The sequence below is a fragment of the Rhamphochromis longiceps genome, linkage group LG12 (genome assembly GCF_057381845.1).
Source record: "Rhamphochromis longiceps isolate RC_006_pf linkage group LG12, R_longiceps_female_GT1.1, whole genome shotgun sequence".
In the NCBI taxonomy this organism is placed as follows: domain Eukaryota; kingdom Metazoa; phylum Chordata; class Actinopteri; order Cichliformes; family Cichlidae; genus Rhamphochromis; species Rhamphochromis longiceps.
In genome coordinates this window covers 12191440-12766191 of record NC_140568.1, presented here as the reverse complement: position 1 = coordinate 12766191, position 574752 = coordinate 12191440, and the positions used below count along the sequence as shown (strand labels likewise).

At 42.1% G+C, this 574752-nt stretch overlaps 10 protein-coding genes, 2 long non-coding RNA genes and 1 other non-coding gene across 24 annotated transcripts; 4 read left to right on the top strand and 9 right to left on the bottom strand.

Annotated features, from left to right (window-relative positions):
- Positions 1-31256: 31256 nt before the first annotated feature.
- On the bottom strand, positions 31257-64460 carry npffr1l2 (neuropeptide FF receptor 1 like 2). The gene is made up of 3 exons (XM_085426893.1): positions 64118-64460; positions 33774-33873; positions 31257-32262 (listed from the first exon to the last, which is right to left on the bottom strand). The coding sequence occupies exons 1-3, from the start codon at positions 64458-64460 to the stop codon at positions 31257-31259; spliced, it is 1449 nt and encodes a 482-aa protein (XP_085283019.1).
- Positions 64461-134305: 69845 nt separating this feature from the next.
- On the bottom strand, positions 134306-135996 carry LOC146656995 (uncharacterized). Its single transcript, XM_085426768.1, has one exon. The coding sequence runs from the start codon at positions 135680-135682 to the stop codon at positions 134306-134308; it is 1377 nt and encodes a 458-aa protein (XP_085282894.1). The 5' UTR covers positions 135683-135996.
- Positions 135997-176167: 40171 nt separating this feature from the next.
- LOC146656994 (uncharacterized) lies at positions 176168-177322 on the bottom strand. Its single transcript, XR_014914001.1, has 3 exons — positions 176636-177322; positions 176432-176549; positions 176168-176300 (listed from the first exon to the last, which is right to left on the bottom strand). It is a non-coding gene; the product is annotated as an uncharacterized LOC146656994 (long non-coding RNA).
- A 7258-nt stretch (positions 177323-184580) lies between these two features.
- Positions 184581-186197, bottom strand: LOC146656993 (uncharacterized). Its single transcript, XM_085424782.1, has one exon. The coding sequence runs from the start codon at positions 186141-186143 to the stop codon at positions 184581-184583; it is 1563 nt and encodes a 520-aa protein (XP_085280908.1). The 5' UTR covers positions 186144-186197.
- A 14845-nt stretch (positions 186198-201042) lies between these two features.
- tet3 (tet methylcytosine dioxygenase 3) lies at positions 201043-251377 on the bottom strand. 4 transcript variants are annotated; one of them, XM_085424777.1, is made up of 12 exons: positions 251152-251377; positions 247986-248780; positions 235413-235472; positions 217126-220060; positions 214279-214369; positions 210966-211059; positions 209423-209631; positions 208326-208476; positions 208044-208133; positions 207663-207800; positions 207188-207542; positions 201043-207043 (listed from the first exon to the last, which is right to left on the bottom strand). In XM_085424777.1, exons 2-12 carry the CDS (start codon positions 248358-248360, stop codon positions 205245-205247), a joined length of 6297 nt encoding a protein of 2098 aa, XP_085280903.1. In that variant the 5' UTR covers positions 248361-248780; positions 251152-251377; the 3' UTR covers positions 201043-205244. The 4 variants fall into 4 exon arrangements, with proteins under 4 accessions (XP_085280903.1, XP_085280905.1, XP_085280906.1 ...); XM_085424779.1 differs by lacking the exon at positions 235413-235472; XM_085424780.1 differs by lacking the exons at positions 247986-248780; positions 251152-251377 and adding an exon at positions 236259-241672.
- A 1597-nt stretch (positions 251378-252974) lies between these two features.
- On the bottom strand, positions 252975-259541 carry ap3m2 (adaptor related protein complex 3 subunit mu 2). Its single transcript, XM_085424787.1, has 9 exons — positions 259392-259541; positions 258410-258694; positions 258143-258314; positions 257792-257929; positions 257289-257374; positions 255407-255540; positions 254883-255090; positions 254581-254725; positions 252975-253950 (listed from the first exon to the last, which is right to left on the bottom strand). Exons 2-9 carry the CDS (start codon positions 258680-258682, stop codon positions 253850-253852), a joined length of 1257 nt encoding a protein of 418 aa, XP_085280913.1. The 5' UTR covers positions 258683-258694; positions 259392-259541; the 3' UTR covers positions 252975-253849.
- Positions 259542-264136: 4595 nt separating this feature from the next.
- kat6a (K(lysine) acetyltransferase 6A) lies at positions 264137-303715 on the bottom strand. 4 transcript variants are annotated; one of them, XM_085424783.1, is made up of 17 exons: positions 303578-303715; positions 300713-302176; positions 284973-285081; positions 283360-283475; positions 282835-282916; positions 282436-282550; positions 281406-281719; positions 279624-279736; positions 276993-277108; positions 276301-276442; positions 273653-273814; positions 273005-273098; positions 272605-272836; positions 270389-270599; positions 269627-270298; positions 269224-269485; positions 264137-268537 (listed from the first exon to the last, which is right to left on the bottom strand). In XM_085424783.1, the coding sequence occupies exons 2-17, from the start codon at positions 301409-301411 to the stop codon at positions 265215-265217; spliced, it is 6762 nt and encodes a 2253-aa protein (XP_085280909.1). In that variant the 5' UTR covers positions 301412-302176; positions 303578-303715; the 3' UTR covers positions 264137-265214. The 4 variants fall into 4 exon arrangements, with proteins under 4 accessions (XP_085280909.1, XP_085280912.1, XP_085280911.1 ...); XM_085424786.1 differs by having other exon boundaries at positions 269224-269482; XM_085424785.1 differs by lacking the exon at positions 303578-303715 and adding an exon at positions 303459-303553.
- A 1524-nt stretch (positions 303716-305239) lies between these two features.
- Positions 305240-311665, top strand: LOC146656989 (uncharacterized). Of its 4 annotated transcripts, none has more exons than XR_014913999.1 (6): positions 305240-305359; positions 306863-308260; positions 308834-308937; positions 309126-309278; positions 310978-311070; positions 311214-311665. XR_014913999.1 is itself a non-coding variant. In XM_085424789.1 (5 exons), the coding sequence occupies exons 2-5, from the start codon at positions 308881-308883 to the stop codon at positions 311311-311313; spliced, it is 399 nt and encodes a 132-aa protein (XP_085280915.1). In that variant the 5' UTR covers positions 306089-308260; positions 308834-308880; the 3' UTR covers positions 311314-311665. The 4 variants fall into 4 exon arrangements, 2 of the variants coding, with proteins under 2 accessions (XP_085280915.1, XP_085280916.1); XR_014914000.1 differs by lacking the exon at positions 305240-305359 and having other exon boundaries at positions 306087-307872; positions 308156-308260; XM_085424789.1 differs by lacking the exon at positions 305240-305359 and having other exon boundaries at positions 306089-308260; positions 311218-311665.
- An 11232-nt stretch (positions 311666-322897) lies between these two features.
- On the bottom strand, positions 322898-355869 carry cdca2 (cell division cycle associated 2). 2 transcript variants are annotated; one of them, XM_085424775.1, is made up of 14 exons: positions 355517-355869; positions 354845-355037; positions 354567-354703; positions 345555-345720; positions 344966-345120; positions 340693-340822; positions 336895-337217; positions 335970-336021; positions 335789-335863; positions 335234-335370; positions 335027-335089; positions 334626-334697; positions 327950-328115; positions 322898-327768 (listed from the first exon to the last, which is right to left on the bottom strand). In XM_085424775.1, exons 2-14 carry the CDS (start codon positions 355035-355037, stop codon positions 326885-326887), a joined length of 2553 nt encoding a protein of 850 aa, XP_085280901.1. In that variant the 5' UTR covers positions 355517-355869; the 3' UTR covers positions 322898-326884. The 2 variants fall into 2 exon arrangements, with proteins under 2 accessions (XP_085280901.1, XP_085280902.1); XM_085424776.1 differs by having other exon boundaries at positions 322904-327768; positions 327956-328115; positions 355517-355868.
- A 127-nt stretch (positions 355870-355996) lies between these two features.
- Positions 355997-361313, top strand: LOC146656987 (uncharacterized). The gene is made up of 3 exons (XR_014914223.1): positions 355997-356193; positions 359894-360004; positions 361110-361313. It is a non-coding gene; the product is annotated as an uncharacterized LOC146656987 (long non-coding RNA).
- Positions 361314-362184: 871 nt separating this feature from the next.
- sema4c (sema domain, immunoglobulin domain (Ig), transmembrane domain (TM) and short cytoplasmic domain, (semaphorin) 4C) lies at positions 362185-469304 on the bottom strand. 2 transcript variants are annotated; one of them, XM_085424774.1, is made up of 18 exons: positions 468680-469304; positions 458163-458318; positions 432694-432828; positions 413955-414158; positions 397561-397715; positions 388868-388930; positions 385986-386084; positions 385543-385639; positions 384943-385062; positions 383243-383394; positions 379397-379572; positions 376817-376961; positions 376183-376396; positions 372562-372677; positions 369913-370070; positions 368678-368769; positions 365855-368427; positions 362185-363424 (listed from the first exon to the last, which is right to left on the bottom strand). In XM_085424774.1, exons 4-17 carry the CDS (start codon positions 414076-414078, stop codon positions 367532-367534), a joined length of 2607 nt encoding a protein of 868 aa, XP_085280900.1. In that variant the 5' UTR covers positions 414079-414158; positions 432694-432828; positions 458163-458318; positions 468680-469304; the 3' UTR covers positions 362185-363424; positions 365855-367531. The 2 variants fall into 2 exon arrangements, with proteins under 2 accessions (XP_085280900.1, XP_085280898.1); XM_085424772.1 differs by lacking the exon at positions 458163-458318.
- Positions 437446-437539, top strand: trnai-uau (transfer RNA isoleucine (anticodon UAU)). Its single transcript has 2 exons — positions 437446-437483; positions 437504-437539. It is a non-coding gene; the product is annotated as a tRNA-Ile (tRNA).
- A 45212-nt stretch (positions 469305-514516) lies between the features above and the next one.
- LOC146656984 (zinc finger MYM-type protein 1-like) lies at positions 514517-516458 on the top strand. The gene is made up of 2 exons (XM_085424771.1): positions 514517-514618; positions 514820-516458. The coding sequence occupies exons 1-2, from the start codon at positions 514548-514550 to the stop codon at positions 516393-516395; spliced, it is 1647 nt and encodes a 548-aa protein (XP_085280897.1). The 5' UTR covers positions 514517-514547; the 3' UTR covers positions 516396-516458.
- Positions 516459-574752: the final 58294 nt, after the last annotated feature.

Below are 574752 nucleotides of genomic sequence, written 5' to 3'. Positions count from 1 at the left end.
TGTGTGTTTCATGATCAACAACAGCTGGTGTGATTATGCGAACGTGCACCCGGTCAAATCCTTCTGCTCACCGGACCTGGAGTACCTGATGATTAAGTGCCGGCCATTCTGGCTACCGAGGGAATTTACAGCAGTGATTATTACGGCTGTTTACATTCCCCCACAAGCCGACACTGACCGAGCACTCAGGGAACTGTACAGCGCGATCAGCAGCGAGGAAACCGCACACCCAGAGGCGGCGTTTATCACAGCCGGAGACTTTAATAAGGGAAACCTGAAGAAAGTCTCACCCAAACTCCACCAACACATCCATTTTAACACTCGTGGAGATCGGCTACTCGACCACTGCTACACCTCTTTCCGGGATGCGTACAAAGCCCTCCCCCGCGCCCCATTTGGCCAATCAGATCACCGCTCCATCCTGCTCCTGCCCGCCTACAGGCAGAAGCTGAAACAGGAAGCTCCAACCCGGAGGGCGGTGCACTGTTGGACAGACCAATCGGAGTCTGCGCTGCGGGACTGTTTTGATCACGCGGACTGGGAAATGTTTCACGTGGCTGCTAGGAACATTGATGAATACACAGACTCAGTCTGCGGATTTATCAGGAAATGCGTGGAAGATGTCGTCCCATCCAGAACAGTTATATCCTTCCCAAATCAAAAACCCTGGATTAACGGAGATGTTCGCGCGGCACGGAGCACCGCCTTTGCCTCCGCGAACACATCGGACTACAAACACGCACATTACCAACTCCGGAAGACGATCAAAGCAGCCAAACGTGAGTACAGGGACAGGGTGGAGCAACAGTTTGACAACCCTCGGAGGATGTGGCAGGGACTAAACACGATCACAGACTTTAGAGGGAAAACCAGCACACCGCAGACCACGGCCTCTCTGTGTGAGGATCTAAACGTATTCTACGCTAGATTCGACACAGCGAACACCATGAGACCGGACAGTGTGCGCACCGCGGATGACGTCAGTGCGCACACTGTGTCTGAGGAGGATGTGCGGAGGTGCTTCAGGAAGGTGAACGCACGCAAAGCTACTGGTCCGGACGGGATTCCCGGCCGCGTCCTCAAGTCATGCTCAGCTGGCTGGAGTGTTCACGCACATCTTCAACCTTTCCCTCTCTCTGTCTGTAGTCCCAGCCTGCTTCAAAATGGCCACCATCGTCCCTGTACCCAAATCCTCCACCATCTCCTCATTGAACGACTGGCGACCTGTAGCCCTGACCCCCATCGTAAGCAAATGCTTCGAGAAGCTGGTCAGGGACTTCATCTGCTCTGTACTACCCGACTCACTGGACCCTCTACAGTTTGCATACCGCCACAACAGGTCCACTGATGATGCCATATCCCTGACACTACATACTGCCCTGTCACACCTGGAGAAGAGAGACACGTATGTGAGAATGCTGTTTGTAGATTACAGCTCAGTGTCACAGGCTGGGTCTCCGACCCAGCACTCTGAGTTTTCTTTGTATTTTTTGATATGTTATTAGTTTTTGTGTTATTTCCTATTTTGCCTTTAGTTTAGGCAGTTATTGGTTATTGTTCCTGGGTTTTCTATGTTTTGGGGTTTGGTATTTATTCATCACGTGTTGGGTCTGTTGAGTTGTGTTGTCATGTTTAGTTTTAGTATTTCCTGTTTTATTCTGACAATGTCATGTGTTCTCTGTTAATTGTATTTAGCTTTTCTCTCCTGGTCCTGTCATTAGGTTTATGGCTGTCAGCTGTTTCCCCATATGTTTCCACTTCCCCTGATTCACCTCATGTCTGTATTTAAGCCTTTTGTTTTCTTCATGCCATTGTCGGGTCGTCTGTTTATTCTGCCCTAGTTCTAGCCTGGTTCTGTTTATTTGACCTCAGTCTTAGTTACGATTTTTTGTCTGTTATGTATTATTAGTCATGGTCTTTGCTTGTTATTTTCCACCACAGTCATAGTTTAGGTTTTGGTCTCAGTACCGTTTAGTATTTTGTTTCTTAGTGTCTTGTCAGTTTACTTTGGTTTCCTGGTTTACTCCTGCAATCATCCAAATAAAGGATCGCTTTCTGTTTAAACCTGCAACACCTCGTCCACATCTGCTTTTGGGTCCTGTTTCAAAAACACACCGGCGCACCCCGCCGTGACACTCAGCATTCAATACCATCGTTCCCTCGAAGCTGGACAGGAAACTGCAGGATCTAGGACTGAGCAGCTCCCTCTGCAGCTGGATCCTTAGCTTCCTGTCTGACAGACGCCAAGTGGTCAGACTGGGCATCATCACCTCATCCCCCATCACACTGAACACTGGTGCTCCACAGGGGTGTGTACTGAGCCCTCTCCTATACTCACTCTACACCTACGACTGCACAGCCACTAACAACTCCAACATCATTGTGAAGTTTGCGGACGACACTACAGTGGTGGGTCTTATCACCAACAGTGATGAGACAGCTTACAGGGAGGAAGTCAGCGCCCTGACCCACTGGTGTCAAGACAACCATCTCACCCTCAACGTCGCAAAGACAAAGGAGTTGATAGTGGACTTCCGGAGGTGCAGAGAAGTACACACCCCCATCACCATCAGCGGCGCTGCTGTGGAGAGAGTGAGCAGCTTCCGGTTCCTTGGTGTACATCTGGCTGAGGATCTTACGTGGTCAGTACACACAAACAAAACAGTGAAGAAGGCGCAGCAGCGCCTCTTCTTTCTCAGGAGACTGAAAAGATTCGGCATGAGCCCCCGCATCCTCAGGACCTTCTATCACTGTGCCATTGAGAGCATCCTCACTGGATGCATCACCACCTGGTACGGCAACAGCACCGCCTACAACTGCAAAGCTCTCCAGCGAGTAGTGCGGTGCTCTGAACGGATAATTGGAGGTGAGCTTCCCTCCCTCCAAGACATCTACAGGAAGCGCTGCCTGAGGAAAGCATGGAGGATCATCAAGGACTCCAGTCACCCCAGCCATAAACTGTTCAGACTACTTTCATCAGGAAGGAGGTTCTGCAGCATCCGGTCCCGTACCAGCAGACTGAGAGACAGCTTCTTCCATCAGGCCATCAGACTGCTGAACACGTCATAGACACCTCAGCTTCACTACTGGAACTTTAACATTATGCACTCCATACTGTACAGTAATGCCACTGTTTTGCACATGTCTCACTCTGTATATTTTATTTTATTTATTTTATATATTCTATTTATTGTTTACTCTATTTAATTTGTAAAATATGTGTACACACACACACACACACGTAGAAAAATATTTAGTATACACATCCAGAAATGCATATACTATTATATATTGTACATATATTTATTAGTTTCAGACGTAGCCATTCTTGTATTTTGCTTGTTTACATTATTGTATTTTGCACAACTCTGTTGCTTGTGAAGCTCGCACACAAGAATTTCACTCACATGTGCTGTACCAATGTACCTGCACATGTGATGTGACAATAAAAGTGATTTGATTTGATTTGACATACAGTGGGGCAAAAAAGTATTTAGTCAGCCACCGATTGTGCAAGTTCCCCCACTTAAAATGATGACAGAGGTCAGTAATTTGCACCAGAGGTACACTTCAACTGTGAGAGACAGAATGTGAAAAAAAAATCCATGAATTCACATGGTAGGATTTGTAAAGAATTTATTCGTAAATTAGGGTGGAAAATAAGTATTTGGTCACCTCAAACAAGGAAAATCTCTGACTCTCACAGACCTGTAACGTCTTCTGTAAGAAGCTTTTCTGTCCCCCACTCGTTACCTGTATGAATGGCACCTGTTTGAACTCATCATCTGTATAAAAGACACCTGTCCACAGCCTCAAACAGTCAGACTCCAAACGCCGCCATGGCCAAGACCAAAGAGCTTTCGAAGGACACCAGGAAAAGTATTGTAGACCTGCACCAGACTGGGAAGAGTGAATCTACAATAGGCAAGCAGCTTGGTGTGAAAAAATCAACTGTGGGAGCAATCATCAGAAAATGGAAGACATACAAGACCACTGATAATCTCCCTCGATCTGGGGCTCCACGCAAGATCTCATCCCGTGGGGTCAAAATGATCATGAGAACGGTGAGCAAAGATCCCAGAACCACACGGGGGGACCTGGTGAATGACCTGCAGAGAGCTGGGACCAAAGTAACAAAGGTCACCATCAGTAACACACTACAACGGCAGGGAATCAAATCCCGCAGTGCCAGACGTGTTCCGCTGCTGAAGCCAGTGCATGTCCAGGCCCGTCTGAAGTTTGCCAGAGAGCACATGGATGATACAGCAGAGGATTGGGAGAATGTCATGTGGTCAGATGAAACCAAAGTAGAACTTTTTGGTATAAACTCAACTCGTCGTGTTTGGAGGACGAAGAATACTGAGTTGCATCCCAAGAACACCATACCTACTGTGAAGCATGGGGGTGGAAACATCATGCTATGGGGCTGTTTTTCTGCCAAGGGGACAGGACGACTGATCCGTGTTAAGGACAGAATGAATGGGGCCATGTATCGTGAGATTTTGAGCCAAAACCTCCTTCCATCAGTGAGAACTTTGAAGATGAAACGAGGCTGGGTCTTCCAACATGACAATGATCCAAAACACACCGCCCGGGCAACAAAGGAGTGGCTCCGTAAGAAGCATTTGAAAGTCCTGGAGTGGCCTAGCCAGTCTCCAGACCTCAACCCCATAGAAAATCTGTGGCGGGAGTTGAAAGTCCGTGTTGCTCGGCGACAGCCCCAAAACATCACTGCTCTCGAGAAGATCTGCATGGAGGAATGGGCCAAAATACCAGCTACTGTGTGTGCAAACCTGGTAAAGACCTATAGTAAACGTTTGACCTCTGTTATTGCCAACAAAGGTTATGTTACAAAGTATTGAGTTGTATTTTTGTTATTGACCAAATACTTATTTTCCACCCTGATTTACGAATAAATTCTTTACAAATCCTACCATGTGGATTCATGGATTTTTTTTTCACATTCTGTCTCTCACAGTTGAAGTGTACCTCTGGTGCAAATTACTGACCTCTGTCATCATTTTAGGTGGGGGAACTTGCACAATTGGTGGCTGACTAAATACTTTTTTGCCCCACTGTATTAGAAGCTGGCAGGACATGAAGAATACCAGGTACTCTAATCCTCTGAGACAGACATGAAATTGTGCTGATCCTAATTAGCAATTTACACCTCAAATTAAGTCATAATCGGGCTCAGACAAGTTCATGCTGTAATTTGTGCGACATTTAAACATTTATGGCGGTTTTAATGGTTAATCACTGGACTGTTATTGTCTGCTGTGCTTGATTTGTCTTGTGAACCTTATAATACGCCTTAAATACGTTTCACAAGAATTCTAATCCAATTAAATTTTAAAGTTATGCAGCTCCATATCACAACAAGAGTTGTCTAAAGCAGCTTTACACTGTAAGGTAAAGACTCTACAATAATACAAAGAAAACCTCCAGAATTAGACAACCCTCTATGAGCAAGCACTTGGTGACAGTGGGAAGGAAAAACTCCCTTTTGACAGGAAGAAATCTCCGGCAGAACCGGGCTCAGGGAGGGGCGGCCATCTGCTGTAACTGGTGGGTGAGAGAAGGAGCTAGTAGTTGAATTTCTGCCAGTCATCTGATTATTGTAGCATCTTTATCCTACCATGCATTGGCTTCTGGCGACTGTTACTTTGATTTGGTGCGATAATCAATAAACCTGAACTGGGCTGGATTGAATTAGCTGGCTCTGCGACTAGCAGCCATTTCTACACACTCCGCCTCCTGCCCTCTTGCAGAAAGTTTTCAAATTTGCAAGAAGCAAAGCATCCCCACTGAAACAGTACAAGTAAATCTTCATTTTATGGGCACAGAGAACATAAAATAGTTCTGAAAAACCTTGAAAACTTTGTTCATTTCTTTCCATTCTTGTCCATGTCTTATATTTCAGAGCCTCAAGCCAAATTACAAATTACAAAAAGGGGTCAGTTTGTCTTAATTACGCATGTTTCCCATGTTCCTAATGAAGTCTTTGATGGGAGATAGCGTATCAGTATAATGTTAAAGTCCATTTATGCAAACAAGTCAACCATGATGTGAACTGCAGGCATATTTTTCTTAACCAATCTTCCAATGAGCACAAACTGGAATTTCCATCCTCTTAAATGATTAAAAAATTATTTCCACCTGCTTAAATTATTCTGCTTGCACCTGTGTATTACAAAGACATCCGTGGTTACTTCCACAGAAGTAAAGTGAAATTAATTAATGAAAGACCAAGACAGACTTTAAATTCATTTGAAAGCCTGATGCTTAACATCGTCCACCCCAGCTGTGAAACTCAGAAACCAGTCTTGTTATCATCTATCGTCCACCTGGGCCTTACACAGAGTTTCTGTCTGATTTCTCAGACTTTATATCTAATTTAGTTCTGAGCTCAGATAAAATAATTATTGTGGGTGATTTTAACATCCATGTAGATGCTAAAAATAACAGCCTCAACATGGCATTTAATCTGTTATTAGACTCAATTGGCTTCTCTCAAAATGTAAAAGAACCCACCCACCACTTTAATCACACTCTAGATCTTGTTTTAACATATGGCATAGAAACTGAACATTTAACAGTGTTTCCTGAAAACCCTCTCCTGTCTGATCATTTCCTGATAACATTTACATTTACAATAATTGATTACACAGCGGTGGAGAGTAGACTTTATCACAGTAGATGTCTTTCTGAAAGCGCTGTAACTAAGTTTAAGAATATAATCCACCCACTGTTATCATCTTCAATGCCCTGTACCAACACAGAGCAGAGCAGCTATCTGAACGCTACCCCAACAGAGGTCGATCATCTTGTTAATAATTTTACCTCCTCACTGCGTACGACTCTGGATACTGTAGCTCCTGTGAAAACTAAGGTCTCAAATCAGAAGTACCTGACTCCGTGGTATAATTCTCAAACACGTACCCTAAAGCAAATGACTCGTAATCTGGAGAGGAAATGGCGTGTCACAAATTTAGAAGATCATCATTTAGCCTGGAGAAATAGTTTGCTGCTTTATAGGAAAGCCCTCCGCAAAGCCAGAACATCTTACTATTCATCACTGATTGAAGAAAATAAGAACAACCCCAGGTTTCTCTTCAGCACTGTAGCCAGGCTGACAAAAAGTCAGAGCTCTTTTGAGCCAACAATCCCTTTAACGTTAACTAGTAATGACTTCATGAACTTCTTCACAAATAAAATTTTTATCATTAGAGAAAAAATTACCAATAATCATCCCGCAGATGTAATATTATCTACAGCTACTTTTAGTACCATTGATGTTAAGTTAGACTCTTTTTCTCCAATTGATCTTTCTGAGTTAACTTCAATAATTACTTCCTCCAAACCATCAACGTGTCTTTTAGACCCCATTCCTACAAAACTGCTCAAAGAAGTCCTGCCATTAATTAATTCTTCGATCTTAAATATGATCAACCTATCTCTAATAATCGGCTATGTACCACAGGCCTTCAAGCTGGCTGTAGTTAAACCTTTACTCAAAAAGCCATCTCTAGACCCAGCAGTCTTAGCTAATTACAGGCCAATCTCCAACCTTCCTTTCATATCAAACATCCTTGAAAGAGTAGTTGTCAAACAGCTAACAGATCATCTGCAGAGGAATGGTTTATTTGAAGAGTTTCAGTCAGGTTTCAGAGCTCATCACAGCACAGAAACAGCTTTAGTGAAGGTTACAAATGATCTTCTTATGGCCTCTGACAGTGGACTCATCTCTGTGCTTGTCCTGCTAGACCTCAGTGCAGCGTTCGATACTGTCGACCATAATATCCTATTAGAGCGATTAGAACATGCTGTAGGTATTACAGGTACTGCACTGCAGTGGTTTGTATCATATCTATCTAATAGACTCCAATTTGTGCATGTAAATGGAGAGTCCTCTTCACACACTGAGGTTAATTATGGAGTTCCACAGGGTTCAGTGCTAGGACCAATTCTGTTTACATTATACATGCTTCCCTTAGGCAGTATCATTAGAAGACATAGCATACATTTTCACTGCTATGCCGATGACACACAGCTCTATCTGTCCATGAAGCCAGATAACACACACCAATTAGTTAAACTGCAGGAATGTCTTAAAGACATAAAGACCTGGATGGCTGCTTACTTTTTGCTTCTTAATTCAGATAAAACTGAGGTTATTGTACTCGGCCCTGAAAATCTTAGAAATATGGTATCTAAGCAGATTCTTACTCTGGATGGCATTACCTTGGCCTCCAGTAACGCTGTGAGGAACCTTGGAGTCATTTTTGACCAGGACATGTCCTTCAACGCACATATTAAACAAATATGTAAGACTGCTTTCTTCCATTTGCGCAACATCTCTAAAATTAGAAATATCCTGGCTCAGAGTAACGCTGAAAAACTAGTTCATGCATTTATTACTTCCAGGCTGGACGACTGTAATTCATTATTATCAGGATGTCCAAAAAACGCACTGAAAAGCCTTCAGTTAATCCAAAATGCTGCAGCAAGAGTCCTGACAGGGACTAGAAAGAGAGAGCATATTTCTCCTGTTTTGGCTTCCCTTCATTGGCTTCCTGTTAAATCCAGAATTGAATTCAAAATCCTGCTCCTCACATAGAAGGTCTTAAATAATCAGGCCCCATCATATCTTAATGACCTTGTAGTACCATATCACCCTATTAGAGCACTTCGCTCTCGCTCTGCAGGCCTACTTGTTGTTCCTAGAGTATTTAAAAGTAGAATGGGAGGCAGAGCCTTCAGTTTTCAGGCCCCTCTTCTGTGGAACCAGCTTCCAGTTTGGATTCGGGAGACAGACACTATCTCTACTTTTCAGATAAGGCTTAAAACTTTCCTTTTTGCTAAAGCATATAGTTAGGGCTGGACCAGGTGACCCTGAATCCTCCCTTAGTTATGCTGCAATAGACGTAGGCTGCCGGGGATTCCCATGATGCATTGAGTTTTTCCTTTCCAGTCACCTTTCTCACTCACTATGTGTTAATAGACCTCTCTGCATTGAATCATATCTGTTATTAACCTCTGTCTCTCTTCCACAGCATGTCTTTTATCCTGTCTTCCTTCTCTCACCCCAACCGGTCGCCTTGAGGCGACTGTTGTTGTGATTTGGCGCTATATAAATAAAACTGAATTGAATTGAATTGAAAGGTGTATATTCATCACGACACGTGAACACAAAGGCAGTCGGGTAGAATCATTTGGTAGCTTTACACAAGAGAAACAAAACAGGCACACAAAACAACGCACATAATTAACACGTTAAACCTGAACACATGATGCAGACTGAACATGAAAAAAGCTCAAAGCGCAGTTGTGGCATGATAGCACACAGTCTGTAATAATCTGCCACTGCAGCAGCTGTTTGCGTGTTACAGCTCCTCAGCTACAGCCACAAGCAACTAGTGTCACAGCTGGTGTGCAAGCAGGCACAGTGTGAAGCAGAGCATGGCATACAGGATAATCTATAAAGTAGCTGCAGGATGTCATAGACTGGCATTCTGAATTTTTTGGGAATATTTTTTTAGCCTTTAAAGCAAATAGGAAAGTTGAGTGTGAGGGTCAGCTTGTCTGGATCACAATGAAACGCCCCAACAGCTTCTCCCTGATATCCAAGCTGCCCACAGGATTAATGCCACTGAGCCTCTTAATACGCTGACATTTTCTCCACTCCAGCACGAGGATGACTTTTACTGTGAAATGCCTCAACAACTCTTTGAGTTCATTAGAGAGAAATTCCCTCCGGCATTATCAGTAGAATAAAATTAATGTTGTTGATGAACTAAAAATTGAATCAAATTAAATATTTTAAAAAAGAATGTATATGAAAGATGCAAATGAGCGCCATGTGCCTTTATTATTCTTGAGTCTGCATCTAGACGTCTCAGCGTTAGTGTTTAGGCCACTGCCATACTCGTTTTAAGGAGCTGCTCTCAAGAGGCTTCTTCACTAAAAAGAAATGGAGATGTGATTAAAAAACAATTTTGCCATTTTCATAAAGGAGTCAGTGATGTTTGACTTCCTGCTGCCAGGTTCCTGTGGCTAATCAAGGAATTAATGGTAGTTTTAGCATAATTGGTCAGAACTTGGTTTCTATAGCAACACGTCTTGCTCTGGCTACAGGGATGGGTTGTAGCAGTCACATTAGACAGACACCCAGTGCTGCTGCTTTGTTTGTGGTTGTAGCTGAGCAGTGACTTTTTTTTCTACAGTGCCTTATAATACAAAAAATAAAAAATAAATGTTTTCACCACTGAAACATGAGCAATATAACTGGGCTTCATAAAACCGTCAGAGTTAAACCCTTTGTGACACGAATCAAAACAGAACCACAGGAAGCTATCGAGTACAAGAACACATATAAATCACAATAAGATAGAGAATATAGAGGCAGAGTTTTGCATTGTAAGCCACACGTATAGTTTGCAACATAGCTTTTGCTTCTCCTGAGTTGTCATCAGGCAATACTGACCACAAGAACACTTTTTTCTGACATCATTAATACATTCACAAAAAAATCAACAGTGATAACAAAGTCACAGGCCACTGTACAGTAAACATCCTCTGTCCATGACACTTGAGCTAGCATGCTTCAATTCTAAAACACGTTTAGATTATTTAATAAAAAGTACACAAAAGTAGTTCCTCTAACCCAGAGTATGGTTACGCCGAGCTCACAACATGATTTCAAATTTATGATGCCGGGGGCCTTCTCGAGGCTCTTCTCAAATACTAGAACAGTTCTGTACATGTTGACAAAGGCATGAACGGGTAACACATTCAACTTGTACTACAACAGTGACTGTGTAGCAATAAAGATGGCATTAAAAAAAGCAACACGAAACAGAGCAAAGATCCAAAACATTCTAACTGTAACATAAAGTACTGTGCAAAGGTTTCAGGCACTGTTTCTCCCTTATTATCCTGCAACAGCTGCTGTATGTGCGACAGAGATTTGGGGTCAAAACTACGACGCAAGTTCAACACACCCTGGATATTTTTCAATTTGCTTTACTGCTTTACACTTTTAAATCTTCGTTCTTTTCATTCGTTTCGGCCCGACCCCTGCTGGAGTGTCGGCAGCGCTAACTTACCACAACTGGATTCGTACTGCGGCTTCTCCTACCTGCCGCTTCCTAGTCTCCACAAGAAACGCTACAGGAAGCGGGGAAGACGGAGTGGCTGTCGCGTCCGTCTCAGGGCCTTTCTCAGAGCCAGAATTACGGACCATGTACATGTTAATCTGGACACGCCATCATTTTTTCCCTCCTCCCTGGATTGTCCGGACGCTAAACTGCACAGCAAAATCTCCAGTGTTAAATTAACACTAGAGAGTATCTATATGGGTCCACACCTCTGAGTGTTAAATACAACACTGTTGAGTGTTAAATTAACACTTTTGACAGTGTTATATGTTTAAAAGTAACCTAGTCAGTTTTGAAGATTAACAAAGATTAACACTGAGCAGTGCTGATTTTCTAACACTGGAATATTTCTAACATTTTGAGTTATTTTCCAGTTATGATTCCAGTGAAGCGCCCTAGAACCTACTCTCATTGCTGGCTAAACGATACTACACGTGCCTTACGACGTGTCTGTCGCCGTGATGAGAGGAGGTGGAAAAAAGATAAACTTCAGGTTTCTTATGATATGTTACGGACCAGCCGCTCACAGTTTCAAACTGCTGCTAGAATGGCTAAGGCATCTTTTCTTTCCAAAGTCATTTTGGCTAATGGTCACAACCCCCGTATGCTATTTAAAAATTTTAATTCTGTTGTTAATCCCGGTCCTGATATGCCTTTACTGTATTCACAAGCTCTTTGTGAGCGTTTTCAAATTCTTTTTTTAGATAAGGTTTTATCCCTTAAGCTTTCCTTTTCGTCTGCCTCTTATCCTGTCTTTTCCTCTGAGTGTAATTCAACTTTTCATCAATTTGAGCCCGTGTCGCTTTCGACTCTGAAGCAGCTGGTTGATCAACTAAAAAACACCAATGTTGTGTTTGATATTCTCCCATCACGCATTGCTAAGGGCTGCTTTGATGTAATTGGACCGAGCATTGTATTCTTAATGAATTTTTCTCTACTCTCTGGATCTGTCCCACTGGCCTTTAAGCATGCTGTAGTCCAGCCTATTCTGAAAAAGAAGAATCTTGATTGTTATGATCTTTTGAACTATCGACCAATCTCTAAGCTTCCGTTTCTGTCCAAGATCCTGGAGCGACTAGTTCTCTCTCAGCTTCAGGCGTACTTAGACGCGAACAACATTGCAGAGAAATTTCAGTCTGCCTTTAAGCCACGGCACAGCACTGAAACGGCCTTGCTTAGAGTTCTCAATGACCTATTTGTAAGCATTGACTCTGGACGCTCTGTGGTCCTGGTTTTATTGGACCTTTCCTCTGCTTTTGATATGGTTGATCATAGCATTCTTCTATTAAGACTTGAGCATACTGTGGGTATAAGAGGCACTGCCCTCAACTGGTTTAAATCTTATCTTGCTGACAGGTCTTTTTCGGTTAATTTGGGCAACTTCTCATCTTCCTCGGTACCTGTACGCTGTGGTGTGCCTCAAGGATCTGTATTAGGCCCTATTCTCTTTTCACTATATCTGCTCCCTCTTGGAGCAATTTTTGAGAAGTATAATATTGCCTTTCATTGCTATGCTGATGATATACAGATTTATTTTGAGATTACTGACGATCTTGCTATGTCTTTTCACTATTTTCATGAATGCATGCGTGACATTAAAGGTTGGTTCAAGAGTAATTCTCTTGTCCTGAACAAAAAGAAAACGGAGATCGTGGTGTTTGATAGTAAAATCCCCCACGACCAACTGTGCGCTGCTCTGATGCCTTTTGCTAGCTCTCCTTCTGATTATGCCAGTAATTTGGGCATACTACTGGGTAGCTCGCTTAAATTTGACAAGCAAGTGTCTGCTGTTGTGAGGTCTAGTTTTAATCAGCTGCACCTCATTTCTAAGGCTAAGCGCTATATTCCGCACACTGACTTGGAAAAACTCATTCACGCATTCGTGACTTCCAGGTTGGACTACTGCAACTCTCTTTACATTGGCCTTTCCTCCTCCCTTCTCGTTAGATTGCAGACCTTCCAGAATGCGGCGGCACGCCTTTTGACAGGTAGCAGGAAGTTTTCTTCCATCACTCCTGTTCTCGCTGGCTTGCACTGGCTTCCAATTAAATACCGCATTCAATTTAAAATGTTACTTTTCACCTACAAAACCATTAATAACTTGGCGCCGAGCTACCTCAATGAGCTTCTCAGGTTACACACTCCTGTCAGAGCACTTAGATCTGCTACCCAAATTCTTCTGGAGCAACCTCGTTCTCGACTGAAGTCTCGCGGTGACCGCGCGTTTGCTGTAGCTGCCCCGGTCTTATGGAACAACCTTCCTGTCGCTATCCGGGCGTCTGATTCTATGCCACTGTTTAAATCACGGCTGAAGACTTATTTGTTTAATCTTGCCTTTCCACATTTGGTGTGCGTTGGTACATTTTTATCCGTTATGCTTGTGAACTACTTTTATATCTTATGATTGTCAAGGTTTTTATAATTGATACGTGCCTGGTCCTTCCTCTTTTCCCTCCCATCTCCCTTTTCCTATTTTATTTTTGTCAAGCACCTTGGTATACCCTTGGTTTTTTAGTGTGCTTTATAAATAAAGTTTATTATTATTATTATTATTACTGAGTGCAATCACAAGTCTGTTTACTTAGTGCTACAGTTAACTAGAGAAAACAGTGGTTTGAGCCCACGGCACGACCATGTGCAATGACCTTGTAGGCTGGTTGCCTTTGAAATAGTTGCTTCAAAGACAGGGACCAGGTCGAAGACCACTCACAGTCAGAGTGGCTTTGATCTGTCAAGATGATAATAAATCATCAGTGAGATGGAGTCACTTTGCTGTCAGTCTGCTAGCAGTTTGCAACTAAATTGGGTCAAGTTCGGTCAAGTAAATTGGCAATTACGTGCAATTTGTTTCCAATAATATGGCAATTAACTGAGATAAACTGTCAACTATGCAGTCTGTCATGCACATACACAGAAATTCACATTAACTACTTACATTCAAAGTCCAGATCTGAAGCAGATCGACAGGTCTAAAGCTACATACATCACACTAACAAAAATCAAAAATACGATGGCAGCTACAATAAACACAGCTGCTGCAGCCAAACTCAGGACACAAAGGAAATGCCAGCAGTGTGGGAGTCTAATTTGCAGAGCTGCACTGAAACTTAAAAGGTGTCGTAAAAGTGCAGAGTGCAGGTCATTCATTGGTGTACAAAGGCTTGGAAATACAGACTGGGGGCAGTCTTCCTCCACAGCACCAGTCCTACTGAAGAGCTGGCCTTTTCCAATAACCAGTGTGACCTCTTAAGGAAGTAACTAGCAGCTCCTTCCTTAAAGGAAAATTCATACATTGTGTGTCAGTGCTTGATTAATATAAAAAGATTATCATGTAACAGATTAATTAAACCACCACCAAAAGTAAGGATTATGGCACAGCCTTAAACGAACAATATCACTAAATACTAGAATTACTTTTTATGCTTCTGCAATGGTTAATCCACAAGTTTACACATGCTTTTATTATCAAAATGATATTTCTAATGCTAAAGTATAATTACTGTTGTTATGCATGAATTTTCCTATTTAGCCAAAAGCAGAAAAATATAGCAAAGCACATTATTATTATTATTATTATTATTATTATTATTATTATTATTAATTTAATAAGATTCCAAATTACAGTTAATTACTTGCATTCCTTAATAGAAATATTAGTTTTGGTGTGATTGTTATCCTTGATTAATTTCTGATTTCTAACAAGTTTTTAACGTTGTAAGCAATTAGTAAAATTTATTTACTCTCTCTACATTTGTAGACATCGGTCTTGCTTCCTCTACCCACTTCCATACGTAGGAATGCAAATTGTAAAGAATTGACCTTTTTAAAACAGTGTAATCAAAGTAGCATTTGCTTTCAATGTATGATCTCTAGATGAAAGAAGAACTCCACATAGCCTGTACTCATAAGCCCAAGCTGGAGAAATCAGGGTTCGACTCTGTCTGTCTGCATATAAGCTGTATTATGAATTGGTCTTTACTTAAATGAACAGAGAGAAGCGAGTGAGGCTAAATCCTTGTCAGAAGAAAATTGTACATAGCGTGATCAGCTACATGAAATGTGTTTTTTATTGATCACTAAGCAATCCGCATGTCTACGTGACTTTTTACATGAACTCTTGTGTGATAAACTTATTTAGCATCTAACAGCTTCCTCTTATCTAAGAACATACAGACTTAGAAAAGGGGAACCTCAGCTCTAAGTTCTTGGAATAAATTTGTTACTTTTGTACACACACAAGCTTGTATAAATAAAGAACGCAGACAGTGACAGAGCGCGAGTCCATGAGTGCCTCCTGTGAGGACGAGCGCTCTGTGACTGCCCTCGCAAGTAAAGACGACTGTAGTGTTTGTGTTTTCTAACTCAGGTGTCTCAGCTGAAGAACTGTGGGGCGATTCTTAGAAATCCCCTGTCATTTAAATTGGTCCTTCGAGCTCAGCGATGGAAACAACAGACGCGTTTCTGTGACTCCAATCCGAGGTCTGACTGCTGTATCCTGACGTTGTGGGAAGCCAGCACCGAAGTCTGTCGACAGCCCTCTCCAGGTAGAGGAGAAAGTCCTGGGACGTGAATTTGGGTCCAGGCCGGTGAATTAGTTCTGGTCCACGACGCTGGGATCCAGCCAGACGACCTGAACAACCAGAGGGTGAGAAAACACTGTTTAGGTCTAACCCGCCGCAATCGTCTAAGTTTTGCGCAGTAGGTCTAACCCACTGCAAGGGTCCAAACAGGTCTAACCCGCCGCAAGGGTCTAAAGGGGTCTAACCCGCCACAAGGGTTTGAAGAAATAAACACGTGAAATAAGTTTAAGTTCGCCGAAAGGAACTATGTTTAGACTGGTTTTAGAGGTAGCTGTCAAATACTTCGTAACAAATTAGCGCGCAAATGTCTATGTGTGTATGTGTTTGGAAGTAAGTTGATTTTACAGCACAAATAAACTGCTGAACTACTTCCATCTTTGTGTATCCTGCAAAAGCCCATGTACTGGTGACAAAGGGGAAAGGTTGAGTTCCGCCCACGGGCGTAGATTTGGCATGGACGGAAGGGACACGTCCCCACCAATATCCAGCGATTATCGAATCGTCCCCACCAATAATTAGATCTCTTCGAGTAAAGAAAAACAAAACCGATAGAAAGAAAAGAAAAATGATCTGTCAACGTCTCGTTCACCTAGTGATGCAGAAAGAGTTAAATTACGTTCTCTACTGGAGTCCTACCTCATATGACAAATATGGCCAATGTGATTGGCTGTGCCTTTCAGGGAGCTCTGTTTAGTTTTATCAGCGGCAAGCCTGCGCTGCGAGGACCTGCAAGGAGGAGAGGAGGACGGCAGCAACAAGGAAGAAGCTGGATATAAGAGAGTGTTTCAAAGAAACCTGTAAGTCACTTAAAGTCAAGTTCACTCATAAAATGTGTCCGTCACAATAACGTTACAGGCTATGCTAGGCTTTGGCCCACATCAGTCTAAAATTGTATGTAACCATGAATAACGTGTTTTGGAGGAAACTAACTGCACAACATGCAGCACTATTGGTTATTTCAGTCTCCCAGAGTAGCATTTCTAATTTTGATTGAAACTGTCAGAGAAAACGGCAGCCTCGAGTAAGACAGGATATTAGTTTACAGAGGCTGTTAACATTATATGTCTAATGTTAAAATGTTGGTGACACAATAATTTCATCCTAATGGTACTGACATATTCATAGGGTTAATGTTTGAGACAAAATATCATGAGGTAGTCATGATTTTGTAAATATTCCACCTTGTAGTGCAGTTTGCACAAATTGTTTTAAAAATGAACTCACCCTACAAACATTACTGATGTGTGACTCATCAGCAATGTTTGTATAGTGTGCCTAAAAGGTTGCATAATTTTGCTGAGAGATCTTTTACTTTGTGGTAATCTTAGATGAGTAGTTTTATGGACAAAAACCACCAGGTCATTCAGTGTTCCCTTAGTGCTAATGTGGAAGAGATGTTTGTGTACTATAACTGAAGTAATGCTGTTAAGTCCTTAAAGTCATATTCTTTTATTGTCATGACTCTATTTGAAGCTATTTTTATTTTTGTATGATACCTGATTTATATGGAATATGGCTGAAGTAAATAAAGTCTAAAATACTTTTTTAGTAGTAACATTATATAATTCACATATAAAACTATGAATTGTAATTTTAAATGGTTTAAAAGTATGCAGAATAGCACATGTAGGCAAGTATATTCTCCTTTTTTTTTTTTTATCAAGAAGCAAAGACAAAAAGGAAGAAAAAAAAGAAACAGGGCAGGGTTCGGTGGTTGAATCATCCGTCCCCACCAATGCCAAAACCAAATCTACACCCTTGGTTCCGCCTCATAAAACTGACACCGCTCTGTGAATAGCGCGGAGTAGAAGGGCGTGTCAGCCACCACCCCCGAGTCAAGTGTACCAGAGAAGGCTCTGCAGTTCTGTGACAATGGGGAATCAGCCCACCAAACTCACTGCTGACGAGCAGTGGCTAGAAAAGAAATGTCCAGGCGCCGGACAAATCAGTGCTTGTAGATGGAAATAGCTTGGGAAAGGGTGAAACTGCAGATCACCCAAAGCCCTTGGTGGATACAAAATAAAATATAAATAAAATATTGTAATATACCATTGCTGTTATATAAAAAAAAAGATAATAACATTAATAATGACATAATATTAATATGAAGAGGCACTTTAGTCAGTTATGATGTGAGGTGGATAATTGTTAGAAGTAGTCTGCATCAAGCTTAAGGTTTGCTAAAATTCAGTATAATGACATATGAAATAAAGAAAATACCTAAACTAATTAAGTGCATAAGAGGCACTTGACCTGCTTGAAAACCTGTCATCCTGGATGAGATTTTGCTGAGATATAGAGCACACCTATAGTAACAACTAATAAGCTAAACCCTGTAGACAACAGCTAAAGCTACAAGATTGAGAAGCTGAATTAAATATGTGGACACTGCTAAGCTAATGAGCAAGTTACACTTTTTTTTAAATGTATTTATAATTTTTATTTTTTTAGAGCAGGAGCTGCATGCTATTAAAGTTCACACATGCAGCTGTCTGTGAGCTCAGTTTTTTCCTCACACTTCTGATTTGTTTTTGGCAGCAGCTTTTTTTTCTTTTCTTTTTGTGTCCTGACTCCTGTGTGTAGCAACTTGTTTTTTTTTGTTTGTTTGTTTGTTTTGTTGGTTTGCAACACAAATTTGTGATCATACTTGTGGATCACAGTGACACATAATAATTAGGCATATGATTTACTAATGTCTAGTTTTAGAGCTGTGAGCAATGCATCCACATTGAGATTAAAAGCCTGGTCCATACTTTATATGAAGCTGCTATAGAAAAAATGGAACCTTGTGGGAAAAGTTCAAATAAAGAAGTTTTTTAAATCCTAACTTAAAAGTTTGAAATATGTAAGATGTGTGAGATGTGTGAATTCTTTGAAAAAAATAGAAATGACCCAAGATATCATGTTGCATCTACCAAAAAGCAGAAGAAGCATTACAGACAAATACAGTTGTAGCATTGCCTGACTATGATAAGCCTTTCTACCTATATTGTATGTAGATGGAGGAGCAGGTTACATGAAAGCAGTTTTAACACAGGCATTTGGAGAAAAACAATGCCCGCTTGCATTTTACTTGTGCAAATTAGACTCTGTTGCATCAGGCCTGCCTACATATGTGCAAACCTGTGTGATCTCAGATGCCCTCATGTGTGAATTATGCAGCCAATAGTGTGGTGCATTTACCATTAGCAAGTAGGCATCATGTTTGCTGCCTCCTATATAATCTTGGCTCTCTCCTCTAGCTTTCCTGGTGCTCCCTCGCCTGATCCACACAGACTCTTTCCAGTAGAATGAACGTGACAGCTCTGTGCTACATATAACAGATAACTAATGTGGAAAATACCCCTACCTGATTCACCTCCAAATTGTCTAAATTTCACACAGTGGCTCTAGGCTGTATATAAAAGACATATTATCCAGGACATGCCGTCACGTGAAAAAGACAATTTTCACAGGACTTGAAGTAAAAACTAAGTACTGCTTCCATAGGAACAAAGAGGGTAATTAGTAGAGATGGACCGATCCGATATTACGTATCGGTATCGGTCCGATACTGACGTAAATTACTGGATCAGATATCGGAGAAAAATAAAAAATGTAATCCGATCCATTAAATATCACGAAAGCACCTCACAAAACTTGCAACACGCCGTAACTCGCCTCAGAACGTTAGCACGTCGGAGCAGTATGCATCACGTGATAGAGCGGCTGTGGCATGCTGGACCTGTCGGTGGTCTGGATAGCATGTGGAGCTTCGCTAGCAACCCGGCATTTCATCTCCGACAAAGTTATCCCCGAGAGAAGTAAAGCAAGTGTGTAAGTCCATCTCTGAATGTAAAGCATTCCTGCGTTAAGCTTAACAAGCAACTGCCTCTTCTTGCTGCTACTTCAATCATGAAACTGCTTAATGATCAGCTGATCGGCTTTTCTGTCGCGAGTCCGTCTCTTTTGTTAGTTTTTGGCCCACTTCGCACCAGAAAGAGGAAACCAGCGGCTGAACAACAGCAGCACGATTAAGCTTGATCAGCTGTTGTTAGAATTCATTTAATATTACTTTCTACACCAGGATCCTTTTCTACGTAGCTGACGGCTGGTAACTGTGCAGGGGCGGATCTAGCAAAGTTTAGCCAGGGGGGCCGATAGGGCATTAACAGGGAAAAGGGGGCACAAAGACATACTTTTCTTTCTTATTCTCATTTAAAATGTCTAGCTTTTAATAAATAATTATCTGAATCTTACACCCAAAGTTTTAATTTGATGTAAAATGAATAGAAGTCCATTACTGTATATAGTAACTATTAAGTCTAATATATATACCCTAGTAAGCTATAGTACTTTTTCCTTTGTGAAGGTACCATCTGTGCAGTCTGCAATTTTGTTGAAGAAAGATGTTGAATCTATTTAATATTTCTTGAAAAATAATTGATTTCTGTGCATTTTTTTTCACACTGCATCAAATTAAGGTTGATTACGTCGATTACGCATCATGAGGTGGAGCGTGAGGGGTGGTTCCCTATTTTTTATTTATTTATTTTTGTTGCTGGGAGTTGGAACCCTATTAGTTAGGTTGCTTAATATTTATGCTAAGTACTCTTTAAAATACCAGAATAGGGAGGATGGTGTAGGTTTAAGTTTATTAGATTGATCAGTATTGCTGAACTATGAAACATTTTTTTTTGCATACAGGTATAACAGAATAGCTTTAGTGTAGTTGTTGTTTTAAACTTGAGTATGAACTTATACAAAATGCAGCAAGATATTTAAAAAAACAGTTTTGTTGATTAAAAAACACTATATCGGATTCATATCGGTATCGGCAGATATCCAAATTTATGATATCGGTATCGGACATAAAAAAGTGGTATCGTGCCATCTCTAGTAATTAGCAGCCACATGCTGTTGATCAATTATATTTGATTAAGTGATTATCACCAAATGTGAGTACCTCTATAAAACCAGAAGGTTGGTCAGTTTGTTGGTCTGAAACATTCATGTGTGTGATAACATGATGCCACCCTCTTCCTAAGAGAGGGCGTTCATGCAAATTCACCCCCAAGGTCAGACCATGCACTGCAAAATGTTTCAAAAAACCCAAGAGCTCTTCAAACCTCATTAGCATTTCAAATGTTAAAGTTCATGGCAGATGAGACCAAAGTGGAGATGTTTGGCTGTAATACAGAGTGTCATGTTTGGTAAATAAACAAACTTAGCATGTCAGCACAAAGAACTCATACCAACTGTCAAGCATGGTGGTGGAGGGTTAATGATTTTAGCTTGGTTTGCAGAACCTGGGTACGTTGCAAAACATTAAATTGAACATGAATTCCTCTGTGCATGAAAGTTTTCCAAAGTCAGATGTGAGGCCTGACAGGGTCTAACAGCTAAAGCTTGGCTGAAATCATGCAATAGGACCCGAGCACAGCAACAAATCTCCAACAGAATGGCTGAAAAAGAAAAGAATCAAGGTGGTGCAATGACCAAGTGTGGCAGGATCTTAATGAACTGTAGCCCAAATTCCTCCACAACACACTATAAGGTGCACTTAAAATTCTTTAGTTTTCTCAAAATTTGACAGTGCGCCTTATGTATGGAATCTGGTTGTTTTTGCTGACCTCAAACCAATTTTATGTGGTACACAGCGCTCAGAAATCTGTCAAAAAATGTTTCAATACGACTTAGGTTGTATTAAGCTACGAAGCCGCAACGGTTGATGGATTGTCAGAGCATTACGGCTACCAGAGTCAGGAGCCTCGCTGACTTGGAGTAATCTGGGTCCAAAACTCCTTCCTCTTCAGGTCCTAAAGTCAAACGAACACTGCAGCATCACTGAGAGTTAAAAACTGTCTAAATTCTTTCATCTTTAACAACATAATCAGCGTTGCTGCTTTGCCAGATGTAACAATTAAGTTTAACATCCAGGCATCCATGAAAACAGAAGTTATTAAATTTAATGGAGTTAGAAGTTACCAGTTAGCTCGCAGGTTTCCATTTAAACATGATAGACCATACCTTCCCAAAGTGTGGGAAGGGGGGGCGCAGAGCCATTGCAGGGGACGCAGTACGAAAAGGAAAAAAACAAAAAAAAAAAACAAAGCTTGGACACTGCTAGCATGGGGCTAGGGTTGCCAACCGTCCCTTAAAATACGGAATCGTCCCGTATTTCGAAACAAAAGTACACGTCCCGTATTGAGCTAATAAGGGACGCACTTTGTCCCGTAATACAGTGAGAATCAAAAGTAGTCTATAAATGTTAATGGAATTAATACTTTGTTTGAAATCATAATTGCCAGCCCCTCTCCTGCTTTGTGACCAATGAGCTGACAGCACACTTATGACAATTCGAGTATGACAATTCAGATTACCGCTCATCTCATTGGTCGAGGAAAGGTCGCTTACGGAGAAAATACCGGAAGACAACAGATGACCACAACAAGAAGCATGGCCAACAGGGAAACAAACGCTGACACTGCGGTGCAAGTCTCGGACGACAGTACACCTAAAGCTGGGCAGACACTGTGCGATTTTTTTCAGTCGCGTTATTCAGCTCCTGCTCAAACTGCACGATTGACTTGCAGGGTTTAGAAGTTGGTAGGTCACGATGCAGGTCTCACACTATACCGCCCGATGCTCTGATGCGACCTGAGTGCTCACACTGTGCGTCCATAACATGAAGGTTATAACAGAAAATCTGTCGCGCTCTCTCTCTCCGTCTTACACTCACACAGACACACACACCACCACCATCAACTTTGCTAAATTGCTAATGAAAAACATTGATCGGGCAGCTGTGACTGAGCAGCAATGTAAATCCAACTATTTTCACGGTTGTTGTGGTCGTGATAATTTTGTGATGCCACATCGAAAAGGCTCGGATGAGCTTTCCAAAGTTCTACAAGTTGTGCCTCCATCGCTTGTGTCCAGATCACACGCTGCACAGCCGTGCTGCTCCATCTTTTACACCGACGTTTACGTGTTTGCGCGCGAGCAGTGTGAGCAGCTGTGGTGAGACCCTCACGAGCAATTGATGATCGGGAGCTGGTCGTGAGGTGTTAATCACTTCTCGTTACCCCACGTATACTACACGACGCACGATGAAGGCCAAAATCGGTCCGATCACTCAAAAATCGGCTCAAAATGGGCCTAAAACCGCACAGTGTGAGCCCAGCGTTAGAGCAGCAATGTTTGTTCCCCTCAGAGAAAGGGAAGAATGGGAAAAGGAAAACACCTGGCTGGAAAACGTTAATATGGGCATGTGCAGTGAATATCAGCGCTATGTGGCCAGAAGTGTGATAATATCATTTATTTTGTGTAATAAACAACTGCAAGGATAGATGATTACAACAAATAGATGACTAATACATAAAAGTAATACATAGATGAATAATGATGATGAGTAATGATGCGTAATCATGGGAACAAGCGGGTTTACAAACAGGAGCAGCTGATTAGCATTAGAAAAGCTGAAATAATACCTCAACTGAAGCCAATTGTACTAAATGCACTAAATGTGCACTGTTACAAGAATATTTTTCTTTCTATTGTTTTCTATTATTTTAAGTTAAGCAGGACAAAGTTCTTTTAAAGAAAGATTGACTTATATTCTCAAAAGTTAAGCATGACAGGCTTCTGTTTAAGAAAGAGACCTGTTTTATGTGTTAATGTTGTCATTTTGAGCTAAAAATAAATGGCTAAATGATCATTTGTTTCACATGTGTTCATATCACAAAGAATACACATCTACTTAAATCAAATTCAAGTCAAATGGTTAAAAAAATAATTTCACACACAAAAAAGAGCTAGAAAATTCACCACACTGGGAAGGGTGAAGACAACTGGGTCGCCCGGCCCTGGCCACGAGGTGTCCCTTATTTATTTTTCAGGGAGTTGGCAACCCTACATGGGGCGCCTCCACAAACGCAAATCAGGAGATGAAGAATCGCTGAATATGTTTCCAAACCAACTTCATTCTAATCCAAAGACTAGAAAACCTGCACAACTAACTTGCACAAGTGCCGAGGTAGGTCTCCCCTGCAGAATTGGTTTTCCCTTTGTCGGGAGCACGCACTGGGCTCTTCAAATCACAGACAAACAGTATTCCACATTCCTGATTTTAAGTTCACAAACACTTGTTGTAATGACTAACTACTCCTGACATTTTGGAGATGTTATCTCTTTATACAGTAAAGTTACAGTGGAGTACAAATAATATCAGGCTCATCCTGCCACGATTTGTTCCCCATGTCTAAATTCCGGACAAACAGTATCCCACAGTTGTTTATGTTTTTGAACCCATTTTGCAGAGGGATTGAAAAATGTATTGATAGCAATGTTGAATATTATTACACAGGAAAAAAACAACTACATGTAAAATAATTACAATAACGTGGCGCACAGCGTGACGTGAATAAAGGCACATACCTTTGACGTTGCGTGAGGAACTCTGTATTCCTCGTCCACACATAAACGCAAAAAAGGAGATTTAAAAATCTCCGTTTTCGGTGATTCGAAACGCCGTTTACGTGTGCACGAAACAGCTGCGTTTTCAAAAATACCCGTGTAGGTGCGGATGTAGTGTAAAAGAGTTAGTAGTTTATTTTCTTACTACCTGTCATTTATTGCAGATTACTTGTATTTGCTTAATTGTTCACTAAATGTTTGAGGTGTGAAATAAACCGCAATGGTGCAAAATATGGGTGTGTGTGGTTGGAGGATGTGTTCGTGCGTGAGCGTGCCGGGGGGGGGGGGGCGAACATTTTTCTTGTAAAACAAAGGGGGCCTAGCAAAAAAAGTTTGGGAACCACTGTGATAGACCATGTTCTGACTGAGAGATTTGTGAAAAAACAAAATGTACAGCTCTGCTATCACTTCTAACATAAATGAAGACAGAAAACCAAACAGCATTGACTTTTGTAGGGTTACTGAAGTTGGACTAGCTGGTATATAATGATGTGCTATGTGATCGCTAACGATATAGCAAGGTTAGCATAACCAATACAGTGAAGCTGTAGAATGAAAGCTAACTTTTTTCCTCTCAATAAAAAGTTAACGTGAGGCAGGGCTCACAAAATCGCTAGCCCGACGTCCCAGGGCTAGCGATTTTTCCAGTCGGGCTACCAAAATCTATCTCTGCCCTGCCCGTCGGGCTGTCATAGGAAGGAAAAATATATGTCAATGCTTTTGCATTCTTTTGGAAATGTAATTATGTCATTGTCATCGGTGAGCCACTGTCAATATGTGACATATTGAAATCGCGTTTGAATTTGCGCTTGTTTTTTGCTTTCACTTTGCAATCGCGCGAACTGTGTATAGAGAGCGACAGCACTGATTGGTGAGTGATGATAATTTGCGCACCAATTCCTCTGACATCGTCTTATCGATCATTAGCTTACTATGCAAACATGACAAGTGAAATCTCCCGCAGCTTAAACATGTGAGAGGTTGATCGCGCAGAGAATCGCTGAGTGTTATGTGAGTGTGTGTGTAAAAGCAGCAGGATATATATTTTAGTTCTGCTGAGCCAAATAAGACAGGTCAGGGTGAAGAAGTGACCACAAAACGGAAAAGTTATGACAAATCAGACTATAAGGCAAAAAGAAAGTGCAGCTTTATGGTTTCATGGACAAAAGAATTTCTGTGGCTGCAATATGACGAGCTAAATAACCAGGGCTGCACATAAGTGGTCCGCATGTGCGCATTTGCTGTCAAAATAAAAAACGCGCACAAGATAACAAGTTGCAACGCGTGTTTGCGTACATAAGATTTTCTGGAGGAGGACAGACATTTGTTTAGAACTCTTAAAGATGTCGAAGAAGCTTCTTTAAGCAATTACTTTGGTGTTCCTCCACCTCCAAAGAAATGTCAGAAGGACCACAAAAGAAGCACGTATTCTCGGGAAAGTGGTTGCAGGAGGTGAGCTGGCTTCAAACAAATGATGAACGCACAGAGATGTGGTGCAGAATGTGCCGTGAAAATCCCACTCCAGTGGACAAAAACACTGCTTTTTATATGGACGCAAACGCGCGTTGCAACTTCTTATCTGGTGCGCGTCTTTTATTTTGACAGCGAATGCGCACATGTGGACCACTTATGTGCACCCGTGTAAATAACATAATGTTCTGCCGGGTGTGTTGTTGGTTTTCTCTCGATTTCTGAGTCGACAAGCGCCTTTGTTACTGGGACCAGTCATTTTAAGAAAGGCCCCCATTAGAACCCATGAGAAATGCAAGAAATGCATTATTGCTCAGTCTGCAATATCTTTCCCAGAACAAACACCAATTGCAAATAACATACTAAAAATAAACCTGAAAAATCTGTTTAGAACAGCGTACTATGTTGCAAAGAGTGAACTACCACTGGCACAATTTAGCAGTCTTTGCAAACTTCAAAAAGCAAATGGCCTCGATCTTGGTTCCACTTGCCTCTTACCCGTGACTTCAGTGGAAATTTCAAATTCAGGATCTGACACAGACTGATTCATGTCCTACACAGTTCTTACAAGTTCATAGAAATTTCTGTTCAATTAGAACCAAGTATTTGAGTTGATGACTGTAATTTTTATACAATGTTGTAATTTGTGTTTCAACAATTTTTTGATTAATGTTTTGTTTCCGTTACAATATTATACTTTAATGTATAATATTGTAACGGAAACAAAACAGGAAACAAAACATCAATCAAAAAATTGCTCTCTTTCTTATTCGGGCTACTTAAATTTATTTTGGGCTACCAAAAACTGAAGAGTCCCTGCCCGAAGGGCTACCAGGGATTTTGAAATTTTGCGAGCCCTGTGAGGGTTCCCAATGGTTAGCGACAAATGCAATCATATGGTGGGATGCTGTAAACAGAACAAACCTTAGTCAGGAGAACAACTGAGATAAAAGATCCACAATATGAGGTTAGTCATTAATATAATGCAACAACAGTAGCTGTGAGAGAATTCAACATTAATGAATCAATGGTACAGAAGTGGAGGAAGCAAGAAGAATGAGTAAAGTTTGGCTTATCTGACTGTTTTGTTTCACTTAATGCACCTTTTGTATGAGCAGTGCACCTTATAATCTGGTGCGCCTTATGGTCTGTAAAATACAGTACTTGCTTTAATTCAGTTACTTTATTGCTGCTAAAGGTGGTTCTACAAGCTTTTGAATCATGGGGTTGTGAGAAATGTTCCTTTGCACAGAACTGTAGTACATTCTTTTAAATGGCCAGCAGGAGACGACATCTTTGATTGCAGAAAAGAAATCCAATTGCATAAAACAAGTCGTCAAGTTAGGGACCCTATCGCTCGCTTTAATTAATATCTAGTAAACACTTTCCTGAAGACTTTATGGTCTCAATCCCTTGTTTTGAGTGTGAAATAATTCATCATGATGTTCAAGATAAAGCACAGTGTAATTTAGGCCCTGATTACCTTGTGATGAAGAGTTTGCTACCGTATGAGTGAAGTGTCCTTGTCTTCTCAGTCGGATCCACTTCTCATTAAAGAAACATGATGACACAGTAATGATGTCCATTTTAAGTGTAGTGAAGAGATGATGTTTGGTGATGATGATGTCTTAAAGATCTAGGGAAGTCGAAACATAACATCCTTATTTTACCCGAACCTTTGCACAGTACAGCATGTGTAAAGATAAACTATCCTTATGTTGCATGCTGCTCTTTGGTTCAGGCTCCTGGGGACAACATTTGTACAAGCACACATGTTTTCATCCATATATTTCTATAATAATGGTGATATCTTTCTTGCTGTGGAGGATCACAACGCTTGCATATTTACTAGTTAAATACGTTGCTCTAAAATACATTCTTTTCAGACCGTCATCTGAAGGATTTAACAGTGGTATTTTTTAATATATCACAGTCTGTAACCAAGCACCTCTATTCTAAAAACAACACTAGATATTACAAGGTATTAACACTGGATAACAACATATGTTCTGAGTCATGAAATTAAGTGCTTGACTTAGTAACAGTAAGAAAAAAGTTTTGTGTTGAAATGAAATCTGATTGGTTTGTAAAAGTTTTTAAAATAATTTTTATAAGTCACATTAATGTAACAACCTTTGAGTTACCCAAAATCTTTGTTAAAGTGATGCCGAATATCACACACAAAAACCTCAGCTATAAGCTTACAGCTTATTAGCCCCATGATGCTTTAGTGAGGACGTCTGAGGCTGCACATCACAACTTTGCCAGTAAATTCTCACTTTAATTTACTCCTATTAGTAAACTTTATCATCAACTTTGCTGGTGATTTTAACAGTTGCTTGCAAACTGGAAAATAATGAGTGAGGAATCACTATTAAACTATATGTGTTCTTACATAATCTTACGTGTTGTGACTGCACAGTGTTTAAAGGGGATCCAGTGATTTTAGTAATGTTTGTTTTTTCCATATAACATGGGGGAAAAAAGTTCTGCTCATATTTTAGCTTTATGCTCTCTTTCCAAACATATCTGCCAAAAATATAATTCAGTCAGGACAAAGATAATGAAAGAAGATTGATGTATTGATGACAGAACAGAAATTTACATGTAAAGTGACATAGACACTTTTAAATAGCAGAGCAACCAGAATATAACCACATGGCAACCAACTGAGCCAAGTCCCCTACTTCAAAGAGGCGGGTTGCACACGGGTTGCAGATGAGTCTGCAGACCGATGCAAACTGATTGTAACATATTGTCTAAGTTAAAAAATCAGACACCAGTTATTTGCAAACCTTAGCCAATCTGCAAGACTGCAGTTGTTTGGAGACAGGTTGGTTCCCACATGTTTGACTTGCTTTAACATCTGAGCAACAGCTGGTGGTAGAGTAGGTCATCTACCAATCAAAAGGTTGGGGGTTTGATTTCTGGCTCCTCCAGCCCATGTGTCGAAGGTTCCTCAGGCAAGATACTGAACCCTGAGTTGGTTGAGGCTGAGGGTTTTGAACACTCAAACTCAACCAGCTGGTTGCCTTAACTCTTGGCAACATTCATTGCAATGAATGGGCAACCAACAATTTTTGTGGTTACAAAGGACATATGTATATTTTTCAACTTAAGGTCATTTTTAGCTTACAAAGCCAATTTCTTCTAGCTACTTTCTGTGTGTAAAAAAATCAGTGGAAATCCCCTTTAAACTGAAATCTATATTTTCAGAAGAAATACCAGCTTTCCCCCAAGAAAAACAGAATGCTATTTTGAGCAAGTAATCATTTTTAAATAATGGCCACAGCCAAAAACTGTAATCATAACACCATTAAGTTATTTGTTCTGGAGCAGATAACAGCAGGAAACTAAAGTTAGCACATCTCACATTCACATTTTGTTTTATGCTGTTCGTTCCTATATAAACATCTAGCACGAAAAGGCAAAACGAGAGTAATGCTGCATTTGTAATAAAGCAACTGACTGCAATGCTGTGGCGAGAGGTTTGCTGTGATTGCAGCAACACTGCATCACTCTGTATTCAGTTTCCCTGTAAGAAAAATGTAAATATGAATCTGGCCCTGCGTCATTATTCATGAGTTTTTTGGGGGAGCTCCTCCTCTTTAATTGCTGCATTTTAGAGAAACCAAACCATGTGCAAAGAAATGCATGTTGGGTACTTTTGTCATCCACATTGGCGGTATCTCTCTCTCTCTGTTGTTTTACTTCAGATGTTGCGCAAATTGTGATTAGTACCATTTCTAGAACTCGTTTTCTGTTCCACTTGTGTGATTTCATTTTAGTTCTTCAAACTCTGTCAGTATCATCTTCCTCCTCCCTCAATATATCTGTGGTTTCATTTAATATCACATTCACTTCATATTATTTCACTTAATTTGTGGACGTTCTAAGGTTACCCTGTAATTTTAACAACTTCCATTTGTTTCACAGGGGGCACACTTTCTGCTCGGCTGGAAAATCATCAGTTGCCAAAGGCAGCTGATTAGAGCCTTTGATACTGATTCATCCACGATCACCACTGTCAGCCTCGACAATCTAACATTCACACCTACCTACACACAGTAATTGGCTGTGGTGTGTGTGGGGGCGTGCAAGCAGCTTTTTTTTCCTTTTCCTTTTGTCTCCTGTGATGCAAAGTAGTTTTTTTAAGCATAACCGTGGTTTTTAGCACATTACGAGATACACACTCCATATTTATCAGCTTTACTGGCATCAATCACCAAGACTAACCACTGATTGGAAAATATTTGTAATGACTTTCTAATGAATAGAAAGAACTTCAGCATATTAGAATGAAATTATTAAATGGTATTTGTGCTTTTTTTATTCATCATTTTATGCCACTTAAATGTTTTAGAAGTTTCATAGTATTAATGAGTTTGAGGTAGTTGACCAGTAGCTTCCAGTATGAATCTGAATTTGCTTACATTTGTACATTTGCATGATTGTGGAGGTAGCGTTTCGATTGTTCTTTAAAGGCAGTTTTTCAGTGACTGCTGGATGTCTTCCATTAAAATATTCACGTTTGCTAAGAGGTGCAAAACTAATACACTGATGAAGTGTTTTAGATATTTTGTGGTGTAGTTTGTCATTCATAATCATTCACTGGCGCCTATGCAGCATCCTTTATGCTACACTTTTCCCTCCATTTGATGCGATCTATCAAGATAATGTAATGTTTTATTCTCATGTACTGTTTACACAAAACCCTAGGCTACCTGGAACAAATTTCATATCACAAGACGCAAAGCTGAGCTATATTAACTGCCAGATGATTGAATACAAAGGCTAACACAATATCTAATCTGTCTTAGTTTATCTTCCAATATTTTTTGGGGGTGTTTCTATTAATAAGGCTCATAGTGGTTTGTTTAAACATGTTAATTTTCACTCTGGTTGTTTTATCAGATGACTAATATTTGGCTGTTGTGCCATATCAGTTTTGGGATAAACAGGCTAAGTGTACAAAGTGCAATGAAGAGCTGAAAAACTTTTTTTGTAACAAAAATGTCTTTGTGTGCTCAGCACAAAGGCTGGATAATGAGATACACAGACAGAAAAAAGGCTATTAGTCTAATTCTTATTTCAAATAAATAGAGACAAAATACCGACCAAGCCTTATGACGGCAAAGATCGTGCATGGATCTTAAATTAGGTCTCTATATTTAGCCTGCATAAATACTGGCATTGTTATCTTTTGATGTGGTCACACGTCTTTGTGGCTCCACACGTGATCAGCCAAACCTTTTGGTAGCAGGGCGAGGACAGACGACAGGACCTGCTTACCTTATTGGATGTTTGTGGTTCAGATACAGGAAAATAATATGAAAGTGACCAATATAGTCAGATTGTCTTTGGTTTATGGACTGTTAGAAGGGTTAGTTAGTCATACTGTTATTTTCATTTCAGCTCCTAAAACTTATTTTAATTGTAGAAAATTAACATGTGTACTCTCTAACCATCATTTTAAAGTGTAACCATATTTAACCTGTGACATCAGATAGTTAATGACTGTGTCCTTCATGGGGCGGTAGTGTAACAGTATGGCTTTGTTTCGGGTTTCTCTTGCTAACACTGTAATTATTCAGTTATCCCACACCTGATACGGTGAAATTGCCAGTGAACTAACTTTTTCTGATTCTTCTTCATTACTGCTTTTCTTATTGACAGCAGTCATTTCTAACTCTTGATCCGTAAGCGCCCTTCCCGAGTGGACCACCGCACTCTCGACTCTTGCACTCCTATTCACCTCAGCCGTGTCATTCAACTTGTTGTCATTATGGACTCGATTTCTTAGTCCCAATACAAAATGGTTGTGATTAACAACTTCTCTAGAAACAGTACCTTCACAAGGTGCTTGCACAGACCTTCTTTTCCTCCTCCACCCAACAATTCTGCTCCACAGCTGGCTCTGCACAATGCAACAAAAAGGCCTGGACTTGCATATCGCCTCGAAGCCCCTCTTAAAATTCTCATTGTAGTAGCCATAGATGATGGGGTTGACGCTGGAGTTCGAGAAAGCTAGCCAGTGTGCGAAGGGGAAGATGTAGCTGGTCAGAAGGTCTAGCTGGTTCCCATCCAAGTCTGCATAGTCTGTTATCATCATGAGGGTCCAGAGAGGCAACCAGGACAACATGAAAAGCAAAGCTACCAGAATGAGCATCTTTATCACCTTTATCTTTTTCCTCGATACCCTCGGATGAGCGTGTCTCCTGCTTCCTTCCTGGACTGTAACATTGGCCAGGTGCGGCTCCTTGTTTGCAAACACAGAAGAACACAGTTTGACTCCAATGCTTATGTACATCAGTGAGATTACTGTGAGGGGCAGCAGGTAGATGTGTGCAAACAAAACCACTGTGTAGACATTTCTCATCCGAGGGTTGGCAAAGTTTTCGTAGCAGGTGTACAAGGGCAATGTCTGATTGAAGTTGTTATTATATATCATGTAATGGAAAGGGACTTTCTCCACAGTCAGGGCAACTACAGCAGGACACATGAAGGCCACAGCTAACACCCAGATCGAGACGATGGCTAATTTGGCAACGAACACCGTCAGCTTGGGTCGTAGTGGGTACACAATACAGCGAAACCTGCAGGGGACAAGGAAACAAAAGAAGCATTGTTATGAATTAATGAAATAAACTTGTGGGTTTTCAGAGATAAATATCATAACTTGTTTAATTAATTTTTTTTTAACCCTGTGAGATAAATCCATTACATCACAACTGTTTTACAGGAAGAAGAAAAGAAAAAGTGTAAATTGTTTCCGATGTGTCATTCCTATGTAAAAAGTCTGTGGTTGTATATCAATTGCATTGAATTTTTTCATGTTTGTTAAAAAGTAGTTTTAGGTATGAAATGATTTCCTAGAGGTAGAGCATGCAATACTTTCAACTTCTGGCCAAAAACTTTCTATTCCAAGGTAGTAGGCAACCTGTCTCAAACACTTGCGGTCTGACTTTTACCGACTGCAGTCTTTGTCAAACTGGCAAAGGTTTGCAAATAATTAGTGTTTAATTTAAAAACACAGACAGACTGTGTATTGCATTTGCACATTTTGCATTAGTCTGTGCAAAATAGCAAAAGACACATCTCTCTGCAATATGGGACTTGACTCAACTGGCTGACTACTGGTTGCATTCTGGTTATTTCTATATGAAATCAAGGTTGTCCTAAAAGCAGTGTCCATTTAATATTGCAGTTCAGTTGCTCTCCTGCAGAAACTGCATCATTGAGGAGGAACTTCTTTTTCATATGTATGTCATTTTAGTTGGATTCTAGTTGGAGTAGCTAATTTGAATTTCTGTGAATGTAGATGACAACACTCATCTCAATTTTTGCTGATTTATAACCGTTAATTGATGTATTATCAGACAGATTTTATGTCATTTTGAACTTAACTCCATTCAGTCACAGACCTATTATCAGACTGACTGCGTCTGCTTGCCATTTTGTTGTTGTCTTAATGCACCAAGGTCACGCTGAAGATGACAAATGAATATGAGTGGATGCAGATCTGATCTTCATTTTCAAAAAACAAAAAAACAAAACAGATTTCAAAGGCAACAGGATCACAAGTTGACTGCACATCCTTGCATTAATGTTGGTTGCAAGTTCCTAGAGTGATCTTAGCAATAAGTGACAAAATAAAGCTGTTAAATATTTGGGGTTTTTGTCAGTCTGGGTATGGCTGGTTGGACTGTCCAACTTAAATGTATAAATAAAAACAACGGCGTTCCCAGAAAGGTTCGGGTCCTCTGTAAAATGTAAAAATAAAACTGAACGCAGTGACTTGCAAATCTCACATTTTATTCACAGTAGGCTATAACACAGAAAATGCATCAAATACTTAAACTGAGACAATTTCACATTTAATGGAAGATATCAGCTCAATTTGATACACTTTTCATACCATCAATAGGCCAAAGGTGTATATTTGTCCGCTGCTGTTAGTAAATAGTATTGTTCTAAAATGAAACAGGAATAGAGCAAACATTGCACCACTAGAATTATTATTAGAATTTTTATATATTTGTCCATTAATTATTTCACTGTTATTGTGTTATATTCCATCAAGAACCAAAGAACAATGTGCACTTACCTTTCAACAGCAATAGCCACAAGGGTGAAGACTGATGCAGACACTGACACGCCCTGCACAAAGCCGCTCATCTTACACACAGTGTTGGAGAAGGGCCAACCTGTTAAGAAAGCAACATCATTGACAATACAAGGAAATAACTGTCCCAGTGATTTTAGAAATCCTTAACATCAGTCTGATTATATTGCTGCAGGAAGAAAATTGAGGTTGGCAATCAGTTTTTAGACTTCATGCTGTACAATCTTGGACAATGCCATGTCTTTGTTGTCAAACGACAGTAGACACACAAAGTGAGACGTGGCATTTAGAATGGAAGACGTATCCGTTCACATTTTTCTTCCTTCCGCTTCACGGTGATTGTTTCATTTTTCAGCGGCAGCAGAAACAGTCTTCAAACACAGCTGAGAGCGTGACTATAGCCTCCCAATTTCTTTTCTATGATGAACGGCAAATTGCTCGAATTGAGCGCGATGGGATTGTAGCAGTGGGTTGGTGTGCTGAAAAAAATTTGAAATCAATTGACAGTGACCTCGGGGTGTTGGAAAATTGCAGCTCTATAGGCAAACATTTCATGTCAAATAATACTGTACCTTCCTCACTCCATTGCACACCATCAGGCAGAGGACGTGTGAGGTGCTAAATACCTCTATATGATTATGGATTACAACAGTGCATAATAATGTTGATACTTTTCCAGCATTGTATGTAATTTCTGCAGGACAAATAAGCAGGTGAAATTTCTGAGTTCAAGCAAAGCGGCATTTTCTCCCTGCAGAAACTTGCTGTGGCTAAGAATCCTTGTGTAAGAATGATCATTAGAGCTTATAGGCTGAAAATCCCAAAGTGCTAAAAACAAGAAAACACAAACAAAAGATTTTGTAAGAAAAAAACCCTTAGGGACAAAAAGGTGCGACAGAGGACAAAATATAAAAGAAACTCCAGTCAGCATTGTGAAATGCCTAGAAAGGATTTTTATTGTGAATTTAGGGGTTCACTGGCTTCTCCATCAGACCTCTTAACATAAGTTCATCATTTATCACTTTTTCCTCGGGTCATTTAATAATCAACACCAGAAACCAATCGCCCTAGATTCAACATACAGAATGAAACTTCTTCTCTGGACCAGAGCTCATTTAAAATGGACTGAGACAAAGTTGGAAACCGTTCTGCTGTCAGACGAATCAAAATTTTTAAATTCATTTTGGAGAACACAAATGTCACGTCCTCCAAACAAAAGAGGAGAGGGACTGTCTGTTATCAGCAGATTTCAAAACCCTGCATGTCTGATGGTATGGGGGTGCATCAGTGTCTATGAAAACCACAGCTTGCACATCTGGAAAGGCACCATCAGTGATGAAAGGTACTGTATATAAAGGTTTTAGAGCAACATATGCTCCCACCCAGAACACTAAACTTCATTCTACAGCTATTGCAGCAGCATCGCCTCATATAAGATGAGTCCAGGTGTTGAACTGACCTGCCTGCAGTCCAGACAGAGCAGCTAGAATCCTACAGTACTGATTGAATTGAATGGATTGTTGTTAAAAGAAGATGGCATGGTCCCTACTGTGTGATGCTACAATGAGCTGGCATTTTGTATAGCAAAATGGCTCAATTTAAACACTTATATGTTTTCAGTTGTGTTGCGATTCGGGTCCCAACTTTGGAATTGTGGATGGAGTTGGAGTTGTATGATAATAATCAGAATCAGAATCAGAATGGGGTTTATTGCCAGATGTTGAGGTTTACAACATTAGGAAATTGCTGCGGTGCTTCAGTGCAAACATAGTGTCATAAATAGCACTTAAATAGACATGAAAAAAAAAATAAAAGTAAGAATAAGAATTAAAAGTGCTATGTAGAAAGATATGTGCATGGGATATACATGAGATATATACATGAGAATAAGAATAGAGTGCTACGTAGAAAGATATATACATGAGTGCAGGTGGTGATCAGTGCCAAACATGAAATGATGCAGTGACACAGCGTAGGGTCATGTGTTAGTGGCGGGGACAGTCATATGGTTATTGTTCATGTGACCAACAGCAGAGGGGAAGAAACTGTTCTTATGGCGAGAGGTTCTGGTGCGAATGGACCGGAGCCTCCTGCCTGAGGGGAGCAGGTCAAACAGACTGTGTCCAGGGTGAGAAGGGTCCGCTGAGATCCGAGCTGCACGCCGCAGTGTCCTGGAGGTGTACAGGTCCTGCAGAGATGGGAGTCTGCAGCCAATCACCTTCTCAGCAGAGCGCACAACACGCTGCAGTCTCTGTTTGTCCCTGATAGTGGCTCCAGCGTACCACACGGTGATGGAGGAGGTGAGGATGGACTCGATGATTGCAGTGTAGAATTGCATCATCGTCCGTGTTGGCAGGTTGAATTTCTTCAGCTGCCTCAGGAAGTACATCCTCTGCTGGGCTTTCTTGATGACGGAGGTGATGGTGGGCTCCCACTTCAGGTCCTGGGTGATGGTGGTACCCAGGAAGCGGAATGAGTCCACAGAGGTGATGGGGGTGTCAGTCAGGATGATGGGGGGGAGTGGGGCTGTGTGCTTCCTGAAGTCCACAATAATCTCCACTGTCTTCTGGGCATTCAGCACCAGGTTGTTGTGGCTGCACCAGGACACCAGACGTTCAACCTCTCTCCTGTAGGCAGACTCATCCCCGTCCGAGATGAGTCCAATAACGGTGGTGTCATCTGCAAACTTGATTAGCTTGACAGACTGGTGGGTGGAGGTGCAGCAGTTGGTGTACAGGGAGAAGAGCAGAGGAGAAAGAACACAGCCCTGAGGGGAGCCGGTGCTGATGGTCCGGGAGTCCGAGACATTCTTTCCCAGCCTCACATGCTGCTTCCTGTCCGTCAGGAAGTCAGTGATCCACCGGCAGATGGGATCAGGCACATTCATCTGGGAAAGCTTGCCTCGGAGATGGTCTGGAAGGATGGTGTTGAAGGCAGAACTGAAGTCCACAAACAGGATCCTGGCGTAGGTTCCTGGGGAGTCCAGATGCTGCAGGATGAAGTGTAGGGCCATGTTGATGGCGTCGTCTACAGACCTGTTGGCTCTATATGCAAACTGCAGGGGGTCCAGGAGGGGGTCCATAATTATAATAATGGCAATTCTTTATTGTATTCTCCCGATGGTTCTTGCACAGAGCTCACTGAGCTGCCACCCACACGTTCCACCTTTTGTCACTTCACCATCTGTACATTTAAATGATTGTGAGCAGCCCTAAAATAAAGACAATGACATCAATAGCATGGTTCATCCTCATTATCATATCATGAGACAAGTTCAGCCAATTCCATTCTGTTCAGTTCAAATTTATTTACATAGTGTCAAATCACAACAACTGTTGCCTCGAGGTGCTTTAAATTCTATATCGCAAGGTAAAGACCCTACAATATTAGAAAGAAGACCCCCAGGAATCAGACGGAATGAAAAGAAAATGTTGATTGCTGCTATCAATTCAGCATCTTGTGAAATAATCAGACTGCTGTAAAATTTAAAAATAAAACCCGCAGTAAAACTTGCATCTTGCTGTTTGGTGGTGGACACTGCTAGAGGACTAAAGACCCATCGATCAGCAGGCTCATTGCTATGCATCTCCATTCACAAGGTGCTTTGCAAAGTCTTTTTATGGTTAAATGCCATGCCGAGCGTGAAATAGGGATCCACATATGCATTTAATTTATAAAGGGGAATTGTCTGCAGTTTATATAAACCTGATTATCCTTTGACACACAGATTTTAGTCTCTGTGCACATATACACTTCTAGTATGGTCCCATGTGCTGTTTTGTAAATGAGGCCCCAGGTCATTGTTTTAATAATGCATCATCAGAGTCACTGTCACACACCATTGCAACCAAACCACTACAGGAGGGGCTCAATCTCTCATAGTATAAAACACAGAGGACAGACACTGAGTCACACTAGGCTGCACGGACAACATACTCGCTGTTGGTTTACGTTGATTCACAGCATACTGCTATGTGCTTAAAGTGAAATGCTTATGAAAAACAAAAACTTTTCAGGTGGTGATGATTTATCACCGTGTTTGACACTGGTTTTAAAGGCATCTATAGTATTGTGTGCGATACAAACCTGTAGTAGATGGAGAATTTCATTATTTTCATTCATGGTTATTCATGCTTTTGTCATGGTCCTGGGTCAAGCGACCCAGTGTTTGAGTTTATGTATCTTTTGTATTTCTGTTGTGCCTTAGCTTAGTGCACCTAGTTAAAATTTCTAGATTGCTGTTTAGTATTGTTCCTTAGTTGTTTATGTCATCTCCCCCTGTACTAAGTCTCCCTGGTTCATGTGTCACGTCTGCGTGGTTATGTTTAGTTCATGTCATGTCTAATCTCCATGTTTCCTGTTTTACTTTGAAAGTCTGTATTCATGTCAGTGTATTCAGTTTCACCTCTCCTGTCCTGTCGTTATGGTTCATGTGTGTCAGCTGTGCTCCCATGTGTGACCACTTCCCCTGATCATCCCTCATGTGTATTTAGTCTCTGTGTTTCATGTAGTCTGGGTCGCGTCGTCTGTGTTCCCACCCCCTGTGTTCCGTATCTCCAGCCATAGCCTTTCCATAGTTTATGTCCAGTTTAGGTTTCTGTTGAGCTACTACTCTTATGCTGCCCTCACTCTGGTTTGTTCCTTTTCATCAGCCATAATAAAAGGCTCGCTTTTGTTTAATCCACTCCTGTATCTTCGCTTGTGTTCGCACCTGGGTCCACCACACACATTTCCGCACGGTCTGCCTCCGCAGATCATGACAGCTTTTATTTCATCTCGCTTAGATTATTGTAACACTCTTTTTCTTTGTTTGAGCAAAAGGAATCTTGACCGTCTCCAGTTAGTCCAGAATGCTGCTGCAAGGCTTTTAACAAAGACACGAAAAAGAGAGCATATTACACCAGTGTTACGTTCATTACACTGGCTTCCAGTACATTTTAGAATTCATTTTAAAATCTTGGTACTGACGGAATGCTCTCCCTCCATCATTACATTGCCTTGACTGTATTTATTCTTTTAAAAAGCAGCTTAAGACTCATTTATTTAGATTGGCTTTTAATTAGATTTGTACTGTCTTCCGTGGAGGAAGCAGAGTCTGTGGATGAGAGAAGGGTCTGGCTGCAGCCTCCGGGGAGCGCCATATCCGGTCGTTAAGTGTTGACGTGACGAATCCTACTTCCGGGCCTAAAGTAGTCTGCGTTTAACTCAATTTTGTTGTAATTTCTACTCAAAGTTGTATGAATCCAATTATAACGCAAAGGTCGCTACCCAATTTATTGACTCTGTCAACAATGTTGAAATGATTAAAAGTGCTGATAGGCTTTTTTGTGACAGTCCAATTACTGAAAAAGAGATATTGGCATCTATTGAATTTCTTAAAAACAACAAATCTCCAGGCACAGATGGGCTGGTGGCTGAATTCTATAAATCATTTTCTTCTCAGCTTGCACCCTTTTTGTTGCAGGTTTATAATGAAAGTATTGAAAGGGGCACTCTTCCTCCCAGCCTTACTCAAGGACTTATTACTTTAATTCCCAAACCTAAGAAGGACCTACTTTTTATAGACAACTGGAGACCAATAAGCCTCCTAAATAATGATTATAAAATATTAGCTCTATTGCTAGCTAGAAGAATTAAATATATTTTGGATGATATTGTAGATGAGACACAGTCTGGTTTTATGACAAACAGACACATCTCCAGTAATATTAGACTCGTCTTGGATATTCTGGACTACTCAGCATTAATATCTGATGACTCATTTATCCTTCTCCTGGACTTCTATAAAGCCTTTGACTCAATTGAGCATGAATTTATATTTCTTACACTTCAGAAATTTGGTTTTGGTGATATCTTCTGCAGAGCTATCAAAACTCTGTATTCCAATGCTAATAGTTCTATTAGAATGAAAAATGGCACCACTTCTCGTTTTAGTCTTAATCGAAATGCCAGCCAAGTGCCAATTGCTTTACATGTAATAGAGGATTTCTCAAAAGGGTCTGGATTGGTCCTAAACTTAAATAAATGTCAATTATTACCTGTCAAAGAGTGTAATGTTCAGAGTATTTGTAATATAACAGCTAAAAATGAAGCAACATATTTACATCTGATTATCTGCAAAGATCCAAAAGACAGAATTTTACTAAATTTCCCCCCAATTATTAAAAAATCTCAAACCAAATAAAATCAATGGTTGCAGAGAGATTTAAATTTAAGAGGGAGGGTATTGCTCTCAAAAGCAGAAGGTCTGTCTCGACTGACTTATGCGGCAATTTCTCTGCATGTGGACGGCAAAACTTGTAAGGATATTGACCGAATGCTCTTCAACTTCCTCTGGAAAAACAGGACACATTACATCAGAAAAAGTGTATTGATGAATGACTATGAACACGGTGGTCTCAATGTTTTGGATTTTACTACTCTAAACTGTATGTATGTATGTATGTATGTATGTATGTATGTGTGTATATATATATATATATATATATATATATATATATATATATATATATATATATATATATATAATTTTTTATTTTTTTAAAACATTATGTTTATTGACTTTTATATCACAGAACAAGCAAAGAATAATAGTACAGTTAACATGAGATTTATATTAAAGAACATAGTCCCCAAAGTAAACAAATATAAATTGAAAGAAACAACAATAATAATAATAAAAATAAATAAGTAATAAAATAATACAAAACCGATGCACAGCATGGGTAAAACAAACAAAGTAAGACACGAATGAAAAATAAAAACAGCAAAAACAAAGAAACAGATAACAAAGAAAACAACAACAACAAAAAAACAAAACAAAAAGAAAACCACACACACACACACACACACACACACACACACACACACACACACACACACACACACACAAAGGAACCCAAAACTCAGCACCAAGTATCACTTTCTAAATTAATTCCCTTCATAATGTCTCAGACACTCAGTTAAAGGTAACCATATTTCTTCAAAATCTACTCCCTTTCCTCTGACAATATAAGTAAGTTGTTCCAATACAATACATGATGCCATCTCCTTCACCCACATATGACTTGAGGGTACATCCACTTTCTTCCAATACAAAGATATTAAGCGCCTAGCTTGCAGGAGGCCAAAGTCAATTAATTTTAGCTGTCTGGTGCTAAAGTCACAGTTCTTTGGATATATACCCAACACACACATTTTTGCTTCAACAGGTATATTTACTCCAACAATCTTAGATAAAGTTTGCGTGATTAATTTCCAGTACTGTTGTAATTTTGGACAGCTCCATACACAGTGGAGCAGAGTGCCTAAACATTTACTGCAGCTATCTGGGATGACAGGCGACCAGCGATTCAGTTTGACTGGGGTTATGTAAGTTCTCATCAACCATTTATATTGGAGGAGTTTCATCCTTGTATTAATTGATTGTCTTTGGGCTTTTAAACATGCAGTTTCCCAGTCCACCTCCTGTATCTCCTCTTGGATGTCAGCCCTCCATGCGTCCAACTTGTCAGTGGCAGATTCCCCATCATGTGTTAACAGAGCTGTATAAACCGAAGAGATATGACCTCTGCCCACTGGCTTTTGAAGTATGACATTCTCCAATTGTGATAATGGTGGCTCAGATACAATCTGTTTATATTTTGACATAATGAAATGTTTAACTTGTAGATATTTAAAAAAATGTTTTTTGGGGATGTTGTATATTTGGCATAGCTGATCAAATGTAAGAAGGTTGCCATCCTTATAAAGATCTGCCACCTTCTGTACACCTTTATCTGCCCAGATTTTGAAACCCCCATCCGCTCTTCCTGCTTTAAAACATGTGTTGCCCCAAATAGGTGAAAAACGGGAGATAAGTCTTCTATCTCCCATATACTGATGGGCCCTATACCAAACATCTATTGTGTTTTTTAAAAAAGGGTTATTTGTCATTTTTTAAAAATTGCTCAGGCTTGCAGAATATAAATACAGATTTAACTGAAGATTTGTTACTGATGTTTGTTCAATTTGTAACCAGGCCGGGGGTGTCTCAGTGGAAAAGTAGAACATGGCTGAGCGCAGTTGTGCAGACCAGTAATACAGTCTAAGATTAGGGAGTTGTAACCCCCCTCTTTCATATGGTGGGTACAACAAGCGAAGTCTTAGTCTAGGTTTTTTATTATTCCAAATAAATCTATTAAACATACCGTTTAGTTTATCAAAGAAGAAAAAGAGCTTCATTTTGATACGCTTCTTCATACATGTTAAAAAGTGGAATTAATAATTTGTCTTGGAAAGTTTTATAAAATTCAATCGGAAAGCCATCTGGCCCAGGTGCTTTACCACTGTTAATGCTTTTGATAGCCTGTGATATCTCTTCAGTAGTTAGACGTCTGTCTAATTCCTGCTTTGTTTTCTGTTAGCGTCTGAAACTGAAGTTGATCTAAGAATATGTCCTGTTCTTCTGAGGTTTGAGCACATTCTGATTTATACAATTTTTCATAAAATTCTCTAAAGCTGTCATTAATTTCCAATGGATCTACTGTTACATTCCCTGAAGAGGTCTTTATGCTACTAATTGCTCTTTCACTCTGCATTTTCTTAATTCTCCATGCCAAAAGTCTACCTGCTTTCTCTCCTTGGTCATAATAAGATTGCTTTAGCCACATTAGACTTTTTGCTGCTGCATCAGATGATAATTTATTATATTCAGTTCTCAGACGTAGCAACTCACTTTGGTTTGTTGAGTCGTCGCTAACGTTTAAGTCTAATTCCAAAGATTTAATCTGTTTATCCAGGGTTTCCATTCGCTTTCTTTGCTGTTTATTCTTTGTACTCATAAAGCTAAGAATTTCACCTCTAATATATGCCTTGAATCCTTCCCATCTCACTGAGGCACAAGTTTGATCTGTATTTAACTCAAAGTAATTTTCTATTTTCTCCTCTACAAATTTAACAAATTCAGGATTCTGCAGCCATTTTGTTTGAAACCGCCAGTGAGGGGGGTTATGGATAAACTTTCCTAGATGGATACTCAGTGAGATAGCTGCATGATCACTGATCACTATGCTATCATACTGACACTGTTTGATTCTTGGTACCCTGAGTGATTATGTACCTACCAGCAGGGTCTTTTATTATTTTCGTCATTTGGAATGGTATGCTTCTATGAATCAAAATAATTACACCTCTTGCATAGTTATTGTATGATGCGTGGATCACCTGGCCAGGCCATCTGTTCCTCACAGACTTTAGTTCACAGTCTGTCAGATGTGTTTCTTGAAGAAAAACTATTTTTGATTTCAATTGCTTGATCCTGCTTATAACCTGTTTCAGTTTGATTAGTTTCCTGAGACCCCGGACATTCCAACTAGTGACTTTTATGTCAGAGATATTGCGGGTGTTTAGTTGGTCCATACTTTTCATTCTGTAATATTAAGATAACAACACGTGATGCTGATGTTGAGTAAACAAAAGTGACAAGTAAACTTTGAATAAAATAAAATAGAGAAATAAATAGTGAAAAAAAAACCCTGGCATTGACCCATAACACTTGGCCTCCTTTGGAGATGAAAACAGGCGTATCTTCCCATCGTGGAGGATCCTCCTCTTGCACGCGGAACACTCCTTCGTCGGCAAACACTTTCCTGATCGCGTTGAACTCGGTTCGCTGCCGGATGGTCTCAGCTGAGAAATCTTGGGCAAAAAAGAGTTTGTTTCCGTCGTGCTCGATGTTACTGTGTTTTGTGGAGTGGAAAACAAACTCCCGATCTTGGAAGTTCAGGAATCGGATAAGGACACCTCTATGTTGGTTTGGCTTTGGAGGTGGTAGAGGTGGTGAGCCCTCTCAATAACGAACGATCTGTCGGTCTCAAGCCAGCGCGGTAACACCTCCCTTATAAACTCCAGCAGTGGCCGCTGATCCTCGGCGCCCTCCCGGAGGTCAAATAGCCGCAGGTTCTTCCTTCGGCCCCGGTTCTCCAGGTCGTCGGTTTTTGCCTCCAGGTAGGATATCCGCTTCATGGCATTGCAGAGATTGGCCACGCTCTTTCCCAGGAGCTCCTCTGCCGACATTATTCTATTTTCAGCTTCCTCCAGTCGTGTAGCATTTGCAGCAACATTTTGCTTTACCTCCGTCATATTTGTCTCCAAAGCAGCAACTGACTTCGTCATTTCGCCCATACAGTTATCTGTGCTGTCCAGTTTAGTTCCGAATACACTAAACTCGGAGCGCAACGACCGAAGTTCAGCTAACACCGTGCTAAGGTCATTCATGCTACTAGCGCTAGCAGCTCCCTCGCTGCTTTCAGGCGTTGCCAAAATATCAGTTTTAACTGGTTTTTGGGAACCGCGTTTTCGGGTGAAAATATCACAGTCCTTGAGATTAGTCTTTTTGACATTTTTCAATAACAGTTAAGTTTCTAGTTTTGGGTTGTTCTGGGTTTTTAATGCAGGTTACACGGAGCAACCACTTTATGCAGCCATCTTGGTCCGCGGCTCCATAGCGTCCCCCTTAACAATACATTTAAGATTAATTGGGCTAAACATTTTCTTAAAAATCCGGTATCCATTTGGAGTTTTATTCCTCACTACATTTTCTCTAAGTTTGGTGGTCTAAGTTTTATCTTAGGCTGTGATTATAGTATAGATAAGCTTCCAGAAAACCTTTCGATGTTTCACAAACAAGTTCTATTAGCTTGGTCCCTTATATGTAAACACAACTTTACACCCCATACGTATTCAATTTGGAATAATAGGAACATAGTGTATAAAAATAAATCATTATTTTTTTCTAGGTGGGTTGAGAAATGGATTGTTTTAATGAATCAGCTGTTTAATCTTAATGGGCAGCTTATGTCCTATTCAGAATTCTTAAACGCCTATAAATTTCCAGCCACACCCAAAGAATATGCCATATTATTTGATGCAATACCTACGGGTATTATAATGCTTTTTAAAGGTATTCAACCTTGCATATCATCTGTTTCTCTCCCCAACCCTTTAGATTCACACATAGGAAGAATCTGTCTAACAAACCATAGTAAAAGTAATAAGAATATTCCTGCTTTGTTCCAGACAGAATCTCTAACTATTCCACATGTGGTCTCTTATTGGAATTTCTTTGTCAGTGACATTAACTGGAAAAGAGTATGGACAATTCCTAACAAGTATCTGGTAACGAATAAAGTGAAGGAAGTCTCATTTAAAATACTGCATAAATTTTATCCTGCTAATCATTATATGACAAAGTTCAAAAGGGACATAAATGTGAACTGTGGATTTTGTGGAAGCCATCCTGAGACTGTGCAACACCTCTTCTGGATCTGTTCATACGCTAGAACATTTTGAAAAGACTTCAGTATATTCATTGCTGGACATCTCTATAATGACTTTACTGTGAAATGGGAAAATGTTGTATTTTGTTTCTTTCGAAGGCAAAAAAAAAGGAAGATGTTTACTTTATAATAAACTTGTTAGTTATCTTAGCTAAATTTTATTTTCACAGATGCAAATACAGTAACAAAAAGCCTAATTTTAAACATTACTATGATGTTTTATGTTACATAAAATTGATTCATGGATCACTTAACAAAAAGGCTATGAAAACTATTACTATTTGTAGTAATTACAAATTATTTGAATGTATGTAATTCTTTGTATTACACCCCCTGGCATATGTTAATTTTGTTCTGGTTGTATACATGTTCTGTACACTGTTTCTTAATAAAGTTGAATAATTAAAAAAAAAAGTAGTCTGCGTTTAATATGGCTTTTGTGTTGTTAAAATGTTTAATGTTTTGCATTTTCTTCTATTAAATCTCAAAAAGCTCCTAAAACAGTCAGTGATCACTGTTGACCTCCCTCGGCTTTTGTTACCGCTAATCATTTATCATCAAGTGTGTTTTCATTAAATATTTTTTTCTTGTTCACCACATTTCTTGACAGCTCTTGTGATCCACACCATTTTTCTTTCATTACTGAGGATGGCTTGGACATTTTTGTTAATATGTACAATCTGATTGTTAGATAAACTGACTGCATTCTATACAACTGCATTTAAATTACATATTGTTGTTGTTTTTCTTTTTTTTCTCTCTTACAGACAAAATGATATGCCGGTGCACTTTCACTGCCCTGTCTGTAACATGACAATCATACAGCATGGGGATATGGCAAGGCAATTACTGTCAGGTCAGCATTCAGGACTGCTCTCCACTGAACTCTCACCGTTCTCTCACAGTCCAAAGGCATGCATGTCAGCGTTAATGGAGCTCCTGTTGGTTGATATGAGTTAAACAGTTGCCCCTCTCTCTGTCTAAGGCCTGTGATGAACTGGCAATCTGTCCAGGGTGTACTCAACCTGTCAGGTGGAGTATATAAGTATAGTTTATAAGAGGTGGTTTTTAAAGAACTTTCAGCAAAGAATAAAGACTTTCAACACTTTAAGCTCAGTTCATTCTTTCAGCGTGCACTAATTAATACCAGACTTCCCCTCTACTGGACTCAAACAAGGTACAAAAACCTCTACCACAGCATGCCATTTCAATAATTAAATCAAGCCTTTAGGTAAGTAATAATACGGCACACCTCCCATTTCCATCAATTATCCTCTCCTCTGCTGCTCATTTGCACAGACCACTAAACAACCTGCAGAGAGCACAGTAATCAAATAGTATATGGGCTAAATAATTTCCTGTAATTACCTGATATTTATTTTAATTGTATTTGACTACACATGAGTAATGCCATGAGATGCTCTGTGTCTACGTACAAACCCACATCATAAATGTTCAAAAAAACATTTGGCGCTTCATGAAAAATATAGAACAGCTAGAAACCTCTATCAGGCAGGAATGAGAGATCATTTCTTTCAGAAAAAAATTACAACTGGTCTCCTAATTTCCCAGATGTTTGCAGACTGTTAAAAGAAGAACAGTGGCTCTACTTTTATGATATGTGCTCCTGCTATCAAATTTCAAGTGCTAATATTCTTCATGAAACAGGAAGATGTCTAGGTTAAAACATTTGATAAGTTTTCTGTGCTCTGTTTTGATTAAAATGTTGCTTCTGTTACGGTCCTGGGTCTGTGACCAGTGTTTCTGTTTCTGTATTACTATTGAACTTTGATTTTGTCATTGTTTATCTTTCCTAGTCTTTAGGTTTCTATGTTCCATGGTTGCTATCTCACCTAGTCAAGCCTGCGTCTGTTATGCTTCCTGTTTTACTTTGAAAGTCTGTGTCCTATGTCAATGTATTGAGTTTTGCTTCCCCTTGGTCTTGTCATATCTGATTACTCCCAGCTGTGTTCCCCTTCTGTGTCTCATTCCCTCGTTATCCCTCTGTGTATTTAAGCCTTGCGTTTCCCTCTGTTAGTTGCTGGTTCGTCTGCATGTCAACCCCTGTATTTTGGCCGTATTTTTCTCCATGTTCCACGTCTCAGGTTTCTCGTTGTAGGTTTTTGTTTCTTTTCATTGTGAAAGGAAATAAAGAATAAAGTTACGTTGAAACCAAGCACACCATTGTTTTTCTTGTGACATTACCAATAAGTTTGTGTCACATGGCCCTCTTCCTATTGAAAAAAACAAAAGTTGTATCTAATTGGCCACCATGGTCACCACCCATCGTGAGGAGTTTGCCCCCTCACATATACTAATGTGCCACAAACAGGACTTTAATATCACCAACCATTCCCATTTTATTACGGTGTATCCATATAAATGGCCCACCCTGTAGATTGATGTGCATTTTAAAAATACAGTGGGGCAAAAAAGTATTTAGTCAGCCACCGATTGTGCAAGTTCCCCCACTTAAAATGATGACAGAGGTCAGTAATTTGCACCAGAGGTACACTTCAACTGTGAGAGACAGAATGTGAAAAAAAAATCCATGAATCCACATGGTAGGATTTGTAAAGAATTTATTCGTAAATCAGGGTGGAAAATAAGTATTTGGTCAATAACAAAAATACAACTCAATACTTTGTAACATAACCTTTGTTGGCAATAACAGAGGTCAAACGTTTACTATAGGTCTTTACCAGGTTTGCACACACAGTAGCTGGTATTTTGGCCCATTCCTCCATGCAGATCTTCTCGAGAGCAGTGATGTTTTGGGGCTGTCGCCGAGCAACACGGACTTTCAACTCCCGCCACAGATTTTCTATGGGGTTGAGGTCTGGAGACTGGCTAGGCCACTCCAGGACTTTCAAATGCTTCTTACGGAGCCACTCCTTTGTTGCCCGGGCGGTGTGTTTTGGATCATTGTCATGTTGGAAGACCCAGCCTCGTTTCATCTTCAAAGTTCTCACTGATGGAAGGAGGTTTTGGCTCAAAATCTCACGATACATGGCCCCATTCATTCTGTCCTTAACACGGATCAGTCGTCCTGTCCCCTTGGCAGAAAAACAGCCCCATAGCATGATGTTTCCACCCCCATGCTTCACAGTAGGTACGGTGTTCTTGACAAGAGCTAATCCAAGTTCCTAACTTGATAATTTGTGAAAAAAGGTTCAAGGACACTATTGAAAAACGTAAACAAGGGCAACTGAAAGTTGAATACATCAGGTATCTTTTTACATTTAGAAATTTAAATTGAAACTATTTTTCTGTCATTGGACTCATTTGTCATTTGCACCATACTGCATGACTCTACGAATGACTGATGTCTAGCTAAATGAAACCAACGATTAAAAAGAAAAATCTCTTTCAGTTCACTTTCAATGCTCTTTTTCTTTCATGAAACCGACCGTGAACTACTACTGGTAAAGTTTTTCAGCCGGTTGACAGTTTTTGCTTGACTAAAGAAATATGTGTTTAATTTGATTTCCTCTTTTCCTCGATATGAGTCACACATCAATTATAATTTACTGCTTTCCCTGTAGTTGAAGGTCATGACTTTGGAGTCCATGAAGTGGAGCTTTAAGTGTCTGTCTGCTCTTGTAACATTTATAGGATTGCAGCCAAATTACGAACAACCTTATTTCTTCTTTACACAATCAGAAAGGTTGTACTATCCGGAGCGTTGTCTCATCTTGGCTTTTCCAAATGGCTCCTCATAGATTGGCTTTTGGGTCGAAGCTATACTATGGGTATATGGATCTGTGGATATATGGATATGTGGTATGGGATCTCCACTAAACTTTGTGGGGGGGAAAGTCACAGCAGTTAAAGGTAATGATATTTGGATCACTATCATTCTATCCCCTGACTAAGTCATTGAAAACTACTGAAAGGCATATTTAAATAACTCCTTAATGCTACCGTATTTTCCACACTATAAGGCGCGCTTAAAATCCTTTAGTTTTCTCAAAAATTGACAGTGCACCTTATAATTTGGCTACTGTTGTCGGGAGCCTTGCAGAGTAATCTGGGTCCAAAACTGAGGATGAATGCTAACTTTTAGCACTCGATAAAAGTTAACGTGAGGGTTCCCGATGGTTAGAGACAAATGCAAACATATGGCAGGATGCTGTAAACAGACCAAACTTCAGTCAGGAGAACAACTGAGATAATCCATCCACAATACGAGGTTAGTCATTAATATACTGCAACAGCAAGGGAATAGAGCAGCTGCGAGAGAATTCAACATTAATGAATCAAACTTCTGAAGTGGGGGAAGCAAGAAGAATGAATTAATGCGCCTTATAATCTGGTGCGCCTTATGGTCCGAAAAATACGGTACATTCAGCTAACTGTCTTTAATGTACTACCAAAATGTTGCAAGATATCCTATAAGATCAGCTGGTTTCCAATAACAAATGGCAGAGACTGGGATGGCTCAGGTGACTGTGGAGAGGATATAAAGCCATATTTTACATAGGTTTAGTGATAAAATGTATTTTGTTTTGCTTTATTGAAAGTTGGCTCATTTTATTCTGTAATATAAAATATTAATTGGAAATGATCTATTTTCTTGTTACCAGCAACATTGTTCACAACAGTTGCCTTTTGTTCAGATGGACCCGCTAGACTCCTGGCACCAGCTTTGGGGAGTCTTCACAGGGTCACATCTTGACCACTGAGCTGATGAGCAAGCTACACATTATCAGATCGAGAGCTGGCTGAGAACTCCTCAAAGAGAGGGAAACAGAACTATGATAACTATGATAACTTGAGTGTGCAGCGTTTCCGTGAGCAGTTTTCCTGCATCTTGACTCATGTGTGTGGAGTGTTCATAGCATCAGCATCATGTTTCTGTTTATTTGTTTTGTTGGGTTAAAAATAATTAAATAAACTTGTGATCATACATATGGATCACCATGGCACATAACATCAGCCATATGATTTATTTATGCAGATGAAAAAGTGAGTGTGAATGTGTCTGACATCACAGTGTCTTTGTGCGCTGTGTAAAAGTAATTGCCTCTGATTGTGAGAGCGGTGATTCTGCAGGTCACCAGCTATTGTAAAGAAGAAAAAAAAAAAGAGTGCAAAAGAGAAAGAATTTATATTGTAGATGAAAAAAAAATCATAGGAAAAAGGTTTTGTGTTGATCAGCCAAAAACAACTACAATTTCATTTTCTGCTTTTAAGAAAGGACTGTTCACAAAAACAGAGAGAGAGATGTGTGTTGATTAAGCAGTGATGATAATAATAAAAATGTCTTAGTTTGTCACTTTCAGGTGCAAAGCAGACCTGAATCAATTTTCCACATGCAGCGGTCAGAAGAAAGTTATAGTTTAACATCATCGGAAACATTCAGGCCAAGTTTCTGGCTAATTTATTTACAGCACCATGTGTCTCTCAACCTAACAAGCGAGCTCTCACTCCTCCCTGAAGACAAGGAATGCAGCTCCAAAGAGCAATAACATGGCAGATAAAGAGACAGCAGCAAAGTCCTGAGCAAAGAGTCCCAGCAAGCAGCAGCAGTGTGGACAAACAGCATCGGAGAAGAAGAGCAAACCCATCATCCTGCCTGATCGGATGAATGGCACTGTGTTTACAACAAGCTGCAAATTCACTATGCATGTGAAGAAAACTTTTGAGGAGAACTGAGGAGACTGTTGGAGTTTGACATTTGCCACCTTTGGAGTAAAATGGCAAGAAGAGACAGTGGAACACAGGACAAAGCTGAAGGAGAACTGCCGGCTGTTGGACTGTTGAAGTGGGAGAGGACAACAGAGTGAGAAGACTAGGTGAGAACACATAGGAATTATTTAATGTGGGAAATCAAAATTTGGGTTACCTGGGGAAAAGAAAACTGACTGCTTAAGTTGGAAAATTGTGAAGGGGTCTGAAACACTGCAAAAATAGAAACATATACAAAATCACACACACAAGCAGAACATACATTAACCCTACTAACACTTCCAAACACAAGAGAACTCATGAAGATTAGACAACATCTTAAGCATGTGAGTCTGTTTATCATCTTGTCCAAGTCACCTCGTGTGATGCAAAGACCAGTGGACTCATAGCACATTAGTTAAGAAATGATCAAATAATAGCAGAGAAATGTGTAGGAAAGGCAGCTTTAAGAACATGCTCTGCTGGATATGCAGCTCCACAGACACTGATTAAACCTGCCTAATAACACAAACACACATGCAATGAAGATCAGCTTGTTATCTCTCATCAGTGTTAAAATAGTGTCAATTTAGCAGACACTTGTTATCAAATGCTGAATTTATCCAACGCAAAAAATTGACTCTCTAGGTTGCAGGACAACAGTTTAACTTTTGTGGGGAAAAAAGATTCTGGTTTGACCAACCAGTGATCAGATAATAAATTTAGTTGTTAATATAGTAAATTGGGAGGAGCTTCCTGCTTGATTGATGCAGCACAAGTAATTTACTGTATGAGGGAAATTGTCTTTTGTGATACTATTTTGAACATGCTTTTCTGTTGTCCTGTCATCCTAGTGGGTTAATAGCTGATATGCAAATTAGTTGATCGTTCTTAGATTAATGAAAGGTGACTGAATTCTAGCACGAGTGAATGGGATGTGTTGGAGTTTGTTGTGTGTTGAGTGGAGACTCTAAAACACTGAGTTTCCTGTTTTGATGTGCGAGTGAATCCTGTACCTAGATACATAACTCTGAATACGTCAGAACAAACTTCTTTTGTGAAGTGCATGACAGCATGTCACATGTTTTATGATGAAGGGAAAAAGGAAAACTGAATAAAATGGGTGTGTGGCCTAAATGAGTGAAGAGCACAGACCTGGGCATTAAACTCATAGCTAATAAGACATTAGGGTTATGTTGTGTGTTGTGCAGCTGGTGGTTGGTTTGGAGTGAATCTAGCTGATGATTTTTCTTTTGTTGTGAAGTTGAGCCTGCCAATTAGTATGATGGTATGATAAACCATGCTATATATAACAGATTATAAAAATAAAAAAAACAAACAAGATACAAACAAAGTTAGCAAAAAGCAATTTTAAAAAGATGTGTTTTTAGCTGTTTTTTAAAAGTAATCAATGAATCAGCGGATCGTAAGTCCTGAGGAAGGGAATTCCACAGTCTGGCGGCCACAGTAGCAAAAGCTCTATCACCCCTAGTTTTCAGTCTCGTATACTGAATGACAAGTAGGCCCTGACTACTCGACCTCAGAGACCTACTAGGGGCATAGGGCTTTAAAAGTTCAATAATATATGGTGGTGCTTGTTGTTGAAGAGCCTTAAAAGTTAAAACCAAAATCTTAAAATGGACTCTAAATTCGACAGGAAGCCAATGTAACTGCATAAGCAACGGTGTTATATGTGAATATTTAGAAGCTTTCGTCAAAAGTCTTGCTGCAGCATTCTGAACGATCTGCAGACGCTCCAAAGAACCTTTGTTTAAACAAATAAACAGGGAATTGCAATAGTCCAGTCGTGATGAGATAAAAGCATGAATAACAATCTCCAGTTCGGTATAGGATATTATAGAGCTCAACAAAGGTGCAGATGAATTTATGTGTGTTTCCTTTTACAGGAGCAGAAAGATGACAGCCATATTCGAGGTTGCGTGATGATTTAACCTTTTAAATGCCACTTTCTGTGTCTGTGCATCTACCAGGGGTGTTATTCACTACCTTGTGCTGCTCATAGAGATCACTGTGAGAAAGTGTGTACACACCTGCGCAGCGCTAACATTTGCATTTCTTTTCTACAGCATGACAGTTCTTCATGTGAATTGATGATGCGATTTATACCAGGACAACTGGTTGATGTTTTTTCCTACTACAGGATTTCTGGGTTTATGTGTGAAGAAAACTGTGTTTACAGGTTATGAGTGGTGATGCTGTTACACTGTGTTTTTGGGAAAATGTGAAGGTTACTTTGATGATGTGAATAACCTTCTTTCCACAGCTATGGATGGCTAACTTTATGGTCTTTTTATGGCACCTCTGGAACCTGTCGACCTGCGTCTGACCTGTGTCTGACCACCGTCTGACCACAGTCAATGTGTATTGCTAATGTTTGTTTTTCTAAGAATGCATGTAGAAGATTCAGCAGAAGTGGACAAGTGACATGAGAAAAACAAATACGAGATGCAGTGTTTATGGAATAGTTGAATATGGGCTCATTAGCTGGCCACTTTTGAGCCCATAGTAATATATGAGTGGAGTGACTTTGCTTAAGGGAAGTCACCGATTACATTAATGTTGACTGAGTACATGGGATGATCCATGTCTGAGGCAAATTATGGTAATAATTGTAGTTTACTGATTTGAGAAAACCTGCACATGACACTTGTCTTGCTGATGTTGAATGCTTATTACTTTTATGATACAATTGTTTACAAGTGTGAAGTTTGATTTCATTTCCAGATTTTGTTTTCCAGGCCATGCAAGGACTCCGTGAGAGACGTCTTTCTCGCCCTAGCAGCACCTGTCCACTCCTCCTTTTCAGTTCGCCTCAGCATAAGCTCATCATATTCTGTGATATGATTTACTCTGAGGTGTTTGGCAAGGTTAGTGGTGTTGCCACAACCCCTCGCTTTTTTGCCACATGTATCGCAAACCACGTCTCGGCTGTTTGTGGATGTAAAATACCTCCGCACATGACTCCATTTACGCTCAGCCATTGTTGTGAGTGCGCACACCAAGGGGCTGCGACACATTTATACAGCCGTATTTCGCACATGACTATGAAAGGCGGAAGAGGAAGTAGTTCCTTCGAATGCAGACAATGTTATAGTTTCCTTCCACTATGTTCCTGTTAATTATAAACTACAAATTTACCCTAAATTACTAAAATATCGATATTTTAATGTAAGAATTGATTCTAGAACATAAATGACTGGTATCGGAGGAATCGATATTTTAGTATCGATCCACACATTACTAGTAGCCTACAGTAGCCTACAGCTCTGTGGAGAGAAGGCACCATAGACATCCTGTCACGGTCCCCATGTCTCTCTGGCTGGCTCACGCTGGCTACAGGTTTTGTTGTTGTTGTTCTTTTTTGTTTTTGTTTTCTTTGTCTCTCCTCCTCTCTGCCTGGGTGGAGCTCGTTACGGGCTCTCGCTCTTGGCCCAGGCACCTGTGTGATTGTCTCCACCTGCTGCTGATCTGGCTGATTTCCCCAGCTGCTATTTAAGGCAGTGGCACAGAGCAACTCACCACTGGAACGTTGAGCCTCCTGAGTTCGTGCTCTCGGCATTATCAAAAGAATCCCCTGTGTGTATTTTGCTGTGGAACTAACGTTGAAATTCTGTGTGTAGATATCCCTCTCCTGGACCAAATCACGGGACCTGCCCGGGTGTGGCAGCGTGTGTGGAGTTTTGGAGCAAGTGCGGCTGAAGAGGAGTGCGTGTGTGCAGAGGAGCTGTGGAGGTGACTGTGGGGAAGAGGAAGCGTGTCTGGATTCCCCCCCCCCCCTTCTCTCCCTGGACCCCCCCCCCATCCCAACTCACTGTACATATATATAGCACTGAGGTGATCCCTGTTGTAAATAAATAATCTCCTTTTGTTCTCAAAGAAAGAGCTGTCTGTGCGTGAGTCTGTCCAGTAGCCATGACACATCCTATGGGAGGCACTGTTAGGTTGTTTAGCCTGTGATATGATACATTGCTAAACTAACCCAAAAACAGTAGTCTAGTCTAAGTATCAAATTACAATTAAAAGAAACATAAAGAATACAAGGATTATGACTGAGCAGAAGTGTTACTTAGGCTATCGATAATAATTTCTTATAGGTTACTCTACAATAGACTGCAAATAGCCTGAATGATTAGAAAACCGACAATGTCATTATAATTGTATATCTTTATATAGCCTATGTAGCCCTGGCTATATAAGTAGCTCATTATTTCAATTTGTTCATTAATATTGATAGTTAATTGCAAATGTTTAATGTGTTCAAGAATGTATACAAATGCCTGCAAAGTATGTGATGTGTGTCAGTTAAATGCACAACCTTCTTATTTGTATTTTGAGGTTTATGTCATTATTTTTGATATGGTATTGATATGTACTACAGCTCCAGTGAACCCTGAAGTAGTCTCAGATAGAGGGGTGGGAGTAAGTGGGGAGCCGTGTGCACTCTGCAGGAAGCGAGAGAGACGAGAGCTGAACAGTGTCGAGTGAACGCAGAGTTCATAGAAGGGCGACCGACGTATTTTCGGGTTGACGGATAGTTAACTGGAGTCGAGAACTGTTGTACCCTACTGTGAGAGGAGGAGACGGACGTCTTGCTGGCGTGTCAGAGAGGTCCCTTCTGCTGGTGTGCTGAAGTTATGTGTTCACGTGGGAGCACGTGGAAAGGACGACTGTGAGTGCTGCTGCCGCGGCCTGCTGGTAGCCGTGAACCAGTTTCCCCGCTATCCCCTTGAACTGCCTGGAGGTGTGAGTACTGTTGTTTGCACGTGCTTTTATTTTTACTGCTTGGCAACAAGTGAAGCGACCATATTGTTTTAGGTCCCAACGCACCCGAGCCACGACTCAGGCCTGCAACGAGGGGTTTACTAGCAGAAAGACTGTAGCACTTGAGGTGTGTGTGTGTGTTTGGTGTGAGTGCGTGTGGGCCCACAATATTATTTGATTATTTTGTTTCTGTTGAGGTAGATACCTTACCATTGTTTAACAAACGTTATTGATTTTACTTATTTTCTTTTGTGTTGTTAATTAAGCATTCACTAAAGTGGAGTTAACTTTATAATTAACCTGCTTGTGTGTAATTTATTTCGATATAGTGTAGTTTTATTGCATATTTAATACCATAAGCATTAAAAAGGGAGTATCAATAGGAAAGTAACAACAGGAACCCAGGGCCCCTCTCAATAGAACGTGGGACGGGTGTTACACCTATAAATAGAGAAGTAACCTCTCAAGTTCACAATGACATATATACCTGAATTTGCATAATTTCATGAATAATGTTAAAAGTAGGTCCGTTGCAGGCCTACAGTATAAACTTGTTAAGTGACTTACATATAATTCGTGTATTTTTAAAAACAACTGACTAAAACTATAGTTTTTACAATATTTGCATGTCAAATTAACATAATTGTTTTGTTATGAGTATTAAAGTATTTCACTGTTTTTGTTCCCAATATTTGTAGTTTTAACAAATAAATTTGATTATAATCACACATTGATGTTGTAAATATAACAAAAACATTCTGTTTAATAGTTTACAAAAGTTCACTGTGATTGAAACAGAAAAATTGTGTTTTGGGGTTTACTATACATTTATGTAGGGATTTTACATGGTTTTTATATCAATTTTTACAGTGTACTATTTCTGTGTGAGGACTGTGGTGTGAAGGATAATCTGTATTGTTACAGTGTTGCTATAGCAACTCAGATATAATGACTCAGTGGAAGATGATCATGATAACAACCTTGAGAATCTGTGGAAGTCTGTGCAACCATGGATTCTTTGGTGGGGGTGGCTTAATTTTCACCCCAGTCTCAGAAAATAATGTGTCTGAAAAACATGTGAAATATGTCCTTCATTAATTAGCTCTGTCACTTGTTATTTCTTTAGAGGACAGATATGGAAGCAAGAAGCTACAGGACACCCTGAAGTAAAACTGAAGGCCACAATAAAGACCTAATATAGACCATAACAAACTTGAACAATAAAAGGGACAAACTGAATATTAACACAGACCTCTTCCTGTCCTTACACGGCCATCTAAATGGGCTCTGAAAAAACAACAAGAACATTTATTTCATCACTAGTGAAACATCCTTTTGGATATGTGTCAGGAATAGACCAATTTTGATCACAAATTTCATTCTCCCAATTTTATTTCCAGTTTAGGCTAAGAGCAATGATGTATGGTTTGCAGACAGTGGCACTGACAAAAAGAGAGGAGGCCGAGCTTGAGGTGGCAGAGTTAGTGATGTCGAAGTTTTCATTGGAAGTGATCAGAATGGACAAGAATAGAAATGAGTGCATCAGAATGTATGTTTATGCCACAGGCATCACAGATTTGTGAATTTCTGATGCTAAGCCAGACAGCATCTCTTGAGATGTGTGAATACCATAACAGAGGTGAAACAATCTTTTCACCAAGTAATCAACAGATGAAGGAGGATATCTAACGCTTTATACTCTTTTGTAATTAAAAGCAGCCGTTATACAAATTTCCAGAATAAAAGAACAACATTCAGTACTCATAAAAGAAGCAACAATACATTTGAAGGTGTAACATAAACCCTGTAAGACTTGCTATGATCACTTTAATACTACTTTAATATAGAAATACTGTGTTAACAGTGAGTTATGAAGTAATGAAGACATATTTCATTGAAGGAAATGATGCAATGTAATTAATTAGTCCTTTTTACATGATATAGGAACAGAATCTACAGAGACTGCATAGAGCACAGTGCTCTAAGGCAGATATAAGTGATGATGTGATATTTCACCTGCTACAATTTTATGTTTATGTAGACTATATGGTTAGAAATAAACAGTTTAAGATAGGCGCAAATGTGCATAAAAAAGAGTGTGAGAAAGCCCGGCGGGCACAGGCTGAAGTTCTGGTTAAAGCAAAATAAAAGTAAATATTTTCTGAAAATGAAAAATGAGAAATGCCATCAAAGAGTGCTCCATCAAAATACAGCTGGGTTCTTTTTGTTTTTATTTTGTGCACATTGCACTGAAAATACAATCAAGATTTACTCTCAATGTATTCTTGAATTAATATTACTTTTGCTCCATGGTTCATCACGCACGCACAGTGTTGGGGAGTAACGGAATACATGTGCCGCCGTTACGTATTTAAAATACAAAATATGAGTAACTGTATTCCATTACAGTTACCGTTTAAAAAGGTGGTATTCAGAATACAGTTACTTTGTTGAAATAAATGGATTACACTGCGGTACTTTCCTGTTTCATATTGTGGCGGGTCAGGACTGTTTGGGTTTTGTTTGACAGCTACGTTCTGTTGTTCCAGGCGGCAGCGTTACGGTTGCCATGGTTACAGGGCGACGCCCTCTCTCTCTCTCGCTACTGTGTTTCCTGGGTGAGAGAGCACCTTTTTGTTGTTGTTGTTGTGCTAAGCTAACAGGCAGAATGCTACAAGCATAGCTCTAAAGAATGTAGCCTTATGGGCAGTGTAGTCCGTGTTGCAGGGAGAATGGACTGCCATACCCGTTATGTGTCTGTGAGCAAGAGGTGGGAGAAAAAAGGATAATGGAAAGGTACGAGCAGTCATCGAGAAAAAACGGGAGCTGGAAGCATGTAAATATAATAATAACCACTGCAGCCAAGAAGAGTGCCTGAGGAGCCCAGTTGTAAGTAAGCTATTTAGACTCGACTGTACAATGTGTTCGTGTTTTCCTCCGAAAACAATAAGTTCCGTTGGAGCAGCCTTTCAACGCCTCTCTCTGTCTCTCCCAAGAAAAGTTGACCCACACAACAAAGTAAAGCTATTTTTCGGCCGTATTAGTCAGAGGTCCCTTTACTAAGGTTCGGAGCCGCGGACCTTCAGTAATGGTAAATCACACAGCAATAGTACATTCACGTAGTTGTAAAAAGCATGATAATATATTAAGTAATCCAAAGTATTCAGAATACGTTACTGTCATTGAGTAACGTAACGGAATACGTTACAGAATACATTTTGGGGCATGTATTCTGTATTCTGTAATCTGTAATGGAATACATTTTAAAAGTAACCTTCCCAACACTGCGCATGCATGTGTACACACAACTTTAACAATTACTGCCTCCTGTTTGTTTCCAATTGGATCCCACAGAGCCTTCACTGACAGAACAGAAGAGACTTGTATCAGAAAGAGCACTAAAAACCAATAGGCTTGTTTTTTAGTTATTTAATTATATATTAAGGTATTTTTTCTGAATTAACAATTTAAGAACATAAGCCCATCTTAAGATAATTTTGAATTTCCTAAAAAAATGAATTGTTACCCACAGATTCTATTAAAAATGAGGAAATCAAATTAAACACATATTTCTTTAGTCAAGCAAAAACTGTCAACCGGCTGAAAAACTTTACCAGTAGTAGTTCACGGTCGGTTTCATGAAAGAAAAAGAGCATTGAAAGTGAACTGAAAGAGATTTTTCTTTTTAATCGTTGGTTTCATTTAGCTAGACATCAGTCATTCGTAGAGTCATGCAGTATGGTGCAAATGACAAATGAGTCCAATGACAGAAAAATAGTTTCAATTTAAATTTCTAAATGTAAAAAGATACCTGATGTATTCAACTTTCAGTTGCCCTTGTTTACGTTTTTCAATAGTGTCCTTGAACCTTTTTTCACAAATTATCAAGTTAGGAACTTGGATTAGCTCTTGTTTTTTGCGTGTATGTGTGGCTGGATGAATTAAAACAATAAATTGCACTAAAGCTCCACTAAACTGGAACAATTTACCTTTTCATATTAGAGCCATAATGTGGTGATACCTTGTCTTCATGCTTTCCGATTGGCTGCTACAGTATGTAGTGATTTTTAAATGTACTGTGAATTATTGACAAACTGAATAATCTAACTTTGCCTCATTCCAACATAAGAAACATGTTAACACAATTTATCTGTCAGATGAGTACAAGCAAATCCAAACCACTGAAGCTATTCGTAAAATTAATCTTCAAGAAGTACTCATGTAACTGCGATTTGCATCACATTCACATCTCAAATTTGTTCTGTCTCAACATTAAGGGGTACTTCTATTCAGGAAGCAACACAGCTGGAAGTGTTCTCAGTGTGAAAGAAACACTTTTTAAATCAGAGCATAGCAACAGGTCTGTTAAACTTCTGGGATATTGATCTGGTGAGTTAAGTAGAGGATGTGCAGGTAGCCCAACTCCTGGGATGGTACATTAACATGTGACACAATACAAAATTCCAGCAAATACATTATCAGTAGGTTTGCTGTATCTCTCAGCACCATCTTAAGTGCTTGGAGGAGATTCTAGGAGACAGCCAGCTACTCCTGGAGACCTGGACAAGGCTTTAGAAGGTCCTTAACACATCGGCAGGACTGGAATGTTGCCTGACATAAATCCAACAGAGCACCTCTTGGACATTTAGTTTCGCTCTATCTGGCACCGTCAAGTAGCTCAGTGATGCCCTGGTTCAAATATGCAAGCAGATCCTCTTTGACACCATCTGTCATCTCATTATGATAATGCTCCAACGTTTTCAGGCATGTATACAAGCACACATACAAACTACTGAGTAAAATTTCAGTAGCATGAACAAGCCCAATGTTTCATTTTTTCACTCTGAATTTCTGTCTTTCTCTGAATTCAGCCCTCTGTAGGTTGATAATTTTAATTTCCATCAAACAGTGTGACATCCCTTCATCCCTAAGACATTACCCAGCCCATATCAGTATAGATATCCAGCATGAGTTTTTCCATTTGAACTTGTGTGGTGTTATTCTAGGAATTCTCTTTAGGTCTTTACTAGGCATTTGTTGATGTTGTGCAAGCAATATACCCTGCCTGTTTCACATATCGATCAAAGACATCCTGTAAATATCAGTGGTGAAAGTTTGAGGATAGAAATTTTGTGCAACAGGCTGATGTGCTGATGAGTTGGTGACTGGGAATGTCTGCTGCAGCTGACTGAAGATACGATGGAAACTGTTTGCTGTGAAACTGGGTGTTGTTGTTTTGCCTTGAAACAGCCTTTGAGTGCAGCAGTCATTGATTTATTATATTGGTTTATGTCTTTGTGTCTGTCAGTCAACAAAGATGACTAATAGGATTTTGGGAATGTTGTTTTTGGCTTATGTATTCTGAAATCAGGAACAGAACTTTGATGTTTTTGTGATTTATCAAACACACAAAACATGCTCCCTCTGTTCAGTTCTTTCCTGATCATACTGAAGATGCAGTGTGTGGATTTGTATTAGCACTAAGAAGCAATATAATATCAGATGACTAAAAAATTAGATTTTGGCTAATACAGTAAATGTGCAAAGCATGAAATACGTCTCAGTCAGCTCTCACAGTTACAGGCTTTGTTAGGCACTGTAATGACGACTGATGACTGTTAGATTTGTATTGTTTATTGTCATTTATGCTTAGAAATATTTAACCATATATGCTTAGAGGTGTATAATCGATTGTGTAGTGATAGGATGTGTGATCCTTAATAGTCTGCAAAGGCTTTGTGTGCATTCCAGAGTGTTCTGGCATTCACACCTACATCCTGGGAGCATGGGAGAGGTCGTACCTTGTCTTATTGTTTTATGGTAGGATAAACGTAGCTATGTCAGTTTTAGGCTAAGAGCCTTTTGTTTAGATGGACCGCTAGACTCCTGGCACCAGCTTTGGGGAGTCTTCACAGGGTCACATCTTGACCCCACACACGCACACGCACACACATACTTACACAACGCACAGGCAAAGTACTCTTTGTTTGTATGTAAACGTCATATGTTAATGAACCTATGTATATTCATGTAACCTCAATAAAAGAGTAGTGTTACGGGGTCAAGCGAAGGGACGGCATTTGTCCAGTTCTCTCCCGTGCACGAGAAACATAAAGAAATTTGCCTACTCGTGTCTTGCTTTGCTGTGTAATTAAATTGTCCTTAACGTTCCAGCAAATAGATTTATGCTACAAACCTATCAATGACATTCTGCAGTTTGCATCTTTTGTTGCAATTATCTGAATTAAGAGGATAATTATGGGCTTCATGCAGCTTCCTTGTCAGGGTTCCTGGGTCGGTGACCCAGTGTTTTCAGTTTTGTCACATTTAGGTTATGTTGCCACATCAATGTTCTCACTTCCTGTTTTTTTCCCCGTGTCAGCTTGTCTCTTGTCTCTCATTAGTCAGATTATGTTCAGCCCTGTACTCACCTGTTTCCAATCATTGCCATCATTCAACCTGTGTATTTAAGTTCCTCGGTTTCACCAGTTCTTTGTCGTGTCATTGATGTTCGTGTGATGTTGTCCTTCCCGTGTGTTCTCTCAGTTCAGTCAGCCATTCAGTGATCCAGCCAGTCAGTGTTCGTTCACCCTCTGTTCATCCACCCCTTATAATAAACCTTCACCAGTCTTCACCTACCTGCGAGTCCTGCGTTTGGGTTCCTTCATGGGGTGGCTGTAGCTCAGGTGGCAGAGCAGGTCAGCCACTAATCAGAAGGTCGGTGGTTCGATCCCAGGCTGCCTCCTGGCTGCATGCCAAATATCCTTGGGCAAGATACTAACCCCATGTTAGTTCCAGAGAGTGCACGACAGATTTGATGTGACTTCTCTGACTGCTGCATCCTGTTATCACAGCAGCACAGCTGTTTAAGCTTTTCGCCACTGACACCTGTATCTCCAGACCATTGCTCATATAGAGTTGTTATAAAGTGGGCCGTGCACGGCAGCTACTGAAAGCCTTCTCTATTTCAGAATCTACCATTTAGACCGAGACTTCCTGTGGCACACCGTCCCCTTCCTACTGGGTGAAAGTGGAAGACATGAAAACTCCGTGATTTTCTGAAACAGTTAGGGACTGCAAATGTTACTCAAACAGGAGTAAACTTTATTTGTCGCCTCCACCAGAGACAGAGGGTGGATGTAATTGTAGGCAAATTGCTTTGACCATGTGAGCAGGTGTTAGATGACACAAAACCAATCCTGGACAACCACTGACCTGACTCTATGCAGGATTCTGTATTGAATTAATTGTAGATAGGTCATTTTAAAGGTTTTTAAGCATTTCTGAGGCCAGAAGTTGACTGATAGATTTCACAATAGAAGGGATATTGATTCATCTATTTTTGAGTGTTCTGTATCTTTTGGACAGTAATGTGGGGGTTTTGAAATTAAGGAATTGCACCACACCTGTTTGTAGTTTGACTTGATTTTGCTTAAATGCCTTTTTTTAAACTCTTTTATTAAACTATTGATAGTATAAAAATCTATTCTGGTTAATCTCATATTCTAATATTCTTCTGCCAAATGGATAAAAGTCTATTACTTTGAATATACGTTCCAAGTATTTAATTCCTTAACAACCCTAATCTGCGACGTTTGTCATATTATTGTGTTGTAAGATGTCAGGGTTGTTCCAGATGGGTAAACGTTTTGATGCATGTACTCATTTTTTTGTGTGTGATGACAACTAAAGACAATTTCTGAATGATGTATAGTATTATTTCACAAAATTGCAAATACAGCGGTCCCTCGCTATAACAAGGGACCGCTATAACGGCCTCGCTGTTTCACTCATTTTTTTTTTGTGCAATTTTGCATGTTTTTTGTTTTTTTGTTTTGTTTTTACAGCACATTGTGTTCTGCGTCCTTTTGGCCATAGACCATTGTCAGTCAATCTCATGCCGTCTCTCCTGTACAGTACAGTACAGAATGCATTCAGCTTCTCAAATTTACATAAATCTTTGATCGCTAGCAGTGCAACTCTGAAGTGCTGTACTGTATGTTTGTAAGTTTTCTTCCCAACAAACCCAACAATGTCAATGAAACATTTTGCACCATCAAAGGCACTTACGGGTTATTTTTAGAACGTAACTCCCGCGATAAACGAGGGACCACTGTATAACTGTACTTTTCAGAAATTTTCACTAGTAACATCGAGATATTTTTTTAAAAATTAATCTGCTCTAAATCATAGAATTTTGATTGTAAGAAAGACCAATGAAAATTACTTTCAAACATTGCCTCAGACATTGTTGTGTGGAAAAAAAGGCCTGAAATGTTGGTCAGCTGAGTATTTTTCAAATCAAGTAAACATATAAAGCTAAAATTTTAGCTTCATATGTATTAGCTATATGTTCAAACTCTTTTGCAAATCAGAGAAGATCGAGAATAAGGCCTGTGATTTAAAATGGAATGACCCATTTGCTTATTGGAATACTCTGAGATTATGCTATGCATCCAAATGGTACATTGCACTGAATTGAAATGCACATCTGCACTCAGGTCCAAATTAACAATGATACGACTGCATGTACATTAGTCACAAGCTCAGTATTACCTGTGATGAGGTTGTCCACCAGTGTTGTAGGGATGCAGAAGATCCCCACCAGCAGGTCACTGATAGCCAGGTTGAGGATGAAGAGGTTGGTGACTGTGCGCATACGACGGTTTTCCAGTACGATGAGACACACCAGGATGTTACCCACCATACACAGCAGAAAGATGAAGGAGTAAGCCAGGGTGTAGATGGCAGCCACATACAGAGAGTGCTGATAGTAAGGGAAAAAGGTAATGTTGGTGACATTGGATACACCATCTAGGCTGGTGTTTAAAACGATGGATGTAATGTTTGATCCCTCAAGTGCCATCTCGTCTTCGTCCACAACGTCCAGAATATCCATCCTTGATATCAGTCAACACTGCAGAGGAAATAAAATGGCAATAAGCAGAGAAAAATTTAAGTTAGAACAAAGAGAAGAAGAGGTGTTGCAGGCTTTGTTCAGACATATGACAACTCTTCATTACCAGCTGCAACAGTACATTGGCAGGGGTTCATCTTCTCCAATGATGCAAGCATCACTAAAACCGGTTAATTTAAAGTGTTGCATATATCACACACACACACACACACACACACACACACACACACACACACACACACACACACACACACACACACACACACGCACATGTATAAAATAAAAGTTCGCAGTTCGCAAGGTGCATTCGTTGCTTCCCACGCGTGTAAAAAACGACTGCAGTCTTTGTGTTTTCTAACTCAGGTGTCTTAGCTGAAGAATTACAGGGTGGTTTTTAGAAATCCCCTGTCAACAGTGTATAAAAATTTCAATTAATTCAATTCAAAAGCACTGAGTGTGATACTTTTGTAAAGCTCTTTGAAGTAAAGTTGAATGTCTGCACTTCAGTGTCATCTTGAGTATTTGATTTAAAAGCCATTGTGGTAAATGTATAGAAGCAAAAATACAAGAAGTGCCACTGTCCAAAAATCCTTGCAGCTACAGGAAGTGTATTTCAGTGAAAATAGACCAATTTGGAGAAAAAAGGTAAACAATTGAAAGAAAACCTGTAATGTAAACAAATGTCCATTTGTGCTGCTGGACATCCGAGTAGACATTTATTTTGAAAGTTGCCAAAGAAGCAAAATCTAGAGGTTTGTGATTGCAAAACATAATCAGGCAGATGGAACGGATGAAACAGGCTAACTGAGGATTAGGGCACATTTCAAATCCCACAAGGTTTCCAGATTTTGTCGATCATTAACTGTTAAATACATGTAAAGTAAGTTGGCAAGAAAGACAAATCAGCTTAGGCAGCAGCTGCTTTGCTGGCACGTTACCGGGTTTTGATTGCAGCAGACATTATCACGTTAATTAAAGGAGCACGCAAATAACCCAAATAGGGCATGTGGTGATATGTCTGTGACCAGACCTGCTCAGTGGCCGCTGCCGCCTTCCTCGCGGCCGCTTTTTTTTAGGTAAAATATCAGTGAACATAAACTTGTCTAAAACAGAGTCAGAGTCAAAAATCTGTCAGCAAACGCTGGTGTGAAATTTATTGGACGTGACTGTAAATTACAAGATTTTATAAAACAAGAGATTTGGATGGCTTTAGTCTTTCAAACAAGTATGCACCAGTTCATTATGTCCTTAGGCAAGTTACTGAATGTCAATCTCAATGGCAGTAAATAAACAGCTCATTAATAGATGAAGTACACCAGTATGGGAAGACGAACAAAAAAAAGTGGAAGACGGGGTGTGGGATTAGACGACGTCCTCAAACAGAATGCTAAGGCTGTGGTTCTTCAGCAAAAGTTAATTATGAGTTATGCCTCCAACATTCTGCCACGTTGTAATAATTTACACAAGCTGCCGCTGTGATGGTTTTTGTTGACAGGGACTTCAGTGACAAGCCTTTTGGTAGATGAGAGCAGAGTGTTGAATGAATGCATTTAATGGGGGAGGATGTCAAACTTGGCTGACAACACCAATTTTGTATATTTACAAAATGTCAAAAAGTACCAATCTCTGCAGAGACCAAAAACCTGCCAGCAGTACCCAGACCCATGTGTTAGCGAATGGAGTGTACAGATGCACAAACACTGGAAATTCAAATACACAACGCTTGGAGCATCATTTCCTCAAGGCTGGCCAAGAATAGCTAAATCTAGTTGCTTTGTCAGATGCGTTTCACAGAGCTTTTCCTATCATCATGGTAATGAACTAGCCTCTCCTTTTCCTAAGCCATAAACTAAAAAAGGATTTATACTTCCTTTCCAAAAGACCTTGAAACCTCAGGCTTTCTGTTGCTACAAAAGTGTTGATTGAGACCTTAGATACACCCTGTTCCCTCTGAATGCATTTTGTAGAATGAACAACATAATTGACACCAAGCAGCTGTACAATCTTGTGCAATACTTTGTCTTACTGTGTTGTTGAGCATGCTGATAAATTATTTGCATAAAGTCCCACCATACCTCATCAATAACCAACATAAAGAAAAAGGAAGTGTAAAATATTCTGGCATCCTAAGGAGGTGGTCTGTTTTTGCATAAACAGTTCTAGGAGCACAGTAAGTCATGAGCATGGCTGTCACATTGTGACATTTATTTTAATAATCACACACTTATGTGTTTCTTTGTTTTGGATGTGTGATGTGATTTATCTTCACACTGTGGCAACACAATGACTACCCTTCTTAAAGCTTTCAGAGACAGGCTAGTGCTGAACCTGGAAACGTTGTTGTTTGCAGTAAGTAGTGTCTGCTGCCAATTAACTAGGGGGCTAGATCCTACATGAAAAGCACATTTTCCTGATGAAAAGTGCTCCAGTATACACAGTAGCATGACAGGCACCATTAAATGTAGTCCCAGACTTCTGTAGAATATAATCTGCGAATGTCTCTGCCAAAAACAAAGAATTTTACCTTGACGAGGGCAATTTCCATGCGGGTTACTCTTACTCGTCATAACCATTGTGCTGATTTAAAGCATTTTTTAAGCCCAGTAAGATGGCAAAATAAGGCGCATGTTTAAAAATATAAAATTTTTCTTTTGAGGCTTTCATTTATGTCTTTAAGTTAAGTTTTGTATCTCTAATATCTTTAAATTTAGAAAATATTCAAGCGAAACAAAGGAGATTAGATTACACCTCTTAAAGAGTTTTAATTTTCAGGTTGTGAAAGTTATTGTCAGGGGTCGTGTGCAGAGGTGAGGAAGAGATGACCCACAAGCAGGACTCTTGGTGCTGTGATATTATTCTGTTATTATATGTTACCTTATATATGTAATCAAAGTAGTTGAATTAGAATACTGCTGTAGATCATATTATACCCTTTAATATAGAGTGTGTGATCTGTATGTAGTTTAGTTCTCATTATACTTTTGAGTTAACAGAACATATTCACATATTAGTTCATTAGATAAATGTGCATCACTCTGTATCCTTGATCTGCTGGGAATGTGTTACACTGTTTTCTTGACATGCTTAATTGTTGAATCATGAAGAGAAGGTTGTAAGCAGGAGACTCTGTGTCTAAAGACAGGGGAGATAGATAGACCACATTCCACACCCCCACCTTACAGAAAGCAGAGAAACAACTGCCGAGGTCATAACTTAGGCGCTGTAACAGAGAAAAAAATGTGATGTTTTGGCTTTTACGACTAGCTGGGGGCCACTAGAGACTATAAAAAGCTGAGCAACCCGTCACCATTTTGAGACATGTGCCTGACCCTCTGGTAGCATCTCTCCCGTCCGGACGTTGTAATGCTCTGACTGTTGAATTGTATGGAAATAAATGATTGTTGATTGAGCATTTATACACCGAGTATTGTCCCTCCTTCAGCCCAAAGATTCAAAGAACTGCGTGTTTTCAACAACTTGGTGCCGTGTGACCCGGATCCTTGGTGTGCTGAGGAGGTGTAGATTTGGCCTTTGGTGAGATCGTGGGGCAAAGTGAACAGAAGGCCGGCCTAAAACAGAAAGGTAAGCACAGCCTGTTGTATTATAAATACCAAATGTGCATATTGGGCTTTCCAAATTAATCTGTTCGCTGAGTCACATGTATTTTCACAGTAAATTTGTCGGTGTCTGGTTTTTGGCGCAAGATACTAACAACATAAGTTGAGGCTGAATTCCAGTGTGTTAAATAAACTGCTTCTACCGAGATACTAATAACATACTACGTTGGTCTAGATTGCAGTAATCTGCCTCTACCGAGATACTAATAACATACTACGTTGGACTAGAGTGCAGCCACTTTACCTTCCACATTTAATTTTGTCTAATACTGGCTTCTGTAGCAATAATACGTTAGAATTTATTCTGAAGACGCGGCCATAAGTTCAGTACATTGAAGTCGAGGTTTGTTTATTTTGTTTATGGTGTCAGTGACGTCCTGGCTTTTGCCGGCTATGAAATAGAAGTTGATTTAAGGACAAGCAGATACTGGCTTCACGGTGCAGTTGGACGCTGGCAACGCGAGAGCGAAACACGTCCGTAGGTTTGGTTTATGATACGGCGTGTTCCGGTGGTGCGGCCGTGAAGTGCAGTAGTGGTTGGTGCTAATTTTAGTACATTTGAGAGAGGTTTTGACGGTGGTTTGTGGCGTCAGTCGAGTATAAAGGGCTGCGGCCATAATACAAAGTAAAAATTTAAGTACAGAGCAACACCTGGTTTATGATGTCAGGTATAACTTCGGGGATGCAAGCATCACTTTTATGATGCGACTTTGCCCCGTGGTGGCGGTCATAATCGCAGAGAAAGGGGTATTTTGGTCTATGGTGCAGTGTGCTTTAAGAAGGTCTAATAGTTGAGCTCAGAGGTTTCTGTGTAAAATTCCCGCTGAGGAAAAGTGTTGTGGGTGAGTGTGAAGGCGCGCTCTGGGTGAGAGAGTGTGTGTGAAGCTGCGAAGCGCGCTCTGGGTGCTGTCTTGTGGGTGAAGCGCGCACTGAGTGAGAGTGTGAGTGAGGCGCGCTCTGAGTGTGTTTTTGTGTGGAGTGTGAAGCGTGAACACAGTGACAGTGACGGTTAATGTGTTTGATTAGGAGGACATTAGAGCAAATACACATTTTAGGATCAAAGGTTGATGCCTAGTGTACCTGTGGAACTTTGCCTATGGAGTAGCGACCCTCCTGTCCGTGGACGCGTGGCCAGGACCGGCGTTGTCCGGGTGCTGAGGTGGTGACTTGGGGAGGTGAGGGCCCCCGCATAGCCACGGAAATAACACTGGAACGGCCGTGTAATCACGGGTTCACATTTATTTCCGGACTAGAACAAGACACATTTTGCGAACAAACGTTGAGTCTAGATTAGTAAAGAAATAAAAAGGTTGAATTCCTCGTTTCAGCGGTTGAAATTGTTGTGTGCCTGTCCCCTGACGAGTGTGAAATTAAAATAAAGAGGGAATTTGGAGCCACATAGAGATAGACGGGCATAATTGGGTGTATTACTCTGTGGTGTAATAAAAATAAAAAGGAGAGATAGTAAGAGGTGTGCAGTGGAGAATTATGGAGGAGTAGAGAGAGGAATGTGTTGGGAGACTGGCGTACAGTTTACGCTGTCAAGGTAGGCGTGTTGCCTGCTTATCGGTTTAAAAGTGATGAAAATGAAATTAAAATAAATCTCTTAGTGTGTTAATACAGGAAGCTGTGGACCTGGACCAACTGCCCCCACAAGCACAGCGGCCGAAGCAAAATTATAGGTAATGGGAACCACACCCAGCACGAATCAGCAGCTGTGAAAAAGACAGCAGCGAGGAGAGAATTAGAGGAGAAATTAAGAGAAGTTTTAACACATAAAATTGGGGCCAACGGACTTGTGGAGGTTGGGAAGGCGTCCGGAGCATCACAACAAAAAGGTGAAACAAAAACACGCACGAGCAGAGAAATCTGAAAGAAAGGCTCCTTTTAAGGTAACGCCTAGTTTGAGAAAAGATAAAACTAACCTGCTTTTATACAAATGCACATACACGCAATGAAGAAACAGCTTACACTCATGAACACGTGAAGATTTTCCAGCAAGGTTAAAGAAAAATTAACATACTTAAATGATGAAGTCTATACATTACTGACAAAGAAACCCTCTGGGTTGCAGGACAACAATTTAACTAAAAAAAAAAAGGAACACTGGTCTAACCAACCAGGCAAGACGCAACAAATTTAGTGGTTAAAAGATTCAAATTGTGACATGTTTTCTGTTGACTGATTAATAAAAGTGATTACTGAATGAAAGAAAGTTCCTTTTTGGGCTTTTAAACATGATCTTAAGAATTTTAACATATACCGGTGTTGTCCTGTCAACTTGGTGGGTTAGGAGTTGATTATATCGGGAGAGAAAAAACAAAAAAAGGGGGAGAGAAGGCTGACACAGGGCCTGGCCCCATTGCCTCCCCTCTGAATAACACAGCCAACACAACAACATTTTCCTGTTCGTTTGTTTTTGTTTTTTGTTTGTTTTTGTTTTGTTTTGTTTTTGTTTTTTCTATACATATTTAATTACAGGCTGCTTTGCCGGCCCTGAAAGCCGAGGCTGACTGGACTCCTGCTCTCCCCCATACGTGACACTGACCAAATGCTGCAACAGCTGGACCCACAACAACGACCTGAGAATGTCAACAGACCTGCAGGAATGTGATCTCAGGCAGCCGAGACGGAGAGCACTAAACCTAAGGCCCGTTTCACTACACGGGGGAAAAATTCCCAGACTGCGTCAGCTGACAGAGCTGTGACGAGACGCCCGCCAAGCCCGAATGAAAAGTAAGGCCGAGCGAAAGAATGCTGACCTTGATAACTTTGCATTCACACTGTGCAGGACAGTGATGGACCAACACGGATGATCGGGTGGCGAAAAAGGGCGTGACCGAGACAAGAGGAGTAACTGAGGACAGAAGGCACCTCAGAATGGACAAAAACACAGAAGAAGATGCAGGTGTCACCTGCAGTGAACGAGGTTTATTGGAAACGGAGACAAAAGATGACAGGATGGCTGGCTGAACTTAATGGACTGGTAGACTAACTGGCTGACTGAACTGAACACGCGACAGGAACAACATCATACCATCACATGTACATCAATGACACGACAAGGGCTGAAGGGAACAGAGGGCTTAAATACATGACTAACAATGACAACGATCGGAGACAGGTGAGTGAACAGCTGAACATAATGAACTAATGATAAATGGGAAGAGGACTGAACATAATGCACACAGACCCAAGCTAACACAATAAAACAGGAAGAGGAACAGGCAGAAGATAAACAGTGAACATGAACTGAAAATACTGGGTCAATGACCCAGAAACCCTGACAGTTATTTACCGGTACCTAAGGTACACCCTGTGGTGGCAGATTTCTTTTCTCATGTATTAATCACATATTTCAATCATATCACATTAGTAAGAGTAGTGTCACTTTTTCACTTGTATGCATCTGCACTACAGATGGGCCTTATACTCCACACACACAGGCCATTGTAATGGGAGACGTTAAACAGACACTGAGACTCCTTCTGCTTATTAGGGATGTAAATCCTTAGGTGACAGCCAAGCAGAAAGTCAAGTATAAACTCACCACAGCAGTATATACTGTTAAAAATTGTGCAGACTGTAAGTAATGTCTGACAAAGAGCTCTAACCTTGTGATACAATCATTTTTGTTGGTTGCTACCCAGGCTGCTGCTTGTTGACTGTAAAGATAAAAGCCAAAGTAATGAATGATTCCAAAATATTACATGTATCCACCCTTCCTTTCATCACCCTTTAGTGTCTTTGTCTGCCCTTTGAAAAAAACAACAACTCATTCTTACAGGATTATTGCATGCAGGTGGTATATACAATAGCATACAGTGCTGTGAAAACGTATTTCCCTCCTTCCTGGTTTTCTTTTTCTTTCTTTCTTTCTTTCTTTCTTTCTACATTTTTTGCATAGTTGTCATACCTATATGTTAAATTATGAAGCTTTAACCGTATTTTTCGGAAAGCTGAGATCAGTTTCACTAACCACACTCAGGCCCGATTATTTCTAGACAAGTTGAGACAATAAATCCTATCCGAAATAGAACCTGTCTGACAAAGAGAATGCCAAAAGATCTTAAAAAGCAACGCATCATGCAACTGAGAAACAAAGCCAGTGAAATCTAACAGAAAGAAAGAGTTATAAAAATACATAAATACATACATAAATCTCACTGGACTGACGGAGGTTTATTGCGATATTGGAGCTGACACTGAAGCTGTTTTGCTAGAATTTGATTACAGGCAGACACAGAATGAGTATCCATGTCCCTGCTATGAAACTGAGTCCTGCTGCACCACGGACACTAAGCAAATACTGTATTAGTGTAATACATAAGTTTGTATGTTTTAGCAATTATTGGAGGGCACCACAGGTGCATGGTGGTGGGTGGATAGGCATTTCCTTTCGTCAGCACGGTACTGAACAAAGACTGTAGGAATCCCGCCTGCACCTGCTTTCAGCCTAATCTTCACATGCTGTTCTGCCTCACTTTGTGCTGGCATAATAAGTTCACTTCCCATGAACAGCTCACCTGGTCTACATCTATGCTTATCACATAGCAGATGACTGCAGCAGGAGTAAACACATGAAACTTAACTACACTCATAACACATCTCAGATACAAGAAAGAACACGAGATCACATTAAACAAAACTCAAATCGTGACAGGGATGGATAACATTTGGTGGAAGCTTAAATTAGTGAATACACACCTCATATTAAAAGACAATTTCCTACCGAAGCTTCGTTATGTAGGTGTGGCTAAAATTTTTCTCCTGTCTTTTCCCTCAATCTCAAACATGCTCTTCTGGCACAAAAGCCTGAAGGGAACACAATGAAACCTGAGGACTCCCTGCAGCTGCCATTCATTTCTTTGTTCCTTGTTTATAATAAACCAACCACTATAATTTTCAGACTGTTCCTGCTGAATTTGAGACAACCATTTTCTTCTCCATGCCCTGTACATTTTCTTAAAACCATGCAAACCACAGTGGAGTGAAAACAGCAAGGAAAGGACAAACAGCAGAGAAGCTACTCTTTTCTCTTTCTTAACCTGACTGGGGCTGGAGGAAGACTCCCCAGCAGGTCAGTATTTGACGAAATGTGCCGTGTGGTCACAATCTGCCCGCTTTGTTTCAGAATTTTGTCTTTGAGCAATGGTTAAGAAAGCGTTTATGTCACAATGAAGTTGACCTTTTGCATTTAAATGTCATCACTTTGTAATTTTATCCTTTCAGACATTGTCACAATTTGAGTATTCCTGAGGTACAGCCAAAAAGCATTTGATGTAAAGCCACTGTGACCTTGACCTATACGATATGACAACAATCTGAAAAAGTTATGCCTCTAATTGTCCGAAACTATTTTGATTGGTACCTTATTATGGAAACTGATATTGTCATACAACCTGGCAAACAAAGCCTAAACCTAAGACGTACTGTATGAACACTGAGGCGTGTATCTTTACTCTGTTCTTGTATCAAGCACTTGATTTCTGTCTCTGTAAGCTGGGTCTGAATATGCATCTTACTGCTGAGCATGAATACACTCATCTTCAAATCAGCCCAGTGTGGCGACATGCAGTCAGCAGTTCTTTATGTAAATTCTAGCTGAAAGAAACACGTCGATGAAGAAAGCACGTTTGCACAATTTATAACAGACAAGCAGGTGGAATGTTTACGCTTACTAATACTCTCACCTAGGTAAGATAAAAAGATGAAGAAACAAAAATGAAACTATAAAACATATAAAGAAAATATGTTTCTCCACATGGGCAGCGTGGTCAAATCAGCGATATAGAGACAATCCTAGAAACAAGGAATGTAATGGCAAGCTTAGAAACACTGAAAAGCCTGAAAGATGAAAGAAGTATTCTTCTTTTAGTCGTGGGCATGTCTGGATGCCAGTGGAACAGAGTTGCTCATGTTTATTGATGATGTGACTGCTGATAGAAAAAGCAGAGTAAATTGTGAAGTTTAAAGGACTGTACTCTTTGTTCTGATTCAGAACAATGTGCTCCACCGCTAATGGATAATAACCCAGTGCATACTACAAAAGCAATGATTTTCTCTGGGCAAATAAATGGGATATTCTTCAGTGCCCGAGTTAATCCGCCTCAGCCCAACGGAACATGTTTTTTTGAGATCCACAAAAAAGCAGCAAGAGGAGGTGGCTGCAGTCAAACTGTGGCAGAACATCTCAAAGGAGGAACACAGCATTTGTCATGGGTTTGTAAACTTCAGGCAGTCAGCCAACTATAAAATCAAGATCTTATATTTAAAATTACATTTGTTTGTCAGGTTACGGCTTATCAAATCAAATCAAATTCCTGAAAAGAATAATTATGACTTTACAAAGCACAGCATCAATTGCACCTCTCAACAGAACATCCAGAACTGATGATCCTAATGAACCCTGGTGTGTTCTTAACACAAAGCTGCCAGTGGACACGGCTCTCGATAGCAAGCCTGACTTTACGTTTGGGTTGTTCCACATAAAATCAGTCAAATTTCTTTTTTAAAAAAGGTCTCACCTGAACTACATAGAATTGTTCTTTTTTTCTTAAATAATTCAATCAAAAAGAATAAATTGAGAATTTTTAATGAAGCCTGAACAAGTCTCATGCTCATACTAGAAAAGGCAAACGACATATTTGTTTGAGTTGTTCCTGACACACACAGCTTTTTAATTCACCCTAACTTTGACAGCCTTTTTGAACACTCACCTTCTTAAACACAGGTAATACACCATATGACATTTTCAGGGCTAAAAGGCACATTAAGCTCTGTTAAACACCTGCAGCCTGTTTGTGTTTGGCCCCATTTCAAGTATCACAGTGTAAAGCCAAAATCTTTTGCTCAGGACAGTTTTCACATTTAACAGCTCCCAGCCTCACTGACACATTATAGATTACAGTTTCAATAACTAAAACAAGTGCTGCAGCAGTTTTATACCATCAAAAAGAGAAACATGTCTTAGTACTCAGCACGTTACACCTATTTTTTTGATAATTTAGTTGAAAATCTTTTCAAAAGTTTATTCTGGGCAAACATTTTTTAGTTCTATCACCATGTGGGATAGCTGACTGGTCAAGTTGTTTTAAAAAAAAAGTGATGTAGCTAGGGTAACAGTGTTACCTTGCTGTGCAGCTAGTTACTATCAAAGTGCTCTTGTAAGTGGATAATGCTAAGTCACTCTGCAGCTCAATTTTTGCTCCCTGAACAGATTGAAAAATGTTTTCAAAAACTCAGTGATAAAAAAAAAACTGAGTACCTGAACGCCTGAAAACATGTTAAAGCAAAACAGTTCAACCAGTGTGATTTTCAACAGTTTCTAAAGCATCTGAGGTAGACGAGCCAGTCAGGATGAAGAATGAGACAGCTATCATGAATAGTGAAGTGTACGAGAGGGGAGGAGGAGGGCAGCAGTCTGTGTGCTGCAGATGAACAGCCAGGTAGAAGAGAAACAACAGGTAAGATCAAAACACACAATGACGACAGACCCTCAACCATCAACCCCCAACAGGCAGACAGTAGCAACTGTAGCAAATACAATCATCTGTGCAACACTACTGACTATTAATCAATAGTGTTCAATTACAAAACAGTTTGCAATCTGCTTGACAATTACTGATTAACAGTTTTAGTCCCAATTCAATAATAACACTGTGTGATTGTGAAGCAGACAAAAACATACTGCATGCAATAATGTTATTTCAAACCTCCAACATGAAAAAGTATTCATAGATAATCTAATATAGAGGTCATGATTCTGGGTTTTGGAGCCAGTGATTTCAATTCTCTGTTTAATATTCTCCGTGTGACTTTTGATTTTATTTAACATTACTTTTGCTTAGGTTGTGCCTTCGTTCGGAACTCATCGTTCGTGGTTATTCTTTGAGGTTGTTTTTCTGTCCTTTGTTATCTGTGCCTAGTGGGCATTTCTGTTAGGTCTCCTGTGTTTAGTCAGTCTTGTGTTCATGTTTATTTAGTTTTTGTCTATGTCAAGCTTGTGTGTTTCGTCTGTCTTTCAGTGTTTATTCCTGTCTCTTGTCTTATGTGCATTGTATTAAGTTTTGCTTCCCCTGTCTCGTTAATCAGATTTAGTTCACCTGTGTTGTTGTGTGGCAGAACATCTCAAAGCAGGAACACAGCATTTGTCCTCGGTTTGTAAACTTCACACAGTCATCCAACTATAAAAACAAGTCCTTATATTTAAAATTACGTTTGTTTGTCTGGTTAAAGCTTGCCTTTAAACAAATGCATTCTCGCACACAGACAAAGGATAAGGCAATGAAAAGCTCCTCCTTTGACTGCACACTAAATCAAAATATGATCGTAGGCTGCTATTGGCTTTTGGCTCCAGAGAAACAGCCAATCAAATTCCTGAAATCACTTAGGACCAGTGTTGGGTAAGTTACTTTAAAATAGTAACTTGGTTACATTACTAGTTACTTCTATCAAAAGTAACTCAGTTACGTCAAGTTACTTGTTACTTTCAAAGTAACTAGTTACTAAGGAAAGTAACTTTGGTTTTACTCAGAATTCTCTTGTTAATGTGTTTCTTCCATAACTTTGCCAGTCTTCTAGCTTGCTTACTTGCCACAAGTGCACTGTGCCACCTACCAATAGAAAGGAAAAAATAATGTGCATATTTCCACGAGAGAAATCCCACGCCTGGACCGTCGTTGATCGCCGACATGATTCTAGCCTACGTCACAGCGTCATGTGCGCTTTTTACATTCAACACAAAAACTGCAGTAGTGGTGCTTTCGATTGTACTCAGAACTTGGAAATTCTGCCTTCCGAATAGGAAGATGTAGGCAACACCAGACTGCAGATGAGCTGCATACAGAGCTGGACTGGGACAGAAAATCGGCCCGGGCGTTTTGACTGACCAGCTGCCATTATAGCAAAAATCATAGCCTTTGAATGAAAACAAACACTGTTGTGACAGTGATGTTCACTGTTTTGATGGTATATATGCATCAATCTATCAATCGTTTGTTGTAAGATTCAGATAATTATTTATTAAAAGCTAGATATTTTAAATGTGAATAAGAAAGAAAAGTATTTCTTTGTGCCCCCCTTTCCCTGTTAATGCCCTACATGCCCCCCTGGCAACACTTTGCTAGACCCGCCCCTGCACAGTTACCAGCTGTCAGCTACCTAAAAAAGGATCCTGGTGTTATTTGTCTCTCAGAAACAGTTCATAACTTCTCTTCAACTCATTCATGTCACCTAAAAGGTAAACCTGTTTCTCCATCACCTGTTCAGCTCTGATGATCCAGTAAGGACATCTCCTGGTTTCATCTTCATGTTTCCCTCTCACCACATATCCAAACCGATATCATGACCAGCAGCTTTTTTGCAGCTGTGGCTCCAGCAAACATCAGCTGATACTAGAAAGTAATATTAAATAAATTCTAACAACAGCTGATCAAGCTTAAACGTGCTGCTGTTGTTTAGCGCAACATCCGCTGGTTTCTTCTTTCTGGCGCAAAGTGAGCGATAAACAAACAAGACAGAAAAGCCGATCAGCTGATCATTGATCAGTTTCATGATTGAAGTAGAAACGGGAGAGGGAGGGGGAGAGAATGAAAGAAGAAGAGGCAGCTGTGCAGCGTAAACACAGAATAACTCCAGCTTTGTGTCTTTTTCATTGTAGCTGAAGTCCGGGACAAACTGTGTTCCTTTTCACCTCAATACGGAGCGCGTAATATTTTCTCTGAATACAAGACGATTCCATTGTTTAGGGGATGGTTGGCCACTCTAATAATTAACTGTATGAACAAAATAAAGTTCACCATCAGTAACATAGCACCACCCAGCTGTATAGAAACCCCGTCATGCTAGCTAGCACACAGTACGAAAAAGTCAGCACAATGAAAATAAACTCCACCTAAACTTGGTTTATATCTGACCCAAATAAACTACAGGTCATAACTTCTTACCTGAAGTTCAGTTCACCTGACACTCGGACCGGCGGCCGCCTTGGGTCTCTGCTCTTCCTGCCTCCCCTTTCCTTCATCCACCTGCTGACCTCCACCACTTGCTAATGTTACTGAATCTGTGGAAGCTCCACGATAGCCACCACACGAAGTAACGAGTAACGACCCTATCTAAATCCCAGTAACGAGTAACGCGTTCCTGATTTTGGCATAATAACTAGTTACCGTGTTTGTTACCACAATAATAACGTAGTTACTGTAACGCGTTACTTAATAACGCATTAGTCCCAACACTGCTTAGGACTTTACGAAGCTCAGCATCATTCCCCCGTCTCATAAATCAGATTTAGTTCCTGGGCGTGTTCCATCTCCCTAATTACCTCGTATGTATTTATCCCTTAGTTTTCTTCTGTTCCTTTTCGCGTTTAGGGATGGGTATCGTTTAGGTTTTATCTGATACCGGTGCCAAACCGGTACTTTTGAAACGATGCCGGTGCTTAAACGGTGCTCGAACCGGTGCTTAAAGAATGGAAAACACAAACTTTGTCCACAAACCTCTTATGTTTTTATTTTTAGCAGTCTCTTTTTTTCTGCAAAATGATAACCAAGTTAGCCTTTTCTGTTGATACAACATATCTCATTTGGTTGGAACCGGTGCTCAAACAGTGGAAAACACAAACTTTGTCCTAAAACCTCTCATGTTTAGCTGGGGGGTTTTTTGTAAAAAGAATTGTTTGCCATTAGCCTTTTCTGCAGCTATAGGGCATACAGTATATGGTATCACACTATCAAACAAGAAGACAGCAACTACTGTAACTACGACAGTGTTTGCTAGTTCACCTTACGGGCATTAATTTAATCACGCGGTTAGCCTACTCAACGTAAATTACACACGAACAACAGAGAAGACCGGCTGCTGCTGCTGCCATCATCATCTGTCATCATTTCTGCTACACTGGCAGGGCTAGGGGCCAGGACTCTCCTCTTTGGGTTCTTGGGGGATGTTGCTAACTCCGGGTCCGATAACAGGCACCACACGCACAGTAGATGTGCTCGGTGTGAGGTCTTGCAGCAAGCTATCAAATATAGTGCATTTCTCTGCATTTAAAAAAAATGCTATGCATCGCCAGGTGTTTCATCAGATTCGAGGTGGTACCTCCTTTGCACAGTATCACCTTAAAGCACTTGCTGCAGGCTGCTGAGTTTGCATCTTTTGCTGTGAAGTACAGCCAGACCTTTGACCGCTTCAGGCATTTTTTTGGTAAATGGCCTATAGCGCTTTACTAGTCCCTAAGGACCCCAAAGCGCTTTACACACGGCGAGGCTGCCGGACCTCTGACCACCACCAGTAGGCAACGGGTGAAGTGTCTTGCCCAAGGACACAACGACCGAGACTGTCCAAGCCGGGGCTCAAACCGACAACCTTCCGATTACAAGGCGAACTCCCAACTCTTGAGCCGCGATTGCCCCATCTGTGTCGCTGCTCTAAAAGAACATACGTGGCCCGCCTATTATCCTTGGAAAGTTAAAATGGCAGTAAAGCTGTCTTTTAAATATTTCTAACATTTTGAGTTATTTTCCAGTGTTAGAAAATCAGCACTGCTCAGTGTTAGTCTTTGTTAATCTTCAAAACTGACTAGGTTACTTTTAAACATATAACACTGTCAAAAGTGTTAATTTAACACTCAACAGTGTTGTATTTAACACTCAGAGGAGTGGACCCATATAGACACTCTCTAGTGTTAATTTAACACTGGAGGTTTTGCTGTGTATCACATCGTTTTCAGAATGTGCAGCATTATCTAAGACAGATTGTTTTTCTTTCTCAGCATATTTTCCAGTATTCTCCTTTTCCATATTCCTCCTTCAGGTGGGGCAGCAGCCAGACCACAAGCTTTCAAAAACACACATTACATTGTTACAGTCGTTACAAAAGGCTGACAATCAATCAAGCACTAAATGATGGGCCTGGACATTGAATTGGACAAACCGTACTGATGGTTCAAAGCATCACAGTGGCTACAAGTTAGGTTAAAAGTTAAGTTATGTGAGAGAAAGACTCTCTTTGATCATCTCTGTCATAGCCTCTTGTTCTCTAGTGTTCCCTGAAAACACAAATTTAGTATCACGCTTCTTCTCATTAATATTCAAAGTGTTCACTAACACAGGTGTCCACCTAAAGGCATGGAGCTAAGACGGGCTAATTCAAGCTCTCCCTCTGGAAGTTAGAAATGTCAAACTCAGAAGGAAGCAGAATTACAGCCTTGCAGTTTTAGCTCTTCTAATATATGAATTGGAGAGTGAAGACATTTAATAGGTGGGCAGCAAAGATAAATGTCACCATGATCAAAAAAACTTTCTTTTGTTTTTTTCCCCCCTTGAAGAATCATCAGGAATTTGACCTTTGAAACTGAGCATCATCCTCAGAACTGTGATAACTCTGAAATAAGAAAACTAATAATATATTTGGTGAATATTTGGTGTATGTATTTTAAAATAAATCAGACCATCATTCAAACAAAGTGGTATCTGTTTTTTTGTGAAAGCTATTCAGAGGAACGAGGAAAGGCAAGCTGCTGCCAGACTGGAGCACCCTAAGTTAATATGAGCAGGTACAAAATTAATATGTAAACCAGAGGATTATAGAGTTTATAAAATCAATAAATAAATTAGTATATACATATATCAGTGCATACAAAGGTTGTTTCAATGCAGTGCAGTAACACAACATTTCCTAATTTGATTTGCTTTCCTCTCACTCTCAGTGACAGACACTGGAGTTTGTTCCCATCCTGGCAACAAACTGTTCCAACTTCTGCAATCTGGTAGAAGGTTCCGCATCATCCGGGCAAGGACAGAGAGACTCAAGAGGAGCTTCTATCCCCAAGCCATCCGGGCCCTAAACACACACACATCATCTATAATTGACTGAGGCAGGACTCTCTTCCAAACACTCTAAACCAAGGCACAATGTACATTCCAAATTCCTTTAATTTTAAACATGTTTATATTGTCTATTCTGTAAAATAGTCAGATGTCTATTCATATTAATGTACAGAATTCACCTGCTTGCTGCTACTACTGCACATTCACCCAATATATATACTACATATATATAATGTTCTGAGTTGTTTTCAGCTCTGCACCGTGAGCACATAAATGCTTCAGATAAGGAACGAGAAATCAGTAAAATCAAAATCCTGCAAAGGTAGTGCATTCAGGGTGCATCTTGCAGTCTTTTTCATTGTCCAAGTGCAAACACGACTCTGAACAAGTTGGGACGATGTGTAAATGAAAATTGAATGCAGTGATTTGCAAATCTCATAAACCCGTATTTGATGCATAAAAGGACGTAGAACGTTTAAACAGGGAAAATGTTCAATTTTAAGACATTTGTTGTAATGTACTGTAGATGATGACATGTTCAAAGTCTTTGCAATTGATCCACAATTTGCACATAGTTCTCTGCAGATTGGTAAGCATCTGCTCATCTTTACTTCTTTAAAACATCTTCTGGATGCTCTTTTTATACTCGGTCATGTTACTGAACTGTTTCCAGCTATTTGCTGCTCCCGTCAGCAGCAAGGAATTGAACATCATATTTTAAATAAGCTTTTCATGAAATGGTAAAATGTTGCAGTTTAAACATCTGAAGCATTTTTGGTGTTCTATTGTTTTTCATTCAGTTTTTTTTTTTTTTTTTTATATATTTTACACAGAATCCCAACTTTTTGAATTGAGGTTGTGGTAAACGACAACAACAAAACAGATCACTCGCATTGCTGCATTAAACAGACTTTTCTTTCCAACCTTCTGGCTGTCCCACTTTTATGGATTTTCACTCTATTTTTGCAAAGAATTCATTATTGAAATTCCAGTTAAAATGCCTCAACAGTGATTCCTAGAGGACAGGCAAGAGACCAGACAGTAGGAGGGATTAGAGAAAAGGAACTCCAATGTCAACTTATTGTCTTTTACTTATGTTCATGCTAACATGCTATTGGCCAAGCACGAGTGAAATGATGAGGAGTTCCCTTGAAGTGTCAAAACAACCACTAGAATGCAATATTAACGCTGCACTGGGAATCTATTAAAATCTACAAGTGTTCACCACTGGTATAAACCTGTTAAGCAACAGAACAGCTTTTAAGGTATAAAGTAAAAAGCTTTATAATGTATCACTGAAAAATCTCTGCCCAGCTAGAAAAGTCACATACTTATATTTTGTTGGAAGACAAACTTTGATGGCAACTAATTTCAATAGGTTTATGCAATGTCACAACATGCTTTTCCACCCAGAGTTGTACTAGAGCTTGTACTGATGATTGGAGAGTTGGACCACTTCACAAGTCTTCTCCAGCACGTCTCACAGATTCTCAATGAGGTTAAAGTGTGAGAATTTCTTTCAGAGTGTGAGCCTGATGAATCCTGCCATTGTAGAATATGCTTGCAGCAACAGAGCTCTGATCTTCAGCTGTAACATTGTTTCTTCACTTTTTCAGAAACAAATATGCAAATGAAGCTCATCACACCAGTTCACAAGGGTGTTCACTCCAACTATATAGCAGGAAATGTCAGAGTTACTGTGAGTAAGATAAGTATCACTGCGTTTAGGCAGAATTACAAAATATATTGGTTAGCATGGGAGCTAGCAGTTTTGTTGAATAAAGACAACGATGAGCTCAGGGCTCGCAAAATTTCAAAATCCCTGGTAGCCCTTCGAGCAGGGACTCTTCAGTTTTTGGTAGCCCAAAATAAATTTAAGTAGCCCGAATAAAAAAGAGAGCAATTCTTTGATTGATGTTTTGTTTCCTGTTTTGTTTCCATTACAATATTATACATTAAAGAATAATATTGTAACGGAAACAAAACATTAATCAAAAAATTGTTGAAACACAAATTACAACACTGTATAAAAATTACAGTCATCAACTCAAATACTTGGTTCTAATTGAACAGAAATTTCTATGAACTTGTAAGAACTGTGTAGGACATGAATCAGTCTGTGTCAGATCCTGAATTTGAAATTTCCACTGAAGTCACGGGTAAGAGGCAAGTGGAACCAAGATCGAGGCCATTTGCTTTTTGAAGTTTGCAAAGACTGCTAAATTGTGCCAGTGGTAGTTCACTCTTTGCAACATAGTACGCTGTTCTAAACAGATTTTTCAGGTTTATTTTTAGTATGTTATTTGCAATTGGTGTTTGTTCTGGGAAAGATATTGCAGACTGAGCAATAATGCATTTCTTGCATTTCTCATGGGTTCTAATGGGGGCCTTTCTTAAAATGACTGGTCCCAGTAACAAAGGCGCTTTTCGACTCAGAAATCGAGAGAAAACCAACAACACACCCGGCAGAACATTATGTTATTTACACGGGTGCACATGTGCGCATTCGCTGTCAAAATAAAAGACGCGCACCAGATAAGAAGTTGCAACGCGCGTTTGCGTCCATATAAAAAGCAGTGTTTTTGTCCACTGGAGTGGGATTTTCACGGCACATTCTGCACCACATCTCTGTGCGTTCATCATTTGTTTGAAGCCAGCTCACCTCCTGCAACCACTTTTCCGAGAATACGTGCTTCTTTTGTGGTTCGGACTCCTTCTGACATTTCTTTGGAGGTGGAGGAACATCACAGTAATTGCTTAAAGGAGCTTCTTCGACATCTTTAAGAGTTCTAAACAAATGTCTGTCCTCCTCCAGAAAATCTTATGTACGCAAACACGCGTTGCAACTTCTTATCTTGTGCGCGTTTTTTATATTGACAGCGAATGCACACCTGCGGACCACTTATGTGCAGCCCTGGTTATTTAGCTCGTCATATTGCAGCCACAGAAATTCTTTTGTCCATGAAACCATAAAGCTGCACTTTCTTTTTGCCTTATAGTCTGATTTGTCATAACTTTTCCGTTTTGTGGTCACTTCTTCACCCTGACCTGTCTTATTTGGCTCAGCAGAACTAAAATATATATCCTGCTGCTTTTACACGCGCACTCACATAAGCTCAGCGATTCTCTGCGCGATCAACCTCTCATATGTTTAAGCTGCGGGAGATTTCACTTGTCATGTTTGCATAGTAAGCTAACGATTGATAAGACGATGTCAGAGGAATTGGTGCGCAAATTATCATCACTCACCAATCAGTGCTGTCGCTCTCTATACACAGTTCACGCGATTGCAAAGTGAAAGCAAAAAACAAGCGCAAATTCAAACACGATTTCAATATGTCACATATTGACAGTGGCTCACCGATGACAATGACATAATTACCCAGCTACTAACTGTGCCTGGATCTATGAGACGGCGCTACCTCAGGAGTGTTCATCCAGACTCTCCTGTTGTTTGGCCTTCCATCCCCGCGGTGAGTGGAATTTATGAACGTCGCGGATCAAACTCTCTGTTTCTTCGTCCCCTAAATCGGGCCGCTTCTGTTAATAATATGTCTTCTACTTCGCTGAGAGTGGCGCTTTTCAACGCTCGATCAATGACTAATAAAACGTTCCTGCTGAACGATTTTATTCTTTCCAAGAAACTGGACTTCTTATTTCTAACCGAAACCTGGCAGCGCGATGGTGACTTTTCATCCTTCATTGAACTCTGTCCGAGTGGGTACTCATTCATCAGCCAGCCTCGGACGTCGGGTCGAGGAGGAGGTGTCGCTGCAGTGTTTGGAAGCCGGTTTTACTGTCGCGCAGTGTTGGTCGGACATTTTTCATCCTTTGAACTACAGCTGGTTAGAATTGGAAATAAAGATCCATTTTACTGCGCTGTAGTGTATCGTCCACCTGGCCTAAACACTATGTTTTTAAAGGAGTTCAGTGACTTTTTATCCTCGACTTTGAAGCTGTCCAGACTGGTTATAGTCGGGGATTTTAATATACACGTTGATGATGACTCTGACCTCTTTGCCAGAGGTTTCCTTAGCGTCATGGATTCTTTTCATTTTACTCAGCATGTGTCTGGTCCCACACACACCAAAGGACACACACTGGACCTTGTTTTTACTTGGTCATGTGACCAGGGCTTGCTTGCTGTCCAGCACACGAGGCTGAAAACAAAAGGCGACAAAGCTTTTGGAACTGTGGCCCCCAGATTGTGGAACTCTCTCCCTTTGAGCCTGAGATCTGTGGACTCAGTGGTCGCTTTTAAAAAACAGCTAAAAACCCATCTTTTTAAACTTGCTTTTAGTTGATTTTTATTTTTAGGTTTTAGCTTCTGTGAAGCACTTTGTGATTTTTATCTTGAAAGGTGCTATATAAATAAAGTTTTACTTACTTACTTACTTTACATTTCCGAAAGAATGCAAAAGCATTGACATATATTTTTCCTTCCTATGACAGCCCGACGGGCAGGGCAGGGCAGGGCAAACAAGAACATAAAAAGCAGTCTGGCATATGCAACAGGGTGCTTCAAAAAAAAGTGCAGTACTGGGGAGATGGTATCATCTGTGAAGTGTTTTCTGCTACAGGCAAAGTGAAAATCCAATGCACGATTTAGCTTCTTGTAGCAGCTCAAATAGTTAAGCTAATGGAGTCAATGGATTTTGACTGGGGAGCGTGGCAAGAACAGATGGAGAGCTTTGCTGGGACAACGGGCTGCGCTGCCTGAGCTTTAAAAGATTTACTCACCTGGCACTTGATCCTGGTAACGACTACTGCATGGGCTACGCAACGGAGGATGTTTTTCTCTGTGTTAATGTCTCACTGGCTGGACTTCTTCTGGCCTTAAAAGATCCAAAGAAGAGAGAAGGCCTTTAGGTCTATCCTGCACTCATAACATTGCATGCAACAGGACCTACAGCAGCTGTGACAATAATCTCCCAACATGTCAAATCAGTGTAACTCTAAAGAAGGAGGAAGAACTCACAACACGGTTCTTTTTTTCATAACTTCAGGTAACACAAGCATTTCTGCCATTGGCACATGCTTTATTAATTATTCATAACTTTTAATTAGTGGAAACAGGAAGGATCAGTCAGCAGCGCTCAGAGACACACAGTGATGCTACAGTTTAAACATTTGTTGTGCAGCAGCTGTCTTCAGGAAGATGGGATGTTTTTATTTAAAGGTCTGATGTGTCGACTAAAGTCAAGAATATCATTCTTGATATGGGTTTCCCCCCCCAATCTGCTGCCATAATTACTGTGCTGTTATTGATGACCTCATCAGTAACTAACAAAACATGGCAACGAGTATCTTGGTAATTCGTTACTAATTAGTTGTCTGGGCTATTAGTATTGTGCTGCCGGTTCTCCTAAAATGTACATCAGTATTCCTCTCTGGGCCGACTGGAAGCTGACAGGCTTCTAGGCAAACACGATACGTGCAGTTCATTCCCCTCCACAGCCTGCAGTGACTATTTTTAAGAAGCCATCATTCCACTTTAAGTTGACCAGAGGGAAGTAGAGATAAACAGCTAAATAGTGTAAAATAACATGGTGCCACTGGTTTTCCTTTTATCCTCAATTTTTTGAGTCACCAGCTTCCAGCCTCCCCAGTAAGACAGCAGCTTTAGGAGCCTGCATTTATGTTCTTTCCTGCAAAGGTAACCTTTACCCGACTTCTTTTCTTTTTAGCAAACAAGTGCAATTTTGACCCTTTCTGATTCTGATTCTGACAGTTCGTCTGTTTTTCCTACTACAGTAGCAAAACAAAGAAAGCCATCATGACAGCTCCTGGAACTTAGACTTTAAGTGTTAAATGAGTAAAATTACACAAAAATGTTAACTGAAAATGTTCTAGAAAACAAATGTTAATGCCGGTAAGAATACTGGAAAAACTGACAGAAAAACAGTTAAAAGACTAGAATTGATTTCCTCCTTATTGTAGCTATTTATTGGGGTTGTTGTAGCTCAGGTCAGCCACTAACCAGAAGGTCGGTGGTTCAATCTCAGGCTGCTCCAGGCTGCATGCCAAATATCCTTGGGCAAGATACTAACCCTATGTGGTGGTCAGAGGGTCCGGTGGCACCAGTGTCCAGCAGCCTCATCTCTGTCAGTGCGCCCCAGGGCAGCTGTAGCTACAATGTAGCTTGCCATCACCAGTGTGAATGTGTGTGTGAATGACTGAATGTAGTGACACTAATATTTAACTTCTGAATAATTTACTTATCAAAACAAAGACATTCACACCATGAATGAAAAGCAGACACAATAAAGAGATATTTGACAGCGATGAAAAGAAAAAATGGGCAACGCTTTGGAGACAAACAAGAAAAATAAGGAATAAATTAATCATCTGCAAAAATGAAGAAGAAAAAAAAGCCAAAAAAACCATGACATGTGACAAAGCCTCTTTTGTTCAACTGGATCAAACAAGATCAGTGCATTCACTCAAAAACTTGATATTTATGTACTCAGCATTCCCTTCATCAAGTCGCCTTGATGAAGGGAATGCTGATTCCTGTGAGCATTTTAGTGAATATACTAATACCAGTGATTTCAGAGCGATCAGTGATTGCACGCCTTAGAGAACAAATCGTTCCCTTGAGAGCATCCTTTCAAAAAATTCTCCCCAAGATCCATTTAATGCAGCTGCTGGTCTTACTTCTGCTGAAGAGGAGCAGGTCATCCAGACAACAATGTTGATGTTCAGTGAAAAACACCATCCTTGCAGCCCAAGACCAGTGTTGGTCAAGTTACTTGAAAAAAGTAATCAGTAACTAATTACTGATTACTTCCCCAAAAAAGTAATCCCATTACTTTACTGATTACTTATTTTCAAAAGTAATTAATTACTTAGTTACTTAGTTACTTTTTAAAAACACGATTTACAACCTAGGTGATAAAGTGATAGATCTTTCAGCCCAATTCTACTTTTTCTGCATAATCCATCATACAAAATGTAATCAAATGGAAAAGTCCCTTTTTAAAACTTGTTTTATTAGTTTTAATCTTTTAACTTTATGCATCAAGCAAAAATTTAATTATATGCACCATTCTCTGACTGGAAGAAATTTGTTTAATATTTAAACCTATTTTCTGCACATTCCAGCACATAATTCTTTTTTCTTTTTTGTGTTTACACTCACTCTTTCAAATAGATGCAAGTAAAACACAACAGAAAATAAATAAAATCAAAGACTCAGCGGTCCTTTTGCTCTATTTTCACCTGTAAAGCAGGAGTAGGGTAGGCGGAGGTTTACCCTGGTGCAGGTGTGCCGCGGCGGTGAGTGGAAGAATTTTTTTTTCGCTGTAAAAATAAGTTGTCTTCCCACGCACAACGGACACTAATGTTTTTGTCACTTTTTATGGAATCAAACTCAAAGTAAGGTCAGTACTTCCACGCTTTAAATGCTGCACCTCATACTCTCTCCCGCACTCGATATATTATCCACTGTTGATCTGCAGACAGCTGTTGTCACAAACGTCGCACTTGCTTAGGTCACTGTCATGAGACATTCTTGCAAAAACATCACCGTTTGAGTAACGCAGTAACGCAGCGTTCCTACGGGAAAGTAACAGTAATCCAATTACCGTTTTTGCAATAGTAATCCCTTACTTTACTCGTTACTTGAAAAAAGTAATCGGATTACAGTAACGCGTTACTGCCCATCTCTGCCCACGACTGCTACAGAAATACGTCTTGAACTCTTGATAAAGGACACTTACTGTTACAATTCTGCCAAAGTCAGTTTATATTTCACTTTTCTCTTTTTGAAAAAGCACAAAGCTCACAGAGAAATCTAGATGTAGAAAAGAAACTACTAAAGAACGTGTGCTACAGACACGAGGGAAGCGGGTAATTGCCTGTTTTAGAAGTTTTGCCCTTCACTTGTGAAGAAATGCTGCTCAGTCTGAGTCATCATCCAATTATTCCAACATGCCAGGTTCGTGAAAGCATGCATGCACTTGCGTTTCTTGAGTACATAATATACTGTGAATGCAGTATGCTGGACAGTTTTAAGTACCTCTGAATTGGCCACTCAACTATAGATTGTGGAAAAAGACAAAAAACATGTCACGGTTCTGAGTCAGGTTCGACCCAGCATTTTGGTTTATTTTTGAATGACTGTTTTGTTTCTCTGATGCTATGATGATGATTATTATTATTAGAGCTCCATGTTTCTGTTTATCCGTGCTTAAGGATTTATTGTTTCATGTATTGTTTGAGTTGCATGTGTTATATTCTGTCTGCGTCTTTGTTTAGTGGTTTCTTGTTTCCTGTTCTTTTTGTGAAGGTCTGTGTCTCATGTGAGTGTGTTCAGTTCTACTGCTCCCCTGTCTCGTTAGTCCAATTTCTCCCAGCTGTGTCTCCCTCCTGTTACCCATTCCCTGATTACCACCCTGTGTATATTAGCCCTGTGTTTTCCTGTGCTCAGTGTCGCGTTGTACCATCACATTATGCCTGTGTGTTTCTGTTCTCAGTGTTCACGTCATGTTTGGTCTTCATGCCAGCAATCAGGCTGAGGTTTTGAGTTGTATTCAGTGTCCGAGTCTTGCATTTGGATCCTCCTCTCCATCCGCCTGCACACAGAGCCCTGACAAAACAGCACACCAGAAGTACTGCATGGAGAGATGTACAGCAGAAGCTAGCATGGGTACAGTGACACAGAACACACTGATTGAAGGAGATGAAAGACTGCCACTAACTTGTTCAGTCTGAAGCAGCAAAACTTGAGGTGGTTTGGCTACATTATGTCTGACATTCGATTTTTAGTATGAAGAAAAATCCTAATACTTAACTAAAACTGGTCAACTGACATCTTTACCCAGACTGATGCTGTCTGGAATCCTTAGTAATTTTGTTTGTATTTGGCAATCCGTGCTTCCATATTTCAGTCCTTGCAAATGTCAGCGCCCCACAGGCTTCTTTTTTCTTATTTATTTATTTATTCATTCATACATGAGGTCCTACCTGCACTCCAAACCAGCAAACTGGAGGTGCTGGTGTAACATCGAACACCTTCAGTTCCTTTGGTACGTCTGTGCTTATTATTTTTAAAAGGTGAGGCAGTGAATCCGAGAACCTCCACCTATCAGATCAACAAGACTGTTATTCTTTGCATACAAAGGCTCGTAGTGTATTACTTAAGATAACTTAAAAGCCACCATGTAACTTCGCATTCCATGTTTTTTCCTCTTAAATCTCCTGTACTGTACTAAACACACACCAAAAGCAAGAAAATTTCTCTCTGACTGTCCTAAATTCATCATCGAAGAGCATGCACAACAAGCCTGCTGCAGCTCGACTTATTTATATAAATAAAAATAAAAAAAGCACCAACCAGGTCCCTTTAAATCGCGCCACCAACTTTAATAACGAGATAGATGAAAGGTAAAGAGTTTGTATTAAATCATTTGATGCAGTGTTTGAAGGCTTCTGAAAAGCTCACGTTTGAATAAGTTTAACAAACTGCTTTTTTTTTTTCTCCTCTTCTTCTTCTTTAGCGTTTTTCTTAAGCGCATCGAAGGAAACAGATACAGGCAGTAGCAGTTTTTGATACGGGCGACACGGGCGGTTGCCCGGGGCGGCATCACGTGCATGGGCAAAAAATAAAAAAATTGCTCGTACTCATGCTGCCTCGACATCAGCCAGCGCATATTGGGAATGGCATTGTCACCGATCGGTTTTCTATCGCCCATTTGCTGGGAGTAAGGGCGCCCTCCGTTTGCGAGGTGCGCCTGCTGCTTGCGGCACAGGGAGGAGAGGGCGGGGCGGCGGGGGGATTCTCTGGCTGGCTGGAGCAGCATCTAATAACCAGCTCGCAAAATAAAACAAAATAAAGACAAACTAACAAACACGAAAACACCAGACATTATTGTTGTATTGCTGATAATGTTTGCACTCCGTGCTTACTGTCCCTTGTGGTCCACCGTAGTGGCAACGGGGAGTGTTTGCTGTCACGAAAGTGGGTGTGTTTTATGTTGAAATGGACGAGCGGCAATAAAGATAATGGTGGCTCACGAAGCAGATTATGAACACGTTATTCATAAGTTTGAGACAGAATATTACATGGTGTCAGAGTAAATCGAACTAAACGCCCACCGACAGAGCGAAATGGATTCGTCGGGAGTTCCTGCACCACGGATGGACTGGGATTCAGCCAATCTTCCCGATGCCTGGCGGAGGTTCGTGCAACATGTGAAGCTAATGTTTAGCGGCCCGCTAAGCGGCAAGCCCGAGGAGACCCAGTGCAGCTATCTTCTTCTGTGGGTAGGAGAAAGAGGCAGGGATATTTATAACACATGGCAGCTGTCTGATGAAGAAGCTAAAAAGCTGACCACATATCTCGACAGGTTTGAACAGTACCTCATGCCGAAAACGAACACCATTTTCGCCAGATACAAGTTTAATGAAAGACTCCAAGGTGAAGGGGAGTCATTTGAACACTTTGTGACCGAGTTAAAGTTACTCGTCAAGCAGTGTGGCTACGTTAACAGTGATGAAATGGTCCGAGACAGGATTGTCTTTGCAACCAGTTTACCACAAGTCAGAGAAAAGCTGCTGAGCCAAGGGTCAGATTTGACTCTAGAAAAAGCCATAGACATTGCACGCTCCTATGAGATCGCACGAGAGCAATTGAAAGCCATGGTTGACCCACACACGAGCCTGCAGGGAGCAGCGCCCGCGCATGCAGTATCCGCTAAGCGCCAGAGTACGCAGCAAAAAGATAGGAGGGCACCTCATTATAATAAGATGGGAAAAGTGTGTGGAAGATGTGCACGAGCACACAGCCAGAAGGAGGAGTGTCCTGCAAAAGGGAAGAGGTGCAAAAAGTGCAATAAAATGAACCACTTTGCCAAAGCATGCCGTTCACAAGCACCACACCAACCCAACCCAGTGTACTCTATTAACCCTGACACTCCAAGCGATGAAGCGGAGCTATTCATAGATTCCATAACAAAGTGCAACGAAGGGGAGGCCGATGAACAGGCTTACGCTGACGTAGAAGTAGGCTCACTGCATCACACCGTGAGTTTTAAGCTTGACACAGGAGCCACTGCTAACGTCATCCCTGCCCGATTGTTTAAGAAGTGTTTTAAGCAGGTTAGCTTGGCACCGCCCACACGCACACTATCTGGCTATGGAGGAGAAAAACTCAACATCAAGGGCACATGCCAGTTGAAGTGCAGGTGGAAAGGCATTCACAAGATGCTGACATTTGACATAGTAGACACTGCAGCACCCCCCATCCTAGGGTTGAGAGCATGCCTGGATCTAAACCTAGTCAAGCTGGTCATGTCAGTACAGATCACAAATGTCATGGAGGAGTTTGCCGATGTGTTCGAGGGCATAGGGAAATTCCCAGGAGAATGCGACTTACACATTGACCCAGACGCCATGCCCGTTGTGTGCCCCCCCCCCCGGAGGATCCCTTTCACACTGCGGGAACGACTGAAACGGGAGTTGGATGACATGGAGAAAAACGGCATAATCATCAAAGTAAAAGAACCCACAGAATGGGTAAACGGACTGGTGGTCGCAGAGAAGCGTACTGGGAAGCTCAGAGTATGCCTCGATCCTCGCGAATTAAACAAAGCCATCAAAAGACCTCATTACCCGCTTCCAACATTGGATGACATCACACCAAAGCTGGCAGGAGCACAGTACTTCAGTGTCATGGATGCTCGCTCAGGCTATTGGGCCATCCAACTAACCACCAAGTCATCGCTCCTCACCACCTTCAACACGACCTTTGGCAGGTACCGTTTTCTGCGCCTTCCTTTTGGGATAATATCAGCACAGGACATTTTCCAAAGGAAAATCGATGAGACGTATGAAGGGCTCAATGGAGTGGCAGCCATCGTGGATGACATCCTCGTGTTTGGCAGGACAAAGGAGGAACACGACGAGAACCTCCGTGCCATGCTTGAGCGCACACGGGAGCGAGGAGTACGTCTCAATCCAGAGAAATGTGTCATAGGCGCCACAGAAGTGAGCTACTTTGGACACAAACTCACCCGGGAGGGCATCCAGCCAGACCCAAAGAAACTGCAGGCCATAAAGGACATGCCACCTCCTGAGAATAAGAATGAGCTTGAGACAATCCTTGGAATGGCGAACTACCTGTCCAGATTCGCACCACGACTATCAGAGGTGAACGCACCGCTGCGTCAGCTGCTCAAACAAGACTCAGAGTTCATCTGGGATCAGACCCACGACGGAGTCTTCCAGCAAATGAAAGATCTCATAACCAGAGAACCAGGCCCCATACTGGCATACTACGACACGACCAAGGAGCTACGGCTACAGGTAGATGCATCAAAGTATGGTTTGGGAGCTGTGTTAATGCAGGACGGACATCCAATAGCATATGCTTCAAAGACACTGACCCTAACAGAAGTCAACTATGCACAGATCGAAAAAGAGCTCTTTGCAGTGCTGTTTGGATGCAAGCGTTTCCACACGTACATATATGGCAGGAGAGTCATCGTAGAGTCGGACCACAAGCCGTTGGAGCACATACTGAAGAAACCAATCTCTGTAGCCCCTGCTCGTCTGCAGCGCATGCTGTTACAGCTGCAGAGATACGACATAGAGATCGTGCACCGGCCCGGAAAAGACATACCTGTGGCCAACACACTGTCCAGGAAACCATTGCCCGACCAAGACAGCACGCTGAGTGAAGGCATGGAGGACCAGATCCACTCGGTGATAAACAGCCTCCCAGTAAGTGACAAAAAACTCTCAGAGATACAGGCTGCAACAGGATGCGACCCGCAGCTCACCCTGCTGAAGCAAACTGTGCAGGATGGCTGGCCTGAGGACAGAAAAAAATGCCCCAAAACCCTTTTGGACTTCTGGACTTTCAGAGATGAAATTTCACACTCCCATGGCATCATCTTCAAAGGTGACAAAATTATAGTGCCAACAGCCCTAAGAAACAACATGCTGGAGAGAATCCACACTGGGCACATGGGGATTGAGAGGAGTAAGCAGAGAGCAAGGGACGCCCTCTTCTGGCCAGGCATGGGCAAGGACATAGCTGCCACGGTGGAAAACTGTTCCATATGTCAGGAGAGGCGCGCGGCGAATCCCAAAGAACCTCTCATCCCACACCAGATCCCTGAGAGGCCATGGCAGGCAGTGGCCTCAGATCTCTTCACATGGCGTGGACGGGACTACTTGGTAGTTGTGGACTACTACAGCCGCTACTTTGAGGTCGAAAGGCTATTCTCTACCACTGCAGGGTCCATCATCAAAAAGCTCAAGGCCATATTCGCCAGACATGGTATACCAGAGACGCTTATCTCAGATAACGGCCCACAATACAGCTCTCGAGAGTTCAAGGATTTTGCAGTCACATGGGACTTTGTCCACACGACCTCAAGTCCTTTGTACCCGCAAAGCAACGGCCTTGCCGAAAGAACAGTCAAGACGGCCAAATCAGTTCTGGATAAAGCTCATGCTCAGGGAGTAGATCCCTACCTGTCCCTATTGGAGCAAAGGAACACGCCAGTCGACAGCTTCAGGTCACCCGCGCAGCTCCTCATGAGTCGACGTCTACGCTCAGTGCTTCCTGTTACCGGATGCCACCTGGTACCTCGCATCATAAGCCCGACGGTTGTGCAAAAAACACGGATGGAAAGACAAGAGCATCAGAGGCGTTACTACAATCGCAGCGCCACACCACTACCGAGGCTGCAGCAGGGGGACCACATTCGCTTTCAGCACGAGTCCGGAGCCTGGAAACCGGCTGTCATCATCCGACCTGCAGAGACTGCCCGCTCTTTCGTGATCCGCACTGGCGAGGGACAGACTATACGGCGTAACCGACGGCACCTGAGAGGCGCCAAGGCGTCACCGGCACCTTCAGCACCAACATCCGATCTGGTAACTCAGCCAGATAGTGCGGCTCAACAACAAGCAGAGCCCCTGTCACTATCTAGAGACACTACAACACCAACCATGGACACTAGCCCTGCACTGACCACCAGATCAGGACGAGTGGTCAAACCGAGGGTTATTCTTGACCTGTGATGTAAAGGGTGTAGGCGGATCGCTGCCCTAACAAAAAACAAAAAGGAAACATGTCAAATGTCCATGTACTAATGAGTGCATATCCCACATCGCATTGTTGTTGTTAGTTTAGGCCGCAGTAATTTTACACATGGCAATGTTGAAAAACTGTTCCTTATCCTCAGGTTCGGGATGTTCTATTTTGAAATGTATACCAGCTGTGTCACTGGTGGGCATCTAAAAAAAAAGGGAGATGTTGTATTGCTGATAATGTTTGCACTCCGTGCTTACTGTCCCTTGTGGTCCACCGTAGTGGCAACGGGGAGTGTTTGCTGTCACGAAAGTGGGTGTGTTTTATGTTGAAATGGACGAGCGGCAATAAAGATAATGGTGGCTCACTGTTACAGGAAAAATGATTCTATGTTTCTTTACCTTCTTTTAAATGTACAAAGATGCCTTTTGTCTGCCCTCTGCCTATGGTTAGATTAGTTTAGAATTATCTTTTTAGACTTTCCCAGCAAACACATCTTGTTTCTGGGACATATTGTTTTAGATTGTTTTATCTTTCCTAGCTCTCTGCTGACGAGACTAGCACCATATATGGAGTTGTTTTATTTTATCTGTTTATTATTTGTTATCCTGTTCTCACTGTCTCTGTGCTCTGTGCCTATAAAAATTACCAAGCCACTGTGCATGGTGTGAGTTGTTCTTAGCAGCTCACCCGTGTACACGTTTGATAAAGAAAGTAACTTTGTCTCATTGTGTCTTTATTTCTCCTGGGTTTTTTACAGAGTTTTCCCCCAACATTTCTTGGTCCTTCGGAGCCGGAGCGCCTCCATCGTGTCCCATCTCTGTGACCAGTCCACGTTGTTCGTCTGTCGACAGCCCACACACTAGGTGTGTGGTCAAAGACCAAGGGCGTTAAATTTGAGTCTTGGCCAACGTTCTTAGAAAGCGACCCACGGTGGTGGGGCCCGATCGAGGTGGACCAGACCCGGCGACACTGACCAGGTAGATACAGACACACTGACACAATCTTGCGTAAAAACGTATTTTAAATTCAGGGAATTTAAAATAGCGAAAGTAGCTCGTCTCGACTGGAAGCTCCCCACTTCTGTGGGTTTAAAGTAGCTCGTCGGCTGGTAGCTTGGAGCTCGTCGACTGGAAGCTCCCCACTTCTGTGGGTTTAAAGTAGCTCGTCGGCTGGTAGCTTGGAGCTCGTCGACTGGAAGCTCCCCACTCTTGTGGGTTAGGTTTGGAGCTCTGGGTAGCTCCCCCAGCTGGGTCAAGGGAATAAGTAGCTCGTCTACAGAAAGACTGGCAGCTCCCCTTTATTATAAGGGTTCCGATCGCGCGAATAAGTGTGAATGTGAATGTATGTGTGTATTGTTTTAATTAACGGAGCAAGCTGAATTTTCACGGTCCAATAAGAGACTGAGCTGCTCCTCCTGTGTTTTTTCTTTTACTGCTGTTCACTGACGTGCTGGTGAGTTGAGAGAACGGTCGAGTTCCGTCTCGTAAAGTTCACACCGCTTTTGGAAATAGTCCGAAAGTAGAAGGGCGTGTGAGCAACCACTCTCGTCTCTAATACCAGCGAAGGTGATAGCAGCTGTATTGTGTATATATTACTTAAACAAAAATAAGTAAATACATAAATAAGATGGGTAAACAAGCAAGTGAAATTAAAACTCACTCCTGACGAGCAGTGGTGAGAAAAGAAAAGTCCAGACGCCGGACAAAAACAGTGTCTGTAAACTGAGAGATTTAAGAAAACAAAATATAAACAGTCAGAAGAATAGAACTCAACTGCCAGTTTAGTAAAACCAGAAGACGAGACACTGTGCAGTGCCCACAACCCTTTTAGAAAGCCATCACTCATTCCTGCAGCCGCATCTGCAGCACCACCCATATCAGGAAGAACATAATAATCCCTTATTAAGTGAAAACTAGAGATCAAAGTAGTTTGAAGTAGTTTAAAAGGGTTGAAAACAGACCCCACTGAGTAGATATAAATATAAAAAGTACGAAATAAAGATGAAGGGAAAATTACAGTAGAAATTATCTTTAGAGTATTTGAAATTAATAATAGCAAGGATAACAACCTGTAAAGTGATATTATCAATGAAACACAGTTGGCATGATGACCATGCCCAGCATGTATAAAATGAATATAAAGCAAATAATTCACACGAAAATATTTTAATAACATAAATAAGGTATATTAAGGCTGTGTCACTGTTCAGCCAAGGACAGTGTGTGAAAAGGTAACTGTCTCCACCTTGGGAAAAGGATGATTCTGCAGGTCATCTGAAGCCCTTGATGGATACAAAATAAAATATAAATAATATATTATGATAGAACTGCCTGGTCCGCCATGCAACAGAGAGAACAAATGTGACCGCAGATTGGATGAATTCTAAATTATCTGTTTGCTGAATAAGATGATCCTAACTAACAAATTGGCTCAGTAGTAGTATAGTGGTACACACTGATAAAATATTATAATATGCTATTGCTGTCATATAAGACAAAGAGGATAATATTAACAATGACATAATATTAATATGAAGAGGCACCTTAATCGGTTATGATGTGAGGTGGATAATTGTTAAGCAGTAGTCTGCATCAAGCTTAAGGTTTGCTGAAACTCAGTGTAATGACATGTGAGATGAAGACAATACAGAGAATAACTAAACTAATGAAGTGCATAGAGGCACTTGACCAGCTTGAAACTTATCATCCTAGAATGACACATTGCTGAGATATTGGTTGTTATTATAGGTGTGCTCTATAAGCAAAACCCTGTAGACAACAGCTAAAACTACAGGATTGAGAAGCTGAATTAAATATGTAGACACTGCTAAGCTGATGAGCATGTTCCACATTTTCTTTTCTTTTTATTTATTTGTTTCTTTTAGAGCAGAAGCTGCTATTCTGCCCAAAGAAAGACTCTAGGTCTGACCAACCGTTTCAGTCATGGGCAAAAAGATGTCAGTCAATAAAATTCTAAAAGATAATTTATTGACGAAAAATATATCAAGAGATAAAAGATAAAACAGTCCAGTGTCCCACTTATGAATTGTATAAAAACACACAGTCCCAAGGCCAGAGCCAGCTATGCCACACGGCCAAGTTGCACCCCACATGTTGCCTTTAACAGGGTTAGAAGTTGTCCTTGGAGACCCACCACCCTGCAAGCATATAGTCAGTGGTCACTCAAGCCTCTGCAACTCTGCTGCCTTTAGGCTGTGGCATATAATAGGCCCTGGACTGCACAGAGAGACAAAACAACACAGCAGTGTTTGTACTGTGGGCTATATGTAGACCAGTGTATCAGTGCAATCAAGTACACCTGCCTCTAATTAGTCCAACCCCATTCCAGCCATTGGCTCACCAAAAATGTGACAACCACAAAACCACTCCCAACCCAGTGCAACTTCACACAATAATATGGAGCTGAATTAACACAGGCACATTAGTCTACCATGTTACAAGCTGCATGCTATTACAAGCCAACATATGCAGACTTCTGCCTTGTACGGGTGGCAGCATTTTTCTTTTTCTTTTGTGTCCTGACACGTTTATGTTTTTTGTTTTTGTTTGATTATTTTGTTGGTTTTGGAAACGAATTTAAACGAACTTGTGACCATACTTGAGAATCACAGTGACACATAGTGATTAGGCATATGATTGAAAAATGCCTAGGTTTAGAGCTGTGAGCTATGAGCTGTGAGCAATGCAAAGTTAAATATATATATTTGTATAAATGGGAAACAACCCTAACTTGAAAGTTTGAAATGTGTGAGATCCATGACTTGTTTGAAGAACTAGAAATTATCTAAAAATGCCTTAAGTGAAAATGTAGAGTTGCATCTATTCTCCCAAACCAAAAAAAAAAAAAAAAAAAAAGGAGAAGAAGCATTCTGTAACTTAGAAATAAGGCTGACGTGTTGACAACAGACTAAAACACTAATTCGCAGGTGGCTATCAGGAACAGAGAGGCGAGCAAAGTCACAAACACCAAGGCTGCAGACAGCCACGCAGAAACAGCAGATAACATAGAGACAACGCCTGCTAGAACCGTTTTGAAACCTCAGCAAAACAATTTGTCAGAACGTGCATGACGTGTCAAAAATATAATGCTCAGGGAAACCTGAGACCACACAATCCATTTGGACTTTATTGAGCTAAATGAATGCCAAGGGTAAAAATACACCCTAGTGGTTATAGATGTATTCTCAAAGTGGCCAGAAATCTACCCAGTGAAAAAGGCAGATACAATTTCAGTAGCAAAATGTATGTCTAAGTTGTAGGAAAATAAAGAGATGATTGTAAATGACGAAGAATGTAATGATGTCTATCAAGTGTCTTGCAGATCACAGCCCGGTGACTGGGTTCTGATCAAAGTGCTCCAAAGGAAAAACTGGAGCTTGCAAAATTGCGGAACGACCATCCTGGATCCATCAGAGTCACTGCAGGCGAGTCAGTGAAGCCATCTAAACACAGCTGACGGCAGGCTTGCCCACTTGTTGTGATCTCGCCCGGTGGAGGGGTCAGCTTTCCTGGCCGGGGGGTCTACTCGCGACAGGAGGGTGTGTCCCGTCGTCATGAGGTGGTGGCTCTTAATAACTGCAGTGGCCCTGACCATGGCCGGGCTCCTCATCTTTGCTTCCGTGAGGGACAATAAGTCACGCTACATGGAGAAAAGGCAGACACTGTATGACAAAGGAAAGTACACCAAGTTTCCCCATGGCTATGCCACTAATTTCTGGTGGCAGTTTATGAACACTACAGCTTACTTGAATAATAAAACTGACTGCTATGCAAATACATATACACTTTCTGCCCACCAAGGAACGAGAGGAAGTGTATGGACTGTTCACTCAACGAAACCTGTGCCAGTAACGCGACACTGATGAGCCTCAACTGTCGCTCCAACTACAGCTACCGAATGATACTACAAACAAAGACTCATTACCAGACAGGATGTGCACGGACGGCACCAAGCAGTAAAGGAACCAGAGTTTCGCATCTGAGGAGGAGTGAAATTCTTACAGAGCTTGATCCCCGGCATTGGAGTTGCCGAGGTGCGGGATCACGTGGAAATCAACCGATATGCTCTGCTACGACACATCAACTTGACTAAGACCCTGGGACCGGCCTTAGCAGGAGAACAGCAGGCCATCAGAACGATGGTGCTGCAGAACAGACTGACTCTAGACCTGCTAACAGCATCACAAGGAGGAGTTTGTAAGCGGAGACATTTATGAAGCTTTGCAGAATTTGACCATTCTGCAGAAATATGTCACTGACCACACATCTGGAGCAGCTACACCGCCATGTCTAAGAGTAATGATTTCAAAGATGATAACAACTACAATGACTGCTTATGTTGCCATGCCTCAAGAAGAACAGCATCCCGTTGCAATTCTGTTAGAGGAGAACTTGTAATAACTGCTAATGAATGACGTGGTGATTAAAAATGACTTGTCAAGTGATCACGCACTGATTAAAACATTAGTAGGTTATGCAGGTTTTCATCCTTTTATTTTTTGAAGTTTTCATCCTTGTATTTTTTGAAGTTTTCGTTTTAAAATATAAGGTTTTTATCCTTTATTTTTTGTAGTTTTAGTTTTATTATTTTTATGAACACGTTATTCATAAGTTTGAGACAGAATATTACAATTATGATACAGACTTGTAATTTGCGCCGATGTTTTTTCGAAATTCTATACGTGAAAAGTGAGCGCGAGAGCCCTCGGTGCGCCTGCTTGCTGCTGAAGTCAAAGTAAAACTTTATTGTCATCTCCGCTACAGTCCAGAATATAGAGAGACGATACGGCGAGGCTCCAGTTACAGCAGTGCAAGTAAACAAACAATATATATATATATATATATATATATATATATATATATATATATATATATATATATATATATATATATAAGAAGAGTAAGAAAATAAATATACACTTTAGGACTCGGGGTAAAGGGATCAATAACAATTGAAAATTTATAATTTACAGTTTGATTATTTAAAGTCTCACACACAACCCGTCGAAAGGGGAGGAGAGCCCTGCTGCTTCCAAATAGACCACATTTCATTCATAATGTTGTAAATCCAAGCCCATTATGTATTCATGATTTGAATCCTGGGTTGTGCGAAATCTCAGAAATAAACCCTAGACAAAGTGAACTAAGGTGTATGTTTATTAGGTTATGTTGTGGTGATCCCTGAGTTGGGGGATGGGTGTTCATACTGGAGTGCAAAATTAAAACCAATGGAAGATGGACAAGAAAAGTTCAAAGCCATCAGGTCCTCAGTTTAGAAAAAAGAGAAAAGAAGAGGAGGAGAAACGAGCAAAAGATGCAGGTAAGCAGATGTGTGTTTGGATAATGGCAGGTCATCCTGAAACAATCAGAATCAGAATACTTTATTAATCCCTAAGGAAATTACGTGGGTTACAGTTGCTCCAAGAAGAAATGGTAAAAATAGTAACAGACTAAACTCCAAACAATACATTATGTTACATATTTTAATATTATTTAGTCATTGTGAATTGTTGATTTGTTCTGTTCTCATTGTATGATGAATTATGATGGCTGTTTGGTAGCTGTTTGCATTCTATGCATACTCTCTCTCTCTTCATATGTGTGTGTGTTTCTCTGGTGAAATTCAGTATGGTTCCGACAACAGTTTTATGTTAATGTACAATCCATAATATGTTTTGTGTGTGTGTGTGTGTGTGTGTGTGTGTGTGTGTGTGTGTGTGTGTGTGTGTGTGTGTGTGTGTGTGTGTTGGGGGGGGCGAGGGAGTGTGCGCCCAGGGCGCCAAACAGGCTAGGACCGCCACTGGATACAGGGGATGTTATCCCCCAACCCCCTTGCTTTTCTTGGCACTGAGGTGAAAGTAAAATATGTGAAAATGAAAACCTACCTCTGTGGTGTCCGGCTCCACTGCTGGAAAAAGAGTCAATAGTAGAGGAGAAGCGACAGAGGTCCTCAGCGTAGCGCGCGGCGCTCAGACATCTAACTGTTTACATAGTTTTAATAAAGAACCATCAGTAATGTTCCTTCAGAAAAACAGTCACAATTTAGAAGTCCGTCTACAGTTCATAGGAAGTTACCGGCGGTCTGCAGCCACGTACTCCAGTCCGACTGACTGCGCGCAACAGAGACAGCGATGTGTGCCGCGGTGAGCAGCACACTGAGTGTCTCAAGCCACGAGGTCCATTTATATGTTAAACCCGGTTTATATAAGCAAACGTGGCAAATAGTTCCAACAGATCCTCACGACCTTCCGATGAAAAGGCAGACAGCAAATGGATTTTATATAAAGTGTAAATACATTTTAACGCTGCAAGTTAGTGGCAAAGATAAGATCAAATTAGTTTATTGCCTTTCATTGGAGACTTAAACTTCAGTGGTATCGCTGCGGCGTAATGAAAGAATGAATGCAGACTTTTGAATAAATAACAAATGAATAACACTAAAAATAATAATGATATAGTCCACTACAATACATTTCCCAAGTCCGCAAAAAGCCATGTAATAAAACCCCAAAATAAATGTTTTTTGTTGTTTTTTTGTTTTTGTTTTTTTGACAGGGCCAAAAAGTGTAAGCTACACTACACTACACGCTAGAAAAGTGCTCCTCTGCAAGAAGAGGGTGTACTTCAGACATGGGGCGGCATAAGAGTGGGGGAAGGTGCACTGGTGGACTACATCTTACAACGGGCTGCTTAATCAGAAGGCGGTGGCTAGATGGAGGAAGTTTAAGACGGACGATTGTCGCACATAACTCACATCCCACTATAAACCTCTTCCTTTGCCACCTCTCTTTGCTGGGCCCCTAGTCTCCCGGTATTCTCTTCATCGCGCTGACTATCCACCAGGTTTCCTTCACTTCTTTCCTTTGTCTAGAGCCAAACACCAAACAGCTGACCTTGAATCTTGCAGCAAGAGCTGTCCCGCTGACATAGTACTGATTCCTAATCCTGTTACTGATGATGATGATAACCCGGATGAAAGCCACAAGCTGAAACACATCTGTCAAGCAATTAAGTTGTTCTTGTACACCACAGGTGTTGTTAGAGCTGCTTCACACTCTTGCGGTTACTTCCCACTCAATTCTTCATCTTTAAGTTTCAGTGTATATATGGATATAGTCTTCTTTTTATTGTTCTATTTTTTTTTTGTTTGAATATTAAATATTCTGCCCTTCACCATTTTTCTGTGAGATTAAAAGAAAAAAAGTGTATTTGTCACATGCTGTAAATTTACTGTTTAAATCGTTGTTACACCTGAGACCAAAGAATACAACAGTAGCAGTGCTGCTTCCTCGCCTCCTCTGCTGGCATTTCTGGTGGGAGCTACTAAGATGAAAAAGTAATTTTCAGAAAAGTTGATGAGATAGTAGCTGTAGGAGCCATAATTGAATGTATTGAATTTTGATGATCACTGGGTTTTTTATTTGTTTGGTTGTTATGGGAGTCACGTGGGTGATAGCGGTGACATAAATGGGCGTTGTCAGTCTGTCATTCGCTGGTTTTGATTTTGACAGAGAGGAGGGCTGGGTAGCCGTAGTTTTTGTTGACCGCTGCACAACATGTTTCGCTTCGTTATATTAGAGCCTGTGACGTTGTAAGAGTCTGAATCAGGAGCCGATGGCATTACTCTGTAAACTCTCAAAGCACTTTAATAAACAAGCAAACAATTCCACCTCTCGCATTATTGCGTAAAGTTGACAGCGCGTCAGGCAAATAGGCAGGCTTCATCCCCGGCCTCTAGCGACTGTGGAAGTCACTACATCTTTAGTCAACAAAAAAACGGCATTCTGGAGAAGCAAGCCGCAAGCAGGATCAAAGAAATCAGATCAAGGAACCTGAAAGACGCCAAGTAAGTGCAGCGCATCTGAATGAGTGAGCCCAGCAGCACCGACACACCTGACGCAATTCTGAGGAGGAGCGCAGGTAAGAATACCTGTGCATGTCTGGTTGTGGAAAAGGAAGCCACATTGCATTAGCGCTGAGATGTTCAAGAGGAGACACTGAATGGAATGAATGTTGGTTAAATGTGCAACGTTTTTGGCTGCGCTCTTGGAATGATGTCTGCGCTGCGTCTTATTAATTATGCTGCTTGGATGACGTTCAAATGGACAATTAAAGTGCCGTTACGTTGAAAGGATTTTATGGTCAAAGTCTATTGTGGCTTCCAGTGGATATATGTTTTAATGGATGATCACTGAAGATTAAAACAAATAAATAAAAAAATCGAACAAACAAACGGGAAAATCATGAGTCAAACAGGTGGTGATGATTGTTCCTCTAATGATTTGGGGGGAAAGAGAGAAAGAAAAATGACTGGAAAGGCATTGTTAAATAAAATCGAAAAATTACAAAATGAATGCAAAATATATGTCAATAAAATGAAAGGACTAATACAAAAAATGAAAGCGCTCATGCAACACAATGAAAATCTTTCTCAAATTAAGCAGTATTTGGTGGATTTAAAGCCACTGTGTGAAAAGGCTTCAAGTTCACATGTTGAGGTGTTGTCTTTGGTGCCAGAGGAAGAAGTAATAAAACAAGAGGAATGGTTTTCAAGTATCATGAAATACACCAATGTGTTTTTAAATGAAATTCAAAACTGGATAAATCAAAGAGAACAAAACCCTGCTGTTCGTCCAAGGCAAATCAATTTATTGGAAAACAATGTTGCATCAAATACTGAGACAGAAGTGGAGGATGATATCAAGCCAAGTGATAGTGTTTCAAATGCTGAAAGCGACAAAACTTCTTCATCAAGATCTTCAACTTCACCTGTTCGTATGAAAGCTGAGGCAGAGTTGGCAGCTTTAATGTTAAAGTAGAAATTATTGGATGAGAAACATGTACTGGAAGAAGAGGAGGAATGTCTTCGTAAAAGAAAGGAAAGGCTAAAATTGGACACTGAAATTGCTGAAAAAATGGCTACAATAAATGTCCTTAAAGCTCAAAGTATAACAAGCAAAAAAGGATCTTTAAAAGTTTCAGATGGAATGAATTCATACATTTCCCATGAAAGATCTAAACAAACCCTTAATGTTGATGCATTGGAATTTATATCTCACATTTCTGCAAAACAAAATTCATTGACTAATGCTGAAACTCAAAACAGGAGAAAAGATAAAACCCAGGAATGTGTCATGCAACAAGCCGTGCTGACTGAATCTTCTCAAAATAAGCATCCTCGACAATATTCAGTTATTCCTTCAAACCCATCTGATGCAAATGGACAAAATGACTGTCATACAAATGGTATGGTGGAACTGGAACCACAAAATGATGTTATTGGAATAATGACTAAACAAAATGAAATAACAACACTCTTAATCCAACAACAAAGCCTCTTTTCTTTACCAAAGAGAGAAATACCTCATTTTGATGGAGATCCACTTCAATATTATTCATTTATTAAAGCATTTGAGAATGCAGTTGAGTGCAATACGAAAAATAACAGCGATCGTTTATATTTTTTGGAACAGTACACAAGAGGCCATGCAAAGGAATTGGTGAGAAGCTGTCAACAAATGAACTCAGATCGTGGTTATCGCAAGGCAAAATCACTGTTAAAGGAGCACTATGGCGATGAACAGAAGGTCGCAGCTGCATATCTGGACAAGGCACTTTCATGGCCATCAATTAAAACAGAGGAAGTAAAAGCTCTTCAGAACTACAGTTTGTTCCTCAGGGGATGCTGTAATGCAATGGAGGAGGTGCAGCATCTGAGTGATTTGGACATGCCTTCTAATATGGTGAACATTATTAAAAAATTGCCGTATAAATTTAGGGACAAATGGAGAAGCCATGTTTGTGACCTGCAAGAAAGGCATAAAAGAAGAGCCACATTTATGGATATTGCAGACTTTTTGGAGACGCAAATAAGAATATTAACTGATCCTGTATTCGGTAATATTCAAGATTCTCCGCTTTCTTTACCAACAAAAGGAATGAGTAAAGCCAAGTATCAAGGCAGACCTGGAAATAAAGGAACAAGCTTTGCCACCACTATGCAAGTTGTGGAGAGTACACCTAAGCCTGCGGAAATGGAAATGAAAAATAATCAGGTTGGAAGGAACGTCTGTATTTGTTGTGGAGGAAGACACATGTTGGACGTCTGTGCACAGTTGGGAAAAATGGCTCATGAGAAGAAGATAACCTTCTTAAAGGAAAATGGCATCTGTTTTGGCTGCTTGTGTATAGGACACATCAGTAAAGATTGCCATAAGAGGATTTCCTGTTCCAAATGCAGCCGGAAACATCCCACCATCCTGCACAAAGAAAGTTCACCTTCTGAAAAGACCGACAGGAACATGCAGCCGCATGTGAGCACACTGGTGTCGAGTGGTCTTACAGGGGCTGGAGACCAGGACTGTAAACTGCCCATTGTACCTGTCCAAGTAAAGTCAAAGAAAGGATGCGCAGACTTCACCTTGAGGGAAGGAAAGGAAACATCCTCCTCAGAACCATGGGCCAGGAAAGAATTGTGAGCAGCAACACTTTATCAGGACTGGAGGTTGCCGCTCTTTGTGGTGACGAATTTCTGGAACTGCCAAAAGTGTACACACAGGAATCCATGCCTGTACATAAAGGAAATATTACAACACCAGGAGATATTGAAGGATGGGCACATTTAAAACGCATAACCTTGCCTCAAATAAATGCAGGAATCGAACTTCTGATTGGAACAAACATTCCCAAAGCCTTGGAACCTCTGGAAGTGGTGTGTAGTGTTGATGGAGGACCGTATGCCGTAAGGACAAGGCTTGGCTGGACCATCAATGGACCACTTTCAGGAAACTGTGAAGCTACAGGTGATCAGAAGCATCCACAAGTTACAGTCAACAGAATTTCTGTTGTCACGCTGGAGGAGCTTTGGCAGCAACAGTTCAAGAATGACTTTCCTGAGAGCAAAGTTGATGAGCAGGTTGGATTGTCAAGAGAGGATCAGAGATTTCTGGAAATAGTGACTAACTCTGCCAAATATGTGGGTGGTCATATCCAGATAGCATTACCTTTTCGGAATGCCAGTATCAGTATGCCAAACAATAAGAAAGTTGTTCAACAACGTCTGCGCTTTCTAAAAAAGAGATTTGAGAGAGACACAGTGTTTCATACTGAGTACAAAGTCTTCATGAATGAGCTTCTGGCTAAAGGTTATGCTGAAAAGGTCCCGGAAGAGGAGATCAATCGCAATGATGGCAAGCTGTGGTATATACCACACCATGGTGTTTACCATCCGACCAAGAAGAAACTCAGAGTTGTGTTTGACTGTGGAGTGAGTTATCATGAAACATCTTTAAACTCCCAACTCTTACAAGGACCTGATCTTACAAGCTCTTTAATAGGAGTGATCACAAGATTCAGGAAGGAGCCAGTTGGAATTATGGGAGATATTGAATCCATGTTCCATCAAGTCATCGTCCCAGCTGAAGATAAAGATCTATTGAGATTTCTCTGGTGGTCTAAAGGTGATCTGGAACAACCAACATCTGAATACAGGATGAATGTACATCTCTTCGGGGCAACTTCGTCACCAAGTTGTGCCAACTTTGCACTCAGAAAGTGTGCGGATGACTTTGGACATCTCTACAGTGAGGAAGCTGTGAAGAAGTTGTTGCACTGTTTTTATGTGGACGATTGTCTTGTGTCCGTTGAAACTGATGAGGAAGCAGTGTTAATGTACCACGAGTTGGTTTCTTTGTGTGCCAAAGGAGGATTTCTGCTCAAAAAGTGGATCACCAACAAGCCTGGAGTGCTGGAATCCATTCCTGAAAGTCACAGAGCCACAGGAATGAAAGAGTTGAACATGGAATTGGATTCCTCAATGATCGAGCGAGTTTTGGGCGTGGAGTGGTGCATAAAATCAGACTCTTTTAAGTTCAAGATTGTGCTCAAGGACAGACCGCTCACCAGAAGAGGAATCCTTTCAATTGTCAGTTCTATCTATGATCCTCTTGGAATGCTAAGTCCTGTGGTCTTAACTGCTAAGAAAATCCTAAGAGATCTATTGCCAGGAAGGAATCGGCTGGGACGATGTACCAGAGCTGTTTTCCAAAAGATGGTTAACATGGCTCCAGCAGCTCCAGCTATTGAGCAAGTTTGAAGTGAGTCGTTGTCTGAAACCTGATGGATTTGGAGAAATCACGAGTGCTCATTTGCACCATTTCTGTGATGCCAGTGAGGATGGGTATGGAACAGTGACCTATCTGCTGATTGAAAACATCTGTTCAGAACGACACTGTGCGTTTGTTATGGGAAAGGCTCGTTTTGCTCCTCTTAAATCCTTTACCATCCCGAGAATGGAGCTCATTGCAGCAACCATGGCCAGTCGATTGGATGTACTCTGGAGGAAAGAGCTGCAGATGGAACTTCTGGATTCTGTGTTTTGGACAGACAGTGCTTCTGTTCTTAAATACATCAGGAGTGAGACTTCAAGATTCAAGGTTTTTGTGGCCAACAGAGTTTCACAAATCTTAAGAGTTTCATCTTCCTCGCAATGGAGATATGTGGACACTGCCAGTAATCCAGCAGATATGGCCTCAAGAGGAGTGAAAGTCGATGTTTTTATGAAGAATACAAAATGGTTGTCTGGGCCTCAGTATCTTCTACAATCTAGAAGTGAATGGCCTATCTACCCAGATGACATCAGTCTGCTTGCATCTGATGATCCTGAGGTAAAAACAGTTGCCACAGTGAGTGTTGAGCAAGCTGGAGAAAATTCTGTTACTCGCTTGTTTAAACATTTTTCCACCTGGACACGTCTTAAGAAGTCAGTGGCATGGCTGTTAAAATTTAAGGACTTGCTTCTGTCCTTTGTGAAGAAAAGGAGAGAATTGTGTTCAAGCTTACCACAGTCAGAGGTCACCAAAGAGCAACAGAAATCATTTGTGGAAGAAAAGCTGAGGAACTTTAAGAGGACATCTGTGATTAAGAATCTCACAGTGGAAGATCTGGACAAAGCTGAGGTTGTCATTATCAAGTTCTGTCAGAGGAGGAGATTTTCCTTGGAGCTTGTGAGTCTGGAGAAGGGACAACCCATTATAAAATCAAGTCCTCTAAGAAGACTCTGCCCACAGCTGCAAGATGGAATTCTCAGAGTGGGTGGGAGACTCAGTAGATCATCGATGCCGGTTGAGGTGAAACATCCCATAATACTGGCAAAGGATCAACACATTTCCGAGCTCTTGCTTAGACACATACATCAGGAAGTTGGACATGGTGGTCGTAACCACATGCTGTCTAAGCTAAGAGAAAAGCACTGGTTGATTGGAGCTAGTACAGCAATAAGAAAAGTGTTATCTAAATGTGTCATCTGTCGACGTCTTAATGCTCCACCAGTGACTCAACAGATGGCGGATTTGCCCAATGAAAGAATCATTCCAGATGAACCTCCATTCACGCGGGTGGGAGTGGATTACTTCGGACCCTTCAGTGTAAAAAGTAGGAGGAGCGTGGTGAAGAGATACGGTGTTATGTTCACCTGCCTTGCTATCCGTGCTGTTCACATTGAGGTTGCTCCATCACTGGATACTGACTCTTTCATTAATGCGTTCAGACGTTTCAATGCAAGAAGAGGTCAGGTTCGAGAACTGCATTCTGACAACGGAACCAATTTTGTAGGTGCTGAACGTGAACTTAGAACTGCCATTGAACATTGGAACCAGGTAAAAATCAATGACGTCTTTCTGCAAAAGGGAGTTAAATGGTCCTTTAATCCACCTGGAGGTTCACATCACGGAGGAACCTGGGAGCGACTGATAAGACTGGTTCGCAAAGTACTTAATTCCATAATGAAAGTACAAAACCTGGATGAAGAAGGTCTTCATACAGTACTTTGTGACGTTGAAGCCATCATTAACAGCCGCCCAATTACCAAAGCCTCAATGGATCCTAACGACCTGGAAGCTTTAACCCCTAATCATCTTCTTCTGTTAAAGACCTCACCGATATTACCACCAGGAGTATTCCATTCCACTGATATGTACACACACAGAAGATGGAAACAAGTCCAATACATGTCTGACTTGTTTTGGAAAAGATGGGTGAAGGAATACCTACTACAGCAACAGGAACGTCAGCGATGGATTGGAGTAAAAAGGAACCTCATCGTGGGAGATCTGGTTCTCATCATGGACAGTTCAGCACCTTGAAACTCTTGGCCAATGGGACGTGTGATAAAGACTTTTCCTGACCGAAGAGGATTCGTTTGTCAAGTTCAGATTAAAACTCAGACTAGTTGCCTGGATCGACCTATTACCAAACTGTGTCTACTGCTGGAGGCAGATCACAGTTAAAGACTTCTGGGTCCAATTATCAGACTTTGATTGTATTTGGACATAAAATGTCTCTTTTTTTTTTTTTTTTCTTTAAAGATAGACTTTAAGATTACCTATAGGATTCCTGCGGGTAATATTGAAATACAGTAAATGCTTGACTTTTCTCTGCATGTTTTATGTCTCCTACTTGGTTAATTATGGGTAATTATTAGAAGGGATCCTAATAATTAGGGGCTGGTGTGTAGGAGCCATAATTGAATGTATTGAATTTTGATGATCACTGGGTTTTTTATCATTCACTGGTTTTGATTTTGACAGAGAGGAGGGCTGGGTAGCCGTAGTTTTTGTTGACCGCTGCACAACATGTTTCGCTTCGTTATATTAGAGCCTGTGACGTTGTAAGAGTCTGAATCAGGAGCCGATGACATTACTCTGTAAACTCTCAAAGCACTTTAATAAACAAGCGAACAATTCCACCTCTCGCATTATTGCGTAAAGTTGACAGCGCGTCAGGCAAATAGGCAGGCTTCATCCCCGGCCTCTAGCAACTGTGGAAGTCGCTACAGTAGCGAGTAAATAAAGAGCAGTGCTTCTACATTAAGCCTGTGGACTGAGGAAGATGAATTTGTGGAGCATAATAATTATATTAAGACACAGAATTGGAGAAAATAGTTATTCTTACCAAGGTCATCTAGTCATCATTTACCTGAGTTGAATTTTCTTTAGTAGCTAAAGCTGGAGTTCTATCAAATTTTACTTTGTGTAGTGTGTGAATGTGTGTGTGAATGGGTGAATGACTGAATGTAGTGTAAAGCGCTTTGGGGTCCTTGGGGACTAGTTAAGCGCTATACAAGTGCAGGCCATTTTTACCATTTACTTTTGATTTTAAAATTGAAGCTACAAAAAGAACTCGCTGTATTGAAAGATGTATTAAAATACTTTAAGGCATGAGCTAAAGGAGATAAATGAAGACTAAGAGAAAAAACAACCACGTGAGCTTAATCTCAAAATGGATTGTTGTGATATTTTGATACCATGGTAGCATTTACAGGATATTGTTTTATTGTGATATTATACAGAAAAGAGTTACTCAATAAGGCCCATTTAATAGTTGTTTTTCTCTTTCTCTGTGACCCAAGAATTAATGTGTAAGACTCACAGGCTGGTACCCCAAGGTCGAAAATACCACAGAGACGAGACCACTTCCTTACTCCCATCCTCCCTTTTTCTTTATCTCTTAGAAAAAGGCTCGTTAAAGGCCAGGTGGTTTGTTTCAGAATTCACTAATGAAAGAACTCTGTATTCTATGTCTAGGAGTGTATTTTGCTGGGATGATCATAAATTGTAGCTGAACTGATAAACTACACACAGGATACTTCTTTGCTCACAAGGCAGGAAGACGTTTCCTTATTTGGTCTGTACCGGTTTGAACTGAGAACTTGCTGACACACGAACCTTTTTTTCCTCTATATAAGCTGTTATGTACTAAATAAACCTTTGAGTCGATTTGGGAAGACAACCTGAAGCAGTCTGTGTTTCCTTGTTCTCCCAAGCTGCTCCCGACGTCGTAACTAACCCAGCTGAATGGCATACCTGAGTGTTACTTTAAATAATTAGGAATCTTAGAAGGAAAGGACAGAACTCTGCTTATCGCTCGTGCCTTGGAGGGAAAACCGGGATGGACATTTTTTCCTTCAATTTGGTGTCAGAAGTGGGATTGACTGACAGAAGGTAAATATGCGTCTTTCATATTTATATAAAGACCGTATTATACCTCTCTCAGTGATCGATCCATAAAAAAACGGGATATGCTGACGAAGTTTCACTTAGTGATCCAGAGAGATACACTGACGACTTCCTCAGTCCCCGAATAAAGTAAATTAACCCTTGTGTGGTGTTGGTGGACCCGCTAGAGTTGTGGCTTTCCAAATTAACACTATCAAACAATTTTATGTTAAATTACTATGAATTAATGTGCTTCTCGTTTTTCTTTTATATAAAATGTTATAAATAAATCAGTTATAATCAAGTGGAAAGACACAACACATTTATACGTAAAAAAAAAAATAATAATAATAATAATTAATTGTTTAATTTTTCTTTTGAAAAAAAAAACAAAAAACACGGGCCTCAAGGGTTAAAAGCAGTAAATTAAAAGCAGAAAGACACAGGGAGTTGCCTGTTGTTTTGCGAGAAGTTGCTCGTTAAGCGAGAAGTTGCTCGTTAAGTGAGAGTTGCTCACCCAAACAAAAATTGCTAGCAATAAATTTAAAGTGACCTCAGCTGTGCCGCAGCGAAAATACTAACCTAAATCCTCCTAGCGTGTAAACCCCTCTGGAAATCACTGAACATGGGTCAGAATAATTCAAAGACCACAGACAGGTCCGATAAAAAAATCTAAAGTACCTGTAAAACCAAAAATTAATAAAATACAAAATAAAGTCTCAAATAACGGCTCAGTACAACTCCCATTTCCGGTTACGTGTAACCTACGTCCGCGAATCGGTGAAGACTTCCATGATTACGTATCCAGAACATGCGGAAGTGCTTATGTGACTGACTTTGTTTACAACTTACGGACTGTAATTCAATGCATTCTAATTTATTTCTGGAGCCCTATCCCGAACGATTATCGCCAGAAAACAGGTCAGTAAAACTGAAGGCCAGTGCAGATACTACCACGAAAGCTAAAAGTGTTAAGATAAAGGTGAATTTTGATGTAGAAGGCTCAGAGGAAAGTGAGAAACTAATGTATGCAGGATTACCCGCTCCAGCACAGCAAGGAAGTTTCAGAGGACGGAAGGATAAAAGTAGAGATATGTGTTTTTATTGTGGCTCAGTTTTCCAGCAGCCGCAGACACCCGGAGCAAAGATGAATTTGTGTATTTCATTTAACATAAAGGGTGAAATGTTTGCTGACACTGATAACAGCTTATGTTTTCTCTGCCCTTTGCATCGACATGATGGAGAAGGAACAGACTGTGTCAGCTGGACGCCTCAGCAGAGAATGAACTCAACATCGTTTTTTCTGGTATTCCACGTCACACACTGTGCCAAAAAAACGTGTACAAATACAACAAGCCACACTTTTGTTTCTCTCACACTGTTCAACAACATGATAACTGCTCACACAAGTGAAGGTCAAACAGTGATTTTGTCACATAACTCAGACATAGTTTATGACATAACTACACCATGTCGTCACATAGATCTAACCTACCCTATCGACTGTACTATTTCTGCACTTACGTTGCCAGCTGAATACCAGAATATGACATTGTGGTCAAAAAGTGAGAATGATATAGGATTTATTGACTGTACACTTTATCACGTACACCTATTAAAACACAACAAGCCAGTATATGTCAAGCAACATCCCATTTCTGCCGAAAAAGCCGCAGCCCTAGATGTCATGATAGGAGATTTATTGACTACAGGAGTAATAAAGCCCACACTCCTGTCAATCCTGTGCCAAAGCCTAACAAACCTGGCGTATGGCGTTTCATACAAGACTTAAGGCAAATTAATGCAGTCAACATTCCTCTGCCCCCTCTCTTGTTTCAGATGTTCACAGCATATTGACATGCATTGCATACACATTTTACCGTGGTGGATTTATGCTCCGCTCCTTTTTCTCAGTACCTGTGCATGAAGACACACAGCCGTTATTTGCATTCACACATAGAAATAAGCAGTACACTTGGACTCGTTTGCCCCAAGGCATGGTAGACAGCCCTGCTGCTTTCTCAATGGTGGTCCGTGCTACCCTGGACAGCTTCACTCCTCCAGGGCTGTACTGGATGACCTCCTCCTCTGTGCTGAAAGTGAAAAACTATGTCAAACTGCTACACACATGCTTCTCCAGCACCTCCAAAAGACTGGCCACAAAGCATCAGCAAAGAAAATGCAGTACTGTCAGACTTCTGTTCAATATTTGGGATTCACACTGTCTCACGGAAAACGTTCCATGACTGCAGACAGGGTCAAAGCTGTGACCGCCGTCCCTCGTCCCACTACACAGAAGGAAATGTTGTCCTTCCTGGGCATGGTGAACTATTGCAGACAGTGGATACCAGACTGTTCTTTTCATGACCACATTCTGCGTGACTGTTGTAAAAAAGACAAGCCTCCTCGAATACTGTGGTCCACAGAAATGACTGCCTCTTTCAATGCATTAAAGGGAGTGCTGATCTCCGCCACTCAAAGGTGCTGTCCGTGGTTGTTCAGGAATGCCGGCCTGCCTGAGGGCAGTAGCAGCTTGCTCTATCATGATAAGGGACTGCGAGAAGCTCACACTCTCACATGACACTATTCTACACACCAATCACCAGGTCACGACCATTCTAGCAAACATAACTACACAACATATGCAAATCTCACCATAAAAGCGAGCAGCACACCCAATTCGCCAGCACATTTATTGATCCTATGCTGTGTTCTTCTGACCGACAGGATGGCTCAGACAGGCTTGACGATCATGACTGCATGACACGTATACAGGAATCCACAGCACCACGTCCAGATTTAGAGCAAACACCTATCCCAGACTCAGCCACGGTTTGTGTGGACGGGTCCTGTTCAAGGCCGAGTGACAACTCATTTCTTTGTGGCTATTCAGTGGTGACATTGCCTGACATCATACTAGAGGCTCACTCATTACCATTTCACTCAGCACAAAAAGCAGAGCTCATGGCTTTAATACGCGCCTGTGAGCTACATTTGGATAAGCGTATGACAATTTACGCAGACAGCCGCTATGCATTTGGCGTTGTGCATGACTTTGGCACATTGTGGAGACAGAGAGGATTTAGATCTGCTGATGGAAAATAAATTGCTAAATTCTGATTTTGTTCAAAGACTTTTTCAGGCTATACAGCTACCATCGGCCGTTGCAGTTGTAAAAAACGAAAGGACACAGTACAGCTGACACAGACGAAGCAACAGGTAATGCCTTAGCAGACGTGACAGCCAAGGCTGCAGCTGCATCACAGCTCCCACCTCCACAGGAAGTATTATCTGTGCCCGTACAGCTGCCACTTGTTACACTCCCAGACTATTTAGACACAAATGTTGATTTAAAATTCATACAAGAGCAAGCCTCTGCATGTGATTACACCTATTGGGAGAATAATGACTGTACCTTAGATGACAGAGATGGCTTATACAAAATCTTAAGGGTTTGATTGCCCTCCCATATTCCCTGATGCCAGTCCTTGCCCGACATTTTCACTGTGTGAGTCATGTCGGACAAAGAGGGGTAATAGGGGCAATAAAATCAAGATTTGTAATTGAGAAAACATCACATGCAGTAAAAAGCATATTAGCAACCTGTCTAACATGTGCGCGAACTAATGTAGGTAGCTCAAAAGCAAAACATCAGCATTTACCACAACCAGATTTTCCATTTCATACATTATGACTCCATCTGCAGTAACCAAATTATTTCCATTTGAAATAAGACTATTTCCAACACCATGGTCAGCTTCCAGAGGGGCACCGCTAGTAGAAGGTGATGTATATTGCATTGTCCACTGATGTTCACAACCTGGTAGAAACACTGAATAATAACTACCAGAAAGTTTGTCTCTCTCAGCCTTTCCCCTCCACAGTTCCACCAGTGGAGACAAGGAGATGCGTGTTGGAGAAGTTGCTAAAACCAAGGACACTCTGGGAGGCCGCGCATTTTCCAGCCCCCAGGCTTTACTGGCAGTGACGAGAACCAGCATCCTTACGGACGGACAACCTCAGTGGATTCATGCCAGCAGGGTTAAGACCAGCCCAATCGGACCATCTCAGGCGTCGGATCAAGCAGATGACATCTCCGGCGGGCCAACGCCCGGAACCAGAGCAAATAAACACACGGGTAGACGACATCTCCGGCGAGCCAGCGCCAGGATCCAATGTACATACACACACACAATCACTGATTAACACACAACGCCTGAAAGAACAACAACAAGGTACTCAAACATCCAGCAGGAACAGAAAGCCGGGAGTACCACATGATGTCTAATCTGATAAAGCCAGACTCATTACATCCTGATAATGGAGAAAATGAAATGCCCATTGTCATCATACGACATTTATTCTATGTCTCTCGAACCTGGGACCAGGCCAGGAGACAACTGAAGAACTGTTTTTCTTATATACTTTCTTATATATTTAGGTTATTTATCATATCTATCGCATTAACCTTAGGATTTTTCTTTGCTATTTTGTATTGTAAACTGCAACCATGTTCACATTTCTGCAGGTCATATTTTGCTGACGATACCTCATGCTCCATTTTGCAAGACACCTACTTAATGCACTCCTCACGCTCCCTAAAATCAGTAAATGACAACATAGACGCCACTAATAAACGATTTTATGCACCCCATAGAGCAGGAGCTAACGCCTGGTATGAAAATGCCAGAACAGCCGCTCGTGATTTAGGAAACAGTAACTGTTATGTCTGTTCAAAGGCTAATCCAGAACAGGTAATAGTAGGATACCCCATATCCGGTTTCCCCCTCACTGAGGGACTAGAGAAAATCGGCGGAGATAATGCTCTCTTTAAAGACGCTTTACAGTTGACTCTGAGCCTCTCGACTGCTTACTTAGACACACACACACACCAACTAACCCTGAGACTCCATTAGGCGAATTATTGAAGCTATCTAATGACACCGCAGGGACCTGCGCCCCAATGAAACGCCCTAAGAATAGGTTAAAACCCTCACTGCCCTTAGGACAGATCCCTTTCCATTTTAATACTAGTATGATATGTCTGCGCAGACTAAAGTTAACTGGCCCAGACACACACATAGATTATACAAAGGATAACTACACATTCTTCTCTGACTCCCCAGGTGCACGCTGTAATGAGACATGGCTAGCTGTCTCTGTGGCTGAAGTTGTATCATATCTGGAGGAACACACACACAGTTCAAGTTCGAGCGGAGAATCGATCATTGTTCCCCCAGAGGGTGTCTTAAATGATACTGACTGGGGGGAGTTAGTTAAATCACATATGGTCACGCGCCTAACTAGAGCAATCCCTAACGCTTATTGGTTGTGCAATAATACCCTTAGATTAGCTTTACCTGTTAATTGGACCGGTACCTGTGGTCTAGTGACCGTTGATGTATGCTGTACTTTCATTCCCAATAACACCGCTCCTAACGGTTCATTCACACAAGCTATGAATAAACTTGAAGCATTGCAGATAGAACTAATTGCCGATACAGGCCACGGTCAGTGGCTAGACAAGTGGCTGCAGGACACATTTGGAAGATGGAAGGAACTAATTGTAGCCTTTGTAACCGTTGCAGCATGTATTATTTTGTTTTCGATGATTATTGTCTGTTGTGTGATACCATGTATACGCTCTCAGAATTTTTGATATTAAGCTTGCTCGAAGGACCAGTTACAGTTATGATTTGTCTTTATATTATGTTATTACATTCTGTCTTTATACTATGTTATCATTTCATGATAAAAGGAGAGAACTGTTGTGATATTTTGATACCATGGTAGCATTTACAGGATATTGTTTTATTGTGATATTATACAGAAAAGAGTTACTCAATAAGGCCCATTTAATAGTTGTTTTTCTCTTTCTCTGTGACCCAAGAATTAATGTGTAAGACTCACAGGCTGGTACCCCAAGGTCGAAAATACCACAGAGACGAGACCACTTCCTTACTCCCATCCTCCCTTTTTCTTTATCTCTTAGAAAAAGGCTCGTTAAAGGCTAGGTGGTTCGTTTCAGAATTCACTAATGAAAGAACTCTGTATTTTATGTCTAGGAGTGTATTTTGCTGGGATGATCATAAATTGTAGCTGAACTGATAAACTACACACAGGATACTTCTTTGCTCACAAGGCAGGAAGACGTTTCCTTATTTGGTCTGTACCGGTTTGAACTGAGAACTTGCTGACACACGAACCTTTTTTTCCTCTATATAAGCTGTTATGTACTAAATAAACCTTTGAGTCGATTTGGGAAGACAACCTGAAGCAGTCTGTGTTTCCTTGTTCTCCCAAGCTGCTCCCGACGTCGTAACTAACCCAGCTGAATGGCATACCTGAGTGTTACTTTAAATAATTAGGAATCTTAGAAGGAAAGGACAGAACTCTGCTTATCGCTCGTGCCTTGGAGGGAAAACCGGGATGGACATTTTTTCCTTCATGGATGATGGGGAAAGAGAAACATTGCAACGTCAGTCAGAAAATTCTTGTGTCCACATAGGAAAAAAAAATCTCACAGTCAGCAGGACTGAGTAAAAAGGATATGGGACTTCATGGTGTTATGCAGAAGTTCTGGCTAGAAACGCATCAGAAACAAAAGATCTCATAATGGCAACCAATTAAAAACAATTAAAAAGTGATGGATAAAATTAGGGATGCACCGATACCGGTATCGGCCTCGATACCACATTTTCTAAAGTACTCGTTAAAAGTCCCCCGATACCGGGGACCGATACCACGGTCTGAGACCTGTCTATGTTTGAGCTGCATGTAAGGGGTTAATCACAGGCGCCGAGTGCCCGCCCCCAGGCCCCGGCTGCAGCTCAGAGCTGGGAGAAGGGCAGGCGAGACAAGTCAGCCGTGTGGAACTATTTCAAAGTGAACGAAGACGCGAAAACAAAGGCGGACTGCAAATTGTGCTCAGCGAAATTGTCCAGAGGAGGCTCAAAAGGTAGCGCATTTAACACAAGTAATTTAATCAAGCACCTAAAATCCCAACATGACAACGAGTACAAAGAGTTTACCCACACTTATTTACCCATGCTTATTAGCACAGAGGAGCATAGATGATGCTATAGCAGTGGGACGGAAAATAGTTGGGCATTTTAAACATTCCGCCTTAGCCTACTCCCGCCTCGAGGACATTCAGGGACAGCTCAACCAGCCAATAAAGAGACTGCAGCACGACGTACAGACGCGCTGGAACAGCACGTATTACATGCTCCGGTCCCTCATTGAGCAAAAGCGAGTGCCGGGCGTGTCCGAGCACGAACTCCCTGACTATCTCACCGCTCACCAATGGGCTCATATGGAGACGACTGTTGCCATCCTCGCCCCCTTTGAGGAACTAACTAAAAAAGTGAGAAGCTACGACGCACTAGCCTCTGATGTCATCCCAGCTGTGACTGTGCTAGTGAGACTTCTAAACAGAGAAACAGACAAACAAATTTAAATTAAATTTTTTTTATAATTATTTATTCTGTAATATGTTGCATACAACATGCTTTTCATTTTAAAAAAAAATGTTCTTAATTCCAAACTAGTCCCTTGTTGTTGTTGTTGTTGTTTTTTTTTTGTTAAATTATAGGACTAAAGCTGTTACCTGTAAATTTAAATCATGTTTTTATTAAGTACTCTGTATCGGCGAGTACTGAAATGCAAGTACTCGTACTCGTTTCCAAAAAAGTGGTATCGGTGCATCCCTAGATAAAATTATAAAATACAGTATGGGAAAAAGAGTATGACATAAGAAATATGTCATAAATATGTCCTTAAAAAAGCAAAACTACATACAGAAATCCAAGAGCCACATTAGACCAAACCACAGGCAAGTGTTGACTGTCAAAAGGTTTTCACGGACAAAACCTGCCAAAGGATGTTGAAGTGCGACAAACATTTGCAAACTTGTTAAATGCCTGTCTGTAAGCATTGCCTCACCTGGGTGTGATTTCTCAGATTTATTAAAAGCAATGCATTGTAAATATCTAAAAAATAAAATATTGCTAGTCAAAACTAAGTTGAAATCTCAGGTTAAGTGTCTCAAAAATGCAACATATTTCTGTATAAGTGGAAATTTACAGAGGTTTTTATTCCTACATTCTCTCTTTTGGCTGTAAGTTTTCGTTGTTTACTTTTTGAATCATTCGTCTCATGGTCTTGGGCTCATGTTTTCCTTGTACTCTGCTGCTTGTATTGTTCCTAGATTTGTGTAAGCTATAGCTGGTTTCTGCTGTTTATTCAAAGGAGCTTGCAGCTTGGAGCTGCTGTTTATTGTTCTTCCAGGGGTTTTGTATTCCACTGTTGTCCTGAGCGCCTGTTACTTTGTATTCTGGCTTTTGCCAGTGTGTAAAGTCTATTATGAGTCTTTGTTTTTTTGTCTATTCAGACTTCCCCAGTATTCTTTTGCTTCTTGTCAAGCATTGCTCTTCGTGTCAGGTGTTATTGTCATCTTACTTCCTCTTTGATTTTTACAGTCATTTCTCTTTTGTGGTTTCTTTTTAATTTCCTTCCCCAATTCCTGTAATCAGATTTGGTTAGCTGTGAGTTGTTCCCAGAGTGTCTCTGCTCTGCTCTCATCACTTTACTATTATTTGTAAATTCACTGGTATAGTTTGAGCTGTTTGAAAATAACCGCTCATATATTGCTTCTCACTTCCTTATAATAAATATTTTAAGTTAATCGGTTACAGTGACTATTCGGTCAGTGCTGCCCACACTTGTTGCTGAATTGGTGGAGGAGGTCGCACTCAGTCACCCAAACAACTCTGTGTGGTGGTTCACCCTGCCTCTGGCATTCCTATGGCACGATGTTAATGGATTGTTGCACTCATGTCATTTTCTCCAGATCTGTGGTGCCTTTTTATAGAGTTGGGTGTGTTTGACACAGCAGTGGTAATCTGGGACTTTGGGGTGTCACAATGCTTTTATAACCCACAAACGTGTGTCACCCACACTTCGATGAATGCACCAGAAGAAGCTGGGGTTCAGGATGTGCAAAAGGATAATTTAGCATGCAGGGTGGAGCATCCAGGGATCAAACTACCAACTTTTCTAATTAGGTAAATTAAAATGAGGTTCTCTCCCACTTCACTGAGTCTGTATTTTGTTGATGCTTTACTGTAAACCTTTAAAGGACAATATGAACGCTTCAGCAGTTGAATTAAATGAATGTTAATTGTCAATTAAATGAGGAGTGTGTTGACATCAAACTCTGTAACCCCAGGTAACTGCAGAACTTCACACTCTTTTCTCTTTGGAATCAAAAATCCTAGATGTCTTGATTACAAGTGCACTGGAGAAAACAGTTCTAACTAAGTCTGAGGCTGATTACGTCCAGGAAGCACCAACCCAGCAGTCAAACCCTCTCCTTTGGTTTGAACTAACGAGACAGTCATATGGCTGAATTACCCCCTCAGTTTTGTTCACCATTCACAACCAGCTCCTTCACTCATCATGTCCTCATGTGTCTGCATGGGTTCTCTCCCAGCTTACTCCCAAAGTCCAAAGACATCCAGTTAGTGGGGTTAGGTTTATTAGTGATTCTAAATTGCCCATAGATGTGAATGCATGTCTATTACTCTCTGTTAGACCTGTGACAAACTGGCTAGGGCATAGGTGTCAAACTCTGGCCCGCGGGCCAAATTTGGCCCACAGCCTAATTACATTTGGGGAATGCGAAGCCATACCAAATTACTATTAGAGCTGGCCTACTGGTATTATACAGCTGATATATATATTGTCTAGTATTAAGCTTTGCTTGTTCCATATTCAGTTTTTCAGCAAAACTTGTTTGAGTCCATAAGAAGAGATTCATTCTTATATCTGGAGGAAGATTTTTTTTTTTTTTCAATAAATAATATTAATGTTAGCCCGCGACTTTGTTCCAGTTTTGAATTTTGGCCCACTGTGTATTTGAGTTTGACACCCCTGGTCTAGGGTGTACCCTCTCTCTTTCTGTATGTTAGCTGGAATATATTTAAGCTCCCCCAGTGACCTTGAGTTGAATAAGAAAAAGAAAACAGATGGATGACTATTTGAGCGTTCCTTTTCCAAGTTTGTCTTTTGTTTTTACTTTCGTTTGCTCTGCCTTGATTGTATTCACCTTTTCATATATATATATATAGGCATTTGTTGTAATGTCACTAATGGGAGTATCAAGATGATGTTTCAGATTTATTTAATTCTTCCAGCAGCTATTTAATAGTATCATTTTATTTGCTCTGTAAACAACTTGCATGAATCTCTTTCCAGATCCTGTGTTTAAATCTGCACACGTCAGCCCAAAGTGTGCACTTATTAGAGAGGAGCTCACATACAAGTAGGGCTGGGTATCGTCACTGATTTCTAGAATTGATTCAATTCCGATTCACAAGGTCCCGAATCGATTCGATCCACGATTCAATTTGATTCGATTCAATTAGATTTAAATCTGGGAAGTTTTGACAGTCAGAAATATTATAATTCAGATCAGTACATTTACATATTTTTGTATCTATAAAAAGGAAGCTGACACACGCAAGACTTTATCAAAGGCGTGAGCATCACAGCAGAGGCCTTTGTGTCAAAGTAGCTGAAGATAAAACACAGAAAAACATGAAGGTGATTTTCCTGGCCTGGGATTTTATAAAAATATTCTGCAATAGATCAAAAACGAAAGAAAACCATTAATCAACATATGAACATTACCTCTGACGTTACAGCGGTTTTATTAGAGACACGGCTAAGCGTTTTGCATTTTTCATAATTTTAAGAAGTTTGAATTTGTTCAGTATTGAGGTAATGAGGTTTTCTTTTCGGGAGAATGTAAAAGGGGAAAAAAACAGCGCTGTAAACAACAGTAGACTGGTGCGTAACAAGCAAGCTGTTCTTGAAGTACAGAGAGAGAGAGAGAGAGAGAGCTGTGCATCGTGGTGGAAGCAAAACAGTAAAAGAATGAATTTATGACGATGTTTATGTGAAGCGTAGTTTGGATCTTCTTTTGCTGCTGGTTCGGTCAATATTGTTTGGAGAGAGGTAAAACTGACAGCTTTAGAATCAGCACAAAAAGGGCGTAAACACAAAGGTGGACCCGCCGACAGATCAGAATCAGTGAGCTGTCAGCTTTCAGCCCCGACCGTGAGAAAGGCGACATCTAACTGATTCTGATCCGGGGGTTGCGCTGTGTGTTTAAGTGCAGAATCCATGTACCTGCTCTCATTTACTGTCTTAGCTGTTTGGTGGTTGTTGAAAGTTTGTGAGATTTCACCAGAGATTCTGGCATTTCGGGCAAAATAAATTTATATTAAAAAATTGATTCAGGATTTTAATGAATCGATTTTACGTTATCCAAGCCAAAATCGATTTTAATCGATAAATCGATTATAAAAACCCACCCCTACATACAAGGTCTTCAAAAAATCAGGCCCCATCTTATCTTAATGACCTTGTAGTACCATATCACCCTATTAGAGCACTTCGCTCTTGCTCTGCAGGCCTACTTGTTGTTCCTAGAGTATTTAAAAGTAGAATGGGAGGCAGAGCCTTCAGTTTTCAGGCCCCTCTTCTGTGGAACCAGCTTCCAGTTTGGATCCAGGAGACAGACACTATCTCTACTTTCAGATAAGGCTTAAAATTTCCTTTTTGCTAAAGCATATAGTTAGGGCTGGACCAGGTGACCCTGAATCCTCCCTTAGTTATGTTGCAATAGACGTAGGCTGCCGGGGATTCCCATGATGCATTGAGTTTTAATAGTCCTCTCTGCATTGAATCATATCTGTTATTAACCTCTGTCTCTCTTCCACAGCATGTCTTTTATCCTGTCTTCCTTCTCTCACCCCAACCGGTTGCAGCAGATGGCCCCGTCCCTCCCTGAGCCTGGTTCTGCCGGAGGTTTCTTCCTGTTAAAAGGGAGTTTTTCCTTCCCACTGTCACCAAAGTGCTTGCTCATAGGGGGTCATATGATTGTTGGGTTTTTCACTGTATCTATTATTGTACGATCTACTGTACAATATAAAGCGCCTTGAGGCGACTGTTGTTGTGATTTGGCGCTATATAAATAAAATTGAATTGAATTGAAATGAATTACTTTTCCACATCAGAAAGATCCGATTTCGGTTGTTCTGACTAGAATGCCTTCTGGGAGACGTTTTCTTGCCCTGTCGTACCAGGAGAAGGCCCCAGGGAAGACCTCGGGTGTGCTTGAGAGATTATAGATCTATAGGCTTCTCAGCTTAAGCTGTCAGCCCCACAATCCCACCAACTGGATAAGTGGAAGTGGATAGATAGATAGATAGATAGATAGATAGATAGATAATTTGATAAACTGCTCAGATCATCTTATTTCACCACACTGACTGCATCCAATTACACGCGTACCCCATAATGTAAACAATGTGACACACAGGTCACATTTCACAGAACAAAGAATAACAAAAAAAATAAATACAGTAAATACAGAATATATTCCCATAATCAAATGTTTCTGAACAAATATTCCATTATTCTTCCATGTAATGCTTTTATATGATCAGCTGGAAATACTCAGACAATTATCCACATAAATTACTTCATCCACATACGCCTCTGAGTTATCTCGCTGAAATAACCTGAAACACATGCGTGCATATCCAAAGGTGCTACTTCAGTTGCAAAAAATGATACAGCAAAAAATACTTTTAACTGCTGAAGATTTCCACAAATATCTCTGGAGAAGGAGAGGTTTTAAACAAAGCAAAATCCACCCCAAATGTCGATAAAATTCATATTGGCTTTACAAAATGATACAAGCAGAATGCTAACAGAACAGGTATGTTAAGCTGTTTCAACCTGGTCCCCTGTTGGTGTTTTTATGTATGTAAATATTAAGATGCCATTCTAAGGTTAATCATGAAACACATTCATTATTGGAAGGTTCATGTCAGATACAGACATCTGATAGCGAGGCTCAGCATTTGATGTCACCTGGGAAACACTTGTAAACATGCTATCTGAAGCAGACAGGAATAAGATTTCTTTTTAATTGCAATTCTTTCATCAATACAACAGAGCAAAAACACCAGAAAGAATAAATCAGCACAGATATAAAGTGATACAAAACTAGACTTACCAGGAGTCAAAACAAACAAATTAACCATTAAAATGAGAGTCTACTCTTACAATTTTTTTGTTTATTTTTTCTATTTTTTCCCATTTTATTATTTAAAACAAGAAAATGATTTTTATCTTGTGAAAATTTGCATTTGTACATGCAAAACTCATAAAGTGGATATTAATCTTTTCTTTTTTTTTTAATAATATTGTTTGATCTCTGTAAGAAGCCCAAGAGCCCAGAAAACAGTCCAGGAGGCCGGCCGGGCAGGAGGCACCGGCGGCGACCGAGCAGGTCAGGAGGCCAGCCGGGCGGGAGGCACCGGCGGCGACGTAGTTCAGGGGGCCGTCCACGATGGCGGCGTAGTCCAGGGGGCCGTCCATGACGGTAACGATGTCCGGTCATCGGCCTGGAAAGCGGCCGAACAGGACGTGCAGGACGAGCAGGCCGGGCAGGACAAGCAGGCCCAGACGGCATGGGGACCTCAGGCACACACGAAGCTGAACACTCTGAGGCTGGACCAGGCGGAGCTGCAGAGGCTGAGGCTGGACCAGGCGGAGCTGCAGAGGCTGGACCGGACCAGGCGGAAGCAGATGCTGCGGGCGGCGTGGATGTTGAGGTTGCAGGCGGTCGAGCCGGTGGTGGCTGAATGGCCTCGCCACAACCGTCAGCAGACACTGAGATGTGCTGGCTGGGTCCTCCCAGACCCCCAGCTGACGAGGCAAGAGGCTGAACGGGCCCCTCGGACCCCCCAGCTGTCGAGGCAAGAGGCTGAACGGGCCCCTCGGACCCTCCAGCAGAGACTGGTGGCTGAACGGGCCCCTCGGGCCCTCCAGCGGAGACTGGTGGCTGAACGGGCTCCTCGGGCCCTCCAGTGGGAACAGACAACACGTTCACACTCCCAAAGCATAACATTTGACGCTAGGTGACAAATCGTCAACATATTACGTTTTCGGCTACCCACCACGTTCCTAAATGACGACCTCGGAAAAAAGAGGAAATATGAGAACCGTCTGGACTCCATCTACACATGTTCGCTCTTTTTCTTCAAATCGCTTAGAAACACGCTATTTAACATCATTATAGTCCTGGTTAAGATCAGGAATAAGCAGTGTTGGGTAAGTTACTTTAAAATAGTAACTTGGTTACATTACTAGTTCTCTCAAAAGTAACTCAGTTACTTCAAGTTACTCGTTATTTTCAAAGTAACTAGTTACTAGGGAAAGTAACTTTGGTTTTACTCAGAATTCTCTTGTTAATGTGTTTCTTCCATAACTTTTCCAGTCTTCTAGCTTGCTTACTTGCCACAAGTGCACTGTGCCACCTACCAATAGAAAGGAAAAGATAATGTGCATATTTCCACGAGAGAAATCCCACGCCTGGACCGTCATTGACTGCTGCCATGATTCTAGCCTACGTCACAGCGTCATGTGCGCCTTTTACATCCAACACAAAAACCGCAGTCGTGGTGCTTTCGATTGTACTCAGAACTCAGAAATTCTGCCTTCTGAATAGGAAGATGTAGGCAACACCAGACTGCAGATGAGCTGCATACAGGGCTGGACTGGGACAGAAAATCGTCCCGGGCATTTTGACATTATAGGAAAAATCATAAAGCCTTTGAATGAAAACAAACACTGTTGTGACAGTGATGTTCACTGTTTTGATGGTATATATGCATCAATCTATCAATCGTTTGTTGTAAGATTCAGATAATTATTTTTTAAAAGCGAGACATTTTAAATGAGAATAACAAAGAAAAGTATTTCTTTGTGCCCCCCTCTCCCTGTTAATGCCCTACATGCCCCCCTGGCAACACTTTGCTAGACCCGCCCCTGCACAGTTACCAGCTGTCAGCTACCTAAAAAAGGATCCTGGTGTTATTTGTCTCTCAGAAACAGTTCATAACTTCCCTTCAACTCATTCATGCCACCTAAAAGGTAAACCTGTTTCTCCATCACCTGTTCAGCTCTGATGATTCAGTAAGGACATCTCCTGGTTTCATCTTCATGTTTCCCTCTCACCAGATAACCAAACCATATCATGACCAGCAGCTTTTTTGCAGCTGTGGCTCCAGCAAACATCAGCTGATACTAGAAATTAATATTAAATAAATTCTAACAACAGCTGATCAAGCTTAAACATGCTGCTGTTGTTTAGCGTGACATCCGCTGGTTTCCTCTTTCGGCGCAAAGTGGGCGATGAACAAGAGCCGATCAGCTGATCATTGATCAGTTTTCATGATTGAAGTAGAAACGGGAGAGGGAGGGGGGAGAGGATGAGAGAAGAAGAGGCAGCTGTGCAGCAAAGACACAGAAAAACTCCAGCTTTGTGCCTTTTTTTCATTGTAGCTGAATTACGGGACAAACTGTTCCTTTTCACCTCAATAAGAAACGAGTAATATTTTCTCTGAATACCAGACGGGACGGTTGGCAACTCTAATAACTTATGAACAAAATAAAGTTAAACATCATTAACTTCATAGCACCCACCCAGCTGTGTAGAAACTCCGTCATGCTAGCTAGCACGCAGTACGGAAAAAGTAGGAATAACGAAAATAAACTCCACCTAAACTTGGTTTATATCTGACCCAGAGAGACTGCAGGTCATAACTTCTTACCTGAAGTTCAGTTCACACTTGGACCGGCGGCCGCCTCGGGTCTCTTTTCCTCCTGCGTCCCCTTTCCCTCATCCACCTGCTGGCCTCCACCACTTGCTAATGTTACTGAATCTGTGGAAGCTCCGCGATAGCCACCACACGAAGTAACGAGTAACGACCCTATCAAAATCCCCGTAACGACTAACGCGTTCCTGATTTTGGCATAATAACTAGTTACCGTGCTCGTTACCACAATAATAACGTAGTTACTGTAACGCGTTACTTAATAACGCGTTAGTCCCAACACTGGGAATAAGGTTATGGTTACAGCTAGGGATAAGGTTAGGTTTAGGGCTGGAATACAGGGCTGGAACGTCCATTACCGCGGGAGCGTCATTGCACTGGATTCCAGCCATAACCCGCCGCGTACCATAAGAACGCCGAAGGTCTCCTTTCACGTTCCTCAGGAACGCCGCGGGACGTGACAAGACGTCGACATGTTACGCCTCGGGAGTGAGAACGGGCTGGAACAGACGGCTGAAGCGGTTCCTCGGACCCTCCAGCGGGAACAGACGGCTGAAGCGGTTCCTCGGACCCCCCAGCAGGAAGAGACGGCTGAAGCGGTTCTCCAGAACCCCCAGCGGGAACAACAGGTGGCAGAACAGAAGATTGAGGAGAGGAGCGACGGTGGCGTCGTTTCCTTCTGAATGAGGGAACTGAAACTGGCGGAGAAACGGAGACCTCTTCATCGTCCGACCACATAGCTGCCAGGAAAAACGCAGGCGAATGAGAACCCGGCTGGTGTGGGGAGGGAGAGGAAGTCCGTGGCAATGTTGAGACAGGTGGAGAGTGTGTGTTGTCCTGGGGCAGCGGTGGGGAAGATGTAGTGAGTGAGAGAGCAAGCTCACCAGCCTTGACTTGCTCTCTCCAGGCAGTAATGGTGCCGTCCAACTTAGTGTCCTTAGCAAACTGAGAAAGCTGAGGGTTATGGCGAATGATGGCATCTACTGCACTTAGCCCGACTGCCATAGTCCGTAAATCCTGTCACTGGGCAATGCGGTCGAGCAGACTCACCATCCACATCATCTCACCGTTGAACTCTGAGAAAAAAAGAGTCTGCAGGGTCCATGTTCTGGTTGCGATCTTCTGTTATGAGTGGCTGTGTGCAGACAGGAATAGGACCCAAGGTGCAGACTCCAGAGACAGTCGTGAACTCAAAACAGCTTTAATGTAAATGTTGCAGCTTTAAGGCAGGGATGACTCCTGGAGTTGCTTTCTCACTGCATATGCTTTATTTCACAATCAGATCATAACAAAAACATACAGCAGCTCCTCTCCAACTCCTAGCCCTTTGCTGCGGTGGAAAAAGAACGACTCCAATCCCCTTCAGGGAACATACGTACAAAAGAGTTTTCCTGACACACCAATGGGGCGTTCAATGCCATCTTGTAAATATGAGTACACTGGCAGAATAACAGTTCAAATGAAAAATATACCAGAACAAACAAGCAAACAAAAAAGAAGTGTGGGGTACCTTTGAACCAATGAACAAAGTATAACAATTTATACTTTTTAACATAACCCGGCCCCGTCAATATGTGTATCTCTCACACTCTCCCCCACTCGAGAAATGTCGTCCCGACATAAATGTACCTTTTAATCTACAATCCATAGGGAACAATAGAATGGCATGGACTATTTACCAGGTTACATTACACCTTTTTTTTTTTTTTTTAAGTTACTCAAACTACCGTGCACTGTAGTTGTGTATACTCCTGATCTAATCAGTTTAGCTTTTTTTTTTTGTTTTTAGTCCAACATTCAATCTATCAAATTACCATGCTATTTGTACTCTCCTGTAAGGGCATTAACTTTGTCCACATCTCATCTGAACACTAAGCATCTTCCCTTTACTCATACACATGTTCGGCCTGCAATCCATGTGTCACGATATTTCAATCAACATAGGTACATTTGTTACAATCTGAAATAGGGGTACCAAGTGTAAACATATCTTCCTCTTTTACCAAGGTCGCCAGTAACCTTGAATATTCACACATTTGGTGGCCACTATTCTTTCTTCAAGACTTGGTTGTCCAAGTTTACTATAGGTCAAAGTCTGTGGTCTCCTCCTTTCTCTCTTTGGGTATGGACTTGGCTGGTCTGTTTCCAAAGCCTCTTCGACATCAGAGCTGCTGTCCACCTCCCCTGCACCCACAATAGCCACATCCTCTGGTTCCATATTGTCCATTTTCTCCTCATCAGCTTGGCTGGGGTCCCCCTGGCCATCTCCTGACATGTGAGGAAGCTCATCTGGCTCACCCCCGTCCCTTAGTGGCATAAACTCTGCCGCTGTGGGGTCCAATGTAGGTGAACACTGAGGCTCAGGATAAGGCCAGGTGAAAACCGCATCAGAAAACTCATCTGTGTCCTCCTCCTCCTCACTCCCCACTTGTGTCGGAGTCATGCATGTTTGTTTCCGTTTGTTATAATGTCTTTTTCTTGTTTTAGTACTAGTTACAGTTGCCTCCTTATCTGCTGGGAGCGGAAGAAAATCGCAAGGCAACAACATATTCCTGTGCAAAATCCTTGTCCTGCCTTTACCATTCTCTGGCTCTAACTCAAACACAGGACTGTCCTCTCCCTTTTGTCTTTTAATGATGTAGATGTTGTCTTCCCAATAGGAGCGGATTTTACCTGGCCCACCCCTCTCCACAACATTTCTAACAAGGACACGACTCCCTATTTGAAGTGGTGGACCATGCACACTTTTGTTGTACTGCCTTTTACCTCGGTCAGCTGACTTAGCTGCATTTTTGGAGGCGACAGTGTAAGCTTCAGCCATTCTCCTTCTCCATCTGTCCACATAGTCCTGGTAGGAGCCTGAACTGTCCTCCTGCTCAATGCCAAAAAGAAGGTCAACTGGTAACCGTGGTGACCTACCAAACATTAGGAGAAAAGGAGGGTAGCCAGTGGCCTCATTAACAGTACAATTGTAGGCATGTACAACTTTATGGAGGTGGCTTTTCCAGTCTCTTTTCTGTTCCTCTGTTAGTGTTCTTAACATCGAGAGCAAGGTCCTGTTGAATCTTTCGGTCTGCCCATTTCCTTGTGGGTGATAAGGAGTAGTGTGTGACCCTTTAACACCAGCCAGTTCTTTTAAATGGTGCAATAGTCTATTCTCAAACTCTCGCCCCAAATCGTGGTGTAGTTTTTCTGGAAAACCAAACCTGAGACAATAATCATTGAATAGTTTTTCTGCTACAGTCTTAGCTGACTTATTTGTAGTTGCGTAGGCCTGAGCGAAGCGGGTGTAGTGGTCCATAACTACAAGTATGTATTCACACCCCCCCTTGCATTGCTCCAGGTGCAAAAAGTCAACTGAAACCAACTGAAATGGATGAGTGGTCTCTATGCTCAACATAGGTGCCCGTGCCTGTCTGTTTGGCTTCCTCTGTTTGAGACACTCACAAACATTACTGACAAAGTGTTCAATGTCTCTTTGCATCTTAGGGCAGAAGAAACGATCCCTAATTAAATTTAGGGTCCTTTCTGATCCCAAGTGGCCCATCTGTTGGTGTAGTTCCTTGAGCACTAGTGGGTGGTAAACTGAGGGGAGAACTAGTTGTTTTTTGTGTCGAGTCTCTCTGAACATAGTTCCATCCTCTCTGATTTTTAGTTTGCTCCACTCTCTAGCCAATGCTTTAAACTCAGTGCTCTCAGTTTTAATTTCCTGTGTGGTGGGCCTTTTGTTTTGCACTACAGACTCGTACATTTTACCTATCACGGGGTCTTGCCGCTGTGCTGCACAGATTTCCTCTCTCGGTATTGGCTGAATCATGTCCAGCAGTTCCTCTGCTCGTGTTTGATGCTGAAGGGTGTGGAAGGAGACAGCGTTAAACATTAGAGCTTCTGTTTGCTGCACTAATATGCCCTGCTGTGAGGCTGCAACCACGTCCTGGCTAACCGTCTGTGTACAGCAGTTCATATAGTCCTCAAAATCGAGGGGCATCCTGGATAAAAAATCTGCATCTGCATTTGTTTTTCCTGGCCTGTATTTTATCGTAAAGTTGAAATCTGCGAGCTCAGCCACCCAACGCTGACCTGATGCATTCAACTTTGCTGTCGTTAACACATAGGTGAGTGGATTATTATCTGTATAAACCACAAAAGATGGCGCATGCAGCAAATAATCTCTGAAGCGCTCACAGACAGCCCATTTGAGAGCTAAAAACTCCAGTTTGCCAGCATGCATATGGTAATTTTTTTCTGGCGGCGTTAACGTTCTAGATCCATAAGCTATGACTCTTAACTTGCCATTACTGCGCTGGTAGAGCACTGCTCCTAACCCTGCTTGAGAAGCATCAGTATGAAGCACAAATGGTTGGTTTAGATCAGGGTAGCCTAGGATCGGAGGACTGGCCAGTTTATTGACTAAGTAAGACAAAACCTGATGGTGTGACTCTGTCCATTTCACAGGGGCTGATGAAGGCAGCTGTCCTTTAGCCTGTTTGTTTTTCTCCTTCCTTCTCTTGTTCTGTGTTTTTAAGTCCTGTGGGCTACTTTTAGCATTTGTTTGGGCTGCTAGCAGTTCATACAAAGGTTTGGCGATACGTGAAAAGTCCTGTATATAGGCTCTATAATAAGATAGGAAGCCCAAAATCTGTCTCACTTCCCCCACTGTACTAGGGTGTTTCTCTTTAAGTGACATCACGGAGGCGACTTCTGCTGGATCCATACTATGGCCATCTTTTGACACCACTCTACCCAAAAACCTGACCTTAGGCTTGAACAGTTCACATTTCTTAGCAGTAAGTTTGACCCCATGTCTCTGATACCTTTGTAGCACGGCTCTTACATGCTCAACATGGTCCTCAAAAGATTTACTGTGGACCAAATTGTCATCAAGGTACGGTAGACAGATATCATCACGCAGACCCCAAAGACACTCCTCCATGCTCCTCTGGAACTCTGCTGGGGCGGAGCTGAGTCCAAATGGGATTCTAACCCACTGGTATAAACCCCAGGGGGTGATGAATGCAGTGAGTGGCTGACTGTCTCCGTCTAGGAATCCTTGATGATAAGCCTTTCCCTGGTCTAGTACTGTAAACCAGGAGCTACCAGTAAGGCTGTCCAACATGTCCTGTATCCTGGGAATAGGATGTCTGTCAGGCACCGATTTGCGATTAAGTTCTCGATAATCCACACAAAGTCTGAGGTCACCGGACTTTTTCCTAACACAGACTATCGGTGACGAATAAGGCGACTTGGATTTTGTAACCCACCCCCTATTGATCAAGTCTTGCAGGTAAGCTTTTACTTCCTGATGCAGAGGTTTAGGCACACTATTGTAAGTCTTTTGAACTGGTGTTTGGTCGTTGAGGGTGCATCCGAAGGCTAGGAATGCAGCCTACATCATTTTCGTCTTTTGCAAAAGCTTTGCATTCCTCCCTGAGCATCATCCTCACCGCCGACTGTTGGCCACTCGTTAGAGGGTCTAGAACTACAGGGGGATCCCAAACACCACTTGTCTCACCTGTGGGGGCTAATGGGACTTCAACACCTGCATCGTCTGCTGTTTTAGTTGTTGGAGTTTCTACAGGTTTTAGGGCAGCTGGGTATATTGCTTTTACGCCCTCAATGTGCCCCAGGACCACACGCGGATCTACAGTAATATTATGGCATGTGGTATTTGTGACAGATACTGGGACCATGGCTGAGTTGCCCCTTTTTACTTTAAACAACACTTCCTGCAAATGAAGCCCCTCAGGCAGGCTGGGGTTCAGAACAGGACAAAATAACATTACAGTGTCCTCGTCAGCCTGTATGCGTGTGCGACAGCGAATGGTAGTAGCTTCACTAGGGCCTAAAACAACTTTACTCCGCCCTGTCTTGACTTGGATCTCTTCCGCAGCTGTTCGATGTGTCTCTATCAACTGGATAAAAGTCTTAGCAGATCCGACGTCAATACCAAAAGCACTACTCACAATATTTGCAGCACAGTCACTGTTTTTAACACCCTGTTGTTTAAGTTGCTCGTTGATGATTTCTTCTATAACATTGTATCCAATAATGGGATCCTGAGCTACATTTGGGTCACTAGAGACCAATACGGGCACTAGGAGACTCGAGCTGGTCGTCTCCACCCCCGTCAGTCTAAACTCTACAGGGACCCACCCCATAAATGGTATCTCTGTCTGATTAGCTGCGAGCCCATTTAATGGTTCTGAACCTAAGAGTTCATCTATCCCCCTGATAGTGGTGTGAGGTAAGTGCTCGACTCTCCAGTTCTCATTTATTACGGTAGCCTGTGCACCCGTGTCCCACAATGCGGTGACTGGTACATTGTCAAAGGTGCATCTCACCATTTTTCGTCTACCAATCAGCTTCACTAATTTTTGTCCTTATCTGATAGAAGGTCAGAATATCCCATGTATGACAACCACCCCTTTTTCTCTCTTTCCCTCAAATGTTGTTCAACTAGCCTCACCGCTTTACATACATGTTTGTGATGGTGCCAGTGTTGTCCCTGACAGGCTTTAGAACAGTAACTGACAGATGAGCAGCCTGCACACCTCTGGAGTGGGGTGCTGACCGACTCTCTCTGGTGGCAGCAACCACAGCGGCGGGACTCCTGATGTGGCGGTGGGGTCACTGCTGGTCCCGTGGCAGTGGCCCTCTGGCGTTTCCCTGCAGCTGAAGTGGAGCTCGGCATCCTCTGGAGATGTGGCCAGGCTGGCCACACTTAAAGCAGTGGGTGCAGTTGTCTCCCTCTCCGTTGCTCTGGCAGGTCCTGCAGCCTTTCTTCCTCCGGGTACCCGCGGCAGCATCTGATGTCCTCTTTGTAGTCTGCGACTTGCCAGCGTTCAGGGAAGCGAGAACCATCTGCCTCACCTCTGCAACCTCGTTCCTCAGCTCTTTCACCAGGTCGTGCATTTCGGGTGGAGGATGATTTTTCTTGTCTTCCTTGGTGGCGGGGATCTGTGAGCTGCTGCGTGGTTCATCCCTAGTATGTAGCTCATTGATTCTTGGTGGTTTTGTATTGTTCCTCTTTAACTTGTTCAGTCTTTCTGTCTCGAGATTGGCAGCTTCATTTAGTTTCTCAATCAGCATTTCATCAGTCACATCTGGGTTGTCAAGAAGGGCTTTAATCTGGAACTTTATGTTGTCATTTTGCAGCCCAGTACCCACTGATCTCAAAAACTTCCTTTTTACCAGGTCCCGACTGTAGTGTTCTGCTTCTTTGTCCTTGGATGCGTACAGGAGGCGATCTTTAAGCTCAATGGCTCTGAATAAAAAGTCTTGAGCTGACTCTTTTGGATCTTGGGAAATATTTATCAGCTTTTGGTACAAATCAGATGTGTCATCTTCTCTGTAATGTCCTTTTAATATTGTCTTTAACTGTGTGAGTGTCAAATCAGTCTTTATTTCAAGCATATCACGCAGTTTGAGACCTGGATTGATGGCTCTTATCACTGCTTCAATAACTTCTGACTCCCTGTGGCCTTTGCGGAGTCCATTTTCCATCTGATGCAGCAGGTTGGTATAGGACAGCCGATCGCGCTGCCCTCCCTCACCTATTTGGCCACAGATGCGAAACTCCCTGCGAATTGTCACCTCTGGTACTTTAGAAGACGGCAGGTTCTGGCCGAGGCTCGGGGCAGCGTCCGCCATCTTGAGTTTCTGCCCTATCGCTCTAATTTCTTCCTGCAGCTCGTCATACTTGTCTCTTGCGTCTGAAGGGCGGGAAAAATCACTCTCGGCCGCATTGTCTTTAGCTTTATATTCGCCCAAAAACGATAAAAGTTCTTTCACAAACTGTACAGCAGCGTCTGGTGTATAACTGTTTTCCACCTCGTCCAGTTTATGTTCTATAACTTTCATCAGTTGGCGTCTGGAAGTGTCTTTTGTAGGCTCATCTAGCGGTGTAGCAAAGCCTTTCACATTATAACCCACTTCTATGAGCTGATCACGACTTAGCTGGCAGAGTGTGGCGGTGATCTTATCTCGTAGGGCTTCTACCTCCATTGTGGGTACTCACAAGCTTGTCTTTAGCCCGTCAGATTTCAGGTCCGGTGCTTGGAGAAAGGTTTTTCTTCAGTGGTGCGGTAGCGCTAACGTTAGCCGCTAATGGCGCTAACCAGGCTTCTGCTTCACTCTCGTGCTGGAAGTTCTTCAAACCTTCCTCCTGGCTGGCTCGCCATGATATGTTGCAGCTTTAAGGCAGGGATGACTCCTGGAGTTGCTTTCTCACTGCATATGCTTTATTTCACAATCAGATCATAACAAAAACATACAGCAGCTCCTCTCCAACTCCTAGCCCTTTGCTGCGGTGGAAAAAGAACGACTCCAATCCCCTTCAGGGAACATACGTACAAAAGAGTTTTCCTGACACACCAATGGGGCGTTCAATGCCATCTTGTAAATATGAGTACACTGGCAGAATAACAGTTCAAATGAAAAATATACCAGAACAAACAAGCAAACAAAAAAGAAGTGTGGGGTACCTTTGAACCAATGAACAAAGTATAACAATTTATACTTTTTAACATAACCCGGCCCCGTCAATATGTGTATCTCTCACATAAAACTCAAAATATAACATAACTGGAAAAAATCAAAATAAACTTTAAACCAGAGGACTGACAGAACACACAGCTAGGTAAATGGTAGATCGCAACACAGACACAGAGAAACACAGGGCTTAAATACACAGAGGGAGCAATCAGGGAATGGGTAACAGGAGGGAAACACAGCTGGGGCAAATCAGGCCTAACGAGACAAGGGGAAGCAAAACCAGATGCATTAACCTCAGACAAGGACCTTCAAAATAAAACAGGAAACATGGCACAGACTAAACTAAAGACACAGACTCGCACGCACTGCAACAGAGGGAACAGAGACGTGGGACCAGGGCAGACACAGACACTGACTGGACACGGGGATATAACAACTAAGGATACACAGAGACACGAACTAGACAAGGGGATACAGCTGACAGGGGAGACAGAGCAACTAGAGAAGACAGAGACATAAACCAAAAGACAGAACTCTAACAAAGAAACCAAAGACTAGAAATTATAAATAATAATAATAATACTCAAAAACCCTGGGTCAACGACCCAGGCATCCTAACAGTTTGCATCCATCCAGAAGTGCTTTAGCCATGATATAGATATATTACAATATATATTAGCAATAATATAGATATGTAAGTATATTACACAAATGGGTCTATTATGGTATGTTATAATGTACACAGTATGAAGTATGTTATGAATATGCTATAACTATATGTACAGGCTGTGGTGAGTACAAGCTATGTACAGGCTATGAACAGGATATAAATATGAAAAACTATACAGAATATGAAATAAATAACTTTACAGAAATATGAGATATACAGATATACAGAAATGGGAACTATGCAAGTTGTAAACAGTTGTAGGATTAAAAATTATCGTATGTACAGAATGATCATTTACACAAAACTATACAGTAGTGCAGTTACGATAAGTGAGATATGTGGGTAATTTCTACAGAGGCTATGTAAAGTGCTAGTGGTTGTGAGTCCTCTTTGCTCTCTGCATAAGCTGGATAGAGACATTCAGCTGAGGGCAGAAGAGGCATTAAAAGCATTTCAGAAAATTATAACTAACTGAAGACAGAAAATGAAAGTGTCTCACGTGGAACATAGTTTTCTATTAAAAAATTAGATGGTAAGAGATAAATCTTTTAGACAGAGACGTGATGTGGAGTGAGTAGTGAAAAAAATACTTCCTGGATCCTTTTCTTTATCACATTTCTTTGGCAAAATTCATGACAGCGAAGGAAAGATATCAAGGAGAGTTCATACTTAATAAAAAGACAAGTGAAGGAAGGAATATACCCCTTTTGGGTGGCTAAAAACTACAATTAGGAACACTTACGTTAGATGAAGATGATGATGAAATCTAATAATAATTGCATTTTTATTAGGCAGCCACTCATAGAGCTGAGAGCACATTAAACTAACAAATGTTGCAAAATACCTACCAGAACACAAGAATAATAAAAGGACCTGTGTAGGGGTTTACATATGTGCCTTACAAGCAAAAAATAACCAGTTTGATCCCAGCAGGAGACAGAAAACAATTTAGGGTTGTGTCAGGAAGGGCATCCAGCATAAAAATCTGCAAATCAAACATGCTGTGCTGCAGTACCTGCTGTGACAACCACCTGTTCAGCAGCTGAATGTAACTTTCTTTTAATAAGAGAGACACCACCATGGAACTGACTGGCTGATCATTTTGTTCAGCTGTGATCCTAATTGGATCAGCTCTTTGTTTGTTTTTGTTTGTTTTTAACGGGGAAGCCTCTGTTTCATGTCACAAAGCCGAACTTTGTCAGCTCAGTGGACTGATCAAAAAGCCTGAGGCCTGCTACGAATCAGGGTTTCGTCTCATCTGGGTTTTCTGTACTACATAGGTGGTTCACTTCTTACCAAGGTACATCGTCATGGTAACTAATGCTGCAAACCTAACCTGGTTTGCAGAAGACTAAGCAATTTTTCACCACATCAAGGTTCTGGGTTATTTGACACCTTTTGAGTTTGTGGTTGTAATATTTGGGTTGTGGGTTTTGATTTGTTTTTTGAGTATCGAGTTCCCTTTATTGTTTAGTTATATTTCTGTTTCCATTTTGTCCTGTTGAGCTGCTTGTCTCTCCTTCCCGTGGGTCATTCCATCTCTCTCCTGTCGGTCATGTCTATCTCATGTTCTCCCGCTCCCTCTCTCATCTGCATTTCCTGCTGTGTCAAGCTCATGTGTCAGTCTACATCTGTGTTTCCTGTTTTATTTTGATAGTCTTGTTGTCCATTTTCAGTGTATTTAGTTCTACTCCCCTGTGGCGTCATGTTCATTTGTATCAACTGTGTTTCCCACGTTTCCACTTCCCTCATTGCCCTTTGTGTATTTAAGTCCTCAGTCTTCCTTTGTTCATTGTCAGGTCGTCTGTTTATCTCCTCCGTGTTCCCAGTCCCTAGTTTTTCCACTGTCCCTGTCCTGTTAGTTTTTTTCCTAGTTTGGGTTTAGACTTTGTTTTTGGGTGCCCTATTTTGTACCTTCGTGTTTCGCCTTAATAAACAGCTTGTCTTTTGTTACTAAGTTCATGTCTCCTTGTGTTATCTGCTTCTGGGTCTGCTTAAATCAGTGGTGTCCAAACCCAGGCCTGGAGGGCCGGTGTCCTGCAGGTTTTAGATGTGTCCTTGATCCATCTCAGCTGATTCAAATGGCTAAATTACCTCCTCAACATTTATTGAAATTCTCCAGAGGCCTGAACTAATCATTTGATTCAGGTGTGTAGACCCAGGATGATATTTAAAAAGCTGCAGGACACCGGCCCTCGAGGTCTGGAGTTGGACAAGCCAATGAGAGCATTAGGAGGGTCTAAATTCTTTCAGTAGTGTCTAATTTCTACGTGTTTTTCTGATGACCCTCAGTGAGAAATACAGACCTTTTAGATTAAGCCGTATCCCTTTTGTTTTTCATGTTCGCAACAAAAAGAAACTTTCACAGCAATTTTATTGTTCAGTACAGATGAATATATGACCCTGAGACAAGACCTGTATTTCCACTTTTCTGCTCTTACTAATAAAACACTTGAAGAGCATTTATCATGCGCTTCCTCTCACACCCACTCATATCCTTGGTTTGTCTGCATCACTTTAATTCTTTTCATGTTTAACCTCTTTATATTTTCCCCATATAAATAACTTAACAATACTGAGGCTGCTGTTTGTTAAATGCCTAAATTGTTAAATTGCCCACATGCCTTGATTTTTCAGACTTCGATCATCCAAGCTGATAAACAACACAAAACGAGTCAAAAGCAAAATAAGCCATCGAGCAAGAGAAAGACACTCTGGGTGTGTTTAATTTGCTGTACAGTACCGCACTCAGGACCCAGGAAAAACTAATTCCACTTATCTAACCAAGTAAACACAAAACAAATGGCCCCCTGATGAGTAATTTGTAATTTGACCAGGTTAGTGCTCAGAATTTAACGTATTCAATCACCTCAGTGATCACTTCAGGACAATAATATATTTAAAAAAGAAGATATTATTTAAAGGAACTATTTGGTGATTAAACTCTAATGAAGTTGCATAGCAAAGTGGAGTCCCATGACGATAGGAAGGAAGACCTTTTGTCTCTTAACACCAAGCCAGGTGAGACATAATTTCTAACCATGACACATTTTTTTATCAGTTACCTTCAGGATGAATCACTCTGCACAGCTGATCATATAGCAGGCATTTCAACCAACCAACAGCATCTGGCAAACCAAGCACACCATTGTTTTTCTTGTGACATTACCAATAAGTTTGATGTGTCACATGGCCCTCTTCCTATTGAAAAAACAAAAGTTGTATCCAAGATGGCCGACTTCTAAATGGTCACCATGGTCACCACCCATCTTGAGGAGTTTGCCCCCTCACATATACGAAATGTGCCACAAACAGGACTTTAATATCACCAGCCATTCCCATGTTATTACGGTGTATCCATATAAATGACCCACCCTGTACTTCATTTGCATTGTACTTATAGTCTTTGAGTTTGTTACAGCACAGTGAAGGTAATGGAAGAAAATTGGAGGAAAATTGAAGAAAAAATAAATGAGTCATCCGACATCAGCATTACGACTTTGTCCTGGTTCCCTTATTGTAATTCCTTCACCAAACAGCGGTGAATCATACTGTTTCTGATAAAATGCTGTCAACCTTCAGATTGCTGGGATATATGGGATATATGTTTCACATCATTAGGAACATTTTTGAGTTGTTGTGTGAAAGAACTGCCTTCAGTAACAGTGTTTGATGTCTGCCTTCACTGGTTAGCAAAATGAATCACAGGAGTGCTACAGTGCAAAATATGCTTCACTGAGCGAAAATAAGTTTTCAAAGAAGACTAAATAAGGCTTGTCAGTGGTGTTATGATGATAATCTAATAAATGGATTGAAGATACTGAATAGTCAGCTCTTGAAGGACATTCAAAGGTCTTATTGGATTTTTCTATCTTTCGTTCCGTTCAGTGTCAAGTTGACTCCATCACTGCTTCAACAATGTCGAGGTTCTTGATGTTTCTTCTGTGGAGGTCATTACATGACTGATAGTGACTTAAAAATTATCATTCATCGCTCCATATGACCGACGGCCACTGATTCTCAGCCCAGTTCTTCTCAGTCCACCCCCCAATGCAGTCTATTTCTAACGAGGCTCTCAACAGTAGATGGATCAATTGAAGGACCACATGGATCTCAGGTCTTCAGTCAGGTCTTTGAGGGTTTGTTTGTTTTGTTTTTTTCAGATACTGCTCATCTGCTATAAATAGGCTTTTTAAAATGTGTCTGAAGATAGAGCTTAAAATTGGTTCTGTGCTAAGGTATTTTCTATGTGTAGACACAACACTGGTTTAGCTCACGAGTTAGTTGTCATTTCTATGCTTAATGATTCATAGATTAGTGTTATTTATTTTATTTTATTTTTTAAAAACAGCATGGTCAGGTCCAAGACCTGGAAATGAGTTAAAAAGCAGTCAAAGTCCAAAGAATAAAACTGAAAGATCTTCAGAAAGCCTGAAGGACTATTGCTTATGACTGTTCTAAAACCTACGAGAAAGTCCGGCTCCTTGGAAGCAAAACATAAAGAAATGATGGGTGCCTTAAGACTTTTGCACAGTATTGTATGTTCCAATAACATTTCAGAACGACGTTACTTTCCATGTTCTTAAAACATTTAAAGAATGTCTTTACTTATCTTGTAGCCTTAGAAAAATCCTCAAATGGTCATGATATAGGGGTCCTTCAAAATCCTTTCCTTTAACTTTGATATATATGACAATTTAATGCTTAACGTTTGCTTCAAACCTTTAGGCTATTGGAGAAAAAGATTTCTGTACTGGTACCATTAGGCAGTCTGTGCATAGAGGACAGGCTCCTTTCTCTGTGGTGTTTACACCATTCTAAGGCTCCCTATCTATTACCTGGGATCTGACTATTTTTACATAGGAGAACATTTTTAAAAAATGTTTTTGTGACAGTCTTTTAGCACCACACTATTTGATTTCAGATCTGCAGGAGCATGTAGGACGATTTGAATCCTCTAATCTTTTTTTAAAACATCCCAGTACATCACAGCATAGGCTGTCTGACAGAGTCTTTTATCTGGGTTCTTTGTGTATGATGTGTATTTGTAACACAAGGCATAAGGAAATGGAGGAGGAGATACTCTCATCTGCAAAGGTTTGAATAATTATACATGGTCGTGAAACAAGTCAAACAGATAAACAGCAGGAAGTAAGTATTCAAACTCTGGAATGTGTTCAGCAATGAAAATCCCAAATGTAACAGTAAACATATACAGTGTAACAGTGTATGTCAGCTACACAGCACCTCAGCAAATTCAAATTGGGTGTGCCTCTAATTTAAAGTGAGGGTGGCTAGTTGGACATTTGAAAATGATAAACCTATCACCATAAAATAATTACGTCACACTTACTAAACGTTTTTTTTTTTTTTCTTTTTAGCATTAGTTCTTGTTTTGACCCCAAATCCTCCCCGGTTTGGTCCAGGTGTCCTACCTTATGCTGAGCACTAGAGGGGTAAGACGGCAGGATGGCTCCATTAGAAGTTAAGTCTGGTTTTCAAGAAGGAAAGAGAGATGGGTGGAAAAAAACTTACACCGACATCCATGAAAGAAACTGCTTTACTTTCCTAGTATTAGTTAGTGTTCTTGGTTTCTAACAGAAAATAATGTGTTTGTGTTATTTTAGCCAACATGGAGTCAGTGCAGACAGACCCTTTGTACATATCTATATTAAATCACTTATCTGCTGACCTGCTACCAGGATACAAAGATCAAACCTTTGGCTTAGGCTTATCTGTCCCACCCCATCTCCCAACACCCACAAACATGACACTGAACCACAGATATTTGAAAAAGAAGGTGACTTCTTCTATGTTGATAACTTGTCTAATTGCAGGAGGCCCCTTAGGAACTTTTTATTTATTCTATACAGTGCTTATTTAGTATTAACAATACATTATCACTATAAACCACATAAACAGAGATTTTTTTTGCTCTGCATATATACGCACACTGCCTATAACTGTAGGTGGTGCAAGCTTTCAGTAAGCTAAATTATATTAAAATCAATTTGAGATCCACTATGTCTCAGGACAGAGACATACAAGTGGGCGATAATTTGTATGAAAATAGATATTCAACTTATTATTCATATTAATATAATAATGCATATAGTTCTATTTGCCAATAGTTAATATTATAAATAAATGTTTAAGCAGTAAAAAATGTGTTTACACCGCTTTAATTTACTTCAATGATCATGTCGGAGTCCAATGATATGAGAATGTCCTTATCAGTTTCCATCAGCATAAACATCTCCAGCCTGTTTGCAGACAGCTGCTTCGGAGTCTGCTTTTAATGAACTTGAGTGTAGACAATGTTCTTTCACAGGCAAGTGAGGAGAGGGTCAGCAGGTACAGCCCAAGGAGACGACAGGCATCAGACAGCATGTTGAACTGCCTGAGAATTTGATAGCTGCACAGTCTGCAATTTTTGCAAGAATCATAGCTTTTGGTCACAATTCCACTTTCTTCGTCCCATTCTTCGTCCTTTGCTCTTCTGGTCCTGTAGTCATCTTCATGTGTTGTCTTAAGCCTTTCCCACTGTCCAGCAAAACTTTTCAGTTCTGACTAAAGGTTATTTACTGTAGCTCTGCTGTCAAATTGGAGGACACATGTTGCGATTTTGTTACTAGGAAGAGAAACTGTTCTGATCTGGCTAAACGTACATTGTTGATTTTGAGTTCACAAACACAAAGACTAACTACTCCTGAAATTTTGGAGATCTTAGCTCTTATACAGTAAAGTTACAGTGGGAAACAAATAATATCAGGCTGATCCTGACAAAGTTTGTTCCTCCTGTCCAAATCACGGATAAACAGTATCCCACAGTTGTTTATGTTTTTAAACCCATTTTGGACAAAGAGGCATTTACTTGAAAAATGTATTGATAGCGATGTTGAATATTATTACAAAGGGAAAAACAACTACACAGTAAATAATTAAACTATAAAGATGTTTGTTTGTTTTTCTGTTACATCCACACGTACACGTAGATTTTGTTGCTAGGTGACCTCCGTAAACACCACAGCGAAGCCGAAGGGAAAATACAGACCGAGGGAGGAAACACAGACACATATATACACACCGGCAGGTCGACCAGTCGGGGCACCGTCCGACCCTGACAGAAAAAGACACAAAGGTGGAGTTTTTATGTGTCTTTACGTTGCAGCTGCCTCTTCTCCTCTCATTCTCTCCCCTCCCTCTCCTGTTGCTACTTCAATCATGAAACTGATCAATGATCAGCTGATCGGCTCTCTTGTTTGTTTATCGCCCACTTTGCGCCAGAAAGAGGAAACCAGCGGATGTCGCGCTAAACAACAGCGGTACGTTTAAGCTTGATCAGCTGTTATTAGAATTTATTTAATATTAATTTCTAGTGTCAGCTGATGTTTGCTGGAGCCACAGCTGTAAAGCTGCTGGTCATGATGTCGGTTTGGTTATCTGGTGAGAGGGAAACATGAAGATGAAACCAGGAGATGTCCTTACTGAATCATCAGAGCTGTACAGGTGATGGAGAAACAGGTTTACCTTTTAGGTGACATGAATGAGTTGAAGGGAAGTTATGAACTGTTTCTGAGAGACAAATAACACCAGGATCCTTTTTTACACAGCTGACAGCTGGTAACTGTGCAGGGGCGGGTCTAGCAAAGTGTTGCCAGGGGGCCATGTAGGGCATTAACAGGGAAAGGGGGGCACAAAGAAATACTTTTCTTTCTTATTCTCATTTAAAATGTCTAGCTTTTAAAAAATAATTATCTGAATCTTACAGCCAAAGTTTTTATCTGATGTAACATGTATAGAAATCATACATATACCAACAAAACAGCGTACATCACTGTCACAACAGCATCTGTTTTCATTCAAAGGCTTTGTGGCTTTTCCTATAATACTTGGGGGGCCGGTCTCTAGTCAAAATGCCCGGGCTGATTTTTTTGTCCCAGTCCAGCCCTGGGCACGACACGCAGTGAGTTAATCTGAGAAGGTGCATTAAAAAATAAATGGCCGGGCCAGCGGTGCACATCGCAAATTAGCTCGCATAAACACATTAATTGTGCCGCTTCTGATGGTATCTTAGCTAACAACCCCAACTATCAGATTCAATTTGTAATTGGCTAAAAATAACTTAGCCTACCGATGAGAGTGTCACGGTCCTGAGTCTGTGGACTCAGTGTTTTTCTGTTTGTATTAGTTATCTTTGTTTTCATGATGTGTTTTGATTCTCTTGGGTTTGATTTCTGTCACTGTATCCCCTAGTTTAGTCCACGTCTGTTCAGTTTCCTGTTTTACTTTGAAAGTCTGTGTATCTACCATGTCTCACCCGTGTGTTCTCCCTGCTGTCCATCGTCATTCTCCTCTGCTCGTTCTCATTCAGGTTTGTGCTTTGTAGTTTAGTTATTTTCCAGTCTAGTTTAGTTCGTGCTCCGTTTGCTGTTTGTCCATATTTATTTCGTGCTCAATAAACCACCTTCACACCCTCACGACTGCCTGCGCTTGGATCCTCCCTCATTTATTATTTTCACACGGCTTATCCCACTCGCCGTGACAGAGAGGGACGTTGCTAGCTGGCAGTTTTTTCAAGCGATGTTAAAATTTCCACATTCTGACACGCAGTGTGCGCAGCATCAGCACAACATAAATACATGGATACATCCGAACACTCGAGTCAGAATTCACAATGTGTTTTCGGGACTTTCAGGTCTATGGACCAATGTTTTCTTTTCTGATCAAACCAGAAAGCTTTAATGAGCAGCTGGATTTGTCTCACATTAACTGGCTGAGTTAATGCAACATCGAAATGCAGTGGATTGAAATAAAAACCTTGACTCTGTGGGGGTCAAAGTTTGCAGAACTACAAACGCAGCTGGAATCCATAGCTGTGCGTGTTCATGGAGCTTGCATTTTTGCCTGCTGGACATCACTACCTGACAAGTTTAACTGCAGAGGCCTTATTGACAGTATTTGGCTCTACATATCTGTGTGAGCAGATTTTCTCTCACATGAGTGTCCTCAGGTAACCGTCTGAATGCTGGACACTTGCCTCTGTCAGTGCGCCACAGGGTGGCTGTGGCTACAATGTAGCTGCCATCACCAGTGTGTGAATGTGTGTGTGAATGGGTGGATGACTGGATATGTAAAGCGCTTTGGGGTCCTTAGGGACTAGTAAAGCGCTATATAAATACAGGCCATTTACAGGCCATGTAAGTGTGTCTCTGAGTGGGAGACCAGAGATCACATTAACATGTATCTCTGTATTAACAAACATGCCATATTGGCCCAGTTCATTTTTCTTATCATTGTTGTGAGGAGAACGTCAATAGCATTTGCATTTTCTGTTGTACAGTTCATTTGCTGTTATGGATAAAAAGTGTTTTTTCTTTTGTTTCAAAATAGCTGATAACTATTCGCTGATAGCTGCCAACATCTGCGAACAAATATAATTCTATAAAGTTGTTCTATATAGTGTGTAACTGTTAATATAGAGTGTTATTAAATTTATTGCTAATGCAGTCATATGGTACACTGACTTCTGAGGAAATTTTAGATTGTACTCATCAACAGAAAGGTTGCCTACCCCTGCTCTATGGGCTCTAAAACTTGCCGTCTCTTTTTTACTTGTGCTCTGTGAGCTGACACCTGACTGCAAGCAAACAAACTGCTCATGTTGCCTTTTGAGCACCTTAAGAAAAAACCTTCAGCACAGGTCTGATGTGTAGTGCTCTTTTCATGCTCCTCTGTGCACAGATGTACATGTCGCCAGTCAATCATGCCTGTTATAAATGTGCTGGTGTCAGTCTGCCTTGCAAATCCCAGACACACAAAGCAGAACAACAAATGGCGTTCTTTGCCATTTGTTGGTGCCATCTTGGTGCCATCTTTACAGCTATACACCCTCATCACAACTGCACTGCTGGTGTTCAGCTTCGGGTGGTAATAGATAAAATAAATAGACAGGCTGCAGTTCATAACTTGTTACCTGAAGTTCAGTTTCTCCTCCCCACGGGAACAGCGGCCATCTCAGGTCTCTCCTCCTGCCTCCCTTCTCCCTCATCCACATGCTGGCCTCCACCACTTGCTAATCTTACTGAATCTGTGGAAGCTCCACCATAACCACACATTTAGCAGCCTCTGTCTGAAGGGCTTGTTTCTTTTTGGCCCTAAATTTTTCTGCACCTCCTTTCCGTTATTTGTTTTCCATTTTCTTCTTCATTTTCTTTCAGAGCCATTGCCCAAGCAAAGGGGAGGGTACATCCGACCTCCTCAGCTGTAATTGGTCAAGCCCAGAGTCGATCATGACCAATTGGCCAATCCACCACCTTTCATTGTTTATACCGTTACAAAACAAAGAGAGGGGAAAAACAACATCAGACCATAAAAACGAAAAATCACTATCAGCCGATGGCCACTCCAGCTGTGGTGTCTGCACAGTATTATACTTTAAGGCTGGCATATTTTGTAATATTAAAGTGGTGGGGCACAAAGTGATTTATTTCTCATGGGGCCCTAAATCCCTGGTAACCTTAACTCTTGTTTTGTGCGATTTCATCCAGGTAGCATTGTGCCTACATTCTGGTTCAGTCTAGTCCTTCAGTCTGCTCAATAAGAATACAGATGTGTCTGACAAAGAGATTGGGATAGCACTTTCCTAGACAGATCACAAGATCTTACAGTCAAACATCTCTACCCCTGCCAAGCACCTCAGGTTCTCTTCTCTGGTCAGTTCAGCTTCATCTGCACTATCTTCTAAAAACATTTAACCTGATGATCTCTACTGCCAGCATGATTTAGTGTAGTCGCCCTTTCACTCTGACCCCATTTTTCAGCCTTCTTGCACCATAGCAGCGTTTTCTTTGAAGACAGAATCAGGTCAGCAGGAGATTAACCCATTTTTGTGCTGACAGAAAAGCTTTATGTGCTTTGATGTTGGTGAAAGTCCCCAGGACTGTACTGAGGGGTTTAAATATTACTCTTCCAAAATATGTTTCTCATTTTTTTAATAATGACTGTAAAGGGTGCTTGCTAATGTGTTAGCCCAGCAGAGTTGCAATATTGTCATTGTACAAGTCATGTTAACATGTTACTGACATGCTTACTGACACCTTGTATCATATGAGTGAAAACATTGTTATATCAGAAGAGACGACTCCCATTATGACAGAAGTCTTTGTTCTAAATTGATGTTATTTTGGGACTTTAAGATAAGATAAGATAAGATAAGATAAGATAAGATAGAACTTTATTAATCTCTCGGATGGATTTCTCTGGGAAATTCGGTTTCCAAATAGCACAGCACCAACAGAAGTTACAGAATGTGAGCAGAATACCATATATACACATATATAAATATAGAGACATATATAAATAAAAAGTATACAAAAGGGATAAATAGAATAAATAGGAATAAGAACACAAGGGAATTGCATATTTCAAGTATTGAAGTCTATTGCACCGTTGGTTATTAACAAAAAGTATTGCACAGTGAAGAGGCACTACAGCTTAGTTGTTCCCCCCTCCTTTGTCCTCCTGTCTCCCCTCCCTCTCCCCTCCAGAGAGGAGTTAAACAGTTTGATGGCGTGTGGGACAAAGGAGTTTTTAAGTCTGTTAGTTCTTGTCTTGGGGAGAAGCAACCTGTCACTGAACAGACTCCTCTGGTTGTTCATGGCCGTGTGCAGAGGAAAGCCATAATGTCCAGCAGTTTTTTAGTGTCCTTTTCTCTGCCACTGTCACTAGAGTGTCCAGCTTCATGCCGACCACAGAGCCAGCCTTCCTGATCAGTTTTTCCAGCCTGGATGAGTCCTTCTTTGCTGGGGATGTCCTGCTTTTGAGAGAGGGGTTGGAGGAGAGGGGTGTCATGGTGTCAGGAAGGGGGGGAAGCAAGGGAGGTAGGAAAGTGGGAAGAGAGCTCTGTAGTAAAGGTGAGGGTGGGGGGGTTGTGGGCTGGTCAAACCTGTTGAAGAAGTTGAGTTCGTTTGTCTTCTCCACAGTCCCCCCCCCCCCCCCCCCACTGTGCTGTTCTTGGTGTTGTGGCCTGTGATGCTTTTCACACCATTCCAGACCTCCCTCATATTGTTCCTCTCCAACTTCCGCTCCACCTTCCTCCTGTAGGTGTCCTTTGCTTCCCTCAGGCAGCGTTTCACCTCCCGCTGTGCTGCTTTCATCTCCTCCTTCACTTTGCTCCTGAAAGCCTTCTTCTTCATGTTGAGGACAGCTTTGACTTCCTGTGTTACCCACGGTTTGTTATTAGGATAACACCGTACCGTCTTAGCAGGGGCGACCGTGTCCACACAAAAGTTGAGGTAGTCTGTCAGACAGTGTGTCGCCCCCTCTATGTCCTCACCATGTGGGCTCAGGAGCACATCCCAGTCTGTGGTGTCATAACAGTCCCTCAGAGCATCCTCCTTTTCTCAGGTCCATCTCCTGATGGAGCGTGTTGTGACAGGCTGCCTTTGGACGAGGGCTGTGTATTGTGGCTGTAGGTAAACCAGGTTGTGGTCTGACTTCCCCGGTGGGGGGAGGGGGGTGGCTCTGTATGCATCTCTCACATTAGCATACAGTAGGTCAATTGTCCTGTTTCTCCGTGTGGGACAATTCACAAACTGGTGCAAAGCAGCCAGAATAGAATCCAGTGTGGCATGATTAAAGTCTCCAGATATAATAATGAAAGCCTCGGGGTGTTGTGTCTGCAGTCTTGCTGTAACTGTGTGTATTTCCTCACAGGCAGCTGCTGCGTCAGCCCTCGGAGGGCTGTAAACACACACACAGATCACATGACTGAACTCTCGAGGTAGATAGTATGGCCGCAAGCTAACGGCTAGCAGCTCCAGGTCCGGACATCATACTGATACTTTAACGGAGACGTGTCCAGGGTTACAGTATCTCTTGTTAATGTAGACAGTGAGTCCCCCACATCTGCTTTTTCCGCTGGCCTGTGTGTCCCTATCGGCTCTCATGGATGTGAAACCACATAGGTCTACGTTAGCCTGTGGCGTTAGCTAGGTTAGCCACGTCTCCGTGAAGATAAACAAACTGCATTCACGGTGTAGTTGGTGGTTGTTCAGAGCACACAGTTCATCCATTTTATTCTGTAGCGAGTTCACGTTGCCCATTATCACTGTCGGGATTGATGGTTTGAATCACCTCCGGTGATCCGCTTTCTTCGCTCCAGCCTTGCAGCCTCTTGATCTCGGTCGGGATGTTGTGTCGCATGCCGGTCTGTGCCTTTGTTCTTAGTGCCAGCAGCTCCACTCTCGAATAGATGAAGGAGCTGGTTTCAGAAGTTTTAAAAAGTGCATTATCCAGAATTAGAATACTGCACGATGACCTTTTCCCTGCTTAGAACTGATTGTCCTTTTCAGAACTGATTGTTCTTTATAAAACGTGTTCTGATATTTCTATCTGAATCTTCCCACAGCGATAGTAAGAAGTTGAACAAGCAGTTCTGACCTCGCACACGCACAATCACATACGCACATGCTCACGTATCAACATTCCACTGAACAAATGTTTTCATTTTCCTTCTGTATAAATAAAAGACAAGTGCACAGGGCGCTGATCACAGGGCCCCACTCCCTGATGTGAGCGCTCTGTGAAACACCCTTGCAAGTTAAAACTGCAGCGTCTGTGTGTGTCTTCACTCTTAGACTCTCAGCTGAAGAAGTGTCATTTAGAATAAATCTCTTGACATTGGGCGATTTGATTTTTTGTGTATGAGTCATCAGATTAATTTATTAATCCCAGAGGAAATTATTCCAGAGGTTAGGTGTTATTAATTCCACTGCATTTGTAAAGTCAGAGCTCTGGAAATTCAAGTCCGGTCTTGTGCTTTATTTCATCTCCATACACTTCAAGCTATGTGGTCGCTGTCCTGAAAATATTTTGTTTTCACCTAAAACCCTGCAGACACATACGAAGCAATGTTGGTGTAACCAAAGAGCTCTCCATAAATGAAATCACAACATTATAGGAAGAGTGTAGGCGTTTGTTGATGTTCATGTTAGATTGTAATTGGAACTTGTAACAGCCACTATGGTGTGGTGTCCCTTTAAGATACCCAAGTCGAGGGTTGATGGTGTCATCAGTTTGTGCCAGAGGTGGGACCAAGTCATTGTTTTGCAAGTCTCAAGTAAGTCTCAAGTCTTTATCCTCAAGTCTCAAGTCAAGTCTCAAGTAATGTCAGGCAAGTCAGAGTCGAGTCTCAAGTCACTGGTGTAAAAGTCCGAGTAAAGTCACAAGTCTGAAACTTTGAATTTCAAGTCCTTTCGAGTCTTTAAAAAAAAAAACGAAAAAATAATGTTGCAGTTATATGCTAAATGTAAATATTAGACCATGTAATTTTAAAATCTGTGTTTTTCTCAACACATGACAAAATAGTGAACTTAGAAAATATACACAAATTGTGAAATTGCACCTCTTTAAAATGCAGCTCAATTAAACCTAGCTCCAAGAATAATTTTCACCGACAGTTCTGAGATAAGCTGCATGTTATTCTTGGATGCGGTTGTAGGACCGGCTTTAAAATCGCATGACAAAAATATCATACACATTAAAAAAAACTGTATCACCAACATAGCCTGGACAACATTTGCTAGTTAGATGAAGTCAGCTATCTCATCTTAGCATATTTATATGCATATTTATAATCATACGGTTCTTGGAGTGAGTGCATACACTCATGAAGTTTAGTAACTTCCGGTCACTGCAACAAGCCCAGGTACAGTTTACCGACGGATGGGTGCAGGACCTTGAAATGCACCGTGTAGAACGAAAGACCATCGTACGTATCATAAGTTTACCAGTCTCACAAATTGTCGTCATAAATACACATTCCTTAACCGTTTATTAATAGGACCTTTGAGCTCAACGGTAATTAATTAGTAGTGGAAATAATTTCTGGTAGCATCACAGAAATGTAGCAGTGACAATAATATTGTATGCTGTAATCGTACTGGGCAATTAGTGATACAAAAAACCTGTTTTATCCTGTGAATAAAAGCATATGTTTTTGTCAATGTACCATAATAACAGAAGCGAAACACAATATTGTGTCAGGACAATTCACTATTTATGCACAATAAATAAAGGAGCATAGCGCGACAATTTCTGTTCAGCGCCAGACTTGCTTGTAACCTATATCACTAATTATGTTATGAAAATGACGTATTAACTACTAAAAAACACTGACCTTCGTGTAAATGCTTGGAGCAGACTAACCTGTGAGCTGGAGGGTTCTGGGACGTTATATTTGATCTTTGAATGGCTGCAATCCAGGCCATCCGTCGCATCTTTGTTACTTCGGAAACATGGCTTGAACAATTTCTCTTCAACGACGTAATCCGATAACAACCGATCTCTTTACCCGTCGGCTTCCCGTGGCTGTCATGTGACCGGCTATTGCAGTTAATAATACAACAGCTTCTTGACATTTTTGTGTTTCTTTTTATCGCTGTATAACTGATTTTAATTGAAAGCCTGCGTGCGCTAGTACCGCTTGCCACGAGTTCCCAGAATCCTTTGCGGTTCTACCCGTGAATGACGTCACATTTTCAATCTCTATATAATATGCATGTTAAATTTTATATTTGGGGTAAAATATCAAGTCTTTTCAAGTAAACCGGTTCAAGTCCAATTCAAGTCCCAAGTCATTGGTGTAAAAGTCCAAGTCAAGTCACAAGTCTTAGAACATTTTTTCAAGTCAAGTCTAAAGTCATAAAATTAATGACTCGAGTCTGACTCGAGTCCAAGTCATGTGACTCGAGTCCACACCTCTGGTTTGTGCCACTGCTCTCTCTGGATTTATGAGGACACGTGCCTGCACGCTTGTGCTTAACGAGGGACAGATTTATGTTTTCTTCTCCAGACCTTTTTTTGTTTTGTTTTAATTGTTTGCAACGCTTGGGTTGTATGTACGCTGGGCGTTATGTTGTTGAGCCGCAGCCGTTCAGCCGGGCTTTTATATGGTTGATGAAGAAGGCGTATTAAAGAACCACCGTGGATTATCGATACCAGCGTGGGTGTGTGTTCTTCCGACTAGCTAGGTGTTTTGCCGCCTCCTCTCAACCACGCAACACAACCCAACGTTACAAAATGGTGCCCGAACATCTTCTTTTGGGCCTCAGTGTGTAGTATCTTCGAGCAGTTGATGATTGGTACATAAAAAGGTACGACGCGGCGAAGTGTGTTTTTTTGTGCCAAAAAAACCCCACAAAAAAGACAAAACCAAAACTTAGCTGAGCTATTACCCTAGAAAAACAAAAACAGGGGGAAAAGACCCTAAACCTCAACTCAAAACAAGCTCAAAATTACATGGGTGGCACCAACTTACCTAGTGTTTCTAACAAAAAGACTACGTGAGTAAGTGTATGGGGTCCCCAAACTTACCTACTCCACTTTACTCCCACCACAACCATCAAACAAAAGAAATACAGCAGAGGCGCTTTACACATGTGCCAAACAATTCGAAGGAGGGAAGAGAGCCATGCCCAGCCACAGGTGAGCCTCCTTATCAAGGGGTGCATTCCTGGTTTGTCCAATCAGAGCCTCCTTCCTCCAATTAGCTGGAGATCCCCAAATTGACACCAGCCTGCAATCTGCGTACCTGAGGGAATGGCAAATAAAGGAGAGGGAAAGAAAACATGCAACCTGCAGACACGTAACAGTTATATATCTATAACCTAGCTATAGTCTAAATTAGGGCTGCCACAAACAATTATTTTGATAGTCGACTAGTCACCGATTATTTTCGCGATTAGTCGACCAATCAGATCATGCATCCATTGGACGTAAAACGTACAGCTTATTGTACCAGCATGCATCTGCTCTTATTTAACTATCATTAGCTTACAGCTTTAAGTGTTTAAGGTATGTGCTAACTAAAAATAAAGACAAGATGATAGTTTATTAAATTTTAATGAAATTTGCAGATTGTTTCGGTGAAGTTTAATAAACTCAGCCGTCTGCTCCTTACTATCTAAAATATAACGGGACACTGGAGTATATTCTCGAGCATCTCACACTTCTGATGATCAGTTGTCTGCTTGACTTTTATTTAGCTGTGTAAAAACTATAACTTTAATCTCAGCCAAACCGATTTACTCAGGAACAAATAAAATACTGAAAAAAGCCAAACAATAACATTTTTAAGTTATCTAAGTGACTTATATATGTTTAACCTAAGTAGCGAAAGACGGCGGTGGGTTTGAAAATGATTTACTGGGAGTCCGCTGTTCTCACCGGCTCTAGTGAGCCTTAAACCCCGGCTAGCTATCAAGCTGGTGGTTAACAGACGTCTCCGAAAACATCGGAGCGCTTTTGAAAATGTGATGTCTTGATAAACTGAGCAGATATTTGAAGTTTACACAGCTACATTCTCGCCTGAAAATGTGTTAATGTTTATTTTGTGACCCAGAAAGAATAATAAGAGTAATATTAAAACTAACTAGCTGCCGCCATTGTTGGAAACTTAGCAGGGCCGCACTATAAATTATGGGATAGGTTGGGCCACGAAGCAACCCATCCTTCAAATCTGGGGAAATGAAGGGCGCATTTGTCGGCCGCATTTGTCGGAGTCTTTGAGTTTGGACAGTCTTCATCGTGTTGCTATAACGTAAACGGCCTACAAATGCTGGCACAGGAGGATGCGGTTTCTGAATTTGGACACAGCTACGATACCGGACACTGCATCTTCTTCTTCGGGGTTTAACGGCAGCTGGCATCCTTGTACATGCAGTGCTGCCCTCTTCTGTTTCAGTCCGTTGTTACACTCTTAAATCCTACTACTTATTCCTGCGTCTTTTGGGATCTTACAAAGCTTCAAACGACTATTAAATTATTCGTCGACGATTTTGATAGTCAACGTAGTTGTGACTAGTCGACTAATCGTGGCAGTCCTAGTCTGAATAAATGTCATTTTGGGGCACTATAAATTAAAATGCAGTGTTGACAAGAAGCAAATCTCCCTCCCTTTAGTTGCAGGTCTCCCCCTCCCTCATCCGGTGCAATGTCACTGACAGCGGAGGGGGGGTGGGCGTGGTGGAGCGGTGTGGATGCAGTATTGCAGGCCTGATCATTTTCCACTGCTTGCACTCTTTTGTAGTGGACCAGTGTTTTCAGTGTATGATGAGTCTCAAGTTGCCCAAATGCTCTGGTCCTTGCTTTACTGCACCATGATACACTCTCACCACTTCTGCCTTCTGTGCTCAGTGGACTGCTGACTGTATAATAGCTGTAGTTACCTTTTTAGTCATTGCCTCCACATCTTTTGAGTACCCAATAACTCTGAAAAATTTGCTTCACTTACAGTTTAGAACGTATGCTGGTCCATCTACGAGCTATATTTGTAGCAAAACAGTTTGTGCATTTCAATCCGTGTGTCATGTTTACATATCTTTGTGGGGACCAAAAATTGGAAATTTACTCTACTTGTGGGGAGAAAAATGCGTTCGAAGACATTTTTGAGACTCAAAATGTGGTTTTAGTGTCAGGGTTACAATTAGGTTATGGTTAGGCATTCATTCATTTGGTGGTTAGAGTTGGGGTAAGCGGCTAAAGGAAAGTATTATGTTGGTTAGATGTCCCCAGAAAGATATGAAAACAACTGTAGGTGTTTGTTGTTTTATTACAGTAATATTCCCACACCGCTCCACTTCGCCTAACTTCCATCATGGTCAATGTGACCGTCAAGTTCTGTTTATTCTAAACCATTACTGTCATGTACTGTGAGACAAGTAGGAATAAAAATGCAGACTCTCAGACAAAAACTAAACTCAAAAGGCAGCTTTATTGCTGGACTTAAGAATTACAACAACCAGACAAGGTTGGACTGGACACTAAGGAAAGAGCAGAACACACAGTCAAGGAACGAGGGAGACGCAGGCACCAAATACACGAGGGAATCAGGGCAAAGAGGAAACACCTGGTGAACACGGCTGGCAACAGACAGATGGGACAGTGGCAAGCAAAACTGAACATGACGCACAAAACACAGGAGACTATCACAGTAAAACTAGATATGAAGGAACTGAGACGCAGACTGATAGAACCCAGGGAAGACAGCATGGGAGGAGAGAGAGGACGAGAGAGCACACAGGGATATGACTGTTAGGTATCAAAATACTTTATTAATCCCTAAGGAAATATTTGAGTTACAGTTGGATTAAATCATAAAATATTACAATGTTTACAAGTTTAAGAAATAGCACTAATATTTACAAATATCCAGAATATTACAGAGGTGAAATATATATGATTCACATTTAACTTTGTCATTATTGCACTGTGTACCGTGCATTAGATGGAGGAGGTGTACAGGGAAATGGTGGAGTGTAAGCAAACTAAACTAGGAAATATAAGATACACAGAGAACATAACGGACTCCAAAACACTAAAACCATTACAAACTCAGTTCTAAAAAATCAGGGACACTTCAACTAAAAGCAGAATGCAATTATTTTCCAATCTTGTAAAACTTTATTCAATTCACAGTAGAAAATAGAGCACATATGAAATGTTTAAACTGAGAAAATATACAACTGAGATGAGAATTCTCATATTAGACAATAGAACATTAAATAATAGAGCATCGATGTTTTCTGTCCAGTCCATGTCAGTATCCAGCATAGATCCAGCATGATTTTCTGATGTGTTTTCCTTTCATTTATTTGAGCTGTATAATCTTTCCACCTGCATGTCTGACTCTCGTTAAACAAGGATAAAACTAAAATGCTCACTGCTGAACAACACAAACAAAACTATTTCATTGACATAGGGCTCACTTTTTTTGAGAAAGTATTTCTTGGCTTCAGTAATAAATTCTTAACTAACACTTTTTTATCTGATTTCCCTGTGCCAGCTTATCTACATCGTAATACCCACCATTCTGACTAGTGATGTGTCGGTCGAGAACTTCAGTGAATGACGCGCGCCGGCTCGGTACCAGCGACCAGATTTGGTGTGTGGTAGTAACAGGTAAATGAACATTTTTTTTTTATTATTTGAATATATATGAGTGCTTGTGTATAAAATACACAAACAATACACATATGCTTTCAATTGTGTAATTTAAGTGATCTAGGTAGCTCTGTTTTGGAAGTTCAGTTAATGCTAGAAATGTGCTTTGGAGTTTGTACGTGTTTTGTCTCTAGGGGCCACCACATATATTTATATATAGGATAGACAATATAAACATATTTAAAATTAAAGGAATTGAAATGTACATTGTGCCTTGGTTTAGAGTGTCTGGAAGAGAGTCCTGTCTCAGTCAATTATAGATGATGTGAGCGGGCGGGTGTGTGTGTTTAGGGCACGGATGGCTTGGGGATAGAAGCTCCTCTTGAGTCTCTCTGTCCTTGCCCGGAAGATGCGGAACCTTCTACCAGATTGCAGAAGTTGGAACAGTTTGTTGCCAGGATGGGACGGGTCCTTCAGTATCTGCGCTGCTCTAGTCCGGCATCTCCTGGTGTAAGTGTCCTGAAGCGGGGGGAGAGCAATCCTGCAGCAGCGTTCTGCTGTACGGATCACTCTCTGGAGAGCTTTTTGGTCCTTCACACAGCTGTTCCCAAACCACGATGTCATGTTCTGTGTGAGGATGCTCTCCACAGCACCTGTATAGAAAATCCTGAGGATCTTTGGAGAGACCCTGAACTTCCTCAGTTGTCGTAGGTGATACAGGCGCTGCCTAGCCTTTTTGGTCTGGACCTGAATGTGGGCAGCCCATGTCAGGTCTGAGGAGATGTGGACACCAAGATACTTGAAGGACTGCACCCTCTCCACTGGCGCTCCATTGATGATGATGGGCTTGTAGTCTCTGTGCTGACCCCTTCTGAAGTCCACCACCAGCTCCTTGGTCTTGCTGACGTTCAGCTGGAGGTGGTTGTCCTGGCACCACGATGCCAGATTCTTCACTTCATCCATGTAGGCCGCCTCATCGTTGTTGGAGATGGCACCCAACACCACTGTGTCGTCAGCAAACTTCACAATGGTGTTGGAGCCATGGGTGGCCACACAGTCTGAAGTGTAGAGGGAGTAGAGCAGTGGCGAGAGGACACATCCCTGAGGTGCTCCTGTGTTGATGGCGATGCTGTTGGAGAAGCACCTGCCCACCCTCACCACCTGAGTTCTGCCAGTGAGGAAGTCCAACACCCATGCACACAGACGGCTGTTAAGTCCCAGATCCCTCAGCTTTGTGAACAGTCTGCAGGGCACTATTGTGTTAAACGCTGAACTGTAATCAACAAACAGCATTCGCACATAGTTACCCTGTTTCTTGTCCACGTGGCTGAGAGTGGTGTGTAGGACGTGGGCGATGGCATCCTCTGTGGATCTGTTGGATCTGTAGGCGAACTGCAGCGGATCTGTGGTGTCTGGGATGGAGGAAGAGATGGTGTTCTTCAGCAGCCTCTCAAACACCTTCATTACTACCGAGGTCAGTGCAACTGGCCGGTAATCGTTCAGGGATGAGGGTTTGCTGTTCTTGGGCACAGGGATGATGGTGGATCTTTTGAAGCATGTGGGGACCACAGACTTCGCCAGGGACTCGTTGAAGATGTAAGTGAACACACCTGCTAGCTGGTCAGCACAGCAGCGCAGCAGACGGCCGGTGATGCCGTCTGGCCCCACCGCTTTCCTTGTGTTCACTCTCCTCAGTGCCGCTCGGACGTCATGCTCCGCGATGCTGGTCACCGGTCTCTCGCTGATGACGTCACTGTCCTCGGTAGTCAGGCGGTAGATAGCATTAGCCGCCTGGCTAACCTCGAAACAGGCGTAGAACCGATTCAGCTCGTTGGTGAATGCAGAGTCGGCGTTGATCGGCGCAGTGTCCCTGGCTTTGTAGTCCGTAATGGTGCATAGTCCGTGCCACATACTCCGTGTGTCGCCCTGGTGGAAGCGGACTCCACACGTTCCCGGTACCTGCGTTTGGCATCTCTCACCGCGCGCCGCACGCCGTATGAGGCCGCTTTGTAGGCGCTCATATCGCCAGTGGCGAGACCCGCGTTGTAGGAGGCGGTCCTGGCGTTTACTGCAGTGCGGATCGATCTGTCCATCCACGGTTTCTGGTTTGGGAATGTGGTGACTCTCGCAAATCTCTCTCAAATCCTGTAAAATAGTCAGATTTCTATTCATATTAATGTACAGAATTCACCTGCTTGCTGCTACTACTGCACATTCACCCAGTGTATATACTATATGTCTGTATATATATATATATATATATATAATGTTCTTCCTCTACACCCCCCCCCAATTTTTGCACATGTCGAGGAGCGTGTCAGGCTACATTTCACTGTGTGTTATACTTGTATAACTATGCATGTGACAAATAAAGAACCTTGAACTTGAACTTGAACTATATATAGACATATATAAATAAAACCACAGGTTTTTTTTACATTAGTAATTCCTTCTGTGCATAATTTTATATTATTGTTAATAATAAATTATTTAAAGCAACAAAACAACCTGAAGAGCCGGTTGGGGGCCAAAAGAGCCGGCTCTTTTTAGTGAGCTGAGCTGCAAGAGCCGGAAATCCCATCAGTAATTCTGACCCTCGGGACCTTCTGAGATTCATGCACGTACAGACAACAGCTAAATCCTCCTGGCTCGTGTCCAGGAACCAGAAGCATGATGCTGATAAACCAGTAGTTCATGAATAAAATTAGCTCCTGGGACATCATATAGGAGAAGAGAGAAGTCTTCTTGTCTCCAGAACTTTATCTGAATGAAGGAAGTTCAGATTTTGTTGTGGATGTTGGCACTTGTCAAGCACAACTTTGGAGGAATTATTTTACAATTTTGAGAAATGTCTTTATTTTTTACCTTGACTACCTGTTTCTGTTTTTGCTAAGTTATACTAATGCCTCAATATGCTGCCAATATATAGCCAATTGGAAGAAATGTGTATTCTCTGACCAGCTGGGGAGTGGTTCCTGATGGTTTGTGTCTATTGCTTTTGTTGATATCGTAAAGAGGGTTCTGCACCCAAATAAACCTCCTTCTGATCTTATGGTCACTAGCAGATTGCTGCAGTTTGCATGGAAGACGCAGACTTGTCTAGAAACACTTGTTAACTAACCACCGAACGCAAGCTGACATAATTGTCAAAATATGATGTAAATTGGAAATGAAGAATTTTCCTCCTTAGAGTAAAAGTTGTGCCTTACGACTGAAACCAGCGCCGTTCAAAAGGTGAAACTTTTGCACTCCTAATGGATTCAATAATGTTTAGCAAGTAGTTGGCATACCATTTCCTCTCCTGATGTTTTCAAGTGCACATGGATATGATGGTAGAGTTGAGAAGAGAAAGCGCACTGGACCCAGATAATTTTTAAGGTTTTACTTTTTTTTAATCTCGTTGTTTAAATCTAAACTTAAAAGATAATTTAAGTTATCAAAAGTGGGAGTAAAAGAAACACAAATCCCAACACACACATCATACCAAAAGTTAAAGTCTAACAAAATAAGAAGAAAACCTAAATGAAAAGAAAAAAATGCATTGAAAAGAAATTAAAAAACAGAAATAACATTGATTTTTTTAAAGACCTTAAAAAAATCAAAAATGTAATGAATCACATATGTAAGTTTAATTTATTGTGAAAGATTTATTTGGTTTAACTTCTTTTTTTTAACAACAGCATCCCATATTTGTGTGAATGCTTGTAAAGCATTTCTCTTTATTCTTTATCCTTCATTATTCTAGTTGCTTCCGTACATTATTTGGACTTTAACAACTTCCACAATTTTTGTGCTATTTTCACCATTCAAATGTCACAATATTCTGCTATTTCTGCCTCTCTTTTTTTAAAACTATTCTTCTTTAAACAAGAATTTCACTTTAACATGAAACATTAAGCTCTTATTAATCCATTTTTAGGTTGCTACAAACTTTACCTCAAATGTAATCGGTATAACTGCACGTCCCATATACTCAACATATTTTGAAGTTTTTGTACATATAAAGATCTCACACTGCAGTACAGTCTATCTATGAACATAGGATAAATACATTTACATGTTAATATACTGAGAGCTCAGTCTACTGGTATGTAATTACCATAGCAACCTCAGGTGTAGGTAAACCTAACACCCCTTCAGTCCCATGAATCTTCTGTGCACATTCCAAGAGACCACTGCCTTCTCTTTTTCTTTACTCCAAACTATTGTGGTCTGAATAAGAGTGATTTATAAATGCAGACAGATTGCTGAGGCAGAGCATCTCTTTGCAACAGAGGAATGACTCAGCAGGTTGTATTCTATGAACAGCCTATAAACAGATTGCATGTAAATGCAACAGGCAGCAACAGATTCCTCGCTTTAAAGTGTTTGCATGTCATCCCGGTGCAACACACAATATCTCTGGGAGCTCTGGTTTCTCCTGCCTCTTTTAGAACTATTATGCACAGCTTCTATAACAATAATAGCAAATGGTTGGGAATAATATCAGAAACGCAACGAGCTGAAACAGCATGAATTTGAGTTCCACACAAATTAACTTTTTCTTTTCACAGTTAAACTTAATGAAATCTGTTATAAAAATAGATCTTTATCAAGCTGGTGTTGCATGTAACATGGATCTTTTTTATGAAAGTTTTACACGTTATATATTATTGTGAATAAAATATAGCATAAAACATGGCTGCCAGTAAAAATCTGGAGATCAGGCATTTTTCTTTCCTCATAGTTGTGTGTAATAAAATATATGTAATAACTGTCCTTTCCCATCTCTCTAATATTGTTTGGTATGAAGTGCCAAAAGGTTTTTGGGGCTTTTAAATGATCCTTTTATCAATTTAATGTAAATCTACGCTTCATAACGGTAACATCCAGCATCATTATGCTACCTTGGCCTTTCTGGGTCGAGTTATAGAGTCCTGTTTTTCGCTCTAGTGTTTTGTTTACAGTGTGACTGACGAATAAAAAAAAGAGGTGAGTTAGAAATTTAAATCTTGAGATAGCATTTGCCTAGCAAGGACACATCTTGTAAAAGCCACATGTTAAAATTTTTGTTTTGTTTTGGAGTTTTTTGTCAGATTGAAAATGTTCTGTTATTATGTTCTGCTTTTAAGTAATGTAATGCTTTTGTTCACTGGTATATTGCATCTTAATGGCGCCCCAGTGTTACAATCTAAAAGTCTGATTTATGAATAAAATGCCATAGAGAAGGATTGCATCTCAATGATTGCTTTTGAAATTCTGTTCTCTCTCTTTTTCATGGTAACTCTTTAACTTGAAAATGATAAAAATATGTTTTGAAACTAAATTCTGAACTGATAAAAAAGGCTGTTAGAAAACTAAGAACCTTGATGGACAAATAAGTTTTTTTTCTGGTACTTGAAAAAGCATGACACAGCTTTTGATATCCTTATGAATCTTACTGTTAATGGAAGAGAACAAAGGACAAAGATTGTGAACTTGCTTCAAGTTTCATCTGTAGTTTGACTTTTACATAACCATTAGTGTGACAATTCTCTAGTTATCAATTATCATGTGAGACTCCTTCATGGTCTTAATCATTTATTTCTCATTATTTAATGTTATTTAATTTAACATACTGAAAATAGATGAGAAAAATGCCATTTATGCTCTGAAAAAAGGTCAAATTCAGTGTGAAGCCACTTTGTGCCTTCTTTTTTTAACTGTGCCAAGAATGTAATACCATTCTTGGTATTACAGAGATTCATCACATCACATCTTCTCAAGCTCTTCTCTGAGCCCTTGGTGCTTCTCCACCTTTGTGTTCCTTCCTCCTGATGTAACCTCCTTATGTTTTTTCTAAAATTATAGCTTATTCTTCTATTGTAAACTGACTTTCAGCTGGCAGTACACCAATCAATGTGATTGGCCAAATGTTGCCAGTGCCAACCCTTTCATGTGTTAATTGGGAAACCCTTCATCCAGATCCCTGTTGATTTAAAGATGGCTGAACTACAAGACTTTACTGATGGTGGAGTAATATATAACTGGAGGTAGATTGTAAGTGGAGACTTAAGTAACATTTCACCAGGTGATGCTTGCTCGGGTTTTGATTTACAGGGGTTGCTGCTGAGCTCATTGCTGACATCACTAGTCTAGTTCAGTTAACTTTCTGCTCACTTTATTCACACTGTAAAATCTAATTAGTTCACAGAACTCAAAAAAAACTATGCAAACTCGTTGCCTCAAAAAAATTGAGTAAAGTTTACTTAAGATGACTAAGTCAAGGCAACTTATTCACGTTGAGTACAGAGTAAAAAAAAAATTTACTTTCCAAAACTCAAAAAAAAAAAAAGCAAACTCGTTGCCTCAAAAACACTAAGTAAAGCTTACTTAAGATGACTGTTAGGACAACTTATTCATTGCAAGTATGCAGTATTACGCTAATGCTAGGTTGGCCATGAAAGAACTTTCTGCAGCCATTAACAAACACCAGAATAAACACCCCGAGGCTGCTTTTATTGTTGCTGGCGACTTCAACCACACCAACTTAAAGACAGTCCTCCCCAGATTCCACCAACATGTCTCCTGCCACACCAGAGGGGACAAGACTTTAGACCATGTTTATTCCAACCTGGCTGGAGCCTACAAACCAACACCCCTCCCCCACATTGGACAATCGGGCCATCTCTCCCTGTTCCTCACACCTTGGTATTCACCACTCATCCAATGTGTGAAACCTGCTGTGAGGACAATTAAAGTGTGAGGAGGAGATGCACACGCCTACAGTACAGCCAGGACTAATCTAAAGAAGGGTATCAAAAAAGCCAAACACCATTACAAAAAGAAGGTAGAAGAACACTTCTCCAACTCCAACCCCCAACGCATATGGCAAGGACTCCAGACCATTACAGACTAGAGGACCACCGACCCCTCCCCCGCATCCTCTGATGTCTCCTTCCTCAACGAGCTTAACAACTTTTATGCTTGTTTTGAGCGAGGGAACCCCACAACCACAACCAAAGCAGACATGACGCCAGACCACCAACCTCTGACTCTCTCCCTGACCGATGTAGGAGCGGTGCTGAGGAGGATCAATGTCCACGAGGCTGCAGGTCCTGATGGCATCTCCGGGCGTGTTCTCAGAGCGTGCTCTGACGAGCTTGCAGGAGTGCTGAAAGACATATTCAACCTGTCCTTGGCCCACGCTGTGGTACCGGCCTGCTTCAAATCCACCTCCATCCTCCCAATACCCAAAAACTCCAACCAATCTAGCCTCAATGGTCCTAGCCAGGGGGTGGATCTAGAGAAATTTTCTTAGGGTGGCATGAGGGTGGCAAAGAAATCAAATGGGGTGGCAAAATCAAAGCCTTTTTTTCAAACACATATGCAGGTGGTTACATATGGTTAAAATGATTCAAATGCAGTAAGTATACAAGTTTTTCATATAAATATAGTCTATAACTTAATTATTGTCTGTAGCCCACATAATTACACACTTTAGTTACCTAAAACATGAGAGTTTTGATCTAATGTACTGTATAGCCTGTATAATAAATAAATATGTAGCCCAATAAGTGTAAAATCCAGAAACCTACATGTAACACTCATGTGCGTGTTTCGAATACTCCCAGATCAAAAACGGCATGTCACCCAAATTTGACACCAAAGAGCTCAATGATTTGGACCAGTAGGTTCGGCTACGTACAGGAGAGGCGAACTGAATGAGACTCAGACAACCGCGAGTTTTGAAAAGTTACCGGAGTTGTATTTTTCTTTTCATTTAGAAACAACAGAACATTATGATAAACATACAAAACATTTACAAATGAAATTATTCCCTTTCGGTATCAGTACTCTATCAATGATACCTTTTGGCAAAATCACAGTAATCACTCGATGAGAAAGAAATCTTACCTGGGTGCACCCTTTCTAGAAGTACAGTTCACATCCAACAATGAACCACAATTTCAATCATCAGCATATAAATGTTAACACTTACTTGCATTTTCACAGATTTCATTACAATTAGCAACAGTTAATCAGCTGGAGGGTTATTTCCAACCGCTCACACTCACTTTTGTTCACATTTATGGAATGTACAGAGTCCGTGAACCCAAGTCCTTATAACAACCCACCCGCGAGTCCAGAGGGATGTATGTGAAGAAGGGGGACTACTAGTACAAAATGGCGTGATGTGTTTCTGTTTTGTTGCATCTGGCCTACCACACTCTGATGTGCAGGACAGAACAAAGTCAATTGGTCCTTCAACGCCATCAATTTCAGGATCCGTTGGAATGCACCAGGAAGATACAAACCAAAGAAACAAAAAAACAAAACCAAACAACAAAAAAAACTTGACCTGTCAACGACAGTGTCATGGGACATATTAAGTTCCTCATAAAATCACAATTCACACATTCGCTTCAACTACTGGGTTTCAGTAAATTGAACAAAGTTTCCTACAGAACATTCCTAAACAATTATCATTAAACACTGGAAAATTTTACTTGCAAGGCATTCATGAAACACCGATAAATAATGAACAAGTAAAATACTTTGCTCACCGATCTCAGAATTAGAAAGACGGAGCAGCGCGAGATGGCGCACGACCGATGAAATGGCGTCGTCTCTAACTCCCGACCTTTCTCGACTAAGCAATGTAAAAAGAACCAGCTAATTACTCGTCTTAGCAATATACAAACAATAAAATAGTTTTAGTAAACGGTGAATGCTAACTCTCCGCTTATATTACTCTTTTTCATACCTTGTCTCAATAATTCGCTGTGTCTCGTTTCCTCACTAGCTTGCTCATGGAAGGTTTGCGAGCGAAAAAGAGAGAAGAGAAAAATCTGTGTCCTCCTAGGCAGGGGCGGCAGGCAGAGCCTGTACCACGTTTCAGCAGCTCATTGGCCTAGAGTAACACATGTCTAAACCAGAACAGTTAACTCCTTAACTGCTGCACCTATGGTTTATTCATTATAAATGAAGTGTGCTGCTTAGATTAATGATTCTTTTCTCATTCTGGCATATTTTATCTAAGCCATACTCAAATGTGGGTTACACCCTCCCCACTTGATGGTATGCACGTCCCTGTGCATCTAAATGGCTAGACTGCATAGAGCTTGAAATGGCTTCGTTTAGGCTATTAAATACTGCATTAACAACATACAGTAAGGGGTTACCTAAGGTAGAATACTGCAACCTTTCTGGTGCTTGACATGACCTTTGAGATCGACGAAGAACGTCATGTTCTTCCTGAGAGCTGTTCTGTGAACCAAGCGAACTAGGCTGCTCAGTTATGACTCCTTCTTGGTCATTAGGACGCTCTAGCATCATCTCATCCACATTGGGCAGGACTTGCTCGCTAGGTTGCTGGGTTCTCTCCACAGGATCTTCAACTTGAATGTTGGTCTCCAGCAAGCTAGGCTCAGGTAAGTCCACATGTTCGGGTAAGTTTTCAGTTGCAGTTTCAGGTAAGTTCACAACTTCCGTTTCGGGTAAGTTCACAACTTCCGTTTCCTCAATTTCCTCTGATTGTCTGTCACGTCCGATGGGATTGTCACATTCGGTGGGGTTGTCACATTCGGTGGGATTGTCACATTCGGCTTCATCATAAGCTGGAAAGTGTCTTTGCACACTTTCAGTGCGGGGCACAACGAGAGTTGGCTTGACAGAGCTGGTAATGGAGATTGGTATCCAGGTAGGTACTGATAAATACTCGGAGTCAAGGTCGTCGTCGTCTTCCTGAACAACAGTTTGCCTTGTGTTCCGCCGAGCTTGGGGCTTTTTGGGACTGTTTTCAGTTGACTCCGTGACCGGTATGAAGCTACAAGGAAGGAGCAGGTCTCTGTGCAATGTTCGGACTGGTCTTTCTTTCGCTTCCGGTTTAACCGTATAGACTGGTAGTTCGCCTGCTCTTCTCAGAACTACGTACACATCATCTTCCCATCTGTCTGCCAACTTATGCTTTCCCCTCAGTTTAACATTACGCACGAGAACCCTGTCACCCACATTGAGAGTTGAGTCAACCACTTGCTTGTCAAAGCGAGTTTTATTGCGCTCAGCATTCTTTTGTGCGTTTGAGGTTGCGATCTTAAAACTCTCCTCCAACCTATGTTTTAGATCACTGACGAACTGGGAGTGTGACTTCTTCTGGGCATTCACAGGCAACCCAAATACTAGATCAATGGGAAGCCTTGGTTGTCTCCCAAACATCAGCACATAAGGCGAATAGCCCGTCACATCATTCTTGGTACAATTATATGCATGTACTAGAGGTTTCACATAGTCTTTCCAATGCAACTTCTCATTGTCATTCAAGATACCAAGCATTTGGAGAAGTGTTCTGTTGAACCTCTCAACTGGATTGGCTCTGGGGTGGTACGGCGTTGTGTGTATCTTTTTCATGCCGATAATTTCGCAGAGTTCATTTATTGTTTTCGATTCGAAATCGGGGCCTTGATCACTTAAAAGTCTCTCTGGGACACCATAATGAACAATGAAGTTCTCCCAGAGGGCCTTTGCAACAGTGTGCGCTCGTTGGTTGGGTGTAGGGACAGCTACTGCGAACTTAGTAAAGTGATCAGTTATAACTAATACATCCTTACTGTTAGACTGATCTGGCTCAATAGATAGATAATCTATACAGACCAGTTCAAGGGGCCTGCTTGTCTTGATGTTCATGAGGGGAGCTGCCCTCTCCGGCCTACACTTCCGGCGAACACACCGTTTACACGTGTTGATCATTTTTTCAACTGACGTCTGCATTTTTGGCCAGTAAAACCGAGTTCTGACCAGGTCAATAGTGCGGTCAGTTCCTAGGTGGCCCATGTTACTGTGGAGGTGTTGGAAGACTACTGGCCTCAACTCCTCGGGTAACACGAGTTGAAAGGAGATGTCTGGACTGGTTTGCCTCTTTTGGTAAAGAACTCCATTCTGCAGTTCAAGACGACTGAGCTCACGCAGTAACAAGGGAAGCTCAGGTAGTTCTGCTCTAAGACTGGGAGGTGGGGTCTGACCAGTTTCTAACAGAGTGACTATAGCATCAAGAGCTGGGTCTAGCCTCTGTTTCTGTCTGAGCTCATCCTCTGCCATAGGCGGGGGAAGAGGAGAACCATTCAACAGCTCTTCTGCAAAGCTATCAGGGACAGCTGTAGCATGTAAGGCTAAGGACTCAACTAAAGCCAAACCTGGGCAAGTGAATGACTCTGAATCCAGGCCTGCAGAATTAACTGAATGCCTTTCACAGATGGCCTGTACAACCTCCCTAGAAACCATTTCTTTGTCATCGCCACTGAGGTGAGTGAGGGCGAATTGCCGGATCCTTTCACTTTCCTTCTGTGAGACAGGATCATCACCTGGGCTACCATGGGGACGACGACACAGTGCATCCGCGTCTACGTTTTGTTTACCAGCCCTGTACTGGAGTTGGAATGAAAAAATAGACAAGGCTGAGAGCCAACGGTAACTCGTTGCATCCAGCTTCGCTGATGTTAGGATGTACGTTAACGGATTACTGTCTGTCACTACTGTGAATTCCGTACCATACAGGTAGTCGGAGAACTTTTCGGTGACAGCCCACTTAAGACCCAAGAACTCCAGCTTGTGGGCTGGATATCTCATCTCACTTCTTGAAAGTCCTCTGCTAGCAAAGGCTATGGCCCTCAACTGTCCATCCTGGAGTTGGTACAGAGCGGCACCAAGGCCAATGGTACTAGCATCCGTGTGGAGGATATATGGGAGTCTGGGGTCGGCAAAACCCAACACTGGGGCTGAGGTTAGCCTACCAATGACTTGTTCAAAAGCCTCTTGACACTTTTGAGTCCACCTGTCCCCAAATAGCTCTTTCGGGCTATGGTACATGGAGCTTTGTTGCTTCGTGGGTCTTTTCTTTCCTTTTCTCAATGGTGGGTAACCAGCGGTTAACTCATTCAACGGCCTTACAATATTAGAAAAACCCTGGATGAATCGCCGGTAGTACCCAGCAAAGCCCAAAAATGACCTTAACTCTTTAAGGTTGGTGGGGACGGGCCAACTCGTGAGGGCTTTGATCTTCTCTGCATCAGTCTCGACTCCACGCTCTGACACCACGTGGCCGAGATACTTAACAGAGGTTTGGAAAAATTTACACTTCTCGGGTGCTAATTTTAACCCAAACTCTTTCAACCGCAACAGGACCTTCTTCAGGCGTTGCTCGTGTTCTTCAAGAGATGATGAAAAGATGATGAGATCATCAATAAAGACAAGGACCTCCTTAAGATTCATCGGACCCATACACTGCTCCATGAGCCTTTGAAAAGTGGAGGGTGCGTTGGTGATCCCTTGGGGCATCCTATTGAATTCCCAAAATCCTAAGGGACATACGAAGGCTGTTTTCTGCTTGTCTGACTCTGACATTTCAATCTGATAATATCCCGACTTGAGATCCAGGACCGAGAACCATTTCGACCCTGCTAGAGCGGAAAAAGCTTCTTCCAGATTCGGGAGTGCATATGCGTCTTTGATGGTTTGGAGGTTGTTGAAATCTCCCAATTCTTTTGATCTTTGGGCTGAAGGAAGGACAATACTCGGTGTATAAATGCTCAATCAACAATCATTTATTTCCATACAATTCAACACAAAGAGCATTAAGACGTCCGGACGGGAGAAATGCTGCCAGAGGGTCAGGCACATTTTTCTCAACATGGTGGCGATTTTCACAGACTTTTATAGCTTCTGACAGCCCCCACCTAGTCATAAAAGCTACATCTTCACATGTTTTTCTACTTCTTAGCGAGACTGGCTCCTGACTTTGGCTCCCTGTCTTCCTGCAAAGGTGGGGGTATAGAATGTAGTTTATCTCTTGTGCCCTAGACTCAGAGTCTCCTTTCTCTTCATGATTCAGCAATAAAACATGTCAAGAACACAGTGTGAGACATTCACAGCCGATCAAGGATACAGAGTGATGCACATTTATCTAATAAACTAATATGTGAATATGTTCTGTTAACTCAAGAGTATAATGAGAACTAGACTACATACACAGCACACCATCTAAACTAAAGGATAATATATGTCCTACAGCTGTTAACATAATTCAACTACATTGACTAGGATCATAAAATAACATATGTTTTACTCATAATCTTCACAAGGTTTAACCTCCGGTAGTCAATGCACAAGCGAACTGAACCATCTTTCTTTTTGACTACTACGATTGGGGAAGCGAATGGTGATTCAGATTCCCGTATCATTCCCGCGTCGAGCAGTTCCTGCAGGTGCTTCCTCACGGCCTCCACATCGTGTGGATGTATTGGTCGGGGTCTGGACTTGAATGGGGTTTCATCACTAAGCTTGATGTGATGTTGCACCTTCTCTGTGTGTCCAAAATCCAATGCATGCTGCGAAAACACTTCAGGCATTGAATTTAGCAACTTTGTGACACGATTTCTCCATTCATCAGGTAAGTCATTTCCAAAGTTGAAACTGATTTCTTCAGGTTGAGAAGAATTTCCTGAGTGGTCTGAAGAGTTTGACATCTTCTCTGTCTGTTCTTTACATATGACTCTGGTCACGGCATTAATGTCGGCTAGCACACGGCCTGACAGGACAACAATGTCGTGATCGGTTTCATTTTTCACTACAACCGGCAGTTTACAAGGCCGCTTGGCTGGCAGGTTGACAAGACCAGTTAACACAAGCAAACCACTGGGTAAGGGAAAATCTGATGATGATTCGACAACTGCACATTTCTCATTAATGGAGTTGGGAATGTACACCGAAGCTTCTAAAACTGCTGTCTGCCCTGCCGCCACCACGGCTTGCTTTTTACCCGTTAACTTTGCACACCCAAGGCTGCAATTGCTAGCGGCTTTTCGACGTACTCCAAGGATTTTGAGGAGCGTTCTGAAACCATGGGGGACGGGCTGAAAGTTCGCACTGGACTCATGGAAGTCAGCATAAAGGGCATCTAAGGTATTTGTACCTATCAAGATCTGCTCTACATAGAACGCGGAAGTGTTAGTGCAAGTAGTCCATTTCAGTAAAACGGAGCGAGTTTAAACAGTTGGCGTTCGAGAAACGGTAAATCTGTTAAATCCGACTGTTTTCTTCCAGTGTCGCTGCTTTCGGACTGACGAAATAAAGAAATGGTGAAAATATCTGTTCTGAAGGTGGAGAACCCATCGTGTCTCTGGGGTGCCATTTGGGGTCTCAGCGGCGATGTGGAGACTTCAGAACATTACAAAAAGCTACATTTTCAGATGAACCTCTTCTACCGCGACACCACGCAGGACGTGTGCACGCTAAAGCCTACGTCGTTGGAGGAAGGACGGGTGTATGTGGTGTACTGGGCGGTAAAGAAGTCGTGGTTTCGGGCCGTGGTGGAGTCGATCTTCGTGGACTCGGTTTCCTGTCAAGCTTGTTGCTTTCTGGTCGACCACGGAGAGAAAGTCGTCGTCCCCTCAGAGCAGATCCGGTTGGCAATGGAAAACTTCCTTCAGCTGCCTTTCTGGGTGCAAAAGTTCCACCTGGCGGGAATCAAACCAACAACCCTGCGAGTGTCTCTGCTTGAGGAGAAGGCAGAGCTCAAACCGTCAGCTCGGTGGGACAGCTCTGCCACGCTCTGCCACGCTCTTCCTGCACAAGCTGCTGCAAGCATCGACCCTAAAGGAGGCCGTGCTGCTTGAACCTGAGTCAGACTCTACCCCTATCAAGCTTTACGTGACTGTTGGTGACATCAAGATCTGTGTGAATGACGACTTGGTGGCGAAGAGGTTTGCCTACTACAGCACAAAATCAGGCGACGGCCTGGAGGAGGGAGACCGACTTCCTGTGATGCTGTCCTACAGCATCTTAACCCAGAGCGTCTCCCCCAAGCCGACAGCACAAACCCAACCGCCTCCCGATCAGCAGAGTCTGGTTGAAGCTGGGGGGGCAGCTGATTGGCTTACAGCTCCTTCCCTGCTTCCTCAGATTGTACAACACAAGCTGGTGAAGGCTGGAGGTGAACATCGGTCAGTGGTCACAAAACAACAGCTGTCTCCAAACAGCCAGTCAGGGAGCGGCTCAGACGCAGCTGAGAGCAGCTCGTCAGACGACGCAGACTCGTCTCTGGCTGCAGCCCTCACAAAAAACCATCAGCTGTTCAGGTTTCTACAGTTTATGAAGCCGGGCAGCAGTTCCGAGCTGGCAGCTCCCCAGGAAGCTGAGGTGTTGCCTCTGATGAGTGAGAAACCAGGAGCTGAGAATCTTCAGAGCTGTCAGGCTGAATCTTTGGTGGATGAAGAGGCAAGCAGCTCCAGCACATCTGTCGCCTCGGCTCCAGCAGAGGAGACCCAGCGCAGTGAGAAGGACTGGGCCTGTGCACGCCTGTTGGAGTTGTTGAATCCACAGGCTCTGAACCCCGATCCTGACGCCCAAGACGCTGTGGTTTCTCCCCTCGACCCCTGCCGGAGTGGGATTCTGGTGCACGCTACCTTCCCAGCAGAGCCGTGGATCAGTGTGAATGACCCCGCCATCGCAGACACCCTCTGCTGGGTAAACAAGAATACGCCCTGAGTTTGTCATCAGGATCTTTAACATGCTAGGAAACGAGAGTTTAGTGACCTGAACATTCAGGTGTAATTGTAAATGTTGTGAAAGTGGTTTCGTTATTAACAACACAGCATCAGATTCAATTTCAAATTTGAAATGTTCTCAGAAATGGTTCAGAAATACAAATAAAGTTGTTAATTTAAAAAAAAAAAAAAAAAAAAAAAAAAAAAAGATCTGCTCTCGCACCTCGGCTCGCAGAGGGGGGATAACTAATGCTAGGGTATTAACACTAATATCCGAACCCACAAAGTTCTTGGGAAAGGTGATTGAGAGTTCCACATAACCTAGATAAGGGACAGATTGGCCGTTTGCACACTCTACGTCTAGGAGATCGCCCAACGGGTTTATAGGCAAGTCTGAGAGATGCTTCTCATAAAAACTCTGAGGCACGGTTGTCACTTGTGACCCTGTATCAAGAAGACAGTTCGTTTCTCTGCCAGCGATGTTGACAGTAGCAGAAGTTTTGGTTCCGACCAAACCCTTTGGGAGGTGTATAGACGGCGCTTTTGACTGAACTTCCTTTGAAAAGGCACGTTGTGGCTTGGGACGAGAATTGTCTCCGGCAGCCCCCACTTGTCCCACACTGGAGGCTGGGATTAGTTTAAAGGCGGCTCCTCACTGGCCCTAGTTGATGCTTCCCAACTAGATTGCCTTTCTTTCAGCTGTTTTCTCTTCGTGGCCACTAAGGATGGATTTGGTTCGTTTTCACATGATGAGGCAATATGACCGTCCTCACCACAGTGAAAGCAGTACCAAGGACGCGGCTTTGCGTTGGCTTTTGCAAAGTTCTGTGTGGTCGAAGCCTTCCTTTTCGTGGGGTAGACTTCGACTTTGGCATTAACTGTGTGGCACTTTGACTTTGAGTGCTTGGGCTGATTTTGCTTTTGGCTTTCTATTTTCCAACTGTTAAGTTGTGCACTCAAATCAGCAATTTGTTTCTTTAACACATCGAGGTCAGACTCACAGCTACTTGCTGTTTGTACATTTGACATGGCCCAGTGCTTTGGATTACTAGGGCCAGGTTTGCTCTGACCAAGATGTTGTCTCATACGACGGACTTTTGAGGCTTGCTTGTCCTCTTCCGTGCGTAGAAGCAAGAGTAGCTCAGAGAACAAAGGTGGGCTCTCTTTTCTTTGTCCTAGCTGGAGGTCACTGATGAGACTGTCCTCCCAACAGCCACGAAGAAATTGCTTTAACAATTGCTTGTCAAAATCCGACACATCGACACCTCCTCGTCGCATTGCTTTGGTCAAACAGACATGTAACCTTTGCAAATAGGCTGATGGTCTTTCTCCTTCATTCTGTAGTGTGTTCATGAATCGCGCATAGAGCTCGTCGCCATCTTCGACGGCTCCAAACGCAGAATCGAGTACTCTCAGGTACTCAGAGGGTCTAGCATTTGGACCTAAATGCTTAGTGGCGTCTGTGGCAGGCGACAGAAGACTGTCAAGTATCCTCTGTGTGCAGTTCAAGTCAGAAACGGCTGGATCACTCATGAGGACTTCAACACTTGTGCGCCAGGCGTCGTAATCAGCTCCACTGTTAGGGCGGGGAATGCGCCCAGAGAAAGCTCTAATCCTACTCGGCATGGGCGAGTGTGAAGAAACTTCACTACTGCGCACCACATGTTCAACTACCACCCGCCGGACATTGGGCGGGTTAAGCTCAAGTGTGGGATGGAACTGGGTCGGTGAGTCAAGATCGATCAGGTTTTGATTTAAGATTGGAATCGAATCCGTAGACTGTGAGAAATCGGCAGCAGGTTGGCTGGGGGAATGGTCACCCTGTGCATGCAACCTTGTCTCGCCTCTGTTAACAGGGGGAGAAACTGTAGGCTGAGAGGATAGAGGGGGCGCGTTTAAGTTAGCTAGCCCCTCTTTGGGCATGTTTTCTAGCGAGTGGCCACTAAGATTGGCCATTTCAGACAGTTGTCTCATGTATGCTCTGGTGACATTCCTTGCATTTGCTGCATACACCTCAGTTAAACTCCTAATCTCAAACGTGACTTCAGGCTGAGCAGAACTTTGGATAGTCTGTGGCAAAAGGGGATTCAAAGTATCCATTGCACTGGCATGATTGAACTCAGCTATCATCTGCCTGTGAAATTCAGAATGCGGATCATCTATACGGATGTGGCGGCTAACTGAACCGTTTTTCCCCAGGTAAATAGCTACTTCTTCATCGAGGTCGCTGTTAGTAAGCCCTTTTATGATTACTGCGTTAGGGATTTTAATTGCCTCTTTAAGTACTACGTCCATTTTGTCAAACTCGGTTTTGATTGTTTCTTATCGTTGTAATACTTAATAAGATGAGTCTCATGCAGTTTCACAATAACTCCTGGCTGGCTCGCCAACTGTAACACTCATGTGCGTGTTTCGAATACTCCCAGATCAAAAACGGCACGTCACCCAAATTTGACACCAAAGAGCTCAATGATTTGGACCAGTAGGTTCGGCTACGTACAGGAGAGGCGAACTGAATGAGACTCAGACAACCGCGAGTTTTGAAAAGTTACCGGAGTTGTATTTTTCTTTTCATTTAGAAACAACAGAACATTATGATAAACATACAAAACATTTACAAATGAAATTATTCCCTTTCGGTACCAGTACTCTCTCAATGATACCTTTTGGCAAAATCACAGTAATCACTCGATGAGAAAGAAATCTTACCTGGGTGCACCCTTTCTAGAAGTACAGTTCACATCCAACAATGAACCACAATTTCAATCATCAGCATATAAATGTTAACACTTACTTGCATTTTCACAGATTTCATTACAATTAGCAACAGTTAATCAGCTGGAGGGTTATTTCCAACCGCTCACACTCACTTTTGTTCACATTTATGGAATGTACAGAGTCCGTGAACCCAAGTCCTTATAACAACCCACCCGCGAGTCCAGAGGGATGTATGTGAAGAAGGGGGACTACTAGTACAAAATGGCGTGATGTGTTTCTGTTTTGTTGCATCTGGTCTACCACACTCTGATGTGCAGGACAGAACAAAGTCAATTGGTCCTTCAACGCCATCAATTTCAGGATCCGTTGGAATGCACCAAGAAGATACAAACCAAAGAAACAAAAAAACTAAACCAAACAACAACAAAAAAACTTGACCTGTCAACGACAGTGTCATGGGACATATTAAGTTCCTCATAAAATCACAATTCACACATTCGCTTCAACTACTGGGTTTCAGTAAATTGAACAAAGTTTCCTACAGAACATTCCTAAACAATTATCATTAAACACTGGAAAATTTTACTTGCAAGGCATTCATGAAACACCGATAAATAATGAACAAGTAAAATACTTTGCTCACCGATCTCAGAATTAGAAAGACGGAGCAGCGCGAGATGGCGCACGACCGATGAAATGGCGTCGTCTCTAACTCCCGACTAGTGATGGGCAGATGAAGCCCCATGAAGCACTGAAGCTTTTCATCCAATTGGTTCACCCCAACGCGAAGCTTCATGAAGCTTCATTTGCTCTAGCAGGACACCTACTGGACGTAAAAATAATAGCTGGCATGAATTTGAAGAGTGTGGCATTTTGCACACAGCCTGTAAATGTCAACAACAAAAGGAGTGTGTAAAACATGTATATTGTAGTGATGGCAGTATACTGTGTATATTTATAGTGGCAGTATGGGAAATGATTATTTGGAAATGCTTGAAATGGAAATGATCATTTACTGTGAGGTGAGGTGTGGTTGGGGTGTGGACAGTGGTTGTGCTTTTGTAACGTTGAGGTATGGACAGCTACACACTGAGGCTTTGAGCCTCAGTCCTGCCTGTTCACATTTTATTCTGTAAAAACTAAATTTTCACTGCTTTTATGACCTTTTTAGTGGGGAGAACATAGCTAGGATTTAATGATTTAACAAATCTTTTGAATCCTTTGTCCTCCACAATGCTAAATAGCTGGGAGTCCTCAATCACCATGCTGACCAGGTCTTCATCTATTTGAGATTGTTCTCCTGAGGAAAGACAATAAAGATAAAGCACAAATATAAATATCACATACGTAACTTATAACAGTTGTATAATATTGTTATATCATTTAGTAACATTACTGCATGCTATATTATCATGGCATTTGATGGCTCACCTGGTCTTGCTCCACAATCGGTGTCCCCCTTATTCTCATGCAAAGCTCTGTAGTGCCTAAGCATGGATGAGGTGTTGTTGTTATATCCCAGCTCCCTGGCACATAGAAAACACTTCACCTTGTACAAAAGTCAAGACAGCTCAACATAAATTGTATTGCACCATCAGTATCATGAAAATACATCTTCTGTAGAAATTTACATACCTTGTTGGGAGGAATAAGATCAAAATGTTCCCACACAGGGGAGGACATCCTCCTCTTCTTAGCTGGCTCTATTCTCTCCTGACTTTCTCTCCTCACTCTCATAAACCTCCAAACGGTCTCCAAACTCTCACTAACCGCAACTCTCCATCAAACACCCACATTGTGAATGAAGTCTGAGGGGTTTATATCGCTGTCATATCTCGCGGCAAAGTTCGAACCACTTCATGAACCAGTCACGTGGTACAGCCGGGCAGCGAGGCTTCGGACGTCATCATTTTCAGCTCCTCCCATAAATGAAGCAAGCCTCGATACGCGCTTCGCGGAAACGCCCCCTCCATTACTCGACACACGCTCCGAAGCCTCGATACAGAACGTCCCATCACTACTCCCGACCTTTCTCGACTAAGCAATGTAAAAAGAACCAGCTAATTACTCGTCTTAGCAATATACAAACAATAAAATAGTTTTAGTAAACGGTGAATGCTAACTCTCCGCTTATATTACTCTTTTTCATACCTTGTCTCAATAATTCGCCGTGTCTCGTTTCCTCACTAGCTTGCTCATGGAAGGTTTGCTAGCGAAAAAGAGAGAAGAGAAAAATCTGTGTCCTCCTAGGCAGGGGCGGCAGGCGGAGCCTGTACCACGTTTCAGCAGCTCATTGGCCTAGAGTAACACGTGTCTAAACCAGAACAGTTAACTCCTTAACTGCTGCACCTATGGTTTATTCATTATAAATGAAGTGTGCTGCTTAGATTAATGATTCTTTTCTCCAGAGGTGGGACCAAGTCATTGTTTTGCAAGTCTCAAGTAAGTCTCAAGTCTTTATCCTCAAGTCTCAAGTCAAGTCTCAAGTAATGTCAGGCAAGTCAGAGTCGAGTCTCAAGTCACTGGTGTAAAAGTCCAAGTAAAGTCACAAGTCTGAAATTTTGAATTTCAAGTCCTTTCGAGTCTTTAAAAAAAAAACGAAAAAATAATGTTGCAGTTATATGCTAAATGTAAATATTAGACCATGTAATTTTTAAATCTGTGTTTTTCTCAACACATGACAAAATAGTGAACTTAGAAAATATACACAAATTGTGAAATTGCACCTCTTTAAAATGCATCTCAATTAAACCTAGCTCCAAGAATAATTTTCACCGACAGTTCTGAGATAAGCTGCATGTTATTCTTGGATGCGCTTGTAGGACCGGCTTTAAAATCGCATGACAAAAATATCATACATAAATAAATGATATTTTAAAAAAAATATAATTTAAAAAAAAACTGCATCACCAACGTAGCCTGGAAAACATTTGCTAGTTAGATGAAGTCAGCTATCTCATCGTAGCATATTTATATGCATATTTATAATCATACGGTTCTTGGAGTGAGTGCATACACTCATGAAGTTTAGTAACTTCCGGTCACTGCAACAAGCCCAGGTACAGTTTACCGACGGATGGGTACAGGACCTTGAAATGCACCGTGTAGAAAGTAAAGACCATCGTACGTATCATAAGTTTACCAGTCTCACAAATCGTCGTCATAAATACACATTCCTTAACCGTTTATTAATAGGACCTTTGAGCTCAACGGTAGTTAATTAGCAGTGGAAATAATTTCTGGTAGCATCACAGAAATGTAGCAGTGACAATAATATTGTATGCTGTAATCGCACTGGACAATTAGTGATACAAAACAACTGTTTTACCCTGTGAATAAAAGTATATGTTTTTGTCAATGTACCATAATAACAGAAGCGAAACACAATATTCTGTCAGGACAATTCACTATTTATGCACAATAAACAAAGGAGCATAGCGCGACAATTTCTGTTCAGCGCCAGACTTGCTTGTAACCTATATCACCAATTATGTTAAGAAAAATGACGCATTAACTACAACAGCAGACTGACCTTTGTGGAAATGCTTGGAGCAGACTAACCTGTGAGCTGGAGGGTTCTGGGACGTTATAATTGGTCTTTGAATGGCTGCAATCCAGTCGCATCTTTGTTACTTCGGAAACATGGCTCGAACAATTTCTCTTCAACGACGTAATCCGATAACAACCGATCTCTTTACCCGTCGGCTTCCCGTGGCTGTCATGCGACCAGCTATTGCAGTTAATAACACAACAGCTTCTTGACATTTTTGTGTTTCTTTTTATCGCTGTGTGACTGGTTTCAATTGAAAGCCTGCGTGCGCTAGTACCGCTTGCCACGAGTTCCCAGAATCCTTTGCGGTTCTACCCGTGAATGACGTCACATTTTCAATCTCTATATAATATGCATGTTAAATTTTATATTTGGGGTAAAATATCAAGTCTTTTCAAGTAAACCGGTTCAAGTCCAATTCAAGTCCCAAGTCATTGGTGTAAAAGTCCAAGTCAAGTCACAAGTCTTAGAACATTATTTCAAGTCAAGTCTAAAGTCATAAAATTAATGACTCGAGTCTGACTCGAGTCCAAGTCATGTGACTCGAGTCCACACCTCTGCTTTTCTCATTCTGGCATATTTTATCTAAGCCATACTCAAATGTGGGTTACATACACAACACGGGGCGGTTCAATTACAAACACAAGTCTAACTTAAGTTTCACACTGTTTTTTGTTAGAAAACAATCACATTGTTACATGCTTAATTTACACAAAATGTCAGAAATCTGCACTGTCGTGAACATAAATTTAATCTATTTTTTCATGATTTGTTGGATTAACCCACTGAGGTCTGAAATACAACCGGTCTTTTTTTTACTCCTTTAGAGTTTACGTTTGTATTTCACCCTCAAATTGTTTCATTTTATTTTTTCCCCCTTGCCTTCTTTGGTATCATTCTTTTCAGCAAGCAACTTAATTTAGTTGTTTTTTCACTGACATACTGCATTAGTATTACTGATCTGAAATCACACAAAGAACTTAAAATCCTGGTAGTATTTTTTTTTATTGTACAAAAACACACAGACATGTTGAGTAATTTTTTATAACTTGAAATGCAAATATAAATTGTACATTTTGTAATAATATACAACTATTTATCTAAAAATGCAACCAATACATCTGCCAGGTTTTTTTTAATTTTATTTTGTACAACAACTTAAAAATATTACTAAAACTAAAATGAGAGAACAATCAGGTGTCACAAATTATGTGTGCCAGTAAAAAAAATGTTTTCCCACCAAAAGACAGAGGAGAACACCACAAAGATAAACCAGCAGGCTTGACAACAGGAGATGTATCACTCCACTGGTTTTCTACTTAGTGAGAGTGTTTACATTGCAAATGTGCCTTTGTGACATTCATTAGTGCCCTCACTGAAAACAAAACGACTACACAACAGAACGACTACACAAGACAACACAACACACTAATTATGTAGCCGCTAAACTGGTGGACCTAAATCTTCACCACCACGTCTGTATACATACAAGCAGAAAGGGGAGTGAGTGGGTCAGCGCTCAGAGCACAGAAATTTAGCTGGCTTCAAACACACCATTTATTTTCAGGATAAAACACGGTCAGAACCCCAAATACAAGCTAAAATCCCCGTATACAATAAAAATAGTGTTTACAACCCGCTAAAAACCCGGCCGGCAGGAATGATTAAACACTAAAAACACAAAGCTAAATGAATGTTTTTCCCTATGCTAAAAACTCCCCCCCCCCAAATTCTCCTGAGCTGAAAGAGACAGGAGAGGAACTCCTCTTCCGGGATGGGGAATCTCGCCAGCAGAAGACCAGGGAGGAGGCTCCTATCTCCACCTGACTGTGCGCGATCGTGCAGTCCAGCCACTCTCCACACCCGCGCACGGCCTCCCTCGTAGCTCCGCCCTGAAACAACAGACACGGGCCAGCAACGTTGTCGGCGCAGCCGCTGTTACCCTTCCCCGGCAAAGCTACGCCTAGCGCCCAACAGTGGGAAAGCGATACTCACAGATGCAGGCAGAGGCGTACCCCTGCCCTACTGTGGATTTCACGCGTCGCCTCCCACGGTCGCTATTCTGTCCGTCGGGACTGGATCGCCGGGTTATGCTGGCCGATCGCCGAATGTCTCGTGGCGCCCCACAGTCAGGCCGGAGGTCCTTCTTTTCATATGCTGGCTTGCACACGTTTTGTTTCCAGCTCTTCACTTTTCGTGTGTCTCTCTTTCAGTCTTTGCGCTCACTATCTCCCTTAAGTCAGTTTGGCGGCTGATAGGCCACCTCGGGGAACGCCCCCACCTCACAGGTGCCTACAATTGTCCGCTTAATCCACAGTGGAATAAAAAAAAGCATATTGTTCAATCAACACTAAACACACACTATAAATATGGGGATAAAATCATGCAATAGGAATATCAATAAACAAACATGCAATATCACTATTACAATAAAATCATGCAAATAAAATCGACACTATGTACCAACACAGTCTGATCCAAAACAAAATATAAAAACACAATTTTCCACTGTGTGACAAGTATACACGCCACACTAAACGTCACAAATCTCCCACATCTAAAAACTCTCTCTCTCACTCGCTCGCTCTGTCTCGCTGCCATTACTGTCACTCCCAAAACTTTCCCCTCTTCCTAAACAACCAAATACCACATGTTGATTTTTTTTTTTAATTGGTTGACCAATCACCAATCACTTCAAATCCTGTCTCCCCCCCACCCTGGACCCCCACCAATTCGCATACCGCCAGAACAGGAGCACAGAGGATGCAGTCTCCATCGCACTGCACTCTGTCCTCTCACACCTGGACAACAACAACACCTACGCCAGAATGCTGTTTATAGACTTCAGTTCAGCATTCAATACAATCCACCCCTCACAACTCATCAGGAAACTGACAGACCTGGGCATCAGTTCCCTCATCTGCAAATGGTTAATGGACTTCCTGACCAACCGCCCCCAACACGTCCGGCTGGATAACCACTGCTCATCTACAATCACAATGAACACCGGTGTACCACAAGGCTGTGTGATGAGCCCTTTCCTCTACTCCCTCTTCACCCACGACTGCAGACCTGCCGATGGTTCCAACACCATCATTAAGTTTGCAGATGACACCACGGTGATTGGCCTCATCAGTGACAACGATGAGGCCGCCTACAGGGAGGAGGTGGATCGTCTGGCTGAGTGGTGGGACAGGAACAACCTGCTGCTTAACACCGAGAAGACCAAGGAGCTCATCGTGGACTACAGGAGGAATGCTGACCCACATCCACCCATCCACATTAAGGGGACGGCTGTGGAGCGTGTGAGCAGCTTCAAGTTCCTGGGAGTCCACATCTCCGAGGATCTCATCTGGACAACCAACTGCTCCAAGCTGGTCAAGAAGGCTCACCAGCGCCTCTTCTTCTTGTGGACTCTGAGGAAGAACCACCTGTCCTCAGACTTCTATCGCTGCACCATCCTGACCAACTGTATAACAGTTTGGTACAGGAACTGCTCTGCCTCAGACTGGAAGGCGTTGCAGAGGGTTGTGAAAACTGCCGGAGCACCACTTCCTGCCATAAAAGACATCTACAGGAAGCGGTGTCTGAAAAGGGCTGGGAAAATCATCAAAAACCCCAGTCACCCATCACAGGGACTCTTCACCCTCCTGCCCTCTGGGAGGCGCTACAGGAGCCTCCGGACTAAGACCACCAGGTACCGGAACAGCTTCTTCCCCACAGCTGTCAGACTCCTGAACTCTGCCTCCTGACATCTGACCCACGTTAACACATGGACTGGACATACACACACCCACAATGGACAACTGTACCCTCATACACACAATAATAACATGGACTGAACCACCACTCACACAGCTTTTATTTTCAAACACAACAAAGTGTAACAGCCAACATACTGGACACTGTTCTGCTGAACAACAAACAATTATATTGCCATCACTGTTATAATCTTACAATGAAACAAAGTCTCAGATTTAATTATTCTTAATTAGAATATTATTAATTATTAATTATTATTAATTATTCTGAAAATAAGTTGCAGTATCTCATTTAAACAACACATTTGTTTTTCATTCCAACACAGGAGCTGGAATGTTGTAATATTTTAAGGATGCTTGTTTCCAGTCCAGGCATTACTGCCTGAATGACTATCATGGATCGAGGTGATCCAAATGTAAGTGCAAAAGAAAGTCTTTAACTTCCCTTAAGTACAGTGGCAGTGGATGTGGGTTGGAGATGCAATGAGCTTGAACCTGCAGGCGACCATCTTCACTGACCACACCATCTGTGACGGAGGACTCATCTCTCCTGGTGTCCTGCAAGCAAACAATCATATTTTTTGGAACATGAACTTAATTGCTTTCTTAAAACATTTTTTCTGCATTTGGTATAAAACAGACTCCAATTTAGACAATCTCAGGCCCCCTCCCCAACGGAGAGGTGACATTGAATGTCCCAATTGTCAGTCTGGATAGCCCTGACCACCACCCAACACACAATAATGTCATGAAAGCATCATTTTAAAAAGGGCTATGCAAACATGGCCAATAACTTTTATTCTAATGATGTGTAAAATGATTTGGGCACAAAACAAATTTTGCTGTTAGAAAATTTGCAGACTATATACAGTGTAGACCCTCTAAACTAAGTTTGGGGGATGTGATCTTTCAAAGATTTCAGACCAAACTGTTGTTGTTTGTTTACTTACACAGCATGTCTTGTAGAAATAACTGGAGTCACCAGCAACAGCATAGTGCAGTCTTATCTCAAGTCTAATAACAGAAGACAGGAAAAGATCAGTGAAGAAACAACTTCCCCAAACCAAAGCACAAATAAAAAAATAAGTAAAACAGGCTGATCTAAAGTATGATTAAAGTTCAGCCTGATTAATATAAATGTTACTGACAGTTGCTAATATATTGGAAAACCAAAATACTTACTGATGTCTTTCTGTCCAACAACAGGAGTGCTGGTCCCGAGCCTCAAAGACAGTAAGAAGCAAGCAGAGGGAGAAAAAACAGAAAATTTTTTAGAAGCTGATTTGATCCTTAATGGCTGTGTAATCACTATAACTTACAACACAGAAGGTCCATGTAGACCCCATACAACCAAATTAGACTAACACATTGTTGGGGGAAAACTCTGTAAAAAACCCAGGAGAAATAAAGACACAATGAGACAAAGTTACTTTCTTTATCAAACGTGTACACGGGTGAGCTGCTAAGGACAACTCACACCATGCACAGTGGCTTGGTAATTTTTATAGGAAAGACAGTGAGAACAGGATAAGAAAATACAAAACAAATAAAATAAACAACTCCATATGTGGCGCTAGTCTCGTCAGCAGAGAGCTGGGAGAAGGCTGTGAGAGATAAAACAATCTAAAACAATATGTCCCAAAACAGTATGTCTTTGCTGAGAAAGTCTAAAAAGATAATTCTAAACTAATCTAACCATAGACAAAAGGGCATGCTTGCACATTTAAAAGAAGGTAAAGAAACATAGAAACATTTTTCCTGTAACATTCCCTCCTGTTTTAACTTGTTTTAAATGTATACAACAATTGTCTGTGAAGGTTATTTATTAAGTATCTTAAACAATTTTTTAATTTTTCAAAATGTCAGCATAGCAGAAATGGCAGTCATTTGGTCTAAAGAATAAAACAAAAGAAAATAATACAAAGAAAAACATAGTAAATGAAATAACAAGTGGAATAAACAAGAAAAAATAATAAAACTAAAACTACAAAAAATAAAGGATATATTTTAAAACGAAAACTTACAAAAAATAAAAGGGTGAAAAGTAAAGTGAAAACTGTATATTTAAAAATGATGAAAACCTAATATGTAAAATGAAAACTTCAAAAAATACAAGGATGGAAACCTTATATTTAAAATGAAAAACTTTGTTTAAAACTCAAGACTTCAAAAAATTAAAAGCATGAAAACTTGCATAACCTACTAATGTTTTAATCAGTGCATGATCACTTGACAAGTCATTTTTAATCACCACGTCATTTATTAGCAGCTAGTACAAGTTCTCCTCTAACAGAATTGCAACGGGATGTTGTTCTTCTTCAGGCACGGCAACATAAGCAGTCATTGTAGTTGTTATCATCTGTGAAATCATTACTCTTAGGCATGGCAACACACACAACACTAATATGAGCAGTGCTATCATGATGATACCTAGAAGGAAAAATGGCTTTGCTACAGCAGCCAGCCATGAACCGCTGAACAGCCAGTCCAGCCAGCTTTGTGCTGTAGCTGCTCCAGGTGTGTGTTCAGTGACATATTTTTGCAGAGCGGTCAAATTCTGCAAAGCTTCATAAATGTCTCCTCCAGTTTCGTATCCATCAGGGATAAAAGTGCAACATGTTTCCCCGATCAGCTTGCAAACTCCTCCTTGTGATGCTGTTAGCAGGTCTAGTGTCAGTCTGTTCTGCAGCACCATCGTTCTGATGGCCTGCTGTTCTCCTGCTAAGGCGGTTCCCAGGGTCTTAGTTAAGTTGATGTGTCGTAGCAGAGCATATCGGTTGATTTCCACGTGATCCCGCACCTCGGCAACTCCAATGCCGGGGATCAAGCTCTGTAAGAATTTCACTCCTCCTCCCCAGATGCGAAACTCTCCCGGCACTCCAGTGTCCACGGTAATGCCGAAAGAATTGGGGGAGGCGGTGTCCACTTCACGTCTCTGCCGGCTGCTTGGGTGATGTGCAACACTTTGCATGAAGAAAACGTGATCTGATAATTCCACCAGGGCGCACAGACCTCCCCAACCTTCAGGGAGTGACAGATAAGCCTTGTTGCCACATAGGAAGTACCAGTCAGCCAAAACTCTGGTTCCTCTGCTGCTGGGTGCCGTCCGTGCACATCCTGTCTGGTACTGAGTCTTTGTTTGTAGTGGCATTCGGTAGCTGTAGTCGGAGCGACAGTTTAGGCCCATCAGCGTCGTGTTACTGGCACAGGTGGCGTTGATTGAACAGGCCATACACTTCCTCTCGTTCCTTGGTGGGCAGAAAGTGTATATGTGCTTACATAGGTGAGTAGGCAGCTCCCCCACTGCCCGCGATCCATTGTTCATCACACATACTGGCAGTTGTGATGCGTTCAGTTTGTTCAGTAGAATTACATCAGGCAGTGGGTCTGAGACTTGGGGCCAGGTCAGTAGGTAGGTCTGTCCAGAACAGTTCACATTTGTGAGTGACGATGACCTCCAGGTTGCTTTTGCTGGGATGCTGTAGTTGGCTTTGGACCAAAGAGTACCGTAGCCTGGATGTGTTGCCAGGCCCAACAGACACCAACTGCGATCTTCAGGTATGCTGTACGGCCACAGGCCAGACGTCTGTGAGGATAGGGGCATATGGGTACATGCATAGCAGTCAGTTTTGTTATTCAAATGAGCTGTAGTGTTCATAAACTGCCACCAGAAGTTAGTGGCGTAGCCATGGGGAAACTTGGTGTACTTTCCTTTGTCATACAGTGTCTGCCTTTTCTCCATATAGCGTGACTTGTTGTCCCTCATGGAAGCAAAGGTGAAGAGCCCGGCCATGGTCAGGGCCGCTGCAGTTGATAAGAGCCACCACCTCATGACGACGGAACACACCCTCCTGTCGCGAGTAGACCCCCCGGCCAGGAAAGCTGACCCCTCCACCGGGCGAGATCACAACAAGTAGGCACGCCTGCCGTCAGCTGTGTTTAGATGGCTTCACTGACTCGCCTGCAGTGACTCTGATGGACCCAGGATGGTCGTTCCGCAATTTTGCAAGCGGTCGGTGTAGTGAGGAGGACTTGGTATGGCCCCTCCCACCTGGGTGTGCTCCAGTTTTTCCTTTGGAGCACCTTGATCAGAACCCAGTCACCGGGCTTTAGTCTGCAAGACACTGGAGAAACATCATCAGGTTGTTGATTATGTACAATGATCTCTTTGTTTTCTAACAGCTTAGACATCCATTCTGCTAATGTGTTTTCTCTGATTGCTTTGTCTATTGGTTGACTGGTAATAGGCAGTGGAAACGGCCTGCCATGAATGATTTCAAATGGAGTTAGTTTATGGGAGCCTTGTGTTAAGCGCATCCACATCTTCACTAAACCCAAACATTCAGGCCACGGCCTTCCTGTTTCTGCCATGCATTTCCTGAGCCTTTGTTTTATAGTGCCGTTAGTTCTCTCTACAAGGCCTGCGCTCTGAGGGTGATAAGCACAGTGGTGTTTTATGCTGAAACCGAGTGCTTCAGAGACTTTAGTGATGACATCATTTACAAAATGAGTGCCGTTGTCTGATCGTATCAAAGCTGGGATGCCATATGTGGGTATGAAGTGATTGCACAGGCACTTTGCTACTGAAATTGCATCTGCCTTTTTCACTGGATAGATTTCCGGCCACTTTGAGAACACGTCTATAACCACTAGGGCGTATTTTGACCCTTGACATTCGCTTAGTTCAATAAAATCCATATGAATTGTGTGAAAAGGATGAGGCGGAGTTGGAAAACGGCCTCTTCTTGGTCGCAGGTTACCCTGAGCATTATATTTTTGACACGTCATGCACGTTCTGACAAATTGTTTTGCTGAAGTTTCAAAATTTACAGTGTAGAAATGAGAGTTGACAATACAGGTCATTCCCCCCGATGACAAATGCGTACAGCCATGAGTCACTAATGCCGCCATCTTGTGGAGCGATTTTGGCAACACTGGCTTGCCATAACACGTCATTAAATCGTTTGTCAGAACTGCACCGTGTTTTAGCCATTTTGCCTGCTCTGCTGTGCTTGCTGCTTTCTGTTCACTTTGCAACACATCTAGTGGAATCTGATGTGTGTTTACTGCCATCAGTGTCATGTTTGTCTTTTGTGCCGCCAGTTTTGCGGCACTGTCAGCAAAATTGTTGCCTGTAGTAATAAAAGAGCTATCAGTTTTGTGTGCTGCACATTTACACAATGCGAGTTGTTGTGGTAAATTTATTACAGTCAGCAGTCGTTGTAAGAGGCTGCCATGCTGGACTGGTTTACCGGTTGATGTAATCATTCCTCTGTTTTGCCAGAGCTTTGCAAAATGATGCACAGCAGAGAAAACATACTGGCTGTCTGTATAAACGTTTATTTGTTTATCTTTGTGTATTTCACATGCACGAATAACAGCTATCAGCTCAGCGCTCTGTGCGGAATATGAAGAAGAAAGTGGTTTTGCTTCTATTATTCTACTGTCTGTGGTTACTGCGTAACCTACACAATTACGGCCTGTGTTGTCTTTAGAGGCCGATCCGTCCACAAAGACATCAGTAAAACCAGCTTGTGGCTCAGCATGGATGTCAGGGCGGGGTTTGGTGTCTTTGTCTAATTCTGCATGGCAGTTGTGCACATCTCCATCAGCTGGTGTGCTCACTAGAGTCCCAGGATTCAGTGTGCCACATTTTTCCAGTGTGATGTGAGACTGTGATAGTAAAATGCCTACATACGATAGCTGTCTGGCATGAGTCAGGTAAGAGAGATTGGCTTGCAGCAGTATAGATGTGACAGCATGCGGGACCTTCACAACTAATTTGTGCCCTAAGACAATGTCTGCTGACTTCTTTACTGCTTCTGTGGCCGCTGCACAGCTTTGGACGCAAGTCGGCAGGCCCGAAACTACAGCGTCTAACTTACACGGGTAGAATGCTAAAGGGCGCTGTTTGTCACCAAAAGCCTGTGTCAGAACTGCCTTCATGTAGCCGGCCCCCCCATCAACATGCAGCACGAAAGGCTTGTCATAATCAGGCAGGGCCAGGACTACATTTGTTTGTAAAGCCACCTTTAGGTTAGTAAATGCTGTGTCTGCCTCTACCGTCCACGTTATTGTGTCGCGCAAAGCGAGGTTTTTGCCATAAATCATGTCTTGGAGTGGCTGAACTGTTAGTGCATACTCTGGAATCCAAGCTCTACAGAAATTACACAAACCTAAAAAACTCATCATCTGTTGTTTTGTTTTAGGTTTGGGTGTGTTTTGCACTGCCAGCTTTCTGGTTCCCAGCAGTGTTTTGCCCTGGCCTGTGAGTGTGTGCCCGAGATATGTGACGTTATCACTCCACAGCTGCAGTTTGTGTTTTGAGACTTTGTGGCCCTGTTCAGCCAAATGCTGTAGCACAGCAAGTGTGTTGTCTTTGCACGCCTGCTGTGTGTGACCGGTTATTAAAATGTCATCTACATACAGCAAGTATTGACCTAGCTGTGGGAGCTTACAGCTAGACATTGACTTCTTCAGTGCTTCTGCATAGAGGGTTGGGCTATTCTGGAAACCCTGGGGCAAACGAGTGTATGTGTACCTCTGACCCTCAAAGGTGAAGCCAAACAATGGCTGTGAGTCTGGATGTAGTGGAACTGAGAAAAAAGCGTTTGAAAGGTCGATTACTGAGAACCACTGTTCTTTCGGTGTGACCTGATTTAAAATAGTGTGTGGATTAGCAACCACAGGTGGGATTTGTTCAGTCACTTCGTTTATAGCTCTCAGGTCATGTACTAGACGGTATGCACCCGTGATAGCTTTTTTAACAGGAAAGATAGGAGTGTTACAGGTGGCTGTCTTTGTTTTTATTAAAATTCCTGCCTTTTCCATGTCTGCTATCACTGGGCGAATGCCATGTCTAGCCTCAGTAGTGAGTGGGTATTGAGATATCAGTGGTCTGTGTTTTGAGAGAGGTTTTACTCTTACTTCATCTGCATTTTTTATAAGGCCTACATCAGCAGGGCCTGTAGACCAGAGAGTTTTAGGCAGCTGAGCTAGTGCTGCCTGATGTCATTCAGTTAATTGTGCATGTGTTTCAGCGGCATCGGCTAGGTGTACAGCGGGCCTGACTGCGACCAGCCAACCCAGTGTGTGTCGGAAACAACCCGTCCGGCGGCCTTGAAGCCAGCCTTCATGAGTGTCTTCCGTTTTTTCATAAGTGTCTGCTTCAACCCTGGCTAACACATTTCCTAAATCCTTCCAGTCTGAATGATAGTCATGCGCTACAGACACGTGTGGCTTAGGCATGCGGTTCAAAGCCTTCACGGCTGCTGATTGGATTACAGAACACACTGCATTTCCCGACTTTGTGACATACAGGTGTTGTAAAGTCAAACTCTGTTGTCCTAGCTTCCACACTTGCTGATCGTAAAGTGGGTCTGGGCCTGGAGTTTGTTTAAATCTCAACGTGTTGTGATAGTCAGTGGGTTTCTGGAAATATGATGTGGGGGGTGTATATTTGCGGGCCACATTGTGTAGCTTTGTGAGCTCGGGCAACTCAAGAGTCCAGTAATAATGTGGGACACCGTAGCCTTGAGAGAGACGCACGTTGCTGCTGTGTGCCGTGTTAATGCTATCTGGCTCTGGAGTGTTATCATTTAGCATGCATTCAGCAATCATGCCATTCTCTTCCGGTATCACGCCTATCTTGAGTTTTGTCAGAGCGTCTCTTCCTAGAAGGTTTACTGGGCATGACGGGTCATATATGCATTTAATGAAGCACCTGCGGCCACTTTCTGTATGTATTAGTTCTAAGGGGGCAGTTAGTTGTTGTACAGTGGTGAGGCCTGTGGCTGACTTCACAACTAATGTGTCTTTTGAGTACTGTAAGTTTTTAGGCGGCTGCCTTAGAACCGTTTTACATGCTCCGGTGTCACACAACATTTGGATTGGTTGCCCGTTCACATGAATTAGCAGCGTTGGTTTGTATTCTGACCCTAATAGCAATTGTTCTATGTTAAAAACTTCCCCTCCCTCATCAATGTTCATGTCTTGTGTGTTTTCTAGTCACATGTCATTGTTCTCCATAGATTCGCCACTGTTTTGCCTGTCATTGTTCCTCCTACTATTATGTGTCTGTGGCTTACTTCTGCACTCTCGTTCAAAGTGACCTCGTTTTCCACAGTTGAAACAGGCATTGTCTCTTTCATATCTGCTGTCTCTGTTTCTGTGTCTGCGGCCTTGCTGTCGATTACCTTGCTTCCCTTTCTGTCTCTGATAGCCTCCCGAAAATGCAAGGAAACCTGTCTCTGAATCTATGGTGAAGACGTCAGCCTTATTTTTCTGTTTGTGCACTTTTGTGGCGTGTTCAGCATGTAACAGGGCATCTGGCAGGTTGCCAGTGTTCATTGTGACCCAATGTTTCTCTACATGTGCTCTGATTGGTGGGAGCAGGCCATTTAGAAACGCATTTTTTAATTGCTGCTGGAATGGCGTTGCATCGCCATCGGCATAATCTAAACCTGAATGCTGCCTAAAAACTGGGCGCAGGCGGTCTAAAAAGTCTGATGCAGTTTCATTTTCTTTCTGTTTTACCTCTCCTATTTTATTGTAGTTTGGCTTGGGGGCCAGCTGTAGTTTCACACGTTCATAGAAATTATGTAGTTGGCCTTCTAATTCAGGGTCACCTGCACGCAGGGGTTGTGGTCCGTTGCCGACCACTAAAGAATCTAAAGGATTATTAATTGCCCCCCCAGTGAAAGAGCCTTTCACTGAGCCAAACTTCAAACCTAAAAGATCTTGAAGTACCTGGTACATTTCATGACCGTTTAAATACCACTGAGTCCTAATTGCTTCAACTGCTCTCTTCCATATGTCAAAACCGTCATGCAGGGGCGGGACATCTTTAAGAACATTTTTGCGATCCTCATGTGACCATGGTCTAAACACAAGAATTGTGGGGTGTGCGTCTTGATGCCCCATAGGTCCAATCGGCTGACCATATCTGGGGTTAGGTGAACTTATTAATGGAAATACTCCTGGGGGGCTTGGGGGGTCAGGCCATATTTCCCTGCCTACATGATCTTCCCCTATATCTGCTTCAGGTGCATGTGTTAATGACATTTTAGCTAAATCTGCCTGCACTGAACCGTAAGGGTTATTCACAACTGCATCTTTGTCTGTTTGCTTGGGAGTTGATGCAGAGGCAGTAACATAGGGGGGAGGGGCTGCAGCCGTTGCTTCAGGCATCTCACAGCTTTGCTTTTGTTTTTTATTCTGTCTCTTTTCTCTATTCTCAGCACGTCTCTGTTGCTCTTTTTTCCATGCATCTAGGAAAGTTAATTCATTTGTGCGTTTTCCTTTCTTTCTAAGATTTGTGGTTGCACTTATTTCCTTTAATAAGCTATCTTTGAGCTGTGTTAAAGCTGCGGGGCTGCACGTACCCTCCCACCCAGGACATGACGTCTTTTTAGGATTACGCCATCTCCTTGTGCTGATTTTTCCTGCACCTGGATATTTATTTTCTATCCATTGTTCGTCATTAATGAACTTTTGTGTATACTGCCCATTATTGGCAAGAGGTTTAGAGGTTTTATTCCCCATTTTTCAATTTTTATTATTTAGTGTATCTTACTTATGTATTTATTTAGTTATTTATTTTTATTTATTTATTTATACACTGGTAATACAGCTGCTATCCACCTTCGCTGGTATGAGGAATGAGAGTGGTTGGTCACGCCCTTCTACTTTCGGACTATTTCCAAAAGCGGTGTGAACTTTACGAGGCGGAACTCGACCGTTCTCCCAAGCCACCAGCACTTCAGCGAACAGCAGTGAAAGAAAAACACAGTAGGAGCGGCTCAGTCTCTTATTGGACCGTGAAAAGTCAGCTTGCTCCGTTAGTTACAACAATACACACATACATTCACATTCACACTTATTCGCGCGATCGGAACCCTTATAATAAGGGGAGCTGCCAGTCTTTCTGTAGACGAGCTACTTATTCCCTTGACCCAGCTGGGGGGAGCTACTCAGAGCTCCAAACCTAACCCACAAGAGTGGGGAGCTTCCAGTCGACGAGCTCCAAGCTACCAGCCGACGAGCTACTTTAAACCCACAGAAGTGGGGAGCTTCCAGTCGCGACGAGCTACTTTCGCTATTTTAAATTCCCTGAATTTAAAATACGATTTTACGCAAGATTGTGTCAGTGTGTCTGTATCTACCTGGTCAGTGTCGCCGGGTCTGGTCCACCTCGATCGGGCCCCACCACCGTGGGTCGCTTTCTAAGAACGTTGGCCAAGACTCGAATTTAACGCCCTTGGTCTTTGACCACACACCTAGTGTGTGGGCTGTCGACAGACGAGCAACGTGGACTGGTCACGGAGATGGGACACGATGGAGGCGCTCCGGCTCCGAAGGACCAAGAAATGTTGAGGGAAAACTCTGTAAAAAACCCAGGAGAAATAAAGACACAATGAGACAAAGTTACTTTCTTTATCAAACGTGTACACGGGTGAGCTGCTAAGGACAACTCACACCATGCACAGTGGCTTGGTAATTTTTATAGGAAAGACAGTGAGAACAGGATAAGAAAATACAAAACAAATAAAATAAACAACTCCATATGTGGCGCTAGTCTCGTCAGCAGAGAGCTGGGAGAAGGCTGTGAGAGATAAAACAATCTAAAACAATATGTCCCAAAACAGTATGTCTTTGCTGAGAAAGTCTAAAAAGATAATTCTAAACTAATCTAACCATAGACAAAAGGGCATGCTTGCACATTTAAAAGAAGGTAAAGAAACATAGAAACATTTTTCCTGTAACACACATATAGTATTAAAAACACCATCTACTACTGTGTCTGAATGTGTAGTATTGGCACTGTCAGTTTATGCCTGAAGAGATATGTGTTTAAGAAAAGACCACCTAATTTAAATATAATCATTACATGCTTGTTAAAAGTTAACTTCCAATATATAAAGTTTCTAATAAGCAAAATGACCAGATCTAACATATGGCAGGGTTTATATGTAAGTATAATGTTTCTTATGATTCAACTGTGGAATTTAACTTGATTATTTAGAAGGACAACCTATATTACTTTATTCTCAAGTACAAAGCCAACCTAGACTTTAACCATTTAACAGGCCACTAATCTGGATTATAGCTTTCACCACAAAACTTGTTTTTAAACACATTTTTTTAACAAAATAAATACTATTGTTATTGTTATTATTATTTAAAATGTAATTAAACAGAAAAGTCGTTAAATATAAAAGCAGTTTGCTTATGTTGTTAAAGAAAGGCTAGATTTGACATTAATAGATGCCACAGATGTTCAAAAGCTGCCACAAAGCATTAAAAAATTGCAAATATGTAATCTGAAAATAACCTGAAAATATCTTTAGAGTTTATTTTGTGACGCAGAAAAAGTAGCCATTGCCACATTTGAGTTTTGGATTAAATGCATTCTGGGATATTTAGCTGTACCAAGTCCACACAAGTCACCACCGATACATGCTCCATAAAACCGGAGGAGCAAAAACACATCCCGGAATTTTTCTCGTTCTCTGCTTCATGTGTACTTTCAATTGGAACAGTACTTGGTCTCCATATCACAAGTCCACAAGTAGCATACACAGGCTCCAACCCGTTCTGATTCACAAAATAAACTTTTAAGATATTTCAGGCGAGAATGTAGCTGTGCAATGCTCAAATATCTACTTAATTTATCAAAATATCACATATTTGCAAAAGTGCTTCGATGTTTTTAGAGAGCTCTGTTATCCACCAGTGCGATAGCTGATCGGGAGGTCAAGGCTCGATAGAGCCAACGAGCACAGCTAACTCCTGGCATATCGTTTTCAACCCCCTGCTGTGTTTTGCTACTCAGGATAAACATACACACATATATATATATCCGTCATGGTTTGTACACGTGGAGGCTCAGTTCGCCCTTCGCGGCATCTCAGCTGACGACACGAAGTATCACCATGTGGTGGCCTCGCTCGACCCGCTGGCCACCCGTCGCGCGATGGCACTCCTCTGGGACCCACCCGCCCAAGGGAAATACGCCTCCCTCAAAGAGCTGCTTCTTCGGCGCTATGCCCTCTCCGACGCTGAACGAGCCGAAAAGCTCCTCAACCTGTCAGGCTTGGGTGGCGGTACCGCGCTCGAGCTCATGGAGAACATGCTATAGTTGCTCGGGCAGGATGACGGTGGTTTCCTCTTCGCCCACCATTTCCTCCGCCAACTACCGGCCGCCGTGAGAGCTGTCCTCGCGAACTCTCCGCTTCTGCCTGCGAAGGATTATCGCTCCCCGGTTGAAGAAGCGGATTGCATTCTCCTGGCTAGCCGCACTTTCGACGTTCACGCCCTGGCTACGGACACGCCGGCGGCACCTTCCACGCCTCCACCTGCCTCCCCCGGAGCATCCGCCCCCTTGCTGATGGCAGGGATTGCTACACGCCGGCACCGTGGAAAGAGCATCTGTTTCTACCATCAGCGTTTTGGCGACAGTGCGCGTCGCTGCCTGCCGCCTTGCACTTTCACAGCCCAGGGAAACGGACCCGCCAGAGTTTCCATCGCTGTCTGTCCCTAATTTCTCTAGCACGGTAACGAAGCATGGGGTTGAGCATTATATTCCCACGGTCGGGCCCCCGGTGTGCGCGTGTGCGCGCCGCCTCGACCCCGCGAAACTGTCTGTTGCTCGGGAAGAGTTTGCAGCCATGGAGCGCCTTGGCATTGTACAGCGTTCGAACAGTGCATGGGCCTCTCCGCTTCACATGGTGCCCAAATCGGACGGTCGGTGGCAGTCATGCGGAGATTTCCGCCGTTTAAATAATGCCACGGAGAATGACCGTTACCTCATCCCCCACATTCAGGATTTTTCTGCCAATCTCGCCGGAACGTTGATTTTTTCTGAAATTGACTTGGTGCGGGGGTATCACCAGGTTCCCGTGCGCGCCGAAGACGTTCCTAAAACCGCTGTCATTACCCCCTTCGGCTTGTTCGAGTTTTTGTGCATGCCATTTGGCCTGAAAGGTACCGCTCAGACCTTTCAGCGGCTGATGGACTCCGTTTTGCGTGGGCTGCCGTTCGTTTTTGTTTATCTGGACGATATATTGGTGGCCAGCTGCTCAGCGAGCCAGCACGAGTCCCATCTGCGCCAGGTTTTCCAGCGTTTGGCAGTGCACAGCCTGATCATCAACCCTTCCAAGTGCCAGTTTGGGTTGCCTGTTCTGGATTTCCTCGGGCACCGCATTTCCGCTGAAGGTGTGGTTCCGTTGCCCGACAGAGTCCAGGCCGTTTCGGCTTTCCCGCGTCCCACGTCGGTTAAAGCGTTGCAGGAGTTCTTGGGGATGATAAATTTTTACAACCGCTTTCTCCCCAGAGCTGCCCACTTGCTACAGCTACTCTATGCTGCCTTAAAAGGTAAAACAGCCAATGATCCGGTTGACTGGCTGCCGGAACGCGTCCGTGCGTTTTCCGCAGCAAAGTCTGCGCTGGCTGACGCCGCCCTGCTGGCCCACCCGCTTCCGTCGGCGGAGATTGCGTTGACCACCGACTCAAATAAATTTAGTTGATCAGCGTTTATACATCAAAAGTACTGGTAACTTACTTAAATTGAGTTCTAATAACAAATTGATTAAAAATTGAGTTCAGCCTACTTAATATTTTTAATTAAACACAATATTAAATACGATATTTTACAGCAGGGATGGGTATCGAAACCCGGTTCTTGCACCATTAAACCTAATGTCTGAGTAAAGGACCAACCAATCACACAACTGGCTCCGCCCTGTCTCTCTTGATTGACAGACAAAGTCATTCTGCTGAAAAGTCGCATTATGAAATAAATAGACAAAACGGGAATTTTGAAGTAAAGACTGACTTTGAAAAAAGGGCATTTTGGAATAAAAACGGCTGGAAATAAATAAAATGCCTCAGCAATAATCTCTGTTATTGGGAAAAATAATGACCATGAAATAATATTTCAAATTAATAAGTAAATTTATATAGCAGAATGCTATATATTTCACAATAATGAGCATTTTTTTCAAAATGTCTTCCATTATTTCACAATTTCATTCTCACATTACATATCTGTGTCTTATTTATTCAATTGTTATTTATTTCATCATGACCTATTTATTTATTTAATTTTGAACACTTTGGAGTTCCATACAGGGCAACTTGCAATACTTGCAAAGTAGATATTTCATTTAAGGGAGGAAAAACTACGAATATGAAAAAGCATTTGCTCACAAAACACGCGACGACCTTAAATGAATGTCATGTTTTTGATTCCGCTCCGGACAAGTGAATCTCAACCCAGCAGCAGCGGTAACATTTGCACGTCCTCTCCCGTTAATGTGGCAGGTAAATAATCAACTAACAGTGCATATTATGTTAGCGCGATCTGCCTTATTACAAAACCTGCCATTACTGTGCATTGAGGTGACCATGATGAGAGAGACAGACAGAGTCTGGCTGGCTCAGATGCTGGCAGTTCTCGCTGCAGTCTACCGGTAGCGTCTCCTTTCAGGCCAGGATAGACGAATGTCACAGAGCAGTGACTGAGTTTATGGTAAAAGGCTTGCACCTATTTGCCACAGCAGATGCCCCCGATTTACGATAAGTGAATGTGTTTAATTGTAGGCAGGGACATTACTGGATATTCTTGTGGAATTGCTACAGAATAATTTATGTTATACTTTGTTATTGCTGCAGAAGAATATTTATTTTATTATTTTACATTTACATTTTTTTTCGTGGGGACCCTGTGACCCATTGATTTCTTAAGATCTCACTGTTGGGTTTGTAAGGCAATGTTACTCCTAAATTTCTATCTTGTTTAAAGAGAAGATATAAAACAAAGTTCTAAGCTAATCGACCTTAGTGTTCTCCTTTTTAAAAAATAAGAATCGATAAGAGAATCAATAAAGTATTATATCGTTAAACAGAATCGAAAATGAAATCGGAATCGTGAAAATCTTTTCAATACCCATCCCTACCAGTCAGCCTCCACTCCGTGTACTTTAAATCTTATCACTCCCATTTTCCCCTGAAGACACTGAATGGATGGGTGGATGGATGGACAGCATAATTGTTTATATGAAATTTGCAGTGTTTTTTGGTATTAGTGTAATATTGCAGCTAGCTTGTCTATCTTGAGATCTGTTCTATAGCAAATGCAAGAAAAAATGTTTTAAGAAAGCAAATAAGTTGGTATTCTAAAGAATATGATTGTTTTCTTGCAGGATGCCAGGAGGTGGTGTGGTCACCTGCAGGTTCAAGGTCATTGTATTCCGAACCCAGATCCACTGGGTTGTGACAAAGGAAAGTTGCAACAATGCTAAAGACTTTCTTCAGGCCATTGCATTTGGATTCGGACAGTAATGCCAGGACTGGAAGCAAACCATCCTTAAAATAAACAACATTTCAAGCTTCTGTGTTTGAATGCAAAACAAATGTGTTGTTTGAGCTAAAGACCCCACTTGTGGCTCAACGATAAATTAATTTGTGGCAGGGAGGTGTGGTCATTGGCTCCACTGCAGAGGAGGGGTGGTGCATCGGGCTTGAGGGGCAGTGTCAGAGAGGCTGAGGTCCAGGTGGAGGGAATTAGCCTGATGAACTCTGCCCTGCCATTATAATCCAATGGCATTGCATGAGGGTACTGATAAAACTCTGGAGCGAATAATGGCCTGATTTTATTGGTCTTGCATCTGAGCGGATGTGCGCCGACGGTGCGCGTACTGCCTGGATTGTCAGCTGGTTTACCAGCCAGCCATCCCAAAAGTACCTTTTCATGAGAAAATTTGCTCCAGGCACAGGAACATCAACAGTGCCTGCACAACAGAGGGGCTAGACTCAAGCAATTTTCACTAGGATACAAAGTGCTTCCAGCCAAAAGTGACTCACCAAGTTGCAAGGGCCAAATTCCACAATTCCCGCCTCCTTCCATTGTGATAACCATCTCACACAGGCCCAGAGAGCGGCTGTTGCTGCAGGGTTTTGCAGACGTGTTCTCCCCCCTGCCCGGCTGTACGACTCTCATAGGGCACCATTAGAAAAAAATTACAGCCTTGAAAAAAAACATGTAAACCTTTCAATTCATTGGTCTGAAGTTATAGAGGCGTTAATGCACAAAAGGAGACCAGACATACCAATATAAGCTGAAAAAAGCTGCCTTGGACCCCTCAAAAGCAGGACTATTCTCACCCCCACAAAGACATTTTTTGAGAACCTAGCCCCTGTGTGGCCCTGGGACCATAAATGGTCCCTTTAGGTTTTCAGTTACAAGCCATTTGCACTGTGTTGAATGGAATATAGCCAAATTCTCTAAAAAAAAGTTTGGCATAATTTCATTTCAAAATTCAAGTCTGACTTCCTTAAATTAGCTTCAGTGGCTAAGCTAACAATACACATCCTCTTAGAGCCCTGGGGACCATTTTTGGTCCCCATTGACTTCCATTATAAACGCTATTTTTCACTGCAGAATTATTACCGTTAATGTCTTGGTGATTACTTATGTTTCCGCTTCGTTTTGGTCTATGAGCCTTAGAGTTGTAATTTTTTTATTTGTCCACCGGGTGGCGCCCTTGCTCCACATTTGATCCCTGCTGGAAAACAGCGGGCTTCTTGGACAGACCTGCGGGAAATGAAGCCTCATTTCCGGCGTGCAGCAGCGGCTTCGCCCGCTGATCGGGCGGGACCATTCTTTGGTCCCTAGGACCATGAGAGGGTGCATTTTTTTTTTAGTCAACAGGAAATGACATATTTGTTGTCACGTGGTATCGGACGTGTGGGCTGGAAAAAGCAGTCCCCGGTGATCGTGCCCCGGTGATCGTCGCGACTTACCCCGGCAACATGCACTTATTTCGGCCTAGAGGAGGAGCATTTGCCGCCTGGAGACCATTTTCTGGTCCTGAAAAAAAAAAAAAAAGGCGATCGAAATGACTGTTGGTGCCAATCTTTAGTCCATCTAAAGGCCTAATTATAATAACAAAGAAATATTACTTCAAATGTTTTTTTTGGAAAATATTTAGTTTTTTGTTTTTTGGGGCTAAAAAACGGCGCTCGTAATAAAACTGGGATTTAAAGGGTTAAAACAACGAAAATATAATTAAAACTTTATATGAATATTTCAGGGAGAAGTAGTTTTAAAAGACTGACCAATTTAAAGTGGAAAAAAATATGAATATATAATCTTTTTATTGCACTTTTGGGGCGGGACCATTTATGGTCCCCAGGGCTCGGAAGGGGTGCATTTTTAAAGGGCCACACAGGGGCTAGCCAATATGTTTTTATTGAATTGAAAGAAAATGGTTACCATTTTCTCGCTTAACCCTTGTCCACTCTATGATGCCCTCACATTTTTTCCCCAGCTGCACTTTCAATGGCTGAAAGACTAGAACACACTGAATATTTACAATTTTCCCTTTTTAGATCCATGATCCATGGAGTGCTTAGATCCATGAGCACTCTGGTCAACTTTGTTGTTTTAAAGTGCTATATAAATAAAGTTGAATTGGATTGGAGTGGATGAGATGAGCCTTCACTGAGCAGGCTGATCAAAACAGAGGCCAGGACTCAGTGATCCTCACTGCACTTGGAAACAGAATCAAATACAACTTGACCAAGAAATGAAGTCACTAAGAAGAACACGTGTTTCACTTCAATTTTATTATTTATCGCGCAACATAAAACAATATTGTGGGTTGGTTTTTTATTCTTTTTTTCTTTTTTAACCACATACACTATGTATTCACATAATACACCATACAGCTACAAAGAGAGAGAGAGACTGAACAAAAACACTTTTTTTTCCTTTTTTTTTTTTTTTTACATACTGCATCCTTGACATGAAAAATAAAGAACCAAGAACAATCCTCAAACTTAACGGAATGTAGCTGCCAGTTGTGTTGGTTCACTTTCTTTTTCTTTCTTTTCCTTTTATTAAATTTTATGGGTCAGGGTCCAAGTCTCTATCCCAAATTTCAAGTGTTCGTTAAATTAGGACTGTGGGCCATACACAGTTAGATGCAAATCTATGTGTGTTTATCTATGTGTGTCAAAAACTATACAAAATTTAGAAGAAAGAGAGGGAGTGAGTAAAGGAAGTGCATCACTTGGGAGAGGAACAGGGAGGCAGTACGCAATTATTTTTTTTTTTGTGTCGTTCAAATATCTTAGCATTCAGTTAACATGAACATGTACAACATACTCAAAAGATCATTTGAATAGCCTCTGGTACTTGCACAGTACCAAATGTAAAACCCAGCTAACAGTCTTCATATAATATGATTCTATATCTCGTCCTATTTTAAATGAATTCAAGTACAGTATGGAATGAAGATTAATAGAGAATGTAATCAACAGTTTGAGTGCACCACCTGCCCTCAAAAAGAGATGTAAATTTGTAGCGTTGTAACAAAAGACTTTTCATAAAGTCAGCACCAGGGCAGCTTCCCTTCCTGTGAAACTGCTTTAATCAAAAGTATAGTTCTCTTGACATTCGAAGAGCTCAGAAAAATATTTGTGGTAATTATTTATCCCTCGCTTTTTTTTCCTTTTTTGTATTTTTTTTAACACAGTGAATTTTTAAGGTATAGCATCATAGCACCGACTGAACCGACTCACCCCCCAGGATCTCAGTACTTGTCCGCTTGGGAGGTGGTGCCTCTCATGAGAACCATCCACCAAAGTTATGAAGCATTTAGAAATGTACAAAGTCACCAAGATATCATATGCACCATATCCTCAGCACCCTTTTGTTGTTTCGGTAATTGTTTGTGTTGTGTGTGTGCGTGTGTGTGTGTGTGTGTGTGTGTGTGTGTGTGTGTGTGTGTGTGTGTGTGTGTGTGTGTGTGTGTGTGTGTGTGTGACTAATATATGGGCAAGTCTTAAGCTCAATACGTAAAATGGGTCTTGTTACTGCACTATCAAACTAATGTTAGACATGGCGTGGGTCACCTAATTATCATGGCAAATGAAAGATCTGCAGTCTTCCGCGGGGGAGCTGTGATTTTTCTGCCACGTGCATACTTGGCTATTACAAAAGCTGAAGTGAATAATAATGATGACACATCTAAGCAAGCAGGGCGGTGGTAACACAACTGACAAAGACTGCTGGGCAGTAACTCATTAAAGCGTCGCCCAATGTTTCACCTCAGACTGGCTCCGTGGCAGTCAGTATAGTTATAGGGGGGTGTTTGATAGTAAATAATAGTTCATCATTGAAAAACTTCCCATTCTCTCTCCTGTTGACACTCAGAAGAAAAACTCTGTACTGTTCTAACGTCTGTATGATAAATATGAAGCCGCAGCTATCAGACAGCTGAGATCAGCATAAAGACCGGGCACACAGGAAGCAACATAGGTAACAAAATCTGCCCGCCAGCAGCTTTAAAGCTCACTCTGTTTTCTCTGTTTCCTTTTTGTTATTTTTTTTTCTTTTCAGAGGACTTTGTACCAGACTGTTTCCAGGCTGGAAGCAGTGATTCTTTTTTATTTTTTATGAAATATCTGCTGGTGGTCTTGTTAGCCTGGGATGTAACCCCCTGTAAAACCAATGTGACAATGGTGTTGACAAACCTTACTTAACGTGTGTTAAAGAGGTTTAAAGTGCTGGCAGTTTGATTTTAGTTAGGCTAGCTGTTTCCCCATGTTTTCAGCCAATATGCTAAGCTAAGCTAATCAGCTGCTTAAGTCAAGCTAGTAAACTAGCCAAGAGGTAACTCTTATCACGCTCGTGGGAATGTGGGAATCACATTATTCAGATTTTGGCATTTGTTTGGGGGGTTTTTTAAAATACGATGCTGTCATGAATCTGTCACAGAGTTTGAGAATGTCAACAAAATTGAAAATAACAACAACTGAAAGCTGTCAAGCTAAAACTCTAAATTCATACATTAGCACAACTGCAACACGGGGGATCTCTTATTTTCGCTTTACTGTTGCCAGTGAGTCAGCTGAGTGTGGTTTCATGTTACAGAATTGGGCTGACTAAATCGTTTTCAGAAATTTCTGGGGCTCTGTCAGTCGCATGCCGACAGGGGGTACAGTATTAGGAAAGCAAAAACAGCAGAGTGACTAAGCACAGATTTGCACACAACACATTGGGGCCAAGTGTTGTTTACTGATGTTCAGGGCTGTCAGAGACTTCAAAAATACCCCCATGTCATTCGTGGTTTTGTTACTTTCCTCACAAGTTAAATAATCTTACCTAAATAGTTTGATATTTACATTTTTTATCTCTCTCTTGAGGAAATTTAAAAAAAAAAAGAAGCTTCAAGTTGTCAATAATCGGCTCTTTCTGTGTCATTAAAATCAAGATTAAAAGTGCTTTTATAAATCTTTTCTTCTTTATGTACAATTTGTATTAGCTATATAAAAAATGATGAAAAAAAAAACAATAACATCAAAGACAATCATTATCATTATCACCATGTAGTAATAAATAAGAGTAAAAAAAAAAAAAAGCAGGTTAAAATGAGTGTGGAGATCTAGAGCACACAAAGGGACATGCATGATTCTCTGCCCTCAGTAGCAAGTCGTGATTGTGACCAGTGTCTCTACAGCGTGAGGTAGAGAGCTGGAGAAAATCGGGAGAGGTAACAGGGTCTTTCACAGATGACCAGGGCCTTGGCCCAAACGACCGCCCAGCAGCTGGGAGTCGGCTTGCATCAGCAGTCTCTCATTTTCATTTCTGACACATGTTGCAGGTGAACCATGTGACCACAAAGGAAAATAAAAACGAGCGATTTACAGGACTCTCACCAGGCTATCAAATAGTCTCTCTCTTTGGCTCTTTTCAGACACACACGCACGCAAAGTGAGAGATTCATCGATCTGTTGCGCTCACGTTCGGCGCCAAACCCTGGAAGCTACAGAAATTTTCTACGGTTTCCCTTTTATCTCTCAGTACTATTTTCTCTGTGAAAAGCACTGCTAAATGGGTTACCAAGAAATGCAGTGAATGACTGTGCTTTCTCTGCCCTGTACAGTGTACTTTTCTTTTTGTTTGAGACAAAAATCACTACATGCCACAACAAACTGCAAAAAATAAAATAAAATAATAACTCCTCTAAAGGAAACCAGTTTTTGAGCCCAATGTGGAGCTGAACCACACGGTGGCCATTTTGATTGGCTGGCTCTGCGGTGACAAGGTGCCTGCAGAAGGACACGCCTCACTCTGCTCAAAGATGACAGCACCATGCAGAGAAAGGAGTGGGCCCTTCACAGTAAATCAAGTGTAATAGGAGAGCACCAGAGTGTGTGTGTGAGCACCAAAAGCACTGCTGTCCCAACACTGTTTCCTGCTGCTCCAACCCACAATGGGTTTCCGGTTCACATCTGTGGCACATTTTTAATGTCAGCTTTGCCTTCAGCTGTTTTATCAAGTCCAATCTATGGTCAGCGAGCAGGGTGGATAGCCCCCTCTAGTGGCCATGGATGGTTAAAGCAACAATGAGACAAGGCTGCCATCTAAATGAATCCCAAGTGCTTATAGGTTTGTTTGTACACACCACTTTGAAACAGCAGTCGACGCTGCCCTCTAGAGTTTACACTGGGAAGTGCTCACTCCTACTTGAATGTTATAGGAAGATAAAAGAGTGCCACCTGTGGGAATAGCAGATCTGGGTTAAATGGCTTACACAAGTAGTATCGCTTGTTTTGGCCTCTGTGGAGCACCGGGTGTGAGAACTTCAGTTCTCCGCACAGAGCACAGGAAAGCTTCTGTGAGATAACTCGTTAGGACCTTTCCCTAGCACGACACAAGTTCTGCACCTTTGTGTTAAAAGCAGTAAATCCCAGTGTTCTGGTATCCCACCTGGGCCGAAACACAAACTTTTTAGTTGCAAATACTACTTGAGCCAAATTTGAGTTAGAGCACCTAAATACAGCATCGAGTGCCATGAAGAGTAGCGGAATGGAAATCGATCAGAGCAGGAAGCTGAGCACCAGTCAGAAGCTAGAAGGGAGAGTAGGAGGAGCGCATCATCTCATCATCACGACAAGGCAAGCTGCAAAGGTTTCTCGCAGTAATGGTTAAGAGTTATTCTGAGCCCGGGGACCATTTTCTTCCTTCAGCATGACACTTGAAACCAATCGCTGCGCTTTTTCTAGGTGCCTGGAGCAAAAGGGCTTTGGTGATTTCCCTCCTTACTCTTATCTTTTGTAATATTTGTGTAGATGGTTGTTTGCTATAATGAAAAAACATACTGTCAGTGGCGTATTTGACAGTGGTGATGCTGGTACTGATTCATTAAAAATCAATGCTTTTGATCAGGATCTTCATAATGGTGATTATTGTGATTATTCTTTAAAAAGGCCCAGAAATGGCTTTATAAACTAAAAGAAATGATTGTGGTGACTATATTGTTGATTTTTCTGCCGTATCAGGGAGATAATGGCTCCTCCTTATCTAAGTACAGCTTTAAGATTGATAAGAACAAAGTCAAGTGGGGGGGAAGGGTGCATGTTTTCCAAACATGGAAAAAGCAAGTGTCCAAGTCTGTCAAACTCAGACTGATTGATTTAACAAAAATATAAAAACAAAACAAAACAGGTCACCTTATTAATAATAACATTAATGAAAAGAGCAATAATAAAAAAAAAACAAGTCTTCATCATAATAATACCTGTAATAACAACATTGACAGTAACAATCATAATAATATTGATAATAATAGCAATAATTAGAATCATTAAAATTCTATAAACAAGAAAAAGCAATGGAGTTCCTCTCCGGGGAAAAGAGAGGAAGAGCACCACAGGCAGTGTGTCTGAAGCCCAAACCACTGCCTGACATGAGGTAAAAAACAATAAAAATGTCCCCCTCCTCCAAGTGGACTGTAGAGGGAGGCAGGATGGAGGGATGCCAGACTGCGGGACGGCTGAGAGACATTGATTCTGCTCAGTGCTCTCTCTCCAGCCCTCCACTGCACCACTCTGTAGCTATCAGTCACTCTGTGTCTATGTGTCCTCACACAAAGTGGCTGTAGGGCCCCGTGACGACGGTGGAGGCATAGGGAGACACAGTAACCGTAGAGGTGGTGTAGAACGAGGGGGATAACCGCGTCACCGGCCCCTCCTTCTTGTCTTTAGATTGTCCAGGTCCTGGACTAGCGCCTGCCGCCGTAGCGCCCCACTTGCGTTTCTTCCCGAGTGTCTTGATATCCTCCTGGGAGAGGCCAAGGAGAGCTGCTTCCTGCTGCCTCTGCAGTGCTCGCTCTGCCAGCAGCTTCATTTTGGCCTCCCAAAGAGCCAGGCCATGCATGGGCTGGTTGAGGTTCTTGTGCTGGTAGAAGACCAGGGAGATGCGGGAGGGGTGGGAGCGGTCAGGCTTTTTGAGTGGAGTGGTAGCATGTAGTTCCCGACGAGCACATTCGATTAGGATGGAGCCGTGGGCTGGTGCCACTGCTACCCCGCCTATGTAAGGGTCCAGGAAGTTGTGCTCACTATCAGACCAGACCTCATCCCCGTCCTCTTCGCAATTCTTGGTGCTCTCGACGTCGCTCTCTGCTCGGCTGGGCGTGTAGCAGGCCTGATCTGATTGCTGCAGGGCATCGGGGAAGAGGCGACCCTCTGGAGCAGGGGAAGGGGTGTTACTTGCCACAGAACCTCCAAAAGACTTCCAGGCCTTTTCCTGGGGCCCAACCGGAGTGGAACACCGACTTTCTCCAGTCTTGGACCAGATCTTGTCGGGATAGGCCCCTGCAGGATTGCTGTGCTTCATACCAGGACTATAAGGCCCCATGCCCCATGTTTGCGGCTGTGGGCTAGCAACGGGGCTCGCCCAGTGCCTGGGGGTGCCTGGATGTGGGGTACTTGGCCGTGGTGTAAGTGGGCCTGCGTGAGAGACACCGGGCTGTGGGGTTACTGGGTGAGGGGTGCTTGGGCGTGGAGTGCCAGGGCGTGGGGAAGATTGATGTATGTTACCTTGGACCACTGTGCCTAGCTGAGGGGATGGAGATGGAGAGGGAGGTACCTGGAGTGACGGTGATGGGGCAGGGGAAGCCCTCATAGTGTTTAAGCCAAGGAAGGATGACCACTGCTGCGGGTAAGGAGAGGCCTGCCGCTGCTGGAGATGCTGGTGAAACTGCTGCTGTTTCTCCGATGAGGCCTCGGAACTTTGTTTATGCTTCTGATGGGCATCCCAAGTGGTGGGAATAAAACTTCCATTAAGCTTGTGCCCAGGCCAGGTCACAGGTTGCGAGGGGCTTCTTGATGTGTTGGCTCCGACCTGGTTCGGAAGCGTGCCTTCATAGACTGGCACATCCATAGGCTCCTGTTTGATGACCGGCGTGCCTCTGTTGGAGGACTCAGAGGAGGCAGAGGAAGGACGGGATTGGCTATAAACTGGTGCCTGGGTGTAAGTCGTGTGATTTGGTTGGTTGGTTTGCTCTGCTTGGCTGGAGCAGGAAAGAGCCACCCTGGACTGAAAGTTTTGAATGTCAGGCTTCTGATCTACCTGGACAGCTTTACAGCCAGCTCTGGGCGAAGAGCCATTTCGACCCTCATAGGTCCTCAGTACAGGGGGGAAAAGTGTATTGGGTGAGCACCTGTAGTAGGCATAATCCATTGGGGGCAAACTGGTGTGGAAACCATTTACTGTATCAGGTGCAGAGGGCTGGCCAGTTGTGGGGAGGCCTCCCCTTGCATAGAAGACGGGGTTTGTATACATGGGATTTACTGGGTCTACTGCTTGCACAGAATATCCATCTATCGATCCGTTTAAGGGTTCCTTTTTGATGTTGGGCTTCACCTCTTGTTTTATAATTGCTGTTTGTTTGACACAAAAGAAAAGTAAGGAAAATGGGTTACAAACAAGTCAAAATCTTAAAGTATTTCAGCTTTTACAATCCGGTGATAACAGGTAAACACAAAGGACATTTTAAGTTACTTAGATCTAAAACAGAAACTAACCTTTATTGCCTTGGGGTTGAGGGAAACTGCTAATGCAGACCTCGGCTTTGATCCCCGTCTTCTCCGGCGTCTCTCCTGCTTGCTGGATGAGTTTATTTTTCTTCTTCTCTGAGGCAGCCTTCTTTGCCTCTAGTCGGCGCTGTCGGCATGACTTGGCAGGTTCGGGCAACTTGCGCACCTCACGGCGGAAAGCGTTAAGCACCTGGATAGCTCCTGTCTCCATCTTGCGGTTCTGGGCCTCCTCGCTGCCAAACTCATCTGTCGGGGATAACGTGTAAAGAGGCAACACGTGGAGCTGCTCGTCCTCTGGGACTTCTCCCACTGTTCGGTTGTCCTCCTTTGTCAAAGTACACACCTGGTAGAGCGTGGCACAGAGTGTGTGATAAAACAGCCGCACTTTTTATGTAGCATTTTCAGCTCATTAACAATGTAGCCATTATTCAGTGCAAAAAAGAGAAAGGTTTAATGATCTTACCACTGTGCATCCATTGTACAGGTTGTGCTGGTCCTTATGAGCGTGAGCACAAAAGTCCATGCAAGCAGTGATTCCAGAGAATGGACGGCCTTCCTTCAAGCCCAGCCTGCATTCAGGAGCTTTGGACTCTGTCTGGCACTGAAGTAAAGGACAGAGATAGCATTAAACCAGCTATAGGAAGGGACTCATTTCTGCATTCTTAAAATACACAGAAACACAACACTTAAGATTGCTTCCTTTCTCAAAGCCAAGTCCTCACAGGTGTACTAAATCATAAGGTAATAATGCGTGCGAGTTGGTTTTGCGTCTTTAGAAACATCTCCTGCTGAGATCTTCTTTCCTATGCTGGTTTGCTAATAGACATGTGCCTGTACAACACACCTGGTTACTGTAGGCTTGTGGTGCTAGTTGCTTGTACACAGGAGCCACCTCAGTTGCCAGATGCTGGAAGTTATCCCTGAGTTTTTCCTCCTGATGATGAAAACATGAATCACAGGTCAGACAAAACTATAAAGTGGTATCTTAAAATTTACAGATGCTATTCTGAAAAGAACAAGAAGAGAAAATAATTTTAAAATAAAAAAAATAATATTAATCTTCTCATTTGCATACATATGTACTCATACAATGCTTGTAAAAAGGCAGCTTTCGCGTGATGAGTACCTCTTCAGGGTGTTCTCCCTGTAACCTGAACTTTCGCGGCATTTTGCTTCGTGCGTACTTGCAGCCGTTAAAGTACATACTCCATGAGCAACCAAAAGAGAAGGAAGCACCACAAGTTTCAGGATCCTTGCCTTGACAGGCACAAGTACGGCTGTAGGGGGAGACAGAGAGCACACTGAGCTTCATTCATAGAAGACGTGCAGTCTGGCATGTTTTACTACCTCGTGTGCACCACTGTAATTGAGAGTGTTAGCGAGACAGTTGGTTTCATTTGAAGCAATCAATGTTGAATGGTGTTACAGCAGATCATCTTAGACTTAAGCCACACATTTTAATAATGTCCGGTTTTATTAAAATTGCTTTATATGTCAAAGTTACTATATGTTACACACATATTGGAGGGAAACACAAAGGCAGCTTCAGTGCCTACACAGAAGATAGAAGCAAGACTTATTTCTCCATCCCAGATGGTGAGTGGTTCACATATCTAAGCCACCAGACACGGGGGTGTGTTAACATTTACTCATGGTTAGCTGAAGGGCTGGGTACTAGGTGAACAGTGTAACAGAGAACAAAATGTACACATTTCATTTTTGTCGTAATTCTTGTCTTAAAATTCACTTTTATGTCATGAATATGAACTTTGGACAAATTTGATCCGGTCAGGATATTTTCCACACTTCTCCACTGCTTCTGACTTATTCCCACTACTGGAAATATAAATACAACAATAGTGTTGTTAAAGTGAGGAAGCATTGTGAACATGCAAAGAGGCTGGACACATGACTGACTAGCAGTGAATGTGATGAACAATAACCTGTGCTTTCACACATGGGTGAAACACCACTCTGCCTTTGTACTAGAGAGTCGGCAGGTTTAAGACAGGCTAATGTCTAACCGGACTGAGTCAGACATTACTGTTGTCACACGCACTTCTGTCTAAGGATGTTTATAAATGTTCAGGACAACCATGTGTGGCATGTGTGAAAAAGATACCCAGAGTTTAAACACCATCTGCTTCAAAAATCAATATATTCAAAAGTCCATCCATTTCCTGACAGACATCCAGAATGAAAAACTAGCCATCCCCTACTCACTCCTCATTGAGGCCACAGCGTCGGCTGGTGGGGTTGCCATGTTTGGTGAGCGTGTCTGTGACCTCTCTGTACAGTTGGTCAGCCAGGGCCCTCGGTACACCTTCCCAGGCTATAATGACGACGATGATGACAGCATTGTCACAGCGATGGCCTGCACGTTGCCTCACCAGACACAGCAGCTTCTCTTTCTCGTTGCCTCTACGGATCACCTGACAGGAAACAAAGCTTGTGAGCTTTTACTCGCACACAAAAATCCAATGCTAATAAAGCCAAATACAATTTCAGTCAGTTGATAGGATGTTCCAAGAGCTCCTTGTAGTTCCTGCATTTGGCCAGCAGATGTCCAGCACACCCATACATTTTGATATAGTGACAAACCAGACATAGTTGAGGGTTACATTTTATTTAAGAAGGATATTTACTCCTTGAACTAAAGTCTGACCCACTTCTGTGACTGAATACCACTTCTTTAAGTCAGTTCCCCTAGCTTCCTAATCTTTCTGTCTTAAAACACACCCAAACAGTCACCCTCCCTCAGCAGGATGGTTGTTTTGAATCCATAAAGTCATTAGCAGGATGTGTCAGGGGTGACACAGGAGAGGAGGCCAGGCAGTTGTCACAGAGTGAGACCTCCTACTGATTTGCTCACTGTGGATGGCAACTCGCCTGTGTGTCTCCCCAGTACCCCTCACTATACAAACATGCACACACACTCACATGTCACATAAATTGCTTGTTGACAGGCTGTCAGTGTTGGCAGGTGGGATAAACACTGAAAAAAAACTCTCACTCTCACTTTTTTATCTTTCACTTGAACTGACACAAATGTTAGCACCCGGTCAGCCTCTCTTTACTCTTAGGGCCTTGGTTGGTCAAAGCCCATTGGTCGCTTTGTGCACTCCTGGAGATACCATCGGAAAGCGTCACAGGTACCTGCTGCAGTATTCTCCTGAACAATAGGCGTCGCTCCACATCAGCGCTGATACAGGAGAAGACGAAGGCAAAACTGGAAGCAAAGCCTCATCTTTTCAAACTGCTGCAGCATATCCCACGGTATAATCTATGTACCGCTGAGCTTCTGTATTCATCATTAAAACCAAGGTAAAAATGACACGATTGTACATGCGTGTCTTCAACCTGATTGCAGCTGTAGCACCATGTAACAAGAGGTGCACAACAGCAGCTAGGGCGTCAACTCTTTTTGACCGGTGCTGTTCACCACATACCAGTCGGAGGGTATAACAGGCTCTTTAGTGGAACATTCATTTATAAAATGAACATAATTTTTACTGATGCATGAATCAAACGAGCAGTAAACTTCTTATAGACTTCAGCTCAAGATATTACTCCCCTGGCTGTTAGAAAGGCACTTAGCACTGGTTTCACTTTTCAGACCCAAAAGCTATGACATGTCCCTCCTTTATATACAGTGTAGGGACATGTTTCTCAACACTATTGCTCACTGTCTGTTGTAGGCATGTGTGTTGGAAGTTATCCAGCATCTTTCAAAACCGCATTTTGGATGTGCTGTGATGCTACTTACCCACTTAGCAATAGGACATCCGTGGGAACTCTTTCCCTCTTTGCCTGTGTAAACCACCTTCTCAATCCGGATGGCTTCCCCCTTCTCTCCAAACCTGCATACAGAGAGACGCAATTCACTGTTTTACTGCATGTCTGACTTTAGTGTTGTGACACAAAAACCTGACACTCTCAATGTCCTACATATAAAAACACACTGCAGTCATTTCTATGTTTTGTCTCCGTAGAGAAACCAAACCAACCACAAGGAACTGGGGCATTTAAATACTGAACCTTCATGTTTTGCTGCAGGGGACTTGTTATGCTCATTTCCAGCTCCATGTAACTAGAAAAGTTACATGAAGTTTTGCACATTTCAAAATATTCCTTGTTTATCTCAAGTCAGACTTGATGAAGACTCCTAAATTCATTCACTGTGTAGAACAAAGTGTTCAGCTTCCTTTAAGCCAGCTTTATTCTGAATAGCTACCGTCTCACAAACAGAAGGCCTAAATCTCAGGTAGGTGTGGCGTTCATGCAGCCAGTTCTCTGTACCTGTGAGATGGTCATATTCAGGATATCCACTCTCACTGACATCACACAGATCCAAAAGTAGAAAAATGGTGTGAAAAGGAGCATTCACAGAAGCGTGAAAGCCTGAACCTTCAAAAAGAAACTGCATATTCTGACCTTATTCTTTGAATTTTACAGAACTGACTGTAACAGCAACCAAGGAAGGTCACCTTTAAGAGCTATACTCAAACCCTCCAAAAGACTACACACATGTAGTTAGGTGCAGGTACAGTTTCTAAAGGTACTGTGTTTCAAAAAATGTTGTAAAACTGGGAAAACTTTCCAGTTTGTCCATGTGTTCAAAAACCATGGAAAAGTGTGACATTACTGATTAAGAGAGCAGAAAAATATGCTGGCCAAATGCTATTGGTACCAAAACACAATAACTATGGACAATGAACGGCTACTCAGTAGCAGTTCCAGCAGCACCTGATCAGTAACAGGAGATTTCAGATTTCCACTGAGGGATATTAATCAAAGGTTTCTTATTGCCACAAGTGACCTCATCAGCAGTGGTTCTTAGTCTTTATTCCAAATGTTCGTTTTGCCTTTCTCATTTTTCTCCACCTCTAAGTAGTCTGAGGGAGTAGCATTATATGTCAATCCTGACAAAAACAAGTCAACTTGATTAGGAGTGCATGTTCACAGTCCTCTGCTGAGATTCACACAAGCATGGCAGAGTAAATCTGATCCCTTAGCTTCCAAAACAACTCGGGCCAAAAGGACTTCTCTTGGACATATTTCTGTGCTGATAGTAGCTTGAATGCATTAGCAATTGTACACAAACATTTCTGTTTGTTTTTGTGTCCTAATGGTGCGTGGTGTGTATTTCTGCAGGTCTGTTTGTAGTTGCACAGGAGGAGAGGGGGGTCAGAGGTTGCACCGGGGCGCGGGTATGTCACTGGGCCTTGTCAGATGTTTGTTCACAGATCATATCAGGTCTCCTGTCAGCCAGATACCTGCCATTGTGAAAACCTCAGCCTTGAGCAGATTTGGCATGGCAGTGAATACGCCGTGCACCTCCTGAATAGGAATCACCCTGAGGTGGCTGAGAAAGTGGGAGGGGATTAGACTCTGTCACCACAGGGGTGGCTGGCTAGGGTGAGGGGTAGGTCAAAGGTCAGCCAGGGACTATAGGGGCTTAACATCTTGCGTCATCTCTCAAATAGCAAAAAGTGGACTCTGGTTGAACACTCCCTCCCCTCACTTACTCAAGCTGCGCTCTCTGGGAGCTAATGACTCATTGGCCCTACAGAAATCCAGCCTCTCAATGAATAGCAACTACTACAGCATTCAGCATTGTGAAAATGAAGCTTAACACAAGTGAAAGACGTGGTAAAAAAAAAAAAAAAAAGGTTAAAGTGTGTTTACATTCTGCAGAGAAAGATATTCGTTAATTCAACCTTGAAAAGAGTTGTTTCGTGGCATGCTTCTGCAAGATAACCCAACAGCAATTTCATTACTGAGGCTGCAGCTGCAGTTTGTTTATTAAGGGTTCTATACATGAGATTACAGGAGCAAGCAATTATTTGTGGTGTAAAGATCAAGTGGAGTTATGGTGTTTCTATCAGAAAAGGAAGTCACACTTCCTCCGTGTGTTGCAATTTGAGCTTCTCTTTTCAGTGGTTAGGTAGCCGGTCTGGCTGCACATGATTCCCCCTCCCTCTAATGGGCTCATTATGCGCGTCCACCCAGCCTCTTGCGAATGGTACCAAAGACAAAAAGCGCCATCAAGTCCTCTGGCACAAGCTGCACTTTAGTGTCATTTTGGTTTCAGCTGGTCAAGCACTCGTCAGCTTTTGCAATATTCCCCAAGTTGAAGACACGAGTGCACGATCATGTTCGTTTTGACCTCCAATTCACTGATCTATCAGTACAGGAGAGTTACAGAGATTATACAGTCTGACGCTTTCTGGAAAAACTTTACATTTGCTTCCAGTTTTCACTTCTTCTACCCATACACCTGACGTAGAGGTTTAGTATGGGTGTCGCTATCGCTCAGGAGAACACTGTAGCGAGTACTCGCACCCTCAGTACTGGTACAAATGGTATGTCTGGATACTTTGCTGTTTGTGTGCAATACTGCCAATACGTGGAGCATAATGGGCCCATAAAGGTGTTCTACCTTCCCATCCTCCCTGCATTTATAAAGGGAATAAGAGTATTTAAAATTACGTTACTTTGCTCTCTAAAATGCCCTTTAAAAATAAAAGCATTTAGAAAAAAAGATCTTTAATAATGTTATTTACCTAATTTATATGCACATCTACACATATACAATCTATTTATATAGATGCACATGTGACAACACATTTTTTTTATCTTTAATTTGTGACATTTCTTGTGAAATTTTAAGTTTCACACAAACCAAACTCATTTTTACATCTACATTATTCATAAATAAGGTTACCCATCTCTCTGTCTCCCCTCACTGCTTCAATGTTAATTTTTTCCTCCATATTTTATTGTATTTTGTCATCAGTTGTTCTTCCTTCTGTGTTCTTCCCATTATCAGCTGTCATCTGCTGCTAATCCTGTGCTTTTTGCTCTGCCTGTGATATGCTGATGATGCTGATATTTCCTGTTCCTCCTACTAGATTCTAGGTCACAGATTCCCTAAGGACAAAATGTGAGGAGGAGGACTCATGAGAAGAGAAGAGAAGAGAAGAGAAGAGAAGAGAAGAGAAGAGAAGAGAAGAGAAGAGAAGAGAAGAGAAGAGAAGAGAAGAGAAGAGAAGAGAAGAGAAGAGAAGAGAATATACCTTGTCTCCATCAGGGTTCGTATGGAGGCCACAGTAGGTCCAGATCCCAAGTGATTGTAGTAGGGCCCTTCATCTTTTTCAATTATGTGCTCTGAGGGGGGGGACAGTACAGAGTAAGAACACAACATTTTATCTGAAAAACGAATACAAACTGTAGCAGCAATTGACAATAAACACTGGATTTTTACAGTGTATCAGTGATTCCACTACAGCATGAATTCAACACAGAATCAGAACAAGATTGGGTAATATAGTCACTGCTGTTCAAATCTATAGCTTTGGTGGTAATGTCCCCTAACACCAGCCTATTTAAAACAGTTTCTCTTTTGAATTTGAATCTTTGGTTTTAAAAACATTTTTGCCTTTCACATTGACCAAAAATTTTACATCTAAGCCCCAATTCCTAACAAACCAACTCTTGGATCTGAGTGTCACTTAAATTGCACACAAAGAAGACTTGAAAAGTACAGCTTGGCTTTGCATGTTCTCACATGTTGTAGTGTTTTGTAAAAGGACAAAGGTACAGCGGATGTGCTTTGATGTATTTCTGGCCAAACTCAAAGATATTTTCTTTGTAGGTAAAGCCAGATCTTCTATGAGAAGCATGTGAAAGTAGAGCTCATTGCGACATCCAGTTCAAACACACGTTCACACACATGAACGCACACACACAGGGAGTGGTGTGGGGAGCAAAACATGGTGAAGCAGAAGCTTTTTGAGGTAGTGTGTGACTCAGTATGTAGGGATGTTTAGAGGGAGTGTTAGTGTGTGTGTTTTGTGTACATCTGAGGTGATGTTGTGCATGAGTATGTGTGAGCATTTGACCATTCCCCTGCACAAAACCTATGGTTTTAAACCACACCCTATGACTTCAGTGTTACATTTTCTATGAGATACTGTGCAGATTAATGGTATGATGGCCTCGAGGAATTTCGCATTGCCCAGCTGTATCAGCTAACTGTGTGTTGTTAAACTAACATTGTGTTGTTCTTGCTCTTGTATCATTTCTAAAGTACAACTGTGGATGCCAACATTACCAAAAATGCCCTTAATGCGCTCCACACTATCAGATGATTAAAATGCGGTCTTCCACTCTGTGTGTGTGTTGTGTTTGTATGTGTGTGTGGTTGTGTCCAGAGGCAACATGAGGTCACATTCTGCTGCTGGTGAAAGGAGGCTCCAGGGCGTGGTTCATGGCAGGAAATGGAGTAGTCATAGTCCATTTATGTGCAAAGAAAAAAAATATGTGTGTATATGTATATACTGTATCCTGTCTGTGTTAAAAACAACAAATTCCTATGCAGTGTTATGCTATACTGCTTAGAAAAGGAAATGTGTAACATAATTATGAAGGCTTGTTGTTTGTTGGTCTTTACCCCTAGTAACACCACATGGTTAGCAAGTGTGTGTCATTGACACTGCTCTTCCCACTGCTGTGCACTCCTTTTAGTGCTCAGATGCAACACAATTTTATGGACCAGGCCTTAATCCATCCCAAATCCACACCCAGCAAACTGTCAGTTTACCCGTTTTCTCCACGTCTAGTCTTGGTTGTAAAACAACTCGTCCGACCAGCCAACCTAACCCCTGGATACACTTCTTGGGCTTTCTGAGTCAGTCACACAACAGGCTTAAAAGGCTGTGCAATGCATGGAATACAATGTACATGCAATACAAAAGATTCCATAAATTACACATGCATATGCGTAAATAACATAAACATATTTATATTTGTTTGAAAAATGGGAGTCCTAAAACTAGTCCGTGTACATCGAGTGGCTGTTGTGTGGCTGTTAGATCACAATCGATTTTTAATCAAAGTTGTCAATCAAATGTTGCAGTAAAAAAAGCTTTCTGTATTATACTTATATCACAAAAAGGATTTTTTGCCTTGTCAGAGAGACTGACTGGAAATGCTGTTGTAGGTGGACACAGTGACAACATCTATCTGTTTATGGTATAGTTTTGTCATCATACAGTGACAAGTGTTGACTGGGAGATAAAATCAATGTGGGCAACTGGTACACAGTAACTCCAAGAAACAGGTTGTCATTTCTTAGTAGCCTGCCTGAGAACACAGTCTCTCGTTATTTGGTTTGTCTGTCGAGTTAATAAACTATTATCCACATTAGCTAACGCAGCAATATTCAGATTTACTGAGTTATTAATTAATGACTTACTGAGACACTATGCATTAGAATAACGTGAGTGTAGTCTAACAAATTAAATCTCCAGCATATAATGTCTTTAAATGAAACATTTCAACTGTAGGACCACCTACTTGGTTGTAAATAAATAGGCTTCCCTAAACAGGGTGCTACCCAAACTATGGGACTGAACTCCATTCTGTCTAACAAAGGCTCTGTTCTGCTTGCTTGCAAGACCCAAACCCACACAAAAGAGTCCTTCTGCCACCACTGCTATTGTTCCTGCATGTTGCCTTTATTGGCCCTCACTGTCACAGTCTAGATGGTCACTACCACGCACCCTGGCAACTTGCACATTCTTTCTTAGCTGCAACCAACCAGAAAACCAGAAAGAACTGGGGTGGGAATGGGGTGAAAAAATCTAAAAGTCAATCTGTTTACATCAATAAGCAAAGTGAAATGCTTACAATGGCCACATAATAGGCTGATTATTTTAGTGGAGGAATAAAACATTTCCAAAGATAACGAAATGTGCTCAAATTGACAAAGACTCAAATTGATCTCTAGTCAGAGATTAATAAGTAATGTTTTCAGAAGACTGATTATTGTTAGACTACTTCTAATTTGTGTCTGAAATGCACTTTGTGGATGGAAAGTAAGCTGTGTGACCATAAGCAGAGGCTGAGATGCAAAAACTTACCCACACAGGTGCAGGTGGGAAACTCTGCCTGAAGATCCTTGGAAGGAGTACTTAGCAAGCTCTTAGTGGGTGTGTCAAGATAGCGTAAAGGAGAGTCCAAGAAGCCTTTGAGAGATGGTGAAGAGGGCACACCTTCCTTAGTTGGTGTGTCCTCCTCAGAAAAGCAGGTGGTGGACAATACTGTTATATCACCCGAGGATTCAATTTTCATTCGTTTTGACAGCGGAGAAGCTGGCATGCTAAAAGTATCCTGCACCACTCTGGACTGCTGCTGCCTCTCCACTATATCTTCCTGTTTCAGAGGAACTTGAACAGACTCCCTGTGCTGCATCTCCATAGGCCGTTCTGTAGATGCCTGGCTCAAGGATGCCTCACTTTGGGTCCTGGACTCATCTTTGCTCATTCCCATCTGATGATCTCGATGAGGTGTGGGGGTGGGTTGACTTGTGGAAATTAAGGGAAGTGGCTGGGAGGTGGATGATGATGCAGGACTGAGGTCCTGAGGACTACTCAGGGATTCATTCCCTGACTTTGGGGCTGTAGCAGTCTCCTCCACGGGCTGACTGGCAGATACGTCTGGAACTGAGTCCCCAAATTCAGCCTCAAACTGGCGGATCAACTCTTCGTACTTCGGGTCCAAGTTAAAGACGCTTGGTACATTTGAGGTGCTGGGTGAGGATGTGGAGGTCATAGGTGTCATGGTGCTGGTATTACTGGAGGCCAGGCTGCCCATCTCTTCTGACTTATTGTGAGCTGCAAGGCCCACAGGTGGGAGTAGAGGGCCCAGCTGGTCTGGAGTGTTTTCTGATGGAACAGAAACAGTGGAAGTGGGTGTCATTGAGGAATTGAAAATGGATACCTGAGATTGGGCTGGGGCAGGGAGGCCTGCAGCAGCAGCAGCCTGAGTGAAGTTACTGTGGAGGGGCAGTTGGTCGAGTGGACCTAGTTGCAGTTTGGCCAGGGGTGCGGATCTGTCCATCATGTGGACTGGTGGTTTCTGTGTGGTGATCTGAGTCTGAGGCAGAAAGGTTGGCATGGAGGCTTTCTGTTTGGGCTTCTTGATGATTATCTGTTTGGGTTTGGGAAGGGGAGGACCCAAAAACGTCTCAGTCATAGCTTTAAGACCAGGAGATCCTTGGCTGATTTTTTTCCTCTTGGGTTCCTGTTTGATGGCCAGATGTGACAGGGCCTCTGCATCCATCTGTGGCCACCATTTTTTCAAATTTTGGCAAGCCAGAGGCCCACGTGGGCCAACGCCTCCAAAGCCAGAGGGGTGGTTTGAGAAAAGATTCCTCTTGTAGTGAAGGTGCTGTTGTAGAGCTGCCTGAGTGGAGTGGCTAATGGCTGCTTGGCCAGGAGAGAGGGGAGTGCCAGGGTAGTGCTGACCCTGGTGCTGACCATTAGCCATACCATAATGTCCCATGGAGGCAGGGTGATGATAGTGGTCAGCAGAGTCTGACTCTTGTTTTATCCTGACCAATGCCGGGTTATCCTGGGCCTGGACAGTCCCATTCTGGTTCAAGCTAAGTTGTTGCGAAGCTGGAAGCTTAAAAGAAATTTTGCTAAACTTGCTACTGGTGTCACCAAGCAGCTGTTTGAGCTCTGACATGGGGTCTGAGCTACTATGAGGTGCAGTGGCAAGGTGAGACTGAGGCTCAGACTTCACACACATCCATGGATTTCTGTGTTCAGATCCTGTGCCTGAGGCTTGCTGCCACTGCAGGGGATTCGGGTTGAAGCCTGGTGGTTTTCCCTGACACGGGAAGGGAGAGGTAGAGGACTGGACAGGGGTAACATGGGGCGGATGGCCCTGGGATTGGGGTCTGTGGTGCTCACATGACTCTAGGGCCTGCTGGCTAGTTTGTAGTCCTGGAGGGACAGACTGAGAGCGTGAAGAAGATGAGTAGGTGCCAGAAGAGGATGGGATCATGCCAATGCCATTAAGAGGCTGAGATGCGGTGTTTTGGTTGTGTTGATGGTGATGGAGGTTATTTGTGTAGGGGGTTTGACCTGGGGAAGAGGCAGTTTGTGGGCTAGTACCAGATAACTGTGTCAGAGCATCTATGGCGATGGCTGTCTGAAGACTGATGTTCTTCTCCTTGGCTATGGAGAGCACCTGTGGCGAGCAAGGAATCGGTGGTTTGGAGCAGGGCACTTGATCTGGGTGAGTGCCTTGGCTTTCCTGTTGCTGCTGGGAGCATGAAATAGACAGATGGTGGCCACCATTTACTTGTTGGTAGGTCTGAGAGTGATGCAGCAAATGGGGTTGCTCTATGTGAGGTTGTAAATGTGAGGGAGTATCAACCAGTTTGTGGGAGCCTTGATCCTCATTGGTTGCTAATTTTATCTTCTTTTCCAGCCATTCAAGGTAGTCTGGACAGTCAGGCCCATCACAGTCGCAATTGGGAGGCTTGTGTCCATGTTTTGCTTGGCTCAGTGCTTTCTGTAAGGTCTCCAGGTCTTCTGAAGGTGGGCAGCTACCCTCAGGAGCCCCTGCAGAGATTCTAGCTTGAGCCTTCCCAGCGCCTGTTTCCTGGGTAAACTTCTCATACAAATAGGCTGTAGTAGCCTGCAAGAGGTGGCAGGAAGAGGAGGAAGAATGAGGCAGTGAGCCAGCAATAGCAGAAAAAGCCACCAGATTGTGAGCATCCTCCATGTCTGCATGGTGTACAGGTTCAGCAGGGGTTGCACCACACGTTTGCTGTTGTTGGGTGTCGCTGACCTTGCCATGTCCAGGCACCCAGCACTGCCTTGGCAGCACGCTTTCTGCACACTGCTGCTCTGTTTCTATAGATGGCTCACCATCATTAGGGTACTGATTCACCCCATTGGCCAGTTCCAGGCTCAGCGCGCCTTCCTGGAGGCGGTCATGTGACCCAATTTCCATCTGGCCTCCACTTCTGGGGCCATCCACTGAAGTAACTTTGTGAACAGTCTAAAAGACAAACACAGAGCACAGGTAATGAGGATGTGAAAAACAATGGATTCAGATGCACATCGTACACATTAGGTATGGCTTTAAAATAGTAATTGTGCTAAACTAGATTATGCTATACTAAATCTACTCATGGCATTCAGTAGTTACTATTACAGCATTCCTTGGATGAGTATCAACCCAGTAATCCAGGACTCCATTCCCTTCTTCCAGCTCTTATCCAGAGTTTGCCACCCACCTCTCACACATGCATAGCATAAAGTTTCTCCGGGTCACACCAGTAAGGCTGGTGTAAACTCTTCTCATATTCAGTGGGCTTATTTTACAACTGGTAAGTCACAGGTCACGTGACAAAATTCCACAGTTGTTTATAAATGGACGTTCTACTTGAGATCCGCTGGGCTATACAAAGCAGGCAGTGGTGTTAGGAGACATTGTGAGCCAGATGTGGGAAGCACAGAGAAAAGAAAATGCAGTACAAATCCACATCCTTGGACTCTGTTTTCATAATTTATTACTGGAAATATTAAAAAAAAAAAAAACACTGAGGACTTATCAGCATTTTACTCTTATCTCAAGAAACCAATAAGGGAAACAAGTCAAATGCTTAATGTAGCTTTTCAGAAACACAATTACTTGATTAGAACGTGTAAATGTTTATAATTTCTAAATGTAAATTATAAAATAATAAATCAAATCGGATAGTGAAGAAGTGGATTCATTATGGCCTATGCCATTTTACCAAAGTGTATAGAATCAAGAAATGTCTTCAGTTCTTTTATATACTAAGTGTCTGGATGTGAGCAGCACAGCTCTGTTTACTGGGTTTGTAGACTCATTTTTTACAAGACCAAAATTCATTTCCTCTGAAACAAGACCTTAAATGGTAAACCCAAATTGGCCTGAATATCTAAAGATAATCTCCTGTCTAACAGCTACTCATCAGTAGATATAAATCAAGCTGAGCAAAGATCAAACTGCTATGGATGTTGAAAGTACAGTCATGAGATTTATCTGAGAGAACTGCTGACCAAGTGTGGATTTACAAAATACTGGTGTCCTTTGTTCAAGAGTGAAGGGACATTTTAACACAGCCTCATGATTGAACAATACAGTTATTTTGTCATGACACCAACACAGAGGGTTTTAACCCCTGTATGTATGCACTGGTGTTTAGTTTGAATACATACTGGATATAACCCCCCAGCAGATTATGTATCATATGATTAATGCTTATTTAAAGACCCATTCTATTTTTAGGAAGTTGGGGAAGGTCAAATAGTGAAAGCAGAAGCAAACGGAAAACAATCTGCTTCCATGTCACCACTTCTGAACCAGAATTTTCAGTATAAAATAAGACCAAAAACCTTTCTGTTTTTGTGATTTAAGCAACACTGTTATGTGGGACACCAGTGGCTGGTTATATCTTTTGGTGGCAGTCCTATGTCCTACACCTAGAGATGTACAGGAACAGGAATATCAGGAGACCATGTTTTGCATCTTATTTGAATCTTTCATACTGTGTGCTGCTTTGTTGTCCCTTTAATTCGTTTCGTTGCGCTCTCTTTTCATCTTTGCTTCCACTTATTGGATAAGTGTAACAAAAGTCCTTGTTAACATTTAGGAAAAGAATGTGATTTGTGTTAAAAGACACACTTCACAACAGAAACCCTGCACATCAAAAAGTGAAGTCTGCCTGTTGTGTTTAAATGTGATGCAAAGAGGTCTCATGAAAACAGGCTGCAAAAAAACAACTCATACATTGGTGAGTCAGACTTTAAGCCTTCACTTAAAGTAAGAGGTTTTCCATCTGAGTGACCACATGCAACATTAATCATGTGATTATTGATTAGTTCTACGATTCAGATTATAGATTGTTATCATGTGGTCTTTTGGCTTGATCACGCAGTAGATTCAGCAGGCACAATACTTCCCAAGTCAGGTTTCACAGTTGATTTGATGCTGGGCTTGCATGGGAAGTGGTTGAAAAAGCAAATTCACTAGTTTAATTCAATAATTTACAGACACTCCCAAGCATCAAGCACCCCACAGCTATAGGAGGATAGCTTAAGTTATCATTTATACAGTAAAAGCGCATTACTAATGGACACATATTGCACATAACACTGCACAGAAATTGACCGATGATAGCACTTTTTTAATTCAATAACATTAACAGTCCCATGAGTCTTTGCTTTCTCTGACACAAAACTGTCCAGAATCCCAAGTGACTGCCCCTCTCAGCTTGATACAGTACAGAGGGTCGACTCATACAGGACAATTAAAACACTGCTGCAGTTTTAAATCTGTGCTTTATTGTTTCTGCGTCATTAGTTACTATGACATCCATCTCAAGTCAAAGCAAGCCATTTTTAGGGACATTTTGTGTGATGATTACTCATTTTAAGCTTTCAGTGTTTCCACATTGTTGAAACGTGATCACTGAGCATGTATATATATGTAGTGACAGTGGCTTGTGCTATAAACCATGTGCTTTTCAAACATTAGTGTAGCAGTTCAGGAATTTGATTCACTAGTTTTCATTTCTGATTTCTGGTTTCTCCATATCTAAAATGACTGTAGGCTGTGAGGCTTTTCATAGTTTGACTTCCTTTTTTCGGAGATTGCAGCTCTATACTATTATCTCTTTTCCTCCAAGTCAAAATGCCAACCTGGTCATCTTGAAATACATTTTCAAACTTTTTATTTTAGTCTGCTTGAACAATGGAACAAAATGTAAAGTGGTGTCGATCTTTCAAAAGTTATGTTGTTAAATTTGTCTAAATCTCAGTGATCTTAATACATTAAGTCCAGATGTGGTTTGCAAATAAAACCAGTGAGTGTACAAGCCATTCAGTCTTCAGGTTGGTTCCTTGTAGATTATATTATAATGAATCCATCAGAGAAGAAAAGCAAACAAAGATAATCCAAGGGCAGCTTCAGAAATCATTGACAGAGTTCATGTTGTTGCATTTGAACTTGCTCAGAGGTTCACAGGAGAGTGAAACAGTGGCACTATATGACTACATTAGATGTGCTAGCAACACAGAGGGAAGTCTGCAGGCTGTATTACAGTAAATAGTTGAGATGCTTCAATTCGCACCTGCTGCATGCTTTGTGCAGTTGTGTTCAGTTTAAAGAGCCCAAAAAACTAGAAGATGCTTGAAGATCATGTTGCAGAGGAAGACGTTATTTGTTTTATGCATACACTTTTAAATATATAATGTATGTAGATCTGAATCACTCAGTATTAGATCATCCCCACCAGAAGAAAAGAAAGAAAGAAAAGGGCTTCAGTTTGTAGCTCCATTAGTGTGCGGTAGCAGAAGTGAGCCTGATGTCCAGCTTCCCCATCATTTGAATATTATTGAAATGAGCCTTTGAAGTGGCTAATTACTGGACATTCTGTAAGCCTTCTGAATTCACTTTCTGTACTGGGTGTCTAGCAGGGGACTCCCAGGGGGGGTTGCTGGTGTTATGGGTGAGAGGTGAAGCTGGTTTGGAAACCGGAGAGTTTTAGAGGAGGGTGCAGCGAACAGCCGGCATGCAATACGTGAGAGGCCCCATGTTTTTACTATCAGTAGCATCAGATGGGAAAGAGGAAGGGGGGGTGGAGGTAGCTGCGTGCAGTTATGAAAACTGCAGTGTGTTGAAACAGAGCGACTGCAAGACTGCATAACCTACGAACCCACAATCACGCACAGTCACACACTGACACTCTCTTTTCCTCCTTTTTTCACAGTTGTGCACACAAAACGCAGCAAAAGAAAGGTCAGAGGGGTTCGAAGCTGAACACCCGGAACAAATGGACTTCGCTGAGCTTTGACGCCAAACAAACCCAAACCCTCCTCCACCGCACACACACACACACACACACACACACATTAAAGGCTCTTTTGACAAAACTTAGTCGATCTAAAACCAGTCCAAATTGTGAAATGTTGCGCTGACACCTGCACCGCTTCACACCTACCCGGCTGCCCAAACTGCACAAACCACGTGCTTTTGCAAATATTTACACTACGACATAGCCTGTTGTATTCTCTCTGTGTCGCACACAAACACACTTGTGCAGACTTGACACACAAAAACGGCACAAAGTGTATCCAAAAACACCAACCAGCCCAACTGGCTTAGACCTTGTAGAACCTGGTAGACCAGACACTTGAGTCTGGGAGCCCTTTAAACGAGACAAGCCTGTGCAGTTTTGTTTGTGAGAGTGCTCTTTAACCCTGACACTGGAGGGAGGAGACAGAATATGTGAGGATAGTAGAGGTGGCGGCGGCAGTGGCGAGAGCCTGTGAGTAGACAGCTGAACCTAAATCCAACACCAACTCATCCTCCCTCTTATCCTCCTCCCTCTTCTCCCACCCCCTCCCCTTCCCCTTTTTGCTGTCGTGCCGAACATTAAGCAGAGACCCTGACAATATGAAGCTGGCTGAGAGCCTCTAGGACACAGCAAACGCGTACTTACGTCGTCCTAGACGTCCAGACGGGGCTGCCGGTCGAAGAGTGGGGAGCAGAAGAGGAAACAGAGAGTAGCATGAGAATTGCTCGCCGGTGCAGCAGCAGTCCACGAGCGATCTGGCCTTGTTGGGGGGTTGTATTCCTCGTTTTTTTTTTTTTTCTATTTCTCCCAGCCCGGGCGGCGCGGTGACACACACATAAATGCACTCACACACGGCCAGCCGCACGCACAGCGCACACCTCCCCCCAGCACACCGCACACGTTTCTCATTCTCTTGCCTATTCTTATGACCAGCGCTTTCTGTTCTCTGCTTTTTCCTTTCTCATTATCTCTGTCTGCTCCTCCCTTCCCTTTTTCAATATCCTCTTTCTTTCTCTTCACTACAGATGCAGTCGGCTTCTCCTCGCAGCCCCCACCTTCACCTCCCCTCCTCCTCCTCCCCTCTCTCTTTCCCTCCTTCCATTGCCCTCCCTCTCGCGCAGCCTCTCCCTCCATCTCCTCTCCCCTCTCTCTCTCTCGCGCTTTTCAGTGTGTGTTTAGAGCGAGAGGCCATTATCTAAGCCACAGCGGGCACGTACGAATGGAATGGAGGAGTGCGCAGTGAGCAGAAACACAGAGAGCGGTGGGGGGATAGTTGCTAGCAGCAGCAGCAGCAGCCTTGGAAACAGCACAGTGCAGCAGAGCTCCTTACCAGTGAGAAAACCCCTCTCGGTCTCTATCCACACCCATTCCACATTATGTGCTCTGCTGCATTAGATTATGTTATATATAAGGCTCTATCTCTGTCTGTGTGTGTGTTTTGTTTATCGCCATAAGCCCCATACTGGCAATTCTGAGTGTGACAGAGCTTCTCTGCTTTCGACCGCAGAGGCAAACCAGCGGCTTGCAAACGAAAACGCAATCTCATCGCGCAATGGCATCAACACAGGGAAAAAAAGAAAGAGAGAAAAGGGAGCAGAGAAAAGCATCATTACACTCCTTGTTTATGCCTTTTGTAAACGACATCCGTTTTTTTTCCTCGCGGACATTTTTGCTCCATCTAGATTGGGCTCCACCGCGGGCCGAAGGAGAAACCACCGATGATGGTTGTTCCATCTCCATTTTCATTCCTGTCCGCATTCACATCGCTTCCCTGTTCCTCGTGTGACAGGAAAAGCTTCAGACCTACACCTGTGACTGATAACAGATCCTCTAGGATGCTCTCGCAAGAGAGGGAGAGGATTGCTGGCGCTGTTGCCGGCCCTTTAATCCAAGATCCAAAGGACGCAAACGCAAAGTAGAAGGCTTCCGACTGCAGGAAGCTCAGGGTCACTTGGTTTAAAAGAAATCACCAACACTCTATGATGTCAACTCACTCCTGCAGATGTCGGGAAGCAAACGAAAGAAGACCTATATGCTCAGGAGTAAAGCAGCAAGGCGGCTGAATTGGGCAATGGAGAGTGAGAGGGGCACGACTCTTCAACATCGGTGAGCAAGAGGAACAGAGTGGAGATAGGAAGAGGGAAATCTGTGGAGTACACTGTTGAAACGTGCAGAGTTGATCAGCTGTTCGTGTGATACTGATTCTGTAACCAGAGGTACGAGAGTGGCACAAACAGAAAAAGGGTCAGGAGGTTGCTGCCGAATGAAGACCGCGAGGAGCCGACTAATCACAGTTCATCGATGGCTTCTGTCCTACCCGTCCGCCAGCGTGTGACAACGTTCTCCCATTCCTCACCATTGTCGCCTTTCCTTGCTGTCACTGGCATTATCATTATGAACGCCGTCATCGCCTCTGGGTGACCGGCTCTGCGGTCCTCTCTTCGCTCCTACATTGCTGGAGTTTTGGAGAAGATTTAACCAGGAAGAGGAGGAGGAGGTTGGGTATTATGGCCGTCTCCCTCATGCAGATCGCTGTCAGCTCCTGCGTAGTGTTTTTCTCTTATATTACTGAGCATGTGTGAGCTACACTGCACTGTGGCTGGATTAACTTCTGTAGCCCTTCCCTGCTTCACTTCCTTTGGCTTTCCCTGTCTCTCCTGGTCTCTCATTTTCTCTGGCATCTTCAATCTGCCTTTGCCTGTCTCTCTCTCTCTCTCTCTTTCTCAATTCGTCTCTACTTTTTTGTTTCCCGAGCTTTTTGCCTCCATCCAGCATAGCTTATTGCATTACCGTTCCAACACTTTTCTCACGCGCTCGCTCTCTGGCGCTATAAAATTGCACACACTGTCTGTCTCGTTGTTGCCGCACAATTTCATATGTACACACACAGATGAGCGTCAATCCCAAAGAGAAACACAGCCCGAGCCGTCTAAAAAGGAAGGGGAAGGAGAAGTAGAGCATTAAGGTCACGTGACCAGGGAGGGCCAATGAGTGGGAAGGGAGAGTATAGTGAGCGAGAGAGGTAGGAAACACATGTGGCGGTGACGTAGCTGTACCGTCACCGTCATCGTCATCAGTGTCTCCCACCAGGACGCTTGCCTCCACCACTGGGTGGGCGCGTGTCATCCCAAGCACATGCCCACCATCACCAAAACCACACCAAAAAAACTGAAGCTCAGAAAGCACGCTCTTTTTATTCACCCGGCTGGCTGGTGTTCACTCGCTCACTCCCCCGACTGTAGTGACACAGCGTTTCTCGCTCAGCATTTGGCTTAACCCCTGAATCTGTTCTGTACGCACACTTCCTCATTTTAGACATCTCCTGAACACAACAGGCTCCTTAAACAGTCCCATCTTATGTGAAGTTAGCACTTCCATAGTTTATATCCAAAATTTGGAGAGCGAGGCAAAGAGGATGAAAGAGAACTTAATAAACATGAACTCTGCCTGACTCTGTCACTGTCCACAGCTGAGTAAAACAAAGAAACGCTGTTTGACCAAAACACCAACATGAGGGAAGGGATTCAGCTGTTTCCGACACATGATGTGCCCACACTGTAAATACAGCATGTAAGCTGACACAGTTTGCTCCATGTCAGAAGGCACGAGTAATTTACAGTAAGAGTGCTCTTGATTCAAGCACGTCTTCTTTGATGACTCATATCAGCTTACATCGGTGTCATTTCACATAAGACATTGCTCAAAATTTCTTCACCACCATCGGACTGGCCATCTCTGACAAAAGGAATAGAAATCTACCGAAGCGAGGCAGCAATGGCAGAAAAGCGCGTTGTCGCTTTAAGATGCTGGCGTGCGTTTCGTGGATTCCAATGCTGCCATTCAGGTTTGTTCAACAGAGCTGGTGTGAAGTCACCTCGTGAGCACAACTGTAGCGCGGTGAAAGAGAACGTTAGAAGTGCAGGGCAGTCGTGCCTTTAGCAAACTTTTGAGTCATCGAGGTTACCTGATATTTGAAATGACAACAACAATCCACGCAGCTTGACATTTAAGTGAAAATGAAATCGCACTTACGGTAAACCTGTAATTCGGCATTGAGAGACACACAGGAGAGGTAACAAAGACTCCTCATCGATCACTTCATTTCACGGTGTAGTCACATTTATCATCCAAGATGAGTTACTGCACGCCCTCATCTCTCTCCCCCTCTCAATTCTCAGGCTCTCGCTCTTTTTCTCAGCAGCACGGAGGAAAGGTCTAGGTTGTAGGAGGGATGACTGACAACAAAAGTCCATCCGCAGCAGTGTGTGTGCTCGCTTATGAGTAAAGCTTGAGTCATCCTCTTCTTTTCAACGAAGTCCTGACACAGAACCCTCAAACAGTGAAACAAGCTTTTCAATTTGCTTTTTTTTTTGCCAGCACCTCGCTAGTGGGAGGTGTACGTGAATGAAGCATACCGACAGAGAACAAAATGTTTGCTTTTCAGGCAGTCCGGGAGTTGAATTCTTGCGATTTCACTGTTAGACGTGCTTTAAAAAAACATTTGTTTCCAGCAGTGACCAAACTCACAGGAGCATGACACAAGGGTCCTTTGCCTCTCCTAACATCACTTCCTGTCAGCTGATTCCATTTCCTCTATCCACCTCTGTGCGCCCCCATCCCCAGCACACATTGTCCCGCATTCTAATGGCATCAAGGTCATCGGATCTGACACACTGTGTGCACCCCCCTCCTTCCCTTTCTCTTTTTTTTTTGCTCCACATCTCTTTATCTTTCACTTCCTGCCCCCCCTCCAAACTGCTCACATGCACGCAGACGCTCCAGTGCATGCACACCAACTGTCAACAAATGCAGAGGCATGCTTTAATGAGCTCTCTCCACTCTCTCCACACACACACACACACACACACACACACACACACACACACACACACACACACACACACACACACACACACACACACACAGAGTACACACTAGTATGCACACAGTCCACTGAGGGTCACTGGGTTTATTGGTGGGGAGGGGCCAGAGACCATAGGGCACATTATATTTAGCACCAAGGTCGTAATCATAACATATTTTGGAGGGGAGACTTTTAAATGTGTTCTGTATCCTTTCTATCTAGAGACAGAGAACAGATACAGCAACATATGGAGAATTTATGTGAACTTTTATTTGCATAATAAGTCCTGTATGTATATTCTAATGCTTCTCTTATGATTCAGAACACTACACTATTTTCCGTATAGTTTAGTCATTTTTTACAATACAATCTACAAAATGCGTGTGTGCGTGTGTGTGTGTGTGTGTGTGTGTGTGTGTGTGTGTGTGTGTGTGTGTGTGTGCATGTGTGTGCGTGAGCGTGTGGGTTTAGGTTTTATTTTAGTCATAACTGGTTTTCTGAAAAACACATAAAAACAGTAATGAGAAAACTGCCTGTTTGAGTAAGTGTAACTGCATCTGTAACTGTAACTTGAGCAACAAGACTCTTTACCTATTGTTCATTTTCAGGCATCACCTAATTTCATCTGTGCACCTGTCTGTTTGGCCGTTTTTCTCTCTTTGTTTCAGCTTGGTGTCCAAACACACTCGTGCCAAACCCCCACTCAGCCAGGACGGTGTTAAGTTCAGGGTATGTTTAGGTGTAGATTGCACCACAGCGTAGTGTATATCAAGTCTGAGTCATACCTCCTGACATTTGGCACGTGTAAGTCAGCACGGATTGCCCAGCTGGGGGAAGGCCTACCCGCCTATCCCCCGTCAAACCCCACCCCTCGCTATTCCTCACAAAGAGAAATGGAGGAGTGGCTTGCGAAGGAGGAGAGGAGGAAAAAAATGGGAAAGGTGGTGCCGGGTAAGAGGCTGTTAAGCAGGGTGGAGCCACAAAAAGAAGAGGAAGGGGAAGGGGGGGCTGTTTTTAAGAGACAGCTCTTTGTGCTTCAGGATTTGAACAACAGCAGGATCAATGAGCAGAACAGAATGTGTTATCAGAAAGTTTTTGGACCTGAGACAAACAGGGTGAAGGGAAATGAATGAAAAACAAGTGAGTTCAGAACGGTTTGAACCTGTGAAAGAACACTGCGTGCCGCTACCTGCTCGCCTTTTGTATGCCAAGTGCTGAAAAAGAGCTGAGTGGTCAGATTTGTTTGGACAGTGATGTAATCGTTAACAGAACGCAGCAGTAAAGATGGGCAGAGTGTGTTCTGACAGGTGAAACACTGACTGAGAGGCTTGGTAATGACTTTTGGGTTGCAATATTAATTTTTAAGACTCGAGAGCGAGAAAGACATAAAGCAACAGAAACCTGCCTCAGCCCCTGCACGGTGGCTGGTTGCCAGCCTTGTCTCTCTCTCAGGACTCGGGCTAAGATTAGCTTCCCATATGTTCAAGTCAGGCGTAGCCAGACTTAAAGGGCCAGTGCTCGACCGTGGCAAAACAAGGAAGCCTTCACTGTGTTTGCTGATGGTCTACATCAACACACATGTGAAGGTTCAGCGTGCATTTTTAATCATTCCAGTGAAAGCTGGGCTCATAACAGATAACTACTGGAAACTGATAAGATGCGGTGCTTTTCTTGTATGCTTCCAGTTATAGACTTTGTTCTTTAATATCGTCCTTTTTCGTGTGTGTGTTTTGATACTATGGCATGAAAACTCCCACAGCTGTTGGGCTGTATTACATAAAACCTGGCAGCGTCTGGCAGCAGTGGGATTCAGGATTGTTTAAACTGGATGCCCAGTGGGAGCAGCAGAGCAGCCGCCAGAGAGGCGAGAGTTCGAGCTCAAGCAACAGCTGATGACTCCTGCCCTTCTCCCTCCATTCATTTTTTATTAACTGCGGCACGGTGCGGCTGACGACCTCGCTCTAACATCAGACACCACCAACGATGCCACCGACCGCAACTCATCGCGCTCGCAGGATACCAAACCAGGCCCCCGCCAGGTTTGGTCACTAGTAACAGAAACCCAAAGCAGCCCAGCGAGGCAGTGCCGAAAGAAATGTCTGCTAATTGTCATTAATTAGAAATGAAACATGACAATAGTTCAGGGTTTTGCAAGTCCTTAATGACTGCATACAAGTGAGGCAATTATTGGTGACTGTATAAATTAAAATGTCACATCAAATTCCACAAGGACCTATGAGATGTGATGTTTTGAAATCCTGGGAGTGCTTTTTCTTTTACAATCTCGGCGAACATTTACTTTTCAACCAGTGCATCTAAAGTAGAGCAGGGCGATATGACCAAAAATATTTATCACGATATACATTTGAAAATTTGCGATAACAATATAACTGACGATATAATTGACACTAGACAAAACACTTTAAAACTCCACAACTTTATTAGTGCAAAAAAAAACAAAACAAAAAAAAAACCCATCAATGATTTTCACTTAAACAAGCAGCTGTTTTTTATGTGCATTAGAATTATATAAAATTTAACAGTGCAAATTTCTTGCTGACAGTTTAACCAAAAGGCATTTCCAGTGGAAACTGGCCGACATATATTCAGCATAACCATGTATAATATCCACAAAACTTAAAAAGAGGTTATACACACACAATACGGTAATATTATGTTGAAGCACAGTATGTATCACTCCGCGAGGCTCCTGCCTACGATAGCCGTAATGATCCGACAATCCATCAAGCGGTGCGGCTTCGTAGCTTAGCAAAGTCGTACTAAAACATTTGACAGATTTTCGAGCGCCGTGTACATAAAATAGTTTCGAGGTCAGTAAACACAACCAGAATTTGTACATAAGGCACACGGGATTATAAGGGGCACTGTCGATTTTCAGAAAAATCAAAGGATTGATTTTAAGTGTGCCGTATTTTCCAAACAACACGGTAATAACGACGGCCCGCTAGCATGCGCTACCGAAAATAGTGTTTTGTTGTGTATCTGACGGACGAAAGCTAAACCAGTTGCACACCACTGAAGTTGCAGCATTTTTACAAACCAATTCTGGTTCATCTGTTTCATTCAACGGTCCGCTTTCTCCCTTCTCGTTCTCCGTCGCCGTCATGCTTTTTCCACCATGTACGTATGAAAACAAAGGCACTGCACATGCACGTTTTACCCATATTCTATCACGATATTTCATTTTCTTATCGTTGCCCAACATTATACCGTATTACCGTGAACGGTATGATATGGTCCAGCCCTAATCTAAAGTGACTTCTGAAGCAGGCTGTCCTCAGTGTAAGACCAGAGGTGTGTCAAGTGATTATGCGGGTACACTGGGTAATTATTTATCTGTCTTTTTGTAGACAGTCTATGTGCTGCACAGTGCTATGTGTCCAGCTTGTTTTGATGAAAACTTGCTTCAAGCTCGCTGTCTAATTCAGAACATTCAGAAAGAGGTTTTACTCATGAGGTATCCATCTCAAAAGTTCCCTAAAACTGAGGTTGTTAAAAGCTTAACAGTCAATATTTGGTATGGCCATCTTTATTCTTTCTTGCTTCTAGCTTTCTTATCATTTCTTTAAGTAGTCTTCAGGAATAGTTCTCCAGGTTTCTTGAATGACATTCACATCACTTTTATGGATGTTTCTACTTTTTGTGTTCTACTTCCATTATGTGTCTTTCTATCCAGGTATGCTTTTGTGTGTTTGGGATCATTGTAATTGTCTGCAGAGAGTATTGCATGGTGGATTAAAAATAAAACGTACTTTTCTGTGTTCATATTATGATCAATTTTGACAAGATCCCTAACACTGCTGACTGAAATGCAGCCTCAAACCATGACAGAGCCTCTAACGTGTTTTACAGATATAGTAGACGCTCACTGCTGTACCTTTCTCCTGACCTCCTGTATCCATATTGACGGTGTGAAAAAGTTGGATTTATTATTTTACAAGATATTTCAGGACTAGATGCATCTCTCAGGTCTTGTATCAGGTCTTTGCTGGATTTTTTTCCTTGCCTTTGGCTGATGGCTCTTGGGAATCTGCTATTGGTACAAAAATACTATTTTTTCCCTGTCAAACTGTGCTATCCTCGACATTTTTTATAGATTCAACTCACAAAATGTGAACAAATTGGGTCATATTGTGACAGGCTGCTTGTAACAAACCGCCTACAAACAATTTAAAATTTGCTCTTTCTAACTAGATATAATACTGGTTCAACCTTTTCTATGCTGAAAAAATAAGTGAAAAAGCAGCCTCTGTCCAAACAAACCCTTTCTGAAATTCTGGAGAACTATTGCATTTTTAAAGACCGCTTTAAAAAAAAAAATACTACAAAGTCTGGCAAAACACAAAGAAAGAAGGAGTGGCTTGTTTTACAATAACGTGCATTTGATTGCAGAAGCTATGTTATTATTAACCCATTTGGTAGTTTTGTTTAAATAGTCTTTACTTCCCATAATACAGTTTGTATTTTCAGGAAGTAAAGATGCATCTTTCATTTCTTGGAAAAAAAAACTAATATTGTTACATAACATAACAAATGCCCAAAATAAAGCATCAACAAGAAAGATCTGTTCAAAGTAGGCCAGTCTACCAACTACGGGAATTCTTCACAGTCACAGTTTACACAAATTTGAATAAACCATTAGCTGCACTTCTTTACTGACTGAGTGGAAACCTCACAGAACAGTAAATACATCGAAAGCTAACACTGAATGGAAGAGGTGATGTCAAACCCTCCACTTCCTGAGTTTGTACTATACACCAAACCACTTACTACACAAACACACACACAATACGCACATGTGGTGCCGGCTAGCTGGTCACGTGACCAACTTTGGACGCCGAACGCCAGCTAAAATTAAAGCAATGATGTCATCAGACATTCAGTGTTGCCACGGAAACTAGGTCAGTATTAACCCTTTGCCGATGAGGCCGGGGATTCCAAAGCTCGACGAGTGATTAATAAACATTCCATGTGCCATCACGTACACAGCAGCGTCAGGGTTTCTACTCTGTCTCTGACTCGTTTCCCACCTGTGTGAAGTTCACCTCGTGCATAAAGAGGAAATCCTGTGCATAGGCGTGGAAAAAAAAAAAGAAAAAGAAAAGAAAGAAATCACACGAGCGCAGTCTGTCTGTCTGTAACCCACTGTGGTACACCTCTCAATTCAGCTTTGCTTCCTGAGCAGCAGAAAAACAAACTTGCTTTCAAACTCACTTTAAACCATTTTGTTTAATGTTCTTGGGGCTGTACATGCCTAATGATACTCTGTAACTGCTTATTTTAGTTTTCTAAAATGGTGCCCTCGGTCTGTTGGGTGTAGACTGTGTTTGCCTGTGTGCGACCAGGGAAATGTTTGACAAGGAAACAGATCTTGGTCGAGATAAACACTCCACCCAGGATCCGCACGGCAACCATGACCCTCTGCAAACAGGAGCTCAGGACAACTATAAAGGCAGAGAAACTTGTTAAACACAAAAAAGATTATATTCCCCCTTTAAACCAGATGGTCGTATATACCTTGCAGATAAAGAGCTTGCCCACATATGGATTGGGATTAAAGCAGCTTAGAGGTAAGATAAAGTAGACCATAGAACCATGCTAACCCTATTTATGACATTTGAAACTCACTGACATATATCACTGCAGATGTGGAGGTGAATCTATTTCGCTCATCTAGGATTTCAGGTCGCTCTCGGCGCACGTGACAGAAGTCAGATCAAAGCTGTTTTTTTCCCCTTTTGGGAGAGGACTTCACAAGATTCTTAGAACTCAGACAATTGTTTGATGTTCAGTAAATTCCTTTATGAAACTTCGCACGCCGCCCGTCCACATGCCTTTCCACATAAACAGACGAGTGTGCCCCGGACCGGCGAGCTGAGGCAACAGCAGCACTCAGCAGCGACACGCCACAGGTTACTACGCCCGACAATCAACTACGTATACGCATGCGTGACCCACTAACTTTTACTCCCTTTACCTCATTTGACTCCAGAACCTAGGAGAAGCAGGACGGCCTCCCCAGCTCATGAGCCAACGTGCAGAGTTCCTCCTCCTCCTCCTCCTCCTCCCCTCCTCCTTTCCAGGGCCTCTTGTATCTACACATGCCTTGCTCTGGCACCAATCAGCGGGCAGCGTGGGACGCTTTAAACTGAGGATGCCGCCACTTCATCAGTAAGGGCGCTTTAACTTGGCGCGCCTCAGACATAAACTCGGAGCAACTGTATTAAACAGAGTCAGTTCCCAGGCGGCAAAGACCGGGTGTGAAGACGAGACCAGGGATCTGGCACAACTATATTCCACTTAGAGATGATACGAGGGATAACGCGGCATCCACCGGGGAGAGGAGCGTATGACATACCAGCGACAGAGCGAGGACAGTCACAGCTGTGTAACAGTTACACTGGTTAAAGCAATTCTTACACACATGCGTAATCAAGTTTTTTGTTGTTGTTGTTTTTTAAAGAACAGGCAAACAGATACAGACCGACTGAGAAGAGGAAGTGATCACTGGGCTGACTAACCATGACATTAACACCTCATCCAACAGCAGCAAACGGGCAGAGATTATGCATAGACGCAGACGACAGACATGGGCACAAACACTATTTCAAACCCACCCATCAAGTGTCATCTCTTACCTCAGCTGCCAGTTCTGGGCTTCCCAAGCAGCCTTGACCGTTGTCGTCCAAATATTCCACCTTTACAGTCATTCAACAGAACAGGGATTGGGGGGGCAGAGAGAGAGAGAGAGAGAGAGAGAGAGAGAGAGAGAGAGAGGGAGGGAGGGAGGGGAAGAATAAGAATCAATAGAATAATGCGACAAGGGCCTGTTCAAAAAGACTCATCATTGAGCATTAATGTGCCACCTTTACAGCTTTGCACAACGGCACACGGGCTCTGCCATCCGCAGTCTCTTCATCCCATTCCTGTCAACCTCAGCGACCATCAAAAAGCGCAAATCTGTTTTCTTTGATTTCTGCTCAAACAGTGAGCCGGCACTTCCCTCTGCTGCCGGGACAGCGAATGAGAGACGCAAAATAGATTCGATTTCAGTTATAGAATTATGTAATGTCTGTATCCCGACTTGGTGCAACCTTTCTAATATATATATGTCTGATCATCTGATGTCAGCATACCCCCCCCCCCCCCCCCCCTTTAATCTTAGGGGGAAAGAATCCAAAGTGGACGGGTTAAGTGAGAGAGGCATGGAATAGATGGAAATGGTAGATCAAAGCAGGGCTGATCTTTATTATTAATGGAAAACAATAGCAACCCCCCCCCCCCTCAAAGAAAAAACCTTCTTGTCTACGCGACCCCAATGTTAAATTGTGTGTTGTGTCTCGAGTTGAGTCCCGCCAACCTCCGATACCCCCCCACCCCACCCCCACCCCCACCCCAAATCCCCACCACCCCCACCACACCACTCCACGCCCCCACCCACCCACCTATCAATCCTAAAATAGTCTGGAGTGATGAATATTTACCCTCCAAGCCTCTGAGCTGCCTCGGTTTGTACTCCTCCGTCCGCTGGCCGAATCCCCATCAGAAGACTCCGGCTCCCTCTCTCTCTCTCTCTCCTTCAGCCCTATCTCTCTCTCTCGCTCTCTTTCTTCTCTCTCTCTTTCTCTCGTTCTCTATCGCTCCACTCCTCTTTCTCGGTCTCTCGGTCTCTCTCTCTCCCGTCTGTGTTGCAGCAGCCCATTCAGGAAGCCATCTTGTGTTTTTATTCTGGCTTTACATGAGCCCTCGTACGCACGTTCTCTCTCACTTATTCTCTTGCTCTACCCCCGTCCTCCCTCCCTCTCTCTCTCGCTCCTGCTCGTATGCCAATAGGTCTACCGCACACACACACGTTCATATGCATACACACATACACACACATACAAGAGGGATTTTTTTTTCTAAACGATCGCTATCGCTCTTTCCTTCCTGCTGATATTTCTCTCTCTCTCTTCTCTTTCTGTGAATGTCCCCTCGACCACCCCCTCCCCCCTCTCTATTTCTATACAAACATATACACTCGTGATAAATGCACACACACACATATACACAGCTCGCCGGAGAGACGTCACACTAGAGATAGCACACAAAGGCAGCACGTCCACCAATCAGAGGCCCGGCTGGGCTGCTGCTAGGGTGAAACCGAAGGAGAGCATGTGAGGGTGGTGAGAGAGGGAGAGAGGGGAGAGATCGGAGTGAGAGAGAAAAAATAAGAGCAGGTCAAAAAAAAAGAAAGGGTCTCCATTTTCATGTGTGTGTTTGTGTGTGTGCAGCACCATATAAGAATGGCCGACATAAAGAAACAAAGTGAAGGTGGGCGGGAGGTGTGTGTGTGTGTGTGTGTGTGTGTGTGTGTGTGTGTGATGTGGGGGGGATGGGTCCTCTCTATGCCTGTCAATTATCTCCTGAAACTGGCCTTCCCTAAACAATGCCTCTGGTATGTGGTATTGCCGAGCACCATCTGTGTCAGGGCTGCCTGCAATAAGTGGACTGGACTGCACAGTGCACGCATGCATGCACCCACACACACTCTCACACACACAAACACTCTCGGAGACAGCAGACACCCCCGCTCTGATGGGCAAAATTACACAGCAAAGCCCAGTGTGCTGACTCAAAGCAAGAGAAGTGCTGTTGTTAAAAGCGATGCTGTTGTGCGCTCCTGTAACAGCATCGCAAATCATCACCTGCAACTGTGTTCGCATGCAAACATGAGCTTAAAGGGCTGCCAGGAACTTGCGTTTCCTTTTTACGGTCTCTGTGTAAAAGACACGCCGAGCATATTTCGAAGGCCTGCGCTCATAATGTTTATATTCTGAGTATGAAAGATCATCTCTGGATTGGATCTTTTTAAACTCGACATCAGCACGAGTCCTGAACATCATCTCCGAAAACCAACAGGATCGGAGAGTGCGTGTGTGGGAACTGTTCGGTCTAAATCAGCGATCGGATACCGCAACCAGAATGCACTTTCACCAATCAACTTTATATGAAACGGGAAGTTAAGCAACGATTAAAAAGAAGAAGAGGGCAGCGATGTATTTCTGCAAATAGGCAATGATATGAGAAAGTGAGGGGGAAAGAAAAAAGGCAGCTGATGGATTAGAAAACTCTGCAAAGACGCGACAAAGCGAGCGAATGTTCAGGCAGCCTGGTGAAAATGGACAGACAGCAAGAGGTGGGCAGAGATGGAGGGAGAGTCGAGAGAAAAAGGCAGAGAGGGAGCTGAAGGGCGGCGCGGCGAGGCGAGGCGAGGCGAGGCGAGGCAGCCACACGGTGACACAGCATTTTGTAGTGTTTGCGCACTCGTATGGCACGGGAAATCCCCTCTGCTTACGTCAGATGGGGGGCCACGTGTGTGGATGAATGTGTGTGTTTATGTCAGAGCAGAGTGGTGTTGGTCGCAAGCTGGACAGCGCGAGTGGCTGCTTGGCTTTAATTTGCTTCGTTACAGGTAGGCCAGCATAGGAGACGCACTTTAGCCAGCAGTAGGTAGCACAAGGTGTATTAGTAAAGGCAGGAATACGAGTAAGCGTGGTGAGACAGATAGTAGATGATGGAATCTGTTTCTGTGGGTTGGAATAAAGAAAACGCCTATAGAGAACAAAGCAAAAGCATTGATTATAGTAAAAGTAGAAATATTAGCAGAGCTGTAAAGAAGTTCATCCTCTGCTATATGGTGCCAAGCTTTGACTGAATTGGATGGATGTTTCCTTAAACAATGAAGAGGAAGAAGATAATCCACCACATCTCTCCAAACACCAAACCTTCCTCCCCCCTTTAGTCTTTTTTACCATCCTCCAGCAGACACCTGGTAGTCGCTGACAGAGCATAATCACAGCCCCAGACAGTGCCATAATCCCAAACTATACATGCCTTCATTTAACTTTGCTTCATTCACACAGGTCCTGCCTCTCGCTGCCACCTGCAATTAGAGTCTTCCCAGACTTGGACCAACTCACACAAACACACTTATTTCACAGACAGACCACAGAGAGGCTCATTAAAGCTCCTCTGGTTGTGTGTTGTCTAAATTTCACGAGGTTGCAGGTGGAGGGCAGAGCTGGCCTGCAATTAGACAAAGTCTAATTAATAGCATTGATTGGGCTAGCCACCCCAGCTCTGTATGCTCCACATCCTTCTATGAACCCTAATCCTCTACTTCATTCACATGAACAATAACAGTCACCTGTCTCGAGGGGTTTAAAAGGGAAAGAAAGCCTTTAAAGCACATTATCCACATGCAACAGTGAGCTGCAGTTTCGCGGGAGAGAATGAAGGATGCGGTTTGCAGCCAGTCAGGAACTCAGCTGCTGCATCCATACAGAGGATAGAGGGCAGAGATAGAGGGACTGCGGGGGAGGGATACTGACGAATGAATGATGAATGGATGGCCACATCTTTTGCACATCTTCTGAGCCTCCAGAAGAGATCATTTTTGAATGAATCTGTGGAAAACACTGCATATCCTTATAGCTTTGAAGGCTACATGGAATCTTGGCCCTTGCCGTGTTGCTGTCTTGGCGAAAAATGAAGAAATATAAACCATATAACTGTGGCTCTTCTATGTAGCAGTCAACACATTATCCTTACACACAGGGTCACAAGCTAGTGTATCTTTAGTGTCAAGGGGTCACCACCAGTGTTGGTCAAGTTACTTGAAAGAAGTAATCAGTAACTAATTACTGATTACTTCCCCCCAAAAGTAATCCCATTACTTTACTGATTATTTATTTTCAAAAGTAATTAATTACTTAGTTACTTAGTTACTTTTTAAAAACACGATTTACAACCTGAGCAGGTGATAAAGCGATAGATCTTTCAGCCCAATTCTACTTTTTCTACATAATCCATCATACAAAATGTAATCAAATGGAAAAGTCTCTTTTTTTAACTTGTTTTATCAGTTTGAATCTTTTAACTTTATGCATCAAGCAAAAGTTTAATTATATGCAACATTCTCTGACTTGAATAAATTAGTTTAACATTTAAACCTATTTTCTACACATTCCAGCACATAAAATAAAATAAAATATTTTTTGTGTTTACACTCACTCTTTCAAATAGATGCAAGTAAAACACAGCAGAAAATAAATCACATCAAAGACTAGCGGTCCTGTTGCTCTATTTTCACCTGTAAAGCAGGACTGCAGTAGGCGGAGGTTTACCCTGGTGCAGGTGTGCCGCGGTCAGTTGAAGAATCCGCGAGTTTCTCTGTGAATTTCCCATTACGTCGTTGCGCACTCGGTGCTTGCTTGGAAGTTTAGGGGGGTTTTTTTCGCTGTAAAAAGAAGTTTTCTTCCCACGCACGATGGACGCTAATGTTTTTGTCACTTTTTATGGAATCAAACTCAAAGTAAGGTCAGTACTTCCACGCTTTAAACGCTGCACGCTCATACTCTCTCCCACAATCGATATGTGATCCATTGTTGATCTGCACACAGCTGTTGTCACTAACGGCACACTCGCTTACGTCACTGTCGTGAGTAGGGATGGGTATCGTTTAGGTTTTATCCGATACCGGTGCCAAATCTGTACTTTTGAAACGGTGCCGGTGCTCAAACCGGTGCTTAAAGAATGGAGAACACAAAATTGGTCCAAAAACCTCTCATGTTCAGCTGTTTCCCTCTTTTTCTTTGGTCATTTTAGCCTTTTTGGCCAGGGTGAAGGGAGTATCTGCCATCAAACAAGAAGACAGCCGCATGTAGCTATGATGATGTTTGCTAGTTCACCTTATATGCATTAATGTAATAACGTGGTTAGCCTTCTCAACGTAAATTACACACGAACAACATTAAGCTACTCACGCAGAGAAGAACGGCTGCTGCTGCCATCATCATCCGTCATCATTTCTGCTACGCTGGCAGGGCTAGGGGCCAGGACTCTATTCTTCGGGTTTTTGGGGGATGTTGCTCCAGGTCCGATAACTGGCACCACACCCGCAATAGATGCGCTCGGTGTGAGGTCTCGCAGCAAGCTATCAAATACGGTGCATTTCTCGGCTTTTAAAAAAACGCTATGCGTCGCCAGGTGTTTCATCGGATTTGAGGAGTTACCTCCTTTGACAGTATCACAGTATCAGCTTAAAGCACTTGTTGCAGGCTGCTGAGTTTGCATATTTTGCTGTGAAGTACAGCCAGACTTTTGACCGCTTTGCCTTGGGCATTTTTAATCTGTAGCTCTGCTCTAAAAGAACGTACGTACCTGGGCCCGCCTACTATCCTCGGAAACGTAAAATGATTGGTTAGAAGTGTATCACAGCTCAGGAAAAAAAAGCACCGAAATAAAGCACCGAAATGTGCGCTGCTTTTCGGTCTGGTTACTACCGTTTATGTCAGAACCGGTGCCATCATGGCACCGGACACCGGTACCCATCCCTAGTCGTGAGACATTCTCGCAAAAAAATCACGGTTTTAGTAACGCAGTAACGCAGCGTTACTACGGGAAAGTAACGGTAATCTAATTACCGTTTTTGCAATAGTAATCCATTACTTTACTCGTTACTTGAAAAAAGTAATCAGATTACAGAACGCGTTACTGCCCATCTCTGGTCACCACCTAGTGTAACCCTTGTACTGGTCCCAATCCTGGATAATGGGAGGATTATGCCAGGAATGGCATCTGGTAGCAAATCTGTGCCAACATGCAGAAATAAAGGAGTAGCTAAAAGTACTGAAAAATGTAAACATAAACTGGTAGTACCTCCTAATTCATGCTACATATACACTTTGTTTACTCGCTGACATTTGACACTTTCAATAATGCATACCCCCACGATCAATAAGATCTGGTTCCAGTTTTACACACATGCATTTTTTAACGAGTCTAGTCCTTCTAGCAGCTCTGTTAGGCTGAGCTTTGAGTTGCAATGCTAATGCCGACACGCTGATCTTTAGAGGGAAAGTCACAGTTTTACAATGCAGTGACTAGGAAAGAAATATGCAAATGATTACACCACAACATCAAGATTTTTGTGGCTTTTAATGATTTCTAAACTGTTCATTTTCCAGGGTGGAAAATGTCCAGCATACATTTTTAATGATTTAAAGAAAGACAAGAATTTATTGATTTTATTTATTTACTCTATCTTGAATTTTGTGGGTGCACAAAAGTATTTTTTGAACTACACTACTGGCTAAAGACATGGATCAGTGAACCTGTCACTTTGCCAAGGTCTGAAAGAAGACCCAAACTGTCACTCTGACAGGAAACTAGTAAGGATGTTTATCAACAACCCAGGAAACATTAATCAAGGCACAAGCCTGCCATTAACTCAAGACTGTTCATAGTGAAGCGAGTTTTACATTCATCATGGACTGAGAGGAAGCTGACCAAGAAAGAAGGCAATGCTCCAAAATCTACATCTTCAAGGCTTAACTAAAATTTGCAGGTGTCCACATTGCCCATGTGGACACCTGCAAATTTGCCAAACGCCAAACGCCTTCTGGAGAAAGGTTTTAGGGTCAGATGAGGCAAAGATCATAATGACAACACTAATGTTTAGAGGAGTAAAAGTAAAGCTTTCAAAACTAAGAACACCGTACCAACGTCAGGTATGGTGGTGGTAGCATCATGCTCAGCCGCTATTTTTCTGCCAGTGGTACTGCACAAAGTGGTTGGAATAATAAAGAAGGAGGACTATCTCCAAATACTTTGCCTCAAATGCACAGCTGGATGGCTGAAAGTTGAACATACTTGAACGTCATGGGACAATCATCCCAAACACACATTAAAACATGCTAAAATTAAGCTTGTGGAACCCCTTCCTAAAGCCCCAACCTCAACACAACTGAAAAATTTGTGTTTTGTTCTAAAAAGTTAAGTCTGTGCAAGGAAACCAAACAATTTAAAGGAACCCTAGCAGTTCTTCAAGGAAAAGAGGTCAAATATACAGCCAGAATTATGCCAGAAACATTAAATTTATATATTTACCCATATGGAAAAGATATATATAAATCTTATAAAGTTTTTATCTGTCTTGTATGAAACTTGTATGAAAAGCATACAAGAGTGAAAACAGATATAAGATCCCTTGAAAAATTTTATAATGAAACTTGTATGTTTTCTATACTTACTAAAAAAAAATATATGAAAGTAATGAGAAAGTGGCCACTTTCATGAGTAAATCATATATGTTTTTACTATTTCTTTTCCATAAGGGTAAGCTTGTATGTCCTGTGTGGATTAGAAAAAATCCCAAATAAATCCAAACTTGTGTGCCCAATTTTTATTATTTAAGGTCAGTAAAGATGTGTGCTGTATAATGATTCCACCCTGGAGAAAGAACAGTTGAAAGAAATCATTAAAAAAAAATACCAAGACATTAGTTACCATGATGAGTGCATGCAAAGTGTATGTATGCAAAATCATGACCACAACTGTATGTGCAACTGTAGTGGAGCAGCATGGAGGTGGTGCTCCAGTAAGCAGAAAAACTGTCTGAAGTCTGAGCTTTTAGCTGCCAGGGATTACGTTTACACAGACTGATCTCACTACTTGAACTTGTATTAACAGGTTTCAAATAGTGATGTTTAATTCAACATTGAAACAGTACTTATATGACCTAATAAGTGCGCACTAAAAACTTAACAATCCATCCACTGGCTGCTGAAATCCATCAGTCTGGACCAAAATGGACTGACCAAAGCACAGATCAATATATGCATGTTTTCAGTCACTAGTGTGGCTCAGAAAATACAGGCAGAGTAAATTAGTGAACAATAAGTGTGAGAGAATTTAGAGAAATGGCACATATAGACTTCTATTGCCCTAAAAGACAAATAGATAAACTTCTCAACCAAAGTTAATTCTCTGTCAGTTTAACATACATGGTAAAGTTCATTGTTAGCAAGGATGTGGATGGTATGAGACACTTTTGTAGTATGACTTTTCCACAGTGCACAGTAACAGGAGGTCAGCTAAATTAAATTGTGCACCCTATGTAATATTTTCTAGTAGAATGCATAAGGATCTCAGCTAAGCTTTAGCTCAGCTGTTCTGCTGGAATTGTGGGATGATCATGACTTTGTTGTCTGCCTGTAGTAAGATCGTATCTGACCATGATGCTATGCTCAGATATAAAGTTTAAAAAGTTTCCCGTCATATCTTTGTCTCAAAGGCATGCACTTTTTTCTCCAAACAGTGGCATCATAAAACACTGAGTCATTTGTCTGTTTTCATGCTCAGCTGCTGTGTTGCATGGTTTTTGTTCATGGGTTGTTGCTGCTACTTCAGAAGCCATTTAACAGACAAGACAGGACAGGCCAGAAGAGTGCTGATAGTAACCATTATTTTGTGTTTGTGGCTAAGCAAACATCATACCTTTTCCTCTAGATTTTGATTGTCAGTTTAAACTCCTAGACAAACTGTCTGCGGTGTGTTATTTACATTACTTTTATATTGACACATATAAGAGACTGATAGAATAGTATGAGCCAAAACAACAGCAAAAATCCCATCACAGAGAGTTTTGTATGCGCAAATGGAAGCATGTCAAGCAGATTACAGTCTATAGGAACCTGGTTATTATCAGTGGGGTGCTATCATTCCAAAACTGTTGCTTGTGCAATATATGATAATTTTTAATTCTATTATTTTAGTGTGCAAATTCTTCTCTCTCATAATGATCTTAAAGCATATGAAAACAAATCCAATTGTCTTTCTAGGCATATTTGTTGGGAAAAATTCCAAAAATTCAAGGTGCTTGTTTTGACGCAGTGTGTTTTCCTTCCTTGGTCATGCTTTTGCAGCCTGCTTCTCCCCCTCCAATACTGCTGACCATTTACTGCATCTTCCCGTCCTCCTCTTACTTGACTTTACGGCCCATCCCCCTGGGTTAAGATGCTGGTGCATGTAAAAACACACATAGTCCCACGCGCGCACTTCCATTAACACACACAAGTGAGCACTTTTAAAACCCTGCACTCTGTCTCTCTCTTTCTTTACACACACATGCACCCCCACGCACACACAAATAGAAAAAACGACCCAAGGTTAACCCCCACCCTCATTTGAAAACCTCAAGAGGTCAAAGGACAAAGCACAGGCAACTGCCGGAATCTTGGGTAACCGTCACAGTTAGTCCACTCGGTCTGCTCAACTGTCTTGTTGACTTTTTCACTGCCTTATCTTCAGAGGTGTGGACTCGAGTCACATGACTTGGACTCGAGTCAGACTCGAGTCATTAATTTTATGACTTTAGACTTGACTTGAAAAAATGTTCTCAGACTTGTGACTTGACTTGGACTTTTACACCAATGACTTGGGACTTGAATTGGACTTGAACCGGTTTACTTGAAAAGACTTGATATTTTACCCCAAATATAAAATCTAACATGCATATTATATAGAGATTGAAAATGTGACGTCATTCACGGGTAGAACCGCAAAGGATTCTGGGAACTCGTGGCAAGCGGTACTAGCGCACGCAGGCTTTCAATTAAAATCAGTTATACAGCAATAAAAAGAAACACAAAAATGTCAAGAAGCCGTTGTATGATTAACTGCAATAGCCGGTCGCATGACAGCCACGGGAAGCCGACGGGTAAAGAGATCGGTTGTTATCGGATTACGTCGTTGAAGAGAAATTGTTCAAGCCATGTTTCCGAAGTAACAAAGACGCGACGGATGGCCTGGATTGCAGCCATTCAAAGATCAAATATAACATCCCAGAACACTCCAGCTCACAGGTTAGTCTGCTCCAAGCATTTACACGAAGGTCAGTGTTTTTTAGTACTTAATACGTCATTTTCATAACATAATTAGTGATATAGGTTACAAGCAAGTCTGGCGCTGAACAGAAATTGTCGCGCTATGCTCCTTTATTTATTGTGCATAAATAGTGAATTGTCCTGACACAATATTGCGTTTCGCTTCTGTTATTATGGTACATTGACAAAAACATATACTTTTATTCACAGGATAAAACAGGTTTTTTGTATCACTAATTGCCCAGTACGATTACAGCATACAATATTATTGTCACTGCTACATTTCTGTGATGCTAACAGAAATTATTTCCACTACTAATTAATTACCATTGAGCTCAAAGGTCCTATTAATAAACGGTTAAGGAATGTGTATTTATGAAGACGATTTGTGAGACTGGTAAACTTATGATACGTACGATGGTCTTTCGTTCTACACGGTGCATTTCAAGGTCCTGCACCCATCCGTCGGTAAACTGTACCTGGGCTTGTTGCAGTGACCGGAAGTTACTAAACTTCATGAGTGTATGCACTCACTCCAAGAACCGTATGATTATAAATATGCATATAAATATGCTACGATGAGATAGCTGACTTCATCTAACTAGCAAATGTTGTCCAGGCTACGTTGGTGATGCAGTTTTTTTTAATGTGTATGATATTTTTGTCATGTGATTTTAAAGCTGGTCCTACAACCGCATCCAAGAATAACATGCAGCTTATCTCAGAACTGTCGGTGAAAATTATTCTTGGAGCTAGGTTTAATTGAGCTGCATTTTATAGAGGTGCAATTTCACAATTTGTGTATATTTTCTAAGTTCACTATTTTGTCATGTGTTGAGAAAAACACAGATTTTAAAATTACATGGTCTAATATTTACATTTAGCATAACTGCAACATTATTTTTTCGTTGTTTTTTTTTTAAAGACTCGAAAGGACTTGAAATTCAAAGTTTCAGACTTGTGACTTGACTCGGACTTTTACACCAGTGACTTGAGACTCGACTCTGACTTGCCTGACATTACTTGAGACTTGACTTGAGACTTGAGGATAAAGACTTGAGACTTACTTGAGACTTGCAAAACAATGACTTGGTCCCACCTCTGCTTATCTTACTGAGAATATTCATGTAAACTGCAACACTTGCAAAACCTTGATGGTTTCAACATTACCCATCAGTATCACACACAACATATATACACTCCCACTGTGGAACTACATTTAAAGTAGATAAAGATCTATCTACTTTTCTGACTACTCAAAACAGAGTGAACAATTTAGTTCCAATAGAATAGTTTCCAGTGGGGCTGTTGTCCAGGAGTTGTTCTTTTTACTTCTAAAATTAACAATATATATATAATTTGTCCAAATTTTTGCAAATAAATGCTTTGGAATTTTTTCTACCAAGCAGTTTGTTTTGTTTGTTACAATACAGAGCATTGCATCACTTTATAAAATGTAGTACATCGAGATATCTGGGCCATTTGAGGTTGATTTGCACATTGTGACTCACATTGTGAGGAATTTTTCCTCTAAAGTAACTAATTTAACATGAACTCTCCATATATGACGCATGCAACTGTCCGTCCCTTTATAGTCCAGCAAAAGTTCCTTCTATCCATCTGAACGAACATCACTAAGAAGACATTTGTGATCATGTAATGATCTGTAATAAATGCTCGCTCTTTCGTGCTTCTCTGGCTAAAAAGCAGAACAAGTTTGCAATCTAATGATGTTGGTGTATTTTAGGCAGACAATCAGCAAACACTCTCAGGCAAACAAAAGAAAAACAGTTTTTGTGCTTTACTTGATGTCCTATGAACGAACGTTCCCATGAAATGCACTGAAATGGATGGATGTTAATCGATATGATAATATTTGTATGATAATTTGCCCATAATTTTACTGTTGTGGTCAGGTTTTTTCAGCCTGCCTTTAGGAAGAAAAAAAAAACATTTTACACAAAGCACGTTGATACTTCTGGTATTCTAAATCTACAGTATAAGCAGTATTACGATAACTCAAGTTAAGAGACAAGATGTTTTCACTCCCAACTTGTCATATACTGATGCTTGATTAGGAATCCTTTTTCCTTACTATTTACTCCTGTAAAATCTTTTATTTACATGCTGGGTAAGGCTTCAGAATGCAGTTTTGAAAGATGATGGTGAATAACAACGGTCATTCATCTAATTGCATCATCAAATGACTTCCAACCAGAAGGCAGGAAGTCAAATTCTGCCCTGACTTGGCTCTTTCTGTCAGTTAGGTTAAGTTAGGTTAAGAAAAAAACTCTTGGTTTGGGTTTAAACATTCCTTCCCATCAACACATTTACCATCCTTCCATTTCTTTAGTTACCTACAACAGTAATGACACTGGCTTTCAGCTACCTTTTCAGACAGTCCTTGCACACTAAGCTAATCCTATAGGTCCTGACCAAGCATCAGAATTTGATGGGTTGGAAGTGCTAACGGTTTGTATGAGATTGCAAGCGTTTCAGTACCTCAACCACTTCCCACTCGTCCCGCCTCTTCTTCAGCTGTTCACATTTGCGCAGCTTGCAAATCTGTTTGCCCGTCTTACGGTTCAAACAGTTTGCGCAGGTACCGCAATTCTCTTTGCGGAGACAAGGAGTGCAGGCTCCACATTTCTTTCTTCTTTTCTTCTGGAGGTCAAGCGTGGCTTCCAGCGAGGCGTCCAATGGAGACAGAGAGAAGAGCCCTGCTTCCTGGTGCTCAGCTTCGATATATTTGCTCAATGGGGATGTTGTTTCTATGCATTTCCTTTGCAACTGAAGAGACTGAGCCTCCCCCATGTCCGCGGGGAACTCGTAAACATTCTCAGGTGCCAGACTCGTTCCTCCCTTCGGCCTGGGCATAATGAATGTCCTGCTTTTTTTGTTCAGTTCTATTATTTAAAAAGACTGAAAACAGTCGACATACATGCAGTTAAGTTTAAAAAGTAGAGTTTAAAAGCAACATCTGCTAAAATCTCAATATGGCATAATCATCTGGCTGCTCTTAAAAACAGATTGGGAGATGGATAACTTGTCTTGGATTAGTCTTTGAAGATAACTTAACTTGGATGTTAAACCAGCTGCTGCTACACAAGTTAGATTGATGCTCATTTTGTCTACAGGTAAGATGGCATTATCAATGTAATGCTTGTGCTGCTGGTCACAGGAATGGCCCTGGAGAATCTGTGTGGTAACTTCCAGTCTGGAGTCCATCTATCCCAGCTTCCCTGTGGTATGGCCGGCAGCCCGCTCATGGCTTTGTGTACGGAAGCCAGGCTCTGTCTAAGTGTGCAGAGACAACAAAGGCAAAGAGGGAGAGGACAAAACATTTAAAATCAACATCAAAACACAAAAAGAAGTTATTTGTCATTGCGAGGTTTAAAGCGTGGGGCCCAAAAGTCTCAATGTGTTATTGCCTACTCTTACACATTTATTTATATACAACTGGCAGCTTCACATTAAATGCCCAACATTAGAGTTCAGCCTGACTGCTGTCTGGATATCGTCTGGTTTCTGAACACAGCTGTCGGTGCTGTGCATCCAGTTGGCTCATAGCCATACAAGCCTACGTGAGCAGTTTGAGAAGATACTGTGTTATAATGGCAGGCCCCACATGGACAGGGGGGCTTAGGTCTCCCTGAATGAAAGGAGGGGGGTGATAAGTTGAAGCCAGGGACAGTCTTCTTTGTCTTGTAGTCGCATGCTCCAGTCAACCATCAGTAAAGTGAATTGTGCTGAGAAAACCCACGGTTTCTTTGCTACTGCCTGGTTTCACAGCCTGCTCACAAGGTGCTTTTAGCACATATCAAAGGCAACCTAAACCACTTTACCTCCAATGAACATGCTGTTTATTGTAACTTTTAGATGATCTCTAATATATACAAGTGCCTTCAAGGGTGGGGAAATTTAAAAAGAGGTCACAATGATTTTCTGGGGAGATATAAAGTGACAACCTCTGAGACTGAGAAGTAAAGTGGAGATGCTAAAAAACTGCAGTTCATCTAATGGCCACTTGAGACCATTAGATGAATTGCCTCAAAAGCAAGTCATTCCCCATAGACTCCATGCTAAAAAGCAACCTTCGGAGCTTTAAAAAGGAGCTTTTATACAACCTGATACAACAAACATTTGTTTGCCTCTTATGGACAGTTCCCCCTTTAATAAATAATCTATAGTAACGCTGTTATTTTATAACTGGACAATCGTCCATCTGGGTACTTGGATTAGGGGCATGACCTCCTCTAATTGGAGGTTCACTGAACTGTGGCATTCCAGGATCCTGTGCTGTTTGTGCCTTTTGGAACATTTTAATCCACTTATTTGAGAAATAATATTACTGGCTGTGTAGCAGTCCTACAAACGGTTCACAAAGGTGGTGTTTCCCTTGTGGTAAGTGAAATTCTGTTATTTTATTAGTCTGTTACTAAGCACCTATAAGTAAACATGTGAGTCTGTCCATTGCACCAGTACAGTTAATGAGCAGAGCTTGCTAACCGAACTAGCTAGCATTAGCTGATGACTAAATACTGCCCCTCATCCAAGTATGGCCAAAAACTAACATCAATTTGCAAAATGTGGAGTTTATGGAAGACAAACAAACTACTTACAACCTGTAAATCTAGGTCTATGAGGCATTTATAGTACCCTTATATTTGAAGTTTTGCTAGTTGGCAGCTTTGTTTCCTAGCTAACCTTAACTAGATAGCACCCTTAAGCTACCAAACAGATTTATTCCAGTAAAAATTTTAGCAATTACTTATATAACATTTGGTGTAAAGACAAACCTATAGATGTCCTCTGCAGCAAGGCAGCGTAGAGTTAACATTAAAGTAAGCTGGAATGACAGCTAATGTCATTACAGTGGCACTACTTTTTAAGGACACAATAGCAGTCGCTCACGTAGCTGTCAGTTAGCTGATAAGCAACAGCTGGAAGTTGATAAGCGGTGACAATGTTGCAGAAGAGTTTTATTGAAGTGCCATTATCTGTGTAAACATGCAACAGTGTAAATAAACTCTGACTCATAGCTAGGATATTAAACTACAAACACTGCGCTGCACAGCCGCAGCACGCGCTCCGGGAACTACTCAAGAAGCACGTGGTTAATCAGCAGTTGTGTCGTCTCTTTAATGTGCTGCGGCCAGTGTCAAGTCTGCATGAGCACCCCTCCCCACCCAGACTGCTGTTATTACTGTTACTGTCCACGTGCTTACCGACAGGGACCACTGCAGGGCGCCCGGCCGCCCAACACCGATCAAAGCAATCAGATAAACACTTAACAGCCATCCTTAGATTTACATTACGATAATGCCCATTATCTGGCCTTCAATACACAAAGAGCAGATTGGGCTGTAAGCGAGGGCACGCGGTTAATTGCCCCGGGTGCCAAAAACGGCACGTTAGCCGAGCTTCAATACACATTTTTGATTTATATTCATGTTTAAAACTTACCTGCTGTGGGGAATTAATGCGAAGCTGCACATTTATTTTTAATTTTTTTTTTTTTTTTTTTGGAAAGCGTTATATTGGTATATAACATATAACGTGTGCTGCTCGGAATTTTTCGTTTCTCGGTTGTTAAAACAAACAAACAAAATCGCTGCTGTGAGGGAAAAAAACATCCACATTATTATAATGGCGAGCGATAACTTACCACTAAATGCCGCGATATTCCTCTGTCGCGACAGCCTTTAAAGTGTTTGAAAATGGACATAAAGTTAAGCGAACGAAAAAAATAAAAATGTGAATATTCGAAATGATAAAAAAAGAAAAGGAAAAAAAAGGTTTAGAAAGAAGTTTAGAAATGTGCTAAAAAAAGCGATGCACGAAGGAGAAGAGTGAGGACAAAGTTGGACCCAAATGACATAACTGACTTTAAACGGCTCAGTCTGGTCGATGGGGGGGGGGGGGGGGGGGGGGGAGGGAGGAAAAGGTAGTAGATTGTCTTTTGGAGGGGTTAAAGTAAATTATGGACTGGAGTCCAGCCAGATGGAGCAAAGACACAGGGCTGATGTCACACATCTGGAAGTGGAAGTTACCATAAGATAATCCAATGAGTCTTACCTTTAAAAATGATGTTTTATATAAGATCTTGAGAAGCAGTTAGTGTGTTTCAAACCAGATGTTTTGACATCATGAAAAAACCCAACAACACTTTAATCCCATTTAGAAAAAAAACAGGACTTATTATTACTTATCAGTAATTTCTGATCAACAAAACATTGCCATCTTATCTAACAAATTGGCACTCCTATCTTTGCTTAAATGGAAATGTGTTTTTAAATATTTACATATTTTAGAAACCTACATCCACAACTCACCTACAGCTGAGCACGTCTGATAGTTACGCTGGGTGTATTGTGCAACATTTAATGTTGGTTAACTTCAAAACTGGACGCATTTTCTGTATATGCAGTCAAGAGAATCTTTCATTTATTTTTTTAATTTCACTTTGTCATAAAAAAACTGCACTCCAAGACTGCAATCCTTCACCAAAAAACTTGATATTCTCTACAAACAATGGATTTTATTTAATCCATTGTTTGTAGGGATCCAGAAGGATGTGTGAATCTGTATTAGCTTGTGACATTAAGCCAGTGTCTTCTAATTTCTCTTAATTTACTTTGAAGATATGATGCCAAATGTTATTTTCTTGTTCTATACAAGTGAAGCCACTGAATACAGAAACTGGCATCTGTTTTTGGCTGCCAATCATCCTGGGCTAAGCCCCTCCTCTGTGAACAATTTCATATAGGGTTGCTCATAATAGCTCCAGTAATCGCACACGTACAAGCAAAGAGACAACCTTAAACCAATTGCTTCATTGATGGATGTAATCATAACTTCAAAGGACAGTTTGACTCTTGTAACACAATATCATATGTGGAAAACACCACATTATACACATTGAGTAATCAGTGCTATTGCTCGGTTATAACACATCAAATTCTTTATTTTTTTTTCACTGTTTTTACACTCCATTGGAGGCTGTGTAAGAAACACAAACATTTTGCTGTAATCACAAAGCATTTCTTCTGAGGTACCGCGCTGTTATATCTTAACACACTTTTGTTTTCGTTCTACTCTTAGCTGATAACACCAAACTGTATCTGTAGCAACCATGACTCTCCAAGCCAGCTTTATGAGACCACAATGTGATGGTGGGCTGATTCCAGCCGAGACCCTGAGGCACAGATGCATCACTTTATTACACTCTTATTGATTCATCCAGCTCACCAGTTTCCATGGCGACAATCATAATCTTATGTTTATACAATGTATGCAAAGACAAACTTAAAACAAAAATGCACATCATACTATAAAGGCTGAGATAACCTTTATGGAGCATTTGGACCATAGGGTTAAGCACCAAACTGTCAGGATCAACCTTATTTTCCAAGAAATTTAATGACAACATTCTGTAATTAATCACAATTACAGCTGAATAAAAAGAGGTGAAGATGCGTGGCTTTCTGGTAATAAATAGCTAAAAAAAAAAAAAAAAAAAGTCACTGTATCATTCTTATTTGCAAACAAACAAACAAACAAAAAACTTCAAAGATTGAGGACCGTTTCAGAGACACGTCTAATACATCAGCATGCTGACTCCAGTGTTGCAGACAATATCATCAAACTGCAGCAAAGAAGAAACAAAGAACAGAATAAACAGAAAAAAGAAGGCCCAGGGTGCTGGGAAAAAAAAGAAAACCTGGACAGCAGGATAAGAAGTATAGTGTGGATTTTCACTGGCAGTAACAACTCTTTGGAGCTCAAACAGTTATTGTAGGTCCGTGCCATTTCATTTGAATTTAACTGCTTAAATGTGCTACAGCACTGTCAAACAATACTTTTTACCTTGCAGTGTCATCTGAACCTAGAATCGTAGATTCCTGGCATAATGTACAGGTCACTACTTCATAATTAATTCTAATTTCTTTGTGTAGAAGCTCTCTTTTAATATACTCTAGGGTCCATTTATCCAGTAATCCAGCCTTATCTAAATACATGGATTTGGTTTGTTAACACCGTCAGTGAAAATCCTGTAAACGGTGTATTATATGGACAAATCTTTATTGGGTTAGTGTGGTTTGTCTGAGTTCAGCAAGGACAGTGTTGGAAATTTTTTCGGACACTTGCTTCAAACTTGCCTGATTTAGGCAAAGTTCTACAACAGAGGTTTCATGTCTATGTGTAATAGTCCACTCAGAACTGCTACAAGGAGCCTCCAGTTTGTATTGGTAAGCCTTCATGGGTAAATGCATAAGCACAAGGAATGTACCAACTCCTCTTTCCCATCACATCACCCCTTAGTCTCATGGTGGCTCAGTCCGGTTGTCACAGAGAAGCAGTCTTTAAGTCCGGACCTGGAACTTACCAGCCTTGGTCATGTACTTGATGCCTTTGAAAGGTTTATACTTCTCACCATACATGTCCAGCCGATTCACTTTCAGTCCTGATGAAGGAGAGAAAAACATCAAGAATTTATTAGACTTATGTGTTACTGGAACAGAACAAATACCAGGGTTAACTATCTGGCTTGATGGTGGAGAGCTCTTCTAGAGATGTTTCAACTAAAACCTCTACAGAGATTTCAACAAGAGATTCCTAAAGCTCCAAAGGCTTTGTTTGCTCTGAGTTTAGTATTACCGTTACATTCTGTGTCACACTGTAAAACATATTTTCATAAATGTGTCAACCCTTGGTGAAACTTGAAAAACTAAGATGGTTGTTTTATACTTCACTGAAAATAAAATCTATTTCCTGGTGTCATGCAAGGTTTATTTATGGGTGTAGCGCCATCTAGTGGTCACCATCTCACTGTTCCCCTACAATGGGACTGTCAGGTGGTTGTCAGCTGACCAGACTGAGCCTAACTGTGTGGGGGTTGAATTAACTTTTCTGTGGTTTAAAAGGCAAAGTGGAGCTCATTTTCACTATTACAGTGAAATTGTCAATCTCATTCAATGTTCAGCTTGGTCACTAAGTGCAAGAAGAGAGAGGATCACAAATAAGAAATGAAGGAATTCTTGAAAGGCAACAGTCACATGTACATGAACATGAGGTTCAGATGGTGTGTGTGTACCTGAGATGGCCATCTGTTGGATCTTGAACTGAATATTGATGGTGGGGTTCTCATCAGGTTTGGATGCTCCAGCCTGCAGGCTCATGGTGCCCTTCAGACTGGGAAGCTTCTGTGGGTTGATCTTGCCAACATCCCATGTCAACAACTGGTTTAAAAAGAAAAAAAATGCACCAAGATGACAGAATTAAATATTTTGTCTCTTAAACATATTCAGATAATTCGGGTTTATATATTTATTCATTCTATTATTTACACTTCCCTTCATCTGTGTTTTTGTGATATAAAGATTGCTGCACAGTTACCTTTGTGACTGGGTCAAAGGTGTATGTTCCCTGGGAGGGGTTCAGGTTGGCATTGAGGACGCCCCGAGGAAGCTGGCTGCTGACTAGGACCGACTCCACGGCCTTGCCCATTGTCTGTTTGGGGCCCAGGGTCAAATCAAAACGCCCCTGGGAACTTCCCTCCCGGAAGGTGATGTTGTGTTTCACGTACACTGGGATGGCTACCAAACTGAAGGTGATAAAACAACATCAGCTATTAGACAGTGGAATCCTACTTTATGGATTAGCATTTCTGTTTATATCCTGATTAGATACATGTAATGAGTCAACTATGTGATTAAATGTTGCTACTAGCCAGTTAAACTAATTATTCATATTTTAGGACACTGACTATAGTTAATAGTTTTGTCCATCTATCACTGGCTGGGGCTGCAACACTCCTCTCTGGTGAACAGGAAAGTAAGACAGATTCCACAAACTAAAGCAGGATTCTGAACTAGAAAATGAACGGTTGTATGTTGCCTGTGTCACAGCAAAGTACTAACTTCTGAGAGCTGACGTGGTAGGAGAGCAACCGGAAGTTTCCATCGGGTGGGATGAAGGAGAGGATCCGCTCGGCTTCCCAGCGCTTGAACCGAACACATGGGTGGAAACTGACATCATCCAGCAGCCGTGGATTCTGCGAAAGAAATGCAGTGGGTCAGGAAGATTAGTGGTGAAGTTTCAAAAACATTAAAATACTTTTAATATCTTTCCATTTCTTTTTGGTATTTACCCAGTGTACCCTGTAAGAACACACAGCACTTATTCCAGCAACACTTTACACAGTTGTGATGTTACTGCATGAAACGTGGGATTTTCGTCAGCAAGTTTCACTGTAAATTTTTGTGGACGTTCAGATTAGACACACTTCAAAGGAATTTGCACTGAATATTTCAAACTGTTGGACACCATAACTGTTGGATGCAACAATTAAACCTTGTAAATAAAGTAGGCAGGAGAGTAATCTGAAACAAAAACTCAGTTAGTCTGACTTACACTGATCTTTCCTCTAGTCAAAACTGGCTGTTATAGCAGAGCTACACTATAAACAGACAGGTTGACTGTTGTTTTAAAGTCCAATAGAGGTCCAGTCATAATATCGATCAGATTGTTGCAATGAAATAATCAAATGTGCACGTCGTTGTTTTTATTAAATCCATAATGGAATGATCCTCCACATAGCAAAGCCTATTTCTTTCAACATATTTCTACCATATAATCTACCTATGAAATCAGTCTTATCTGCTGCACAGTGAACTACCACATCTGGATGGTTGCCTCTCTGAGAAGCAGACCTCGAGTCAGCAGACGTCAAAGTCTCAGAGAGCGTTTCAGTTGCCCTTATGGGGCATGTTTTTTCTTGACCTCCTTAGTTTCATTTTTTTCCTGTTCTAAAGGATAACAAAAACCACATCATGATCACAAACTCTTGCTAGAGACTTCAACAAGGACCTCCAGGCAAGAGTCAGAAAGAACAAAGAGACAGGAAGAAAGAGGCAATGCAGGGGGAGAGAGAGAGAGAGAGAAGCTGATCACTTGAGCTGAAGTTTGATTACTGAAGTGTGTTTCTGTCTTGCATTGGAGAACTGCACGATTAAATTTTTGACTTTGTACTAAAAAAGGTTTTGCCCAAAATAGAGTATAACTAAAGAAATAAATATGCCATCAGAGAATGAGAAAAAAAATAAGTGCATGGTAACGATGTCAGCTTTTAGCACAAGCAATTTGCTCTTGTTAACATCACTGTAACATACATTTACTTGTCCAGACTAGTCGAGGAAACGTCACATGGCGTGGTGCAGGAAATAGCTATGACGGGCTCATGTAGGCAAATCGTCAGGCAGTGATTTTTGGAGAGCTTGATTTGCTTTGGCTTTGTGTTCTTTTGGCAGAGCACACATTTTCAGTGTTGGACAGCTGTGTTTTTACTCCCAATTGTGGGAAGCCAAAATTGTAATCAAGATTAAAATGTGATTACTTGTGCTGCCCTACTTGCATATTACAGGAAGCTTTTATCAGGAAGTTTTATCATCAAAACTGTGAAGCAAAGTGCAGATACTCTGGAAAATCAGCTCCCTGCATGCTGCGGTATAAGAGAAAATAAATACATTCTCTGGCAGCTGAGCTCCTCTCAGTACTCTGGTCCAAAATGTGCACAGTGTGGGTGTGACATATTTCGAAGTAAATGTTACTGTATGTTTGACTTTTACTGTGAATATTAATTGTAATGTACAGCACACTGATTTAAATGTTTCCAAGCTGCACCTTGGAGAACCCCCTGCTTGCTACACAGTTATGACCATTTGTAATCATCTGTTATTTGTCTGGAGAGTTCACAGGCTTAAAATATAACAATATAGAGTTTGTGAAAAAAAAGAAACTCACCATGAATGAGAGGGTGAGATCAGGCATGCCCGTCAATTTAACGCAGGCATCGATGACTCCCTGTATTTCTGCTGTGATGGTGGAGCCTATGGGGGTGGAGTTGATTAGAAACAACAATAGAAAGCAAAAAAACATGTTAGAAGAGAAGGCAAGTACAAATAATTGTGTTGTAAAGCTGACATTTTATGTATTGTATTGGCCATTTTCTTTATTTTTTGACTGATTGACTAGAAACTCCTTTCAGGTTCTTCCTGATTCACAAGGGGTCACCACAGCAGGTAGCTCTGCGTGTGTGATTTGGCAGAGATTTTACACCCATCCTGATGCAGCCCCAAAAGGAATGAACCAGAGATCTTTCACTTGTTAAGCAAATGTGCAAACTACTACACTATGGAGCTACTGCCTTTCCGATTAAATGCGGATTAATAATTACTATGTCTCCCATGCATTATAATGCAAGCAAACAGTGACATGTTTCACAACAAACAGTTGAAAAGAAATACCAGATTTATCGATGATCGCATCGATCTCCTCCACCACGTCGAAATAAGCTTCATTGTTTGTGTACTTGACCCCAGTGCGCCGCCAGGGGACTACAGACAGCTGGCCTGTAGGGAGCTGTTCACCCACATTGGTGCTGCCTGGAAGCAGAAATTAACAACAGTATAGGATCATGCACACAGAGTCAAACAGCTGCTGTAATATCCATGGCTCACACTGTCAATTGAATTCATTCAATGCTATTTAGATGAACTGTAATTGTTACTGAAAGAAGTTTCAGCTGTGTATGAACAAAGCATTAATGTTGCCTGAAATCAGGAAGTAAAAGCAGCACAAATAAAAGACTGAAAGACCTGTGATGGTGTTGACCATGGTGCGGAGGATGGTAGGAGGCTTAATGAGCTCTTTAAGAATGTTGGACTCTGTGGCCAGAGGAAACCCGTTATCCAGCATCTCCTCCAGTAGTTCATAGACCACTACCACATTGTCCTTGATGGCCGCCTCTGTACACACTCCAAAATAGTCCTGAGAACAAAGCACACAAGCAGGATATGCACTTTTAGTTAACTACAAATAATGATAAAAGTAGACAGAAACAGACATGAGAGGGGAGGAACAACCTGAAAGGTGTCTACGACTCTGTGCAGGAACTCGATGACAAAGAGCGGCGGGACCTCACTCTGGATGACCGCCACAAAGTAGATGTGATGCCTGAGCACACTGATAAGGTAGTGATGAGGCGTGGGGATAACTGGTGGGACATTCTCTGGCTCAGTAGCTCGCTCCTGGGCCTCAAAGAAGTAGTCGCACACGGAGCGGCTGACCACACTTTTCCAGTGCTTCTCCAGGAAAATATCCCCTGAAGCGTTAATTAGGAACAAGCTGTGGATCATTGTGGCTAAAGGCTGTTGGGAGGGAAAAACAAGGGACCACCAGAGGTTTTTAAATGAGAAAATGCTAAGACCAAAACACCATGCCTTCTGTTAACATAAAGAACAGAATAAGAAGGTTGTTTAAGTGTCGCATTAAACCATCAAGTGTGACAGTGAGGTAGCAGGCGCAATGGAGAATTTTACCCGAAGACAGACCCTATTCTCACATGACACTGGGAGTACCATGCTCTGCTCTCCGGATAATACTGTCTATACACTGTGCTTAGTTTATATATGAGAACGGCTCAAGTAACAGAGTAGGTCTACTGAGCTGAGACTGAAGTTCAGGGTTTCAGAAATTAAGAAACTAACTTACGATGGCTGAGAAATGTGACTCCAGAATATAAATTATACATGCGGCAAAGCTATCAAGTTTTAACCGGATATAACTTTACAACTAAAATAATTGCAACTGCTAAACTATCAAGTTTAAGAAAAACAGGCGTGTAACTAGCTAGCTAGCTAGCTGTTTCTATTAGATTGTAGATGAAGGCCTCCATCTCTCTGTACGAGATGCTACCTCCGTCCCTCCTCCTGCTTCAGTCTTATGACAGAAAGCTCCGTCAATGGGTCCAGGGGGTTAAAATACGTTAAAATAACGATGCTTTTGTTTGACGAATAAAATTGTAAGTTGCCGCTGGAACCATTTCTAAAATTGCAAGTGACTCACCGAAGACAATTTTCTGACGTTTTCGTCTCGCCTTTCACCTTTTTTTCCTCTCAATGAAAGATTAAGCCGACGTTGCTTCCCGTTAGGTGGAGCAGCAGATCCTGAGTGAGGAAGGATGGCAGAGCAGAGCGAACCAATCAGAAGAAAGACCAAGCGTAAAATCCCACCTTCTTAATAGAGGCATAGGCCAACAGTGCGGAAACTGGTGGCTCGTGACTTGGCTGTGATTGGTTTATAGCGGGAGAACGACGGTAAACACCAGTAAAAATCACCCGCTGATTGGTTTTAAGATGTACCTGGTCTGACATTTTGTTTGCGGGATCAGATTTCATCTTGTGGAGCTCTTTTTCGATTCAAACAAATATAGGAATATTTACATAGTCTGCCTCTTATTATTCATTTTTACGTGTATTAAAAAAAACCCACCGTGAAATTGCAAAGGCAAAGACAAAATGCACATAATAGCCCACAATCTGATATCCATTAGGGGGGGTTAGGCATACTTTATCCATAATAAAGTGAGACTTAGCGATGCCTTATACTAACGTTCACCGTAAAGATTATCAAATGTGATTTAGACAAACAAAGAACCCATGCACAAGAGCAACTTTGGGCTCGTGCTCATTCTTAATAACATGTCAATTACAAGTTGTGTACACAGTGCAGTGAATACACAGATTTAAAAAACTAACACTCATCTTTGCCACAGCAAAGACATATAACTGTATAACTGTAACACATAACTGTCCTAACTCTTTATCATGTTTCAGATGAGTCAATATTGAGTCAATATTCCAAATTTCAGTAAAGTTTTTGAGCTGCTTTTGTACAGCTCTACACGAAGGCATTAAAACAACCAAACAGAAGAAAGGAGATTAACAACTTAAGCAAAGGGATCAAGAGTGTTAAAAGGAGGTACAAAATAAGCAGCCCCGGGGAAAGGGAAGGCATAAATAAACTCAGAAGCAGCCTTCAGGAATGCCTCAACCGACTAAGAAGAAAGAAATTGAACAAGGAAAAGAAGACGAGTAAAGCCCATTTCATTAAAGATCCCTACAACTTCCCTTCAATTCAAGGACACATACTGAGCCTGATAAAACCTACCCCTTGGCAACCACCCAGAAACGGGCATGGCAGAACCCCCCCCCCCCTTCCATTCTCAACACCAACAAACCAACATGGAAAGAAGTACATGAAGTGACAAAAATGCTTGAGCTGTTTTAGCCCCAAGACCCAGCACTATACCCTAAAAGTCTCCCCCATCTTGAACATGAACTTTATCATTACAGCAACTGAAAAGGTACCCAGAGGTCCAGCAATGGATACAGGGGTGCAACAATAGGTCAAAAGGGGCTTCATGGATGACGTCACAATCACAACATCTTCCCAGACATTGTGCAGACAAGACTGGTTCTAGCCAGACTTGATAAGGTGGTAACATTGCCTAAGATTACATACATCCCAAAGAAATAAGGGAGGATGATCATTATGAAACTCAACATTACTGACAAGTGCCATCTGCTTATGCACGGCAAAATCATCCAAGTATCAAGGACAATCTCGTAAATTATCTGGGAAAGTGGTATGACAAGGTGCTAAGGGACAACCATGTCCACAGCACTGAGGGGGAAGCAAAGCTGAAGAGTACTGAAAAATCTGGATACCTGGGGAAGTGTAAGACATGGCTGTACCAACAGGGCCTGCTCGTAGCGACGTAGCGGACGAAAGTGTATAAAGTCCCACTTACAGTGGTGGAGGGAAAATTAAAAAGTACCTAAGAAGGTGGCTGGAAGGAGGCATTTGAGAGGAAGCACTACAAAGAGCTGGTGCAGGACTGTAGGGATAAAGATGGGCAGACAAGTACAGAGGTCACCCTGTCCAATGAGTGTGGAAGCTGTTGACTAACGGAGAGAAAATAAGGAGGAAATTGGGAAGACTGGGGGAGAGAGCAGAAAGAGCCTCCTATTGGATATGAAGTAGGAAGGAAAGGTTGAGCTGGCAGGCAGACCAAGTGAGTAGTGGCTGGCCACTGCTGCTGACTGCCAGCAGGAGGATGTTATGGTGCAGATAGTTGGTACCCATCTGACGGGAGGATTTGTGACGTTGAAAGATCCAAAATGAATGACCGCAGGAGCATCACTGATGACGTGTCCAGACTTTTCAGAATACAAAAACGATGAGTTGAGTCTATTAAATTCCAGCTGAATGCTTAAATTATTGATCAGACTAATTTTAAAGTTCTCCAGAAGAGAGTATTTCTTTGTCCCTTTAAAGAAAAAGCCACAAGATGGGGTCATAACATATTGCAAGTGTCATTTCAAGCATAAACTACTCATGTGCTTATAGTGCCATCAGAACAGGAAAACTAGCATGAAGAATTTGAAGCCATTTACAAGAGATATAGCATTGAGTATTGTGACACCTGAACAGAGAATCCGTAGACAGAACATCACTAGTAAAAGTTCTGTATTAAAAGTTGTATCTCAAACTTTAAGTATATGAAAAGTACAGTGCTTGGTAAATGTTATCAGCTACATCTGCTGACGAGAGGTTCACCAACTGTATTCATGTCAGACAGTAAGCTTTGCCCCCATTGGGCAGTTTGGGCAATGAGAAAACATTAATTCTACATTGACATCTAGTGGCCATACATGTTCAAAGCACTTCCATTTGTAATTTGTAGCTGAAGCATTAGATCAATGCTTCCCAATTATGGGGTAAAATTAATTATTCAGAGAGCATTTAATTATCATCAGAGTAGTATTTCAATCAGACGAGAACTGCCAGGTCGTCCAATTTCCACTTGAGCCAAAAACTGGTCACTAACAACACCCACTCACCTTCACGATCAGATTTTGACTTCCAAACTAACTAAAGATGCTTTCAGGCAATTACTTTTCTTCATTAAAATGAGTTTTAGGTTTAAGATTAGGTTTGACATAACATGGATAATTTAACCATTTTTAAATGAAATGTGACCTTTAGTTTATAATCTAATCTAGATTTTGACAAAGGGTCTTTCAAGAAAAAAAAAAAAAATAGAAGTTATTGAGAACATTTTTTTCCTTTGGACAAATTTAGTAAACCTAGAAGTTATAAAAATGTGGAAAGTAGCAGTGACTAACATCTAGTTGATAGTTCAGCTCATGTTGTGTGTGATTTTTTATATATTATTTTTTAAATTCAGACTTGTTTTGCTCAAAGTTGATTGTCAAAAGTTGCTCTGTACACAACCTGCACAAGGCCGTCATACTTAATTTTAAAAAAAAGAAAAGCTGAATGTGTAACTTTTCCCTGCACTTTTTGGGAAAATGTGAGGGGGTTGAGGTGACGTAGCACTGAATCAGGCTAAACTCAAAGGATACATGAATGGCTCAACATAATTTATTTTCATTTTATGTTAAAATGTACAGAGTTCTTTGAAAGTACTTGCTAAGAAAGAAAAACAAAATGGAAAAAAATGGAAATACATACAGGGACAGAGTCGAGAGTTGAGGCAGCTGAGCTCAAATCAACCTTCACTGTGTGCCCAGCTGTCCCGTCCCCCCACCCTCTTTTTATTTTGCGCTCTCTCTTAGCATACAACGCAACATGTACAATTACAAAGGATACAAAAAGGGAAGCAATATAAACAGACAGAAATATACTGAGCTCATTTTTACATGCCTCTTAAATGTAAGGAAGTCATCCTATGCACACACAGAAGTAAAAAAAATTAAAACAAAAAGAAAACAAAAAGAATGCCGAGTAACCTTTAGATATTTGTAGTCCTTTTGTTTAAAATAGCATTAATATACTACACAAAGATAGAAAAACTCTAGAGATGAGATGGAATGGAGAGGTTAAAGGCATCTTAAAGTCACTAAAAGTGAGTGGTAATTTTTTTAAATTTTGAGTTTCTTAGTAATTATTACCCAAGAGGCGAGCTAAAAAATATGTTTTTTTTTGTCGTTTCCTGAAACAGAAGTGAAAAAAATGACAGTACCAATATCAATGTCAGAATTTCCTTTTATATTATAGAAAAAACATTTTCTCTACAATAGGTTTCTAAAGTCAAAAAGAGTCAGCTTGTGTCATAAAAGAAAGCTGCCCAGTCTGACAAAATTCAGAAAAGAAATGAAACAAAAAAAAGTAAATACAGAACAGAATACACACAAAGAAAGTTTGTATGCCAGGTCTGTGTGACAAATGAAAACTCCTCTTTTGACTAAGAATACCGATACGCGGCCCAACAAAGTCAACCACGACCCTACGGGACCTCCGATCCTTGCCTCCGACCCTGCTTCTATAATCGAGCTACAATCCCAGGGCCAAACCTCGCGCTAGATCGAGCATTCAGGCACACCTTCACAAAGGCTAACCGTCCGCTGCCACATTTTTAGCCAATGGGAGCACAGAAACAACAATAACAAAAACAAGATTACAAAAAAAAACCAAAAGAAAAAACAAATTTTACAAAAAACACACCATTCAGAAGCAGACTCCTTGACCTCTTTGGGTCACTAACACTTAAGGATGCGAGGTCACCTATAGTTAACCGACTTTCCTTAAAGTAGTTACATGGAAATCCCACCGTTTGTTCTGCATTCCCTAAGCTGCTAAAAAAAAAAGAAAAAAAAGAAAAAAGGCTGACATTGTATACCATCTGTCAGTGGAGTGTGGACAAAAACAGTTGAATGTTTCCTGAGCTAGCCATCAACTGGAGACAGCTAGTCAGTGTGTGTTTGTATTTATATATATATGTATATATATATATATATATATATGTGTGTGTGTGTGTGTGTGTGTGTGTGTGTGTGTGTGTGTGCGTGTGTTTGTATGTGTGCGTGTGCTGAATATTGGGAAGTACCAGAATATTTACATCGAAATGTTTCAGAGTCGCGGCAAACTGGAAAATAATGCTACTTGTTTCATTTATGGATATATAATATGACAGTAACACGCTAGTCTCTTCTGTGTCTTTGCTGTGTTTTTGGTACAACACTGTCCATCCAGGAAGACAGAGACTCTGGAAAACAGTCAAACACCTCAAACACCCGAGGCCCTGCTCCACTGTGCTCTTCTGGAACTCACGAAAAGCCGTGGGGCCGAGCGGCACCGGAGATGTTTGGGCATTTCTGAGAGAGCAAGAGGGTGTAATCACCATTTCAGAATGCCACGCGTATAAAGATCAAAGCATGTAAGGAGGTTGGACTGCACACACGTATTTAAAAAAACAAACAAACAAACAAACAAACAAAAACAACAACAAAAATAAGGTCAACGGTATGTTTAACATAAAACAACAGTCCGCCTGCAATGTTTCATCGTCTCTTTTTTCAAGGTAAGGCTTCCTATATTAAAAGATTGTGTGCATGGTTGAATATACTCAGTAACCACCGTTCACAGTCTGACCAGGCCAGGTACTCCTGTACCCTGTGGACTTTTCTGTGGACTTTTCCTCGTCATACTTCGTCGTTCCTTACTGTCCTCCTCAGTGTCGAGAGGAGGAGTGGACTCCTGGGCCTGTGTGCTGGCCTGGCCTGAAGCTCCACGGCACGGCCGAGGTCCACGTACACACCAAATCCTGCCCAAATACTCCCATACACAGCCAGCTGGGAGGGGAGGGGGAGACAAGCCCAAATAAAAAAAGGGACAAAATGACAACACAGAAAAAACAAAAACAAAAAACAGGAAACCCAAAGACCCTCTCTGTCCCCATCACCTTCACTCCACTGGTGCCTCTGAGGCACTGGAGAGGGTGAACAGGACTAATGGACATTTAGAGTACAGCGAGCATACGCTCTGGCCCCTTTCTGTCTCCTTTTTTCACTTCTTGGCTGCTCATCTGCTCATGTAATGTGGCTGTTTTGGATAGCTGTGATGGGAGGGGCCAGTGTACATCATGTTCCCATGGTGATTGGGCTGCATAGGCTGCTGTGGGTAGCCCTGCCCTCCCATCATGCCCACCTGCATCTGCATGGGGTACTGAGCTGGCTGATTCATGTATGCGGGGTTGCTGTGATAGCCACTGTTCATCATAGGCTGAGCCATTCGGTAGCTGGCTGACATGGGGTTCAGAGTCGTCATGTTCATAGAATTATACGGTGCCGTGGGCATGAGGTTTGGCATCATGCCGCGCTGCACGGCCAAGGTGCGCGGCGTACCCTGCATGGCCACAGTCCCCGAGCTGCGGCTATAGAGCTGCTGCTGGTGCGGGGCCGGGGCCAGCTGCTGAGTGGCTTTGGACCGAATGGAAATGTGGCCTTTGACGGTAGTCATCTGGCCCTGCAGCCGCTGTGTGTGCGGTGGAGGTCCTAGGCCAATGTTGGTCGTGGGCATGTTGCATTGCAGCTGCAGAGAGCCCAGGTTCATGGAGCCAGAGCTAAGGTTAGGAGGTGGGGTCATAGTGGGCTGCCCCTGTGGAAGGGCAGTGTGGGGTGAAGGGGCCAGCCCAGGATTGGAGAGAGAAACACTAGTGGCATAGGAGGTAACAGCGGCGGAGTGAGAGTAGGGCATGCCGTGGGGCTCCATGATGGTGTTGGTGAGCTGCTGGAGTTTGGCCAGGCTGAATGTTGCCGAGGGCTGGGGGTAGCCCCCTGTACCAAAGTCCTGACCCATGCGCTCATACAGGGTGCGGCCCCCTCCTCCACCTCCACTCTCTGGAATCTCCATGATCATGGGCGTGGAGGCAAAGCCATTGCCCATGCTGCACTGGGACAAGGCCTGCTGTGGTGGCGGTGGCGGGGCCGAGGGTGGAGGCTGAGGGTTGGGCGCTTGTTGCTGCTGTTGAGGAACCTTTTTTGTTGATTGCTGCTGCTGGTTGGTGCTGGGAGGCCTCTCAATCACACCACAGCTCTGAGGAGACTTAATGCCACAGTTGGGGGTGTTGGATGGCGGTGGGGGAGGCGGGGGCTGGGGCACAGCACTGCCCACGTTGCTGGCACCTGGTCCACTGTTGGGCCCTGGTCCTGTTTGCTGAATGAGGCTACAGCTGCCCATCGCTAGCTGGGATGCGGCATTTCCTGTGGAAGATGTGAGGCTGGGGGCTGGCACGAAGGAGCAGCTGTTGGACTGAGAGGAGGAAGAAGGGGTGGCAGAGCTGGAAGAAGAGGACGCCGAGGACGCTGAAGCCGTTGAAGCCCCGGCGACCACGGCAGCAGACATTCCTCCTCCATTGCCCCCGTTTCCTGTTCCATTGCCCCCTCCACCCATGGTGGAGTCGTAGCTGCTGGGGTTGTCATAATTCTCTGTAGTGCTTTCAATGCTGCCCAGGTCACTGAAGCCACTGTCCACCACCTGCTGCGAGTGGTCCGACACAGACGGCACATCCATCATTGGCGATGTCTCCATGTTCTGCTGAGAGGGGGCAGAAAGCGAACTGGGATGCTCTGGAGTGATCTGTGTGTAGCCACCTCCAGCGCCACCGCCACTGCTCCCTGCTCCGGTGGGGCCAGGAGTTCCACCCCTTTGCCCTGCTGGTGTCGTATCCACGATGCCCGATTGCAGCCCCGGGCTGTTCACAGAGCGCACAGACTGACTGGGCAGCGGGGGCACTGGTGGATTAGGGAGGGGGCTGCTGTGCTGGGAGGCTCCACATTCCTCTACTAAGGCTAGGGTCTCCTCTTCAGGCTCGCCCGTGTGACTGTAGCTCTGCAGGGTCCGGCAGGCGGCTAGGGTCTCTTCACAGTCCTGGTAAGCGCCGTGGTGTGGCTGGGGCTCAGTTTCCTCGTCCTGGGCTTCCCCCTGCGTCAGGGACTGAACAGCCTGCATAGTCTCCAGGTCCAGCTCATTGGAGTGGTGATGTGAGTGGTGCGAGTGATGGTGGCCAAGCTCCTCCTTGAAGTCAGGGTGCTGGTGAGGGTGGGAGTGCGGATGCTGGGGTTCCATCAAGAGTGTGACGTCTTTATCATCCGGGTGCAGGGGCTGCAGCTCCATTGGCTCGGAAGGAACAGACATGGCCGTGACCGTTTCCACCGCCGCCGCCGCTGCAGCAGACTCCTCCTGCTCTCTGCGCCTCCTCTCCTCCTGCTGAGGGTCTGCAGAGGGGGGCCGGCACTTGGTCTCCTGCACCCTTTCCTCAGCCTCCTCCTCCTCCTCTTCCTCCTCCTGTTTGCTGACGTACTCCTGGGCCACGCTGTTCTCCATGCCTAAAAAAGGCTCTACACCTGGGGGTTCTTCTTTGACTGGAGGCGAGTTTGCGTGTGAGGCAGACTCCTCCTCCTCGTCTTCATCGTCGTCTTCGTCTTCAGGGTCCGGACTTTTTCTCTTTTTACTGCTGCTGCTCTTGTCTTCTAAGTGTCCGTCACCCTCATCGTCTGCATCGTGGTCGTCACTTCGCCGGCTTCCTGAACCCGGCGTGACCGCCGCTCGCCTGTTCACGCTGCCACCACCACTGCCCATGCTGCCACACTCCTCTTCCTCCCTTTCCTCATCATCATCGTCTTCCTCTCTGTCACCCATATCTGTGTCCTGAGGCCGGGACTGCGGGGCCCGGGGCCCTGAGGTGGAAGAAGAGGAAGAAGGGGAAAGCAGTGGACGGGATGGTGGCCGGCTAGGTTTGTCTTCTTCCCAGGCTCGCTCGATGTCCTCCTCATCATCTTCATCCTCTTCTTCCGGGTCAGAGGTGGGAGGTGGTTTGGGGGTAGGCTGTGGTGGCTGGCGGTTCTTGGGCGGTCTCCCCCGCTTTCTGGGCATCTTTTGTTCAACGGGCTTAGGGAGATAGTCATCTTCTTCGTCAGAGTCTTTTTGTTTGACGTCTCTGTCCGTGTTAGTTCTGCAGACTTGCTTGCTGTTCCGGTCATCCGTCTGCAGCAGCTGAGGAACTTTGTCCATCTGCTGCTGCTCTAGCAACCTTTGTCTTTCCTGCTCCTGCCTGTCCGCCTCCTCCTGGGCCCGCTGCAAGTACCAGCTCCGTGGCTTGCGACCAGGCTTCATCTTGATTTTGGGTTGCTGAGGATTCCCACTTTGGGCCTGGCCGTCTGCAGCTGCTCTCTGGTTGGGTCCTGTGCCAGGTGGCTTGCCTCTTTTCTTCCAGTGCTGTGGTTTGCGGCTCTTTCCTTTGGGCCAGCCTTTCTTCTTTTTGACTGGGACTTCAGGGTTGGCTCCAAGGGTCTCTGATGGGGTTGCTGTCAAAGCAGCTACAGACTTCGGCATAGTTGTTAGCTCTGCAAAGCAAAGAAGATGAAGTGGTTAGATACAGCTACTGCACAAAGTTCTGGCCAGACTGTGAAAATAAATGTGATGGCTTTCCAACTATTCCTCTGAACAGACTAAATAACTAAACTCCATCTTAACCAGTGAATGTCAGTAGGTGCCCGTAACTCACCCAAAATCATCAGTTCAAACAACTGTACATCAGAGTAGAAGTTACTTGGAGATGTCACCACTATCATAAGGCCAGGAAGAAGACCCAAGCTTTCACCCTCCCCATGCAGACATTGTTAGGATTGTCATCTCTCATAAATGGGAAGTTACTGGAATATTTTTATCATTGTCCAACATTAGGTGAGTTTTACATTGACATGGACTGAGAGGCTGCAATCCAAGACAGAAGCCTCTGTTAAAACTCAACTAAAATTTGCAGTTTATTTCAGAGCACTGGCACGCTTAACAGAGCGGCTGGAATAACGGAGGAGGCAGACTACCTCAGTAATCTCCAGGACAACCTTAAACTTGGACACAACTATGCCAGCATCAAAGCAATAACCAGAAACACACATTAAAACTGGTTGTGGAATGGAAAAAAAAGCAGGCTAACACAAAGGTTTTGGAATTGCCATGCCAAAGTCCTACCCATGTATGTACGATTAGTCCATACATGGGTGGTCCTGCACATTTCATCACTGCTCACCATCTTCCTCCGAATCTGTGAGGTTGGAGAGACGGCCCCTCTTTGGCGCAGGGTCAGACAACCTCAGAGCAGACTGCGGTTGGGGGTAGCGGCGCAGCGGGTGACCCAGTGGAGTCTCCTCCTCCAGCCTGGGCATAGGCCTCTCTGAGTCAGAGTCTACAAAAGGCTCATCCAACACCTCCGTGGTCTCCGAAATGGTCTCAGTCACCACGCTGCTGTGAGGGTGGCTGCGCGGGCGAAAGCGGCGCTTCCTCATGGGCTTCTGGGTAGAAACGGGACAAGGGATTAAGATGTGCTAAGGAGCTTTAGAGCAAACTGACAACTTCACAAGCAGGAAGCTACTTTTGCGATTATCATTATCATCATTATGATAGCTGAAAATAGAAAACTGTTCATGTCTAACCTTGCATTTGAGCCCTGATTTGGTGAGCATAGGAGGGGAGCATCCCCTCTCGTCGTCATCTTCATCATCATCATCCTCCTCTTCTTCGCTGCTGTCACTGAAGCGGCTCTTCCTGACTGGAGAAGACTCGCTCAGCCTGGGAATCACAGGAAGCTGTGGGTGACCCTCTCCGGGACCTTCTATCAGTCTGGGCTTCGGGCCTCTCTTTTTCCTCGGTGGCCGGCCTCGTCTCGTGGGGGTTATGGAAGGGTGCCTGCTCATGTCGAGTGTGTGAAAGGCTGTCGTGTCTGCTTGTCTGTCCAAGGAGAAAAGGGAGGGCGGGCTGTTGACAGTGCCTGTGGTTTTTACCCCCTCTGACCTGTCCTCGTCCTCATCATCTTCATCCTCTACTGGACGGATTTTGGGTGGCCGTCCCACCCGCGCGCTGTCCTTCACCTTACCCCAAGGCCAGTTTTTGGGCGGGCGCCCTCGTGGCCTGCGTTCGCCGTTTGTTGGTGGAGGGGGTCGTGGTGGTTCTGGTACAGGCGGTGGGCATCGGACTGGAGGGGGAATTGGAGAGCTTTGGCCAATCGGAAATCCTAGAAAGGTCTTCCTTTCCTCCTCCTCTTCTTCATCCTTCTTCCCTTGCCGTACATGCCAGGACATCTGTGGGACCTTGTGACTCGGCTTAATCTGTTTAGAAAATTTACAATTAAATTAATTACACCAGAAAGCAAGTCTGACTAAATTTATTATCTTCACAAATGCAATGGCAATCTTTACCTCCTTGCGAGTCCCTTCCTTTGGTTCCTCATCCTCCTCCTCATCATCATCATCGTCGTCGTCATCTCCATCAGCATCAGAGACCACGGTGTTGGTTACTATGACAGGAGTCCAGCGGAGACACTCGGGGTCGACCTCCAGCTGTCGTGGCCGGGCCTTTAGACGAGCCATGTGGTTGGCCACCAGCTTCTCCCTTCGCATCAGGATGAGTCTAACAAAGTCAAAGCAAAACCAGACGGGAGCATGAGCCCTCCGGACGCACATTTTTCTACATTGAAGCATCGATACATTACAGACAAATATGGCTGTGCAGGGTAAATGTGCAGATACGTGCAGCTATGCCAACTGTTCAGGGATTTTTTGTTTTTTCCTTGGATAGAAACATTTTGCTTTCCCCATAGAGGTATTAGCACGGGCCAAAGGAAAATAACGAGCACTGCAGTTAAACTATTTTTTAACCAATTACGTCAACTGGGCTTCTATTTATTCAGCCACAACAGACATGTTTGTCTATAAAACCGACAAAGCTGTAACAGAGCACCTCCAGTGCAGCAGATAAATCATTCACAGGTGGATACAAGGACCAAAATTGGTACATAAACTCTTATGTTTAAAATAACGAGTAAGGATAAAGTAGAAGGACAAAGTCTTGCATTTTCGAATGATCTAAATGTCAAAACGTACACATTTGACTGATTGTTTCTTTTGTTTACACAAAACAAAGTGAAGACAAGTTGTGTCAGCCAAATTTTAGAATAAAAGAAAAGTCTTCACGCATGGAATACATTACTTAGCTGCATGCATCATGGTGCTTTCAAAGAGGTAAAAAACCTTGACCTGCACAGCATTGCCATTGGAGCAACATCTCATTGAGCTTACTTTGCTTTTCATGAGACCAAGAAGTTTTTAAGTTACAAATTTGACTTACTTTTATACTCACAAGCCCAAATCAAGAGTAAAACCTTCTAAAATAAACAATGGACAAATGGCAAAACTTTTAACTGGCTGCAGAGGGACAGACAGACTTAGTGCATATATGCACTTCTGAAAGATCATTTCACTTATCTACTGCACTATAATCTTTACACCGTGCAGAGCACTGATGCTTACATGCGCAGCCCCCAAAGATCTATTCTCAGTCAGGAAAAACCCTGCACGCATGTGTTTTTTGTGGTGCACCTAAAAATAACTGACAGTAAGTGCAGTAAGCCCACATACAGTAAAGACACAGAGTCTTCGCTGCATTATTTGAGACACATCTGTGATACAGTCATCCAAATATTCAGGATAAATAAAATAGATCTTTTTTGACAACACAGTTAAAAGTTTAGAGTACCAAGAAGCTGCTTTTTTAACATCTGGCACAATACACATGTGCTTGGTAAGCTGCCAGGACACCTCAGTTTACAAACTGTGACATTTCTGCACATAGTGTACTTTGCAGTTAGATGCAAGTCAACTTTTATGTTGTTGTTTTGTAGGTCTATGAGGCCTAATAACATAAGAAAAAACAAATCTTTGTTTTGCTGAAAATTTATTTTGGGAACAGTGAAGGTGAACGATGCCACTGATCCACTAGCTAACATCCTAACAGCTGCACAGCCTGACTCTGGTGGTACCACTACAAACACCAGGAGAGTGCAGTGCAACCTGGCTCTGGACGATTAACTGATTAAAAGCACAAGTGGCTGTCCGTGTGACTCCGGACAGCATGTGAGATCCCATTACCACTAGCATCATAGCTGCGTGTCTGGGGAGCAGCCAAAGTAATGGAGCTTAACCAGCTTATGCAATGCATGTGAAAATATAGGTTTATGTACTGTTTGTTCAAACATCGTTTGAATGTTAAGTTTCAGTGTCACGAAATTTGTATGGCTGTTTTTGAAATCTCAATTCTAATCTTTTAAAACTTCACACTGACATGTCTGTGTACCTCCATAAGAAGGCTTTTCTGTTTTGCTTTCTTGGTGCTGCCACTGAAATACTTGTTCCACATCAAAAATCTGAATCTACTGTAACCGCATTTACTGCATATTTTCGCTTGGTCTTTCTCAAATTACACTGGGTCACCTTAGTAAAACGTTTTGGCTGCTTAGACCGAAAACCAGCAAATTCAGCATTTCAATAAAAAAAAAAAAAAGGCAATAGTAGCACAAGCAGAACGACTTTGTTTATATTTGGGCCATATAAAAGAAAACATGGAGTATATTTCTGACCGGTCTCCCCGCTGCTCCAGCATGTTGAGGCTATGCAGGGTGGTGGTGATGTCCTGGGGGCAGATCCCCGTCAGTTTGCTGAGCTGTCGTATGGTGATCTGCCGGTCGCGGAGCTCGTGGAGACACTCCAGCACCACGCTACGCCAGTAGGCCATGTAAGACAGCCGACCTAAGTCCGACAGAGGCTTCTCCGGAGATCCTGGCTGTCCCTCTCGCTTTGACAGCAAGTAGCCTGCAGGGAAGGAGGAACCGGAGACAAGGGCATCATGAGCCAAATGTTTGAATTTAGTCATTATGTCTATGAAAAGAGGAACCATCAGTGTTTAGTTAAAGTGATCCCAATATTCTCATTTCAAACTGTGATCATTCTATTCGTTTTTAGAAAATAAGCAGCACTTACTGAAGTCGATGAGAAAACGCCCATAGCCCTTGCGCTGGTACTGTGGAAGAATCATGATGCATGATACGTTGTATTTCTGTTGACAGTGCTTCTCCTGAAAAGAAAAAAGACAGACACATTTAACCATTAGAGGAAAAAAGAAAAATAATAATGGAACCACATTATAAAGCAAGTCTGTGTGTGTGTGAGCTGGGTGTTAATGGTGCGGTGTCTGCTCCCTAACTGCTGTGCTTTGGCAGTGAGGTTGCATGTTAATGGGAGCACCTGCAGAGGCAAACTCCACAGAGGGACAATGGTGCTCACAGCAGCCACTATTTATCTGGGACACCACATGAGCATTTGTATGTTTTAGGAAGTTATTTCAGCTTCATTTAATCTAAATAAAAAAAATAAAAAATAAATAAATTTATATATCTATATCTATATCTATATATCTATATATATATATATATCTATATATCTATATATATATATATATATATATATATAGATAGATAGATATATATAGGAGTAAGTGTTTATATAATCCCACAACAGAGCTGTATTTTGCTTAAAAATTGTGGGAGAGTCAAGAAAACACAAAATCCAGACAAAATAGATCTTTGCAGAGAAGTTGAGTGGGGGAAGATGAACTGAAAGCCATACTACCTTAGAGAAGTAGCCAACAAGGTGACAGCCTTTACTGTCATTCTGGGTGAGGACGTAGAAAAGGAAGGGCTCCACATCGTAGTAGAGGGTCTTGTGGTCCAGGAACAGTTTAGCGAGTAGACACAGGTTCTGACAGTAGATTGTGCTAACATTCCCATCAACCTGTTGAAAGACGTTGGTAAGAAAACACAAATCAGTGCAAAGCACAGGACTTCCTAAATAGCTACTTTCTCATCCCTGAAACACTAAAGTGCTGAGTTAAATCTCCAGGCTGCTGTTAGGGAGCTGTGGAGCAGAGTGAAGGTGAATGGATTAGAAGTTAGTGTTAGGCTATGACCTCCCCTGTGTCCCTGTAGACTCCGAAATACACAGAGGCTGGAGAGAAACGACGAGTGGTAAAGAGACAGAGGGAGGCTCAGGTTGGCAGACGGCCAGTTATCTGTGCTCTCCTCGGAGAGAGGAAAGGACTGCAGAGTGGAGGAAAACAGAAGCTTCGACGGCCGTGTCCTGCAGACAACAATCCACTCAATTCAGTGGCCGCTGTGCTTAACTGCAAATTCGTCTCATTATAACTTTGATACAAAGAACAGGATATTCCACTAAGGCGGGTGAGGATGTCACAATCACTTTAAGGGTTTTTGACTAAGATATATTTATATAGTTGGTGGGAAAGCATTATGCTATGCAGAAACTTTCTCCAATAAAGGGTAAAATTGGACAGGCAGCGTGGGAAACATTTGAAAGGACTTGTGGGTTTGTACTGTGCAACTGTGTGCAGGTCTGAGGTGGCAAGAAGACTAGATAAAAGTTCATCTAGTGGCAAGTAAGCCATCATTAATTGCCTTTTTAATTTTCTTTTTTAATTTACAATGAGATACATCTAACAGCAGGCAATTTTTCAAGCCCAACACACAGAGCAAAGTGTTTATTTTATGAGGACGTGAACAGGCAAGATGATCATCAAGTTAAAAACACACTAAGCTGATGATTTTATTTGCTTTTCTTCTGCTGGCACAGCCAAGACACTAAAACAATGCAGCCAAACAGGAAAATATAAACTAAACTCAAAACACCGTTAGGAGATCACGGCAAGTGATCGTTATTTTATTTTGCACCGATAGCTATCTATATCCAGTACTAACACTTAACACATTCACCTTATATGTAAGAAACCTCAAACTGGGAGTCTACACAAACCCGGCCTGAGGTCGTCACAGTGCTGGTCCTAAGCGAGGGTTGCATCAGTTAGGGCACCGAGCATAAAGACTGTGCCGAGTCCGGTGATGAAGGGAGCAACCAAAAGTACCTTTATTCATTTATTTATTTTTTTCAGTTAGCGAATCACTTCTCACTTCTCTCAGGGAAGTCAGAATGCACTGGAATGCACTTCTACAGCAGGAAGCAGCTGCATTCCTCTGTAGGGCCACGAGGTCTTGGAGTGCGGTCACACAGACACAATCCAATACCTCGAGGGAGGATTGGCCAGCGTAATGCTTTATGTCATGTGTAGAAAACAAAAGCCCTTTAGAGCAACTATTTATGTTGCAGTAAATCGCTCTCATTTCCCAAACTGTCAAAATGACGTCAGATTTTCCGTCATCAGCGACAGAAAATGAACAGAAGTCGTCTCTCTTTGTTACAGCGCTGGCCACCGTTACTTAGCTGTTACACCTTCTGCACTTTGAATTTATCAAAGATCACTGACACCCAGGCAGTCTTTCAGTCAATCCATCACCTCCCTGATGTCTGAGATAAACCAAAAACAGCAGAAAAACACTCAAATGAGCTTCTCCAGATCCTGATTTGTAACTACACCTATTCATAACTCAGAGTTTCTGTATTCAACCATCATTTGACCAATTCTGCACAACAGCCTTGGGAGTAACACACAGTACTCTCATTATACACAACTAAACCTAACAATAGCATCACAGTGCAGCAATATTTGATGAATGTGCCTCAAATGGTGAAATTGTTAAAACAGTCACTCAGTTCAATTCCAGACGGAAACACAAATCTCCTTTGGGGCTGCTCGGGAAATACATCCAGTGTAAACACTGCCAGGTTAAACTCGTTGAGCTGCCCGCTGTGGTGACCGCTTGTGACGAGGAAGCAGCCAAAAGTGTTTTCAGGTGACACTCACCCATCACTACATCTGCTTAACCGAAGAGGAAAAGGACCAAAAAGGAAAAAGGAATTCACTGAGCTGTGGTCTTAGTTTCCCCCCACTGTCCTCAGCTGACTGAGGTTGTAAAATATAAGACGAAGCTATACGACGTACTGCGTATTACGTAGAAGCCTTTTTACAATATCACAATAATGGCTACTGTACTGTTTCACTGGATACATGAATGCATTTGCAGGTCTGTTAACTGTGCCTGCTTTAGTGTGTTTCAAAGACATGTTAGAGAGGATCCTCCTGTAAGAAGCACAGCGTGAATTAAAATAATTCTTAAGCGCCTGGATGCAGAAAATACTTTGTGTGACTTTTCCTTTTTTATTGTGCCATCTGGAAGTTGCGGGTGTTTTTAGAAGCTCTTTAGTGGTTTTTGAAAGACTTCATTCCCAGCGAGTTATCTCCAGTTTAAAAAAACAACAACAAAATTTAAAAACAAAACAACACAAAGCCACATCTGCAACTTCCTCACCTCGAATACAGAGATGTCGTCCTTCCTGTAGATCTCATTGGCAGGAGGGTGGAACCAGTTGCACTTCTTCATGTGCTGGTAGAGGATGCTGCGACTTTTCATGTAGCGCAGGCAGAACTCACACAGGTAGAGTTTAGGTAGTCTGGAAACGGGAGCACAAAGACAAAAGGACAAAAGGAATGGTTTTAACGGTTTTGCTACACAAACAAACAAATCCCAACATTTTTCTTCTTCAGCTGGAATATTTACTGGTCTTTTATAACAATCGGCTAGTTTTCTGGTGATGCAACAAAGGCAAATGTCAAACTGGGTTTATTTTTCCTCCAAATGACATTTGCTGAACAATTAAATGTGAAGGCTTTAAGAACTTCTGATTAATTTTTTAGAATAAACACTGATATCTTTGCTCTCACGCCTTTTTTCTCTGCGCACTTTTCCAGTTTGCATCCATCAGGTATTTTAAATTGCTGAGACAGAAACATACACAGTGGGATGAATTTTAGTGAACAGCAACAAACTGCAGAAATGCACATTTAAAAACACCTCCGACTACGGATCCCTGTCACAGAGGGTGGCAGTGTAAACGGCTTATGACGAGCTCCATTATTCGGGTGGTAATTTCTACACCTACGAGCAGGATTGTGAGCTAAGTACCTCATGCTGTTGCGTTACATTATGGTGCGTTAGCTTACCTGCTGTACTCCTGCGGGTATGGAGACGAATACCACGTCTGGATTTCATACTTGCCAAATTCAATGACTGACGGGCAACGCATTTGAGGGTCTGGCGGACCCGTCACGCCAACTTTCTGTTGGGAGAAGGGAAAAGGCAGAGATGTTTATGGTTAGCTACAGGTTTACAACTGGCGGGGGATTAGCAGGCCATGAGCCAAGCAGAGACACCAGAAATCATCAGCAGAGTATCTCAGACTGTTACAGCAGGAGAGGGCACCAGGTTTACATTACTCTTACGTGGATCTTCCTGGTTTGCCCTTCCCAGCCATTTACATCATGTACTCACCGTACACGATATTCACTGTCACCCAGCCTGGAACAGTTCTGCTCATTAACTCACACACTTACACACCACTGTGGCTATTCCACATCCACAACAGCGTTTTAATACGACTCCCATGGTGTTAACCCCACACCCACTCTCTGGTCAGTTTACTGCTGCACTATTCCCTTAAAACAAGCCATTAATGTGGCTAATTTACACTTCCTCTCTGACTAACGTATCAGAACACTGTCGTTAAAGATGCCCCCGCTCAGTCATCGCACCATCAAACACAAGACTCGTTTTACGTGCTTTATCAAGACCCAGTCTTAAACATTCATGGGTAGTTTTACTCTAGCCGGGCTGTTTATGGAGTAGGGCTGAACGATATATCGCATTTGCGATAATATCGCGACATGATCAAGTGCAATTTTCTAACCGCAAAGGCTGCGATTATACTGCGATTATATTATACAATTCATGGGCTGCATCCTCCTGAGGCCGCATTTGTAGACCGATTACGTCACAGCGACGCGCCGAAGGCTGTCCAAATTACTACCATATCCCAGAATTCATAGCGCGGCCCAGCCAAACTCCAGTTTCCAACAATGGCGGCCGCTACTAAGTTTTAAAATTACTCATACTAATCTTTCTGGGTCACAAAATAAACTTTTAACATATTTTCAGGCGAGAAAGTAGTTGTGTAAACATCAAATATCTGCTCGGTTTATCAAGATATCCCATATTTGCAAAAGTGCTTCGACGTTTTCAGAGGCGTCTGCTACCCACCAGCTCGACAGCTAGCCGGGAGCTCGAGGGTTACTGATGCGGCCGAGAACGGCACAACTCCCGGCACATCATTTTCAGATCACCGCGGAGTTTCGCTGCTCGGGTTAAACGTAATATATAAGTCACTTAGACAACCTAAAAATGTTATTGTTGGGCTTTTTTCAGTGTTTTGTTTGTTCGTGAGTAAATCGGTTTGGCTGAGATTAAAGTTATTAGATTAGATAAAATAAAACTTTATTAATCCCCCGGGTGGGTTCCTCCTTGGTTTTCACACAGCTGACTAAACGTCAAACAGAAAACTTATTAAACAGAAGTATGAGACAGTCGAGAATTTACGCCAGTGTCTGGTTATATTTTAGATAGCAAGAAGCAGACGGCCGAGTTTATTAAACTCCACCGAGACAGCGGTGACGCTAATCAGAACTAGACCGTCCAATTTCACGCCTTTAAACTTTAAAGGCGTGTTTGTGTGTGTGTTTATACAATTGCTATTATGTTTGCACTTTATGTGTAATGTTACTGACTGCAGAGATCAGTAAGATGTGTGTATTTTTTATTTATTAGTTTTATTTATTTAATATTATTTTTTAATTGAATGACTGTCTAGTAGTTCACAGATGTCGAAAAACTGAGTGTGGTAAAGCCACTGATTTTTTTTTATGTATATTTCTGCAATCTGCACATTGTACTGACTTTCATTTTAATGTTTACACCAGGGTTCCTTGTCAGCACTTTATGCTCAGATGTTTGTAAGCTAAAAATAAACTATTGTGTATGTTCAAATATACTGTTGTGATTGAAGTAGTTAAATAAAAATGTCAGTCATCAATTCATGCATCACCTCATGTCATCATAACAGAGGTCTGTCTTCCAGGAAAGAACAGTTTAAAATTAATGTAATATAGTATTGGCCATACTATATGATGTATTGCTTGTCTTTGTTTAATAATACAGAAGACAAATACCTTAAAAAATAATCGCATATCGCATCGCAATCGCAATATTGGGGCAAAAAAAATCGCAATTAGATTATTTTCCATAATCGTTCAGCCCTATTATGGAGCACAGTTTGGCATCAATCACAAGCAGAATGTGAAATTCAAGCAAATGTCCAACAACAACAGTAAAGACTAATCAGCTTGTTGTAAAGCTGATATCCTAAATTCAATCCATTTTATTTGCATCTTGAGGTCACGGCCTGTGTGTGCTGCATCTATGGTAATGGATCATTTTAATATCCATATTGAATCTGGCAGCTGTTCCTAATTTCTTTCCTGCACTTCTTTGACACACACACAGGGCCTGCAGCCCTCTGTGAGCCAGCAGCTTCATCTCTTACAACCAGCCAGCTGTTGACTTGGCTCTTTCTGACCACATTCTCACCACGATTGAGATTTACGTGTATACCCTCCAGTCTGGCAGCCGCAGTCCCAGACTCACAGCTCTCAGATTCCCATGCTGATGCAATCTCATTGTCCAATTTGGCCAGTGTTCAGCGTCTCCCTTCCCCACTGTTGTCTCGTAATAATCACACGTACCTGTAGCGCCAGCTCCTGGATGTGTCTGAACAGCTCGATGTCTTTTTCCGTCAGGTTCTCGTGGCCGGGCAGTTTGTCATCTTCGTCACGCCAGTCGCTGCCTTCCTGATTGTCTGGGGATTGAAAGACAATCAGAAGTTATTTCGAATCCCAAGATGTCTGCAGACTTTCAGGGCGCTTCACAACAAACAGCTGTGAGGCTCTTATAACAGGTCACTTTCTTATATTAAAGCCTGCAATCACAGGATGTTAGAAAGAGTAACATTTAGGTGAGCAGCATCCCTAAATGCAATCAAAATTACCCCAAGAGAAGTAGCTGAATTCATGTGAATCACATGATTAGTTGTGCGTATGTTGGCGTGGATACAAAGCCTGTTACTTCAACTCAAGGCTGAAGCCACAACTCACAAATCTCTTCATCCATAATCAGTCCCATTTTATTCTGAAAGTTCTGACAGGAAGCGGACGTTCGTATCTCCACCACTTTTAGGACGTTGCTCCCGTCGCTGCCATTCTTCATCTGGCCACGCTTTCCTCCGTCTCCAAAATAAGTCACATCGCCGACATGCACGCTGCGCCCAGTGATCGCTGCTCTAATTGCTTCACAACAAATCATGCTCCCTCAGCTTGTGTGGAGAACGAACGTACGGGCCGCGCCGTTTCTGATTTAATGACGGAGCGAAGCGCAAATTATACGTCCAATTTGGCATATGATCTGTTTTTAAGGCGTTTTTTCACAATACATCGGTTGAATGAACGGGAACAAAACCGCTGCTTGTTCTTTGCCGCAGTTTGGCGTCATTTGTGCTCGAGCTACGGTCTGTAATCTCAGCGTGACACACAGCAAAGCCTGGTTAAAGCGAAAGACACCGTTTTTCTACACTTGACAACAACCTCACTTCTGACTTTAAGAGCGATCAAAAACATCACACCAGCTGTTCAACAAGTTTGCAGTTTTCCACAAAAGCAGCACTTTACTCACGCTAAACCCCGTGACGTGAAATATTATCAGCTAAATTAAAGCTGCCAGGTTACTTTCCACATATTTATTAAGTTAGCTGATAGCTAAGACAGTCTTATTTGTTTTGCTTGCTGCAGGCAGTAAACACACATTAGCAACACAGGCAAGAGTGGAAGAGACTTGTGATAATGGATGATGAGGGTGTTCTTCATTCTTTCTAAAACACACATGGGTGCCGCAGAAACCTGAAGGAAGCGCTGCTGCTCTGTCACATTTATTCTTTACTTATAACTCTCTGCTTTTACTCTAAGAGATTTCAATGGAAACAGACCTGCAGGCGGACACTTCAAATTACAAAAGCAATTTCTTTAAATGCATAAGCAATCATTTTCTCCAGCTGAGGAAAAAAAATAAAGCAATTCCACACGATTTTTAGCCTTGACCTACAATTTCAAAATAAGTAACATCACGGCTGAATCGTCTATAAAAGAGGGACAAAGAACACAAAAGCAATGTGAATGCTTCACAGTAACAGCTGATACCTACAGAGTCTGTAAGCAAAGCACCTGCAAAGGACTCATGAAAATAGAGCACGTTTTTTTAAAAAGGTCAATTTATGTAATTGATTCAGATATTAACTTTTTTTTTTTTACCGTTTGTGTTTCATTTCTGTGCTGTTGCTCTCTCATTAGACATAACAGATCATTAACATGTCTTTATGTGCGTTACTTTATCTCAAAGTTTTGTTTTCATGGCAAATGTGAATCTAAACTGTCTGATGGTATGAGCAAAAAACAAAAAAACAAGCTGATCTTTCCCACCTCTGTCATCTCCTTCGCCTTTGCGACTGGCTTTCTTTCGGATGCGGCACTGCTGTGAGTAGTCCACCACTTCCTGCCGTGCCTTGCGGCCCTCGGGAGATGGCGTGAAGAACTTTGTGAGGGCATCGATGAGGCCCTTGGTCTTGTTGTTGAAGCGCAGGCTGCTGTGTGACAGGTCGCCGTCCTCCCGCATGGAAAAAAGCAGCCTGTCGTCTCCGGGGTAACCTTCGCAGGAGGAGCTGGAGGAAGAGTTTGCTGAGGCCGAGCGCTTCCGCCGACCGCGCCCTCCCAGCTTCTTAAAGGGCCGCCCCGGCCTGCAGAAGACAAAAGTGTTAGGGTCAAAGTCACAATCGGTCACACATTGTAATCACTCTGCAGTGCAAAAACCACCTAAACATGCATTTATCTGTGTATGCCACAGTGTGCACACAGTGGTTGGTGTGCAGTACAATCTCCAACATACTTGGAACCACCTTACTGCATTATTATATATACCAAAAAAAAAAAAAAAAAAAAACCTTTGGCATTACTCTTTAAGGGTAAGATCTCATTACTGTCAGTGTCTCAAATTTCTGCATGGCATTCGTTAGTATGGAGGACCAAAACAGTCAATATTAAACATAAGAAAATAATGATAATAATAATAAAAGTGTCGTGAATGGCACCTTAAGGTGATTAATCACTATTAATCCCATTAAATGCATTTTATTTCATTTTAAATAAAATACAGCACTAGTAGGTTTACTACTGCTGTAAATCTGTCTTTGTGTTGATTCTAGTATTCATTTGCTTTTAGTCATTTCACCATTAATTTAACCATTTATCTGATTATTTGATCTCATTCTATACATGTTTTTTATGTTAATTATGACAGACACCATTATATACCCCTTAGAAAACATCTGATTACTAAGTGGTTTCTAAGTCCTCCATACTCTCAAACACCTTGGGTCTGTGATGAAGCAGACACAGGTGCTCTCCATCGCAGTGACACCGCCTCAGACAGAATTAGTTGAAGACGTTTGTGTACCTGTTCTTGGGCCGTCCCAGCGGTGCGTTGTAGCGCCGTTTGATTTGCGCAGCCTTTTCGTGTAAAAGCTTCTTTCCCTTTTTCCTTGGTTGGCAGATTTGACAAATCCACATGCCTAGGAGACGAAGAGGAAAAATGGAAGTGTTCACACACTGAGACAGTACCGGCTTCGGTGCACATACAAACAGGCTCTGGGAAGCTTGTAATGCATTAGTGCTTAACAGTGATGCATTAGAGTGAGAGCCATCAGCTCAGGAGATGGTTTAATCATTAACTGCCATCATAACGGCGATGCAGAAGAGCAATGTAGGAGCGCTGTGTGGTCAATCGGAGGAATAACAGGTACGAGTTTGGCTCGGAGCAGATAATGGAGACGGGATACGAGTCTTGTTTAATGACCTTTTGGCATCCGCGTGAGAGGAGGATCGCAGCACTCCATGTGGAAGCCCCGGTCACAGGAGTCGCAGAACAACATGTTGTCCTGCAGAGAGACACAAAATAATGACAATCGTCTTCAGGTCACACGAGTAGTAGAACAACATATAATCCACTAAGTAAATACAGGTGACACCGCTGATCAAAGCTGCTGAGCTCATTTTAATTCCATATTGTGATGAGAGTTTTGCATACTTTGCCTTCCCTCCGTCCTCATAGCCTGTTTCATCATTGTGCAACTGGCAGCATGTTGTGAATTTTCCTCTTAACCTCTCCGCAAACATTTGAATAACAATCATACCTCGCCTGACAAGTAAGAGAAAAGAGTGAAATCATGCCGATGCTGACTAAAATAGCTCATTCCCAGGATCAATCCCTGGATAGAGACGCTGATGTCTATCAGCATCTCTATCTGGCACTTAAGCTGAAGATCGAGCGTTCACAGCGACTGTCAGGCTGCCAGGATGCCATATTCCTTCATCCACTCACCGCATTCTTTCCTTGATCCTGACAGCTGCTGCAAGTCTTGCATTCGATGCACTGCCACCACAGAGCCTTGACTCGCACTGTGAGCTCCGGGGAGAATTTGAGACAGGACGGGTGGCCTGCAGGTAGACAGACACACATACACAAACAAGCACGTCAACATCACACACACTTTTCTCTCACACTCTCACTCTATTTTTTTTTATGTTTGCTGCTGACTGACAGTTGTGACCCACTTGCATCATTGAAGGAAAAAAGAAAAGAAAGAAAGTCCTTTTGGAACTGGAAGCCCTCACTGAATCAAACCTGGCTGCAAAGAGTGTGTTAAAACATAAATGACAATCTGTCAGAGCCGTGCTTTTGCAATGTTTGAAGAGCGGCAAACAAGACGGCCTTGTCTGGGACGAAACCCCTCTGAGGGAAGAAGAGGAACACGCTTGTCTGCTTCCGATAAGAGATGTCCTTAGCAGGAGTACTACAACTTGCATGCCAATAAAACCAAAAATTGAACCAGGAATATCAACTGGGTTCAAGTTTAAGAACCACACCCGTTCATAATTAAACAATGTTATGTTCAGATACTAAATGAAGTTGAAGTGTAAAGTATTACTGAGAAGAGTGAAGAACATGACTGGACAGTTTAATAGACTGATGAGCTGCTGAGTGTCAGTAGCCACTTAGACCGAATCAACTGGAGGTCTGGGCGGTTAATTAAGTATCAATTTCAGTTACGAAATTGGCTCCAAACAACTGTGAAAACAAAATAATCTGAATACATAAATAACTTTTGCATTAATTTTCACTATAAATAAATCACCTGCAGGCCTTTTGTTAATACCAATGTGTACTCGTAGGTATGTTTTTGTCCCCAACAGCTCCAACTCATTCTTAGTTTACTACATATCAGCCAAGATAATCAAAAGAGGGCCTCTGTCTCCACACTGCTTAGGGTCTATCACGTGTTTGTTTGTTGGATGTGGGAGTCAGCTGAAGTGTGCAGGGTCCTGCCACTGCAAGATGGTCAACACCTGCTAGTCTGGGTCCATATATCACGAGCCTGTTTGCCACCTTGTGTGATAATCTGTTTTTTTTTTTTTCCATTTGAATTCATGTTCAAGGAAATCCCTTATTTGAAAAGACGACGTGTGTTTAGGTCCAAACTGTACGATATCTGTCGACTTAATGAATAACAGTGTTAAATGATCAAGATTACTATGCTGACCAAAATCCTTATGATTATTATGGACTTATTGAACTGCCATCAAAGGGTGAAAGCAGTGAAGTGTAAGCTGCCTTTAAATGTCTGACAGCAGCTGCGTTTGTACATAAATGCAGTTGAAGTATCAATTAAGTAGCAACATAAAAGATGAAGCACCAGAGACAGCTGCGCATGTGTGCATGCACACACTGTGAAGTTTACATCTTCCTAAGATCCCATCATATTTTAAAGCCACAGTCTATGAGTCTGAATGCATGCTTTTTTAAAATAACTTCTTTAATGTGTCACCACCAGTTACATGGATGTTTTTTTGCAGACAGCTGATTGGCTCCTCTTGTGCTGTATCTGTTCTCTCTACAAAACCTGAATAGTGCAGAGTCTTGTAGGCGGCACTCACCGCTGTTGCCACAGTCGGCGCAGGAGATGAGCTCCTCTGGCTTCTTGTCGCGATTCTGCTCCTTGGTCCCCAAACAGAAGCTGCAGATGGGGATGGGCTCCGCCACCGGCTGGCAGAGGGACAGAGCAGACGGGAAGAGGGGGGGACGCGGGAGAGAAGAAAGGGGAAGGGGGAAAAAAAAAAAAAAAAAAAAAAAAAGAGTCGAGACTGTCAGTCAACTTAACAGCTTCATTGTACAAATGAAAACAAACAAAGTGGCCTTGTGTGTCCCGCCACAGCGGATGACTGCTGCTGTGTGTATTAAGACGCTAACAGTGAACTGAATGAACGCTACAACAACACCTCTGGAGCACATGTGGATTTCTGAACAAAGAGTTTTAAGATGATGAAGAACACGATAGCCACTATGATTAGCGGCTTTGTATAATTTATGTGGCGTGTCACGTTAGAGACTGCCATCATGTGTCACCGTCTCTGCTGACTCCTCTGCTGTTTGATCAAAAGCTGGGACTGGGCTCCTTAGCTCGTACTGGCTCAGGCGCGTAGTTCCACTGCAGCGTGTCCCATTTTGACACGTTTTTCTCCCTGAAACATACCATTAGATATTCAGTTCTGCGACTGCATGAATCTTTTAGCGGGTCCCCTGAAAGCACAATCCGTGGCAGCAGCAGGTGTGTGCTCAGGCACAAAACAAGCCCGATATCTCATATGCGCGCACGCACAAACCTAAGCCAGGTTTGTGTCCATGAAAACAAAAGGCTGGATAACGTTTTGTTAGACATCAAATAAGACTTGTGTGTCCAATAAAGCTGAAAAATCACATCCCTTAAGCACTGCAGGTGCACTTCACAGAAACAAGCACAACAGGGGGTGGGGAGGAGGAAGGACATGAGGTGACTCTCCTTCAAAGTTTCTGGATCCTGGAAGCCCCGAGGGGAAGTGACAGTTTACTCGTACGCAACCAGTAATTTTCTTTTATCTGTTAAGCAGCTTCAAACAGAATGACTAAGCCTAACGTTAAAATGCAGCCATAATAATTTATACTTTGGTTTTCTTACTTACAGCCTGCATAAATGTTACTGTATGCAAACAGATACAAATAAATGCCAGGAGAACTTGTGCTATGACTTTAAAATTGTTAGTCTTGCATGGTGACCTGTCGTCCTGCTAAAATCAACTTGGATGCTAGCCTGCTTTAAAAAAAAGAAGAAGAAGAAGAAGAAAATGCTGAATAATGAACAGCTTAGCCCACATGATTGCTAGCTGTAAAGGTGTGCCAAGCAATTCTGAGTTAAAAATAACTTCCACATGTTCTGAGGTTCAGGCAATGCCTGTTTAGAACTTCATTAGGACAAGAAACATAAACACAAAAAAAGGCCTGAAAACGCACCAAACAAGAAGAGAACTAGAGGCTTCTCCAAGGCACGAAAATCAAAGCTCAACTACAGCGTGTTTATTAGAAGAAAATAAGATGCAACTGTGGCACAGCCACTGACTGTGAGAAAAACACTTGTGATGAACACTCTGGAGGAGCTACAGAGCTCTGTGGCTGAGATGGGAAACACTGTCCTAACGACATCTGTTGCCTGACTGCTTCCATGTTCTCAGCTCTGTGGCAGAAGAGTAAAGGAAAACCCACTGGTGAAAACGATTCTGCATGATATCTGGTCCAGTGCGTGCCAGCAGTCACAGAGGAAAAAGACTCTTCTGCAAGCTGAGACAATGTGGAGCATTTGTAAACCACCCTGAGCTCTTACATTCAGTCTGAATCCTGCACTGAATATCAGCCCAAACATCCGATGCAGCAGAGACGCTTCTCTGCGTCTCCGCTACTGAAAACAGGACCCAAGTCTTGGACCTGTGATAACTTTTCAAGAGCACATGCTTTGATTGCTGGGCTCTCAAAGACCAAACCGTCTTGAACAATCCTCTCTCAGCTGTACCCTCTGTTCTACTCACAGTGGGTCGCAACAGCAGACAGCACCACATATTTGATTTGGAAGATTTTTACTCTAGATGCCCTTCCTGACACAGAGTGTCCTCTGCTGGTCTCAAACTGGGGACCTTTTAGACATTAAGCAAATGTGCAACCCACTACACTTTGGTGCTACCCAGACCAGTTATCGTTTATATCAGATATCACACAGATGCATTATAACGACTAATGTCACGGGTACGCAAATGTGATATCAACACAAACACCTTAGCATTCATACTGCAGCTCACTGAAGTCTTCTTCAAACGAAAGGTGTCATTGCTCAGGAAGGGGAACAAAGAAAAAATGGAAAAGGCACAACAGTAGCAAGCATCAACTGCTTCTAGCATGGAGACAGTAATAAATAAATAAATAAAATATATATATATTAGGGCTGAACGATATATCGCATTTGCGATAATATCGCGACATGATCAAGTGCAATTTTCTAACCGCAAAGGCTGCGATTATACTGCGATTATATTATACAATTCATGGGCTGCATCCTCCTGAGGCCGCATTTGTAGACCGATTACGTCACAGCGACGCGCCGAAGGCTGTCCAAATTACTACCATATCCCAGAATTCATAGCGCGGCCCAGCCAAACTCCAGTTTCCAACAATGGCGGCCGCTACTAAGTTTTAAAATTACTCATACTAATCTTTCTGGGTCACAAAATAAACTTTTAACATATTTTCAGGCGAGAAAGTAGTTGTGTAAACATCAAATATCTGCTCGGTTTATCAAGATATCCCATATTTGCAAAAGTGCTTCGACGTTTTCAGAGGCGTCTGCTACCCACCAGCTCGACAGCTAGCCGGGAGCTCGAGGGTTACTGATGCGGCCGAGAACGGCACAACTCCCGGCACATCATTTTCAGATCACCGCGGAGTTTCGCTGCTCGGGTTAAACGTAATATATAAGTCACTTAGACAACCTAAAAATGTTATTGTTGGGCTTTTTTCAGTGTTTTGTTTGTTCGTGAGTAAATCGGTTTGGCTGAGATTAAAGTTATTAGATTAGATAAAATAAAACTTTATTAATCCCCCGGGTGGGTTCCTCCTTGGTTTTCACACAGCTGACTAAACGTCAAACAGAAAACTTATTAAACAGAAGTATGAGACAGTCGAGAATTTACACCAGTGTCTGGTTATATTTTAGATAGCAAGAAGCAGACGGCCGAGTTTATTAAACTCCACCGAGACAGCGGTGACGCTAATCAGAAGGCTAGACCGTCCAATTTCACGCCTTTAAACTTTAAAGGCGTGTTTGTGTGTGTGTTTATACAATTGCTATTATGTTTGCACTTTATGTGTAATGTTACTGACTGCAGAGATCAGTAAGATGTGTGTATTTTTTATTTATTAGTTTTATTTATTTAATATTATTTTTTAATTGAATGACTGTCTAGTAGTTCACAGATGTCGAAAAACTGAGTGTGGTAAAGCCACTGATTTTTTTTATGTATATTTCTGCAATCTGCACATTGTACTGACTTTCATTTTAATGTTTACACCAGGGTTCCTTGTCAGCACTTTATGCTCAGATGTTTGTAAGCTAAAAATAAACTATTGTGTATGTTCAAATATACTGTTGTGATTGAAGAAGTTAAATAAAAATGTCAGTCATCAATTCATGCATCACCTCATGTCATCATAACAGAGGTCTGTCTTCCAGGAAAGAACAGTTTAAAATTAATGTAATATAGTATTGGCCATATATGATGTATTGCTTGTCTTTGTTTAATAATACAGAAGACAAATACCTTAAAAAATAATCGCATATCGCATCGCAATATTGGGGCAAAAAATCGCAATTAGATTATTTTCCATAATCGTTCAGCCCTAATATATATATATATATATATATATATATATATATATATATATATATTAGGGGTGCAACGATATTCGTATTGATATTGAACCGTTCGATACAGTGCTTTCGGTTCGGTACGCATATGTATCGAACAATACAACATTTGTAATTTATTTTATCAATTTTCCTTCTGACTATGCTGTCTGTGTTGAGCGCTCAGTGAATCTGCGTTCGACTACTCCGCCTAGGCTGCACTGTCGAGCGCAGATCCACTGAGCGCTCAACACAGACAGCATAGTCAGAAGGAAGAGCGCAGGGCACCTCCCCCACCCTCATTCAGATCTGGCGTTTGGAATTATTTTGGTTTTCATGTGACGTATGACCCTGAAGGTAAGCGAGTCATGGACTAAAGTAAAACAGTATGTTGGATGTGCCATGCAATGCTCAATTACATGGGTGGGAACTAGTGTGTTAGCGCAGTTAGCTCGTTAACGTGTTAGCCGTCTAGCCCCATGCACGGAGCGATCGGCGGTAGCTCGTTAACGGAGATTTGCCGTGTTGTGGCGTTAAGGTCATTTCAACGAGATTAACCTGAAAGCACTAGTGGGAACACAACGAATATGACTGCACATTTACGCCGACATCATCCTAGTGCAAAGACAAAAACAACAAGCATGCTACTAACTTTAGCCGAGTCATTTAGACAGCTGTTAGCACAGGATTCTCCTTATGCTGCTGAGAATATAGCCCAGAAGAAGCGGATAGTATAGCTTTTATTTTGGAAAGAGCCATTTCTCTGTAATAAACTCTCTTTTCCAAAGATGAGTGATTCCTCAATCAGATACAGGGCTTGCAATATCGCTAGCCTGACGTCCTGGGGCTAGCGATTTTTTCAGTCGGGCTACCAAAATCTATCTCTTCCCTGCCCGTCGGGCTATTGTAGGAAGGAAAAATATATGTCAATGCTTTTGCATTCTTTCAGAAATGTAGCTGGGTAATTATGTCATTGTCATCGGTGAGCCACTGTCAATATGTGACATATTGAAGTCGCGTTTGAATTTGCGCTTGTTTTTTTGCTTTCACTTTGCAATCGTGCGAACTGTGTATAAAGAGCGACAGCACTGATCTGTGAGTGATGATAATTTGCGCACCAATTCCTCTGACATCGTCTTATTAATCGTTAGCTTACTATGCAAACATGACAAGTGAAATATCCCGCAGCAAGCTTAAACATGTGAGAGGTTGATCGCGCAGAGAATCGCTGAGCTTATGTGAGTGCGTGTGTAAAAGCAGCAGGATATATATTTTAGTTCTGCTGAGCCAAATAAGACAGGTCAGGGTGAAGAAGTGACAGCCAAAGAAAAGCTTACCACAAAACGGAAAAGTTATGACAAATCAGACTATAAGGCAAAAAGAAAGTGCAGCTTTATGGTTTCATGGACAAAAGAATTTCTGTGGCTGCAATATGACGAGCTAAATAACCAGGGCTGCACATAAGTGGTCCGCAGGTGCGCATTCGCTGTCAAAATAAAAAACACGCACAAGGGTTAGGGTTAAATTTAAAAACTGTACTTTTGAGTTAAAATATATATTTATAATTTTAATAAATGACAAATTAAAAAGGCATGAACATTTTTTTTGTATCGAAAAAATATCGAACCGTGACACCAAAGTATCGAACCGAACCGTGAATTTTGTGTATCGTTGCACCCCTTATATATATATATATATATATATATATATATATATATATATGTATGTCCGATGTCGGAGATCTCTGCAGTCCTGGGAACAGCTAAGATACTGCGCAGGACCCTCAAGCTCCCAGGCCTCTGGTAGAGGACCCGAGCTTGAAGGATAAACCGGCCACAGGGGCGTGCTGGGTGTTTTGTTTTTTTATATATATATATATATATATATATATATATATAAATAATATACCGTAATTGTCAGGCTATAAGCCGCTACTTTTTGCACCAGCTTTGAACCCTGCGGCTTTTAGTCAGGTGCGGCTTTTCTATGGATTGTCCATGATTTTTGTCATATCGTAAGACGATTTGTTTTGTTTGTTCCGGTGTTGTACGGCACTACATTGCCTGGCGGAAGGGCATGTGATCAGACACACAGTATCGGGTTCAAGAGTGGTATGTTGGTCACATGTCCATCCGCCAGGCAACATAGTGCCGTAAAAGTAGCGCGAAAAACAAACTTCAAAGTAGTGCTATGCGTTCAGCGGGAGTCGTGGATGATGTGCGGCGATAAACGTGCGAAAAGCAAGTTATGCCCAACTCCACCGGTGGAATCTGACAGCGTGGAAAAGTGTAAAAACATCCATGATCACCAACGGATTTCGAAGGGCTGGACTGCTGCATGATGGAGAGGAGGACACCGCCACGGCCCTTCAGAGGGTGTTCGACTCTGACACTGACAACAAAGGAAAGAAGCTGACAGTGGATGACGTAGCCATCCTGAGCCTGTTCGTATCCGACACTGGAGAAGAGGACTTTGGTGGTTTTAGTGCGCAGGAAGAAGAGAAAGATTGTGGTGAATGACTGACTTTTCTTCTTGTTAAAGCCGTGTCACTGCACCTGAGCCTAAAAGGTAGTCCAATCTATTTTTCTGGTGTGCCCTAGGTTATTGTTATGTACTACATTTGTTACTCATTTATGAAGCACAGTACATGTTTCCTACTTGTAATTACCGCTACTTGTACATATACCTAAAAAGTTATGCAAATATGTACCCATAACTTGTTTTTCAAAATATTAATAAAAGGGATGTGTCTCCAAACAGCCATCTCTTTCCTGACAATTCGCTTTGTGCATATTCTCTTACATATGATAAGTCAACATGGAAACACCTGCGGCTTTTAGTCAGGTGCGGCTAATGTATGTACAAAACAGGATTTTCCCCTGATTTTAGCTTGTGCGGCTAATATTCAGGTGTGCTTTGTAGTCCGGGAAATACGGTATATATAAAAAAATAAAAGGATTTTACTTCCTGGTCTGCAAAGTAAAGCAACACTGAAGTGCCTTAAACCCACATTTAATGTCAACCGGGGGCGATAAACAGTAGTTTCTGGGAAAACTGCACTTAAAGACCTGTGTAATCACTTCTCTGTTGGGTTTCAGGGCTCAGTCACTTATTTTGAGTCATAGTGAATGCCACATTCAGACCATTTTATAAATGTTAGGTCGTTTTAAGTGTCAGAAAGCAAAACTATCCAGTGGGTGCTTATTGGCATGTGCTTTCAGTCACATCAGCAGGTCTACTTTCATCGCGGTATCTTTTACACTGCCTACAGAAACCAAGAGTACGTGATGTGTGCATCTTTCTTCCTGTGCCGCCCTCGATCACCCTGAAACTGGCACTCTGTCATCATGACTTTGAAACCTTCATCTTTAATCAGATGGGGCCTCTTAACACACTAAACATACTGTGAATCCACAAAGTGACAACCTGAGCTGGCTCTCTGTCGATCTCTTAGATGGATAAATGCTTGTTGTCACCTGCCATGTGCTTGTGCAGTTTCACCGACACATGCACGGCTTAACAGAAAGCAGAGGGGTACAAAAAGAAGATAAAAAAACCCTTAATGTCTCCCAGAAGGCACAGTTATGTTAGTTTGTAATTTAAAACCAAACCGAGACAGACACAGAAAAACAGGACAAATTTGACCTTTATTGGAAACTCTAAACATCATCTGTCTCAAGGACACTTTTTAATCAACACAACCCTAACAATAAAGGTACTCTCCTTTATTAACGACACAAGAAGTACAAAGGAAACACCAACATGGCAGTGAGTGAAGCTGGTGTTAAGGTTTTTACAGCACAGCAGGGTAAATGCACGTAGCTGCGCCGAGCTAGGTAGGCCGCTTGCTCTGGCAGGGAGGAGACGAGGACAAGAGCTTGATTTATTGGGTTCATTTCCTTCTAACTCAGGCTGCTTCAGCACCCCCCACCCTAAACAGTGCAGGGACTGAGAGAGAAAAGGGGATACAATAAGAAAGTTAAGGGAAGTGAGAGGTAAATGGAGAGAGGAATGGAGCAGGCAAAGAAGAGGCAGATAAGCAGAGACATGCAGAGAGCACAGGAGGAGGACAGAGGCTTAGCTGTGGAGAAACATATACGCGCCGGCTCTATCTGTGAAAAGGTTTTACAACTTTACAGGCAAAACTTCTATAAATGGTGATCGTGCACTAGTTTATACTGCGAAAATGAAAAACAAGTCATTACCAATCTCCATCAGTATTATGAAAATAACTGAGCTACAAAACAAGTCGACAATTTCACTAAAAAGAAATGGAAGTCAGCAACAACAAGGAGAAAAAAAAAAAAAAAAAAAAAAAAAAGGAGCAGCGCTGTGTGGAAAAAAAAAAAAGACAGCGAGGACAAAAATAACAATCCAGAGGGCAGGAGAGGGAAGGGAAAGCAATGAGCGAGGGAGAAAGAAAGAATGTGCACCAGTCCTCGGAGCAGCCTGCGTGCTACCAACACCTCAATCATTCCTGGCGCTTTAACCCCTTCCATGCCGGAGGAGGTCAACTGCTCCCACTCGGCCTCTGAGCGCTCGAGTAAACAAGAGCTGAGAAAGAGTGAGAGGGAGAGGGCGTGCTGCCTTTCACGCAGACACCTTGTTTAGAGACGCGCGCTACAGCGAGGCTTCAGTTACTGACTGCCACTACAAATGAAAAGGAAAAGCCAATCCTCTTGGAAGTGTGAATCTCAAATTCTTCCCAGGAACAGCCGTCTTCCCAGTTTCAACCTTTCCTTTTAAAGCGCTAGTTGCCAGAGCCCTTGTTCCGCCACGGCGATATTCCAGAAACCTCTCAGACTTCTTCGACATTTAACTTGAGGCGTGCGTGTTTGTGCGGATCTACGTTGAGCTGGCGTTTACACATTTTGGCTCCGAGGATTATTTGGAAGCCACAAAAAAGACACACCTTACTGTAACTGTTATTAGCTACCTGCTTTTACAAGACGGCATTAAAAAGAAAACCCCATAAAAACCTGTCATACAAGTAAAAGGTTTCCCCTTAAAAAAAAAAAAGTCACCTAGAACAACAGTTGTACAACAGTTGAAGACAGCCTAGTCTGATCCAGCTGACACACCCACTGATGTTTTATGGATCCATTAACCACAGAACAGTCAACTCTCCTCCTGTGTGTTAACATGAATGCCGTGTTCAGAGGGATAATAGGTTATTAACAAAAATACATTTTTAAAAAAATGGTGGTGACCTGGTTTCCCCTCCATATGCACAGCTCTCTCAAAGACAGAGGACAGGGGAGGGAGACAGGAAGGGGAGCACAATGGAGGGAAGGACGAAAGGAGAAATGAAGGAGGTGGTGGTGGGGGGTGTTGGAATAAAAGGCAATGGGAGAAAAAGAGAGAAAAGCGTTGCTGTTGTCCTTGTCTCAAGTCAAGGATCTCATTAACATGGGAGCCTGATCTCAGCTGGCCCCCCAACACTACCACCACACTTCCCTTATGTTCCCCCCCCCCCCAACCTCCAACACAAACTCATTGATCACTGTTACAGGGCACGCTGCGCAGCCAGACAACACACAAACACTCACTCCGAGAATCATTAGATGGTCTGAACACTGGTAGTCATGAGACACACCTTGACGTGCTGTCGGTTGGCTTACACGCACGGATGCTCTTGTGACAATAGCTGGCATGTAAAAGTAAATAAAGCATCTGAAATCTCAAATCCCTGTAGCTCCATTGGCCGGGTAGTGACGTGAAAATAACCGGGCTGCGTTATCCAGCGACAGCTTGCGGAAGACCCTGCGATGTGCAGTGCGTCCCCTCCCTTCAGCCGAGCCATCGCCCTCCATTTAAAAAAGGAAGAAAAAAAATCATCGAGGTTAGCCAGGGTGCACGGAGCTAAATCACGGCATCAAACGAAGCGGGACTGGCCATGCTCCAGCCGTCACTTCCACAGCTGCTCAACACATTGGCTCCATTTGTGGGGATGGTGAGGTTAGCCGTACGCGAGGCCTCACACAGCTAAGGTTCCCGTGCCAAATGCCATTCACATCACTCACTGGTGAGCTCGAGGTTACTGCTCCCCTTTGGGCACTGCCACTACTGCTAATGTAGCTTCTATAGACTCTTGGCCAGTTGCATCTGTTCGTAGCAGTTAATATGTGGCTCGCAGAGTCTCACTGCAAGACGGCAAGTGAAACCTGGCTGGTGCCAAAGCTGAACACTGCTAAAAACATTTTAGGTGTATGAACACCAACTGCAAGTGATCAAAACTTGAAAAATGAAAACTAAATTTCAACATAATGACCAGCCAGATTCAGATATTTTAGCATGACTTTCAGACATTTAAATATCTGTCCATCTTAGTCAAGCTCTTACAGGACATACAATAATACAACAAGGTGTCAGTTTGAGTAAACCCATCTTCACCACTTGTCACTCCACTCTGCGTCTACAGACAGGTAAAACAGAGAGCAGAGAAGGGAAAGCTCATGTCTCTGCATGACACGGTTACACTAAGTGACAATTCCAATTCACACTGACAGAGGTAGCCATCATCTGACGTGTCTTTGGGATGGATCAATGCAGCTGCGCCCCATATGCACGCTTATTTCAAACGTGCAAAAGTTCAAGCATGTACAGTCTGTGTGCTTCAGGGAAGGCTATAGCATGAAACCTCATAGGAAAACAACTTTTGTTACCTCTGTATAGGGCTGTGCGATATGACCAAAATCTCATATCCTGATATAAGAATTCTATCGTCCGATAACGATATAAATCACAAAAATGTAACATTTTCTGTAAATTCTGTGAATCTCAGGCAGCTCGACTTGCGGGAAGTGTTTCCGGCTGCGCGTCATGTAGCTGGAGTCGAGTGTTTTAACAGATGCATGAAACTATACATTTTTAGACATAAGTTGTAACAGCCGCTGTTTTCTTTGTGAGTATTTATTACACGGCGTGCTGCGGGGAAAAGCCTGTTCTAACGCTTGAGTATAAGGTTTATTTTTTAGCACCTGGCGGCTCTTTTTGACTTCTCATCTGTAAATAATCTGCTCTTTCACGTGATTCAGTTTATTTTGAAAAGTCTCAACAGGATCTTGAGCTTTATTGTGAAAGGTTTATGTGCAACATAAACAAGCGGACACTTGATGGTGTTACCGTCATTGTTGCTAACGACAATGCATAAAAACAGGCGCTTGTCTGTCTGTAGTGTGGTTATATAAAATATAAGAGAAAGAGAGAACTTTAAGAAATTAATATAGCCACTACAGTGACCATCAAAACGATGAAAAAAAATATTGCCGTAAACAGTTTATTTTGCGACACCACGAAACAAACGACAGCGTAAAATGAAACGATAGACGTTTTTATATCGTCATCCGATATATATCGTTATATCGAACAGCCCTAGCTCTGTATACCACTATAGCTCAGCTGCTTGAGCAGGTGACCCATGACCCAAAGGCTAGAGTCCTTACTTCAGTGTCCCGGGTTCAAGTCCACCCAAGCCATATTAGTTAGGAACTGTTGCCAAACCAAGACAGTGTAGTGTTGTGCTTTAGGGCTGTAACTGATCATAGTCAATGCTGGCTCATTTTCCCCCAATTAACTAATTAATTGTTTGATCCAAATAAGTAGAAAATGGTGTCAAATACCAACCAGTTATCCTCCGGTGGCTGCTTTAATTTGACAAAACACAATAAATAGAACAGAGAAGAGCAGCAAATCCTCATATTATCCCATTACCAAAATAGCGTGCAATTAATTTTCAATCCATCAAGAGCCTCCATTGTGTTTTGAGTAAAGTGGCCCTTTAAATAAGTGAACGCTAAAAACAGTTTTCCCATCTCTCTGCTGGCGGGTACCACCAAGTGTCAAACAAGAATTGTGCTTGTGGTTACAGCGAAGCGTGAGCTTAAAGCTGTACAGAATGAGACTTTTTTTTTTCTTTTTTTTTTAAACTTTGGACACTAATGGGGGGGTCAGCCGAGGCCGGGTTTCTGTCAAAATGGAAACAATTGGTGCTTGTCAAAGGGAAAGCGGGGCAAATTATTTCACTTGTTGAAAATTTTTTTTGGATCAGTCAAAAATCTGTAATTCAAGACGAGCTAACACCAGACTGGGGGTTTGGGGTGGAAACCACTTCATTGCACCCAACTTAGTCATTTTCCCAGCATTTTTGTGGTGCAGCGCTAACTCTGGAAAATGCTTCCATGCATCCAGGGAAAAAGCACAAAAGTTCTCTCCTGTAACAGCAAGACATGAAGCAGCACAACGAAGCATGTGAAGGTTAACCATATCAGGCAAGTTTTATGAAACTGTGCACCAATTTTAAGGTTCTGGGCCAATATTATTGTTTAAATATCCATGTGGTTCATAGCTGATGCCTATGTATATATTTATGTATTGCTGGTGCTGCGCAGTGACAATGATACATAAATGTCATTTTATTTGCTAATTTGTTATCAGTAAAATATCAGCTGATAGCGACACATTAGGGCATCTTTAATAATAACATGCAGTGCCCAACGTTAGGAGTATATTGGACCATGCAAAACAGTTCACTTGCTTGACGCTAACATCAGCCAAATCTGTTAAAGGTCAGTGGGACATTTTGGAGGGAAATCACTGCAATAAGGGGTACAAGTGTAAAAACATAGCTCTGCAACTGTGTTGCTGTTCACAAGTCGCTTTTTTCACACGTCCTCGCCGTGACACTGCACGACGACATTGAGAACTCTGGTTAACCCCGCTCCAGCTGTTGAGCGGAGGGCAAATGCAGGGCAAGAAGATTGCTCTTTCCTATTATAACTGGAAGAACATCACACACTGACACACACAAGTATACCCACACAGATAGATAGATAGATATATAGATATATATATATATATATATATATACATTATATATATATATATATATATATATATATATATATATATATATATATATATATATATATATATATATATATATATATATATATATACATTATATATATATATATATATATATATATATATATATATATATATATATATATATATATACATATATATATATATATACACACACACACACACATACACACACACACACACACACACACACATACACACACACACAAAGGCCCAGCATCAAGCCCATCCCACCTAATGGCCATAGCCTCATACTGCTAACGGGTGCTCAGGGAGGCAATGAGGTTTGCCATCTATATATCCATGACCCCTGGTTGACTTTTCTCCCCCATTTACCTCCCCCTGCATGACCTGGCAATGGCACCCTATTAGGGTGAGAGAGGGGGGAGACAGAGAGACAGAAATAGGGTCTGGGATCCGTTTGAATGGAGCACCCCGATGCAAACATCAGCGAGTTAAGTACACAAATCTCCCTGCAAATGGGGTCAATGCTAGTGCTTAGCCATTTGTTTTGATTTTCCTCCCCCCTCCGCTGCCTTTACTCACACTCTCCCTCCTCCTTTCCTTGGGAAATCATAACTGTTAGCAATGATGCGGGGGAATATGGCAATGATGCGCGGGTAGAAAAGTAGCGAGTGGAGCAGAGCGATCGTGCACCATCGCCGTCTCTCGGTCTTCCGTGCGCACAGTTTTATCTCTTTGACGCATGTGCCACTCACACAGACACAAACTAACAAATACATCAAGAACACGGCAACGTGGGGCGCACAAAACACACATGATTGAGCGGCAGAGTGGTTCCTTCTCCTGGAGAGATTCATCAAGGCACAGCACAAGAAGAAGCGCTGAGAAGAGGGAGGGGGAAAAAAAAAAAACAGGCAAAAAGGGAAAAACAGAATATTGTGTGACTACCAGACACAAATGTCAATTTCCTCACTGCTGCCGCAGCTTCTCCATGCACCATTTAGCTCAAAGCTTCAAAAAGAAACTGCAGTAATCTCCCTATCCATGCCCACTGAATTCATATTCTTAGGCTGATTATGAAATTTCACTGATGCAACAGGGTGGCATTTTCAGTGAAATCATTTGTGTTACAATTGACTCTTCTGCCAATATTTACTGTGAACTAACAAATCTAATAAAAGAACCATGGCAGATCATACGGTAAGAAAGCAAAAACCAATGCATTCATCTATGTAGAACCAATGCATTCAAACTGAGGCATGCTTTATTCTGTTTGTATTTTGCCTCTGAGGCAGCAAAGCAGGCTGATCACTCACTGAGTCAGAGAGGAGGTGGTTGATTTCTGTTTGTCTTAAGAGGTGGATCATCTGCAGCCAAGCAGGTCACTGTGTTAGGCAGAGCCCATGTGATTGCAGCCAGCTCTCTAGGCTAATCCTATTCTGTGTGTGTGCACATGCACGACTATGGGCATCCTTAAGCAGGAGCCCCTGTGGCTGCAGACATGTACACACAGAGGCCAGACAAAGCCAGAAGACAGCCAAAACAGTGCTTATGATCAGTCTAGTCTTCTCCAAATCTGATGGCTGTCGAGTTAAAAGAAAAACCTGAATGCCTGACCCCTACAGTGAGTCCCGTTATGCCATGGAGGGTGACTTTCGGATATTGTTTTGGTTTATTTGGAAGGACGTGTCACTGCAATTCAAACCAAAGTTGATTTGAGTGATCGCCTCCATCCTGTGATGAACCCTTTCCATCCTGCTGGGAGTGGTTTCTTTTCCAGGATGGCATCACTCTCAGTCTGCTTGCTTTTTTTTTGTCTTAACATGCAATAGAATGGGTTCAAGTCTGTGTGTATGTGTACAAATCTCTGGCCCTTAGAACTAGAGGTTAGCAGCCGGCTGCTCTCCCTGATCAGGTTACAAAAGTGGGTGTGTTCCCTCTCTCCTCTGTCGCCTGCATGTCTGCCTCTCCCTCGCCCTCTCTCCAACTCATTCTGTCTCCCTCAGTTTCTCCTCCCGCTACGTCTCTCCCTTTCTGGTTACAGGAGCCTGAAAGTTTGCGTCATCCAAGCCTCTCCGTCTGGCAACGCTACAGACCACCTCTCTCCTGCTCTCTTATTCTCTCACTTGTCTATGTTCCTTCCCTTGCTTCCTTTCTTTCTTTGTCCCATCTCCCGACAGCACCTGACAGGCAACAGCCCCACAGCTGGTCCACAGTCCCTGCAGGAGGCTGGATGCCATGTGACTCCCCCTTAACTTCTCATCCTGTGTTGCTAGCCCACCAGCCACTCACCTAGCATCACTCTGGCAGACTAGCTGACTTGCTCCAGCTTTCTAAGATGCATCTATTCTTTTTCTCCTCTGATGATAACACAAAGTCATACTTCAGTTTGAGGCAGAACGTTGGATCGTGCTTGCTCTCAAACCTGTTGCACTGCCACTCTGATACTTTTCAAATAACTCTGATACTATAACATTAAGCCACTCCTTTAGATGCCATTTGAAAACTTAAAAAGTGACACAAAGTGAAAGCTTACTACTCTGTAGCAAAGTACAGGGTTGCAGGGGATGACAAATTTGGAGCAGCAGGGAAAATGCAGCACCAGAGTCTTAGGTAAAAGATCAGCAACAAGAATGTGTTGCTTTCACTTTCACAAATCATGCTCACTTGCCCTCTGTTGGTCCAAAAAGTTCACTGATAAACACATCAGACTTTTAGATTTCTTCCCACAACAATCTCAAATACGGTCTTAAGCATATCTGCGATTTTAATCAGGACCTTCAGATGCCAACAGGCAACAGCGCTTCACAATCACTTTTTCACTAGAGATCAGTTCTATCTTGATCTCAAACAGGTCTGTAATCATTGACACTCATTTACAGGCCATATAACAAAAAAAATCGAAATCATCCAAACACTGCGCAACAAATCCATGTGACAAACCAACGCAGACATACAAAGCATAATAAACGTGGCTGTATTTTTACTTTAAGTGTATTTTATTTTGTATGTCCATGTCTGAGAATGCATGCATGCGGTTTTACATGTGTGCAGAGACTTTACCTTGTCTTTCTCGTGTGGCAGCAACCGGACCGGGGGCAGCGATTCCAGAGACACCGTGCCAGTCCCATCATCCTGGTTGCTGCTACGGCTGAGGAGCTGGAACAGTGGACCCTGTTTGGCCACGCGTCCGTGGGCCACGGCTCTCTTGAGGGCTACCCTCAGCTGCTGGTGGAAGAGGCCCGGGCCCATGGAGCCGCTACCCGACAGGTACGCCGCCACATCAGCCTGACACTTGAGGAAGCGTTCGATGTTCTTTAAGGTGGAGCCACCCGGCTCGTGGAGCCCCTCCAGTGCCCGCTTAATTAATTTGTTCCAGTCGAGACCCGGTTTCTTCCCCGAATGCGAGTGAGAGCTGCTCCCTCCACTGCTGCTGCCACCACCTGCTCCTCCACCTCCTCCACCGGAGCTGCCGCCTCCGCTGCCACTGGAGCTGCCAACACCTTTGGGCTTGGGCAGGGCCAAGCGCCCAGGGTTATCTGGGTCCTTGTAGGAGTTGAGACCTTTGTTGGTAACCTTGAGTATGGTACCATCCTTGACACTAAGCTCTAACTGCTCCAGAACTGTTTTGCGGTCCAGGCCATGGGACATAGAGACCGCATTGCAAATGCGCTCCTCTGATGGTCGCTGCTTCTGCTTCTTTACCTTCTTGATGGCCTCTAGAATCCATTGGGTGTACAATGGGTTTGCCAGTTTCACCATGGCTGCTGTCTGGGTGGGTGCAGCAGCACTGGGGCCTTACCGTGAGGACCACACACACAAAAAAGTAGAGACTGTAAGCCAAGTAAACACTTGGCTTGCGCCGTAGCGCCGCCGCCTCCTCCTCCCTTTTGCCCTCTACCAGCTTACTATCCCTTGTCCTGGGGTCGCACAGAGAGTCCCTCAGAAGCTGAGTATAAGCAGCACGAAAAGGAGCAGCTGATCATAGCACAACCCAACTGAGCCAACCCTGCACCTGGTGAAAATCTGGTCCACCCACCACCCACTTCCAGCCAGGTGAAGATCCCTGGCAAGAGGCAGGGGGAGCAGAAGAAGCTTCAGATCTATTACCAACTTATACTCCCACAGTACCCAAGGTTGGGCAGGGCAGATTTTGGTTTGGCTTTTCACAAAATGTAGGCGTTTCCTGTTTAGACGGCCCCCGGAAAAAAAAAAAGAAAAAACAAAAACAAGGACTGCCAATAACAGCAGTCTCCTCTGCTCAGACTCTCGGGGGCATGAAAATTGTGTTTCAGTGATAAACGCGAGGACAATTGCACAAAGGTTTCTGATAATTATATCACTCCAGAAGATTGTGAGTTTTCCTCTCCATCCACATCTCCTTATTTTCGCTTGTTCTCATTTGCTCCCTTTTTCTCTTCCAGCAGTCTGAGCTTCTCAGCTCTGGGACGGAACAGATATCTCACCACAGGGAGCAGCCAGGACCGATCACCTTCATGCCTATTGCACTTCAGTAGCTGATGAAAACTGTAGGAGGGGGAAAAATAAAAAACACAGACACAAAGAAAGAGGTTATAGCACATGGCTGCAAAGATGGGGCACCTAATTTTACAATTTTAGAGAACAAGAAGGTTCATCTTTTCAAAACAACCCAGGCACATCATCTGGTGGCATTCATATAAACAAAGCCATACCTTCCTTCTGAATCACTATATTACTCCGTATACTAGACACGAAACTGGTAAAAAAAAGGGGGGAAAAGTAATAATATTTATTATCCCTAGCCAACTTCCCAGATTTCTGTTTTTAAATAAACCACCATGCGATTGTACCACTAAACAACTATCACTAAGAAACGCACAGCCAGTGACAAGACCAGAACTTCTAAAAATGAAAAAACATTAAGAACCGTACTCATACCTCACGCAACTGTTTAAAAACTGTGTGTTACAAACATTGTAAACAACCCCATCCTCAAAAGTGCACTACAGAGTTGACAGCTTGGCTAGCTGGGTTGCTAACGTAAACATGTTACAGTCAAAGCTGTTAGCAAACATTAGCCGCGAGGCTAGCTAATAATCAAAGCCAGATTAACAGTCGCATGGCCAAACCGTTTCCTGTCGTTCTGTTTACTCACATATTATGTCAGGCTGCAAAGTATCTGACAACAAGCCTTCCCGCTTACTGCTGTTGTGTAGCAAGCTAACGTGAGAAGCTAGCCAACAAGCTAGCGTTACGATCTCTGTTACTAATGTTACTCGCTAACCTGAAACGTAAACAGCGTGAAACTGGGGGGGTAGCCAGCGCTCCACCACAGAAGAGCGAGAGAAAAACCAAACATTTCCGCATGGACCTGGGATTTCTGACAATACAAAGCATCACACCACAGCAAACACTGCGAATATTCTCCCCATGAATGTCACTCAGATACTAACGTGAGATCGCGGCCTTGTATGAGGCACAATGCAACTTGCAGACGGCCATCTCGGCTAGCGGGCAAGTGCAATATTTAAGATGGTCTTAGCGGGTGGTTCTGCAGCAGTGCTGGTTCCGCGGCCTAGCTCTCAATCTTCGGCATGGGCGAGCAGGCTCTGCCCGCGTAGACGCATCCCTACCAGTGGTCCGCACCTCGCTGACTTTCTCCCTCCGCTAACCGCCCTCCCACGTAACGCTACAGCCTGCGGTGCCGTGAAGACAAGGCCGCTAAAACGGAGTAAAGCTAGGCCTCTGTTCGCCCCCCTCCCTCCCCTCTATACCCCCCACCCACATCCGCGATCACCATCCCCTCCGTACCCCTCTCCCCTTCTACCTCTCGCGGTTCCCCAGAAAGCCAGAGATGGTCCGGTTCTGGTTTCGGAGGGAAGCTCGGGCAAAGCGGACCGCGGAGAAAATCTCGTATCCTCCCATCCGGCTTCCGCTGCTACTCACCGGAATTTGGTATCGAGCCGCCGAGGAGAAGGTGCCAAAACCGTGCGAAACGAAGACAACAACAAGCCCAAAAAATGCAGCCAGAGACCAGGGGCTCTAGAGCCGACGCCATCTTTGAGTGAAACAGGAGCACGGCTGGTGGGGGAGGGGGGAAGACTGAACAGTCAGGCAGGGCCCAGGGACCGTCTGCATGGTGCGAGGCGAAGATCCAGGGGACGGAGCAAAAAGAAAAAAAGAAAAATTCACTGCAAGGCGCGGGGGCGGCGGCGGCGTGCTGTTGCTATGAGAGGGGTGTGGATATTGCTTGAGCACATGAAATGGAAGAAAGGGACAGATGGTGGTGGTTGTGTTGGAGGAGGGAAAAAAATAAAAAGAGGATAGGTGTTCACGCATTCTCTGCTGTACTACAGCTACACAGGAGGAGATTCAAGGGAGCGTCTGTATTTTGCCTGGCAGTTGTAAAAAAAAAAAAAAAAAAATCAAAGCCAATGAGCGTGTCTTAACGTTAGAGGGTATTTAAAGATCAAAGTGAGACACTCCTCCACATTGCAGTCTATTGTGGAAGCCGTGTGTGTTTTAAACTGAAGATGGAAATTGAGCCAGATTTTTTTTTCTCCCCCCAGAGGTGATCAGATGTTGCCGTGTGGAGCTATCTGGAGTATTACAGTACATGATAAAGCATGTTATTATCTGCCTGTGCAGTGTAGTCTTAGTGATGCATCGCTCATCAGACTGTGAAACACAGAATTATCTCTCCAGCAAAGGAAGCGGTTAATGTAAAGTCTCTGCGGCCATCCCACTTTGTTACGTTTGATTAAATGACACACCGAGTCTAACACCTTTATTTTATATCCACGTTTGGCCAAAGCAGGGCTTGTGCAGCTCTCAGAGTCACATCAACTATGGCATCTGGTGACAGGTGGAAGCAACTTTGTCTAAAGGTATCGCTCTCTGTGTGCTCGAATCCACACTGTGCTTAATTTTAAAGCGAATGTGTGCGAGTCATGGGTGTTTAAACTTATAGTATGTTGCAGAAAATGACAGGAGAGAGAGACTACTAATCATGTAATAATAATTTCTAAATGCGCCACGGGGAAGTTTGAACAATCTAAGCAGAACCCTTTCCTTATTCATAAGAAAATCAGTCAGTAGATGAAATCGGATTTTTGCTGCTTCAATTTCACAACCATCATGACACGGGAGGTTACTTGTGTTTGAAATCTGGCAGCAGTCTAATGCCGAGAGCTCCCTGGGTGGAAATTAAATTATCTGCAGCTTTGTGTAAAATGATGTGTACAGCAGTCCTCAGAGACGGTGTCTTATAGGGGAGCAATTAGACCTGATGTTTTCCCATGTTAGAGGTGTCCTGCGAGAGAGCGAACCCCCAGCAGTGCAGTGGTGATCAAATAAAACCCAGTAAGGTCACATTTTACTGGCTGTTTTCCCCGCACTCCTTCAGGGACAAATAAATCACCAACTAATTGTAATTAACAGTAGTGTTATTGCAAAGATAAATAGTGTGATGCGTTAACACATGAGCTGCTATTAGCACGTGCCTCCTGAGGACTCACATTATATTACTGTGTACAGTAGGCCAGCTAACAGATGGACAATACTCAGGAGGAGCCTGCACTGCATCTATCGTTCCCAGCCATGAATAAATAATGTTGTGTACCATGATCCACAGCAGAGGCCATGTTCACCAACACACAGCAACAGGAGAAAACTAATCAGGGTGGGGCACGGAGTGGAGGAGTAGGGAGCCACCCTATTGTAATTTTGGTAAGATCATAATTGATTCAGTTACATAAACTGAGCTGAAGTTTTACCTATTTTATAACTGTCATCTGGGGGAAGTGGAGGAGTGCGAGACGGGATATTTAAAGGATCTAAAACTGTATTTACACACATTTTTGTTGGCATATACTCATCTTTATTAGATTAGTAGTGGATTGACCAGCTAACAGACAAGAAGAAGGGCAGAAAATTATTGCAAATTGACTTAGATAATTAATTAAACGCAGTGTTTAAAGTGGACCTATTATGCCTACAGTGTATTATTGTAAGGTCTTTACCTGACAATATAAAGCGCCTTGAGGCAACTGTTGTTGTGATTCGGTGCTATATAAACAAAATTGAATTAGGTTGATGGTGGCCCCGAGAGCTCGAATGCACGGCAACTTCAGAAAACTCCAGCAAAAACTGAAAAATGCTGCAAAAGCACACAAAACAGTACGGAAGCTGAATAAAAAAAAGAAAAAAGAAATAGAAACAATAAAACACAACTTAAGTAGGAGAAAAAAAACTCAAGAGACATAGAGACAGAGCAGAAATGTTTTTGGGGAGACATTAAGGTGGATCGTCTGGCTGAGTGGTGTGACAGAAACAACCTGCTGCTTAACACCGAGAAGACCAAGGAGCTCATCGTGGACTACAGGAGGAATGCTGACCCACATCCACCCATCCACATTAAGGGGACGGCTGTGGAGCGTGTGAGCAGCTTCAAGTTGGTCAAGAAGGCTCACCAGCGCCTATTCTTCTTGTGGACTCTGAGGAAGAACCACCTGTCCTCAGACATCCTGGTGAACTTCTATCGTTGCACCATCGAGAGCAACCTGACCAACTGTATAACAGTCTGGTACAGGAACTGCTCTGCCTCGGACCGGAAGGCGTTGCAGAGGGTCGTGAAAACTGCCCAGCGCACCTACACCTTTATTTTTTTTTTTTGCCTGTCCCGTTTGGCTCTTTTGCCATCAGAATTGTTGTCTAAAGGCAAAGAAAGATGCCCAACGGATTTACTTTACCAAATTGACCATCCCAGCCTTGCCGTAATGGTCCATTTGATTCACCTTTATTGTTCATTTTATTTTCACTTACTGAATACGGGACAGACTTGACTGGGGGAATGAAGGGGAGAAAGAAAGAGGGAAAGAGAAACAGCTGAGAAGAGGGACGGGGGAGAAGGGCAAAAGACAAAAACCAACAGAATGAGCAGAAAAAAGAAAAAAGAAAAAAAATGCATATATCGATCACCTGGTTCACCTGCTGAGAAAGAAAAAAGAAAACAAGCAGAAGAGAACAAGAGTAATAGAATAAACAACATCACAATGATATATGGGAATATGACAGTAAATACTAAATGTTAAACATTATTGTGCAGCACATAAGATCAACAGAACACAGTGTGCTTTGAGGTAGGAGCCAAAAAGGGTGTAGTTTGTGGGTGTGATCACCCGTGTGTACACCTGTGAGCATGGACGCGCTTGTTTTTGTTTTTTTTAAAAGGTTCCTTCATGTAATGATCTGCTAGAGGGTGTGGGGGGGCCACAGCCCCGTCCTCCAGGGCATGAAGCAGGTATGGAGGAGATCAAAACTCCAGACATCCAGAGGCCCCCAGAACACAAGAGACCAAGGAAGACCAACAGAGGGGCAGCCGCGCCACTGTCCCAGAAAGAGCTGAGGAGAGTCCCAGATGAGGGCTCACTCAGCAGCCGCGGAGCAGAAGCCAGGGGGAGTTGCAGCGACGCGCCCGTGAGCTCCGCCGGCAGCCAGCCGTGCCTGAGTGACCGAGCCCCAGGCCGAGAGGCCGGGGGCACCCCACCTCCGAAGTGGCCCGAGCGAGCCCCAGGCTCCAGGCCCCGATAAGCGGCCGCCAAGGAGTGAGCCGGTGTGTACCTGGACGCCCATCCCCGGACACAAAGAACCACCAACGCACCGATGTCTGAGGGAGTCCGCCACTGGCAGGGAAGTGGTGGTAGGGGGAGATAGGCCTCCAAACCTTGGAGGGCCTGAGATGTCCCCAGAGAGGTGGCGCCTGACACCCAACCTGACATATAGACACAGAAATACAGGCACACACATATACAAACATCCATCCCCCCCCCCCCATGCTCTCATATGCACTTACTCCACACTCAACCAACGTGGAGACAGACATAAAGAGACGCTGTACACACGATCACACTCCCCAAGCGTACTCTACAAACCGGGTCTAGGTGCCCTTACCCCTGGAGGGGGAAACTGCACCCAGACCCAGGTGGTGTTACCCTTTTCCCTGCGGTGGGGAGAGGCAGACTGCCCCGACTCCGCAGCAGCAGGGAGGCCCCACACTCCAGACCGCAGTCGGACGGCCAACTCCTCCTCCTAGCCCCCCCGCTCCAGCAGGTCGCAGAGAACGGGGGTGAGAGAAGACTCCAAACCTCCCTCCACCCGCTCATTGTAGTGTTGATGCATATGTGTTCTAAGGTGCATTTAAAACCCAGGAGGGCATGGAGCTACCTGCCAGAGAGCAGCAGGTAAGCGCATGGTCCCTCCTGCTAGCCCTCAATGTCTACGTGTACACTCTAAGAAATGACACACTGATGTTGGTAGCATTATGTAAATGTTTTATGTTAAAACTAATGCCACCAATTGATTTTTAACTTTAAACACAAGTATGTTGTTTTGAATTTAATTAACAACATAAGATTTCAATACAACAAAATGCAGTAAATTAAATCCAACGTAAAAAGTTCATTTAAAATGAAGAGCACTTTAATTTAAAGAGGATTGTCCTAATAGGCTCTCCATACTTCTAAGTTTGCACATGTGCAGTGTGGAAGTTTGATCATCCGCCATTTTCAACTGAGACTTGCATATGCTTAGTATCCTGGATAGAATCCATCGCCATCTGAGGATTATTTGGTAAGTACAACAATTTAAGGATGACAAATTTGATTAATGTATACTAACTGATAAACATCTGACACTTTCGGGAATACTTTTGCATTTTTTTTAAACAAATGATGCCTGGTAAATTTTTTAACACTCTAGTTTGTATACCTCTCTCACGTGTTAGAAGTATGAAGACATTTAACAAATATTGTTGAACCTGCTTCGGTGTAATTTTCCAAAATCTTTTGCGATTCCTGTTAAGGTGAGACTTGCCTACTAAGACCGACAGTTTTAAAATTACTCCCAACATCTACCGCACCTGCTCCCTGACATCAGTAATGACCACCGGGAGCGCCAGCGATCCTGTAGTTTGAAGAATGAAATGAATGTATAGTGTATTTTAGAAATGTGCCTCAATTAACTTGCTACATTGTTTGAAAGAATTCGACTCCATGTTGATTTCTGGTTTAGTGTCAAACGCAGGGATTTAAGCGATTAACATTTTGATTTGTAAAGTATAAGACATGCGTTCATCTGTTGTCATTGAAGTGCAGAATAATGTGTAATACTGTTATATATAATCCATTTAACTCCTTGTATCAGTTTCCATTGGCTATCATCGCTACCGAAGACAGGAAATCATCAAAGACATGCCATTCATTGCAGAGGTCAAAAACAGATGGCCTGCCCTGTTTTCAGAGACTGAGGTAATTCTTACTAACTTTGTTATTGGAAGTCATTTTCATAAGAACTTGTATTTGAAGAACAAAGTACTGTAAATTGTTAATTTTAAAAGATACAAAATGTTTGACTGAAAGTTGTAACATTCTTGCATGTGGCCTCTAATCAAATTAATAGAGAATACTCTCTAGTTGTAATTTTTAATATGTTTCAGGTTGTTGCGGAGTTCGCCCGCATCACCATGGTCCCTTTGTTGTCGACTTTCATGGCCAAGCTGGACCACTACGCTGACCACCTTAGAGTGTTCAAAAAGAAGGGGGGAACAGCTAAACGCAATATCAACTTAATCATGGCAGCCATGGATAGGGTATGTATTTTAGTTGACCTTGATTGAGCTCTGAAATTATTTGAATGCTTCTTCAACTTCTGTGTCTGTCATTAATCAGAATTTTTTTTCAACTGAATATGTGTAAATTTGAATATTTTGTAGATACATGTGAATCAGTGACATGCAGTCAAGTGAGGCACCTTAATGAGAAGTAAAATACTAACAAAAGAGAAATTCAATTTGTACACTAGATTTTTAATTTGCTTTCTGTGTGATTTCAATATTTTTATGGTCAAAATTGCTGTCATTACGGATTTTCTGTTCAAATACAAGGTAAAACGCTGAGAGGAGGCAATGATGATGCTGTGTCTCACCACAGACACACACATGCGCAATCCCACTGCTGTTTCTCTAAATTGCCAACGTACATGTTTGATTACACATGTAATACAGATGATGACTTGCAGACTACCTAATGTATTTGACGAATCTGTGTTACATGTTTAATGTTATTGGTCATAAATGTGCTGCAAAAATGCATGGAGTAAGGCTGATGGAGGGCAGTGCTGAACCCTAAAGGCAACATGTATAAGAGGTACACGTATATGGATTCACAGTGTAATCACATTACACTGAGAGCGCCATTGACACAGTGGATAAAGCAGCACTCTTAGGGAGCATCAGTAAATTTCACAAAGGACAAATTGACACCAAATCAGTCCTAAGCAATGAGACGCACCAATTTTATTTTAATGCATCTCCTATTTATAAATTAATAAATTGATGTAAAATGAATGATTTTTCTATAATTGTTTCCAGGTCATTTGACCAATTTATTTACTACACACAAAAAATGAGACACACCAAACCTAAATAAATTTTAATGCATCTTCTGTAGGGCTGGGCACTTATTGCATCGCTTATCAATATTGTGATAAAACACGTCCTATGTGATTAAAATGATAGACTGCTTTCAAACCTCTAAAAAAATATATGATAATTTAGTTGAGACTATTACTTCCATTAATGTCAAACTTATTATCAATTCAACAAGATAAATAACTGCTGGTTTGTCTAAATAGCACATTTGCTAAGTTTAATTTGCAGTATTTGTATTTGTGAGGCTGCATTGATAGATTTATAGGCAAAAATACTATTATGATCTTTTATTGTAACTCTTATTGTTAAGAAGCTTGGAAAGAAAAGCGTCTGGACTTCTTTAAGTTGCTTGAAGACGTTTCATCTCTCATCCGAGAAGCTTCTTCACTGAAGAAGCTTCACTTTTCTTTCCAAGCGCCTTAGACTACGATGACCTGGATGACTGAGAACCTTCACAGACTTATTGTTATCGCAAAAAATACCACAAAATGTCATGATAGGATTTTAAGTCCATATTGCCCAGTTCTAATCTTCTATTTAATTTGAATATTTTTAGGGGCACAATTATTAAATATATTGTTGAACAATCTAGAATTTATTAAAGCAAAAATGAAAGCTTTCACGTAATGTCAAAATTGAAAAGCTTCGATTTTTGAGTTCATATATTTGTTTATCTGACTCAGAGGAGTCAGTGCCTTACCAATCATGAACCTCACTGCACGTCACTGATGTGAGTTATGAAACATTGCTTAATCACTTATCTGGATTATGTGTTAATATTTTTGACTTTGTTTTGTAAAGAGGTTGAAAGGAACCAAAATAGGAAACTTCCCTCATATTGAGTTCTTATCTCCACCAGAATCCCAGCATTGATGTTCGACGGGAATGCATTCTGAAAGCTGTCTGTCTCTACTTAAATGAAAAGCCAGATGACCTGTTCAAGGAATTCTTGGTAAGTTAAAAAAGGAAAATGATCAGCTATTTTCCTTTTTTTAATTTGGGATTGGAAATGGAAGGTGGACTTACTTGTCCATATGTATATGTACGCAATTAACTTATCTTTTTCTTTTATTTTTATTTATGTGGATCTTGGAGCAAGCAGAGAAACAGAGAAGCTGACTTTGGGAGTCTATGTTGTTCAGACATGAAGGAGCAAACTCTGCAGATACACCTGAGGACATTGGTGTCATCGTAAAGGATGCACTGTGCTGCAAGCTCTTAGTGATGTGGCAAAGGGTTGTGCCCTCCTGCTTGGATTAATCTACAGTCTAAATCTGAGCTACCCAAAGCACCTGAAATACACATTTGAATTTCTTCAGAAGGTGCTGATGGAGTTGGATGGGAACAACCTATCCATGAAGGTGCAGGTTCTGAAAAACAAACTGCTTGAGTGAAACAGCCTGCACTGAACTATAGAGGACACTGAACTTTAAGGTTCTCGAACCCTTCTCCTTGCACTTCATAAACTGTTCAGTTTGAATTGCCACAAGAACTTCTGCAAGGCCTTTCACTTTTCTGCGTTCTTTGTTCTTGAACCTTTACCAACATCCAACTACACTGAAAAAGACTGCTCCTAACTTTGGACTTCAGTTTAAGTTTTGAAGCAAAGGTTATTTTTGTAAATATGGACAAAAATGACACTAAAGTAATTTCTACCAGCTGTTTGCAGGGCTGTATTGTGGGCTTTTCATTGTAGCCCAATCAAGTTTACATTAAGTCATGTTAATGTTAAAAATGTTGGAATCACAACACTTTCCAGTTTTAATCATTTCAGTTTAACATGACATTCTTTATCTTGTCTTCCTGCACTTAAAATGCACTTGAATATATGTAAAGATTGTTTAAGAAAAAAGATCTAGAAGCATTTGAATTGCTCAAAGTGTGCTTCAACAAGTTTTACACAAAGTGTTATTAAAGTTAGGTTAACTGAATAAACTGGTGTTCAATTTTTTTAATTTACAAACTTAAATAGAATAAGTTGCAATTCTGTTAAAGTGATTTAATCCTATAGTTTCAGTAGAGCGTGTTTTGGGTGAGTAGATTTATCAGATTTACTTAAAATTTGTTGTTCAAATTAAATATATCATACATTTTATATTTCACTAACCCAGTTGTGTGGAACCGGTTGACATAACTGGGTGGAGTAAATACAACATGTTATTTCTTAAAGTAAGTAGAGCTTGTTTTGGTTGAGTAGGTTTTATTTAGTCTTCTCAATTTAAATCAACAAGGTTAGTTAGATCAACATTATGATATTCAACTAATACAACATGATTCTTTTGATTTGCATTTAATTATCCAAATGTTATCAGATGTACTTAAAATTTCTTGTTCAAATTAAATATATCATACATTTTATATTTCACTAACCCAGTTGTGTGGAACCGGTTGACATAACTGGGTGGAGTAAATACAACATTTTATTTCTTAGAGTGTATTTAACATTGAGAGGTGGGCAACGACGCCAGGGGTGGGGTGTACACCCTGATGGTACTTTGGATTCCGTGTATCGTGCCCACCCCCAAGATCCTATATGTATGTGTAATGAGAGTGTGAGTAATGTGAATGTCTAAGTTGTGGGATAAAATTGAGGCAGAGGCAGCCAGAAGGGGACAGGGGGGGGGGGTGGCCTCCTCTGCACCCTGGTGACATACCCCTACTCCAAGGTCCTGCATGTGTGGGTGGTTGTGGAGGAGCGGGAAGAGGGAGGCAGCTGGAGATGGGGAAGGAAGGGAGCACCTACACCTACATCTACAGGAAGCGGTGTCTGAAAAGGGCTGGGAAGATCATCAAAGACCCCAGTCACCCATCACATGGACTCTTCACCCTCCTGCCCTCTGGGAGGCGCTACAGGAGCCTCCGGACTAAGACCACCAGGTACCGGAACAGCTTCTTCCCCACAGCTGTCAGACTCCTGAACTCTGCCTCCTGACATCTGACCCACGTTAACACATGGACTGAACATACACACACCCACAATGGACAAGTGTACCCTCAAACACACAATAATAACATGGACTGAACCACCACTCACAACCACTAGCACTTTATATAGCCTCTGTAGAAACTATCCACACCCTCACTTATCTTAACTGCACTACTGTATAGCTCTGTGTAAATAATCATTCTGTACATTCGTTAATTTTTAATCCTACAACTGTTTACAACTTGCATAGTTCCCATTTCTGTATAACTGTATATCTCAGATTTCTGTAAAGTTATTTATTTCATATTCTGTATAGTTTTTCATATTTATATCCTGTTCATATCCTGTACATAGCTTGTACTCACTACAGCCTGTACATACTTATAGTTAAAGAACATTCACAACATACTTCATACCGTGTACATTATAACATACCATAATAGACCCATTTCTGTAATATACTTACATATCTATACTATTGCTAATATATATTGTAATATATCTATATCACTAAAGCACTTCTGGATGGATGCAAACTGCATTTTGTTGCCCTGTACCTGTGCATGTGCAATGACAATAAAGTTGAATTCTATTCTATTCTATTCTATTAAGGTGACGGAACAGCTGATGAAGTGACCTAAAACCAAAACATGTAAAAAATTGCACCGAGACGCGCTTAAAATCAGCTGAGGATTCTTTAGTGTTGTGAGGGAGAAAAAGATGCAAGTAAATATTCTTTTTAAAATACACATTTCACGTAATACTGCAGACACTTTATTAACGTGTTGCTAACTGCTATTAGCTGTTCACTGTTAGCTCATCACTTCTGCTCTCGTGCTTGCTGATGTCTTTTCCTCCTCTTTCTGTTTTGTTTTATTCAACATCTGTTGTGTTTTGTGTGCTTTTTATCTAGCATTTAGCATAGCATTTATTTTTTTGCTGGTGTTTTTTTTTTAAAATTGGAGTACGTTTGACCTCTCACGGCCACCGTACTGTGTGCCAAAAGCTCAGAATTCAGACGTTTTTTTCTACTCTTAAATCTTTGTGACGTTGATAAGCGTGGATGTCCTTATATGGTCACGTTCTCCGTGATCACAGAAGCCTCTACATCCTATCGCTTGTTCACAAAGAGTAGCCATTCAGAAGAAAGCTGGAATGAGGAATATTTTAAACTGCAGATCATGCAAAGAGATAAAAATATAGAACGTAACATCTCCCATTTAATCTAGGAGCCAACAACTTCCACAAGTGAGCATCTGGGATTGTCTGGGACAAAATCACTGCTTCCCATCTAGAAAGGGTTTTTCACACAAACCCCATAAAAGCAGCATTTCATGATCGTGGTTATCTATTCATGTATTGTGCAGTTTTATCTGGTGTTTGTGGATGCAGCAACCGTCATTTCTATAGTGGACATTTGGCACTGTGTAGCAGCTTTTGCTCCGACCAGCAAATGGATGTTGTAGTATGACACCCTTGGCTCGTTTTCCATCTTTGGTGCAGAAAAGGAGGCCAGTAATCCTTAGCTTCCTTTCATCCCCCTAATCCCTCCCTTAAAAAAAAATTCTATTCTCCGAGCATCCACCTGCTAGTGAGGCCTGAGCCCCCAGCAAGCCGAACCAGTGTCCACCTGCCCCCTGCAACCCTCCCCTTCCCTGTCCTCTCTCTCTCTCACACACATACACACACACACAGAGAAACGTGCACATCTCCTCCACCTGATGCACAGCAGCACCTTCTGCTCTGAATGCCTGCTGTCGGGCCTGCTGGCTCTTTGCTCTGCTTCACTTCTTCCTGCCTCTGGTTTAAAAGCTGGACATTTGCCAAGCCAAATAAACCGACGGCATCCCCGTGGTTATGAAAAAAAACTCGTGGTACAGCTACAGCGCTTGTTTTATTGCTGCTGCTGTTTTTGTTATCAGATTTTGAACTGTGTGTCGTCCACGCAGCCTGTGAGTATTTTTTTTTCTTTATTTGAAATACTCTTGCAGTTACATGTCAGAACCATTATGGAGAAATCCAATTAAAATAGTTTCTCTAATTAAAAGCCTGTTTAGTTTGGGTAAATAAGGATGTTTACATATCGAGTCCAGCTTGAATTACATTTTTTCCAACTAATCAAGGCCTCTTGATGTGTAAGTATTTAAAAGTCATGGAAAAGTCAGGTGTGTTTAAGGCAAATGAATGAACCCAACAAACCTGGACATTATCAAACGATGGCTTGAGTTAGTTGCTCACTCTTCTCTCGTCCCTGTGCTCGTGCCTTTTACTGTATATAATAAGAAATTTGAATGTGGATTGTGGCGTTAAACAGCAGTCAGCCTGTGCCACCATCCGAGCAGGCTGCATTTATGAGTTCCTGTTTTTCGGGTGATGACTGGAGCGCTGTGCTCAGATAGCCGGCCAGTGTCCAGGACCACTTTTTTTTTTTTTTGTCTGTGTGAAACTAGCAAAAGCTTCCTGCTGTGGCTGGCTGGTTGCCAAGTCCCCAGACCCCAATGCAACCATTTCACCCCCCCACCCAAAGTCTAATTCCAAACCCCTCCCATCCTGAAAAGAAGTGAAACATACAACGGAAATTTCCAGGGCCTGTACGCCCAAGAGCGTGCCCCCACCCGTCCAACTAACCCCCACCAACATCGCCACCCAGCCCAAAACCCCTCCTCTTTCCTCCCGCCCTCCCCCTTTTCCCCTGCTTTCTCCCTTGAATCCAAAGGCTCGGAGAGCAGCTGGAAGGTGAAGTACAGCTTGTGAGCGCTGAGCTCAAAGTTAAGCCAGACACTCACCCCCCAACTCCCCTAACTCCAACTCTTGCTGTCTGAAATCTCCCACAAACCCCATCTCCTTCACTCAAACTCAGAAGTGCCCGAGAGTGCCGAAAAGTACACTTGTATGTCAGACATAAGCAGCAGAGAGACAGGGAGGAAAATGTAGAGGACTACGCTGTTTGAGAAATCAATTGTTCTGCTGTGGTTAACTGTCGTTTTAAGTGCATGTAGATGTGAGGAACGGGCTTCTGACAAGGCCATTAACATGCACAAATAGCTCTCACTTTACCACTGTTAAATAGAGCAGAGGAGGATCCAGTCACGGTAGCAGTTTCTTACTTTTAGAGGCAGGAGTCAAAAGCCAAAGTCAAAACTTTTCTTGAAGCTGTTTTTCAGACAGGGGAGACAGTGCTGACTTCATCAAGGTGTGTCATAAAGAATCTCAAGCGAGACAACTGACAAGCAAGTGACAAAATGTGATTATTAAAACCAGCACAGTCTCAAAAACAGAGTCAAACTTTCAAATATCTCACACTCAGTGGAATAAAAATGTAGTCTGGGTTAGTTTGTGGTTCATCAGAAGACAAGATAAACTTTTTTTATGTGCTAAAAATTGCTTTGCAGGATATTCCAAATGCAAAAAGGAAGTCTATTTAAATATTGTAGATAAATCTCGAGAGGCTGTTACGTGAAATTCCTTTTTCTGTCATCTAGCAAATATATCAGATAAAGTTATAACGGCAGGATTGTTTGTGTTTGGTCTTGTATGCTGGAAAGCATCTTATGCAGGCTAAAAATGTGCGTGGGTTGAAGTAGAACCAGGGTCAACAACAGAAGCATAGACTGTATATAAAAGATGAATGTATGGTTTGCTGTGACAGACCACCAACACATCTCACGCAGGAGCAACTTTTCAATCAACAAGGAGCCCGGCCACAAGAATGGCAAACCTTTAATGTTCGTTTTATTCCAAGTTGGGATTGCAGATACCAAAATAACCACAGCTTAATAGTAAGACCTGAAACCAAGCAACTGAGACCAACAGTTCAACTCAAGTGTTTATTGCATGTACAGTACATTCTGACTGCTTTTGCAACAAGAGGAGTCACCCTCCCTGCTGGCCATTAGTAAGACTGCAGTTTAAAACACTTAGACCCCAAAGCCCTGTCCATCTTTTACATACAGCTTTTGAAAAATAAAAATAAATGGACTAAGAGCAGACTTACTTATTATCGGAGATCATCTAGGCCTAAAGACTCTGGTTTGTTAATGGGCCATTTCAACATTTCGGGAAACACACTGTTCACTTGGGAACACTGATGTGTGTGTTGTTTATATGATGCTGACTGAAAACAGAGGCAAACAGCTACCAGTGCCTTAACCAATCAAAAAACAGCTCACTATTTAAAAGACTATGTGTTGCTTTTGCAAAAACAAAACAGAATCTAAAAGTAAAAGAAAGCCTCTGAGAATCCTGGAAATATTTAAGCATGTAACCATCTACGACATGCTGCGGCTTCATCCTGAACACATGAGATAAATGTAATGTTTTGGAAACATAACAATATTTCTGCAAGTGTCAAAACTTCTCTTTTAAATGGCTTTGCTCATTTTCCATTTCAGGGTTTTCAAGCTTATTCCATTTTGTATTTTTTGACTTCTATTCAACCCCAGTGTTATTGTTTTTTTTTTTTAAAAAGTTTTTATTTTCCATCCTGATTACATCTCTGGTAACATGAGCCATTGTGTTGCTTTATTATACCCTAATGCTCTGGATGGCAGTACGGCAGCCTAATTCTCAGACTTTGGCAAACAGAAAAACCCCAACACGGCACACAGGTCTCGACAGCAAAGCAAATAGAAATCTGTGTAAATGCAATCAAAAGGCAATAAAAGTGGAAACGGTGAAGATCGGAACAAAGATAATTAAAAGACGGGTGATAGCGCCGGTCCAGCCTTAGTGTCTGTTTGTTCGAGAGGTTTTTATGACAGCATCAAAGCCATTTCTTCCTAGGAGAGAAGTTCATTTGTAACTAAATAACTGCACCACAGAGGGTTTCTCCGCTTGCACACAACAAAAAGAAATGATATCACATGATGCCATGTTTGGCCGTTTGGTATCCAGACCTCCCACATTATAGGCTCCTTCCCAAGTCGGAGCCACAGTGTTTGCAGAGCAAGATGCACCACAGACAACAATACAGCCTCCAGGACTCTCACACGCACATGCATTCCTGTGGGCCTGGTGGGTGGGGGGGTCCTAACCTCAGGAGCTCAGCAGGCTTTGTCTACTTCCCCCCCACCTCCACGCCGCCCCCACTTTTTCCTTCTTTTTTGATCGTTTACTTGCACAACAAGCTTTTTCTCACACCGGAACATGAAGAGCCTTTTCAATCAATTTCATTAAGAGCCAGGGCTGAGATTTATGTCAAAAGGCATACGTTGGTTAATGGGCGAGTGAACGCTAACGATGTGTGATTTCTTGATTTAATCAATGCAGTATATATTGCCACTCTCAGATTACTGCACGGTAATGGAAGCCAGGAAAAAAAAGAAGAAGAAGAAGACTACATTCCCATGAATGATGAGCCCTCCACAGTAGTACTAAATTGCATTACAGAGGCAGTAGTGATCTGTGTTGTCATTATGTAAACTGCAGTGAATCAGTTAGTCATTCAATACAGTCCCTAATTGAATAATTAGATTCCTCTCTGTGTAAAGCTATGCATGTTTGTCTCCCCCATGTGCTAGCAACAAGCAACAGATGGAGCGTGTTATGTAATCATATCGATGTAAATGAAAGTCACAGATTATCCTGAGAGACGTATAATAACGTGGCGTGCTTACACTCATCGTGCCGGAGCTGATAAATACTCTGAGTCCTTCTGGATGGCGGTATCTCACGCAGGTGACAGTGACAGAGGGCTTGCTGTGTTTTTCATATGGAGAGAGACAGCAGTGGAGAGTGATGATAATATCGTGTCTCATCCATCCAGGTTTTCCACATGCACGTTTCCTGCCCGCAGTATCGGCAGCGACAGAGCAGCGTGCAAACTCGTGTTGAACAGGTTTTCGGGATACTTAATGTGGGATGCGTTTCAAGTGGCTTTTCGGAGTTCGAAGGTTCTTGGCTTCGTTATAGATTGTTGCACGCAGACTGCAAAACTGGACTCTTCCAGTGTATATTCTTATTGATGGCCAGCAGGGGGCGACTCGTCTGATTTAAAAAAAAGAAAAAAGAAGTCAGATTGCATAGAAGCATATTGGTGTGAATGGTAAGTAGCTAGACCCAACATTTAGTCCATGATTGCATCGGCAAATACTGAAACATCACAATGGGACTTTTCATAGCAGTGGCTTATGTCATGATGGCTACATGGAGTCTATGATACTGTTATGCTAGCATCAAGGCCCTGTTGATGACAACGATTAAATCTTATTAGTCTGGACCAGTCAATCCACTGTCACATTTCTTTTAATTTAGTCTTATTACAATTTATTGCAAATTAGACTGCCTTCGATCCTCTCATGTTTCAACTTGTGCTGACAGTGGAATATTTCAATAACTTGAGGATAGATGGCCATGAAATTTGGGTTGGACAGCTTAGAATTAATCAAACATTTTTTTAATGTCACTACTTTTTCATCATGTGGCATCACTAAATGAAGGTGTCCGTGCTAATTAGTGGATATGGAACTTCTGAAGTTCTTGTAACTTTTGAAGGAAAACATTGTATTTCTGTGCGTCTTCACATACATCAATGACCTCCTGACCCAGTATGAACCATCCAGATCCCTCAGGTCATCTGGATCCGGTCTTTTATCAGTTCCCAGAGTCAGAACCAGACACGGAGAAGCTGCATTCAGCTTTTATGCTCCTTATATCTGGAACAAACTCCCAGAAAGCCTCAGATCAGCTGAAACACTCAGTTTATTTAAATCCAGGTTGAAGACTCACCTGTTCTCAGCTGCATTTGAATAAAGCACCAAATCCACACTTTAAGCTTAAATTTCAAAACTTACATTTAACTACTGATTTTATCTACTGTTCTGATTTTATCTGTTTTGATTTTATATACAAATCAAATCACAAATCACTTTTTATTGTCACATCACATGTGCAGGCACACTGGCACAGCACATGCGAGTTAAATTCTTGTGTGCGAGCCCCACAAGCAACAGAGATGTGCAAACACAACAACACAAACGAGCAAAATACAAGAATGGCCAACCTGAAACTAATAAATATATGTACAGTATATAATAGTATATGCATTTCTGGATGTGTATACTAAATATTTTCCTACGTGTGTGTGTGTGTGTGTATACACATTTTTACAAATTAAATAGTAAAAAAATAAAATAAAATAATAATAATAATAATAATAAAATATATAAAATATACAGAGTTGAATATGTGCAAAACAAGTGGCATTTATATACAGTATGGAGTGCATAATGTTAAAGTTCCAGTAGTGAAGCTGAGGTGTCTATGACGTGTTCAGCAGTCTGATGGCCTGATGGAAAAAGCTGTCTCTCAGTCTGCTGGTACGGGACCGGATGCTGCAGAACCTCCTTCCTGATGGAAGCAGTCTGAACAGTTTATATACTGTTGTTTGTTTGTTAATTAGTTAGTTAGTTTATTTGCTTGTTTTATTCAATTTTAAATCATGCTTTTTATTTGTTCTTGTTTCTAATGTCTCTGTAAAGCACTTTGAATCACCTTGTTGTTGAATTGTGCTATACAAATAAACTTGCCTTGCCTTGCCTTGACTGCAGGAACTAGGGACCAAACCTCCTACAACGTCATTTTGTGCATCTTTTTTTAAGCTTCTACTTCAGTGTAGATATGTGCGGTTATTGGTCAAGATGGAAGTGAATGTGGATTGCTGCAGCACCAGCAACCCACTAAAAATAATCCATGAAAACATGAAAAAGCCTTTATCACGACTCAAAAAAGGACGGTTATGGTTGTTGCTATTTGGCAGCATAGAAGGTGCTGATATACAGTTGTGGTCAAAATTGTCCATCCACTCATCATGGGCTTAAGTTTCATGGTCATTTTTTAAAATGATTTCTCTGAACTTGTCTTTTTCCAGGGTGGAATGATTGTACATTATACATATTTACTGACTTAAAAAAGGTTGGTTTCCTGCACAGACCTGGATTTTAACCATAGTTAATAGATTTTTAATGGGTTTGAAGTTGAGTAAGGTGATGAAAATTGGGTTTTATTGACATACAGTCATCTCCAGATTGTCTCTTTGAGGGCAGCTGCCTGCTGATAATACCATGTATGTGTTTCATGCACTTCATGTAACACTATGACAGATCAGTGACTTGTGGCACTGGAGCTCCACTGAGTGGTGACACAAACCCAGTTGCCCGCTCCCACGGGACAACAGAAGAAGAAAGTAAGTTTTGAGACAACCATCGCAGGTTCAAGTCACAAACAGTCTGCACAGAGGCCGCCCGAGTGCTCCAGTTCTGGTGAGCTTCCTTCTTTGAGGTCATCGGTCCAGGCTACTGTGGTAGACAGTGCAGTGTGTTCCCCGAGGCAGCGAGTCCTCACCTGACCCCCAGAATCACAACACAGTGTCCCCTTGTACTGCAGCGTGGCGCCTGGAAGTCATCACTGATACTGGCAACACACAGGGGGGCTCTGAGGTCATCAATAATGACTCCATTTACTTAACACTGACCTAAACACCTGCTCATTTATCACGGCTGACATGTGTCAGCCATGCCCATTTCTCACAGAGGAGCCAGCCACAGCAGATCTTGATCTGGGTCGCCTCCTGCACTGAGAAGGGCTTTAGTGAGTAGATTAGTACACAGAGGGGGCTAAGTGCAAATAGCTATACACACCTATCCTTGTACTATGACTTACATTTTGTTGTAAAATGCTGGACACTGCCAAAGTGTGAGTGTGGATGTTAGCAAGCCAAAAAAAACAAACAAAAAAAGAAATGGTCTTGAATGTGCTCTGTTAAGGAGTAACACACCTGAGCAGGCAATTTGTACACTAGTTATTTTAAGGTTTCCAAGCGTCTGCCACTGTGTGTTACAGCATGTGTGAAATTCTCCCTGGAAAACTGTTTTCCTGTTTTTTAAATGATTATATTTCAAAACACCTGTTGAAAAACACAGTCTGCTAAACACATGTCTTTGGATAGTGCTTTATAACATTTTATAATTTAAGGTATAATTTAATTTATTAGGTATAATTTTCCTTACCTAAAAACACTTCAAACATAACTACAGTATAAAAAAAAAAAGAAAGAACTAATGATGTAAGTGTTGTCGTGAGTTGTGGAACCCATGGAACTTTCCAGAGATGTTCAGGTTCCTGTTCAAGTCAGGGGTCCATAGTGCTCTAGGGCAGGTTATCATTAAGGATGTCTCTGCTGCATTCATCTTTCCCTTGACCCTGACTAGTCTCTCAGTCCCTGCATCCCACCATGCTTCATTGTAGCAGGCCAGGAGATGAGCGATGCCTCGTTTCCCGCAGATCCGACGCTTGGCATTCAGGCCAAGCATCTCGATTAAGCCCACTCTACCCCGTTAGCTCAGAAGAGTCTAGAGACTTTAAGAAGAGTCCTGGTGGCTTCAAACCTCTTCTATTTGCAGATGATGGAGACCACTGTGCTCACTGGGACCCTCAATTATGCAGAAACTTTTCCTGTACCCTTCCTCAAATCCGTGCCTTGATACAATCCTGTCTCATAGGTCTACAGACAGTTCCTTGGACTGCACAGCTTGGTTTGTGCTCTGACATGCACCGTTAACGATGGGCCCTTATGTAGACAGTTGTGTGCTTATTGGGCTCACATCCAGTCAACTGAATTTACCACAGGTGGACTTCACTTAAGTAGCAGAAGCATCTGATAGATGATCAATGGAAATATTGTAGTTTTGTTTAATAAACTTACAAGAACTTTTCACCTTGTCATCATGAGGTATTGTGTGTAGAATTTTGAGGTGAAAAATGAATTTAATCATCTTCCCTACAAGATGATGAAATCTTTCTGATTACAACACAAAGATCATCAAACATCAATCAAATGGAGCCTGTTAGATTTTTTTTAAAGCGCGTTTGAAGAATTAACATTCGAGTGAGCGCCTCTGTTCTTCATCTGAACACCCGGGGTTTTTCTCGTTTGTAGCACTCGAGAATAAATCGAGTTCAGACACAGTCAGGATTTGCGCAGGTATGCGACGGCAGAGCTCTGTTTCGTCAACACACATAATGCTGGACGCATCGTTTACTTCCTCTCCTTTAATTTCTCCTGGCACAACGGCAACCTCTCTAATGCTGCTTTGGTACTCTTCCCTTGCTCGCCGTTTCATTGCGTGTAGTTTTGAATCTTTAACTAGTTACACAGCTTTGCTTACACGTGCATTACCACTCACATCTGTTCCAATAGAGCTTTCTCATGGTCCGAGTTGTTCAGGTGCCTTTAGACAAACTTAGTGGGCTGTCATACATGTCAGTGACCTGACTGCTGGGGTGCTCTCCCCGTCTCTCATCTATGTGAAAGACCTCCACAGGGCCGTGCATATTTCTTTTAGAACTCAGATCTTTCCTACATTCATGCCTAACATCCAGACAACTCCAGTGTGTGAGAAGCACTACAGGAGAATTTACTGCATTTTAGTGTGAATGAATAGAAACACGTTTGGAAACAATGACACGGGCACCCACGTTTGCTGTCTAATTGGGTATTCCCCATCACACCCCTAACACACAGCAGGCTTCTGGAAGAAAATAAAGACATCAGACTCGACTACAAACAGTTAGAACGACACAGATAACATTGCTGATGTTGTTTGTAGATTTGAGCGTTTTTTTCCCCCAAGCATTCACATGTGCAAAGATTCTTTTTAATTAACTTAACCGGTACTAAAATGCACACCTGCACCCCATTTATATTGGCTATTACGCATTGGTTACCTCTCTGCCCGAGGCTGTGGCCAGCTTGGCTGGGCAGCCAGAGTAGACTGCATGAAGTTGCGAGCTTCTCCAATTTGAGAAAGATTAAGGATTAGCAACTCTTGCAGCTTAGCTGTGTTTCTAACCAGATTAGAGTAGAAAAGCACTATATGCATGTGTATATATGTGCTTAACTGATTTATTAGACCACTTGTCATAAAAACAAGAAAACAAAACTATTTGAGAAATCTGTCAAAAACATTAAAACTAAAAATGACTTAAATCACATTTTTTATACCAGAAAAAAAACACTATGGACTTCTCTTAGAAGTCAGAAATGAATCAAGCATAACATTCAACAACTAATGTTTCTGTTCAGGAATGAAAATAAAGAAATGCATTTGGCATCTTAATGGAAAAATAGTTTTAATGTTTCTTTCCCTGCTTTCTGTAAATATGAACACTACAAATGTATATTTGCATTAAAAATAGCTGTCCATAACGTTGGATCAACCATTATGGAAACAGGAATTATGAAAAAAGTAAACGCTCTCTTTATGATTATGGACACTTTTGGGGGGGATGAGACAGATTACCCAATTGTTAGTCACAGCTGTAATTGTGCAGACACTTTCCCACACATGGATTAACCCTAGTCTTAAGACTAAAAGGGAAATTAAATTGAAAGCTCCACTGTTAAAATTTCTGAGCCCAACTTTAATCCAAGGCTGCTTTAAAGTAGCAGCACTAAATGACCGATTACGATGTCCTAGTATGTTCCCAGTATTGGATTCCTAGATTAGGCATGAAGAATTTATACTACGCCCTCTCGTCTGTGTGTAGAGGCAGCTTTCTTAAACAGGTTTGAGCCAGTCGCAGCATGCAGACACACTGGGACAGCAAACCAAACAGAGTAGCTCGAGGGTCTCTTGCTGTTGTCCTGCCTTTTGTTTTGTCGCCCTCCTCCTGCTGTCTTCAGCTCCATAGGAGAGCTGTGTATGGCTTACAGATCGTGCCTCTGAACATCAATAATAGAAGGCTCGCAGCACAGAGCGCAGAAAGGCCACAGGCAGCGGGACAACTTAATACCATTCAGTTACTAATTAACTAATTGAAAGACCAAGGTCTCTAAATCTGGAAGTACAAATAACTGATTATGTCTCTTTGTGCTCGTACAGAAAGTGATCATCCGTTTTAAAATGAGGCGTAAAATCAAGAGCAGAGCGAGTGTGAAATCTTGTGGCTCAGCCGCGTATTTGTCTGCGACGCTCAATGCGCTCTTATTACGGACAGTAATGAGAGCCAATAAAGAGCTGATTTATTGTTGGCGCTGATTCTTAATTTATTTATTTTTCCCTCTGGAGGATTTGTAGGTGGCAAGTGAAGCCTGTAAGGTCAATCACACGGAGCTGTAAAATGAGATGTATCCTGCATTGACCAGGGCCAAAGTGTAGAGGAGGCCCGGGGGAAGAGGGGAAAAGATATAGAGCCGGGAGAGCTTCAGTGGAAAGAAATGGACTCCATTTTTGTAAGTCCTCCTCTCCAGCTGTCATCCTGCTCTGTCCCATGGGGGGTTGCCACGGTGACAGGAGGCCACATGTCTTGGGGGTGTCGTTTTGGTCAAAGGACCCCATTGTTCTTGTGTTAAGCCGCCTTCAGTATGCCCGTCTGCCAGGGACAGGGGCTTCACACCCTTCACGTACACACACTCTCCCGCGCTCTCTCTCACAGACAACACACCCAACACCCACTCATATTATAGAGGTGCAGCAGTTTGGCTTCAACTCTATAAACTGCACATTTACAAAGATGATACAAGTTTTAAAAGAGACAAGAGCAGACAAACACACAGTGTCACAGTCGAGCAGAAAAACGCACACACACACACGAGCCTAGTCTGTGTGTTTTTTCTCTCTCCAAGCAGTAGCAGCCATCCATAAAGTTGAACTTCCACACATTTATATTATTCCCACTCTTGACAGTAGCATCATTTCCTGACGCACCCTCCCAGGAGCGGCACATCAATAAGCAGCAATTCTGCAAGAGTGCCACCAGATGGCAGTGTGGCCCCACTGCAGCCACACAACATCACATTAGTGGGTTTATGATTTTGTCCATCTGTCTTCCGGTGGGAATAGAGAGCAGAAAAAGGCCTTGGCAGATCACTAGTGGGGCCAAAAACCTCTGTCGTCCTTCAGCCAAGTGACTGACTTGATGTAAAAGGAGGCAGTCAATTACTCAGTGATGGATAGATTACAGTCATGCATCATTCTGCGAGCCAATTTTCCTATGTGAACTGAATCTGAAACTCAATTTGTTACTGCCCTCTGTGACAGATGGATGGAGCCGGTACTGAGCAACAGATTTTAAAAATCAATAACCGCTGGAACTTGGGTGGAGGTTAGAGGTCAATTTACTTTCAGGCATTTGGCCATGTTTAAAATACAGAACAGGACGGTTTATGCTAAAGGGAAAGCTGCTGCACTTGAACTCGAGTGACCACACACAGCTGGAACGTCACGTTTGTGGAGACAAGCGGCTGCTTTATTATCTGGATTAATTTGCTCTAAATGAATCTAAAGCATCCTTTTAAATGAACACAGTTTGTTCTAATGTGCCATCTTTACATGGAGGCAATATATTTAGTTAGAAGCAGATGCTTGTAAGGTTCAAACTGTACCTTACAAGCATCTGCTTTTCAATAACCACAACTGTTTAGATTATTAAAAAACAAACAACAACAACCACCAATCACAATTAAGCAGAATTACTTGAGCACATTCATTTAAGTTCTCTGTGTAAAGCCCGCCTGCCTTTGGCTGACACATTTGGTGAATGCGACACAGCCATCTTCATCCAGCCTCAGGAGCAGATATTGACTTCATTTCCTGATCCAGTGACTTTGTAGAGGCAGACTGAAGATGCACTGTGATTACCAGCCGAGTGCCACGATATTGATTAGGTGGTCAGCAGAGATGATTGAGCTCTCAGCATATTGACTAGCTTAGTTACTGGAGGGAAACCACTCACAAATTGCTGGTCATCTCTAATAATTCACAGAGAAAGAAACAAAAGAAAAAAAAAAAAATCAATGTTTTAGCTAAGTGTAATCTCAGTTCATTAAGTTAGGTAAATGATCTCAGGAGGCATCTCCTGCCTCCTCAGGGAGTGACGGTTGGCTGGGCAGAGCAGCACTGAGCCGACGGCCCCGGGTCCTCCTGCGGGTCTCTTTGCTGGACTCGGGAGAGGTACGAGGCAGCCAGGTGAGTCCTGCACTGCTGCTGTTCTCAGCGTTGCTCTGGTTTCTCAGGCTGCGCCGCACTGAGCGCTGCCCTCTAGTGCAAACTGGTTTAAACACATCCTCAAAATTAAAGTCAGCTTGCCAGGGAGCAAGGTCCACATGAGCCGTTTCCCCCTCTTCCTGGCTATCAGAGCTTGACTGGATGTTTTCCTGTGAGCTTGCTGCTCGGTCTCCCTGTCTTTCCTCCTCCTCTTCACAGCTGGTTTGGTGCTTCTTTACATAGTTCTCCTGCTCCGCTGTCACTGAGCTGCTTACAGAGCTCCTCCTGCCATGCTTGGCTTTCCCGTGTGCTGGCTCTGTGCTGTTCAGGCAGTCTAAAGTAGGTACATGTGCACTCACGGGATATTCTGACTCTGTGCAGGGTGTATCTGCAGAGGTCTGGGCACAAAGTTCAACAGTGTCTTCTTGTCTCTCTTCATGTACAGAAGGGGTTCTCGTTGATAGCTCAAGGCTTGTAGTGGTTTGCTCTTCATAGAGCTGCTGCTCTGTCTCTCCTCTGGTCAGGTCACTGTCAGCGACACTGACCTTCCTTTTCTTCAGTCGTCTTCCTCTGACCCTCACCCCCAACAGCCTGCTGTCCTGCCCGGCACTTTTTTCACTCAAGCTGGGCGATGTGACAGAAACTTCTACAGTGGTTTCTGAGGCATTTGTCACAGCGAGGTCGTGTATCACTTGAGTTTCATTAGTTACTTCAGGATTCAGCTGGGTTTCCTGATCTGGAGCTGTGAAGAAAAATGAGGACAAAAGAAAAATCTCAGGAAAAAAATGTTTCCACTGGTTTCCCCTGAATCCAAAGGTTCTCATTTTTTAGGAACTAAAATAAAGTTTGACATCCAGACATTGATACCGTCTCCAACCACAGGTTAAATCACACACTGGCAACTTTCTTTTCCTTTTTTTTACCCTTACAGCTGATTGAAGGAGTCTCCTGTGCTGTTGGAGACTGACTGATGAAGGACAGCCTCTCGGTGATGGGACTCAGGGCGGGGTTCTTGGAGGCATATTCACGTGAGCCGTACAGCGAGCGGTCTACGTCCTTGTTCCATCGACGCGTTGTGCTGGAGGTCATCTGGGGACCAACAAACTGCAGTGTTAGAAATTTCTGCATTGACAAGCCTGCAGAAGCGTTAAAGCTGGCAAGTATCCACCTCTGATATGGTATGCAGAGTGTTTCGATCTTGCACATTTCATTAATAATACAATGATTATCTAATGCACAAACATATTTTATAAACACAAACATAAAATTGAAAAAAGCTGAAAATATTTTATCAATTAGCTTAAAGTTAAAGAAACTGCTGGAGAATGTTCACTCATGCTCTTGGGCAAATGTGTGTTATGGATATAAAACCTTTAAGATGGAAAACTGAATCCCTGCAGGAGTAATAATCTGCTTCATCCTCCGATTCTTACGATTCTGCTTCGGTGACACTTTGTGCTCATCAGTGTGTCTTGTAGTCAGACAGCACTTTCATTTTCATCAGCTGTCTGCATTTCATGGAGTGTAATAGGGCTGCCCGATATGACCAAAATCTCACATCCCGATAACGATATATATCACAAAAAAGTGCAATGTGTGTAAATTCTGTGAATCTCAGGCAACTAAACTTGTGTGAAGTGTTTTCAGCTGGGCGTCGTGTACCTGGAGTCGAGTGTTTTGACCAATGCATGAAGCTATATATTTTTAGATATAAGTTATAACAGCTGCCCTTTTCTTTGTATTCATTACACGGCGTGCTGCGGAGAAAAGCCCGTTCTAACATTTGAGTCTAAGTTTTATTTTGAGCACCTGACGGCTCTTTTTTGCTTCTCATCCGTAAACTCTCTCCATACTCTTTCACGTGATTCTTGCGTAGGTGGTAGACGAGGTTTGTGTGTGTTTGAGTCTGTGGTGGGAACCGGTTTGAGCATAATTTGCATGATACATTTTTCTGGTCCTTGTCAGACCTTTCATAATTAACCAGGTCCCTCTGTTTGGTGCTAACTGGTTCTGTATAATCTTCACTGGCCATGCTGGTATTCTTCGTGGCTGCATCCACATTGTGACCATCGAAACAATGAAAAAAATAAACTGTATTTTGCGACACCACGAGACAAATTATAGCGTATAATATGAAACGATAGATGTTCTAATTCTGTCATCCGATATATTTCATCATATCGCACAGCCTGAGAGTGTAACTGAAGAAGTTGTTTGACAGATCTGAACACAGAGCTTTAAATACAGTCCTGACTGGGAGCATTAATCTATGAAGAAAAAAACAAACCTAAAGTACGGCTACAGTTTGTGTCTAAGGGGGAAATTTTTTATTTTGCCTGTGAGGGTTCTCCCTGCTTCCCAGGACTGGACACTTTGCAGCCATTCAGTGTTCGACAGCAGCTCTCTCTCTCATAACCGTGTAAACACTGGGCTGCATCTGACTGGGCGAACGCCTCACGTGGGCTTTCAAACTGAAAACAACATGATGGCTTGTTTGCCAACTTTCTTTGGGATATGTTTGTGAAAACATGCGAGGTGAGAAAGAAGACATTGAGTTGCTTAATCTGTCCTCATTTTAGTTCCACCGGCTGGTTTAAACCAAACACAGATATTTTACTTCAAGCATCCGATCTGACACGATGCTGCCAGAATACTAGACCCGTTACACAGACGATGAACAGGAAGTGTGGAAATGATGGATCCCGTGGACATGAGCTGGGCACTGCACACTCAGTAAGTGGACTGCAGTAATGTGAGCTTCAGTCTAGACAGCTATCAGGACCCTGTGTGCTTGACCTGCCCTGGGCTAAACCCATTTCACTTATCCTACCTTTTTTATGCTTTGCACTAGTGAAGTGTTGACACATGAAAATGTAATGCACATTCAACTAAAGTACTGAAAATGGGAAGAATAGGGAAAAGAAAATAGAAAAGTGACATGTGGATGTTAGGTGATCATAGTGTGTTGGGGAAAAAGTCTAGTAAGAGCATGTATGTTTAAAAATAAATCACTGTCACACAAATGCTTCCACATAGTCAACTGCAGTACGTGTCCAGTCGGCAAACACATGATTACAGTGGTTTTGTCAATGTTTTATCTTATTCTGTGCTTTGTTTCCTTTTCCTTCTGCCCTATTGTGACTTCCTACCCTACTCACTGTGAATACATGGATGTTGTAAATACCATCACATTTCCTTGAATTAAAAAAAGAAAAAAAAAGAAAAAGGTAGTGATGTATATGTTTGTGAGCTGTTTAATGAGGTAGGTATTTAATAATCGTGGAAATTAGTTTGGGTCTGCTGTGTACAGACATGCCAGAAATTACCGGTGGCTGGCAGTGTTACCCCTCAGCCTCCTAGTACTATTGACTAAGTGTGAAACTAGTCAATAGTACCAATTTCAAAATTGTATGTTGCCTCATTTCAGTTATCGCATTCACATGATTTTCAGAAAGCTCTAACCTTGAGGTTACCAGGAATCAAACCTGTCCCAAATGTGAAACTTCTATGTTGCCTCATTCTTAAGTTATTGCATTAACAAATTTGCGTGTCTATGCTGCCTGCCTGCCCACCCGGCAGGGTGACGACAGTACACTCACCATCGTTTTACAGTTGAGTGGATAAAAAAAAAACTGGATGGATCAACTATTGTGTTGTTTTTTTGTTTGTTTTAAAACAGGATCTCTTGACAACAAAAACACAGATCATCTCCAAATTTTTCTATGATTGAAAGACTAAAAAGGTTGTGATCTGTCTATTCATCTGGTCTATCCCCAACAGTACACAAAAGTCACGCTTAGGGCTGCTCGATTATGGCAAAAATAATAATCACGATTATTTTCACTGAAATTGAGATCTCGATTATTTGACGATATTTATTTAACAATAACAATGTATTGAATAATGACTTTAAAGATTGTCATAAAATAGTGTGCAAATACTGATAACAGTGCAAATGTTTGCAATATAAAAAATAAATGAAAAATGTAAACATCTGTTTAGTGAACGTTGCAGTGTTGCTCTGTGGTGCAGCTACGACACTGTAGCAAAGTTTACACACTATGTCTACTTGATCCACGTCTGACTCCGCGAACCCATAATGTTTCCACACCACTGAAGTTTTTTACCTCTCTTTTCAACCAACAGCAGTCACTCTCCTCTCCAAATAACTTCTGCTTAGCTTTCCGAGCTTCCCTCGGGTCCTCTTAATCAGCGGTCCCCAACCCCCGGGCCTCGGACCGGTACCGGTCCGTGAGTCGTTTGGTACCGGGCCGCGAGAGTTGAGGCTCAGGTGTGAAATGTATAGTTTTCAGGGTTTTTATCGGTTTTCAGCGTTATTTTGTTATCGTTTACTCAGTTTTCCTTGGTCTTTTCACGTGTTATGAATAAATTTTCTTTTTTTCGGTACTGGTACTAGTTTTATTTTGTTGTATTTATCCGCGACACCTTAAAGGCCGGTCCATGAAAATATTGTCGGGCATAAACCGGTCCGTGGCGCAAAAAAGGTTGGGGACCGCAGCTCTCCGTGTTGCCAACTCCTCAGTAAGGAAAATCGCTATTGGCTGTCCTAAAAGTCGCTAGAAGTCGCCAAATGACGTCACCGCCTAATTTGTATAATTGGTCATGCTAATGTAATTGTAACCTACGTTGTTGGAGAGAGAAATAACATCGTAGAAGAGACATAAAGTGAGTAAAAAACGTCCTAAATGCAGTTAGAATTTATTTAGAACTACAAATTAAATTTCTTTTAGCAATTATTGTTTTTTAATGTCACAATTCCAACCCTGCTCCTTTATCCGGGCCTGGACTGGCAAAAGTGACCCGAAATTGGCGCTCTGGTGGAGTTACTTTGTGTGTGAGTGTGTTTGTTTATAAGTAATTTTAAACCTTGTGATCCACAAAACAGCATAACAGTAAAAGAAGAACTGACTGCGTTACAGTCAGTGCGGGAGCAGCGGCTTCACTCATGCGCGATTCATTTGCCCTTTGGACGCATAGGTGTGAACATCTCCTGCCCTGATAACAGCGGGGGAGGACTATCCTCCGCCTGGGAGAGCTTTGGCACGGGTGAGGTGCCCACGGCAGCACCCGCTGCTTGTTGAGAGAGCGATACGCGTTTTCACGTCAAAAAGTCGTCATAAATAAGTCTCCAATAATACCAGAAAAAGTCGCCAGATTTGTTGCTAGTCGCTTTTTAGAAAAAAAGTCGCTAAGGGGGGTCTGAAAACTCGCTAAATATAGCGACAAAGTCGCTAAGTTGGCAACACTGGCTGCTCTTAATTGTTGTGAAACGTGTTCGAAATGCAGAGAGGTGTGCTGGATTTGCCACACGGAGCAGCGCGAGAGTAAAGCACGAGGGAGGGGCTAATAATCTGCTCAGTCATTTTTAATGATCGTTGAAAGCCCAGATCGTAATCGTGATTAAAATTCGATTAATTGAGCAGCCCTAGTCACGCTTGATACATATCTCAGATTAGGGCTGGGCGATGACCCAAAATTCATATCTCTATAATTTTTAGCTGGATGGCGATATAAGATATATATCTCGATATTTTTTTAAGCCATAAAGTAAGAACAAAAAGAGTTCTTAGTTAAAGCTGTTTCCCAGATGTCACACAGGCACTTTTATTAACATACAGCATAGATGTACATGAAAAAAAATTACTCAAAAATAAATTATGCTCCATAAATAAACTAAAACAATGTTGTTTTTGTGCTAAACAAAAAGCTCACAATTGTGCAGTCAAAATGTAAACAAAGACGCTGAGCATAATAACAAAGAGACAGATTTCACAGCTGCTCTGTTCCCGAGTTTTACTGCGTGACTGACAGCCTGGAGTTTGAAATCCGCTTCGTAACCATGACTCTGAACAGGTGCCATTTATGGTCCTTATACACACAATACGGTAATATTACGTTGAAGCACAGTACGTATCACTCCGCGAGGCTCCTCGGTAGCCGTAATGCTCCGACAATCCATCAAGCGGTGCAGCTCCGTAGCTTAGCAAAGTCGTACTAAAATCGGTTCGCGGTCATCAAGCACAACCAAAATTCATACATAAGGCGCGCTGTCAACTTTTGAGAAAATGAAAGAATTTTAGGCCGTGCAGCCCAGAGTGGTTAGGTCATTAGCTTGGTTAGCTCGTTGACACCGTCCAGCCTCACGCACGGGGCGATGCGCAGTAACTCGTTAGCAGAGATTTGCCGCGTCCATTTTGTCGCTGCCTGCAGGTGAAGCGATGGGGGAGGAGGAGTTGTGTTCAGTGAAGGAGAGAGGCGAGGCGGAGTAATGTTGCGTAGAGACAAAAGTGGACAAAAGAGAGGCAAACTTGTGGCTCCACAAGTATAATTATAACGTAACATATACTATATCGATATTAAGGATATTGTCACATCTTATCTCGTATAAAAATATATCGATATATCACCCAGCCCTATCTCAGATGCGAGGTCATGGTTCAGTAGGTTCTCAGTACAATAGTGAAATAAGAATATAAACCCAATAACATTAATCTTAATGTAACAGTTAAGGAACCCGGATGCTGAAAAAGTGATAAAAGCTTATCAGTTTACCGATGCTAACAATACAGGATTAGGATGACATATCACACAAAGGTCCTAGACAGAATTTTCATCTGGAACGCTGCCCCAATTTGAATGTCCTGATCTGGAAGTCGGAACAATCCCAAAAACCCAGAGTTAACGATCCAAAAGGGCGGCAGTATCTTGGATTCATGGATAAGAGTCTATCCATGAATGTCCTCAGCGTTGTTCTTACATTAAGTATTATGCTGTATTGCTTGATATAGATGAATTCCTTTTTTTCATGCTTTTCCAATTTTCCTATTGGTACACACCAACTTGGAATTCTAACATCCCACTCCCGAGGTAACTGGAGGATGGCATAACATAAAAAGTGTTGTTCATGCAAACCTTTACACCAATCCAGATTTGACCTATGGAGTGTCATTCCCACCAGTATACACTGTACATGTATGTCCGTGTGGGCTGCATAAGCAAAACCCTTCACTGTGTGTAGCCGAATACTACATAAATGGATCCATATGGTTTCATGGTATTCCACTTCTATTAATCAGCAGAAACATTTCACCCTGTGTAAGTTGCTTTGCTGCCAGCTTTAAAATCCAAACCTAACAATATGCTATAACAGGTCCTTGTAGAACCTATTATTAAAGTACCTTCATGGTGTGGAAATTTGCATAGTCAGATCAAACCGTAACGTCTCCTCTGGTTCTGTGCCACAATATACACCTCACCACTACGATATAAAGCACAAACAATCTCACTTTGTCTCATCAATCTTCTTTGTGTAATTATCTGTGACAGCAGTGTTGACTCTCCACTCATGCACAACTTTATGAATAAGGATCAGCATTACCACTATACATGATATCACAGATGTGCTATTTGCAGCTCTATATGGGCCATATTAACATGAATACATACTCACTATGACCTTAAGTCATAGTCAGATTGTGTAGCCATCTTCTACATGACAGCTTGTAAAAAGACAATTCTGCAAAGCCCTCAGTGAAGTGATGGAAGGAGAAATCAAACAAGCACACTCATCCAACTCACCTTCATCTTCCCAGAGGCCAACTTGGCAGCAGACCGTGCCGACCTCTTCACAGGTTCACTCTCTTCTGGCAGCTGGGGGAACAGAAACGTTTACCCCAGGATATATTATATAGACACACACTCTCTCTCTCTCTCTCTCTCACACACACACACACACACACACACACACACACACACACACACACACACACACACACACACACACACACACACACACACACACACACACACACACACAAGTCCTTAAATGTGATTAAGCTCACATCCAGCAGAATTAAACAGTAGATTAGATTGGAACATGTTATGACCTCCAAATGATTAAGAAAAGAAAAAAAAGGCCATCTTTGCTTCTAAATGGACATTTGTACACGTGAATCATGCAGTTTATGGGAACAGCATACCTTCCTCTTTCGGCTGCTGGAGCAAGCTTGAGGTTCGCTTCCAAGTCCTTGTTTTGGTGCTGACTGCAAGAGAAAATTGCACAGAATAAAATTCTCTAGAGGATGGTAATAAATTATTTTGGTAGAGTATTTTGTTTAACATTCCCATGAGCTCACAGAGATGTATCCTAGAATTTGAAGAAGAAAAAAATCTTAAATGTGGCAGACCTTTCTCCTTCTGTTGCTGGATCGGGCTGCAGTTGGACCTCCAACTCCAGCGTCTGGTTGCTTCTCCTTCTCTGGCAGGGAGTCAGGCTCAGACTGGTCATCCATCTGGGAGGTTGTGCTGGGGTTGGTGTCAGACTCTGGGGGAAAACCTACAGTATTACAGCTGAAAAGACTTCTGTTTGAGATTATAGCAATAACTGATTATAACAACTCGGCTGATTAGCGTGGAAAAATGATTCACACAAATTAATACAGTCCAACTGACAAAAGGAACTGTGCAGCTTTTAAACCAACAGGAGGAGGTTTAAGGATGCCTCTCATTCTGACTTCTCTGATTGTTTTAATCTTTCTTTTATAATTAGAGAGGCAGAAGGCAGCTTAATTTCTTAATATGATGTAAAAATAAAAATCCTGACGTGATTCAGCTCCACACAACAAGGTCTTTTATGCTGGTGTACTCAGATTTGCTGGAGAAATAGAGGTTACAGAAGTAGATCGATGAGGACAGGAAGCTAAGTGACAATTAAAAGAAAAAAAGCTATGACAGCTGTTTACCTGTCAGAAGCTGAGAGAGAGACTCCTCGTAGAAGGCACTGTTTAAATTCAATGGCTGGGCATCCCACGCCCATTCTGAAAATGAAACAAATGAAAGAAAGCTGTTATCGTATCAGAGCTGAATTGCATTCCACTGGAGACAATAAGCCATCTCTCTCAGGGTCAATAAACTGTAATCAACCTGTATCACTCGCCACAGCAGAGCCAATCTCCTCCACCGAAGGGAAAACAATCTAGGACCAGAAAATAGAAAAGCAGTATTATTTACTGATGACTAATATTTATAATCAAGACCAGATCGTGGGTCATATCCTGAGCCTTGCAGAGAACAGACAAGAGCTAACAGCAGCAGGTAGCAGACAATAATTGTTACGCCCCCACATGAAAGCAAGGCGAAGAGGGTGGGGGACAGTAACAGTTGGATCCGGGTTGAAATGAAAAGGACACCAGGCAGAGGTGTTTAACACAAAATAAATCTATTATAATTAATTAACCCAATAATCATATAAGCAGTAACAAAAGAAGGAGACAGCAACGCTGCTTTAATGATAAATCAGACAGGCCAACCCAAAGAGATGGTGACCGCTTCAACTAAGAAAACAACTATAAGGCTTCAACAGAAAAAGACAGCAACGCTGCTATTAGCAATAACCAGGCAGGCCAAACCAAGAAATGGAGGCCGCCGTCACTTAAGCAAAACCACTGCCCAGTTGAGTTACTCGCAACAAGCCACGCACGGTGGGTGGGTGGGTGGGTCGGTCACTCACTCACTCACACCCACACTGCTCTCCTCCAGCTTATTTCACCTCTGGAAGGTAATTGGTGGTAAACGAGGGCAGATGAGCAGCAGGTGGGGTAGAGAGAGACAAGGGGAGGGACAAGAAAGGAGGAGGAGGAGAGGACAACACCACGCCCACACACTCCCACGTCCTCACAGGATGTAACAATAATAGATAATAGGGCGGTTACAAACAGACGAACAAATTATCTTGTGGAAAGCCTGTTTGTAGCTGATGTCATTGGAAAATGTTAATGTTTTGTAACTAAGATTTTATTACATGTAAAGTGTAATCATCATACTGGCAACACAGTTTAATCTCATCTACCTTTCCCTCCTCTTCGTCTCCCTCAGAGTGCATTCTGGACTTGCAAGGCATTGTGAGTGTAGGAGAAGCACCAAACGCAGTCGGGCTGCTGAAGTCGGGCCGACATTCGGGTGTCTTGGATTCACTCTGCGGTGTCTTCAGCACTGAACGAAGGTGTAAGCTCCCACCAGGAGTTTGTGGTCGGGCCGGTGTGCCTCCCTTTTGTAACGGGGTGCTCGGAGGCAGGTTCTTATCGAAAAACTCAGGAGAGAGGGGACCTCCAAAACGCACACGTTTCTTCTTCTTTGTCATCGTTGTGGGTGTCCCGTTGGACTCTTCCTCTCCTGCAAGATAGAAAATCCATACAATGCACAAAAATGTACTTTCTTTTCTCCAGGAGTCATTGTGTAATAAACACCAAGAGAGACTTTGAGATATTATAGATTAGCCTTGTTTTGTCTAAACATCATCTGAAACGTGAATAAACACTGAATTAAGGTTTTTGATAGTGGAAAAAAGTCAGACCGGCATAGTTTGTATATTTGTAGGGCTGAAAATTTGTTTATCAACATGACAATCCAATCCACCAAAATCCAGGTCTTCGTGTCAGAGTTACAATTAGGTTATTGTTAGGTTTAGGGTAAGGGTTAGGCATTCATTTTTGATGTTAGGGTTAGGCTAAGCAGGTAGGGAAAGCATTATGTCAATGGGATGTCCCCACAAGGATAGCAAACCAGACGTGCGTGCGTGCGTGCGTGTATGTAGCCAGTGTCGGTATAAGACTGTCGAAGTTACTGTTTAAAGAAGAAGAAGAAAAAAAAAAAAAAAAAAAAAAAGATGTGCATGATGACAAAATGAGAAAACATTTTTTTAAAGTTGTGTATTTGGAATCAGTACATTCTGATCTGGTATTTACAAATAGAAGTGGGTGTTTGGTGCAGCAAGACACATCACACAACTGTTATCAGACTAGGGCTGCCACAAACGATTATTTTGATAGTCGACTAATCAGAACGTGCATCTATTGGACGTAAAACGTACAGCTTATTGCACCAGCAGCATCTGCTCTTATATAACTATCATTAGCTTACAGCTTGAAGTAGAGCTGGGCGATAGAACGATAACGATATGTATCGCGATATAACTTTTCCTCGATAGAAAAATTAAGCTATCGCGATAGACCTTGCCGCTAGTCCTCTTTAAAAAAAAGAAAAAAGAAAAAAAGAACAGCCAATCCAAATTAAGTAGCGCAGAGCCGAACCAATCACAGCCGCAGCGTCACGTCGCGTGACTTGTTACGTACAGCACAAGTGCCAAGCCGCACGTGTGTTTGTTTGGGAAGCAGCCAGCGGGTAATGGAGGAAATGAGTGTGCCGACTAGAAAAATCAACCGAGCGTGACCGAAGGTTACCGAAGAGAAAACAGATGATGGTTCCAACGCCGGAGAGATTGTCGAACGGAAGAGCCATAGAAGTTCCGTAGTGTGAAGGTATTTCGGCTATTTCAAGTCTGACAAAAAACAGCGTAGTGTGCACTGTAAATTGTGCCGAAAGCAAGTCTGGAAATACAATAAACTGGTGCATGCGCTACGTCCACACGTACCCGGGTATTTTTGAAAACGCAGATTTTTCTATGCGTTTGCACCTTTCGTCCACACGTAAACGGCGTTTTTGGTCACTGAAAACAAAGATTTTTAAAAACTCCGGCCAGGGTGGATATTTTTGAAAACTTCGTTTTTGCATTTACGTGTGGACTAGAAAAACGGAGAAAACGCAGCGTCCAAGGTGTGCGCATTTGTTTGACGTCACACTGTGCGCCACGTTATTGTTTCGGTGAAATGAATTTCTACAATACTGTTACTGTTAATTCTACTCTCTGCAGTGTTTAAATGCTTACATATACACACAGTTACTGTCCCTCCACACATATGACTCGGTTCTGCTTCTATGCCCCAGCTTTGTTTACTTTTTCCCACCGAGGCTTCTAGACTTCTGATTGGCCAACATTTCTGCACGGTTAGGAATCTAGCGCCACCTGCTGCTTTGGCATGTTCATAGCAGCGTTTTCCTTCATTTCTCCCTTTATGTGTGGACGGGATTATTTTTTAAAACGAAAACGGAAAATCTCAGTTTTCAAAAACACCCGTGTACGTGTGGACGTAGCCTCAGTCTCTGACTGGAAGCGCTAATTCGTCATTCGGCTTTTGTCAGACTAAAGTAACTGTTAAAACTGTTTGAAAAGCTAAGCTATACAACAAGGAGAGATTGAGAATTTCCTTTTAGTTCTCAGTTTATTTGATACTGACAAAAGTTAGTCAGTTTTGTCTGTTCTTCTGTAAAACAAACTAAGATTTATTTTTAGAATTAATATTTTGTTTCTAAGTGGAATTGACAATTTAGTCTGTTTCGTTTGTTTTATTTTGAAACTTAAACGCTTTAGCGGCTGCCTTTTGTGTAGTTTGCAATATTTGCCTTTATTTATCTGAAAAAGTCTCATGTTCCTTAAGTACATCTACCCTGTTGAACTTATTATGGGAAATAAATATTTAAATAAAAACAAGCTGCTGATTATTTCACATTTTACTTGTGAGCAACGGCACATTTAAATCTTACAAATATAGTTATTTGGCTTATATCGTGATAGATATCGTTATCGCCTGAAATGAAAAAAAAAAAAAACATATCGTGATATGAAAAAAAATCTTATATCGCCCAGCTCTAGCTTGAAGTGTTTTTACGGTATGTGCTAACTAAAAATAAAGACAAGATGATAGTTTATTACATTTTAATGAAATATGCAGGTTGTTTCAGTGAAGTTTAATAAACTCAGCCGTCTGCTATCTAAAATATAACAGGACACCGGAGTATATTCTCGAGCATCTCACACTTTTGATAATCAGCTGTCTGCTTGACGTTTATTCAGCTGTGTAAAAACTATAACTTTATTTCTCAGCCAAACCGATTTACTCAGGAACAAATAAAATACTAAAAAAAGCCAAACAATAACATTTTGAAGTTATCTAAGTGACTTATATATCATGCTTAACCTGAGTAGCGAAAGACGGCGGTGGGTTTGAAAACGATTTGCCGGGAGTCCGGTGTTCTCACCGGCTCTAGTGAGCGTTAAACCCCGGCTAGATATCGAGCTAGTGGGTAACAGACGTCTCCGAAAACGTCGGAGCGCTTTTGAAAATATGTGGTGTCTTGATAAACTGAGCAGATATTTGAGGTTTCCACAGCTACATTCTCTCCTGAAATATGTTAAACATTTATTTTGTGACCCAGAAAGAATAATAAGAGTAATATTAAAACTAACTAGCTGCCGCCATTGTTGGAAACTGAGCTGGGCTGCGCTATGAATTCTGGGACACAGCTTCTTCTTCTTCGGGGTTTAACGGCAGTTGGCATCCTTGTACATGCAGTGCTGCCATCTTCTGTTTCAGTCCGTTATTACACTCTTAAATCCTGCTACTTATTCCTGCGTCATTTGGGATCTTACAAAGCTTCAAACGACGCGTCGACGATTTTAATCGACTAATCGTGGCAGCCTTATATCAGACCATATTGGCCTTTTTTCTCTCTTTTTTTTAAAAAATTAATTCACCAACGCTCTAAACTGCTTATTGCTAAATACATGCATGATGTTCTTCACTACGGCAACTCAAACGAACATCGACTTCTTCGCTGAATATGCACCAATTCAGCCAAGCGGAACCTTTGGCTACACTGGAGCAAGCCACTGTGCATCGAGCCTCAAAGGCTAAACCAAGATAAAAGGTCAGTTACTCTAACAAGGCCACAGAGAGCGACATGTGCTCACCTGTGGGCTTCATCTCCGGCAACAAAGGGAGTGAGGGGATGCGGAAGGGGGAGGAACGCTGCGGTGGCGAAACGGCTGCAGGATCATCAGGAGGTGGTCGGCTGAGGCTTTGGAGTTCAAAGACCTCATCCTATTAAGAGAGCACACATGAGAGCTTTCATTCTGTAGTTCAAGGACAAGGACAGAACACAGAGAACAGATATTTGCATTTTAGCCAAGACTAGCATAATTTTTTGTACATAAAATCCAGAAGGACACTGGAGCACAGAACAACCATAATCATTTCATCTAATCAGTTCACAGCAGGCATCCTTTAAATATCTTTTTTTGCAGACACTTCTGATGAGAGCAGGAATTGCTCAGTTATCATGAATAGCCCCAAAAATCACTTGGAAAAGATCAGAAGGCATAACCGAGAATGTTCTACCTTATATGAAAGCACAAACAAGAGGACACGAGTGTGAAAAGGACTCCGAACAACAGAATAGTAACATTTCTAAAAACTGGGCTTATTTTCTGTTTCCTAGCTTGACAACAACCATCAACACATCAGATCAAAATATTTAAGCTGAAATACTGACACATACTATATTGCCAAAAGCATTCACTAGTCTGCCTTGATATGCATATTAACTTCAGTAACATCCCATTCCTAATCCATACGACTTAATTTGATGTTGGTCAACCTTTTGCAGCTATAACAGCTTCGACTCTTCTGTGAAGGCGTTTCACAAGGTTTATGAGTGTGTTTATGGGAATTTTGACCATTCTTCCAGAAGCACGTCAAACACTGAAGGTCTGGCTCACAGTCTCAGCTCTAATTCACCCCAAGGTGTTCTGTTGGGTTAAGGTTGGGTTCTGTGCAGGCCAGCCAAGTTCTTCCACACCAAACTCACTTATCCATGTTGTGTCATTGTGCTGGTGCACAGTCAAGTTGGAACAGGAACAGGACACGCCCAAACTGTTCGCACAGCATGAAATCATCCAAAATGTCTTGGTATGCTGAAGCATTAAGAGTTTAACTAGAAGTAAGCTGCCGAGCTCAGCTCCTGAAAAACAGCCCCACACGATGATTCCCCCCCCGTCCAAACTTTACACTTGGGTCAATGCAGACATGGAAACTTATTCCATGAAGCTCTCTATGAACTGTTCTTGAGCCAATCTGAAGGCCTCCCACATGAAGTTTGGAGTTCTGTAGCGACTGACTCATAAAGCCTGAGGATTTAACTTTCATTCTAAACAGTTACAGACCATCACTGGCCCACTGCCAAACTGTACATGCTGGATGATGTTGTAGTCAGTGTAATGTTCACCACAGTACCTCCAGACTCTTTCATACTTTGTCAACTGACCTCATTAAGAACCTGCTTTCATCTGTTAATAGAACAAGCCACTGATAGCAAGGCTGCTAGTTGTGCAGTTTTCTTCAGAAAGCCAAATGAGCTGCACAGTGCTGGGCTGTTAGATGGACCAGTGTATACCGAATTCATCTGCCCAGTTATCACCAGAGGGGTGTGCTATAAAGCAACTTTGATATATTCAGACTTTCCTTGTTTTAGCTGGCTCTACAAAACCTGAAATCCCAGTGGGAAATCAAGGGTACCACAACAAAGTCTGTGTCTTGGTGACACTGAAAACTAACTTTAAGCTTGACATATCTCGCTAACCCATTAATCTTGTTTTGTGGTACAGTCATCTGTGTGACTGCAGCTATGGCTGGGCCATATCATACCGTTCACGGTAATACCGGTATGTTGGGCAACGATAAGAAAATGAAATCTCGCGATAGAATATGGGTAAAACGTGCATGCGCAGTGCCTTTGTTTACATACGCACATGGCGGGAAAAGCATAGCAGAGAATGAGAAGAGCAAAAGCGGATAGTTGAATAAAACGGATGAACCAGAATTGGTTTGTAAAAATGCTGCAACTTCAGTGGTGTGGAATAGGGCTGGGCCATATTATACCGTTCACGGTAATACCGGTATAATGTTAGGCAACGATAGGAAAATGAAATATCGCGATAGAATGGGAGTAAAACGCGCATGCGCAGTGCCTTTGTTTTCATACGCACATGGCCGATTGTTGAGTGAAACAGATGAACCAGAATTGGTTTGTAAAAATGGTGCAACTTCAGTGATGTGGAACTGGTTTGGTGTTTGTCCGTCAGATACACGACAAAGCACATTTTTTTGCAGAACATGCAAGCGGCCGTTGTTATTGTCATATTTGTCGGACTAAGATGCTCTTAAATCTGGGAGTAATCTGGGTCCTAAACTCCGTATTCTTCAGGTCAAACAACACTGCAGCATCACTTAGAGTTAAAAACTGTCTAAATTCTTTCATCTTTAATAAAACGATCAGCATTGCTGCTTTACCAGGTGTAACTATAAAGTTTAACTTCCAGGCATCCATGAAAACAAAAGTTATTACATTTAACGGAGTTAGAAGTTAGCAGGAAGCTAGCGGAAGTTAGCTCGCTAGTTTCGCTAGTTACCTAAGCATGATATAGCATGTTCTGACTGAGAGATTTCTGAAAAAAATCAAACGTACAGCTCTGCTATCACTTCCAACATAAATGAAGACAGGAAACTAAACAGCAGTGACGTTTGTAGGGTTACTGAAGTTGGGCTAGCTGGTATATAATGATGTGCTACGTGATCGCTAGCGACACAGCTATGTTAGCATAACATAAACAGTGAAGCTGGAGGACGAACACTAACACTTTTCCACTTATAAAAGTTAACGTGAAGGTTCTTCATGGTTAGAGACAAATGCAATCGCATGGCAGGATACTGTAAACGGACCAAACTTCAGTCAGGAGAACAACTGAGATAATCCATCCACAATACGAGGTTAGTCATTAATATACTGCAACAACATGGGAATAGAGCAGCTGCCAGAGAATTCAACATTAATGAATCAATGGTACAGAAGTGGAGGAAGCAAGAAGAATGAGTTTAATAAAGTTTGATTTATCTGACTGCTTTGTTTCGCTTAATGTGCCTTATAATCCCGTGCACCTTATGGTCCGAAAAATGCGTACTGCACACTGCAGTTTAATGTTGCAAAGCACCTCTTTTTAACTTCAGTGGATATTATACATGGTTATGCTCAGGATATGTCAGCCCATTTCTACTGGAAATGCCTTTTGGTTAAACTTTCAGCAAGGAATTTGCATTTGCACTGTTACATTTTTATAAAGCTTTAATGTACATAAAAACCAGCTTCTTGTTTAAGTGAAAATAAATGGAAGGTTGTCTTTTTGCGCTAGTAATGTTGTGGAGTTGTATTTTGTCTCGCATCAATTATATCGTCGGTTATATCGTTATCGCAAATTTTCAAATATATATCGTGATAAATATTTTTGGCCATATCGCCCTGCTCTAGTGTGGAACTGGTTTAGCGTTCGTCCGTCAGATATACAACAAAGCACTATTTTTGGTAGGGCATGCTAGCGGGCCGTCGTTATTACCGTGTTTTTTGGAAAATACGGCACACTTAAAATCAATCCTTTGATTTTTCTGAAAATCGACAGTGCGCCTTATAATCCCGTGTGCCTTATGTATGAATTCTGGTTGTGTTTACTGACCTCGAAACAATTTTATGTACACGGCACTCGAAAATCTGTCAAATGTTTTAGTGCGACTTTGCTAAGCTACGAAGCCGCACCGCTTGATGAATTGTCGAAGCATAACGGCTATCGTAGGCAGGAGCCTCGCGGAGTGATACGTACTGTGCTTCAACATAATATTACCGTGTTGTGTGTGTATAACCTCTTTTTAAGTTTTGTGGATATTATACATGGTTATGCTGAGGATATGTCGGCCAGTTTCAGCTGGAAATGCCTTTCGGTTAAACTGTCAGCAAGAAATTTGCACTGTTACATTTTTATATAACTTTAATGCACATAAAAAAACAGCTGCTTGTTTAAGTGAAAATACATTGATGTCTTTTTTTTTTTTTTGCACTAATAAAGTTGTGGAGTTGTGAAGTGTTTTGTCTAGTGTAGGGAGAAAATTTTTTTAACTGGCAGTGTTTTCTCAAACATATTTCGCATCAAAGTGCTCTTTGGTTTATTTCTCCTTTTGGAAGCTTGTAGTCAAAAAAGGAAAAAAAAAAAAATCCTGTTTGGCCCTGAGATCTACCGTTCATAAAGGCGTTAAAAATAATCGACGGCTTCAATGGGAGCCAGGCACACAGAGGTAAAAACCTTTTAGCTAAATTATTTACAGCAGTCAGTTAAGTGAGTGAGTCAGAGTGAGTCGGTGTACCTCCTGCTCCATCAAAGTGGAGGAGAGGGTAGGCATGCTGGCCTCTCTAATCTCCACACTGCAGCCTTCGGGGGGGCTGCTGGTGCGCCTCCTCTTGCTGGGTGTAGGCATCATTGGAGGGTCGTTCTCCTTCCCTCCATCATGGCTGTTCCCATCTGAGAGTGAAAAAAAAAAAAAAAAAAAAAACATCAATCAAAAAAGGCATATTACATAAACATAGAAAAACAAATGGGACTTGGGAGCATCTAAGTTAAATGAAAAGAAAATATCAAATTTCAAATAATATATGATAAAAACACAGCTTGGGGTACAAAAAAGGAAAAAACAAACAAACACCTTTGATCAGAGGAATAGAGATAAAGTCTCACTTCAGTAACAAACAGCTTAGAAACTGGGCCCATTTAAGAAGATGACCAAGCTCAGAGGAGATCCCTGCTGTAAGATGTTGTCACAGTCAGGCTTATACGGTGCAGCGCATTAATCCACTGCTTTATGAACGATGCCTCTAGACATCATAAAGAAATCCTTCTGGCATGGATCCTCAATGAAAAATGAAACTATTAATCCTGTGGCAATGAGGCAGCCTCACCAGACAGATAATCTCTTGTCTTGATGCATCCTCCAGTGTTGCTGTCCTGCGCTGGCACCGGATCACAGGCATCATTCTCCTCCACATCCATCAGGCTCTGGAAGGAAGCCATCTTCTGCCTCAGCGTGGAGGCGACCCGGGGAAGGAAGGGGCTACTTCTGACAAGCTGAGAGTTGATACAGCAAAATAAACATATCTGCTCAGTGATGTGCATTGACAGGCCAGAGACTTCTGAAATTACAAAAGTGGTATTACAGAGTGGCAGCACATCTATCATGCAGATTTTTTATCTACACAATCCGCAAGTGTTACGGTTTACTTCACCGAACATAATCTCACAGGGAAGTCACAATGAAGGGGCATCCACAACAGCAACGGTGCAACCAGAGACCACTGAACGTGAAACTGTAAGCAGTGGTCGGTGAAAGAATTGCTGGTGATGTAAACTGGATGGGCCGCAAGTTAAACCTTCAGCATTTTGAAGTAATCGATCCAAGTGCCTCCCAGTGAGAGTGAATGATACCATTAACTAACATATGCAAGGGTGGTAAATAATTTGGAGCGTTACCTAGGCAACTGGAGCCTTTAATGCCGATTACTGACCAACTATCAGGTACAAAGCGATGCACAAACGAGCAAATAACTTTTACATTTGGATGTAGCTTAAGTAAACTAAATAAATTAAAGGGGAGTCCTGAACAGTGAGATGTTATCCTGTAGGGGGTATTTTGTTGACATAGTTTGAGTCCATTGCTGCCCTCAGAGGAAAGATCAATGCCAATCAGTACAAAGTTGTTCAGCGTGATGATGAAACATTTCTTTCCTGAGAGTGGCGTTTTTTTACACCGATAGTGCCTCCGTCCACAGGGGATGAAGGCTCACTGAATGGTTTGATGAACACTTGTACAATCAATGCCAATGTGGACTGAAGCTCTTTTGGAGGAATACCAACATTACTAAGACACTCTGTGCCATTTTTTCCATTTAATTTGTCATTTACTGCATTTATGAACATTTCTTAAAAGCTGACTTTAAAGACAGGTGAGCTGAGACAGAAGTGTTGCATTTAAAAGCCCTTTCCATATAAATGTGCATTATTCAAAACCCTTTGTGTATTTCTCAGCTTTTAATAATTAGAGTAACAGGCTGATCTACAGTTGTGTTGTTGACAAGCAACATTTTTGCAACCAAACTGCAACAAACGTAACTAAACATGAGTAAGATAAGATAAGATAAGATAACCTTTATTAGTCCCACACGTGGGAAATTTGTTTTGTCACAGCAGGAAGTGGACAGTGCAAAAGTTATGAGGCAAAAATTAGAATACAATAAGAATAAATACAGTACACAACTGTACAGAATAGAATAAAATAAAATACTATATACAGTAGAATAAAATAAAATAAATATACAATAAGATAAAAATAGAATACAAATACAAATACTATATACAACTAAGTCACACTCGGAGGGTGTCTGCTGTCTACTAAACTGAAAAACGCTCCAAAAAGCTGAGACATGGCAGACTGTGGTTCAGATCATGCTGAGAAGAATGATCCACGCCGGAGAAAAATCCTTATTTTGTAGACGTGTCAGTCGATGTTAACAGGAGTTTTGAAAACACAGAAGCGCATACAACAAAGTGAGCTTGCCAAAGTTGGGATTTCAATGCATTAGGCGGCTCGACAAAACCTAGAATCCCAATATGTTATGATACAGAGATAATCCGTATCATAACGGCATCTATTAACTTTCCTTTTTAACCCAGGCTTTCTGCTTTGCAGGCATCTAATGGTTTTTTTTGGGGGGGGGATAAAATGGACCAATCAAACGCTGCCTACTTCAGTCAGGAGCAACAGGTCGTGGAGAAGGATAAACAATATAAAATACACAAAGAGAGAGACTGATGCCCGAGGAAAGCTGCAGAAAATAATTTAAATTCATAGTGAACGTATTTATTTTCAGTGATGCCATTCATCTGTAATTCATCAGCCTCACTAACATATTGCTTTGAAACTAAACTTTATCCCCAAGAAATGCACACAGATCACACACTGTCCCATAACCAAGGACAAGTGGAAATCACCTTGTGTTTATTTGATTGACTGTATAACCACCAACAGAATCAATATTTTTGTAATCCATCTTCAATTAGTTACAATCCCAACAGTGTAAAAAGGACCAAAACAACATGTTTTCAGATGTTCTGCCAAGCTAGCTGAATACACATGAACTTCTATGTTAGTGACACTAATACTCCTCCTCGAACATTCTGTCTCAGTTTTGTTCTGTGGCATTACTGACATGACTTGATGCTCAACAGGTCTGCAGCTATAACCCATTTCTGATAGTTATGAACAGTAATATCCAGTGGGAGGCTTTTGTTTGTTGTTTCTGCATACTCTGTCTGGCAGTAGCTAAGCATTAAAAAACAACAAAAAACCCCCCCAAGGAATATGAATCTCAGGCGGCTGAGTTACATCCAGTGAGACCTGAAGAGTCACTTTCTTTAACATGCTTCAGGTCAAATAGCAGTATTTTGATGCACTTTATGTAACAGATCAGGCATGAGAGACAGTTAAAATCCAAACAAACACATAAAGAAAAGCAGCTTTTGTGCTCTCTGCAGTTTTCATTATGGACCACATCCTTGTAGTATAGTCATATTAAAGGAGCCCCGAAACACTCAAAATTGTGTTTTCTGTCTGTTATGTATCCACGGCTTGCATGTGCCATATAGCGGGCAATGATTCTTCCCCTCTCTTCAAAGCTTCATATTTAAATGTAATGAGGGCCAGAAATATGCAGAACTACAGAACAGAAGAGCCCAAGCTCTGGCACTGCACAGACAGCTGATGCAGTAAGAAAATCTGGCCCTTTCTGCAAATTGTACTCTCTACAGCATGATATGATGCTAAAACAGTCATAGACTGCTTAAATAAAAGCATGAGTAATGTTTGGTTTTCTACATATGTCTCAATGACACAAACGTCTCTTGACAGCTCAAACCAGCAATGCTATTTAAATATCTTCTGAAAAGGGCTTATTATTCACTGTTTTTCATCACACTGCTATTTTTATTACACAAGCAAAGAAATGTGATAAATGTGATGTATGACTGACTGAATAATACTGCTCACCGTATTACCTTAAACATTTTTAAAGGTCAAACATAAGTAAAGATGCTGCCACAAAGACACATGCTGTTAATCAGAGTTCAGAGATTTCCTCAACTTGTGTTTAGATTGAAGTTTTCACGCTCTATAGTGTACAACACAGGGAGGTAGAACTACAAATGCGGTACAGTTTCTGTGTCAATCATTCACATCTGGCGGGCTGCGGAGCTTTTCACTGTGACAGTAATATCTTGTACGAAACTCTGCTTTATTTAACACCTTTTGCCAGAAGTCATTCTGTCATTCAAACGGCACTCTCACAGCAGGAGCTCTGTCATGTTTATGTTCTGCTCTGTTCATTTACTGCATTAAGCTAACGTTGATGCACAAAGCTACTGTCAATATTAACTTTCAGGGTACTTCAAAAGCTGATCATCGCTGCATACAGCAGCTTAGTGCAGCACAAAAAAAAAAAAAAGTATACAAACACCTACATAAGCAACTGTACTTCTTGTGTTGTCTGCCTGTATTCCCGCAGGTCACTGATTTATTTTAACTGAAGCTTATGCGAAGTTTAACAATGTGTGTTTAAAGGGGCTCAGATAGGATTTGTTAACAATTTCAATAATTAAAATAAAACATGAATTACAGATAAAAGAGGAACAAGTGTAAGCTGTAAAGTAAATGTTTAGCAACTGTAAAGCTTAAAAGGCTTTATGTATCTCATTATCACACTGTCAAGTTTGCGAAACTATCCGTTTGATGTTATCTTATGAAACTAAGAGTTTTACAGCTTTCCTAGGGTTTAAAGTCACTACTGCCATCTTGGACTGTTAATTCAGGGTTGCTGGGACTGCTCCAAATGGGAAACCTAAGTTGAGGAGGTAATGAAGAGGTGCACGACAAGCTGAAATGACACCAAAGGCTGGCATGCACTGGCAGCACTTTTAAAAAACGCACTGCTATTCATGCAGGAGACAACAGTAGGCATAATCCAGATGTAAGCGTTCACATGCAGTCAGGCCTACATATTTTTGGACAAGGACACAGGTTTCATAATTTTGCTTCTGGACATCCCCACGGTGGATTTAAAATGGAGCAGTCTAGAGCTGACTGAAGCGCAGACCTTAATGCTTTAGTTAAACTAAATGTTTACATTAGAGGTTTAATAACAATTTAACATAATCCATCCTTTTACTCAGGCTATGAGATTTACAAGGCAAACAACTGACAGGATCATTTTATGTTAACAAAGTCTAGAGTTCATTGAATCTGAATTTGGCAACTGTTCATTGGAAATTCCAATATGTAATCAAACAGTTGTCAACGCAAGTGAACGAGGTAGAAAGCAAAAACCAGAACACACTTAACAGGGAGAGAGAAGAAACTTTATGAGCAGCAAATCAGCAGTTTGCTACATTCTCAGAAAGACCAAATGCACTTGTGAGCACTCTCAGAGCAAGAATCTTCCAACTGGGAGGCTCTCTGTGTAGAGTCTGCAGGTTCTACCTTTGTTGGTTCTGTCCATGTCAGTGTGATAGATGGACCGATCCAATATTACATATCGGTCCGATACTGATGTAAATTACTGGATTGGATATCGGAGAGAAATAAAAAATGTAATCCGATCCATTAAATATCACGAAAGCACCTCACAAAACTTGTGACACGGCGTAACTCGGCTCATAACCGTAGCACGTCGGAGCAGTGTGCTCACGTGATAGAGCGGCTGTGTGTATTTGTAGCCTCGCTTCCAAACCAGCATTTCATCTCCAATGAAGTTATCTCAGAGAGAAGTAAAGCAAGTGTGTAAGTTCATCTCTGAATGTTTGTAAAGCATTCCCACGTTAAGCTTAACAACCGATATATGGAGCGACTGCCTCTTCTTGCTGCTACTTCAATCGTGAAACTGATTAATGATCAGCTGATCGGCTTTTCTGTCGCGAGTCCGTCTCTCTTGTTTGTTTTTGGCCCACTTCGCGCCAGAAAGAGGAAACCAGTGGATGAACAACAGCAGCACGTTTAAGCTTGATAAGCTGTTGTTAGGATTTATTTAATATTACTTTCTACACCAGGATCCTTTTCTATGTAGCTGACGGCTGGTAACTTTGCAGGGGCGGATCTAGCAAAGTTTAGCCAGGGGGGCTGATAGGGCATGAACAGGGAAAAGGGGGCACAAAGACATACTTTTCTTTCTTATTCTCATTTAAAATGTCGAGCTTTTAATAAATAATTATCTGAATCTTACACCCAAAGTTTTAATCTGATGTAAAATATATAGAAGTCCATTACTGTATATAGTAACTGTTAAGTCTAATATACCCTAGTAAGCTATAATACTTTCTCCTTTGGGAAGGTACCACCTGTGCAGTCTGCAGTTCTGTTGAAGAAAGATGTTGAATCTAGGGCTGCACGATTAATCGTTAGAAAATCGCGATCTCGATTCATACTTATGTGCGATCTCATTTCCAAATGACAACGATTTAAAAAAATAAATTAAAAAAAAAAAAAAAAGAAAAAAAGATGACGACGATTGTACCGCATTTTGATCCGGGATGTAATCTGCATGAAAACAAGCGCTCACTCTTCCTGCTCAACAAATGACAAGGGCGGAGCCTTATACCACGTGATATAGAAGCTGTGCCGTGTGATGCTAAAATTAGCAGGGAAAAAACAACGGAGAGCACGTCAGGGATGACGAGAAAGTGACAGGAGAAAATCCGTCTTGGTCAACCACCCAAACATCAATAACGGGAACCTTATACAGCGCTTCCCTATACACGCTGAACTTCCGCAGGCACAAAGAAATTACAGAGGCTATTACTTATCACCTGACCAAAGATATGGCTCCCATCAACACTGTGCAAAACGAGGGATTTAGGAAAATGATCAACACCCTAGACAAATGCTACACAGTGCTGTCCCGCAACTATTTTTCTATTGTTGCACTACCTGCTCTATACACGCAGTGTCGAGCAACGGTGGAGACGGAATTTCAAGCAGTACAACATTTTGCGGCAACCACAAAACGTGAGACATTTGTTGTTTTTATGTTTATTTATTGTTTTTATGTTCAGTCTCAACTGTTACGAAGTTGATGTGCAGTTAATAAGTGCAATAAATATTTATATTGGAAAAGAGAATCGTGAGAGAATCGTGACCTCAATTCTAAGCCAAAAAAATCGTGATTCTCATTTTATGCAAAATCGTGCAGCCCTAGTTGAATCTATTTAATTATTCTTGAAAAATAATTTATTTCTGTGCATTTTGTTTTCACACTGCATCAAATTAAAGTTGATTATGTTGATTAAGCATCATGAGGTGGAGGATGGGGGGTGGTTCCCCATTTTTTTTTTTTGCTGGGAGTTTGCAACCCTATTAGTTAGGTTGCTTGATATTTCTGCTAAGTACTCTTTAAAACACCAGAATAGGAAGGATTGAGTAAGTTTAAGTTCATTAGATTGATCAGTTTTGCTGAACTATGAAACATTTTGGGTGCAGTGTATTTTTTTTTTTTTTTTTTTTTTTTTTTTTTATACATACAGGTATAACAGAATAGCTTTAGTGTTTTTGTTTATTTAAACTTGAGTATGAACGTATACAAAATGCAGCAATATATTAAACAAAAATGTTTTGTTGATAAAAAAACAAAACAAAAAACAACAACACACTATATCGGATTCATATCGGTATCGGCAGATATCCAAATTTATGATTTCGGTATCGGACATAAAAAAGTGGTATCGTGCCATCTCTAGTCAGTATGAATGGCAGGGCTTGCAAAATCGCTAACCCGACGTCCTGGGGCTAGCAATTTTTCCAGTCGGGCTACCAAAATCCATCTCTGCCCTGCCCGTCGGGCTGTCATAGGAAGGAAAAATATATGTCAATGCTTTTGCATTCTTTCGAAAATGTAGCTGGGTAATTATGTCATTGGCATCGGTGAGCCACTGTCAATATGTGACATATTGAAATCGCGTTTGAATTTGCGCTTGTTTTTTGCTTTCACTTTGCAATCGTGCGAACTGTGTATAGAGAGCGACAGCACTGATCTGTGAGTGATGATAATTTGCGCACCAATTCCTCTGACATCGTCTTATCGATCATTAGCTTACTATGCAAACATGACAAGTGAAATCTCCCGCAGCTTAAACATGTGAGAGGTTGATCGCGCAGAGAATCGCTGAGTGTTATGTGAGTGTGTGTGTAAAAGCAGCAGGATATACATTTCAGTTCTGCTGAGCCAAATAAGACAGGTCAGGGTGAAGAAGTGACCGCAAAACGGAAAAGTTATGACAAATCAGACTATAAGGCAAAAAGAAAGTGCAGCTTTATGGTTTCATGGACAAAAGAATTTCTGTGGCTGCAATATGACGAGCTAAATAACCAGGGCTGAACATAAGTGGTCCGCAGGTGCGCATTCGCTGTCAAAATAAAAAGCACGCACAAGATAAGAAGTTGCAAAGCGTGTTTGCATACATAAGATTTTCAGGAGGAGGACAGACATTTGTTTAGAACTCTTAAAGATGTCAAAGAAGCTCCTTTAAGCAATTACTTTGGTGTTCCTCCACCTCCAAACAAATGTCAGAAGGAGTCCGAACCACAAAAGAAGCGCGTATTCTCGGGAAAGTGGTTGCAGGAGGTGAGCTGGCTTCAAACAAATGATGAACGCACAGAGATGTGGTGCGGAATGTGCCGTGAAAATCCCACTCTAGCGGACAACAACAGTGCCTTTTATATGGACGCAAACGCGCGTTGCAACTTCTTATCTGGTGCGCGTCTTTTATTTTGACAGCGAATGCGCACATGCGGACCACTTATGTGCACCCGTGTAAATAACATAATGTTCTTCCGGGTGTGTTGTTGGTTTTCCCTCGATTTCTGAGTCGACAAGCGCCTTTGTTACTGGGACCAGTCATTTTAAGAAAGGCCCCCATTAGAACCCATGAGAAATGCAAGAAATGCATTATTGCTCAGTCTGCAATATCTTTCCCAGAACAAACACCAATTGCAAAAAACATACTAAAAATAAACCTGAAAAATCTGTTTAGAACAGCGTACTATGTTGCAAAGAGTGAACTACCACTGGCACAATTTGGCAGTCTTTGCAAACTTCAAAAAGCAAATGGCCTCGATCTTGGTTCCACTTGCCTCTTACCCGTGACTTCAGTGGAAATTTCAAATTCAGGATCTGACACAGACTGATTCATGTCCTACACAGTTCTTACAAGTTCATAGAAATTTCTGTTCAATTAGAACCAAGTATTTGAGTTGATGACTGTAATTTTTATACAATGTTGTAATTTGTGTTTCAACAATTTTTTGATTAATGTTTTGTTTTCTGTTACAATATTATTCTTTAATGTATAATATTGTAAAGGAAACAAAACAGGAAACAAAACATCAATCAAAAAAATTGCTCTCTTTTTTATTCGGGCTACTTAAATTTATTTTGGGCTACAAAAAACTGAAGAGTCCCTGCCCGAAGGGCTACCAGGGATTTTGAAATTTTGCGAGCCCTGAATGGTTATCCGTGAGTTAGTCCACAGTGTGCAGGGTGTACCCTGGCTCTTACCCTGTGACAGCTGAGACAGGCTCACCAACACTGAAATCTGAAAATGTGATTATGTACAGAGGCAAAATAACACAACTGTGCTGCTATTCCAGCTTTTATAGGTACGTCAGTATGTATGCAGCAGCGGCTGTGACAATTTTCATGTGCGTCTCATAAAGGACGACAGACAAAGCATGTTGTACAGTTGAGCACTGTACCAGTAATCTATGTCAGTTTCCATACTGATCCCAGCCAACTGAAAGCCAGAGCAGTCTGAACAACTGTCTGGCACTCTAATAGGATATGACAGATGCCAGATTTGCAACCCGAGAAGCATCTCACCTCTGGAGTTTGGGATGCCGGTGGAGTCTTCCTCTTCTGTTGTGCCATGAAGCAGATGAGAGAATTTGTCTCTGGGGAGCCCCGGACGCCAACACTGGACCTCCGCCTGGCTTTCAGCTGTGCTAGACGAGACTTATCTGTCAGGAGAGAGAGAGAGGCTTGGTGCTAGACTAACACTCAATCAAGTCCATATAACCTGCTCTGGACACCTTTACTTGCTCTCCACCAGTTTAAAAGCAACAGCAGCTGCAGCCAAATAACGAACCGTCCTCTCTCACCTTTGCGATTTGATGATGCTGCTGGGGTAAAACTCTGCACAGAGATGCCAAACTGACTTGGGGTGAGCTCAGAAAAATTCAGGGGGGCTGAGGTTTGATTTAAAACTGAGGGGGTGTCCTCTACTGAGGGAGGCGACACAGCTCCCTCCTGATCACCCTCACAGGAGACAGTGCTGATCTCTGCTGTAGCCATCTGCAATGAGAACATAAGCACGACTTATAAATGAAGTGCAAGAGAACCACAAGGACAGGTAGAAGGTCCTAGAGGAAACATGGATAACAAAAGCACGCGACTAAGTCGCATGCATTTCCATAACAAATGATTTCTGATGGAACGCGTGCTTTTAGACGAGTGCTGAGAACAGGATTTCACCCGTTACAAAAAGAAATCCCTCCAGGGGCATGCTAACACAGACAAACACATGAAGATTTACTCAGGAGCATTTGCACACGCTCCACAGTAACAGCGTGTAATGAGTAAAGAACTAGAAACGGTCAGGAGCGGCGGGTAGCTGCGCTTACATTCCTATCTCCCTGGGTTAGCACTAGCAACAGGCAACAAAATATTAAACCCACACGAAAAACGTTAGTTTGTGAAGACTTTACTCGTCGCTGGCTAACAGTAGTAGCAGCGGCGGTGTCACTACAGTGACAACAAGTTTAAAATCTTACCTTGTGGATTTAGATACTTTGGTTGTCTCTCGTTAAAAAATATATAAAAGAACACTCGGGTCTTTTATGTTATAAAAAGAACACAACAGTCTTAACGGACGTTTATAACAATATAAAAAGACTTTCAAAAAAAAGAGCAGAAGGCGATTCAAATCCCCCTCCACACCAGAGCCAGAGACCGCGTATAGATCCCTCCGCGAAATTGTCAGCAACGTTCGTGACTGCAGTTATATATTTTATTTTTAAGTATATTGCTGGGAAATTTAAAATATGAATAAAAATGACTCAGTTAAAAAAAATATAGAAAAAATATTGGTAACAACTGACAAAGTGTAGAGGCCTAACTAACCCGTATTTTCAAGCACTTTGAAAGCGGCCGGAACTCGTTTAATATGAATTGGCCAATTGAAATGAAAGAGAGATACCACGTGACTGTCTAACGTCAACAGAGAAAATAGGGTTGCTATTAAAAAAGTTTATTTTACGAAGCAAACACTTGTTTGTTGCCTAGGAAAAAAGAACTTGTTTTTTTATTATTCATTTTCATTTTATTTATTTTTTTAACAGCGTTCTTGCTGTACTCCCTCAACTCTGCAAGGCCACATCTGCTGTTGGGTGCTCTGAAGCCCAGCTGCTGGAACTTAACTGGATCTCTCTCAAATTTAAATATCCACTCTGTAAGTAGACAGGCTCCTGTGCTTTTAGCATTTTCTTCTTGAAAATTGCTTATTTATTGTCACACATGTGATAAAGATGTGGGCTTTGAGTCAGAAAATGAAGCACGGTACACAGGCTGCTCATCTTTTCACAGTTAAATTGTAAAATTGTAGTAAATTGACCACAAAGCTTTCATTTACATTTACACTCCACCAAAAAATTAAAACAAAACCCCAAAATGAATGCCACAGTGGGAAAAGCAATATTTAATGCATTTTTTTTTATATATTAACACATTTTTTGTGTTTTATAATGGTTTAAAAGAAGGCTCGGTAAGCCTAAACAAATATATAACCCCAAACAGGTGGGTGAACAGTGGTCTACTGCTGAAAAGCTCTGTAAACCCTACCCACACACAAACAATCTCAAACACACACAGGGCTCCTCCTTTTGTGAGGTTTGAGAGTCTGTGGTGCAGCTGAGTACACTGAGATCAGATGGAACTTTGAGCCTCTTTCTACAGCTGGGACTGCCGACCACATGAAGCATGTGCCTTCTTCTGCTGACACCAGGAAAGGCTGTACAAGTCAGAGGGAAGCTTCACTGTTGTTTTTGTGCAGCACAGGATAGGGCAAGAACCACACTATATTTCCAAAAGCATTCAGTCATCCATCCAAACTGAATTCAGGTGTTCCAAACACTTTAGCGGATGCTAAAGCACATATTGTGCACAGGTCACCGCCTTTCTGCAGAGTCAGTCACTACTGGCCTCCAAAGTAAATGTGGCCCTCAGATAAGCTCAAGAACAGTGTGTGGAAAGCTTCATGGAATGGGTTTCCATGACCAAGCAGCTGCACCCAAACCTTACATCACCAAGTGCACTGCAAAGCGTTGGATGCCATGGTGTAAAGCACGACATCAATGGACTCTAAGGCAGTGGAAACGTGTTCTCTGGAGCGACAAATTATGTCTTTCTTTTGCACTACGATGAAAGAGTCTGGGTTTGGTGTAAAATTTGGTGGATGGGGTTTTATGATGTGCGGTTGTTTATCGGGAGATGGGCTTAGTGGCAGTGAAAGGAGCCCTTAATGCTTCAGCATACAGTGGGGCAAAAAAGTATTTAGTCAGCCACCGATTGTGCAAGTTCCCCCACTTAAAATGATGACAGAGGTCAGTAATTTGCACCAGAGGTACACTTCAACTGTGAGAGACAGAATGTGAAAAAAAAATCCATGAATTCACATGGTAGGATTTGTAAAGAATTTATTCGTAAATTAGGGTGGAAAATAAGTATTTGGTCACCTCAAACAAGGAAAATCTCTGGCTCTCACAGACCTGTAACGTCTTCTGTAAGAAGCTTTTCTGTCCCCCACTCGTTACCTGTATGAATGGCACCTGTTTGAACTCATCATCTGTATAAAAGACACCTGTCCACAGCCTCAAACAGTCAGACTCCAAACTCCGCCATGGCCAAGACCAAAGAGCTTTCGAAGGACACCAGGAAAAGTATTGTAGACCTGCACCAGACTGGGAAGAGTGAATCTACAATAGGCAAGCAGCTTGGTGTGAAAAAATCAACTGTGGGAGCAATCATCAGAAAATGGAAGACATACAAGACCACTGATAATCTCCCTCGATCTGGGGCTCCACGCAAGATCTCATCCCGTGGGGTCAAAATGATCATGAGAACGGTGAGCAAAGATCCCAGAACCACACGGGGGGACCTGGTGAATGACCTGCAGAGAGCTGGGACCAAAGTAACAAAGGTCACCATCAGTAACACACTACAACGGCAGGGAATCAAATCCCGCAGTGCCAGACGTGTTCCGCTGCTGAAGCCAGTGCATGTCCAGGCCCGTCTGAAGTTTGCCAGAGAGCACATGGATGATACAGCAGAGGATTGGGAGAATGTCATGTGGTCAGATGAAACCAAAGTAGAACTTTTTGGTATAAACTCAACTCGTCGTGTTTGGAGGAAGAAGAATACTGAGTTGCATCCCAAGAACACCATACCTACTGTGAAGCATGGGGGTGGAAACATCATGCTATGGGGCTGTTTTTCTGCCAAGGGGACAGGACGACTGATCCGTGTTAAGGACAGAATGAATGGGGCCATGTATCGTGAGATTTTGAGCCAAAACCTCCTTCCATCAGTGAGAACTTTGAAGATGGAACGAGGCTGGGTCTTCCAACATGACAATGATCCAAAACACACCGCCCGGGCAACAAAGGAGTGGCTCCGTAAGAAGCATTTGAAAGTCCTGCAGTGGCCTAGCCAGTCTCCAGACCTCAACCCCATAGAAAATCTGTGGCGGGAGTTGAAAGTCCGTGTTGCTCGGCGACAGCCCCAAAACATCACTGCTCTCGAGAAGATCTGCATGGAGGAATGGGCCAAAATACCAGCTACTGTGTGTGCAAACCTGGTAAAGACCTATAGTAAACGTTTGACCTCTGTTATTGCCAACAAAGGTTATGTTACAAAGTATTGAGTTGTATTTTTGTTATTGACCAAATACTTATTTTCCACCCTGATTTACGAATAAATTCTTTACAAATCCTACCATGTGGATTCATGGATTTTTCTTTCACATTCTGTCTCTCACAGTTGAAGTGTACCTCTGGTGCAAATTACTGACCTCTGTCATCATTTTAAGTGGGGGAACTTGCACAATCGGTGGCTGACTAAATACTTTTTTGCCCCACTGTACCAAGACATTTTTTGACAATTTCATTTTCCTGATTGTGGGAACAGTTTGGGGAACGGCTCCTTCCGGTTCCAACATCACACCTGTGTACAAAGCAAGGTCTTTAAAAACTTGACTGAGGTCAAAACTGCGAGAACTATGCAATGAATTAGAGTGGAGCCAGGCCTACTTGTCCAGTTTCTCACCTCACAAATTTGCTTCTGCAAGAATGGTCAGAAATTCCCATAAACACACTCCTAAACATTGTGGAAAGCCTTCCTAGAAGAGTTAAAGCTGTTTTAGTTGCAAATTCAGTGTCAACTGAAAAATCAGGATACGCACAAAAAACCCAAATAAGAGCAGTAAAGACACAACACAGAATTTTGGCTGTCAAAGAATCTAAATTGATCTTTTATGCAAATTCAGCAACAATCTATGCATTTTGTGTTTTTTAGTATAATAAATGTCATGTCAAGAAGAATGTTTTCACAGCTCTGTGGAAAACTAAGTACATTCTTATTGCTTAAGAGGTTAAATAGCATCTAGGTACAAATGCATTTGATTAACTGATCTTCAGCAAGTGTGAGCATCTCTACAAAAGCAGATATTTGAGCAGTTTGCAGATCTGGAGGTTTCAGTTGTTTATTAACACAATGCCACAATCTTCCCAGGAGTGGACGCCAGTGCAATTACAAAAAGACTAAACTATGGCTTGTTTGGAATGCTTAGCAAGAGAAATGACATAGCAGCACAGCATAGGTTTGAAAGTTGAACAAACCACTAGATTTCTGAAGCAATGTCCTTTGAGGGGACAAGACCAAAATCAAGATGATTAGCCACAGTGCATACCCCCACATCTGAAGAAAACCAAACAGTGCATATCAAAATAAAACACCTCATACCAACTGTCAAGCATGATGGTGGAGGGGCAAAGAGTTGGGCTTGTTTTGCAACCACACGATATGTGCAACTTGCAGTCATTGAGTTGACCGTGAACTCCTAATGTGAGTCTAATGTGAGGTCATCTGTTCAACAGCTAAAGCCCAAATTAGGTCATGCAACAGGACGATGATGTCAAGTCTATGGTACTTCTGCATCTAGCTGGCCCTACAGAATAGGAGCAAGCATGAAAGGAGTAACGTGGAAGGTAATTTCAAATGCAATTTTCTTTTTAACTCAACAAATATCAGCAAACACACAAACTGTTTGTGTGCAGTTTGTTGCACACTGTGTCTGCACAGGTCAGCTGATCATGACCTGTACATTAAGAAAATCTTCTAGGACCCTCAATAAAAATCATTGTGAGATGTGACTCTTTTCTCCACTCTGTAAGCGACTTTAGGGTTTCCCTAACTATTGAATCCCACTTTAACCCCTGACTGTACCCAGTTCTTGGTTTAGGTGTGGAGCCAAATGACTCTCTACAGTGTATCCACAGAAAATATAGCTCCTTTTAAAAATTCTTCTTTTTCTCTGCTCAAGTTCTTATTAAGTGATTCAAGTTGAGTACATGTATTAGAAATAAAATGTAGACTAAAATTAAGTTTGTATTCCCATGTACTAATATAATTTTATTGTACTTCTACTTAATTACTGATGTGTACTTTTGCCAACTCTGCTGCTAAAGTTCTACAAGCATTTGAATTTTGGGGTGTACTTTGCTACTCACAGGATCGCATCCAAATTTGTAAGTAAAGTAAGTGACTGTGCCAGTGCTCATAAACTAACTGCTTGCTGCCTTAAACCTTCTCGTCCCCATTCCTTTTTATTTTATGTCTCTGACAGTCTACTGTTATTCCTTGTCCAAAATAACAAACCTAAGACAGGAACTTTTCTATGCAAACATGTTCTTGGCCCTCCATCTTTTTCTTCTTCATTCATATAATTTCACAGCATGGTGCTGGGATGACAGACTCAGTGTACGGATGGTGTATTAAAGAAGTAGTCCGATTCCTTATCTGGTGCATAAACAATTACCCCATCTTGTTGAAATGTTCAGATTTTCCACTCAGTTTTGTAGTCATACTTTAGATTGTAGTAATACAATAGTTACTCAGTAGTTAAATAATAACTAAACCATACATTTCTGGTAGGATGTGTTGCTATATACGCTTACTGTGATACTCAGTACTTCTGCTGTATGTTGCAGCTTGTCATTTCCTTTCAGTCACCTTTCTCACTCAACATGTGTCAGTCGACCTCTCTGCTGAATCACACTTGTTATTAATCTCTTCTCTGTCTCTCTTCCACAGCATGTCTTTTATCCTGTTTTCCTTCTCTCACCCCAACCAGTCGCAGCAGATGGCCCCGCCCCTCCCTGAGCCTGGTTCCGCTGGAGGTTTCTTCCTGATAAAAGGGAGTTTTCCCTTCCCACTGTCGCCATAGTGCTTCCTCATAGGGGGTCATATGATTGTTGGTTATATTTCTCTGTATGTATTATTGTAGGGTCTTCCTTACGAGGCTAATGTTGTTGTGATTTGGCGCTATATAAATAAAATTGAATTGAATTGTAAACATGGTCTAATATTCCTCTTGATGGGGTTTGTTGCACCTTCTTCCAACTACAGTTACTTTTTAAATCCAACTATAGACTGTATGAGCATAGCTCCTGGGTCTGACAAGTAAAGTTAACATGGAAGACCCTTAAACCTGCATTTTTCTAATGGTCACTGGCAGGGGATATCTGTACTCACAAAAGACTTCCTGTCATGCATCTGCAGGCAAAACAACCTCTTTAAACACTTCACTTCCTTGAGAGCTTTATTGATCCAGTTATTTATTCTGGATCATGCTGTTCAGGTTGGAAAAACTGGTCAGTCTCTCTTAGAAACGAGGATTATCCAGTGCAGTGATCCCCAAAATGTGGGTTGAAAGTATTATAGGTAGGCTGCAGTAATAACAGAAATTCAGATTGAAATTACTCACAAGTATGTACAGTTATGCATTTATTTATGCAACTGTTTATGTATGTAAGTGTCCCAGTGGCAGGTGGGCCACACATTGGCCTTCACACTTTGCATATGACTGGGTATCATTAGCAATTTATAGTCAACAGCTTGTGATATGTTTTTTTAATCAAAATGTTCGTGGAATCACTCTCTCACTCTGTTTTATGTTGATAAGAGTGAAGATTAAAGATTGGGTGGGCCACATGGGATTTCCTGGTTTTTAAATGGGCCAAAGCACTCTCAAGTCTGGGAATGGCTGATGTAGGATATGTTCATAAAAAAAGCGTAAGAAAACAGAAAATGTACATTAGATGCTACTTAATAAAGGTTTTTGTAATTGACCCTCCCCACCCAACAAACCAGCTCGCACACCTCCAGTAGATCTCTATCTTTATTTGTGTATGTCTATACACATATAAAAAATAAGGACATATGTACAATGGTAATAAATATCAACATGTTTTTACAAATGAAATAAGTTACTTAACATACTTTAAAAACAAACATAATAAACCAATAACAGAAAAGCAAAAATGGGACAAACTAAACCTTGGGTGGTAACAGAATAATCCAAATGATAAAGCATGAAAACAGCAGAACTTAAAGCCTCGTGTGAGAGAAAATATTACAAGCAGACAAATGCACTGGAAGTGAAGAAATGTACATAAAATACACTACACATGCATTTTTTTCCAAGCCTGAGACCTGTTATCTTTTTAGTTTTTGCAACATGTTATATTAAATAAAATTCTAATTGTTAAAAAAAAGGAGAAATATTAAGACATAACCAAGTACCAGTGTAAAGAGATAATGTGTTCTTAGCTTTTGGCTTTTGGGAATTTAATACTATAATGTTGACATATTGTTTTTAATCACAGATCTGCTCCTGATCCACCACTATTTATTTGGCTTTCAGGAGCTAAAAAATTAAATAATAGTTTTGGTACATCATTCAGTCTTTCATTAAGTTAGGAGATAAGAAATTCAGCAGATAAATGACTGACATGTAAACAGGAAGTTCATCAGTCTCAAGTCTTCTTTTTCATTTTGCTCCGGGGGAAATTAAGCTGTAGATAAAATATGAAAGGTCGCAGATATCAGCTCAATTCAGCAAACTGGACGGACTGCTGATACTTAAATATCAATCTGCAATTGAATTAAATCAATATTTCAACAAGAACAAAAGCAATTGCAGTCTACTTTGGCTTTTCCAAAAGGTGAAGAGGCTTAGAAAAGGTAAACATGTTGAAATGCAGCAATGAAATCCTGTACAACTCTTGAGCCATAAAACCAGAAATATTTTTTCTTTTCTTTTTTCAAAGAGAGGATTAGTGTTGCACAATATTAGTGTCTGTAAAAGTCCAAAAATGATCAAACAAAATGATGTACAAGGATGATCATATCAAAGATGTACAGTCCACTTGCAGAGAATCATGCAACACTAGGATGGAGTGCTGATGGTCGACTACCTCTTCAACCTTGGGATCATATTAATATTCTACATCTCTCTCAAGGCTCTGTACACAGAGGGGCAAAAACACATTTTTTTGTCCGTCCCCTTCTTTCTTGCTGTGCTCCGCTGGTCCCGACAGACATGTCCCAAAAATAAAAGCCACCCCCTGATGGACAGAGCACAAAGGGAGGACAAAAACATGTAGAGTGAGTAACAGCAAACAGCTAAAAAAGTTATGCACAATATGACTTTGCCACGATCTGATCTATTGTTGGCTATGCTTCAAAGTTTGCTTGGAAGTGGAACAGAAAGTATGTCAGAATATTTTTTTTGGACATCATTACATCAGCGTGGAACACATCGTATTTTGGGCAACGCGATCTTTTGGAAAATTCAATAATATGATAATATGAGCTTTGGCTTCGTGCTAAAACTTATGGGATATGAAAACTTCCAACGATTAATGATATGTAGTTATGTAGTTAGTTGTCTATTCTGAGCAGGAGGCTGAAATGAAAAGACCCTCAAACTTGCAAGTACAGCAGAGGTTTTGAAACAGAGATTTTAGGCAGGAAGACCTTCCTTGGGTCAGCTTATTTTGATGGCTGTCACACTGGAGGATTTTCTCTTTAATAAAATGCTCTTGCCACAAGCTTCAGGCTGTGTGTGGCCCCCTTTCTTATCTTTTGCCAGGGAGAAAGCTTTTCAGGTGCACCTGCACTTCAAGACTTGCATAAAAGAGCACACAAGGACAGCTTTGATGGGAAAAAAACACACAAGCTGGTAAAATGGGATGGATAGACCTTTTTGACATTGGACATATGCAAATTTTTACATGATGATGGCGCTAGTGGCGTCCAGTAAAGTTAAAGAAAAGTCACTACATGAGAACCAAATCTCATGATAAATGATAAATAGCTGCTTATTGGGCTAAACCAGGCCGGGCCTCAGGTCGGTAACTATTCTTATACTGTAGTCATACTATGACATTGGTCTTGAAATATTTGGCATGAAATAGAAACTAAGTACAGTTGTTACTAATTAAACTAATTAAAGGATCTGTTCTATTCGGGTACGGGTTGTTAATTAATGTGGCCAGTAACACCTGTGACGTCTGTTAAAATGGTCTTTGCTAATGGACTATTACTGTTTACAACTTTAGCAGTGGAAGTTCAGTTGTTTGCTTTGAGGCAATTATGAAACCCATAACAGAAGTTGTGCTTTATTTATCACAAAGCAGACTGACTGCGCTCATGCTTACAAGAATTTCCCAACTTTTTGGTCAGTTTTGTTTATCTCAAAGGCTAAGTGGCAAACTTTGCACTGGAAAAACAAAGCCAGTGCTAAAGTGCATTTCCTCTAAGGATATAAAAAAAAGTTTTTGACCTCTGAGTATAGACTCTCCCATGACAACAACTGTAGAGGGTCTAAAGCTATTCATAACTCATCTATTGGGATTTTGTTAAGGCCTGTAGCTAGCTGCTGTTTTCTAGGCCTCACTTCTGCTAATTCGAGTCACCAAACCTCTTAAATGAGTTTGTGGTGTTGGTGCCACGTATTGGTCTACTGTGTAGTACAGGAGTCTGTGTGCCTGTGCTTGGATATAAAATCTACAAATGTAGCTTGATTAGCATTAGTCAGCATTAGCATTGTTAGCACTTTCCAAAAATTTAACAGCTAATCACATTTCTTAAAAAAGTTAGCAAAATGTGTTTGCAAACTGGTGAGAACCATCATGGTAGCTAGATCCATCAGTTCAGTAAAGAAATAACTAGTTTGGCCTTTAATGCATTATTAACTTTCTGTCAAAGAAAGTGTAAAACAGATTCAAGCTCAAGATGTTCCAGTTTCATATTTTTGGGCTGCACTTGGCATTTGTGTATTTACAGTTGGCCTGCTTTCAGCATCATAATTAACAGACAGATGTGAAAGCGGTATCTCAGTTATTTAATAAAACCCTTTTCAGACAGTGACCATATTGGGTTCATCAATCTCTTAGATTGGTACACGGTTGTGAGGTGATCTTGTGTGTTTAGACTTTCACCATAAGTAAACAGTGAAGATTACTGTACTTTTCAGTGTTTTTGGTCACAGGAATACTGTTACTATGGTGGGTGCTCATGTTAAACACGTCCACACTTGGTCAGTGTATATAAAAGACACGGGTGTCAAACGTAAAGCCCGGGGGCCAGAACTGGCCCATCTCCAAACCAGCCTACATGACTGTTTGGGAAAATGTGAAGGAGTATAAAGCAGTTTGAGATAAATAAGGACTTTGAACTGTGAATCATCAAAAGTTACTTCAGTAGAATTCATGAATATAAGCACTGCTTTGGGAAAACAGTATAACAGGGCTTCTTTAATAGTAAGGAGAGCATGTTTGAAAGCACCTTAAGTGAATTTCCCAAAATGTTGAATTACTCCTTTAAGAGACACTCTGGGCAACTGAAGTGTCAGAGAAGCCAAATAAATAAACTAAATAATTTGCAACACTACACTGAGCAGCAGCAAGTGCTAAAACGCTGAACTGGAAATCGTTTATGGCTATGACATTTCTTAAATCTGCTTTCATGGATTTAATTAAGTGCAACAATACCTTTCACTGGTTTCTGGCCACTTTCTGTCTGGAGCCACGTGTTTGTCGGTACAGGTTCATTCAGTCTGTCCATCAACACTGTATGTATGAGTGTGTGTGTGTGTTCTCTTCATGTCGTCATGTTTTACATTATTCTCCGTCTGTATAAGTCCACAGTAGCTCCGGGTCCGTCTCTGGGCGTCGGTAACAGGGAGAGGGGTTTCAAGGGGGTTTAAGGATCCATCACAAACACACTGTAGTCCAGGATGGTTGGGATTCAGAGGACTGTGAGTGTGTCTGTGTGTGTGTGTAAAAGTGTGTGTGGGAGGGGTAGTTTCTTTCTTGGCAGTGCAAGTTACCACCCTCACCAAATACATCGAATATAAAGCACTTATTGAGACATCCACAGCGGTCGCAACAGCGAGGGCTCAGCTACATTCTCCGTGCCAAATGTCTTCACGTCAACTTCGATTTGAAATCAAGTGTGCAATTACTGCTCAGCTGCTATGAGCTGAATGCAAATAGCCTTTGCACAAGCTTCCACAGAAAAAAAAAGTGCAACCAAAACACCTATCTGTCACACTCTGTGACTCTTAATAAATGTCATATGGAGTGCACTTGAAGTATAGTGGACTTGAAGGTGTGTTTGAAGGTCGCCATGCAGGGCCGTGCGAGGAGTAATGTAACGCCAGGAGCTTTTCCTCGCATTGTCATTCAAAAGTGGGGAGCCGTTAGTCGCCGATGACTATTTGAACACTGCCGTATTTCCAGAGCAAACGAATAACGAGAAATGTCTTAATTCAAAGCAACGGTCATCACATCAAATCAAAAAGGAAGAGATCGAAGTCTTTCTCGGGTGGTAAATACAAGGTGTGGAAGGGGCGAAAATACAAACTGTCTCGAGAGACTGTCCTTCATTCAACAAAAAATATTTAAAAAACGTCTTTTTCCATTGAATTTCTTCTCTTTGTCTTTCTCTCTCTCTCCTCTCTCCTTTCCATCCCGTACAAAGCTCGGGGACATGATTGTCGTCTTGCTTAGAGATTAGGCTTTTTTTCAACTGCTCGCACACTCTCGGCTCACTAATACAAAAAAAGGGAAGACACGCTTCCAGTCTTTAAGTGCAGTAAGCTGTAAAAGTCTCAAAGGAGCAGAAAGACAGAGAATCAGTTCAATATTTCCAGTTAGTTGTCCTTGTCGTTTGTCAAGTGGTTTGAGAACTGGGGCAAAACGCTTCGCTTGGTCCGCTCTTTGTAGAAGAAATGTGCCCTTCTGAGAACAGGTAACGCCATTTGTTTGATTTCCGTGCTCGAGGTGTTCTCCCCTGCGTTCGTCTTTTTTTTTTCTTCTTAAATACACAATGTACACAAGTGGCGGTTTCACAGTGGAAGCAGAAAAAGCCACAACCATGACTGCATGTTGTCCAAAACACAATAATTAGAAGAGTTCATGTCGCTCGAACACAGTGTATGAGTGTGTATATTTAACATGCTGTGTGCTATAAATGTCTACAGTGAGCCAAACAGCCATTGGTGGAGCGAGAAAGAGGGAGTGAGAGAGAGCGCGGGGGAATTGACAGCATGTTGTTGCAAGAGAGAGAGAGAGAGAGAGAGAGAGCAGGCATCCTCGAAAGGACAGAGGTAGGTTGGTTGTTGTTTTTTTTTCAAACTCGGGGAACGGAGACGGAGGAGGACGGGCCTACACCGACGACTCCTCCGGGTTGGCGTCGGGTAGCACGCTTCTCTGCTGCAGGGTGCGTCTCAGCTCTTCCTTGAAGGGGCTGGAGTAGTCGTTCCCACCCATGCCGAGGCCTCCCAGCCCACCTCCCCCAGCACCAGTCCCGCTAGCCCTTTCCTCCCCTGCTGTGCTCAGGTTGAGGCGGATGTAGCCGTTGCTACCGGAGCCTCTGATGTTTGTGAGGCTGAGACGGCTGGGGGAGTGGATGGGCTGGCCGGGTATGGCGCTGGGCGACGCCGTGCTGCTGACACTGTTGGGCCCCAGGGCATGACCGGGAACGATCTTCAGGGAGCCGTCTGAATAATAGTAGTTGGCACCTGTCTCCCAGAAGCGGTCTTCATCCGTGGGCATCTTGCTAGGCACAAAGGTGGGCGGCTCCTTAGGCAGGGTGATGGGGTATACGAGGGTGCTCTCGAGAGGCTTCATGTCTACTCCCTTTCCCAGGGCCAGCTTCAGCCTCCTGCGCAGGTACAGAGCTACGACGAGAAGCAGCAGGCACGCTGCTCCGAGCGTGATGACCAGCACCCAGAAGAGGCCCATGCTGCTGTCCGGAGCCCGTGCTTCCATGAAGACTGGAGCGCTGGCTACCACTGCCACCTGGTAGCGTTCTGTCTGAAACTTGACTCCCTGCTCCTCAGAGTAGCAGATGTAGCGGCCCGCTTGCAACTGGCCCGCTTCAGGGATGATGAGAGCTTTGAGGGTCCGGTCGAAGCGCGGCCCTCCTGCCTCCGGATCACCCAGCTGAAGCTCACGGTCGTTGAGAACCCAACAAGGCTGAGCCAAGTTGGAGACCAGCTGGCAGGGCAGCACCATGTCAGAGCCCACCACAACGGTGACGTTCCTGAGACGGGAGTGCTCTGCGTAGGAGAGGTGGAGGAGGGGCAGAGGGTGCAGGGAAGAGGAGACAAGAGTGGGGGTTAAGTGTCGTCCATAATAAATCCATTTCATATTCTGCACTAGCCAGCTCTCCTGTGCTTAATTCAATTTATTCAGCTCAGTTCAAATGTACTCGCTGAGTCCATTCCCTTTACTTGCTGCTGATTTGCTCCTACACTGACAATCAATTCCCACAAGGGGCCACTAGAGAGGTGTCAGCGCCACACTCACCAGGGCTGGGGATGGAAACCGGCTTATCAAACTTGGCTTTTCCCCGGTTGAACCTCTCCAGCATGAGGTCCTGTGAGAGGGAGGAGGTGGACCTGGAGAGAAGAGGGCAGAAAGCAGAGAGGAAGATTAATAATGTTGCAATAAGGAACCGAGAACATTTTAGTAGCGGAAGAAACATGCACAGAATAAGGGGAATCAATAAAAAATGCACAGAAAAATAGTTTTTCCAACACTTTAACAACAAAATGCATTTAATCAGACAGATATTTCAGTAGAAATAAAATAAAACTGTAACAGTACAGAAAGCCAAGGTTACCTCACAGCTTCAGGCTGAAAGTCTAAAAATTTTACTTTATAGGATTTATGCATTTCACTGGCAAATGAAGGAATCTCTGTAGTAATAGGATTCGTAGTAGTTTTTATTTTTATTTTTTTTATTTCTAGATCGATCAGTGTCAAAAACACTAAAGGATGTAAAAAGGCAGCAGTCATTAGAGCCCTGTATCGTTATTTCCAAGTTTCTTTAACTAAAGACGTGATGATTAAATAAAAGAAATCAGTGCAAGCAAACTCAACCACATCATAAAAACAAAGTTCTTTATAGTTCTGTTGAGTTCATATACACTGAGTTCTTTTGCCGACTCACAGTTACTGTGATGCATGATTACTAAGCAGTTTTTGAGTCTCTGGAGACTTTTTAGCTGCCGGTTCCTTGACAGATTCCTGATGAGAGGAGATGATTTGCAAGGTGCGCAGAGACACACTTGCAAATCTGGGACAAACACAGACTTAACACGACACGAGTACCCGAGGCGAGCTGAGATGAGAGGAAGTGTAACTGCCTGGTGTCAGATGCCGTACCGACTCGTCACAAAGGGATATAACCAGCTTGAACTTTTCTTAAGAGCGTAAATTAGAGCCATGTCACTAGTTGACTGGACTGGCGGTGCTGTTGAGATGAATCAGTGGAAAAAAGATATGATAGTTTTCCTTATTAATTATAATTTAGAGCAGTGAAGTGGAAGATAGATCCAATCATCATTAGATAATGATGATTGGATAAATGAAATCAGGCACTGGAATATTCCAATTAGTGAAACAGTTAAAGGGGTACATTTTGTTTCAGGGGTGATTCAGATGCTTGTCTAACATTTGTACATCAGCAGATTCCTTTAAAGCAAATAATTTTTTCAGTATAGTGTGGATGGATGGGTGTACATAGGTACTAGTCTCACCCTCGGTGGAGGTCGATGCGGACGCAGGCCCTACCCTCGCTGTCCCAGGCGCAGTAGGGATCCCGGGCGAGCAGACAGTCTGGCTGAGACTGATAGCGGCTGCAGTTGGCCAAGGGCAGCTGGAGAACCTCAGAACGAGATCCGATGTACAAGTACTTCTACAGAGAGGCAGAAAGAGAAGAAGAAGACAAAGTCCAGATCCAGAAGAAAGATAAACAGAGAGAGAGGGAGAGAGTGACTCAGTTAGGGGTTAGAGGAGATAATGGGATAATCACTCTCAATTACAATAACACTGACCCCCCCCCTCCAAATCCAATCTGGTTTGCACTCTTTTCGCAAAATGCTGTTATAAAATGTCTGATCGCAGCTAAGCCAGCATTAATGAGATAAGCACGAAGCTTTAGGGAACGCCCTGTCGGAAGGCCATCGATCGACGGACGCGCTGCTGTAGAGCTGCGGGGACACAGCAGCCGTCAGCACACAGGCTCCGATGACAGCTCAGAGAAGCCGAGAAAACAGAAGGGCCAAGGGTTCAATTCCCCGCTGTGGTGAAGGATTGGAATGACTGTTATTTGGGAAGAGACTTTCAGATTCATCAGGCAACAAATCATCACAAGACAAAGCAGCACTGCCTCCACTGGATACCAATGAGCAAATGATGAGACAACAAAGAGGGAAAGCAGATTCAAAAAGCACACTGAAGGAATGTGATCACACGAAGAGAGAGCAACCAGACAGGAGATTCCCAAAACAAAAAGGAACTTTGTAGCCCCCATCCCCAAGAGACCATTAAGATTTCTCATCTCTCGCAAAGACAGAAAACAATACACCTAGGAGTGTGTGGTGCCATGGAAACAGATGAAAGTTCAAATTCAAATAGTAGAGTAAAAGATGAGGTGAATTAAATGTGGTCTGTTCTGACTTTCTTTATGTATCGAGACACCTGCTTTCCAAGTGTGCAACAGAACCAAATGTAGACGTCACTTCGCTAAAGGCGCTGCTAGAGTCTTTCTGCTTGGTCCATTCGGGGATACTGTGAAGACATAGCAGCCTGCTCTGAAGCAGAGGACACACTCCCTGGTTGTGGTGAAACACAGAAATATGTGCATGGGAGCCACAGTTAGAGCAGGTTGAAATCTATCAATGCTATGGAAAGATGCTTCTGTGCATCCTTTTTTCCCCTCCTTTGGGAACGCTGTCCCACAAATCAAAGTGACAACATATATTGTGTAAATTGCTGGAGTGTTTTCTACTTTATACAACAGCTTACCAATAAGCTATTTAAAAAATAGGGCCATTATACGACTTTATTCAAATGCTTGTTATGAAGTTGTTGCCTTGTTGAAGGACATCATAAGGCAGGCTTAGAGAACAACTCCATAAACAAGGATAATGATCAAAGAGTAGTTTGCATAGGTCGTGTCCTCATTTTGGTTGCTGCTGTATCGGCAAAATTTAGAATTTATTTTTTTGCTTTTTCCATTTTAATTCAGAGATGCTAATTGATACGATATGAAGAGATTCTAAAGAGACAGAAAAGGAAGCTACAGGTGGACTGAATACTAACTGTGAATACTGTCTTTCATTTGTGCTACTGCATCCAACACACTGGTCCTTGAAGGCATGTTTTTAATCTAAATCTGAGTCTGAACTAAATGAAAGCCGAGTGTTTTAAAGGGGCACCGGAGCGATTCGAGGTGTCAGCGTGTTCCAGCGAGCGCGCGGCATGTGGCAACACCTAAAAACATTTTTCCTCCACACCTTTCCAATTAAGGGGCTGTATCCTACATTAATATTAACGCCCACTTCACATACCGATGAGTTAACGGTTTGGGGCTGAGGAAGGTGTCAGATGCTTCGAGCAACACTCAAACTACCAGCATGTTTCATGCGTGCAACACGAGTGTAGTACTGTGAATGCCTTGCAGGAAACACAGTTTCACAGTGTGAGCGGCTATCGCTAACATAAATATGACTGCACAGCATTTAGTAACTCTTTTATTTTTAAGGGTTTAAGTAGGACTGGACACAGCTAAGCCAGAGATGGTCAAGATGTGCTGTTTTATTCCTAGTTTGGGTTTCATGGGCACCGTGACTGCTCTTTGGCCATGCAGCCCCATACACAACAAAGTGTGGTGCATTGTGCATACTGATGTCTTTCCATCAGTTTTCTGCAACTTGAGTTGCAGTAGCTCGTCTGTTGGATTGGACCACAGGCGCCGGCCTTTGCTCCCCGTGTCTATCAGTGAGCCATTTGGATAGATACCTCACAAAAGCTGCAGTTCTGGAGATGTTTCATCCCAGTCGGGCAGCCATCACAGTCTGACCCTTGTCAAACTCAAATCTTTAAACTTGCACCTTTTTTCCTGCTTCTAACACGTTAACTTAGAAGACAAAGTGTTCCCTTGTTAATATATCTCACCCACAAACAGTTGCCATGGTTGTTGGGATTTTCCCTGTTTTCTCTGTGTGATTGTAGGGTCTTTATCTTACAATATAAAGCACATTGAGGAAACTGTTGTTGTGATTTGGCGTGAGTTCATCCCTTTTCTTCACTTCACATGTCAGCGGTCTCTCTGGGCTGTGTGAATGGACGTTCACGTGTAAAAACAGCAACAACTGAAACACATCCTGTTGTTGTTTTCTTACCTTGGCGTGGGAGATGGTCAGGCTGTCGACTGGCTGGGCCGTTTCAAACAGCTGGATCTCCTCTATCACGTGGGCCTCTGAACCCAGGATCACCACCCTCTGCAGCCAGCCCTCCGCTGCAGCACAGAGAGGAAGAAGACGAAGAAGATTTGAGCTCACTTTACTTCTGTCCTATTCACATGGCAGTTTTCAATCGAGTTTACTTTGGTGCACTTTTGTTGCAACACAGAACACCCAGCACACCTTTGACAGCAAAGCAGGGAATTTAAATATGAATCATACAATTTTGGCAAATATTTACAAAAATAAACCTGCGCCAGCGCTCCAGTTCATTTGTACCATAGCGATATGTTACAGTAAATTACCCCATGCACCTGTCACTGCATAGCCATCAGTTTAAATATTAATGATCAGCACACAATCACCTGTGACTGCACAACATTTGACATCCTAATATATTCACACACACACATACACGCACACGCACAGGAGCTCATTTAAATATTAATGATGAAATATGATAATGTACAGGCACTCCTTTGGTGCCAACAATTTAAATATTAAAGCACAAGCTGCAAAAATATAACCTATGCAGCAAACACTTTTTTCATGAACTATTGATTGCCAAAGACACAGTGAGTGTGTTGCTCAACTGCTCCTGGTTCATGCTGAGTGTCTGAAAAGCTAGCAAGGCAACAGTTAAGGTTTTATGGCATTTTTTTTCTTGCTGTGGCAAGAACCCCCCCCCCCAAAACAGGTAAAACTAAACTAACACCACTGATCATATGTCCTTGCCCCTCTGATGTGCTGAAGAGCCGGTATACAAATAGAGAGAGGCCGTAAATGGAGCAGCTGACCTCAGTGCAGCTCTAAGTGGTGTTATTAATTACACCTGGGCTTTTCCTGGTGTGACTCAAAACAAGGCCAGCTTCGCTACGGGCCACACATCAGCATCACGCCAAGGGTCAGACATGTATACAATACCGACATGCTTTAACTGAATACAAAATGCAAGGCCTGCATTATCTTCAAGTGTAACTTTGCGCATGTGAAGGTTTTGTTGACCAGTCAACAAAATTGTGCACTTTAACTACACTTTTAACTACAAAGTACGCGATCATAAGGCTGTTATATTGCAACATCCCCTTTTTATTTTTTTCATGGAGATGTTGGAAGTATCATAATTGTTTCGGCTGCTTTTACAGCCTCCTGTAGTTCTGGTTTAAACACTTCGATTCTGAGGTATGCTTCTTTCCAGTTGAGTAACTTTCTGCCTGTTTCCTGTCTGCTATTGTGTAGACTGTGTAAGAAAAAACCTGACACAAATATATAGCAAATGGATACACGGGCCTCTCTTTTCACTCAGTAATGAAGTTCTCAGTCCCACACCTCTCCCTCACGAGATTGCCTGCCTTCAGCATCAGCTTTCAGTTTGGTCCAATTTGGTGTTAGCTAGCATGTGAACCTGCAGGTGCAAAGCTGTCGTGCAAATCTGTTTGGTTTGGTGTTTGGTGCAAAGGCTGTGCAGAACATTTTTTTTGAAAACCTTAAGATATATGCAGGCTTTAAATTTTAAATTTAAAAATATTGGCTGGAAAAAAAAGCAACAGAAGACGAGTAGAAAGTTCCCTCCAACAGAAAAACGTGCATCACTAATGCGCAAAGCCAGAGTGTCATCAATCGTTTTCATCGACATCAATTTGTGATTGAAAAGGTCACGAAAAGGAAATCTTCTTGCTGGAACATCCATCTGCCGTACTGAGCTCCAGCTCAGCAACAAACTACAGATGAATTTAAAAGACTGGAGGTGCTCCTGGCCCTTCAACACCTCGGGTAACAGCATTTGAAGAGGTTTTATTTTATTTTTTTTAAGTGGTGTGTGGGGAGCTGATGCTGGAGGAAGAGGAAGAGGAGATCCTGTGCTCCTTTCATGTAGGGCATTGTGAACAAGTTTAGATCCCTGGTGATGAAAGGTATTTCAGGCACAGCTGGTGGGGTGACCTTGATGTGTGTGTGTGTGTGTGTGTGTGTGTGTGCGTGCGTGTGTGTGTTACGTGCTGACATGCGCTTTCTTCTGTGGTCCTCTTGATTACGAGACTGTCACAGATAATGCGAAAAGCTAACCCAGCAGCCAGAGGGGGGCTTGAGAGATGGAAATACACATACAGGCATAGCAAGCAGAAGGCATATCACCGCACTCGCCTCTCACGCCGTCACAGACCAGTGTCGGCTAATCCCTCAATCCCACAGCCTGTTTTCCCCCCCGTTTAAAAACAGTGTTGTCAAGCACTTCTCCTCCTCTCTCTCTCTCTGTCTCTTTTTTTTCACATCAGCTGTCGCTATGCCGTCGCTAATAGCTAATCAAGCCCGCAGCCCAATTGGCACTGCGAGCGCACGTCTGCCAAGGGCCCCGTTGAGTTTGTGCCGTGAAGCACGACAAGCGGGGATGACTGCACTTGCCTCAGAGAGTGTGAGTGTGCATATCTGTGTGTGTCCATTAGTAAGGTGCTAGCGCCCGCGCGTGTGTGTGTTTGTGTCGCAGCAGCAGCGGCCATGTGTGTGTCCGGGCTGGCCTCACCGCCTGCCAGCAGAGAAGCCCCGAGTCCGCTGTTGTCACACTGTCAGTGTTGTCCCAGTCACTCTGTCTCTGCAGTGATCTGAATGATAAGTAGGGGAGTCTTTCCATTCATGAGATGGGCTGCATTCAAATTCACATTCCCTGGAATCCGCTATTAGATGTGTATTATCCAGGATTAAGGCTCCGGGAGGGCGGGCTGATTTCTGATCCAAAACAGGACACCTGCGTATGGGCCCAATGGCTACTGACTGGAGATATTAATTAAGTCGCGGGTGTGTAGACGTTTCCTTTGATGCATGAAGACGGATCTCAGCATGCAAATCTAGCCCCTAATTGAAACTCAGCTAAAGTCTGGCCAGATGGCATGTTGTTTTCGTGCTACCGTACCTTATGCCAGTACCTGTTCCTCTGTGCTGCCACGGCCCGTAAGCTCTTATCTCTATGACAAACACTCTATACATGTCATATATTTTCACCGGCCCGCTGAGAACACCCCATCTCTACAGATGGGGGTCAAAAAAATAACAGAAACATCATAAATCATGAACACTGTGCAGTCTGCTTAAAGACGATGATTCAACTTTATCGCCTTTTTTCTTTTTGAAGCTCCAGAGCAAGATGCTCTCTTGGTCTCTAGCGCCGCAGTGAGCGGAGACGGGCGGCGAGCTGTGAATAGTCGTGTCAGTGGGAATGGAAGCAGCGACTGCAGTTGAAATGTCACAGCATTCGGGCCGTTAGTTAAAGAGCAAAAATTAGCTGAAGTGACAGTTGAAGTGGAAGCGCTGAAAGCAGCCGAGAAGTCGCTGGAGGGGTAGGGGGCATTAAAAGACTTGAATTATTGCTTCAGTTTAAGTGTAGCAATGGAAGCAATCAGAGTTTTCATGTTGAAGTGCCAGGGATGGGAGAAGTGTGTGCAGTGTAAACAGTTGAGCAGTGGGAATAGGCTCTGAGGAGGGAGTGTACACGATTGGTGATGCGTTTTCCCCCCAATAAAAACATCAGTGTTTTAGCCAAATACCCATGCCAGCATCACGATTCATTACCTGTGCCGATGAAGAGCATGTTGTACGGCCTCTGGTCCAGGGCGCTGACACGATCCACCGCCAGCCTCGTGAAGTTGACGCCCTTGGTGAGCAGCAGGAGGCGGCCCAGAGCTTTGTCCTCCATCAGAGGGTGCTTCTTGGCAAAGTTGAGCGTGGCGTCAGGCAGCTGCAGGGAGCTGTTGTAGCCGTTCTCCCTGTCTGAGTTGGTTATACACTGCAGTAAAGAGAGAAAAGAAGGAGGGACAGGGGAGGGAAATGAAGCGGGGAAAGGAAGGGAGAAGGATATGAGGAGAAAGTAAGAGGGCCAGGAAGGAGAAAGAGGAAGAGGAGGAAACTTCTTAGCTGCAGCTGATACAGGTTGGCACGGTTAACTGGCTTACAAACCAGTGCCCTCCCTCCACCCCTTCCTCTTCTTCAGTTTTGCTTCGCACTGGCTCTCACCTCCGCCTGCTAACACCCCTTCCTCTCCTTCCTTTCCTGTGGCGCTGGATCATTATGTCCTTGGCCTCCAAGCTACGCCACATCACCCATTTTCCCTCCCTCCTTAACTATCCCATAGGGACTATTTTCCTGCTCTGTGAAGCTGTCTACAACTTGATCAAAAATTTAAACATTGACATGGGCAGTTTCTTACCGATCCCGGCCGCGGTGTGGGGACAGAACCCGTGTAGCGTCCCCACCTCTGGGACGCCTCTCTGTACTCCTTGTAGGACCCTTTGAACACCTCCTTCACGTTACTTATCTGGTACTGACACACAGCTGACACGTCCACGTCACCCCTGGAACATGGCAGCAACATGGGGGAATCGGTGATGTGTGGCAGTAATAATCGAGACAAATTACCTGTCGTACAAGTCAGCGAGACACACTCAACAGGATGTGAACATGTACGTTTAAAAATAGCAGAATCCAAAAATACCAGGCAGTGAAGCGTGCTGCTTTTAAACGACCCTCCCGGTAATCACAATGTAGTAAATAGATATTAAATGTATGGTCTAAAACTGATTTGTTGACACATCGCCACTGTTTCCATGGTGAGGCACAAATTGATGCACATGTACGAGGGTTCCTTCATACGCCAGTGAAATCCATCAATTAGTGCCGTGACTCAGGAAATGCATTTCATTTAATGGTGAGGTCGGGGATTCGGGAGCTCTTCAAAATTTTTTTTTTCCCCAACACATTTTCAGACATCCAAGTGGGACTCAAATTGGGTATTGACGTCTGACACAGACACATTAAATTATACTTTTACTTGATATCTCACGAATATCTTTAATTTCCATGCTCATTCACCGGAATGAAACTACCCCCTCCACTCGTTTTTTAATTCCACTCTCAAACTCTCAAAATTGGTCACATGACTGCATCATTTGACTAGAATACGTCATCGTTTTCAAAAAGGCTCCGGGTGTCGCGGTCCACACTGCGACGTGAAAACGGCGTTTTCAAATGTATCCGCTGTGGAGAGGTTTTTCAAAACGCTGCGTTTTCTTTGACCAAAAACGCCGTCTCAGTGTGGACGGAAGGCAAAAACGGAGAGAAAAACATGCGTTTCCAAACAAAAACGTATTAGTGTGGACATGGCCACAATCAAAGGTTTTGGGTGAACCCGCTGTGAAACCTGGCCCCACCCTATGATGCGATTTACTGAGGTCAAATGACCCAGGGTGCGAGTGGGCGTTAAGGCGCCAGAGAAGGGGTCTCAAAACTGGATTATAGATGGCAGACAGTTGGTGTTGTAAGCCCCGCCCTCTGTTCAAAGATGGTCGTTCACAGTGGACATAGACGGCTTCTTTCACTCCTCTTTCAAACCATCTGTCGTCTCTGTCCAAAATGTGAACATCGGCATCCTCGAAAGAGTGACCTTTGACCTTTAGATGCAGAGCAAGTTTGAGCAAGTCAGAAAAGTAGCAAAGTCCGAATTTACAGCTATTGCTATTTAGCTTTAAACGCTCTCTCCATTTTTTCTTTGCAATGTGTGTTTTGTTTTCTGAAAGGCCGAGTTCATGAAGTCATATGATGCGATGTCCTCTTCCATTTCAGAACAGTGCTCCTCCTGTTAATGTGTGACAGAGCTGCGGGTTTATAAGGTCAACGTCACAACCAAAGGACAGCGCCGATGTCTTAGCGAGTTAAAACGCAGCCCTATTCAGTCACATTATGGCTTGAGCTCCCGAGTCATCATTTACATAATGTCCAATTATCTTAATGTTATCTCTATCAAAGCCAGGGGGCTTTAAGGAAACCCCAGCAAGTCACACACAGAAAGAACGAGGGGATTAGGCTCTTTTTTTCTTTTCAAGCAGCAGAAGGAACTCCGAGCAAGAAACAAAGCTGGAAGTTCAAAGCCGGTTCAGTTTGCGATATGATATCTTACTGAAGAGCACAAAAGACTCACATCTAAGGGCGCTGCCTGGAGAGAGAGAACGTTTCCAACTTTCTGAGGACAACCTTCCGCCCTCGCTCCAGTTTCTTTGTTGATTAGTAGCTCATTAACACGCTGCCGTGATGCCCAACAAACAGCCGTCTTTACTCCGCTAATAATGCTGGAGTAACTTCTCACAGCTGAATCATGACTGTCAACACCCTTTTAATTAACAGTTTGTAGTTTAATTATTGCGCTCAAAATGACTTAATTTTCATCCCACTGTGTTTGAAATGGAACAGCAGCGAGTGGACAACAGCACGGTGTGTTCACGAGACATCTGATTTACTCAGGGTGGATTTCTGCTCCTATAAAATAAAGCAGTTGCTAAAACAAGATATATAAATACTTTGATTGGACCGATCACTTTGGAGTCATGCATGATTTTAAAGACCTTTGTCTTGCCGTGAAAATGAATGCTCGACAAGCTGATGTAATATGTTTGGAAAATGCACCCACCATTGTTCAAAGCTAAATTAAAACCACGAGACGTTTAATCTCTAATAAAAGCAGTAAAACATTTTCAGGGACACTCAACTCGTATTCTCTCAAAGTAACTCACATTAATGTCAGCTAAAGGCCTCATTACGCAGGAAATACCTAATCACGCAAAGTACATAATTAGAGCCATCCTCTCAGAGTGACCATTGGTTTGAGTAAGAGGCTGACAGGTTGGCAGATGACAGCTGATAGCATATGTGGCAATTAACTTACATCTATTTGGGTTTTAGTTTGAAACAAAGTGATGTCTGCGGTCTCTTTTGCACCGCTGTCGTTCCGACTTACCACTGAGCGTGGAAGATGCCGTAGAAGGTGGTCCCCCGCCAGTCCTGCCCCGGCAGGGTGAAGACGGCTCTCAGGTTGTTGAAATAGACGTGACGCTCTGGGAGGGAGCACTCCAGCCGGGCTTTCTGGAAGGTGGTCCACTTCTTCTGCAGGGTCCTGGTTCCACCCAGATCGCCCTGAGAGAGAGCACAAATCAAATCTTATTTATGACTAACGATTATTATTTTAGGATTTTTTTAATGCTTATTTTTTTAACCCACCGTTTGCATTCAGTAACACTTTAATATAAACATAAATACGACTTAATACGAATAACAGCAAGGTTTGGGACCAGTGGACGGATTTCATATTCGTTTTCTGAAGCAAGAAACATTTAATCTCGTTTTAAGAAGACTAAGCACTGCAGTCACTTTGTGACAGCATACTTGCTTTGCCTAGTTCAGATCCAGCTGATGTGATGTGAAAACTTCAGTGCACGTACACCGACAATGGCATTTCTTTTCTTAATAGAAATTCAAAGATTCAAAGATTAAAAGACTCGATCTGACCTGATCCGATGAAAGAGAGTACTTTATTTTTAATCGTTTTAAAACATGTTCAGAGAGGATTTTTCAGTTTCCACTTGATATTTAATCAAGTAGCTGATTAAAACCAAAGAGTTGTTTTTTTTAACTGTTTGAAATAAAAAATATATATATTCTTGAATTTTAGTTTTAAATACTAAACTTTACTTCTTTACTTTAGTATAGCACTCCCTGTATGTACGCAGGTTCTCTGATGGCTCCAGCAGCTTATCAAGAAACGACTCCTATTGATTGTTATTAAGCGATTGTACATGATAATTAATAACAAGTCTGCAGAAGCAGTGGAAATACTGTGGGATGATTACTGTGTCTATTTAACAATCTTAACAGAGGATACCAACACAGCAGCCCTCTGCTTTCTTATCCGGGTAAAAGCCCCACAGTCACATGCTGAATGTAGAAGTATCGCCATGGTTACCAAATGGTGCCCACTGTTACACACACAACACTGAATACGTTTTAGTTCTTAGACACACCAAAACTCTACCGTGACAAAGTATTGTGTGGCTCGCTTTGAGCTGGCTGGCCTCTCTCTCTCCTTCCTGTTAGGCTGCCACGAATTCTGCATTTCATTGGCCTCGCCTTCACCCCACAAAAGCCAAATATCATCCGAGTAAATACACTGTAATTACTCTGAATATACATACGAAATTTTTTTCGCATCAGTTGGCTGACTGAGCTTCTGTCATGTTGAAAAAAGGATCTGAAAGAGCTTTTATAGCCTGAGACGTTCAGGTCTACCCGAGAAAATTGAAGATAAAGGCACTAACAATATTAACTTTTACAATAAAAATGGAATCTATATTGACGAGCGGTCTATTTCTGTATTGCTCTGTGGGCACAAAAGAGACGCATTTGCCTCATTCCTCTCATTTTTATTGTCCTCAGTGATTGCAGATGTGAAAAAAAGAAAAAGGAAAACACAAAAATGCTCATTTTATAGCAATGAGACATAGATATTGTGCTCCTGCTGTAATAGGGGTATAAGCAGAATGTGCTGAATTATTCATTGCTGTAGTACACATCATGTAACAGCATCTGTTTCTAATTTCATTCAGAGAGCTTTATTGTTCATCCTCGCAGACATTAAAGGGCGCTTCCCATAAACCAGAGCATATATTCAACACTAAATTACATACATCTCCATCGACTATTAGCAATCTGTCTCCAGCTTTTATAGTTTGCCTGGTTTAAAAGATGCTAAGATTACATGGCAGCATAAGTAAGTGTAACGTGACACTCTACTTCTGTAACGGTAACTGAACGTCTCAACTCTCGTCGACTCGCCTCATAGCAGAAATCACCTCTGTCTGTGTCTGGCCATAATCACTGTGGTGTATCAAACCTAATCAGTTGTCCTAATGAGGCCATTCATTAAGCAAATTAATGCATTAATTACCAAATACATCTATGTCAGTGCAACTGTCTCGGTGTAGCACATTGTTAGTAAACTGGCAGTGAGCTGAAGTTCTGTTGCTCTTGTTACAAAAACACGCGACAGCTGGCTTTGTGCAGACGTTGTGGGTTTTTTCAGTATTTTTATAGCAGAACATGTTCATATGATCATGAAAACTTCAAATGCACATGAACAGAGCAATGCTGTTTAATTCAAACTTGTATGCCGGTTGCTTGGGAGGTTTGGCATTGACTAAATGTGCTCTTGATGCTTGAGCTGGAGGTTTTATGATTGCTACTGAGCTTTTAAGCCTCTAAAGAAAAAGTTCATTTAAGTAAACAGATGTGGTTCCCACGTTATCTCGCTACTCATTTGTGTGCGCTCAGTTTTGTGTTGTGAAAGCAGTTCTAGAAGATAAACAGATATGTGAACAAACTGCAAAATCTGGGCACTTGTGATCTTCATACAGCATCCACTCTGGTTTTTAGTCATTACAAAGGCAGTTCTGACTCACTTCTTCTTTTATAATGTTTAGGTCTTGTGATACAAACACAGCGCCATCGGGATGAAAGCATATAAAAAAAAAAACAGGCAGCCAAATACTTATTCTCCAGATACTCTATTAGTTATACCTTAGTAGTACTTGGTTGGAGCCCCTTCTGCACTCAGAACTGCCCTAACTCTTCAACGACAAGATACTGGAAACATTCTTTGTTGACACGACAGCATCACACAGTTGCTGCAAAGTTTTCGGCTGCACATCCATGATGAGAATCTCCACCACATCCCAAAGGTGGCCATTTGGATTTTGAGACACTGTGGTCGTAAAGGGATGGACATGCTCAGACCACCCGGTCTCGCTGCAGCAACCACGCCATGCTTAGAGTTACCTAAATCATCCTTCTTCTCCATTCTGATGCTCAAATTGAACTTCAGCAGGTCGTCTCGGCCATGCCAACATGCCTGAATGCGCTGAATTGCTCCAATGTGACTAGCTGACTAGATAATTGTCATTAATGAGCAGTTGCAGATATATACCCGAGAAAGTGGTCTATCTGAGTCACTAATTCTGTGACACTGTGACAAGAAATTCTTCATTATCAAAGCAAAGACAAGCGCTAATTAGCTAATGTTAGCAATATATCTAACACTGATCCATGCGCTGTTACCTTCAGGCTCATTGTAGTTTGTGAGTATAGTCCTTGGTAAAGGCAACTAATGACAAAATCAATGTGAACAGGTTTTATTACATAAATTTAATCATAATTAATTATCAGTTTAAATGCTGCACCAATGACAACATGAGCTGCTGTGGAGTCATTGATGAGATTTGACCACTACTCTTTATTTGACAAGGTTGGGTTAAGGGTATTGTGGAGGTATAAATCTTTCATCACTGCTTTGCTAGGAGGAGTGGCGAGTTGCTAATGCATCTGAGTGAACAACCAGGAGAGACTTACTTTCCAATTTGTACCTATAAGGAAAACTCTGCATAGTCGATGTATTTACTCTATATGCTGTTTATCATTTCAATCAATTCTGTTGGTTGCTTCCTTATATGGGCGCCTCCAGCTGAAGCCTGTAACTGTTAGCAAGTGCTGCCTCACATTATTAAGTGCTCAGAAACAGCTGCCAAAACAGCTGGAGAAAATGGAAAACAGCTGATTTCCAGTCAAGTGTGCATGAAACTACAATTCTGCAGTCAAATCCGTCCCTGTGCACTTACAGATTGATTACTGTTTGAATGAGTTTGTGTTTTTCCCAATTAATAAACGCCCACAGGTGCCAGGTTAAGGCGCTACTAGGAGATTCTTAATTGAATCTGTTCTGGGATCCGTTTTGATTATCCGCTGCGTCAGGCGTTACCTTGCAGACGCGAGCCACCCTGGCCACGTTGGGCTCGGTGTCGCAATCCAGCTCCATGGCTCGCTCGGTAAAGAAGAAGTAGATCTTGTCGTCGTCGCCCTCTTTACTGCCGCTGCTCTCCCTCACCAGGGCTGAGCCCACAAAGTCAGGCTCTGCACATGCAACACACACAATCAGAATCAGATATTTACATGGAAACACGGAGACAGCCTCGCCCTGCAGGACTGAATCACAACAAAAACAGGTGTAAGCACAAAAGCTTGACACCTCTATTTCATTCCCTGACACCCTTTCTCACCTCTTTGTCTTCTGTCATTTTCTGTCATCGCTCTTCTTCTTCTTGGCCATTTTTACTCTCTGTGTCTCTACCTTTTTGTTAATGGTCCATTTTCTGTGTGTGTGTGTGTTTGCGTGCATGCGCATTTTTACTTTCTCTAGACACCGTTCTGTTTCTCAGATTGTACTCCTCATTAGGTTCTGAATGTGCAACAGCAGATACAGACAGTTTTGGACTCGAGCTGCTGGAGGCTTTCAATTCTACAATTTTTATGCAAACGTGTATTTTTTTAAATTGCAAGGACACCATGGTTCCCCAGATGGACTGGTGTTTTCAGTATTAAAGCCTCTGAAGCCGCCTTTTAAATCATCACAGTGCACTACAACTCTCAGCTGAAACCCAGGCCAATTAAATGCTTTTAGGCTGGTCAGAATTGCTTAAATTAAGATGAGGCTTGCTTCCTTGCAGGTCGGCTTTTTAATAAAAGCTCTGTATTAGCATGAATAATGAATGGACATATCAGTCCAAAGCCCTGCCTCAGCTGTATGTTCCTCTTCCCTCTCTCCCTCCTCCGTTCCCCTCATCAGTCCCTCAATCTTTTCATCAGCAATCCTCATATCTGTCTTTCCATCACATATTTTTTCCTGCTGTGATTTCATCCTCTCCTCTCTTCTTCAATTCTGTCCAAGTGCCTGGCTCCTCTCCCCACACTCAGCCCCCCCTCAAGAGATAACGTCCTTCGCTGCAGCCCAGGCGCGGTCTTCATTTCCTGCAACTCAGTTCTCTTTCTCTTGTTCTTTTGCATGTTTCCTGCTCTTTTTTTTATGAAACTCTGTTAAAAGGAAGTGAATGTTATCTCCCTCTATTGTGATTTTTAAAAAATGGAATACAAGTTTAATTTGTCAGTAATGTTGTAACTTGGGGGAAAAAGACTGAATATTATAGTTTAATTCAAACAAAAGTATGCAAGACTTGACATTTTTCTTCATCTTTCTTCTGAACACAGCAGCTGGGATTGATTCACACAGGATGAAAAGCGGGTTTCTTACACATATATAAATAACTACCTACAAGACTAACAGACTAACAGTGTGCAGAAACCTGTTGTGTAGTTCATCTTTATTGTGTTTTATATTTGGCCTCAGTTGTTCCACATTTTTATTTACAGCCTTAATTTACAGATTATGGCTTGACTTTTAACAGAAAATGTAATATTTTCTGGTATATTAGAATTTATTTAGAATTTGCTAAATATCTGAAGCATCGTTCAGCAGCCGGATCCATGTGAGAATCTCCCAGGACAAAAGACTTTTGCTCCTGCTATTCTCTTTTTCGTCCCACCCTGTCTTTCCTCTTCAGCTTTGGGCTCATAATTTCTTTCTTCTTTGCCTTATGTGTTCATTAAAAAAAAAGAAAATCTTACCATTGAGCCAAGCAGGCAAGTATTCGCTCTTCATGCTGTAATGCTGTTGGCCCAGGTTTCTCAGAATGACTGGCTCTGTACCCAGGAAGTTGTTGAGTGTTGCCGAGTACAGCTCCTTATCTGTACCAACAAAATGCAAGCTTTAGTGACTATTGTACCGGCTTACAATGGGAGAGGGTCAGTGGTTCAGCTGGGAAACACAAATGCAGGATGGTGAATGGGCGCCTGTAGGTTCACTGAAGCTGTCCGCAGTGAAGGGAATGCAGCGTGCAAGTTAAACTGGACTTTTGGACTCTCAGAGCAACAGTATGGCGAGAAAACAGATGGGAAATTCTGCATGAGCAGTTTGTCGAGATTTGATGGACATTTAATGCTTCTTTTAGAGCTGTAAAAACTGCGGGGCTGTTCCCTTCAGTATACAAACTGCTGAGATGGAACAACAGAAGCTGACTGTGTGTTTTTGTTGATAATAGAAGTCAATGGGATTTGTCTTGCTTTTTGGGATAAAGTGATTCTTTAACAATCCTAAATCCGTTCAGAAAGATCCAAAAACTTTTACTACTATTCCTCACACATGAATATATACATGGCTATACTTACCCACTATAAGGCCAGTGTGCCCCTTGGCGGGATCATACGGGCATTTTCCCTTCCCATCTTCCAGGGCTGCAGCGTTGAGGGTAAAAGAATCTGCATTCTGCAAACGTGCAAAGATTCACACGCACATAATGAGGATCATCAGTACGTATTGACCTACATTGCACAGCTGCAAGGTCTGTCTGTCCGTTGCAAGGACCAGATCTTCACAGCTCGCCATGTTGTCTTGTTGCATCAATGTCACACGATATGCGTGCACGTGTACGCGCACGGGCCTTCACACGTTGGGCTAACCTTTGCCTGAGATGCTTATTTTCCATTGCATTTATTTTTATTTTGTCACACAGTGGTCTTTGCCTCAGGTCAGGTGGCAGAAATCTCAAGTAGACACCTGTCAGCACAGGCTCGCTGTGACTTGCTATCTACGGAGCTACACGTGTACTTACCACGTAAGTGCATTTGGGCTGGAAGGCGTAGGTGCCGCAGGTGTAGAGGAGCGTGTGGTTGTAGCTCTGGAGGAAACGGATGTAGTTGAAACACTCGGTCTGTGAGAGAGTGACGAGGAGTTATTTTCAAGGCAATCGGAGCAGTTTTATCCTCGGCTAAGGGGAGAAACCTATTCCACCACAAAGACTTTCAGAATACTTAACACATCCTCTGAGATTTAGCTTTACTCCAAAGCTTTGCTGTGAATTCTTCTGGATCCTCACCAAACTTGAAAATGCTTCCAGATAAATTCATGTATTAAGAAGGTGCAAAATCAGCCTACATTTACTTTGATGATTTACTTTGATATCAGTCAATATAAACGTGACAGTCCAGTGCCCAATTTAGGATACACTCAAGGTGGTGAAACAACAGAATCATTAAAGTAAATGAGAAAGATGCCGATACATTTAAAAAATATGTGTCTAAATATCAGAATCATTCATGGGAAGTGCCCGTTATTGTCTGCACTGTGACGAAGAATAAAGCTCTTTGAATGGAAATGGAAACAGACGCTCACACATGAGTCATTCTACTGTAGTAAATAAATCAGTACACCAAGTTTATCTTGCCCTCCAACGAGCTTCAAAACAATATCTCTGTCTCGAGGCAGTAATATGAGCAATGTGATGTTTTTAAATTTAGGTTTTCAGCTCAATGCGGTCGCTGATGTAGCATGAGATGTGTCTGGCAGATAGTCCTCCATCAAACTACAATGCTACATAAAAAGAAAACCAATTAAATGTAACAACAGGCATTTTTAAATGCCATATGGTGATTCCTACGTAGTAAGTAAATTAACACATGAAAGCACTGTGAGATATTTTTATAGTAGATAGTAGATCAGCAGAATAAAAGATGAAGAACAAAAGGAATGTTTACAGCTCTCCCCATCACAGCACAGCATACTATGGAAAGAGGAGTTTTCGATCTTCAGAAGGTAAAGTTTGAGTATGCATTAGGTTCTAATGAATATTTAAAATTGCTTGAGTCTTTTTAAATCTCCAGTTGCACTAATTTCTAAGCATATAAAAATATCTTTTTTTTTTTTTTTTACATCAGTTGGAGGCCGTTTTAGTTAAAGAAGTGCTACTGCTGCTGCTATTGCACTCCAGTGAACTATTACGCCCTTACTCCTTTAAACCCCATCAAAAGTTACGAATGATCAAGAGAAGCTTTAGCTTTATTTCAAAAAGCGCTGTGTGCTTCTATAAAATATTTAACATGACTTCTTGCAGATTATGCTTCCTAAGCAGTGAGAGGTTTTTGCTGAGACTAAAGTGCAGAGCTAGCAGGGACCAATTTACACAGTTTACAAATGTACCATAACTGGTGGTGAGAACTGGAGGATGCTGAATTTTAGTATTATTACAGTGCTGAATATAATTGTAACAAAATTTTCAAAACCAAAAGACCTATTGAGGTTTGTTTGGGATTACTGTGTTACATCTTTTATATGTCATATCAAGAAAAAATACATGTATTAAAAATAGCTTTTTGCTAAGAAATAGGTAAGAAGACAACGCTATAATGGAAAACCTTGGGGACTGAAGAAGCAAATAAAAAAGAAAAGTAAAAAAAACCCCAAACTGCAGTTCCTTTAGTGGCCACTTGGAAGTTTCTCCATAGCTCCAAGGTTGCCCAGTTTTATAACAGATGGAAAAATACTTACAATCTGTCAGTTTGGTACAAAAATTGATGCTCTTTTTAAAGTAATTCCTTCTGCATAACAACTGTACATAGTATTGTTTTTTAATACACCTTTTTAAGTTGTCTAAAAGCCTTAAATGTTTACATTTTAAGGTGTCTGGACAGTTTTACAAACAGGTGGATGCTGACAAAGGTGGCTGCACCCTTCAGCATGACCTTCCTACATTTTTAATTGAAATGATCTGCCTGTGCTCCAGTTGTGGTGAATGGAAAATCTAGTATTTTTTGTGTGCTAGGCTATTAGGCACTTGCTGGGATCTGTGCAGTACAATTATAGAGTTGATGAATTTACCTTGCTAGCACTCCACCCTCTTGAAAACAACAACAAGAACAACAAAAATTGCTTTACAGTGGTTTGCAGTCTGTCTGTCTTCATCAATATAAAGGTATGGCCAGCCAGAGGTGAGCATAGCTTGTCATATTTATAGCCTGGAAACAACCTGTTAGCTCCTCTACAGCTAGCTAGCCAACACGCTAGCTGTTTGTTGCCTACTTAATTCATATGAAATAAACCACAGACATGTTATATACTGGGTTGCTTAGTAACGTAAGAAATAACCCATGTAAAATCACAGTTACACAATAGTAGATAGCATCATGTCAGCTGTTTCCCTCCACTTCCTCTGTTAGTGTTAGGCTAAGCTAAACAGCTGCTGTTTACATGTACTGTAACTTTCCCACACAGATACAGGATTACTGTTAATCTTTTTATTCAACCCTTGACAAAAAACAAAATGTGTTTTATTTACTTGTGTTTGTTATAACATAATTGTAAAATGGGTTATATAAAAGCAGGTTGCCTTGCAGTGCAACCAATTTTTCATAACATTCCATCATTGTTGGAGAAAGACTTCAGTATCTCTTTTGTTGCTTAACGTAAAACACACACACTGAACCACCTTAAAAGTTGCTGACCCTGTCTGGAAGATGCACGTTCTCTGTGTGCTAATGTAATGACTGGAAGCTTTCCAGTCTGAAATCCCAGACCGGTTTGATAAACTGTAATTGAGTGAGTAGAGGAGTGAGTAATGTTTTCATGCTCTTAGAAATGATTGTCTTAGAAACTACTGCTGCGCTGCCCTTGAGCAAGGCAGGTAACCCCAACAGCCACGTCAACTGAGTTCTACATTACCTGGTTGTTTTTGCCCTTGGCAACACATTCCCTCTTCTTGTCCTGCGGAGCTGGCCAGTCAATCTGGAGAAAGGAAAGAAACAGATGGAATGATGTTATTTGCCTTTTGCCCACAAGTAATATAGCTGTAAGTGTGCTGTCTATCTGTATGTAATATACTGTGTACATACTGCATGCTGTAAATAGGGAAAGAAATTGCCTCACTTGTCTCTAATAAGGTGCACACCGAGACACAGTACCGCAAAAAACAGTCCTTTCCTTTTTTGCCATTTTGTCTAACTCAGCCACTGGGCTCTGTATTCTTAACCACTAGCTGCAGTAACTATAGCAACAACCACCATCTCACAAAAGCAGTATATTTGACAAATACAGTATAGTTCAAAATGTACAAATCTCAAAGATGATCTCTACCAAGAACTAATGAGAGTAGATGCACTTGGATGCTAAGAAAGGCCTAGTTCAGAAAGATGTATTACACTAGTTCTGAGCTAAAGATACAGTAAAGTTAATTAAAACAATCCACCAACTGAGCTGCCCAGGCGGTGCAGAGAAAAGCCACGGGGTTCTTTCCCTGGCAGTCGTGTTCCTGCCCGATCAAACACGCGATTTGTGTTAGGTAGGAAGCCGTGAGGTCCTTACTGCGGAACAATTCTCTGATGATTGTAGCATTGTTTAAAGGATCAAAGACAGACTGAAAAAGGTTCAAATTTAATGCACTTGTACAAACTACCTGTCTAGCTGTGGGCTTTTATCCTCCAAAAGGTACATTTTTTTGGTAAAAATGTAGGGGGGAAGCAAATAAAAAAGGAAACATGCACATTCTTTCACACTTTATACGTCCATACTTACTGTTTAACAAATAAATGTCGGTAATTATTTACAGTAGCTACTTTTTTGAAACTGTAACACGTGGCTGAACTTTGCTTTGTGGACACAAATCCAGAGTATGAACTCTGTTTACTAAGAGGTTTCCACACCATTAAAAATAATTATACCAGTCATTACAGGCAGAGAGCAGCAGCATATTCAAAATTAAACTGATTTACTCGACTGGATTTGAACCAACAGCAGTCAAACTGGGTTTTTGCCATATAAACACACGCATAGATAGACTGCTGTTTAAAAATGAGATACAAGTTAAAGCAATAGTGGCTTTTAATGGTAAAAAAGTATGTTTCTTTATTGGTTTCACAAATGTACTTTGGTGTTAGTAGCCCTTATTGAATATTCTGTGTTCACTAGGCAGATGATAGAGCTCCAGTGGTCAAGGTTTAATAAGTGAATAATCATCAAGATCAGTGACTATGAAATATCACCTGTAGGATCTGCAGCTTTAACTAAAGAAAGACCAACTAAAATGAACCAGTCCAGCAGCTTAGTGTTGCTTCCTATCCAGTCCTCATTAGTCACCAGTCATCCCAAGAATTTTTTGCAATTCCCCCTAACACATTAAATATTAGAATAACTATACATTCAGATGGTAGTACTAGCTACCCTCAGCACCAATACCTAATGGCTTATAAAGACAAACCCTATCTAAATCACATTAATGCACTGCCTTAATGATGTGCAGCAGCTTTTAAAACCCTGTTCAGAATTGGCATTAACATGCATCTTGGGAGATCTGATCAAAGCGGACAGCTCCAAGCACACCAGTTCACACCTGGCATTAGAATGCATCTCCACATGTGTCTTGAGTGGCCACTTTTGATTGGATTTCATTTCCCCACTCTATATGCAAATAAATGTAGAACTTACATCATTTCAGTCTGCAAAGACCAAATACTCGTGTCCTGCATGGGTCAAATTTTCCAAACCTGTCCTCCCCCGCAACTGCATAGCACATTACTGGAACTGACCTGTTACCTCCATTTAAGATGCGGGCCCACACCGACGTGCTATTATAAGTCCTACAACCTGTGTCGGTGAATATGCACGCGGGCTACACAATCATTCCCTTCAAAGCGTTTTATTTTGCCTTGCACAGCTGGCCGGCAGCCTTATGCAAAATGAATGTCTAATAATATCCTAAAATATGAATTGGTTTATTTAAAACTATGATACAGCTTCAAGAGAGTCATTTAAAAAAATTGGACAACTAAAGATTTGGTTGAATAGCTGCATACAAATGGCGATATTTGGATATAAGGTCAGTTAATAACTGTCATTAACTATAACAGCCTTACTGACTATAACAAAAACATGTAAATCGGTGATGTCCAGCAAAAACATGACCAGCTGTGAACTGAGCGGTGGAAGGATGTGATGTTTCATAATTGAAAATAATAAAAAAAAATCTGGCAGTTGATTTGGGTGCTTTTAATGATCTGTTATCAGTAAAGTCATCTATATGTTAATGCTGTGGTACAGCCATTATTTCTGCAGAAAACAAAACAGCTTTTGTTCCTATCCTGTCGCCCCTGCTTTTGATTCAATGTCAACAGTTTGAGTTGTGTAGGACCAACCTTCAGTTTGGCCAGGACCAATGTTCCCTCTAAGCTGTGCACGTCTCTGCGCACAGAAAATCTGCGTTGCGCACAAAAAAAAAAAATCTAACCTGAATTGAAATTAAAATTAATACTTTAACAATTCTGTTTTGCGGTGTTAGTCAGTAAGTGACTGGCTGCTCCCGTATGGGATTAGAACGATGCCACCTTGTCCCATAGTCCAGCCAATAATGCGATTCACATTCGTATCAACGCAGCTAATCAACGCGGTTGACAGGCTATGACAGCGTCCGTTTGTGCCGACACTGGTGTTTTAGCTAGCAAAGCGGCGTGGCTGATGTGGAGTGAAGCAAAGTTAATGACAACGTGTACAACCATTGGAGATGTGAGCAGGAGAGACGGAACAATTGATGGAAAAAGTGTGGACTTTATACCAGTTTTGATTTTGTGTTGATAGGCCACGTAAAACCAGAGTTATGATAAAAATATATGCAATGTTTGGTTTTCTTCCTGAATTTTAGCCTCGTTTATCGTTTTATTTACTGCGGGAAGAAACGGTAAAAACAGCGTTTTATAAGGAAAATGCTCGAAAGCACTCTCCGCCTGTGAGCAAAAACAAAACCAAAAACCCACCCTTTCATATTCGTCCATGTCGACCAATGAAAAAATGATATGGCAACGTGGCATCTAGTTGTTAAGAAACGGGGGGAAGTTTTAGGAGTGACGGTGGTGTTTTGAGATGTGAGAGATTTGAGACATTTATCGCAAATCTTGTGAAGTGAGTGTGTATTGTAGTCAATAGTTTTGTTGTGTGTGTCAGAACAATGAGGCGACTGCTGAATGTTACAGGTGTTACAGGAGTGATACATCTCCTGTTGTCAGGACTGCAGGTATCAGGCTGTTGTTCTCCTTTATCTCATAGTGGACAGAAATTATCTTTTGGAGTGGCACAAATAATTTGTGTGGCATCAAATTTAATGCAGAACAGCTGATTGTTCTGTAAATAGTTTGAAATGTTTGTTTAAAAGCGCATTGGCTGCATTAAAAAAATCAACAACTTTGCAGCTACCAGACCTCATACTCATAATACAAGTCAGAGCTTATATAGATATATATATATATATATATATATATATATATATATATATATATATATATATATATATATATATATATATATATATACAGTGGGGCAAAAAAGTATTTAGTCAGCCACCGATTGTGCAAGTTCCCCCACTTAAAATGATGACAGAGGTCAGTAATTTGCACCAGAGGTACACTTCAACTGTGAGAGACAGAATGTGAAAAAAAAATCCATGAATTCACATGGTAGGATTTGTAAAGAATTTATTCGTAAATTAGGGTGGAAAATAAGTATTTGGTCACCTCAAACAAGGAAAATCTCTGGCTCTCACAGACCTGTAACGTCTTCTGTAAGAAGCTTTTCTGTCCCCCACTCGTTACCTGTATGAATGGCACCTGTTTGAACTCATCATCTGTATAAAAGACACCTGTCCACAGCCTCAAACAGTCAGACTCCAAACTCCGCCATGGCCAAGACCAAAGAGCTTTCGAAGGACACCAGGAAAAGTATTGAAGACCTGCACCAGACTGGGAAGAGTGAATCTACAATAGGCAAGCAGCTTGGTGTGAAAAAATCAACTGTGGGAGCAATCATCAGAAAATGGAAGACATACAAGACCACTGATAATCTCCCTCGATCTGGGGCTCCACGCAAGATCTCATCCCGTGGGGTCAAAATGATCATGAGAACGGTGAGCAAAGATCCCAGAACCACACGGGGGGACCTGGTGAATGACCTGCAGAGAGCTGGGACCAAAGTAACAAAGGTCACCATCAGTAACACACTACAACGGCAGGGAATCAAATCCCGCAGTGCCAGACGTGTTCCGCTGCTGAAGCCAGTGCATGTCCAGGCCCGTCTGAAGTTTGCCAGAGAGCACATGGATGATACAGCAGAGGATTGGGAGAATGTCATGTGGTCAGATGAAACCAAAGTAGAACTTTTTGGTATAAACTCAACTCGTCGTGTTTGGAGGAAGAAGAATACTGAGTTGCATCCCAAGAACACCATACCTACTGTGAAGCATGGGGGTGGAAACATCATGCTATGGGGCTGTTTTTCTGCCAAGGGGACAGGACGACTGATCCGTGTTAACGACAGAATGAATGGGGCCATGTATCGTGAGATTTTGAGCCAAAACCTCCTTCCATCAGTGAGAACTTTGAAGATGGAACGAGGCTGGGTCTTCTAACATGACAATGATCCAAAACACACCGCCCGGGCAACAAAGGAGTGGCTCCGTAAGAAGCATTTGAAAGTCCTGGAGTGGCCTAGCCAGTCTCCAGACCTCAACCCCATAGAAAATCTGTGGCGGGAGTTGAAAGTCCGTGTTGCTCGGCGACAGCCCCAAAACATCACTGCTCTCGAGAAGATCTGCATGGAGGAATGGGCCAAAATACCAGCTACTGTGTGTGCAAACCTGGTAAAGACCTATAGTAAACGTTTGACCTCTGTTATTGCCAACAAAGGTTATGTTACAAAGTATTGAGTTGTATTTTTGTTATTGACCAAATACTTATTTTCCACCCTGATTTACGAATAAATTCTTTACAAATCCTACCATGTGGATTCATGGATTTTTCTTTCACATTCTGTCTCTCACAGTTGAAGTGTACCTCTGGTGCAAATTACTGACCTCTGTCATCATTTTAGGCTCAAAAGTTCAAGTTATTTTTACTTCCAATAGTGTTAACGTACTGCACAGGTCAATGACTAGGTTTTTTTACATTTTCATTGTAAGTGGGCTAAAGCAGTTAATTAAAAGTAGACTAACAGAAATGTAAATGCTGTAATTTGATTATTTTAATAAACCATGTAACTTGGATGGATTAGATGGTGACGTGACCACAGTGCACACGTCTGATGTCGCTCACAGTGGTCCAAGGGATCGCTCAGGGAGTTTGTGTGTTCGCTCAGACACATGAAAAATTAGAGGGAACATTGGCCAGGACACATCCATGTAGACCAGCGTTCCCCAACCGTACCGGTTCGTGAGTCCTTTGGTACAGTGACAGTTGAGGCTCGGGTGTCAAATTTATGGTTTACAGGATTTTTATCGGTTTTTAGCATCCTCATTTTTATCGTTAACTCAGTTTCCCTGGGTCTTTTCCTGTGTGTTATGAATAAATATTCTATTTTTTTGTACCAGTACTGGTTTTATTTTGTTGTATTTATCCACGACACCTTTAAGGCCGGACATAAACCAGTCCGTGGTGCAAAAAAGGTTGGGGATCGCTGATGTACACAGTGCAGAAAGAATTTGGCCACATGCTCTGAATGTGGTCTGAGAGGTGTGGTCTCATTGAATATTGGATGCACTGCTTAGGTTTGTCCATTCTGACTGTATCACATGGGTGCAAAAGACTGGCTAAATGACACGTGGAAGCACCTCATAATGATCTCAAGACATAATTCAAAAATATACCAGACTGCTTTCTATTCAATTGAACAACGAGGTTTCCTTTCACATAGCCTTTGAAATTGTGCCAATTCAGTCAAAATCCTGTATGCCGCAATTTCTGGCAGTTTATCATAGACTATTTAATGACAGAGTACCTGCTCTGTTTTACAGTCCAAGACACACACCATATGAGCAGAGCCTTAGACAAGTTTATCAACTTAAAAAAAAGTTTCTTTCGAAAGATCCTACAGTTTTTTTTACAGTGTGGTTATAATACAACAAAAAAACCCATTTATTTTGGGAAATAGCACTATTACAGGGCCACTTAGTTTCAGCATTTTGAAATGCTCTGGTAGTTATCGGCCATTACGTCAGCACAAATAACGCTACCGGTGCTTTGGCCATTAGCAAACCCGCGAAAACAGAAGTGGTTCGCAAGTAACAGAAAAATATTGGTTAAACTATTTTGAGCAAAGGCGTGTGGATCTGCAAATGTCACATCATGTAACGTACCAATGGGGTCAGTTATTCACAAATTAAGAGCAGTGTAATAAGTTTACTGTGTGGAAGTGGGCTCTAAATTGCCAGAACAAGGTGAACTGGTCCATAAATGGAACTGACTGAAATTCATGAAAGAAAATTATTCAATGAAATAATCCACAGTCATCACGGGAAAAGAAAATAACTAAATAATGCAGAAGAAAGCACTTCAAACACAGATGGGAGCTGCTTGTCTTGAGAAAGTCTAAATGCTGAGAAAAACATCCCTAGAAAATATCCAGGGAAGAAAGACAGACAGCAGCAAAGAAATAAAAGAGAAGCAGTTAAAGCAAAGAAAGGAGGGGGTGAGAGAGTGATGGGCAGGTGGTGACAGAGGGGCTGGACTATTCCCTCGTCCCTGTTCAGTTATTTTTCTGACTTGGCTTCTTCCGTCTACATTGCACACTGGGGGATGACAACAGGTGATCTTATCATTACTGTAAGACTCATAACCCTCACTCAAACAGCCTGCGGCTGAGCCAGGGTCTGTCAGTCTGTGTGGGTATGTGTGCGCATCCAATAATTGCTCATTACAGCAGTAAATCAGATAGCAATCCCCAAACCGCTGCAGGCTGCTCACTACACCTTCATTGCATTGCTGTAATTGTATTGATCGCAATATGGACCAATTATTGAGGGAACAAAGCAAACCCAGATTGAGCCTTTGAGGGTTTAGCATCTCTCTGTGTGCAAGTGTTTGCGTGTCAGGTCAAGTCAAGGGTATTTATAGAGCGCTTTAAAGAAACAGGTTTACCCCAGAGTGCTTTGCAGAAAAACAAGATCCACAAATTAAAACGAGGATGGTAAAAAAAAACAAGACTGAATGAGTGCACCACGAACTCTGAGGAACAGGACCAAAGCCTGGGCAAGGATGTGTGCGAGTGCCTGTCTACTCCCACAAATTCACAGTGGATATGTTTGTGCTGATAGAAGTGAAATATTGGAGGCAATAGCTGCACACATTATCATCTTAATATCTGGCAGCTTACTTACAGCATTGCTGTGTGCAAATTTCAAAATAAGACTAGTTGAATAACCTTGCAAAACAACTGTAAATCATGATTACAAAATAATTAGAGCTTTAATTTTATAAAGACCATTTTTAAAATTTGCCAAGATGGCTCTTATTTATGACTGTACCAGTCTGAAGATATTTTATTGTATTTTTTAAGGCTTAACTCAGCTGAGGGATCTATAGAGCTAAAATTCTTCTTTTTTTCTAGCTAGCTAGCTTAACTAAAATAACTGCTAGCTAAACACACATATCACCAGACCTTCAGCCAATATTAAAGCTAACTTTGTCATAAAACCATTTTTATGACAAAGTTACCATTAATACACTTTTTGTTAACCACCTACTCTGTACAATGTGAAGTGCAATGCTGTAGCATCAATATACTTTGGTAAGGATAGCTATGCTACCTGATAAGCTAGCATTAGCAAAGAGCAGCAAGAGTCTTACAACTTTATAATCTATCATACTTTTATCTGTACAGCATTATGTTCAAGTTCCTGTTTGAATTAGGATCATGCTTTTTAAAATCTCCTTGTACTTATCTTGCATGCTTATGTTTTAGTATAAATTCGGTCTTTGGCTCTACATAGCCAATGGGATCAGTTATTCACAAATTAAGAGCACAAATCAGTCGACTTTGTTATTGTACTATAAAGTCCTTTGATTGCCTGCCAGAGTATGTCCAGAGTATGTGCTCTCAAATGTCATTGAGTCCAAAAGGAAAAAAGAATAGAATAAGGTCATTCTGTTAGTTAACAGACTTCAAAAAAGTGTGGCACAGGCAGAGATTATGTTTAATGTTTTCTTCCCTGTTCATCCAAGCTGAACCTTCATAATTTTTAAAGACTTTCTATAATAATTCTATCACACATGATATCATAATTGAATTTGGTCTGTTTAAATTAAGTATTTGAAATGTGTGTTTATCTCTGCGGCACTCTGTACCAAGTCGTGCGGAGGATGTTTTTTGTTCCTGAACTGTCCATCATGAAGCAGTGTGATATTAAATCTTATGTGTTATCATTTAATTTGTTGCATTTCTACAAAAGAGTTTGAGAATGCGTGGGTGTTTGCAGTGGCAGTCGGGTGGTAATTATTTTTCTTGAAATCCTTCCTTGTCCTTATTGAACTGTAATGTATTTGTATCTCTTTCACTGTCAGAAAAAAAGCTTTTAAAGTGCGTTCATGTGCTTATGTGCGCTTTACCTGTGGCCTTAGCTGTCTGCTAATGTCATTGGGGTCCAAGGCGAACAAAGCCTCCCGTGCTCCGACGTACAAGACCCTCTCGTGGTCAGACAGAGTCAGCATGCTGTAGTTGAACACTCCCGGCACGCTAAACCTGGCCATGCTGTCCAACACATCTGGATCAGGGGACACAGAGACATCGGTGCATTACATCACATGATAACGCATAGCTGCATTTCTTTTGGCTGATCTGTTGACAGATGAATAACACCTGAGAGGAACATTTCACACTCTCCTTCGTGAAATTTGTTGATGTCTCAGCTCATTCGCACCTCCAAGCCTCACCCACTCCACCGCCTATAGATTAGTGTCATCCACCACGATTCATCTCTCCCACATCCTTTTGCTAAGATTTCGTGTTGTGCCAGCACACAGCCATTAAATGCTACCCAACAGAGTGCTGCCTGTGCCATGAGAGGTTTTTTTGGTGTCACTAAACAAAAAGTTGATACATACTTTTCGGTTTATATTCATTAAAATGGTCTGAGAATGAACTGCACGTCGACTGGTCTGGGCTCTGTTTTTGTGGCATCATAAAAATATCCCCCCCCCCCCCCCCCCAAGATTTAGTTTAACTGACAAAGATTTTAATTAAAACAACACAGCTGAAGTTAGGAAGGAGGTCAGACACGTCAGGTCTTGAAGAGTTTGCTGAGACTACCCACAATATCTAGCTCGAAGATCTCCTGTAAATTATTCCTGCATGATGGAGCACTGCACAGAAAGCTTCCCAAGCTCTGTATTTACTTTGAGAACCTGGAGCAGAAGCCGTGTCTTCGGGGAAAGGCTGATAAGTTCCAGATCTACATGTCAGCAGCGAGATAAGGCCGGCGTCTATTTAGAAAAGCTGTGCAAATAAACAAGAGGCAATGATGCTCTCTCAGACCAGCCCTTGTTTTGATGAAGAGTGCATGGGTGTGTACCATTACACCCAAACATTATGAATCTAATAGCACAGTTTTCCAAAATCTAGAGCTTTTAAAGGGAGCATATCAATGAATGCAGATGATTGATCTAGGGCTGATATAAAGACTGAAAGAGTGCACAATCTGCAGAATCGCAACTAACTTTCAACGGCTTCAATCAGCCGGCGCTTTAATGCAAGTTTTAAAAGTGCGTTTGCTATGAGCCAGAAGCCGAGATGTTTGTATTCATACACTTGTTCAATAAAAATTCCATTAGGAGAGGTAGTTTTCAAATTGAGAAAATCGACTAATCTTGTTTTGGAAAACAACTTAAATTGTGTTTAGCCTCAATTTAACACAGCTTTTAGGCCAGAGATTGTTAAAGCACTTATAAACTCAGCATTGCAGTATTACAAAAAGAAGAAGAAAAAAAAATCCTCATTCTTTGAAAAGGAGCAGAGTAATCCAGGCTATACAGAGCAGCAGTACACAACAATACAGGGATTTAAAGTTGGACCTGTTGGCATTATTATTTCAAATGGAAAATGCAAATGAAAGCGCGATTGGAATCTTGCACTCCCACACGTAGATCACATTTTAATGCAAGGCTTTACGAGCCCATATAATGCTTTGTTTATACAGCTTTTTGCACGTGTAAAAGGTCTGCAAACCCCTCAAAGCAGTCTGCTTTTTATATACTTGCCAAAGCCATACGTCTAACTTTGCACAGCACAACAAAAGTTTTGCTGTCAGCTGCTAGAGAGAACATTCACTCCTAGAACTTGAGGAAGTGAAGACGCAGTGGCTTATTTATTTTTGATGGCAGAACCTTACATTATTATAACATTGCTTGAACAGAGCTACATCTCGACATTATGATGCTGAGGGACAATTAGAAACTTTTCACATTGACTTTTGTGCTACAGTGCACTCCATGCCGAGCTGGCAGTGTTGGTAGTGTACCCCAACCATCCACATGTGTGAAAAGGCGACTTGGAGAGCGCAATCTAACAGACTAATGAAATATTGCTGTAAAGAAAGAGATTCGGATATGCATCTAATATTTGCACAGCTCATCTCTCCAGAAAGCCTAATGACATTTTTGAATAATCTTTCTGACAAACGGCGCTCTGCTTTTACCGTTACCTTGGAAATAGGAGAAATAAATGGTCTGATACAAGAAGTTTGGTAAATAGTACTGTTACTAAGTTGCTTTTGCAGGACTCTGCCCTTGTTCTGAACTCAGTTCTGGTCTAAACACAAAGGGCTTTTGTAAATTGAGTGCTGCACCTATAATCAAAGAAATAGAGTACAACCTGTCAGTCAGAGGAAACTGTACGAACGCATAATATGGGAATTCTAGTTATGGTCCTTGTAGCACACTCTGTGAAGTGGCTCCATAGTGTAGTGGTTTACGCATTTGCCTGGTTTGATCTGGGGAGGAGACGTAAAAGCTTTTGGGATTGTGTCAAACATGTGGAGGCACCTGCTGTGGTGCCCCTTGTAAATAAAAGAGCAGCTGAAAGTAGCGCTACATGGTTATATAATCAATCTAATGCAGCAGTCCCCAACCCCCGGGCCACAGACCGATACCGGTCCGTGAGTCGTTTGGTACCGGGCCGCGAGAGTTGAGGCTCGGGTGTGAAATTTAAGGTTTTCAGGGATTTTATCGTTGGCTCGGTTTCCCTGGGTCTTTTACCGTGTTGTAGTTGTGTGTCTTATTTTGAAAGAAATATTTACGCGTTACCATAGCGACCAGAGAGCATTACGTTACGCTCAATGTTGTTGGCGCATTTCACGAGGACGCTGCTAATAAAGTTACACACAGTGAATTTGTGTTTACTATTATATTTACAAAATACCACAGTTTTTGTCTTGGTCGTATCATTTTATTTTGTTGTATTTATCTGCAACACCATAAAGGCCTGTCCGTGAAAATATTGTCTGACATTAAACTGGTCCGTCCTGCAAAAAAGGTTGGAGACCGCTGGTCTAATGTGCTTATATGTTCTTCATACTTAGTTCATGGACTGTATGTGAAAAAAGTGTCATTGTGGACTACTGTCTTGAAGCCTCGCATTGAACATTTTGCTCGTGGTTCTTTGAAAATAAAAGACGTAGGTGAGTGCTTGGACTTGTCATTAACCCTCTCAGGTCTACGTCATCGCCGTGATCCTAACCGTTAAGTGCGTCCAAGTCATCAGAGGTTAACCACCTTTTATTCTGCATTAAATCTGTATTGAAGACACAAAACTAGCGACTGAAAACATAACTAATCAGGAAATAACGTCTCAAGTCAGACTCTTTTTCTTCTATTCTTCTATACAAGTCACCCCCTGCTGGCCATTAGAATCCCTTCTACAACACAAGGCTGGTTTTCTTTCTCAGCTGTTCCTGCAACTACTGCTGTAATTTGATTAAAATGACAAAATATTACTTAGCTCTTGTCAACTCAAGCTATCATCCTTTGACATGAAATAGCTGAACTGATTTGATTCATTCCAGGATTGTTTAATTTGTTGTGGATTACTTGCAATTTGGGGTTGTTTGTCTTTTTTTGCTGCTCACAGGCTGACACAAACAATCACAGAAAGATTATGACAAAAATCACAAAATGTTCTCTCCGAGCTCCCATCTGCGGAGAAATAGCTACAGTCGACTTTTTTTCCATAAAATTTTTAAAAAGGCACAGCTACTGTTTTGCTGTTCGCTCTCAGACGCACACACACACATGCCTACATACACGCACCCACATATACACACACACATGCGCGCGCACACCATTCAAATCCCCCGACAAGCATACAGACAAACTAGTGGTGCAGAGCAGAAGGGAAAGCTGAGACAGAGACGAGAGGAAAGAGAAAAAGGATGGTGTTTAGTTTTCATTATCCACACTCGTGTTGCTTGTAGTGTCACCTTGTTCTCCTGCTCCTCCCCTCTCTCGCTTTATCCAGGCTGATAGAATGTGTGCAAAATGCGAGGCGACGACAGCCAGCGCCCGCACGTAATGTGATCTCATATACTGAATAAGGATATTTCTTTTTTTTTGTTTTCTATGCCACCAGTATTTTCACATTTTCGCCTTTCCCCCCCCGCTTCAACTGAAAATAGCAGCTGAAATCCAGGGAGGGAGCATCAGAAACCGGTGTGTGATTTATGGTGTGACTAACTGCTCATGTGATGCTGTGGCCTACTTGGGACTAAATAGACTTATATACAAGGAGAAGCCTGTTCTGGTTGAAGGAGCACGCCATGTGTGAGCGGGTTTGTGTGTGCGAGACGAGAAAGCGAAGTTAAAAAAGAAAAAAAAAGGAGACATTTTGTAAGCTTGAGAGTGTAAACTATTTAATCCTTACAATGCCCTTGCTTTTAAGGTTCAAAGCCTTTTTTCTATTCTCTATGACCACTTGATACCAAAAACACAATAATGCTGGCACTACAGTTAAGCAGAACAAGGACAAGGGAACATCCCTAACAACCATTTAACCTCGCCCCTGGCCCAAGATTGCTTTGTTACCTAAGACAATTTCCAAAAAATGCATTGTTACAGCCAACTGGTGACACATTGTCCTGCTTTGCACAGACTTTGATCTCTTCTCCTTCATCTCAAACATATTGAGGCAGTGTTCCACATCTTGGTTGGCTCTGATTCTGTGAGTTTCACAAGAAATGTGTTGCTCTAAAAGGAGATGTGCTGACCTGTGAATGCATCCCTGCTGAAACCCAGTGATGATTGAAGACAGGAGAGCAGCTGAATTAATGGTTTAACAGCTGCCGTGACAGTAATAAGGAATACATACTGACAACTGCACACTTTGCTCAACATGTCACTGTTGTTGTTGGGATATAGTCATCCTGCAGCTACATCCTAGACAGGAACGTTGTGAAATCTGGCACAGTGATTGAAAATAGTCTCATTACACCTCAACTATTCTAGATTTCTTAACTATCTAACTAGCATTTATGTAAGGAACCATGTGTCTGGGGTTTTTCTTTTGGTTAAAGCTAATTCAATGAACCCCAGCACATCAGTTTCTACCATTACCATCACCAGATTATATGAACTAGAAAGTGACGGCCTGGTAACTACTGGGCGCTACTCCCTGACTGCTTGCAATTAGCTGCAGGTAGTTGCTGTAAAATCAATTGCTAAGGCCCCATTCACACGTGACCTAGAGGGCAGTCAGTGATCTCCGGGTAACCGCCTATCACTAGGTGAACCTGGCTGCCAAAGGAGCTGCACCAAGAACTTCCTTGTGATTGCTTTGGTTGCATTGATTGATGCGGTTTGCATGGAAGAGTTAGATTTGTCTGCATGTCCCTGCTTACTGAACAGCAAATCCATTGCTTGAAAACCCATTTTGGTAATGCACAAAAAAGTATGATTTGATCATTGAGGGGCTCTGGGGCAAAAATGCACTCTAATAACTGGTGCACACACCTGCAACAGATTTCTAAAAGACAAAATAGATTATTGTCCATTGATCATAGTTAAAGTACTTTGAGTGTGAGCTTCAGACCCTTGAATTAAGTTATGTATGTCTTTATTTGCTGTAGGGGCAAAACAGATGCAAAAACATAGCAAATATACCAGGTTTTTAAACCTCCAAGGTCTAACAAACCAATTTTAAAGCAGCATTTGGACCATCTTAGACCACTGAAAGCCTTTAATTTGGACAAGTTCAGCTTAAAGAAATCCCAAGTCGTAACATGTTTTGAAGGGTACAGAGAGATGGAAGGGAGGAGTGAAGATATAACCAAAGGAAGGAAGGGGATAAGTAGTGAAGTCAGCTTATTATCTGAAGAGCAGTGGCGTATAAACATTGGGGGGTATGTGCGGATGAACGGGCTAGATGAGAGTGAGAGGAGAGAGAGGGAGAGAGCGGAGGAGGCTTTCTCGGGGGAGAGCTGAACACATCTGCTGTGTTCCACACGGCTGGGCAAAAAAACTCCAGAGCTGACATGTGTACTGAGGTACACATACACACACACATTTGTGTGAAGGTTCTTGGCAACACAAATCAGTGCGCGCGTAAACATGCACCCACAGTGAATAAACACAGTAAAAGACATTGCACTTGCACACACACACATGCGTTCAAAGTCCCAAACAGCTCTCCAGGGTACCTGCTCAGTGACTTCAACATCCCTCCACCAACAGATGGAAAGTTTTGCTCCGAGTGGCCTGTTTGAAGTGATCAGCGGCTCTGTCATTAAGAGGCGATGTGGGCACGTGCGCTTTCCACCTTACACTGCACTGTGGCACCCTGAGGCTACCTGTGGGGTGCGTGTGTGGCTGGAGGTCGCAACCTCATAAGAGAGAGGGTTTGTTGACAACAAACACAAGACTTGTCCACAGGTGGTATGGTTCATCTCTGTGTGTGTCAATGGGACGGGAAAAAAAACTCCATCTACACGATCAGAAAAATCCTGAAGGAAGTATTTTGTACACACGGCATACAGAAAGGCGTCTTTCTTCTCTGAAAAGAACTCACTGTTCTTTAGACTGAATGTTATTTAAAGCCTGACACTTAGACTATTTTCAGATTTTTCCATCATTTTAAGGACCTGGTGATTGTGTGTATGTCTGAGGGCGGTTTGGGTTAAATTACAAGGCCTTTGATGCCTGGATAAAACAATCACAGGGAGCAGAAGAGAAGTGAAAATAAAAGAGTGCAAATAAGAAATGAGGCGCAAACATGAGGGGAGGTGTAATGAGTTTAACAGGCAGGGGAGCAATACAAACAAAAGAACAAACAGAAAGCCAGAGAGCCTGAACAGTGCTGCTAGAAACTGAACTTCGAAAGATCTTGAACCTTGAAATCAATTCAGTTGATGAAAAATCATCTGAAAACAAAATCTGCAAAACAGTGATTTGATGACTTTAGATGTCAAACAAAGGTTTTGCAGTTTTTAGACTAGTGCCTGATCGAACGAGGAAATTTAAGACCGATATTTGGTGATTTAAAACCTGATATATCAGCGGATATTTTTCGTCTTTCAGACACAGAAAACATAAACAGAGTTCTCAAACATTTATGTGCAGTTATTTTTGAGACCTTACTAATATCATGTAACAATGCAGTTAAAAGTTATGTCATGGATCACTTGACCTTACTGGGATCAGCTGATTGTTGTGTTTGTGGTTTTCCAAACAAACCACAAATACAACAACCAGCAAGTTGCAGAGTGCCCTCTAGTGGACACATTCTAGTGTATTTCTCTCTTCAAATCATCTTTAATTTTTAAATGATTCATTGGTTTCGTGGTGGACCACTGGAGGGCTCCACTCATACCCAGTGTACAGGAAGTGTGTTGCTGAGTTTTGTGGCGCGATGTAGTCAGTTGTTGTTAGGTCAAGAACAAAGTTGGCGTGAGAAGTGAGAGCTCTCGTGTCGTCTGTGTTTACCTCCACAGTTTATTGATTTATCGTTACATATCCTGACACTAATATATTAACAAATATTAGTCAATCTATATTGATTTGCTTACTTTTGGACCTGAGCCAAGTTTACAAAGAAAAGACATTAAACTGATCTCGTTGCAGCTCTCTTTTACATGTGACCAATCGGCGCATTACACGTACGTACAACTCAAGAAACGAATGTTTGTGCGTTTAAATAAGCCTACCCGGATCAGTACAACGCCACAACGTTGAGCTGTGTTGCACAGATGTGTCAGCGTGTCCTTGAATGCACCGAAACAGAGGCATTTCACACAACCCACATAAAACGACTGGAGTGTTCTGCAAAACTATCAAGTGGATGGCACAGTGCAGCGTGCGAGAGGAAAACCTTGTCAAGGATGAAACGCTTTCATTTGTTTACTTTCACGTCATAAAAGTTTAGCAGATCAAAAGCCATCTCTTAAACATAGTATGTTATTGTTTCTTTGGATACAAAAACAAGGACAAAAATGTCTTCTTTGATCAAGTAACACAGATGAACTTAAACCAAATGCTGAAAGAAATCAAGATGTGACTGCATTTCATTCTGTATGCAAATGTGAGCTGTGTGTGTACTTGCTTTCATTTAGACCCATCATATGTGTGTATGAATGTGCACGACTCACTAGGACATGTCACGGTCAGGTCAAAGCTTCACCACCCTCCCTAATCTAAATCAAGCCAAGCTAGTCCAAACAGAGCTCCATTGAAGAGGCGGGACACGGGGAGTGCCTGTTGCTTCATGGCCGGGTGAAAAGCTCTCAGTCCGGGACTCGCCACTGCGGTCAGCTTCCACCAGCCTTCCAGCCTTCCTCTCACTGTCTGCTATAAATACACCCAGCCTCTTCTTATAGCTTCCAACCGCCTAGCCACTTGCACACTAAACTGTGATTAAAGGCCTATTTTAGGGGGCGCTTTGAAGCAGCGACAAAACGGCGAATGAGAGGCAGAGACAAGACAGACAGAGGAGGGAGAGACGCCGCTCAGCGCCCCCACACAATCATCCAGATAGACCCTAGCGTGTGCACAGACCTCCATAAGAGCAGGCACCCTTTTTGAAAGAATAAAAACAACACTGCTCTGACAAAGACACACACACATGCACGCACGCACACAGCAAAGCTTCGTCTGCTCAACAGAAGTTCACAAGGAAGGCAGGTGTACGACAGAATGAGAGCATGAAGAAAGACAGAGACATTAAAGGGAAAGATATGCATACCCTTACTAGCTGAATCTACCTATTGTTATTTAGGGCTCATTAACACTGAGCGAGTTTCATTGGAATTCATGTCAGGACCGACTCAATGCTGAACAAAGCAAAATAATACCAAATAAAGGGACAGGTTTTAAGGTGATACATTTCTTGTTTCCACGTGTAAATCCTTGTTTGTAGCATCTGTTTTCTGTAAAAGCTTTATTGTTGCCGCTTTTGATAAACAGTCACGCCTATAGAGCGCTCAATTCAGGAGAATTGGAAGAGAGCGTGATGGAGTGGGAGGGGAGGAAGTGGTAAAAGTGGATTAACACAAGAAGAAGTGAGCCCATTGGGGGTGGGGGTTGGTTTTCAGGGGGGATGACGAGGCAAGATGAAAGGAAGAGGTGGGGGCGACGGCGGTGGTGGTGAACAGCCTAGCTCGGTGGGGTGTCGCCACTGCAATCCACAACAAGCAGAACAAATCAAGAACCGGTTGAAGTCAAGAGTACAGTTTTTCCATGCGTCATGGTTCAGCATGTATGAGCCTTACAGCGACGGGCACCAGCTGTGGTGAGCCGGGCCGCTTTGTGCACAATGCTGTGTTGATGACACACACAGAGAGATACAAGGGAGCCTGTGGAGTGGAATGGAGTTCGGGATTTTAAAGGCCACAACCTGCAGTGATTTCACAACAAAAGACACAAAGACTATGGAGAACTACAGTGAAAATGTGTCCTCATGCTGTACGCCAGCGGTCCCCAACCTTTTTTGCGCCACAGACCGGTTTATGCCCGACAATATTTTCACGTACGGGCCTTTAAGGTGTCGCGGAACCGAAAAAAAGAAGATTTATTCCTAACACACGTGAAAAGACCCAGGAAAAACGCTGAAAACCGATAAAAACCCTGAAAACCATACATTTCAAACCTGAGCCTCAACTCTCGCGGCCCGGTACCGGTCCGAGGCCCGGGGGTTGGGGCCCGCTGCTGTATGCAGTTAAATCTGGTTTAGACAGACACCAGTGGTCTGAGTGTATGCGTTTGTCCTCTTGTGTCTATTCATTTTCAATTCAGCGGCAAATTCTATTCAGGAATTTGCTGCTCAGAGTCTTGCTGACTGTAGTATTAACATTCAGCCACCTCAGTGACAGCACATTCCAGTTCTGACATTTCTGACGAGTATCATTATGTAGTACTTAGTTCAAGCATTTTTCTACTCATTTAATCACAGTGCAGCTGTGTAGAAGTGGACCTTCTATGCTCCATATTTTTATTAATGGACTGTGCTTGAACAGCCTCGCTTGATTTTACAGTTCAAAATATTCCTTATGTGTCTTACGTTGGGTTTCAGTGAACCCTCCCATCAGTTCATCCACAGTCTGAGAGAAGCATTTTATCTGCTCTCCCCTTCCCTACAACTTTCTTACTAAGTGATAATTGCAAAATAAAGATCTGAGGATAAGGACGGGGGAGCTAGAGGTGCCAGAGATGACCATATTAGCGATATCTGTTCTCAGTGACATCATATAGATGCAAAAATAGAAAAAAATACTAGTCGTTGTCCTCCCTCAGCCTCCTACTTGATGTTTCTTCTTGAGTCATTACATCCACAAGATTTTCAGAAAACTTGACCTCAAACGCATTATCTGTACATACACTGACCTCATTGTGTGAAACACAATAGGAATATTTAATATGAGCATGTGCCACTTTAACCCCATCAGTTGGCAGGCCATGAAAGAAGAAAGCAATCAAATCGACTGCTTAAACAACCCGTGAGGTGTTGTGCGTCATTCTTCATAATCTAAAACCGTTGCATACAGTTTGCGTCCCTCACTGCTGCAAAAAAAAGGTCCTTTGGATAAGAGTACCCTCAGACTGGCATTTTCATTTTAATGCACATGCCCACTTGCCCCCACATCAGCCCTCACGAAGTCAGAACGACAACAGAGAGCAGCGCAGGTCTCGACATTTGGTCCCGGCTGTTAATCTTCACCGACCAATCAGCACAGGGTCAGTGGATGACTGGCACTCAAGCAGATAAAAAGCTATGATGAATCTCCTCCTTCCATTCCCTCCCACTTTTGTCCCCCCACCATCTATCCTCCCAGTCACGCACAGCCTCTCTCTGCCTCCTCCTCTCCCTCGCTCTCAACCACTCATTACTGTAATTGGAGGGTTTGAGGAGATAAGGCAGAGAAACAGAAAGAAGGAGGGTAAAGAAGAAAGAAGGTTGAGAGAGAGAAGAGAGAGGTTTCTGGAGGTCAGAGGCCCAGCCCTTTTCCAATCTGCTTCTACAGAGTGTATGTGTGTTTTTTTCTCAATCTTTCTTTTCTTAAATCAAGAGGCGTACATTTGCTTTGGCCTTTCTTTAAAGATGCAGGGCTCATTTTCAGCATCAAAGCTCGCTAGGTTTTCAAGCATAATATCAAATTTGTAAGGGCTTAGATTCTACAACTTCTTTCTTTCTTTCCTTCTTTCTTTCCGTACAGCTGTGTTTTGTCAGATTTCTGGCTTACCGGCCTCTGTCATTGGGCTGGGGCTGAGAAGTTTATGTGTGGTTGTGTATGAGCGTATGTGAAAGCTAAAGCCATGGAATAAAATATGGTGTTCAGCAGAGAAAGTCAGTAAGGACTGGGACAGACGGTGGTGTTTTCAGCTAAAGCATTTTCTGTGGTCAATGGAAATTGGTCAGGTTAAGTGTGTGAAAGTAGTAGCTTAAAGCAACATAATGGATACTACAATCCAATCGAATCCAAAAAAGCAGGTGCAAAAAGAAGGACAAGGTCAGATTTGAGGCGCACAGACAACAGATATCTGAAATCTGTTCCACTTGTAAGATTAAGTAGCAAGGCGGGCAGAATGTTGCCAAGAAATCCCACAAAAAACGCTCGCCTGGTGACATGACCCTAACAGATGTGTAGACCTGGGTTAATGTCAACTTGACAAAATCAAAAAACAGTTGCTTGTTTTGAATTAAGAGAACAGCACATTCATTTCAATATACTTCCACTACCTTATAGACGCTACGGGAAGGTTAATTTAAAATAAACCCTATATTTGGTTTCTGGCTTTTCTGCCATTTGCACTACCACCGCACATCATTTCGCTCTTTACCGTTATTTGTACAAATGCCACCTACAGTGAGACACCTGTGCAAAAGTTGTTGCACTTGGAAAGACTTGCTGTGTTCCCCAAACCTTTTTTTCATCACCACATTTAAGCCCAGCGTGAGCACAGAGTGACAGGGAACTGTAGCAGAGAGGAAAAAGCTGCTACTTTTCATTATTCATATAGGCTAGTGCAGTGCACCAGTGCAGCTAAATTAAGCTGCCCTGTTCACAGACTCCAGTGCTATTGTTGAACTGTATTCCATTAAGCTCTTTATTAAAACTGACAATATATCATGAGCTAAAACTGTGTTTGTTCCTTCCAGCTGTTTGTAGGAGTCTTTCATTTAAATTTGTTAAACACCTCTGGCAACAGCAGGGTCAATTTCAATTTTAATTGCACCAAATCACAAGAGCATACACCCTGAGACACACTTATATTTTAAAGGAAAAGACCCTATTATATTAGACCCCCCACCCCCAAACAATTAGATGTCCCCCTCCATCCCAAAAATGCACAATCTAACCCTATTTTATTTTACCCCTAGTTTGCTACAAACTACTACTAGAGAATTAGTTTGACCCATTGTTAACGAATTAGGTCCTCCGGGAACCAGCGGGCTTCTAGTGCCTAATGGGTAAGTCAAAAAGTAGAAAAAGCAGACAGCATCTCAGTATTCATGGGTAAGAAAACCTTTTGCGAAAAAGGATGAATGAGCAACTTGTACAATATGAACATAAATGTGAAATATTATCCGTATAAAAGGGAAAAAGAAATCAAGACACATGCACTACATCAGGGTGCAGAATGAGAAAATATGAGCGAAAAATGTAAAGTATGTAAATTTTCAGCACTCATTAGCAGCTCCACGAGGGCCATACATAATGTGTGTACATAAAATGTCTCATTAGAAGCCAACAGTGATTTCTTTTCCCCCCCTCCACTAATGTGGCGAGTGGCTGGTGAGGAATAACAACAGGCCTAAAATTTCAAATGTCAACATGTGACTTTAAAAAAAAATATAAGAGGGGAAGAAAAAATAGAAGAAGAAGAGGGGAGATAGCGAGACACAGAGAGAGGATGTTTGCTTTTCTTCTCCTGCAACCCCGTGTAAGCCTCGTTTAATTGCAGGGTGTGTGAGGGGGGTGGGGGTAAATATTATCTCTTCAACCATCTCTCCCCTACCATAACCCAACTCACTCAGCAGCACACACACACACACACACACACACACACACACACACACACACACACACACACACACACACACACACACACACACACACACACGGACATCTCCCTCCAAACAAATACGTATAAACATCGCCCGTCTTCTTGTGTCTGTCTAACACGCACACGCGCTCACATGGATGCTTCGCAGAGATGGTTAGGTGCAATGTGAATTGCTGGGTGAACGGCCGGCAGTTTGCGTCTGTGTTTTCCTCTCTCTCTGTCTATCCTCTGAAGCTACTTTCTGCCCTTTTAAGGCAGTTACTGACTGGCCTCTCTCCCCAGTCTCTCGCTCACTTTCCTGCTTTCTTTCCATTATACCTCCCCTCTCTCTCCCTCTCTTTTCATTTTGTCTCTCCACTCCAATCCATCGTTCCCTCTTTCTGCAGCTGTATCCCCCCCCCATTTCTCTCCTATCTCCTTCTCAGCACTGTAGCAAGAATCCATCCATATAAGTCATTTAACCCAGTAGCAGGGCCTGAAAATCTCATTTTTTTCCTTCCCCTCTCTTGCCAAGCGAAGAAATCTGTCAACAGGTATGATAATCCTGCTTGTTTCCAATGCAACTCATTTTGCATCAAGAATCTCACTGCACGTGAGAGCCACACTCAAATCAGAGATGACGTGACGCGATCTGCCTTTCTCCTATGTTTCATGATGAGATTTTTATGATGACTTTTATGACAGAGGCACTCCCGATATGAAAGCGAAGCTGCACGAGAAACCACGGGAGTTGTCTTTCAACACACTTTTTTTCTAAAAAGGAAAAATGCAAAAAAAGGGTTATTTATTCCTTGTCCCCGTTTCCCCTGTCTGGTGTGTCTTCGTGTGTGCCGGCTAGAGTGCAGCAGCAGAGATCTGTGCTGCTCTGTGCCAGCGCTGGCTTCACTTTGTCAAAACGGAGCATTTCACCACAAACTATCAACACCCTGCTGATTGTTTTTTCCCCCCATCTTCTCTGTCCTTACATTACACCAAAAACGCCAGTGATGAGCTGTTGTAAGGATATAGAAAAAAAAAGAAAAGGAGAATGGGAGTGATAGCGGCTGTGAAAGAAGCTTTTGAAATATCCCCACGCTCCTTCGCCGCTGCCGCTACCGCCGTGCGCACCATTCTCCTCGAGAGCGGCTGAAATCGAAGCTGTTTGTGAAAACGCCATAAGAGCATTTCAGGTTCATACGATGAGCCGCGGCACACAAAGCAAAAGAGGGGAGGGGAGGGATAAAAGGCAAAAAAGAAAGAGCAGGAAGAGAGAGAAAGGGAGCGAGAGATATGGGATGAAAGGTGGGATAGGTGGAACAGAGAGGTGAGAAAATATACTTTTTCACAGCTTTTTCCCCCCCCCACTTCTCTTTATAGTATTTCCCTAATCCCCAAGAGAGTGAGGCAGCTCTTCTCCCTGGAGGGATAAAAAAAAAAGACTATTTCTTAGCTCGCAACAATTGGCATTGTTCAGTGAAGAAAGCTGGGTTTGGCTGCAGAGGAGAGCTGAGATAAATGGTGCAAATTCAGCTGAGCGCTAGGATTATACTGATGCATTGTTTCACTGAGGGTCGATGTGGGCCTTATCTCAGAAAACCTCCACCTCTGATATAACGGAGAAATCCTCCTGATTGTTGTTATGGAATACATCTGTCCAATTATTGGTTTTGTATCCGATGCCTGACCAAATAAGTCATTTCAGTGACTGATCTATCAGTCTAATAAATCGACCTTATTGGCTCGGTCAGAAGACCGCATAAAAATGAAACATTTCTTTTAGAGGATTCAGTCAGTGGATATAATATCAGGGATGTGTAAATGTATCACCTTCTGTAACACTGGCCAGAAGTGGCTAGGGATGGGTATCATTTAGGATTTATCCGATACCAGTACCAAATCGGTACTTTTGAAACGATGCCGGTGCTTAAAGAATGGAGAACACAAAATTGGCCCACAAACCTCTTGGCTGTTTTTTTGTAAAAAGATAACAATGTTAGCCTTTTCTGCAGCTATAGGGGATTTATGGTATCACTCTTGGCTGGAAGCAGTGCTTAATCAATGGAAAAAACACCAATTTTGTCCAAAAACCTCTCATGTTTAGCTGTTTTCCACTTTTTCTTTGGTCATTTTAGCCTTTTTGGCCAGGGTGAAGGGAGTATCTGCCATCAAACAAGAAGACAGCCGCATGTAACTACGACGGTGTTTGCTAGTTCACCTTACATGCATTAATGTAATAACGTGGTTAGCCTACTCAACGTAAATTACACACGAACAACATTAAGCGACTCACGCAGAGAAGAACGGCTGCTGCTGCCATCATCCGTCATCATTTCTGCAACACTGGCAGGGCTAGGGGCCAGGACTCTCCTCTTCGGGTTTTTGGGGGATGTTGCTCCGTGTCCGATAACAGGCACCACACCCGCAATAGATGCGCTCGGTGTGAGGTCTCGCAGCAAGCTATCAAATACGGTGCATTTCTCGGCTTTTAAAAAAAACACTATGCGTCGCCAGGTGTTTCATCGGATTCGAGGAGTTACCTCCTTTGCACAGTATCACCTTAAAGCACTTGTTGCAGGCTGCTGAGTTTGCATCTTTTGCTGTGAAATATAGCCAGAATTTGACCGCTTCGCCTTGGGCATTTTTAATCTGTATCTCTGCTTTGAAAGAACGTACGTACCTGGGCCCACCTACTATCCTCGGAAAGGTAAAATGATTGGCTAGAATCCAAAGTGTATGACATCTCAGGAAAAAAAAGCACCGAAATAAAGCACCGAAATGTGTGCTGCTTTTCGGTCTGGTTACTACCGATTATGTCAGAACCGGTGCCATAATAGCACCAGATACTGGTACCCATCCCTAGTAATGGCTTGTCTTAACAGGGCTGATCTTTGAAGGAATGCAGAGAATTCAATTTGGAGGAACTTATAGTGCCTGTAGGGCAGGGATATTTATGGTATCTGTGAGTGCATACTGTCAGCAACTTTGTATAAAAGTGTAGATGAATCCGAAAAGTCAGGTTGATTTGTCTTAAACCTGAATTCTTTCTAAAAGCAAGCAGGAGGTGATCTGTGACTAGATGTCTGTGACGTCTGTTGTGTCCTTAGGGTCAGATCCACGCCTTGTTCATCACATACAGTTTCAAAATACAAAGATGAAAATGGTGAAAACACCCAGGTCGAGGCTTTAGTATTCACAGTATATAGTTTATCAACACTATCACTTGTGTGTGTGAAGATATCAGGTGAAAAAAACAACCTATGCTAAAGCTTGATTGTAAAACTGAAAAAAAAAAGTAAATAAAAAATCCCAGTACATGTGATTGTTTCCACTTGGAGGCACATAAGCTTTAGTACTCTCTCACTGGGCCCACCCATGGGTCCCTCCTTGGCCTGAAGACAATATGTCAGTATGTCATCCCAAAATTATAACTTACGGTACTCCATCCCTATTACAAACTATCAGCTCTTAATTCACTGATCGCTCACCTTGATTTCGAACAGTCTTGCGCGGGATCGGGTTCCAGTTGAGGCCCAGCGATTTCTCCCATCCGACCAGAAACACCAGGAGGAGGACCTTCGTCCCCCACATACCTCCTATGGGAGCTCCCATTTGGCGCTGAGCGATGGATCGAGGGATCAATCAGTCGATCAGAGCAACTTGAGAGAACGGCCCAGCTCCTGGCAGCGTGCCTGGAGCAAAAGAAAAAAATCACATCAGCTGGAGGCAGCAATTCACTTCATTTTATTGGCTTAGCTGCTTATCAGAAACAATTTTGTCAGAGCAGTATTTACAACATGTGCATTTTTCAAAAAGCCACACAAAAGAGTTCACACACTCAAGCCGCTCTGAAAGATAAATGTCTCATTTTGAAAAGATGCAGAATATATTTGAACACTGTCATCAAAATCCACAATAATGCAAAAGAGGAGTGAGTTATGCAAATCGTTAAAGCCTACAAGGACATAGTTTTAATCGCTGTACGTGCCCCTGTTTGTGCCTGTCTGCCAACATAAACAAACTAAACATTTTAATGACTTTTGGCCAGGAAGGTTAGCAGCAAAGTTTTTTCCTGCCTCTCCCTCGCTCCGAGTGATAATCCAGCTATCGCCACTCAGAAAGCTCAGAAATAGCTTATCGCTAAACTCTTGTCAAGCCAATTCAGCGGCAGTATATTAAGCCGGGGCTGAGTTATCAAAGTTAACTGGTGCTGGCAACGCATCAAACGCCAATGTGGTGGGAAATGAATGTCGAGACAAGGACAATCCAATAGCACTGTGTTGTAAATGAATTGGCTTATACATAATGAACATCGAGTGTGCGGCTAGGACGTAGCATTACAGTCCAATAATGGTGCCTGGTGATTGACTTGTTATGATGCTGCAGGTAGGATTGATACATGAGCTATTTCACATTAACACCACACACTTCAAACTCTGGTTTTGTATGCCTGGAGGGTGTTAAACCCACGGTAATACCAAATGAATGCGTAAATCGGTCTAGCACCAAATTATTAAATAATACACAAACTCAGGAAGCTAAAGATTAAGAGACAAGCTCTTTTTGACTGATTTGTTGGCTTAGAGTTCAAACAATTAATCAACTTTTGGAAGAAAGAAAATCTCACTACTCGATCTGGTCACACTTATACTTTATTAAAGTTGTGTGATCTTTGTGTGGGTATTTTGCAGAATAAAACAGAGTGAATGGAAATTATTAAGAAAAGAAAAAAGCATGTATATATAAGAAATAGAAACATTTCTTCTCAGAAAAGGCTGCACATTGTGTCTTCCTGCCACGTCTTAGGCCAAAACCTGCAATAGCTTCAGGTTGGCTGCACCCTGATCTCTGTGGCTCTGCTGAGGTTGAAAACTAGTACATTGATTTTGTTCATAAGGTTGTACACACAATAAGCAGCAGAAGAAGCTGGCAGGAAAAAGAAAACTGACAAAAGGGGAACATGTTTTAAAAGGTTACAAAATTTTCTAAAGCATCAGATACCAATTATGAAGCTGGAAACTGGGTTGCACAACCTCTTTGAAACACACAAAGGTCTCAAGAAAAGCGTACAAAATACTCTCTTCACAGTATTCGTTAACATTTTTTTCTCTTGTTTACTATTTCTTTACCTGTTTGTGATTATTTGGGAGACTCTTGGGAACAACTCTAAATGTCATTTTTATGTGCTGGACAGCAGCTGAAATATACAGAACTTCCACACACAGACAAATGCGCGCAAACCATCTGTAAGCTTCCCCCTCTGCACCTGCTGCAGCTGTGCATCAGCGAGCAAAATGGTGCTTTTGATGATGCGTGCTTATTGGAGAAGGGATCCAATTGACTTTTAAACAGGTGCAAAATGTCAAACTTTAACCCAGCACAAAGGCAGAAACCACCTTAGTGTGCTTAGCACGCAGTTTTACTCCTTTGCCCACATCTATTCCCACGTGTGAATAATACATTCCAGTGCTGGCAAACAAATATTTGGTCTATTTAGGGGATTGGCAGGGGAGGTAATTAAGATTTAGAGATCTGTGTGTGTGTTTGTATGTGTGTGTGCGGTTTGAATGTGTAAGCTCACGTCTGCCCAGTGTGACAGTTATTGATTACACTTTTTAAAAGTATAAAAAAGAGATACCCCCACACCAGCCTTCTCAATTAACACGCCTTTAATTGAGCGTGCTCAAATGCTAGGTTGGGGTGCGGGCTCTCCGAGCTTTGCCATGGCAGGGCTACCAGATTTATTGGATCGATGCTGGAGGCTTTGGTGTAGCCAACGCTTGAGTGAGCAGAGAAGAGATTGAGATGGCGGTAGAGAAATGGAGAAAGAAGAAGACAAAAAAAAAATCTCCCTCATCTCCAGGCTGAGAGGTAACGAAGTGAAGTAGACATCCCGAAGGCTGGATTAAGCGAAGAAGCAGCATGTAAATACTACAGAGGGGGAACGAGGAGGAACAGAGCGAGATGATGAAGAGGGATTCAAAGCTGTCTCGTCTGTCTGCAGAAAAGCTTAAAATTTCTGTATACCTTACTCTCTTTTCCCTCCCCCTTTGTCTGTCACGTCTTTTTTTGATCATCTCCTCTTTAATCTTCTCTGCTATTTCAACAACGGAACTGTTTAGCATAGAAAATATTGCCAGTAAGGTAAAACCGTCTTTTAGCTTGTGTAGTGTTTGCAGTAGAAAGCAGAAGTGCACACTGCAATTCATCCTCGAAGGAAGAACTTGTCACATGGTTAAGCTTCCAAGGCAATCAGTGCAAATATGATCACATGATTGTCTGACAAACTAACAACATGGAGTCGTAACAGTTCAGTGTCCCTAAAAAAGATGAACAAAAAACAACTCAATATTTTTGGAATCTTCAAAAAGAAAATCTAACAGGATGCTGGTTTAGCTCAGTGAGTTGAGCGGGCGACCACGTGGCCTATGACCAAGAGCGGCCGGCCCGGGTTTGAACTCGAGCCACAGCCCTTTGCGCATGTCTGCCCTCGATTTCCTGTCTATTCTTCACTAAGTCTATCAAATAAAGCTAAAAAGGTCAAATGTAACTAATTATTTACGTCACATGTGTTCTTTTCTAGTTTTGGAACACGTGACAGCATTAAGTCAAGTCAACACCAGAGAAGTAAAGAGATTTCAATTTTCATATATCAAAATAAACCGTCTCATCTTGTATTGTTGTTTTTCAGAGCTGGCCCAGCAAAGAATCTCTGAACTGTATCCCAGCAGTGTTTGCACTCTCCCGGCCCCTGTGTCGGGTAAGCAGCTCGGCTTCGGTGAGTGCAGACATGCAGAGTGCCTGTACAGTTACAAAAATTTGAGCATAAATTTACCAATAATTTTTTTAATGGTAATGCCTAATTTTTGCATTTATACTATCACAGATTAATTTTCTCAAATTCTCATGGTCAAAACATCTTCCTGGAGAACTTTTTTGTCCAAATTTGTTGTTATTATATTATATTATAGTGAAAAATAATCATTATCAACTTAATAAATACATACCATCCATTCTAATATTTTTATTCAAATTTTAAAACGGCATCACACAGACTTTGTCATTATTGACTTGTAAAAGTATATATATATATATCATATAATAATATAAAAAAGTAAAATATAATATATTTATATCACCCTTTGTGTGAACTTATAACAGTCACTTTGAAGAACAAGTTTCAAGAGCAGTCAAGTGCAAACATCTTTAAAGTGGAATGTACAATATAGCATTAACTGATACTACAATACCCATAATACATCTCTAAAAATTGCTCGCAAAAGGTCAGACATGCTTTTGAGAAGTGTGTCTCTGTGTGTGTGGTCATGTTTATTGTGTTAGATGGGTGCTTTAACCTCAATGTACACCAACACACGGGATTGTTTGATTGTGGGGACTTGGTTCTATGGCAAAGCTTAGCATTATGTTTAGTTTGGGGTTTCGTGCGTGTTTGCTCGAGGCTGTGGGAAGCTTTAGAGACGCCTTATCAAACAAGATATCTGGGACGTTTCATTGGATGTAACAGGTTTTATGTAATGAATAGACACCTTGGTCTTTTCTTCCAGTTTACTTAGTTAAGTGAGATATCATCAAGTCATACTAATCTATCCCACACATCAATGTATTTGAATGATTTAAGTGCTCTAATAAAAACCATATAATACAAAGAAAACCAAAGCATTCTCATAAGTGAGAACAAATGGTAAAATATGCACCTGCAGCAGTGTTGTCTATACAGTATTGATGACGACTGAAGAAACACTGAATATTCCAGGCTAATTTGTGGGAAGCTTTACAAAAGGGGTGGTTGAACTCTGCCTGTTCTGTGCTGTTCTTATTTTTTGTGTCATAGGAAGCAAGATTTAGTCCGACTCATTCCCAGTGACCGAATTAACTCACTTGCTCTGCCTCTCCCCACGACCTCTTTAAGGTCCTGTGGTGTCGCATAACTCTGCAGGCGGTATCAAATCATCTTTTAGCTGCTGGTGTTGTTGTTGAGCCTGGTTTAGCTAATGAGCTGAGACACGGCAGCTTAATAATATCAGTCAGCGCTCCACAATGGAGGGCTCATTAAAACATACAGAGAAATAGGCCACATGTTCTGATTAGGTTACAGAGCTCCTGCATGGGTCTGTTTTATCTTCGTGTCTGTATTTTTGTTTCTGTGTGTTTTTCGAGTGTGCTTAGAGGTAAGATGAGCCCCTGTAGGGAGAAGCTACATAGCTCTGATACTTCGAAGTGTGTGAACGTCAGCCCTCCTCCGTCCTCTTAGAACACTTTATCTCTTTTCCCCATTTTCCTCTTCCTGCCCTTCATTTTACCCACCTACCCTTTCCTGGCAGCTTTTTCCTGCCCCAACTGATTGCTAGTCTTTCCAGGCATTGTTTGACTTTTAACCCCAACCTCTGACCTTTTTGCACGCTACTTAAAGCCAACATCGCCCACCGCCCTCCATCCAGACACAAGCACACACTTAATGTTATTTAACCCCCACTACCCCACCCATGCGCAAACACAGACAAGTACACACAGACTCACACAGACAGGATATACTATAGGACAGCCCCCATCCTTCATTCTGCCTTCATTCAAAACTATCGCAGAAGCTACCGTCAGCTCCCTTCCTTCCTTCCTTCCTTCCTTCCTGCTTCTCAACTCCAACCTTGTACCCTCCCCTTTGTCTGCACTTTTTATTGCTCCAACAGCATTTAAAAAAACACACACACAAATGAAAATTCTCACAGCTACATAAAGGCTTTTTCACCAAAATGGTAACAAGCTGGATCAAACGATTTCACACCTCATGGACGAAGGGAGTTAAGACCGACTCAAGGACTTTTATGCTACGTTCTCTTCACTTTGAAATCATCATAGCAGGAAGCTGGAGCAGTGCTGATGCATTAATGGTCAGATGTGTGGGCTTCTTTTTCGTTTTTTTGTGCCTGCAAAGGCTTATCAACATTCAAAAAGGATGTTTCCTGGTACCAAAACAGTCTTAGTAGGTTGGTCTTTAAAACATGAAGAGCACGAGAACACTGAAACAATGAAATCCAGTAACGAAACCAACATAAAACAATACCTTAGAGTTAATTTGGCTATAGCAATGATTACTAGAAATAACAAAATAATACCTGAAATTATTCTGCAAACAAATAATTTGCTTTATATCAGGTTTTAAGATTTTTTTTTTACAGTTTTATTTCAGTTTTTTATGTAGCGCCAGGTCACACAAACAGTCATCTCAAGATACTTCATAGTAAAGGACCTACAACATAAGGGACAGATCAGATGATCCCCTGTGAGGAAGTGCTCTGTCACAGTAGGGAGGAAGTGCTTCCTTGATGTGCAGCTTGTATGAATGAATACCAGCAAAAACAATTACATTTCTATAAGTCTCAGCTATTGCTTGTGATTAGAGCTAACCAGCAAACACAAAATAAACACCTTCAGAGCTCCACATGTTTATAGTGCCGCTGTTGACGTGATAGCAAGCTGACAATGACATTAAGTGCTACTTGCATAAACACAATTTTATTGAAAATGGCATCTATGTTATGTTGCATAATGACTGGGAATTATCACTTCCAGTCATTATGGAACATAACATAGACTGCCAGTGTCTTTAAACAGGGGAGTATCAGGCAGTGCACCACACCTGAATATAGAAAAACACAATTTATTGATGCACTTTGCACATTTCCTGCACTCCCTTCTTTATTCTCTTATAGACTCTGTTTGTCCTGTGTGTTGTTCGCTATCTCTCTCTTCTCTTTCCCTTCAAAGCCCCAACTGATCTGATGGCTACGCCTACCTGGTTCTGCTGGAGGTTAAAAGAGAGTTCTTCCTGTTCACTGCGTTTTCTGACTGGGAAACAGCCAATCATTGGAGAGCTCTCTTAACATTTTAGGGCCACTTTGAACTGGTGCTATATCATTTAGCTGAATGTGAGAAAATGCTTGGCAATAAAATTATTTTATGGCAAACAGATTCAAGTAATAGACTTTAAACGTTCATTGATGTTGTGGCTCGGACTATTCAAAGAAGGAATTTCTATTTCTAACAGCTGGCAGATGTTTCCTAAAAAAGGAATAATTTCATTTATGGGTCAGTTCAGCTTCAGTTATGTTCAGATCGAGCTCCCAAAGACATCAAATTAAAATCTTTTTTTCCCCAAAATAACTTTTTTTTTGGACATGATTTAGTTTTTTACATGAGATCACCTTATTTCATTTTTATGATTTAAAAAGCATTCTAAAGGGTTCATAATGGTGTTTTAAACTCTGTGAATACAACAGGGAGCCTTAGAGGAAGCTGTCATAAATTATTTTTTTCTGCTAAAACCTTTTGATTAAACACCAGCCTTTAAAAACACAGGTCGATTAAAAACATTTTTTTAATGGTCTAAAATCATTTCTTAAAGTAAAGCTTTAGTTAAATGCCTGGAGTTTAAATGTTGTGGTGATACATCAAAGGAAAGATTTTAAAGTATGGAGCTTAAGTCCTGAGCAAAACGGTTATAAAAACAAAGCAAAAAAGAAATATATCATGTTTCAGTGAACCTGCAAAATTGATGACTTGTGGGGAAGGAAGTCATGGACTTGTTTGCTATTTTATCTCAGTCCTCTAGAGCCATGTGTGCAACCGGACTTTGGAGGAAGGGGGTGGGAGACCCCACTGCTCTATGGAAGTACGGTGAGAAGCTAGATCCAGTCCAGAGAGCTGGACCTAACACATCTGATGCAGTGATTTCACTCAGAGTGTGGCACTAATGGAGTAGACACTGACTGTAAAACACACACACACATTCCCACTCCATGTGCACTCTCCATCTGAGAGTACACAGACGCAGGTGGTCACTTAAAGCAGGTAGAGTGTGTGTGCGTGTGTATGTGTGTATGAGAGCCCTTCTGGTTTGCATATACGCTTTAAAGCAATATCAAGCATGAGCAAGCCTTCATTTAAGTGACAGAATAACTAGCATATCAGTGAATAGGTGTAAACAAATAAGTGTGCTGAGTCTCTTTATGCTGACCAGCGCACAATAAACACCTGTGTGTTTTCAGTTGTGTGTGTGTGTGTGTGTGTGTGTGTGCTGACAGCCTAGGCAGACTGCTGTTGTCGAGCTGGCACAGATGAAAGATAATCAAATGGGGATTTGATCAGCTCCACATAGTGACTTAATGTGTGTGTGTGTGTGTGTGTGTATCTGAATGGTGATGGTCTTTCTGATACATCCAATACCTTGTGAACGGCTCCTAAACGCTATTTGAGCTCCTTTAAAGCAGCTGTCATCCGTATGTGAGCCACCCATCAGTTTTCATGCACCTGAGAACATGATTTGCCACAATTTTCTCACAATTAATGATTTGCTAAACAGCGTTGGGGCATCAAGCAGTTCAAAAACATCAAGTTAATGTCATTAACTTTCTTTTCACATGGTGATTGGAATTTACTTCCCATTGTAATTACCCCAATTTGAAGCAGAACTGAGCAACGCATTTGACTTTAAATGACCTCTTTCCACTTGATGGAATAAAAAAAACACACAAACACACACGAATCCTGTGAGATCACAGAGTAACATCTTAGCCTCCATCACTGCTTACTTCCCCCAGAGCCCTGCTCTTTCATGTCCCTCCCCTGGGAGATTTTGCCAGCCTTCAAAACTCTATCTTTCCTTTCATCCCTCCTGTAGCTCCCCCTCATTGGCACAAACTTGCCCCCCCCGTTCTGTTTTGCCGCCTTGTCCGTGTCATGGTCGGCTGGTCAGGCGTGGTCGGCTTATAATTTTTTAATCGGCCCTCTGATCTCTTCCATCAGTGCCAGGGGCTCCAGCTGATTACAGATGAAATGGATCTGATTTGGACTCTGACTGCGGGCCAAACACCTGCTCAGACCCGAGGAACTGACAGAAGAGGAGGACAAGGCGAGATGAAACCAGATGCGCTGACGTGCAGACGCTGACGACAGCAGGACCATCTGTGCCTTTGGTCTGCGACAGCGTATACACGGTTGATGGAAGCAGACTGTGGACGAAAGACTTGGGGATTGAGCGTGGCCATTTAACACCTACAGATTTCTCAGTGCAAGCCGTGACAACACCTGAACCCTGATTCGAGTCGGTCACGTGATGTAACTGTTGCAAATATAAAAAAAAAAAAAATCAAAGGTAAATTGAGCTCAATCATTTTAACATGCTGGAAAAGCTCCCGATCACAAATTAAAGCTGCAAGACTAAATATTTTAGATCAACAATGGCTCAAACAGATACATGCATTTGGAAGGGATTACCATCCTAATGAACTCATGGAGACCTGTCACAGGAGCTGCAGTTCCCCCCTCAGCTTTGGAGGCATTTTAGCATCTTTTAGCTAATTGTTTTGCTTTCAGGGCTTGCAGCTTTAATGTTTTAATTGAGGCTCACCCGTCTTATCAGCTTTGTTGCCATCCACAGCAGGTAGCAGTGAATGATTTAGCAGCTACGGCTTCAGATATTTCACTGAAGAAGATAGAAAATAAACAACAGCTAGAAGGAAAGTGAATATTGGATATTCATGAAGTGACAGCTACAACTTCAAATGAATGCTAATGCTCCTCCGTGTCTGCAGGATGTTTAAATAGGCAATTGTATGCTAACACAGTAGCTGTATCAAATATATTTTGAGGGGTATCTGACTGAATCTATGAAATCCCTTTGCAGCAATCATTATCTCCCTCAAGGAGATGGCAACCAACCTAAGACAACATCTCAAGTTTAAATTATAGTGGGGAGTTTTCACTGCATATAAATGTCTTTAATCACCGGTACTCCACCCTGTGCCCTTGAGGTCCAGAGTTTAATCCCGACCAATCACTAAAACAGTTAATTGCATCACTGCGTCAGCTTCTGTGGTAAAATCCATAAAATGAGCAAACCTTGTCAAGATCATAAAATTCAAGAAAAAAAATGTATGTACTTGTATAGCACAGCTGGACTACACTTTAAAAGTGATATATTAATCCGGGTGAATGCAAAGATAAGGAAAAACAATCCAGCTGGGGTTGACAAAGATGTGCTACAGGAAAACTGATGGCATAGAACAGGGATGGGCAACTCCAGGCCTCAGGTGCCGGTATCCTGCAGGTTTTATATATCACCCTGGGTCAACACACCTGAATCAAATGATTAGTTCATTACCAGGCCTCTGGAGAACTACAAGACATGTTGAGGAGGTCATTTAGCCATTTGAATCAGCTGTGTTGGATGAAGGACACATCTGAAACCTGCCGGACACCGCCACTCGAGGCCTGGAGTTGCCTACCCCTCGCATAGACTGTACATAAAAGACGTGTTGAATGTTACACTAATGGAAGAAGCCCTGGTGTGAAACCTGGTTAGATCAGTTTTGCTGTAGCCATCCGGGCGTGTCACAAAGCGTATACTGTTTTTTCTTCTTTTTCTCGACTCCCACCTGGGCCATTATTTACCAAACGAACATCATGTTCTATTCAATAAACCACTAAGTGTTTATTGAGGTCATAGAGTATGGCAAATGGGACCTTTTCCCATCCAGCTCCAGTGTCACCTGACTTATTCAAGGACTAGAGGAGGCGGGCCCTGCTGGCTAAATGAAGCTAAATCTGCTGGTCCACCAAAATGCTCATGCCAGGCATAAATAAGACTGACAACACTTATTCCATTTACAGAACACCTAGCTGCCCCTCACTGAGTCTGGTTCTACCAGAGGTTTCTTCCTGTTAAAAGGGAGTTTTTCCTTCCCGCTGTCGCTAAGCGTTGTCTCATAAGGGAGTCATATGACTGTTGAGGTTTTGTCTCTCGATTGTAGGGTCTTTAGGACATTGAAGTGATTGTTGTTCTGATTTGGCACTATATAAATAAAACTGAATTCAATTGAATATATTAGCACATTTATATAGTCTATTGTTAAGCTGAAGGCTCTTTGCTCCTCCAGCTTTCTGGTCAACCCATCGATTAAGAAAATTATATCAAAAATGGTCAACTAAACATGAACTTGAAATCTAAAACGACAGTTTAAAGTTTATCTACCGTTTGCCTCGGTTGTGGGTGTATTGATCTGTTGGCTGTCTGTTTAAGTAGCACTGCGTGCTCTAGCTATTTTCAGTGTGCAACTAGGTCGGTAAGAGATTTATTGTAATCCTTTAACCTGAAACTAGGTTTTTAATTTACATGACATTTAAGAAATGTGATTAGTCAACAATAACCAGGTTATTTATGCACGGGCAGACACACTGTCTGTTTTTCTCTCTCCCAGCCTCTCCATCTAACTCTCTCTCTCTCCTTTTTTTCTCTGGATGACCTTGTGCTGACAGCCCGGCTGTGTTGTTTCTGACGAGCACACATGACTGCAGCGAGGAAACGGTAAAATCCACGTGCACTCTGCCCTGCCGTGACCTGCCTGCCCTGTGTGCAGGCCCAGGGGATGCTGGGATAGTGCAGTCTGACCTGTCATACAAAAGTGTGAGCACACTCGTCCACGATTACTGTTTGGTCACAGGTCAATCCGCCTTGCTCAAGGTGGTGGACTGGTTTGTGAATAGAAGGCTGAAACAAACGTGGACACAAAGAAACAATTTAGGACTTGTTTTTTTTTTGTATATATCTACGTACTTCTTGAAATGGAAAGCACACGTGTATTCCAACGCATGAATTCATGTGCCCAATAAACACAGGTGCTGTACGCACATACAAAACAATAACAGGGATGATTTATCACGTGTCGTTAAGTACTCCCGCAGTTGCGCACATTCATTTATTTCAGAGTTACCACTCACATATGTTGCAACCTGCTCCTCACACACCAGCGCACTAATCAAATCACTCAGGCAAATAGGCTCGTTGTTCCCTGCCAGCCAGATTCAGACAAACAAAAAATCTGATAAACTTTCTCTGTTGTATTTCAGAGCTCATTAAAAAGTATTCACCGCTGTATGATTCCGCGCTGTAATCAGCTCTGAATAATAGAAATGGTCGTATTTACGCCTGTGGGCACCCGATGTTCTGTCTCATTTCAGAACAACAACTGCGGGGCATATGAATGCAAACTACACTACGTGCATGACACACACACAGAAACACACACACACACACTGTCTCCCCTTCTCTCTGGCTGCCACTTGCTGAAATACTCTCAGTGTATTCTAGCTTGGGGGAACCACCTACTATGCTCCTAGGGGGGCTAATTGTCCAGTAGCACTCCTTTGCTTTCCCTCCCACTCTCTCTGTCCTCTCCCTTCTCCTCAGGTCTGTACTTTCGGGAAGAGTTCAGCAGTTCATGCTGAGCCCAGAGCCCTGGATCCCAGTGAGGTGCCATAGGGCATAAAGGTTGCACCTAGCTGGACTCCTATACGAGCGGCTCACACATCTCTGCGGTGGTGGGAGGTGGGGAGGGTGGACACTGATGGAGAGATAAGTGGAATGACAGACGATATTTGTCTAGGACTGAACGGGTGAGACACGACTGTTGTGTAAACGTTTAGGTTTATGATAAGTTCTCTTCTCTGGGATTTAAATTTGTTTTTCTTTTTTTGTTGTTGACATCTAAAATTGCCAGCTGCATGTCAAACGCTAACTGGTCATTTTTCTGTATAGCTACTTTTTCTAGAATTTATGTCAGAAGTCTGAATGCATGGCATAGATAGGCATACACAAGACCACTACTGGGTGCATGTCTACTCTTTATTGAGTTGCCCTAATAAACAAATACATGATTGGAGAATGTCCTAAACAGCAGAGAGAGGGGAAAAAAAACATTTGTCATGAGATGTCATCTTTTAGCCTCTTTCTCACCAAAGCCACAAAGCTGCTTCTCTAGAAAAATGGTTATAAATGTCAAACAGGCTTTTTATAGCACACAGGACAAACATCAGACCTTTTACAGATTTCAGCACCAAAACTGGTCCATAAACATCACAGAGAGAGGAAAATACACAGTTTACATTGCTTTTAGTTGATGGAGGCATGAAAACACATGACCTTTGTCGAGTTCAATTCAATTCAAATCAATTCAATTCAATTGTATTTTTAGGGCCAAATTACAACAACAGTTGCCTCAAGGGGCTTTATATTATATGGTAAAGAAGAAGAAACCTCCAGCAGAACCAGGCTCAGGGAGGGGCAGTCATCTGTCACAGCCAGCTCCAAATGTTGTAAAAACTGTGTAACATTAACACTGGTTGAAGGGTGTATCTCCCATCTTTTCTATATTGTACTTGGTTTTTATAAATGTTAATTCTGATATATCAGTAAATAGCTAATATCAGCCAATATATGGTCTGACTGACTGTCAGGACTAGGGATGGGTATCGTTTAGGTTTTATCCGATACCGGTGCCAAATCGGTACTTTTGAAACGGTGCCGGTGCTCAAACGGTGCTCAAACCGGTGCTTAAAGAATGGAGAACACAAAATTGGTCCAAAAACCTCTCATGTTCAGCTGTTTTTTTGTAAAAAGGTAACAATGTTAGCCTTTTCTGCAGCTATGGGGCATATATGGTATTACTCTTGGCTGGAAGCAGTGCTTAATCAATGGAAAAAACACAAACTTTGTCCAAAAACCTCTCATGTTCAGCTGTTTTTTTGTAAAAAGGTAACAATGTTAGCCTTTTCTGCAGCTATGGGGCATATATGGTATCACTCTTGGCTGGAAGCAGTGCTTAAACAATGGAAAAAACACCAATTTTGTCCAAAAACCTCTCATGTTTAGCTGTTTTCCACTTTTTCTTTGGTCATTTGAGCCTTTTTGGCCAGGGTGAAGGGAGCATCTGCCATCAAACAAGAAGACATGTAGCTATGATGATGTTTGCTAGTTCACCTTACCTGCATTAATGTAATAACGTGGTTAGCCTACTCAACGTAAATTACACACGAACAACATTAAGCTACTCACGCAGAGAAGAACGGCTGCTGCTGCATCATCATCCTCATCATTTCTGCTACACTGGCAGGGCTAGGGGCCAGGACTCTCCTCTTCGTGTTTTTGGGGGATGTTGCTAACTCCGGGGTCCGATAACAGGCAACCCACCCGCAGTAGATGCGCTCGGTGTGAGGTCTCGCAGCAAGCTATCAAATACGGCGCATTTCTCGGCTTTTAAAAAAACGCTATGCGTCGCCAGGTGTTTCATCAGATTTGAGGAGTTACCTCCTTTGACAGTATCACAGTATCAGCTTAAAGCACTTGTTGCAGGCTGCTGAGTTTGCATATTTTGCTGTGAAGTACAGCCAGACTTTGACCGCTTCGCCTTGGGCATTTTTAATCTGTATCTCTGCTCTAAAAGAACATACGTACCTGGGCCCGCCTACTATCCTCGGAAACGTAAAATGATTGGCTAGAAGTGTATCACAGCTCAGGAAAAAAAAGCACCGAAATAAAGCACCGAAATGTGTGCTGCTTTTCGGTCTGGTTACTACCGTTTATGTCAGAACCGGTGCCATCATGGCACCGGACACCGGTACCCATCCCTAGTCAGGACTGATTTAAATGACAATTTAATGACATAATCCAAGTTTTTACAAAACAAAATTAACAGGAGCTTAAAGCTGTTCCTAGAAGTCTTTGTTTTTCTTACATACCTGCCACAACAAATGTCAAAAACTATCAAACTCTCTGCTAGTTAAAGGTAATGCTAGCATCTAGTGTGTCATACTTTAGTTCTACTTGTCATTCCATTTAAATTGCTGACTGAAAAACAACAAATGTTAAGAGACTCTTTTCCCCGAATCCACAACAATGAAGGTACCCTTGAGAAATGCACTTAACCCAGCTAGAGACACAGTATGTTCAGCGACTGAAAGAAGGGATAATGAAAGGCAGCTTTTGGTACTGGGCAGTTCCCAATGGCTAAACTTAGCAAACTGTGGTTCTTCCGGGCAGCTCCCAGGAATGAATGAGCATTACTGTAAAAAATGCAAAGCAGGACATTTTGGAAGAAGCGTGTGCACACTCAGCAGAAGCAAAAGCTATCGGATCGGTTAGCGAAATCAACAGTCATCAGCTAAAAATGCACCTGGCAGACATGTAGCGGAGACAGAGATTTATTTATGAGAAGGAAGGATGAGTGAAAGGTGAGAAGAGTGAGAAGAGAGTAGTGGGCCTTGATGGGCTAACCCAGGGTCTATTAGAGCCTGATTGGAACCATTAGGAGAGAAAGGCGATACACGAGTCTCGTGCAGAGCCCCTCCGGCCCAGCACTGCATTAACCACAGCCTGCTCTCTATTTTGTTGAACACACGGGCTGATCGATAGCAATGAGGAGGAAGGAGGGGTAGGAGGTGGTGAAGCGAGGAGATGGGAGGAGGGGAGAAACGAGGTCCAGGTTTACGGGAAGATAAGCTGGGATCAATAGAGAGACACGGACTGCTGCGGCGTGGAGAGAGAGGACAGAGGAATGCCAGATGCAGCGGGTTCACACTCATCAAACTTGATGGAGGGGAACCTGCGTGCGAGTGTGTGTAAAAGTGTGTGTGACAGGGCATTTGGGCAAGATTCATCTCTCGCCTGTCTGAATATAACCAATGACCGCGTCATATAAACGTCCAAATAACAAGCACGGCGGGGTCGGCGTGATTGTGCGGAGGCTACCAGCATGGCCTCACAGAAAGAAGGTTTGAATTTTAATCCTGCTTATCAGCTGCGGCTGTCTGCATTTGCATGTCCTTCCTGCGTCCGTTAATTGATTCCAAAATCGCTGCAGGTGTATATGTGTGTTTGAAAGGTTGGACAAGCAGTTACGAAAATAGATGGGTAGATCATAGTTGTGGCTGGCATAAATGAAGGACAAAAGTAAAGTTTGGATAAATAATGAGAAATTTCCTACTAAATTCTGCAGTTGCAGTAAAAATGCAGTTGCATATACACTGCAGTTAAACTCAACACTTCTTAAAGAGGCTCTGTATTTTTATTCTTGTACATTTGCAAATTTGTGTTTGCTTTAGACCCTCAGTTATCCTACATCCTGCACCCCTCTGACTGGCTGTCCCTTGCAAACAGAAGGTTTGAATAGCACATCTAGGCTATCCTCTCTCTGTGACATAAAACAGAGCCAAAAACAGAAAAAAACTGTCGGAAATCGAATGTTTAGAGCAGTCTGAACTTACCTCACTGTTTAAAATTTTGTCCACATGAGCATCTGCCAGTGTAATAGGACGCATGTGACAGAAAAAGAGACAAAGCAAAACGGGTCCACTTCAAAGATTGTTCTCATATTAAAAACCAACAGAGCCGTTCAAAAGCCAACACTCTTTAGGCTAGTGCAAAAGCTTTTAACGTGAAGCTTTGTTGTGAAAAGTGTCGAGATAAAAAAGAAAGTAACATAAAAGCAGAAGCAGTTGGAATTAATTAGTAGTTAGCGTTTTACTTTAAGCTGTGTGTGAAAAAAGACACATTCGCCTTTATATAATGAGGCCGAACCTCCTCATTATGTAAAGTGTATTGTATAATATGATGCATCGCTTTGCAGCTGACGGGCGCCATTCTAAGTCATGCTAAGCACGAGTATGTGATTTTTATTAACAGTGGACAAATAACCCTTTCCCCATTTCTATGTATTTCTCCTGTGCTAAGGACAGTGGCTTTATTTAGCTTATTGCTCAAAATGTCAAGCTATTCCTTTAACTATCCACTAATGAATTCCAATGCTTTCTATTTTGTTTTCTTTAGTCCCATTAAGGACCTAAGATTTCCTGCAGATCCTTCTCATTAAAAGCATACCAAGAAAGGATTACACGTCTTTACAGTAAATGCTGGAGGGCTATCAACGTGAAACATTTCTGCAGGAAGTGTTGAGTTGGAAATTGGAAAGGATTGGACAAAACAAGCGAATCAAAAGGGGATTTCTGTAAGCAAAGAGAAATGAGTACGACATGACTCTTGCCGTACTGATGGAATTCGTAGGGAGGAAATGTCATTACAGCAAATTTATCGGTGTAACAGTTTAACACAGAAAAGTGCTGAGTCTGCGTTAATTGCAAATAGCATGAGCAGCAAATTAAAGAGGAGGTAGCCGAACGTAGGCCTGTTTTTCGGTAAAGGCCGGCTTTGTTGTATTAAAAAAAATCAGTTCAGTGTTCATTGAATTTATTGTGGTGTCCTACACGTGGCTCAGGGAGCAGGTTTGTGTTGTGGGTGTTTGCATTTAAGCACAACACATTTATCTGTGCATACCCGACACCTGTCAGGCTGGCATGATGTGCATAACCTCTGCCTGCACGTTGCATGCATTTTTCTCCTCTTCCTCCTTCTATCGCTCTTTCAATCTCTCTTCTCCCCACCTCTGCTACCCCCCTACTCCCCCCAGCTCACTCGGCCTGTGATGGCACGCTGTCAGAGAAAAAGCTATTTATGATCGGCAACCAATATCCTCACAGAGATAAACACACACTGTGAGAGTGATAGGTAGAAAGAGAGGGAGCACCAGAATTATTAGAGAGAACAAGGGATAAGCGAGACGCGACAGTGCAGGAAAGAAACCTGCAGAAGACAAAAAAAAAAGAAAAGAGGAACGTTGCCCTGGGCTGATTACTCACAGCTCTGTGTTTATGAGTACACATTACCTGGTTGATATCAAGGTATACAAGTGCATATGTGCATGTTTAAACAAGTTCCCTCTTTGGCTAGTGCGTGTCTAAATTCTGGGAAGAGCAAGTTGGGATACAAATTACTTTTTTTATCGGAGGCAATTTACTCGAGTCTGCTGTGCCTCTCACTCGCTCGATCAAGCTGACAACTGATTGTAAATGAGAGAGCCCTTCATCTTACACACATCAGACAAGAGGTGGCCACCCACTGAAACACAAACACACGCACATAGTGACATCCAGTGTTCTATGACAAGGGCACGGGTTTTGCTTTCAGAAGTAAACAGAGCACAGTGAGGTGGTTACAGAAATAACCCTGGGTTCTATGAATGGAAGAGCAGCCATCTAATGTTCATACCCTGATTACACTGATGATACTCAACTGCAGCACCATAATATGCAAACGAGCCAAAGAGAACTGCTTAGTTATTTAACATGCTTTACAGCTACAATTAGGAAATATTTTTGCTAGGCTACCAACTGCTACTGTTTTTGTCTTGTATGCTAAGATAAGCTAATATATTTCTTTATTAATCCATCACTTTATTCTGAACTAAGAGCCAAAAGAGTGGCCTTATTGTGGTCATCTGAGTCCAATTACTTCAATTGTCCTGTTCCCAGTATATTTACGTTATTGCTTGCTTACTTTTCCCTAAAGATGTTCCCAGTGGAGCACACAGCTAAATCTTTTGGCCCATGCCGTCTAACACCCCCAACAAAACTTCCACTAATCAGATGATCATGGCAGCCCGTTTGTAGCCTGAGAAGTGATACCGAAGCGATCGTATTAGTATGCGATTGTACCTCTACGATTGTTGTGAGCGCTTTAAAACAACTTTACATTTTAAAAATTGAAACCCAACAAAGATCTGTGAAGTTTCATCAACTTCTCTCATCTGATTTTAAAATGCTGGAACACTCAGATTTCAGAGCAAATCAAACTAAAATTACTAAGGCAGAAATTCCAACCTTGTGCTTTGTTGCATTCAGCCTCAGAAGACGGAAATAACGATAAAAGCTATCTTCAGTAAACTTAACCTTTAAAATCTGTGCACAGCTTGTCAGATTCAATCATCCATTTCTCTTTTCTCCTTCTCTTTCTTTTCTCCCTTTGTTTTCCACTTTTCGACTTTCAGATAAATATGGCCGTCTTTCCTTCCACTTGCACATACACAGTCAGGACAAGCTGCAAACGCTACGCGCACACGTACACAGATACACTTTGTTACAGACGTGACCTTCAGTGTCTTTCTTAACAAAATGCTTTGAAATCTGAAATCCAATATCCTGCCTAAATTCACCTTTTTCTTTCTGTTTTGGTCATCTTTCTTTTTCTCCTCTGTCATACATTTTCTCCATTTTCTTTGTCTCGCTGCAGAATAATTTCTTTCTGGGAGTTCCTGAAAATGGTTGTAATTTCCATGTCCTGTTTTGACAACTGCTACCCTCCCCCCCGCATGGTTTTGCTTTTTCTGCTTATATTCACTTTCTTATTTCTTTTGATTCCTCGCTCATTTTACATGCCCCCCATTCCTCCTCCTGTTCTATTCTCTGATTCATGCTGTCAGTGAGAGATAGAAAAAGATGCCACTGTGTTTTTCTTCTCCACCCTTTGTTCTGTTTTTACTTTCTTACTTGTTTTTCTTCTCCTCCCTCGCGCGTCCGTGTGCTCTCGTCGTAATCTCTCCTTCAGATGTTTTTTTTGCTCTGTCTTGTCTTCGTTGTGAATGTTGACTAGAGACAGACGTCGCACATGAAGGTCACATTGGGCTAAAGGAGAAGAAGAGGAGAGATGTAATGAGTGGCAGTGCTGGATGTTGGGGGTGGATATGTGAGACTGACAGGTCAGCTTTAATAATTTTAATGTCTCTGTCAGACAAGACCTGCTACTGCACATAATTAGAGGTCTCCACACACACACACACACACACACACACACACACACACACACACACACACACACACACACACACACACACACACACACACACATTCAAAACTGTAAATATACTTCCTACCTGCACATCCACGTACATGAAACATGAAAATCCTGATCAAACAAATATGTGCCACTTGGTGGTTTTTGTGTGTGAAATTTGTGGTTTTGGAAACTGAAGTTTAGGCCTAGTTAGTTACCTACTCTTGAAGACAAGCTAACACAAGCGGAAACATGCTAGTAAACCACAACAGAGAGCCAGCATGACAATGTAGTACATTTTACACACTATCCTTCGTAACCGTAACTTACTCTGTAACTTCCTGTAAGGGTTTTGTTTTCAAATATAGGATTTTTAAGACTGATAGTGACAATAATGTGATAACATTAATATTCAAAATATTCAATCTTAGTATATAATATCCAATATTTCTTTTTCTTTCAGACATACACAACACTAACAGATTTTTCTGACATGTGTATAGTTACTTATTTATTCATTGTTGTGTGACATATGTTGCCACCAGGGAAGTTGCAGACTGCCCCCTGGTGGACAAATTAGGCAACGTTGAAACTCACAACATAGTTGAAGGGTGTTTCTTTGATCTCTTCTGTACTTTTTAAATGTTTAATTATTTGGCACTTACAAGTGATGATACTGACAGGTCAGCAAGTAACTAAAATGAGCCAATAATATCAGTCCACTGGTAAAATGGTTGGGCTCCACTGGCCACATCCTAAACAGGTAAATTTTCCAAAACAAATAAAGTCTCTTGCAGTTTTCTATTAAAAGATTTTACAAATGAATGTTCCAAACAAGCAAATATGCTACAAAAAGAGGCAAATGCTAAGCATCTCTAACTTTACCTTTACTTTAAGCAGTCATTATCACAAACATACAGGTTTCACATACACAAATAGAAAATGCTGAAAGAGATATAGAGTAATAAATAACTTAACAGAAGCTGAGCCCAGACGTGAGCTCACAACAGCGAGCTTTGCAAGAAACAGAATAAATTTGAGCAGTCTGCTTTACACTGTACCACTGAATGCTCCTTCATATGAACAGTATGAAGTGAGTATGAAGATTAGGCTTGGAGCTAAGTTCCATGCACAGAGATAATTGCTTGACTCAATTTTATTGCAAGGCTTTTCTGGTTTTGATCACAAGATCTTAGACATGAAAAATAAAGCCACACACACACACACACGCCCCTGATCCCTCGAGGCTCACATTCACAGGTTCCCATAGTTCATAGTGCAGATCACATAACTGACTACAGCGCCTTCGCCAGTGCGTGCCGCGATTTGTGTGTGTGTGTGTGAGCAGAAGCTGAGATTCATGTCAACATCAATGGCTCACTAATCACAATGAGGGCGCCAAGGGCCAAGCAGATGCTGTCAGTAGCGTATGGGCCGGCTAGTGTTACAAAGAGGGAGCACACAAAGCCAAGGCCCAAACCTCTGACACCATCATACTTCATTCCCTACTGTCAATAAACTAGAAACTGAAAACTCTGCTACACTCGATGAACACTGTGCTCCACTGTATCGACTGGAAAAGTTGTGATGTTCATCAAACTTTATTGAACCAAACACACACACACACATACAAAAATTAAACTGCACAGAACCTTGGCATAACTCCCCCAAAAGGGAAAAAGTCAATCTTCGAGAAACTTCTCAAATTTAAACTTTTTGGCAAATTTATGGTAATATTGTGACAACCTTGAGACTGTGAATGCTCTTATGTAAAAGCAGAACTCTAAAACCTTTCATGACCAAAAAATCAACCGTGTTGTAATCTTCGTTCAAAGACACTTTTAAAGCTACCCAGTTGATTATTATACGTATAATAAGTAGGAGAATCTTCTTAAACCATAAAGATGAATGGAATCCTTCATGTTTTTTTGTTGGCCGGTGAAGATATGAAACCTGCTACTGACATGACTTTGTTAAGGAGGAGAACACCCAAAGACAGGATGAAACTCTTCTGATGGTTTCAAGGAAGTAAAGAAGCAAGTTAGGGATAAGTCCAAAACTCTGTTTGATGGCAGGTCCTTTAAAATCAAGTTAGGTTGATTGAATGTGCAAATTTAGACTTAATCGGAAACCTCACGCCACTGAGTAATCCGCCATATGAGCATTTCTGTGCGTATATGTGTGTCGACTGCTTCTGGTAGAGCATTTAACCCTCTGGTGAGCGCCTCCACCTGGGACTGAACCAGTCTGTTGAAACCGTAACAGCAGCAGAATCACTTTAGCTGTTATTGGGGGGAGAAAAAAATCTCCAAAATGAAATATAGCATTGCTACTAAGGTCACTGGCTCTGTTACCTACAGAGCAGGATGAATTCAAACCCATGCACATGTGATTATGTGACAGCACAGCAGCACGCTGTCCATCTCTGGTGTATTTTTCCTAAATAAGTAAGTCATCCAGACCTCAGCTTTCCACTGGCTTCATCCAGGAGAAAGCAGCAGCCAAATCCCTGCAAGTCCACACAGACATAAATGTGCAAAAACATCTACACATTAACTAAAGCACACTCACACACACATATGCACACGTGAGGCCAAAAACTAGGAGGAAGAGGAGTGGAGGAGGAGGTCTGGCTAAATAGCAGGATTTCAAGAACATCTGCACACGCATACACATGGACACACACCTCAAGCCGCTGGCTGCCTGTGTATTTGACAGGCAGCACAGTGAGTGGCTGTGTGGAAGCCAGCCAGCTGCTTGTGAATCAGCAATGACTAACAGTTTACACCTGCACTTTCTGAGCTAATCGCCTGCATGCTTATTGTAAATATACATACACTATGTACTTGTGCGCATGTGGGTGGATGTATCGCGTCTGTGTGTGCCAGCACCTGTATCTGTGTTCACGTGTTTGCCTGCATGCCACCACAATGAGTTTTCCCCATCAAGCTCAATTGTGACAGCCTGGGCCTCTAATTGCTTAGCTGCAAATTTGACATTGTCTAAGCTGGCAGCACCCTGATGAGTTGAATAAAAGTGGAGCGACATCGTACCCGTCACTTCCCCCGATCGGCCTCGACAAGAGCACAACTCCGTGCTCCGTTTGATCGCCGCACAAGACAACGCAATGGGATGCTAATCACATGCAAAGGCCAGAGCTTTGAGCGTGTGCCAACGTCTGCCTTGTAAGAGCGCGCGTTCACGTTGGTGTGCCAGTAATGGCAGCTCTAATCAGTGGCAGGATTGGAAGAGGCATGTGGCAATAAAGCCCAACAAAATGCCTGCCATTCCCTATTAGATGCAAGCACTCTCCGAAAACCTGGCAGACGAAGGGCGTACACACAAACGCGTGCACGCACATACGTATCGGTGTTGGTGGACATCTGGCCAAGGTCAGAGCTAGATCTGAGCTGTGAACGCCTACTGCCAACCCCCACTATCAGAAAAAAATATCCTTCGGGGGAAAAAAAGAGCTGCAAAGCTTCACACCACAAGCTTTGTCCTCCAGAATGATTTACACATAAACTCTGACCTCTCTAAGTGCAGCCCATTACTTGCAGGTTGTGATTTACAAGCTAAAATTAAAGATGGACGCAATTCGCCGAAGCCATTATCAGCATCACTACACGGCGGTCAATTCATACAGAGATCTCTCGTGAGAGTCATTCCTCCATACTCAACTGAAGCATTGATTATTCAGAGTACCATAGAAATGACTGATACAGCAGACACTGCATTTATCTTCCCCGTGCTTCGTCCTTTATGTGAAATATTGCGTCTGCTCTGTCTTACTATTCCCGTTACAAGGTTTAACAGACACGTGGCTTTAAAGAGTAATAATGGCATCTTTGCATAGGTGGCTAATGTAGCATTTTGAAATTGATATCAATCTTGTAAGATGTATCTTATGGCTATAGAGATCGGTTATAAGCAATTATTAGAAACATTTTGTGGGTTCATAAAGTGTGAAAAATCCCTTTAGCTGGATCACGATGCCACTTACATTTAGGTAAAGGTCATCAGAGACGAATACTTAATGGATTCCTAATGCTTTCAAAATACCAGGTAATCATAGTGTCTCAATGAAGCGACGACCTGGAGGGCTAAAAAATTAAGCCTATGTGGAGCTGCAGTTCCACTTAAGGCTGGTGCTCGATTTTACAGCAACAAAAGGCACATTTAAAGCCTTGTCTCCATGGTCACAACAACTCTTCGGTGAGTAATTTTAGTATATAATAACTCGCCCATTTGGATTTTGCTGAGGTTTAAAAATTAGGGTCATGGTCGCTTTGACTGATAGGACTACCAAGGCCTCACTTCCTGTACTTTGACTTACTGATCTGGACTTTTTGACTGTATTTGACTGTGTTGCTGGTGCCTTTTGGGGGAATTGCTTTGTGGTACAGCGGATATCCAAGATGTTGAAATATATTTCTGCTCTTAGCACTGATTAGTGGGTATTTATGTAAGCTCCAGTGGCGCAATCGGTCAGCGCGTGGTACTTATAAGACAGTAACCTGCAGAGAGATGCTGAGGTTGTGAGTTCGAGCCTCACCTGGAGCACAGGCTTATTTTAGGGGCAGGAATAGCTCAGTAGGTCGAATGGTGGCCCCATGATCGGAGGGTTGGGGGTTTGAATCCACTGAACAGCTAACCTGAGGTACCCCTCAGCAAGATACCGTCCCTACACACTGCTGCCCACTGCTTCACACCGTTTCTGTAAGTTGGCTACCATGTAATTCAATTATAGTTCATTTATATAGCTGCAAATGACAATGACAGTGCCAAATATTTTAAGGTACAGACCAAGAAAACAATGAAATGACCTCCTGTGAGCAAGCATGTGGTGACAGTGGGAAGGAAAAACTCCCTTTTAACATGAAGGAACTTCTGGCAGAATCAAGCTCAGGATGCAGGGTGAGAAGCGTTCAGCATTCCACACATACTGGTTAAAAACATGCAACAGATTGCTAAGCACTAGAAAGCAACAATAATTGAAATTTAAAGCATCTCATTTCTCTACACTCTCAGAGATAAGAAATGGAAAACGACCGTGCCCATTGTTGTGGAAACCAAACCATATTTCTGCTATTTATATTTCATGACTGCTCTAACTTTTCAGAAAAAATAAAGCTCTGCCAGCTCTGAACTTTGTAACTGCAGCCCACAGCGCAGATGCTATCAAAGGCTTTCGCTCTGCAGTCGACCAGAACGCATCAGCCCGGTGCCCAAACGAGCGGCTCCACCTCCTGTTGTCTCTGCATTGTGACACCCCCTCCCCACATTTGTTGGTGTTGACAGATAAAGTGATGGTAATTGTGATTTTCTTTTTCCAGTGAAGTGGGACCCTTCCACTATCATCCTCTCATTTCCTGTGTGAAGAGCGGCATCTGCGTCGGTGCTTTTGGCAACTGATATCGGTTTGAACCGAGGAGCTGTGATTGTTATTCTCACTGTGCCAGAACCCACAAGAGCCACAGTGGACACAAAATACTGAGCAGCACCTGGTGTGCGAGCAAAACCGAAGAAGAGACACACTGAGAGAGAAAAATGCCCCCATTTGTCGATGTATTCCACAACGCAGCGCTTCGTATTCCCACACAAATAAAAGGGATGAACTCATCCTTTTAGGCAAAGGATTTCATTCACTGGAATTAGTATAACTGTATTTCTGGGAAAGCCCTTTAAAATGACTGGGGTGAGTGTGTTGGGTGAGAGGTTTCTGAGTGTGAGCATGCATGTGTGTGTGTGTATGAGACATCTGTTTACATAAGTGGGAGGATGTGATGGTAAAGCCCTGGCTTGGGCCCTGGCCTTTTCACAACAGGGCCCAGAGCAGAGAGGAGATTCATCCCAATATTTGTCTCACTAAGGAGTAAAGCCAAACAAATCTGTCCTGCTAAGGCGCCCTCTGATAAAACTTGCAACGTTCCATGCACAGCTTTTCCCTGGACCACTCTGACTCCAAGATCTCTTCTTTCCTCACTGAGCACAGTTTACGGGTGTCAAGTCGCAAGTCAGCTTTTCCATCTCATTAAATGCTCTATCTGAATGGAAATGCTAAAAAAAAGAGCCATAATAGAAAAAACAGCAAGTAAAAAGGTTATCTTGATGCCAAGACCAATCTTTCCTAAATACTGCCTCTTAAAAGTCACGTTTTTTTTTAAATATCCCTAACTTGTCTTAAATGCTATGCTGCATTAATTCATATTTTAGAGAGTTATAACGTTTTAGCATCAATCAGCCATTTGCTTTGGTTTGACAGCCTGTAATGTCACTGTTTTGATTCATTCATACATTAGTAAGATTTTAGGAAAAAATGAAAGAGCTTTAATAAATCCAAATGTGCCCTTTCAGCACAGCAGGTATCTAGACACTTAGCAACTAATGGGGGGACATTGTGGAGCATTTAGCAGCTAAAAACCACGGTGGAAGCTTCTTTTCATCAGTCCAATGTTGTTCCTACATGTTTTCTGAAGGTTTGGAAACGACTACATTATATAATGATAAGAAGTCATGGCAGTCACTCAGTGACAGTAACTAGTCAGGTGTTTTGAATAGTTACAGTACCATGAGTACCTTAATACTTTCATTTAAGTACTACTCAGTATGTGTCACGGTTAGCGGGAGCTGACTGTGCGAGAGTTTGAAACGGAGAAACCAAGTGTGGACACAGAAGGAGATGAAATTGGGGTTAAACAAAAAGCGAGCCGTTTATTCTGGCTGATAGGGGCGAGAGCTAACTGTGGGAACTACGAAAAACTATGAATCAGCTATGACAACCGTGATAACTATGATGATTATGATGACTAAGATGACTATGACTACTATGACATGACATGACGTGGAGGGAGGTAACACAGACGACCTGACGAAGACTGCAAGAAAGCACACAAACTAAATACACACAGAGGAGATTAGGGAAAGTGGGAACACATGGGGAAACAGCTGACACAATTGAACATCATGCCACGACAGGGAAAAGTAATACTAAGCACAAGGAACACGGAAACAAGCATTTCAAAATAAAACGGGAAATATGGAGAGGCGCAGACCTGACAACACCGGCTTGACAACATGAAACATATGACAGACTAACATGTGGACACGGTGAACTCACGAGGAGCGCAAACACTGTAGAACATATAGAGGGAAAAGGGAATTTGGAGATGAAACATGGAGCACAAAGAGATACTTCTAAATTAGAAGTTATAGTAGAAACGAAACTAGAATGAAACTCAACTGAATCCTAACTAATAATACCAACCCAAAAACGTAACATATAAACATGACAAGACGCAGACATGACACGAACTTGATAACCGACCCACACAGACATGAAACATGACAGGTAGGAGCTAACAATGACTTCGTCGTTTTATATGTACTACAATTTAAGGTAGTTGAAAATCTTATTATGATAGTTGTAGCTTATGTAACATAGTGCGAACATTGTCACACATAGAGCGATTTTTACCATCTGTAAGTTAATAAACACGACAATTCCACATGTTACATGCCTGTATGTAACTTAACAAGTGAAGCCTGTGAGTCCATTGTTTACCTCAGCATGCCCGGTGTAAAGCATCCAAACTGAGGTGACTTTTAGAGGCTATCCTGAACTTTCTGGCACCAAACTCTGCTGTTTTTCCTGCTGCCTCTGTTAGCCTTTGTTAGTGGTTGTTAGCCCCAATTAGTTACTGTTAACCTCTGTAAACTGCTGTTAGCCTCAGTTAGGTGCTATTTATGCTGCTTTCACTGAAACTTTCTTTAAAATGTCATTGTTTGACATTGTCAAACTTGGGCAATTAGTAAATAAAATCTCATATAATGTAAGAATGTCATCAAACTGTTTAGCGCAAGGAAGCTGGGATTTTAAGAGCACTCGAGTCTAACGTTAGCTGTCATGAAGCGAGCTTCTAACCAGCTGTTGTTGTTATAGCTGTGCAGAAACGTGATCATTTGCTGACAGTATATATGGTGATATATAGTTTAAAAGATATTCACGACCTTTAAATCAAAACTAACTTTCAGTTTTAGATATATTTTAGTGTTTAGAGTAATCAGATTCCCCCTTTTGTGTTGCAGCTCTCAGGAATGTGGAGGAGAGTTATCAGTTCAGTGATGGCCTCCACTGTATGGAGCTTTTTGCTGGCTTGGTTTTGTTCCACTTGCCTCCTTAGTGAGAGAGGGGGGTCACTGAGTAGCCTGATTCACTGGATCACTGTGTAATAAAACGTGTTTTTTTTTTGAATGAGCCCAATTTACCAAGATTAATGCAAAGTAGTTTGGATAATTAATGAATAAATAAAAATAGGGGTTAGAAGGAGAAAACAGAAAAAATAAAGAGACTCTTTTTTTCTTGTTCTCGCTTTGATCCCATCATTTCCCTTTGTAGTCCTCTGCAATCATTAGATACCTACACACACACACACTGCCTCCTCAGCTGTGGCTCATTTATGCAAAGTTTCACAACCTTTTACGTCAACATTTCGAGAAAAGCGTCTTTATAATCAGACATGCATGGGTGTCGATAAGAAGAGAGGCATCCATTAAAAGCAAAGTTTTATCCCCCCTATGTAATTTCACTGAGTTTATGTGCGCTTGAAACCTCGCTGGATGACTTAGTGTTATGTCTCAATGCCTGAATTACTGACGGGGACCTATTACGGGGGAGTACAGGGCAGAAAAACGGCGCCTGGCACTGAATAAGTAAACTGGGTAAACACGCAGTGGTCTTCAGCACACTCTGTGATTTTATAGACTCATTCAAGGTCAAAGCATGTGTGATTTTCCTTGTTCTTCTCCTGTGGAATAACCAGAGGTAGGGATATCCTGTTTCATTAGCTTTCCTCTCACTGCTTCTGCCACCGTCTGTCCAACAAAATGTAACTGGCTGCTGCAGCTGAAATAGCAAATAGCCGGGGCTGCCTACATGGGTGGAGGATTATTGACAGAGAGGGAGGTCAAAGAGTAATATATGTGAGCGAGGATCAATTCATGCATCTACTCATATGTGTGTGTGTGTGTCTATATGGTCCTACGTGCAGTGCATCCCACTGGATCTTATTTGTTTGTGCTTGCCTAATTTGTGCACATGTGCATACCTGCATGTGTAGTGTGTAGGTGGTAGTAAAAGCGTGAGCTCAGAGCATTATCTCATTTGGTGGCTCTCCCGGGCTGCAGGACAACGCCGTCCCTAATGGCCCCAGTGTTCATTGTGGCAGGGCAGACAGAGGGCAAAATGAGCTCCGCCATCTCCCTCCTTGGTAACCACATTGCCCCAAAGGACCCACTGCTTGCCAGGCTGTCCCACTCAAGCGCCGGCTTCAGCCCTCTGGGAGAGACACATGGGCTGGCTCGACAGCTAAACAAATTAGATCACCCTCAACCACTGAAAACACCAACTCAACCTAACCTGACTTCATACATTTCTTAGAGTTCTGTATTAATCTTTAATGGTATCTTAAACTGATCATAAAGGAACCAATTTTGTCATTTACCTTGAGTAAAAGTTTCTTTTGAGCAGTTTACAACTGCTCCTGCAGTGCAGCCGTACGTTAGTCCACGCCAGACTTGGTTTGAATCCTGTCCAAACGAAGCAGCCACACCACATCAACACAGGAAGACACAATCAACTAGAACGGTGCATCCCCCTGCAAGGCCAGTGCCCAATTTTGCAATTTTAAAGATAGAGATCCAGACTAACATTTACAAAGTTCTTCCTTCTTCCATGCTGCAATTCCAAGTTTTGCTCAGCTTGGCAGGCCTTGCAGACAAACTAAAATAAACGCGTTGAACGCATGCCTGGGAATGCTCAGTGGGAGTCATTCTGTTACCTTAAAAAGATATCATAAAACTAAAATACGTGCAGAGGATGTTTCGCACTTTCTGCAGTGGTCTCTGTTTAAAAGTTTTTGAGTGATTGTTGGAGCCAATTAGGTCAGACGGCAGCAGTTGTACACACTTCTGTATCACTGTGTGGATGCTGGAGCTAAACCTAGAGGGGACTGTCAGAAAACATCAAGAAAGCTAAAGATAGGAATGGAGACAGGTTTAGCTGACAGATAAAACTCTGCACCCCCCCCCACCGAAATACAGTGTTCAACAGAACGCAACAGAAACACTGTCAAAAGCCAACAGGCTTTACATAGAGACTATTTCATTGCTAGAAAGTAGTTAGGACTAAGAAATATCCAAAATAACAGGCACAATGACTCCAGTCAGAATGGTCTGTTGCAACCAGGAGAGACGTGCTTTTGCAATTTGAGTGAACTGAACCTTAACTGACTTACAGAGCTCGATTTACAGAGTGATTTCAGCCAGGAATGCCCTGCACTTTGAAGGAAGTTACTCATCCTTCTATTCTTTCGAGGACATCTGTTCTTCCTTGCACACACAGCAGGTGACTGACGTCTGCACACGCGCGCGCGCACACGCAGAGGACTCAACCTGTTAGCCCGACATAATGAAGCACGTAATCACATCCACGGACGCTGAGACACAAAGGAGTCATATCAAGAAGGATTATCCCTGTTATGCCCACCCACACACAGACACCCACACACAGACGTACACAGATGAGCTAGCATGCACGCAAAAGATGGCAAAGACGCATTATGAGTCCAAATAAGCAGAGTGCAACCACCGCGGGATCACAAAGAGGAGGGATAAAGCTGGCACGAGAAGGTGCAGAAACACATACATAAACACATGAATCCTTTTTTTCCCCCCTCAAAATAATAATTATTTTAAGAGTCACAAAGAAGGAGGAACGAAAGACGGAAAGAAAAGAAAAAACACACACACACACCCTCTGTGCAGCACAGGCTGAGGTCATCTTTATTAATAAACCCTCTGACAACAAACACACTCACATCAAGGCCTTCGCCCTCCCTCCATCCTTACTCCATGCTCCCTCCCTTCCTTAGCTCCTTGAGAAATGGCAATTGCCAGACTGGCTCAGTGGGAGGGTGTCTGTAACCACACACGCATGCACACACACACACACACACACACACACACACACACACACACACACACACACACACACACTGCAGGATGGCCTAGAGGCAGCATGTCAGTGATCTGTCAGGGGGTAACAGTGCGGAGCAGGTGTGTGTGTGTTTGTGTGTATATGTTTTGGGGAGGAAGCAACTACAGAGAGGAAGACCAAACAGACAGGAAGTTTAGCCTTACACACACGCACACAAACACACACATAAGAAACATGCCCCGGCTCATTTGTTCCCCCTGACAGGAGAGGAGAGGGATGGTTCTCTGCAAGACGTGCCTGAGGGAGGAGGAGCATCCCAGTGTCACTCCAGTCTTGCATTTGGGTGCTTGTTGAGAATTTCCTTGACACCACAATGGTACCCTTTTAGCATTCGACTTCCACATGTAGGGTTAAAATTGTGGAAAAGGTGTATTCTAGACCATACCCTTAACTTTTCCTAACCCTGACCAAGTGCTTTTGTTCCCTAAAACTCCTATCCTGATGCCAACGAGCCATGGGCTCTGATAAAACTGCGATATTTCACGTAGCTTGGAGGGAATGAGGAAAGCAGGTGAACAAAGCCAAGAATATGTTTTCTACGCGTATGTATCTGCGTATCCCCGTCTTTGTGTGTAGTGAGTCCTGTGCTCTGCGGGGCTCTTGATGGGAGAATAAAGGCTGCAACTCTGAGCATAAGAATTCTGGGTAATAGCATCAAAGCAGGTGTGTATCTTTTGTTTGTTAGCAGGAATTCAAAGCAGGAGCAAGCGTGCTGCTGCAGGAACACGTGAAAGCACGAAATACAGTCAAGACAGGTTTCCCATTCTTAGTTGTTACAAGGCCATGAGGGATGTCAGTTCCTTGTATCGGCTCTGTGGTCTCAGCAGGCAGGACCACACCTTGCACAGGATACTTCTTGAAGGGTGGCAACCATTGCAGCTCATAATCACATCCCTGAGCCGGCTCATCTAGAAGCTTTAAATCCAAAGAAGCAGTAGTTCAATTAGTTGGGCCCAAATTCTTTGAACTATCCAACTGCAGATCAAAATTTGTAACTTTTATATAAACAGAATCAAGCTCACTTCACTTAGAAATTCGTATTCAATAACTTTCAGTTGTCTATATTTGCAGAATGCCGGTGAGCATAGGTGATGTCTGAAACATTTATTCACTCACCTTGAGATTTTACTCAATTTACTGGAGTGCTCTGTGACCCTGGGTTATACAGGGAGTGCAGAATTATTAGGCAAATGAGTATTTTGTCCACATCATCCTCTTCATGCATGTTGTCTTACTCCAAGCTGTATAGTGTCAGGGTCCTGGGACTGGGCGACCCAGGATCCCTGAGCAGTCATGTATTATATTATTATTATTATTATTGTTGTGTATTTTGGTGTTGCTCCCCCTTCCCTGTGCTTGTGTATATGTGTGTGTGGGTGGCTGAGCACTTGTTTATAGGCGGCGTCAGGCCTGGAGGGTGTGGCCCTGCAAGGGGACTGGCCACACCCGAAGCCACACACCTGCTGCTGATCAGGCCTCGTCGGGGGAGCTACTTAAGAGAGTCTTGGAGCTCCCACCGACGCGGGATCATTCCTTGAGACTCCACGTTAGTCGTCCCATTGAATTGAGTTAATGTGTGTAAGTGTATGCCCGCGGTTATTTGTGTCCTGACGGCTGCGTCTATTGTTTCCCGCAGGAGGAGCGTGGAAGGCACGAAGAGCAGCGAGCACCGGGGGGTGCTGACACGGGAGCGGAGAGCACAGAGACACGAACTATTCACACAGAGACACGACACGGGAGTCTGGGAGAACACGGGGATTTATTGTTGTTTTTGTTCCACTCTGTAAATAAACACACTGTTTATACATAGAGCACCGCGCCTGGGCCCTCCTTTCCCCACATCCCCACGGTCTGCCAGCCAGACCGTGACATATAGGCTCGAAAGCCTACTACCAATTAAGCATATTAGGTGATGTGCATCTCTGTAATGAGAAAGGGTGTGGTCTAATGACATCAACACCCTATATCAGGTGTGCATAATTATTAGGCAACGTCCTTTCCTTTGGCAAAATGGGTCAAAAGAAGGACTTGACAGGCTCAGAAAAGTCAAAAATAGTGAGATATCTTGCAGAGGGATGCAGCAGTCTCAAAATTGCAAAGCTTCTGAAGCGTGATCATCGAACAATCAAGCGTTTCATTCAAAATAGTCAACAGGGTCGCAAGAAGCGTGTGGAAAAACCAAGGCGCAAAATAACTGCCCATGAACTGAGAAAAGTCAAGCGTGCAGCTGCCAAGATGCCACTTGCCACCAGTTTGGCCATATTTCAGAGCTGCAAGATCACTGGAGTGCCCAAAAGCACAAGGTGTGCAATACTCAGAGACATGGCCAAGGTAAGAAAGGCTGAAAGACGACCACCACTGAACAAGACACACAAGCTGAAACGTCAAGACTGGGCCAAGAAATATCTCAAGACTGATTTTTCTAAGGTTTTATGGACTGATGAAATGAGAGTGAGTCTTGATGGGCCAGATGGATGGGCCCGTGGCTGGATTGGTAAAGGGCAGAGAGCTCCAGTCCGACTCAGACGCCAGCAAGGTGGAGGTGGAGTACTGGTTTGGGCTGGTATCATCAAAGATGAGCTTGTGGGGCCTTTTCGGGTTGAGGATGGAGTCAAGCTCAACTCCCAGTCCTACTGCCAGTTTCTGGAAGACACCTTCTTCAAGCAGTGGTACAGGAAGAAGTCTGCATCCTTCAAGAAAAACATGATTTTCATGCAGGACAATGCTCCATCACACGCGTCCAAGTACTCCACAGCGTGGCTGGCAAGAAAGGGTATAAAAGAAGAAAAACTAATGACATGGCCACCTTGTTCACCTGATCTGAACCCCATTGAGAACCTGTGGTCCATCATCAAATGTGAGATTTACAAGGAGGGAAAACAGTACACCTCTCTGAACAGTGTCTGGGAGGCTGTGGTTGCTGCTGCACGCAATGTTGATGGTGAACAGATCAAAACACTGACAGGATCCATGGATGGCAGGCTTTTGAGTGTCCTTGCAAAGAAAGGTGGCTATATTGGTCGCTGATTTGTTTTTGTTTTGTTTTTGAATGTCAGAAATGTATATTTGTGAATGTGGAGATGTTATATTGGTGTCACTGGTAAAAATAAATAATTGTAATGGGTATATATTTGTTTTTTGTTAAGTTGCCTAATAATTATGCACAGTAATAGTCACCTGCACACACAGATATCCCCCTAAAATAGCTAAAACTAAAAACAAACTAAAAACTACTTCCAAAAACATTCAGCTTTGATATTAATGAGTTTTTTGGGTTCATTGAGAACATGGTTGTTGTTCAATAATAAAATTATTCCTCAAAAATACAACTTGCCTAATAATTCTGCACTCCCTGTAGACTGTATACAAAAGATGGTTTAAAAAATGTCTAATTACACAGAAATCTTGGGTAAATGTCTGTGCACTTCCTGATACGTTTATGGTTTCATTCTCTACTTTTTTGATGTAATTCATGTTATTTTGTGAATCATCATTATAAAGATTATGATGATTTGCTGAGACAAAGTCTGTCTGAGCTTCACAATGGCCTTCATTAACCAAAACACTATGTGATGGTAGATGCATCCATCATTTATACGTCATGTAGAGGCCGACTCTGCAACAGCAGGGATCTTGTTTGGCATGGAGTGCTGAGGCCACTCTAAACATAGCGCACATGGATGCTTGTTTGATGGCTTTCTATCCACAGTTGTGGTCACAATTTGGGGTGTGACGGTTCTGAGATCAAGTCGTGGTTCTGTCTTCTCCGTGTACAACACACTAGGAAATGTTATTGAGCTCTCGGCATTAGCAAAGCCCCTTTAAGACATGCACTGCGTTCCATTAAACTGACAGCATATGAAGATGTCAGCTGCATCTAAATGCAGCCTTACTAGTTTGACCCGAGTACAATTTATGTGCAATCTGTTCCAGCACTGTAGCTAAGTGCAGGAATGCTAATGATATGTTTGCTTTGTGGGGAAACTGTCTGTTTTGCCCATTTTTGTCAAAATAAAAGCAGATTTTATGTTGGTGTAAACAGCTTGTGTGTATATATATATGTGTGTGTGTTTGTGCACCTGTAATAACATGTTAATTAGCCATGTAATCAGTTTCAACTAATAGGGACGTGGAGGTGTTCTGTGAGGTAAATGACTGGTTGTAATGCTTGGTAGTCTAGTGACAGCTTTACTCTGTAAATGTGAACTGTATATACAAACAAATAATATTTTTTTGTTGTCCACGATGCAATTATGAACAAGTGATCATGCCTGTGGTAAAAAGCCCCCCCACCCCTCCACTAAAATAATGACTGTGCTCGTTCCAGAACATCTTTCACAAGGAGTGACTTATATAACAGCGTGTTTACTACAGCGAAGCTCAGGAAAAACAAACGCATGAAAGCTTTATGAACTGGGTATATGTTTATTCACTGGTGAGCTGTATCATTTTGCTAGAGTGAAAAAAACCGTTACAAGATGTACACTCTGTGACAAGATAAATTATAAGTCACACTAGATCGTCAAGGGAGCTTGGGAACGGAGCATGTGACACATTTCAACCTCAGCAGATCGTCTTGCTCTGTAAATTCAGAACAGCTGGCAAATTTCACCATTCGCTCTGGTTAGGCTGCATTTAACGTTCGGTTCAAAAGCAATTTCTTTTTCCACCTCAGCAAAGCTGTTTTATGGTATTTGTGCTTCTTTTGGATGCAACGGAGTGGAGACATGGCAAAGACAGGGAGGGTACAAACACGAATGCTGCCAGCTGGTCCAAAGCAAGCTGAGCTGTTGGTATGAGTTACATCGCTCAACCCTTTTAAAAGCACAGAGACGTCCGCGTTTCTACAACGAGGGCTCACTTTCTGGTGCGCTCTGACAGGATAAAGTAGTTGATGCTGTTGAGGGAGGCTTGTAGGTGTATCATGCTAAACAACATTCACAGTCGCTAAACAGTAAACAACTGCAGGCCCAGACACCGTGACCAACGAGGATTATATGACCTCGTCATGAGATCACAGAGCCCGGAGCCGATTGCTCGATGTGCTTTAAACTGTCAGGAGCAGGGGGAGTCGAGATGAAACTCTCCACCCAAACCCTTGACTCACTCACATTTGATCCATTTCGAATGCGAACCTAACCGGAATCAATGGTGCGGTAATGGAAAGCGAGAAACTGCGTTAAAATGTAATGCAACCTGTTAAATGCTTGCCGTTCGATGCTGAATGCTGAATGCATTGCCTGTAACACTGTAAGATTAAATCTCTTCAGTTGATTAGGGTAAGGGAAAGGAAGACAACGTTTGATTTGAATTCGTAAATTTGGATGTTTATTGTGTTAGTCGGTACTTTTGCCAGATAATTGTGGTTCATGGATTTTTGAGTTAGACTACAAAAGAACAACCAGGATTCAATTTGTTCTCATCAACTTTGAGACGTGGCCTTTAGATGTGTGATAAGGAAAGATCATACAAACCACATTTTTTAAGGTGGGTTTGCAATGCCTTATGGGAAGTTTGACTATAGGGTTTTACTGCATACAGCACAACACCACGTTATGGAGGCTCAACATATTCTGGCTGTTGCCGCATTCATTTTCTGGAGTCAGGAATGGCCGTTTTGGGAAGCGAGGGTGGAGCTAGCTAATTTGGTTAGCAAACCTTACAGTTTGAGTGCAAGGTGCAGACAAACATATTTGTTAATTAGTGCTAATTCATCAACTACCAACATGTAAAGGCATTCAGGCTAGTTCAGTGATATGAATTAGCACCAAGTAAGGCCTACTAATAGCAACTGGCTAGTGCTTCTTACCTAGCCTAGCAATCAAAGCGGCTTTGCACTTAACTTTAACTCAGGCCTTGGTCACAAAAGCCTCAAAGCCTGGTCAGTTTTTATCTTGCAACCACTGGTAGCCATGAAAAATTGATCTGCAAAATTGCCCCAATGGTGGTTTTGGCTTTCGTAACTGAGTCCCTCTCATGACTTGAGTCAGGGGCGCCACTGACTAACCAATTGGTAGCATGAAGTCTGCTGACGACACATTTATGGATCGCCTATATGTAAATGGCCTGTATTTGTATAACGCTTTACTTAGTCCCTATGGACCCAAAAGCGCTTTACACTACATTCAGTCATCCACATTTTCAAACACACATTCACACACTGAAGTAGGTACCAAAAAGTACCTGGTACCAGATACTACAACCGAATACCCTGGAAACTGAGTCAAACACTCTGCAAACACTTACCAAACACTCTCTATTTATAAGAGTGAAACTGTTGAAAAGTGTAACACAATCCCAGAGACTGTTTGCTTTTGCTGTATAGTTGGGAATTTATAGAAACTGACTCGCTTTGGATCCAGCTTCGTGTGGCCACTAGAGGAACTGCAGCTTGGGTTTAACAGGCTGACAGCCTAGAAGCTGTAGAAAATAGATCATTACTTCACCTACATCACAATAACAGATGAGGCTCAATAAAATCGTCTTCATCTAATTCTAACCCAGACATAAAGTTCAGGATCTAGAACCTGTAATTTATTCATGCAAACTGTCATCGCATGCGGCTTTGTCACTGGGAAGCTTTTTCAACTTTCCATCAACTGTCACAAATTGCAGACCATTTTGAATAATATCAACATAAACAAACCTTTATGCGGAGAAATGTGAAGCTCATTGGTAGCCTGAAACATGCTGTCAGCCCTCGAATCAAAGGCTCAGCAGTCAATTTAAAATGGGGGGAAAAAATGTTCTCAGTCTGCAATGGAAGCCACATCTCCACACAACCAACGCCAGTGTCGGGCAGCATGTTGAGACAGACTGGCAGCATGTAAATACAAACTGGCCTGCTTAAAAGGATGCGTCAAATTTAAGAGAAATCTGTCATTCTGTTTTTATGATAATTTAGGCCCATGCTGAGAAATTCAAAAGCACTGTCTGCATTCTCCTCATTTAAAACATGAAGGCCACTGAGGTAAATAGTTGCAACAGTAAAATCTAAACAACAAACCACAGCACTTCAATCAACTGCTCTTACAAAATAAACACAGATTACAAAATTACTAGAAAGTACAGTTCAGCAAGCCCTCGAAAAAAAGCATTCACTGGTGCTACAAGTCAAGGCAAGAGACGAGAACTAGGCCATTTTATTGCTGCAATGGAAAAACAAAAGCGGCAGGGTGTCTGGGTGGCAAACAGGGAGTGGGGAAAATGACAGCAGTATAAAAAAAATCAAATAAAGACTAACAATAAATGAAGTGCAGACGAGGACTGTGGTCACCAAGCAGAAGTCAGAGACTTTCTGGCCACAACAATCACACATTCTGCCACTCCATTTTTTATCTGCCGTATTCGTTGCTTTCCTATTTTTGTCTCCATCACTCTATCACACTTTTTCTGACTGTCTTTCATCATCTCAGACACTTCTCAGGCTCCTGTTCTCCCTCTATAACCTTTCTTCATTTCAACCTCCATTGTCTTTTTTCCTCCCTCTCCCATATTCTGACTTTCTCTCAGCCTCCTCTTTTCCAATCTATTTAGCTGCCTGCCACTGCATCTCTGTCTCTGTTGGGCCACTTTTCTTTGAAGTCATAATTCCACACTCTGGGAAACACAGTTATTTGCATTCTTGCCAGAATCTTGAGATTGATACCGCTCTCATGTCTGCATGCTAAATACGAAGCTAAAGCCAGACGACAAGCTAGGTAAACTTAACATAAAGATAGAAAATAAGGAAACACGTGGCTCTGCTTTAAAGATGAAAAAACAAAAGACAAAACACATATACTGGTTGATTAGTCCACCTATCTCTAAATATCTGTAATTATCAGTGTTCATGTTCATGCAATTAAACCACAGGTTTCCTTTTAGATGGATGTTTTTATTTTGTGAAGAGTAAGAGTCGCAATTAAAAAATGATGAGCCATGTCAAAGTAAAAATGGTTCAACATTTTTGTTTATTGTTTTCCCAAACTAAAAAGTACAAATTTGTTTAGCATGTAGCCTTTCACCTAGCTTAGCATACTGAATAAAAAAAAACAACATCTACAATGGCTGAAAAATTAGCTAGTTTTAGCTAGCAGTTATTTTACAAACTGAGAAGTACTTCTTGATCATTTTTTATCCACCAAGAGAAAAAGATTTTAGAGTAAAGATATGATGGTAATATATATTAGTTTGTATCTTACTAAAAAAACAATACGCTTCAGTTTTACAAGCTTCAGAAAAGATCACACCTCAACACATTCTTAGTTATCATAAGAATGGCAACCTTTGCATATGCTTGTACTTGAGTTGGATTATTTATTTAGTTAGGGTGTGTTTCTAAAGCCACAGTAATGTCTCTATATTGACCTTACAGGAAAGGATTTAATTCCTATAATTTTTTTAAAGAACTGATGAATAGCATTATTTAATGATTGAATGAAAAGCTTTATTAAAATGATTTATGTTCAGTTCACTCTTTATTTGAAAATTCATCTTTCAATAAACAAACTCAGCATTAACTAGCATTAAGCAACACGAGTACATACTTAGCATATCAATACACACTGCACATAAAGGTTCTTAACTGCTATTATTCACCTCATGTTTGCACACATGTTGTTCACACCAACACAAATGTGCTCTGAGAAAAAAGAATTTAAAGAAATGCCCAGTTAAATGACACTAACAAAACTAGGCTAACATATGGCTATGACATAATGATCAGTCATGAGGGGAAAATGGTATTCCCCAACTGAGTGTGAGTGATTTCTGGAGGTTACAGTTGCTAGCATGTAACTGGTTGCATAGATCTGCACAGTCCTGTACTGAAAACCATCTTGCTATTGCTTTGGACCCTAGCAGGTTGCCACAGTTTACAGTAGATTGTATGGCAGATGCTGGATTCTTTGTAAAAATTTGAAAACTACTTGCCAATAAATACTAAAACTGTAACAAGTGCATCACAAACTGGAAACAAAGAATGTCTACCTTCAAAGTAAAAGTAGTATCTTAATACAGAAGCCAACACATTTCAAAAGCCACGACTTTTACTTTGAAGGTGAAATTTCTCTGTTTCCAGTTTGACTCCAGTTTTTTTCCCAGTTGCACTAAAGCTTGGAGAGTAAATATTGATTATTGCAGGCAAGTCAATCTGCTGGTGTCCACTGTTAACTAGGTTTTTGGTGCAGCACCCACGTTTCACCCAGCAGCAGCCAGCATCCTCCATCATCATCTCACCAACCGCTTGGATTGGCGTTTGGTTGGCGGGTTGGTTTTTGAATGGGTTTCCTTTGGTTGCCTGAGTTTGCCAGGTGATTGCTGATTGGTGTCTAGGCCTGTGTGCCTGAGGCCATTCCAGAAGCTAGTAATTTAACCTGAGTTTGTCTTTTTAATTAAGCTTCTGAGCTGTTGCACTGAACTTTAATATTGCCTATTTGGTCTATTGACGCCTGGTGCTGGCAGCTGTTGTGGTGATTCCTTTTGCATCATGATTTTTCTGTTAGTTTAAGTATATATATAAAAAAAGCTAATTTTATCATTTACTAGTGAAGTGCTTGTTTCATGACTGAATGCAGACTATTCACATAAATTAAATGATAAAGAATCAAACAATTCCTTCTGCAAGACGAATCGATTGGTTCCAGCTGCTGGTACTGCAAAATGCAGCAAACGCACTCACCCACTCACAGTGACAGCGATACACCCTGATGTCTTTGTAGTCTGGTATCAACACTAAGGCGCACTTTCCCAGGTGTTTGAGTTTCTGAGTCAAAGGTATTTCATAGTGAATGAAACAGCCCACAAAAGAGAAGCACACAGCATGCTTCAAAAAGCCTTCATACTAATTACAAACTGCCTGTTTGTGATGGGTTTTTTAAAGTGTGGGAAGTGTGGCACATTATGACAGAACAAGAATATGTGAGATCAGTGTGATGAGTGCGTGTGAATGTGTTGGAATGCTGCAACCCATGTTTTCAAAGATTTTACAATGGATGCCCCCAGCCCCCCGTGTGCATGTGTGAGCATGTGCCCACATCTTAATCTCACTCAGACAAACCCAGCAGAGATTGTAGTAAATGCTGTTAATAAAGTCTAGCAGGAGATCTGTCTATCATGCATGTAACTGTGCTAACACATACACAAATACAGACACATGATATGGAGATAGCGCTAGTATAATTAATAGTAATAATAATAATAATAATAAATAGTAACACTAAAATTACAGCCTTTACGCACATACACAGGATCAGAGACAAACATCCACACATCCGCTCACAAAGAGACAAAGATGCACACTCACATATATTCAGACACAAAGACCCACACGCAGACAAGCTGACAAAAACATTACCAGAAATACACACAGACACGCACACACTGCGACAGACGGTGTGGGTTTGACAGCAAGCAGCAGATCCACCACTGCCACTGTGATGCACAAAGCAACCCCACTGATCAGCGGCACAATCCCCATGTGCTGCCAGCGCAGTGGCAACATGCTGCGACGGTGAACGCACCTTTGTGTGCGCCGCATAATACGGCAGGCGTACAACGCTGCAGCAGCTCATGGACAAAGCATTCGAGCGCGTCCGCCCAGCTGCGTGTGACAAAAGTCAGAAACACACAGAGCACCGTGACGGCTCTCACACAGGTTGTCGTTCATGAAAAAGTGTGAACAAATGCAAAGGCGCTCACGTTAAAAGGGGCTCATAAGCAGTTCCTGCTCATGAGTAACCAGAGGGCCGCAGCCATGAGTAAAATGGGTGTAGCATTAATTCTGAATCTGGTTTTGGTGAAGAATCTGCAGAACAGATTGATCAGAAGTAGACTTTTCTGAGTCACTGCGATGAGGCTGTTTACCAGCCTTGTGAGTCTGTCATGTGTCATGCCATAGTGCGGACCCGATGACACCTACTGCAGCAGGAAAGACGCTTTTCAGTACTTGAGCTTGTGCTCATATGGATGCAGTCAAACCAATAAGCAAAGGGAACCACTGAGCTTTTATGGTAAGGTCCTCAGTGTATGATTGAGAACCAAGAGTACAACTGAAGCTCTTATATATAATTCATAGGCTATAGCCAGCACCTGAGGATAGCATAAACACATGTGAAAGACAAGGAGAATCTGCCTTACCTAACGGCCAAACCACAGCAATCCACACATGCTGTCAATTAATTTGAAAAACAAATTGTAAAGAAACTAAACTAAACACACACATGAGGCCTACAGAAACACAAATTATAGTTTTTGCACTTTCGGATGGAGATTTAGATATCTATTACGGCAGCTTCTCCAACAAAGGCAACGAGAAAAATACAGACACACGCTCAGCAAAACCCACAACCCCACCCCTCCTTTACCAAGCTAAGCATCGGGGACACACTCTGACACACTCAGCCGAAACCACACAGAGACCCGCCGCGCAGACAGACACGTCAGTGCACGCACACACAGACAGACACTGCAGCTAACTTCATTTCAAAATCAATTAATTAAAAAGCACAGTCCTCTCCCACAGGGAGTGAAAGACAAATTTGAGGATTTTAATCCTGGTACACAAATCAGAGCTGTTCGGCCACAAAGATATGAGAGGACAGGATGGATAGAGGGATGGACTGTCAATGAATTTTAAGAAGGGAAGCCCATTTAAAATGGTCACATCTATCTATCTATCTATCTATCTATCTATCTATCTATCTATCTATCTATCTATCTATCTATCTATCTATCTATCTATCTATCTATCTATCTATCTATCTATCTATCTATCTATCGAGAATCAGCAGAGAAAGCAAGCAAGACAGAGGCAGAGTAAGCCTGCTGTAAGTGCCTGTTGTTGGGGTTCATCAGCACCCCCCTTCACTCCCTCGCCGTCTCTTTGCATTAGCTTTAAGGCTTTTTCAAAACAGACATTATTGATTTTTTGAAGTGTTGAATCAGAGGGCTGCCGCGTTTATCTGTGTGTGCGCCTCTGCGTGATTTGTGTGTGCGTGAGAGGGTGCGTGTGCACCCTGGCTGGTCTAACCTCAGGCAAAAAAATCATAATAAAGAGTTAGCTGTTCTCTCCTCCCTGGCGTTCCTAAAAAAGACTTTGCCTAATAGGTACGGGAAAGAAAAGAAAATAACACTGGAAGATAAACTGAGCATGCAAAAGTGTGCGAGCAAATGCGCACATTTGGCAGTTAATGTGTGAATGTGCTGGCGAAGGTGAGATTGTGAGCAATTGACAGAAAACACCTGGCCTTCGGTACTCGACGGACTGTTTGAAGGAGCGCTGAAAGCACAAGTAGTATAGTATTCACCTTCTTCCCTCAAATAAAAGTAGCAAGTAATAACTATCAGAATAGATTTCCTTTAAGGTTTATCTTGGTAAACATCGTATGCAAGACTACCAGGATGTGTCTCTGCAATGCGCCTCAAGGAGGAAACACAAAACTAGGAAGAGGCTTGCTTGATTTTGATAATGTTACTGTTGAAGCCTCGTGCAATGTTCAGATAACAAACTGCTTCTAATTTTCCACAACATCAAACACTTATTTAACAACAACAATTAAAAAACAACATTTTTTATCAGGCAGCAACCTCTGAAAAGCCGATCAAACATAAGTGGCAAAAAAATCAGTTCTGCAAACAGCCACAGGAGGCCGTCACTCCCTCTGGGCTCCCATGTTAAAATGGCCATAGTCAGAACATGTGTTACAGTCTAGTCCAAAAAAACTACTTTGATATTTGTAGCTTAATTCTGCCTTGATAAAGGCTGAACAGGGTATAACCTATTTATAAGTTACCCTTTTGGATTTTGTTAAAGCTTAAGTTAGACATGACTCTGATTGATGGCTGTGCTGACAGGGGTAGCTGTAGTTGATTACTGTCACTAGGGCTTATTTCTGCTAATTTAATTAATTTAACTGGACTTTTGGACCCTATTTGGGATGTTGGTGCATTTTTGAGCCTCTGAAAAATAAAATGGTCTGTTTTGAGGTGAAGCTGATCCGAGAAGTCAAGAGGTCAAGAGGTTCTGGTGGGTGAAAATTTAGTGTTGTATTAGCTCTGAATAGTGTTTTATACAGTCAGGGATTATTAAGAAATTACAGGGTCACAAAGCTTTGATCGTTCCAACTTAACATTTGAAGAGACGCAATTTATGTTAATTACCAAAAGTAAAAGTCCTGTTTTATGTAAAGTAGCACCTCTCAAATTTTAGAGTCAGTCACACTAGAATAACAATAAGACAGCAAACTCCTCTTGTCTGGGAAAACTACAGCGCGATATCTGTGGATGAGTTTCTGTTTGTCTGTCAGTAGTTAATATGAAAGTCTCTTTAATGTGAATTTCTGTGTATGTAGACAATGACAAATCTGAAGACACAACAGATTTGAGACTTTTGCTAATTTACCACAGTTAACTAGCGTATTATCATAAACAGATAGCATGTAATTGCCCGCCCGACCCCATTTAATCACAGACTGATTGGAGACCGACTCCATCTTATCGCCATTTTACCGTTATCTCTGACACACTAACGTCAGTTTGAAGACGGTAATTGACTACGAGTCATCACAGACCTGGCGTCCGCTTTCAAAGCAGCTATTTCAGAGGCAGTAAGATTATCGCACAGTCGCAATAATTTTGGCCGGGCCACGGTCTCCAACCACTGTTTTTCTAAACTGTAGCTAATTGTTCAGCTAAACTTATATAGCTTCACATGCTGAACTACTTGATATGTGCTATAAATGCCTCAAAACTATCCATAACTTCAGTAGTTGATTAAATATTTCAAGAAAGAGTTTTTATTTATTTCTCCAAACACAAGATAAAAGAGTTTATCTCTATGATAATGAATGGATCCTCATAGAGAGATCGTTGAAAAACACACAAAGAGTGGAGACAACAGGGGCGGGAAGAGAATAGGAGACAGTACCGAGAAATAAAAAAAAGAGTGGTAAGCTTGAAAAAGAGAGTGAGAAGGCAAAAGCCAGACTGGAAATTGATAGTGTAATTGTTGACTGCTGGTCAGCTCTTATCTTGGTTTCTCAGGGCCGTTGTCTGGGCAAGCCGGCTTCCTTTTTGCTTTTCCAATTGCCGTCTCTCTCTAAGAGTTGACCAAACCTGGCAACCTGAACACATTTCTCTATTTTTTTTTACCTCTTGCCAACCTTTCCTCTTGTATTCATCCCAGTCGAAATCCCTCTCCTCTTATCTTCTTTCTGTCATATTATTGAGGCCTCGTCCCACTGAGCATCTTCCTTTCTTTCCATCTCTTTCTTCAAACGAGTCAGGCTTCATGCAGAGAGCAGTGGACTGGAAAAGAGCAGCGGGAGATGGGTGAGAGCGCAACCAGCCTGCGGGTCAGAGGTGAGTCTGCAGCAGGACAGGGGGTAGGCGAGAGGGGCCAGTCCAGAATTGCCCCTCAACAATAGGGGCTATTGTGTCTGCAGCTGCTCATACAGACAGACTCAAAGGAGGATTTAGTGCTAGATTTCAGGTGAGACCATTAAGGTGCTAACAAGAACCATAGCATGGCCTGAGATAAGCTAAGTGTGGAAAAAGTGAATGAAAGAAGCTCAACAGGAGTCTTAAGAGGAGAAGACTGAAGCCGTCTTCATGATCAGCAAACGTTATGAGGATGTGTCCCGGTTTTTAAGCTAACTGCATGTGGAACAGTGTTAGATATCATTGCATTTACTGGTTAAACAGTGAGTTTAGCATATGCATGAATGATTCACTCCCTGCATTGCCTCTTTCTTCACGGCTCTTGTTTAATAAATCTTTTAGATGGTACTTGTGACATGATACCTCTCTGTTGCAGTATTAGCAGCTGGTATGAAGACTGTGCCGTTGTCTAATTTCAGTCACAACAGATGAAGAAAGAGATCGGTGATTCATGGACGTGGATCAAGGTAGATACGTCACGCTGAGATCCATGAGGCAAAATGTGATTAGTCAGACAGGGGGCAAGTCATCTCACTCCTCTTCATCGCACATTACATTGTTTTCTACAAATCATGCTGACTCCTTACTGAGACGTCTCCAATTAAGGCAAAGATATAAACCACAGATGTGTAGGCATTTGAACAGTATGGCGCACACACTGCCTTCCATCCTCTTTGCACTGACCAAAAGTTTCCTGTAGTATGTGAAAGAAATGCTTGGTTAGTAGAAGTCTACCTTGACTTTTCAATAAGGTTGGATAGTTATCTTTGAATTTAGAAGTGCTACACTGGGTAAACACCTGTATTTTCACCTGAGAATGGTAATAAGTAACTAATTTTCCTACAGGCCGAGCTAACCCAAGACAATCACAGGAGGAAATAAAGCAGAATAGCGCTCACCCTCCTTCTAGCTACGAAAGCTAAGCTACTCCCACACACAAGCTCAGTGGAGATCTCAGAGAGCAGTCATGTAGGGGCCCTCCTGCTGCCGATAAGCCTCCACTGGCCCTTCTGTAGAGCCTACCCTGGAGAGAGGCCATTAGCCTGGCTGCAGCTCCTTCCTGGATAAGCTGCAGCTTACCAGCCGACGAGCCGCAGGGCAACTTTTTTTATTGTCCTTTCAAAACTTTATGCGTGAGTGTGGGGCGATAGCTTGGGAGGGGTTGCGAGTGCTGTAGCCTGCAATCCAGCATGTGTGTGTGTGCATTCAAGTTGTGCCCTCCCAGCACTTCCTGCACTAACGGCCGGTCCCACGGTAGGAAAGGCGAGCTCTATCCGACCAGAACAATGCCAAAAAAAGGCTGTCATAAAAACAAACTACCATGCTCTGGTTAGCACGGGGGAAGAGGAGGGTAGGGGCCTACTTTCCTTTACACACCCCCTACTGCACTGCATCTGGATCATTATTCCCATACACACAGTCTTAGTTATGCAGGGTTTGAGCCAGTACTTTAACTGTTATCTTCTGCTGCTGGCCTGGACACATTTACATAGACTATCCAGGACAAAATAATGAATGAAAACGGCAAGAAGCAGCTGAATATGCATACTCCATGCACACACACATAGCAATGCTGCAACTGACAGTAAACAATGGGAACCTCCGTATACACAATGGCTCAGAGCAGGACTGACGTATCACCAAGACCTGAATAACAAAAGAAGGGAACAACTCCAGTGGTCCTCTCTGCACAACACATCGCCCAGTCAACTGAGCCAGAATGCATTTGCTGACTTGGAACAAGCAAAATAACAAACGGCTGACTAACGTGCAAGTTGGGGGCCTCAGGAAACATGCTAAACAATCTACACGGTGCCCCCGAAACACAGTTGGCTTACGGACAAGGTTTTTGTTTTGGCTGAGCATATTACTATCTCTTCCCCAATCCAGCTTTACAATTTCAGCCTCAGCCAAGCATGGGCAGACCCAATAAGCAGCATCAGATAGGATAGATGGGTCCATCTGCTATCTGAAAAGGAAATTACTAAATAAGTATCAAATATAATGGAGATTTCTTACCCTGAGCCCCTCTTCGACTCGGGAGATGAAAAAAACAAATAGGAAACCCAGAAGCAGTGCAAATGGATTGGTATTGATTTATGTAGCCTACTATAATTATAGATGCGAACAGCAATTAAAGAAATACATCAACATGAGGCAAAAGAAGTGTTTGCTTTCATGCCAAGAGTTAGCTGAGAAGATCAGAAACAACCACTCCACTCTCATGTCAGAATCACAGTTCTTGACCCAGTGGTTATCGTCTTTGCCAACTGCTATAACAACAAAGTGTCATAACATTTCTTACTTCAGCTGGACTTGCTGTAGTTTTGTCCTAAACAACAAGCGTTGCTGTTTCGAAAATATAGTCTACATTGCTAGATAAGCTACAGAACAGGAAAAGGAAGTTCAGCACTCAAACACAAACAAAATGGCTGCCAAGATGGTATCTGTTGTGCGGTTTGAAACTTGCTATAGGGCACTTTAATAGTTGTGAAAATGATGATAAATTATTAGCTAAATTATTTTATCAAGCTGATTTGTGGTTTCTCACTTTAATCTTCAATGCATATTTTATAGAAAGTAGTAAAAGAGTCAAGAAGTCCGTAAACTTAGCTTAGCAGGAAACAGTTAGCCTAGCTTAGTCAGAAGCCTCCAAATCCCATCAGCTTTCTGTGTTTTGCTCTGAACAAAAAGCTAATATATAAATTATAACAAAGCTATAAAGGTAAAACAAAGCATTGTTTAACTTTCGGACTAGACCAGGCTAATTGCGTTAGTTTCTAGATTTTCATTTAATCTAAGCTAAGAGTTCAGTTCAGGATTAGAGAGGTGGACTCTGGTTTTTGTTATTTACTCAGGTCAAACATCAACAGCTGTAGTTTTACTGTTCCACAGCACTTTAGCAAGTGATTCTGCTCACAATCTATGGCTTTATAAAACTGTGTGAAATTGACTGACTGAAAATTGTATTTTTGTAATTTCAGATTTTTCTTTATGCAATTTAGGCTACACACTTTACTAATGTACCGATAAATATACATTCACAGGCCACTTCATTAGAACTTAGAACTTTTAGAACTTTTATTGTCATTGTACAGTTGCTTGTAAAGTGAAATTTGGTACACACGTTCAACTGCTTGCTGATGCAAATATCTTACCATCCAATCACAACCAGCACGTCATGTGGCTATGGTCCAGGCCACCTGATGAGTTCAAGCTTAGCATCAGAATAGGGAAGAACGGTTGATTTAAGTGCTTTAAGTAGCATGGGTGTTGGTGCCAAAGTATTTCAGAAAGTGCTGATTGATCTGTTTTTTTCCATACAAACATCTGTAGGGATTACAGAGAATGGTCCAAAAAAAGAGGTCAGAATTTGGTGTAAACACCATTAAAGTGTGGCTCCATCCCGCCTTGTATCAATGATTCAGGCTACTGGTGATGGTGTAATGGTGTGGGGGATATTTTCTTGGCCAACTTTGGGCCCCTTAGTATCAAATACTTTGGAATGTGGTGGAATGGATGATTCGCATCAAGGATGTGCAGCCAACAAATCTGCAGCAACTGTGTGATGCTATCACGTCAATGCGGATCACAATCTCTGAGGAATGTTTCCAGAGCCTTGTTGAATCAATGCTACGAACAGTTACAGCAGTTAAATGGGTCTAACTCAATACTAGCAAGGCGTACCTAATAAAGTGTCTGTGATTGTATATCAGCCATGATGAGTTTAAGTCTAAATAGCAAGTGTTCATTCTTCTCTGATCATAGTTAAACTGTGCCGCAGCTATGTTTGTAAATCAGATGCTTTCACATTTATACTGAGTGGCCTGCACTGCAAACCAAAGATGAAAAGGAATTTCAACAGTTGTGATATTTCCAGCTTTTTCAGCAAGCGAATCCTGAGTCTTGACAGGCCGAAGATATGGAGAGGACTGAAGAGATACAGAAAGGAGAGTAGGCAGGAGAGACCAAGCAGGACAAAACCACAGAGGCTAGAAATGAGGCCTGAGAGAATGAGAAGAAGAAGTAAAAGAAAGTGTGAGGGAGGAAGACGAGCATAAATCAAAAAGAGAAAGGACAAAATCGGAGAGGGAAGAAGGGATGAAGAGATGGATGAAGACAGGGAACAGATAACCCCGCTACAGGAGCTCATGGTACCCTTTTATTCACTGTCCTTAAATATTCTAGTGCAACACACACAATAACACATTTGTCTTTATTTCTGTGAAGTCATTAGGCTGAGATTATTCTCAACATTTAATCTCCAAATGTTCTTGTTTTATCAGTAAAGCTGAGGGTAAAATGAATGTGTGCACACTATATGATTAGATAAGTAACAAGAGAGGAATTTACCATTAGTTGAATAATCTTCCTCTTCAAATGTGACGTAGCAAAACAACCTGATTTGAAGACGTTCCCAACGAAAGGCAGGAGAAAGACGTTTCCACACTCAGTGGTGCCACTCTTGGCCATGGCTCGACTATTTCCTGTGACCATCTGAGAAATACAGCTGTTCTCGGGATTGCGGCTGTTGATTAAATGTGTTTGTGTAGCACGTTGCGGCACTGCATCAACAACTGTAGCTTCAAGCTGTCATAAAAAATATCAGCTGTTCAGTTTTTATCTGTGAACTCCGGGCTGTTGTTCCTGTAGCCCCTCATTAAGGAAGCGGGGGGAAAGTGCGCTGATATATTACGACAAGTTTCACCGTAAAAATGGATTTGTGAAACGTTTGGCGACTCTATTGAGCTACAGAAGTAGATTTTGTTTTATTCTTTTCAAATGTGTACCACCTTGTCATCACTATATGATCTTTTAGGTCTGCATCCTATCAAATCTCAGCAAGAAAGTGATCGAACTTGCAGAAATATCTGCTGAATTCAGCCTCACAACTTTCACACTATTCTTTTAAATAATCTTTAAAAGAGAGATGCACACTCCTCTGTTGCTGTCCGCCAAACGTACTATGTTATATATATGCATATGTATTTGTTCTGTATCTCAAGTAAGCAAAACTCAATTTAACCTTCTAACTCCAAGTGTCCTGTTTTACATAAAAACTTGGACCCAGTTATTGTTAGATACAAACACAAATAGCGTAGCTAGCAGGCACCAGATGGCCAGTAGTGGTCAGCTGGTAACAAACAAGCAGGTCAGGGCTCTCCTCCACCTCCATTCTGCCCAGCATAAATAATGCAGAGGACTCGAGCTACCAAGAGAAACTCCACCGAACTCCTCTAAAAGCCTCGAGTAACTCTCCGAGCAAGTCCTGAAAAGGGGTGTTTACTTGTGGTGAAAGAAAAAAAGAAGGGGCAAACCTTTGTGTCATAGCAGGGAGCTACGACACAAAGGTTCTGTTCATTCATTTGTGTCAGACAACAGTAATTAGATCTGCGTGATGACTGCACTGCATTCTGACATCTTTAAAACTGCATTGATCAAAGCCGGGGGGGGGGGGGGGTGATTTCAGGTCAGGATGAAAAGCTTTGATAAACAAAACTTCTATATTGTAAAAATAATGAAAATCTGGTGCAGACAGCTATACTAGCTGCACATATTTGCCTCCAGGACCAACATTCTGCTCCATATTGGATTTTCCACTAGTCTGACTTTCCTGGAAACACTTTTCGTCCCTTAGGGCTTATTTATTTATTGATTGCCCCAAAGGATGATGGGGGGAGGGGGGCTGGCTGCATCATTCACAGAGGGTGACATGTATTTATTACTCCTTTGTACTCTGTATTCTGAGCGTAGTGAATTTTTGGCAATATTGTTAATTTTTTGACAATAATGTCAGTAAGACTTCATTTAATTTACCTGAATTGATTTGGAGAGATGAAAGGAACATCTATAACAGCTGCTCCCGGGGCATTCAAGGTACTGGCACAACTATTAGAGCCACAAAAAAGGATTACCCTAGTATCCTAGCATAGTTTTCATTCACAGTAGACTGAATGTGCACTTGTCTGTTCAATTAAAGTCGAGCTATATAAGTGGTAAGGGTTTACACTTTGGCAATGCAAAAATGACCTCATCATGCAACTCGAGTTGAGCCGAAACGAGTGGAGGGGGTGTATGTGAGCGTAAGTGGGCAAGAGAGATAGAGGATGAGAGCGAGAGAGAAAAAGAAAAAGCTCAAAGGGAAGGGTAAGTTGCAGAACAGAAAAAGCTTCTCCTCTCGGAACAACTGCAATCACAGCCGCAGCCAAAACCCCCCCGGATCCGTCCTTGCTGCCTAACGGAAACTTCTCAGCAGGCCTTAAAGCAACTGAGACGGAGGCTGGAGGTTGTGCAGTGGTGTGTGTACCATTCAGCATGAGCACAATTTGTGCTCTGCGTTACAGGAAGAGTGCCATCTGTAGTACTTGGACAATAAATGACGACCACGTCAGTTTTAAGAAACGTCAGAATTTGCTGAGACAACTAACATGCTTGTGTGTTTTCTTAGTGTCTTTCAACGGTAATGCATTCACATTAGGAAGAAATGCAAATGTGCAAAGTAAAGAAATCCAAAGTTCTGTCGCATTTTCACACGGCATGCTTAACTGCAAAAACCAATGAGGTGCTTTATGGGATTTGAATATTTAATCTAGTATTTAGTTTAGAAATGGAACAACAAAACAAGTTTTTGCAACACATTCAATTTATTATATAGGCAATTCATTATTTTATAGTAGTCCCCTCCCTTCCTCCAAATGTCCAGAATGGATGCCAAAGAGGAACATAGCGTTGTTCTTTCAGTTTTTTAGTTGTAATGAGTGCACCAGCTGGGCACTTGTAGTGCACTTCATCTAGCAGTACTTATAGACTCAAAACAGGGGAAAGGCAGGGTGTAAGAGCAGAAGTAAATAATTTTAGACATATGCATTAGACAACAACAAAAAATGCATAAAATGTGACCGGGTTTAATTAAAGGCGCTCAGCGTTTGTGATTAATGTGCTAATGACATGCTAATGTGTAACACTATGTTAATGTTTGAGTTTCATGTGTGTGATGTTACTCTTAGGAACATGAAGGCACATCTTGCGCGCGCACACACACACACACACACACACACACACACACACACACACACACACACACACACACACACACACACACACACACACACACTGTCTTATCCATACAGCATAAGGTTTATATCACTTTGAACCTGAACCCTGACACATTTGCCACAGTGTTCCTTTAAACACCTTCTCTAAACATCAGCCTTTCCAGCCCATACTTGCAACACGTTGTTCCCCTCACACACACACACGACCCATCTGCTTCAGCTCTCCGGACCTTGCATCTGGCCTCCCATGAACCATATCTCTGTTTAACACACACACATACACCGAGGAGCTCTAAAAACCCCCCACAGAATCAGTGCGATTATGTTTGAGCTGCATTAGAACACAGAGGGCATAGCTCGAAATGTGAACTCTTTGCACCTCAGCAGGAAATACAGACCAGTGTGAAACAGAAGAAACAAAACAAAATCTGTTTCTGTGAGATCCTTTTTTTTTTTAAGCAAAGAAAAGCAGATAGACTAAATCGGTCCTGGGATGAAAGGACGTTTTGAAAAAAAAGAAAGAAAAAAGCCTACTGTGGGAAGCTGGCACATCAACTGTTGCTCTGCAAAAGACACAGAGCCTCCAAGGAAATTATGATGAGCGGATTCAGATCCATACCTTCGTGATACACCACAGCCGGCGTGAACACAGGCTCTGTGTGTTCCCGTATGCAAAATGAGTTACATAATCAGCAATGATCCCATCATTGTTGCATTTTACTGTGTTCAGCTGCTTGGTTGTGGGCTGCAGTACATGTCGCGCTGACGTGATGCATGTGACACTGGGGTGACGATTAAACGCACGCAAACGGGCGGGCACAGAGCAGACAGGAGGCATCTGCCTCTGTCACGACGTATGGTCTATGACGCAGTGTTGACCCCCACGTGTGGAAACTGCCTGTGATTTGTTCTTTGTTGCAGTTTTCCGATGGGACATTTAAGAACTTTGGGGCTAATGCTGCAATGCGCCTCTTAAGAAACTTTAACAAGCATTTTTTTCATTCTGTAAACAAAACACTCACATCAGTCAAAGCGAATCAGTTGCAAAACCTTGGAATAGAGGGGACCAGCATGGATGGCATGAAACCCAGACAAGACGGGAACACACACACAAACAGTAGGAGACTTTCCACATCAGTCAAGCTTTTATGAAAACATAAAATGAAGCTGGGCACGTGCCTGTAGAGGCATTGCCATTTACATGTGTGCGCTATCAGCCTGGATGACTGTGTGCCATTTCACTGCATGTGTATGAGGAGCAGCTTTAGGAGTGCATGAGGGGGATATAGGAAGGAGGCTGGCTGTCAGGATGTGGAGTCCATTGTCTGTCCAACAATGAAGAGATTGAGTCGGCAGGAGTCCTGTGGCTCTCTCAATAGAGGCATTAACATCTGGGGCGAGAGGGCTACAGTGTGTGTGTGTGTGTGTGTGTGTGTGTGTGTGTGTGTGTGTGTGTGTGTGTGTGTGTGTGTGTGTGTGAGAGAGAGAGAGAGAGCGACAGAGTGTGTGTCATTGTTGCGAACACCCTGGATAAAAGTGGATTTTTAAGTTTGTTTTTTTAGCCTGGGAATAATGCAGATGTCAGGAGGAATCCTTCAACAACTAAATTGGTTTTGAAAGATCTCTCCTTGTAACCCGCTTCACTGCCGAATAATCTGTGCAATACTGCGCGTGCCTTTAGTGAGGATTATGTGTCTACTTTTCTTTTTTCCCCCTCAAAGTCTGTGAACTTGATTTATACCAAATTAAAAGGTGGGTGAATTGAATTTTGGCAGGCTTATCCACTGCTACATCCCTCTGCACGGCAAATGTCAACTTGCTAACTCTGATTTCTACTCGCTTATTGCTTCCATTAATCTTTGCAAATGACACAGTGACACAAGCGGACGCACAGAGACCTGCAGAAGCCACCCGCCCACCTGTGGTACAGGGAAAGGGAGTCTCCTGTGACAGTTACACAAATATCACAGTCAGAAAACAGATCCTCAAGTATGATATCACTACTAAAAACCTATCTCCTCTGTCCCACATGGCAACAGCCCTTTGCAGGGACCCCCAATCCAACACCCTTCCTTCCTTCTTCTAAACTACCACCTCTTTACACCAACCCTCACTTCCTCACTGTCCAGTGTGGACACACGCCCCTCCTTCCACCTTCCAACCCTCCTCCTCCTCAGTAATTACAATAATCACTCAAGTGAAGCTAATACTTACTTCATTAAGGCAAAGGAAAAAAGAAAGAGAGGGAAAGAAGAACAAGGAGGAAACCACTCCAAAGTAATATCTCAAACCAGTGGATTATTGTCACCATAAGAGCTTCATTTTTGAGTATTAACTGAGGGATACAGGCAGCAGTTAAAGGGACTCCGTTCTTTCTTTCTTTCTTTCTTTCTTTCTTTCTTTCTTTCTTTCTTTCTTTCTTTCTTGGCATCTGAAACTTAAAACCTCTTCACAAATCTAAAATCCACACATGTGCACAAGTGCAGAAAACTTTGAAATCTACAAAGCAGTTTCCCTTCGCAGGAAGACGACAGCGGCCACAGTGAGTGAGGATTACGAGGGGGATCTGTATTGATGTTATTAGAGGCGGAAAAAAGCACTACCAAGCAAAAGAAGGTGCCTAAAAGTTTGTCTTGTCAGGCACCAGACTCGCTCAGAACTTAAGAGCCTGAAATACAGGCAGACACAAAAGAGATCATTCTCAGACTGCTGCACCAGTATACACCGAGAGGTCAGCTTCACGTTGTGCGTTTTTGCTGCACGGTAGCATTGCCGGGCTGTGATTGTGGAGGTGCAGCGGCAGCACATTACAGTAGATGCACAGAAATACAGTAGAAAAAAGCCCGGAGTTGATTCCCTTCCAACTGCCCCTGACCGCAGTGCGCTGTGTTTACACAGCGCGAAAAGGGGATAAAGTTGCATCGCATTGAGCCCCAAAACTGGCAACCCAAAACACCCCAAATCATCTGTCTATACAAACGCACTGCACCTTAGATGGTGCTGTTTTAGGAAGAAATTAAAAAAAAACGTGGGCTTCTTGGCAACAGTTGGAGATTCGGACGCTCCGGGGTTTGGGATGTTTTCTGCCTCTGCTTGCTTCGTTAGTGTGTTAAAATCCAGCCGCCTCACAGCGCTGGAAGCAATATTGCCGAGAAATAACGAGCGCACACTTACCTTATTATTACGGTGATGGTGCTGATGATCACGGGCAATGCGTCCTGCGCTTTTCCTCCCCGCTCTCCGTCCTTCTCTGACGACTGGAGCCAGTATCCGTTTCTGCCTCTCTGTTTCTCTCTCTCTCTGCTTTCTCCGTTATCTCACGTTTGTTTTTGAATTTGAGTTATAAATTATTCCACATCCTCATCAATTTCTGATGCTCTCTCTCGCAGTTCCTCTCGTGTCCCCTATGCCTTTTTTTCCTCCTAAAAATGTTTGGACTATAAGGCAAATCAAGCCATATGATCCTGTCATTCAGTTTTTCACACAGAACTGGCTCTCCGCGCAACTCCCTCCCTGGGCTTTGTAACACGAAACCAGGCGAAGACGAGGAGGAGGAGGAGGAGAAAATGAGGAGGAAAGGGGAAAAAGCAAAGAAAGAAACGAGAGCGTGGATTGAATCCACTATCTGGGACCAGCTAAAAGGATCTACCCGCCTCCCTGTCTCAGAAGTTTCGGCAGTCCGTACCAAGCAGATATGTCAGAGTGGTCGTCGCGCTGCGTCTCTGTGCCAATGTCCAATGGAAATGATGTATATGGGAGTGTGTGTGAGGGGTGCGTGGCGCTGCAGCGTGTGTGCGCCCCCAGCCTACTTCTGCAGTACGCATCACAGCAGGGACCTGAGAGGATTTAAAAAAATAAAAAATAAAAAACCCAAAGAAGCACACAAACAGGTCTCCGCCCATTAGCCCCTCAGAACAAGGGTCAACAGCAGAGGACCCCCCGGCAGTCATTAGATTTACTGTAGAACATGCACGTTTCTTTCTTTCTTTCTTTCTTTCTTTCTTTCTTTCTTTCTTTCTTTCTTTCTTTCTTTCTTTCTTTCTTTTTAAAATAAGTCTGCCCCAACCTGAGGTCAAAGTCCCTTTATACCTCCGACTCCATACATCTGACACCCAGGACTTGGGTGGTGGTACGCCACTGACCACCAAGCTTAGCATAAGAGGTGGGATCCAAATATGATAGCAGTGATATCAACACTGGTCTTGGAATCGGACTGGTACTAGGATACGTTGTGCACAGTTGTGTTAATTATTACTTTCCGGGAATTAAAAAATACATCTCAATAATAAACAATGAAAAAGGTCTGAACCTTTTTGTGTTGACTGTCACATCTACTTTATTAAAAGTGAACAGCGCAAATGAAAACAACCCAAAGTGTTTTAGAAACATTCCAGGTCTCAAAAAAAAAAAAATCCCAGTTTCAAAACATGAAAAGCTGAAAGGTTTGTTTTGTTGTGTTAACTAAGTATTGTGGAAAGTAAAAATCATAGTTATTAAACTATGGTCATTAAAATTTTTTTTCAGAATTTGCAAATTGTTGATGAATCCTAAATCAAACAAAATTTGCAGTATCGCACGGCACTGTTTAACATCTCTTAAGCAGATGTTAATGCGGCATTATAATTATTATTTCCTTTAATAAAGTTACTAAACTTGTTGTCAGATGAAGTCTGTAACAAATGTTTATTTTTTTGTATTCATTCTCTAATCGTCTCATGAAAATAAAGAAACATTAATCTTAGTTTTCTAAGATTTTGTAGTCTGCATCTCCTCTGCACATTTTAATGATGCGCTTATTGATTGCTCTCAAAACTCAAAATGCTGCTCATCTGCTGCCGTTATAATAAATGCTCAGTCTCAGCAGAAGAAGACAGATATATTAAGTATGATATTAAGTGGGGTAAGTCTTGGATTCTTTTACTAGTAAACGCAACATTATTCCCTCCGATATGAGTTAAAGTCCTTCGTCATTCATGTTTAGCTAATTTGAAAGCCTTACCCTCACTTACCCAGTTTAGGGTCACTGAGGGCTGGAACCTATCCCAGGTGCCATTGGGTGAGATGTGGGGTACACCTTGGACAGATCTCCAGTCTGTCGCAGGGCTAACACAGAGAGACAGACAACCATTCACACTCACATTTACAATATGGGCAATTTAGGTTTAGGTTGGTAGTCCATTTGGTGGACTGCTAAGGTCACAAGTCCATTTCTGTCCTGTGACGTACTGGTAAATCTGGTGTCACTGTGCTGATTATCACAGCGAGGCTAGCGACCACACACTCTCACATCCATACCTATGAGCAATTTGCAATCAACAGGTGTTCTAAAGCGGCGTCCACACAGTAGCTGTAATAAATTAGCAATTTCAAACAACAAAGCGAAATAACCACTTGGCGATGTGAAACAAACAGGTCCCAAGATAAACTTTTCTCAACTTTGAAGCGAGCGACTGAAGTAACTACAAACAAGAGTGAACAATGCTGTTGATTGACATGTGGCAATGTAGAAAATACAGAAGAGGGTTACCTAGGCAACCATAGCCTTGAATGTTCTGACAGCCAGCTATCAGCTAGAAAGCAATATATGATGAGCAAATCTCTTCACGTGTGGATGCCCTTTAACAAGCATGTCCTTTCAATGTGGGTGAAAGCCAGAGTTATAGAAGAAACCCACGGGAGAACAATCAAAACTCTACACAGAAAGCCGACCACGAGGTGCATGTGCTATATGTGGGGCAAAAGTGCCAGCACGCTCCACCGTACAGCTCTTGAAAAACAAAACTACTCTGAATCACTTTAATCAAAGCAGCAGTCTCTGCTGTGTGAGTGGCGCTCCCAAAACAGAATCCTACATTTTTCGTAATGAAAATCTGAAGCCATGTCTTTCAAATACAAAGGAGTTTCTATCAAATAGTATCAGTTGATGTAATTGGTGATTTTAGGGCAGAAATAATCTTTAACTTCTAAACGGAAACATACACTTAGGCTTAAAAATAGTCCAGATTTTTTGCAACAATACTAAAGTAATCATCATGTTTTTGTTCTCACAGGTCTTACAATCAAGATCGCCTATGGGAAACAGGATTTATGAGAATGGGCAGAGGTAGAAGTTAGCAGTAAGCACGCTAGCTAGCTGACATCTGAAAATGATGTGATATTCTGGCTGAAGCATTTCTATCCATCCATCCATCCTCTATTGCTTATCCCTGTCAGGTTTGCGGGTGGGCTTGAACCTATCCTATCCCAGCTATCTTAGGGCGACAGGTCAGTCTGTCGCAGGGCTAACACATAGACACAGACAAACATTCACACTCACATTCACACCTTTGGGCAATTTAGAGTTCCCAATTAACCTAAAACCACTAAATGCATGTTTTTGGACTGTAGGAGGAAGCCGGAGTACCTGGAGAGAAACCACGCAAACACGGGGAGAATATGCAAACTCCACATAGTTACCACTGTGAGGCAACAGTGCTAACCACTGTGCTAGAAGTATCTCTAAAAAACAAAAAAAATACACTTCGACTGTAATTTCAGACATAAAGATAAAAAGCTATATAATCGTAGGTTTTTGGAGGCATCGTGAAGTTAGGCTAGTTGAAGTACTTTATGTGACGTTGCAGCTAGCTACATAGGTATTTTAGCTTTAGGCTAATACGAAGACAGCAGCACAGGTGACATATTCAACAAATTGAATTCTTTTATTTGACAGTACAATGAGTTTTTGGGACAGGGTCTCATCATACGGTAGAAAAATGACACTCTTTGATTTATTTTAGTTTTTCAGGCTTTTTAAAGAAATGACAGCTATCACTGAGCGGTTAAGATTCTGCTGAGAGTCTGCAAAAGTTGCAGGGCTGCTAGTGTCAGGATGTGTAGCTTGAGCCATGGGGGCTGTCATTAGTGACATCTGCCCATATCTACTGCCGGTGCTGAGCACTCTTCCCTTGTTTGATGCTTGAATGCATATCTCAGGAGTACGATGACTGACAAAGGACTGAGAGGACTTGCACGCATGTACATCTATCATCATACTGGAGCCGAAGCTGGGGCCATTTTGTTTGACAACAGGGGAAATGCAGAGTTACCTTCAGATTGGGAGGAAAACTATTTCTTGATATTTTCCCATCAGTTTTTTTTTTTGGTTATGTCTTTTTGGAGGCTGGTTTGGTTTTTGTTGTCGCATCTACTTGACCCTGTTTTGTGCAAGTTTTCATGACATTTCTGTTCATAAATGTGAGACTACAGATGAATTGCACATTTTTCTGAGCCATATCCAATATGTGATGTTGTGCACTTGGTTGGCTTTGGTCTGTTGTGTTGGCTGCTACTCTAATTAGATTTTTAGGGTTTGTTGTATTGGTAAGATTAGCGAAATTTAAAAGCATGAATCACTGTACTATGAATTTAAGTTTATGCGAATAGCATTAATAAAAAGCTGTACAAAAGTAGAATGACAATTGAATAGTTTTTAAGCTTCTTTTAGGTCTGAAGCCTAATCCAAAAACAAGAAATACAGCACTGCAGCACATTGAAAAATAAGAGCCTCTGCCAACGCAGGACCCAGAAACAGTGTTGATCATCACTTAACAACTGATAAGAAGAAATTACTCTGAATGAGTCAAAGCCAAATTGCCACTAGGTGTGAATGTGAGTGCGAATGGTTGTCTGTCCCTATGTGTTAGCCCTGCGACAGACTGGCGACCTGTCCAGGGTGTACCCCGCCTTTCGCCCTATGACAGCTGGGATAGGCTCCAGCGCCCCCCGCGACCCTGAAGCGGAAGCAAATGGATGGAGTCAAAGCCATTGGGAAATACTGCTACAAATATTTCATCTAGTTGAGCATGCTGACATTTCCTTTCTTCCTGTCTGTTCTTTTTTTTTTTTTTTTTAATAATCACTGTTTTCGGATAAGGCTTTACCCTTCTGTTGCATTCATTGTATTTTTTAAGCAATCTGATGAATTTTAGCATGTTGGTTAATATAATTACTATGAAATAACTTACCTACTCCAATTGTTTGTTATTGCAGTGACGAACAATGAACTTGCGATCTCGTTGCCTCTGAAAAGACTGCTTTGAAGTTGCAAGTTCCAAGCACCTACGATGCATCAAGGTGAAGATAAGAAAGTGAGTCTGCAATTGGTCTGCAACTGAGTGAGGTCAAACTGTCACTTTTGTGGAAATTGTTAGTAATAATACAGCCATTAACTGCGGTAAATCAGTGGAAAATGCCAATCTCTTGCCGCCTATTGCAAATTTGTTGATAGAAAATCACATTATTGCAGACTGAACTGAATGAATAAAACAAGCAGCACTTAGATCAGAGAAACAGTTGTGATGCAGAGCATGCAAACACCAGTAACCATGCAGAATCACAGCCAATGAGACCTGTGTCCTGCAGGTTCCCCTTTATGCCTAAATCCAGATGTTCTGGTACAAATACACATAGGCTGCTAATTTCAGCCACGCTTTTTAAGATATAAAATATCTGATATTAGGAAAATGATCCTGAGCAGCATGAACAAACACACAAGACTGGACAATAATCTAAAAAAAGACTTAAAAGGAGATTAAAAGGCGAATATTAGAATGATAATCTCTGAGGATTAGCACAGAAAGTATTGCATATTATTTTTTATCTCTGTGTTTTTCCTACCTGTTCAAGACACCGTGGGTCCTTTTGACCCCAGCATAAATAAGTAAACAAAGACTAGGCTGCTAGAAAACCATCGTTCCATTACTGCAGGAATATATTTGCCTTACTGTAAAAACTGTAAACCTCTCGGCCATGCTAACCCCTCTGCAACTTCTACAGATGGTTCCACGTCCTGCACCGTTTTGCCCAAATCCTCGCGCAGACAGATTACCAAATAAACAGGGCTGAATTATAGTGCTCGTAATCTCAAACACACATCGGGTTGCAGACGATCTGGCACACATTTGTTTGGCTTGAGAGTTAATGAGTTTGGATTTAGGACACTAATTTGGAGTCAGACTCTCGTACGGCAAGTGTGTTAAAAACAGCACGCTGATGAAAAGGAGAAGTAGCACGGCCTCAGGCCACATCAAGAGACTCTTGGAAAAGAAAAAAAATGTGGGTTTTGTGCAGGGAAGTTGTTCTTGGGATGGCGAGCGTGGCCTTCAAGGAATTTAAATGAAAAGAGAAGCCACTCGCAAACAAGCAATCCCAAGCAGACCTTGACCTTCCACTGTATTTTTTACGCCTCCGCCAGTCAATAACACTTCAAAATGAAAAAAAGGGACTGTGATGAAAATGAATTTGCACGGATTATTTGGACCCAAAGTTGGATTAAATAGACTTCAGATGTATTATGTGAAGAGGCAGTCAAGTATGAAGTTCCCTGCGCTGACCTCGAGTTCAATTTGTTGCCGGTGTTCTCTCCACTCTCTGGGAGTTTCAGTATAGTGAACAACTTCATGTGAGTTTTTACTTGTTCTCTTATTCAATTTCCTATATGCTGAGCCAGTTTTATGACCCTCCGGGCCTGCAAAAGCCATTCATATCTTACTTTAGAAGCCCATGCTTCTGCTCTGACAATGCTGAGGAATTTCTGCTACGCTTAAAATCTTTAAATGTGTCAAAGCAGCAGCTCCGGCTTTAGTGTTTGATCATATATTACTGTTATATTCATTCTCTAGCTTTAGTTTTTGCACTTACATGGTCAGATATAGGTGTCTGAGCTGTCTGTCACGGGAGCACGTTCAGAGCCTGTCTGGCTCTCTCTTTCTTGCTTTCATTCTTTCTTTTTCTCCAACCTTTAAAAATGTATCACATTTCAAGCTAAACTGTGCCGGAGTTTAATTCACACCTCCACCCCAATGGGAGCCTTTTATTCCCTCTTTTTTTGTTCGAACACCTGTGGTGGGCGTGGAGGAGCACTCAATTTGGCTGCGTTTCTGTTTATCAATGTACAGCCGTCAACATAATGAAAGCAAAAACTTTCTCGCGTATGCCAATGCCATCGCTTTAAGCATACGGCCCCGAGAGTGTGAAAGCATAAATTACAAGCTAATGGCTGACAGAGCGGCAAAGAAAGATAGCGGCTGATAGCGAGTCAGGAGCTCTCGCTTACTCTGATTTTCACAGCATCTGATAAACAATAACAAGGATGTGCAAGTAACTGCCGCACTGCAGTGGCATGTGTTTTTTTTTCTTCTTCAGAGAAATTAATATGAGATGATAAAAAGATGCAGATTTGTACTATCATTCAGAATAGCTTCAATAGCTCATCTCAGCCATAAAAGTCTGGAAATAAATCAAAGGTTTGTTAAATGTGTGCGCCTCACACTCCAGAGAGTTAACCCTCTATATGGATGACTGAGTACTGCAGACTACAGACCACAGTAGAGCATCTAAGACTACAGGGCTGTGGGCCAGACATGATTATTTACAGCACAAGGGGATATCTAGGCTTTATGTTTTTTCCCCCCATCTTCCACAACACAGTGGCTTCCATTTAGAGAATAAATCCTGAGGTCATTGCTTAGTGGAGAAGAGTGCTAATGTAGGACTTTCTCCTTCCAAAGTAAAAAAAAGTGTCCCCAACCTTTTTTGTGCCATGGACCAGTTTATGTCCGACAATATTTTCACAGAGTGGCCTTTAAGGTGTCGTGGATGAATACAACAAAATAAAACCAGTACCGGTACCAAAAAAAGAAGATTTATTCATAACACACTTGAAAAGATCAAGGGAAAATGATTCACGGACTGGTACCGATCCGTGGCCCGGGAGTTGGGGATCGCTGCTTCTTTCTGGGCTACGTTGAATTTTTCACTGGATAATATTACTACAGGCATGTTAACTAGAATTTGATTTGCTGGACGTCTACTCAGGCAACGTTTTGGCGTATTGCTTCCAGGCTTACATTGTATAAGGGACAGAAAAATTGGAAGTAATGCTCCTTAATCGGAGTACAGCATCAAGTCAGTTAAACCTGCGGGATATTGATCTGGTTGGTTAAGTAGCAGAGGGGGTTGTTAATCAGTTTCAGCTGCTTTGGTGTTAATGCAATTAACAACAGGTGCACTAGAGAGGCAACAATAAAACAACCCCTGAAACAGGAATGGTTTTACAGTTTTGCATTTGACCAGTGTCAGTGTCACTACTGGTAGCATGACGTGATACCTGGACCCTACAGAGGTTGCACAGGTACTCCAACTCCTGAAGGATGGAACATCAAAATGTGCTATTGCCATGTTTGCTGTGTCTCCCAGCACAGTTTCAGGAGACAGGCAGTTACTGTAGGAGAGCTGTTGAGGACAACAGAACAAAATGACTGGGTTTGCATCAGAAGTTAGTGAGGGCGGTTTCCATCCACGCAGCGACCCTCGGAAAACCCCCAGAAACTATTCTAATGGTTGTGAAACAACAATCAGACTGAGGTGTCACAAAAATCAACATTAATGGTCCAGGGGAGAACGTCAAATGTTGTCTTTATGGGGGAAAGATAATAAAACAGCACCGATATCACAACAACAGTGTGGATCAGTCAGGAAATGAGAAAAAATCTGCCCAAAAAGATATAAAGCTGTCTGGCCAGTGGATTCCTGTTGTTTGCTTTGCACAGGAGTACAAATTATAGCTTTCACACTAACCCAGCCGAACCAAATAGATTAAGTGTTAAAGCACCCAAAGGTCTTCTGGAAATTACAGGGGGACTCTTGATACTTTTCTAGGATGTTGTGGTCTCGCTGGGGCAGCACCATTTCAGCAACAGTCAGAACTGTTCAGCTCCATAAAAGAGAGGTAATGGGTAAATTCAGTGATGGCCCTCATGAGCAACTCCTCCTACCACCTACATCCATAACCAGCTCCTTCTGTGGCTTCTCATACTTCAAGATTTGCTACTGCACATCGGTGTCTTATCCCAACACTTGCTCCTGTTACCTTTCTAATTTACTCTGTACATTTTTAATGCATCGTCATTGTGTTTTGCCTTTCTTCATCTGGTTACGCTTTACAATTTCTTTGTTACTTATCATTAAATTGATCCTTTTGTGCGAATTTTCTTGCTAGCCTGAAGAACTGATTCAAAAGAAAGACATGGAATATCTACACTTGACACTCAGACGTGAATCAAAAGGAGAGTGTAGCTTAATCCGCACAGGACGGTGTGTATGGGCCTGGCTCATGAAATCCAGCTCTTCATATAGTAAACGTAGGAGGGATTAACTCTAGTGATTCACAATTCAGGTCAATCTTTCCCCGGCAACAACAGAGAAGAGATTTTACCGGTATTGATGGAAACTAAACCCTAAAGAGCTTCAGCTTCGAGGCAGGGCCAAAAGAACAAGAAAAAAACAGCTTCCTTTGTATTGTTAACCGATGGATTCAAAATGCTAAATCACTGTTGCTCCACTTCTAGACCTTACACGTCCTAGCGCTGTTGGTACAGAGGTAATATGAGTGACACGCAAGCAACAGGAATACTGTCTGGCAAAAGTAGAAAGCGGGTCCCGGCAGTGAGAAAGTGGGGTAAAGTCTCATTACGAGGCAGAGCACAGGTCAGGTCCCATGAGCCTCTGCTCTCTTTTTTTCCTCTCTTTGCTCTGCTTGGACTTTTTCATCACAGTAAGACATTAGGTTTACTTTGGCTTAAATTTAGAGCTGGGAAACAGTAATTTTGAGCAGCTACCTCAATTACCGCGAGTAACCTTTTGGTCTCACTAGTACAAGCTTTTCTGTAGGACAGAGGTAGTCGCAACTTTTCAGTGTCCTTTCTCTCTCTCGCTTGCAAATAGACGCCGAAAGACGCAAGGTGTAAATGTAGAACCCCACTGTGGGCTTGTTCAAGTCTCGGTACTTTATACTTCAAATGAAATGATGGATATTGACCTCAGATTAGGATTAGGGTGTTAGACTATCAGGTAGATCATAAAGAGATTGAAATGAAAAGTAATGAATGGGTTTAACACCGGGCGGTGGCGGCTTGATTCTAAACGACAGAGAGCCAGAGTTGTCATAATCAATCTAAAGATCTTTTCGCAACGTTAGCTTTTTGACAGAAAACCGCTTTCAGCCGCTGCTGATCTGTCACATTTCATCTCATTACAATTTCATGGGTAAACATTTGTGGAACCAAGTGGAGAAATCTCCCGTCTTCATCTGAAATGGATGGCCCCAAATGTTTCATTGCCTTTGGTAGTCGCCCGGTGGTTAATATCTATTGAGATGAGTGTATTAAAGCATGCCCTATATGATGAGAAGCTCCCTCCTTTCCCCCTGACAGAATAAGGAAATTACAGCTCAACATAACATCATTTCATTCAACTTGTATATTCATTAAGTGGAGATACGAAGCGACAAGCGAGGTTTTAATCTCGGCATTTTTAGAATGGAAAGAAAAAAAATCGGCCCACAAATTGCTTTTCATTAGCTTATAAACGCGCATCATCTTTTTTGATCGAACCTTGAGTAACAACCGTGGCATTTGATTAGAAAAGAACTGGGCTCTGTTTTCCTTAAAGAAAAGTTTTTCAGTTCAGGAGTGGGTTTTTCTCCACACAAGAAAGGAGCTTAATTTTCTTTAATGTCAGGGGGGTGATAGATCAGCTCGATGGCAGAGATAAACCACTGGTTCAGCCCTGAGTTTCTTTCACTTAATTTCGCAAAGTCTCCGAGCCTATAAATCAGCACTGGATCTCAGCTTAATTCAGATATCTGCATAGATCACCTCGCCGCTTTTCTTTCTCTCTTTATGGGATTTATCATCTTAAGTAGAAAGGAATCGTTTTCAGGTGGTTATTAAATTTCTTCAGTCCCTAAATGAACACGTGCTGCATGTCAGTGCAGATGGGTGGTGAAAAAAACTGCTGAGCGAGGCAGAGCCGAGTCACTCGGGACCTTCTATCTTCTGCTACGCCCCTGGCCCCCAAGCTGGCCTTCTGTAGCAATCGAGTGCCTTCAGTTTTCACAAACTCCGCCACGCTCTTTCCCTCAAAGTCTGCCTCACGAGTCTTTTTTTCGGCAGCTCTCCGTATGCAAAACCACCGGCAAACATGAGAGAAGTATTGCACAGGCAGCCTACCTCCTACACTGTTCTGTTCCTTTACAGAAAGATGCAGAAAAATACAGTTACAGTTACACCTGAGTTCTGATACCCTCATTTTGGATGCCAGAAGGTAAGCCAGTGTCTGGCTGAAAACAATTCTTGGTTTAATAAAATGCAACACTTCTTTAAAAGGCCATTTTCTGCCTCAGGCTTGTTTGTGGTTGGCTATGAATGCACATTATTTGCGTGCACTTTTTTTTTTGCCGCCTGGAGAAAGCTGCCATGAATGTTGACAACAGCCAGCTCTACCAGATCCTGCACTGACCATGTGTTTCTGTAGCTTTTCATCCACAGCTGGATTCAGTTCGCATTACTCAGATTTTAACGAGGCTAACTCCGTGTTCCAAAACAACTCGATAAATCTTAGCAGGGTTTGAGCGAAAAGTATTCAGTATGCTGTCAAAAAACCCTCTGATGTCTGAATGTGGTACTGGTGTGGAAATACACCGTCTGGATATCCCAAATTTTTGTTACTACCGTATGTTTGCTACCAGGCAAAAAGTCTAAAGTCTAGACATCAACCAAGTCTGTAGACATTTGTGGCTCACAGGCATCTATGGAAAGCTTCACAGCAATCCAACCAATAATTCTTAACTGTCACCTGCACAGGATAAACACGGTAGGTTAACCGACAGACACAACAATCGATAGCAACACAACAACCGACTGCTAACATGGCCGAGGATAAGTAAATGCTACACGTGTGTTGAATGAAACACAAAACGTCTCACAGATGGAGCCATGTTGTATTAGTGGATTGGTGAAGGCATCTGTGCACAAGAACACGGGCAAAGAGGATTACGATCCTACCACCCTGCGTAAATCAGGCTTGTTTTTGTGTGTCGCTTTCCTTTTCAGTGTCATCTAATGCAATCATCCTTCAATCAGTGTTCAACGGTGAAAATCTAATCACGCTGGTTTAAGGTTTTAGAAAGCCATCTGCTTTAATCCAATTCTTGACAAATATCTCTGTCACGGCGCTCCCTCTGCCAAAATAACTACTAACCATTTCAGTGGGCTAATTTTACGGGTTCATCTCATTAGGGAGGAGACAGATGTGAAGGGTTGACAGTGTTTGAATTTTGGAGACAGCCGGTTATACCTCTCACACCCTCGCCCATCCCAGCGGGGGAATATTCCACCGCTGTGGCCACGGCTGGCTCTTCGGGCATCTGGACAACGACGGGCAGACGCTGAACTCCTTTCTGCCTGCCAAGGGCCCCTGCCTTACTCCATATTTCGCGTTCCCCGGAGCCTGGGCGTCGGAATGCCTTTCCGAGCATCTTAAAGGGCAGCTCACTCAGCCGTGAAAAACAGTCGAAATACTTACACTTGCCATAAATACCCATAAGCCAGGCAATCTTTCATGCTTTATAATGTTGTCCTCGTGAAACACGGCAACACTGAAGGCCTCTGATAGGGAAAACAAAAGGCAAATGACGGACCGTGCCCTTTTGTAATCTATCAATTTCTTCTAGAGCCTTTTGTCCTTCGAGCTGTGTGCAGCATGCAGGCCGGGCTGCTCACAGCTGTGATTGCACTGCCCTGAAAATGCCTGGGACAGTGTCTGAACTTGCTCAGCTGCATTTATTCGATGACCTTTCAGCCGATGCCACCTCGACTGAGACGTTCCCACGGATCATCCTGACATATCTGCTTCCCTGTTACAAAAAAGGATTTGTCAAGTTAGTGGAAATCTCTATTAGACAGTCCTGTAAAACAAAAAAGTGGTGTTTACAGGCAGCTGTGGCATTTACACGGGGGCCATAGGATCGCTTAGCGATATTTAGCATTTCCTGGCACTCTGTAAAGCTACTGGAGTGTCTCCATCCTGCTGGGTAAGTGAGTGGACTGGTACCATTAGCAGATAGACTGTGGGCACTGGCTACAAACTTAAGACCCATTGTTAGAGGAGCAGTTTAAATACCAGCATGTTGTTAATACCCCCACACGCTGATTCACACATACTGCCTCCTCACATACACAAGAGAACACGCACACGTCAACACTCCTACCTTTGTGCCTTTTTTTCCCAAGGAATCACCACTGTAATTTCCAATAGCCCCTCTGTCTCACTGTGTGTGCGAGAGAGAGAAAGAGAGTGTATGTGTAGCAGTCAATACAGTATAAAACAGTTCTTCTCTTGTAAGAGAGGTGAATTGTGCTGTACAACCACTTAACCCTCACTCCCCCCTATGCCAACCTCCCATGGCAGTCCCAATAAAACCTGGATTATTTTTGTAGCTCAACGTATGGCTGCTGACTTTACAAGCTCCCCTCCAGCTCCTGTGTGAGAGACTTGAGGCAGCATATCCAAAACCATCAATGAAGGTCTATTCAGCTGGGAGGAAAAATAAACACCCTTACCGATCCATTTTCTTTTGCTTTGCTTCAGTCTGGTAATATAAAGAGCACCATTAAAGCTACAGTTCCCCAACCAAGCCTGGTGGCTTTCCTGTCCTTTCTGCAATCGCCAGCTTTATCTGTAAATGTTTTTACAGTATGAAAGCCCCTTCCTGTCTGCTATAATGGAGGGTGGCAGAAAATTTTGAATCTTGAGAAACTATCCGATTGTTCAGTCTGACGTCACTAGCCGTGTCTGGGTCTAAACTCCGCTGCAGGTCCATATATCAAACGATCACTATGGCATTACTGAGAGTTGAAAAACTGTCTAAAGTCTTTCATCTTTAATAAAATGATCAGCGTTCTGCTCTACCAGGTGTAACAATTGAGTTTAACATCCAGGCATCCATGAAAACGGAATTTATGACATTTAACGGAGTTAGAAGTTAGCAGGGAGTTAGCTCGCTAGCTTCTATCTAAATACAATATAGCATGTCCTGACTGCGGGGTTTTGGAAACAAATTAAAACGTACAGCTCTGTTATCACTTCCAACATAAATGAAGACAGAAAACTAAACAGCAGTGATGTTTGTAGGGTGACTGAAGTTGGGCTAGCTGGTATATAATGATGTGCTACGTGACCGCTAGCGACACAGCTATGTTAGCATAATATAAACAAGCTAACTTTTTTTCCACTCGATAAAAGTTAACGTGAGTGTTCTCGGTGGTCAGGAACAAATGTAATCGCATGGCAGGATGCTGTAAAAGGACCAAACTTCAGCCAGGAGAACAACTGAGATAATCCATCCACAATACGAGGTTAGTCATTCATATACTGCTGCATGGGCTGGGCTGTAGTTACATCCTAAGGTTTTAAAAACTGAGCTTAAATAAATGATTAGTGGTAATAAAAGCCGAGGGAGGTCAACAGTGATCACTGACTGTTTTAGGAGCTTTTTGAGATCAAATAGAAGAAAATACATAACATTAAACATGTTAACAACACAAAAGCCATATTAAACGCAGACTACTTTAGACCCGGAAGTAGGATTTGTCGCGTCATCACTGAACAACCGGATAAGGAGTTACGTGAGAAAGATCATCTTTTGACATTAGAAAATACAACAATTAACTGTGATAAACTGCCAAAAGTCACAGTTCTCTTGCCAGACAGCAGTCTGTGATGCCTCGTTCAGATCTTCAAAGCAACTTTAGTGCGTTAAAAATAAAATGGCAGTCTATCAGTCTGTGACTGAATGGGGCCTAGACGGCAATTAAATGCAAGCTGTTTGTGATAATAACTGTGATAAATCTGCAAAACGCTCAAATCTGTTGCCATCTGCAAACGCATTTACATACACAGAAATTCAGAGTAAAATTCACATTAACCAGTTGTATTCAAAGTCCAGCCAAAACTTCACTGGTTTGAATCACAAAGTTCTCCACTTGGTTTGTCACAATGACAGACACTTTTATATATAAATATCACCAGAACACAGTAATTTGGTACCCAGCTCAATAAGGAGAGATTATTAGAAGGAACTGAACATGATTTATTTATATACAGTATTCAGTTTGAGGTATTTGGTGGTTAGACTCCAATGGCCCATCACAGCAGAATGGAATCCCAGCGGAGATCGGGATAAGTGCAGGACCCCCCAGAGTCTAAATGCTGCTGTTGAAGATGAAGATGGAGACTTTAATAGAGCCTGAGTGGCAAGGAAGAGGCTGTGATGGGGAGGAGGTGGGGGAATGACAGATCAGCGGTGAGTACTCGGTTGTACGTGAAGGCTGATTGGCCTGAAGAAGGCAGGCAAAAAGATGACTGGATTAGACTAGCGATGTCACATTCAGCTTGACAGCGTGGGAAAGTGGAAGTGACGTAAAGCACAGATTAGCTGCCAAAACCTGGGAAGCAGATGGATGTGTACCACAGATCTCTCTGGTTGAACTTAACCAAAAGCTTCATGTAAGTTCTCTATGGTAACAAGATGCATCAGATTGATTGTCTGTGTCTATAAAGTAGATGGAAATTATTTGCAAGCTTTCACAAGAGGCAACCAATTAGACTGGTTGTCTCTCGCCAGGCAACCAGTGGAATTGCCTTGTGATCAGAAGTAGTTTCTTAGTTGGTCAATCAGTGTACCTTCACTGCACCTACTTGCAATTGGTCACTGAGTGCAAAAAGAAATTCAGTGCAATAATCACAGCGAGATTGCCAAACAGCACAAGGCGTTATTTTTACACTAGCTGGCCGCTTTCTTCTACTCAATGAAAAATTACGGCAGGTGTGATAGACCCCAGCCTCTATGGATCTTGTGCTCAGAGCTTGCTCCTGTGCTGTGTAGGGATGGGTATCGTTTAGGTTTTATCCGATACCAGTACCAAACCGGTACATTTGAAACGGTGCCGGTGCTCGAACCGGTGCTTAAAGAATGGAGAACACAAAATTGGTCCAAAAACCTTTCATGTTCAGCTGTTTTTTTGTAAAAAGATAACAACGTTAGCCTTTTCTGCAGCTATAGGGGATTTATGTTATCACTCTTGGCTGGAAGCAGTGCTTAATCAATGGGGAAAACACAAACTTTGTCCAAAAACCTCTCATGTTCAACTGTTTTCCACTTTTTCTTTGGTCATTTTAGCCTTTTTGGCCAGGGTGAAGGGAGTATCTGTTAGGTGTGGCTGTGTGCAGGCAGGAATAGGACCCAAGGTGCAGACTCCGGAGACAGATGTGAACTCAAAACAACTTTAATGTTAAACTCAAATATAACATAACTGGAAAAATCAAAATAAACTTACACCAGGAGGAATGACAGAACACACAGCTAGGAAAACGGTAGATCGCGACACGGACACAGAGAAACACAGGGCTTAAATACACAGAGGGAGCAATCAGGGAATGGGTAACAGGAGGGAAACACAGCTGGGGCAAATCAGAACTGACGAGACCAAAGAAGCATAAACTGAACACACTGAGAAAAGACAGAGACCTTCAAAGTAAAACAGGAAACACATAACACAGACTGAACAAAGACACAGACTCACATGCAGGCACTACAAAGGGAACAGAGACGTGGGAACAGGGCAGACACAAACACTGACTGAACACGGGGATATAGGAACTTAAGATACACATAGACGCGAACTAGACAAGGGGATGCAGGTGATAGGGGAGACAGAGCAACTAAAGACGACAGAGACATAAGCCATAAGACGGAACTCAAAGAAACCAAAAACTAGGAAGTATAAATAATATCAAAAACTCAAAAACCCTGGGTCGACGACCCAGGCATCCTAACAGTATCTGCCATCAAACGAGAAGACAGGCGCATGTATCCACGACAGTGTTTGCTAGTTCACCTTATATGCATTAATGTAATAACACTTTTAGCGTACTCAACATAAATTACACACGAACAACATTAAGCTACTCATGCAGAGAAGAATGGCTGCTGCTGCCATCATCATCCTCATCATTTCTGCTACACTGGCAGGGCTAGGGGCCAGGACTCTCCTCTTCGGGTTTTTGGGGGACGTTGCTAACTCTGTGTCCGATAACAGGCACCACACCCGCAGTAGATGTGCTCGGTGTGAGGTCTCGCAGCAAGCTATTAAATACGGCGCATTTCTCGGCTTTTAACAAAATGCTATACGTCACCAGGTGTTTCATCAGATTCGAGGAGTTACCTGCTTTGACAGTATCACAGTATCAGCTTAAAGCACTTGTTGCAGGCTGCTGAGTTTGCATCTTTTGCTGTGAAGTACAGCCAGAGTTTTGACCGCTTTGCCTTGGGCATTTTTAATCTGTAGCTCTGCTCTAAAAGAACGTACGTACCTGGGCCCGCCTACTATTCTTGGAAACGTAAAATGATTGGCTAGAATCTAAAGTGTGTGACATCTCAGAAAAAAAAAAGCACCGAAATAAAGCATTGAAATGTGCGCTGCTTTTCGGTCTGGTTACTTCTGTCTTTCAGTCCAGCTTTGTCCAGCTGCTGGTAGGATTTCATGGTGTGCAGTGCCTGTTAGAACTGTACAAACTGTCTTCATTTGTACTTTGAGTCCATCTATCCGCTCACATATAATGTATGCACTGCTGCACCAATTTTCTATTTTCCTATCAACATACCGTATAAAGAAGTGAGGGGTGGTTTAAGACTTTTGCACAGCACTGTGTTGTTAAGGTGTTGTACAAAGTGCAAGTGCATATTTTACAGCTTTTCTAAATTAAGACCTGGCTCCAAAGAAAATGTTATTGAAGTCTGGCATAAGACCCCTCCCCCTTCCCCAGACCAATTACTTCTATACCGTCCCTAATTTTCAACATATTACAAAAACACGGGTTGTCCACTCTGGTTAGTCTCGTTGACCGCTGACAATAGATTCTCTTAAATTATGGGGTCGTTTCGCAGTGATAAAGAACCAAGCCACTGTCAAAGAGGGATATGATTAATAAGCTAGGTAATGTAATTCACAAATACTTGGACTCCTTTCTCAAAGAATACATTAATTTGCTTATTACCTGCTCGGGATAGAATTTTATACAGCACTATATTACCTTGATGTCATAACTAAAAAATTGTCACTTGCATCCTCTTATCCTTTAAAATTGGGACTGAAATTAATTTCCCTTCCTCTCTGAGCTGCTTGATAAAATCAAAGTCGAGAGAATATCTGCTCCAGGCAAAGCCAACTTTTCAGCAATTTCTCATCAGAGCTCGACGAGATGTGCGAGGAGGACGATGACTAATTCTATGAAAATTAATCAGGGCAACTGCATGGGGGTGGAGTGCGTGGGCTGGGGGTGTATTTCCTGGATAATTCAACTTTTAATCTTGTATTTAGAAGTGGCGATAACAAAAGTAACGACTTATTTCTGTGATTGGAAACTGTAATGTAGCATTACTTAAATTGAAATCATAATTTGTTGCGCTCCATTGTTGGGCTACACTGTGGGGGGAAAAAAATGTGGAGACCGAGTCGGGGTAGGATGGGTGGGTGCTTCAGGGGGCTGCTGCATCAGCATGTGTGCAGTAATGTGATAGCAAGGTCTGGCAACACAAAGAAAACACAGCCAGTTCTCGAACAAGCAAGTAAGCCTGTTACGGGGGCACATGGGGGGTGGTACATGGTGCAATGGAGTGGCGGTGGGCGGGTGGTCTGGACAGCATGGCTTCAGTAAATTTTTCTACTTTCAAGTAGTCCTGAAATAGTCTTAAAATACTGGATTTCTAAAGTACATTAAATATAAAGGTGTGACAATGAGGGAGAAATAAAGTCAGGAAGCTTTGCCAACATCTGCTGCCAAAAGAAGCCTTTTTTCCCCACTTTTTAATCTCTTTTAGTGCCATATGTGTCTACTTTTTATTTTACAGTAGTTGTCATGCTACCATTTTATTACTCATGAACTGTATTTTTCATGGATCCTCTGTGCCCTGAAAGCTCAGCATATCTCTTTGCTGTTCGATTTCTATCATGAAAAAGCTTACTTTGGCTCCAATCTTTTTTCTTTTTTCTTTTTGCCAACCAGAGAAATATCATTTCTTTTGTACTATAAGTCATATTTATGACTGGAAGGAAGGTTTTATGTGGAGCACTTGAAGGTAGAGCTACGCTTCTTAAAGTCAAACCTGGCTCACTTTCAGCAGCATTGCATGCATAATTTTGGAAGTAACAGTTGGTTAGTGGGTGACAACGCACCACCAGGGTTTAATGTTGCCTTCGTTAGCTCAGCAGGATAGCACATGAAGCACTGGAGGCTTTTGCTTGTTGAGGTCAACTTACAGGTAAGTTATTTACGTTTGCTGCTATGTGGTAAATACTCCACGATGCAAAGGAGAAAAACTGTCACCAAACCAAATGTAGCTTCTGAATGTAGCCTGTGCTACTTCAAAAGAGCACTTACTGCATATAATGTCCTTTTTAAAGTTCTGTCTCTCTTTTTTGCACAGCCAAATAGCGTCAGGTCACATTTCACTGCGTGTTATATCTGTATAACCATGCCTGTGACAAGTAAAGAATCTTGAATCTAGTTGTCCTAGGATGGGTAAGCAGGGCCCAACACTTCCTTGTATCTGCCCAAGTACAGAAGAGTTAACTTAAAACCTGAGAGAAGTGGGAAATCTATCACATTTCATCAAGCAAGAACAGAAACAGGGTTGGCAGGCAGCTGCTAGTGGATACATGAACGACGGTGTAAGAGAGGCAGCAGCAAAATAAAGGAAATCACACAGGATTTTGTATGTCAAACATATGGTAATTAATTGATGTAGGCACAGTGGGCTTATTGTAGTTTCTGGAGTGGCTGGTAATCAGTGACCACAGCCACACCTATGCATCATAGTCTTACATGGAGTTTGAAGTTCCTGCTCCTTAAACATTTAAACAAAATGAACAGAGACAAGTTCTGTTAGCAAAATGTGTTCACAACATGCTGTTGAAATGTGGAAGAATTGCTAACGATAAACATCTTTATATGGTGATGCATTTTACCTGAAGGTAAATTTTGATACTTTGCGCTACACTTTATAATCCCATTTTGAATCTGCTTTATGTTTTCTAATTACATTTAGCACTCTTTTATGGCAATACGTTAGTCTGAATGTTCAGCTGCTATAACGTTTACAATATTTTGAATTGTTCCAGTGTTTAAATCAAATGCCTGTATTTATGTTTTAGTACTTGAGAATGGCACTGACTAGATGCTCCAGCTGTAGGCCTGTGGGGGTGGAGTGGGTGGTCAGGCAGGACAGATGTGTTTAAGCTGGAAAAGAAAGCAAAGTAGAGGGGGAGGGGAGGCGCTCTCATCAAAACACTTCCTGGTTCTGAACTTAAATCCCCCCTCCGTCACTCCCTAGGGTGGTATCCGCTAACTGGGCTCGGTTTTTACCACGTGACGGGCACGCATTGTGCTGGTGCTTCAAAAAGCAGGCTGCTACTGTGACTGTGGAGAGTGGAGAATTTAATAACCAACACATATGGGATGAATTGGGTCACTGTGTGACATAACGGCTTCATGTGACTTTTTTCACTCCCTTATACACATTTTCTACTGTTTACACACAAGCACACATGTTCAAACACACACACACACACACACACACACACACACACACACACACACACACACACACACACACACACACACACACACACACACTGTTGTGGTGTCAGACCGACTGGTGGGATCAGGTGGTGATGAGAACAGGACATGGGACTCTCCACTGGTGACCTGGATATGAATACACACATGTACCTCAGATACCTCACACATAGATACACACACATGTACCACACACACACTGGGCAATGTGTTGCACTGTTCAAACTCTGTTTTGACTGCGACAATAAACACACACTGCACACATGCACGCACACACCCGTGTGTTGTGTTTGCATTTGGCCTGATCCAGTTGGGTAGAAGAGGGAGGGGAAAAGAAAAAACCTTTTGAAATCTGAAACTCTTCTCCATCAGCACCTCCTGTGCTCCCCTCCACCAGGCTGGGAGCAGAGCAACAGGAGAAGGAGAACACGGGGCTCTGTTGTCTCAGCCGGAGCCCTTCGGATATATTTTGAACCCCTTCTCCCAACGGATGCAGCAGCATAGAAGCCTTGTTGAGCAGCATGTGAACGGACTGCTGACTTGATTGTGGCAAGCAATGTGACTCCTTACTGTAACAAGCTCGACCTGTGCGTGCGTTTGAGATTCATGTGATGTGTGTCTCAACGTGGGCAGGAAAAGATTTATTCGAAACTTCAAATAATACCAATAATACCAATACTTAATATTAATAGAGTGTTGACAGGTACAAATCGAAACAAATGAAGCTTCTCAAACAGGGTATGTTTGAGAAGCCTGCTTTGACAGAGGTTTAGCCACTAGCAAGACATCTCAAGGTGATGTTAGCAATAACACACTTGGAGATTAGTACTAGCAGTCAGTCATTCCCATCTAAGTATCAACAGCAAGAAAACTAGACCTACATATTGATCTTGTCCACCTTGTAAAGCTCTCTCCACTAATTAAAAGCTGATCTGATATTCCACTTCTATCAGGCCTGGTTCGCTCACTCACCCCCTCTGATTTTCCAGCTTCTACTACGACTGCCCTCCTGGGTTTTTCAAGTCCTCCTATCCATCTGTGTCAATAATTTAAAAGCATAGGCGCTTTTCTACTCAACTATGCACTCAAGGCCCTTTTTACTATAAGCTTCATTCTGCCAGTCACACAAGCACGAAAATTCTCACACATGCTCACATGGAGATATCGGACCAGCTCAGGCCTCACTATTGGTAGACGACCAGCTCTACCTCCTGAGCCACAGCCACCCGTAAAACATAGATGTAGTTTCTGAGACTGAAAGGGAAGCCAGTGGATAATTGGATTCTTTTAAAGGCCAGCAGGGGGTTACTTCTAGGAAGGTGGCCCTCAGCTCCCTAGATCTGTGACCTCAGTAAAACTTTCCTGATAACATTAGGAGCTACTTTGCTAGTTCCCCATAATGCTGAATCCATCCATCCATCAGAAGTCTTGAGTCATCCCTCATTTCTTTGTATTTTGCTTCAGGGAGCCAGACCTTCTTGCAATTTTTAAAGTGGCCTTGAGCAATAGTTCTTCAGGCTTTCTGAAGGTCAGAGGAACATTTTATGTTTGTTAAGACACTAAATATTGGCCTATCATTCAAGCATAAAAGTCAAGGAATGAACCAATGAACCATCTTTGGGTAAATAGTTACTAGCATCATTTGTTTCTATTTCTTTATTGAATCTACAAAAATAAAATGCAAAAGACAACTCAGTTTGACAGGCACAAAATAGCATTTTTGTGCTAACAAGGTGATTCCCAAAGACCTATTATATCAGCATAGTGTGCAGTCTGACCTCCAAAAATGAAGAAAACTGGACATGTGGAGGACAAAAGAAGACGCAGGAGGCCTAAAAAAAATTATCCCCAGCAGATGAAAAATGTCTGTGAGAAATAGGGTTAGGTTCTGTTCCTTCAGTTGATCAATCCACAGCTTGCCGAAGCCCCTCAGACCATCAGGGTGGCTTTCAAGAACAGGTTGGGTTAGCACAGAATGGATACAGGGAGAAAAGTCTGAGGTTTGCCACATTTCACAAGAACTGACTGAAAATCTGTGGTAACAGGTCTCATAGAGCGATGAATCAGAATTTGAAATTTCTAGTTCAAAGCACCATCGGCGTATACAGAGGGGATTAAGACAGAGGTACAGTGAGTGTCTGCAGCCATCTGTAATACACTGTAGAGGTTTGGGCCTGCATTTTAGGCAGTGGTGTTGGGGATGTTGTCAAAGTTGGTGAAATTAGGAACGCAGAAAAGTACTGTCAGATTTCGATCCAACATGCAGCACCATCTGGGAAGCATATGATTGGCAGCGGCTACATTTTTCAGCATGACAATGATCCAAAAACACACTGCCAATGCAGGAAACGGATACCTGGATAGAAAAACACACAGACTGGCCTCCCCAGAGCCTGAACCTCAACATTATCGAAGCAGTGTGGGATCATCTGGACGGAGAAGTGAACAAAAGGCAGAAACATCCAAAGAGGAGCTTTGGGGACCTATTCCCAAAGACTAGTAAAAGAAATTACAAGAAAGATTGCCTAGGAGAGATGAGGCTGTGGTGAAGAATAAAAGTACTGACTCTGAGGCTAGTTAGACAAACTCTGATTTGTGTGCATGTTTCAATAAATCGCTACACGTACCTGCCATTTTCTTAGGAAATAGAAAAGGAACACAATCCAACATCCAATTCTTATATTAGCACACGTTAAACTACCTCCGGAAAATTACTCTGCAATCAGAAGTTTCGGGTATGGCTAAGCATTGGGATGCCATAATTGCTCAAGCAAAACGCTGTGGAGGAAAAATAAACAAAAGGAAAAACAGAGGAAAAAGGGCAATAGGAATAGATGTAGCTGTACATGATGTAAATTGACTAATCCAATGTAATCTCCATGCAGCCACTGAAATCTGAAATTATGTTGGCAGGATGGGTACTGTACATTTGGCAGTGACTGATTAGACAATACAACATCAATCTGCCCATAAATACATAAATTATATCAATACAGAACAGGATGAGTGAATGAAGCGAAGCACAGCGAGCATTCAATCGGAGTTTAGGAATCTGCTGAAGTACCGATGAAGTAGACAGCGTAGACTGATGAAAGTTGAGTCAAAGCTGAGAACAAGCTGAATCTGATGAGCACAGGTTGAAATTTAGTAGTGAATGGGTATGATGTAGACACCGACGCGGCTTTTTACTGGAGCAATACCATCATCACATCAACAAACTCCCACCTCTTGATTTGAATTGAATTCCTTTATTAGTCGGACTTGGTGTTATCATGGCTGCGTGTGTCCAAGTCACCGTTGCACATTAGCTTAAATATTCATAGTTAACAATCTCTGCACACGCATTAAACACTCACATCCTGCATGTATGTGTGTGTGCATCTCTACCACGACCTAAATTTGCGAATATCTTCAATATGTTTCGCACATCGTGAACATTTGTCACATCTGGAGGCCCTCAAGGTCCTTCTGGAGCTGTGGAGATCTACTTAATGCACAGCAGCTAGTGGAATCCCACTCTGCTCTGGAAGTGAGCGGGCATAAACAGGAACCCCTGGGAGCTGGTAATATGTTAAATGATCTGACTCCGGTCCTGCTCAACCTTATCCAGCCAAGGCAATAAGAGATATGAGATGTGTGTGTTCGCACATCTCTGCCACAAGAGCTGTGCATGTGTGGGTATTATGAGCACCGCCTTGAGATGAAAGACACTAAACCAAGAGAGAGAAGAAAACGGTACTGAGGAAAAAGGATGCAAATTACTAGGACTGGATGAAATCGAGCAGAATTTGTTCCTTTGGAGGGGCGCGTGTGGCACGAGCATCTCTGTGCGAACGGTTCAAAGGCGACTGATGTGTGCCCGCTGGCTGTAATGCAACCACATACACAAAAAGCACAGTGTTATCCACCTATATGCATGATAACACGAAAGGTGTGGTTCAAATAACACAGGTTCAGAGAGCAAGTGACAGCTGCCAGTGAGAACACGTCAGGCTGAGACTTATCGTCGGCTTGTCCTCCACCTGCTCTGGCACACTGGAGGGAACAGAGGAGATAGAAAGAGCATGGGAGATATTGAGAGGATGTGAGAACAGAGGATTTAAAAAAGAGTGAGCAGGAAATAGAATAAAACAGACACGTGTGAAGGGGAGTGGGGCGAAAGGGAACAGGAGACCCAGAGAGGGAGAAAAACAGATAAGTAGTGCATAGAGGGGTGGCAAGTGAATGAGAAAGGTGCTGTATCTCAGGAAAGGGAGAGCGCTAGACGAGGAATGAAGCTCAAGAGGCAGAGAAAGAGAAAAAGGTCAAATGAACAAGAACGATAGCAACAGTGTGAGAGATAGACAGCAAGAGGAGGGTGGGTGGCAGGGAGACAGAGAAGTGGATGTCTCAGGCCATTTCCTGTGATGATAGCCAGAGGCTTATTTTTTGCCTCTCTCAAATCCAACCCCCCCTTCACCCAACTCCACCGCCCTCCCAACTAACTGCTCCTCTGCCACCCGAACCAATCAAAACCGCACTCGCTCACAAGCTGGCATACAATTTGATTGCGAAGCGTTAACCTCTGTCTGGCTACTGTAAAACGCACAGCAATAATGAAGTCCGGGAGCAACACATGTTTCCCAGCCTATTCAGATTTGCTCAACAAGTGACTGCTCAAAAATAATTACATCTCATTTTATTCATTGTCAGTGAATTACCTGCTTGAGTGCTCGCATACAATGGCACCCTGAGATGTGGATACATGGGCGGTGCTGGAGCTGTGGGTTGCAGAGTGTGTGTGTGAGCCACTGTATGTTCATGCGAATGACTGCATATACATGTTTTACTTGTTTCATTTGTCTCTTTCAGAACATGCCGGTGTCTGATTATGACTCTCGGCATGTTTCTATAAATAACGACACATGGGCTGTTCTGTGCTATAATTAAGGTACATTATTGTTTTCTCTGTATTTTCTGTTGATTCCCAATATCTTGGGAATCAAGCTTTATTGCCCCATTACAAATCAGTAGCTTAGCATTTGTGACAATATATAATATATGTGACAATCTCAAAAATCGACAGTGCGCCTTATAATACGGTGCGCCTTATGTATGAATTCTGGTTGTGAACCGATTTTATGTGGTACACAGCGCTCAAAAATCTGTCAAAAAATGTTTTAGTTCGACTTTGCTAAGCTACAAAGCCGCAGCGCTTGATGGATTGTGGGAGCATTACGGCTACTGTAGTGAGGAGCTTCACAGGCTTGGAGTAATCTGGGTCCAAAACTCCGTCTTCCTCGGGTCCCAAAGTCAAATGAACACTGCGGCATCACTGAGAGTTAAAAACTGTCCAAATTCTTTCATCTTTAATAACATAATCAGTGTTGCTGATTTACCAGGTGTAACAATTACGTTTAACATCCAGACATCCGTGAAAATTAAATTATATTTAATTGAGTTAGACGTTAGCAGGAAGTTAGCTCGCTAGTTTCCACCTAAACCTGATATAGCATGTTCTGACTGAGAGATGACTGAAAAAATTAAAATGTACAGCTCTGCTATCACTTCCAACATAAATGAAGACAGAAAACTAAACAGCAGTGACGTTTGTAGGGTTACTGAAGTTGGACTAGATAATAATGTGTTACGTGATCGCTAGTGACACAGCTATGTTAGCATAACATAAACACAGTGAAGCTGGAGGATGAACGCTAACTTTTTTCCACTTGATAAAAGTTAACGTGAGGGTTCCCGATGGTTAGGGACAAATGCATTCGCATGGCAGGATGCTGTAAACAGACCAAACTTCAGTCAGGAGAACAACTGAGATAATCCATCCACAATACCAAGTTAGTCATCAATATACTGCAACAACATGTGAATAGAGCAGCTGCGAGAGAATTCAACATTAATGAATCAATGGTACGGAAGTGGAGGAAGCAGGTAAGCAAGGAGTAAAGTTTGACTATCTTACTGTTTTGTTTCGCTTAATGTGCGTTATAGTTAGGTGCACCTTATGGTCCGAAAAATACGGTAGTGAGGACAATTAGCATGACCTCCTGAGATCTGCCCACTGAACTTTTTTGGGGATTTCCCTTCTGCTTTAGAGGTAATACAGCCCACCCAAATAGATGAGATATCAATGGAAAGCCCGGGATCTCCTCTATTTAGTACATCAAGACTGTAATTGACAACAAATGGGCATGACAGAGGACATACATGAATAGGCTGGTTCTCTTGAAAATATAGCCTGGAAACAGCTTTTGTTTTTTTTAAATAATACATGAAACTTTCAGCCATGAGTTGGAGTTGGAGGAGGAGTGACTGTAGATGCATGGATATAAAGCTAGCTCTCACTTTTATTTACTGGAGTATTTATTTAATTTACTAATTTTGGCACTTTTGGTCTTCCATAAAATGCTGCCCAAAGAACTACACAGGCTAAAAAGGCACAGAACCAGCTGTGTTTCAGAAAGATCACACAGTGCAAGCCTTTAGTTGTCTGATTTCCTATTTATATCTTTATATGTATGCATGTGCTCACACGTGTACTAACCTTTTCTTTTCATGTGCCTGCACGAACCTTGTGTTTTCCAGTTGGCTGTTTGTCCAGACTGCTGGAGGGTAGATGACCAGGGAGGTGGAAGATGTAGCTCTAAATATTTAATATCATCCATGCGCTTTTGTTACCCCGCATTAGACCCAGGCAGATATGAACACCCTGACTGTTATGACCAGGCAGTGTCGCACAGCATTTAGCCGGCAAACCGACAGAGAGACAGGAAGGTACAGGGGAGAATAAATCTGGAAAATTGGTCTTCCTCTCTCTTTGGATTTATTTTGTATGTGAGGCAGAAGTATTGGTTCGATAAAGTGTGCAATAAAGTGAAAGAAGTGTGGGCAGTAAGTAAACTCAAGCTGTTCCAAAGTGCCTGATAACTGACTGGAGAGACTTCTTTAGATACTAGCGAGCAAAAAAAATATGATAGTATTCAGACATATGAAAGGTTGGTATGTAAGTTTAATTATGATGTAGTCCGAATTCAAAGAGGCCAGTTTTAGAAAATATTTAGTACAAAATAGATCTCTTTAAACCGCCAACTGATTTTTTTTCTTCTGGTCTCTGACCCATATGGTAAAGAAATAGAAAAAACATATAAAAGACTTGCATAAGACGTGGCCTACTTCATATAATGAATCATATAAGGCTTATATGATTTACTCATGAAAGTGGCCACTTTCTCAGTAAGCATCCAAAACATACAAGTTTCATTTATATAATTTTTCAAGGGATCTTATATCTGTTTTCACTCTTGTATGCTTTTCATACAAGTTTCACACAAGGCAGATACAACTTTTATAAGATTTATATATATCTTTTCCATATGGGGAGGGTGAGACTTGCTTTGCGTTTACAAAGTAGATAAGGTGAATTTGTTAGTAAACTGCTGCTTATTTAGCAACATTAGCATTAGCACGTTGGGTTCTGCTTACTTGAGAACAATGCCGATATTCACTGTTCTTTTTTTCTCATTTTTGTTCTTTTGGTTTCTACCTACTATCTCTTTATTTGCTAAACAGGCTGTTATGTGTTGTTTGGTGCAAAGTTATCAAAGTTAGCTAGCTAGCTTGGGCCAGTGAAATGGTCACGGTGCTAGCTGTAAAACCAAAACGAGCTGAAAGACAGCAAAAGAGAGAAAAAAACAAACTTAAGTCAAGTCAAATTTATTTTTATGGCACTGTTCAGACAAAATGGCAAAAATGGTCAATGACAAAAGCAACAAAGATAGACATTTCAAACATATAAAACATATTTATAACATATATATGACACAACGTAAAGCAGGCAGAAATAATCATGACAGAAATATAACAATAATAATTAACAATGAGAAACACAAAGTTGTATCTAGAGTTGTATCACATGGTCACTGATGAGTTAATGTCTATTGTAGATGCATTCTTCACTATTATTCCCGCTACAAAATTGGTAAAAGCAACATAAAAACATCATGGTTTCTTGATAGCATGCTTCCAACAAGAAAGTTTGAGTCCTTGATTTAAATAAAGGGACAGTTTTTACTGGTGTTCAGGAAGATTTTCAATAGGTGAGAACAAGCAAAACTTAAGAGTTCACATTGTTTTGTTCTAATTGAAATGGGACTAAATGGAAAGCGTGTTCCTGTTGACCCGGGAGTTTTGAATGTTTTGTAAGACACAAGGAAATTTGAAATGTGACTACATCCAAGGCTGTTTAGTGCTTTGTAAACTAGTAAAAGTAGTTTTACTTTTTGAATTTATTCTTTTACGATAGAGGAGTAAATGTGCTCGACCTTTTTGGTGTTTGTTAAAATTCTTTCTGAAGCTTTCTGAATGAGTTTTTTTTTTTTACTAAAACCTGTAAATTCACTGCTGTTCTAAACATGTGAAAACATGTTTTTCTTCATCTGCTTTTATCAAACATCCTGTCCTTTTTGCAACATTTTCTTTGGCACTGCTGTTGTTTGAATTATCAATATGTATACACACTATCAGCAAACTGCTAAAGTCAATACACAGCAGAGAGCAGTTTGGTAAATTCTTCAGTGAAGTTTGCAAAAGTACAACATTTTTAAAGCATTCAAAAGTTCCATATGACAGCTCTTTGGAGTGGCGTTTATTTTTGTATACAACGTCTGTTTCTTCTAATTTCTGCCTCATTTATGAAATGGAAGCTTGGAAGAGCTGTTTCGAGAATACCCACAGCGCTGTTGTTTTCATTTAGCCATTGGTTAAGAATTGGTTAACTGTTTACGAACACAAAATGAGGAATATTTTTGGACATAAAATAATTTGCCAGCCAGAAACCGACATTTACCAAAGCTATATTTAGATTAATAGAAGTATTACCTATTACAGTGTTTTGCTAGAATAAAACAGAAATTATTAGACTAAACGTTTTAGCCCTTTAGGTGCACTTGGTTTATTCTCTGTGGGTAGTACTGACTTACAGTCAGCAGGAGACAGGTTATTCTTTTTCAGGGTGCAGGGTACTTTGTTAGATTAATAAGAGTCACTCATCATCTGTAATAGCCACTATTAAACTGTGCTCTACAGCTTGTGTTGTTAAAGGGTCCATTTGAACCAAACCACGATCTGGTCCTACCCCTATCCAAACAACATAAAATAAATGAAGTCAAAAATAAAAGTCAAATACTAAATCCACTCCAGAAATTTATCCTTTCTTTTTTCATGTTTTTCATGCATTTTTGAAGTAGTTTTTTTGTGCCAGTCAAAAGCAACAAAGATGTGAGTGGGCGTTAAGGCGTCTGGGTAGGGATCTCAAAACTTGATTATAGATGGCAGACAGTTGGTGTCGTAAGCCCCGCCCTCTGTTCAAAGATGGTCATTCACAGTGGACGTAGGCGGCTTCTTCCACTCCTCTTTCAAACCATCTGTCTTCTCTGTCCAAAATGTGAACATCGGCATCCTTGAAAGAGTGATGCCCGTGGAGGTGGCTCTTCTATGCTGTGCCATGTGTTTATGAAGTGGCTGTTTGATTTCTCCAATGTAGAGGTCTGAGCATTCCTCGCTGCACTGCACAGCATACACTAGCATACACGAGTTTTGTCTTTGGGATGAACCAGTTTTTGTGTGTTGGTTGGCCTGAAGTACACTGGGATGTCGTGCTTGGAGAAGACTCTCCTGAGTTATTCTGATACACTGGCTACATAGGGGATGACAATGTTGTTGAGTTTCTCTTTCTGATCCTTACTAGTTGGTGTCTGCTAACTTGACGAAAGCCCAATTAGGATAACCACATTTAAGAGCTTCCTTTACGTGTGTGTTCCCTCTTCTTTCCTTCAGGCTTAGAGGGAACGTTTTCTGCCCGGTGTTGTAGGGTCCTGATTACACCAAGTTTGTGTTCCAGAGGGTGTTGGGAGTCAAAGAGGAGGGTCAAATGATGGAAAGTCCCTAGAACTGAAGAAGCTTCTTGGATGAGAGGTGAAATGTCTTCAAGCACCTTAAAGAAGTTCAGACGCTTTTCTTTTCAAGCTCCTTAGATTGAGCCAGTTGGTTGCAACTCTACCAGGATTTAATAATAGTTACTCAAATGAGCTGCCGTGGGCTTAAAAGGGTTAACAGAAGACAAAAATGTTCAGACAGTCTTCATAGTGAATGTTTGAGGTATATTTTTCCATTTCGAGCTACATACTGATCTTATGGATGGAAACAAAGTAGTGATACATATCGGTATCGATACCATATTGGTGTCAATAGTATCAATATTTGCATTGATCTGTCATCTTTAAAGAGGACACACATATTAAATTCAGTTGTTAGATAAATCAGTAGATCCCAGATTAGGTTAGGAAAGGTTGTGAAGGGCCTTGAAGGTGAGACAAAGAAGAAGCAAAGTTCCTGAAGGATAGGGGTGATGTGCTGGTAAGATAAGATAAGATAGAACTTTATTAATCCCTCGGGTGGGTTCCTCTGGGAAATTCGACTTCCAAAAAAAAGCACAGCAATGACCGAAGTTACAGTTACAGAATTGTTATATATATATATATATATATATATATATATATATATATATATATGTATATATATATATATATATGTATGTATATATACACACACACACACACACACACACACACACACACATATATAAATACAGAGACAAATATAAATAAAATATACAAAGGGGATAAATAGAATAAATAGGAATAAAAAATAAAAATACAAGTGAATTGCACATTTCAAGTATTGAGTCTATTGCACTGTTGACTATTTACAAAAAGTATTGCACAAGGTATTGTACAGTGAGGTGAAGAGGCACTACAGCTTAGTTGTTCCCCCCTCCTTTGTCCTCCTGTTTCCTGTTTCCCCTCCCTCTCCCCTCCAGAGAGGAGTTAAACAGTCTGATGGCGTGTGGGACAAAGGAGTTTTTAAGTCTGTTAGTTCTTGTCTTGGGGAGAAACAACCTGTCACTGAACAGACTCTTCTGATTGTTTATGGCCGTGTGCAGAGGATGCCCAGCATTGTTCATAATGTCCATCAGTTTCTTTAGTGTCCTTTTCTCTGCCACTGTCACCAGAGTGTCCAGCTTCATGCCGACCACAGAGCTAGCCTTCCTGATCAGTTTCTCCAGCCTGGATGAGTCCTTCTTTGCTGTGCTGCTCCCCCAGCACACCACAGCATAGAAAAGTACTCCAGCAACCACCGACTGGTAAAACATCCTCAGGAGCTTCCTGCAGATGTTAAAAGACCTCAGCCTCCTGAGGAAGTACAGTCGGCTTTGGGCTTTTTTATACAGGTGCTCTGTGTTGCATGACCAGTCCAGTTTGTTGTCCACCCACAGCCCGAGGTACTTGTACTTGTTGACCACCTCCACCTCCTCCCCCTCTATCTGAACCGGCAGTGGACCTTCTCTGGACCTCCCGAAGTCCACAACCAGTTCCTTAGTCTTTGAGGTGTTGAGTTGCAGGTGGTTTGTGTGACTCCATGCGACAAAGTTCCTCACCAGACTTCTGTACTCCTCTTCCTGATCATCCCAGATACACCCCATGATGGCCGTGTCATCTGCAAACTTCTGAATGTGGCATAATTCAGAGTTGTAGCAGAAGTCAGAGGTGTACAGGGTGAAGAGAAGAGGGGACAGCACAGTTCCCTGTGGTGCTCCTGTGCTGCTGACCACAGTGTCAGACGTGATGTCCTTCAGCCTGACGTACTGTGGTCTGTCGGTAGGAGGGGGTTCTGGTAGTAATGCGGGCACTGGAGTTTTCAACCAATTGAAGCTTATGGAGGGATTTTGGGGAAGACCATGCAAGAGAGAATTACAACAGTCAATGTGGGAGGTAACATGGTGTGATAATAGTTATGAAAAAAGTCAGAGAGCTTATTTGAGAAGTCTTGTGGACTGTTGACAATCTTTATTTCTATTGGAGCCCAGCTGATGGTCGAGACAGGGAAGGTGGAGGACTCAAGTTTTAAGAGTTTTAAGACACAAGGTAAGAAAAATATGACAACCGCTCAAAAAAAAAAAAAAATATATATATATACTCAATATTTAAAATGTTATATATCTGTATTATCTATGTCAATACACCACTCCTGGATTATAGTATTAGTATTTAATATTTATAAATTCATAGTAACTGATGACATTTCAAACACTTTTAACATCAACAACTAATTAATTTACATGATTTGTTTTGGGTAATAAAATCCACATCTCATCTCCTGATGCATTTACCTGTGCCAGCCTGCACAGGTGCATCTAACATTAACACTTTTTAACTGTCTGCAGCCTGAAGACTCTAAGGCACCCTGACCATGAGAATTATCTTCCTGAGATTTTCAAGCTTTACCTCCTTCTCATTTTAAATAAACCAAACATCACAGTTCCCAATGCCCTATATTTAAGAGAAAACTTCATATGTGGTACTTGAATACGATTCATTTATGTATTTGTTGTTTTTTAATCCAAATCTAAGGTTGTCCTTTCTAAATTAAGCAGTTTTTCTCCTCTTGCTGTAAGTGAATGAGAGAGAGACTGTACGCAAAGACAACAGCAGGGAAGGGACACACAACAACTGTTTCACATGCTATTCATTTTCCCAGTTTACTAGTGATTTACATAATGAATTCAATGCAACAAGTAATTGAAGGTCAATGTGGAAAAACAGAAATGTGTTGAAATGCATTAACACCATTTAAGTTACTTATATTAACATATGTCTCATAATGCCTGTAAAAAGCACGCCCTGTGACACATGATGGAGTGTAATATGTGTTTTAATGCTTCAGTTTTAAATATGATTAATCTATGTTTATTAACAGGCTGTGTACCACAGGCTTTTAAGAAGGCAGTAATTAAACCATTACTTAATAAGCCTTTACTTGATAAAACTGTCTTAGCAAATTATAGGCTTCCTTTTATTTCTAAAATCCTTGAAAGAGTAGTTGTCAAACATCAGAGGAGGTTTATTGGAGGATAGAGTGCATCATATCACAGAAACAGCACTACCGAAGGTTATGAATGATCTTCTGTTGGCCTCTGACAGTGGGCTCATCTCTCTGCTTGTCCTGCTACTGCTAACCACAATATTTGACTTCAGAGATTAGAACACATCATTAGTATTAAAAGAACTGATCTTCTATGGCTGTTATCACATCTATCTGATAGATGTTAATTTGTATATGTAAATGGAAATTTGTCAATGAGTTCCACATGGTTGTGTGCTGGGACCAATACGTTTTACATTATATTTGCACAGTACTATTTCATACATAATTTTATATGTAAATTTACATACAATACATAAATTTTCATTGCTATGCAGATGATGCTCAGCTTTATTTATCCATGATGTTAGATGAAACAAATTAACTATTTAAAATACAGGATGGATGACCTCTAAATGTCCTACTTTTTATTCAGACATTATTATGAAAATAATGTCTGAATTAATATCATTATTATCAGGTTACTCTAAAAGCTCTAAATTTCTCTGCATGCAGGAGAGAGATATTCCTCCCTCTGTCCCACAAAAAGTGGACAATATATTTGTTTTGAATTAGGCATTTAATGTTTAAATGAACAGTTAATTTTCTAAGCAATTACCCATTAGCATCTCCACACATCTCCTCATGCTAGTTCACCAAATCATCATGCTGTCAGCTGACCAGTGTTGGGTGTAATGCGTTGCTAAGTAACGCATTACTGTAATTAAATTACTTTTCCACTGAAAAAGTAGAGTAACTAATTACTGTTAATTTTTAGGTATTTTAATTACAGGTACTTACAATTTACTTGCGTTACATTGTAAAATAATTAAACTCGCTGAATATCATTATTTAATTTCAACAATTTATCTTCTAAACGTAGAAGTAAACTCTCCCACTTTAACATCGCTGTAGTGCAGCTGTACGTCATTTCGCGCCAGTTTGCTGCACAATCGTATTCTAAAGCAGAAGACGTCGGACTCGGCTGAAGCGTGTGGCTGTTTTTGAAATGGACATATTCCCGTCCTGGGAGAAAAAACTATCGGATGCTGTTAATAGCACGAGTAATCTACTGAAGCGCCTGACACGAGAGCATGGACGAACACTTCTGAGTGATTCTTGTTCATCATCCATGGATAACACCGCGGCAACTCCTGCTAAGCAGGCAAAACCTGATTTTACTTCAGCAGCACAGAAAGTGTCTGAAGGTGAGCTTAACAAAATGATTGCAGGCTACATTGTGGAAGAGATGCTACCGCTGCGTACTGTAGAGTTTCCGTCTTTTAAAAAAATTATTTATTATTTAAACAGTTTAGTTTCTATTGTTTGCCCACTCAAGGTTTATAGGGATTTTAAGAAGTATTTAGTTAAATTACTTATTTAGTGATTAACTTACTTTTCTGACACAGTAATTAGATAAGTATTTTAAATACAATATTGACTAAGTAATTAGTAATTAATTACTTTTTTTAAATTAACTTACCCAACACTGCAGCTGACCTAACTGATAATCAACTAACAGTCTCATTCATTCAACTGAAAGTCTTAAAATTAATTTGCTGTTAAGTCTGAGTTATCCTGGGATTACTGAAAACACACTGCAGAAACACTGGTAAGTAGAAAATAATTCATTAATTTATTTTATTTAATCAAAATATGTGAGTTTTAACTACTTTTGATTACCATGCAATACTAAAAGAAACAAAACAATAAATTAGCATGCTCTGATCTTACAGAGAAGGCTTGCTTATAGGAGCTTTCTGAAGATGATTCCCCATTTTGAACCCCGGGTAATGAGATTCTTACCATTTAAGGGCTCTGCTAGTTCCTGCTGGTGCACATTTCCCATCCCTCCTCAGCTGATCATGGCAGATAACTGCCCATCCCAGAGCCTGGTTCTGCTGGAGATTTCTTCCTTTGAAAAGGGAAGTTTTCCTTCCCACTTTTACCAAGTACTTGCTCATAAGGGGTTGTCTGATGGTTGGGGTTTTCTCTGTATTATTCTGGGGTCTTTACCCTTAAAATATAAAGCACATTAAGGCAACCATTGTTGTGATTTGGTGCAATATAAATAAAACTGAACTGAACCAGCAGTATTTAACCGTAGATCACACCTTGACCCGTCGCCAGATTGAAGTACTCAGTATGATAGCATTGTTCAGGCCTCTTAGCTCTTGGATGTTTAGCTACATGTCTGCAAATGTTACCTTCCCTTCCCTGTCTGCCTTCATCCCAGTATGTCATCTGCTCTTGCATTTGTAAATTTGTTGCTTGTCCCATTTTTGCCTTTTATTTGCAAACCCCCCCAAAAAAACCTGTCATTGCCCAACCTGTGAAAACTGAGCTCAGACCCAGAGGCAAGAAATCCTGAAATGACACTGAGTGAACTGAATCTTTTTTAAAATTTAGAATTATCTGAATTTAATTCATTAACTAACTGCAAACACTTACTTGTCGTTGCAACTTAACTTATTTATTAAAATATTTTCGAGCTGCATCCTGCCATCTGAGTCCCTCATAAAAAAACAAAGCAGCCATGCAACCACTTGCTAATTTAAAAAAATTGGCACACCATTAAGAAAGACTAGAATGCACAGTTAAAGCTGTTGATGTCCATCTACTGGAGTTTGTGTATGTGTGAGTGGATCCAAGTGTACCTTTGCCTTTCTTTTTCAAATTCTGCAAAACAAATCTAATTACTAAGCTTCTAGTCTTTTAAAAGTGCTGTCATTTTTCTTTTTTAATTGTGTTCCATTGGACTGTGCTGGCGAGGATCGGTGTCTGCACAGCTGACTTTGGAACAACTCTCGTCACTTTTTCCCCTCAGGAGCAGCCTGGCCTTGTCATTCCAATCCCCTCTGCTGCATCGATACCAGCCCTTCTGGCTTATTGCCCCCTCCCTCGGCTGCACCAGGAAGGCATTTGGAAAAGATGTTTCTATACTTGGATTTCTACCAGTATCAAAAGCATCATTATCACTCCCTCAACTTTCTTGCCCTGTCTTTAAGTTTCCCTTGTGTTTTATTTTTTTGGTAAATTGATATTGCTGATGTGAGGTGAATGTCATGAATTTTCTCTTCTGCCTTTGGGATTTCTTGCCTGACCTAGCAGTTTTTCTCTCCCTCTCTGTGTCCTATATCAAGTTGTAAGCCTTGGCTGTCCACCATGCAGGACTTTTGCCTGCGCTCACCCATCTGTCTCTTTCTCTCCTGCTCTGTTAATCCTTCTTTCTTTCTTTCTTCTCATTAGTTTTTAACATTCTCGCATTAATCTACTTCTGCAGCATCCAACAGAAGAAATGATGATTTTAGGATTAAAAATGTTCTGGTTTGTTTTTGAACATCTTCATAGTTGAATGAAAGCAGAAAAATATGACACATCACATAATCAAAACATTAAAAATGTTTATTTGAATAGTGCTTCATTTTATGAATACTAATTCCTTTTCGCTCTCAGTCCTTTCAATAGAAAACCTTTCATCTTCAAAGGTCATGAACCGTGTTTTCTTTCCATTCTGAATTTTCAAAAAAATAAAAAAAACAAACCCTGAGCGTATAACATTTTTCAGCAGATGAACTTGGGTCTAAAACTGAATGAATGAAAACATTTAGAGATGAGATTCCAGAGCTCAGATTACATTTTGCTGAGGACTTCTGTGTCCAAAGCATAGCTGCCTTTAAAATGGATCAAGTAGAGTGAATACAATACCATTGTGTGGTTGATCACACAGGAAGGTCGAGATGGGACGTTCTTAAAGGAACAAACTGAGAGTTGATGCTTTAAAGTGTCCTTGGTGTAAACATGCTGGTTGGGTGAAGCCTGGCTGTGTGTTCTCTCTATGCCTACACAGATTTTCTCCTGGTACTCTCGTAGTCATGGGTGGTAAGTTACTTGGTGATCCTATACTGGCCCTACGTGTGGATGTGAGTGTTAAAATTGTTTATTAAACTACAGAATACATGCCCCAAAATGTAACATATTCCGTTAAGTTACTCAATTTGAGTAACGTATTCTGAATACTTTGGATTACTTGATATATTGACATGCTTTTTAGAACTACATGAATGTACAGTATGTGCTGTGTGATTTATGACTGTTACTGAAAGTTACACTCTACCGAGCTAACATTGTTAGCTGGCGTTAGCTGAGGTTAGTTCATAGACTGCTTTCAGAAGTGCAAATGATTATTTGCAGCTAGCAGGTTGTTAATGCTATCCATCAAGTCTAACAATCTGTAGTCTCTGAACTAAACTCAGCTAACGCCAGCTAACAATGTTAGTTTGGTGGTGAGTAGCCTTAATAAATCACACAGCAATAGTACATCGAAGATACTGAAGTGGCACACAACCCAGGTAGCTACCACAATTAAAACAAGGTAGTTGTAGCAGGCTAACGTTACTTTTTGAAAAAGAACTTACTTCCAGATGTTTGTTTAGGTTGAAGTCTTTTGACGCTGAGAGCAGCTTGATGTTCCCCATTCCTTCTTTAAATAAAAAATGATAAATGGCCTGTATTTGTATAGCGCTTTACATAGCACCTAAGGACTCCAAAGCGCTTTACACGTTCAGTCATCCACCCATCCACACACTAGTGATGGCAAATTACATTGTCGCCACAGCCGCCCTGTGGCGCACAGAGGCGAAGCTGCCGAACACTGGCGCTACCGGGCCCTCTGACCACCACCAGTAGGCAACGGGTGAAGTGTCTTGCCCAAGGACACAACGACCGAGACTGTCCAAGCCAGGGCTCGAACCGGCAACCTTCCGATTACAAGGCAAACTCCCAACTCTTGAGCCACGATTGCGCCAGAGTTGCTAGGTAAATATGAAGTGGTGTCAAAATTTCCAAGTAAGAAATGCATTCCTCCCCGTGCACTGCTGGCTCTGTTGTGCTGGCTTCGGGTCCATTGTGTAACTGAGCCTCTTATTGTATGTTTTGTTTGGGTTTCTGGCAATGCGTGGAGTTACCAAAAAAAGAGAGAGGCGATAGCCTAACATATGAAACAGGAACAGACCACCGTGTAATCCATTTATTTCAACAAAGTAACTGTATTCTAATTATCACCTTTTAAAACGGTAACTGTAACAGAATACATTTACTCATATTTTGTATTTTAAATATGTAACACCAGTACATGTATTCCGTTACTCCCAACACTGACTGGCTCATTGTCTAAGCAACGCGCTGCCTCTTGCCTTTCAACAGTTTGGATAAGCTCTCGCTGCAATATAAGTAACAAAGTCTGTAAGAATGGATGTATGGTTAAGTCTTTTAAAAGCCTAGATTATACACTGTTGCAGATACACAAACAGACATTTGGAGACTTCTTTAATTTCTAGTTGAAGTCCGATGCTTGGGTCGCATGCATAGTTGGTGTGCTCGTTGGTGAGCACGTGTGGGCACAAAAAACAGGCAGGCACATAGACGTCCACAGCGACCCTTGCACTACCCATCTGATGACAAAATTTGTGTCACAGGAATCTGAGCCCCAGTAGGCATAGAAACTATAATTTTTGCTTTAGTTTTGAGAATAGCAGCCTTCAAACTTAACAGTGTTTAAACTGGAAACATTTGTTTGAACTTGACTATGATTTTGTAGCCTGCGGACTACTGCAGATATAGGCTATGTAATGTTTAAAACCATAATATTTGCTATGAAACAGCGTTTTTCTAATTAACATCATCACTGAGCATATACACCTATATGTAATGATATGCTGTCTTGTTTGTCAGACACCTTTAAATGAAATAATCCTTAACTAGTGCAGGTTTCTTAACTTTCTCAAAGAATATTCAAGTTTGAAACCATAATCATGAACTTATGGTCCAAAGAATAGCTGGTCACTACCCAATGCATAACCAGCTCCTTTATTTTATTCCCTTACCCTTTCTCCTATTTTCTTCTCTGCTCTCCTCTCACTCTGTCTTTAGGTCAATCATATTATTGGCGTTTCTCAAAGTGCTGCACAAAATGCTGCTTCAAACACCAGCAATCAATGATTCCTTCTTTCTTTCCTCCTTCCTTCTCATTCCAAACAATAGCTGGTGTGGACAGACAATGTACAGCTGTCATCTCACCCCCCTCTTTATCCCTTGACTCCACCTCCACAAACATCTGTTGTGTCCAGTCAAGGTTTCAGCAGCGTGATGAGGGGGTGGGGTGTGATGAGGTCAAACCAATCTCTATGCAGATTTTAGTGACTTCCTGTGTCCTTCCTCCACCCTCTTCTTCCCTCTATTGATGGAGCTCCCCTGAGGGGCTTCTGGGAAAGATGTTTCATCGCTGAATGGGCCACTGTTACCAACAAGCTGTTGTGAGTCAGATTCCCACCAACTCAACCACGGTGAATGAGCCTGGGAACGTTATGTGTTCAGACACAGAGATCTAAATAACCAAGAGCATAAAAGTACACGTCAGGTTCATATACACAGAGTATGAGGGTGTGCATGAATGGCATTGGGTGCACTTTCCCTTTTATAGATTCTTTACTGCTACAAATAGTGAACCATCCCTCTAAACATAAAGTCAAACCTAGACATTTACCAGATGAGCATCAGCTACTGCCTGATGGTTAGTACAAGCAATTAAAAAAATGAGCAATAGTCAGTCATTGCTACTAAACAGGCTTTTCCCCCATCATCTTAGAAATCTCCCGGGTGTGCCACAGGATGTTTGCTGCTCTATTGTACTACCAAATGTCTGAATGATCCATGTGGAGCATTTGCGGGTAGATGTTTCAAAGATTTTAAGCTTCAGTTTGACAAAAGGGAGTCAGCAACTGGTCAAAGTTAAAAAAGAAACCAAATAACATCTGTTGGATGTCAGACATAGAATTAGTGCACTGCAAACAGCTGAAAGCTGAATGCACCCACATTCAGCTGCGTCCCAGAACAGTGACCTAACCGCTGTTGGATGAACTCTAAGGACTTAGATATCAAAGTTGGGTGTTTTATGATCTCAGTTATTTCAGTTAATCCACAACTGTAGTTTAATATGATACTGCGCATTTGCTATCACAAATATAATGCTGGGCTTTCAGTTCCCAACTTCCTACCAGCTATGCCTGTTTCAGTTGGTCAGTGAGTCATTTTAAAACTACTGGACTCGACTGACTTCGGACGAGACATTCAAGACGAATTCTACTAAGCTTGGTTTTATGCTGCCTTTTCCTTTAACACCACACTGTGGTTGACATTTGGTAAATGGCCCGGCACTTATATAGCAGTTTTGTACTCTAACTGAACACTCAAAGCACTTTTTATTACAAGCCACATTCACCCGTTCACACAGCACTTTATTCTATGGCTTTAAGTATTTTTTCACTCTCATGTGCACACTCACACTCTGATGGTTGCATGGGGAGTCATTTGGGGTTCGGTATCTTGCCCAAGGACACTTCAGCTTGGGGACTGGAGGAGCCAGGAATTGAAACACCAGCCTTACAATTAGAGGGCGACCCACTTTACCTCCAGTGCCACATCCACCCCATTTGTGGCCAAGAGCGAACTGACTTATTTCAATTAACTTTACAGTTTTAGCATAAATTGTGTGCGAGACACAGGAGCAAATAACAAGTCAGGCGCGGAATTTCACATCAATACGGCAACTTTGTTCACACAAACCTCTAGACTGCGAGTACTGTAAGGTAAGCCTAGGTGGTATTAGCAGCTGTCGTTATCAGATGGTCAACCCACAATTATCATGACCAAAGAAAATTTGCCATTTCTAAGGAAATTCAACAGAAAAAACTATAGTACTATTGAACCACAGCTATACAAAGCTATACAAACATGAAATCAATATTTAATTATCAAATGTGATGGCTGTTATTAATGCTGGTTTATAGTAACAATCACAATGAAGAAATTTTTACACTGTGGTTATCCTCGAGGAAAGCCTGCCTGCCTGAACACCATGGAGGTGACTGCAGCAGTGAAAATTTCTAGGAATACTCCGATCAGAGCACATACAAATACACAAAGACAAAAATGCAAAACTATTAGCCTATGCTTTTTAAAACAGTATGAGTATGTGATACAGAGTAAGCTCAAACTTTATAAAACAATACTTTTATATTTAACAATCAATCAAGACAATCAAATCAGATTAGACAATCTTTTAGATGCTAGTTAATCCTAAAAATGAGCATGACATGACAATGTAAAATAGATTATTAGAATTTTTAGTTATTGTTTTTGACTGACCGGCACCAATTTTTCCAGCACTTTGAGGCACTTGTGGGTCTTACTCCTTTATATTCCCTCCTTGTCTTCGGCACATTTTCTTTCTTTTTTTTGATCGACCATTTCACTGTGTGACTTATCTAAATGTTATCTGTAGAGAAGCAGGTATAGAGAGAGAGAGGCTGAAAGTGTGCTTCTTTGTGTGTCTTTATCATGCTATGTAGACTGTGGGGACAGCATGCAGTCTGTGAGTGAAAGAGTCACACCTGATTCACGGATTCTGAAAGATCCATCAACTTATTCCTGATTGCTACAATATCGCTGGTCGAGTTAAAGGCCCAGAATGACCCTCGGTCCGCTGGGTGCCCTCGGTGGTCCCGATGGGCAAGTCTGCCACTGATGAAAGATGAAGGTTTTAAGTGAACTGACTTAACTGTCTGGCTCTAAGAGTAGAGTATAGAAAATAATGCAGCGCTTTCTCTATAAATACGAGAAAGCGGGGTGTTCGCATCAGCGCTTTAACACACATGAGAAAAAAAGACAGTATATTACTCTTAAAGCTAGTTGTTAAAAAGAATGTTTGAAAAATATTTCCTGAAACATATTCCCATTTCTCCCAAACTGCATATATGCAGAGAGAAAAACATGAACTGAGTTGAAATCCAGATGTTTTATGAATGAGGCCTAACAAACACACATATTGTACAGTCTGCACATCCTTCCCCATCAGCTCCCGTGGCATTCACTCATTCATAGAGGGGGCGTTTTAGTTAAACCTGCCACCTAATTAAGAGATAAATGATTGCACCACAGGCTTCTGGCTCGACTAAGCGTGATACCCTTGGTTCCCTGTCCTCCATTCGGAGCGTTGTCTTTGGTTGTAGGGACACCTAATCCCCCCTCCCTCCCTGCATTTATCTGCCTGGCTAATCAGCCGGGCCATTCACATGGAGATGGCAGCCATCCACCAAGGCTACCCAGGAAGGTTGATCCGCTCATTAGCATGACTCTTTCTTAATCAATCCCTTCTTCTCTTCTTATTTTACAGTCCCTAACTCTGCTATAGTGAGCCTTTTTTCTGATTCTTTCTTCATTTTCATTCGTCCTCTGGCTCCATTTCACTGTCTGGCTGAAAAACCGCGAAGGACCTGCCAGTTCTTGAAGCCATTCGGCTGCATCTTATGTGTCTGCCTCCAAGTCCCAGCTTGGTGGGGGTGAAGTGGAGGACAACGTGTTACATTTGAGTTAACAGGCAGCGCTGGCGGGACGTATCGCCACGGGCCCTTTATGTCGAGCAGTTGTGACTACTTAAGCAGAGCTTAAGCAATGAATGACTGGTGACAACATGGAAATGATAGCGCTGTAGATACTGGTTAGCCAGCTGTGAGGGCTGCCTGTAAATGCTGTTACTGTGTCATTTCTGCCAATGCAGCAAGCTGCTATTAGCATGTCATGAATACTGCTGCTGCTGCTAATGTCAGATGTGAATCCTGCTGGTCAGAATCCAGACACACCCCAGGTATGTATAGATGTTCGCATGCAGCTCGGTGATCAACCGCTTTGTGTGCGTCTCCCTGGCTATGTGTCCCCTGCAGAAGGTTAAAGAGGGCTTTGCTCTCTTGGTGTTGCCTGAGGACTGTGGGCTGCCAGACATGACTGACAGGGAAAGCCAGATTGTCTGACGTGTCCTCTTGTGTGACTAACCATACAGCACATTCATTTGTATGTGCACACATGATCATTTATGAGCAATGGCACCTGCTGGCAAAGAGGGAATGAATAATGTGACTCTTATCTTCTTCTGTTGATAGTTCAATTAATCCGGGAGGAGAATAATGGACACGTTTTTACAGTAAAGAGAAAACAAATACGATAATTAAAGCAGAGATGCTATAAAATAATCCACTTTAAAAGGAAAGATTGTACTCTGAAAATTACGGTTCTTCACAAATGTTTGCAAATACACCCAGTAATGATCAGTGTTGGGTAAGTTACTTTAAAATAGTGACTTAGTTACATTACTAGTTACTTCTCTCAAAAGTAACTCAGTTACTTCAAGTTACTCGTTACTTTCAAAGTAACTAGTTACTAGGGAAAGTAACTTTGGTTTTACTCAGAATTCTCTTGTTAATGTGTTTCTTCCATAACTTTGCCAGTCTTCTAGCTTGCTTACTTGCCACAAGTGCACTGTGCCACCTACCAATAGAAAGGAAAAGATAATGTGCATATTTCCACAAGAGAAATCCCACACCTGGACCGTCATTGACTGCTGCCATGATTCTAGCCTACGTCACAGCGTCATGTGCGCCTTTTACATCCAACACAAAAACTGCAGTCGTGGTGCTTTCGATTGTACTCAGAACTCGGAAATTCTGCCTTCTGAATAGGAAGATGTAGGCAACACCAGACTGCAGATGAGCTGCATACAGGGCTGGACTGGGACAGGAAATCATCCCGGGCATTTTGACTAGAGACCGGCCCACCATTATAGGAAAAATCATAAAGCCTTTGAATGAAAATAAACACTGTTGTGACAGTGATGTTCACTGTTTTGATGGTATATATGCATCAATCTATCAATCGTTTGTTGTAAGATTCAAATAATTATTTTTTAAAAGCTAGACATTTTAAATGAGAATAAGAAAGAAAAGTATTTCTTTGTGCCCCCCTTTCCCTGTTAATGCCCTACATGCCCCCCTGGCAACACTTTGCTAGACCCGCCCCTGATGATAACCATACCTGAATGAGCTCAGCTGGATTTTTCAGAGCTAAAACGAGTGACAGAAATTAACATTATGCTAACAATTTAACTTAGTGCGCTAGCCAGGTTTTTATTTACAAAATGGGGAGCACCTGGTTCATTATTTACATGGGACTCTCTGCTGTTAGCTGGAGCTAACTAATTGTTACTACCAGCCAGTGATGAAGACTTACTTTCTTGAAAAACTTGCGTATATCCATGATTTCTTGCCGTTTGCCACATGCACGCTAGTGTTTCTGCAGGTGTATACGAGCGGAGTGTAAAGTAGCAGTGAAAACGAGGACTGGATTTTCAGTCATGTGGATGTCCCCTGTGAACAACTGGAAGGGATTGGATAACGAAGCACTGACGCTACCTTAACAATGTAAAGCGAAAGGGACCAACCGAGTTATGATCATATTTGTGTGAATAGCGACAGGTTTATATTATTATTTCTTTAAACTCATATTCCTGCATCTTTATATTGAATTTGTCTGCAAGTTCTGTAAAAAAAAAATCGAATAAGTTAAAAAAAAAAAAAAAAAAAAAAAAAAAAAAACCCCACCAAATTATTTAGGGGGGCTTAAGAATATTTTAGGGAGGCTTCAGCACCCCTAAAATAGGCCTAACGACGCCACTGGTTATCATCAGTGGAAATAATAATAATCACTCCATCCCCATTAACCTGTAGGAGTCAGGGCAGAGGAGCACAGAGAGGCAGAGGGGAGAGACGTCTGCTGGAGAGGTGAGTCAAAGGATGGAGTCATTTGTGATGGAGACAGTCTGATTAGAATTTTATGGGACTCAATATGGATATGAAATATGAAACATTTCAGTCACGGTACAACATATAAGACCTGTTTAACTTGAGCTTTTATTTAGGAGAGTCAAGGTTAGAAAGTGGAGAGAGCAAAGAGAGAGATATGTATATAAGTCAAATTAGCCTGACTCACATATTTTTGAGGGTTCTATTTTAATATTACTTCAATTCAAGTAATTTAGTAATATTTTTCAGGGCTTTAAATTGCAACCATTTTAGTCACATGCGTGCTCAAAATATAATGTTTGTAACTTCAAAATATTTGGGAGCAACAAATTACTGTGGAGCGGGAGCAGAAGTCATGATATTAGCAATTTACATTACAATTCAGTATGTTTTAATGTATCTTGAAGGGTGAGGCAGAAGGAGTGGCTGAGGGAGAAAAAGGTCAACAGGCAAGTTCAAGTCAGAGAGAGCAAGGAGAGACAGAGGAGCTGCAGCAAATGGATCGAGAGGCAGAGGAAGATCAAGTTATTACAGAGAGAGGAGAGCAAACAGGCCAAGAGAGGGAAAATGATGAAGCAGCTGCAGCAACTCATTCTACTACAGGGTTTGATTTAGGTGACAAAGACACAGGGCCCAGACAGGTGAAGCTGAAGAGCTATCCACATGATACTTTTGGTACACAGAAGCGAGCATTTAACCACAGCTGGTTTGAAAAGCACAACTGGTTAGAATATTCAGTCAACCAGAATGCAGCTTTCTGCTTCCCATGTAGAGTGTTTGGCAAAAACATCAAACATGATAGTTTGGTCAGTAACGGTTGCAAGAACTGGAAGAAAGCTTTAGTCATCTTTGGCAAGCATGAGATGGCACAAACACATAAGGACAGTGTTGTTACATGGAAAAGCTACCAGGGAACTAGCAAACAGGGAAACGTTGCACAGATGATAGCAACTGCAAATGTGAGTGAGATAGTCGAAAGAAGAGAGTATCTCAGACGAATTGTTGCAGTCACCTCTATGTTAGGGAGACAGGGACTCCCTTTTCGTGGTCATGATGAAGGTGAAGACAGCCCAAACAGAGGGAATTTTCTTGCGTGCATGGAGCTTTTGAAGGAGTTTGATGCTTTTCTTCAAAAACATAATCCCCCATCAAATGCACAGTATATCTCACCAACATCCCAGAATGACATGATTGACTGTTGTGCCCAGGAAGTTACTAGTGTCATTGTATCTGAAATGACAAAGTCTAAAGTCTATTCCATCATGGTGGATGAGGCAAGGGATAAAAAGGCAGAGCAGTTAGCTGTTTGTGTCAGGTACGTGTCAGAGGGGGCAGTGAAGGAGCGTTTCCTTGCACTTGCAGAGATAAAATCATTTGATGCCCAGTCCATTGCAAATGAGATTCAGCAGCAGATCCAAAACTATGGTCTTGCAGAGCTTAAGTGTGTAGCACAAACATATGATGGTGCAGCCGTTATGAGTGGCTCCACTGGAGGTGTACAAGCACATTTTAGAAGGCTCCATCCTGAGGCTATCTATGTGCATTGTTATGCTCATCAACTCAACCTGGTTTTGTGCAATACTTGCAAGGCTGTCCCAGAGGCTGTGGAGCTTTTCAGCTTGTTGGAGTGTGTGTATTCTTTCTTCAGCACCTCCCTAGTCAATCATCATAAGTTCATGGAGACTCAGGCAAAGCTTGGATTGACAAAAACTGAGCTTGTGCAACTTTCAAACACTCGCTGGGCATGTCAGTTGCGATCAATCAGTGCAGTTCTTGAGACATTGCCTGCCATTTTGGAGTGCCTATCTGCAATTGGATCCCCCATAGCTGTTGGTCTCAGAGCAAAGCTCTACAAGTTCTCAGCAGTCTATGCACTACTGATGTTTCAGTCGATTCTGTCTGTAACCGAAGGACTCCACAAATTCCTGCAGAAAGAGACTTTAGACCTGGCAGAAGCTTTTATCTGCAAACAAGCTGTGTGTGACACACTTAAGGGCAAACACTCAGATGCATTTGCTACAGAGCTGTATGAGAAAACCAAGGCCCTGTGTAACACCCACAGTATCCCTGAACCAGGTGCCAAGACAAGGCACAAACAGAGGAAAATGGAGGATTTTGTCCTGGAGGCAACTGTGGGTTCACGCACTGAATTGAACAACTCAGACACATTGAAAAGAGAGTTACTTTTCCCTTGTGTGGATCGGATGGTTGGCGAGCTTGATCAAAGATTTTGCAGTGTAGATGCAGGGCTGCTAAAAGGCGTCCAGGCATGCAGTCCTAAATCTGAGAACTTCTTGAGTGAACCACACTTGAATGAACTTGCAAAGCACTACAGACTTGACCTGAAAAAAGAGGAGGTTCTGGTGGCCAGAAACTTTCTTACCCGGAAAACAGAGGCTGGATGTCCACCCAAAAATATGTTGTCTGTGTACAACCTCCTTGATTCAGACATGTTTCCCTCTCTGAAGGCAACCATCCAAGTTGCCCTAACAGTGCCTGTCAGCAGCTGCTCGTGCGAACGGTCCTTTAGTGCACTGCGTCGGCTGCACTCCTGGCTGCGTCAAACAATGGGTCAGAAAAGACTTCACAGTCTTGCAGTCATGTCTATTGAAAAAGACACGCTTCAGCATCTGAGTCACAACAGAGTGATTGACCGATTTGCCACTCTTAAAAACAGACGTCATTCTTTGATGCTTCCACCCACCAAGTAACTGGTGATTGCAGCCAGAAAAATGTACTTTTTTATTTTCAGTTTTTTTCTTGTTATTGATGCAGCAAACACATTTCCTCTGTTTTTTTGTTGTACTGTATTATAAAGCAGACTGAAATAAAACAATAGATCTATTGGTGGCCTAGGATGTTTAATCTGTCCAAAAAAGTAGGAAAACAATTTCTCAGTCTTTGTTTTCTGTTTGTGAAATTTTGTGCTCATTCACTACGTTCGTTCATGTCGTGTGCATCTCTTGGGGGCTAAGCCCCCACTGTCCTTAAAACCTAGTGACACCCCTGCTAGAAATTAATATTAAATAAATTCTAACAACAGCTGATCAAGCTTAAACGTGCTGCTGTTGTTTAGCGCAACATCCGCTGGTTTCCTCTTTCGGCGTAAAGTGGGCGATAAACAAACAAGAGAGCCGATCAGCTGATCATTGATCAGTTTCATGATTGAAGTAGAAATGGGAGAGGGAGGGGGGAGAATGAGAGAAGAAGAGGCAGCTGTGCAGCGTAAACACAGAATAACTCCAGCTTTGTGCCTTTTTCATTGTAGCTGAATTACGGGACAAACTGTTCCTTTTCACCTCAATAAGAAATGCATAATATTTTCTCTGAATACCAGACGGGACGGTTGGCAACTCTAATAACTTATGAACAAAATAAAGTTTAACATCATTAACTTCATAGCACCACCCAGCTGTATAGAAACTCCGTCATGCTAGCTAGCACGCAGTACGGAAAAAGTCAGAATAACGAAAATAAACTCCACCTAAACTTGATTCATATCTGACCCAGAGAGACTGCAGGTCATAACTTCTTACCTGAAGTTCAGTTCACACTTGGACCGGCGGCCGCCTCGGGTCTCTTTTCCTTCTGCGTCCCCTTTCCTTCATCCACCTGCTGGCCTCCACCACTTGCTAATGTTACTGAATCTGTGGAAGCTCCGCGATAGCCACCACACGAAGTAACGAGTAACGACCCTATCTAAATCCCAGTAACAAGTAACGCGTTCCTGATTTTGGCATAATAACTAGTTACCGTGCTCGTTACCACAATAATAACGTAGTTACTGTAACGCGTTACTTAATAACGCGTTAGTCCCAACACTGGGAATGATGAAGCAAAAAAGAAAAATGCTACAAAGGACATACCTTCAATGCTAAAAGGCACTCAAATCACACAATTTTAGATGTAAATTGAATGGTTCCATAGCCAGTAATTAAAAAGACACGTAAAAACAGTATTTCAAGTAGAGCCCTCGTGTCAAAACAGTGCTCCAGACTTTATTGGCTCTGATTTGGAAGACGTGTGTTAGGAGACATTGGGATATCGATAAAGCCCAGATAATAAAGACCCTTTTCTTTATAATCTGCTGGTGCTGATACCTCAGGGTACTTCTGTTCCTCATTAAGTAGAAAGTGTCATGTGTCTCGGTTTATGTGCTCAGAGAAAAAGCTCTTTGTGTTTTTCAGCAGCTTTTAGTAAATGTGATTTTCCGTGCGAACGTGATCTTTATTGGAAATACGTCACATCTCAACCGAAAAAGGCCAGTGTACAAGAGGTTGCAGGAACTAGAATCGAGAAAAACTGACTTTAAAAGTTGCATTTTCATTGGTAAATGCTAAGGACATGGTTAAAACTACTGTAGATTACAGTGTAGAAAAAGTACTTTTATTGTTCACCATATACAGAGCTAGTTTAAAAGTTAGCTGGATACTTATATCTAGATGCGAGAGTGGAATTTTATTTTATCAGCCAAGGATACTCCTTGTGTTTTCCATGAATCTTTAAAAGTATTGGGCCCCACTTCTTTAATTCAGTGCTATTTATATAGCTCTAAATCACAACAGTCACCTCACGGTGCTTTATATTGTAAGGTAAACACCCCATAATAATAATAATAATAATAATAATAATAATAATAATAATAATAATAATAATAATAATAACAGCTCTTGATCTTTGATTTGCAGTGTTTTCAGTCCAATGACCACAGATGTACAAAATCAAGTAAGCTAGCCATGAAGGCTGTCTTTAAGAACTGTTGAGAAACAGTCGGTCAGAGTTCGCTAAATAAAAAGATACTTGATGATCAACTGTAAGTGGTTCTATTACAAAATGGAAACATTTATCAGAAACCAAAGCAACTCAACCCCACAGTGCATAAAAGTCACCAACACTCTGCTCTCTCAGTCCTGAGTTACAAACCTCAGCATTGACACATCAGCATCAAAACTGTGTGCAAAGAGCTTTAATGGTTTTCCATGGCTCCTGCAGCTGTAATGCACAGGTACTCCAGTACATTTGTCTATATACTGTAATTCACTCTGCGTCTAGTAGCTGCTATGCCACCGAACAAGAACTAACAAAAACTGACACTGCTTCCATCACAATTCAAAAATATGTACTCTTATAATTTGTAACATATTGATTCATGAGCATGTTTTTTGTATTCGTAAATAAATGTGAGAATAATGAATAGTTATGCTTTATGGTGAGCAACAGAAGAGGCTGGGCAGAGCAGGCTGGGCAGAGCAGGGGAGAAGTAAGCTAGCTGCCGTCTTTATGCTAAAGTATCAGCCTTCTATAAATTCTGCTGTGTGTATTTATATAAATGTTCATTGATCTGCTGCAGACTTCAACACTCTGAAAATGTCCTTGCCACTTTTTGTGTTTACAAAAAGCTGAAAGTTTATAACTCAGCAGGAAAAAGGATGCATCTCAACACAGTTACACAAGTACTGCAGAAGGAGGCTAATTTATGCTTGGTCTCTTTAACATATCCCGTTTATTACGACATTCTCAGAAACAATATGAAAAACAAAAGAAAGCCTAAGTGATAATCAGGTATTACCAGATGTTATTCGCTGGCAGGCGGATGCTGTCTCGATTTGATAATCTAAACGACTAATTCTGACTCGCCATCTGAATTATAATTAGATTGCTCATTAAACAACAACAAAATGACTGACTGCTCTCACTAAATGTTATGCTAATCTTTACCTGTCATTGTTATTTTACTCAGTATTTGTACGTTAGCTGTGCAGGCTGCTACGAATTCACACCAATTCCTCGCTTTTAGATTAATGTCAGCCTGGCAGTGGTCACGGCCTACAAACTGTTATTAAAAAATGAACGTGGCTCTAGTAAAAAGTCTTTGCTTTTGTAGCCGTCATATAATGGTGTGTGCACACATCTCCATGGGATTACATAAAAAAACCCCAAGCAAACACATAAGGAGTTGGTACATTTGTTTTACTGACCTGAGACTCATATATGCCCGTCATTCATATGGGCATTCATGTAGAAAATGGTTGTGATGTAAACAAACAGGTATCTAGCATGACGGGCGAGAACAAGTTTCGGAGTTTGTGGGCAGGTGTATTATATGTGTTTGTGTTAAGTGGCTTGTCACAGTGGGCAGGCACAGCGGCAGCAGAGTAGAAGAGACTTCCAGTTGTTTACTGGGCCTGAGAAGTGTTGGGGGCGGATAAGCAGTTGTCTTCTTAATTCCTTGCTCGGAAATTGTGTTTGCTTCTCTGAAACTTCTTGTCAAAAGCCTCTCCTAACCGCCCCCTTTGGCCAGTCATGACTCTGTGATGTCGAGAGCAGGAGAGGAAAAGGAAAATTAGAGGAAAATGAGCGTGGGTAAGAGGCGAGGAAGATGAAAATGGGAAGAAGAGACGAGAAAGTTAAGAATGAGATGAAAGTTGGGGTGGGGAGATAGATAGTGAAGGCGTACGCCGCTGTATCGCTGCTATACATCCATGCAGGCATTTAACGTGTGAATGGTGGATTAGAGAAGGCAGTAAAGTAGGTTGGAGGATGAGTACTGAATTAGAACAGGACCCCTGAGAAAGAGGAGAGAGACGTGAGGGAAGGAGCTGGTGGTATGTGTGTGCGTGTGGAGTGGGGCGGGGGGGCTGAAGGAGAAAATGGGGAGACATAGAGCAGGACAGAAATAGAAGACAGGAAAAGACACTACTCAGCCTGGCGGAAGAGGAAAGACAAAAATAGAGGGAGGAGGGACAGACTGATGGCAGAAGAGGGGCTATGAAGGGGGGCAGCCATGTGAATGGAAGGAGAGAAGAGAGAGAGAATATAACCGGAATAAGAACAACTGTGAGACAAGAACAAACAATCAAGAAAATGTAAAAATGTGCTTTCTAGTTAAAGAGCATCAGTATGTATTTCTACAGATTCAGTGCCAGAAAAGTTGCCTAAAACTTAGCAGGGGGATGAGCACTGAAACCCAGTACATAAAATGCATCCTTGGGCTAAATTATTCAAGACTGGAGTTCCAGTGTTATCAGTTCTGCTCTTGGTAGTGGAGAAATGTCTTGGATTGCATTTAAACCTCATTGAGATTCAATCCCAATGCAACCTGATCGCCTCTAAATGTGGCCATAGCTAATTGCTTTCTGATTTCACTGCGGTTTGCAGGCATTTTACATCTTGCACAGGAATACAAAAAAAACTTAATGAGTGAAGTTTAATAAGTCTTGCAGCCAAATCAGGTGAGCTAAATATATGAGATTCCTCTGCCTATCAGGCTCCCACCTGGAGACACCTGTCCAGACAGGGTCATCACACGGGGGTATGGTAAAGATTTCATTTAAAAATGTGAAATGAAGGTGAGAATATTCTCACCTCCGCTGCTTTGATTTTTCGCAGTTCACCTTTTCTCCTTACATCATAATGAAGCAGATAGTATCGCACAATGTAATGACTGTACAATAATCAAAACAGACATTTAGATTTCATTCTGCAATTAAGTCTTAATTTAAAGGAAGGATATCATCAGGCTTGATTTTCAAAACAAAGGAATTACATCAGCCAATGTACAACCAAAACAGAAAGAAGATTGTGCTTTTTTTCCACTGTGGGTAGTTTTCCACAGGTAGCTGATATGGAGGTCATTGGAACAAGAAGAATAGGGCTGTCAAAGAAAACCTTGAAAGAAATGCAGTCATTAAATATTTAAAAAAATTCACATTGTTAAAATTTCTGACTGTGGAAAGAAATGCAGCTGCTTGTCTCCCCGAGCTGCAAAGAATGCTAAGCTGAATTTCAGTTGGAGAAGTCGTTTGATCCAGCAGATAATGTAGCCATCCACTATCCACTCTCAATACCACAAAGTCGGGAGAGGTGTGTGGAAGAGCTGCAGGCTTTAGATACAATGTTGCTAGTGCAATGAGAGTGAGCAGTGTGGATGGATATGAACTGAACAACTGAAGATAAACAAGTGTTAAAAAAAACCTGCTCTATGATGTTTTTGTAACTTTTGTAAACTGGTAATGGGCAGTGTTGGTCAAGTTACTTGAAAAAAGTAATCAGTAACTAATTACTGATTACTTCCCCAAAAAAGTAATCCTGTTACTTTACTGATTACTTATTTTCAAAAGTAATTAATTACTTAGTTACTTAGTTACTTTTTAAAAACACGATTTACAACCTGAAGAGGTGATAAAGTGATAGATCTTTCAGCCCAATTCTACTTTTTCCTGCATAAACCATCATACAAAATGTAATCAAATGGAAAAGTATCGTTTTTTTTAACATGTTTTATCAGTTTTAATCTTTTAACTTTATGCATCAAGCAAAAATTAAATTATATGCACCATTCTCTGACTTGAATAAATTAGTTTAACATTTAAACCTATTTTCTGCACATTCCAGCGCATAAAATAAAATATTTTTTGTGTTTAGACTCAGTCTTTCAAATAGATGCAAGGAAAACACAGCAGAAAATAAATAAAGTCAAAGACTCAGCGGTCCTGTTGCTCTATTTTCACCCGTAAAGCAGGACTGGAGCAGGCGGAGGTTTACCCTGGTGCAGGTGTGCCGCGGTCAGTTGAAGAATCCGCGAGTTTCTCTCTGAATTTCCCATTACGTGGTAGCGCACTTGGTGCTTGCTTGGAGGTTTAGGGGTTTTTTTCGCTTTAAAAAGAAGTTTTCTTCCCATGCACGATGGACGCTAATGTTTTTGTCACTTTTTACAGAATCAAACTCAAAGTAAGGTCAGTACTTACACGCTTTAAACGCTGCACGCTCATATGTAAAAAAACATGCACATCTACAAAGTGTTGTCAATTATGTTTTACTGTTTGCCCTTTTGTCTTAATCTGACATGCGGATGGTTCAAAATCAGAATCAGAATCAGAATCAGAATACTTTATTGATCCCTGGGGGAAATTATTTTTTTGTTACAGTGCTCCATTATAAACCAACATTAACAAGACAGACAATACGCTAACTAAGAATAGTACAATATATACATACATATATATATATATATACATAAGTCACTTATTAATAAATAGCTGGAAAAGAAACATGTGTAGTTGTAGCAGTAAACAGTGTGTTAAGTGGATGCGTTGTACAGGGAGATGGCCACAGGCAGGAAAGATTTCCTGTGTCGTTCAGTGGTGTTTTTCGGTACTCTCAGTCTCTCACTGAACGTGCTCCTGTGGGTGGGAGGTGTTATCCAACATTGTCTTTATTTTGGACAACATCCGCCTCTCCGACACCACCTTGAGGGAGTCCAGCTCCATCCCCACAACATTACTGGCCTTACGGAATAGAGATGTCTATTTCCACTTTTTTTAAAGGTAGTTTGAGGCAGGGCTTGAAATTGGCCAGCAGTACAACTTCCTCTATGTAAAGTATGTGACAAGTACATGCAGGCTGAGTCTAAATGGTAAATGCACTGGTTCTTATATAGCACCTTTCTACTCGGCTTGAGAACTCAAAGTGCTCTATACTACAAGCCTCGTTCACACAAGCATGTTTTTCTCGACCTAAGTGATTTTATCAAACGTTCACACTCTGATGAACCTTGGACTGGAATTGGCATCAGATCAATAGCAGCATGCCTGGATCGATACTTGGTTCCCTCTAACTTCAGTATGTAACCCACTGAATAGTGTTAAATTAATTGTTTTGCTGGAAATTGAACAAATATGGACTATAAACTGTGTCTCAACCTTTTTGTGTTGACTGCCACATTTATTCTATTTATAGCTTATAACAAAAAAACAACCGAAACTGACTGAAAGTCCTTTAGAGAAAAGCACATTTACATTTCAGGTATCCAGAAATCCAATTTCAAAACACATGAAAAGCTGAAAGGTGTGTTTTGTTGTGTTATTTGAGTATTATGGAAAATAAAAACCACAGTGATTTAGTGGTCATTGAAATCTGTTCAGAATTTGCAAATTGCTAATGATTTATTTCATACATCACGACACACAGTTCTCTCCTACATAAGCTGCCATTGTAGGTTAAAGGTATCGATATGGATATCTGCAGTACTGGCACAGTGTTTACTTGGTATCGGATCGATGACAAAATGTACAGTATCGCACAGCACGACCCGCCACCCACACTCCAGGGCTAAAAACCAAAAAGAGCCTAAATGTAAATATGCCCTGGCTGAAGTGAAGCTTAGTTATGATTAACATCATGCTTTTTTTTATTGTTGTTCTTTGCTGCTTCCAATTATGTAAGCTGCCTGAGGGTATTCATTCGTTCTCTTCAACCACGCAGAAGTTGCCATGGCCTCTGTGGGCCAAGCTTTAAAGACAATTATTTTCTCTGCTGCTGTCAGTTTTCATTGGGATAGTATTTAAATAAAAGTCTCACAAGTATTCACAACTCATAAAATAGAGAATCACAGCTCAGGGTGATTTGTTTGTGTAAATCTTTATCCATATCTGTGCCTTTAATTTGTATCTATTAGGACACAATCCACAAACACATGCACTGATCTCGATTCGGTCATTTATACTTTTTTGATCTGGATTATCTCTAGTCTTTACATAAACGTAACATTTTTTCATGGATGTATATTTTGTTAATCTCTTATTTTTGCACATTTTTTAACTCCTCTACTTTGCAGTTTCTCCCAGAATTCACAACACAAGGAAATGCGATGTGTCTCATGAGTCATGTAAACCTTAGTGTGTTTTGCATTTATTTTTACCTGTGATGAAGAATGCTAAGCTGATTGGTTGAACTTGGCTGCTGAATTTTGTATGTGAAAATATTTGTGAACCTCTATGTATCTGTGTTGATTATTATTTTAACACATCTGCAAACGCAGGCAAAACTGAGAACGTTCCTACAGATGGATTTAAAACAAAAAATCACATATAGATCAGAGCTGTAGGGGAAGGATCTGCTGCTGCTGCTACATCCTCACTATAACGCACTGACTCTGACTTCAAATGACATTGAAAGCACATTATATTATAATATTAGCCATCATTTCTTCTTAAAGTTAAGACCAGTCAATCATCTAGTTTGTAGCAAAATGAGAAAGATAACAGCCACCTTATGTAGATTTGATCTGATTCTAGCTGTTCAGCTATTGTTCATATTCCCTACTGGATGACCATTCATATGGATGCTTACTGTGACATTCACAATCACAGTCACGCTACTTTCCTTGAATTGTGTGCTTTGTATAGTTCAGACTAACAGAAGCGCACAAGAACAGAAATAGTTTAGTGGAGCAAAACAGGCAGAACAAAGGCAAACAATAGATCGCGCAATATGTACATCCAATTATTGAGAATAAATGATAAATTATAAGACACAAAGAAAAAACAACCAAACAAGAAACCCCCCCAAAAATGATATGGATTATCCTGGATGACCAATATCCAAAGGACGAGGTGGATGATGGAGCTGGTCCTGTTTTGTGAGAAAGCAAATACATGAGTTCGCGAAGAAGCCTCGATGTGTTTCATCACAACACCAGTCAGCTACCTGTGGCAGCTTACCGTCACATGCTTTTAATGAGTTGTGTAAATGCTTAAATTGTTTTTGCTGACAAGGCATCTCATGCATGCAACGTCTGAACAATGAGCATGTTCCTGGATTTGAGCAGACACACAAACCCAAACTGTCATGGAGCTGGATACGCTGACACCTGGTATGACCATGCAAATGAATATTTAATCCTTTGTTCACAATTTGGTCACACCAGCCCGATATTGGTGACAAACCCAATGTAAGCTTTGTTTATCCATGTATTTTCAGAAAGGATTTGACAAAACCAAACAAATATTCATCCAAGTAGAACGTTTTATTTGATCTTACCTATCATGCATTTAGCTGAACAAAAGTCATTTGGAATCTGCTTGACGGTTTAAAAACCAAACAAAACCAAATGAAAATTGTAAAATTGGAGTGAAGCTGACAGTATACCAGACAAATCATCTAATGAGATGCAAATCATCGTTATTGCATAACAGACACGGTTTATTTTGCTGCAACAGAAAATACCTGCAATGGTTATCTGTTGCTAATCCCGATGCGTTCTTCTGTCTGAATCCTAATGGTCGGACTTGTGGGCTAACTTGAGCACATTCTCATTAACACCTCGTGCGCACGGGTCCTTATTTGGATGACTTTAAAGCAGTTTTTAGGTGATACTGAATGATTAAACAGAAGTTAATGTGGTATTCTGAAAAGAAAGTCAAAACGTGTGAAACAGAGTGAAAGTTACAAGTAAAGACTGGAAGAAGGGTTTACAGATGTATACAAAAGTGTTCGGGTTTCAGTATATGAAGCTACAGACACACTTCTTTTGTTCACACTGACAGTGAGTGGCCCTTCGCAGCAGAAAGCGCAGTGCTCTTTGCTTTTAAAGCCATTAACTGTTGTTGGGGAGACAAGGTCAGACTAGGAGAGTTTGTTGCACAGCACAGCGCACAATGAACACTTAGGTGAGATTTCTGAGTGCAGGTAGAGGAACTTTACTTACACCCTTCCACTGAGAGAGGGACATTTATCTGCAGTTTCCTGCCATCGTTTTAACTCCAGGGCTTAACATACTCATACACATGCACAAAACTCCCAAAATAAAAGTGGTGGTTCCCAAAGTGGTGGTTCCCAAAAGTGGTCATCATACATCAGCGGGGGATCTCCACCAGCATTCATAACTCTTTGTGTGCAAGAAAGGCTTTAAGGTCTAGTCCACATGGGTGTTTTTTCCTCCTTTGTTCTTCTGAAGAAAAAAACCCCCAAACATGATGTCTAAACAAGTATAGTTTAAAAAAATCTGTCCACATGGAAGAGCACAAATATAATTAATGTACTGCTAAGAGCATGCCAAACCAGCCTGTTCTCATTCCCAGGACATCAAGTACTGCAGTTTTGTGAAAGCCCCTGGCATCTCACAGATACACACAAGGTGTCCAGTTCCACAACACAGCTTGTTATAGCAATAGTGAGCCTCTTACCCCCAACTGCTTGTCACATATTGATGCTTCGGAAGGGGCATAGTTTATTTTCTACACCAAACAGAAATCTCTCCTCAAACCTTACCAGGTAGGTTTCATATCTAACGCTAACCAGTAAGTGAAAGGAAGAAGTGAGTGCAACTTAAATTTATCAGTGTATTATAAAATGCAAAACTAGGCTCACAAACTAACTGACTGACAAGCGTGTTATGTATTCACTGCCACCCATCCATTTTGGACTGGACTATATCTTAGTTGAAAAGAGGGTCAATATATTTCTATAAGTAATATTGCTGTGATCTGTTAGATAAGGCACTGACACCAGAGGGTCTTTGTGTCAGTGACACATTGGTAATATTTACAGTAAAACCCTAGGATGAGAATACATTGGCCAAATCAAAACACAGCAGTATAATCTTAATCTTAATAGTGTTGGTCAGTTAATGTTTTCAGTAGGCTACCAGCATTTCTCGCTCATCAGATCCTTAAAATAGTGTAAGACTAACTATATCTGTGTGTAAATGTTTGAAAAGTCATGACTGATTAACATTCAACGCTATCCATAATTGGCTGAACTCATTTCACCTAAAGGTGCTTTATATTGTAAGATAAAGATGTTACAACAATACAGAGAAAACCCCCAAAATCAGATGATCCTCTATGGGGAAACATTTGGCGACAGTAGGAAGGAAAAACTCCCTTTAAACAGGAAATAACCTCTGAACCAGGCTCAACGATGAGCAGCAATCTGCCAAGACCGGTTGGGGGAAAGGGGAGGAAGACAGAACAAAAGACACACTGGAGGAGAGAGTCAAGTTGAATATCCTAACATTTGAAGGAGTTTTCCTAATTATCATTTTAAGTGGCAAACTGCACTAGCTAGCAGTGCTGCCTCACAGCAAGAAGGTTCTAGATTTGAATTTCTCAGCTTGGATTTCCTTGAAGTATATCAAGTGATGAAGCGTTCATTTATTCATTTGTGTTCATTTATCAGAAGTTTGTTCAAGCATGGCCAGGTAAAACATGACTGTTTAAAAAATTTAACTGGTTTCCAGCAGGGCCCTGCTTGCTAAGAAGGATTATGATACTGGATAATATCAAAACTAAGTGTAAGTGTAAAAGTCAGAATGTTATTCTCAGCGTAGAGGGCCTGTATTGGCATCAGTTCAGGGCTTGACTAAACCTTTCTTAGGGGCACTGTGAAAAGCCTTGTGGAAATGGGATAAGTTATATCCCGCTGTCCACTGAGAGAAAGAAAACTTCATCAAAGGTACGGAATACAAGACTCCAATCAGCAAATGTCCTGTTGAAAGAAGGCTATCTAATCACAGTATCAGAGGACAAGTAGAGGTCTCTAAAAAACAGAAAGAAGAGAAAACAAGGGCAAACACTTGGGACCGGCTAAGAAATAACAGCAACTTCACAGTGAATTACTCAAGGAAAAAAAAGCATTTTACTGATGTACTAAAGTCTGAGATTGATGGCAGTAACAGAAAGGTTCATGTAAGGAGACAAACTGGAGAGAGAATGATACCGCAGAGTATCAAATCCAGAGTAAAACACGGTGTTGGGAAGATTTATGCCTGAGGGTATTTTGCGTACACTCTTGTTGGACGCCTTCACTGAGACGTGCTCCACCCTCCGTCTGCCTGTCTGTACATCTTTGTGGAGAAGGATTCATACTGAATAATGATCTCAAACACACCTTGCAGCTTGCAAGAACAATTTGAAAAACCACAAAAAACCATGGAGTTCAAACTGTCTGCCACAGTTACCCGATCTCAGTCTCACTAGACAGTTATTGGAGAACTTTAAGAATCAGAAAAAAAGCACATTGCAATAACATATCAGTTTTCAAATAAAGCCCATGCCAATGAGGGACCAAGTACCATATATAAAAAAAATATTATTTTTCTCTTTGTGAATCACTATTTTGACTCTGAAGTTTAATTTTAATCTTCCAGGTACAGTCCTGTTTGTCAAACTGTTTATTTTTAGATTATAAGTTTGTTTAGCTTATTATATATCCCCTTAAAAAAACTTCCCATTAAATGCAGATTGATGCAGATAAGTTCTTCACTATTAATAATTTTTTCCCTCACTGAAGCCATTTGAACTTGTGCTCTAATGGGGGTCTTTAATCAGCTGGGCTTTCTAGTAAACTTGACTTTAGCATCGAGTTTGCAGGTGCAGAAAGTAGTCAATCCTGGATCATGTACTGAATTTGCTAGAATAACATGAATAAGTCTTACCATCTGAACCCCTCAACATGTCTTAAAACCCAATTCTTTTTAGTATCTGTTATGTGGTTATGATTGGATTCAGTGTGCAATTAAAATCTCCAGCTATTACTTGTTGTCCTAATAATGTGCGGAGAGTAAAAAATACAGGAAGAAAAAGAGAAAAAAGTGATAAAAAAAAAAAAAAGCTGGGTCATCCCTCAGACCTTGTAAATTTACTACCGGTAAGTTCAAATTTTTGTGGTTGATAATAGACAGCCTTCAATGATTAAATATTTATTCTTTGCATTCTGCTAATGGAGACTATTTCTAAATTACCTCAATCTCTGATGAATCCGAGGCTTGACTAGAGCAGGAAAAAAGCTTCAAAGAGAAAAAAGTCCACAGTCCTGATTTCATTAAACCCTATAAAGGCATTCATGACGATGTGCAGCGCTATGACCCTCTCTTGCAACTCTGAAAACGCCGGGTTCAGCTTGAAGTTAGCACACTAAATCTAAAGCCTGCTCCATGCTGTGAACTGACAAGAGCGATTGTGAAGGTGGTACAAGCAAGAAAGTAAATGAACCTGTCACGCTTTTCCTTTTACTTCTGTGCATGATTTGATCTTTTTGGCATACTGTGGTCATAACTGTGGTCTATTGGTATTCTGTCGCTGTGCACCATGTGGAATGCCATTTATGTTTGACAGACATCACTTTTCATTGCCGCTTACAGTTTAAAAGAGTTGAAAGTTCTATAAATGACCACTGATTTTGACAGGTCACTGTAAACACTGGTGCTACTGCTACAGCTACATGAGGGAAAACTGGTGACAGACTGCAGCACAACCAGTTATTGCACTCATGTGCATTGATGCTCTGATCTTCTTGCCTTTGAAATGGTTGCTTCAAAGACGGGGACCAGGTCTGCGACCACTCACAGTCAGCTGTGGTCTTCAAAGCATTAACGTGTGATAAAACTGAAATAAGACTGAGTCAATCTGCCATTTTTAGGTTGTGAACAAATGGGATCAAGTTGGAAATCATTTGCAGTCTGTTTGTGAGCTTGCATTAAACAGAAATTCTTATTAACCACTTACACTCAGAGTCCAGCCAGAACCTGGTAGATCTAAAAGAGAAATTCAGAAATTCCGGATATGGTTTCTGCAGGAGAGCAATTTAACTGAAACCTGAGGCACTCGCAAACATTGTTTCTTTATTTTTTTATAGGAATTTAACACTGTGCAAAAGTGTTAACCCATCATTTCTTTATAGTTTGCTTCCATGGAGCCAGGCATTTAATATATGTTTACTGGTCTTAAGCATCAGTTGTCCAGGATTTCTGAAGGTATTTCTTTGGTAATTGGCTGCTCCTTCATCCATTTTAGTCCAGTTCTTGTGTCTGATCATTTGTCAGAGGAATGATTTTTCTTTGTTAAGCCACTTAACATTGACTCATGAATCATTCGAACAAGACACCTAACTCAAGGGACAACTTAGCAAAGACCTAAGTTAAAATGGAATCTTTGAGCACTTTTTAACAAGTAGCCTATCATAGAAGCATATCATTTGTTCTCATTTCTTAAGTTGAATGTATGAAAAATGTGAAAGATAAAACAGTTGGACAGGCGTAAAATAGTCCTTGGTACCAACAAGGTCATTCCCAAAGTGCTATTAACCTGGCATATCTCGACAACTGATCCATCTCCTGTTCACCGAAGCCTCACTAAGACCAAAAAAGTGGACCACATCGGTCCAGCTCTGAGGTCCTTACACTGGCTGCCTGTCCGTCAGAGGATAGACTTTAAAGTTCTGATGCTGGCCTATAAAGCTCTGAATGGTTTAGGACCAAAATACATCAGTGACCTCCTGACCCAGTATGAACCTTCCAGATCCCTCAGGTCATCTGGATCCGGTCTTTTATCAGTTCCCAGAGTCAGAACCAGACACGGAGAAGCTGCATTCAGCTTTTATGCTCCTTATATCTGGAACAAACTCCCAGAAAGCCTCAGATCAGCTGAAACACTCAGTTTATTTAAATCCAGGTTGAAGACTCACCTGTTCTCAGCTGCATTTGAATAAAGCACCAAATCCACACTTTAAGCTTAAATTTCAAAACTTACATTAACTACTGATTTTATCTACTGTTCTGATTTTATCTGTTTTGATTTTATATACTGTTGTTTGTTTGTTTGTTTGTTTGTTAATTAGTTAGTTAGTTTATTTGCTTGTTTTATTCAATTTTAAATCCATCCATCCATCCATCCATCCATTCGCTTCCGCTTATCCTTTTCAGGGTCGCGGGGGGCGCTGGAGCCTATCCCAGCTGTCATAGGGCGAGAGGCAGGGTACACCCTGGACAGGTCGCCAGTCTGTCGCAGGGCCAACACACAGGGACAGACAACCATTTGCACTCACATTCATTCGCACATTCACACCTAGTGACAATTTGGATTATCCAATTAACCTATCCCCACAAGCTGCATGTCTTTGGACAGTGGGAGGAAGCCGGAGTACCCGGAGGGAACCCACGCAAACACGGGGAGAACATGCAAACTCCACACAGAAAGACCCCGGCCTGGTGTTGGAATTGAACTCAGGACCTTCTTGCTGTGCAGCAACAGTGCTAACCACCGTGCCACCGTGCTGTCAATTTTAAATCATGCTTTTTATTTGTTCTTGTTTCTAATGTCTCTGTAAAGCACTTTGAATCACCTTGTTGTTGAATTGTGCTATACAAATAAACTTGCCTTGCCTTGCCTTGCCTTGCCTTATCTGAAGTGGTCTCAGTGGAAGGGTGGCTGTCAAAAAGCCATTCTTAAGGAAGGGAAATGGGGAGGAAAGGCTTAGTTTTGCCAAAATATACAAAAACTGCTCCTATGCAGTGACGCATTCAAATTTGAATTTTTTAGTCCAAACAGTTAGCATGTATAGACGAGAGGTACAACAGTAAAACATGGTGGAGGCTCTGTCATGCTTTGGGGCTGCATTTCAGCCAGTGTTGTTGGGGATCTTCTCAAAGTTAAAGTAACTGTGAATGCAGAAATGTAGAGATCATCCAGATTTTGGTGCACCATGCAAAAAAACAGAAACTGAAGCGCATCTGAGTAGCAAGAGCTTCATTTTTTAGCATGAAAGTGATCCTAAACACACTGCTACTGCGGTGAAAGCATATCTGCACAAAAACACACAGCAGAACACTATCAGTCATGGATTGGTCTCCCCACAGCCTGGACCTTAACACGACTGAAGCAGTGTGGGATCATCTTAATGTAGCAAAAGACAGCCAACATCCAAAGAAGAAACTTTTTGCTAAGACTAATCTCTGCACCAATTCCCCATTTTCCTTGCAAAATGTCAAGGGTGGCTTAAGACTTTTGCACAATAACACATAACAGAATACAGCCAGTTGGCAGTCAGCTGAGTGAAGTCCTCCACTGCAAAATAGATAAGATGCGCTCATTGGCACAGACTGACTCAGGCTGTTGGCAGTCTGTCTGTGTTTATAAATTGTACAGCACTTTTTGCAGCACGGTGGTGTGGTGGTTAGCACCATTGCCTCACAGCAAGAAGCTCCTGAGTTTGACGCCTTTCTGTGTGGAGTTTGCATGTTCTTCCCACTTTGCGAGGGCTCTCTCCAGGTACTCTGGCTTCCTCCCACGTTCCAGAAACATGCAGTTAGTGGGGTTAGGTTATATGGTGAATCTACATTGTGCACAGGTGTGAGTATGAGTGTGAATGGTTGTCTCTGCATCAGGCTGGTGACCTGTCCAGAGCGTACCTCGCCTCTGGCCCTACAGTAGCTGGGACAGGTTCTAGCCTGGATGGATATTTTCAAACCTGCATGCAGTCTGTCTGAGAGTGGTTGCTGTCTGTCAGAGTAGGCTTTTGATTGTCTGGAGACAGATTCCCTCCCACTTGGTGACCTGTGCAATCACCTCGCAGAGGACAAGAGTGTCACACGCTCAGCCTGCGGGCAAACACTAAATAATGCCTTCGCCGGACAACTGCTGTTCTTAATTGCAAAGATGTTGTCATATTATTTTTATTCTAGTGTGACTGAGACATTCCAGCTGAACTACCAATAACTAGTATAGCAACTTTTTTCAGTCCTACCCATCAAAATTGTGCTCACAATTCTTGCTTTACAGCCATATAACTAATACAACTACACATGCTGGTGAGACCTCTTAGTGACAAACTGTATATAAGGTCCACACAGCAGCAACACGTCCTAATCAGCAGATATGTGTGTGCACAAGTGCCACCAGCAGACAGCAGAAGTAGAAAGCAGACAGTAACACAGCACTGCCAGTAGCATAAGGCTGCACACCATCAGCCACTTTTCAGTCGAGACACTGATGGTAATTAATACTTAGCAATGAGTTAGAGCGTGGTGATGGGGATGTATTCTCACAGGTTTTCAAGTCGCCTGTTTTATCAACATCTGCTCAACAAATCAATACGTTTGCAGAGTGGCTGCTCACTGAAATCTTTTATGATGCTGGAAATTACATTTCTGTTCTATTGATCCCTGCTATGTAGATATTTATTCACATGATTGCACACTCATGGATTGCCTTGGAAAAAAACTTTTAGCAAATTAAATTGCTTAATGTGGGTCAGTCCGGGGGTGTCTGAGGAAACAGCCCGAGAAGCCCTTTCTCCGAGACGATGGCTGGATTTACAGATGTTTAGTTTCCCTCTGCAATAGCTATCCAGATGAAAACCCTCGGGCTGTGTTTCTGCTGCATATGTGGTGCTGAAATAAAACATATCCTGATGAAAAATCAATAAAGGTTCCTTGTAAACCCTTGAATCTGTAATGTCTGTGCACTTTAAAATAACTGTGCCCCATGGCATATTTTAAAACCCTATTATTACCACAGCAGCATTTATGGAATGTGATTATTGTTGAGTGTTTTTATAAGGAAACCAGAAATAAATTGTTTTTGAGGAAAAGATGTCAAGGTGGTACACAAAAACCACTGTTACGTTGGATAACAGTGCAGTCGGAACAACTCCAGGAAACCACAGCAAGATGAAGAAACACGCAGGCACAAAGGACTCACAAGGCTTTTTCTCATCCCAAAGCAAACTGGCAACATAACTACAGAGCGGCAAAGGGAAACAAATAACGAGAATTCTGGCTGCATTTACTTGGTGAAATGTCACAATGTGCAAACACAGCAATGAAACAACTTCCTGGCAGCCACAGTAGAACAGAAGCACATAGTGTGCTGCTATTTTTTGTTTTGTTTTTTTAAAATTTGATTATGCATACTTTATTTATGCACTTTTTAAAGATACAGAATCCTGTATCTATTATTGTTTCATCTCTGGTTATTATGTCTAGCTACTTTGCTTCTGGAAATCTTAACTTTTTTGGGTTGAGGCTCCACCCACGAGGTGAATCGAGTTAAACGGTTATTTAAATCTAATAAACTGGATCGAATGTAGAGGATGAGATTAGAAATAGGCAAAGTAGGAGAGAGTAGATGCTACATAAGAACTGTTGGTATGGGTGTTAGGGGGTGCCTGAACTGTATTTTGGGCTCTTGGTACAAAGTCGAGTCATGCTGTTACCCCGAACAGACAAATTAGCGTGGGATGCTGACCCTACCCTGCCTTTAGCACATGAAGACACAACCACTTCTAAGACTTCACCAATCATCATGAGAAAACAGTCATAACGATGATTGACGGTTACACTCAAAAGGGATTTTCCCAAAGCTGAAAGGGTGTGTTTTGTATGTGTGTGAAACCATTTCTTGCATTGTTTAGCATATCTTAGAAAAGTTTCCACTTCTGTTTTTTTTTCTTCCTGATGATCTCATGTGGAAAAACTACCCGCCCCCCTGCTGATTTCTTCTATTTTTGAGTGCATCTCATTCTAAACTGCGTCAGACCCCCAAATAAAATCTTGAACAGCACAAACTAAACCTATGCTAACACTCACACCTTTGGATTAACCAGTTACTCTACTCCGTGCATGCCTTTGGACTGTGGAGGAAGCCAGAAAGAACTCATGTCAAAACATCCAAACTCCACACAGAAAGGCCCCAGCCTGGCTTTAAACCAAAGACCTTCTCGCTGTAAGGTTACAGTGCAAACCGCAGCACTACCAAATTATGAATTAAGAGATACTGCCGGAATAGAGACACACCCAGGCCTGACTCCTACTAACCCTGTGCACTCCATTTGAAGTTTCAGGAGATGAGAAGGACGGTAATTTGAACAAGATCAGTACTTACTGCCCACTCTCTGGGCTGTAAGTACTTTTAAGGGAACATTATTGTAAATTCATTTTATTTTCTTTGAAAAATGCTTTTGAAGAACTTTGTAGTGCAGTAAAAAATTACTGACCTGAGCTTATTATATAATATTATATACTACTACTATTACTACTATATATACTACTAACTAGGTAGCTCGTTCTCTTTCTCTTGACATCACCTTCTTTAAGGACAAAATACATTTTTTGAGTAAAAATGAAAGAAAGGCAGATGTTAAACCTAAAAGTGAGGTCAGAGGTCAACTGTGACATGATATCTGGATGCAAACTATAATGTGATATTTACAATCACCATATACAATTATCGGTTGTCAATAAAAACACACTGACCTCGAAGAAGAGGTCAGAGTGCAACATAATCCCATATTTAGAATCCAGTCTATCATTCCCTGTATGCGTCTATGTCATCGATGTAACAAATTGCAGTAAGAAACAGTTTCAAATGTTGGATGTAAGCCAGATTTTCATGGATTTTTAACATGACCACACTCTACACCTCTACAAAGTTTGATCAGAGTTTATTCAGAACTTTTCAAGCTACTGTGTTCACAGACAGAGTGAAAAAAACACACACTAGCAAAAAAAAATAAAAATAATCAGAGGTAATAATTACAAACTCTTTCTAAGATTCTGGGACTTCCAACTTTCACATTAGAATCCCGATCTACAAATGCAGAAGACTTGGAACAATTGTAAACCTTACCAGAACTTTTCAAAATTCCTCCATGAGCAAAACAAACACTCATCTAGAAAGTGACAAACATTTCATACGTCCAAGAAACTGGAGGCCTTTCTCATGGCGGTACAGACCAATGTTCATGACTCCAAGACTTCCAAGGAAGAGTGGAGAGACAAAACCCACTGTTAACCCGAGAGACCAGCGTATAAGATATTGATGACTCTGACGAATCAAAAGCTGTAAGCACAAAACATTGTTCCTTAAGCTTGGAGGTGGCAGTGAGACTTGCCCAAAAATGAACCTCATTGAGATGCTGCAGACAAACAGGAGCTCATGCTCTCAAAACCTCCAGTGCGGCTGCACTACAGCAGTACTGCAGAGGAGGTTTGGGCCAAAATTCCCCATTAGGTTCATGGGGGAGATGCCTTTCTCAAAATGGTGTAAATCACCAGCGGACAGACGTTTTCCTTTAATAAAATATTCCTGCAGCGTATTCCAGTGCTGAGAGTTTACTTGTAGTGGATGGAAACGTGAGGTGTGTGAAAATGCTGAAAAAGTATTGATTTAAATAAATGCCTTCACAAGCAGTGCAAGACGTTTGCCCAAAGCAATACATTATGCATGGCATTACTTCTATAAATAGATTCTTAAAAGTATAAGTAAGTTTGAAACTAAGCTACAGACTCAGTTTGGTCATTACCAAAAACGTGTTAATTTAATCTGCCATCTGAGAGCATCAGACTTCTTCATTCTCAGAGCTCTGTCAGTTTGAGCTATATGTTTATGTATTCCATAACCGAACATTCTGCAGATACAAACTGTGCAGTGAGCGGTACATAAAATGGCAAATGACAGCGAAAGATACCATTAAGAATAAAGATCATCTTCTATATGTTTGTATATTTTTAAAACATACGGCCACAAGTACAACTAAGATGTATTTTTTTAAAAAACATTTTTTTTGCATCACTGAGTCTATTAATCATTGCCTTCAAGTGAGTGGTGGAATAGTTGGAGAGCAATGTGGTGGTATAGCTGATTAATATTATAGCGACCAATGAAGCATCTGCCTGACCCAGCTCAGCGCTGCCTCCGCAGCTGCTGCCATGGCAGCCGCACACTGACACATGATAGATGCACTTAGCTGATGGGGTGTTAAGAGTTAAGAGTCCTCAAACACACACACAGGCACAGGCACGCACACACAGCTCCAGGCCCTTTGTAAGGACTGGCACACAGCTCTGTGGGGTCCCAATCACTGGCCTTCAATTTATTGAATGGCACAAGGAGAAGCCATGAGAGGCCCCCGGAGTCTGACTGATCAGAGGCCATGGTGCATTATACTCTGAGTGATCAAGGATCAGATTTTGGGGGAGAATAAGTTGATTGTGGGTCTGCCCCTCAAGAGTGCATCACGCTGCCTGCCTGCTCCACAGCTGCATTTCAAATCAGGATCAGAAACACAGACTGTCTGATATTCGCTTAAGTGCAGGCCAGATTTGAACAATCATAATCCCTGTGCTAATCCCTAAAAGCTAGGAATAAATTGCTTTTATTCCTAGCAATTAAGTAGGAAGTGTCAGTGTGCAAAGTCTTGAACCAGGGTGATTGATTTGCATTTGACAAAAGTGAAAATGCCCGATCTGACAAAGTGACTCACTGTTCACTGAGGTTTGACATGTTTGTGCTGTGCGGAGGCTGTTTTGGCAAGATTATAGTTATATAAATGTTTCAGATCATGCTGAACTTAAGGCAGTGGGTTATAATGCAAATGTATAACTTGATCCTTCCCTTTAGATTAGAGCGGAGACAGACTGGTAGCTGAGAAAACGTTGGAATATTTTAATACAATTAATTATTCCTCTTCATTTGGGCTTAACAATGAACTTTGTTCATTGAAGGGAGCAGTGGTCTACAACTGATGGAGGAATTTGAAGATCCAGTGTTATTGTTATTCATACCGAAGACTAAAACATCAGGAGCTCTCAATGCCTGCTGCTTCTTCTGCTAATCTTTTCCTGGAGTCAGAGCGAACAGCTGAACAAATTCAGAATTTGTTTGGTAAAATTGCTTTATCTCTGGCCAATATATGCACGGTATTATTTCTAGGAAAGCTGGCAATTTGCATGTTTTCTTGCTTACTATTAATTCTTGTAGCCTGATAAGCCCACTTTTGCATATGGTTATGAGTAAACACCCAACAGGACCATAAGCCTGCGAATTCAGGTGCTCTGAAGGGATTAGATTAAATCAATAGCTCATTTTGTACGTCAGCTCTGGATAATCATGAAAAGGAAATTTGTTGCGAGGATGTGTGGGAAATGAGGATGTGCGATCGTCCTATTGTGGCTTTGAGGGAAACATGACACTGATGTTCACAGTCGCTGTTATTGCAGCATAGGCATGAATAGCGCCAAATCGGTCGTGTGAATTACTGTGATACCAAACTTCGCTGAAAACTGTTTTTATTGAAAGTTTCACAGATGTGCAGCCAAACAAGGCAAAAGGTAAGATCAAAGGGAAATTACGGCAAGGACAAGATTGAAAAAAATGAGAGAGCTTAATTCACAGAGCAGAAGAGAAGTAAAGGACCTCTATGTTGTGTGCAAGAATGAATAAAAGATCAGTGGCAGGATCAAACTTGAATCACTGGTACAAGTTTGATCTATTTTATTCTTTCTTTCGTAAAATGTTTCAAAAAAACATACACAGCACAAATGTCCATTTTTAATGGACACACACACACACACACACACACACACACACACACACACACACACACACACACACACACACACACACACACACACACACACACACACACACAAAAATGCACGCAGAGGTTTATGAGCATTAAAAATGGTTGAGCTGTACGAGTTGAGTGCTTGCAAGATGGCTAAGTGCATGGCTGCCTTAGATATTTAAGTACTACAAATTGGAACCGATGTTTCCTCTAAGCTGACAGTACATGCCATTAACCTTGTGTCTTCACTTTCTCATCGTTTGTGCTTTGTCCTCTCACGCCCTGTACCTTTTGCTTGTGTCTGCTTCTGGAGCTCCAGCATCTTGTTGAGCACCTCTTGTTGTGCTTCTGCTTCGAATCTGGCCTGAAGGCAGTTTCACAGTTTGGGGGTTACAGCCTCTAATGCCCATACTAGTACTGGCACAACTCTGGACTTCACTTTCCATATCTTTTCCACTTGTGTCTACAGTCCTGGTATGCCTTAACATATCCATGCACCTTCTGAATTTACTGTTAGACAGATTTATTGATGAATGCCAGATTTAGACTGTGCATAAATATAGACTTAAAAGAAACAATTATATCACCCATTAGCCTGTACTGGGGTTGAACTGAAGCATAGAGAATGGAGAATGGCTTTCTGGTAGAAGTCACGTTTTCTTTCTGAAGCCAGGATCTTCCAAATATAGGAAGTTTGCAGCACATGAATATCTGACACCTGGTTAGACCTCATTCGTGTATTAGCTAAAGGCAACTCTGCATTGTAAACATTCTACTTAATGCTAAGAGAGCACATAAAGTGCATATTAAATGGAAGAAACCTCCAACAGAATCAGTGTCAGGGAGGAGCAGTCATTTGCCACTACTGGTTGGGGGTGAGGAGAGCAGAGGTGGGAAGTAATGAAGTACAAAAACTTTGTTAGTGTACTTAAGTATAATGTCTGTTTTTTTCTGACTAATTTTACTTTTAGTCCCTAAATTTTTAAACAACTATCTGTACTTTGTACTCCTTACATTTTCAAAGCAGGCTCGTTACTTTTGGTTTAATGCGTTTGGAGGGAGTTATTGTTTGTCACAGCAGATCTTCATGAAATCGATTTGAGCCTAAACAGAAAAACATGAAAGGCAGTCATTTTCTCTTATCAATCACCAGGAGATGTTGCATAAAGACAGATGGTGTGTGCCAAAGTCACGGTTTAAGTGTTTTTTTTGTTTTTTGGCACAACACTGGAACGACTGCAGGTGTCGGTAAGTTGCGGAATTTCAGCATCTAGCTAGCGCTACAAAAGAGGAGCGAGCACAAAGGGAGCGACTTTTTTAAAGTAGTAGGTAATTTCAAATGCAACATTTCTATGAGCTCAACAAACATCAGTGAACACAAACTGTTTGTGTGCTGTTTGTTGAACAGTGTGTTGATAGCTAAAGGTCCAGCTGCTGTATTTCACAGGGAGAGAAAATAAAGAGAACTAACTTCTCTTAGAGATGGAGAAAGCTAAGAAAGAGGACAGGAGAGGAAGAAGAGAGGTTAGATTTAAGGTAAAGACTGCTCAGGGGGATTTGATAAAGTGGAAATTTAAAGCTTCCATGTAAGTATTCATGTTTTTAAACCGGATACTGGGTCTGTACACATGACAAGTTTTTATCATATTGTGAAACATGCTACAAATCAAACTGAGGTAGACTGTGTTATTTAAAGATTGCATGAATGAATCCTCTGCAGGTTAGTGCAGGATAAACAGGTTAGTTTGCTGTACTGTGATGGATCTAAGGTAAAGAACAGTGTGTGACTGATACATATTAGCTGTTCTCATGCTAGGTTACATAAAAGGTAGCAGAGATTAATATGAATTTAGGTGATGATGCTTATTCACCGAATTCCACCTTCATACCACCTTTATACCATTTAGAAAAAACACAGCATAAACAGTGTACTGTCAGTGTAGAGGATGGACAACTCATGAAACATCTGCTGACATCTGGTTGAAAGAGCAGCAGATCAGCTGATCACAGCCTGCACACAAATAAAAACCTGCTGGAGCTCTCAGTAGAAATTATTGTGACTTGTGATGCTTTTCCCCACACTGAGCCATTACAACCAATTTTAGGGTTTCCCCCATCTGCTGAATCCACTTTAACCCCTGATTATATATATTTTCCTGTTTAGAAGCAACGTCAACTTCTACAATGTAGGCAACAGAAAAGAGATTTTTAAAATTTTCATTCTTTCTGAGTATAATTAAAATAAAATCATCTACTGATGTTATTTTATCGTAATGTTCATATAGCACAAGGTTCAGTTAGCTTGGCACAAAAATAAAAACCTCCTCCAACTTCCTCCTTTTTACTTTCTTGCTTTGAGTACATTTCAGAGCCTGTACTTTTTTACTTTTAATGGGTAAAAGTGTACTTCTTATACTTCTTGTCTGTACTTTTACTTAGGTACAGTCTGTATTTTTGCCAACTCTGGAGGGGAGGGAGACATTTTGGTGAATCCAAAACCAAATGCAACAAGTGAAGGAAAACCAAAACTGCCTGCAGAAATGACTGCCTGATGCAGGGCAAAGTGATACCAACGACAAACTTATAGTAATTATAACAATACTTCAAAGAAATCTGAATCCAATAAATTCATCCAAACTCCTTGTTAATCTCTCCCGACCAGGACGCCACGCCTCTGTTTGAGGCCCCATTATCTGCTCAGGTAGACCTAGTTATCTGAGAATGGTAGTAAAAGAAGAAAACGTGAAGCCCCGGTACAGTGCCTTGTGGAACTACAAGTTGCTGTACATTGACTTCCACTCTTAATAAGTGTTTATCCTCTTAATAAGTGTTTATCCTCTTAATAAGTGTTTATCCCGTAATAATCTGTAATAATAAGCATCTCTACAACAGGGCAGAGACATTATAATGAATGATGAATTGTTAAAAAAACAATGATGGTTTAGTTCTTTGTGTATCACATGCGTTCCTGTTTTCTACACTGACTCCCTGAAACAGTATGTGCTATTAATTAATTCACATATTATTTTTCTCTACGATTTTCTCTCGATTGACCACCTACTCCGGGTGGTCACATCCTTTCCCAGCATCCCTGTGAAAGGCAGAGAACACTCTGTTCTGTACTGTCTGCATTTACATGACTGTCATTACTGTGAATAATCAGAATTATGTAACATTCAATTAAAACAAGAATGAGGTAACATTTCAATATAGAGATTAATTTGCAGCACATCAGGAGGAGACTTCCAGATTTAAACTGTTGATAAATCATATATTAGATTTTTGGCATTACTTCATGTGGGGTTAATGCCCGATTAAGGGGATGAGCATATAATCCTTTAGCCATATGACTCGCCGGCTTGGCCATGATCACTCTAATTCTGCGAGGAGGTTTAAGCGCTGCTGGTGGCTATGCTTGCATCATAGTCAGAAGCTTCAGGCGGAGGGCTGCAGGTGGGGCAAATTAGGTTAATAATGAGCAGACTGATTAGTGATTAGCTCATTAGTGGGTAAGAAACCAGAGTTTTGGGTTTGTGTGACTGGATTATGTGAGCTGGGAGGGAGTCGCCTCTTGAACTTTAAGCTGATGAAACTGAAATGGTTAGGCTTGTGACTTTCTTACACTTCTTCATCAATTACCATCTTTATAGTAATTAACACAATGATAATGATGCCTGTGTCTGATTACAACTGGGATATAAGTGTATCTATGAGCATTCTGCGACCAATTTAATAAAATGTAAGATAATCGTGTCATGCTGATTCTATGATGGATAAAATCAGTGAATATCAGCGGTACCAGGTCGGACCTTCTTTTGTTGTCAGAACTTTAAACACTTAAATGATGCTCAGTTGGTATTAAGGGGAACAAAGTGATTCATCTGAAGATTCATCTGAATAAGAAACATTTTCCAAACTTCTCTTGCTCTGTTGCCCAGGTTTGGTGATCCTCCGTGAAATATAGGCCTGGTTTCCTTTTCTTAGCTGACAGGACTGGCACCCGGTGTGGTCTTCTGCTGGCTGTAACCCATCTGCTTCAACGTTTGATGTGTTGCGTTTTCAGGGATGCTCTTCTGCATACCTTTGTTGTAAGGAATGGTTTTCTGAGTTATTGAGGCCTTCTCTCAGGTAAAAAGCCAGCTTTTACCTCAACACCTATGTGAGATTTAAAGATCACTGTACCTCCATTAGCATCAGGGAAACGCCCTATAAATGAATGTGTTGGTGTTTAATCCCTCCAGTAAAGGGCCATAGAGTCACAGTATCATTCGGTGTCCTAGCAGCTTCCTAAAACTATTTATTTTGATTTTTCCATGTCTGGTTAACTACCTTAGTGGCTACAGAGTAGTGACTGCACTTTTCCTACTTTCATTGGACATTTTAGTCCTTGTTTTGTTTAAAAAGGCTGTGTAGGCTTTTCCAATCATTGGAAAGTGTTTTTCTACTGTTTTTTAATCCACAGGATTAGCCCCCACCGAAGGGACATTTGTCGCTCAATGCTAGAAAAAATGTTTGGCGTATAGATGGCATAGGACGGTATTCCTATCATACCTATGATTTTAGCTCAAATGTACATTGAAAGAACAGCATCAAAACTTTTCAGTTAGTGAGGATGACTCGTTTTGTAAGCCCTTTACAGCAGCCTTGTTTTGACACATGATACCCAGAAATGTCAAAAAGTCAGCCTGGACAAAGTTTTCAATCAATTAGTTCACATTAGCCGAGTTAGCTATGGTCACATTTAATCAAACCTGTGCCATTTCCCATCACATCATTTAGTTAAAAGAGAACATCCATGTCCTGTCAGGCTAGTCTCCAGTGTCCCACTCACTGATTTATGACTCATGGAAATCTCCCTACCATCTGAGCACAGCCATTCCAACCCCATCATCCAGCTGAGGTCCAGCCAACTGCACCACCTGCTTGAGAGCAACCCCCCCATACCAATGTAAAACAGGCTGAACACGGGGGGTTTACCCTAACATGAGTACAGGCTTCAATAACAGTCAGTGCAGAGACTCAGCCCTCTCTATCCCCAGTTTCTTCAGCTACACTAAAAAGGACGCTCTTATGAAAGAGAGACATTAGAAACATAGTAAAACATAGTTCCAGGCTACCCAGATGTTGCAACAGTGAGCACGTTTTGAAGAATTGCTCACTGACTAAGTCCTGTTCAAGCCAAATGATACCACAGAGTAGATGCTAACATTTTTAACACAAGATAGTAAACAGACTGGTTTTTATATATTGCTTTACTACTCTACCTGACAACTTCATTCACTTTTTAAAAATAGGATTTTGTACATAAGCCCTTTCTGTTTAACCACAATAGATGTAACTGGGAGCATCTTAGGGTTAGTATGTTGCCCAAGGAAATTTGGCATGCAGACTGGAGCTGTCAGGGATCAAACGACCAACCTTCCAATTAGCAGATGACTTGATCTACCTCCTGAGCCACCCCACAATGACGTTACATTAAAAACAAGACAAAACAGACCCAGACTTTAGAGCGAATTCAGCTGTTGTATTATTCTCTTTTTTCATGACTCTCTGGCTCTTCTTCAGTTTATTTCTAAGCAACTGGGGACCAAGAAGTAGAGCAGATCACCCATCTGTTGGAGGGTCAGCAGATACTGAACACAAAAACTACCCCAATAATATATAGATGATAGGATAAAGTGCTGTGATGGATGTGTTTCTGTGTGTGTGCAAGCTGCTTTCAGTGTGAAGCTTTTTTTAGTGTGTGGTCTATAAGAGACAGTAGGGAGCTACATAAAAGGCATCCATTTACCATTCAATTTACTTTCTCTGTGTTAACCAAGACAATGACATAATCAGTGAATGGCTACAGTTTGGCAGAGACATCACTGAGTCTTGAAAACAAACCATTCAAATCCCATCCCATTTTATGAAGCAGAGGCTCAATGGCTAGAGAGCAGAGAGTACCAAAGAGAGGGCAGCTCTAGCTGACTCCCTCTGAACAATAAGAGAGCACTTAGACCTCTATTCAAAACACTCACAGAACCTGAGTTTTGGTTATTAAACCTATAGGTTGAACCAAAGGCAGATAGTCTGCTACGGAAACTCACGTTCAACCTTGTGAAAAGTCTACTTTTCATGAGGACAAGACCTCCACATAATCTAAAATTTTACATTCACCTCCTGGGCTGAACCTTGGACAGGATGTTGCTTTTAACTGTCTTTAACACCACCCCCTCTCCTTTGTTTGGTACATTAGTAAAGAACAACCTCCTGCAGCTAAGAAGCGCTTTCTTCTCTCCAGTCACTTTGTTATCACCTTCAAAAGGTCTTCACCTGAAACAGACATGGTTGTAAAAGTCAGCTATCTATACAAAGAGGTTATCAGAGGTATGCAGTCCAGAAATAGAAAAACCAAGCCTACAGCTTTGTGTCCATACCAAAGAAGAAAAAGTTACTTACTTGTAGTGCAACATTCAGCAGGATGGCCGGAGTCGACTTTTTAGATTTCAGGGAGTCTACAGTTAAAAACCTTTGATCTGCTGTTGTTGTCCACCACCTGAGTCTGGAGGTTCTGCATAGGGGTGGTTGCATCTTGAATGCCATAACAAATGAACAGTGGCCACTGTTGTTTAATCTGTGCAAATCTATGATTTACCTAAATCCCACCACTGTTGGACACATGCAAAAATGACATTTTCTCTGTGTAATTCAAAAATCTATTCATAAATATATTCATAAGCTCCTCTAAAACCCTTTTCATTAAGCAGGAAAGCGTTGGCAATGCTAATACTCGCTTAAGAAACAAGCATTTATAATAAAAGCACACACAAGTCACGTTCCCGCCTCCAGTTGCTTTCATTTTCTATATAACTCTGTGTCTTCCTGCTTTTGTCAGTTATATCAGGTTAAACAGAGAACCTCTTTTGAGATCCCATCTGGCTCAGTTGGAGTTCAGAGTGCCTATTTTGAAATCACACATGGTGAGAAAAGAGCTTAAGGAAAATAAGAAGAGAAAAGGGCGAACAGGAAGAGAGAAGAGGTTTTTCTTGTTCTTCTTTAAGCTCCTCCCTTCAGGGGTCGCCACAGAGGATCATATGCCTCCATCTCACCCGATCCTTAGATTCTCGCTCTGTCACAGCAACCTAAAGATTCATTAAATCCATGAATCTTCTTTGTGGTCTTCCTCTTTTCCTCCTGCCTTGAAACTGCATCTTAAACATCCATTCTGGCTCATATCCTTCTGTCAAAATTCACCCCTGACACTCATCTCCACTCACTCCACCCTGCCAGATCTCTCTTCCTCACCTCTGTGGTGCACCAACTATGGTTGACGCCAGGTGTTAAAGCTCATCCACTATCACCATCTCTTCTCTTCACTTCTCTCCCTCTCATTCATGCATGTATTTTCTCTCTCTTCTGCTGACGTTCATTCCTCTCCTTCCCAGAGCATACCTCCACCTTCAGATTCTCTCTACCTCCTACCTACTCTCAGTTCAGATCACAGTGTTGTCTACGAACATGATAGTCCACAAAGACTTACGAATAACCTCATCTGCCGCTCCACCCATCACCATTGGAAACAAGAAGGGGTATAATTACATTCAGTTAAATTTTATTTTTATTATATAGCGCCAAATCACGACAGTCGCCTCAAGGAGCTTTATGTTGTCAGGTAGACCCTAGAGTAATACATACAGAGAAAAACCCAACAATCATATGACCCCCTATGAGCAAGCACTTTGGTGACAGTGGGAAGGAAAAACTCCCCTTTTATCAGGAAGAAACCTCGGGCAGAACCAAGGCTCAGGGAGGGGCGGGGCCACCTGCCACGACCGGGGTGAGAGAAGGAGGACAGGATAAAAGACATGCTGTGAAAGAGAGACAGATTAATAACTAGTATGATTCAGTGCAGAGAGGTCTATTAACACATAGTGAGTGAGAAAGGTGACTGAAGAAGAAACACTCAATGCATCATGGGAATCCCCCAGCAGCCTATTGCAGCATGACTCAGGGAGGATTCAGGGTCACCTGGTCCAGCCCTAACTATATGCTTTATCAAAAAGGAAAGTTTTAAGCTTAATCTTGAAAGTACAGATAGTGTCTGTCTACTGAATCCAAACTGGAAGCTGGTTCCACAGAAGAGGAGCCTGAAAACTGAAGGCTCTGCCTCCCATTCTACTTTTAAATACTCTAGGAACAACAAGTAGGCCTGCAGTGTGAGAGCGAAGCACTCTAATGGGGTGATATGGTCATTAAGATAAGATGATCAGAGCTGATCCCTGATGTAATCCTGCCTCTACCTGGAACCATTCTGTCACCCGTACCATTCACCAATGTCTCACGTACTCTTACACACTTCTTGGCACTCCTGACTTCTTCCTGCAGAACCTCAGTTCACCTCCTGCTAGTTTATCACGTTTTCTCTTGAGCCACAAAGACACGATGCAACTCCTTCTCCTTTGCTTTTACAGTACTACTTTTTTACTCACTTCTGTTCTTAACCTAGCTTCACCAACTCTTTTCTATACCTTCATGGTATCTCCATGGTTTGGCTCATCAACTCTTAACCCTTCTACACTTCACTCTTCCTCTTGAATATCGGTACTAGTACTCGTCTTACTTCTTCAGGCATCCTCTCACTCTCCAGGATTGTGCTAAACAATCTGGTTAAAAACTCCACTGCCTTCTCTCCTAATAAATCTCCATGTCTCCACAGGTATGTCATCTGAGCTTTCCACTCTTTATCCTCTCTGTAGCTTCCCTCACTTCCTCCTGACCGATCCTTTGCACTTTCTAATTTGCTAATTGTTCTCCATCTGCCTTCCCCTGTCGCATTTTGTTCATTCATGAGCTCCTCAGTGTACTGCTTCCATCTTCTCGACACACCTTTCTTCACTTGTTAGGGAATTCCTATTGCTAAGGAAGAGAGAAAAACAAGATCATTGTCATGTTGGAAGACCCCAGCCTCGTTTCATCTTCAAAGTTCTCACTGATGGAAAGAGGTTTTGGCTCAAAATCTCACGATACATGGCCCCATTCATTCTGTCCTTAACACGGATCAGTCGTCCTGTCCCCTTGGCAGAAAAACAGCCCCATAGCATGATGTTTCCACCCCCATGCTTCACAGTAGGTATGGTGTTCTTGGGATGCAACTCAGTATTCTTCTTCCTCCAAACACGACGAGTTGAGTTTATACCAAAAAGTTCTACTTTGGTTTCATCTGACCACATGACATTCTCCCAATCCTCTGCTGTATCATCCATGTGCTCTCTGGCAAACTTCAGACGGGCCTGGACATGCACTGGCTTCAGCAGCGGAACACGTCTGGCACTGCGGGATTTGATTCCCTGCCGTTGTAGTGTGTTACTGATGGTGACCTTTGTTACTTTGGTCCCAGCTCTCTGCAGGTCATTCACCAGGTCCCCCCGTGTGGTTCTGGGATCTTTGCTCACCGTTCTCATGATCATTTTGACCCCACGGGATGAGATCTTGCGTGGAGCCCCAGATCGAGGGAGATTATCAGTGGTCTTGTATGTCTTCCATTTTCTGATGATTGCTCCCACAGTTGATTTTTTCACACCAAGCTGCTTGCCTATTGTAGATTCACTCTTCCCAGTCTGGTGCAGGTCTACAATACTTTTCCTGGTGTCCTTCGAAAGCTCTTTGGTCTTGGCCATGGCGGAGTTTGGAGTCTGACTGTTTGAGGCTGTGGACAGGTGTCTTTTATACAGATGATGAGTTCAAACAGGTGCCATTCATACAGGTAACGAGTGGGGGACAGAAAAGCTTCTTACAGAAGACGTTACAGGTCTGTGAGAGCCAGAGATTTTCCTTGTTTGAGGTGACCAAATACTAATTTTCCACCCTGATTTACGAATAAATTCTTTACAAATCCTACCATGTGGATTCATGGATTTTTTTTTCACATTCTGTCTCTCACAGTTGAAGTGTACCTCTGGTGCAAATTACTGACCTCTGTCATCATTTTAAGTGGGGGAACTTGCACAATCGGTGGCTGACTAAATACTTTTTTGCCCCACTGTATTAAACCTCCTCACAGGCCTTCAGTTTTGTCTTTACACTGTCAGCTGTCCCATGGCGTTCACATGTTGTCATTCCTTTCACATAACATGCCCTTTACTTAGTAAAACTGATAACAATTGATAAAAGTCCTGTGAACCCATTCTGTTTTTTGGTGAAAAAAAAAAAGTAGTACACTCCAGCCATAATTTCTTTCATCATTCACTCTGTCCTCATATTTAAAGTGTTCTTTGTTCTGTCAAATACACAGCACTGGAGTTTTTAATCAACTTAAATCCAGCCTCATAGACTCCCTTCATCCAAACCCCTCCAAACTCAAGAGCTGAGCTCAGAAAAGAGTCCCCAATGTCCGTTGGTGCATAACAACACCTGTCCTTTCTTTCTCATATATGGGTTTTAGGAATAAGAAAGAAATATAAAAACTCTTAGATTGCATCAGAAAGCAGGGTGGAGTTATTTCTGCAGTGAGGAGGATGTTTTCTGGCAAGAGTGTACTTATGTAAATCCTTTAGATCATACAGACCTTAAGGCGGTGGGTTAGAGGGCAATATTATCATTTGATACTGCCCCGTGTAGTCACGGTGCACGGGTAAACAAATCGATTTTCTTTTTATTTATGCATATTAATATAGGGAGGATTTGTTAATTTGTGTCAGGATTGTTGCCTAATTCAGATACTTCACTGGAGTCAAAGTGAAGAGCTGAACAAAGTTTCTTTCGTCCAGTGGAGTGCCTGAGGCATTTTCTTGAGAATCACTTCCTTCTTTTTAAAGTCATTCCTCTCTGTGTCTGGAGGAAATGGAAGGACCATCAGTATGCACTTTGGAAAAGTACACCGGGAAGGCAGTAGGCTGCTAAGAAGAGGTGAGTGCTAAAGAAGGGTGTTTACTGATCAGAGGATTAGGGCAGAGGCAGGTAGAGAGATAAAAGAGATGACAAGCAGGGGTGTCTGAGAATGATTAGACTGCCACCATACCAAAAGGGAAAATGGGAACCATGGCCAATAAGAAATGACAAAGAGAGAGAGAGAGGTGGAATAAGATAAACAGGAGAGGGGGAGGTGGAAAAAGAAGTGAGGGGATGCTGACAGAAACACAACAAGTCTGGAGGAAGGAGTGGATGAAAGACGACAAAAAAAGAGAAGCCCAGTGTGAGAAAGAATAAATAGGAGAGAGAAAGAGACAGAGTGAGGTGTCAAGGTGGAGGAGAGCAGAGCCGCCATTTGTTGTTTTTCCACTCGGTTCTTGCCAAACACCAGGCGCTGCGGTCACCTTTCCGACACACTTTCCTGTTATGCCAATATGTCCTCCAGACACATAATTGTGGAGGATGAAAAGACGGATTGTGGGCTGGTTTTTAGGTCATACAAACTCTCCTTTGCTTGCATGCTGAGGTCAGAAACCCTCCACATCCCATCTGTCATTTTGTCAGCAGAGGTCTAACCTTAAGGACAGTTAGTCTGCAGAAGACTTTGGCTGCAAAAAATCTGGATCTTTTTTAAGAACTGCTGTCACAATTACTGCAAGAAAGTGCTCAATGATACCTTTGTTGGGTATGCTAGGACTTGAAATACTTAGGACATCTTTTTCTGCTGTGTCTAGCCTGTTTGGGAAAATAGCTATTCAAGTTGCTTCTTATATCAAGACCTGGGTGATGGAAGTGCTTTAGCTGAATGACTGCAATCTATGTGCATGTTGTAAAAGTTAAAAATGGCCAGTGTTTCAGCCAGCCTGAGGCCATGGCTTGTAAAATGTTTTGTCAGGGAATAAAATAAGAGGTTTTCTTCAATTGGAGCCTTCTGGCACCTTAATCAATTCATTATAAAAACCAAGACAACTTGCACTCACAGCTGGGCTATATGCCATTCCAATAGCACCGACAGACTGTGTGCAAAACCCCCACAAGAACCATTAGCTGTCATTTACGTCCAAGTGGAACAAATCTTAAAACTAATCAAGCTGCGCCCCCATGACGAGAACGTGAAGGCAAATTTTGCCATTGGGAGAATTGAGAATCGATGGCTGACAATTTCCGAAGTCTTGTCCTGAATTCAAGATGTGGGCGTGTGCAGCGGGTTGCAGAATCAATCACGGCAAATTGAGTCCTGCGTAAACACGGTTAGAGCGATTGACCAAAACAGAGTAATTCAGACGGAGGGGAGCCAAGCCAACCTTATTGGCGGCACACTCCATTCCTTTTTTGGAGCTCTTGCCAAGGGAGAGGGACAGTCTGTGCCACTTTGAAGAGTTTAGCACGGTCTGCAAATGCTGACATCCGAATGAAATGAGAAGCTGGAGATGCGCACACGCAAACACACACACACATATACTGTAAGCAGGTGCGTGATGGGAAATGCAGGTGCACAATGCAGTATTGTGACATCACGTTAAGCACAAGTAACAGCTCTAACAAGGCAGGCGCTTACACTACCACACACATACAGAGGGAATGAAGCCAATTACTAAAAGATGTCATATCTCTTCTTATGGCTTCCCGGGGCATTCGAAGAAGAAAAAAAAGAAATGGAAAATTGAGCTGTTGTAAAAGTCAAAGCAGCTGCTAAAACCGGCACCTGTCACAGGTGGTAGGAGTTAATTGCAACAGTAACATAAAATTTCAAGCAGCATCTGGCATTTTTTTTCTTCTTTTAGTATTTGCTGTGGCATTTGGGTGACAGCGTCCTTTCAAACAGTTGGCTCGAACCATTTAATCAAGTTTAGAACTACATGCAGGTTGGGTTTTTTTTTTTCCTCACGATGTCCACATTTTGTAGCACAAAGTTGAATTAATGTCTGCGTCCTGGAATCGGACAGCCTCATTAGCCTAAACTGGAGCTTGATGAGCAAGGTATGGCTGCAGTTCCTTTTCTAATTTTACTCAGTGATGCTGTCTTTTGTTTGGGTTGCGCTGATTGAAGGCAGATTGCAATTTCATCAACAAAACCATCTGGGGGATAAGGCCAAATATAATAACAGGCGTTAAAGAGCCTATTATCTGTGACCATCTGTGACCTGTGTGTGTAATAACAGAACCGGAGCTTCAGTTTGGAGGTTCAAAGAGCTACGTTGCCAGGACTGTCAGTTAGCTACATCCTGCCTAAAATGATGATCGTATTGGAGTGGCTGATACGTCGCTATGAATGTGTGCCTGACAAGGGCACAGTTGTCAAAAGGTGTATTAATCCTGAACAGAAATTCTAAGAATAAACACAGAAACAAGTAAAAAATCCAAGAAAAGGTACGTACTGTTCCTCCCACAGTGCATCAGTGCTGCAGGCCATTGGCTCAACCACGCTGTGCCATTAAAACTGGCGTAGTGGCAGATTGCTGCTAAACCTAGGTGATGCCTGAAAAGAATGCTTCACTACAGCATGATCAACTGTTATATTAATACCACACCAGCTTTTGCTGCTACTGCAAGCCAGAACTCTCGAGTCACAATTATTACAGATTTTGGACAAACCTTACTTTGGTTTCAAATTTGAATTCTAAGCAGAAAAAAAAAAAAAAAAATCCAAATGTCCACTTGATGCGGATAAAAGTACTCACTCTGCATAATCAGAGAGTTGGGTATTTCAGCCAGTACTCCAGCGCAATTACAAAATTATGCTGTTGACATAGTAACATCAACAACATGAAATGGTATAGACTCTCTCACTGAGCACAGCCAGCCTTTTTTTTTTTTTCTGAGCAACCGTATGTCCTCTGTGTCTGCTCCATTTGTTGGTTGACACTGTGACCATTGCAGATTGCCTTCATGTTATTGTTGCCTATAAATTAAAGCTTTAAGAAGACACTCGAAATGGAATTCAACTAAAACAATCAGCATCACCTAATGACAGTCCAGCATTTCTCTCTGCTTTGCACATTAGTGGCATGAAGGGTCAGATTCTCTATGCTTAACATCCAAGCAGATTCTGATGCTCTGGAAAACTTCAATTATTTATTTAACATGAACTAAGTGGTGTTTCTAAATTGGTCATAGGTGTGGATGTAGGATATGTCTCTCTGTCGATATTAAAATATCGATAGTATCGATACCAACAGTGGTACTGGTATCGGCTCAATACTAACATGATAGGATTGAGACCTTGTTTCTACTGGTTCTGGTATCAGATTGATACTTAAATTTCCAGTATTGCACAGCATTATTAGTTAGGCCTCTGTGGACTGATGACCTGTGCAGGGTGCACACACCGCCTCCACATGCAAACCTAACAGTTTGAAGACAAACTGAAGGTTTGTTGCTTTTTTCTCCTTTTGTTTTTTAAACTCCACTTATTTCTCAAATAAACACTCAAAACCACATTTTCTCTGTAGCCCAAAACTGCAGCATGCATGCCAAGGTTTGGTAACGAGGTTTCGAGATAAGAGCTAGACCTACAGCTCAGGAATTTTGGGTAAGCATTATTCCCCTCATTCAATGTCAACTTTACACTTTTTGCCGTTATAATCATGCAGCAACTGCAGAGAATTTCTATGATCAGCAACCACCTGAAGGCAGTCGCTGTCAACCAGCTGCTTCCATCTGACCTTCTGTTTTGATTTAACTACACTTCTCACACTTGTTGTAGTTGACTGTAGGAAAAGGATGCTGGATCCATGGAGGATGTCCTGTTATAAATCTTTAATTATCCTCCTTAAGCAATCAGCTTAAATCAGCAGGATGGGCAAGCTGCCTTCTGTATAAGAAAAAAAAAGGGCATTAGTTCCATTTCACTTGCATTTCTTTTGTGAAGAATAAAAAAGGCAGCTTTTCTCTTCTAAAATTCGGTGTCATTAATCAGTTTAGCCAACGAGATCCATTCACTGTTATTCGTACAGGATAATCCATCTAGGTGAATTAAAGACAATTTTGGTACAATGGCATTAGGAGCAAGAGTAGGGCTCTCCCCGGAGGCAATATCTGAAGCGACCATTTCTGTTGAATCTGACCTCAATCGAGCGATAACGAAAAAGAAAAAACGTTTTTGAAAAACTTTGAAAAAAATAAAACAGAAAATACAGGAAGAAAGTAAATCAGGGGAAAGAGAGATAATATATTTGGAAATGTACAAAGAAATCTGTTTTAAAATGGGAAAATGGAAAAATAAATGGGGATGTAACAAAAGTGAGCAATATTAGAAAGGTACATAAAGACAACCAAGCTAAATCAGAGACTCCAGTCTGTCATAATTTTATGACTTTTTAAAAAATACTGTTTATTGTGTTGCATGGCACATATTTTGCTGGTTTCTGGTTGCTCCGCAATATTCCTTCACACATATGATTTCAGGGTCTTTGATGGTTCTGTCAGTTAAATGTGTTCGCAGCAAAGGACAACAAATCAATTTGAACTATTAACATTAAAGGTAGAAAAAGCCAAATGGCGATCCGTGGGGGTTTAAGTGTTAAAGCGGGTTCTATAATTTGACACCTTGGTTTTGATCTATGTGTTTTATTTCCCCTGATCGAATGGAGGTAAGAACTTCTTGTCATTGCCAGCGCACAGTAAAAATGTCACCGACCGTTTATGAAATATAGACGTGAATATGTTCCTTATTGACGTGATGAAGTTTTACTTTCCTCTATGAACGAATGAGGCACATCGTTCCACTGGTGGCAAACACGGAGCCGCCCACGTGAGTGGAAAGAGCGGCATTGTTTTCCTTCTGGGGGTGTCGGGCTTGTCAGTGCTTCTCTGTGCTCTGCCCCTGAACAGCGTATTGCACTCTGGCGAAGCAGCACAGCCCCTGCCATTGTGCCCTAATGGACTGCTGATGGCTATGACCTTCTGCTCAACCCGACGAGGACACAGAGGGAAGGGGTGGGGAGGGTTCGCGTGCGTGTGCGCGCACCCGCCTGTGTTTGACTTTACTTTTGAAATGGTGGATGGGTGCATAAAGGAGACTGAGGACATCCAACTCATAAAACCAAAATAGTGAGATGAGATGGAGAGAGTAGATGGCTTTGAAGAGGAGTTAAGTATGATGGAGGAAGGGTCCCAGGAGAGGCAGAGAGACCAAGGAGAGGGGAACAAGAAAGAGGGGAAGAGGAAAGGAAAGATGTTCCATCCAGCCAAGAGAATAAAGACATCTGTGCTGGTGAGCAAATGTTCCATAAGTCACTCCATTAGCCTGGAAGTTGCACAGACTGTGCACAAGTGCTACTATTCCTCTGTTAGATGAAGAAAGTTGAGCAGGCTTTAAATGGGGATGGGGATTAAGGGAGTTCAGGTTGCTGTTTGAAGCACAAAGAATATCTAGACAATGAATGTTTCCCCCCACCCCACCACCACTTCGTCGCTGCCACCACATCTTGGTGACAGAGGCGTCGAGATGAAGCGGTCGCTAACAAACCAAGACAAGCCTGGGTGAGGTGAGACGAATCTGCAAACAAATCTGCTAACAAATATAGCTCCTCCAAACCCGGGAGAGGGAGCATAAGAGAAGAGCGAAAGCAGAAGGAGAGGTGATGATTTATCTAAAGTATTTGCTGTGTGCTCATGGAAACGTGCCAGAAAAAAAAGAAATCTCACAAAACCCACTCAGGAATATAATGAAGCAGCAAGAGAGAGTGAGGAGAGGGGGGGAGAGGCAAAAATTAAGTCTTCTTTTTATGAGCAAGCTGGAATGAACTGAGGGAGGATGCAGATGGGAGATGCTGATTTGGATGAGAGATGACAGGTACAGTAGCGAAAGCCACAACCGCAGACAGGCACGATGGTTAATGAGCAGGTGAAAAAAAACCTCCACATTCAATGAGTTGGTGATGGGTGAGAAGCGGAAAAAAAACCCAACTCGTGGGCGGATGATGGCTCGTCGCGTCCTGTTTGATGCCCAACATGTCCAAAGCACGCTAATAGCCACGTGATGGTGATCGCTGGTGATGGATTACACTTGACATCAATTCCTTCTGGCCTGCAGTTTCACTGGTGTACCCTACATGAGGCCAGAACTTATTTTTTTCTTCAAGTTTTCATTTTCCTTTTTCTAACTGCAACGACTTCACTGAGTCGAATTGACGGGTCTTAGTGAAGTCAGAGAATGTCATCTTTGAACTTGGACTTGACGATAAGTAACAGAGACTGTTTCTGTGTGAGAGTCACGAGTCAGCGGGGAGTGAACAGCTGAAAAGAAATGCAGACTGAGCTACAGAGGGGAAAGAGAGAGAGAGAGCGAGGAACAAGGGAGAGTTGAAGAGGCCAGGATCACAAACCCAACCCCCCCACCTCGCCTGCTCCGGTGATGTGCTGACTGGCAGAAAGGGACCGCTGAGGGAGGAAGGTGGTAGGTGGGGTCTGAGGAAAGAGGGAATGATGGGAGGGTCAAAACAGGGAGGGAGGTGGAAACATACAAAGTCAGCCTATGTGGCCAAAAGTGACATTTGTTCCAGTGTCTAAGCCTGCCTATTCATTTCTGCACTGAAGCAGTGGAAAAAACTGGGCATCGAGTGTAGAGGGTCACCTTTTTTATGACGATGATGATGCATAAAAGCAAAGTGCTCCTTAGCCAGTCATGGTGCAAAACCAAAACAAACTCCATTCATAATTCTGCATCATTGCAAAGGTTTTGAACCATCAGTATTCGAATCAGTGGAATTCTGCACATCCCTGTTGGAAACACACAGCCACGGATCTGAACAGTGGAACTGTAAAGCTGGAGATCCTTACAAAGCAAAAATAAAAGCTCTTCTGTGGTATTCAAATGCCTTTTTAAAATGTAAATTGCCCGCTCTTCTCGGTAGCTTTCGGAAACTTGCACCGTGTAGCATAAAAAGCACCGTGTCGACAGAGGCAGGACACCGGAGAGCAGGGCAGAGTTAGGGGGATGGAGGGGATGGGAGGAGAATCGGGAGAGAGACAGTACATGGCTATTATACATTTTTCATTACGGTTCTAGGCACTAAGCCACATCAAAGCCTCTCAGAGATAGAGAGGAAGGGGAGAGAGAAAGAGGGAGAGAGAGCAAAGTAGACACAGGATGTTCTAATTAACTTCACAGTCGCTTGCTCTCTCTCCCCCTCCTCTCTCGCACACACACTCCTTCTCTGTGTGAGGGTGCTTCGACCCTGCCCACTGTCTGTATGCGTGTCTTGTAAATTCATCACGACATACCCCAGCTACCAATAAAAAAGTGTTTCAAGCCTACTGTAGAGTTGCAGCTTATGTAGGAGTGATCAAACAGCAAAATCCAGTGAGGGCCTTGGGGGAAAGGGAGGGGGGTAGGGGCAGGAAAGGGATATCGGGGGGGGGGGGGGGGGGGGGGGGGGGGGGTAGCCCTGAGGTGCTGCTTGTACCACGCCCATGGAGGGAGGGAAAGAGGAAGCTGCACAGACCCACCCTTTCTACCCCGCACTGGTTTATGGTGCATTCAGGCCGCATGGGGAAAATCCAAAACATGAGCTTCTGCCTTCACTATTCCGAACAAACTTTTATTTTTATTTTTTTAGGCTGGCTTCTGAACTCCAACAACCAGCTGCCACTTATGCAGCGGGGGGATGGGGGAGAGAAGAGGAAAGCCAGTTCATAAGATTTTATTTTGCAGTTGAAAATCTTCCTGTTGCCTTAAAACATTTTATTAAAAAAAGTTTTAACTCTAAAAAAAAATATTTTCTGTTATCAAAGTCTCAAAAAGTTTACCTGTCAAATTTGTTTCCTACTCGTTTTCCCCACTGGCCTTGAAGGCAGCATCTTATTACCCTCTTTTATCCCCTCTCTTTGACATACTTGAAGCCTGATTCCCGCTTGGTGTGAGTCAACAGGAAGTTGAGTGCACTCTTCACATTGAGCAAATTGTACAGCAGCCTTGTCATCTTTATGTCTCAGAGATTAGTCTCCTTCACAAGTGCTGAAGGAAATGAGCCCCAGTGAAAGAGAGTGATTATATGTCTCTGTATAGGAGTGCATGTGGCAGCCTGAAAAAAAAGGGGGGGAAAGAAGAGAAATGAAATTCCAGTCAGAAAGTGGGGGAGAGAAACAAAAACAAGTGACTAATTAATTTCCCAGCGATCGCATTTCGATCAGCTCAACAAACTATAATTTGAATGTCCTTCACAAAATATGAAGGACTTTAGCAAGTCACATCACTTTCAGAGCCAAAGTTTATCTTCTTTGTGTTGCTTTTGGTGTGTAATAAGTTTACTTGTGGCAGAAGAGGTGAAAAACATCAAGACAAATGGCAATAAGTGCTACAATAAAAGGCCCATTAAATCATTATTTTAGCAGCTTTTTGGCAGAAATTTTGAATCAAAGTAAAGAGAAGATAGCCTTAGTGCAGTGTTTAAACAAATTAGGGCTAATGTATGGAGCTTGCAGCAAAGCAAGCAGTTGACTGTAACCTGGCTGCCTGTAGTGTATGGCCTGCTGTATCGCTATCTCAGACACAAGCACATAGTGTAGCCTGTGTGTGTCTTAGACAAGCAATGTAGACGTACTGTTTTTCAGATTCCCATCAAAGTTAAAGACATTAAAGACAGAGAAAAAACTTTTCTCTTAAGTTCAAAAGTTCCTAAAAAGACTCAAAGGTTCACTGTAGTTATATGAATAGCCTGTTCCTATAATTCATAATAATATAATATTCATAATAATAATAATAATAATAATTATATATATATATATATATATATATATATATATATATATATATATATATATATATATATATATATTAGGGGTGCAACGATATTCGTATCGATATTGAACCGTTCGATACAGTGCTTTCGGTTCGGTACGCATATGTATCGAACAATACAACATTTGTAATTTATTTTATCAATTTTCCTTCTGACGATGCTGTCTGTGTTGAGCGCTCAGTGAATCTGTGTTCGACTACTCCGCCTAGGCTGCACTGTCCAGCGCAGATCCACTGAGCGCTCAACACAGACAGCATAGTCAGAAGGAAGAGCGCAGGGCAAGCTAGCGAGACAGATGTTAAGCTCTCCTTTTAACATGGACCTCCCCCACTCTCATTCAGATCTGGCGTTTGGAATTATTTTGGTTTTCATGTGACGTATGACCCTGAAGGTAAGCGAGTCATGGACTAAAGTAAAACAGTATGTTGGATGTGCCATGCAATGCTCAATTACATTGGTGTGAACTAGTGTGTTAGCGCAGTTAGCTCGTTAACGTGTTGGCCGTCTAGCCCCATGCACGGAGCGATCGGCGGTAGCTCGTTAACGGAGATTTGCCGTGTTGTGGCGTTAAGGTCATTTCAACGAGATTAACCTGAAAGCACTAGTGGGAACACGACGAATATGACTGCACATTTACGCTGACATCATCCTAGTGCAAAGACAAGTGGAAGCAGACAAAAAAAAAGCAAGCATGCTACTAACTTTAGCCGAGTCATTTAGACAGCTGTTAGCACATGATTCTCCTTATGCTGCTGAGAATATAGCCCAGAAGAAGCGGATAGTATAGCTTTTATTTTGGAAAGAGCCATTTCTCTGTAATAAACTCTCTTTTCCAAAGATGAGTGATTCCTCAATCAGATACAGGGCTCGCAATATCGCTAGCCCGACGTCCTGGGGTTAGCGATTTTTTTTTCAGTCGGGCTACCAAAATCTATCTCTGCCCTGCCCGTCGGGCTATTGTAGGAAAAATATATGTCAATGCTTTTGCATTCTTTCAGAAATGTAGCTGGGTAATTATGTCATTGGCATCGGTGAGTCACTGTCAATATGTGACATATTGAAGTCGCGTTTGAATTTGCGCTTGTTTTTTGCTTTCACTTTGCAATCGTGCGAACTGTATATAGAGAGCGACAGCACTGATCTGTGAGTGATGATAATTTGTGCACCAATTCCTCTGACATCGTCTTATTAATCGTTAGCTTACTATGCAAACATGACAAGTGAAATCTCCCGCAGCAAGCTTAAACATGTGAGAGGTTGATCGCGCAGAGAATCGCTGAGCTTATGTGAGTGCGTGTGTAAAAGCAGCAGAATATATATTTTAGTTCTGCTGAGCCAAATAAGACAGGTCAGGGTGAAGAAGTGACAGCCAAAGAAAAGCTTACCACAAAACGGAGAAGTTATGACAAATCAGACTATAAGGCAAAAAGAAAGTGCAGCTTTATGGTTTCATGGACAAAAGAATTTCTGTGGCTGCAATATGATGAGCTAAATAACCAGGGCTGCACATAAGTGGTCCGCAGGTGTGCATTCGCTGTCAAAATAAAAAACACGCACAAGGGTTAGGGTTAAATTTAAAAACTGTACTTTTGAGTTAAAATATATATTTATAATTTTAATAAATGACACTGGGGGGGCAGTGTAACGATGGTTAAGTGTTATTGTACAGTGACATGTTGGTGATCTCTGCACACTGTTGTTGTTCCTTTAAGATTCATGTTTGGTTGTGGTACAGGAAGGGGAGGGGGGACCTGGTTGTTTTTGTGTGTGTGTGCCAGGCTGGAGAGAGGAGTTGTACGAGGGCGCTCTCCCCGGAGTTAGCAACCCGCTTGCTTATGTGCCGAATAAACGGACAAACTGAGACCCAACCGTCTGGTTCTTGTGAATGTTGCATTGGTGTCAGAAGTGAAGAAAGAAAAAAGAACCCCAGAACGCCCGACACCCTGTTGCTGGCGACGCTTGCTGTTACGAGACGAGGATGTTGCCGGGCAAGATTAAGAAGGAGACGGAGGAGAGGGACGTTCGTCCGCGCTCGCCCGCCCATGGAGTGAGGGAAACGGCGCTGCGGCTGTCTGCCGAGGCTGGATTTTCTCCAGGTTTGACTAGGCTCGGGAACTGTTCGCACAGCGGCCGCGATTCCGGCGGGAAGGAGTCGACCTCGCTTGGCGCGCCGTCACGTGATGTAAACAAACATGGCGGCGCCCAGCAAGCTGCAGCGAATATAAAAACGCCTAAGTTCAGCGGCAAGACGCCATGGGAAGTGTTTATCGCACAGTTCGAGCTGTTAGCTGTCGCAGCTGGCTGGTCTGAGGAACATAAAGCTCTCCAATTGGCTTTGTGCCTGTGTGAGGATGCAGCTGCATGCCTGCTGCTGCTGACCGAGGAGCAGAGGGGAGATTATAATGCTCTGGTCGGAGCACTTCAGAGGCGCTTCGGGCAGTATAACCAACCAGTGCTGCTGAGGTCGGAGTTCCACAACAGACGCAGATTGCCAGGCGAGCCCCTCCGCATTTTGGCCCATGAAATCGAGTGCCTTTGCCGGAGGGCGTATGACAGCATGCCACCATCAGTGCAAGCGGAGTTAGCTCGGGACCAGTTCCTGCAGGCCCTGAGCCCTAAAGAGCTCCGTATGCAAACTCAGCTTGCTCGGCCGGCCACACTCAGTGCAGCCCTGGAGCTAGCGTTGGAGAGGGAGATGCTTGCAGGATCCTCTGGGGGCGCTGATGACGCACACGTGGTGAGGGCTGTGTCAGCACCTGTGGAACAGATGGAGACGCCAGCGGGCTTGTGCAGTTTGGTGCAGGCGGCTTCGCTGCAGTCGCCTTCCCCTCGGGCTGGCCCACACCGCCGACCACAGAGCTGCTGGGGATGTGGACAACCCGGACACCTCATCAGGCAGTGCCCCAAGCTTGCAGCGGTTCAGGGAAACGCCCACGGGCCCGTGTAGGCAGGAGTACACGGGCATGGGAGAACGACATCCCCACGCCACCACCACCTCCACCCGGTGCGGCCATCGCTGTGGGATGGACCCAGGTTGGCGGCTTTTGGCTGGTCCGACCCGATATTGTCCCAACCGGAGCTGCTGTGCAACCGATTAATGTGCAACTTAAGACTGTGACCGGTGATCTGGCCCCAATGAGAGGGAGGGGAGTGTTCCAGTTCAAGATGGGGGACCTCGGTGTGTCTTATGCTGCCTGGGTGGCTGACGTGCAGGACGCCTGCATCCTTGGGCTGGATTTTTTACGAGCCATTGGCGGTGTACTGGACTTAGGCAAAGGCTTCCTCGTAATCCCTGATGGGAAGAAGGTGCCGCTTATTCCTCCCCCGGTCTGCACAGCATCTGCCGCGGCGTCCACCTCCACCGCAGAGACCCCTGCAGACCCGCCAGCAGAACAGCAAGCGGAGGAGGAGGAGAGGCTCTTAGCAGTGAGGAGTATCTGGTCAAAGAACTGTGAGGGGCTGACTCCACAGCAGCAAGAGAGTCTATGGCAGGTACTAAAAGAGTTTAGTGACATTTTTGCCCTGAAAGAAAGTGATGTTGGCTTGACACACTTGGTAGAGCACGTCATTGAGACCGGGGATGCCCAGCCTATTAAAGTGCGCCCACGCCGCCATCAGGAGGCTGCGGACAGAGAGTTGTGTGAAATGATGAAGGCGGGCATCATAGAGCCATCTGATAGCCCGTGGGCCTCCGCGGTGGTGATGGTGCCTAAGAAAAAAAGTCCTAGGATGCGTTTCTGTGTGGACTACAGACCACTCAACAAAGTGACGAAGAAGGACTCTTACCCCCTTCCCAGGATTGATGAGTCTCTCGACTTAGTAGCCGGGTCCTCCTGGTTCCCCACCCGGGACCTGCGGAGTGGCTACTGGCAGGTGCCACTGTCCCCGGAATCCAGACCGAAGACAGCCTTCTGCACTAACAGGGGACTATGGCAGTTCAAAGTCCTGAGCTTTGGTCTTTGCAACGCTCCTGCGACCTTCGAGAGGCTTATGGACAGTGTGCTGGCTGGCGTCCCACGGCAACGGTGTCTGGTTTACCTGGATGACCTTCTAGTGCACGGGAGCTCCTTTGATGCTGCCCTGGATGCCCTGAGACAAGTGTTGGAGAGGGTGGCGGCTGCAGGCCTGAAGCTGCACCCCGACAAGTGCCACTTCATGAGGAGGGAGGTGGAGTTACTGGGCCACAAGCTGGGTCGTGAGGGCATCAGCACGTTGGAGGAAAAAATTCACACCATTACCGAGTGGCCCACACCAGCAGACCAGAAACAGCTCAAAAGCTTCCTAGGACTGGCGTCTTATTACAGGAGGTTTGTGAAGGGCTTTTTCTCCATAGCCGCACCACTCTTCCACCTGCTGCAGAAGGACCGTGACTTCATCTGGACCTGGGACTGTCGGCAGGCGTTCGACACCCTCCGCAGATCGCTGACAGAGTCCCCAGTCCTTGCCCCCCCTGACCCCGCCCTGCCTTTTGTCCTGGACACTGACGCAAGTAATGTGGGGCTGGGAGCGGTGTTGTCGCAGGTTGGGCCGGAAGGGGAGAAGGTGGTGGCGTACTTCAGCCGGGTCCTGAACAGGAGTGAGCGGCGCTACTGTGTCACACGACGAGAGCTGTTGGCTGTGGTGGCGGGGGTGAGACACTTTAAGTACTACCTGTGCGGCACAGCATTTGTTATCAGAACTGATCATGCTGCCCTTCAGTGGCTGATGTCTTTCAGGGAGCCAGAGGGACAGGTGGCTCGCTGGCTGGAGGAGCTCCAAGCCTTCAATTTCACTGTGGAGCACAGAGCAGGGACGCACCATTCTAACGCAGACGCCCTCTCTCGCCGCCCATGTGCTGCAGCTGGCTGCCGTTACTGTGAGAAGCGAGAGGAAATAGAGCGGGAACTCACGACAATAGACGGAGCAGCACAGCTCGCCTGCAGGGCTCTTCTGGTGGTGGATGCAGCGGAGTGGAGGGCACGGCAGGAACAAGACACGGACCTGCTGCCGGTCCTGCAGTGGCTGGAGAAGGGGGAGCAACCCCTTTGGGATGAGGTCACTGGGTTTTCCATCTGTACCAGGGGGCTATGGGCCAAGTTTGCAGCTCTCAGGCTGAAGGAGGGGGTGTTGGAGCGTGCCTGGAAGGATCCTGCCACGGGGGAGGAGAGGTGGCAGGTTGTGGTGCCAAGGTCGCTGAGGTCAGCTGTGCTGGAAGCCTGCCATGGGAGCACTGGCTCTGGCCACTTTGGGGTCTCCAAGACTCTCCGCCGCCTCCGCCAGGGCTATTACTGGGGTCAACAGCGGAGGGACGTGGAGGACTTTTGCCGCAGCTGTGATGCATGTTCCTCACACAAAGGGCCACAGGACCAGTCCCGGGCTCAGCTTCAGCAGCAACCAGCAGGAGCCCCAATGGAGCGAGTAGCTGTGGACGTCATGGGCCCATTTCCTCGCACAGACAGAGGAAACCGCTATGTTCTTGTGGCAATGGACTATTTTACCAAGTGGCCGGAAGCATACGCCATCCCAGATCAGGAGGCTGAGACTGTCGCTGATGTATTAGTGGAGGGGATGTTCAGCCGCTTTGGAACAGCAGAGACCCTCCACAGTGACCAGGGGCGTAACTTTGAGTCCAAGGTATTTGCTGCCATGTGTGGACGCCTTGGGATTAAGAAGACCCGCACCACCCCACTTCACCCCCAAAGCGATGGGCTGGTGGAAAGGTTTAACAGGACGCTGGCCCAGCAGCTAGCCATCCTTACCTCAGAACACCAACGGGACTGGGATTACCATCTTCCCCTTACCCTCATGGCCTACAGGTCGGCAGTACAGGACTCCACCCAATGTACGCCTGCCCTGCTCATGTTAGGGAGAGAGCTGAGAACTCCTGCAGAGTTGGCTTTTGGGAAGCCCCCGGACGCGCCAGAGGCACCACCGGGCCGGGACTACGCAAGGAAGCTGCAGGACCGGCTGGATTCTGCACATTCCTACGCCCGAGAGCAGCTGGCGAAGGCAGGCCTGCGCCAAAAGAGGAATTACGACATCACCACTAAGGGGAGGCACTTCCAACCAGCTCAACCAGAGACAATAAAACACTGGACTTACTGTTTGCCAATGCTGAAGAGGCATACAGTTCATCACCTCTCCCTCCACTGGGCAAATCTGACCACAACCTGGTGCACCTTGTCCCTGTGTATGAGCCCTTAGTGCGCAGGGTGCCACCAGCCACCCGCACAGTGCAGAGATGGTCAGAGGAGAGCGAGGAGGCTCTTAAGGACTGTTTTGAGTCGACTGTGTGGGAGGTGATCTGTGACGACCATGGAGAGGACATCGACAGCCTTACTACATGCATTACTGACTATATTAATTTCTGTGTGGATAACACCGTACCTACCAGGACTGTACGGTGTTTCTCCAACAACAAACCTTGGATTACCCCAGAAATTAAAGCTGTCCTCAAGCAGAAGAGGAGGGCCTTCAAATCCAAAGACAAAGAGGAGTTGAAAAGGGTGCAGAGAGAGTTGAGGGGACTGATAAGGAATGGGAAGGACAGCTACAGGCAGAAGATGGAGAACCAGCTTCAGCAAAACAACGTTGGTGAAGTCTGGAGAGGCCTCAGAACCATCTCAGGCCACAAACAGCAGAACTCTCTGCCTGGGAGGGATGTGAGGTGGGCAAATGAACTGAATCATTTCTTCAACAGATTTGATTCAACCATGAGACAGTCTACAACATCGGCTGCAGACTCACCCACCCCCACTGCTGCTGTTCCACCTCTGACACCTCAGACACTTCACACCTCCTCTATTCACCCTGCTCACTCCCCCCCACCCCCAACAACAGCATCCAATACACACTCAACACAAGGCTCCAGCCTGTCTCTCTCAACCACCCAGGTTAGGAGGGAACTGAGGAGGATTAATGGCAAGAAGGCAGCGGGCCCAGATGGCATCAGCTCGAGGGTCGTCAGGTCCTGCGCGGACCAACTGTGTGGGGTGATGGAGCACCTCTTCAACCTGAGCCTGAGGTTGGGAAGAGTCCCACAGCTCTGGAAAACCTCCTGTGTTGTACCAGTGCCAAAGACTTCACGCCCCAAGGACCTCAACAGCTACAGGCCGGTGGCTCTGACATCCCACCTGATGAAGACCCTGGAGCGGTTGGTCCTGGCTCAGCTTCGGCGCCTAACAAGCTCATCACTGGACCCACTTCAGTTTGCCTACCAGCCTGGCATTGGCGCGGATGATGCCGTCATTCACCTCCTACATCGTTCCCTCGCTCACCTGGAGACCGCTGGAAGCACTGTGAGAATCATGTTCTTTGATTTCTCCAGTGCCTTCAACACTATTCTTCCCTCGGTTCTGAAGGACAAGCTGGAGAACTCTGGAGTGGACCATCACCTCACTACCTGGATTTTGGACTACCTCACCGACCGACCACAGTATGTGAGGACTCAGGGCTGTGTGTCGGACAGGGTCGTCTGCAGTACGGGGGCCCCACAGGGAACGGTTCTGGCTCCGTTCCTCTTCACCATCTACACTGCAGACTTCTCCCACAATTCCACCCAGTGCTTCCTGCAGAAGTTCTCTGATGACTCTGCAATAGTCGGCCTCATCACTGATGGGGACGACAAGGAGTACAGAGGACTGACTCAAGACTTTGTGGACTGGTGCCAGCTGAACTACCTCCAGATCAACGCCAGTAAAACCAAGGAGCTGGTGGTAGACTTCCGCAGGCACAAGCATTCTCCACTGCAACCACTGAACATCCAGGGTATGGACATTGAGGCTGTGGACAGCTACAGGTACCTTGGTGTTCATCTGAACAACAGACTGGACTGGACTCATAACTCAGATGCCCTCTACAGGAAAGGGCAGAGCAGGCTGTACCTGCTGCGGAGACTCAGGTCGTTTGGGGTGGAGGGCCCACTCCTGAAGACCTTCTATGACTCTGTGGTGGCTTCTGCTATCTTTTATGGTGTGGTCTGCTGGGGCGGCAGCATCTCTGCTGGGGACAGGAAGAGACTGAACAGGGTGATCCGAAGGGCCAGCTCTGTTCTAGGATGCCCTCTGGACCCAGTGGAGGTGGTGAGTGACAGGAGAATGGCGGCTAAGCTGTCATCCCTGTTGGACAACGTCTCCCACCCCATGCAGCAGACTGTGACAGCACTGAGCAGCTCCTTCAGTGGGAGACTGCGGCACCCACGGTGTGGGACGGAGAGATTTCGCAGGTCTTTCCTCCCCACTGCTGTCAGACTCCACAACAAAGACTTTAACTGAACAAACACACACATCCACACATGTGCAATAACACTAAGTGCAATAATCTTTTCTGGCATCGTTGTATTTTTACTCAGTTGTATATAGCATTCGTATTCTATTTTTATCTTATTGTATATTTTTATTCTATTTTATTCTACTGTATATAGTATATTATTTTATTCTATTCTGTACAGCTGTGTACTGTATTTATTCTTATTGTATTCTAATTTTTGCGTCATAACTTTTGCACTGTCCACTTCCTGCTGTGACAAAACAAATTTCCCACGTGTGGGACTAATAAAGGTTATCTTATCTTATCTTCCATGCTGGGGAGCTGGTGTGGGTCTACAGCCCAAAGAGGAAGAAGGGACGGTGTCCTAAACTGGATAGCAGCTGGGTGGGGCCTTGCAGCGTCCTAGAGCGAGTAGGGGAGGTTGTTTACAGGGTGCAGTTGCCTCCTAGGGGGAGGATAGTAGCGCTGCACAGAGACCGGATGGCCCCCTACAGAGGGCAGTCCCTCCCCTCCTTTCCAGAGGGACGTGTACAGAGTGTCCGTGACCCTGCTCAGAGGGACCCCCGACCGGGGCTGCGTTCCCCTCCCTCGGACTCTCCACCCCAAAGCCCCGAAGCTCCGCGTCCACCTCAGGGGCTCAGGAGGTCAAGGAGGGAACGTAGGCTACCACCCCGCCTCAGAGACTGTGTCGTTCCCTCGGGGACGAGGAACTTATTGCTGGGGGGGCAGTGTAACGATGGTTAAGTGTTATTGTACAGTGACATGTTGGTGATCTCTGCACACTGTTGTTGTTCCTTTAAGATTCATGTTTGGTTGTGGTACAGGAAGGGGAGGGGGGACCTGGTTGTTTTTGTGTGTGTGTGCCAGGCTGGAGAGAGGAGTTGTACGAGGGCGCTCTCCCCGGAGTTAGCAACCCGCTTGCTTATGTGCCGAATAAACGGACAAACTGAGACCCAACCGTCTGGTTCTTGTGAATGTTGCAATATATATATATATATTAGGGGTGCAACGATATTCGTATCGATATTGAACCGTTCGATACAGTGCTTTCGGTTCGGTACGCATATGTATCGAACAATACAACATTTGTAATTTATTTTATCAATTTTCCTTCTGACGATGCTGTCTGTGTTGAGCGCTCAGTGAATCTGCGTTCGACTACTCCGCCTAGGCTGCACTGTCCAGCGCAGATCCACTGAGCGCTCAACACAGACAGCATCGTCAGAAGGAAGAGGGCAGGGCACCTCCCCCACCCTCATTCAGATCTGGCGTTTGGAATTATTTTGGTTTTCATGTGACGTATGACCCTGAAGGTAAGCGAGTCATGGACTAAAGTAAAACAGTATGTTGGATGTGCCACGCAATGCTCAATTACATGGGTGGGAGCTAGTGTGTTAGCGCAGTTAGCTCGTTAACGTGTTGGCCGTCTAGCCCCATGCACGGAGCGATCGGCGGTAGCTCGTTAACGGAGATTTGCCGTGTTGTGGCGTTAAGGTCATTTCAACGAGATTAACCTGAAAGCACTAGTGGGAACACAACGGATATGACTGCACATTTACGCCGACATCATCCTAGTGCAAAGACAAGTGGAAGCAGACAAAAAAAAGCAAGCATGCTACTAACTTTAGCCGAGTCATTTAGACAGCTGTTAGCACATGATTCTCCTTATGCTGCTGAGAATATAGCCCAGAAGAAGCGTATAGTATAGCTTTTATTTTGGAAAGAGCCATTTCTCTGTAATAAACTCTCTTTTCCAAAGATGAGTGATTCCTCAATCAGATACAGGGCTTGCAATATCGCTAGCCCGACGTCCCGGAGCTAGCGATTTTTTCAGTCGGGCTACCAAAATCTATCTCTTCCCTGCCCGTCGGGCTATTGTAGGAAAAATATATGTCAATGCTTTTGCATTCTTTCAGAAATGTAGCTGGGTAATTATGTCATTGGCATCGGTGAGCCACTGTCAATATGTGACATATTGAAGTCGCGTTTGAATTTGCGCTTGTTTTTTTGCTTTCACTTTGCAATCGTGCGAACTGTGTATAGAGAGCGACAGCACTGATCTGTGAGTGATGATAATTTGTGCACCAATTCCTCTGACATCGTCTTATTAATCGTTAGCTTACTATGCAAACATGACAAGTGAAATCTCCCGCAGCTTAAACATGTGAGAGGTTGATCGCGCAGAGAATCGCTGAGCTTATGTGAGTGAGTGTGTAAAAGCATTTCAGTTCTGCTGAGCCAAATAAGACAGGTCAGGGTGAAGAAGTGACAGCCAAAGAAAAGCTTACCACAAAACGGAGAAGTTATGACAAATGTTGTATTGTTCGATACATATGCGTACCGAACCGAAAGCACTGTATCGAACGGTTCAATATCGATACGAATATCGTTGCACCCCTAATATATATATATATATATTAGGGGTGCAACGATACACAAAATTCACGGTTCGGTTCGGTTCGATACTTTGGTGTCACGGTTCGATATTTTTTCGATACAAAAAAATGTTCATGCATTTTTAATTTGTCATTTATTACAATTATAAATATATATTTTAACTCAAAAGTACAGTTTTTAAATTTAACCCTAACCCTTGTGCGTGTTTTTTATTTTGACAGCGAATGCGCACCTGCGGACCACTTATGTGCAGCCCTGGTTATTTAGCTCGTCATATTGCAGCCACAGAAATTCTTTTGTCCATGAAACCATAAAGCTGCACTTTCTTTTTGCCTTATAGTCTGATTTGTCATAACTTCTCCGTTTTGTGGTAAGCTTTTCTTTGGCTGTCACTTCTTCACCCTGACCTGTCTTATTTGGCTCAGCAGAACTGAAATGCTTTTACACACTCACTCACATAAGCTCAGCGATTATCATCACTCACAGATCAGTGCTGTCGCTCTCTATACACAGTTCGCACGATTGCAAAGTGAAAGCAAAAAAACGAGTGCAAATTCAAACGCGACTTCAATATGTCACATATTGACAGTGGCTCACCGATGCCAATGACATAATTACCCAGCTACATTTCTGAAAGAATGCAAAAGCATTGACATATATTTTTCCTACAATAGCCCGACGGGCAGGGCAGAGATAGATTTTGGTAGCCCGACTGAAAAAAAAATCGCTAACCCCAGGACGTCGGGCTAGCGATATTGCGAGCCCTGTATCTGATTGAGGAATCACTCATCTTTGGAAAAGAGAGTTTATTACAGAGAAATGGCTCTTTCCAAAATAAAAGCTATACTATACGCTTCTTCTGGGCTATATTCTCAGCAGCATAAGGAGAATCATGTGCTAACAGCTGTCTAAATGACTCGGCTAAAGTTAGTAGCATGCTTGCTTTTTTTTGTCTGCTTCCACTTGTCTTTGCACTAGGATGATGTCGGCGTAAATGTGCAGTCATATTCGTCGTGTTCCCACTAGTGCTTTCAGGTTAATCTCGTTGAAATGACCTTAACGCCACAACACGGCAAATCTCCGTTAACGAGCTACCGCCGATCGCTCCGTGCATGGGGCTAGACGGCCAACACGTTAACGAGCTAACTGCGCTAACACACTAGTTCACACCAATGTAATTGAGCATTGCATGGCACATCCAACATACTGTTTTACTTTAGTCCATGACTCGCTTACCTTCAGGGTCATACGTCACATGAAAACCAAAATAATTCCAAACGCCAGATCTGAATGAGGGTGGGGGAGGTGCCCTGCGCTCTTCCTTCTGACTATGCTGTCTGTGTTGAGCGCTCAGTGGATCTGCGCTGGACAGTGCAGCCTAGGCGGAGTAGTCGAACACAGATTCACTGAGCGCTCAACACAGACAGCATCGTCAGAAGGAAAATTGATAAAATAAATTACAAATGTTGTATTGTTCGATACATATGCGTACCGAACCGAAAGCACTGTATCGAACGGTTCAATATCGATACGAATATCGTTGCACCCCTAATATATATATACATATACTTCTGCTTCAGTGCCTATAAGTGAAACGTATCTACACACTATAAACAAAGCTTAATGATTCTCTGAAGTCACACGCGAAAGTCTGTCACAGCTGGTTTGGAGGCCAAGAACGGATCTGCTGCTGCTGTCAGTTGCTGACAACTGCTGGAAAGGGGTTTTTAAAACAGCCACTTGATGATGGAACCAATCAGCAGCTGCCAGCTCTCCAATCGGGAAGGACCTGCAGAGACTCTTAAAGGCACAGAACACACACAGAACAAAATCCAGCCAGAGTGACCCAAAATAAGGCCAGGGCTGTAACAGCATGAAGAAAAACTGAAATTCACTGATGAAATTGCACTTTTTTCCCTTATATCACAATATCCCAGAAGCGTGTAGTTAAGTTCTTTAAACTGACAGAACGGGGAATTTTTTTGTCCAGCTCATCTCAGATCAAAGTGGAATTTTATGTGGTCCTGGATGTAAAATACGTTCAACATCCCTGTTTTAAAGCTTTCAGTAAACTTTGTTTACTTTGTAGAAACATTGTTGTTGTTACTTTCACTGAGGCACAAAGCTCCACATAATAATTAGAACAAGTCTGTATTGTTCTGTGATATGAACAATTCTGTAAAGCTCAATGCCTCGTATGCCGGATTGAAGACAGGAAAAAGGCCTTAACTGGCAAATCATAGATTTGAGCAGAGAGCTCTCTAGCTGAAGAAACCATGTGGGTGTGTGTCTTCATATAAACGCTGACAGGCTCCAAAACACTGCTAAAGTCGCACAAAGTTTGAGCAGAGCACTGTGCTTTGTTTTTGGCTTTCATATCCTCTGGGCCTCCAGTTGATAGACGGTATCAAACACCCACCAACACGATACTCACACAGCACATCAGATTTGCATTAACAGCCAGCACAACAGAGATCTCCGTAGCTGACAGTGGACCACTGATTAGCGCAGATAATGAAACAACACAGGAGATGACTGCTTGAAGAGAAGTGGTTCATCCTCCCCACAGGGATCACACCCACAGCTCTCCAAACATTAATTGGCGATGCAACCTTGGGTGCACTGAGAAAAACAGTTCTAGCTTGTTACCATAATTCATAATTAGTTTTTCTTTTCTTTCTTTTTTTTTTTTTGCATCTTGGACTAAGACTGCGAAGATAATGAATGAATAGTAGTCTTCTCACGTAATCCCAATGATCCCTGCTGGGTTGTTAAATGTATGACTGGTTCATAAAAAATGGCAGCATTGAAGGAAGTAGCTTATAAAACTTGTTCCACACTTCGATCTGGTTTTGGTTTTGCTTGACCAAATGTCAGGGACCTCCCTTGTACGCTGGTGTTCGCAGCAGCTGGAAGTTGCCTGTAAATAAATAACCTTTGATGGGTCAAAGGAGGGAATGAAAGTGAGTTTATATGATGATCAATAATGGGGCTGCTTTCAGTTTTCAGGCTAAAATGAATGCGTTTGTGAAACACAAACCAAAAAGCACAGAGGCTGCTCTGAATGCAACAAGATAATGCTTCTTTTAGGGTCACAGGGGCCTTAAGGGGTTATTCAGCACTAGCATCAGCGCATAACCACAAAACCCTTAAATTTAAATGAGAAAGAAACTGAGCTAGCGAGGATGCTTTTTTTGTTTTAAAAGCTCATAGTTGTAGCACAAATGTTGCCTTTCTCAGTGGCTTTATTGACAGCTTGGCAATTATAAATTGTTGTTTACATTCCAAACAAGCAAGATCCCGTCTCTGTAATCCTTTTGAATCGCAAAGCAAAGATCTGTAGCTTCTACCTTTGTTCTCCAGCATCCATCATCCTAACAATGTACAAAATTCAGATCTGAGCCAGAGAAACGCTCCTTCTTGGCGTCATAAGGGTACAAAATTATTCTGTGAACACTGAAGTTTACTTTTTTTGTTGGCTCTTTAGATAAGTAACATGGAAATGTAAGACTGCAGTGCTGAAACTGTCACATCTCACCTCTAATAAAGCACAGTTCTGCCTTTGACTAGTCTGGCGCAGAACTGAGGTGAGCTGCGCTGTCAGTATGCTTCGCAGATGAGCCCATTAGCTCGTTGCTACTGTCAGCACCAGTATGATAAGTAGAGCTGACTGCTTTTGGCCTTCAAAGCTCTGCGTGGACTTGTATTTTTTTTTTATCTGACAGATTTGCCTCCTCCTTTGGAAAAAGCGTGTGGATGCTTTTCTCAACATGTCTGTGTGCTTGTTCCTGTTGTATTGGAAACAGCCCACCCCTGGTGTAGCTCTCTCCCACAGTTCATCAGTGAGAAACCGTTGGCCTACAAGGCAGCATGAAGAGGGCTAATGGATAGATTGTGCGACTTGCCTCCAGACAAAAGAGACAGACAGCCGCACTGAAAGGAAATCCAGAGAGCCCACTGAGTCGCAGATGCATAACTTGTTCTTGTGATATGATATGCTATGCAGAACTGGACCAATCGTGCATGTCAGGACTGAAGTCAGTTTTTCACCAAATACATTCGCATGTATTGTGTGATAAAATAGTGCAGCACACTGTGGGATATGGGATAACAAGCATAAGTATAGGAAAGCATAAAACAAAGCATGTATGAGTTCAGCTTATCATTGTATAGTCATTCACTAGCTGGGCCCACGTCCTCATTTTAGGTTTGACAGCGTTTTAGTAGGTAAAGGTGAATGCTTGGACATGAAGCTGAGCTGCGGTTTGGGGAAGGCCTCGAAGGGGACTGGCGACGGCTCCCGGGCCTGGCAGATCCCCATGTACTAAATAGGAGTGAAGAAGTTGAAGAATTGAGAACAAGGAAGGAAGGAGGGTGTGGCACGTAAATGAGAATGAATAGTTTGCAGAACTGGGGGGAACCTATATAGATGACTGAAATTCCGATACATAATCTCCAAGTGTTGGGGAGGTTACTTGTAAAATGTATTTGTAACACACCCCAAGCAAGAGCGCGGCTGACAGATTATGTCTGGTTCTGAAAACGACAGGTAGTGTGTTTCCTCTCCGTGGTGTACTTTTGCTACAAGAGGGTGCCTTAAGTTTAGGAAACAACAAAGCCGACAGCTACTCCAGGATGTGGCGAGCTAAGCTAGCTCCTACTCTCGATCGTAACACATTTCAACGAGCAAAACAGACGAATACAGAGCTCAGCAAAACGAACTGCTGGTTGGGTTTTACCCTTATTTGTCATGTAAATTATGTGGACCACATGTGTGGCCTTATTACTTACTAACCTGAAAAAAACAGATATATCATGAGATGGACGACAGGTAGTGTGTTTCCTCTCTCGCTTCTGCCAGATCTGAAGACGAGCAGTAGCGTCACACTAAACCAGCGGTCCCCAACCCCTGGGCCTCGGACCGGTACCGGTCCGTGAGAGTTAAGGCTCAGGTGTGAAATGTATGGTTTTCAGGGTTTTTTTTCGGTTTTGAGCGTTATTTTGTTATCGTTTTTATCGTTGCGTCTTTTCACGTGTGTTATGAATAAATCTTTTTTTGGTACTGGTACTAGTTTTATTTTGTTGTATTTATCCGCGACACCTTAAAGGCCGGTCCGTGAAAATATTGTCGGGCATAAACCGGTCCGTGGCGCAAAAAAGGTTGGGGACCGCTGCACTAAACCATCTCACTAGGGCGGAAGTGCCCCCTTGTGCCGTAACTAGGGATCACACCACATGTTGGCTCTCCAACAAAAATCACAAGATTAAGGCCCTTCCTTAACAAAACTACACCTAAAAGCTTATACAATATACAAAAATTAAATCACATAATGTGACCACACATTACAGTGTGTCACATATTCAACTACAGATTACAGAATACATGCCCCAAAATGTACTTTTTAATGTATTCTGTTACGTTACTCAGTGAGAGTAACGTAACAGAATACTTTGGATTGCTTAATATATTATCGAGATTTTTACAACTACATGAATGTACTATTGCTGTGTGATTTATTACTATTACTGAAGGTTATTTGCCATACCAATACCAACTAGATTTTTAAATCTTAATATAAATGAGTAACAGTAGGGTGGACATTAGGTAAGGCTACACTTTTAGCAGCGATCTTGTATAGAAAACTATTCCGCGCATATATAAAACAGGTCCGCGGCTCCGGACCGTAATAAAGGGACCTCTGGCTTATACGTTGGGTTCTATTTTGGGCTCGTAGCCGAAAACTAGCTTTACTTTGTTGTCTGGGTCAACTTTGCTAGCGAGAGACAGAGAGAGGCGTTGAAAGGCTGCTTCAATGGAACTTACTGTTTCGTGTTTTCCTCCGAAAAAAATCACACAAAATATTTCTTCACGTTATTATGCGGGCCA

Bases quoted from the DNA above. Each gene is read 5' to 3' on its own strand.
- npffr1l2 (XM_085426893.1), bottom strand. From the start codon at position 64,460: ATGGATATTCTGGACGTTGTGGACGAAGACGAGATGGCACTTGAGGGA. The intron at 33,874-64,117 runs GTAATACTGAGC...CTTTCTTAACAG, and splicing joins GGTGGACAACCTCATCACAG to GTTGGCCCTTCTCCAACACT. The intron at 32,263-33,773 runs GTAAGTGCACAT...TGTCCCCTGCAG, and splicing joins GTGGCTATTGCTGTTGAAAG to GTTTCGCTGTATTGTGTACC.
- LOC146656995 (XM_085426768.1), bottom strand. From the start codon at position 135,682: ATGGAGGTAGAAGCCCTACGAGATAAGATCACCGCCACACTCTGCCAG.
- LOC146656993 (XM_085424782.1), bottom strand. From the start codon at position 186,143: ATGAGGTGGTGGCTCTTATCAACTGCAGCGGCCCTGACCATGGCCGGG.
- tet3 (XM_085424777.1), bottom strand. From the start codon at position 248,360: ATGCCCAGGCCGAAGGGAGGAACGAGTCTGGCACCTGAGAATGTTTAC. The intron at 214,370-217,125 runs GTAAGTTTTTGC...CCCCCCCCTCAG, and splicing joins TCCCACCTGCACCTGTGTGG to AGCACATAATTGAAAAAGAT. The intron at 208,134-208,325 runs GTACTCATCACG...TTTCATCATCAG, and splicing joins AGGGAGAACACCCTGAAGAG to GAGGAAAAACTCAGGGATAA.
- ap3m2 (XM_085424787.1), bottom strand. From the start codon at position 258,682: ATGATCCACAGCTTGTTCCTAATTAACGCTTCAGGGGATATTTTCCTG. The intron at 257,930-258,142 runs GTCTTTCAGTCT...TTCTGCTTCCAG, and splicing joins CATGGTCAACACCATCACAG to GCAGCACCAATGTGGGTGAA. The intron at 254,726-254,882 runs GTAACTGTGCAG...TTTTTAAACCAG, and splicing joins CCTTTGACCCAGTCACAAAG to TTGTTGACATGGGATGTTGG.
- kat6a (XM_085424783.1), bottom strand. From the start codon at position 301,411: ATGGTGAAACTGGCAAACCCATTGTACACCCAATGGATTCTAGAGGCC. The intron at 281,720-282,435 runs GTACACAAACGT...TGTCTTCTGCAG, and splicing joins CTGGGACGGCCCAAGAACAG to GCCGGGGCGGCCCTTTAAGA. The intron at 268,538-269,223 runs GTGAGCAGTGAT...TTTGCTTTGCAG, and splicing joins CACAGATTCGGAGGAAGATG to AGCTAACAACTATGCCGAAG.
- LOC146656989 (XM_085424789.1), top strand. From the start codon at position 308,881: ATGCCATTCATTGCAGAGGTCAAAAACAGATGGCCTGCCCTGTTTTCA. The intron at 309,279-310,977 runs GTATGTATTTTA...TATCTCCACCAG, and splicing joins TCATGGCAGCCATGGATAGG to AATCCCAGCATTGATGTTCG. The intron at 311,071-311,217 runs GTAAGTTAAAAA...TCTTGGAGCAAG, and splicing joins ACCTGTTCAAGGAATTCTTG to CAGAGAAACAGAGAAGCTGA.
- cdca2 (XM_085424775.1), bottom strand. From the start codon at position 355,037: ATGGCTACAGCAGAGATCAGCACTGTCTCCTGTGAGGGTGATCAGGAG. The intron at 335,864-335,969 runs GTTGATTACAGT...TTTCATTTTCAG, and splicing joins TGCTGTGGCGAGTGATACAG to AATGGGCGTGGGATGCCCAG. The intron at 335,371-335,788 runs GTAAACAGCTGT...GTTTTCCCCCAG, and splicing joins TCTCTCTCAGCTTCTGACAG to AGTCTGACACCAACCCCAGC.
- sema4c (XM_085424774.1), bottom strand. From the start codon at position 414,078: ATGGGAGCTCCCATAGGAGGTATGTGGGGGACGAAGGTCCTCCTCCTG. The intron at 376,397-376,816 runs GTAAGAAACTGC...TCTTTACTGCAG, and splicing joins CCACACCGCGGCCGGGATCG to TGTATAACCAACTCAGACAG. The intron at 372,678-376,182 runs GTAATGAATCGT...TCTGTGCTGCAG, and splicing joins CATGCTCTTCATCGGCACAG to CGGAGGGCTGGCTGCAGAGG.
- LOC146656984 (XM_085424771.1), top strand. From the start codon at position 514,548: ATGGCACAAACACATAAGGACAGTGTTGTTACATGGAAAAGCTACCAG. The intron at 514,619-514,819 runs TGCACAGATGAT...TTTTCTTCAAAA, and splicing joins ACTAGCAAACAGGGAAACGT to ACATAATCCCCCATCAAATG.